The 576,716-nt window shown below is 39.1% G+C and overlaps 7 protein-coding genes and 1 long non-coding RNA gene across 17 annotated transcripts; 3 read left to right on the plus strand and 5 right to left on the minus strand.

The window, feature by feature from the left end:
* The first annotated feature begins 96,320 nt into the window (after positions 1-96,320).
* Positions 96,321-435,843, plus strand: Tpk1 (thiamin pyrophosphokinase 1). 8 transcript variants are annotated; one of them, XM_027943417.2, is made up of 9 exons: positions 96,321-96,396; positions 97,118-97,176; positions 153,908-153,979; positions 211,908-211,977; positions 240,254-240,326; positions 272,080-272,175; positions 295,368-295,514; positions 336,942-337,053; positions 434,027-435,843. In XM_027943417.2, exons 2-9 carry the CDS (start codon positions 97,134-97,136, stop codon positions 434,143-434,145), a joined length of 732 nt encoding a protein of 243 aa, XP_027799218.1. In that variant the 5' UTR covers positions 96,321-96,396; positions 97,118-97,133; the 3' UTR covers positions 434,146-435,843. The 8 variants fall into 8 exon arrangements, with proteins under 8 accessions (XP_027799218.1, XP_071467351.1, XP_071467370.1 ...); XM_071611250.1 differs by lacking the exon at positions 96,321-96,396 and adding an exon at positions 96,731-96,834; XM_071611269.1 differs by lacking the exons at positions 96,321-96,396; positions 434,027-435,843 and adding exons at positions 96,731-96,834; positions 423,981-424,050.
* Positions 435,844-468,169: 32,326 nt separating this feature from the next.
* On the plus strand, positions 468,170-473,774 carry Nobox (NOBOX oogenesis homeobox). Its single transcript, XM_027943325.2, is given in 8 exon segments — positions 468,170-468,206; positions 469,870-470,415; positions 470,730-470,950; positions 471,205-471,305; positions 471,562-471,647; positions 471,864-472,080; positions 472,550-472,854; positions 473,476-473,774. Coding segments are annotated over 8 exon segments (1,812 nt in total).
* A 10,781-nt stretch (positions 473,775-484,555) lies between these two features.
* Positions 484,556-500,508, minus strand: Arhgef5 (Rho guanine nucleotide exchange factor 5). Its single transcript, XM_027943478.2, has 14 exons — positions 497,391-500,508; positions 496,810-496,867; positions 496,305-496,369; positions 495,845-496,098; positions 492,707-492,867; positions 492,003-492,155; positions 491,581-491,710; positions 491,255-491,329; positions 490,748-490,837; positions 490,029-490,186; positions 489,226-489,387; positions 487,558-487,628; positions 485,879-485,983; positions 484,556-485,283 (listed from the first exon to the last, which is right to left on the minus strand). Exons 1-14 carry the CDS (start codon positions 500,506-500,508, stop codon positions 485,126-485,128), a joined length of 4,758 nt encoding a protein of 1,585 aa, XP_027799279.2. The 3' UTR covers positions 484,556-485,125.
* Positions 500,509-505,732: 5,224 nt separating this feature from the next.
* On the plus strand, positions 505,733-526,864 carry LOC139705438 (uncharacterized). Of its 3 annotated transcripts, none has more exons than XR_011707342.1 (2): positions 505,733-506,126; positions 525,197-526,864. It is a non-coding gene; the product is annotated as an uncharacterized lncRNA (long non-coding RNA). The 3 variants fall into 3 exon arrangements; XR_011707341.1 differs by lacking the exon at positions 505,733-506,126 and adding an exon at positions 506,176-506,681; XR_011707340.1 differs by lacking the exon at positions 505,733-506,126 and adding an exon at positions 506,839-507,099.
* A 9,765-nt stretch (positions 526,865-536,629) lies between these two features.
* Positions 536,630-537,571, minus strand: LOC114099173 (olfactory receptor 2A1/2A42). Its single transcript, XM_027943407.2, has one exon. It carries the CDS (start codon positions 537,569-537,571, stop codon positions 536,630-536,632), a length of 942 nt encoding a protein of 313 aa, XP_027799208.2.
* Positions 537,572-545,127: 7,556 nt separating this feature from the next.
* On the minus strand, positions 545,128-546,060 carry LOC114099174 (olfactory receptor 2A7). Its single transcript, XM_027943408.2, has one exon. The coding sequence runs from the start codon at positions 546,058-546,060 to the stop codon at positions 545,128-545,130; it is 933 nt and encodes a 310-aa protein (XP_027799209.2).
* An 8,867-nt stretch (positions 546,061-554,927) lies between these two features.
* On the minus strand, positions 554,928-555,842 carry LOC114099175 (olfactory receptor 2A2-like). The gene has a single exon (XM_027943409.3). The coding sequence runs from the start codon at positions 555,840-555,842 to the stop codon at positions 554,928-554,930; it is 915 nt and encodes a 304-aa protein (XP_027799210.2).
* Positions 555,843-570,025: 14,183 nt separating this feature from the next.
* LOC114084315 (olfactory receptor 2A14-like) lies at positions 570,026-570,958 on the minus strand. The gene has a single exon (XM_027925435.2). The coding sequence runs from the start codon at positions 570,956-570,958 to the stop codon at positions 570,026-570,028; it is 933 nt and encodes a 310-aa protein (XP_027781236.2).
* Between the last annotated feature and the right edge of the window lie 5,758 nt (positions 570,959-576,716).

Genomic DNA, 576,716 nt, shown 5'->3' on the forward strand with positions numbered 1-576,716 from the left:
AATTAATGGGTAGGGGGAAGTGGGGACACCGCAGGTAAGACCGTCCAGTGATTCTTCTCACAAAAACATCAATTTGAACAGGTAATCATGTTCCCTATTTCCTTTGCCTAGGAAAATGGGTGAGAGACCATGGTATCAGGTTTTGGCATAATAATCAGATGCGGGAAGGAAAGTGCTTCCCACATCACCCCTGCACCATCTCCAAGCAATGCAGCATGGGGAAAGATTCCCTGTGCTTGAGAAGCAAGAAAGGGTTAAGCCCAAACCTTAGACCTGGAACCCAGAACCAGTCCTGCTGCAGTGAAACTCGGTACCAGGCAGAGCCTGCACCCCTTACCTCTTCATGTCAGGGCCCTCAAGCTGAGCCTCTAGACTCGTGTTGACCAGGTGGCCAAGGGGCTAGCTCCACTACCCCTTGCAATACAGTGTGGTACAGGACTCCACCAAGTGGGTGTGGGAGAGAAAAGTAGGAACAAAACTTTGCCTTAGAACTCTGGCTGGTGAAACCTAACTCGGGTCATATTTCAATAGCTTCTGGAGACTCGCCTCAGTATCAGGCCTAGACCCAGTAAGGTAAGTCCCCAACTGATTGGACTTCTGTTCTAGCCAGCATCACCTGCAATTTGTTATAGTGGACTTGGGCCATGGGTACTCCACAGTTCTCGTGCAGTACTGCAGCCCATTGCAATGTGGGCTCTGGTCCTATGCTTACACCAGGCCCGTCTCAATGTTCTGTGGATCAAGCAAGAAGTTAAGGAAATTAAAACATTACTTGGAACAAACGAAAATGGAGACTCAACATACCAAAATCTACGGAATATAACGAAAGTAGTGCTGAGAAGGAAGTAGATACCAATCAGAAGGCTTTACTGCTGAGCTCTCCAAACCATATAAAGAATTAATACCAATTCTCAAATTATTTCAAGAAATTGAAAGGGAGAAAATTCTTCCAAACTTAGTCTGAGACCAGCATTACCCTGACATTTAAACCAAAGAGACACACACAAACACACACAAAAAAACTACTGTCCAATATCCTTGATGAATTTAGATACAAAAATCCCCAGTAAAATACTAATGATGATGGAAAGCAAACTAAATCCAACATCACATTAAAAAAACCACTTACCATAATCAAGAGGATTTTATCCCAAAGATACAAGGATGGTTGAATATACTACACAAATTGGTGAATGTGACATATCAAAAGAATGACAACACAAAAACTAATTAACATAATTAAAAGGTATTTGATAAAATTCAACCTTCATAATAAAAACTGAGTAGATTAGGCATGGGAGGAACATACATCAACATAGCAAAGGCCAAATAAAAAAAGCCAACGTTACACTGAACAGGAAACAGCTGAGAACTTTCCAAGATCTAGAATATGACAAGAATGCCTACTCTCTCCAGTTTTATTCATCCTAGTACTGGAAAGGCTAATTAGAGTCATCAGGAGAAAGAAAGGAATTAAATCCAAACAGGAGAAGAGGTAGTCCAATTGCCATTGTTTACAGATTACATGATCTTGTACGTAGGAAAATCTCAAGGACTCCATCAAAATACATCAGATCTAATAAACCAATTAAGTAATGTAGCAGAATACAAACTAAACATATAAACCAATAGCCTTACTTATATGCCAATAGTGAATTATCTGGGAAAAAAAATCAGGAAAGCAATACCATTTGTAGTAGCTACAAAAATAAAATAAAATAAAATGTGCAAGAATAAATCTGACCAAAGAGGTGAATAATCTCTCTAATAAAAGTTATAAAACATTTATGGGAAAAGTTAAGGGTATACAAAAACAGAAAGGCATCCGTGTCCATGGATTAGAAAAAGCAATAGTTACTGTCCATTTTATCCCTAATCTATAGGTTCATAGCCATCCCTACCAAAGGACCAATGACATTCTTTTTTTAAAATTTTATTGATGGGCCCTTATTTGTTTACATGTGGTGCTGGGAACCCAGTGCCTCACACATGCGAGGCAAGCATCTACCACTGAGCCACACCCCAGCCCACCAATGACAGTCTTGACAGACTGGAAAACGGTTCTAAAAAAAAAAAAAATTCACACGAAGCCACTAAAAACTCCCAATCCAAAGCAATCGTGATGAAAAAGAACAAAGCAAGAGTCATTATAAACCTGACTGCAAAATATACTACAAAGCTGTGTAATCAAAACAGCCTGGTATTGGCCTGAAGAGAAACATTGACCAGTGGAACAGAATGGAGAGCCTAGCAGTGAACCCAAACACCTACAACAACTAATGTTTGGTGGGGCGGGGGGGGGGGGGGCAGTAATAATAATACACGCTGGGAAAAGTGTAGTCTCTTTAATTAATGGTGTAGATAAAGTGGAATATCCTCTAGAAGGCGAGTAGAATCGTGGTCACCACAGGCTTGGAAAAGTGGTCAGGAGGCTCAGCGACGGGGAAAAGCCGATTCATGAGAACCTGTTCTGGTGTTATACTGCACAGCGTTTTGAGCATAAATAATGATAATGTGCTGCATATTCTAGAAAACCTGGCGGAGAGGATTCTGCATATTTCCACCACGAAGAAATGATGACTGAGGAGATAGACATCGTGCTCACCCTGACTTGGACATTACACAAGGTACCCACATAGCAAAGCATCACTTGGTACCCTACAAATGTAGAATGGCTATGTCTCTACTTTTATTTTTTAAGTTAGTTACCAAAATAAGTAAGGGAAAAAAGGCCTTCAAAATTGGGGATCCTCTAGGGGAAAGTATCAATATTATACACTAAAAGATAGAATTCAGTGATGTTACTTTGTACTTCAAGTCCTTATAAAATATCACCCTAGGAAATAAGAAAGTCCTTGTAAGGCACTTGTTCAGAGAATTGCTCCCCTCTCCCAACAAGTGGAATAAAATTACTGCTTGGAATCCTTACGGACTTTTCAAATTGACCCCACACAGCAGATCCTCAGCCTTTAGGACCAACGTTGGAGGACCTGGGATTTACTGTCAGGTTCAGTGCTCTACCTACCTTCTGCTGAGCCAGGATAACTGTGGTCGTAGTGTTCTGAGGCCTGGGTGAGGACAGGTTCAGGGCAGCTCGGTACTCCAGAGCTTTGTAACCTGCACAACTCCCTCAACCTCTGTGGGCTTCATTATCCTTCCCTGCAACTCGAGCAACTTGACCTGAGAGGACTTCTCAGTTTCCATCAAGCTTTGAAATGGTACATCTCTAAGACATGGCTTTAATGAGCCACTCCAACACTTTCAGAGCTGCTTTCTCCAGTGTAACACAGAAAGCCCTTGACAACAGGCGATGAGAGATCAATATGCAGGTGAGAAAAATAAGTCCATAAAGCAGAACCAGCTCTTTGCATATTCAGCTTAACTAATAGTCTTTAATAATTTGTCTGGTATCCCATAGGCTGTTAGGCACTTATAGGTAAAGAACAGTTGGTTGGGACCCAACATCATTCTGCTGCACAGAGTAGCAGGAGAAAAAAAAAACTGATTCTCTTTTTCTTCTTTTAAAATTAAACATGGCAGGAATAAAACAGTGATCAATAATACAGAAATCAAATTCACATAGAACTCTCTGACTCTCATCACTATCACTTATTAAATTACCTTGCTCAAGTTATTGAATACAAATCCCAGTTTCTAAGTGAGGATTAAATCCACATACTAAAAGCTCAGCACATGATAGATAAAACAGCAATGCTAAATAAACAGAAAATGTTGACCACGTGTTGCCTTTTAATGTGGAAACTTCCCTGAAGAAAATGGCTGACCTGGAAAACTAACCTGCTGAGATTCGCCCTCCCCTCAATAAGTGGCTCTCAATATTGACTACACCATAGACTTATTAGGGGGGAGGTGTTTAAAACTACCAATATCCATGCCCCACCAAATATAGTAAATATCTAGCTCACCTACATGAGAAGCTATCCTAGAAAGCTGAGCTGTTCTTGCTATTGACAAGCTACTGCTGAATATCCGGGTGTATCTTAAACTTTAGAGAGTCCAATAGAACTGGGGTGCTCCCCACCCCAAGAACACCAGAAACCACAGACCTCAATGAATTTACAGGAAAATTCATAGTACATCTCTTATGACCAGCTTTCCAAACAACATACATGCTTTACACTTATATACGGTTTCCTAACCACATTTGTGTATCTTATTTCATTTGCTACAGTTCTGAGTCAGGAAATACTGATAGAATCCGCCTCATCTTAAAACTACATGCTAATTACTGTATAATATACTTCCAAAGCACTCCTATCAACAATGATCACAACTTTCTAAAGTAGAAGAGTAGTTATCACCCATATTCTATATATATGAGGAACCTGAGAAAATGTCAAAAATTAATTAGTCCAATTTTTATTAGAATATATAGTTCTCAAACTGTTTTAAGTAAAAAAGTAAAGGGATAAATCTTTCAAATAATTTTTGTTTTTTATTCTAATTAGTTATACATGAACAATAGAATGCATTTTTGACACATCATACATAAATGGAGTATGACTTCTCATTTTTCTGGTCGTGTAGTCATATATGTACATGGGGGTAATGTATGATTCATTCTACCCACATACCCCCTCCCCTCCCTTCACTCCCTTCAGCCTGATCCAAAGTACCTCTATTTCCCTAGCACAGCATCCTTGTTATAAATTAGCATCTGCATATCAGAAAACATTCAGCCTTTGGTTTGGGGGGATTGGCTTATTTCACTTAGCATGATATTCTTCAGCTCCATCCACTTACTTGCAAATACCATAATTTCATTCTTCTTTTAGGCTGAGTAATATTCCATTGTGTATATGTATCACATTGTCTTTATCTCCTCATCTGTTGGAGGGCATCTTAGTTGGTTCCATAGTCTGGCTATTGTGATTTGAGCTGCTATGAACATTGATGTGGCTGCATCACTACAGTATACTGATTAAGTCCTTCGGGTATAAACTGAGGAATGGGATAACTGGGTCAAATGGTGGTTCCATTCCAAGTTTTCTGAGGAATGTCCATACTGTTTTCCATGATAGTTGTACCAAATACAGATTTATTCAGAAATCTGAGAAACTTTCCACCTACAGTTAGGGAAAGATCCCACTTCTTTCTACATATACACTAGTATACTACAACATACCAGCAGGTAGCTTTCCAGGGATCAGAGCCACAGACATTATGGGTTATCAATTGTCTAATCGCTTCCCTCAGATTGATAGGCAGGCTGCACAGTGATATCTGGAGACTCTGCCCTACATTGCTACCTCACCAGAACCTCACTGGGAGGGGATAGTCCCCCTGGGCCTGGTAGTGTTCACTCCCTCAGGGAGAGGAACCCTCTTAGTTCACTGACCTTGAAACCCCATCACTGGGGTAACCGGGGTTTATCTTGCATCTAATATGGGACTATTTGAAAAATTAAAAAAAAAAAAGTTGAGGGCCAGCCTGAATCAGTGGCTGTATGACGGCAGAGGCAAGGAGTCCCTGATGTTCTGGTCCTTTGTCAAGGCCACATGCTCCGCGCTGCAGCCCAGCCACACATCCCTAATTCACGACAAGGCTGTCTAGGGAAGGGCTGAGGCCTGCGAATGTCTGCTTGACCACATCCGACACCAGGTGGGATTTTGCCACGTGGCCACTCCTCCCTGTCAGCAAGCCTTAATAAGGTCTGATTTTTGGTCATCTCGGGGGAATAAAGTCTGTAGATTTGGGTCAGAAGAGAACTTTTGATTTCTTCCTACTGCTTTTGCCTTTTCAAAATCGGAATAGGAAAGAAATAATGAGAAAATATGAGAGGTTTGTCATTCTCCTAATCACAAGTTTCCTTGATAAGTAAATAGAACTTTTTCATATTAGTACATAAAATATTTTCTATATATACACTCAATGCCTAAAATTCTTGAACAATATGAATCAAACTCTTGATAGAGCTGATCTTCTCCCTCAGAATTTATGGATATTTACATTACTATACTTGGTTTATAATAAAAATGTATTCATGCATCATTTGCACACACTTCTTAAGAAGATATGGACACAACAATCCTTGGAGACCAAGTCTTTGATATTTTCATGAGTAATCTTGTTCCTGAGTATTCTGTGTCTATAGGAAAGATGTCTCCTTAGAGGAGATCTAAACACTTTTATCCAGTGATTTAATAAAACTAATTTCCTAAAGAATTTTTGTCTTCTGTACTTTGGATATTTAGAAGCATAACTTAAATCTACTTAAATGCAATAAAATAACTTTCATTATACCATAAACTCCTCACATTAATTTCTTCTCCCTAGAAATAACACCTAAAGCATTAATAAGACTTCATGATATTTAGCCAAACTAATAACATGATAGCTGCTCTCCTTCCTGTAGTACCTATGACACTATCTGTAATGAATAGCCCAAAATGCTGGATCAAGACTGGCTGTATTGGTGATAAAGAGATGGCATAATAAGCCCAACAACAGAGATGTTTCATATGGGATTATTAAGGCAGCAGCTTTTAAAAGAGCATAAATGGAAAACTAAAAGTATCATTAGTTGCAGAAAAATATTGATTGTACCCAGAGGTTTTAAAGAGATAACTAAGTAAAAACATTTAGTTCTATGATTAGCTATTAAGATACAATATAGGTAAAATGTAGAGGTCAAAATGCCATTGTGCTTAAGAATATCACCAATGGGAAAAGTAAGTGTGCCTCATCACAACCTATAAATTGCATTGCACACTTCCAACTGGGTACCATGAAATTGGTTCCCTTTGAAGGAAAGAGCCACATTATATTTCAAAATATGATACATATACATGTAAAAATAGATGTTCTGGGGCATTTTGTGATACTCGGCTCCTAGAATGAGTTCAGCAAATAGTAGGCACATAATAATAGGTATTGTTGAGTAGGTTGTCAACTGGAATACATACTGTAAAAGCTATCTCTGGAAAATGGGAGTAGAATTAATGCTGATTTTTTTTTTTCTTTGTTATTCTCCTAAATTTTTAATGAATCTATACTACCTTGTTGTCAGATGAAATAAGCAATAAAATGATCTTTACAAAAAATGGAATAAAAATGGCAAGAACTACTTGAAGACCTGCTAGATTCGAATGGCTAGGTAGTGAGGGATAACAGTTGGTGTCATCTAACCTATGAATATAAGGAGAGTTACTTTACATGATCAAGTATATCTAGCCAAAAAAACTTCACACTTGTTGGTAAAACTTTAGAAAACATTATCATTAATCTTAGAAGCAAGACAGAAAAATATACTAGTATTATTTTTAGTCAACATTCTTCAGGAAATATTAGTGAATACAATAAGAAAGACATGAGTATTAGAGGACCATGAAACCGTACTGAGTACCCGTCCTCCCCTATTGCTGCTAAGCAACTATAACACTAGGAAAACACAGGACAAATCAACTGTGCCCAAAAACTGGAATGAGAGGTGTGCATGGTGGGGTCCTTAAGAGAAGGAAAAAACAAAGTAAGCTGTACTTTCCAAACTGATAGTGACTGCATTCCATTTGGGTTCATCTCACTGATTAGAGGTTGAGCAGAGGCAGTTGGAATTTGTGCACGGGAAACGGGAGAGGAGGAGCACTTGAAATCTCTCTATGGATTCCAGTTTGTTCTTAGCCACATGCTCCACACTATGATGTGCATAGACGGGACAGTTCTCCTGGGCCCTGATAGCAAATGTCTGCTATTGATGAGTAGGAGGCTCTGAGCTAAGCAGAGATTTTTCAAGTGACTTTTATAGAGAAAATTTTATAAATTTACTAGATGACTTGTAATGTGTTTTAATCTCCCCAAAAAAGCATTGTTAATATCCTGGTCCTATACGTGATGGTATTTGTAGGTGATGAAGTCATGAAGGTGGACCCCTCACAAGTGGGATTAGTGCCCTTGTAAAGAGAGCTTTCATTGCCTCACCAACACATGAGGGCACAACAAGATGACCTTGGTCTATAACTGGGAACAAGACCCCACTGAACAGACTCTTCCAATGACTTGATCTTGGACTTGCCAGCCTCCAGAATTGTGAGAAATTGGTGTTTGTTGTTTAAGCCAACCATCTTAGTTATTAGGTTACAGCAGCTCAAAATGACCAAGACAGAATGTGAATTAATGATAATATATGAAGACAGACACCATGTTTATAAAGGAGAAGACGCATTAAATGCATTTATTATCCTTAAATCAACCTGGGAAATCAATTTAACTCCAGTCAAATGTTTTCTCAAACACTTCACATCAAAATTAAAGATGTTGTAGTGGAACCCCCTCCTCCACGGAAAATCTTAATTAAGCCTCTCCAGAGACCCTCGCCATAACAGTTCTTAACTATTGCAGAATTTCTTGCTGATAGTCTTTCAGGTGGGAGGTGGGAGGCAGGATGGGATCAGAAAGACTAACCCCAGGCCTCCACAGAAGTGTCTGCATTTTTGTATCCAGGCCTGGGTTCAACACCCAGAACAATGGAAAAAGCTGCTTTTTTGTGGACTTGTGCAGATTGTGGGCCTCTGAGCCCCTTCACCTACACACTCGGTATAAAGTTCTGAGACTTTCTGAACTCGGGGTTCGGAGGGATCGATGGACTATGGGGGAAGCTTCCCTTCTGAACCTGGCTCCAGCCAGTAAACCTGCTTCTTGCTAATGCCTCCCCGCCCAGCCTCGTCAGTCCCCCAACAATGTGTGCAAACCTAAGACGATTTTTAGAAACCAAAACAAAGAGGAGGATTTCTCACCTCGGGGAATTTGACTATATCAAAACCAAAACTTCTATGTGGTTAAAGAAGCTATAAACCATATTAAAGCAGAAAATAAGAAATACATTATCCAGAATATATAAAGAATTCTTGGAAATCAGAAATTAAAATACCCTAATGGTAAAAAATAAATAAAAAAATAAAAAAAAAACAATGTGAATTGGCAGAAAAAAATAGACAAATAAAAAAATACGAAAAGTCATCACATCTCGGCAATAATTAATTGCTGATTTAAAACATGCTTTTTTTCCAGGGGGTGCAGGTACCCAGGGGTATTCAACCACTGAGCCACATCCCCAGCCCTATCTTGTACTTTATTTGGAGATAGGGTCTCATTGAGTTGCTTGGCACCTCGCAGTTGCTGAGGCTGGCTTTGAACTAGCCATCCTCCTGCCACAGCCTCTGGAGCTGCTAGGTTTATAGGGGTACGCCACCCCGCCTGGCTACCATATATTTTTTAATCTATCAGGTCCAATGCTCAAGTCTGATAGTATAAAGTGTTAGTGAAGCTACCAGCAAGAAGAATTCTCCTACACTGCATTTAGAAACAGAAGCAGGCATAGCCACTTCAGAGGGTAATGAAGCAGAATGTAATAATATGGAAAGTACTCTTTACACAGAACCCCTGCTGTTTCATTTCCAGATATATAACCTCTTCTCCTCGGCCACTCTCTCCTCCAAAGAGCTTGAACATGTGCAGAAGAAAACATATTTAAAGATATTTGCTGTAGCATATTTTAATCACAAAAAAATGGAATGGGGTTGGAGATCCAACAGTATGTAATCACTAGAATGAACAAATTTCAATATCATTGTGATGAAGAAATTTAGAAGGATAAACTAAGTTTACACAGGAACATGGATTGGGCTTACCATAATGATAAATTATAAAAGCAAACACAAAATACGTATAGAATGATATATGTAACACACAAATACATAAGACACCAACCAAGAGTATAACATGGATAGATTGCTTTGTTTAAGGTATGAAAAAGAATATCATAGATTTTACTTCATAGAATTTTAGTCAGTTTAGCTAAGCCTATAATGTTCTATCATAATTGTTTTTAGTATTTTTCTTAAAACATTTGCCAATAGAAACGGGGAAAAAAGTAGGTGATTGTATATTTTTTTTTTTTTCTTTCCCAACCCCTCAGTGTTGAGGATTGAACCCAGGGCCTCATGCATGCTAGGAAATCACATCCCCAGACCTCTATTGTTCTTTAAAATATCTTAAAACTTTAAAAGCAACATTTGAAGTTAGTGGGAGTGAAAAATAACTCAAAGTCAAAATTGTGGCAAACACAAAAGCATTGCGCAAAAAAAAAAAAAAAAGTCAAATCATTTGTTTGGGGATCCTAGACTGGATTGTCAGATGAAGCCTTGAGACAGCTAGATGTTCCTTTATACAGGAAAGGTAAATTAGGATGACTAAAGCTTTTAAATAGTTTTTGTTGGTTTATCTTAAATAACTCCCATCTGAAATATTTGCAGATGACATGTGGACTTGAGAGAATTCTTTTGGTCCCTATTACCAGGCAGTGAAGTTTTCCCTAAGAACATTTTGAAGCAAAAACCAGATCCAAGGCCATGCTCTGATGGCACCATTAAGCTCTTCAGTGCTTTGTCTAGTACTTACAGTAATACTTAAAGCATTCCCCCAAGGCCCATCAAAACAGAGCTGAGACATTATGTTCATTCAAACAAATGTCTTGCAATTTATACCTAATGAAATTTTTCTCGAACATTGTTTCCTTCACTCCTCCCTCGTTAATCAATTAAAAAGGACAAGAGTTAAGATACCGACTGCAGTGCAATGTGAGAACATTTTCAGCTTCCCAAACTGGGAAGTAAGCACTTGGTTTCTTAAATGTGAACTATATAGCACAAGTAGAGAGAGGAAATTGATGTGAACTTGGGGAAAATAATACCACTAACACTGTTCAGTAGTCGATATGGCTGTGTTTTTTTTCTGATTTTCAAATTATTGGATATTTTTATGGACTTTTCCAGTAAAATAATTCCAACTTTATTACTATCTATATCCTGTGGTTTTATTTCCTAATAAAAAGATGTGTAGTGTTAGTGTTTTCCTGAAATGTAATTGATTTCTGAGAGGTATAATTTGCTACCTGGGAAATGTCTTTTGAATTTCTATAAAACAGTGCATGGATGAATGAGAAGGTGAGAAAGGCTACAGTGCCAAAAAGTAATAATGGAGATAAAAATTATTTTTCATTATTCTAGTATTGGATAGTTTTGTGTTTAATTTACTGAGCTTCTTAAAGCTTTTATTAAAATTGCATATTTCAATAAAAACTTCAAAAATCAGTTTGTTACGAAATATTTTTGTTCCTCAAACCATCATGCTACCAGTAGTTTTAATTGAACCTTTTAAAATATCTTTTATTTTAGTTGTCAATGGACCTTTATTTTATTTATTGATACGCGGTGCTGAGGATTGAACCCAGTGCCTCACACATGCTAGGCAAGCGCTCTGCCACTGAGCCACAACCCCAGGGCAAATTGAATTTTTTTTCCCCCCAGAAAAATGCAGCTGAATGCACATGGGATGGCGTCAGAGAAAATAGGAAATCTAATTGGGTAGTTCTTAAGCACAAGGACCTTTTTAGGGAAGCTAGCTACAGGAAGAACCAGTTGTAGCTATCCCAGAGAACGTGAGATATTTACTGAACGCTGAGTGAGGGGAAAATCCTAAGCATTATGAGAGGCACATGGATCTACCTGGAGAGAAGGGACGCCATCCACTCCTATAGGAGCCCTCTCACCTGCTCCTAAAGTCCCTCCCAGGCTCCTTTCTTGTAGGATGCTCACAGATTACAGCTCCTTGGGCAGCCTCAGCCTTCAAACAGCTTCGTCTGCCCAGCAAGAACCCACTGTCTTTGAGTTTCACTTCCTTTTGTCACAGTCTGGAAAATATCCACAGGCAGAAAGTGCACACTGTATCTCTCTTTGTACTCAAAAGCCACACCCGGCACCTCTGTTGAATTCTTGAAGAGCTGTGTTGCATATTTTGTCTGTTTACAGCAGTAGTTGGTTACTTTGTGGTCCCAACTGGAGGTCTTTTCTTCTCCCCTCTTCAGAACCATCTCCCTCTTTCTTCCTCCTTCTTGTTCTTTATCTCGTCTTCTCCAGCACCAGGGCCTGAGCCATAGGAGAGGTGGAATATTAAAGACCTGGGACCTGGGAAAGTGGATGCTAAATGAAGATAAGGACACCAAAGGTTTGAATATGATTGACCCAAGGTCTTTCTAACTGTTTTTATTATTTGTTCTGAGCAAAGACGACCCTGTTAGGAAGTCTCTGCAGAATAAAAATGTAAGAATCAGCAATAACTGCTTCCATATACGGGTCCATTATCCCTAATCCACAATTTTGAAAAATAAAACCAAAAAAGTTCTTGCAAATTGGAGTCAAAACTCATCTGGTAGCAAAGCCAGATCCAGGCAAGCATGAGTAGTCCCTTTTCCCTCAAAGTCCCTCCTGCACCAATAGTGAGTATTGTTTTTTTTTTTTTAGCCTATAAATTCGAGTTTAACTATATGACAAAAAATTTAAAGTGGAAAATAATGAGTAATGTGGGAAAGTAAAGCACCAATCACTATCAGTAATGCGCAGAAAAAAAAAGGAGTCCATTGGTGATGGCAAACCATTTTACTAAAAAATACTGCATGGAAGCTGCCACTATCTTTGATTTAAAGAAAGGGAAAGACAAGATATTGAAGTTTTATAGTGACAGTGATGACAAGGACCACTGAACACAGGGAACTCGCTCCAGATGGTGCTGACTGAAGAGCTTAACTGTGGGGTGATTAAGGGGTTCTGCGAATACTACCAAAAATGAAAGTATGCGGTTGCCAGACAAGAAGCCAACCACACAACACAAGGAGGTTTTCTATCATTCACTTATGAAATCGTTTGCTCAGTAAATCGACCATATTCAGCTTTCTGTTCTTCAGAAAATGGACTAATGAGAAAATAGGACATTGCCAAAGTCCCTCCTTAATGTAAAAAGTTCAGTTCCCAACAGAGGAGTCTTCAGGAGCAAATACCAAATAGTGCCGTTGGGGACTTCTTTCTTAGAATTAAAGCTAGTCGAATAGCATTCATACTATCGTGCAACAAGTTATTTTTTAACATGTACATTGTGAGTCAGTGAAAATAACACAGAGGACATCATAAAACAACTAAAATTTTGATCAAGTCTAATAACAATATGTGACCTGGGACATGTTTCTATTGACTATATTTTTTAAATAATCAAACTGTTACTAGAAGTGGGCTTCCCCCCTCCCTCAGGTCTATGAGCAATTCCCTCCTACTTTTCTAGCCTTCTTTTGGGTCAGCCCATTTTGCTGTTAACATGGCTATAGAAATGCGTGGGGAGAGAAAGGAAAGAGCTATGGGATTTTGTTAATTAGCATCCATTACTTCGAAGCTGAAATGCAAAGCTGTCAAAGATGCTGACTAATTTCTTTGAGTTCTGGAGAACTGCAGACGGTCTGATTGATTTCCCCACCTGAAAACTGATCCTATCATCGCCTAGCTTTTTCATTTATGCCATTAACTATGACTAATAGTATTGAAGGAAGAGCACTAGTAGAGCATTCTAGAAAATTTTTCTGTACCATACTTATTAGATTTTAAGGACACTTTCTGATTTTTACTTTTATATAATTCTGTTTATATAGATGCAGCCACCAAATGGATTTCTTTTTGGTTTTCTGAATATCAAACAAAATTTAATAAACCTTGCCTTGATAGAAATTGCCATCTGAAAACCTAGGAATCTATTTTTTTATTTCCATAGTATAAACACAACTCTAAAAAATGTGCCTAATTTCATGGATTATTTTCTAGATATATGAAGGCTTTTCTTTTTTGTTCTGTGATTTAATGAAAATACATAAATCATTTTTTTCTCTAACAAATATATACAAGCCATAAAAATTGTATCCTCAAACATAAACAAGAGTATCATCAGTTGTTTAGATACAATTTCAAGTGATAAAAATTGCAGGGTCTTCTTCATTCACCAAAAAGTTATCACCTCACCTAACTGAATTTTTAAAATATCTAACTTTAATTTTAGTGTTGAAGATGTGGTAAAACTAATATATCCTTTGCAGGTTTTTTTTTTTTTTTAAGAAAACAGAACAGTTACTGTATCATAAAAATGTTTATCAAGTATTTTAAAAAATGGTGGTAAAAAGTGTAATTATATATAGGGTTATTTAGTTTATTGTGTAAAAGAAAAATCGCCATTACAAATGTTAACTGTAACTCCAACTGTAAGAATCAAAACTTGCTTTCACACAAATATTTCAGAAAAAGATAGAGCCTTGCCTAAGACAGCAATCAAAATATTGCCTGTAAATTTGTCTGCATTTTTATATTACATGTTAGATTTTATAAGCTGCAGAAAATATAAAATATCAAACTAATAATTTTATGTTTATTACATGTTCCAAAAACTACATAACTAAATAATTGAACTTGGCTAAATAAGCTACATTATTAAACTTTGTATATTTTCAAAGTGGCTACTCAGAAAATCCTTAGGCAAAGAGTTTGATTCTCAGGGAGCCACCAGAGCGAGCGGCAGATGACCTTCACAGTGCACACAGCCAGGCACTGTTGAGTCAGATCTTAAATGTCCTCCATGATCCATGTGTTAAAGGCTTAGTCGCCACCCTATGGTGGGAGATGGGGTAAGCTTTAGGAGGTAAGATCTGGTGGAGGAGAGCTAGTTCCTGGGGGTGTGCCTTTGAAAGGAATATTGGGCTCTGGCCCCTTCCTGTTTGTTTCTACTCACCGCAAGGTAAGCAGTTTTGTTCCACCACACATTCCGACCATGATGTTCTACCTAGTCCAAGCCCAGAGCAACAGTGCCAAGTGACCATGGACTTAAACCTCTGAAATCATGAGCCAAAATGGAATTCTCATCTTTTGAGTTGATTTTTTTTTTTTTTCCTCATGCATTTTGTCACAGTGACAGAAAGCTGACTAACATAGATACTGACTACTTCTACAGGGAGATTGTTTGATTGGATCCTTGCACATTGGTGGAACTGCTTTTGATTTTAAGCAGCATAAAACTCAACTTCAACTATATAAAATAATGAGCAGAATGTATTGATTTATGGAACTCAGCGGAGAGGTAGTTCAGGTATTACTAAATACCTTCTTTCAACAAAGACACAAACTCCAATATCCTTCTATGCCTTCTCTTGCTGTTGGAGTCCAATATCCCCTCCACACTCCTGTTTGGTGTTAGTCTCATTCCAACAGAAAAGCCTCTACTGGATCTCCTAATGTAGCAAGATGGCTGCCCGTGCTAACAGGACTCCTACTCCAAGATTGGCAAATGTCTTTTGTCTTTGTTTTTTGTTCGATTTTTAAAGTTGCTGTCATGGAATGAAGAGGAGGTTTGTTTCCCAAAATACGATAACAAATACCTCCTGGTATCTCGTTAGGCTTAATGGTGTCCCAGTCTCATCCTTGAAGCAATCACTGTTGCCAGGAGTTAAGTTGATAGACTTAAGGCAATCAGGAGACGAGGGGTCAGTCCTACTCCAACTGCACAGCAAAAAAAATTCAAAGTTTTTAAGATAAAAGGAGGAGGAGGCGGGAAAAAAAAAAACAAAATAGATGATATCCATGTAACCAATAAATATCCATTCCTTAACCTCAGGCATAAACAGAGAGGCAAGAATTCTAATGGCAATTTTAATTAACATCTTAGCATGAGGAAAGAAAAATGCCCATGAGGAACAAGTTTTTGAGATATATTTTTACTTTGTCCTATTCTAAAGTTGTTTTCCATCTTCCCCTGTCACCCACCCCCTCATTTTAGCAGTATAACTCTTAAACTGCATAAGTGCATTTTTTTCCCCTCAGTATCAAGGAATGGGCTACTGAGTGGACATCAAGCTGAAGAACTAAGTACCCTGAGCAAGTTGTCAAGGTTTCAACGGAAGAATGCCAACTCCACTGTCCACACTCTGGTTATCTGTCCCTTAAATAATTCCCTCCAAGGAAAGAAGGATCCCATTTCTGATGTGTAGATGGTCGTGGCTTGGCCTGCACCACATTTGACTGGCGGACATGGCTTCAGTTGTCTCAGTGCTGGTTCCTCTGAGTACAGCCCCACCCATACTTCTTTATTCATATTAAAAAGGAAGTTGGTAAGGTATTTATATCCTTAACATTGTCTCTGCTAATTAACTTATGAACTATCAATAGGGGAATAGGATAAAGGTCACACATAGCTCTGGACCTCTAGAGATGAAGGGAGGAAGAAGAAAGCATTGCTGAGCTAGTTGAGAAGAGTTATTCAACCCCTCTGGGCTGTGTGTTCTCCAGCCCAACCCCTGTGTGCAGGGTAACGAGTGTTTGTTCAAATATGTATGAATACCACTCTGCTATCATTCTTCATGAGCAAAATTACCTTAACAAGCCCAAAAGGAAAAATTGTAGATGGGAGAATTTCAACAATACAAACAAGGGTGGAAATAATGTGAATGATTGAATAGACAGTGGAAAATAAGAAAGAAAATCAACTGAGATAAGGATTGAAGAAGGATCCTGGCAGAGATCAAAGGTCGCTCTGGAGGGTCAACAGTGGAAAAGCACACTTACCACATAGAAAACATGAAAAGATATGTTTTTGTTAAGCTGAATTTGCTATGGTTGCATGAAATTCAACAACTTTCTTGCAAGTAAAATTTTCAGAAGATTTGACCTACCTAGAGCAAAACAAAAGGATAGGCAGTAGATTCCCATCCCAGGTCTTGGCAGTCTTGCTCATTTCAAATCAACTATTACACTAAGAATAACTAACATGGACAAGGTATTTTAAAAATCTGTTTGAATTCTTCAGAGAACTACTGTAGGGTGTATCATGACCCATTCCTTGTATATCCCACTCTGGAATTGTTTAAATTGGGGAGTGTGTAGGCTGCCTTCAGCTTTCCAAAGAGTGATTCTCAGGAACTTGTCATTAGCTGAAGAGTGCCACCTCATCCTTCGTCATGAGCCCTGCCTGGGGCAGCCCTAATCCAGTAACCAAAAGAACTCAATCTCACTCCAATGCAGTTCAAGTGTAAAGGGTTGTGCTAGCAGCAGCACTCTAGGTGAGCACTACCAAAGGTCTCTTAGCAACTGCATTTCAGCTCATTTCTCCTTCTGTTATACTTCCTTCACCCCTCCACAGGGACTCATCCCCAAAGCATTCACCAATAAATTTCCAGCATGCAAATCTACATCTCCAAGTTTGCTTCACAGTAATAGGTAGCTCAGGGCATCAGGTGGCAGTGCAATTATTAAAATTTTTGCTGATGGTGAACTGAGATGAGATACCAGTGGGAAATACCCCACTGGTAATTGCAAGGTACCAAACAGGGAAAATTATAATTACTAGGATGCTGGGATGACTGACTATTCTGGGGAAAGGCAATGAAAGGCTGAGGGTAATTGATCTTCAATTTAAGAAGTGCAAAAGATGGAGGACCTCCTTGACAGCATTTAAAATCTCTTCTGTAGCCAGGAGGCAGAAAACATTGGAACACAGGGACAAGGCTTAATTATAAGAATAACAGAGCCCAAGAGAGAATGAATTTTCAAACTGCACAGATCTGCTAGGCGAGTCACATCCCTGAGATTGGGAGTAAATGGGACCCTGAGCCTCTTGTACAAGACTGGAGAGTTTAGAAGATTCAAAATTTTCAAGCACGTCAACCACATGACCTTATTCCGTATCCCAATGTACATCCCTAGGACTCCTAAGCAAGGTCAGCTATCTGCAGAAAAGAATTATATACCTTTTGGAAAGAGAACATTCTGACAAACAGAACAGATGGCCATGGATGCATGGACCTCAATAGACCATAAAGTCCAAATCTCCCACATGAGATGTGTTCTGTCAGATTCACCAAAGGCAGGAAAGTCCACTAGCAATCCAATGTAAGATACAGGTCGCTAATCAGGTATTTTTACCTGAGTAGGGCTGGAGCGCACAGGTGAGACCCTGAAGTTATCCCCTATTAGTGAGCCAGCTTCTGTCCCTCAGCTCACATTTAGGCCTATGTGTGTTCTCATAACCAGCTGATGGAGGAGGAGAAATGTGAAAACCGATCTGCAGAGCAAGCTCATCTTGGCATTCAAAAGCCACAAGGCATACCACCAAGAGAAATTGGGGAGGCTCTTTCTTCCTTGTGGGCAGAGTCTTGGATGGTTTACTTTGTGTGGAAACAAAAGTCGTGGATGGTTAGAATATGGATAAATCTGTAAGTAATCATGATTGACTTGGCTGGTTGTTAAAATACCCAGGAGGAGGAAAAAATCAGATCAGAGACTAGGAATGTGAAAAGAGGCATCTGGAGGGTTCATAGGAGGGCTCATGTGAGGGGAGAAGTTCATCATGCATCCCTTAGGACTTTGTGTCCATGTGGACAGGCTGATTGGCAGGCCCTAGAATTTCCTTTCTGGTATGTTCCTAGTTAGGATGGGCCACAAATGAGATCTTTCTCATGAAAGTTGAAAGATGGAAAGAAAAGAGCAGTAATCTCACTTATTCTTCTCCCAATTATTTAGTCAAACATGATTCCAGGTTCTCCTACAATAAAACCTCCCGGAGAAAGTCCCAAATCAGCTAATTGTGAGTCAAACGGTAGAGTGTCCTGGGTATGCCTGATTTAATCAGATGGAACCTTGTAGAGAGGGGACTTCACCGAGACTCGGAGACCCTAGGAAGGAAAGGAAAACTGTAAAAATTTCTGTACCGATGCCTCTATCCACTTAGCTCTTTTTGCTACTATGGCAATTCACCTCACTCTCATAAGGTAACATCTGGGCCTGTGGCTGACTTCTCTCCAGTCCACATCTTTCAGTTTCCTAAAGCTTAATAGTGTGCATGGGAAGCTCTGGTGTGAGGCCTTGGCTTCAGGAGTGCAAGTGCACCTTCGTCACCAAGTTCAGAGACGAGGAGCATGCAGAGGCTTCATACTGTCCTTATGGGGTTCAGTTCATGCTCCTAGCTTTGCAGCCCGCTCAGTCTTCCTTTCTGACAGCTTGTCGTGGTCTTGGGCTGCAGCATTAGATGTGGAGACAGCCTCATGGAGACTGTGTAGCCCTGACCTGGTATGAGCCAATTCCCAGGAAAATCACAGGGCCCCTGGGGCTAAGACCTAGATAGAAAGGAAATTCAGAGATGAATCTGTTTTCTCTCTCTGATAAAATAGATTTTGCTTTCTCCCTTGAGAGATGTGTTGCTTTAAATCAGTGGCCAAGAGACTCAAAAGAGGAGTAAAGAGAAGATCAAGAGGCTAAAGGCTGAGCAGGGCTCCCGGCAGTGTCCTGGAGCTGAGGGGAACATGTTTACTTCAGAGCTGCTGATAGAGGCCCTGGTCAACGGCACACAGAACTATACCTCAGAAATGGAAGACCACTGTGAATAGACCAGGTTAAGGAAGAAAAGCCAGCTTTTACCTGGTTCAGTTTCTCATTAGATTTGCTCTGAGCCTGAATGACTTCAGAGGGGGAAAAAAAAAAAGTGTGTTTGCTGGAAAAAGAAAAGGTTACAAGCCCTACATTATCTCTAAAATTTATACAACAAAACACAAAAATAAGCAGCCATTTAAATTTTAAAAAGTACAGATGAGAAAGTCAAGAGAAAAAAAACAGACACTACAAACGGGAAGAACAGAATTGGCGTTACTGGACAGAGGTTTAAAAACACTGGTACGTACAACGTATTTAATGACATGATTGAAAATGGTGGCAAAGAGTAAAATAAAAATGATATTGATATTCTAGGAGTGGAAAAAATAACTGCAAATCAAATTCAATGGATGGATGATCTTAACAATGGTTGAGCAACGGTCAGAAGATTTCATGAACTAGGAGCCCAAATATTACATGATTTCAGGTATATGAATAATCTAAAGCAGGGAAATTCACAGAAGCAGGGAGTCTCAAATGGCAGTTCCCAGGGACTGGATGAAAGAGAGTAGGGAGTTGCTGATCAACAGGCGTGAGTTTCAGTGTGGAAGATGGGGAAGTTCTAGGGATCTTAATCTGCTCATAGTTACAATCCTTAGTGCAGTGATTTTTTTTTTTTTTTTTTTTTTTTAAGGGAGTAGATCTCATGTGTTCACACGAAAAATGTATATCTTCCTGTCCATCTACAGATTCCAGGTGTAAAATGAAACTCAAGCAGGAGTAAAAGTTAAAAAAAAAAAAATCCATCTAAGACCATTGTATCAAAGCCAGACAAAAGTTTAAAAAGCAAGCAGAGGAAAAGGATGCTTTATCTTCAATGGGACAAGAATAGGAATTAACGTGATTTTATAATAAACCACAAAAACTGAAAGACAATGAAAATGTCTTTTAAACATTGAAGGAAAATAACTGCCAAATTTAAAATGGTACATACAGTTGAAACAACATCCTTCAGAAGTAAATGTAGAATTACATCATTTCAAACAAAACTAAAAGAATTCATTTGTAGCTGAATCCCATGCAAGAAAATATGATAAGGATTCTTCAGAAGGCAGCAAATGATCGCAGTTGGAAGCTCAGGGATGCAGGAAGGGAAGAACAGCAACACACAGGTAAATATGTAGACTTACTTATTAAACTTATTAAACAAGGGGAATGATGTCGGTGGGTTTGAAAATAAGAAATTAGATGCAACTTGCAAGGGCTATTGTGATTATAATATCAGACAAAGACTTTAAAGCAAGAAGTGTTAATAGAATTCAAGGGAGACATATAAGACTAAAATTGGCAGAATAAAAGTGAGAAATATGCAAATCCACAATCATACTGGGAGATTTTTATCATTTTTATCATCTCGGTAACTGCTAGAACAAAGCATCAATAAAAATAAAGAATATGGAGCTACTTGACCTAACTGACATATCTAGAACACCTGAACTGCAGACAGTGCATTCTTCCAAGAATCAAAGCAACATTTACCAAAGTGGATCATGTATTAAGTCAACCTATTTTATAAGCAAAGGTGCAACTATCTTAAAATGCTAATCAGATCCAGCAATCTATAAAAAGGAAAACACACCATTATTATGTTGGTTTTATTCCAACACTGGAAGATGTACAAGGTCAGTTTAATATTTGAAAAATCAAGCAATAATTTATAGCACATTAACAGAATAAAGAAAAATATGATCTCAATAGGTATAGAAAAATTACAGAATCTCACACCAATCCAAAAGAATGTTAACTCCTAATACACAAGGAAGATGAAGGTTCTTCAGAGTATAAAAATTCTATAATAGAACTCAAGTTAAGGGTGACAGATACTCCCCTAAAACTGGGAACAATATAATGATGCCTGTAAATATAGAAAAAACTTATTGTCAGACCATGTGATTCTATGTATAGAATCAAGTGTCTCTAAATAAACCATTATAACTAATGTTACTATAATTATGTGAGTATAACAAGGTCATTGGCTTTAATTTTTTTTAAAAATTCCATTGTAATTATTCCAGAAAAAAATAGTAAATCTACTTTTATAAAGCAAAAAAGTTAAAGGTGAAAGCAGAACATATACCATGTTCTTGAGTTAGAACTCTCAAGTTTGCAGAGACATCAATTGTTCTCAAATTGGTCCATATTTCAATGTGATTCCAGTCTAAACCATAGTGTGTGTTTTGTGTAAATACTTAGTAATATCTAGGCTTATTACAAAAGTGAAGTAAGATAAAGGGTTCATTAACAGAGTAGGACAAATAGACCAATAGAATAGAAGTTTCCAAAATAGACCTACCGACACAAGGAAATTTATGAAGACATCACAAAATTGGCACAAATCAGTGTAGAAGGAATATTCCAACTAACTGTGCTCCGTCAATGAGAGATCTATGTGAAAAATAGATTCATAATTCTTAAAACTTCCAAGGGTCCACAGTCAAGACTCATGTATAAGAAAAATTAAGAAAATCTGTAAATCAAAGTAGAAGGTGGGTAACGAAAGAAGAAACTCAATGGAAAAGTCAGCAAAAAACTTAAACTGTACTTTAAAAAAATGGGAAAACTCAAATGGCTAATAGACATACAAAATAGTGATCAATCTCTCATAGGAAAAAACCTTAATTAAAAACACAATGAAATAATACATCAGAATACCCAGAATGACTAAAACAAAAAATGACCAACAGCACCTAGTGTTATTGAGCAAATAGATCTCTCATAAGCTGGTGTTGTAGAGTGAAGTGGTATAAGCACTTTGTAAATAGCTGGGGAGTATCTGCTAAGGTTAAGTATACGCACACCCTAAAACCTGGCAATTTCATTCTTAATTACTACTGGATTTTAACATTCATCATTACTAATCTTATCCAGAATGCACACAGAGGCGTTCTGGATCATAGATACATTTCTCAATATTACCTCAAAATCAATGTCTTGTCTCCTACTCACTTTGCTTCAAGTCTTGTGTAAGACTGTTTAAAAAAAACTCCATTTGCTTTTTTTTTTTAACCCAAGTGGCCAGGTTCTCCATGGGCCAGGGTCAAAAAAGAAATTATTTTTGTCTCTCCTCCTGAAAATGTCTCCCCTCAATTTCTGCAGAAGGTAGACAGTCAGATAGTCATGTGACTGTCTGGGATCCAGGCACAAAGCTAACCCAGGTGCTCAGCCCTTTAGTTTCAGGGGAGATAAGTTTACTATCTTTTGAACCAGAGCAATTAGCCCCTTCATTAGGAAAATGGCACATAAAAATGTTTCTAAGAGATACTCAAGCAAATGGTCTCTATAGTGTATTTTTTTTTCCAGGTCTGGGACTCTTTAACAAGAACACTAAAAATCTAGGAAAGTTTTTATATATCCAATAGAATTGTGTGCACATGTATACCAAAGATGTGTTCAAGAATGTTCACAACAGCATTATCCTTAAGTACCCCAAACTGGAAATTAACTGTCTATCAACAATAGAATGAATAATTATGTATCAAAGTATGTTGATACAATAGAGTCCAAGAGAGGTATAAAAATGTTTGAAGCTTGTGCACCAAAAATATGTAACAACAACAACAAAAAAACTCACCATTGGGGATTAACAAGTTTCATGCACCAATTTAAAAAAGTGGAAATTTTAAAACTTAACATTTAAAAAAAAAAAAAAAAGAACCTCCACTACATGCCAAAAAGCAGATGATTTTCACACACATAGCTTTAGGCAAACAAGCCAGACCACAAAACAATACATACTGTGATTCTATGGAAACAAAATTCAAAACTGGGCTGGGCATAATGACACAAGCCTGTGTAGTTCCAGCCACTGGGAAGCTGAGGCAGGAGGGTCACTGGATCCCAGGGGTTTGAGACCAGCCTGGGCAACAAATGAGATCTCATTGCCCTCCACCGCCAAAAAGTAATAATAAAATTAATCCATGATGTTACAAGTCAGGAGTACGCTTACCTTTGGCAAGGACATGGAGTCAGGTCTCGGGTGTGGGCAAAAGCTGGACAGCTGACATCCCAATTTGCCTTGCTCTGGGTAGTGCACTGTTTACTTGGTGAAAATTGAGCAGTTCAACTATGATTTCTGCACTTTTCTATATATGCTTTATATTCAAATTTTTAATTTTAATTTTAAAAAGGGTCAAAGTTCTCATCAGGGCTCGGCAGGCAATGCCAACACAGAGCAGAAAGCGGCACAGCGCACCCACTTGCCTCTCTACCTCTCAGCTCTGCTTCATGCCTCTCTCCTCAGAGAGCAAGACAGATGAAGTAGTCGGAGCAGTTAATAGTGTAGTTAATATTGTTCAGTCCTGAAGGGCTTTCTTGAGAGTAAACAGAATCTGAGGTCCTGCTTGTGTTACTCCCTAGAGAATGGGCACACTTGACACCGTGGGCCTGCATCCTCTGCAGGGTTGGCATCCCTGCTCAGCGGTGTTGCTAAATATTTTGAAGCTGACCTCTACCTGAGGTTTCTAAAATACATAAAAGAGAATGAAACCTTTTGTTTCAAAGCAAATAGACTAATTATAAATTGAAACTTTAACTTCCCCTTAATGAAAACATTTCTGACCACTAAAAAAAATAAAATAAAGCACTCTGACAGTTTTCTATGCCAAAGGGACCCAGGTGATCTCAATTTACTAGCTATCTCTTATGTTCCAAAGCAATTCTCTGAAGCCCACATCATTCCTTCACACACCTGCAAAAGATTCAGAAGCCTGTAGGGAAGTAAACATTTATTTCAAAAATAAACTTTAAAGTTTGGAAATAAAAACAGACAAGCCAGTTTCTTACATAAGAAAATGTGGTTCAACACTATCAGAGGTACTGTAATTAGACTTCCAAACAGCAGAAATAGCAGGTGACAATGTTCTCTGAAGATATCCAACCAAGTGCACTGCTGAACAAGTGCAGTTTACATCCATTAAACCCTAGATGAGCTCAGAGTCTAGAAAGCTGGAGACCAGGGGCTGGGGTTGTGTATCTCAGTGGTGGAGCACTTGCCTAGCACATGTGAGGCCCTGGGTTTGATCCTCAGCACCACATAAGAAAATGGAAAAAAATAATATTGTCTCCATCTACAAAAAAGACTGGAGGCCAGGGTGTCAGTTCCAGGCTCACCTCAGACTGCATGAATCCTCTATTCTGTAGAACAGGAATAAGATCTCATGCTCTGTTATGAGAAAGAAATGGCCAAGGCAGAAGATCTTTCAAATGAAGTCACTGAGGAAATTATAATAGTTATTACAATCTGCTGAGGCTTCTTCTTTTCCTTATGTCTCCTCTTTCTCTTCCCTTTATATTTCCTGCTCCCTTCTTCCCTCCCTTCCCCTTCTCCTCCATCTCTTTACCTTTTTTCTCTCCTTTCTCCCTCCTCTCTCATTCCCTTAATTGTCTATACTGTATTATTTTCACTGTATTTGCATTTCTTTCTGAAAAACTCAACTGAATTAAGTTGCTTTTCCTTATTTGTGACCCCAAATTGATTTAGTTTTATGAGTCATTGGTTCACAGGAGAAAAATTCTTAGTTTCTTTCCTACTTTAAAAGAACCATCCTTGGGCTTATTGAAGTAAGAGTCAATTTGTTAGTGAACAGTATTTCAGGGTCATGAGGAACCAACCCACTAGTGATTTTTTTTTTTTTTCTTTCAGGGACACTGAACCCAACACCACCTCACTTCTTTCAGCTGCCCTGTGTGCTACCCTTGGGTGAGTTTGTATCTAGAATGCCTCCCTTTCTGTCCACTTTCTGAATGTTAAATGAGATCCCAGGATCTCTGATCAATGTTAATCAATCAATGAATACTTTCTTAGCATCTACAATATGCATAGCTTGCATTTGATCTTTAGAAAACGATAGTTCAGAAAGATATTTTTTTTACTTCAAATATGTTGCTACATTTTTATACTGGGAAAGATACATTAGGCTTTACTCAATCTCTTTATAAGTATCTGTTTGAAAGTAATATAATTATGGGGTACACAGTGATGTTACTGGTGTATTTAGGCAGTATAAAATGCCATATGACATATGACATATCCACAACTTTACATATCCATCATGTATTCCTCCTGCCAAATTGCAACTTGGAATCTTTTGACCCGCATGTCCTCCTTCCCCTACTGACTGCCATTCAATCATTCTTCCAATCCATAGAAGGAACCCTTGGTAGATACTAGTGGGGATACCAACAAAATTAGGAGAGGAACTCTAACCTTAAGATTTGTCTTCTAAAAGGGAAGAAAGACAAAAAATTATTTTTGTAATGCAATGCCCAAGGTACTCTTAACTGCAGGGACAAGGAGAAACAGCAACAGAAATGATCATCTTTGCCCAGGGAGCCAGTGCTTCCAGAGCAGGATGCTGGCCAGTAAAGGACAGGACAGGACGGGGTAAAGCTGGTCTTGCGACTGACTGCTGGCTTCTCTTCCTCTGCGTGCCCCTCAGAGGCCTGCATTCTCCAGAGTTCTCTGCAGGGTCCTCTACTTCCTGCTCTGCATTCTCTGTTTTTGTGATCTCATCGCTGTGTGATGCTGTTGGAGGATCCCTGAACTCGGGGCTTCAATAACATGCCAGAATCTCCATTCATAGGGCCTGGGGTATCTCCAGACTCATCAAGACCACCCTGAACTGACTTTCCTGGCTGTTCCTCACCTATGATAATGCGGAAAAACTTTAACCAGTCTATCCTGGTCCATTCCCACTACTCAAAGCTGGAAGAGAGTTCTAAAATACAAATTCAGTTCTGAAGTTTTTCTAGTGAAACTCTTCTCAAAATCGCCTCAATGTTCTTGGATAATGGCCAAGTTTTTCTTTTACCAGGATGCTATCTGGGCATCGCTTCCCCTCCCCCACCATCAACATCGCTCTCCTTATCACTGGTCTCACAGCCCAGTGGTGCTACCCCTGATTCCTCAAATCCAGCCATCTTACTTCGGAGCTTCCCTCCCCACATGTCCTCATCCTTACCATACTCTTCTCCTGAACTTGTTCTGGACAAATCCTTCTCATTTTCAGGTCTCGGGTTAGAGGCTTCTCTGAAGTGCCATCCCCTAAAGAACCACCCAAATGCCAGCTAGCTGTCTACACTAGGCTTCCCTCTGTGGGTCTCGCCACACTGAGTTGTAATTGCTCATTTAATCATTTGGTTATCCCCTCTGGAATATAAGGCCCTTCAGTGTGTTTATCAGTTTTTCATCACTTTAATAAATATCTGCGATAATGAACTCATAATTGGAAAAGGTTTATTATAAGAGAGGGCCCTTCTAAAAAGGGACGGAACAGGACTCAATACAAGACTCTCTAAGTGGAGCCCAACCAGGGAATTACGCAACTCCAGGTTAAAAGCTCAAGAAAGGTAACAATCTGGGGTTTGAGTCCCATAGAACCTTTTTGTCCTAACTTGTCACAAATTTCTTAACCACTGTAGCCTAGGGCTGGTGGAGTATATCAGTTGACTTAAACCAGTTAGGTTTCAATTTAGGAGCTGACAGAGGGTTTTACCCCACCTAAATCAGATGGCTGGAGAAATGTGGGCTACTGAGAAAGGTGGAGGAAAAAAAACTAGAATCTGGGAAAGCATCCAAGCAATATTGTATTTTATATCCCTCAGTAACAACAAACATTTATTTTGTGCTTAGAGCATGCCAAGCACTGTGGTCAGTGCTGGAGTTGGAGATGTGGATTGAGAAGCAGGAAATGTACAAGATATAAAGATTAATCTGATGTGGTCACTGCTCCCAAGAGACTTAACACACTGGGGAGGCAGGATTAAATATAAGTTCCTTGGAAAATCATGTAAGGACAGTTGTCATACAGCCACACTGAAGGTGACAGCCCCAGAGTTTGGCACTGCATTTTGGTCCCCTTCCTGCTTCATGTCTAGGGTCCCCCATTCTCTGTACTAAGTACTGCCACATAATACATTCTGTCAGACCAGGAAGTTTCCAGGCTATTATGAAATTGTAAGGAAATGGGGAAAGAAGCAAATATTCTCACCTTAAATTATTAAGGATTTTATGAAGCCACTGATTGCCAAGGATAACAGTACTCATTAATTTAAATCATATTCTATGTTTTCTTACATAGCTTTCTTTAAATTTAATTCAAACATCTGTCATTCTTTCTCCAGCATTATGACTTGCCTATCTCCCCTCCTGCTGATGGTGTTTTTAAGCAATGACAAAATGACATTAAAAATTCAATCAAAATGTCTATTTTTTATCACTATTTGACTAGAATGATGAATTAACTGAAGAATCGCCTTTTCCCTCAGCATGAGGGAAAAGATGTTTGAACCTATCAAAATTCACAAGGTTTCTCTGAAAATACCAAGTCATGTCTGTTTCAGTGGTATTTTCTGGGGCTAGGGTATAATCTAAGAATGTGGTTATCTCATGAACTGCCAAAACATGTTTATTTTACAGTACTCTGTTAAATTAAGAATATATTATAACACCAAACATGCAAGCAACAAAAGCAAAATTAGACAAGTGGGATTACATCAAACTAAAAAGCTTCTCACAGCCAAGGAAATAATCAACAGTGAAAGAAAACCTACAGCTTGGGGAAAAATATTAAACTAAAAATCTGTTAAGGTACTAACATCCAAAATATACAGGAACTTGGATAACTAAACAGCAATAATAGGGGCTGGGGTTGTGGCTCAGTGATAGAGTGCTTACCTCTCATATGTGAGGTAGTGTGTTCAAGTCTCAGCACCACATATAAATAAACGAAATAAAGGTATTGCATTCATCTACAACTAAAAAATATTTTTAAAAAATAAGTGGCAATAATAATTATAACCACTAAGAAATGGGCAAACGAATGGAATAGACATGTCTTGAAAGAGGATGTACATGTAGCCAAAAGGTAAATGAAAAGATGTTAAGTGTCACTAATCATCAGGGAAATGCAAATCAATCTCATATCTGTTAGGATGGCTATTATTTTTGAAAGGATGTTTGTAGGTGTGGCTCAGTGGTAGAGTACTTGCATGTGCAAGGCCCATCAAACTAAAAACATGATCCAATCAGCCTACTTCTGGGTATATCCAAAAGACTTGGAATCGGGGTCTTGACACTCTATCCATATTCTCTTGTTTCAATGCAGTGGTATTCCCCATAGCCCACATATGGAAACAACCTAAATGTCTGTTGATAGATGAACAAATACAGAAAATGTGGGTCACACATTACAGTGGTGTATCATTCAACCCTAGGAAAAAGGAGATCCTGCCATATACAACAGCATGGATGAACCTGGAGGACATTCCACAAGTGGAATAAACCAGTCACCAAAGCACTGATAGCACATGGTCTTGTTTCATGGTGCATCCAAGACAGTTGAACTCCCAGAAGCAGAGAGTGGGGTGGTGGTCACCAGGGGCTTGGTAGAAGGGGAAATGAGGAGTTCAATAGGATATTGTTTAAGTTATGCAGATGTTAAATTCTAGAGCTGTATGCTTAAAAAGTTAGAGGGTAGATATCATGTTTAATGTTCTTCAGCAGTTAAACAACAACAACAACAAAATAAAGAGAACAGAATAAAGGTACTTAGGAGACCAAAAATAATAATTAAAAAAAAAAAAAAACCCTTGAAGATAAGTTCTGCTGTCAACTTTGCATAAAATAAATCTATTTAAATGGTGAACGTGTTCTGGAAATATCAGTTTTGCATTGAGCAAATATTTTGAAGCCTTGTGCATTTTTTATATGAATAGTTAATAATTTCTTTTTTAGTTTTATATAACCAATACTCTATTATTATTTTTAAGGGAATGTGGTAGAGGCCAATCCAACATTAAAAAGAACCCAAGTTTCTTTACTATCCCCTACGGTCACTATTCAGGATTGAAAAAGAACTTAGATACAGGTAAACCCATTATAAACAGGAAACAGATGAAATAAACCCTGGAATGAGTAAGTTAAGTATAAGTATCCTAAGAAATCCTTGTAAAGGAAGAGCAGAAAAGCTGCTAAGTATGTACAAAGCCAAAAAAGATAATCATTAGCAGGGCTGTCAGCCTCTGGGCTAAGAACAAGTAGAAAAAGGAGGGAACGTGGCTGAGGAGGGGTGCCCAGGAAGGGAAAGAGCTTGTGGTGGAGGACCCCCTGTGCCACCTGGGAGCACCTCCAAGAGTGGGGCAGGCATTTCTCCTCTGCTTCAGTCTGCATCCAAGCACGTGCACAGCTTTGGCTGGCTGGTGCCAGAAACTGAGGGCAGCTGCACGCTGAGTTCTGACGCTTTAGAATTCTGTGCATAGGAAGACTGCTGCTAAGGAAGAACAGCTGTAAAGACATCAATTTGAAAAGCGCAGTCCTCTTTCATCCAGTTGATTAACTGAGACATAGTTCACAGAGTGACCCTCTCTCATTTCCCTATTGTCTTTACCTGAACTCAGAGTGAGTAATAATATGACCACTCTCTTTCCCTTCCCATCCACAACAGAGACCATTGAGCATTTCCTTTTAAATGTACTTGCATTCTTTCCTGTGACTGCAGTATTTACAGGTTAATTTCACATCAAGTGTGTGCTGTCTGATGTGTTCTCATTGGTCAGCCGCCCTTCTAATCCTGTGCCTCCGTGAGACTGAAACTAAGTTACCACAAGGAGAATCTGCCTAATTCTACCTAAAACACCACCATATGGAGGCAAATGTATTTAATAAGCAGTCTTTGATCATAAGATACAGTAAACTCAGCATTATGTCACAGAATCACATCTCCATGGCATCTTTTGGAGGAATCCTACAAATCACCTGCCTTTTAACAATTAAGTTTAAATCTCCCTTAACAGTGTCCCAAATATACAGGAAAAGGGGCAGTGATCCTTGAGAGACAAAAATAGCCATCAGGGTCCCCTCGTCTTTGGATGTGGCCCTGGTCATGGAATTTCTGTGGGTTTTGTTTTCTACACATGTGAAGCAGATCAGTTTTGTAAGACACCAGAGAACTTAAGACAGTAGTGTTGCACTCAAGCCCAAGTCCCTGTCCCCCCGTATATGACAAAAATGTGCCTCCCTCCCCCTCCCCATCTCTCCCTCTCCATTTCCTTATTTTACAAATGAGGAAACCCGGATCCTCAGAGGTTAAATGGCTTGCCTATGGGGACACAGCTAATTAGCAGACTGGCAGACATCATTCGTCAACCTTAAAAATGTCCCTTCAGCTTGTTGTCAGGTACAACCTATTACCCTCAAGAAAGCTCTTTCCTAAGAGCAAGGAGTTCCATCAATGCTGCTACCTTCCTTTATAATTAACTTTTGTTTTATCTCTCTTAATAGAGTCCATAAAATAGAGGACAAACAGCAGTAGGTATGTTTAACCTACTATAGTTTCTGTGTGATAGTTTAATATTAGTTTTATAACTTTAAGTGATGTAGATTATTTAAATAAAAAAGCAATCCCAGGCTCTCCAACATAATAAAACCAAAACTATTTTAACTATATTGCCCCTTCTCAACTTTCTTTTTTATCTATCAATATATACTTTTTAGAAGACTGGAACATTGTATTTATTATACATGTATTTATATATTGTTCTATTTTCTTCCCTTAACATTATCTTGTTTCATTATTCTACAGAATTCTATAAAAAATATTTCTGCAAAATGACAACATAATCATGGTACAATAAGAAAATTAACCTCTCCCGTTTTGGGACACTTAAGATAGTTTTCATTTTTTGCTAATATGAATAATGCAAAAAAGAAAACATCTCTGCAAGTAGAAGCAGATGAAAATCTGGTTTAAATTTACCTTCTGTGAATCAAAACATGCAAATATTGAACATTGTTTTGCCATGGCATACACCTGTTTTGTCATGACAGGATTGGGGATACAGTGAACTTCTCCTAGAAATATTTAAATTGTTTTTCTGGACACTAGAACTTTTTATTGACTTTAAACTCAGTATGGGTGAATATTTCTTCAATTTGAAACAGGATAGGTAATTAGGTTATATTGCTAAACACCTAATATTGGCCAATTCCTTAATATATATTATACTGACCCTTCCCAGAGACCTTATGAGGAAGCTGCTATAACCCTATTTTGTAGATCTACAGAAAGAGAACCTGAGGTTCAGAAGGTTCAGCAATTGTCATAGCCAACTGTTGGTTAATTGACCTCAAGTCCATATTCTTTGGCATTTAGCTGTCATACTAAGTTGCCTTCCACTTGAAGGCTTAGTAGCAATGAAGTGACATAACTTTCACTTTTTTTTTTTTAAGTACCTTGACTGAGTTATAATCTACATTCTGTGCCTTCACCCAAATTGTACAATGCGGTGGTCTTTGGTATATTCACAAATATTTGCTGCCCTCATGCCGTCAATCTTAGAATATAGTCATATATCACTGAATGATAGGATGTGTTCCAAGAAATGAATCATTGGGTGACTTCATTATATAAACATCAGAATACTTTCACAAACCTAGAGGGATAGCCTCCTAAGCTACATGGCATTTTATATGGTGTAGCCTATTGCTCCTTAAGGCCATGACTGCCGCAGTCTGGCTGGGCACAATTCAGGAGCCACTTGTCAAAAGAAACAAACTTTATTTTTACAACCACACAGGCCAAACAAAACAGCTCCTCAGGAAAAACCCTCAGAGCCCAACTGCCACCATCGGCTTCCCACAAGCCTCTCCACCTCCCCCACTCCTCCTGCTCTTGAGGCCGATTGGCTGGGTTGCGTGGGCAGAACCAAAAAAGTCCCCCAATGAGCAGCTCCGTGGTCTGAAAGGGCAGGGAAACAGCCCAATGAGCATCACCGCAGAGGAGCAAATCAGCTAGAAGTTGCTGGGGCCGCTGTGAGCCAATCATCAGCTGGCAGTCTGAAAGTTTGCTGGGGCCTCTTGCATGTGGCTCTCAACACATGACCAACAAAACAACATGAGACTAAATATAAGCAAGAAAGAAAAACAATGTGATCAAGAGAAGTGGTAAACATGAGATGCATAGGATTACTTCCACCTTAACACAACATACTACTCATAGTAAACCATTTTTTATAAGTAGGAATAGACTCTAAAGTGATGACTAAAGCCTAGTGTAATACATAAACCAGGATTTGTGTTATTTATTATTATCAAGTGATAATAGTATTTATCAAGTATTATTTACTACATATAATCATATGTGATGTGCATTTATGACTTATTCAACCAGCAACACCATAGATATATGAGTAATGCATTATACCTTGACATGACGGCCATCATGTCACTAGGCAACAAGAATTTCTCACCTGCAGTGTAACCTTAGGTCTACCCTGGAACATATATAGCCCACCATTGACTGTATCATTATCATCATGCAGGGTGTGGCTGTGTGCTCACCACCTGGAAGTGAAGCCCTACCTTCTAGCTATCACTCCTCTCAATCCTCTCTCCCTACAACCCAAATAACAACTAATCTGCTTTGTCTTTTTAGATTTCTTTATCAATACTTTCATATATAAATGGAATTGTGTAACATGTCAGCTTTTGGTATCTGGCTTCTTTCACTTAATATTTTCAAGTTTCATCCAAGTTGCAGTGTGTATTACTACTTCATCCCTTTTTATGACCACATAATATGCCATCCTAGGGTGAGATAAGCACTCTACCACTGAGTTACATCCTCAGCCATTCTGTGATGGTTAATCTTACGTCAACTTAGTTGGGATAAGGGATTCCCAGATTGCTTTTAAAACATTTCTGAACATTTCTGTGACATTGTTTCCAGAAGAGACTAGCATTTGAACCAGGAGACTTCAAGAAGATCACACCCACCATCATCCAATCCCTTGAGGGCCTAAATAAATCAAAGAAGTGAATGAACAGTGAATTTCCTGTCTGCTTGAACTAGAATATTCATCTTCACCTGCCCATGGACAGTGGCACTGTCCACTGTGATTTTCAACCTTTGGATTCAGACTGAACTATATACCTTATTTCCCTGATTCTACAGCTTGCAGAGGGCAGATCATACGACCTCCTCATTTCCATAATTATGTGAGCCACTTACTATTAAACCTTTTGTACACATATACATCTACATCAATGTATATTCTATGAGCTGTTTCTCTAGCACACTCTAAAACATGAATATGCTACTTTTTTGTTTATCCTCTGATCTAATAATGAACATGTGGGTCCCCACCTTTATAAATAAAGCTGTGATGAAAACATGTATCCACACAAAAATGTGTGTATAAGTGTTTGTTTCGTCTGGCTATATACCTAAGAGTGGAATGACTGGGTCATAGGACAGCTCTCTGTTTAAATCATTTGAAGAACTGCCAGACTGTTTTCCAAAGTGGCTGCACTACAATATTTCTACCAGCAGTGTATAATGGTCTTGATTTTTCTATGTCCTCAACACTCATTATTTGAATTTTTGATTCTGGAAATTCTAGTAGATGTTTTCAACTAGGTTAAAATCCTATTTTAAAACTTCATGTTCTAAGTTACCAACATGCCAGACTGTAATTCAGATGAACCTGAAGACTACATATCATTGCCTTTCCATATCCTTCTTGGGGGAATGGGGTAAGTAATCTCAAAACAGAAGATAAAGTCAAGGGTAAGGTAGCTGGAAATGTGTTATGTTCTTATCACACATAGGCTTAAGTTTAAAGGCTCTGAACACCACTCAAACTTCCACACATGCTTCTAGTTTAGTATGAACCTTTCAGGGATTCTTCTCATTATCAGGTTTAAGTTGCAAAATTGTAATCATCAAATACAATGTTCTACCTCTGCCCCACCTTCATTTCCTATCCAAAGTCCCCTCTGATGTGTGAAAGATACTTCTCTGAAGTCTCATTCTGCTTACTTTTTAGGATTATCTGGGGTGAATGCAACACAAGATATTCAGAGTGTCTACCATATGCCAGATACTGACTATAAAGGTACTGAAGCCACAGTAGTGAACAAAACCAAATGAGATATTTACCATCCTAGAACTTACCATAGAGGAAGAAATGATCAATCAAATAAGTACACAAATGTAAATCTGCATCTATTCTAAGTTCTACAAAGGAAAGGTATTTAATTCAGAGATTTACCCAAAAAACAAACAAAACAAATTCTGGGAACAGGGGACAGATGGGTTGGCAGAGCAACTTTATATTTAGGGAATATTTATAATTGAATTTATGCAGTGTATTAATAGATCATTCTACCTCTACTATTTTGTCAGTCCACACTACTAAATAGATCCAAGATCAATCTTCTGGGACCTCAGAAAATACCAGAATATCTTTTATTACAGAAAACAAAAAAAATTACTAATATCAAAGCTCATAGTCCAATGGACATGTATATTAGGCTCTCTATTAAGCTACCTCAAATACTGATATCTATTTCTGTGGGCTAACTTCCACATAATCTATTTTCTTTACACCTAGTTTTCTTTTTTTGTTTCAAATTCTGCTTATTTCTTCAGGTATTTTATATTGTAACAACTCACCATCCTTATTATCTTAGAAGTTTATGTCACATAATCTATGGCCCTTTTATTCAATGATTTTTGAACATTTGGGTTTATCTGCTATGTTATCTACAAATAAATAGAAAGTTTTTTAAAAAGATAATTTCTCAGAGACTTAGAATTAAGAAGAAATTAATTTGATCTTTTGTAAGTTTATATTGAAGCATAACTAGGTCTCTAATTTATATGCCTAAGATCACCTATTGCTTTTACATTGTTCTTTGGAACACCAGACTTCCAAACAAGCAGAGCAACTTTAACCGGATTAAATATATCTGAACATATAATGCTGTACAACTGATATAAGCTCTGAGGTTACATGAGAGCCTCAATCATTATTTACTTCTCAAGTGATCTTCAGTAAGCTATTTAACCTCTTGAACCCTAGTTCTTTCATTTAAAAAAAAAAAAAGATTAGTGGCACATATCTTTGCAGACATTTTAGCATTAAATAAGCAAACATTAAAAAAAAAAAACATTTTGTACATTTCCTAGAAAATGTATTGCAAGGTAACCTATTAAACGATCATTTTGCTTTGTATTTCCATGGCTTTAATTCATATGAAATGGAGGGAAGTTTTCTTTCTCCCTCCTGGGAGACTTACAAGGCATTTTTCTGTTGAGAGCCACAGCCGAGTAGGGATGGCACCTGGCATTTTGCCAGGGGGAGTGGTTGAGAGGTGGCACCAGTGAGCCATTAGGATGGTGATGGTTGAGTTCTCGTGGAGTTCCTGGAGAGTTCGCGTGGGTGGCGTTCGCGTGGGTTCGGAAATACAGTTCGTTCCTGCTTGAATCTACAAGTGGCTCATGACCTCCCGGTTATTTGTGCCCAGCCATACTGCGGCATTTGGTGGCCCGTATTGGGAATGTCTGAAGCTTGGGGGTAAGTGAAACTGCTCACCCCTGAGGGCAGGGTGAGAGAATGGGTGATCATTTCATAAAACAATGTGTTCTTGTTTTGATTTGTTACGTTTCTGTTTCAAGCTGCCTGCCCCTAGAAATAAATAGAATGCTAGAAAAGTTGTTCAGCCCTGAGGAAGAGAGAGAGAGAGACGGAGACCACGGATACACATGTCAAGAAAATAGAAAAACTGATACAACGGATTTTTGTTCCGTTTTTGTTTCATTGTGTTTCGGTTTTGTTTTGTATTATCTTGTTGGGTTGCGTTATCTTTGTAGCAGAAATATGGGGTCAGAAATTAGCAAAAAACAAACTGAAAGAGTATTAAGTAAACTGCTAGAGGAAGGAGGCACCCCAGTAAAACCAAGAACAGTTAGGGCATACGTTGATACCATACAAAAATGTAGCCCATGGCTTTTTAAGGAGGAGTTGTTGAATATATCACAATGCGACCATCATAGTGAAGACTTAAGGAAGAGGCAAAAGAAAAACCCAGAAACTTTGCCAGTTGGCACATTGCCATTGTGGATGATGATACGATTTTGTTTGCTTAGTCCAAAGCTTTCAGTTCAGATTATGGTAGAAGACATATTAGATCAGGAAAAAAAGGAGGCCTCTCAAGATAGTTTTCTCCTCTAAATTTTCTTCCCCTTTATGACTATCAGGGGAGAAGTTACAACAGGAGGCTGCTACAAACACGTTCTATCACCAAGGGCGTAATTCAACCAACAGCTCCACCTATGGAGACAACATATGTAGAGTGGCCCTCAACCCCCGTAGTTGATAGATGGGATCCTGAGACAGAACCTCAAAGATTAGCATGTCCTGTATTTGAGGAGGCAGGAGGGCAGCGAATTAGCTATGCTTTAGATTTCAAAATGGTGAAGCAGCTGAAAGAGGCTGTAACAACCTATGGTCCTCAAGCACCCTTCCCTGTAAGTGTGGTCGAATCCATTACCTACTTGAACATAACGCCAGCAGATTGGGCTAGTATGTGCAAAGTTATGATAAATGGAGGACAATATCTGTTATGGAAGGTTGCCAATCAGGAATTTGCATGGAGACGGCTAGGCAAAATGCAGCAGCCGGTTATCCTCAGAGAAATCTAGATATGTTGTTAGGAGAGGGACCTTATGAGGGTCAGCTGCAACAAATTGGATATGATCCTGTCATATACTCACAAATCGCTTTAGCTGCGGTTAGGGCATGGAAAACTTTACAGGGGCATGGAGATTTACAAGGTCAATTATCTAAGGTAATGCAAGGAGCTAATGAACCTTATGCTGAATTTGTAGATAGGCTTATACAAACAGCTAGCAGAATCTTTGGGGATATAGAACAAGCGATGCCATTAATAAAACAACTAGCCTACGAACAGGCAAAAAGATGGTGCAGGGAGGCCATTAGACCATGGAAACATGGAGATTTAAACACATATATTAAATTATGCAGAGAAATTAATGAACAAGGGCAAGTCTTGGCAGCTGCAGTACAACAGGCTTTAGGTGCCAGGACAAAAACATGCTACAATTGTGAACAAACAGGACATTTTAAAAGGAGTTGCTCCATAGGAGGAGGGTTTAACAAAACTAGATATCAAAGGGGTAGAATACCGGGTGTTTGCCCACGATGCCATAGAGGGAGACATTGGGCTAATGAATGCCATTCTCAAACCACTATAGAGGGTACTCTGTTATCAAAAAACGGACAAGGACCAGGTGTTTACCCACGATATCATGGAGAAAAACATTGGGCTCTATTGCCAAAAAAATGGACAGGGGGGCCCCATGCTCCGGGGCCCACGACCAAAAATATACAGGGCACTGGAGGAACCCAGCAGCATCATCAGGGTAGTGCCCAAGACACGTTATCCATTAGATCTCTCATTAGACAAATCAGAGGGAGCGCAGGGTTGGACATCTGCGCCTCCGCCAGAGCAGTACTAACTCCAGAGATGGGAGTTCAAATCATTCCCACAGGGGTAAAAGGACCTCTTCCCCAAGGAACAGTAGGCTTGTTATTAGGACTCAGTTCTTCTACTCTAAAAGGACTTATGATAAGTCCTGGGGTAATTGATCCCTATTATGAAGGTGAAATAAAAATTATAGCCAGTTCTCCAAGGGGTATATGAATAATTTCACCAGGAGATAGAATAGCACAGTTATTAAAAATACCCAGCCTACATGATAAATTTTCCAGTCGTACTGTAGAAAGGGGTTCCAGGGGATTAGGCTCCACAAGTGTAGATTGGGCTATGCTGTCTTTAAATTTAGATTCTCGCCCAATGCTAAAACTAAATATTCAAGGACATGAATTTAATGGTTTACTTGATACAAGTGCAGACCTTAGCATCATATCTCATCAAGAATGGCCAAAACATTGGCCATTACAACAAGCCACTCGAATGCTTCGAGGCCTAGGAGTGGCAACTAATCCCCATAGAAGTGCAATGGTATTAGATTGGAAGGATCCTGAAGGATGTGAAGGAACTATACAGCCATATGTATTGGATCATCTTCCTATAAATTTATAGGTACGAGATGTCCTAGATCAATTAGGACTAACATTAACAAATAACATCAATACAAATGCGTCCATTATTATGGCTAGACAAGGTTTTAGGAAAGGAAAATGATTAGGAGAAAAAGGACAAAGTATAGTGGCACCAATACAAATAGATCAAGAAATAGATAGACATGGATTGGGTTTTCAGGAGGGGTCACTGAGACAATAAAAATTACTTGGAAATCAGAAAGACCAGTATGGGTTCCACAGTGGCCCCTGACTAAAGAAAAGATATAAGCAGCCCATGACCTGGTCAAACAACAATTAGCAGAGGGACATATACAACTTCCGTATCTCCCCATAATACTCCCATTTTTGTCACCAAAAAGAAATCTGATAAATGGAGATCATTGCAAGATTTAAGAGCTATTAATAACGAGATGGTTATTATGGGACCTGCTCAATCAGGGATTCCTCAATTGTCTGCTTTGCCAAAAACCTGGTATGTTTTAGTTATAGATATTAAAGATTGTTTTTTTTTCAATTCCAATTCATCCTGAGGATAGTCCACGTTTTGCATTTACTATTCATGCGCTGAATCATGAAGGTCCTGATCAGAGATATGAATGGAAAGTACTCCCTCAAGGGATGGCTAACAGCCCAACTATGTGTCAAATTTTTGTTAACAAAGCAATCCAGCCACTTAGAAATCAAAATCTTGAACTACAGATATTTCACTATATGGATGATGTATTATTAGCACACAAAGCTAAAAACACATTGCTAGAATGTTATGCCACACTTACAAACTTATTAAAAAATTATAATCTAGAGATAGCAATAGATAAAGTACAATTAAATTTTCCAATTAATTAATTAGGAGTTCTATTATCCTTGACCATGGTCCGTCCACCAAAAATTCAAATACGAGTAGATCAACTCAAATCACTTAACGACTTTCAAAAGTTATTAGGAGACATAAATTGGATAAGGCCTTATCTAGGTATACAGGAGAGTTGGGACCTTTATTTGATATCCTAAAAGGTCCATCAGATCCAAATTCACCCCGAATGTTAATGCCTGAAGCAAGAAAGGCATTAAAAATCATTGAAACATATATGGAAAATATGCATTTGGATAGAATTGATATAAGTTTGCCTTTATTATTTATTGTACTACCAACAAAAAATATTCCTACAGGAGTATTTTGGCAAGAAGGTCCATTATTATGGATACATTTATCTTATTCTCCTAACACTATTCTTACTAGGTATCCTGAGGCTGTAGGACAATTAATACTCAAAGGAATAAAAGCAGCAAAGGGAGTGTTTGGAATTTCTCCCAATAAAATTATTACTCAATATACAATGGATCAAATTGATGAGCTAGCTAATGAGTTAAATACTTGGGCAATAATCATGTGTAAATCTAATGTTTTATTTGATAACCACTTACTATCTAATCCTTTGTTGTCAAAAATGCCTATCATGAATGCTCCAAATATATTCACTGATGGGTCAAATAATGGTACAGCAGCAATAGTTATACCTGATCAAACTTTTACATTTTTAGTACCCAAACAATCAGCTCAAAAGGTAGAGCTTAATGCAGTATTACAAGCTTTTGTGATGTTTAAAGTTTCTGTATTTAATTTATTTTCTGATAGTCAGTATATAGTTAATGCTATAGTATCCCTTGAAGATGCTGGTAGGATTTCCCCTTCCTCTACTGTTTTCTCTTTATTTTCCACTATACAAAGTCTAATCTGGGACAGAAAAGATCCATTCTTTATAGGACATATCAGGGCACATACAGGATTGCCTGGAGCCCTTAGTTTGGGCAATGATTTAGCACATAAAACTACACACGACTTACATATTTTCTCTACACTAGAAGAAGCTACAAATTTTCATAAATCCTTCCATGTCAATGCAAATACTTTAAAAAGGTGTTTTAAAATAACTAAGGAACAAGCTAGACAAATAATAAAACAATGTCAAAATTGTGTGACCTTTTTACCACAAGTTAATCTTGGAGTCAATCCTAGAGGACTGATACCTAACCATATTTGGAAGATGGATGTCACACACTTGCCAGAATTTGGAAAGTTAAAATATTTGCATGTTACAGTTGATACTACTTCTGGATTTTTGATGGGCTCCCTTCATGCCGGAGAAAAAACTAGAGATATTATAGCTCATTGCTTACAAAATTTTGCCACTGTGGGCATTCCAAAACAGTTAAAAAGAGATAATGGCCCTAGCTATACTTCTACCTCTTTTAAACAATTTTGCTCATCATTTGGCATTACTCATATAACAGGAATCCCATACAATCCACAGGGACAAGGCATAGTTGAAAGAGCTCATCAAACTGTTAAAATGTACTTATTAAAGCCAAAAAAGGGAATTGGAAAGGGGTGTATATCCCCCAAAGATAAACTAACCCTTTTTACTCTAAACTTTTTAAATTTGGATTCATCAGGGCTTAGTGCTGCGGAAAGGCACATGTGTCCAAAAAATGTACATAAGCCCAAGGTACTTTGGAAGGATATTCTAACAGGACAATGGAAAGGTCCTGACCCAGTGATTGTCTGGAGTCGGGGGTCTGTTTGTGTGTTTCCACAGGGAGAACAGCAGCCGATTTGGATTCCAGAGAGCCTAACTTAAGTGATTTCTACAGACCAAAAAGAAGATGATTTGGCTCAAATCCATAACAGCTGATATCCAGAACTCCAGTTTGGCTATCCTTATATCTGCGACAGTGGTTCTCCCACACCTGGAGGCTAATGAATAATGAACACCATTAAGGCCTATTTCAAATGTAAGAAACCTTGGGGCTTGCTTGTGGGAATACCTTCGGACCCATATGCAAGTTACAGGAAGAAGGATGGGATATCAAAAGAAAAGTCAAACCCAGGTGGTAACCAGGATGCTTTTTTCAATATCTATTTTATTATTGCCCTTTCCTACCTCATGAAGTTCTATTTTTTTTTTTTTTTTTTTTTTGCGCTCATACAGACCTAGGTTAATGATTTTCTGATCAGTTCTATTTTTTGACTGTGGAGTTTTTGAGCATTGCAATGGGGATTTCACCTGTGAAAAGCTACAAGGCCTTTACTATTATGTGTTGTATGTATTGTGTCATGTGTGCACACTTGTGTTTTGTGTTGTATGTCTGTATGTGCATATGTCCATATATCATATGAGGAGCACTCATGAAAAAATCCAAATATCTTTTTATTCACGTGATTTAAACGGTTTAATTTAAATTAGGTAAACAGCTGTTGATTGTTTTAAAAGGTGGTTAACAGATCTGTTTGTTTACTTTCACCTTTCCTTTTCATTATATCTAATTCTATTCAGGATACTAAATTGTTTAGGAAATTGCTTTTTTCTTAGTGCCTGCTGGAATGTTACATAATTTTTTTTTTTTTTTAGCCATCACTGCCAGAAGTCCTATCTTCATTCCAGTGCCAGTGAAGACTAAGATAAAACCAAACTACAGCTTCTGAGATAGCTATCACAACAAACTGTACAAACTGATGCATCAATGAATAATGTAACTCAACAAGTGATACTCAATCCAGGAGTCGATTTACTTTGGGAGGAAATGGACATATTAATGGATTCCTCTGCTTTGAACTGCTGGCAGAACTTGCTTGGACTATGTATCACTTGTATGCATTGTGAATTATCTGTTGGTACAGTGAATTGTGGAGGTGCCGGCGTATCTTTGCTGATGATGTCATCGGTGGTACAATTTTTCCTAAAGGGGCCGTCAATTGGCTTGGTGTTGTGGCATTTTGTATCCTCCCATTTCTGCTTGTAGCAGGTTGTTTATGGTGTTTGTCTAAAAACCACTATCCACAAGTGTGGTTAAATGCTAGGCCAGTAGTCAATGATGGGTAAGATCCAATTGCAATGGTACCAACCTAAGACAGGAGGCTGACGCCTTGAGGTCAGCTCATCCAATGATGGGTAAGAACCATATGTAGTATTGGACAGCCTAAGACAGGCACGGTCCCTAAGCCACATGCTTGTTGTCTAATTAAACAGAAGGGGGGAGATGTTGAGAGCCGCAGCCCAGTCGGGATGGCGCCTGGTGTTTTGCCAGGGGGAGTGGTTGAGAGGTGACACCAGCAAGCCATTAGGATGGTGATGGTTGAGTTCTCTCGGAGTACCTAGAGATTTCACGTGGGTGGGGTCGCGTGGGTTCGGAAATAAAGTTCGTTCCTGCTTGAATCTACAAGTGGCTCGTGACCTCCTGGTTACTTGTGCCCAGCCAGACTGCAGCATTTTTCTCCTAAGAACTAAGCCCTCTTGGCCAGCAAAAAAGGTAAGCAGAATTTCTTGTGGTCCTGAGGTCTGAAGTCTGGCTTCTTAAGAAATCAAAACCCTGCTGAATAGCCACCAGGTTCTTGGAGAAATGTGTGGGTTAAAATGTTTTGTCATATCAGAGGAATGAAGGAAGGAAGGAAGCAAAGGGAAAGGCAGCCGTGTTTGGATTCCTAGAGAAATGTTACAGGAAGTTGAGGGTAGCCAGTGGAGCTGGCTGGATCACAGCACTTCTGGGGCAGCAGGGTTTCAGGGGTGGTGAGGGTGTGTCTCAGTGCCAGCTGTGTAGGGAGCCTAGTGGCAGGGGACAGCCTGTGCCTACGACAGAAGCTGCTGAAATGCAATCCAGAGGATGTCCTTTCAAGAATTCCTGGCCAGAGCTTTGCAGTGGCTACAGAGCTAGGCAGAAGCACAGAGCAGGAGGGACAGTGATGGTGGGCTCCCTGTGCACCCCAGCTCACTGTAGGGTGGAAGGAACCTCCTCAGTGGTGGTGGCGACCCTGGTGAGAAGACAGAACTCCTCCCCATGATGGAGACAGAGAAATGATGGAGCTTTTTAACAAGCCAGGAATTCCTGAAAAAACTTCCAAAGAAGAGAAAGATGTCCCTAAAAGTATAGCTGATATTGGACTTCTTGCCCCTTTCTTTCTTTTTCTATAGTGAAGGGTGGCAGAGGAGCATCTTGAGCTTTTTCTAATTAAAACAAAGAAGAAACCAAATGTGGCATTATTTACATGACAAATGTGATATATACACTAGCTATGAGCTGCTCCATATCTTTAAAAAGGAACACCCATTAACTGCTGTATAATTGGAAATCCTGCACCTTATTTTAGAAACATTGAAATAATAAATGCCTATATATTGCTAGTGGTGGTTTGCCTTCCGGAGTCCTCTTATCAATAAAATCTGATTTGGAGAAGAATATGCCATACAAAGTGATGTCCCTGGGTTTTCTCCCCAAGTCCTGCCTCTCCTTTACACTGGACTCTCTGCTTGCTTCTCCTGGTTTTCCTTCTACTTTCTCCACACTGCAGCAGGCTCTCTCTCCCTTTCCCCCTTGTCCCTCTAACTCCCACCCTCTCCCTTTCCAAACCCCCTTTCCACTTCCCATCTCCTCCTCTGCTCTCTCCTTGCCTGCCCTTGCAATTAACCCCACTGCATTTCCCCAGCTCACACTGGCTTTGTTAGAATAAAATTTTCCTTAAATAGAATCAACAGTCTAGGTCTACATCCACTCCACTCGTTCACCAGGGAAATCTCACCACTCGGATCATAATCAGTGGGAAGTTTCAGAAGTAAGCAGAGTTTCCTATGGTCTGCATAGGGATTCCAAGGTCTGCATTTGTGTGAAGAAACCTTTTAAGTGTCTAAAATATCTACAAATACTTCCTAAAATAACATTTTTCAGGTGAAAAAGAAAACAGATGTGGTCACTTAAATTCAGCCCCAAAGAATGCTTTCAGCTATTAAGAAGCTGAAAAAAGGAACATATTCAGATAAAGTGTCTTCTGAGCATAATAACATCTCAGCATAATAAGATTCTGTATTAAAATAGCTGAAGTAGAAAAGGTGTGTGTAATATTCTGCCTACCTAAGTGATTATGACTTACATGCAGGTATGGCAGTAAAAGAAATTGTCTTGACCTTGCTCACCCTTGGAACTCTGGCTCTCAAGACAGGGAGAGCATTGCATGGGCTGAGAGATCACCTGACTTCCTGGTGGTGGTGACTGGAATAGATGGGCCCCATGATTCCCTTTGCCCTTTCAAGAACAGGCATCATTTTCTGAGAGGATAATCAACCAGAGCAGTAGAGTCAATGTTCATGTGGTGTACACTTCTTACCTTGAGCCTTTCAAACAAATGCCTAACAGGAACTTAAGAAATATTTTCTAATAGAGTCTCTGTGAATGAATAATTCAAATAAAGAGGGGTAATGGGCTGGGTACAGTGGTACACACTTGTAACCCCAGGGGCTTGGGAGGCTGAGGCAGGAGGATCATGAGTTCAAAGCCAGCCTCAGCAACAGTGAGGCACTAAGCAACTTGGTGAGACCCTGACTCTAAATAAAATACAAAATAGGGCTGAGGATGTCGCTCAGTGGTCAAGTGCCCCTGAGTTCAATCCCTGGTACCCCCTCCAAAAAAAGAAGGGTAATGCAAATAGTGGAGGGGGTTGCAAAAGAGCAAGTTTTATGTATTCCTGTTAATTATTCTTCATTTTTTAAGACAAGGAATATTATCATGACAACCTCAGATAAGAGGTGGCGATTTCCTGCATGGTAATATAAAACTTGTCATGGTTTAGATAAGAGATGTCCACCAAAGGTTCATGTGTGACATAATGTAACAAAATTCAGAAGTAAAATGATCTGACTATGAGAAACATAAATGCATGTACCCACTGTGGGAATGTACATCACCCTCAGGGACAGAAGCCTCTGTCCATCTCCATCCTTGGGCCCCACCAGCAGTGAAACTATGACTCCAGAATCCAAGCTCTTAAGAGTCCTACACTACAGAAAAAAAGATGGCTCAGCTCAGTAGAAAAGGGATGCCACTCCCAAGAGACCAGGATATTTACTCCCTGGGACCTAGGACCAATCACCCTCCACTTACCTCCACCACCTTCTGTGGTTGGCTGCTCTCCATCCATGCTACCATGTGGACTGAGGGCACGTGGAACATGTCTCTCTCTACCACTGTGTGGAGCCAGCCTACAGTCAGCTTGTGCCATGGCTGGGCCTAAGGGCTGCACTCCACACACCCCGTTTGCCACCACTGAGGGTAAGCTCCATACTCATGCACCTGCAGGGGCTGCCTTTGCCAGAAACCATTGCTGACAATGGAGCCCACTGCAATGGTGCGTGAGAAAGCATCCACTCCATTCCACATTCCCACCACCACTTAAAAGTGGTACAGAGACCACACAGAGTGTCCTTCCCCAACTGCTGTGTGTATAGCACACCAGTACCTCACGCACCATGCCCAAAGCCACTAATCACAGCTGAAGGAGCCATGGGGAGGCTAACTACACTGTGGTGCCCAACTGGAGCCAAAGCCAACAGAGCATCCCAAAGAGTCCCTTCTTTGGATAAAATCTTCCACTATGAAAGTCTACCCATAAAAATTGATAGACAGTAGAACTGTCAGATGCACAAATATCAATGTGGGGACACAAGAAGTATGAAAAACAAGGTAACATTATGCCACTAAAGGAACATACTACCTCTGTAACCCAAAGAAAAATATCAATGACACCGCTATCAAATCAAAAATAAAAAAGGAGTCTAAGGAAAGTCAATGAGATACCAGGGAATATAAACTGACAACTCGGTGAAATCAGTGAGATAATTCATGACATAAATGAGAAATTCACCAAACAAATTTGGGAAGTGGAGAAATCAGTGAGTCAAGTCACAAATTAAATTGATAACCTGAACAACAGACTAGATCAATCAGAAGAAAGATTTTCTGAATGTGAAGACAAGGCCCTCTCTCTAAAAGGCAGGGTCTCACTATGGTGCTCAGACTGGCCCTGAACTCTTAAAAAAAAATCTTCTTGCCTTAACTTCCCAAGTATCTGGGACTACAGACACATGCCACCATGCCTGGCCAAGTCAGGTCTTTTGATGTATTCCAATGAGACATAAAAGTATGCAAACAGCTTTTGAAACATATAGTACAACTCTAAATTAACAGTTATTTGTGGAAATTCCAGAAAGTGAAGATAAGGAAAGATACAGAAATTATACTTAAGGAAATAATAGCTGAAAACTTCTCTGATCTTGGCAAAGATAGACATTTAAATATAGAAGCTGAAAGGACCCCAGAGAATTAACCAGAAACGGTGTTGACCACAGTACTATAGTCAAACTGGAATTTTTCACATCAGCACATGGAGCATTCTCTAGCATAGACTATGTGATAAGACATGAAACAAGATCCAAATAACTTTTTAGAAATTTCAAAATCATATCATTTATCATCTCTGACTGCAATGCAAGAAAACTAGAAGTTTTAAAGAAAAAGGAACTTCAGAATGGCTAAGTGACATGCTACTGAAACAATAGGTCACTGAAGAAATCACAAGGGCATTTAAAAATCTCTGAAACAAGTGAAAAGGAAACACAAATTACTAACCTATGGGATTCAGCAAAAGCAGTATTAAGAGGAGTATTTATAACAATAAGCACCTATATCAAAAATTAGATTTTAAATAAACTATGAATCTCAAGGAACTAGAAACAAGGAGCCACATTTCTGTTTTCAACTTCTACAGGAGACACATTAAAAACCTCAAAAGAAGCAGGTAAAGTTAATCTTAATAACATGTTTAATTTAACCCAATATAGCCAAAATATTACCATCTCAACATAATAATATTTAAGATTTATTAATGAGTTACTTCACATTTTTCAAACTGTCTTTTAAATCTGGTGTGTATTTTACATTTACAATTTATCTCATTTCAAGTGCTCAGAACCCACATATTGTAGAGTGCACATCAATATCATAATTCATCTTCAATCTTTTATTTTTTCATAATAGAATATTTTTATAAGTTCTTCTTACCCAGAGAATAATTTGTAAAATTGTTGAGCTGATTCAAAATTCACTACAACCCAAATGTCCATTAATGGATAAAAGTGTAAATTTTTTAATGTGTATATACAAACAATAGGATATCATTCAACCTGGAAAAGAAACTTCTTTCATAAGCCACAGCATAAATAAATCTTGAAGACATTAAGATAAGTGAAATAAGCCAAATCAAAAAGTAATTTATGTGATTCCTCTTATATGAGATGCAGTCAAATTTATAAAGATAGAAAGTAGAAGAGTAGATAATAGCATCTTGGAAAAAAAATTGTTTTATTTTTAACTAGTTATACATGACAGTAGAATTCATTTATGTAATTTGGTATATCATAAATAGATGGGATATATAAATAGATGGGATATAATTTCTCATTTTTCTGAGTGTATATGTTGCAGAGTCATATTGGCCATGTAGTCCCTAAAATCGGCATACTACAGTAATGCAGCCATGTCAATGTTTATAGCAGCTCAATTCACAAGAGCTAAACTATAGAACCAACCTAGGTGTCCCTCAATAGATGAATGGATAAAGAAAATGTGGTATATATACTAAATGGAATATTGCTAAGCTTTAAAGAAGAGTGAAATGATGGTATTTGCCAGTAAATTGATGGAGTTGGAGAATATCATGCTAAGCAAAATAAGCCAATCCCACAAAACCAAAGACCGAATGTTCTCTCTGAGAAATTTTTGTAATACATACAGAGTTTTAGTTTGGGGTGATGCTATGGTTGAGATATGAGGTATTCCCCAAAAGTTCATGTGTGAGACAGTGCAAAATATTTAGAGGTGAGATGATTAAGTTATGAGTTTTGACCTCATCAGTGCATTAATTAACCCCTGATAGTGATTAACTGGGTGGTAACTGTAGATAGGTAGGGCGTGGCAGGAGGAGGTGGATCACTGAGGATGTGACTTGGGTTTAGATGTTGTCTGTGGTGAGGGGAACACTCTCTCTCCTCTCCTACTGATACTTCTTGGAGGCATGTCCAGAACTTCTTTCCTCCACCACACACTCTGCCATGATGTTCTGCCCCCACCCTCATGGCCCAGAGCCATCTATGGTCTCAGACCTCTGAAACCCTGAACCTCAAGTAAACTTTTCCTCCTCTAATTTTTCTTGTTAGGTCTTTTGGTCACAGCAGCTAAAATTCTGACTGAAATAGGTGATGTAAAAAATTCTAGAGATGGATGATGGTGACGTTCACACAATAGGAGTCTACTTAATGCCATGTACTATACACCTAAAAATGATTAAAGCAGTAAATTTTGTCATAGATACTTTACTAAAATAGAAATAAAATTCACTGTTATAAAATCTATGCTAAAATCCAGCCTTCTAGTTTTTCTTTCATTCCCTTTATTTTGGAAGGAATAGTTTTCCCCCTATTGCTTCATGATCATAGCTTAGCGAGTATTATATTATTAATTATAAAATTACACCTTATTTTCTGTGCAGTTAAGCACTAGGTGATTTATGCAACAATTAGTGGGTTAAGTTTCACTTGCAATTAGAAATGCCAGACTGAGACATGCAAAAACAATGGTTAAAAACAGGGTTCCTGTAACAGAGGTGGGTGTGCTTAAAAAGGAGAAAAACAACTCAGTTCAGTGGAAGGATTGTTATTTAAAAACTACAATACATGCAATTCTAGTGTTTGAGGCATAGAAATGCTTTATTGGTAGTAAATGAGCAAAAGGAATTGCCAGACTTTCCCGAAGTGATGCCGCTGGTGGTGTGCTCAGCCTATCGAGATGTGTGGGCATTGAATGCAGAAAGGAAACGTTTCTGTAATTAAAAAGTTAATTAGTTAGCACATATTTATGGAGCTTAAGGATAACGTAATACTGAAATTCAAAGCTAAAATAAATCTGAGATGTAGTGACTGAGAGAAGTTCCTCCTTTTCCTTTTGGCTTCAGGAGTCCTGCCCAATTAAGTGGTGTGAGAACAGCTAAAAGGCATGGGTTCAAATCCTCACACTGACATCCCTAAGTGGAAAGCATTCAGAGCAAGTTATTAGTCCTCAGGAATCTGTTGACTCACCTGTAAAATGAGGAAACATTTCCAAGTTGTCATGCCTACTCAAAACAAGGCATATGAAGTGTCTGATATTAATAACGATAAAAATTATTATCATCTTCTTTTGGAAGTTAAATTGGGACTTTCATCTTCTAGATCTACTATAAGAGAGTAAGAGCTTTATTTCACCAAGTACTTATAGAATCACAGCAGTAATTAAATGATTGTTTGCTTAATTGTCTGTTAAATGTCTCTTTCTCCTGTAACCCTACAAACCCCAGGAAGCTGGGATCTCCTGTTTTCTTCAGCATTGTGTCCCTACGTTCTTATATATCATGTCAAAGAACTCTGGGAACAGCAAAAGGCCAGGATGGTGACCACAATCCTGAGGGGGAGATTTTCAGTCTCTACCTGAGTAAGACAGCCCAGGCAGGGACTTCCTGGGTCCACAGGCTCAGGTGGTAGAAATGTATCTATGAAACACAGGAATGTGGGTTGCAGTGTCCTCTGAAACAGCTCTACCCTGCCGTCGTCTTCATGGTCCCTACTCCGTGTATGTGACTTACCAGAGTGTGTATGCATATGTGTACCACAGAGCTCATTACCTAACGAGTATACAACAGATATTTTGAATAAATCACTTGTAAGCCAGCTTTGTTCATGTACCAGTGCTCACAGTGTCCCTGACCTTGAACAATGCAATGTTACTTCTAGTTTATTACTTTTTGACCCAAGTAGTAATAGAAATGACCTTGTGTTGTTTGGGGCATAGGTGCAGTTGTAGAAAACAACACTCGATCTCGTTTTGAAAAGCATGGTTTTAAAGCACTTTGACCTCAGTTTGTTTTTAAAATAACAGGTTTGGAATGTGTGACTCCAGTTTCCCTCCAGATACGCTATTTTATGTTGTTTGGATACATATACCTCATCCAGATAGGGAGAAAATATAAAGGATATAATTAAACAGTGAGAATTGTTTCAGTGACTCAGAGCAGTGTGGAAGTTTCTGGTCACCACAGTGTTTGGGAAAGTTTATTTATATCCATCAAGTCTTAATTAACTACTTAAATCAATATATGTTTATACTGATCCTAATTACTCTTTCATATCACCTGAGAATTCTTGGGCAACTTCTCTCTAATGCTTCCCGTGGATGGAGGTTACTTGGATCTGTGCAACTGCTTGTGGGTCCACTCGAAATTCAGACACTAGAAAAGAGGCCCTTGGGGGAGGAGAGCCATAAATGCATTCACCTACTCACCCATTCACCACTCAGCACATTCTTCACTCTGAAGAGCAAACTATCCTCACAAATATCCTGATGCCTGTATCTCTGTCCAGCATTAGCTAACATAACCTAGACATATGCTTCACTCCACCTGCTAAGGTAAGGGTAGGCAGAAAGTTGTCTCCTGCGCCTGTCCTCTCGGAGTGCTTCCTTAGCTCCTTGGATCTTCCATTCAGCTCCTACTTTTATTATGACCAGTCTTCTGGAGTAGATATGACCATGACCTTGCAGTAACAGCCTGTTCAGTAAGCCGGGGAGAGATGGCTGTCACCAGTGGACCATATGAGATGGATATCAAACAAACACTTATTCCTCTTTTTTTTTTCTGTTGCTTCAGAATCCCCCAGATGAGTATGTTGGTCTCTATAGTAACAAAATGGAGTGGTATTCAATATGTCAACAGCTACCATTGCAAAAGCATAATCTTTAAGAAAAGATGAGGGATCTTGGCACTGGAGCAGGGTCTGGGAGACACCCTGATATACCAAAAGTTAACCATTTACTTGCTGAATACTGATGAGATAGGGGTCCCAAGGATGAGTTTAGGGTGACTGAGATGGTAGGGAAAGAGACATGCAGGGGATCACAGGACAGCATAAAAAGAAGTAAGGAAGAATTTAAATGTGTTAAATATGAGTAGAATTCTAATACTCTGTGCTGACTGAATAATAGCCTTGAGTGTCCATGAGTGAACTGCTCTACTACAACACCAAGACAATTTCATAAGATAATGATCTTTTCTTTCTTTTGTAATTGTCAGCCTCAGCAACTTAGTAAGACTCTAATCAACTTACTATGAGACCCTCTCCCCAAATTAAAAAAAAGTCAAGTGTGTGGCTCAGTGGTTTGGCATCCCAGTACCCACTTCCTGCAAAAATGTCCTAGCTAAAATGTTTTACTTTGTGATTCTGAAGTCAAGGCAGTGTTATGGATTGGATGTGATATGAGGTGTTCTCTCAAAAGCTCATGTGTTAGAAACATGATCCCAAGCTTAGAAATGTTCAGAAGAGAGAGAAGTTTAAATGAAGAGAGTTGTAACCTCATCAGTGGATTAATCCATTTGATGATTAATAATTTGAATGGACGACTGGGTGGTAACTCTAGGCAGGTGGGGGTGTGACTGAAGGAAGAGGTCCCAGGGCTTGCCCTTGGGGATTGTATTTGGTCCCTGGATCCTCATGTGCTCTCTGTCTCTATGACTGCTTCCTGGCTGACATAGCTGAGCAGTTTTCCTCCTCACACCCTTCTGCCATGATGTTCTGCCTTTCCTCAGGCCCAGAGTAATGGTGTCAGCTGACCACAGACTGAATCTCTAAAACTGTTGCCCAAAATAAACTCTTCCTCCTCTAAGTTGTTCTTCTCAGTCAGCTTTTCATTGCTCTGACCAAACTGACACAGGCGGGTGAAAATGTAAACCCTAATCCTCCAGATTCAAGCGCCCAATGCCCCCACCACCTCCCTCAAGATTGTTTCTCATTTTATAAGTGGCTCCTTAAATATTTCGGTTGAATTGCCAAGTCTCAAATTCAACCAAATACTAGCAAACTGAATTCAACAGCACATTAAAAGGATCATACACCATGATCAAGTGGAATCTATTCCAGGGATGAAAGGATCATTCAATATGTACAAGTTGATGAATGTGAAAAACATAAGGATGAACATCCCATCATTGGACTGGGGATGTAGCTTAATGGTAGAGCACTTGCTGAGCCTGTGTTGCTAGGTCTGAAACACAGCAAAACACACACACACACCAAAAAAAAAATCATGATTGTCTCAATAGATACAGAAAACATATTTTTAAAAACTCATCCTTTCATGACTAAAAAATACTCTCAAAAGAAATTATACATAGAAGAAATGTACCTCAACACAATAAAGGTCGCAGATAACAAGCCCACAGCTAACATCAGACTCAGTGGTGGAAAGCTAAATATTTCCCTCTGAGATCAGGAACAAGACAAGATGCCCAATCCTACAACTTCAATTCAACATAGTACTGGAAGTTCTAGCCAGAGAGATTTGACCAGAGAAAGAAATAAAAGGCATCCAAATTAGAAGGGGAGAAATGAGATTATCTATTTATATGCAACATAGGCACTGTAAAACAGCTAGAAGAAAACAGGAAAAATTTCAACATCAGGCAGGTTTTTTTTTTTTTTAACATGACTCATCACGTATAGGCAACAAGAGCAAGAATTTACAGAAAGGGTTGCATCAGGCTAAAATCCTTCACAGCAAAAGAAACTACCAACAGAATGAAGAGAAGCTGTGGAATGGGGTAAAATGTTTACCAACCAAAAATCCAAAATATATAAAGAAACCAAGCAACCCAATACCAAGGAAATAAGTAGCTTGATTTAATAATAGGCAACAGAACCTGGATATTCTAGTCAGCTTTTTTGCTGCTGTGACTTAAAGGTCTGACTAGAACAATTCAGTTACCACTCAATTAATCCCATCAGGTGATTAAATCACTGACTGGGTTAAGGCTTTTACAACCCAATCCTTTCCCCTCTGAACCCTCTTGCACAATCTCTCATATAAACTTTTGGGGGATACCTCACATCCAAACCATAACATAGGCATTCTTAACAGAAGACATGCAGATGGTCAACAGGTGTATCAAAAATATTTGCTGAGAGCCATAGCTGAGTCTGAATGACGCATGGCATTTTTACCAGAACGGAGTGGCCAGCAAGCTATTGAGATGATAATGGTTATGTTAAGCTGTGTATCCAATTGTATATTGTATATTGTATATTGCTGTCCGCCTCGGCCTGCTACTTTGGAGTTCTCGCAGGGATTCCCGGAGAGTTCCCATTGGTTGGGGAAGTGCGGGAGGAGGGATTTCTGGAGGAGGGAGTTCCGGGTGGTGGTTCCTGGAGGAGCCGGGTGGCATTCGGGAAAGTTCCCAGGGAGCGTGTGTGGAGTTCAGAAATAAAGTTTGTTCCTGCTTCAGTGGCTCCTGATTTGTGCCCAGCCAGACTGCGGCAAATATTCAACTACACTAATCATCGGGGAAATACAAATTATAACCTACAATTATATATACTTTACCCCTATTAGAATGGATAGTATCAAAAAGACAGTAAGTGTTCATGGGAATATGGGGAGAAGGAAGCCCTTGTGCATTTAGTGGGAATATAAATTGGTACAGTCATTATGGAAAACAATATGGGGTTCCTTAAAAAATTAAAAATTATCACATGATCTAGAATTCACACTTTGGAGTATGCAGGGAAATGAAATCAGATCTTGGACAGACGTCTGTACTCCCGCATTCATTATGGCACTCTTTATATAATTACCAAGATATGGAAGCAACCACGGTGTGGATCTCAGAGTACTAATCAGCCTTTACAAAGAAAGGAATCTTCTTACCATTTGTGAGAACATGGGTTAGCCCGAAGTAGAGTAGATTGGTGGTTTGCAGGAGACTGGAGTGACATTGGTCAGAAGATATGCTTCAGTTATTCCAGGTAGGTAGGCTCTGGGAATCTAATGTACAAAAAGGCTACTGAAGGTTATAATATTGTTTTACACCTTTGAAATTTGCAAAAAGAGTGGACTTTAAATGCTCTCACCTCCCCCCCCCCACATACACACACACACACACACACACACACACACACACACACACGGATGGTAATCATGAATTTCCAACACTTTTTCTCTTGCGGAAATTGTTCCCTCATACTATAAAATGAAGTTTCTTCATATGAGCCATTCTTCTCTTCACCCAACCCTGTGCCCAGAAGTGAATCATGCAGGTGTAAGGGCTCCTAAGAAAACTTCAGCCAGGTGGACAATGCTGACCATGGTCACACTCAATGTAAGTGCCGCAGTCTGGCTGGGCAAAATAACTGGCGGGTGACAAGCAACTTGTGAAGGTTGAAACAGTGGGAGCCGCTTTATTGTAGGACAGCAGAGGTGTATATACATAACTGAATACACAGCTTGACTCAATTTAGCATCATCCAGTTACAGCAATCAGTCATTAAGGAATCCTCCTCTTAATAATTAACTTAATTGACATAATCTAGACACAGCAGTCAGTCATCAAGGAATCTCCATCATCTTAATGGCTCGCTGGCGTTACTTCTCAAACCACTCCTCCTGGCAAAGTGCCAGGCGCCATCTTGACTTGTCTGTGGCCCTCAACATGTAAGCAGCTGAGAGCGGGCTCCAGTGCTCTTGTGAAGGGGGGTGGGATCCTCCAAGTCCAGGATGCTTTCCAACATTATTGCCAATGTGAACTGTAGGTCTCACTGTTCCTTGACTATCAAATTGTCCATAAATTAATTGCAACTACTTAGAACATTAACCATGTTCAAACTACACTGTCTAATCTGATATTAAAATATGATTTTCTCAGTTAGTATGAGACTGCCATATCTTTTCCAGCCAAGTGGTCTCTTTTATTCTAGAAAAGCACCTTTTTGTTTTTGTTTTCTTTTGAGAAATATTTAATCGCTCTGACCTAGTAGTCTACTTGAACTATTTTTAAAAGAACACAAATATTAGTCCTAATTATTGTTTCCTAAGCTTCTGAACAGAGCTCTATGAAAGGAACCTATAGATGAGGGGTTAAAGGCGGGGGCTTTGTTGCTCATTCCACATCCCACACTAGTAACAACACCTTGCAGGTCTGTTTAGGCTCCTGCTAGCTTACCTACAGTTTTCACAAACCCAGATACAGTTTTTTTTCCATTTTAATATTTTTGAAATAAATAAATAAAGAATTTGCCAAAAAAAGAACCAAATAGAAACTTTATGATGCAAATACTAAGTTTTCTTGCTATAGGATCATGACTTTCCTTGCTCTAAGTTGTTCTCATTGGATATTTTGGTCATAGTGATAAAAGGCCAACAAAAACACACTGCATCTTACAAATATATCTATTTAAATCATCTTAATTCAAGAGATATTTACTGAGCATATACCCTGTGCAAATATATTAGACAACCTATCCAGACCTTCAGGAACTTAGTCATCATTTGGTGACAGCTTTTAATAGAATTACATTGATATTAAAATTGTGCTTTTTACAGAAATGTCTCAAATGTGTAGAATAAAGAAGGCTTAGCAATGACAGCGGACTTCTAGATCCTATCTTTCTAGCTTGCTTTTACTTAACTTACCCTATTCAACTGTTTTGGTAACAAAGGGACTGGCTTGTCCTGGCCTCATGTGAGCTGCCCTTGATCACAGGTGATTGCCCCAGCAATGAACCTGTTTCAAGATGGGCCACTGAGTCCCTTCCCCCCGGGGATCTGGAATTTGGCATCCAGAGAGTCAAACTAAGTCTCCATTTGGAGGCTGAAGATGTGAATATTAAACATTTGGCACTGTCACTTACCACGTGTCCTACCAAGTGGAGAAAGGTGGTCTGTGAAGAAAGGGAATGACGCCAACAGGCAGGATGACACCAAGATGTCTGCTTGCCTTTGCGTCTCTGTTGGTTGTCCCTGAGAGCCTTCTAGAAAGGAGGGGTTCCTGTCCTTTTTTTTTCTTTTTGTTTTTTTTCTTGGTAGTTGTAGATGAATAAAATGCCTCTATTTGTTTATTTTTTATGGTGTTAAGGCTCGAACCCAGTGCCTCACATGTGTTAGGAGAGTGCCCTGCCACCAAGCCCCAGCTCCTCCTGCCCATTCTGAAGCTCAACTGCTACTCTTGGTTGAATTCCATAAGCCAACATATTTGGGGTTTTGTTGATTTTTTTTTTTTTTTTTTTTTTTTTGAGGGGTTTTGTTTTGTCTTGTTTCTAAAGAAAGAAGTTGGTTCTACTTTTTTTTGTTTTGCTTTTTTTTTCTTAAGCTGAGTCACTTTGAGTTTGTGGCTTTCAGTGAAAATTCTCAAGTGACACAAAGAGGTTAATATGTTGTTATTGACCCATACATTTTAATAGCAAAATTGGGAGAAGTTATTCAATTCACTATTGTCCTATAAGGAAAAATAAACCTATGAAAATTTTTGCTATTTTTTAACAACAACTACTCTTGTCACTTGAATGTACAAACGTTTCACATAGAACAAATAAAATTTACTTCTGGAAGGGTAATTGGAAGTTATTTCATGGTAAAATTTGAATTCCACTTTGTGGTTTCCTATGTGCAGGAGACCAAGGCCCACGACTTTTAAGTGTCAAGTCCGACGGCATTAAGGATGAGATCAAGGCACTAATCTCCAGGTGGCATGTTTCCTTCCACACAAATATAGAACTAGTGTCCAGGAAGGTATTAAGTGACTACTGAGAGTAGCCACAGTGCTAGGTACTGGAGAAATATTATGAAAAGCAGGATAAACATTAATGTTATCTAACATTGACAGCTTTTTTTTCTACCTACAAATATTTTTTGCAGCTTTATTGTAGTATGATTGAGAAATAAAAGTTATAATATTTAAGCAGTAAAACATGATGTCTTGATACATGTATTCATCCTGAAATGATCACCATGCCTAAGCTAATTAGCATATCCATCATCTCACCTAGTTACCTTTGTTTTCATGGTGAGAACACAATACCTCCTCTCAGTGAATTCAGGTATACAATCCATTATTAATAACTGTAGTCATCAAGCTATACATTGGATCTCCAGAACTTGTTTATCTTGTAACTGAAAGACCTCTTTGGCCATCATTTCTGTATTTCCCCACCCCACCCCCAGCCCTGGTAGCTGCCCTTCTCTGTTACCATGAGTTCAGATCTTTCAGATACAGCATGTAAATGAGAACATACAGCATTTTCTTTCTGTGCCTGGCTCATTTTACTCAGTATAATGTCCCCCAGATTCATCCATATTGTTGCCATTGACAGAAGGTCTCCTTTTTTTTTAAGGCTAAAAAAATATTCCATTGTACAGAACATATATCAAAACTTCACCATCCATGGGAGATTTTTTTCCCCCTACAAGTTTGTTTTAAATTTTACAAGGTATATTTAAATACCTGTTGCATCTTTCATAGTTCTGAACACATGCATCAAAACTAAGTTTGCACAATTGATGGCCAGCAGGCTACAGGTGATAGTAAAGGTATTAAAAATCAACTAATGTTCCAAAGGAGCATAATACCAGGAAACAAAAGGTTTGGAAATTTCTCCTGTGAGGAACTTCAAGTGCACTCCTCACATCCACTTTTGTGGTACTAATCACATTAGTTACTATTTACTGATATTTGTATTCTGCTCAAGACAGAGTCTCTGAGAGGACCATGTCTCTCTTTTCCTGTGGTGTATATTTGTGGTCCTAAGTAATACTTGGCATGTGGGAGAAATGCCAGGAAATGGGAAACTCCTTCATAAACAGGTTTGTTCACTATTTAATCATGCATTTAACAAGCTTCCATAGCCTCTTTATTATACTCCTGACACGTACTATTTGGAAATGGGAAATAAACAGCATATTACCCCTGACAATGTTGCTTCTTTAGGCTTCTAAGAAAATGTGATTATTTCTAGATGAACATAGAGTGAAATCATGTTACCTAACATTAAAGAGAAGTCAAAAAGAATCAAACATATGTTTAGCATTGAATTAGTCAATTAAAGATCTGTAATATCTTTTCAACCAGTTATGTATTAATTTAAGCCTTCCCTTCTTCAGAAAAGCATATACTTAATCCTTGTGGTGCGATTGGCCTATAAATGACCATAGATTTTTTTTTTCAGATATTGTGAAATAAAATGCTTTATTCAAAATACATATTTAAATGATTCAAAATGATTTATTAAATATTTAATCCATCAACAAATATTATTGATATCCTGTGGGATTCAATATTGTACTAAATACTAAAAAGCAATACTAAGTTTGGGATTTAAAAAAAAACAAACTGCTAACTGTGTAAAATATTTTACCAGAAAAAAAGGATAATAAATATTGCATCGTTCTCTGCTATTTATATGTGTATTCCACCCACTCTAGTGAATAATGAAGCCGCTGTTAAAAGTTCAGTAGAAGATAAAATACTAGTGATCCTGAACCCCAATTTAATTAGGCTCGGCCAGGATTTATTATGAGTGTAGAGAAAGCATCAAGGAGTTTTAAGAAGTGAAACTCAGTAGAGATTATCTATGCAGTGTGCATGTATATTTATAACTCCACTGGGCTCTTTTAACTCAACAAATAACCTTATTTTTCCATTGCCCAAATAACTTTCTCTTTTGGAAGAAAAAAATAAATTTCCTTGAACAATAAGAACACTTATTTTTAAGTGTGGAAATGGGCTTTATGGTTGGTCGAAAGAGGCTATCCATCAAGTGATTCTTACTATATATTCGAAATCTACAACAAGTAATCTGGTGAGATGAAAAGCTCATCCTGTTGGAACGGTCAAACCATGGCTCCCTTAATTCTCGAAGGCACATGTTTCCGACTCTCAGGGCTCCACTAACTTGTGAAATTGTGATTATTCCTTTTGAAGACAACGCTGCTGGGTCTTATAATAATTCAACCATTTTATTTTACCTTAGGATAAGAGTACAGCAGCTCATTCAGTCAAGAAGCAGACTTTTCTAGGGTATGCACAGCCAGGTCCCTGGAACAAAGTGTCACTTATCTGGTGGGATAGCCTACTTTACACTTGCAAATGACCATGCAAAACAATAGAACAGGTTGATTAACATTATATTATACGTGCCAATTTATCCTTTGAGTGAAGTCTTTAGATTTTAAATGCCATCTGTTTTGTGAGTCATATTTGCACCCTTTCTCTAGAGAAAATTAGCATGATTCCACATGCTATGAGAGTTTACTTTGAGTATGGAAGAATCCCAGGAACTTTAGATGCAGTTAATTAAATAGATACTCAATGCTTTATAATCCTAACAGAATCTGTTGTGTCAAAAGTGTCTTTCAATATTTTGCTTAAAATCTGGAACATTATGTCCTTGAATGCTCATTACAGTCACTGAAAAGAGCTGAGGGGATTCATTTCCATTTTATTTTTCACTCTTTGTTTGAACTTTTAACTAACCTATTTTTTTTTTCCTACCCTACTCTCTTACAATCACTACAGTGACAAGTATTCATACAGCTGTTCTTGTCCATGAGCTGCAGAATAAGGTCCTGATTATTTCAAACAACTTTTGTAATTAGCTTTCAAGAAGCAAATTGCTATGTTATGTACAGTATCTGTGATTACAATAAACTGTTCTTTTTTATAACATTTCAATGTGGGCTTTAATTGGCAAGCCCCGGCAGCTTGGTGAACATTCCATGAACAACTCAATCAAATATGTTGCCAAAAAAAAAAAACAGAAGTTTTGATAATCAATAGAACAAGTACAGTGCTTTTAGCTTGATTTGGTTTCTAAAGGATCTAATAAAGAAAGAAAGAACAACCCTGGAAAGCAGTGTTGCAATTTTCCCTGGGGCTACTCCTATGGCTCAGAAGTGGTAGTGAAAATTCAGCAAGCTCAGTAGTTCAGGCAGATAGATCTCACAGGTTCTACCATGCTTTGATATTTCCTGATTTAAGCACTCATTCAACAAATATTTAAGCAAACACTTAGTATCTTTTACAAGATTTCTCCAGGCATCTGCCTGGGAAATGCTCCCAAACAAAGATGATGTCATGGATGATTCCATTTGCCTTCCATCCCTTTCTTCAACCAAGGAAGTGTACACCTATAACACAAAAGAGACAAAGCCAAACACACCCACAGCCCAGATGAACTTTGTCCCAGGCTTTTTCTGTTCTTTGGGCCCGTTCATCTTGCCTAAAAATAGTTTACTATTCTGAAATTGTCTACAGCATTACTGCCCTCTCTGCTATAAGGAAGGACGTATGCATTTCTGAACCCCATGGCTTAGTGGATGTCACTTTCTGGCCGATGTCTCTGTACATGGGATGAACTCACATGCCTTTTCTCCTCTTGGGCAATATGTTATCATATCATTTCTTAGACTAAAAAATCGAACCACCAGGAGGCAGGGGAGAAAGTTTTCTCACTCCTACATATAATTTTAGCCTCAATTGCTGTATCATTAGGCCATATCTCTGCACACAACCAAGAATAACATACCCTCCAGAAATCCAGGATAAGACTTTGTTATTTCAAACTTTTTGGAGAATATGAGTACACTTTGGATTTTTCATAAAGCAGAGACTTTCTGCTAATTGAGCATGTTTCAGATTATGAAAATAGTACAGGTATGAACGTATGTTAGTCATCCAAGGGGTGAAGTCTATCTCCCTGGTCTGTATTCCTTTTCTATAATGCTATAAAATCCCCCTTGTCCTCAGCTGATTCTTCCCCTTCTGATGGTACTGACAATTATAAATCCCATTACATACATGCCACAGGATCAGCCATGATAGGCCAGTCAGGTTCTCCAGACCCTTGGCCAGAGATGGGCACTGCACTCAAGCAGACCCATCAGACCCCTCTGGAGTGACCTATGTGACAGAAGCTCATGGATGGGGCATGGAGTGCTGGTGCTTTGGGAGCCCACTTTGGTGGCCCATGGAAAAGCTGACATGAAAGAAGCAAGTCTGTTGCAGAACCTTTACATCATGGCGAAATGTGGCGGGGAGAGCCAGCAAAGCTCATTTCAGATGAAACCAACACCGTGGAAGACAAACGTCCCCCCATGTCATCTGGTCACTCTACAGAGTGGTGAATGTGGACTAAGAAGCTCTGTTTGGTATTCATAAATTCCTGCAGCTTCTAACAACTTTGAAAAGAGATCAAGTGTTCCCCAAATAACTGGCTTTTTGGATTTTTATCTTTGGATGCACCTAAAATCAGGATTTTGGTGAATTAGTTTATTTTGGAAGCAATTCCAGGAAGTGGCATGAGGATGTGGGAGGTGAGACAGGAAAGCCAGCGAAGACAGTAGAGAGCACAGGGAAGACCAAAGTGCCGCTGGATGCGTCGGGCACTGTCTCACCGATGCCTCGGAGGCCACACACTGAGACACATATCATTGTATAGTAGGGTGTAGTTGTTTTCAAAGTATTATTATTTTTAATTTTGAGACAGGATCTCACTAAGTTGCCCAGACTGGACTGGAACTTTCAATCCTCCTCTCTCAACCTCCTGAGTAGCTGGGATTATAGGTGTACACCATGATCCCATGATTCCAGCCTAAAAATAAATTTATATGTACAAGGACCTTAAATTTACTTCTCACACATCCATTTCTTAGAAAGATTCCTGAAGATGTACTGTGGATACATGAAGGCGAAGAAAGTGAGAGAAGACAGAGCTTCCCGGTAAGGGGAGTTCCAACCCAAAGTTTAGCTCCAGGGTCATTGTCTCTGCTCCACTGCATACTGATGCTCCCTAGATCTGTGGTGTCAAAGGGCCCCATGGCAATAGGAAGGGGAAAGAGCACTTCACACAGTGTGGAAGATTGGGCATTCCAAAGAGAGCCTGTGAGAAATCAGAGGTGAAAAAATCAGAAATCAGGAACTTCCAATATTTCAGAAGCCAGATGTAATGAGAGGAGAGTATGGGGATGGAAACTAGTATTCCTTCTACTTTATGAACTTCTATCAGTATACTTAGTGAGGTGGGAATTTTTTTAAGTGTGCACTCCCTAAAACATCTAATAAAAAAAAAAAAACTAAATTGGAACCAACCTAGGTGCCTTTCAATAGATGAATGGATAAAAAAATGTGGCATATATACATGATGAAATATTACTCATCAATAAAAGAAGAAAATCATGGCATTTGCAGGTAAATGGATGGAGTTAGAGAAGATAATGCTAAGTGAAGTTAGCCAATCCCCAAAAAACAAATTCCGAATGTTCTTTTTGATGTAAGGAGGCTGATTCAGAGTGGGATAGGGAGTGGGAGCATGGGAGGAATAGATGAACTCCAGATAGGGCAGAGGGGTTGGAGGGGAAGGGAGGGGGCATAGGGTTATTAGTGATGGTGGAATGTGATGATCATTATTATCCAAAGTACGGGTATGAAGACACAAATTGGCGTGAATATACTGTGTATACAACCAGGGATATGAAAAATTGTGTTCTATATGTGTAATAAGAATTGTAATGCATTCTGCTGTCATATATAAATTTAAAAAATTTTTAAAAAAAGCAAAATGAAGATAATTACCATATTTGACAACCTTTTGAAATTGTGTACTTCAGCAATCGGAAATATATTTAGACTTTGTACACTCTATTTTCCTAATTGAGGAGGGGGTGTGATAGAGATGAGTTGAATCACACAAAACATAAAGGATTAGAAATGGTACTGAAAGCGTTGTTCTTTGTTTACAAATATTTAATGTCATTAATTATCTATCAATAAACATTTTAAGTCTCTATGTAAGTCATTACCAATATGTACTGTATGACAGAAAAGAGATGTAATCCATGTATGACTTAGTAAGTACTATGCTAGAAGTATGTACAGATTGTTGGTAAAGGGCAGGTCCAAGGAGCTCACAGAGGAGATAAGGTTGAGGCTTTGTCCCAGAGAACAGATTCACTAATCAGCAAAGGACATTCCAATTCATATGTGGGATGTTGTGGAAGTGCAGAATGCTCACATATGGAGATATATAGGACTTCACCCACCAGGATGGAATGTAGATTTCCATGGTACTGAAAGAACTGTTCTTGAGATAACTACAAAATCACTAGGATGAAGGGGTGAGTGGTAGACAATTCTTAGCTTGCCTGAAAGGGTTGCCAAATTCTGTTTTAATATTCACCATAATGCAAGTAGTTAGATTAAATGATGTGAGTCCATTGTGTTAAGATCAGTTGATATAGAATATCCAAAATACCTTTTATAGATAAAGAAGGTATTTAAAAAAAAACATACATCCAGAATCTATGGAGAGTTTGCCATCAGTTAAGTTTATCTATAAAAGAAAGATCTAGTATATTGTATAGTTTAACAAGAAAGATTGTCTACTAAGAATAAACTTAAATTATAAGTAACTTTTAGATTAAACATTTCCATGTGCATGAGAATAATTTAATTAAAAATTGGCATTAAAACCCCTACTTGGAAAAAAATATTCTGCTAACAGTTGTCAATGTACTTGAAGAGATACATTTGTTTAAAGATTTTAATATAATGGAGTTTTTCACTAATTCGAAATTACTTTCTCTCAAACTGCCCTTCCAACCCTATGATAGTAATTCAGAAGTTGATATTTTACTCCTGTAGCATTCTTCATTTCCAATTAAGAATGATATTAGACAAATAAAATTCAAAATACAGCAGAAGCTGCAAAACCAAGTTGAGTTGTACAAAAATTGCCAATAAGATATGAACACAAACAAATAGATTACCATGCCCTTTTAAAAAATTTTTTAAAGGACTAATTCTGAATAAAATACCACTTGTATCATGAGTACTTCAGGGGGATGAAATATACCAAATATTTTTAAAATAATACAAAACATAAGCTTCTGACACAGAATGTAAGAGGAGTTAGATACACTTTCAAAACAAGAACACAGAGATAAGGTGTTAGAATAAATTATTATTCTGTCTGTTATTTATCTTGTTGTTTTAAAATTAATTATACTGAGTAATGGAAATATGAAATTAGCATTATAAAGAGAACTTGAGATCTAGAGTGAGTAAATATCTATTGAGTGCCTACCACTTATAATACAAGGCAAAGCTCTGTGCAGACAGTATCTCGAATGCCTACAAAACCACAACTTGAAATATTTTAAAAAGAAGCATTGAAGTACATTCCATTGAATGACTTATTTTTTAAATTTAGTAGTCATATATATATCCATCTTCCTCTACAAAATAGCTTAAAATCACCAATTTTTGAGAGTACTTTAAGGCATGTACAAAAAAAAAAAAAAACACCTAATAATATAAATCATTCTATACCATAGGAACTCTATAAGCAGAGAACACATAAAAATATTGAATTCTTAGGAAAACAGACCACTCTGTCTTTAGTGCTCAGAGAAGTCCTTAAGGACTCAGTGCTGTTTGAATCTGTCTTCAAAGGATAGACAGAATTTTAATAAAGGGGGTTACAAGGATAGCATATTTCAGATTCCAGAAATAGCTTGCTTAAAGGAATCAAGGCAGACAAGCCCAAGATGCCATGAGTAGAGCAAATACGTCTGCCATTGGTGGATAGCGCTGATTAATGTATTGGTTGGTGGGGGGAGGGGATAGCGATGTTTCATTTTTTTTTCTATTTTTTTTTTAAAGTACTGAGCTCCTATAAGGGAAGCTTAGCAGTAGTGTGAGGAGGATTTTAAAAACAGACTATCCTGGAATCAATATCAAAGCAAGTTACTTAATCCTTATGAACCTCCATTTTTTTTCCTTCTAAAATGACATTAATAATTGGTTGCAACAAAACTTAAGTGAAACCACATATTGAACAGCCTCAATGTATGGTGTGAGGGCACCTGGGAATCTTCCTAACTTACCTCCATCTGGCTGGGTGACAAATCAAGTAATAAACACTATTTTGCATTCAGTTCTTCATTTGTGACAGAGTTTATCCCTCATAGAAGTGAGCCTTTGTTCCAATAAAACTTTATTTATAAAAACAAGCAGTGGGCCAGCTTTATCTCCCCTAATCCCCTATCATAGTTTGCATTCTCCTGGTTTAGCCCACTACTCACTGGATGATATTTGGAAAGCCATCTAACTACCTTCTATCCCTCACTTTTGCTTTCTGCTATATCAAGCCAACAGCAAAGCATTATTGTGAGGAGAAAATTAAATGATGTATGTAAAAATGCTTTGTTAATCCAAGCTACAATAGACCTTATAGTGTAAAGTCTACAAAATACAAAATGTCGTAATAGAAGTTGGAGAAAGCCCCTTTCTCTGTGTTACAGGAGGGTAGGGTGCTAAAGCTCTGAAGTTTGATTCTTGTGCTTTGATGAAAGAAAATTTAAAATTGGACACCAAAAGTCAGACTGATAGGGAACAGACAGATGTGAATGATGGAACATGAAGTGAAGGGGATAATTCTATAAAATGGGCCCACTGTGCTGACCCTCAAATGCTTTCTTTTCCAAGAAATATCTTACCTGCAGCCCTGTCTAGCTTCAGTGGATAGGATATATTGCTTACCTCAGCAAACTACCTGTTATCTGCAAAAGAAATGCAGGTCTGAAATAATTCTAACAGGAATACATGTTAACCTGAAGTGGGGGGGGGGGCCTGTTGTGACCCTTACACAGACCAGATCCTAGAACTCAGGGAGATAAGGATAATTCCCCCAACCATAAAATCTGTAAGAACAGCTTCCAATTAGAATCAGTTAGCATGAGCCAATGTGACCTAGAGTTGTTATGGCAGCAGAGACTTGAAAGTCTGTCTTCCTGCTGTCAGTCAAAAGTTGAAAGTTTGATGTCCTCCTACTGTGAGTAAGAAGTCAAGAGGTGGACCTGGGTGGGACTCTCTAGAAACTTTTCTGGGACCCCCAATAAAACCAGAGGGCAGGAGAGGCATGCTGTTTCATCTCTGAGAAGACCTACTCACCCCCTTGAAAGTGTCCCCTTTCATTTTACCATCCTTTCTAATAAACTCATTGCCTGCAACTTATCTGAAATCAGCCTGACTTGATTGCAAGAATCGAGGGCTTGAAGGGGAAGTCTTTGCCCTGCTTCAGTCTTCTGCAAGGCCCCGGCACTATAACAAAGCAATAGAATTTTATTATGAATGGAAGTAAAGTAAGACTCAAGCAAGGAACAAACGACAAAGGGAACCATGCTTTTTCCAAATTTATAGCTGGTTGATGTTTACCCAGAGAACTGGGGTCCACCTTCTGCAGTCTTTAACATCAGATGTTTAACTCCTCCTCATGTCAGGCAGGAAAGTTTTTGACCCTAGTTGGCTCTTTCTGGAACTGAAGGATCATTCTATTCAGCAGGGATTCATCCACAAGTCAATCCTATGTTAATGTGGGTATTGGGATTAGTGACTGGACAAAATTTACGATAGTGTGCCTGCACTATCAAAGAAATTTTCCTTCAAGCCAGACAACAGTGGCACATGCTTGTAATCCCAGCACCTCAGGAGGCTGAGGCAGGAGGATGGCAAGTTCAAGGCCAGCCTCAGGAACTTAGTGAGGCCCTAAGCAACTTATTGAGATCCTGTCTCCCCCCCACACACACACAAAAAAAAACAATCCCCAATACCTCGAAGAAACAAAAAGAAATTTTTCTTCTGAAATACATTAGAAATCTATGGCCATAAATTTTAACTTTACAATGACCTCAGTAGACCATGTCAGAAGCAACCCCATTGATCTTTCTTTCTTGACATATTTCTTTTTTGTTTTTTAAAGAGAGTGAGAGAGAGAGGAGAGAGAGAGAATTTTAATATTTATTTCTTAGTTTTCGACGGACACAACATCTTTGTTTGTATGTGATGCTGAGGATCGAACCCGGGCTGCACGCATGCCAGGTGAGCGCGCTACCGCTTGAGCCACATCCCCAGCCCCTCTTGACATATTTCTTAATTGACTCCTTTTGTTTCCATGCGTCTACTCTCAGGGTTAGTGCTCCTGTTATTTTTCTATAAGTTTCTCCATTATTCAATAGCCTTAAAAACAACTAAAAGAGCACCCGAGACCCTGCCATACTATAGGTTTGCATTCTACTTTACCCAACTTTGGAAGACTCTTGATCCCAGGATCCCATTGACTGAAAAATCTCATATTTCAACAAAAATTTTTTAGATGCATGTATATGTATATATATATATATATAATGTGTGTGTGTGTGTGTATGTGTATGTATGTGTGTGTATGCATAGAGATAGTATATAAATACAATTTAAACATATATATGTATGTGTATATACTGTGTATATACAATATATAAATACATACAGATATACTTACACACAAATGTTACAGGCACACACACATACACATTTAGATATAGAAAGAAAAATAGAGAGAAGCTCTAATTTTTACTATTTTCAATAAATGATAAACATTTATTTTCAATAAATGTTTTAATTGTTTTTCATTTTGAGTACTAACCAAATAAAATATTTGTTTTATTTCTGTTAAAAAAATGATGCTTGAAATATTTATTTGCTTCCTAAAATTCATAGGAAGCCAAGACTCATCTCAAAGGCTTCCAATAGGACTGAGGATATAGCTTAATGGTGGAGGTGTAGCGTGAAAAAGGCCCTTAGAAGATTTTTTTTTCCCCCTTTTGGTGCTCAGTCTAAGAGTTTGCTTATTTTCACCTCTGATACCAAACTTTCTTTCCCCTGCTTTGTGTTCTTTTGGATATTGTATTCTGGAACTAACATGGTAAAAGCAGAGCTCATTGATATTTAGTGATACATGCTGAAAAGAAATCAAGAACAGGAAACCATTCCCATTGCATTTGGGGATACAGTGACTTGGTTCATTCTTTTAACAAATGTTCACTGGGCGTATCTTATAATGCAAGCACAGTGATGTACTGGAGATATAAAAAAGAAGATGCAAACCGTGGTCTGTGGGAATGAGTCGGCTGCGTGAACTGAACTGTTGTGCAAGATAAGACCCTTCTACTTTGCTTGGTTCAGTAAGCAGGCAAGCTTTGAGCTGAATGTTTAAAGATCTTGCCAAGTAGAAAACTAATATTGCACAAAGGTAACACATTAGTAAAGGACATGTCATAGTAGGACCACATGTCACTGTCTGCCCTTGTGGGCTTGCCTTCTTTGTAACTTTTATCACCAACACAGGATATGTTCCATTGTTCAGTTGATAGCTTCCTTTAGGTCAACTCACCTTTAAACTTAAGTACATTTGTTTACAAAATAATGTCAGTTTTGTTGTACTAATTACAAATTTCTCTGAAAATTAAAATAAATTCATAATTATATAAATCAAAATAATAATAAATATTAATTTTTATACCATTAAACATTATTTCTCTGACCACCTGTAATGTTGTTTTTCACACTTTGGGTAACAGTGTTTGGAGGAGTGGTAAGTTCAAAAAGAGATTTAAAATTACATAATGGAATCACAGAATGTTTGTTCTAGAAGGAATCTTTAAAGCCATGAAATTTAACTGCCATCATTTTACTGAGGTCCAGGTCAAAACAAAACATATTTTCCCCAAAATGGTAAAGATAAATCTGGAATTGGAAACATACTCTTTCTAATCTAATGTTCTTTTGTATGTCACAGAGTAGATTTAGCTTTACCTAATGACTGATAAATAGATTTATAGAACTCCAATTTTAGCCTAAGTCATCTAGAAACTTGTTTTAAAAAAAAAATATTGATTCAATGGACCCTGTATTTAGAAATGACATTAATAACTTTAACACCAATGACTTTTCTAATTTCACTGGATACCACCATTAAATAACGGTACTTCTAAATAAGTATGGTAGATACAAAATGTGTTCATCTCAGCCATGTCATGAAAATGCCACCAAGATAACAATAAAGGATTAAACACATAAATAAAAGCATTGCCTTCCTTACCCCACCCCCAGAATGAAGTGCAACACAGTGGATATAAGGGAACCAATGCAATTTGGAGGAAAACAACACGCTGGAATAAGCACCCAGTGGATTAACTGAGTAGAGACAGCTAAAATTGAAGTGCCTACAGGCCAGGGTGTGGAGAAACCCAGAGCAAAGAGCTGAGGCTCCAGGCTCACCTGAATTGAGGGGTGAGATTCCAGGTGAAAAGGACTTCAGGAGGATGAGTCTTGACTCAAGATGAGGAGCCATCGGGTTCTGCTTGTCCCTCCTAAGCCCACACAACCAACAGCTAGCCCTGCTTGAGTGATCCCGTCAGCAAGTCCCTGGGCCTGAGACCAGGGCAGAACTGAGGGCTGCCCTCAGCCAAGGGAACTAGATGAAAGTGAGCCTGGCAGCCCAGACAGCTCTGCTGCCTCACCCCACCCAGCTCCCAGGACAGCCTGTATAGGAAATAATGGGATTTCTTCCTGATGAAAATACTAGGCCAAAAGAAAGGACCTACAAATAGTGATGCTTGAATATCCCTTAATTAAATGGCTAATTCCTCAGATCAATTGCCCTTCTGTGAAGCTGACAAGTTCCTCCTGCCCAAACTAGCTTTTCATGGCACCATTTTAAATGGGCACAAACAGTAGATCATTGTAAGTTCAGCTATAATATAAAGATGATGATAAAAATAAGCAAAAAAAAAAAATCACTTGAGGTATAGAGGCATAGGGACTAGGAAAACTTAAGTAAAATTGGATTAAATAATTTCTGAACATTGAAGGTAAAACATATTCATTAAATAAGAGTAGTAAATTGGTATAGAAAAATGAGGACCATTAAGAATCAAGAAGTTTATAGAAATTGTAATATCGAGTAGAAAAAGTGTTATTTTTAATCAATGGAAAGTTAAAGACTTGAAAAGAGGATATAAATCACAAGTATAGAACTAAAGGGCAAATTAGTAGGAAACAGAAGTAAGAAAAGATTTAAAAGGTGGATCTCCCTAGTAACACTTGCATAGAGTTGATCTATTTTATTTATAACATGGAAATTGTCCCAAGTGGCTGTCTGGGTGTGCTCTATATCTGCAGTAGATTTGCTCCAAATTGGGTTATCAAATATTTTTATTGGAGAGAGGATATTTTAAATATTTAGACTTAGTTACATACAACATGCCCTTAGAAACACAGGTGACATGTATAAATACCATCACCATCATCACATTCTTATTTTGTTAACCTCAGTCAATTTATTGCATAACTTTAAGGAGCCTATAATGCTGGCTCATTTGGAATTCTCTCTGTACACCTGCTTCAGTGAGCAGTGGCTATGTGGCTATGGAGGGGAGAGAGCAGAAAAGGGTTGAGGAATGGAGGTGTGTGCATGGTAGCGGGAAAGAGGAAAGTTCTTCCCGACCAAAATGAGTCAAACCTTCCAAAGGAATACTGTGTGGTAGTTTCTGTAGTGATCTCCTAATAATTTGGCCACCCCTCCAATGAGGATGGAGTTGACCATTGTCAAGGAAAATTAGAACTAGACAGTAGTTAGTGCAGCAAAGACAGATTTGACTCAGGAACTATTGCAATAGGAGAAGAGAGACCTTGGCCTAGAACTGAGCTCAATTCCAAATACAGCATGGACAAGTGGCAAGTGTAGCAAAGGAACAGGTTGGGGTGGAGGGTGGGTGTCAGTGGATGGAAAATTACCAAGAGCAAACATCTGGAGCAAGGGAACTCCTGCTGAACTGGCTCAACAGGATTCTTACTGAAGGCAGCCCAGGATGGTCAGCTATCACCCAGGGGCAAGGGACAGATGAGAAAATCTGAGAAGATGGAGGGTGATCAGACATTAAGGGTAGCAGATTCTGGCTAAACTGAGGTAGGAGGATTCTTGCTCAAACTGGATTCTCTAAGGACACATGGAAGCTCAAGATCAGGCCTAGTAGAATAGCAGACTTGGAGAACTCTAAAGTTTGGACAAGGAGAATGTCTTAGTTTTTGCTTAGAACAAAATTGGTATTTACTATACTTAGTATAGTTTGTCCCACCTCATTTTGTCAAGTGATGGAAACAAACTGCATGCTAGCCAACTAAAACCAATGCACAGAGCAAGAAGACCCCCACCCACCTAGTCTAACTATCCTCAACCCTCTGGAGTCACTGTGACTAGTTTTTCTAAGCTCTCCTGCTCAACCCAGAAACTAAGATGTACCTGTGTCCTTAGAAGGACTAACAGAAAGAACCCAAGGAGCTCATTCCTCAGAGTCTGAGAATGTGGGTTCAGATTTTTCCTCTGGCTCTTGCTAGCCATGTAACCTACCTTCTTCTAACTCAGTATTGTAATTTGTAAAATGGAAGTGATAACTGTGCCTAACCTCATAGTTGTAGGGATTAAATGGTTTCACATGGAACAGTGCCTGAGACAGAATAAAGGCTTAATTCATTGTCAACCATTACCACCACCTTTTCTTGGTGTTAATTATTAATCCAGGGAAGGTGGAATATGTTAATCCTCTCCTACTCTCTTCTCTGTCCTAGGAGTACTTCACCCATCTTCTTTGAACCTAAACCAAATGCACCACTTGCTCTTTCTAGACTAAGCCATGGCAGGCAAGTGAAATAAAAAGGACAAATTCCAAATAATTTTACAAAGAGGATCGGACAAAACTGGATGACCCTGTCAGTAGGGCAAGTGATGCTGGATCCTTGGAAAACCAAGTACAGTGTCTATATTTAATGGATACTATAATCATTGTTTTAAAAGTACAAAAAAATCTAACTTAGAAAACAAATACTATTCAAAGGTTTTTAATGAAAAGTCCTTTGTCTCTATGACATTATAATATTATAGGAAATATGTATTTGGTCTTTGTCTCTGGTTCCTGGAACAGATCTTTTAAAGCCCTGGGAATGGGAATGAGAGGAATATCTTTTCATAACAAACCTCTTTCACCCACACCTGCCCTTAGGCCAGTGAGGTGACTCTTGGGTGGTGGGAGAGGTTGCCAGAGGAGCCAATGCTTACTCCAGAGATTTAGAGTTAAACCACAGGACACCCAGTTAGCGTCTCCCCAAATGTGCAGAATGTGGGAGAAATCTCCACAGGGATTAAATGTTTAAAGAGGCAGAACTGAAAGCAAAGGCAGAAAGCTGATATACATGCTCATTGCAGGTGATCAGACCAGGTAGAAGCAGCCAAAAAGGTGTGGGACTTGCTCAAGGTGAGCAGCTGTTCTAGGCAGGGAGCTGTTCCAGGCAAGGGTCCAGAGGGCAGATGGTTTTAAAGTGGGCCATGTCAAGCAGAGATGCAACTGAGCTGAGGTCCCAGGGACAGAGTTGGGAGCTGGGAGCTGTGGACCTCCATATGCGTTCACCAAGGGGTCTGGTGATATCAGCATGGGCCATAACAACTCACCACCAATTTTAGCACCCCTTCTACTCTGCTTCAAATGAGGGGCTGCCTCGATTGCTTTTCTGGTGAGTTTGATCAGCTCACAGGCCTGGTTTCTCTGATTTAATTCAATAAGTTCACAGGTGGTGATTTTTTATTAGCACGATCAATTTATCAGTTTGTACCTTTTGTGCTGTGCAGGAGGAGGTTGTTCTTAATCAATAACCACAGATGTTGGAAATACTGGACTTATCTATTTGCCCAAATAGATTACCAGATCATGCGGCCTTAGCACTTGTATTCAAAATGGAGTAGTTCATCGCAAACTTCTGGTTCATAAAATGGAGCAACTCAGTGCTGTTCTACACACTGGAGGAACCCAGAGCAGGGCACAAACTGCTCTCCATGCCTATCTTTTTACATTGCAGGCACTGATTTTTTTTTTTTAACTATGCTACATTAGGCTACAATTCAGGTATGTTACTTCCTCTAATACACAGAGTATATAAATATGTACTATTTTGTTTGCTACAGAGACCTCCTTTGATTAGGATCATGTTTCTTGTGGCCAGATCTACTATTGAGCAGCAGGAAAAACACAAGTCGGTCAGTCTCAGATTTCATACTGGAATCTGCTATGAAATATGTGATTTTAAGCTATGTAATCACCCTGGTCCTTCATTTAGTCACTGTACTTTAATAAACATAATAGAAAATTCTTCAAGGAATATGCATTACCTGACTGAGCACATATTATGCCCCTGGGACACTATTCTGAGTTCTTCAGTGGCATTTTCTCATTCAATCCTCACAGGGACCTTATGAAGTAAACAGAATTACAGTCACTATTAGGACTGAAGGATCTGAGACAGAGGGAGGGTATGTAATGTTCAGAAAGTCACACAGCATGCAAGAAGGAGAGCAAGGAACACACTCACTCTCAACTACTCTAGTGCACTTGCCTTTGTGTGCAAATACATCCCGACAGATGATAAAGCATATGCCATCTCATATGCATTCTGTGTCCCAGGATTTCTCTGTAAAGGATGGTTGGTCTAATGGAACACTTTGTTAAAAAACTGATCAACTGTAACTGTTCTCCAGGCAGAGCCCAGAGCCAGCAAAGCAGAGCAGCAGAGTGAGCATGTTCCACCATGCAGATGCGGCCCCACAGGCTGAGCTTTAATGAGCCTTCTCCACTATATTATTTCATTAACTACCAGGCCCATTATGCAAAAAGTTCACTTTCAGCTCCAGGAGCCCTGAACCGTGGCTTTCTGCAGTGGTCCTCGGTTATCAAGCAGCAAGGCCACCCTTAGCCTATGTCACTGGCTTGTTGAAGGACTACATGAGAATGTGAGTCCCAAAGTTACCAGTCACCTGGGTCCCCTGAGGAGCAGCTCAAATGATGGAAATGGCGAACCCTTCTGTTACCGGGCCTCACATCTAGAGATGTATGTCCTCACATCTAGAGACGTATGTCCAAGATAAAGATAGAAAGATTTGCCAGGTCTCTCAGATTTTGGTTGATGTGTTAAATTTCCACTGTATATATTTTAAGAGCTCTGGCTTTATGTCAATCAGTCTGGAAGTTACTAGCTATGAGGCCTTAGATGAATCACTATTGTCCAAAGCTTATCTGCTTTTCTGTGAGATGGGGAGAGGAATAGTGTCGAGGTCTCCATGTTTTTTTAAGGCCATGCCATATGTTTTTTTAAGCTCCTCACATGGTGCCAAAGATCCCCTGTGTGCAAGAGCTCAATGCAGGCAGCTCAGTTATCACCTAGGAATGTCACTCTCTTTGCCAGTTCTCTGTTACCAAATGAGATGCCGTGGTCAGCTGGCATTTTTCTTCAGCTGCTTTCTTTCCATCTTATGGACTTCTGTCCAAATGCTAACCTGGATGTTCTCCATTTAGATCACTGAAATACAAGCACAGTTTATCTCTCTGCAGATATTTCATTAACCTCTACTATTTACCTTTTAAATGGATTTTTCAGTATAATTTTTCCTCTTGTTTTCCACATTAATTCCCATGGAATTACCCCGAATCCTCATTTCCTACTATATTCATCCACTTTTACCTCTGCCCCCTATGCTCCCCACCCAACTTGCCCACAATTCCCTCTGTGTCACAGCTGCCTGCTCTCTGGAGCCTCACCCATGCAGCCACAGAGGTGCGTTTGCTTCCAGATGAGGAGAGGGCTGGGAAAAGAGAGGTAGAAACTAGCCTAGTTATCTAATTCCTCTGCCTTTCCTCCCATCCTGATTGCTCCACCTTACTCAGCAGGAAACAGGCAAATTGAAGATAATGGTGAGAAGGTTTTATAAGATCAGGAGTGGAGAAGGGACCAGAGCACAGGTCGAAAGTCACCATTATCAAAAGATTGATAACTTGTACTTTAAACTAGGGAGAAGGCTGAGAAAAGTGGATGAAGAGAAATATTGACATGGGTGAAAAGAGTAGCAAAGGGGCTTGTGCCAGATTGTCAGGAAGCATGAAATTGGTGACCTCAAAAATAGGATTACCTGCTGTTCTAGAAGGGATGGGGAGTTAGGTATTTGAAATAAAGTTCCTCGTTTGTAAAAGAGACAGGATCCTGATTAATTTCACATTGATGTAGGTCAGTAAGAGAATAAACGAAGAGATGCTTTCTATGCTGAGTGGGTATTTTCTTTTCCCCCAGAGAGTGACGTCATTCTGAAGGACTGCAAATCACATTGTTGATTCAACTGTATAATCGTGGTGCTTTGCTATGCATCGTCTGTAAAGCAGGAGTATCCAGGTGGATTGTTCTCATTTTGTGTCCAGTTTACATAATCCTGAGTTTGCCAGACTGTGGAGTTACCAGGGGTCTGGCCACTTATATTCACCTGGAGGACATAGCCATAGGACAGGAAGCATTGGCATTGGCTTAGGGAGCAAGAGGTAGAAGGGCCAGGGCTGAGAAGCATTATTTCTTTTTAAAAGCACTATGGGACAAAACCCAGAGCTAAACGTAAACGGTATCACATAAAAACATGCTGTGACTCAACGTGGTTCACCTTCTGCCTTGCCTGGCACACTTTTGCTTACTTTCCATTTATGCCTCAGAGGTACTTCCACAATAAACTATTTCTTGACCCCTCCAGGCATCCTGTGATTTTATGCTACCACACTGTTTGAATGTGCTGTGTCAAATGCCATGTTTATCATAATATATGTTAAATAATTGGACTGCCTATGTCCCAGTTACATATTGAGCTTCTTCCAGGAACTGTGTTTTGTTACTCTTCTTCATCCTTCTGGGGCAGTGCAGTGACAGAGGAGGAAGCTTACAAGGAATGGTGTACAGGACCCACATGTTAGAACCCTAACCCCCCAAAACGTTTTGTTCAGAGACAGAAAGGCAATTCAGGCTAAAAGAGGTCATAAGGATGGGCCCTTAATCCATAAGACTGGTGATCTTAAAAGAGGAGGAAAGTGACCACGGGGAGCATTCACAGAAAATAGAATAGAGATAGCCAACTGCAAGACAAAAACAGACTTCACCAGAAATGCCAGCGCCATGATCTTGGGCCTTCAGCCTCCAGAATCCCGAGAAAATAAATTTCCATTGTTGAAGCCACTCTTCCATGGAGATGTGTTGTGCCAGCCCTAATAGACTCTTGGTTCTCTTTTGTTTCTTACAAACATTTCTCTCACTGGAAGCAGGAATCTGGGAACCACAGGTGGACCCTTTACTCTCAGTGGATCCCATCACTTCCTGTGCACACACAAGCCTTCCTCCTACCTGGAGCCAGGGAGGAAGTTCTTATATCAAAGTCCTTCTCAGTGTTTGTCTGGGGAGCAAATATTTATGACTGATTCTTTTTATCTGGCAAAGAAACTTCTAAGGACACATGAATAGCAAATATGGAGCCAGGATTCAGATCCCTGGAAGTCCACTTCTGACATGTGTATACCTCTGTTAGAATGCAGCTTCTGCCTGGAGTCTCACCCACATGGCTTATTGTAGGTAGTCATATCACTTGGCTGAATGCTTGGCTAGAAATTAAACCGTATGGCACATTACTTTGGACAGGAGGAAAGATAAAACTAAAATACCACCAGAGGGTAAACTTTGCATAAAGTAGCTGAAAAAGTAAAATTATCAGGAGCTATACAGAAGTGTTTAAATTTGCTAATGAAATCTTCAACATTACCCTTCTAATACTGGATTTAAATAATTCACAGATGTACTTTTTATCTCTCTCTTCTTTTTTAGCAGGATCAGTTTTTACTTTCTCCCTTACCTTTAGAAAAAGCATCTGTTTGGGATTTCTCCTGTTCCCAAGGCTATAGCTAGAGCATGGAATTAGCTGATGCATTAAAGGGGCTTCCATGTGCTTACACTGCCCCCCCTTCACCCCCAGGCTATTAAGGCTCCTGCTGACTGTGCTGACAATAGGAGCAAGGGGTGTCAGGTTCTGCTTTACTCCAGGAACAAGGAAAAAAAATAAAATAAAAAGGGAATAGAATCTGACCCACCTGCCTATTTCCTTTTTTTTTTTTTTTAAGCATTCAGAAAACTTCCTTTTTCCAAAGCTTTTGAGTTTCTAGCCTCCTGGAGGAATGCAAGTCATTAATGTCTTCACACTTTAATAATATTTTTCTGAGATTCACATTGGTTAATTACTTAGTTGTTGTCTCATTCTTTACTTTATAGCTAAATAGACCTCAATGCCATTTCACTCATTGCCTACTTGTAGCTCATGCTGAACTTGAGTTTGTTTGTTCTTTGTCTGTTTTTCATTTTCTTGTATGTCCAACAATACAATAAACAAAACCAATTTCTATGTCGGGTGTCCACCATTCTCTAATTTTCATTTCCTGAATACTTGAGGAGGGAGGGGGAAAGAAATGTCAGCACCTGCTTTACTCCTATAAAGGACTTTTTTTTTTTTGGTTAATTCTATTTGCTTTTTTAAAAAATAAGTACATTTTTCACAATTTCTATCTGAACATCTTTTATTGGGGGGTGGGGCAGGAGACTGGTACTGGGGATTCAACTCAGTGGCACTCAACCACTAAGCCAAGCCCCAGCCCTATTTTGTATTTTATTTAGAGACAGGATCTCACTGAGTTGCTTAGCACCTTGCTTTTGCTGAGGCTGGCTTTGAACTGGAGATCTTCCTGCCTCAGCCTCCCAAGCCACTGGGATTACAGGCGTGCATCCCTGTGAACATCTATTTTTGGTAGTTTCTGACAACTGGGCCGAAACTCGGTGTTTAAAAATTCTGAAAAGAGCTTGAATAAAAAGGAACAAGTACTGAGACCAGGACTGTAGGCACTAGCACCTGAGCAGAACTTTCGGCCACCCATCTTAGAAGAAATCAAGGACGCCGTTCCCATGCAGGACACCCAGCAGCTTCCCACACTCAGGAACTCTGGCTGCCACTCCCTTGTAGACCACCATCTATCAACGTGGGACTCCCCTGTCGCCACCATATTGGGACTCTGCAGCAGCCCACATAGTTTCCTATGTGCATTGGTCTGCCTGCACCTGAGAACTTCACACATGCTCTGAAATCAGCCAATAGCCACACACTGCACACCACAGAGCTCATCTCTGAACTCATCATCCAATGCAATCGCTGGATTCCTCCCACCGGAACCAACACCCAACCACTGAAAGCAGGCGCCTCTATCTTGGGCCACCTTCATCACCATCGTCAGTGGAGGTAACTTCCAGTTTGGAACTCTGGCTGGCCAGGTACCCAGTTTCTATCTCCCCAGCACCCACTAACCAGGCACAGTGACACCCTGGTTACCTTTACCATTTTGAAGGTGGAGTAACTAGCTAACAACCAACAACCCCACTGATTGGAGGAGAAGGGAGGCAGGAAAGATACTGATCTTCAACCAAAACAATCCCTGTTCCTTCCTTCAAGATTCCCCCCTCTCTATTCTCCGGCCCTCATATCCTTAACATATGGGAAACCAATACTTTGCATGAGTTGTTATTTTGAGAACTGGGATGTCTGAATAGTGTATTACAGTTGTATTGTATATTCTTTTTTCTCACCAATTTCTATTTTAACATTTTTAATTTCTTAATATATATGTATGTATGTTTTTCTGTACTCTACTGTCTTCCCACTTACTTGTCTACCCAAATTACTTCTTCTTCCTTCTCCTGACACTAATCTTCCTCTTAAGATTTCTCTTTCATACTTTCTAAGATATAATAACTCTATATCCTCACAACCTACCACCTCAGTATATCATCCTACTCCTCACTCCTGGTTCTTTATCCACCATCAGAAACTGTAAACCCTTTTACAAACCTACTGAGTATATTGTAGACAATAATTGAATTCACCATTTCTGTACACTGTGACCAAACTATAATGTCTTAAAGCAAACATTTGTTTTTAGGTTGTATATTGTTTATATTGGGATCTATTAGCATTGTCCTTCACCTCAAAGGAGAGGTATTGGATCCCTACAGGGGTACTCTAAGCCTATAGGGTAAAAACAGTAATGCTTCAGATCCATACATTAAAAAATACAGGAAGCAAAAGATTACTTCAATAGGGAGATAGAGGTTCAAAAAAAAAAAAAAAGAAATCTTTGAAATGAAAGAAACAATAAACCAACTAAAAGTTCAACTGAAAGCATCACCAACAGATTGGACCACTTGGAAGACAGGACCTCAGACAATGAAGACAAAATATAAAATCTTGAAAAGAATGTAGACAACACAGTGAACATGGTAAAAAACCAGGAGCAGAATATTCAAAAATATGGAATAGCATGACAAGACCAAATTTAAGAGTTATTGGGATATAGGAAGCATGGAGTTCCAGATCAAAGAAATGAGCAATCTATTCAATGAAATAATATCAGAAAATTATACAAAAATGAAGAATGAATTGGAAAACCAAATTCAAGAGGCTTACAGGACATCAGAAATACAAAATCATAATAGATTCACAACAAGGCACATTATAATGAAAAATGCATAACATACAGAATAAGGAGAGAATATTAAAATCCATGAAAGAAAGGAATCAGATTACATATAGGGGAAAATCAATTGGATTATGTGCAGCTTTTTCAACCCTGAAAGCTAGAAGATCCTAGAAAAACATATATCAAGCTCTGGAAGAAAATGGGTGCCAACCAAGAATCTTATATCCAGAAAATTTAAGCTTTAGATTTGATGATGAAATTAAAACCTTCCATGATAAACAAAAGTTAAAAGAATTTACAACTCAAAAGCCTACACTACAGAACATCCTCAACAAAATATTCCATGAAGAAGAATTGGAAAACAACAATAAAATCAAAGGGAGGTATTACACTAAACGAAAAACTAATCAAAGGAGAAACCAAGTCAAGTTAAATACCAAAAATAAACAAAAATGGCTGAGAATACAAATCATGTCTCCATAATACCCTGAATGTTAATGGCCAAACCTCACCAATCAAAAGACAGACTGGCAGATTGGATTTAAAAAAAAAAAAAAAAAGACCCAACAATATACTGCCTCCAAGAGACTCATCTCATAGGAAAAGACATCCACAGACTGAAGGTAAAAGGTTGGGAAAAATCGTATCACTCACATGAATTGTGGAAGCAAGCAGGGGTTTACATCCTCATATCAAATAAAGTAGACCTCAATCCAAAGTTTTTCAAAAGGGATAAGGACGGATATTTCATACTGCTTAAGGGAACCATTCATCAACAAGACATAACAATAGTAAATTTATATGCCTCAAATAATGGAGCATCTATTTTATCAAACAAACTCTTCTCAAGTTCAAGAGTCAAACAGACAACAATACAACTATTCTGGGTGACTTTAACACACCTCTTTCACCACTGCATAGATTATCCAAACAAAAGCTGAAGAAGAAACTATAGAACTCGATATAGTCAATAACTTATACTTAACTGACATATGTAGAATATTTCATCCTTCAATGAATGAATATACTTCTCAGCAGCACATGGATCCTTCTCTTAAAATAGACCATATACTATGCCACAAAGCAACCCTTAGCAAGTAGAATGCAGGGTAGTATCCCTACAATTTTATATCACATCAAAATGGAATGAAATTAGAAATCAATGATAAAATAAAAAATCCACTCCAATACCTGGTGACTAAATAATATGCTAGTGAATGAACAATGGGTTACAAAAGACATCAAGGAGGAGATTAAAACATTTTTAGAGGTGAAATGAGAACACAGATACAATGTATATAAATCTCTGGGACACCAAGAAGGTAGTACTAAGAGGAAAGTTCATTGCATGGAATTCATTCCTTAATTAGAAGAAAGTCAACAAATAAATGACTTAACATTATATCTAAAAGCCCTAGAAAAATAAGAACAGGTCAACACCAAAAGCAGTAGAAGACAGAAAATAATTAAAATTAGAGCTGAAATCAATGAAATTGAAGCAAAAAGAAACAACTGAAAAAAATTGACAGAACAAAAAGTTAGTCTTTGAAAAAATAAATAAAATTGACAAAATGTTAGCCATGCTACCAAGAGGAGAGAGAGAACTCAAATTACTAGCATACGGGATGAAAAAGGAAATATCACAACAGACACTACAGAAATGCAGAAGATAATTAGAAATTATTTTGAAAACTTGTAGTCCAATAAAATAGAACATATCAAAGGCATTGACAAATTTCTGATTTGTCATATGATTTGCCTAACTGAATCAGGATAATAAACACAATTTAAACAGATCAATTTTGAGCGATGAAATAGAAGACACCATCAAAAGTCTACCAACCTAGAAAAGCCCAGGATTGGATGGATACACAGCCGAGTTCTACAAGACCTTTAAGAAATAACTAATACCAACAATCTTCAATTTATTTCAAGAAACAGAAAAAGAGGGAGCATTTCCAAACCCATTCTATGAGACCAATATCGCCCTAATTCCAAAATCAAAGAAAAGACACATCAAAGAAAGAGAACTTCAGACCAATATCTCTAGTGAACATAGATGTAAAAATTCTCAATAAAATTCTGGCAAATCAAATACAAAAACATATCAAAAAGATACCGCACCACGATCAAGTGGGTTCATCCCAGGATGCAAGGTTGGTTCAACATACGGAAATCAATAAATGTAATTCATTCCCTCTAAAAACTGGAATAAGACAGGGATTCCCTCTTTCACCACTTCTGTTTAACATAGTTCTTGAAACACTGGCCAGAGCAATTAGAGAGCACTATCTGTATCCCTTTAATTTCTTTTATCTAATTTGAATTCTTCTTTTCCTATCTGCCAACTATGATTCTACCTAGAAGATCCAAAAAATTCCACCAGAAAACTTCTTGAACTAGTAAACAAATTCAGCAAAGTAGCAGAATACAAAATCAACAGCCATAAATCAAAGGCATTTCTGTATATCCTCTGAAAGGGAAATGAGAAAAACTGCCTCATTTACAACAGAATCAAAATAAATAAATAAATAGTGTGAATATACTTTGTGTACAACCAGAGATATGAAAAATTGTGCTCTATATGTGTGACATGAATCATAATGCATTCTGCTTGAATATATAACAAATTAGAATAAAAAGAGAATATCATTTGTCTATATATGCCACATTATTTTTATCCATTCATCTGCTGAGGGGCATCTAGGTTGGTTCCACAGTTTAGCTATTGTGAATTGTGTTGCTATAAACATTGATGTGGCTGTGTCCCTGTAGTATACTGTTTTTAAGTCCTTTGGAAATAGACCGAGGAGTGGGATAGCTGGGTCAAATGGTGGTTCCATTCCCTGTTTTCCAAGGAATCTCCATACTGCTTTCCATACTGGCTGCACCAATTTGCAGTCCATAAGCAATTTATGAATGTACCTTTTCCCCCACATTCTTGCCAAAACTTATTGTTGTTTGTATGCATAATAGCTGCCATTCTGACTGGAGTAAGATGATATCCTAGAGTAGTTTTTATTTGCATTTCTCTAATTGCTAGAGATGTTGAACATTTTTTCATGTATTTGTCCATTACACAATGGAATATTACTCAGCAATAAAAGAGAATAAAATCATGGCATTTACAGGTAAATGAATGGAGTTGGAGAAGATAATGTTAAGTGAAGTTAGCCTATCTCAAAAATCCAAATGCCAAATGTTTTGTCTGATATAAGGTGACTAACTCATAGTGGGGTAGGGAGGGGGAACATGGGAGGAATAGACAAACTCTAGATAGGGCAGAGGAGTGGGAAGGGAAGAGAGGGGGCAGGGGGTTAGCAATGATGGTGGAATGTGATGGACATGAATTGGTGTGAACATACTTTATATACAACCAGAGATATGAAAAATTGTGCTCTATATGTATAAGAATTGTAATGTATTCTGCTGTCATTCTTTTTCTTTAATTATTTTAAAAATAAATATCAAACAGAAAAGACAGAATTTGAAACCAAAATAAATATCTAGAAGCTGGGCGCAGTGGCATATGCCTATAATCCCAGTGACTCTGGAGGATGAGAAGGAGGATCATGAATTCAAAGTCAGCCTCAGCAACTTATCAAGGTCCTAAGCAACTCAGTGAAACCCTGTCTCTAAATAAAATACAAAATAGGACTGAGCATGTGGCTCAGTGTTTGAGTGCCCCTGAGTTCAATCCCCAGTATCAAGTATAGATAAATAAATAAATACCTGGAAAGAATCATGTAATTTATACATCCTAGTGCAGATATTTGCACCATGAAGAAGGGTAATAGAACAGAAGCTATGCTGGGTAGATAATGCACAAACCACTTTAGAAATGTTTGAATTTTTCTTTTCTTATTTAAAGATACATATTTTTTTTAAAGAGAGAGAGAGAGAATTTTTAAATATTTTTTTTTTTTTTTTTTAGTTTTCGGCGGACACCACATCTTTGTTTGTATGTGGTGCTGAGGATCGAACCCGGGCCGCACGCATGACAGGCGAACGCACTACCATTTGAGCCACATCCCCAGCCCTGAATTTTTCATTCCCAAATTTTTGACTACAATATTGGACTGGTCATTATATTTTTTAAAGTCATAATAAGTAGTAAGCTAATTACTTATCCAGAAATTGTAGTTCTGAATTTTCTTCATTCATATCAGAAGAAATAGAAAAAGACATATTTCTTAAAATTAAAAAAAAATAAAAACTTGGAAAGTGACTTCCAATAGGGTGGGAGAAAATATTTGCTAATCATGTATTTGACAAGTTACTCATTCATTTAAACGTACTTACAACTCATAACAACAACCAAACTCCAAACAAACCAATTTAAAATGGGCAAAGGAGACTAGACATTTCTCCAAAGAAGATATAAAAATGGCCAAGAAGCACATGCTATGAAAAGATGTTCAATGCTCTTAGCCATCAGGGAACTGCAAATCAAAGCTGCATTGAGGTACCACTTCACACTCTCAAGAAAAAAAAAAAAAAAGAGCAGACAATAAGAGTGTTGCTGGGGATGTGAAGAAATCAGAGCTCTCACACAATGTTGGCGCAATGGAAAATACTGTAGCTGCTTTGGATAATGATTTGAGAGTTTCTCAGACAATTAAATGTAGAGTTACCATGTGATCCAGCATTTCAACTCCTATATGTATAATAACGTAAAGTGGCCTTTTGTTAATGTTTAAATTTTGAAATGTTTTGGACTGTTGTTAAAATAATGATCTGATTAAATAATCCATTTCTTCCATCTAGAGGCAGTGTTTGATTCTATTTTTCAAGATGTCTTTTTAGTAGTATGCCTTGACCTGACGCAAACTGATAGAATATACCAAATTAAAACTTATAGATAAATTTGCATTTCAATGTAATGACCTCTCGTTAAATTGGTATGAAATTTTCACACAGTCTTTAGATAAGCTAGGTGGTTTATATCTAAGTTTAAACTCAACTCCCATATTTTAATCTACATAAGTAATATGTTTAATAAAACATACTTAAGACATTAAGTTGGAATGCCAATGAATGATGTCTTGTATTTGAGTTCCTCGATAGTTTTAAATCATATTCATTACAGTCAATGGAATGATCCATTGGTAAGAGTTTCAACTCCAGACCTAGAGGTGACAAGCTGTTAGTGAGCCACATACTGAGTTACCTTTTTCCCAAACAAGGACACTGCAGTTCATTCTATTAGCTATGATAAGCTTGCTTTGAAGCTCTTCATTTTGAAGTTTTAAATGGGAGCTCTGCCATATGTCAGCCCCTAACTGAACTTAAGTAACCTTAATAAAGCAGATGCAATGTGCTCAACACTAGGCTGCTGCAGGGGAGTTAGGCCATGCCCTTTCATTTAGGTGAAGCCACTCACAGCCCACTGGAGAATGACAACTGAAGCAAGGAATGCGTTTCTTAATCCTCTGAGCACTGATGCTCCTGTATTTCCTTAGGTTGCTGAAATATATATTCTCTCTCTGAGGCTAACCTCTAATCCTCAGTCCAGAAATGGAATGATTTTAAAATCTGCGAAGTTTAAACTAAGGAAAGACAATATTAGACAAGTGAAATCTTATCTAACCAGACCATTCAAAGACTGGCTCTTTATATGGATGGAACAATAATGTTCTAAATGCATTTTACTACTGAATAAAGAGTCACCATTTTTTCACTGTTGTTTTATAAAATAATGGGTAGGTATGAGAACTCTTGAGGTTAAACTATTTGAATATCTAATTCCACAAAGGCACCCCTTCGACCCAGTCTCTAATAAGTAGTTGCCCAATTTTTCCTGGAAAACACTGAATTACAGGAGCTAAAACTTTGCTATTGGAGAATGCCAGGTCAAAACGTCTTCCTTAGGTTTAATCCAAAGAAGCTTTTTCGTAACTTCTACTCATTTTACCCCTTGGAGAAATATCATCTATTCTAAGTCTAAAATCAAGATTCAATTAAAATTAGAATTTGCAAAAAAATGTATTTTAAACTTGGCTTTCTTGAGTTGTTGGTGGCCCATTGTATGGAGAGGAACTTTCCAACACATGTTTTCAAGAAATTTCACAGAGTAAGAGAAGTCCAAAGATGAAGAAAAAGACATTATTGGCATTGAGAAATGGAGGACATATTTGGAAATGCTTTCCCCACTATTTTTTTTTTTTTGCCTTTTCTTTTTCATCATTTTTCCCCCTTAAAATTAACCTCCTCTTCACTCAGAATTCTTTTAGCTGGGTTCCTTCCTCTCTGACTCAAGCAAATGGCACTGCAATTCCAAAGAGATGTTTTCTTCAAAGAATGGATACCTAAATTGTTTTAAAGCAGAGAGTAGACTATTTTGGTGCTTTTTACTGCTAAGATAACCATTCTCCTCTTCATTTATCCCAAGTAAGTCACCTGAGAGTAAGACACACGGAACCATCCAGATTATTTAGGAATGCACACCTCCGTATTTGCAAGTAGCTTTGTACCTTAAAGGAAATGATGCCTTCAGTACTAGAACATAACATGAGATTGCCTCACTTCTCTGGCAGAAAGTTATCCTAAGGGTAGGTCACCTAGTAACAGGCCTTTCTCTTACAAATGTCAGCATTCAAATTGAATTCCTTCCCTGTTTGCACTCTGCAGAATCAAACAAAATCTCAGTTTACATGCCACTGCATCTGCAAACTCCTCCTTGCTGGGATGTGATCAGTGAGAACTGTGGATGGAACTGTTTTGGCCAGAGGTAAAGGTTAAATGTGAATTTGAACCAGATCCAGAGCTTGACTCAACATTTGGACATTAAAACTGTCAGATGATCCTACAAAATATGCCCAGTGATTGTTTTCTGGACCAGTTGGCCCTCTAAGTAGATTGACTTTCAAGTTTTATCCCACACTCTGAGATTACTTAGAGAGCAAGGAGACATGAAATTGTTGACACAAGAGGGTATAATGTTTGTAATAAAGTCAGCCATTTGTTTCTCTTATATCTGTATATTGAAAGGTTTTGAATCCTAGAACACTTAAGGATGAACAGACAATCAAGTTTCAGACAGGCTTAATAATTAAACTTTGCCATGGGTTTTAAATAGATGTATTTTATGACCTTCCTATAACTATACAAAGTATTTTAATTTCAAGATAAATAAACCCTTTCAATTCTTTTTTTCTTTTTTTTGCGCACTGGGGATTGAGCCTAAGGGAACTCTACCACTGGCCACAGCACTTTTTATCATTCAGACCGGGCCTCCCTAAGTTGCCTGGGCTGGCCTCCAGCGTGCCCCCCTCCTGCCTCAACCTCCCCAGTGGCTGAAATTATAGATGCTTGCCACTGCGCCCAGCATTAATTCTTAGCTTTTCAAGAGCTTCTTTTGTGTGAGAAGACAAAACTTCACAATACTTATTACTTCCTTTATTGTAAATGGACAGTCTGGGTATTTTTTAAAAATGCATTTATTTGATGTGGTTGCACACCCAGTGACATGGGAGCCAGAGGCAGAAGGATCACAACTTTGAGGACATCCTTGGCAAATTCAAGGCCAGTCAGGGCAACTTAGCAAAACACTGTCTCAAAATAAATAAATAAATAAAAAGGGCTGGGAATGTAGCTCGGTGGTAAAGTGCCCCTGGGTTTATGTCCCAGTGCTGGAGCCAAAAAAAAAAAAAAAAAAAGCACTTCCTTTTATACTAACAGATAAAAACAGGTGAATAATTGGGAAAGAAGGACAGATCGAAGGAGTGAAAGAATCACTTTTAGCTTTTCTTTTGAGATAAGAAAATAAGACAACTTATAATAGATAGGCTATCTTCTGTGTTACCTTGGAAAATTCTTAGTCTTTCTGGGCCTCAAATTCCCCACTCAAAATGGTCACAAAAATACTATATTTATCTGCTATGAGACACCACTAATTTTAACACATGCCATTGTTTCATGTACCACTGAGGTAAACAAAATGTCCCAGAAATCATGAAACAATGCTTTATGATCCCTTAGAATTGTGATGTTATACTTGTTGAAAGTTCTTTTTAAGCCTTCTTTTAGACACATTCTTGCCTCATTTTTATGAATTTCTATGGCACAATAACTTCCAATATAGTATAAACCTGGCTGTGCTTTCACAAGGCATGAAGGCCATGTTACTTCTGCCTGAAAATGACTGTCACCCACCATTAATTACAAATGCTCCAAGGTCAAAGGTGTCAATATGTGAAGAACAAAAATCTGCATTAGATTCTACAAAGCATGGAATTATTTTTTCATCAATGCAAATAACTTTTGTTATTATTAATTGTATGACTGTTATTAATAATCATTTGTATACTACAGTTGATTATGTCCTTAACTAAATAAACTGAGCATCCTATATCTGCTTCTGCACTATGGAAGCTATTAAAGTTGAATTTTGAGTATAGAAGAGAAAATGATTTCTCCCTTTGTTGGCATAAATTTGGGGGACACTTCTCTGGTCAAATGCCATCAACAATCCAATATCTAGTTATTTAATCTTTTATGCTTGTTCCTAAAGTTCCCAAAGTCTTCTAAGAACTATGGTCAGCATCACTCTTGAATAGATTTTCCTCTAAATAGGATGGCTGGTTTACCTTCAAGAGCCACTCTTCCTTTGATTGACCCATAAGTACAACCAAGTGTAGTTACTATCCTTTCAACTTTCTACTTCTTCCCTTGACAGGGAACCTTAAAAAACATGATGGCTCCATCTGTCAAGCTTTGCAGATTTTAGGGCTTTGTATAAACTCAGTGGAACCTACATAGTCTACCTTGATGGCCCCATCCTAGCTGAATGTTGCACTGAACTGCTTCTCAAACAATGGAAGAATCTTTGGAGTCCTCTGGCTGTGCTTCACCTCTGCGACTTACTTTCAGAGGCTCATAACACAAGGTCAACCATACCACAAGATGTATTTCTTTAAGTGCAGTAACCTTTTTGTTCACTCAAGCAAATGAAAAAATATAAATAAAACACTGAACTACCTAATGTAAAAATAAATTTATAAGTATGAACTTTGAAAGGATCAAATGTTTATCTTATACCAGATTGGTTTTATGTTCATTATAGTTGAGTACAATCTGTTAAAAAAATCATCATTTTGTTTTTTGATTAAAAATAAGGGTGAATCTTTTTTTTAATATTCACTTTTCAGTTTTAGGTGGACACAATATCTTTATTTTACATGTATGTGGTGCTGAGGATCGAACCCAGTGCCCCATGGATGCTATGCGAGCACTCTACCGCTGAGCCACAACCCCAGCCCCAAAGGATGAATCTTTAGAAAGTAAAGTCAAAATCTTCTTTATTGTCAATGACATGGTATGCATTCCTGCTCACGAACTTAATATTTATACTTTCAAGATCAACACGTTTAACAGTCCTTGTTTTCTAAATCTCAATCTTTTAGTGTTTTATAGTCGCTTTATCTTCTCAACTTTTATCTTCTTAAACTGCTGAAACTTACCCTAAATGATGTAGCCACACATCATTCCAAAGGGTCTCTAGCAGAGGGACTTTGGACATGTGCCAGCATTTCATCTTGACGTATGCTTCTCTGCTGCCCTCTACTGTAAGTATCAACAATTTTTACAAGACTGCCAGAATATATATGTAAATCTTAGTAATGGAAAAAGCAGAATACTGAGTAAAAACTCTACTTTGGAAAGAAGAAAGCACGAAAGTAACCTAAAAAGAAAAGTGGTCATTTTATTTTTATTAAACTACTCCAAAATGTTGCTATTTTAAGTAACAATTATTAAAATAATGTTCCCAAAATATGATCCATCATGCTAAGCCAAGTTGGCTATATCTGTAGTGGTTGGAAGAAATTATCTCAAGATCTCAAGTTGGAATGATTTTGTTCATTCCCTAATAAATGAGTTGAAATAAGAGGACTTGTAAAAACTCATATATCTTCACTTCTACTCCCTATCTTCTTTTTCTCAAAAACTTTCCTTTACAGGAAATAATTTATTTTTCTCCTCTTATCAAAATTAAAATGGTCAGTTATTTACCCTAGTTCATACTCAACTTTATTCTAACAAAAGCACATTTGAAGTTCATAACATTTCCTTTCCTTTCAACAAATATTTATTGAGCATGTTCATTGTCTACATTCCTTGTTAATAGCAGGAATGAGACTCATTCCTGACCACACTGAACCTGCAGTCTATGAGAAGCTATAGACCTATAACAACAACAACAACAATAAAAATCAGGAATACTTATTTAATTATATTTTCCAGGAACAGTATTATAAGCAGAATGAGTAGCATATATAAAAGGCTCTGGGAGGGAATTTGGTGCACTTGGAATAAAAAGGTCAGAGTGGCGTACGTGAGGCTGGAGAGTGAGGCAAGAACAGAACATGCCAGGTCTTCTGAGATACACTGAGGATTTTGGCTTTTATCCCAAGAGTAGTTGGAACCACTCCATCACAGTTGGCAGAGGAGTGACATGATTGCATTGTGATTGAGAAAGATCACTATGCTGTCTGTGTGGGACAAGTGGAGACAAGTCAGAGTGTGGGCTTATTTTCTTGGGATATGGCCCAGTTGCAGTGAGGTATAAACAGAGGCTTGAAATGAGGAGGCAGCAGTAGATGATTTGGAGACATTTTTAAGAAAATACAAGTGAAAAAGTTTGGCATGTGGTTGGCTGGGAGTTGTGAGAGGGAGGCTGTGGAGTTGGGCTACAAAGGAAGAGCAGTTCCAAAGCAGAGGAGGAGTGTAAATTCATCACTAAAAGTGCTGTTTTCTCTGTAATTCAAAACAGAACTATGCCTTCTCTACCTCTCTCCCTTGCTCACATCCAACTACTTATAGACACACATGTATACCCCACTCTCAGAATTCCAGGCATGTTCCAGCCATGTCATCCTAAACTAATGTGGAAGACTTATCCTCCCACTATAAATACTGAAATGCTGAAGAAATTTAATTATCTAAGTGTATGAATATATATCTGAGCTTAAAAATAGGGAGGGGGTGTGAAAAGCTACCTGTGGCAAAACAGAGTTAAATAAAAGTGTGATAACATGCTAATATGTAACTCTTAGGAGATTACTCTAAGCTTGTTTCTTATCTGTAAAACAGTAATACTTAATTTGATATAGCATGAAGATTAAGTGGAATAGTAAGGTGCTTAGAACAGTGTCCAACTTGCAGTTAGCTAGGAGCAAGGGAACTGAGTGCATTCTGATTCAGCTGTTGTTAAGGACTCCTGACCCTCCATAGGCCTTAGAGCTGGGAGCTAAAAGGAGAAAGCAGTTGGGACACGAGGCATGCCTTGGAATTCAGGCAGTGGACTGCCAGAAGTGAGATCCTGTCACTGAAAATGAACCACCACTAGCACTCATAAACCCAGCCACGAAAACCATAAGGAAGCTTCTAGGTACTTTACACAGTGCACTGAATGGAAAGGAGACAAATCAACTTTGAGCTAAGGTGGGATTTGAGCCATACATTGGTGCAAACACTCTAAAGTGAAATTTTCAGGGAAAATCTCCTTCAGAAACATTGAAATCCATACAATAGTGTCACAAGAAACACCAAAACTTCTGTTTACATACAATCAAAAAATGTAGCCACAAACAGAAAGAACAATGTGAATCAGTAGATATAATCTTTAGGCTTTCTTTCTCCTGTTGATTTTATGGGATTTATGTGACTTAACAATCTGTAAAGGTGTATAAAATAAGCTTAAAGTGATTAAAGAAGTTAACAAGTAGCCACCATGAAAACAGAGAATATAAATAAGTCACACATATTTGAAACTAAATGTAAAAACTGATCCTGAAAATATCAAAATGAAGAGAGAATTATTTTCAGAATATTGCTTAATAGCAGGAACAAATTAAAGAATTGCTGAATTAACCTAATAAACTGTCTCCAGAGGATAACCTTTTCATTGTTAACAAAAAAAGATATGAAGCCAGAAAGAGCTGAGCAGATAAGAGGTTCCAGTCATGCTGGCTTTTATGCGGGAGAGTAATGAGATCATTACCTATTCGATTGTCTGGCCCAACAGTCAAAAACTCCTGTCTGCACACGCAGCTTCCAATGAACATTTTAGGATTTACGTTTCATCTCAGACTTGTGGGTTATTACAGATGTGAGAGTGGGAATGTAAGGTTTAGGGGATGATTCTATAGCCTGGGCCTACTTTGCTGACACTCGCATGCTTTCTTATAAAAAGCAACTTGGGTGCAGACCTGCCTGGCTTAAGTCAGTGGAATGCCACATTCCTCAGCAAACAACTGTTATCTGCAGGAGAAATGTAAGGGTTCAAAGGCCTCTCCCTGCCAATTAGAACAGTTTACCCTGAAGGGGGACAGTTTAGTGACCCTTACACAGACCAGATTCCAGAACTCAGGAGATAAGGATAATGCCCCCTAACAATAAAATCTGAGAACAGGTTCCATTTAGAACAGTAGAGTTGCCTTGGATCCATGCATGTCCCCTCTGCAGGGGTAAGTGTGATGCCATCTTGCTGTCAGTCACAAGCCCAGAGATGGACCTGGGTGGGTCTCTCTTGAAACTTCCCTGGGACCCACAAGCAAGAGAGGCACAGTCCTCTCTCCTCTCTGAGAGGACCCATTTTCTCTCTTGAGAGTGTCTCCTTTTCTCCTTCTATTCTAATATATCATGTCTGTTAGTCTGAGAAAAATGCCTAAAATCTTTTTAGCACAATTGTTTTTTTTTTTTTTTTAAAAAAAGTAACCCAGGATCTCTGTGGCTGCATCCTTGGGAAGCCCTAGTTCTGTAACAGACTTACTGGAAAGAATTTCTACTATTTCTCATACAGAAGTATCTGACACCAAACCTATCTTCCTGCATAAGCAAATAGAGAAGCAAAAATATATATCAAATAACATACAGAGAAGAATCATGATCAGTGAGACAAAGAAAACCATCTAGATGAGCCCCTGATCATCTATGCATTCTGTCTAGAGGTCACTTCCAAGTTATCACACAGTTGGCCTCACTGACTTAAAGCAAGACAAGAATTGGGAGAGGCCAAGGTGGCAAGGACTTGCAGGGCAAAATACTACAGAACCATATAGAAAGGAGCTCTAGAAATCTGTAAAGTTATACCGGAGTCACTGGCAATCCAATTTTAGACCTGTACTAGTTTTTGCAAAAAAGCAGCACCATTTTTTTTATTCAATGTTTTTGTAGGCCCAACAAACTTCTGCAATCTATTTATTGAAAAATACATAACCCAGAATGCCATAAATCAAGTGAGGCTTAGGTGCAAATTTACATTATAATATTGATTTAAAATTCATTTGCTATCATCTTAACAAGTCTTGTTTTCTCCCGTACTAGTAAATTACTATTTACTTTGTTAGAGAAGTAAAAAATTTGGAGTCAAATCTGTCACAACCCATACCTAATAGATAGCCCAAAATGAAAGTTGATTCTGGCCCTCAAATATTCCCAAATCTTTTCACTTTGAACTTCTTTACTGCATCCACTGCATCTAGGTCAATATGCCATCAGCCATTAGCTGATGTACTAGTTAGGACTAAGAGTAGAAGGCATATGACAACAGACCCATCTGCTCCTGCCACGAAAAGACCAAAACAACTAAACAAGAGTGGATTAAGCAAGTTGGAAGCTTATTGCTCTTTCACAAATATGAGACTTATTTAAATAAGGCACGAGTTTGTTTTCCTTCATACTACAGAGCCAGGTTGCTGACTCCTAAAACACTGTTGCTTTTTACTGCAACAGACTTCAAGCTGATAAGGAACAGGTGGATGGGATTTCGAGTGGTGATTGCCAAGTGTTACTAAACTCTTTTGTGAACCTTGTACTATCCATAGGGTAAATTATTATTCAGCCCATTTCTATTATGTTTACGCTATAGATGTTTGAATGGTTAATAAATCACACACACTCACACATAATCCTTTATAAAAATATATATAGAGGAAATATTACTCTGCACCATATGCAGAGTGTTTGGCACTAAGAAGACAGCAATGAAGAGATCAGGCAAAATCCCTTATTTGTTATAGAGAGGACAGTCAATAAACAAGTTCTCCAAGATAAAGAGTATGAAGAAGAAAACCAGAATGCTAAGATGGAGAGTAACTAAGGAAGCTAGCTTAGATAGGAAAATCAAGGAAGGTTTCTTTGAAGAGGCAATATTTGAGCTCAAGGTTGGAGTGACAAACAGAATAAGAAGCAGAAACTGAGTTTGTGAATGAGTAAAAAAAAAAAAGGCAAATTAAAAATATCAAGGAGTACAAAGGAACAAGGAGGCTAAGGAGAGAAGTGAAGACACTGGGAAGAGAAGAAATGAGTGATTTCGGTTTTAGTCCCTTGATTCAGAGGCAGTAGGGAAATATGCAAGTGGAAATACACTAAAGGTGGCTGAAAATGCTGCTTGGCTTTGACTGTGAGATCAGAATAGGTATGTGTTTTGAGGCAAAGAGAATGGATGGAGCATCCCATACTCATGGTTGGAAGAATTGTCCACAGTACCCAAAGTGATCTATATTCTAAATGCAATTCCTGTCAAAATACCAATGGAAATTTTCACAGAAATAGAAAAAAAGTTATATGGAACCACAAAAGACCTGTCCAAGCAATCTGAGAAAAACGAACAAAGCTGTGTCATTAGAATCTCTGACTTCAAAACATACTACAAAGTAATAGTAACTAAAACAGCAGATAAAAACAGACACACAGACCAATGGGATGAATTCAATTCCTTGTATTTTCAGCCAACTGATTTTTAATAAAGGCAGCAAGAACATCCAAGGACAATCTCTTTTATAAATGGTTCTGGGAAAATTGAATATTTATCCGCAGAGGAAAGAAACTAGACCCTAACTCGTACTGTATATAAAAATCAACTTGAAATGGATCAGACTTAAATGTATGACCTGAAATTATTAAATGACTAGAAGCAAATAATAAGGGTCTAGTTAAGATTTTTTTTAATATGAACCCTAAAGCCTAGGCAACAAGTAAAATTAGACAAATGAAATTACATTAAAGTAAAAAACTTCTGTGCAGCAAAGGAAACAATTATCAGAAAAGACAATCTACAGAATGGGAGAAAATTATGTGCAAACTATTCATCCAATAATAAGGAATATATAAGGAACTTAAACAACTCAACAGCAAATACCAAACAATCCAATTTAATAATGGTGTACGACCTGAACAGATACTGCTGGAAAGAGGATATACCAATGGCCAACATGTATAGGAGAAAATGCTCAACATCCCTAATCTTCAAAATAATATCAAAAAGACATAAAAGAAATAAATAAAAGACAAATCTTGGCCAGGAAGTGGAGAAAGGAGAACCCTCATACACTGTTGGTAGGAATGTAAATTAGTGTGATCCTTATGGAAAACAGGATGGAGGTGCCTCAGAAAACTAACAATAGAATGAGCATGTGATCCAGTAATGCCACTGTTGGGGATAAATGTTGAAGAGACATCTGCACTTTCACATTTACAACAGCCAAGCTACGGAATCAATCTAGTGTCTATGGATGAGTGAATGGATAAAGAAAATGTGTTCTCTATACTCAGTGCACCATTATCAGCTATAGAAATAATAATAAAAAAAATTCTGTCATTGCAGCAACATGGATGGAATGAGGCAGTGTTGAGTAAAATAAGTCAGGCATGGAAGACAAATACCATGTTCTTATGTGAAAATTCAAAAAGTTGAACTCTTAAGAAGTAGAGGATAGAACAGTGATTAGCAGAACCTGGGAAAGGTTTGGGGGGAGGGAGGGATGCAGAGAAGCAGGTGTGGGTTCTGAGGGGCAGATGGAGGTATAACTTCTAATTCTGTTACAGTGTAGGATAACTATGGTTGATAATACTAATTGAATATCTCAAAGGAGTTGGTAGGGAGGACTGCATCTTCCAAATACAAAGAAATGTTATGCCTGAAGTGACAGACATACCAGTTACCCTGACCTGAGCACTACACGTTGTATACATGAATCGTCACACTGTAATACCCCATAAATGTGTAATTCTTGTGAAACAAAAAATACATTTAAAATATGTACTAATAAGTATGAGATAGCAAGTGATATTTCCCTCAACATATTGCCTTCTACCTACTCCATCCCTTCTGCTTAGAGGTTACCTTTAACAATTAATTCCTTAGGATATTAAAACATTTAAAAATACAAGTGAGATTCTTCTGCCTACATTTATACAATTTATTCTGTTGTTGACATTTTTCCACGAGGGCATATGATTTTATTTTTTTTCAATAATTCCTTGTATAATATACCATAATTTTACGTTTCCTCCCACCACGTATTAGTGGAGATCATAATTATTTAATGAACCTGTATTTTGGAAGAAGCGCATTGTTTAGTTGGAGGAATAGCATGAACAAAACCAGAAAGGGGTCCTGCCCTTAGGAAGCCAGCAATCCTATAGGAGTGCTAAGTGAAGTAAGATAACTCGGATTGTGATTATAGCTATGTGGCCAATCAATCCAAGATGAGATTGGGGGAGGGGGTGCTGGTTTGTGCTGAGGCTTGATGAATAGACTGTTTTAAGAAAAACCAGAGAAGTAGCATCCCATATTATCGTAAACGATTTCAATATGAAGATTCAATATTCATTGATTCCTTGCTCTATACCACCAGCTGTTACAGTGTGAATATTTAAGGGTAAAAAAATTTTGGTCCTTGTTTTCTTCGCGCCTACATTTTAGAATAATTAAGCATAAAACCCCTCAAGGGTAACTGGAACATAGTAATTGCTCTATAAACTTAAATTTTTGTTGTTAAGGAATCATTTGCAATGTGGCAGATAAATTTACTCTATTCTTTAAGGTTCCTTATCCGTGTTTTTTTCCATATGAATATCTTCTATAATTGCCTGCCTACAGTCTGGGTCATCATCTCACGCTTTTCCGTGCCCTGATGATTTGTGGTTCTCGCAGGTGTTGCAGCTACAGCACCCAATTGTGTTACACGTGCGCATCTCTACACGACTGGCACCTTTAAACGTGCCCTTCTGAAAACTTTAGGAGATAATACTAGTGTATAAAAGTTGGGTTTGGGGTCCCTTCTTTGGGTCTTCACTCTCGCGGAGACGCCCTGCACCTGTAAGACCCGCGTGCTTCCGCCGTTACTGCCCAGGCCCAGCCGCCTCCGGTGCAGGCCGGGCCTCCGCCGCCGGGAGGGGTGGCGGTGCGGGCTCTGGTGCGAGTGCAGGCGCCGGCTCGTCGGAGGTGAGTCTTGCCCGGCGCTGGAAAGGGCTGCACGGCCGGGGCCCTTTCTTCTGGGGAGACGGAGCGGCGCGCGGCAGGTGGTTTCTTCCAGGACGCGCCGGGCGCGGGGAGGAAAGGGTGGCGCGGGGCCGGAGGGCAGGCGCGGGCGGCCGCGTGAGATCAAAGCGAGCGCGGCCGCGGAGGAGGCGGGGAAGCTGCTTTGCTGGTGAGCGAGGAATACCTTGCTTCGCGTCCAGCAGGGACGGCCTTTGTGCCGAGGTGGGGCGTAGAGCGCTGCGCAGAAGCACGGAGCGGGTCTAGTGCGGAGCCGCGAAGGCGAAGCCGCGCGGGAGGCTCGGCGCTCCCGGAAGGAGGCTGCACGCCAGGCGCCTCAGCCGCGCGCCGAGCGGTCGATAGGAGCAGCGCTCCGAGGCTTGGGCTCCTCCCGCCATTGTGTAGGTGAGGCTGCCGCGGGAGGAGGGGGAGCAGTGGGGAGGGGGCGGCCGGCGGGTGATGCCGGGTTCCCGGATGGAGGCGGGAGGGGCGGTCCCCGAAGAGCACGGAGCGTACCCGCTTTGCCGTCTCCCCCACCCCTGCCCTGTTCCCGCCCTGCCCGCGCGCTCCCGCGATGCGCAGCCCCAGCACTGCGCGGGTCAGACGGCAGCGAGCGGGGTGGGCGGTGGCGCTGCGCTCCCCTAGCAGCCTGGGAGATTCTAACTTGCACTTTTGTGTTTTAATGCAGAGGCCAGTATTCCGCTATGGAGCATGCCTTTACCCCGCTGGAGCCCCTGCTTCCCGCTGGTACTGTACTGCTTCTCGCGCCCTTACACGGCGCTCCCGTGCCCCTCCCGGAGAGAGGTTAAAGGGACTCCATGCCACCCTGAGCGGTTGCAGCCTCATGCTGCCCGATTCCTCGCACTGCATCCCAGGGCCTCAGTTTTCTCATCCTCCCTTGGGCCTCAGTTTCCTTATCTGAGAAAGGAGCATACATATGAGTCCTTATGAAGACTGAATGACTTGATAGTTTGTGTGTCCTCTACCTGTAGCCCAGTGAGTGCACCTGTACAGTTAGTTAACTGATAGACCTCTTACAGCAGCGGGATCACATCTGCAGCAGAGCAGAACATGCACGAGGGAAAGTCATTGTCACTGTCCACGGTGCATTTCTAATTCACTGGGAAGGTGCTGGAGCTTACCCAGCAACAGATTAAGACATTTCTTACATAATCATTTATTAATCTGTTAATATTGCACTTCAGTGGAAGTGAGGATGGAATGAATGAATTTTATTGGTAGCATTCATTCTCATGTGTAGTGATTGATTTCTTTGTGATAATTTCGAAAGGTTAGATGTATATTTTTTTGCCAGTTAGTTTTTATTGTTTCCATCTGGGTCCAAGATACCCAGAACTTCTAGTTTTTCAGTTTCATAAACAACATGGTCTTTTAATATTACATTACTTGACACCTGACTCTGCCTTTATATCTTACTTTGCTGATGAAGGAAAACACTAAGTGATAGAATGAGAATCTGAACCAGTGTCTTTTTGCTTGGTTAAGAGGTGGGGTGTCTAATTATTGCTATAATAGCTTTTGAAAAGTTAAGAAAGGCATCAACAAATAACGTTTGTGAATTAGATTCCATAGTGTCAGTTAGCCAATAGTGGCAAGAACCAATGGCAGTACCAAAAATAAACATTTTATGCAGGTGGCCTGTTGGCCTTGAGATTGATACTAAAAGCTCAGAGCACTATTGTCTGAAGCTTGCTAATGTCTTCTGGGTTAGAAGAAATACATCATAGAGATGGTGAGTGCTGCACAGGAAAGATTATATTCAGGAATGAGAATCTCCACGTTTAAATACTAGTTGGCCACTAAGTAGTCCTGTACCTCATAGCTCAGTTTCTTCATCTGTCACATAGAAATGCATCATAGGGTTATTGTCCAAAGAGTAGGTACATGTTAAGCACTTCCCTTCTGTAGCTATAAGGTGTTACATGCAGCAGTAGGTCTAGAGGGAAAACAAAGGCGGTTGAATCTCAGGTCAGGGCTGAGATGGAAAACATTTGGAGTAACATGAGGACAGAGAGCTCTGCTTCTTTTTTAATCAGAGGCTTAGAGAAGGCCTTGACCCCTTAAGTCAGAACATTTGTAAGCTCCACATTTAGAGCTAGGCCTGTAGGGGTCCAAGATACCCAGTGTCAAGTTCAGATTCATGGAGACAGAACCCAGTGCTTCCTTGGGCTGTTTTCAGAGTTTTCTTCCTGTTCTTGCTTGTGAAATGATGTAGATTCCTGTCTCACCTCTAGCTTTGGCCTTGAAACAAAGGCCCCAGGCATATTGATGTTGACTGTAGATATGTAGAAGATATTTTAAAACAGAACACTTACTGTGAGGGACCAGTGTCAAGCCTGGTCATGCTTTGGGGAAAAAATGAACACATACAGCATTCAAAGTAAAAAATATCTGAGGTTAACTTCATTAGAAGAATTCCTTTCATCAAGGAGACATTTAAAACTTATCTAGCAGAAAAGTTGTATTCATAAATTCTGTGAATTTGTTGGCATTATTTTATCTGTAACTTACTTGTATTTAATATACTGGGAAATCCAACAATAAAGCTGATTCTCCAGAGTTTTGAAAAGTTGCCAGGAAAGATATTGTGGACAAATATAGTTTTGGGGGTTGATCACTATTTTAGAGAAAGGTGGTATTCTTAAAAGAATTTTTTTGTTTTGTGAACTACAGTGTGAATTTTTTCTGTATTCTGTTCTGGACATAACCATTGTTACTCATTTCAAAGTGAATTCATATTATAAATTGTTTTGTAAGTAACTATTTTGGGGGCAATAAGTTAAAATATGTGGGTAATTTTTACTTTGAATGCTGTATGTGTTCATTTTTTCCCCAAATAAAATAGAATGGTTTCTAAAATAAAAAATCAGTTCTATTTACCAGAGATTATTAACCTAAAAACTTATATGAATGTCAGTGGTAGAGCATATACTTAACATGTGTGAAGCCCTGGGTTAAGCCCTAGCACACACTCACATAAACTGTGTTTTAAACTGTGTGCATGTGTATGTAGATAATTAAAAGTTTGTTAATAAGACCTAGTTTATGTCCTTTTCTACAACTTTTTCACTGTTTTGTTGTGGTCAATATGTAAAATTTTCTCAAGATCTGTAGTTTTTTTAAACCACACATGCAATGTAGACTCAAATTAGCTAGCTAGTCTTTCTTGATAGACATTTATGTTATTTCTGGTCTTTACTGTTAAAAATCTACACTGCTTATTTTTTAAACACTTTTATTGTTTTTTTTTTGTTATATAAATCATTAGGCTACATTTTGACCTAATCACAAAAGCATGGGATACGATTTGGTCTAATTCAGTCCCCAGCACTTCCTTCCTCCTCCTGCTCCTCTCTGTCTCCTCTGCTGATCTTTCTACAATTTATTTGTAGTGTTTTGTTTTTACATTAGTCTCTGGTGGATATCCTTGATACTGGGATTCTCTGTGCTATATTCCTGTGTGTACATTTGAAAGTTCAGTGAGATCATTCCACCATTCTTTTCTTTTCCTGTCCTTCCTTCCTCCTCTTCAATCTCCTTCATCTACTCTAATGGTCTTTCCTCTATTTTGATGAGATTCCCTGTCACATTTTTTTCTTTCTTTTCCCCTTCCCACTCCACTTTATTTTGGATCGGTTTCCACATATCAGAGAAAACATTCATCCTTCGGTTTTGTGGGACTGGCTTATTTCACTTAACATGATAATCTCCAGATTCATCCATTTACTCGCAAATGCCGTAATGCCATTCTTATTTATGGCTGAGTAATACTCCATTGTGTACACACACCACATTTTCTTTATCCATTCATCTGTTGAAGGGCACCTAGGTTGTTTCCATGCTTTGGCTCTTGTGAATTGTGCTGCTATAAACATTGATGTGCCTTCATCACTATACTATGCTGATTTTAAGTCCTTTGGATATTTACTGGGACAGAGGGTTATATGGTGGTTCCATTCCTAGTTTTTTTTTTTTTTAAATTTTTTTAGTTGTAGATGGACACAATACCTTTTTTAAATTTTTTATGTGGTGCTGGGGATTGAACCAGGTGCCTTCCACATGTAAGTCGAGCACTCTACCACTGAGCTACAACCTCAGCCCCTCCCTAGTTTTTTGAGGAATCTCCATACTGCTTTTCAGAGTGGTTGTCATAATTTGCGGTCTCACCAACAGTGTATGAGTGTACCTTTTCCCCCACGTCCTCATGAACGCTTATCATTATTTATACTCTTGATAATTGCCATTCTGACTGGAGTGAAATGAAATCTCAATGTCGTTTTGATTTGCATTTCTCTAATTGCTAGAGATGTTGAACATTTTTTAAAATATTTAACCATTTATATTTTCTTTTTTTTTTTTTTGGTACCGAGGGTTGATCTCGGGGGCACTTGACCACTGAGTCACATCCCTACTCCTATTTATGTAGAGACAGGGTCTCACTGAGTTGATTAGCGCCTCCCTTTTGCTGAGGCTGGCTTTGAACTCATGATCCTCCTGCCTCAGCCTCCCGAGCCACTGGGATTACAAGCATGTGTCACATGCCTGGCTGTATTGAGGAGGGTCTGTTTAGTTCTTTTTTCCATTTATTGATTAGGTTGTTATTATTTTTTTGGTGTTAAGTTTTTTGAGTTCTTTGTATATCTGAATATCAATGCCCTAACTGAGGAGCAGGTGAGAAAGGTCTTTTGCCCTTCTATAGGCTCTCTTCATGCCTTTGTTTCCTTTGCTGTGAAGAAGCTTTTTGATTTGATGCCATCCCATTTATTTATTTATTTTTAATTTTATTTCTTGTGCTTTAGACGTCGTGTTAAGGAAGTTGGTTCCTGTGTTGACATGCTTGGAGGGTTGGCTCTGCATTTTCTTCTAGCACTTGGAGAGTTTCTGGTCTTATTCTCAGGTCTTTGATCCACTTGGAGTTGATTTTTGTGCAGATAGGGATCATATTTCATTCCTCTGTTATGGATTTCCAGTTTTCTCAGCACCATTTGTTCAAAAGTCTATCTTATTCCAATGTATGTTTTGGTCACCTTTGTCTAGTATAAGATAAGTGTATCTGTGTGGCTTGTCTCTGTGACTTCTATTATATTCCATTGGTCTTCATATCTGTTTGGGGGCCGGTAGTATGCGCTTTGTTACTCTAGTTCTGTAGTACACTTTGAGGCACAGCATTGTGATGCCTCCAGCTTGCTAAGAATTGCTTAGGCTATTCTGGATCTCTTATTTTCCCACATGAATGTAGCGTTACTTTTTCTAGTTCTGTGAAGAATATCATTGGTGTTTGGATGGGGATTGTGTTGAATCTGTATAGCACTTTTGGTGGTATGGCCATCTTGACAATATTAATTGTGCCTATCCAGCAATATGGGAGGTCTTTCTATCTTCCAAGGTCATCTTCAATTTTTCTTTAGTGTTCTATAGTTTTTATTGTAGAGATCCTTCAATTCTATTTTTAGATTGATTTCCATGTATTTTATTTTCTTTTTTGAGGTTTTTATGAATGGGATAGTTTTCTAATTCTTTTTTCAGCAGATTCATTATTGGAGTATAGGAATACAATTGATTTATGAGTGTTGATCTTGTATCCTGCCACTTTGCTGCATTCATTTATCAGCTCTAGAAGTCTTCTATTGGAGTTTTTAGGGTCTTCTAAATATAGGATCAGGTCTGTCAGCAGAGAGCTCATTTGAGTTCTTCTTTTCCTATTTGTGTCCCTTTAATTTCCTTCTCCTGAATGATTGTTCTGGCTATTATTAAACTCTATTATCTAGAGTTTCTAGACTATTGAATAGGAGTGGTGAAAGTGAGGACCTTTTCTTATTCATGTTTATAGAGGAAATGCTTTCAGTTTTTCTCCATTCAGTATAATGCTAGCCTTGGGTTTGTCATATAAAGCCTTTACAATGTTGAGGTAAGTTTCTTCTATCCCTATTTTTTTTAGCATTTTAATCATGAATAGGTGCTATACTTTATACACAAAAATATAGGTGTATATTTTTGATCATAATAGTTTTTGAGTATATCAGGATAAATTTCTAGAAATGAAATGGCCGTGTGAAATGGTATATTGCATTATCAAGAGCAACTGTCAACAGAGAGTGCTATGCACTAGTCAGTTTGGAGACTCGGGAGCAAACCAAGATGGATCTAGTTGGATATTGAATTTTGTGTTGCGTAGCCCACATAAAAATTGCAGGGTCTCAAGAGATGGACATGAGGACAGGCTGCAGGAGGCAAAGAAATGGTGGATTGAAGACAACTTAGTTTTCAAAAGAGACATGGGGAAATCGGAAGAGCCTTGCAGGTGATGGGCCGTCCTTGAGGGAGAGCTCGGTGCTACATCTCAGCACGAAGGCCTTCGCAAAGCACGCACATGGCGGCTGTGAGGGAAGAGAGGACCTGATCAGGCTGGAGAGCACAGTTGGAGATTTGGGGAGAATATGGTGGAGCAGTGAGGGTAAAATCCAAACGTGGAGGATGGAGAAGAAGAGAGGGGAAGGAGACAGGTTTTAAAAGTTCCTGTGTCTTCCTCCTTTGGAACAACATTCTATAAAAACCAGACTTTTATATACACCAAATCTCAAATTGTATCATTAATGTCATGGTTCTGCTTTGCTAACCAAGTAGTCATGTGCTGCCTAACAGGAGAGCTCACATATGAGGGTAGTTCCCTAAGTCTACAAAAGAGCTGAAACTGGCCATTGCCTAGTCCTTTTACCCTTTTATGTTTGAATCAGCACAGTGACATCACTGTACAGGCATGCAGCCTAGGAGCAACAGGCTATGGAGACTAGTTTGCATAACTATGTACCTTATAGTTGGAGGTAGTCACATCTTCCTTGGGATCCTTACTTTCAGATGTGTTTATTGACACAAACTCTTTTTTAAGACACACAGTAGATAGAGGTTTTAATTTCTAGTTTAAACAGCTACTTAAAAAAAATCAGCTTTGTTGAGGAATAATATACAACATCATTGTATTTAATTTTTAAATTTATTTTTACAAGGTAAAATATGCTGTATTAGTCAGCTTTTGTCATAACATAATATATGGCTATATTATATAGCCATAACATAATATGGCTATATTAACATAAGCCACCTTTTCTTTATGGTGGCCTATTTAGCATACAGGTTTGGAGGTTCAACATCCAAGAATAATGGCAGCCCTGGTTTAGATTCTGCTGAGGGTGGCTGATGGTGGTACTTTGTTTGCTCCTATATGCACTCCTAACAATCAAGTCTTGATCAAGGAGCACAGAGAGACTGGGGTCCTCAGTCTCTTCCCAGGGCATACCCCACTGACCTGAGCGCCTTACTATGCCACTTCTTAAAGGTAGCTAACACTTCCCAATAGTGCCACCTGTGGACCTATCCTTAAACCCCAGTGGACCCTTGTAGAACCATACCCTTGCTATCATATAGCAAATGCATTCTGGAAAGTTAGCACACATAAATTAAAGTGAAATAAAAATACCCTATTCTAGTCCCTCAAAGATCACCATGTAAGCGGAAATTAGGTTGTATATATTTATATTTATATCCTTTCAGACATTTGCCATTTATAAATATACACTTAGTATTTTTAATCTAAATGGGACATTGTAAGTTGTAAGTTGCTTTATTCCACTTATCAAGTTTCATCTTATATAATACTCCATATTTAAATTTCTTCATTCCAAAAGTAATTTTGCCTGTTGCTTATTTCCAACGAGGACTACCTGTGCATTTGATTCAGTTTTTTAATTTAGCATAGTTGCTCCTCACATTTTTAATCCCCCTTGACATTGTTGACGTTTTAAATAAAGCTTTTGCATCACTCTTAAATTGATCTGATAGTACATAGATATAATAAAAAATATAGCAATTTTCTATCACTATTAAAAATAATTTCTGAGTAAAAAATTGTTTTATTTTCTTCACATAATTTGATCTTCATAAATAAATTTTATGCGAGTATGCTTTTCTTTGCAAAAAGTATATATTTAAATTTTAAAAAGATTCCTGTGACCATGATGCTCTTGGGAGTTGTTTCTTCTGAATTGAATTACCATTATAGAGGTTTATTCTGAATTTAGTTACCATTTTAAGTATTATTACTGTGCACTTGATCAAGTCAACATAATTATATTACAGATTTTTGTAATAACTAACATTTACATGGTATTGTGTGCTGGGCATAGTTCTAATGTTTCAACAGCTAACTCCTGTAGGAAAGTTTGGAACTAGGAAACTGATCAGGTTTAAGTTTTATCCATTCTGTTCACTAGTTTTGTGTCCTTGGCATGCTTAATTGGTTTGAGCCTTTATTTGTCTATGTAAAATAGGAATATTTTATCTATGTAAAATAGCAGTATTTTCATTAAGCCCTAACATTAAACATTAAGCTCTTGGGAAAATTAAGATATTATAAAGTATAAAAAGCAAGTTGAAGAAATAGAGGCCTATTCAAATGTAAAGAACTCTTATTAGAACTCTGTACTAGATTAATTTTAATATACTGATTATTGAACTCTGAAATCCCTCATTTCTATGCTAAATTCTCAAAAGAGATAGCTACTTATTTAAGTAAATGTGTTCAATCTAGTTAGGTAAAAGAGTATTTAGGTAAGTCTAACAGAATGACTCTTCCTATTACCTGAATTCTACAATGTGGGCCTCTCTCCTTGTCTGGTAATGATGACTCTTTCCCTGTATCCTCACATCTTGGGTATCTTGTTGGTCTGTGTATCTGTTTCCTAATCTCCTGTTCTTTGAAAAATATCAGTAATACTGGATTAGGACCCACTTGAATGACCCCATTTTACTTCATCTCTTTAAAGGCCTTATTTTTTCATTCTGGAGTGTTGGGACCTAAGACTTCAACATACGTTCACTTGCGGGGGGACACAATTCAGCTGTACTTGGCTTTTTTTTTTTTTTTTTCTTTTGATAGTGCTGGGGATTGCATGTGCTTGGAAGTACTCTGCCCCTGCACTTGGCTACACTTTGAATGTCAATCTTTCAAGGGCCACTGTTCTGTCTAATACTGTCTCATAATGCTGCTCAGCAGCAGCCAGCACCAGCTCCCAGTCAACTACTCGATCATGAAGTTTAACCACTCATCCTCCAGGGTGCATTCTGTTGCTGAGTTGTGATGGTCACTGAGTTAGGTGTGGGTGGCACGGTGCATGGTGAATGCTCACCTTATGGCAGTCAGGAAGCCAAGCGATGGCAAAAAGGACTGGGTTCCAAAATAGCCTCACTTCCTTCTGCTGGGCCTCACTTTGTAAAGGTCCCTCTGCCTCTAGTAGTGCCACAGGCTGGTGACCAGTCTTGGCATGTGGGTCTTCGGGGAACATTTAAGATATGAACATTAGTTCTGTGAAAGAATTTAGTGTATAGCAGGTTGTCCAATATAAGAGAAATATAATTTCATATGCAAGTCAGAATTTCCCAGTAGGCTCACTAAAAGGGTTAAAAATAATTTTATATTTCTTTTAACCTAATATAGTGAAAGTGTTATTTTGATTTATAAATTAACATACACAGCCACTAATGTTAAGGTTTGCATTGTTTTGGTACTAAACCTCAAACTTCAGTGTGTTGTTTACATGTCTAGCATATCACAATTTAGATGGTAGACTTTTATTGGACATATTTGATTTATATTTTGTTTCATGATATAATTGGTCAAAATTTTTAAAAATTTATATTAGCAAGGAGCAACTGATCGCCTCATAACTTTGGAAGGAAGTTTGCAGACAAGGAAAAGAATATTCCTTGTTCAAGGACAGCTCTGTAAGAAGGTATTGAAGGTAGAACTAAAACAGGGTTTTCTGATGATATGTTTCCCCTAGTATCAACAGGGCTTTTTTGTTGTTTAAATTGAAGTCTCATATGCCTGCTGTGAAATATTGAAAACTTGCAGGTTTTGTTATTGTTGACTTTTAAAGACACTTTCATCTCTTTGTGGTATGGTAAAGAAACCTCTAGCTAATGCTGCATAAGGACTGTGGTGTTCTTGTTGTCAAAGGCTCTCTAAGATCATCTAGAGACAGAGAAGTGGATTTCAAAGTTTCAGAGGTTAATCCTGTTTACTCTCCTTCCCAGTGGGAGATCCCTCCTAGTTGGTCTTCCTGTCTCTTGACTGTTCCTGGGAAACCTGATGCTTGGTGATGTTTTCCTCAGTGCATAACTCATCACTGTTGATATCCTTCCTTTTTATTCCTGAAATTTATTTATAATTTATGGAGACTTGTTGCATGCCTTAACTACCCTTCAGTTTGTGGTATAGTTCTAACTTTTGCCTGAGTTTTATTTTTGTATTTGCTTTAGTGTTCTTTGTACTTTTTAATTAGTTTCATTATATCTGATGACAAAATTTTTGATTCATTCTCATGGTTAATGGCCAAATTGTTTCTCTTGCCTTAAGTAATATCTCATTAACTTTATAAGTCATCTTTTTCACATTGTCTGGAGAATCAATTTTCTGTGCTTCAGTGGTTTTTGGTGTCTCTGGCACCCCTCCCCGAATCTTTCCATATTAGCCTTTTGATATGCATGTTTTTAGAAATTAAAGCTTCTAAAGCTAGCCTAAAAATAATCTTAAATCTTTTAAAAAACATCTTGTAAGTTGATACTTCATAGCATTTTCAGCAAGAATGGTATTCCCTTAGATGAAACAATTGAAAACATCAAGTGAACCCGTGATATTCACATTGTTAAAATATTATGGCTTCATCTCTCTCTCTCTCTCTCTTACACACGTACACAAAGAAAATTTGGATTTTGGTACATTAATACCAGATGTCTTTTGAGGTTTTATAGGAAAATAAGGTGTATTTGTGCATTAACTTCCCATCTTATATATTCCATTATCTTGCTTTTCCCTCCTTGGTTAAATCCTTCAGAAGGAGTTATTCTTTGTAGGTGGCAAGCAGATGCTCAAGCAAATGGACTTCGTTACGAGACTGTTCTGTGTCTCTTATCAAACCTTTGTCTTTGAAGATGTGTATTTTTCACACTGGAATAGTTTTTCATTTTTATGACTTCTAGCAGACTTAGGCTTTTGATTGACCCTTAAGACATGTGTAAGGTTTTGAATTCTTGGCCCACTCTCTGCTGAAAAATTTTGCTTTTTTCAAAGTCAAAAACCTGCTCTTGAAGTTTCTTTCTAATCTGGGTACAAATGTGTGAGCAGTGGGTCCTGGGACCTTGGGAGGCCTTGTCAGTGCTCCTCTGAGTGGCTGGTGGCTTTTCTGCTGGCATGTGTTTCAGTAGCTCAGTCCTTTTGAGAGAACATAGTCCTTTGTTGGACAGACAGCTAATTATTAAAATGTGTATATGAAATAAGGTGACGCTTACCTTCATTTCTCTTATTTTCCAACTAACAACAGAGCTTAGAAGACCTTTACTTGCTTTTATTTGCTCTTTAAACATTGAAAAACCTCCACCAGTTTTCCATTTTTCTTCCCTGTCCAGGCTGAACATTGTAGTCATTTGTTGAACGATCATTTGAGAGCCTCCCTGACATGTGTTAGAAACTGGGCATGGGACGGCATACCAACAGCTTTCCTTAGTCTCCTGGTTCCACTCTCCCAGGATAGGCATCAGTTACCCAGTCCTGGAAAATGACAAGTCCTCAGGAAGGCTTCCTGGGGGCCTGTTTTTCATTGTTTTAAATCGTAGATTCTGTAGAATATTGAGAATCCTAAGTGGGAAGGCCTAGAAAATGGACCTTCAGATGAAATAATCGGAGCTCTCAGTGCTTACTCAAGTAAGTAAGTGCTATGGCTTAGATGTGAGGTGTCCCCCAAAAGCTCATGTGTGGGACAATTCAAGAAGGTTTAGAGGAGAAATAATTGGGTAAAGAGAGCTTTAACTCAATCAGTGAATTAATCCCGTGATGGGATTAAGTGAGTGGTAACTGAAGGCAGGTAGGGTGTGGCTGGAGGAGTTGGGTCATCAGGGGCGTGCTTTTGGGGTATGTGGTTTGTATCTGGTGAGTGCAGCCTCTCCTGCTTTCTGATCACCATGTGAGCTGCTTCCCTCTGCCACACTCTTCCACCATGATGTTCAACCTCACCTTGAGCCCTGAGGACTGGAGCCAGCTCTCTATGGACTGACACCTCTGAAACCATGAGCCCCCAAATGAACGTTTCCTCTTCTAATTGTTCTTGTCAGGTCTCTTAGTCACAGCAGCAAAAAAGCTGACTGTAGCAGTAAATAAGTAAATACATAAAACCGGAAATGGAGCTGTTCATACTCTTTTTTACCCTTAGAGATTTCTTTGCACATTGCTTTAAAAACCTTGCTACACAAATCAAAGTCTTACTTGCTTATAGGAAAAGCAGACTCTCAGGCCTCACTTCAGACTGACTAGATAAAATAATATCTGCATTTTTAACAAGACCCCCAGGTTAGTCTTATGTTCCTAAGAATTTGAGAAGCACTATCCTAAGAGGCATTCCTTTTAAAAATAATGAACAAAACAAAACTCCCCCACATTTAATGATTATATTTATCATTGTCTAGAACTGGGATTAAACTAGCAGTGCACAGTTGTTTTTCTTTGAGCTTTATTGTCCTTGGAAATGGACAGTGTGATAATGCATCAGGACATATACACAGTGGCAGAGACTGGCTCACCCGAGTGTTATGTGCCGATACTTTTCTCTGCATGAACAGCCTCGCAGGTACATGTCCCCTTTGTTACCACTTGTTGGCTTCTTAAAATATCTGCATGTAATTTTGATATTCTGTCAATAGTTGGTTGGGACATAACTGGAGATCTTTCTCATACATAATTTCGATTTGTTATAATTGAGTTTTGGGGAAGAAAGTCTAAAGTTTTCCTATGTAATCACTAGCCAATAAATACTGTGCTATGAGATACTTATGCTCTATAAAGTTTGGGTATTATAGTCAAGAGGAGTTCTTTTGGGAAAATGCTAACCAGTGATGTTCTGCAAGTCATGCCTGTGTGGGTGTCTCAGTGCACGAGTGTTCCTTGATGAAAGAAACTCTGAATGAGCACATTCTGGATGTGGTTCAGTCAGAGGAGTCACACTGTCACATTCTTTCTTCTGCATGAAATCATTCTATTAAATGAACCCATGGTGTTAATTTTGGGAAGAGACAGTTGAAGTCTTCTGAAAGTCTGAAGTCAGTAAAGCTCTCTGACCTCACTCTGGTGAATCAGGGGTTTCTAGTGGTTCCTGTAAGTCAGCAAATAGATCAAAGCCATCTGAAAGTGGATTCAGAATTGCCTCTTCATGGAAGGCACTTGTTAATACTTGCAATTATTTAATCTCTATAGAGGAAACATACATATTTAGGCTGTATACTATTTTATTAATTGAACGAATATTTAGTGCCTGTTATGCAAGTTGCATCAGACTAAATCCTTGCAGTCAAATGGATAAGCAAGTCAGAAAATGGAGTACCCTGTGATGAGACCTCGTAGGAGAAACCCTGAATCACATAGTACATGGAGGCTTATTGAAGGCTTCTGGGAAGAACTATTTAAGGTTAATAATATAAAAATATTTAAAAAACCTGTCTGTAATTAGCATTGTGTGATACTTGTATGTCTTAGTTCACATATTATATACTGAGTGTGTATTTCTGTGGGTGAAGTCACAGAATCAAGAATGTTATTTGATGACTTTCCAGCAAGGTTGAACCAAATTGTTTGTCCAGGAGCTGAGAGTATCAGATTGTCCTTCTCAGATGTCTTCAATAGCAGTGAAGCCTCTGCAGTTCTTCATGAAAATATCTGTGGGTTGCAGTTGTCCCTGCTTCCCAACTCTTACCTCATGTGATTGTCACTTTACTCAGGTTAGTGCCAGTCATAATCTAAGGCAGGAACATTGTCAAAGGCTTAAGAATGAACAATGGAGATTCCTAGGCATCCTCCTACTGGAATATCACGTCTGCCAGGTGGACCCTTGAAGTGACTATATGGGTGTATGTCTTCTAGTTTGCCTTTAATTAGACTGTTTTGCAACTGGGTAGCAGTAGAAGTTAACTCATAGTAATGCAAATGATTCTTATTCATAATATTCCAAGCAAATTTTGTCCAGTGGGGATTCAATTGATTTGTCATTATAATTTCTTTCATGGTGCCGGTAGGACCACTAACAATGTCTGAACAGTTCTTTTGTTAAATGACTAGGTCCACGTAACGCAGAAGTAGTTGTTCAGTACTCTGTTAGCTTACTGAGGCCTAAGTGGCTTGGTGCTCAGTTTGGGAACCCGCCTTATAATGGATTCACCATTTTTGCATCCACTAGCAAATAGATTTCAGCAATACTACTTGCCTGTGCACGTGTGTACACACATACATACATTTATATTTGTAAGATGAGTACCTTCATTAATTAATGAATAAAATCTCTGGCATGTGTTTATTTTTTTTATGAATGTCATGATTTTAAACTTTTTGAAAATTTTGCTTTAGCACCAGTTAAATGCTGCTGATTTTGTTGTTAATTTAAAAGACGAGTAAACAGGTCATTTAAAATTCCTTTGAACTCGTTTTCTTGTCTGTAAATAATCTATCACAGGCTGAGTGTTAAAAGCGAAAATACATCTCTAAAAGCAGCCTAGGGCCTTTCATGACAGTAAGCAAACCAGGGCAGGAAATCACATACCTCACGACACTGAAGCAATTATTAAATAAGTATTGCATTAAAAAATAGCAAGCAGAGAAGTGGCAAAAGGCACACGATTCCTCAAGTTCTCACCCAACAGACCCGTCAGGCATGGCTGCGCTGCAAGGTGCCAGGAGGAATTTCACCCGCAGTGCCCCCACAGAGTTGCTAGAACATCCAAGTGACTGTGTAACCCTGGGAACTTCCAGGTCCTCAGAGAGGGGAGCCTTTGTTCCTGAGTAGCCAATTTCTGCCTGTCCTTTCATTAGCTCTGATCTGCTGAGCTGGGTCCTGGAAAAGGTCCAGAAGTGGAGGCAGGGGAGAAGGTTCTCTGGATTTGTGTTTGTATTTCCTCACCTGCTTGCTAACACAGGGAAATGCATACAGTAGTCAATAATGTTGTTACAGTTAGGCAACAATTATACAGTTTTATGTGTTTTAATTTCTCCGAGTGCTGAGTATTCGCTTCTAAATATAGAAATGAACCCCCCCTCACACACACACATATACACACTTCCCTGCTGGCAAGTTTCTCCATTCCTTTACAGTTAACATTTTTACATTATAACTGAAACTTGGAGAAGGGGTAGAATGCATTTGGTGCTGGAGAGGTATCCAAGAATTGGAGAGTAATAGAAGCTGAGGTGGGTAGAGATGTAAGGCGAGGAATGTTGACATAGGGTCATCAGGAGGGGGGGAAGGACTGGGGAAAATGAGAGGATAATGGGAACTTGCAGGTGTTTGGTACCCAAAGCTCCATAGTCGTTTTCAAAACCAGTAGTTTGGGTATGAGAAGTCTGTTGGAAACTTTATATAGTTTTTATTTAAAACTATAAAATAGTTTTCTTTAATTCCTGCTGTGTTGATCCGAATTACTGTTATCATAGGGACAGTTGTTTTCTGAAAGTTCTCTCTTGCCTCGTGTCAGCTCACCTGAATTAGCATTATGGGTTTCAGTGGATCTGCTGGAATGTGCCTGTGATTGTTTCTGTCGATTAAAAAAATCACAAGTGAAGGGAACCCACATGTATGTACAGAGCAGCTCATGCTAATGACTTTCATGGAAACTGGTGATCCTGTTGAAGTGTGCCTTAGCTGTGACATTGGATCACTATGGAGGGGCTCTGCATATGGCGGTAGTGTATACTTGAAGTCTATCATAAATTTAACCTTTCTGTGGCTGTTCAGAAATGAGTCATTGTTTCCACTTGCTAGGTAGGGACAATACTTGAGATAAAAATCTGACATTACACCTTTGCCCTTCCACCATTGTTTGAAGTGTAAATAGCTCATGTTTAGTCAGTCTTCCTGGGAAATTGAGTCATTTTATGGTGTTGAAGAGTTAGAGCTGCGGCTGCTGCAGTTATTAACAGGCACAGGCGCCACCAGGCTGAGACGGGAGTGCTTGAGAGAGGGCTGTGTTGCTTTCTCTGAGTTTTCTGCTCACTTGTGCAGAGTCATGTTTGAGCTGCGTAAACTGTTACTAATTTTTACATATTTATGTGTGCATATTTAAGATGATTTGTCAGTATTTACTGAGCATATGTGGTATATGGGGAGCTAGTCCAAGAGTTTTTTATGCGTTAGTTTATTTTCATGGTCACGCTTAAGAGGAATGTATTGCTACTTCTGTTCTAGAGTTGAGAATACTTAGGTACAGAGAGGTTAACTGTCTTGCCCAATGTCACACAGCTAGTTAAGTGGCAGACTGATTTTTTGTGTGTGTGTACCTGTGGTACAGCCAACAATGTTTTCTCTTATTTGAAGAATGTCTCCAACATCTGTACCTCTTTTCTCAGACCAGTTTAAACTTAGTCTCATCTTGCTCACTGAGACCACCATGATCCTCTGTTGGGAACTGTTAACACTATTGGGGAGTGTATTGGATTTAAATAGTAGAAACACTGATTTCATGGAAGGCTAAGTAGTTGGTTTTCTCCAGCAGTAAGTCTGGAGGCAGTGGCTGATAGCTGGCGTGGCTGATGAATGCTCTTGATGGGAGTCAGCTCTGTGTGTGAGAAGCTCAGTCCCTTGAGGTTGGCTGTGTCCTCTGATTCTGAGCTCACAGATGGTCATTGCAACTGTAGGCATGAAGGACACATTCTAAGTAGGAGAAAAGCATGGGGGAATTTAAAAAAGGACATGCCAGCCTGGTTTATCCCTCTTCCATAAGATCTGTGTGATTGACTTGTTTTAGGTCACATTGGCCGGAGCTGGGTCACGTGGCCCTTCCTAGACCCCAGCCACATGCAGTCATGGTGTCTTGACTGGCTTAGACCAGTAAATGTTCATCTGGGTCTGGGATAGGGCACACTGTCACACAAATAAATTGAAGTCAGCAACAGGAAGTTGGATGGGGTGGGTATTTTGGGGACCATGGACAAAATTGGCCACAGGGTGACTTTTCAGGGCTCTGGACCAGTACCAAGGCTTGGAGTCACTGTGATTGAGCTTGTGGTCAGATCTGAAAATGCTCCAGTCCTGGCCAGAGTGTCCAGAATATTCTTGCCTTAGATGATGTGGTTCAGTGCCCACTTTTTGACCTCTTCCTCCCCCATAATCCCAGGAGTCCTGTTTCTCTGGATCTAGGCATTTACTTTGCTTTTTACTTTCTCCTTATTCTGAGGCCTCACAAATATGAGACTTTCTCCTGAATCCCAGCTAGCAATGTGGCCTTGATACTTGCTGATAGGCTTTCTCCAGAGAGTGACCTACTGAACTTGTATGGAACCTTCCTGATGCAATTGTTCACTGTGTTCCTGTCATTGGCCAGGCTCTGATGGAGGACACTTTGGAGGTCTGCTAATGTGCTAAAACATATAAAGATCACAGTCTGCCACCAAAGCTCTGGTAATAGTGGACATACAGATACTGGATCAGTGTATGCTCAGGTGGTAAGGGCAATAGGACTGAGAAATTCATGATATTTTGTCCCTCTAGGAGCAGAGATTGTGTATTACTCCTTTGGTAAGACCGGTTGTAGCAAATAAAAATATTTAGCAAATATTCTACAGGCTATATTTATACTAAAGATATCATTTATCTGAAATTAAAATTTAATGGGCATCTGGGCATTTACATTAAATTTTTTGGACCATCTTCCATAGGCAATAATGTGTCAGAAATTCCTAGAATCCAGGTGCAGTGGTTTAGGACATAGTTTTTTTTGTTGTTGTTCTCCAGCTTATAGATTCGTTTGTGTTTGTTTCTTTTGATATTTGCAAGTTTGTTCTTTAAGTGTAAGAGAAAGAATTTCTGAGTCTAAAGATTAGGAGAGGCAAGAAAGTTTGGCAAAATGGTAGATTGCGGATCATGGGGACGTGTCACTTACTGAGCGGTACTTTAGCTGACCTGTGTTCTTGTCTGCCCCTGGAGGGCAGTGACGTGAGTTCTCATCCTCCTGTGCATCTTCTGTGCTCTGTGTTCCTCTCTGTGTATTTGGAGAATGAGGTTGACCCCTGAAATTGACTCATGAGCTTTGACCTTGTGTTAGAAAACCCTAGCTCATTATATCCAGCCTTTGGCTGGACTTTCCTCCACACCTCCATTTGCTATTCTGGTTTTCAGTTACTGACCTTTGCCTGCCACTGCACAAGATCTTGGGGCTTTTCCTCTTGTGAGACCCGTTGTGTTTTTAGAAAGCAGTCTTATATACTTATTTATGCTGTTTTCTCTAGCATTTTGAGGGGTATATGACAAGAGGGTTCTGTATAAGCATATGTTTTCAACTTTCTTATGAAGCAGAACTTCTTTTTTTTTTCTTTTAGTTTTATTGATTTTATTTTTTTTTTTTTTAGATACATGACAGCGGAATGCATCACAGTTTTTATTACACATATAGAGTACAATTTTTCATATCTTTGTATATAGAGTATGTTCATGCCAATTCATGCCTTTATACATGTACTTTGGTTTTTTTGCATTACAATTCTTATTACACATATAGACCACAATTTTTCATATCTGTTTGTATATAAAGTATGTTGACACCCAATTTGAGTCTTCATACATGTACTTTGGAGAACTTCTAACACATTTAATCCATCAAAGGATAGCTCACTCTTTCCTGTAGTTTGCAATCACCTATTAATGTAGTGACAAATGACGATGATTTTCTTCAGGATTCTGCAATCTGGACTGTGTCAGTGCCTCATTCTTGTGCTTCAGTTGCCATGTGTTGGGGTTGGAATGTCCTAGGTGTCTTCTTCCTTTTTGTGTAAGGTGCCTTGTCTGGAATGCCTGGTCGGCCTGGCTGGGCATCTCCACTGGCCTCTCCAGTGTGATGCTTGGAGTTCTTTACTAAGGACTCCAATCAGGTATATACCAGGAGAGTGGGAGCACTTCTTAGCTTCCTACTCAATTCCTGCTTGCTGAAGTTACACTGGCCAGAGCAATCACAGGACGACGCTTGGAGCCAGATGTACAAGGGCTTGGTTATCAGGGATGTGGTTTGTTGGGGACCACCAGTGTAATAGAGTGGCTTAGCATTTTATGTAAACATTGGATTTGGTGGTGACATCTTCCAGGGATTTCCAATATAAAGTTTCTGTTTTCTTCCTTTGCAGTTATCTTCAGGTAGCTACTTTGAAATTATGTGCATATGTTGTTTCTTCTCAAAAACCTTGATTTTTGGATCTGTTGGTGAGTGGGTTTTTGTCTATAGCAGTTATCACTCTGGTATTCTAACAGTGATTTTCCCTCTTTCCTTTTGCATTTATTAACTGGAATTCTTTCATAAGAAAAAGCTGCCCATTTTCCATTTATCATGTCTGACTAATCAATTTGTGTCAGTATGGATATTTTATGGATTCTAACCCAACACTGATTTTGTTGCTTAAATTGTTTGAACATTAAAAGTTCAAACATTGCTCCTGGGCCCTATTCACATATTCCTATTCTTTTTTTCTTAATATTTATTTTTTAGTTGTAGTTGGACACAATACCTTTATTTTATTTATTTTTATGTGGTGCTGAGGATCAAACCCAGGCCTCGTACATGTTAGGTGAGCACTCTACCACTGAGCCACAACCCCAGCCCCTCCTATTCTTTTTGAGCATTCTTAATCTGTGAAATCAAGGGCTGCTCTAGGCTCATCTTTTCTGTTCCTGCCTTGGAATCAGCCTCTTTGAGAAACCTTGGTCCTTTTTGTTAGATCATAGTATTCTGAAGTCCTGATCTGGAGGCCTGAGCTCATTGCTAATGTGGTTTTAATTGTTTGAAAGTCCTCTCGGTGGCTATAGTCAGGAAGCAACAGGTGTGTGTGTGTGTGTGTGTGTGTGTGTGTGTGTGTGTGTGTATCCATGACTTCATGCTGGTATCTTGGATTGCAATCCAGGACCACAGTGTTCATTTTTGCTTTCTCGGTTTCAATATGTGTACTTTTTCTGACTGAGAAACCTCGTTTTCATTATCTACATTATGTGTACTTATTTGTTCAACCTTAGCATAAAGTAGCTTCCTAATTCCTAGTCTGTATCCCTGTAAGAAACAGGGTCTAACTAGAGCACAAATTTTGTGTACGGTTCTTTTTGTCTTTTGCTGGATAGTACCTAGCCCAAACCTTTCAGTTACTTGTTTTATTTATTTTTTTGCTCAGCTGGGAATGAAACCTAGGGCTTCATACATGCGAGGCAAGCATTCTACCACTGAGTCACACTCTCAGCCTTCAAAGTTGCTTTTAATGTACTACTATTTGACAAATCAAATAGTTGTTAGAATTCTATCAAAATAGGAGTAAATGAAAGAAAATAGGAAAATAGCAAAAATAGGTAGTAAATGAAAGCATTATAACTATTTTTAGGAAATTGCATGTGTGATTTTCTTAATTCCTAGACCTTTGACTTCTATTTTGGTTACACAGAAATATTGTAGATACTTTGTTGAAGTCCCAGTTTATCAGAATCCTGAGATAGTACAATAACAGAATATTAAATTTTTAATGTGTTACTCAGCTTTGTGTCACTGTGACCAAAATACGTGGCAACAATAATTTAAAAGAGGATAGATTTATTTTGGCTCATGATTTCAGAAGTTTACACCATGGTGGGTTCACTTCTTTGATCTGAGCCAAAGGTGAGGTGGAATATCATAGAGTAAGGGTATGGCTGCAGGGAAGATGTCCCCTTCCAGGGCACATCCCCAGGGACCCACCTCCTCCAGACATGCCCACCTGTCTACAGTTAGCACCCAGGTAGTCCATTCAGACTTGTATGGACTGGTGAGGTTGTAGCTTTCATAATCCAATCATTTTACCTCTGAATATCTTTGTATTAAAACAGGAAGTTTTATGGTATATTTCATATCCAAACTATAATAGTCAATATTACTTATGATTATTAAACACAATTAAATATGTAAGAATTAAAAGTATTCCTTTAGTTGGGCATGTAAAGTTAAGTATTATGTGTGAGAATGATATATTGTGTATTTTCAGCCTGTTCCTTTCATTCATTGTTTTTAAAATAGATAATTTGCCTTTTCTTACTTTAAAGGTAGTTTTAGTAGAATAGTGTTCTTGCAGAATCTCAACAACATTATGAATTAAGTTTCTCTCTTGGAGTTATCAAATTACCTTCTGTGCTTTTTTCTAGAGGAGGTAGAGTTGGTATAACCTCTTATGGATACATGCCGAGAGCCAGTTTACAAAAAGAAATGATGGCTAGGAAAGAGAATACATATCTTTAGATTATCTAATTTAGGTAGTACATGAAAAGGACCAGAAGGCTACTGAATCAAGATTGTGATTGAATTGTGGGTAAGCTGGAATGATTTAGTGGAAACGGGACTAGAATAGGATTTTAGACATAATAGAAACACATTTGAACTGGAAAGTGTGATAGAGATGGTGATTGTCTATCTAAAAGAGTTTTAAAAACAATAGCTATTATATTTTCTTTGTATCACATTTTTAAAAAATAACTCATAACTCAGAAGACTGTATACAGTATAATTCTAGTTAAAGAATAACTTCATTAGGTAGCATCTGGTTGAATAGTATATAAGTACACAGTTCATTGAAATATTCAGTTCATGCTGCAGTTTGTAATATGCTAAATAAATAGCATTTGTGTTTTGTAATAGACTATCAAGTTAATTCCATGACTAACAAAACCTTTCAGGTCCTAATATACATCCCAGAAGGGTCAGCCTTCTGCTCATAGCATCAAATGTAGACAACTTCTTCACTTCTTAGTCACAATGTAACTTGAATGGCCTCTGGTCCAGTTTCTAGGAGAGTCCTCCTTCTCTGAAACTTCATAATCCCAGTCTTTACTGTCCACAGTTCTATTAGCATTCTGTTCTTTTGACATTACACCAGAATTGTCCATTAACCTCCACTTAAAACGATGTAAAGCTTTTCCAGCTTGTAACACTAAAATTTCCAAAATTTCTTCCACAAATTTCAAAAAGATCTAAAAGCTTCTAAATCACATGGTCAGGTTAGTCATAATAACCCTGTTTCTCAGTACCAATTTATATTTTAGTTACATTTTAACTGCTGTGCCCAAAAGAACAATTGGAGGAAAAGTTTATTTTGGGGCTCATGGTTTCAGAAGTCCATAGTATCCATGTTGTATATGCTACCCACCTGTTTACTTTAGCCATTCCAGTAATCAGACACTATTGCAGTATCACAGTAATTTAGGAATCAGTAATATCCAGTTTCAAACACCCACTGGGGATATTGGAATACATCCTCCACAGATAAGGGGTCTACTGTATATAAATATACTGAAGATATACATGTATATCTCTATATCTATGCAGACATATATCTATATATATATTCTCAATGTTATTTCTAACCTAGTTGTATTTTTGTCTCAACCAGCATATGCTATTTTTTTTTTTCTTTTTTAGCTCTACCTAATACCAGAATCTTTGGTGAATAGACTGTTTTGTTTTCAAATTTAGAAGTCTGTCAGTTACTTATACCAATATGTTAATATGTTCACTCTGTTTTTAATGATATTAGACAGTGTTTGAAAACAGAAACCCAATGCAGAATCTTCATTATAGGGTTGCATGGTAATTATGCACTAAATACTTTGTTCAACTTTATAATAAAATAAGGTCAAGAACCATGGCTCATGAGCATTTTATAATTTGTTGAATGCTGTTATTGTGAGTTTTAAATAAACTTTTTGGCTTTTGTGTATAGCAGAGGATCACATACTTGCTTGGATTAATAAAAAAAAAAGTTAATGGTGAATTGTTAATCTTGGAGAGGTCCAATTTACCTTTGTAAAAGGTAAAGCTGCTATGCGGATTAGCTATAAACAGTAAGTTCTCCTGGAAATCAGGTATTGCTCCTAGCATCTGAACTGTTGGCAGGAAGTATGAGTTTGGAACTCCAGAATGGTAGTGGTAATATGTTGGAAGCAGGGCAGGAAACATCCCTAGCCTCCAAGTGTAACATTAGAAGTGGTGGTCTGGGCTGGTAGTGTGGCTTGGTGATAAAGCACTTGCCTAGCATGTGTAAGACTCTGAGTATGATCTCCAGTACTGCTAAAAAGGAAAAAGGGGGTGGCCTTTTATATACGTGGGTTCTCAATCCTATTGATTGTTATATATTCCAACTCATTTTTCTTCTTTGGGTCTCATTTTATGTATTGAAGTTCTACTTGCCCAATAAATCATAGGCTTTATTGCAATGTTATAAGTTTTCTTTCCTTCACTTAGTCATTGTGCATGAGCAATTGTAACTCTCAATTGTGAAAGCTAATTATAATGTGAAACTGAAATCTGAGCATTCTTGAAGAAGCTTGGGATATACTGACAGTTTTTTCTTTGAAAATTACTTTAATTTCTTTTATCTTTGTTTAGTATCTTAACATGAGCTTTTAAAATAAGAACTAATTTTCAGAAGAGCTGTTCTTCTTTCCCATAATGTCAGAATCCCACATAGTGATAGCAGGGTAAATTTTCACTGAAGGCTGAAAAGTAATTTTTCTCCTTTTTCTTACAGTAACACTGTCAAACTCATGGTAGAATGATGCAAATAATTCTTGTGGGCTGTAACCATTACTATCCTACACATGTAATTTCAGGTGTATTCAATCTTTATGTGGGCTTGAATGCTAGGCAGCTGATCTCATACTCTGCACATGCCAAAATTTTAAAGTTGATTATTTTTTTTTTCTTGAGAGTTCCCTTTTATACAGTTAGTTTAAAAAAGAAAAACAGGATGTATTAAAACGTGATCTCCTACAGAGCTGAATGACATGCTGTAGAATGACCATGGTCTCTTCACAGACAAGTTTCCAAGGGATGACAAAATGGGCCAAGTTATTCCTGTACTCAGGGTTTCAGAGTTTTCTGTTCCTGGCAGGGTTTTTTCCTAGCCAAAGGAATGGTGGTGGAGAGTTTCTTCCAAAGCTTTTACCTTCCCACCTCCAACTTGCCTCTATATGACCATGTTTTTCAGCCCTTGAGAGTAGATTTCCTGGCTTTAAAGAAAACGATAATCTCGGTGGGTGTGTGAGGGTTGTTTAAGGAAGCCTTAGCAGAGTCCAGCTGTGCTCAGAGGGTTTCAGTTCTGTTCTGGTTTATTCTGACTGTGATTCTCGCCTGTGCTCAGGATGTCACAGCATTAGTTTGAGATTGAAAGGGTCATCTAAATTCAGACTTGGCATTTCTGTTCTCTAGGGTTTTCTCTGCACATCTTTTCCTTATAGGAGGCACATTCCTCTGTCGATATTCTTTCTTTCTATACTTTTCTTGAATGTACCTCTAGCATGGTCTTCACGACCTCCTTTTGGAGAATCATGAGTTGACTGTACTGAATGAGTGGACAGATTCGGCTGTACTGATTTCTAACCCAGGAGCCTGGGACACTGGATTGCTTGTGCACAGCGGTACAGAGGTTTGTGCTGGCTGGTGAAGTGCAGGTCTCTGTTCTGGTCCTGAGAGGCTCCGGGGTTGTGGAGAGCTTGGGTGTGGGTGCTGAAGAGAAGGGCAGTGAAGGCAAGAAATCTGACAAAATAGAAAGGGGTTTTATTGTAGAGAGGGGTTGTTAACTTAGGAATTCAGGCCTGATGATCTGAATTGATCATACATCACTCATGGCTTCTACTAACCCTAACCCTAAAAGGTTAAACAGTGGCCAAGATGTTAAGAGTTGTGTGTGTTTGTGAAAAAGTGGACATTTATTTTAATATAATTACAGATATAGCAGAATATCTTGGCATTTCTCACTGATTCTTTGAATAAGCGTTTTTTTTAAGAATAGTAAGAGAATGTGAAAAGTGTCAAACCCTTTGAAATAATACTAAAAAGAGCCATCAGAGTCTCTGAAATTGTATGCAGAGATGTATTATTAAAGAAAAGGCATGATAGGGGTTGTGTATATGGCTGGAGATTTCCGGTGATTTTGAGATTCAAAGTAAAAATCTTATTTTTTATAATGTGAAGTTTTATGATACCATATAGGGGAAACGAGTAAGTACTTTTCTACTGCTACTACAGGCTATATGGAGAGGAATGAGAGTAATTTGCAATGAAAATATTTTTATTTGGAACCTCCAGTGAGTATTTATATATCTTTGTGTGGAATCCAGTTTGCATTTTGTTACATACTTAACTAAGGAACACAGAAATGAAACTTAAATTGCAGGAGGATAAATTATTTTAATAGGCTGTCACAACCACAAGGGTAAATACCAGCTTACCATTTATCTTTTATAGTCAGAATTTTCATTACTATAAAATGTTGCTTAAAAAAAAAGCCTTGCATAAATCTAATTGGTTATTTATTAACAAACACATCCAGGAGCATGAACTTGCTCAACTCGTTGAGGAAATAGAATCTGGATAGTTACCTATTTCTTGAATTTGATGTTAATTTAGGGATATTATACTGATATTCCATATATACAAATATGTATTTTAAAAATTACTTTAGAAATAGTTCCTTTTTATTAAGTTAAAGTGGAATAATCTTGTTCTTAAAAATGAACTTTGAAATTAAAGTATTTTTCTTTAAATTTTTATTAGAAAGAATTGAGGTTTTAGGCTGCATTCAGTTATGCTGCAATTTGCATAATGCTGATTGGTAGGGGTTGGAGGTAAAAATGTAAATGGGATTTTGCAATCAAAAAGACTGTTACAACTTGGTGATTCCGTGCCTCCCCACCCCCCGAACTTAGAAATATTTTATGATCCATGAAAATATGGAAATGAAGAATATGAGTTTAAGAAAACTTGCAAAAGGGGAGATCGCAGTTTTAAAGTGCCCTATGTTGTAATACGATGAATTTGTATAATATAATTTTGTACTAAATATGGAGTTAATACCATAGTTGGCAGTATTTTGAAGAGGGAAGAATATTTGTGGATATGCCTAAGACTAAGTACAAGCAAGTCAATTTGATATCTTTCTTGAAAGATAAAGAAAAGGTGATGAAGTAGTTTTAATTCTGGAGCAGGAAATTAGCTGTTTGTGAAAACAGCATGAAATGTAATTCAGAGCAGCTGTCTAATTTATCAGCCAGAACAAACAGCTCAGGTTTTAAAGTATATCCATTACTCTAGGTACCCATTATTGACCTGTTCAATCCACTAATGTTTGCTCAACTCGAGAAAGTTTGCCAGTTAAGAAAAAAAAAATGAGGCAAATGATCCTCTTCCATTTTTAAAGTATTCTTTATTTTTGGCTTTGCATCTAATAATTATTTTAAAATAGTAATACTGTAACTATTTTAAATGTAAAATACTCAGAAAGGAGGATAGGCCATCACATGACATGGTGAACCCTTGTCTTGGTCACTCACATCATTTCACAGTGTACACAGTGGGGCCACGGACTGTGGAGACCTCTAATATTAATATTCAGTGAAGGCTGCATCCCTTGGTTGGCTTTCTAGGTCTATATTTTTCAAGTCAATTTCTACAGTAGTTAATTTTTTTTGCTAAGATATTAAAAGTTACTTAATTTTCTGAAGTTCCTTGGTAAAAATGTTCTTTCTCGGGAAAACATGATGTAACCTTGAACATTGATGGTTTCTTGTTTGTTTCTTTCATGTGCTTCCTATGAATTCAATTTGAAGGAAGACTTTTTTTTTTTAAGCTCTTAAGTATACCAGGTACTATGCTGAGCATTGGTTGATAAAACAATGAATGGTATCTAGGCATTCCAAAGTCAAGAGAGAGGAGTAATTGATCAGCATAATTATTTGAATAGAGTTATGTTCTGGAGTATTTAACAGAAGGCACTGTTTCCTGCCCCTAAGAAGAATTGGAGGTCATTAAGGTTATTTGTTTGCTAGTGTGTAGTTGCAGCTGTAACCAGAGCAATGAAAAGCACTCAAATATTTTAATAAATACAGACTTTTTGAGTCTTAGCTGGAATTTTTTTTGAAAACTGAGCTATTATTTGAGGGCCTAATTGATCTATTAAAGAAAATTCACTGAGTCATGGGCTTCTCTGAGTAAGAGCCTGAGAAAAATAGGAGGAACCAACCAAATAAATTGTGGAGGGCTCACCATTGAGGCAGAAGGAAGACTAGGGGATTGTGAAGTTTGAATACAGATAAGGAAGTGCTTCCAGGGAGGAGGGAATGATCAGAGTGAAATCCTGCTCCTGGGTTAAGGGCGATAAAGTCTCAGGAGGTTCAGCAATGTGGAGTTCTTGCTGCTTGTGTTCACTGGGTGGAGTCAAGGCCTGACTGTGGTGGATTTAAAGAGAAAGGGATATTAGTGTTTGAGGGGGAAAAAATGAGCCTAAAATTCTCAAGAATTTTTTTTTTGAGACATTTTGTTATAACAGAGCACAGAAATAAATGGGGAGGCAGCCCAAGTAGTATCTGTGTGTGTGTTGTGTTTTGAAGCATATAGAATAAATAGCCTTGTGTGTGCTGATAGGAATGATCCAGCAGAAACCAGAAGCTGTTTACTTAGGAGAAGAGAGAGATGGACTGCAGGAATGACGGGGTCTCCTGATGCAGTGCAGGAGGGGAAGGGATCAGGCGCAGGAGGACGGCTGTGCTTTAGGAGGATAAATCATTTACCTGCATGGGAAGGAGAGTGCAGCAGGTGAACATGAAGATGGAGGAGTGGTGGATGTGTTTGTGAATCTGTGGAAGTTGTCTGATTGGTTCAGCGTTAGCTGGGAAGCTGGTAGTAAGGTTATAAGGCAAATGTAACAATGGGAAGGGTTAAGGGGAAGAGGTGATGACAGATAAATAGTGTAGAGGGGAATGGAGAGCCTGTGTGGACCGGTGTCCCTCTTGGTTCAGGTTTGGCCATCTCTCTGTCCTTTGAAATGCACATCAGTGACTTTTAAAATATTTTTTCATTTGGTTTGAGGTTGGTTATTTCCATCAGTCTCCATACAATTTAATCTCTGAATAGGACTTACATGTGAAGTACCCCTGAGCTCTGTAGTTTGTCTCTTGTAAAAGTTGGAAACAAGATATTTCAGGCAGTGCCCTCTGTTTTAGTCAGTTTTTTTTTTTGCTGCTGTGGCTAAAGGACTTGACAAGAATAATTAGAGGAGCAAAAGTTTGTTTGGGGGCTCACAGTTTCAGAGGTCTCTTGTCTATAGATGGCTGGCTCCTTTCCCCGGGGCTCAAGGTGAGGCAGAACATCATGGCAGAAACATTGGCAGACTGAAGCATCAGGGCACAAGCACCAGGAAGCACAGAGAGAGCTCCACTCAACAAAGACAAAATATATATCCCAGAGTTACGCCCCCAGGGACCCCCTTCCTCCAACCACACCCTACTTTCCTACAGTTAGTCCTTATCAGGGGATTAACACACTGACTACATTTAAACTCTTAAAACCCAGTCATTTCACCTCTAAACTTTCTTGCATTGTCTCTCACATGAGGTTTTGGGGGACATCTCATATCTAAATCACATGGTTTGCTTTTGAGATGAGTCAAAAAAAAAATTCTATATTTACCTTAAACTAGAACCTCTACACTGATGATTTACTAGTTTTTAAAAACTCAAAGAACTTATTGTTCCTGAGGAAATATGACATTTTTGGGTGCTCATTTACTTTAGAAACATGTATATATGCTAGTACCCTAGAAAAATTCAGAAATACTAGAGAATGAAAAATTCAACTGCAAAAAGTGCTCTGTTTTATGGAGAACAGGAGAGATCGGCTTGTTAAAATGAGACATTTTTGTAAAGTAGTTCATTGTAATTGAGTTTCAGTGAACCATGGGGCCATGACATGACAGCTAATAGAATCCTTTTATGAAAGCGAAGGAGTCATGGAATATTGTGGCCTTGTTCTTGGCTATTCTAGTTAACAAGCATTTATTCATCATTTGCTGAGTGCACACTTCTATAGAGGGTGCTGGGAGAGATATGGGAAAGAAAGAGAAGAAAGGTTTCTGCACTGGAGGCCTGGGGTAGAGGTGGTATCAAAATTTCATATGATCAGAACTAAATTTAGTCTCTTCTCCCCACTGCCATTTTTACATCCCTGGGGTCAGAGCCCTCAATGTTAGCTTCTTACTCTCTGGTGATTATTAAATGATTTGTCAGTGGACAGGTGGGGTTAGAGTCAAGAAGAGCCTTCTCACCTGTGTTTCACTCTTAATGGAACAACCAGGGTTAGCCAGCTGAATACATACTAGTTACCACAGTTACATTTTCTAGTTACGGAACATTTACTCAGTTTGGGAATTTTACTTTGTGGGAGAAGGTGGTCATTTCAGAAAGTTCCCTTCACCCCAGATAATCTTTATTTCTTTTGAGCTTTATTCTCCAACTGATATTTTTACATGTGTTTTGTGGTTACAGAGAGTTTCTTGCTCCCAGTTCTTAAAATAATATTAGTCATCCTTTTTAGAACTGGCTTTTAAAGACTATAATTCCATTCTTGACAAGAACATAAAATTTCAAGTCTTCTATTTTGTATTTTGTACTTATTTGTAAGTGAATTTTATTACTGTAAGAAAATTGGTGAGTACTTGAATCAAGATAATGTGTACTTATAAAGTGAATGTAATCTTCTGTAAAATTTGCTTTAAAATGGTATCCTGAATGTTGTATCACCATTTAGAATGACAAAGTGTTGAAATAAGAATTTTTTAGTAGCATTTTAATGCTTCATGGAAATGAGTATCAATAAAAGGAGCAAAATAGAATATTAATTATTATCTGATATAATGATGACTTGGACTATTGAGAACAAGTTAACTGTGGTAGGACAGCAGCATTATAATATTTAACTGCTTCTTGGAAAGACCCACCCTAACTAGGGAAAAAAACAGCTCTAAAACAGAAAGGTAATTTCAAGTTTTAGGGAATATTTTGTTTGTACTATAAGGGTTTAATAATTTTTGCATCAAAATATCTTCTTTTAAATGATTGTATTTAAATGAGAATAAAATGTCTAGTCTCTGTTTATGTTTCTGAAGTAAAGGTATATGCTGGCACTCAGTCTTACTTGGAACTCTTGCAGAGGCCGGTGATAAATGTTTCAGCAAGCTGACCTGATACAGCCATCGCCTGGAGGTCCACATTACTGGGAAATTCTAGGAGTATTTCCCATCAATCAATCAGTTAACAATACTTGAGGGCGTAATATTGGTCCCAAGCCCTGGGAGGCATTGTAAGGGTTATGGAAATGTCACTACTACCTGCTCCTTGGCATATATTTTCTAATATCCTGTTTTTGAAGGATGGTGCCCAGTTGAGAAAGTATGTCCTGAAATCCAGAACTTTAAGAAGCTTGTTGTGACAAGGTCAACGTCAATGTCACTGCATTAGCTACCTATTGGCTATTGTTTTCTTTTTTACTTATCTTTTTCTATTTTTATAGTTTCAAACCTGCTGAGTATCTAGGTTTCAGCTGTCTGTTACTAGCATACAGCTGGGTTCTCATTTTGTGTTCAGCGTGGCTTCGTCCATGTGTGCCTGTTTGTGTTGTCTCCTCCAAGTTCAAGTGCAGAGCTGTCCCAGAACCGCAGTCTCCCTGCCCTCCCCTTCCTGGCCTCACCTGTTCTCTTTAACCTCCATCCTGAATACCTGGCATTCACTGGCCTGTCCCCTGCCTCTGAAATTTTATTTCAAGTGCTGTATAGATGGAACCTTATAATATGTAACCCTTTGGTTTTCTTTATTCATTCAGAGTTAACCCCCTTGGCATCCATTCAAGTTGTCCAGGGCACACTAGTCCTTTCTTCTCATTTCTGAGTAGCATTGCATGGTAGGAACAAGCAGATGTTAAGCCCTTCACCCCAGAAAGGATATTTGGGTTGCTTCCAGTTTGAGGCTATTATAAATAAAGCTGCAGTAAACGTTCTTGTACTGATTTTGTGAGAATGTGTCTTCATTTCTCTGGGATAAGTGCCCAGAACTGTACTTTCTTAGTTGCATATTTTTTTTTTTTTTTTTTAATAGAAATTGCTTTGCTCTTCTCCATGGCGGCTTTTCTACTCAATGAGGTGTTGATCCAGTTTTTCTGCACCCTCTGTATCATTTGATATTGCCACTATTTTCATTTAAACATTCTGTGAGGGGTATAATGATATTGTAGTTTTAATTTGCATTTCCCTAATAGCTCATGAGGAATATCTTCATGTGCTTATTTGCTACCCATGTGCCCTCTGGTAAAATGTATACACATGTTTTTGCCATTTCGTAATTGTATTTTATTTTATTGTTATTATTATTTTTACTGTTGACTTTTGAAAGATAAAGGGCCTCTATCTGGAGTATAGTTTTATCAGGTATATGGTTTTCACATACTTTCTTCCAGTCTTTAGCTTATCTTTTCATACTCTTGAAAAGACTTTCACAGAGCAAAAATTTTAATTTTGACAAGATCCAGTTCACCAATTTTTTTTTTCTATTTTATGACACGCTCTTGGTGATAAGCATGATTTCTTGTTTAACCCCTTATTTCTTCTCTAGACATTTTGTTGTGATATTTCATTTGTTTTGCCTTTATTTTCTTCTTTTTTACTTTTTGGGTAGTTATAGTCCCTGTGTGTATTCTTTTCATACTTGAAAATTTTAAATTATTATACTTCAAGTCACACATATGTTAACCATTACTGTAACAAAATATCTGTGATAATCAGCTTATAAAGAGGAAAGATTTATTTCGGCTCAGAGTTTTGGAGGTTTCAGCCCATTAACAGTTGGCCCCATTGCCTTGGGCCTGAGGTGAGGCAGCACATCTTGGTGGGAGACACATAGATGAGCAAGCTGCTCATTGCATGGTGGCTGGAAAGCAAGGGGAGAGTGAAGAGGGATCAGGGTTCTGATACCTGCTTCACGAGCGTGTCCCAGATGATCAAAGTTCCTCCTGATAGCGCCGTGGGCTGGAGACCAGGCCTTTACCATGGGGCCTTTACGGGGCACTTGTCCAAACCGTAACCTTATGTTTACCTTCATATTTAGTATTATTGATGATAATATTCATTTTATTCATTCTGTTGGATACTGAGGTGTGGTATGGATACCTCTGTCCTCTGGCTTCCTGTGTTGCTGGGGAGAATCAATTGAGAGTTGCTTGTTATTCCTTGTTATAGTGTCTAATCCCATGCCAAGGACAAAAAAAAAAAAAAAAAGCTTCAGAGATCTCCACCCAACACCTGTGAGCAAGTGGTGTTTATACAAAAAGGAAGTTTTCCTTTTTTTTTTTTTTTTAAAAAAAAAAAAATGCCCTGGAGAAAGAGCCTGATTGGTTACAGTCCTGTGTTTCCCTGTCTGGACATGCCGGCCGTGTGCATCCTGTGACTGCCTGGGACTAGACTACTTGTTACAAGAATATATTCTTAAGTTAGTTTGCAGTTTACTTGCATGTTAAGTTAGGTTACAGTTTGCTACTTATGGGTGCAACTTTAGGCAAAATTCAATTTAACTTAATTTAACAGTGGGGAAGTTTGATGAGATGCTGTGTTGTCAGGAAATCCATTCTTAGGAGTGCTGGGGAAGTTATTCACAGGAAGGTGCCACAGCATGGAATTTACTTCAAACTACCTACTAGTAGGTAACAGCGAGTTTGTTCAAACGGAGGTGTCTGCTTGGTGGTGGGGTTTCCTGGAAAGCCATTCATGAGTACTGCATCCCTACTTCTCCGCTGCAAAGCCTCCCCAGGTGTATGTGCTGGGGGAAGCTGGTCTGGTGAGGTGCCCCGCTGTAAGCATTGACCTGTGAAGCTCCCAAGAGGCATGTGTTAAGGGAAGTCACTCAAGGAGGTGCTGGTTGGTGCTGGCCTCTCGGCTTGGCTGAAGAGCACTGTGTACTGTGCTGCCCAGAGACAAGTACACTAGAACCAGGAAGACAAGTCCCTTCCTTCGCAGTGTCCTTCCACCATGTTCTCTAGTTAAACCTAACAGGGGCAGCTCTCCAATCAGAGTAGGCAAGGAAGAGTACATTTATAGCCAGGAGCCAAAAAATGGATAACTGGCACAAGCCACCCGTTTCTAAGAATTTCAGGTGGTAGAAGAATATATTAAATGATACCATTAGATATGACCAGCAAAGTCTATAGTATGGGATAAGCAGTCTACTGCCTTTAACAAATACATTGTAAGGAGAACAATAAAAAGAAGTGGAGGGGAAACCTGGATTAAAAGAGATTGGAGAGCCATGTTTGGACCTTGTTTAGATTCATATTTGAATGAATCAAGTATAGAAAGAATTTCTTTGACAGTTTGCACACAGTAGATATTTGATACTAAGCAATTATTGTTCATGTTTTAATGGTGTGATAATGTTACTATGATGTAGGAATATAAAGAACTCATATTTTTGAGATACATGCTGAAATATTTATAGATAAAATGTTATAACATCTGGCATTTATTTCAGTAATGTTAATTTTGTTTTGAGAAAATGCTTTAAGAATGTGAACTTTTTTTTTAAGAGTATGAAAGCTATTACTAAGCAGTAGCCCCCTACTTTAGCTGTGTGTAGAAGTTATCAATCATGAATGATGACCTATCTTTAAAATAATGTAATTTTGAATCTTGTTCCTGGGTTTTGTTTATAATGAGCTGTTAGAAATTTATGACGACGATAACTGGCATTTACTGAGACACATTCCATGGCGACACTCTTATGCACATATTTTGACTTGGTAGTTTATGATGTGAACAAAAGTGTCTGGTGCTTTATGGGGTAGTTGATATTGTCTTCTGGAAGGAAAGAAGATCGGCTATCATTTTCAGCAGTCGAGTTGACATAGACATATGTTTTCTACCCCAAGCCTGAATATGTATTCTCCTGACATGTTTACTGTTTCTATAAACCATAGTATTCTTAAACATTTCAGAAATGTGACTTCCATAATATTTATCCTCCAATGCTATATTATTTATAGCATGAACTGGAGTTGTAGACTCTGAGAAAAATTCATATTAAAATAACTGCATTCCCAAGAGATAGTATTTTAGATACTGTATTTTGTTAATTCTAAAAAATTTTGAAGTATCTTATGGTTAATGTTGCTTTTTATCTCTGTATAATTTTTTTATTGTTCATTTCATAGCTGAAAGTAACATCGAGCATATTAACAATAATTAAAAAGTTGAAATGGCATGACACAGGCTTTACAAATACAGATGACACTGTGAGTAAGGTGAAGGTCTTGAGTGTGGGGGAGGATGCATTCTTTATTAAATTTATTATCACTTTTCTTTGCCTTTTTAGAGCTTCACTAAATGGCTATATAGCAGCTTTCTCTTTTGCCTAAAAGTATAAATTACTTTGCGTGTGTGTGATGCTTTGCTGTCAAGAAATATGAATAATTTCAGATTATATCCCCCTGGTAACAAGTTAGTTAGCTACAATTCATGGACACTGGTAGAATACATGAGATTTCTGAATCAGAGATGAGGGACAGTTTATTACTCACAGCAGTAGCCGTAGTAGGAGGACTGGCATTTTGGGTCAATCTCAGAAATCAAAGCTCAAAGACTCCCATAGCTCTGGCCAGTGTTTGCCTTGATGAACCTTATAATAATGTACTGACTCTTCTCCTATTACCATTTCTCATACCATTCCCAGGGATTGGTATGAAGAGGGTCAGGTGATACCTGTGGGTTGTATGAGCGAAGCCCACAATTTTGAACTTTAATTTTTTTTAATAACAAGAGGGAAATGCCCTGAAATGCAACATTTTCTTTAGTAAACCTGCTTGCCTTTTGCTGGCTCTGTATTACACACTATCCTTAAAAAAGATAGTCTGGAATAAAAATGGTGAGTTAGTAACTCACAAGACACCCCCCCCCCAAAAAAAAAAAAAAAAAAAAACATAAAGAGACTGGAGCATTCTCTCCCAACAGCGTTGACCCTTGTTTCTGTGCTGTCTTAGCTCCTGAAGAACTTTCACACCAATGCCAAGTCTTTCAATCACTCTGCCTGGTCAGATTAACAGAGACTCAGACTGAATCTGTTCAATTTGTCTCATACACATTTAATCAAGGGCACTATTAGGACTGCTCCAAGCAGCAGGATGAGACCACCCTGAGATAGGACATGGGTACTAGCTGAAGAGCCATCAGATGTGTGATAAGGTTCACCAAGCAAATACAGGACAGAGCTATGAGAGTAGCTTTATGCTGTCCATTGTCACTTCTGCATAATGAGTGCTGAGATCGAACCTCTGCAGCAGCCCAGTGGATAGTAGGCTTAAGGTAGCCACACCATCATTGAAGCAAGCCCAAATAATTTAGAGGGACTTTTATAAACTAAGGGCCGTGTGAACCAGTGGTTTGCTTTAGACTAAAACATCCTCATTTCTTCTTTAAGGATTCACAATTTATATTTTAAAATATTTTACCTAAGAGGAAATATCTGGAGTTGTAGTTTTTCATAGTTAGGCATATTGTTAATATTTATTTTTTATATCTCTCACATTCTCTCTTATACCTTCTATTTCCTTTTTATCTTTTTTATTTTAGGAAATTTCCTTGATGTGTTCTCTGAATATCTATAATTTATATATTTATCAAGAACTACATTGTTGTTTCTTGCTTTTTTTGGATTTGTTCACCTTTAAGTTTGTCCTTCATCTGTGTCCCTCCCTCCCTCCTCTTCTCCTTCTCCTTCCTTCCTTTCTTCCTTCCTTCCTTCCTTCTTCCTTCCTAACAAGAGCCCTAGATGTGATTCAAGTACACGGCACTGCCCCCCTTTTCCCTAATCCAGTTAAAATAATTTAATTTAAAACTTGAACGAATTAACTTATAAGTAACTTATTCAGATGTAATTTCTAACTAACTTTAGACAGTTGGTGGTAGTCCTACATTGAGAGAAGAGTAGGAGTTACTTAACTCATTAAGGTATCACCACGTTTGCTGAACAATTTAAGCATAGGTTTGGCTAAGGTCTTCATCTGTCCCTGGGTTTATTCTTCCACCTGTGCTTCCCACAGGACCTGGTGTTGAGGCCTGCCACCCCCAGGACCTCAGGCTGTCTGAGGGCAGTGCAGTCCCTCTGTTTCCTGGACCTTATGCCATCCTGATAAGAACACCAAGGGGGATGGAACATGTTGAATACAGAGATGGATGAGAAAATTGGGGCCCAGAAACAGACGTTTAAAAAGCTGCAGTTGTATCTTGAGTGTTTCTTGTTTGTTAGTGTCGCAGATAGAGCTGTCTTCCAGCCCTCACGGAGCCCAGGCTCCACTAATAATGGCAGGGCTGGAGTCTACTTTTATATCTGTCTGCTTCTCCCTGCTCTACAAAGGGCAGCTAGGGAGAAAGTACAGGAGAGTGGTAATTGGTGAATCCATCATATTTTTGGGGGGTTAGACTCAGTTCATTTGTCCTTGTGAGTTTTTTCCATTTGGTAGTCAAAGATAAGCACTAGCTCTGTGATTTCTTTTATGTTGCTTCATGGTTTCTAAAACAAATGTTTATCAAATTCCTTTTCCATACTTTTCCCCCCTGTTCTGCCCATAGTACTAAGAAATAATATATGTAATCTGGAGATAGGCCTATGTGTAGTTTTACTACCTGTTTGGTAATTGATGTGACTGTTTGAACTAATCAAAGCAGACATTGGCCATTGAACCTAAGCACCACAAGTCTTAATGCTCTGTTCCTTGTATATTCCCCCAAATTTATTTAGACCATTTAAGTTTCTCTTATATAAAATTAAATCAAAGTCTTTTGTAGGTATTCCCAATGCTTTCAGTTATAATGGCTTTGCTGAAATTTTCAACTTTGGTGTTTCCTCATGTTTAATTCTTATTCTACCCTTTTTGCTTTTCCCTCTATTAAAAAAAAATTGTGTACAACAAAGAGTCCTTATATGTACAACCATGACACTGGATCAAGATTTTCTCTTTTCTCCTCTTATCTCATAGGCAGTGCACCATTAGATCTGGAGACCATTTTTGCTTTGTTTTTTTTGACAGTTTAAATTTCTTCTAGCTCCACTTTACTTTCTTTGGATGCACATCCCCCATACCCCACACCCGCCCACACATACACCCACCTCCCCCATAACCCACCCCCACACTCCCACACACACATTCTTGAAGGCAGGATTGACACCAAGCTCTATGTTAGGTGCTCTGCTCTGTTCACTATAGTGGTGTATATTGATATAGTTTGCATTAAGATTAATTTGCCATGTGTATAGAATAGAATAGAATATAAATTAAGTATAATAGAAAACCCCATAATTATAGTAATTAGAATTACTTACAGTTGGTTATCTGCTCCATCATCTGTGTAAGTAAAATCAGTTTTTGTTTTTTTCAAATTTGAGCACTTGTAAGTGTCCCCATGGACTAAGGCATACCTTTATATGAGAAGTAATATTTATTTCATATGCATTCTTTCTGTTTTATTTACCTACTTTTAAAATCCTACTTTTAAAATATGTATGTGTAATTTTCATTGAAATGTCAACACACCCAAAGGTTTAGAAATGACCCATTTTCCCAGTTTGTCTGATCCTTTATTAAAAAAAAAAAAAAAAAAAAAAAAAAAACAACTTTCTGTTGAAAATTTTGTTAGATATTATTATAGATTAATTTTTTTTAAAATAAAATAGGGCATCTACAAGGAAGAATTTTAAATCAAACCAATATTATTTTGTTTGTTTTTGGTTGGTATTTATTGAACTTGTACTTTGTGTTCATTTTATGCCAAGCTCTCAGAAGGAAGCAAGGATACCTCTGTTTTGAGATGTGCTCTCCCTCTCCTTGTCCCTGTTTCCCGTGCCTTTGCCTTCTCTTTTTTCCATGGGTTCTAGGAGATGTGTTTTCTGTCATATTATAACTCCCTTGCAATCACTGACAGCTGAGAGGTAGTCATGACCCAAGTGGTATGAAATTATTCTATGAAACATTTTGCTAAGCTCTGGATTAAATTTGATGAAATGCAATATTACTTTATAAAAATAAGATGATGTACTTATTATAAGTAATTTGGGAAATGATATTAAAAATTAAATGAAGCTATTAAATGAAGTTAAATAGTAGTTTACAAAAAAAGTTATCTGGAAAATTTAAGATATTCAAATAACAAGACATTTAAGTGCTAAAATCTTCACTAAACTCATCCGTTATCTCTGAGGTTAGTAAAGGAAGAAACAAACATAATTTTCCTTAGTCTCTCTGAATTCTTAAGTGGGACCCTGGTAACAAAAGGCAGATTAACAAGTGAAAAAGCAAACAGAAATGTATTAACCTGTATGTATCTAACATACAGGGGAGAAAAGGAAGGAGTAACTTAAGTTTGGCATTTGAGTTCATGCAGCATCTTTGAAAGAGCAACACACTTTTAGAGAAGACCACCACATAGAAGAGGGCCTTTGGTCTCCAGGTGAGCCAATTCTGGGAAGACACTTCCTGGGGAAACCAATGGCAATAAAGGCTGGGTAGCAAAGCTTTTGAGAGATTTCTCTGGTGACGTTGATTAGCATCTGAAGCACCTCTGGCAATACAGAGGGAAGAAAAACATCTTCATAAATTTTTGTTCTGCTTTTAGGAAAATAGTGGAAGGCAGAGAGCTTTTCTTAAATCTGCATTTAGTGGCCTTCAACAGTTCTTAGAGCTGAGTGGCATATTCTGCTGCCCCCAGGTTCCTTTCATTCTCCATCTGTTTTCTGGTTCTTCAAAGGCTCATAGGCAATGTGCTATTCTACTGGCAACTCGGTATTTGCCGATGGGTTCTGATACTCTTTGCCCTTCACGTTTTTTTTTTTTCCCTTAAATGAAACACCACGGATGTCCTGGGACCTGCATTGAATGTTGTCAGGGACAGGAAATCAATACAGATATGGAAGGGGCAGCCTGCATGTTGAGCAGACTTTGGCATGACACAGTGGCTTTTTCCTGCAACTTGGTGCTGTGACTTCAGGAAAGCCACTCTGCTTTTTTTTTTTTTTTTAATTTTTTATTGTTGGTTGTTCAAAACATTACAAATTTCTTGACATATCATATTCCACACTTTGATTCAAGTGGGTTATGAACTCCCACCTTCACCCCATACACAGATTGCAGAATCACATCAGTTACACATCCATTGATTTACATATTGCCATACTAGTGTCTGTTGTGCTCCGCTGCCTTTCCCATCCTCCACCATCCCCCCTCCCCACCTCTCCCCTCCCCTCCCCTCCTCTCTCTCTACCCCCTCCACTGTATAACCCTGAGGGTCTCCTTCCATTTCCATGCAATTTCCCTTCTCTCCCCCTTTCCCTCCCACCTCTCATCCCTGTTAAATGTTAATCTTCTTCTCATGCTCTTCGTCCCTACTCTGTTCTTAGTTACTCTCCTTATATCAAAGAAGACATTTGGCATTTGTTTTTTAGGGATTGGCTAGCTTCACTTAGCATAATCTGCTCTAATGCCATCCATTTCCCTGCAAATTCTATGTTTTTGTCATTTTTTAATGCAGAGTAATACTCCATTGTGTATAAATGCCACATTTTTTTTATCCATTCGTCTATTGAAGGGCATCTAGGTTGGTTCCACAGTCTTGCTATTGTGAATTGTGCTGCTATGAACATCGATGTAGCAGTGTCCCTGTAGCATGCTCTTTTTAGGTCTTTAGGGAATAGACCAAGAAGGGGAATAGCTGGGTCAAATGGCCACTCTGCTTCTTAAGCTTTAGTTTTTCCTTTGGCAAGGCGAGACCAGTAAGAGAATTTCCCCCATTATCTGTAGGGCTTAAATGAGAAAGTATACCTATAACACTTTGATTTCTAATTTTTGCTCCTTTCTCGTTCTGGTGTTCACTGATTGCTATCTGAGCATCGCCCCTGTTCCAGGCACTACAAATACATTAGTGAATATGAAGACAAAAATGCTTCCCATTGAGTTTCCTTCCTCATGGGGGAAAATCTTGGTCCTTGATAGTGGGGTTGCGTAAGAAGTTATGGTACAACCTACAGTTTATGTGACAGTGGAATGTACTTGCTAATAAAATGGTGGCACTCTATTATTCTCTTGGGGCTGCCAGTACCCGAGGTAATGGGAGTTCTAATTATCTCCTCACACATCCCTCCTACCTTGGGGCTCTGGCTTCATCAGAGCTCAGAGATGGAACTGCCAAGAGTTTCAGATGACAGCTTGCTGTGTTGGCACTTATTATTCAGATGCTAATGGAATAAATTCTTTGGCTTTATACTCAGGAGCAGATTTAACCTGTCTTCTTTGGATTTCATTCATAATCCTCTTCACAAATTCTTTTTAGCTTGTTTGAGGAGTGTGCAATTTTAGAAACCCTAGCTGATGAATCATAATGCTGAGGAACACCAGTTGATTAGCCAAAAAAAAAAAAAAAAAAAATAATAAGAATGATTTCATTTTCATTCCAGGGCATGAGGGCTAAAGAAGACATTCGCAATCTTATAGCTGTCGGGAACACCTTGACATGGCTCTAAGCAGTAAGGCCAATAATTGCCATATCAAAATGGAGATTTAAAACAAAATCAATTATTTGACTTCCAACAAAATTAGTGAGGAGTGGAAGCTGGTGAATATTCTTAAAATGGCCATAAGTATAATTTCCTGTGGGTTGGTTCTCCCCTGACGTTCACCTCTCCTCCCCCATTTCTCCCCCATTCACAGTGTTGACCACTTGGTTGTGTGTAGTGCACCTTCTGTATATGGTGTCTTCTCAGCCAGGAATGCCTTCCCTCCTTTATCTGGACGATGTTGCCTTTCAAGAGGGCTGTGGCGAGCTTCCTTGGCACCTACCCCATTCCTCTGGGGAGGTTTATTGTTGGCCCTCTCTGATCTCATTGCACTTGGCACTTTGGGTGTGTTTTATTCAATCTGCTGTATTTCACACCATGTATTTTGGAACCTATGCTCTTGATTGGATCCAAGACATTAGTGACTGCCCTAATATCATCAGCCCTTTCATAATATTGCAAGGAAATCATGGCTTTTAAATAAAAACATTAGCTTCTGTTAAAAAAGCAGAGAAATTCATGATCATTTTCTGCTAGTGTCTGGTATTTTTATCATGGTTTCCTTTTTTGTTTGGTTTTTTTCCCTTGGTACCAGGGATTGAACCCAAGGGCACTTAACCACTGAGCCTCATTCCCACCCTATTTTTAAAATTTTGAGACAGAGTCTTGCTAAGTTGCTTAGGGCCTTGTTAAGTGGCTGAGGCTGGCCTTGTACTTGCAATCCTTCTGTCTTAAGCTCCATGTACTACCACACCCAGTTTATCACCACAGTGTCATAATTCCATAAACATGATTTCTATTTAAACCTTGTTACAACTCACAGATGATATTGGCATAAATCAATTGCAAGTATGACTTAAATTCTGGTTTAATCAGATCCCCAGTGCCGTTAATCGTAAGATGCATCATTATTTTATGTACCACTAGGAAACAAAAAGTGTTGCCAGCTAAACTCTGACACAGTGCAAAGACACTTTTGTCTTGGAAACACATTCGAAGGCATCCTAGAATTCATTTTAGAGGGAAACGTTCAGTTTTAAATCAGTGAAATATGATTTCACTGTGTCTTCTAAAAAATGGAAGAGTTCCTCAAGGAACAGAATGAGGGAGTAGTTTGTATTTGTTTTTCTTTCATTTGCCTTTTGGTGGATGTGGTAAAGAGTAGTAATGTCTTCAAATGCCAGATAGTGAGAGAGAGAGAATTCCACAGCAGATCTGAGAATTCAACAGATTGCGTACTCCATAGTAATGCTAAAGATAATCTACAAATAACCACGGCAAGAGAATTTCAAGTAGAGAATTGGTTATTCATATTACTCACAAAATTATGAATAATGAAAAACTCTACATATGGTCTTTGTATGTGGGTCATTTCCAAGTGTGGGTGGGTGGGGAATGGTGCTGAGGTAGGGTTCAGGTGGAAACCTTCCAGGTGTTTGCAAATGTGAGCATCCTTGATTATTAACTGGCCCTGAAGGTCTTGGACTATTACATCCCCTCCATGAGATTCAATGTCCTGCAAAGAAATAGAACTCAGTTTTTAGCTGATGAGGGACTGGACCGTATGTTTCATTGAATAAGGGATGCTTGCATTGAAACTGTCAAAGTTTACCTGCTACCTACCCACCAACCTTTTTATTCGTTCTCAGATTGTGTTTTTGTTTATATAGGGCAGAGTGTCATTAGAAGCAACTTTGTAAGATAGAAGGTCTTAAAAATTAATTAGAAGTAGAGAACACTAAGACTATGGGAGTGTGGTTTGTATGCAGATTTAGTTTTGCAGTGTTTAGTGGCATGGAAACAGGACTGTAAATGACTTTATAAATTCATTTCATTTCATAACTTCTTTGTGCCAGATCCTACGTTTAACTTTGAAGACAAAAGGCATCCCTAAATTATGTATGTGGCTAAAGTTTATGATCTGTTGAATGAGAAGTATATAACTATTATTAGCAGAAGGAGTTAAAAAGATTGTAGTTTGCAGGGGAGAAAGATTAGTGGGGACAGGAAGGTAAACCACTGTTATGTTTTGAAAGCTAACTAGATCTTCGTCAGGGACAGAAAACTACATTTGTTTAGTGTTTATTTACTTTTTGCCAGCTACCACAAAACTCTTTGTGTGCTATCAATCCACATTCCCATTGTTTTAACCCATGCTTGGGTGGGCTCAAAGATGTTAAATAAATGTTTCAAATACCTCCAAGTCACAAAGCTGAGAAGTGGCTAACTGTGATTTGGCCTCCATCTGTCTGATCCCCAAACCCATGTTAATCATGTAAGGAAACCCTGAGCCAAGATATGGAGACCACAGAGAGCCTGATGTCCCCACTGGGTGTGGAACACCCCCCTGGATGAGGTCGAGGGTGGCTGAAAACCCATTGTGTGTCCACTCGGTCAGCAGTTTATCATTTTTATTTTTGCAGTGCTGGTGATTGAACCCAGGGCTTGCACATGCCAGGCAAGTGCTGTACCATTCACCTGCATCCTAAAACTCAATGTGTTCTTTGTTCAGTATTATTTAGTGTCTGCTGTGTGCCAGGCAAATTGCTTAGTCCTGGGGATTCCAAAATGAGACATGCCCTTGCCTTTCAAAGGATGAGTCTAGGAGTGATGCTGATACTTTTAATTATGACTTTACTATCTTTTTCTTTTCTTTTTTCCATCCTGGTGATTGAATCTAGGTCCATAGTAGGCAAGTGTTCTATCACTGAGCTTCACATCCATACCTTGCAATTTCTTGCTTTGCTCATGTACCAAGAAAAAAACAAAACAACAAAAGCAAAAACGCAAAAAACATCTCCACTCAGTCTTTAGGCACACTTCAGCTTTTCTGAGGATATGTTCACAAGATGTGTTCATAGCTGTGTTTAGATATTATTGTTCTAGGCTGTGTCCCTGAAAATTTATCTTTGGAAACTTGACCCCTGGGACAGTGATGTTGGGGGGTAGGGCCTTGGAGTAGATTAATGCCTTCATGCAAAGGGATTGCAGGAGTGGGTCCACTCTCTGCCATGCAAGGATACAGCGTTTGTCCCCTTGTTGCCATTCTGCCTCCCACCATGTGGGAACATAGCAGTAGGACCCTACCAGATGCCAGCTGCTAATGTCTTGATCTTGGGCTTCCTGGCCTCAAGAACTGTGGGAACATAAATTTCTTTTTTAAAGTCAGTTTCCCGCCCATGGTCTATCCTGCTGCACCAGCACAGCTGGACTCAGCCTGCATGTGTACATCATGTTCAGATGCCCACACACCGTCCATGGATGCACTTCCTGACTCTATTCTGAAGTCGGTCTTGGTGTGTGTGTGTGATGGGGCAGGGAGTTGATAATGTCTTCCTCTTCAGTTTTCTTCTAGGAATGAGACCCCTGGGTCAGTGATGTTGGGAGGTGGGGCCTTATCCTTGATGAGTTGCTATTATGTTGATATAATAGCAGCTTATAATTTTTATGCTAGCTTCACTTCTTTTTAAAAAAGCTTTTAAGTATTTTGTACACTTGGTATAAACATTCATATGACACAATTTTAAATTCAGGAAAAGTTAATAATTGCCTTCTCTCCATTGCATTCTCTGTCTTTCAAGTTATGGTTTTTTAACTTGTATCACCTTTTCCTGTATTTGTTGTTCATACTTATTGATGAAGAGAAAGGTTCTATGTGAGACACTATAAAAATACAAATAGAATTGGGAGTTGGGGCATGAGACACAAGCAGATTTTAAAATGTAATACTGTTTTGTAAGACCTCACCCTGAGCTTTGAAAAGCAAATGTTTTCTGAGTTCTGTAGGGTGTATTTCAATGGAGGAAGCAGCCCTGACATCTTGTTTTCTAGAGAGCAGTGAGTCATATCTCCTTTTGCAGTGCAGAGAATTACTGGCTGTAGGTCACATTCCCATGTCTCTTCAAACTTTAAAATAGGCTTAGTTTAATTAGCCTAAATTGCTTCTTAGTTTTTGGAAAAAAGAATGCTGGGCAGAGTTTTACAAATGATCTACTTTAAATCTTACTCTGAAACCCAAATAATCTCTTATTTTGGCATCCTTTTTTATATCTCAAAGTGGTGTTTAAGACTGTTTCTCAGCAACTTCTCAGGGGTGGGGCATTGCCTGGGAGAGTTTCTCTTTCTTTCCATGAGCAGAAACTCCTTTATTTTACTTATTTTTAAATTTATGTACATAAATTTTTGAAAATATAGTCACAGGGTATCAAATTCAGAAAATTAAAATTTTACATTTACACAATGGAATGCAATGTTTGCACAAATAGAATGTGATATAGCTGTTGTGTGTTTTTCCTTTCCCATTTATTTTACCTTGAAGAATGTTCCATATTAGCTACACAGTGTGTAGTTAGGGACATGGCACAATCCCATATATGGGCTTTTGGGTTCCTTCTATTATTTTTTGTTTATTAGCAAGCAAAATCATGGATTATCCTTGCTTAGCTTATTACTTTGTATATATTTTATTTCTGTGGGGGAAAAAAAAAAAAGATATTATAGAGGACCTCTACCTATTCTGTTTACTTCACCTGACCTGGATCTGTCTACGGGACACTGATGTGTCATGTGCCAGAGCACTAGCTTGTCACCTATTTGTGACAAAGCTCTGCCTACTGACAGCGGATGTTCTTACTGTCTTGGAAAGCCCCCAGTGCTCATGAGGTACAGATGTCTGTGGGCTGTGGCTTAGGTGGAGCCTGACGCTTGATATGGTAGATGGCATCTGCGTAATCAGAATTTTTTTATGATTTACAGTTCTTCTGAATTTAAATCTATGCATTTGCTCTTTAGAAAATTGATCAATTAAGAAGACTTGCATTTTATTCAGAACTATTTTGATCACATTGTAGTGTCTTATGTAATCAATGTCAATTAAGGAAGGCAGTTGGTAATACTTGGTTTACTCTGTAATTCAGAATAATTCTGGTTATTTTCTTCTTTCAAACCACTGGATTTAGGGAACATCAATGTGTTCCATAAATATGTCCAGTTTAGCTTAACTTGGAGTTAGTTTATCAATATCGGATGACACTTGGGTCAAACCATTTTTAAGGAATATTAAAAGACAAGACTTTCTCTCTTCTAGTATTGGTTCTTTGAGTTGAAGCCCTTGATGCTGTGTATTGTAAACAGTCCCCACCTACCCATACCAGGTGGAAAGCCCAGGAAAGGCACAGAGGGGCATGGACTGCCACCAGAGCCTCCGTGTCTGCCTTCAGTTGCCGTCCATGACAGGGATTCTGGGCTTTTTGATGTGGCTGGAAATGCACTGAAGTTGCAGGAATAGCCGGAGGGTAAAAGTTCGGTTCTCTTTTTGTTTTTAGAAGCATGTTCTGAACTTGTGTGGATTCTGCCTTTAGGAAATGTTTTGAACTGACTTTTCAAGTGTGAAGATTGTTGTGGGCCCAGCTGTCAACACGTCAGAACTGATGTGATGGACTGTAATTTTTTAGTACTTTATGATGAACCCTTAGGGTTATGGCATTACATCGACAGTTTGCTAGGCAGTGATTGATTTTCATGATTGACAGGAAACACAGTTTATTTGGCCCAAGTCAGCAGGGCAAGGGACAGTTGATGGAGCAGCTTGAACTCTGTCAGCAACTCCAAAGGTGTCCGTGTGCCAAGATAAAGAACTCGGCTTCATTCATTTGGGTTACAATGAGAATGTGTTTACTAGGAACAAGAATATGGCTAACCTTTGCAAGGGTGAAAAAGAAAACGTTTCTTGGTATTGCCTTCTACTTTTATGTCAAGAAAGATTCAAAACTTGGTCAGGTGTAACCTCCCCTTCCCCCTTCCCCGTACTTCCTCCATAATAGAAACTTACTAATAAAGATAAGTGTTCTTTTCCCCAATTAGTGTGCATTTGTAGTATATGTGGATTCTTGGGGGAAATTTATTGGTATGGTTTGTTTATAGATTTTATAATATCAGGATCACTAAGCTTGAGCAGACCCTTTACAGTTCCATCATGGGAGGTAATGCTTTCAGATGGAAATTGATGTAAGCCATTCAGAATCTCTTTACACTTCCAAACTGAAAGGTTGAATGATAATAACTAGCTCTATGCTCAGATTTGTAGGACTCAAAGCATATTACATGGATTTCTTTCTTCCTTAAATAGGTGCTAAACACAAACATTTATTTGGCTTGAAAGGACCTAATCTACTTTAAAGGAAATACCACCAAACTCTTTAATGGGATGGCTGCTTTTCTATGGATCATCTCCAGATTCATTAGATATTTCTTGAGCTGTAAAGATGAAAACACCATTTAGCCATTTGAAGGCAAGACTGCTGGTTGTGGCTGTCTTTTCTGGGATCCTTCCTGGAGCATTTTGTATAATATTCATTTAAGAGTAGCACAGGGGGCTTCAGGACTCAAAAAGGGCTACTGAGTTTTAGGCACAGTGATTTCATTCTGAAGGCAGTGTATTGGGTAAGTGACCAAGGGAAGGAGCATAGACAGCTCTGAGGGGAGTCATTTGGTTATTAGGGAAGGTCTCTGGAACTGGTTTAGTGGGAGTGGAGATAGAGTCAGTGTTGGAAGAGCTACTCAGTAGGTGTTCACCAAGGGTTTGCTACGCATGTGACACCCTTGTAGGTAGTGGATTCAGGGAAATAATGAACTGCTTGTAAATTTATTAGAACAAATCAAGGTTTGCAGTGTGTACCAGCATGTAGTGAAGGTGTTACTCTCTGATATGGACTAATGGAGGAAGTTCTATAGTGATTCACATTTTAGTGAGACCTGAGGATCAGTGTGAAAGACAAGTGAGCCTCTCTGAATGTGTGGCTCTCCATGGTAATGGGCAGAAGGTGGAACTGGGGTCGGTGTGTTTGAGGAGCAGCAGGGAAGCCAGTGTGTCTGTAGCAAGGACACTTAGGTAGGTGGCGATCGGAGGTAAAGGCAGGAAGAGAGAGAAGCCAGATCACGGAGCGTCTTGCAGGTGATTCAGTAGGAATTTGATCTTTACCGTGTAAGGAATCCACTAGAGGATGAGGGAAATGACTTGATCTGACCATGTTTTAACAAGATGTGGTTATTTTGTGGAGAATAGAATACATGGGAGGAAAATGTGGTTACAAGTAAGGAGGCCTATTTGAGGATCATGTTTTGAAATCTAGAGATGAAAAATGTTCATTTGGAATACATTATTAGTGGTAGAGGTGGTCCTAGAATGGACCACCGTGGATGGAGCAGGTTTGGAGGGAGAGTGTGTACTAGAAGTTTGATTCTGGACATGTTGAGTTTGGGGTGTCTGTTAGCCCTCTAAGGAGAGCCATTGGATAGGAAATTTGACACAGTTCTGGAGCTGAGGAGAAAGCCCCAGCCTGGAGACTTGAATATGGAAGTCCCCAAGGCAGATGGCGTTTGAAGCCAGTAGACTGGAGCACATGACTTAGGGAGTGGGTATAGATCAAGAAGAGACCCAAGGGTTGACACCAGTGGCATTCCTGCATAGAGGAGCTAGAGACAGGCAGCACTTCCTCAGCCTGTACCCTTAGGTGCTCTCTATGCAGATAAGGAGGAGGCAGCAAGACTGAGAAGGAGCAGGTGGTGACATGGGAAGGGGGAAGCAATAGAGGGTGTTTCACAAGAGGTCGGTGCTGGAAGGAAGCGTTCAAAGAGTGACCTACTCCTCCCTGATGCTGAGATGTGTTGGGCAAGATGGGAAGAGAGAGGAGCTATTGGATTTTATAATAGGAGGTCACTGGTGGCCCTGACAAGCTTTATTTCCAGGCCGTGATGGGATGAACGCCTGTTGTGATGAATTTTGCTGGAAACCCAAACTGGGTTACAGAGTGGAAGCTGAAGGCAATAAGGGATACAGCCACCATATAATCCATTATCACAACCAGGATCCTTTGCAGATGGAAGGGGGCACCATTTATTGTTATGCCGGCTAACTGGGGTACCCCCTGGGGTCACTCTTAGAGGAGGGCAAGAAAGATTTCTCAAAGACGCACCTGTTTATTTCTACTTTTTGTTTACTTTCTTTGAAGCAATTTCTTATATATGACTTGCCAATTTTTCTTAGTCCATTGGTAATTCAATTATTTTAATAGACTTTGGTACAGAATATTTGTTCAGAGCTTTTTAATAGTTCAGCTTTGTCCATGTGCAATTTATTTCCTCAAAGAACAAATTGACTTGACAGTCTTGATTTCCCTGTGCACACTTAAAAAGATTCTGAGCTTAAATATAGAAGTTTGTGCATTATGAATATGAAACTTGGTGCCCTAGAGTTTCACTGTTTAATTGAAGTACTTTTCAGGGATGAGAGGTTCATAATACTGGTCTTCAGTTCTTTGACAAAATAGCTATTGTATATATAATGACTGGCATGTGTTTGGGCTAATATTGATTTTCTCAGAGTTTCAGTACTTTGTTTTTAAATAGTGTATAAACCCTTGATTACTTGCCAATGCATCTGAGTAATTTTTTTTCCTATTGTAAATTGCGTTCTATTTTTAATTTGTTTATTGGAGTTCTGGTCTTAAGGTCTTTTTTTAAAAAAAATTATATCACATCGGTTTTTTAAAAGGTAGTCTGTAGGGCATGACTTGCTGCCCGCTTGCTTCCCGGTCTTGGGGCTGCATGTGTGGCTGGGATGGTGCCTGGCGATCAGCCAGGAGGCGGTGCTGTGGGTGGTGGCGGAAAAAACATACCACCTCCAGGATAGGTCCAGGACTCTTCCACCCTAGTGGACAGCTTGTGCCTTCCCTTACAGACTGTGGGATGGGTGTACATGTGAACTCGCTCCACTCTTCTGACCTTTATTCTGATTGGCTCCTGTGCAGTATGTAAGTTGTGTGTACTTCCTCAATAAAGGAGATCCTGCTTCCACTCGTCTTCCTGGCGCATCTGATTGTCCTGCGGCGAGGGAGGGCTGGGTGCGGGCTGCCAGTCGACCTTTACCTTTCTTGGCTCGTCCAGGTCGGGGCGTGCTTTCCCTGCTTCTCCCGCTGGTCAGAAGGAGACTGGGGGCTAAAAAACCCGACAGTAGTCAAATATCTTTTTTTTTTTTTTTTTTTTTTAATTTTTATTGTTGGTTGTTGAAAACATTACATAGTTCTTGATATATCATATTTCACACTTTGATTCAAGTGTGTTATGAGCTCCCATTTTTACCCCTTATACAGATTGCAGAATCACGTCAGTTACACATCCATTGATTTACATGTTGCCACACTAGTGTCTGTTGTATTCTGCTGCCTTTCCTATCCTCTACTATCCCCCCTCCCCTCCCCTCCCCTCCCCTCTTCTCTCTCTACCCCCTCTACTGTCATTCATTTCTCCCCCTTGTATTATTTTCCCCTTTCCCCTCACTTCCTCTTGTATGTAATTTTGTATAACCCTGAGGGTCTCCTTCCATTTCCATGCAATTTCCCTTCTCTCTCCCTTTCCCTCCCACCTCTCATCCCTGTTTAATGTTAATCTTCTTCTCATGCTCTTCGTCCCTACTCTGTTCTTAGTTACTCTCCTTATATCAAAGAAGACATCAAATATCTTTTTTTATAAAAATTTACAAATAACTTTTTACTCTGTTGTTTCCCCCTATTTATTCAAGTATTATTTTGCTCCTTGTTAATTTCTTATTTTTACTATTTTATATAAATATAAATTTTCAAAAAACAGCAATTTAAGGTTGGGAGGATATGTATTGACCAGTATTAAAGTGATGTTGCTGTTCAGGAAGGCTTTCTGTCACCTGTCCACTGACATCTTCAGGAGCTGCACCTGTGATTCTCAGCTTTGGCCACCCATTGGTCTACCTCGTGGTGCCTTCAGCAAACCATGGGGCTCAGGACTTATGCAGACATGTTGAATCGGAATCTCAGGAGAGGAGATGGACATGCTTTTTCTTTTAAATCTGTGATTCTGAAGTACAGAGAGGTAGAAATGTGCTGTATATAGGGTCAACTTATTACTTGTGATAATTGGTGTGAATCCAGAGCTGGTGCTTTTTTACACCCATCCCTCCCGGCCTACCTGCTTCCATCCCTTCTTCCTTCCTTCCACATGGCTGTGGTCAGTGCTGGGTAGATTCTAGATGAAGCTAGTTGGAGGAGATTAGTGATTAGTTCCACCATTTACTTGTCTGATTGAGCTTTTGCACAACTTGTGGTTCCTTCAATGTATGTTGAAGAATATTGTGAAAATAACCCATTTGGGGATGATTCTGTATGTAGTTCTGCTTTACCTGCACAGATAGGTTGCAGGTCTTCCTTGTGTGCTGCAGGTGTGAGTGAGGGTGCCCTCTGCTGCCTTGTGTGGCCCAACTCGCACCTTTTCTTGAGAGATCTCATTCACAATAGATAACCCACAGCTGTGTGGTGTCAGGGTGAGGGGGGCCTTGTGCTGATCTGTATATGAAGTAGCACTAAATCTTAATTCCTTTTTTATTATACTAAAAAATTATGTAAACCTTTCACTCCTGACTTAGGAGTTGTGAACAAGTCCACTTTTGTATATAATTCACACAGTTTTCATTCTCAGAGATCTGAAATTTAAAAAAAAAAAAAAAATTGGTTTTCTTGATGTGCTGTTCTATTGTCCTTATTTTACTTTCTTAATTAAAAGAAACTCTGGGTATAATTACCATTTTCCCGAGATGGAGTAAAATTGTCTTTGCCTTCCGGCATAGTAGGTTGTTTCCTGGCTTTATTCTTGAAGTCTAGACATATGCTTGGTCTTCTGTCATGAAGTAAATAATTTTGTCTCCTGGAGTAATCACTAAATGAATACTTCATGGAATATTTTTCAGTTCTGTTTTTGTCCTTGCTTCAAGCCTTTTTTTAAAAAAAAAATTAATGGACTTTATTTTAAAAAAAAATTAGTTTCAGATTTTCAGAAAAAAAAATTGAGAAGATAGGACAGCGTTCTCACATAGCCCCCATCTATGATTTCCCCTATATTAACACCTCCCATTCCTGTGGTACATTTGTTATAATTAATGAGCTAATATTGAAACCGTATTCTTAGTTTATTATCAGTTCCCTAGTTTATTCAGAATTCCTTAGTTTTTAACCTAACGTTCCTTTGCTGTCCCAGGGCTCCGCGGTACATTTAGCTTTCCCATCCTCTCGGCTCTTCTTGGCTGTGGCAGTTCTGCAGCGTTTCCTTGTTTTTGAGGGTGTTGTTGGCTTTGAGGGCTCTGGGAAGGGGGCACTATGTATGGATGCTCTTCTGTTTCAATGGACTGATATGTTCCCTGATTGAGCTTGGGTGATGAGTGGTCTGGGAAGGAAGACCCTAGAGACAGTGTGTGCACTGCAGCGTGATTGACAACTGGGGTACTGCCTTGGCTCACAGAGCAGGGGCCTTTCTCCTGAGTCGTAGCTGTCAGGATTCTACCTCGTGTCCAGATACACTCTTTGAAAAAAGTTACCAGGTACAGGCTATGGCTATACACCTCTCCTTTACTGTAGGACACTGTATACTTTATTTGGGATTCTTAGGCTTGTGGGATTTTTTTCTCTTTTCCCTACTTATTAATTCAATATTTTGTTATATCACTCTGAACCCATGGATGTTTATTTTTACAATTTGAATTGTAATCCAGTATGGTATTATTTCTTGTGTGTCTCCCATGGTGTGGTTTTGTTCCTTGGGCCACAGGGAGCTTTTTCCGCAGGCTGTTGTGCCCTTGTGCCGCCTCCTATCAAGGTGGGTATGTCTGTTGGTTTGTTTTTGGGGAACCCCTTACTTTCTTTCTGGGACTATCTGTTGCTCTGGGCTTATCTTGTACATTTCCTTCCTTATTTATAGAATCAACCATTTCTCCAGAGAGATTTAAAAATATGTAATAGAATAGAGAGAACTATATACAGTAAAGAAAGGTAGGTTAGCTCTCCTGCTTCTTAACATCTGAACTGGCTGATTTGAACGAATCCTTAGTCTTCAGAAGTCTGTTCCCTTTTGAACTCAAGGCTGGTGATTTGGCCTTATTTTTATTTTCATGTCATAAACTTGGGGCTTTGTATTCAATTCAGGATTTCCAGGCAGTTTGGAGCATTTTGACTTTAATTCATCACCTGTAATTGAAACCTCTATGAGAAAGCAATTCAAGGACTTGAAGTATTAAGACTAATCTGCATTTTTCTTTCTTTAAAATGGAGCGTATCATACATTTTCATAGATAAGGAAAAAATTCTGTTGCCATTACACTTGAAATCCTGCCATCTGCGCCTACATTTATCTTTGAGATCGCCTTAGGACACTTGGTTAAAAAATCTGCAGTCTTTATAACATAATGAGGAAGTTCTTCACAGTCTTTTTAAAAAAATCTTTTTGCACATTCCAGAAACAGCATCAATGCTGCAACTTGAGAAATACTTGAAATAAGACTATTAATTTCCTTGCTTCTGTGGTTAATGACTCCTAAACTTGCTGAATGTTTGGCATCTGAGGCATTGTCCCATAATTCCAAGGTTTGAGAGTGGTGTGGCCTCCAGGGTTGTGGAGTGGCTGTGTTGAAACTTCTGTACACTGTTTAGGAACTGTGGTGCCTTCATCAACTTACGACTCATCTAGTTATGATTCCAGAGGAAACTAAGTTAGCAAAAGACCGTCAAATCCTATGAGAAAACCAAACTACATCAGGAAAGATTATTAGATCCTACTACCTAAGGAACTTCTTATATAGAAACAGCTTAATGTGCATGTCGTAGGTAGAAATAGTCAATTATTTTTAATCACATCATCAGCAAATCATAACTCATGTGTTTTCCTACTGATTTTTTTAAGTGAAGCTGCTTTCATGGGTATTACCTTAATGAAAGTCTTGGTTTAGAATAGCAATAATGTGAGCAGTAATGTTTCCCTCCCATTAGATTGTTCTTGGAGCCACAGAAATACCAAGTCGACATATTAAAAAAATAGTAAAGGAAATAGTTTCGTTAGTTCTTTGAGACCTATGTACAGTATTGGTAACTGCCTCTTTGGCAGTGGAGACATTGTCAACAGAAAAGGACCTTTGGTTTTTCCACATTATTAACTTCTTGCTGTTAACATCTTACTGAGCACTGGGTATGTGCTTAGCTTGAGACTCATGCCCCATCCAGATTGAATGAATGGGCCAGTTGATGCTCTCCTTCCCGCGGCTTGATGCCTGCCTGCTCTGCTTTATAGTCATCTCCAGTTTCTATCTAGGTCATGTTTACCTTAACCCAGCTTGAACCATGATCACTACTTTTATTAAAATTAGATTTTTCTCTGTAGAATGTTGAAACCCAAAATAGTACAGACTTAAACAAGAGATAAGTGTTTGTTGTTGTTGTTGTCGTTGCTGGTTGGTTGGTTTAGTTGTTTTTATGGCATTGTTTTGGACTTTGCCATGTATTATTTGAAAATTTAAATGAATTGGCTAGCACAGTGACCTGCCTTGCTGCCTACTGAGATGTCTCATGTTAGCCTAGGAAACAAGCCCCCCCTGGGTCTTTGGAAGCGGTGTGATGATAACTGGACAAGATTTCTCAAAGTGCCCTTCATGGGCCGTCTGTGTCAGAGCAACTGTTATAAAATGCAGATCCCTGTGCCTCATGCCCGGAGATACGGTTTGACAGATCTAGGATAAGGTCCAGAAATTTTCATGTGCCACAAACTCCCCTGGATAATTTGGGAACAACTGATGAGAAAAGAAGGAAGGTAGGAAAGAAAGGGAAGGAGAGAAAGAGACCAATTAACAATTTCCCTGTCTTTTAACAAATTCTGGTAAAGTAGCAGCAAGGGCTCTATTTCCAGTCCTGGCTCCTGAACTCACAGTGGGGCCTGTTGCTTCTAGGAATTAAGAAGCTTCTCAGAATTAATGTTCAACTAAGGAAAGGGCTTAGTTCCCCCCTCCCCCAAACAAGAAGCCTGGAGACAGACCACGGAGCACTGGAGTGGAGGATTCCTAACTCATCAGCAGCCATGGCCCCTTTTTCTTATGGTCCTAGGTGGCTGCTGCACTTTCATTCAGAGGACACATGAATTCTTGCTCCCAGTGGCAGGATGCAGAAGGGAGGAAGCTGAAGTCAAGGCCCCCTCCATTCTAAGGATTCTAACCAGCCGTAGCACAAGAAAATTCTATGTACACCTCCTTGACCAGAACTTAGTCTGTGACAAGGTATCTGAGATATGGAGTTTTACCTGGACAGTTTTGTGTACAGGTAAAATGCTCAGTAAAATAAATAAATAAATAAATACATAAAACCCAGCAGAAATAACAAACAACCCCCCTGCAGGATTCTTTTACTAAAATGAAAGCCTACCATGAGACCATTAATGATCTCTGCTGCAATCTTGCTTCCTAAAGCTACCTAAGGAAACACCCAAGATTTCCTTAACTCTCTTTTTTTTTTTTCTTGGTTCCTTTAATTCTTGAAGAGTCATTTTGCCACTTTTAAAAACCAACTGTCCTCAACATCTTATTTACTTATGCCTTCTCCTATTTCCGTTCCCCGGAAGTGGTACAAAATCTCCTTATAGGCAGATCCACTGCCTATAACTGCCATTAGATTTTATTGGTCAACCCCAATTGGATCGCTACATTTAAAATTGTGAACTGTCAGCTGTTTTTTTTCACCATTTTAATTTTTATTTTCTTCCTTTTTAAAATTTATATATGACAGCAGGATACATTATAATTCTTACTACATATGTAGAGCACAGTTTTTCATATCTCTGGTTATATACATAATATATTCAGACTAGTTCTTGTCTTCATACTTGTACTTTGGATAATAATGATCATCACATTCCACCATCATTAATTACTCCATGCCCCCTCCATTCCCCCCCAACCCCTCTGCCCTTTCTAGAGTTTGTCTATTCCTCCCCATGCTCCCTCTTTCTATCCCACTATGAATCAGCCTCCTTATATCAAAGAAAAAAAATTGTCATTTGGTTTTTTGGGATTGGCTGATTTCACTTTGTTTTCAGGTAGTTGTTTTAAAATACTCCACATTCCACTCTAATTCCATATTTTCCCCTCTTATTTTATGTTTACTTCCTTATAAATTAATGAGCTTCATGTGCCTCTCTGCTGTGTCTACATGTATGTCAGTCCCAGCCCCTTTCCTAGCATGAACGCCTGGTGTGGGGACTCCATGTCTCCGCACTGCCCTGTGGAGTGGTTTCAGATCAAGAGGGCTTTGTGCTCTGTAAATTTGTCTTTGAAGGAATAAGTGGATAATTACCTGTCTCTCTTCCTTCCCCCTATTTAGAATATAGGAATGCTTTTATATTTTTAGTTTAGGAAGAGGTGTCTGTCCTTTCTTCTTACTTTCCCGAGTGTACACTAACTCTGCAGTCTCTATGATCTTGAGTTTCCCTCTGTAGATTTGCAGGTTTTTCTTTGAGATTTCTGCCCCTTTTATTGTCCTCTTCTCATTGTTGGGTCCCCTCGACTTTCCTGCTGCATTCTGTGTTCTTGAAGGCACGTTCTTGGCTTGCTCTCCAGATTCTTCTACCTTCCTGTCTTTTCCTTCTGCCCCGTGACAGTGCGCAAACCCCAGTGATTTTGCCTTTGTTCTTTATTTTGACCTTTCTGTGCAGTATGGCGGCAGCTTGCCTGGTCTTACCTTATCCTTTTGCTCTTACTTCTGTAAAGATACTTCTCCAACCTACATGAAATGCTTCATCTGCTTGCTCCTGTGTTACTCTTAAATACATCCCGAGTGCCTCAACTTAAGCTCCTGTCATCTTAAACATCAGGAATTTGTGACATTAGTATTGATATCCTATAGTCATGTCATTAGGGCATTGTTTATAAAACCTGTAGTAGTAACCCTAATGGCTAAGGATAGCAGCTTCCTGTGGGCTATTTCCTTTGTTTCTAATGTCTTTTTCTTTATTCTTTCCAACTTCTTTTTCTTTGTGAGATCAAGTTCAAAAAAGTACACTTTGCAAAGATTCCTAGGATGACACCAGACCTTACTGACTCCCTAGCCTTTGAACTCCTGCCATTCTCATTGATCTGTTTATCTGGCGCTTCTCATACACTTATATTGCATTGTTGAATAAATCATCTTTATGTCTTACTACACATATAGCCTGTAATCTTATTCCTCTTGGTATTCCCAGGGCCTATTATGTAATTGGCTCTCAATAATGTTTGCTGTGGATGATGACATATCATCTTCTTATCTTGTTTCTAGTAGTGAGATGGCATAAAAACAATTAATTTTTTGAATCACCAAACAAACATTTTTATTTTCTGTAAGTGGAATGGAGGGTGTTTGGACTGAACTGAATGATAGATTTTCAACAGCTTTGCATTTTTTGAAGTCCATAATAAATGGCATGGGATGATTGTTGGAAAAGTAACTTTTCTCTACTTTCATAGTCTTTGGAGTGGCATCTAAAACCCTGAAATAAAACGATCATAGAAAGACCTACTAGGACTTTGTGAAAACACATGCAGGGTTTTGCATTGGAATGTTAAAGGTTGGGTAGAGATGGAGGAAGCAGAGAGAGGGGAGAGGAGACTAGGAATGAACATGGACAGAGGAAATACACATAACCCCCACCTTGGGGTACATAATGTCAGGATGATATAAACCAGCCTGTGGGAGGGGAATTCTATCAAAGAGGCAGACAGAATATGAGGATGAGAATTCATGTCAAGAGTTCTTCACTTACTACAGAAAGTTTACCCAATCGTTTTTTATGATGAATTATGTTTATACTGAATTCTTCTGTAGTACAGGAATGTGACAGACTTGTTGAGTAAAGTAGGTCTTTTTAGCCTATGATTCCTCTTGAAATGAAGGCTTGGAGGGATTATCTGTGCTTGAAATGTAGCTTCGTATACACTGAAAATCTGCACCAGTGGGGTGTATTTCCAGACCCAGATAAGAGGTCTGGAAATTAATCAAACAGAAAAGACAAAAACAAAACAACAACAAAAATCAACCAAAAAATTCAGTTCACTTACTTATTTTACCTTCTTCTTCTTCTTCTTTTTTTTTTTTTTCCTGTAGGAAGTTTGAAGTTCTGCCTTATGATTCTTAATCAGCCTCTGGACAAGTGTTTTCGTCCTCTTTGGGAAAAAGGTATTCTTAATTAGCATTTATATTTCTTTGTGTTCTTACTCCATTTAGGAGTGAATAACATGACTATTAAGTACCCTGGAACCTAAGTGAAACACCAAAAAGTGGAATTTAAAATAAGGTGGTTCAGTTATTTAATTGATAAGAATTCACTATTGCTTCTTCATTAGCCTCGAGGTGAATGCTAGAGCACACCTTCAAGCAGAGAATACTGTATTTTAGAACTAATATGTGTGTATTCATCCTGAATAATCAATAAGTATTTGTTCACATGTAAATAGCTTTGGGACCAGTGAGAGTAGATAGGTATCTGCATGCCTTACTTGTCTTAGCATCCCGTGATAAGGTAAGGGCAGCTGATCAGATTTGCAAGATTAAAAAAGAAGACCTGCAATCTATTAGACTCTCTATGGATGCTGAGAAATATAGTTACAAATGGTATAGTTTCACAGAATTAATACTTCTGGGACATTTCATGTGAAAAATCAGTCCTTGTTAACTATTTATTTGCAATATCCTTTGACGTTTATGGGATTAACTCTATGCTAGAAAATAATATTAAATATCACTTGGTATTTAGAACTTTTGTTCTTCTTTCATGAATTCTTAAGGTTATTTTTACCCCCAAAGGAATTCTTCTGCTGCATTGTCAGTGTAAGTTTTAGACCAAAGTAGATAGGTGGAATAATTTGAGTCTTAATCCACTTACGCATATCCCTGTGGTTGTTCTTGATCATCTCTTGCCACTACAGAACTCTTCAGTATTCTCAAATTAAGGTTATGTGTCTTATAGGGCAAACCCAATATGCTAATACGCTCATGTCTATAGTCAGAGATAGTGTGAGGGAATAAATGACCACACATGATACTGAATAAGAACTTGTCTGATAAAATTAAAAGGGAAACTCTTAGTATTCTATACACAGCTCCCTTTAAGTTCGTCGGCTTATAATTTCATGTTATAATTGTACTAACATTGCCCTCAGGGTTTGGAAATAATTTAACAGTATTTATTAGTATGACATATAGCCTAAAGGTCCTTTTTGGCTTTTATCTCTAGTACCCGTGCAGTGATGGCCACATACTTGCTCAGTAATTATAATAAATGAAAGATTGAATTTAATATGATTCAAATTGCCAGTAAATATCAAATAAACTGATTAGCTACATCCTTTTTGAATATAAATTTATTGTATCAGATTTTATTTTAGTATTAGGAGAGTGATTTTTATTGCAAATATTAGAGACAAAATAATTATTGCTACAAACTGTTGGAAATGTTGAATGTTGAAAAATCATATCTAAAGAAGTATGTCTTTGGGGATATAAGATCCTATTTTGTAGGTATTGTGAAATGATGTTGATTTTTGAGCTGACTGAGTTCCTCATTTGTTTTTTCTGTAGTGAATTGTATTTGAAAAAGTCTCATGCCTGACATATGCCAACTGATTATTTGATTTGCGCACACATACACAAAAAAAATGAAAGCTTATACATGGAGAGAACACAAAGTATCTCAAGTGTCAGGTGTACTGAAATGGTTAGTTAATTCTCATGTCTAAAATAAACTTTCTTCAGATTATTGAAATATGAAGTTCTTTTTTACATCTAAGATAATTCTGGGCTTTCTGGAGTCTTTAGCTGTTGTATGAGGCAGGTATACTGACACCCTTCAAAGGCAGGTGGACTGAGGGTCTTTTGAATCTCATAACAGAAGCTAAGGTTTTGTGATTGTAGGGTTCCCTTTTGTGTTGCTTTTTTTCCAAGTAAACGCAATGGAGTAGGGAAACCTTGAGCTTGTGTTGTTGATTTTCCCATCAGAGAGAAGTCCCAGCACTGGGAGTTCTGGAGAGCATGCCTTGTGCCACAGGAGAGTTAGCGGCAAGGGTTAATGGCTGTGGGCTGCTGTCCCTGTTGCCCCTTTGCCCATGTGCCCAACTTGTTTTGTAACTTCTGTGAATGTGAAGGCTTGTGAATAACAAAAACCTACGGATTGAAGCTGGGCTGTTAAACTAAAAGAGAAAAATCCAAGCTGTTGCATTCCAAGTCTTACAAAATTGAAAAATTAAACCTATGCCTAAGACTTCTGTTAAGTAAGCATTTCTTGAGATTCATTTCAGGCAAAAGCCTGGTTTGAAGGTTTATTTTTCAGTTTACTCTTGCAACATTTAGTTGGTAATAGTTGAGGCTTTTAGTTTAAATGCCTAAGGAAGGTGTTCAAGGGTGATTAAAATTTTAGAGGTTTTTAATGTATTTTCCCTTGTATACATCATGAAATTTTGATGATTTTTTTTCTTCGTTAGACATCTTGGAATATATCCCTACCTATGCCAGCATTTTGTAGATTCCATTTCATCTGGAGGAATGAAATGGAAATAAAGTACTTGAGAAATAGAGAAATGGATGGAAAGAAGTATAGTTAGTATGTAACTTTTCTGTAAATATCAGGTTTTTGAAATCTGGGAATGGGTGTTACTCTTATATTTACTTAGCTTTTTTTTTTTTGAGTCAGCCCTGCTATTTCAGTAAATGATTTTCTCAACTAGGAAGGTATGAGAAATGAAAATCATAGAGATGCTATATTTGAAAGGCTCTGCTTTCTTGTTGTAGGTCATTCATTTTCAATTTGAGTCACTATGCTACCAGGGGCCTCCAATTCAGTGGTCAGGGTCTCTGAGTACATAAATTTAAAATACAAAAAACAAATAGACATAACAGATGTACATTTACCTGGAATAGGTTTATATAAATCAGTCATGTGCTGGGTTTTTGGGAGCTTGGTTTCTAAAAGCATGTTCTCATTTTCAACTTGAGTTTGCCACAAAGCATTGGTGATCACATTAATTAGATCATGGATGGAAGATCAGATTGTGTTAACATCAGGTACTTGTCTGTAGTGTGACACCTTTCCTCTTTCTAATGTAGAATTATTTTTCTTGCCTTCTTTCTCAGATCTTGGGTAGCTGTCTAAGCTTAAGATTACACCAGCATATGGGCAACATTCCTTGATTCATTTCTAATAAAACTGAAGTCATAAAATATCTGAGACATCAGCCACACCTTATAGGTTAAAAGGAAGTGCAGGTGATATTCATGGATTGAAATATGAGCAAGCTCTTTGGTTTACAGCATCGTTTGGGGAGGAGAAAAGATGAGAGGGTATAACATGGGCTTTGGCCGTGGGAAAGATGTTTGGTGGAGAGTCTAGTCTGCATTCTGTGTGTGGTTATGTGTGCTACTGAGGCTTGGAACAAACTGAATGAGTTGGCCTGGGGAAAATCATAGGGCGAAACACTTGTTAAAGCTGGCAGGAGAGGAACTGTCAGGGAAGGAAACACTCTATTTTTGAACATGTTCAATAGAATTGAACAGTGTGAGCTCTTTGGTAGGTCTAATGACAGACTCTATGGAGGTCTTCACACAGTCCTTCCTTGCTACCTAGCTATTTTTCCTGATGTAGCTCTTATAGATTTGCTGGTTGTGACTCCTGGACAGGTAGATTATCACATGCATTTTTGTCATTTAAATGCATTCAGGCAGAGACCCAGCAGATCACTTTAGCTGGGAAAATGGTAGGCTTTAGCATATCTGAATTTCCATTAGGCTGATCTGGGAACCATCTGTTCCACTAATGATTAGCTTAGTTGTTAGACTTAAGAATCCTGTAGTACAGTAGTTAGGCTTGTCACAGTTTTACTGAGCCTCCAAATTGACACCATTGTGTCCCTTTTTGTGTTTAGTGTTTCACAGAACTTATGCTTTGAGCACATTTAAATGAACATTGAGCCAAAGATCTGATGAGCAATTTGCATACTTGGTTCAGGTCCATCAAGCAAAACAGTTATGGACAAGCTGTAGTGTCTGTAAATAAGGCTGGCAGAAAAGACCTGACCCAGTTGTGCAGAAATATTTGGGGGGACTACAAAATGGTTTTTCGGTTGTATAAGACATTTTATATATTCTGTGATATGAAGTCAGAGACATATTCTTTTTAATTCCAGATATGATGGCCCATTTCTATTGAATTAGATCTTTAATCATTCTGCATGTTTTAATACAAGTAAGATCTTAAGAAGTCCTGTGTTACTTTGTTTCCAAGGATTCACTTAAATGAGGTGGAATAACATAATCTTTATGTTTAATGTCACTTCTGATGATTTCTTTTATTTCAGTTAAGCAGTATCCCTTTTTAAAGGTTACTTCATTGACAAGTGTTTTGCATTAACTACCATCATGTTTTCAACAAATTAGCACCTTAGTCAGATTATCTCTTAATATTTATCCAGCATTCATTGCTTAATAACTACTGTGCACCTATTAAAATAGTGGCCAACACATATACAGTGTTTGCCACCTGCCAGATAATGTTTTAATGCCATCCTTTGTCAATCCCATGCAATAAAAATGTGTCTTATTTCCATTCTGGAGTGAGGTAGACTGAGATAGTGAAGTTCAAATGCACTATTCAAATTCACACACCTAGTAAATGGACAAATGAGGAATTTAAACTCAAGCAGATGATTCAAACAATCTAAGTACTTATGCAGTATGTTCCAGGTACGTTCAGTGACATCAGTGCCTGTGGTAAGGCTTATGGGTTAATTCCCTTGGTGTATTGACAAGGGGTCAGCAAACTTCCCCTGCAAGAGGCCAGGTAGTGGATGTTTTTGGTTGTGTAGGCTATGTGTTCTTTGTCACAGCCCTTCAACTCTGCTGTTGGTAAAAGCAGCCCTAGGGAACCATGTGAAAGAATTGGTGTGGCTCTGCTCTACAAACGAGGGATTTGCAAAAATAGGCACACAACTGGATTTGGACCATAGTATGTAGTTTGATACTCTTTTTCATTATAGTTTTTTAGGCTCCCAGCTAGTACTTCTAACCTTGGCATTGGAACTCTTGGAAAACTGCTCCATCTCCAGTGTTCCAAGATCATACATTTCTCTGGCTGGTGAATTCCTTATCATCAACCTCCTGTTCTTTCCCGCTCACCGATTCTGCCTTTTTTAGGTGCATTCAGATATTTAGCCTGTACCCACTTTCATAGTGTATAGCGCTCTGCTTTCATTCTGGACCAGATTTTAGTGACAAGATTTTTTTTTTATGGTAATTTCCTGATCTCTCACTTCTCTGTCTTTTCTGGTGAATGAATAATCATGCTGGACCATCTCTTTATGGTTCAGGTGTGAGGTCTCCTCCAGAAGTTCCTGTGTGAGAATGACGTATTTTGTTATAGTACAGATGTACCAAATAAGTGTCTTGCTTTAAAGCCTCTGAAAATGACTTACCAAGGATATTGGCCCCATTTTACTAAAAAGAGGGTCAGCATCCCATGAGAGCTTTCCCCTTCATCCCCAATGCCCACCACCACACTCTTCCTTCTCTAGTTTTCTCCATGTGTGTCAGCTTCTTCTGCCTCAGCATAGCCTCTCTCTCTTTCTTCCTTCCCTCCTCCTTTTGATGGTTATCTCTTGGTCTCCTTTTCTGTCACTTTTTCCTCTGGCAATAACTGGTCACATGTGTTCTTACGTATCCACGCAGGCATTCCATCCTTTGTTCTGGTCTCTTCCTTAATCGACATTAATGTAAATTTTTTGTCCAGCTAATTTTTATAAAGGGAATCATAATTATTCAAGACTGTTTCTGTAAACATTATTAACAACATACAGCTGTTGTAATAAATGTTAGTAACACTTTCAATTATGTGGCACTCATTGGCAATGTCTGGTTTCTCCATTAAACTAAAATGAGGAGTAATAACAAATGTATGAAGGGTTGAAAGATCAGAATTGGAAGTAGAGCTGAGTTGACATCATTGGTTACAATTATTAATGTAAATATCACCGGCTCCTTCTTCAGAAGTAAGGATGTGCTATGGTTTCGTGACTGTTTTTAAGCTATGGATTGTTACCTATTTATAACTTAGTGTATCATTGAATGAGGTGAGGCCAGTATGCACAAAAAGAAGTTGAAAACCAGAAAACAGTGCTTCAGGCACAGTAAAGATAAATGTTGTTTCCTGAAACACACATGCATTTCCACATGAGATGGAAAAGTGTATTTGTTTCTGTAGGTCATGATGGATCACTGGCAAGTGGGCCAAGTTAATGACAACAGTTATTCCTGTGTATTCGATGCCTGTCACTCTGCAGACACACTCTACATGCAAGTTTGAATGTACTCACCACAATTGTCCTGTGGGATCATTATTGCAATGATTCTTATTCTATAATGAGACGGTCGAGGCACGGAGCCAACTGAATCCAGACCTGTCTGCTTCAGAGCTTCTTCAGCTCCTAGGACTTTCCCCTTTTTCACAGGGGTAAGAGGTTCCCTGGTAGAGGGGAAGCTAAGAGTGTTTCATGGAAACACCATTAACGTTTAGAAGAGACTGGGTCCTTCCCTACCTGTTCCATGGGGGTCTTGTGGACATTGCTTCTAGCAATAGCTTTACGTTTATTTTAATGTGTACAATAATCTAATAGATCATTAGTTCCAAAAGTTATTTGTTGAAGAATGGTCCAAAGATTCTGAATCTCTTTTCTATTAAATGTTTTTGTCATAACTAACATAACACAAACATTTGAGAGTAATAAAAAAATAATCTGAGTGGAAATATTTCTAACTTTTTATTTTAGAGAAAGTGCAGCGAATGAATCTCAAATGAACCAGCTAGCATGGAAGTATATCTTGCATAGTCACATATGGGCATGTAGCATTTTTCTTATGGAATTTTATGGTCTTATGCCTGTTTGTTTTGCTTTAGTAACCACAATGTCATAGGACATTTAGAGAATTTATGCACAGATCTCCAGAACTTTCTATTTGAAGTGCATTTGTAAATCTTCTCTCTTATACTACCAATTCTGTGGCACTTAGTATGAACTGTTTTACTGAATATTCTAAAGAGAAAGTCATTTTTATGTAGCAAGTTACACAGTATTGCAGTTTGTTGTTATTTTGTTTTTTTACACATTCATCTTTGAGTATCTATGTCAAGAAGTGTTCCGAGTCTGTTGAAGCACAGTGAGGACAGGGCAAGCCTTGTTGCTAGGGGGTTTAGGGGGCAGGAAGGGGACTGCTTGTCCCTCTGCATACATCCCAGTGTCCTCTGCAGAACCAAATGTATTAGGTATAAGACTTCTACTCTCTTCTCTCTACGTAAGAGCATCATCTAAAAAGTCTACTTGCTTCATAAGCCTGGTGCCCAGGGTTCTTATAGGCAATCTCAATTGCTTAGGACTCTGTAGCTCTGATCAGTCACTGGTAGACTGAACCTACCCCCTAGAATCACTATTAAAACCAGGGACTGATTTTGGCCCCTTTGTTTTTAAAGACATCAGACAGCAGTGGAAATATCTCATGGGTTACATATTAATTTCACTGTTAAATTAGAATTTAAGAAATCCATTTTGGACTCCTGAAACAGAATATAGGACAAAGTATTTGCTAAGTAGTTTATTGTATACATCTAAATAAATTCAGCCATCTCTAATTATTTTGGACATCGATCTATTGCCCTTCACATAGATGAGCAGACTTTGCTTCTCTTGTAAAACATCAATTAGAAAGATTTACTGATTTACTTAGGACACCATTGTGTACTTTGGTGTGCCTGTTCTGTAGATTATTGCTCATTCGGGCCAACCTACTTCTTTATGGGATGTTACTAATTTGCAGTCGGTGACCAGACCCATCGCAAAAGATTTGATCATAGAATAAAAAAAAGTTACATGTTTCACCCCTGCAATGTCCATGAAACCTGATATACATCTAGAGAAGGGAGTATGTTTTAGATGTGGGCACAGGAGCTTTTGAACAGATTTATGATTTTGTAGAGAAAGATAGTACCCATGTGTACTGTTATGTTTGCTTGTTTGTTTTCATAGTTCTGGTATTTTTGACTTGGGAACAATGATGTAGTTCTTTACAAAAAATACTTAAGCTATTTCACTTCTTTTTGAATATGTTCATTAGAACATAGCTTACCTTTTCCCCAACTATTGCCGGGTTAATACAAAAGTCAATATAAATGCTAGTGTAGATATTATGACTTGAGTACACTCACTGAGTTTCCTTGGTAGAAAGAAATTCAACATGCTGTTCAAGAATGGAAATGAAGTGAGTCAGTGAAATCAGCATAGATGTACCTGCCAAACTTTGCTGTCCTGTAAAAGCCACCAGTCTCTCTCCCCTTTTCTCTTTCTGTCCCATACAACTGAGACAGTGAAAGGTGGGAAATATCAGTGGTGTTTGTTATTTTTTTCCGAAGAAAGTATAGATTAATTAAAGAAAGAATGGATGTAGCACTATGACTTGACTTTAAGTTGTTTTTTTTTTTTTAATTCTTAGGTTGAAATTCATCTATTCTATATATAGATATTCAATGTGTAAAACACATTCCAAAGTTATAGTAGAATTTAATGGAGAAATAATAGAATCACAGAGTATTTTAGTTTTTGAATTTATGATATGGCCACAAGGGAAATTACTTTATGATTTTTACTTTAAAGATTGAAGTGTCCAAAATATACCTTCCCTTCTTGTTCTTCCTTTAAGAGTATAGTTGTATTTTTATTTACTCAGTAGCATGTTGGGCCTTCAAGAATTTCTTGAGAGTTTAAAAGAGGAGACTATAAAGGATAAATGGGGTAGCATGATTTTTTTTTTTTTTTTTTTCAGTTGCCAATGATATTTGGTTGTGTTTTAAAAAAAGTGCTGACAGGCTGGGGATGTAGTTCAGTGGTAGAATGCTTGCCTAGCAGGCATGAGGCCTTGTGTCCAATCCAGAGCAGCATGCACGCGCACGCGCACGTACACACACACACACACACACACACACAGTGTACTGATAGTACTGTGTTTAAATGTGAGTATCATTACCAACCTGGATCATTCATTAGACAAATATTTACTGAATATATTCCAAAACTAGTTATACATCCAAGCTAGTCTTTTTTCTTTGTGATTACTTTGTACATCTTGTTTATAATGATGCATTTTGTTATTTTAGTTCCTCTTCTTGTGGTTTCAGTGGCAGTTAATCATGATTAATGCCTTGTGCATTCTTCACATTCCATAGTACTTAGAAATACTGCAGGAATATCAGCAGGGGAATCATCTTGATACTGCTTGAAAATAATTTTCATACGAGAGGACAAAATATAAATATAAGTTGAAAGTGAGAGGATTAAGGATCTGAGTGACCAACAAAAGCAAATTTAGGATCTTGAAAAATACAGATATTGAAACGTGAGCAATCATATTCAACCTCATAGATTTGGCTGATTTTACTTGTCCATATGGCTTATCTATATCCCTGGCCTTATGGTTTCCAGATTCTCTCTGGCTTTGATTTTGTAGGAAGGTCTCTTAGTTTGATTTCCCCTTTTTATTATATTAACCTCAATTATTGCTGATTCAAAAGATCTTCGTGAGACACTTGCATTCAATCAAAACATTCAGTAGGTCTCTGAGTACTACATTCTTAAACTCTCGCTCGTCAAATAAAATAATGTTTCTCATTGCTGGAAATGAAATAGAAATCTTTTTATAATATTATAAATGGAATGCTATTTCTGTTTTTTTGGGTTTTTTTGTCCCAAGAATTGAACTCGGGGGCACTCGACCACTGAGCCATATCCCAAGCTGTATTTTGCATTTTTATATAGAGACAGGATCTCACTGAATTGCTTAGTGCCTTGCTTTTGCTGAGGCTGGCTTTGAACTCCTTATCCTCCTGCCTCAGCCTCCAGAGCTGCTAGAATTATAGGTGCACGTGCCACTGCACCTGGCCCTGTTTCTAGTTTTTATGGGAAATTGTTAGTAGAGTTCCTCATAACAATATACTCCCCTTGCATCCTTTTATATCTTGTCTTACAAAACAAACCCAAACTGTAATACATTAATACCACAGATTAGCCTAAGATGTGTTTGCTTGCACTAATGAGAGCAGAATTCTGTGTGTGCTTTATAATTTCCTCGTATTTTCTCGAAGCAGTGAATTGTTGATCTTCTCAAAATTCAACAACAAATCTAAATATATCTGATCTCTAGTTTTAAAGCAGCAGCTCTTCTTTCCTCCAGGGGAAAAATGGAAAGCACATGCAAACCTTTTTTTGATAGGAAGTGGCTATTTTCATATTTGACAGAAGTAAAGGCTGTAGCTGCATTACTCTACATATCTCTAGTTAAATGGGGTATAGGAATGGTTTTGAGATTCTCCTTGTAGAAAACTATTTTCAGATCACATTGAACATCTATTAAATTTCCATGAGGCTGCAACTCTGATCCCATGTTCTATGGGACGCTAGTGTGACGTACAGTACCATCCTCTGGCCTTGCACAGTAATTGCAGGCACTCCTTCTCTTTCCCATAAACTCAATTTAACAAAATTTGGGGTTGTGATGTGAATCTTTGTATTTTATTCTTTATTAGGCACATCTGCATGTGAATGTTTGATTCCATAGACTGAAGATTAGGCTGTCCAAATACCTGCATTCCTAGTTCTGAGGAGTCTTGATTACTGTGTATCTTATTGTCAAACCATACACTTTTCTCCTCACCCTCCTTTTAGAAGTTGTTAATCATAAATGTCAAACTCCCGTATGAAGAAACTTGGTAAAGATTCAGTCCATTTTTTTTTATATTTATTCTATCTGTACACTAATGAGACCTCATATTCTGAGTGCTGACCTTGGTGTTTGAAGATCTTTTGCTATTAGTGTGGTCTCAATTATATTTTCTATATGATGCTTATTATGTCAGAAGGATTCACTAATTATTTTTAATGAAGACTTTGGCACTTGTTAAACACTTGTGTGAAAAGCTGGAAGGGCACATTTCTATTTCAGTGCATCAGTAACAATGTGTTAGCATTTCAACTTTATTATTAATGTGGAATGTATTTCCCCCCATGCCACGCATTTTGTATCCCTTTTGAACAGTCTTACCATAACATTATTGATGGTGTCTTCCTTCCTCAAGATGTTGGGAAATAGTTTGATGTATTCCTCTCTCTCTCTGATTTTTTTTGAATGCTGAACTAATTGTAATTTCAACTGCCTTCTTTTCATTTTTTAATTAAAATTAAAAGATAGTTGTTAATTGTAGTTCACGGAGAGTGTCACTTTCATAAATCTAAAGAGTATCTCAAATAAAAGCCAAAATCATAAGTAGTTAATTAAACTGTTCTTTTAGTTTAATGAATCATAACTACATGGCTCTATAACTTATCCTAAGGCAAACTTATAGAAAATATGTCATTAAAATGAAAGAGGAAGAATTAAAGGGAAGTGGCGAGGTGTGCAAGCTCTGGAAAGAACCCTGCGACATTGAGTTGGCTTAGACACTGTATGTGGAAGATAACCCCCGAACGTTTGGTCATTGCCTGAGCTTTCTCTGTCTTGAATCACGATTTTTGAAGAGTCTGTAGCATTAATGTTACCAAATATCTGTTTAGAAAACCTCAGTAGTGGAAATGATTTTGCATAATTTTGAGATTTCCCCATAATGGACATTAGTAGATACCCATGATGGTAAGACATAGTTTGATGTATTTTTGGAGCACAGATGCTCTTCCCCACCCAACCCTTATTCTCTAGTGACTGGGCAGTATTTCCATAAGTCTCTTTACTTGGCACATTTGAAACCATCTTCCCCTTTCCTTTCTGCTTATCTTCTACATTTTTTCACCTTTTATTTTTATTTTTGAAGTCATTCTTTTCTTTTCCCAACTCCCTGGTGCCAATTTGGTCATTATTGAAAATGTCCTATTTATACTCTTTTCCACCAAGTCTCTCATGTGTCTGTGAATGAACTGCTAGGTACTAGAATAAAATAAATGGAGGAGGATGCAAGAGGTGTACTCATAGGGCTAATGGTGATTGATAGATGGAATCTGCAACTTCTGCTTCCTTGCAGTGCTCTGGGGAGAACTGCTCGCCATATTGGTTGGTTTTAGGATGCTTCTAAGTGTAATACGACCTAGTTCTGATTAAGCTTTACTCTTCTAAGACATGAGAGTGCTGCAATTAAACTTTACCTTAAGGTTTACTACAAATTCCCAAATTCTGATGAGAGTGAACTTTTCATCTCTAGAAGATTGCTGATTCATTGATATTTTGTGCTCAGTAGTTTTTGATCTTTCAGAAACAAAGATGAGTGATGAAGATAAAATAATCCATTTGAATCCTATAAATTGTTTACAGATTTCTTCTTTTTCTGTCCCAAGCTCCCCTCATTTCTGCCTCCAGCCAAAGTAAGTCCCTCTAATGCCATCATACGTACACTTGCTTGTAGTGTGACTGTTGCCTTAATTTTATGAAGACAGTCTGTCTGAAGATGGCTCCTGATTGATATGTTATTCCTAAGATCAGGTGGTTATTATACTTGATTGATTAGTTGGGTGTTGACTTTTCTTTATTTCATTTGACTCTTCCAAATAGTACATTGTCTTTCCAGATTTGATACCATAATAAAACTGAGAGAAACTTTCTTTAAAATAAACTAATACATGTTTACCACTTATTTTCACCTTCCTATAACATTGATGAATGTGTATTTTGTAAATTATGGAATTGAATGTTTTCTAAATTGTTTTTTTCAAAGTTTTCTTGATTCTTTCTCTTGTAGTATGACTTATTTGGAATAAGATCTTAATTTGGCATCATAGATGATATAATGGATGATCATAGCACTTTTGATTATTAAAGTAGCTACTGGAATCTTTATTTAAACAATAAAAGGAATAAACTGGTAACTATACTCCTAATAATACTAAAGGAAATTAAATAATTGGAAAGTATATTTTCCTTGTGAGCATTTATAGTATTTATCTAAGTCTATAGACTTGGAAAACCATTAACGTGAAGGAAAACACAAAAATATTCCTCAATTTGCCAGAACAACAATAAAAACAAAATTGCTACATCTGAATAGGTTAAAAGCTATTTTCTAATTCTGTAAAAAAAATTCATTTCTCTTTATTTTTCCTGAGTAACGGGATTTTTTTCTGTATGGATTTTTGTAAGTTTAAATTTAATGATGTTCTTTTGAGCTTTTGGAGATAAGCATTATATAGTAGGAAATAAAATAAAGATTGAAATGTGAAGATATTTAAATTCACTGGCACTGCAGAGACTGGGATCATAAACAACAATCAAGGTTGTAACTGGACACATTGATATTGAGAAATGTATGCTACAGTTATTTTTCCAAGATTTTGTTTGTAGTGTAAAGTAGTACATTTTAAACTGTATGCCTTCTTCCTCACCCATCACACAGCCCACCCAACTTTTATTTTATAACAGTGCATGGAAACAGAGATAATTTTAATTAAGCAGTCTAGAAGTTTTTCATGGGGCACTACATTTCTTAGAAGTGTTTTAGTTGTTAACTTTCGAAATCGGGTTAATGTGTGGTTGTTTTCAAATAGCTGAATTAATGTCAGCTCTATTATTCTGGATCTGAAATAGTCTCTCCACTGAGTATTTCAGTTGGTGTCTCTTCGCCAGAACATTTGAACCCATCTTATCTTCCTCCTAGTAATGGACTTATTGCCTTGTTCTTCACTAAAGCTCACTCTAGGGAGCCATCTTTATGTCATTTCATTGTTTTTTTTTTTTTTTTCAAACTTATGGGTGTGATGAACTACTGTCCATTTCTTCTGTACAGTGCCTCCATATTGCTCTCCGTTTCTACCCCAGATGATCTCATCTTAGTACCAGTCCTGTCTGTTCTTCTGTAGTTGTTCTTCAAATTACCTGAAGACCTCTGGTTATTTCCCATTTATGTCTGGGCTGCACACCATCTGTAGAGTCCTTGGCAAAGGTTCTCGTTCTTCCTGTCCAGAGGTTTTGCAGGTGTCGGCATCACTTAAGACAATGAAGTCCAGATCCCACAGGCTTGCAGGTGCTTTGTGGTTGATGCTCACGGTAGCTGTCCCATCCTCATTCTCCTTGGTCTTCACGGCTGGATTCTTAGCTTTCTGCAGCCAGGTCTTGGCTTCTCATTTTTGTGTCAGGGTCGAGTGTAGCACTTGCACGTTGAGGGTGGTCAGGGAGACTGTGTGGAAGGAGAAGGTCTCTGTTACTTGGCCCTTCACGTTCGTGCCTGGCTGCCTTCTGTTCTGCCAGCACGCCTGTCTGCTTACCTGTGGATGCTCACTTGTTTACTCTTTGTCATTTCTCCCTGCCCCATTTGAGGAAAGTAAGTCTGATGTCTGCTGGCTCCTTTAACTTGGGCCCCTTTTTGGTAGGCATGTGAACCTAATCCTGTTTTATTTTAGATTTTCTTCTTGAGTTCCAAGATTTCCGTGATCAGTTCTCTTCGTAGAACGTCATTGTACTGCTGTTTGAGTCTCTGATAGCAGGAAGCGCTGCATATTTATCTCAAGGAAAAGTATCCACGATTTCAGTGCAAAGCAGATGAACTCTGCATTTTGTATATTTTTGTTTTTCTGATTAGATTCATGTGGTGGACATGACTAGTTAATACAGATGATGGCAAGGTGTCACAGAACCATTCAAGTGAGTTGTTCCACAAACTGTCTTGCAGTTAACTTCTTCCAGGTGGTGGCTGCATGCCATATAGCTGTGGTCTGACAAATAACTTTCCTAATCTAGTGAAACTTCTTCTGAGTAACCATAAATTTCCTGATAATAGCCAGTGTTTAAAAATTATTCTAGTTAGCTCAGTGGTCGAGAGCTTGCCTAGTGTGCATGAGGTTCAATTCTTAGCATCTCATATATAGGAATAAATAAAGATAAAATTCCACTCATAACTAGAAAATTATTTTTAAAAAATTATTCTAGTAAGTAAAACTTTTGAGTAAACTTAAGATTCCATATGTTAATATCCATAATCTTAATAAAAATTATTCCTAGAATTATACAGTGAATTTAAAGTTGATAGTTTTCAGAGCATATTTCAAGAATTAACATTTTGTGCTTCTAATAATGTTGCCAAGAAGGTGAAAAGACAACCCACAGAATGGGAACAAATATGTAGTAATTATAAATCTGATAAGGACTTTTATCTAGAGTATATAAAGAATGATCTATGAGTATATAAAGAATGCTTATAGATCAATAATAAGAAAATGATCCAATTAAAAATGGACAAAGATCTGAACAGACGTTTTCCAAGAAAGATATAATGAAAGAACTTTGATTGGGCAAATGGGAGGGAGGGTAGGGAGGGTGCAAGGGGGGGAGCAGGAAAGATGGTGGATTAAGATAGACACCATTACCCTAGGTACACATATGACTGCACACATGGTGTGATGCTACATCTTATACAACCATAGAAATGTAAAGTTGTACTGCAATTGTGTACAATGAATCAAAATGCATTCTGCTACAATTAGTATGCATATGAAAGAATGATTAACATCATAAGTCACCAAGGAAATGCAAATCAAAATCACCAAGATGGATGGAGTCAAATATTCAGATAAGAACAAGTATTGGGAAGGGTGTAGAGAAATCAGAACTGTCATGCACCACTAGTAGAAAAACTTAGAAAAAGTGTTTGGCAGTTCCTAAAATTATTTCACATAGAGTATACCATTTGACCTGTTTCTACTCCTAGGTGTATACCCAAGAGTAATGGAGATGTGTGTCCACAAGAATTTACACATGAATGTCCATATCAGTGACTCATAGTACTCATTTCCACCCAATGTCCAGTAATGGATGGGTTGAGAAACAAAATTCATTGTATCCACATGATGAGAATTACTATTATCAAAGCAGTAAACTATAATATAAGCTACAATATCGGTGAACCTTAAAATATTAAGCCAATGACAGTATTCAGGCATAAAAGCTACATATTATGATTCAATGCAGATGAAACATCCAGAACAGGAAAATCTATAGAGATAGAAAAATATATTGGCAGACACTTAAAGCCAAGGATGGGGAGTAATAGAAATAGTAAAGGTCAGGGGAGTCCCTTAATGATGACAAAATGTTCTGAAATTGATTGTAGTGATGATGGTTGCACCTCTGTATTTCCATAGGCATCATCAAAAACAGACATTAAAGTATAATTCAGTATCTTATAGTCTTTATTATCAATTTAATGTTTGTCTTGGCTGGGGTGTTCAATTTTCTTAAGAGGTTTAACGTGCATCAAACTTTGTATACTATGTCCTCACTTTTTTGATACATTCATGCAGTATAGACAGGTAGTTCTCAAATTTAGCAAGCATCAGAATTACCCGGAGGGCGCTTGCCCAGCCCAACATTTTGTATTCAGCAGGTCTGGACTACCCTCAAGAGTTCTGACAATTTAAAAAAATAATAATAATGCCTCTGGTTGTGGTCTGAGAATGAGTTGTTTAGGTCTGTGGATATCATTTTAAATGTTTATTTTTTAGTTGTAGTTGGACACAATATCTTTATTTATTTATTTTTATGTGGTGCTGAGTATCGAACACAGGACCTTGCATGTGCTAGGCTAGTACTCTACCGCTGAGCCACGGACTCAGCCTGGTCATTTTATTTTTTAAGCACAGCTTTTCTTAGCATCTGAGGTAAGGTCCTTGATAAATTTCAATTTTAGCTGTACTAAAATCTCATATAGCATCAATTTGGTGAGAACATAAGATTTTTTTATTGATGTTTTTTAATTATATAAAAAATTAGGATACAACTGCATGGAACATAATTTGCTCTATTTGGTACCCAATACTTTCCCCTTCCCCTTCTCTTCTCCTCCTACTCCTCTTCCTCTACTCCACTGAACTTTATGCAGTTTATAGTTGTTGTTGTTGTTTTTTTTTTTTCCCACATGAGTGTCTTGATGTTGAAATTCCTGTGCTGCATGGATTGGTGGTGATGTATTTGAAATACACTGTTTTATTTTGTGAAACTTCTTCCTTTCTGCATACTGAGCTTGATGTTTAATTGAAGGTTTTTATTGACTGCCCAACTTTTTAATTTTAGCTTTCTTTAACATTTATAGAAACTCTGTAATTTAAACAAAATAAAATAGACAAAATATTTTGAACAGGCAAAGAATAAAGCCGATTTCTTTGTAAAGTGATACATTTAGAAAGCTAGGTACTGTTCTTAATTTTTATCATTTAATTCCCAGATCAAAGAGTGACGAGTTTTTTTTTTTTTTTTAATTAGAACATTCTTGTTTAAAATATTTTTACCAGGGTAAGCTTTCTGTGGAAGAGTGTGACGAGCATTCATTATGAGTATTAAATTCTTTTTTTTTTTTTTTTTAAAGAGGTTTTTTTTTTTTTTTTTTTTTAAAGATAGAGTGAGAGAGGGAGGGAGGGAGAGAGAGAGAGAGAGAGAGAATTTTTAATATTTATTTTTTACTTCTCGGCGGACACAACATCTTTGTTTGTATGTGGTGCTGAGGATCGAACCCGGGCCGCACACATGCCAGGCGAGCGCGCTACCGCTTGAGCCACATCCCCAGCCCCATTAAATTCTTAATTAAGGAAACTGCTTTCTGAGAAAATTTATTTTCTTGATTTAAAACAAGCAAGCAAGATGTTTTATGTAAAAGGAAATATCCTTAGGAGCTTGTCACTGTGAAGTCCTTAAGCCTCTTGTCCAACATTTTGAATTAGTGATGGCTCAAAATGCTTATTAAATTACTAATGAATGAGCCATGGGCAGAGGATCTTGCAGATTGTTGGAATTACAAAGACAGACAAGAATCTTTCCTTGCAGGCATTTACAATCTGGTAGTCTGTGTTGCACTTCAACCAGTGAGGATTTATGCAGCACCTGGGATTTTACCAGGGTGCCTGGCAGAGTACTTGAATGGGAATTTGAGAGGCAAGAAGGGAAGGCCTTGCCCTTGAGAGCTTTTAACCTGTACTAAAACTGAGACCCAGCACCAGAAATAACCACTTGTATGCAAGTAGCAGATTTTTGGTGTTGTAATGTCAGTGTGTGTTATTGAAATTCACTGAGGGGCTTTGGGGATTGAGGGGAGATCTGTGTGGCTGCACACACATCAGGAGTTCATTGAAAAACTGCTGTAGGCAAAAATACCATCTCCGATAATAAATTGCAAGAGTATCAAAAGTGATGTTAAAAAAAATGGCCCAAACACTACACTAGGGTTAAAATTCTTTATTGTATTATGCCAGTGTGAAAGGGAGCATCTGTCACCCATCAAACCCAGGAATACTGCCTGATGCTAGCCAGGTTAGCGCTACTCTCTTGCCCACTGTGTTACATTATTCATGTTGGGCTTTGGCTGGCACCACAGAGTTTGGGGACCTATCTGGAACAACAGGAAAACTTACAAGCCAAAAAGCAGCCATCTTATACTTAGAATATTTTATAATCTGGAAGTAAGTCTGCCCCTAGGATTAAGGATTCTACTTATCAGGAGAGGCAGAAATATAATGAAAATTATAGCCACGTTGTAAATATTAGAAGCAACCTAATACCTTGAATTTATCTGCTGCATTTGGGTGTTAGAACAATGTCAATCACTTTGGCAAATTCTATTTTAAATATATGTTCTGAACCAAAAATTGGATGTAATAGTGACAGTTACATAGGAAGACCTATGCGGAGAATGTTGTGTAGCACAGTTAAATATTATCTGTAGAAGACACTTTGAATTTAACTTAAAATTTTCTTATGCACATGAATGTTTTCTTTCTTTTTTTTTGTTCTTTTTAGCTATACATAACAGTAGAGTGTATTTTGACATACAAAATGGAGTATAACTTATTCTAATTAGGATCCCATTCTTGTGGTTGTACCTGATGTGGAGTTTCACTGGTCATGTATTCATATATGAATGCTGGAAAGTTATGATGCACATAAAATTTTTGGGATTGCTTTATGAAATCAAAGTAATTGATCTTGGATCTTGTAGCTTTTACTTGATGAGAACATCTTCTTTGATTTAGCCAGAGTTTGCTAACAGTAAACAGTAACAACAAAAAGTCATTTTCTGCTTATTGCACTGACAAAATGAGAGAAACTACTGCTGTTGGAAGCATCAGAATAAGGTAATCTGATAGTGTTAGTAGAGATGGGAATTATTATGGTAGAAGTATGATGTTTTTTTCTTGGATCCTAATCTGGCAATCTCTTGTAATATTATAAGCATGATAAATAGTTAATACAGAGTTATGTTTTTAACCTTGCTTCAAAATTATTTAATAAGGAAACTTGAAATAATTAGCTTTCCACTACTGCTGATTAAAAAGTACAAAATATTTTCCCTACCTGTAAAGATGGTATCATAATACTGGACATTTGTATCATATGTAGAAATATTTACAAATGAAAATATTTGAGTGTGAAAAATTAGAAAAATAAAAATCTTTAAAGATAAATGCAGGATTAGAGAAGAGCCTTCTCCTCTAGGATTAGAAATACAGAAATTAAAAGATAGCTATATTTGTCTATATAAAATTCAGTAAACTTTCTCTGGCACAAAATATAACAGTTAACAGAAAAACAATATATATTCAATTATAAGTATAATTAGATAAAAGTTATTTTTATATGAGATAATAACTATTAATCATAAGAGAAAGCCACATGTACCCCTCACAAATTTTAGGTAAGTTTGGAAATATGGATTTTAGAGAAGAAATAATTTAAGTGAAACCAAAAGATATGAAAAGATGCTGAAATTCACTCTAGTTGTGTAAATGAATGTTAAAATACAGCAAAATCCTTTTCCACCTATTAGACTGACTAAAATGATAACTGGCTACTGCTATTGGCAACATAGGAAATAGGGTAATCTGATAGTGTTAGCAGAGATAGAAGTTATTATGTTCTTTCCTTAGACCTTAATTTGGCAATCCCTTTTTCACAGTGAAAGTACACATCTCTTTAGTTCTGCAGTTGCAGCTCCTTGGATTCTCTATTTCATAGAAATGTGAGTCAGCATGTGAAGAAAACATGCATCTGTGTGTATGTACATATACATGCAGACATACACATCTATGTGTGTATGTGTATATATGGACGCTTATTGCTGCTTTTCTAGTAGGATCAGAAAATTAGAAAGCAAAGTGCCTCTACATTATTGAATATTACTATATATTATGGTACATTTGTGTCACAGAATACTATGCAATTTTGAAAAGAGAATGAGATCTATATACTCCTTGCCTTGGAATTTCAGTGAGGTATTATTGAGGGAGAAACAATCAGGTTACAAAAAAGTTTCAATCATATGATCTAATTTTTTCTAAAATAAATGAAGTAAAAAGTCCACATATGCATATTTTATTGTCTCTGAAAATTCATATCTGTGCATACATACTTCCATCCTAGTATGTTTTATGGATAGAGATTAAAGGAAAGAAAAATATTATTTGTGAGCATAGAGAAAAGAGAAGGGGAGAACAATTGAAAAAGAAAGTGCAAGACTAGCATAAATACATTAAAATATGAATTTATTAATGTTTTAAGATATTTCTATAAACTATATGCATTAATTAAACATAAAATTTCAGAAAGCTAACCATATGTAAGAGATTCAATGACCATAGCCCTAGCCAACATCTTCACTGCAACTTCAGAAGAGATCACTGACCAGTACTATCTATGGTAAATTGCTTTTGAATTTTTAACCAGAGAAATCAAGACATTGTAAATGGAAATTTAATGGTTTAATAAGCAACTTTTTTATTTCTGTGATACATAAAATAATGCATCATGCAACTGAAAGTCTGGGGCTCAATAAAATGCAGCAATTCATTTTCATTTAAAATCTATTGCTTAGTTGATTGTTCCTTTTCCATTGCATTTAACACACAAATATACACTTTCTCTTAATGGACTTACTAGGGCTGCAGAATCCATTCTCAACAAGGCATACTCACCTGTGCAACAGGAGAATCCTTTGTGTTTCTCATGGGGATGCTTGAGTGTCTTTGCAACATGACCTTTTTCTTTTCCAGGAGTGAATAATCCAAGAAAGATTCTGCAGTGTCTTTTATGACCTAGTTTCAGAAGTCGTATGCCATTATTTCCACCATAATGTTTGTTAGAAGTGAGTCACTAAATCAAACCTACTTTCAGATGGATGGAATTTAGATTCGCCTTTTCAAGTATCAAGGGAGAAACTTGAAGGAATTTGCATTTGTGGGCATATTTGAAGCCACAATACCTGGAAACATTAAATGAAAAAAAAAAAAGGCTGTTTTCTGAAACTTTACATTCATTGTCTTACACTTCTGAGCCTTTTTGTAAAAGAGTTCATGTTTGTGTTATTCATGTTTTTAAATGTAATATTTGTTATGGTTTAAATATTAGGTGTCCCCTGAAAGCTCATGTGTAAGACAATGCAAGAAAATTTAGAGGTGAAATATTTGGGATATGAGAGCCTTAGTCTACTCAGTGCATCAGTCTCCTAATGGGGATTAACTCGGTGGTAGACATAGGCAGGTAGGATGTGACTGGAAGAGACAGCTCATTGATGGTGTGCCTTTGAGGTTTATATTTTGTGAGATGAGCTTGGTGTCTCTCTGCTTCCCTCTTTCCTTTATCATACTCTTAGGCCATGATGTACTGCCTCACCTTGGGTCCACAGCAATGGAATCAACCATCTATCGACTGAAACCTCTGAAAACATGAGCCCCACAATAAAATTTTCTTCCTCTAATTGTTCTTGTTAGGTCTTTTGGTCACCATGGCTAAAAAGCTGACTAACACAATATTGTGTTCTATACCATTGATAACATTGATGATGAGGCATTTTAAAAGGAGTGATAGAGTATTGAACCCCATCTTTTTCAGTAATCTGCCATCATTAAAAATACAAGTTTCAATGCTAGTGTTTTCTACATCTTACTATCATGTGTCACTGGAAAATATTCAGTGAACTATTAGGTTTCATCTTCCTTCCTTGGATGTTTCTCAAATAGCTTATAGATTGAAAGGATTTTCCTGGTCCAGATATGTCATTAGGAGTAACAAATCCAGTTTTTGCATGCATAAATAATGCAATTAGATATACTCTAATTTCAGACTGTTAAATTATAAAAAAGGCTTGCTTGCTATTACTCAGTGATATAGATAGCTATTCTTGTTGGTCTACCATGTACCCCCCCCCCCCTTTTCAGCTACAGTTATTTTATTTTTGGTAACTAGTATCATTTTTTTTAAGGGAACTGCTCCTCTCCTCCTTTAACCATTTAGTTCTGGTGGAAGCTGCCAATCATGCCTTAGCCATGGGCTCCTGTGGTGGATCCCCTAATCTGTATCCAGGTGGATAGTCCTCTGACTGCTGTGATTGGTTCAGGGATGGACACATAGTCCTATCAGTGTTCTTTGGAATATATTTTAAACTGAAGGTAGCCAGTCTCTAAGAAGGATGTCAGGGATTTCAGTTTTTCTTGCAGAATTATACTTTGGCTCAGAGTGTCAGGGGCAAAACCTGTGGCAGAAATCCATGAAGAGGGCTGGGGTTGTGGCTCAGTGGCAGAGTGTTTGCCTAGCATGTGGGAGGCACTGAGTTTGATTCTCAGCACCACATACAAATAAATAAAAAAATAAAAGTTCATCAACAACTAAAAAATAATTAAAAAAGAGAAATCCATAAAGATAGCAAGGAATTTTGTAAATAAATTTGCCTACTTTGCTTAAAGTACTTCAAGCTGGGATTCTGTCCTGGCTCATTAAAATTTGAAGTATAATTTCATCATCTTTCTTTGGTGTTCTATATTTACAGTGAGACATAAAAGTCACACCCACCATGAAAGCCGAGAAGATTTTTCCCTTATGACTTTGATTGTAACCAGCTCTATTTATTCATTGGCTTTTCAGTTCTGTTATTGAAGTGTTTTTTTTTTTTTTTTTTTTTTTTTTTTTTTTTTTAAAGAACATTACCCTTATAGTTGGGAAAGAAAGAACCTTTCAGAGTCACTGATAAGTGGGTTATCGATGTGTAGCTGATAAGAAAGGAAGACAATTATGAAGTTATCCCATATCTGAAATTAGTCCTCAAGAAAATAATTGCGACTTTAGAATTTGCCTGTCATGTCATACAGTTTACCTCTGGCTTTGAACAAACTTATTTGATTGAGAGGAAGTACCATTTTGGAATAAGAAAAATTGAAGTCTGAGCAATATCAGAAATATCAAGTAATAAACCATCTAATTTATACACTCTTTATTTGTAATCAGGCTTTGTGCCATCAAAGATGGTAGTCCAGGAGAATAAATTTTAATCTAAATTTTGACAGTGATATTTATATGCAGTTTACTAAAATATTAAAAACTACATGTTACCTTTAATTTTGATCTTTGATCTCTTTCATTAAAATTTTGTAATTTTTATCCTACAAAACCTCACACATTGTTAAGTTTTTGCCAAAATATTTTATTTTCCTTGACTAGAATTTAAAGGATATTATGTTTTAAATATTGCTTTCTATATGCTTATTGTTAGTATGCAGAATTGTGACTGGTTTTTAATGTGAGGTGAAGAGATCCTAATTTTAAAAGTAGCACTGTTTGTTCCCATATAAAATAACAAAACATAAAAGCGTGTTTTTATTCAGTAAAAATCTTTAATTTTTTTTGTAACTTCTTTGGGTTTTATACAGTGTTCAAACATGTCATATAAATCATTATGGTTTGGATATGCGGTTTTCCTCAAAAGCTCTTGTTAGGCAATGGAGCAATAATATGCTTAGATTATGGGAGCTATAAGTTAATGAAAATAGACAAGTGGGTGGTAACAGTAGGCATATGGGCATGCTGGTGGCAGTAGATCACTAGATCACTTTCATTAAAATTTTATAATTTGGGATTTATATTTTGTCTTGGCTCCTCACTCTCTTTTTCTTTTTTTTTCCTTTGCTGTCTGCTATGAACCGAGAAGCTTCCTCCACCTTGACCTTGGGCCTAGAGTAGTGGAGTTGTCTGACCATGGACTGAACCTTTGAAACCATGACTCAAAATAAACTTTTCCTCCTCCAAGTTGTTCTTGTTGGGTATTTTAGATGCAGTGATGAAAGCTGACTAACACATAAATCATTTTAAATACAGCACTATTTTGGGAGAAAATTTTAGGAAGAAATATATCCATCCAGAGAAAATACTTTTCTGAAGGAATGCATGATCCATGATATGTAATAATTTTGGAATATTTGTAGTATAATGTATGCAGAAAGAATCATTTATGTTTAATTTTCCTTTGCTTTTTGTTTTGGCTAAATTTGTTTTGATTATCTGCTTGGTTTTCAGAAGTCAGCTTGATCAGTGTTGCTGCTAAAATTACTCGGTGTATTTACTTCTGAGTAGACACATATTCAACATAATGATTGGATATCTAGTTAATGAAATTTAAATGAATTATACATATTGACTTTGCTTCTTCAATCATTTATTTAAAAATATATATCAGGTAAATTCAGTAGTCAGCACACACAGATATCGGAAGTCTTAAAGGGATTTACCTGTTCTTTTCTCAGTAGCCTAAGATTTGCAATTAGCATTGTGGTTCTGTTATCAGACCAGCCTTTATTAGTTAATGTTGACTTTGCTGCCTTCACACAATATTCACTGCTACTACTCATGGTTTGCAGAGTTATGACCATCATCAATAAAGAAAGCATGATGAGTAGGAAGAGATAGAATAGACAGTTTATTTTTGTGTATTTTTGACTCTCATCTAAATCACAATTGTCAGAAGACAGTGGAATTTAACGGTCATCCTTAACAAGTTTAGTGGGGAAATGTGCATATTTTCTTCTTCCATGTTGTGTTTTGTGGCTGTATCACATTTGGTTCAGAATAATGATGGTTCAGTAATGACATTTTATTATTCAGGCTTGATGAATTGGAAGGGAAGAGTAGTTTATTTTACCCTTCCAATTCACTTAGCTAACAGTTTGACAAGAGTGAGAGACACTGACTGATGCAGAGACTGGGTTTAATGTTTTTTAATGAAGTGCTAGAGTTAAGATGGAAACATCTCTAGTCCAATTCAGATCCTGGCAGGAAGGACTGTTCCTTCTACTGCTGATTGGAGATCTGTTCTCATTTCACCTGTGTGTCCAGGATGATAAATGCCAATACATACGATTATATGTATACACACACACACACACACACACACACACGCACCATATATTATATATTCAGTATTTTTTAAAGTTCTTTAATTTTGTTTTACATGCAGAAGTCTTCCTAAAGTGAAAACGTGTGAAATGTAGGACTTCCTGGCACACACATAGATGAAGATGGGCTGCTTGGATTGAGGTGGCCTGTGTAGGTCTATCCACTCAGGTGCCTTCCTCCTTTGGTCTCTTACAGTGGATATACATGGCAGGGGTTCATGCTGATTCTTCTCTCACTGTACCTTAGGCTTATTTCTTTTATACATGGTAGGTAAATCAATAAGTACCTTTGATTATAAAGAGGTTTAAAAGTGGTTCGATGATGTATTTTAACATGTTTGGATGGCATAAATCCATAGCTGCCTCATTTTGTTTAATTCATGAACTTACACCACTGTAGGCAAGATGACTGTTTACATTATTTTTCAAGAAGTGAAATTTTAAACCTCTTTATTGGAAATGGAATCAAGCCAAGGAAAATGTATGGAATTCCATTATACCGATTATTTTGGTATTTGTTAACCAGCTTGTGTGGATTGTGTGTTGCTTGTGTAGGTGGGGTAGTAAAAAGGAAAGACAGATGTTCAACAAGAATAGCACTATAAATTTAACATTCATGTTTTAGACACCACTGTGCTAATTTTTATAGAAAAATCAAATATTATAGGAATCAAAAAATGCGACACAACTAGAAGCATTTCCTTTTTCAATAAGGGGAGGTAGGAACTGATATTCTTTACTTGAAGTTTTAAACTTTTTTTATATAGATAAAATTAAGATTGTGATCATTTCTTTTGACAGTTGGAGTAAAACTTTTAGCAGTTGGAGTGGGAGGCTAAAGTGGCTTGTCTTGTGGCCAAGATGGGCTATAATAAAATAGGCATTGTTTCTTCAGCAGTGGGTATGTGGACAACTGGCTTTTGACCAGTACAACATCCTTCTGAAGCAGTCACTCACAGTGACTTGAAGTACATTAACAGTAAATGTATTTAATACGTAATTTTAAATCATTTGAACAAAACTTTTATTCTGGGGTAACAAGATCATTACTATCATTTAAAGTGTTATATAAAGAAATTATAGCTATCTATAACTTAATGTAAGTGGGATTTCCAGACCTGGCATTAATATGTAGGTTGGTCTAAAAATTGAGTTTATGATAGAAATAAATATATAATCACAGTTGTGCCTTAGTGTCTGTGGGGATTGGTTTCAGGACTCCCTGTGGGATACCAAAGTCTGCAGATGCTCAGGTCCCTTATATAAAATAGCAGAGCCTTTGCATATGACCTCTGTGCTTCCTCTCTAGTACTTTAAACCTTCTCTAAGTTACTTATGATACCTAATGCAATGCCATGCTGTGTAAATGTTGTCATCCTGTATTGTTAAAGCACCATGACAAGAAGAAATGTCTGTACATGTTCAGTACAGATGCTATAGTTTTTCTGAATATTTTCTGGGGTCGGTTGAATTCATTGATGTGGAACCTGCAAATAGCAAAGGCTGACTTTCACAAAGCAGTTTAAAGTTCAAAAAGAAGCCAAACAATTGTTTTTGTAATGAAATCTTTCAGACATTTAGAGAATAACATATCTCACCAAAAATTTGAGGAGTGAATGAATGTGTGTGTGTGTGTGCCTGCGTGAGCCTCCCGCTTGTTTACAAGGGAATCCCTATATTTTTCTATGCAATAAATGGAAATAATGAAAATATCTTATTAGATTACTATGAGGATGAAGTGAGATAATATCTAAACTGGAAGGTCATAATTACCCAATAAATAGCAGCCATTGCTGGAGTTGCTCTTCTTACAAACAATGCACAGTTTCTATCTTTCCAGCATGGTAGGGAATTTCATGAATGTGGTCTAGTTATGGTTCAAACACCAGTGCTGACCACAGGCTTGTTCTCCTTGTTCTGTTTAAGGACTATAATTAGATCGTTGCTTTAACTGGATTCAGTACTCCATTTGTTTTTTCCTTAGGGGCAATATGGAAAGAAAAAAAAATGCTTACGGAAAACTGAAGGCAAACCACATTCCCAGCCCCCGTATTTTTATCCCAACTGCAGATGTGACTTACATGTTTATCCAGAGGAACAAAAGGCACCAAGTAAAAATAATGATTTCTGCAATTATACGATCTAGAAAAAATCCCCTGTTCACAACATTGAGTATTTCTTTCTAATTTTATGTGGGCACATGATTCTATTTACTGTAATAGGATTCATAGTGTAGACGTAGTGTAGTTCCCTTTAGAAATACTTGTGATTGTGTTTTTCATGTCATGTCATGTTCTTTGAAAATTAATTCTCTGCTTAAATGATGTACAATAATTAATTTAAGCAGTCTTTTGCTCTGTTCTGCAGTTTCAATAGCAAGTTGCATTTTTTTTTTATCTTATTAGAAGCTCTACTTTAGCAAAGCTGCTACTTCCCAGTTTCTTCTTGTCTGTTTTTTCACTTTGAACCCATTTTTATTCCCTTATTTCTTCTTTTTAAATACGCAAACATGATTGATGAACAAGAAAGATTTATTTTAGGTTTATTATTATCTTTTGGCTCTAAATTCAACATACATATATTGACAGGTGCTAGATCCCAGTCTCTTCAGAACAACAACAACAAAAAATCCCATTCTCATAAGATGTTGAATCTGAAAGATATTTGCAAGTAATAATAGCTTCATGATTCCAAGGAATAACATCATGAGTGGAGGCCATCCTTTAACTCAGGTGCTTTGAAAACCTTAAGACAATGAAATTTGAAGTTCAACATTAAAATATTTCTTAAACAAATATTTAGCTGGATGCTGTTATGCACAACTCAGTTACCCGATGCATTTTCAAAGCTGAGGACGCACTCCTGGATAAGGCATGATCTGTGTGCTTATGGTTGATTGGTGGGGGATGAGTGAGACAAAGGCAGATCTTAAAGTAAACAACTGGAGCAGTGTATCTGGTGGCAGTAAAATCAAAATCAAATCCAAAGATAAGGTGGTCCCTGAGAAGAAAGTGAGGTTGGTGTGTTGGAGGAAGAGGAGGGAGGGTGTGGTGTAGTGAGTGATCAGGATCCGCAGTTTCTCAGTAGAATGGGAAGAAGAAAATTTTTGTTGTTTATAAAATTGTATACATGATTTTTAAAGATTCTCATACCAATTGTGTGGGCACACAGTTACCCACTTCTTCAATAAAAGCACAAGATCTGAGCTGCTGGATTTTCAGAATGCACTTCAGCTTTGCCATTTGGGCTGCTTTCATTGATGAAGGCTGAGAAGGACTCTGTGTTCCTAGTTCCAAACTGGCCATTACTAACCTTGGGAGAAATTGAGAAGAATGCAGATGTGCATTTGTGTAGATGAAGGAGGAGAGTTCAAACTCTGATGATGCTGATTGTGACAGTGGCATGTGTCAGTCACTGTCCTTGAGATCTGTCCTTAGATGGCTTCTTCAACTCTTACCTGAGAAGTAGGTCCTCTGTTCCCCTTCTGTGATGGATGAGGAAACAGGCACACAGAGATTGAGTGGCTTGCTCAAGGTCACCTGGTTGGTCACACTTGCTCCTTGCATGGCAAATGGCAGATCTGAGATTCAACCCCCAATCTGTAGTTGCTCAAAATAAAGCAAAAGTCTCTACTAAGTCATTAATAATTTATTTCTTCTAATAATATGCAGAATTAAGAATTACAAGGTCTAAGTTTAGTGGTTTATTTTTATTTTAAAAATATATATCCTTCAAACACTCTTAGTACATAAAACCTGTTTTTAGGCTTGTAGCAAAACTTTCCAGGGAAAAAAAAGCGAGACCATAAACTTTTGTCTCATTATGTTGTTCTTTTTAATGTAGTAAAATGCTTTTCATGTTTTAGAGTCTTTGGATCCTATAATGCTTAAATTTATAGTGCTTGGGATCTAACGTCTTCAGCATTAAACACATAATCCAAAACACAGTTCTGCAGAGGCAAATGCATTGAAGGTTTTCTGTGTTTCAGGTTATCTCAACATCACAGTTAACCATTTACCCTTTATTAAGAACAATTTCCTGAATCCAAACTAGTGTAAGATGAATAAGTAATACTTCATGTTCATAGACTCCACTATATGTCCATTTTTATTAAAATGCAATGACGAAAAGTAAACATGTATACCAGTTAATAATTGGAGATATATTATAGTGACCCAAGCTTATGTAAACTCTCTCAAGTATATTTTTTCTTAAGTACTACCCAGTGTATGAAATGCTTTCCAGCACTGCCAGTGTTTGCTATTTATCTGCCTTAGTGATGTTAATCTATAAATATGTTTTGAAAGCAGTATTTGGATAATGATTTTTCCTCTTTAACTAAAACTTCACAGTTTTATGGAGGGGAAGTGTAGAATGGGTCACAGGCTTTCAGGTTTTTTTTTTTTTAAATGTGTTTTCTTGTAGTTTAGTGATGACTGTAATGTGTTAGATAGGCCTTTTCTAGTGAAAATTATTTACGAATTATATTGTCAGACTTTACAGTCATTTTATCCAGAAGGCTTTCTCAGTGAATGATTAGATTTGTGAATAAGTGGAAGTGGGGAGGGAACGGTTTCTGCAGGCACCCTCCCTCCCTCAGGACTCTCCAGCTCAGGGCCAGTTCTCCTGAATATCTACTCATCTCACACTGTTATTTGAAAGCAAATATAATATATTATTTTCATTCATAAGTAAGGAACATTATTAAAAATTTATTGCTAGTCTTATGTGTTTGCACTTAAGATCAGTGTAATGTATATTGTGCTGCTTCTTTTGAAGAGCGCTGGGGGGCCTCATTTGGCACGCATGGATTAAGCCAGCACCCAGGAAAGACGTGAAAACAGATGGGATTTTTATGTATTTTAGATGTGATCAAACGTGCCGCCAATCCTTCATTCTGCTCTTCTAGATGGAAACGTTGCGTAATCTTTGAAATTTTCTTTTCCTCTTCCTTCTTCCTGATGTGTCTTCAACTACTGCTGCCACCTTACATCCCTTATTATTATAAGTCCCATAAGCCCTTTTCTCTGATCCATTTTCCTCTCTGGTGCAGTTCATCTCCCAGACTGCCCTTCTAACTCTTGACATATCCCTTTGCAGTATCTATAGGTTGATTCCATCTGTTTAAATTCCTTATTTTCTGATATTCAATTTCTTCCACAAGCTGACCCTGTCAACACCTCATCTTTTTCTATTTACCAACATCAACCTTTCATCTGCTCTCCTGAATGCCCTTCTGTGTGCTGGACCACGCTCACTCTTGCCTCTCTACTTTGACTTACACTCTTTGCTCAGTTAGTAAATCTGTCCTCTCTTTCTTTGATCTATGGTCTCCCTTTCCCTCAAAGTCAGTCCTTGTAGATGACTGCAAGCCAACACACCTCTTTCCCTTTCCAGAATTTCCAGAAGTGCAAATAGTTGATGCTGTGAGTCTGGGTCTCGAGTTGTATTTCTTTTTTGAATCATCTTCCAGTGGCTTGTGGATTTTACACATCTTGGGTACAGTGACTTTACAAACAGTGTTGGACACAAACTGTGTGCTTCGGATATATCTATTGATTACAGCTCTTGCGTAGGATGAATACTTGGATCATCTTAACCAACCACATAGGTTTTATCATAATGCATTTCCTTTGTCCTTTTTCAAGGAGTGTTCCCTTTCCAGCTGTCCCATCTGCTGCTAGTCATTGAGGGACTGAGGCTTTTCCTTTCCTATGAAGGTGTGTGGGGACAGGGCCTTTGGCTTTCTCACAGCCTGGCCACTGCTGTCCTCCTCTGTTATGTCATCCCCCTGCCTCTTCCCCGGAGGGCACATGTGAGTGTTGTGGTAGTTAGTGGTCCGTCTCAGCCTCCTATGTCAAGAAGCAGGAAAAGAGGAAGCTCTCAGGCTCAACCCTGAGAAGACTCTTAAATAGAAGGTTCTTCAAATGAGGGTTCTTCTGCAGTAAAATGTGTCATATTGTAAGAGGCAGATAAAGAGAGGAAGTGAGAACTAAAACTAGCTCTGTTTCTCTCTGTAAGAGAAAAATCAGTATCAGAAACCAAATGTAAACGTGCGTAGAGTGGATGCTAAGATCACTTTTTAGCAGTCACAAAATTTTAAAAGGTCTTCCTGAGAACTCTTGGGAATTAAACAAAGGCTATGCCACTAAAAATCTGAAGTGGCTGGTAGTGGTGGTTTTTGTGTTTGTCATTTTGCATTACTTACTGGTCCTGCTGTCCTGTTTGTGATGCTGCTCAGTGGCTTCTCAAAATGAACAAAAATAAACTTTTAAAATTTGTTTTTTATTTGTTCTAATCAGTTCTGTGTAACAGCAGAATGCTTTTTTGATTCTTTGTACACAAATGATGTACAATTTTTCACTTCTCTGGTTGTCCACAAAGTAGGGTCACACCATTCGTGCAATCATACATGTGCCTAGGGTAATGATGGCTGTCTCATTCCACCATCTTTTCTACCTCCCCTCCCTCCCCTTTGCCCAATCCAAAGTTCCTCCACTCATCCCATGTGCCCTGTATCCATTATGGATCATTACCCACTTATCAGAGAAAATATTCGGCCCCCATTTTTTTTTTTTGAAATTGGCTTACTTTGCTTAGCATGATATTCTCCAACTTCATCCATTTACCTACAAACCATGATTTTATTCTCTTTAATGCTGAATGATATTCCATTGTGTATATATACCACAGTTTCTTTATCTGTTCATCTATTGAAGGATATGTAGATTGCTTCCACAGTTTGGCAGTCATGAATTGTGGTGCTCTAAACATTGATGAGGAGTGGGATAGCTGGGTGAAGCGGTGGTTCCATTCCAAGTTTTCTAAGGAATCTCCATACTGCTTTCCAGATGGGTTGCACCAATTTGCAGTCCCACAATGTGTGAGTGTGCCTTTTCTGTCACATCCTTACCAACAATTATTGTTGCTTATATTCTTGATAATTGCCATTCTGACTGGAGTGAGATGAAATCTTAAAATCTTAGTTTTGATTTGCATTTCTCCAATTATTAGAGATGTTTAACCTTTTTTCATATATTTGTAAATTGATTATATATCTTCTTCTGAGAAGTGTCTGTTTAATTCCTTAGCCCATTTATTGATTGGGTTTTTTTTATTTGTTTGTTTGTTAAGGGTTTTGAGTTCTTTATATACTCTAGAGATTATTGTTCTATCTGACGTGTGAGGGGTAAAAATTTTCTCCGAAGATGTAGGCTCTCTCTTCACCTCAATGGTTGTTCCTTTTGCTGAATAGAAGGTTTTTCATTTTAATCCATCCCATTTACTGATCAAAAATGAACTTTTAAATGTGAAACCCCTTTATTAACTGAACTTGTGTGGGTTGCATATGGCAGCTGCTAGTCACAGTCACATGTAGCCATTTAAAACTAAACTAATTAAAATTATATTGAAATTCAGTTCCTTTGTCCTCCTGCTAAGTTGATAGAGGTACTGTTTTGACTGCACAAGATCCTGACCATTTCCATTACCACAAAGCATTCTCTCTCTCTCTCTGTCTCTCTCTCAAATCAAATCTAGAATATAAAACAAGTAGAAGAAGCCAAATGTTAATATGATATTTAGTGGACAAATATTTTTGCTTTTGTGATTAGAATATAATGTTCATATTTTAAGCAATTTGTTGTTACACTAGGGAAAGAGCAGAATAGTTTGTGAAGTCGCATCCCAGTTGCAAAATGTTTGTTGAGAAAGTGTTTGAAATAACTTACATTCTCTGCATTTCAAGAATTGTTTATTTTTCCTGGACAGGTTCTTAGACTCCTCAGAGTCGTCTGATGGAGTCTGAATGTGCATATAAATCTCCAGGCCTCCTTTGTTTTGATTCATAACAGAATTCCAGGCATAGGAATATTTACTCTTAAAAAAATCTGTATTTTATTTTGTAATGGATTTGAAACGTCTTTATGCACACTGTATTTTCTGTATTCTGAGAGTTTTTGTGTTCTGGTACAGTGTTCTCTCTTTTGTCTACTGGTAGGATTCACTCCTGGGAAGAGCTTCTAAGCCTCTCCCTTGGAGGGCGCGGAGGTGTCATTTTAACTAGGACCCCAGGTGATTCTCACTAGGCAAGTGTGCCAAACACCTCTCTGACCACTGACTTACTGAAGATTAACTTTGGCAGTCCCCAGATTGCTTCCAGACATCAAATTTGTTTCACCTGCTACAATGTGTTTACACTTTCCAAGTAGTGTGAATTCTGGCATTATTTTATAAATTAGATGGAAGAAAATATTATTAAATTAGTACTAAAACAGAATTTTTCATGTGCACTTCATCAAGCGTTTACTAAATAGCAGGAAATGTTCTTGACTGATGAAATTATTTCATCATTAATGCCATGTTTTTCTTTATAAAACCACAGAACAAGGATATGTAAGTTCTTTTTAATGAGGAGTCATAATTGAGGATCCTCCCAGGATCCAAGTTGGAAGGCACTTGCCTATAATATCGTCACTGAGATATTGCAAAAATTCTGCTTACACTTGTAGAGCAGATATTTATTCTTAAAAGAGTAAATGACTGCCATTTCAAGTTTTTTTTTGTTTTGCAAAATCCCATACACTTTGTGTTACTCTTCCCTTTTATTAAGATGCATGAGTTATATATGTCAAAGATCTAGTTCAAAAGATCTTTTAAAAATAAGTATAGCAGCTTCTTAGTGTAAATAAAGCATGTTTCATAATTTAATTTGCAGAAGTTTTTTCTTTCCCAGTGGAACATGTAACAATGATGTGTATGTGTCTATGTAAGTAGACCTCATTGAACCTATGGTATATTGGAGCTCAGCGACTGGTCAGTTTACCAGATGAAGGTTATATAAAATGTAGAGGGACAGAGCACACTGGACATGGCCTGAGAAGACATTGGGATTGTGTCCCAGTTCTGACATATTTTAAGTATGCTACCCATAGCAAAGTCAGTTTTGTGAACCTAAAACTTGAGCTACTAAATATGGTACTAAATGTAATTCAGTGATTCTTAACTAGAAGTGGATGTTATTCTGTCCTGTTGAAGTTTCTGAATGAGAAATACCCATACCACATACAAATTCTGGCATTTCTGTAGTTTGAATTATTTTTTAATTTCATTTTAAAAATTGAGATTCAAATTTCCATACAGAATGTTGATGGAATAGCACTTTGATAAGTTTAAATGTGTGTGTACATGAGTCACTACTCCAGTCAAGATCTGGATGTTTGTCACCTCGGAGCGTCCTCTCTGTTTCAGCCAGTCCCACTCCACCTTCACGGTTTGCATCTCACAGGTTGGTTCTGCTTCTCTTGAACTGCATGTACATGGATGAATTATACAGAATGGACTTGGTTTGCGCCTGGCTCTGTTTGCTCAGTTAAAGGACTTTGAAGTCCATCCATTCACTGTAGGTTCCAGTAGTTTGCTTGCTTTTGCCCTCAGTTTATTCCTTCATTATTCCTGGGTAGTGGTCCATTCATTGGATGAATCAGTCATTTCTGTTGATGGTGGGTTTGTATTTGCTGTTTTTAGTGTTTGCCTTTACGAGTAAGTTGCTCTAAAAATTTAATCTAAATCATTCTTTTTTAAAAAAGGTAGCTATGTGATAAAATGGACATGTTAATTAGCTTGCTTGTGGCAATTGTTTCAAAGTGCATACATACATTAAAGTATCATGTTGTACATTGTAAACATAGAATTGTAATTTGTCAATTATGTCTCAGTAAAGCCAGAAAAAGATCTTTCTTGTACACATATTTTTCATTCATCTTATTTAAGTAGCATAGTGTAATTGTATATTAACATTATAAGAACCTGCCAACAGGTCTTCCGAGTAGTTGACCAACATTTGAGGTTTCAGTTGCTTTACAGCCTTTCTTAACACTTGGTCTTACTCTTCAATTTTAAATATTCTAGCATGTGTGAAGTAATACTGTTGTGGTTTAATTTACATTTCCCAGTATATATGATGTTGAGTATTTTTTCAAGTGCTGATTTAACTTTTCTGTGTTTTCTTTTATAAAGTGTCCATTCAAATCTCTTGCTTATTTTTTTTGTTATATTTGTGGTCTTTTTATTATCTATTCATAGGTATTAGTATTTGAGATACAGGAATTGGGTCACATATGTATTACAAATCTAGTCTCTTAATCTGTGACCTGCCACTTTATTTTTTAAGTTGTTTCTGATGAATAAATGTTTTAAAGAATTCCAGTTTTGATGATATCTGATTTATTATATATTTTTTAAAAAGGTTTACTGTTGCTGGTGTCCTGGGGCGTGAAGTTGTGCTTTGTCTTCCCAAGGGTTGCAATTTCGTCCATTTATTCTGAGCTTTCTTTTAAGAAGATTTGTTGTTTTTACTTTATACATTTATATCTATAATCATTTTGAATTAATTTTTTATGTGGTGTACATAGTAGAGGTCTGTGTTTTTCTGCTTATGCAGTTGTCCCAGCAACATTTGATTAGCAGACATTGCTTGTTCCGTTTTCATAGTATCTATTTTGTTTTACACATACAGTTTCATCCCAGGAGTTACGAGCATATTCATTTCCTGTGTGCATTTCCCGTGTCCACTCTTGTTCTCACCTGTGCCCCGGGTGCTCCTGTGGATCCTTGTTTTTCTGTTAGTCTGTATTTCTTTCTCTGGGTCCTTTACTATGGTGGTCCTTGGTTGTGTTGTCTAACTAAGAATTAGGCAGTTGAAAGGATGATGTGGACCAGTTTGCTTGTGGTAGGTGTGTCGACTGCCGTTGTCACCTAGAGATGAAGAGAGCCAGGTAGGAGTCTGGGCTGGCCTCTAATTCCTCAAGGTGCCAGTGCTGTCTTAATTCCCACCAGATGTGTTCATTTATTTTGGAAAACAGTCCTACAATTTTAAGTTTGGGCGAATTCTTGGCTGCCTTGTTTAGACTGGGCCAGGAATTGGGGTGCTATAGTCAAATTATTTATTTTTTCAGGTGGTTTAGTTTATTTTTCTCCCTTTAGCACCATACTTTTAAGTGATACCTTTTCACGTTCATGATTAGGTTTAATGAAGTTTTCTTCCTACCACCAACTCAGTTCATTTAATTACATACCCTGACCCATGTTTCCTTCCATGTTGGACTAAGGAATAAAAATTTTCCAGTTCCTGGGCATTTTGTTATTTCTGTTTTATAATGAATTCATATTTCTAATTAGGCCTCACTCAAGTTACCCGCCTGTATTGGTTGTTCTGATGGGTGTGTGCCCTCTGTCTTCGAGCTTCTGTCTCCTGTTAGCACTGGAAGATTTTCTTTTAATTAATTTGGTGGTTGTCTTGGGAAAGCGGTTTTACACATGAGATTTCCTTAGAAGGCAAGTTCTGCCTGTCTTTCAGTCCTCTGTGAGCCCTTGTTAATTCCATTTCCTTTGCTCATTCTGTCATCCCTTCTTCCAGGCCCCTCGATGGATTCCTAATGGTGTCAGTTGTGCTCTGAGCAACTTCTTGTTTAGACTTAATCTCTTTCATGAGCTCTGCAAGCCTGTAATTCCCTTTCTTCATTGGTTTTGCAGTGTCTTTCAGAGCTCTGATGTCTCTCCTTTGAGTGACGTTGTTTTCCCTCAGTTCTCTGAGATTTTGGGATATTTCCAGTCATGATTGTCATTTACTTGGTGATGTTTTTCTGGTGCCATTTTCTCATGTATTCGTTTTTTCCTGTTTGCTTTTCCCTCTCTTTTCTCCCCTGCCCTCCACCTTTTCTTTTCTCCTCTTTCCTTTTTCCTTTACCATCATTGTCCCTCTGGATCCTGTGCTAGTGTCCCTCTGAGTGAGCTGACCCCTGGCTGCTGGGAGGAGTCTGACCTTGGCTGCTGGCTGCCTGTGCGGGGGGCAGGTGTGTAGCCCTGGAGTCCAGCCCTGCCCTGGTCGCCGTGCCTCAGCAGCAGGCTGCTTCCTGCAGTGCCTTGCATCTGCATCTGCAGCCCATGCCTCCTTGGTGCCTCCTCACACCCATTTTCCCTGCCTTGGCTGCTGCTGCACAAAGACTGCGGTTGGGATCACACACTTGGTCTCATTCTACCAACGATGGAACTTTTCGTTTCTTTGTTTTTCGTCACTTCTTTGAGGTGGAGAAAGGGAAGAGACTTCTCTATTCTGTCAAGATTTTGGCTTCCTTTAAATCTTTCAGTAAATGTGTTCCAGCTGACTAAAAGGCCTTCAGCAGTGTGACATTTAGGATTTGATTTCTTGGCTCTTTCATCCTTCCTTTTCTTGCCTGGTGATTTTCTTCTATGTGTTAATTGTCTTACTCGAGGACTGGATTTCACTGTCTGGTGTCTCAGATGGTTAACTGTGAGCAACTGGAGCATGCTGTGCTGTGCGGATTGTTTGTTTGGAGGGTACACCTTGTTATTGCACATATTAAAAATATTGTAGGGATCAATATTTCCATCTCAGTTCATTTCTCTGGGCTATATTGTACTTCATTGTGCATTTATGAGGTTGTGTATTTTATGAATTATTAAAACAAGCTTGAATGCATCCTTTAAAAAGAATAGGAGTGAGTTTTATTTCTGCCATTCCTTCTGGAGGCACTGATTCCCTTTATTATTGAATTTTCTTAGTATTAGCAACTTATTATTGCTTTGTAGGTTCTAAGGATCAAAGATGTCATTAAAAAGAAGTACATAGTTCTGTACTTTAGCAGGGGAAATGATAGCTATTTTTGTCTCTATCATCAAATGCCAAAAGTTATTTTCAAGTTACTATAGCCAAATAAATGTGGAATTAAAAAGAAAAGTAGAAGAAAAACAACAAAAACCCAGTACCTGCAAGTCAGTGAGGATGACAAACAGTGTGTGCTGTGATGCAGGACTTATAATTGTTTCAGATTTACAAACACAACAATGAGACGCATTTTGCATAATGAAATATTTATTTTTCTCCATCACAGTTGCAAGCTGCTCTCCATTTATCATGTTTGCAAGCAGCAACAGCATTTCCTTAACGTGAGCCAAATATGATTTCCAGCTGTTGAGATGAATTCTGTTTTAAGTCCCTTAAATACTATCATCTAACAACAATTCTCAATTCCTTTTGTGTTCTTTTCACTTTTCCACTCTTTTTCTTGGTTTTATTTACACTCATGAATGAAAGTGACTTTCAGTGAGGCTTGGAGCTCGAGATAGTAATGTTGTTTTTGTCTTTGGGTCACTATCATTTGCCCAATGTCGATTAAAATTCTAATTTTGTTTCCTTTTCATTTTGCAATTAAAACATTCGTGAAAACAAAAAGAAAGCCTACAGCTCTAGAGCAGTGAGGAGCTAGCTACGATTTCACGTACTTTTTTTTTATCATTGAGATATGAAGGCCTGGGCCGGGGTTGTGGCTCCGTGGCAGAGTGCTTGTCTAGCATGTGTGAGGCACTGGGTTCCATCCTCGGCACCACATTAAAACAACAACAATAACAACAAATAAATAAAATAAAGGTATCATGTCTATCTACAACTAAAAAAAAGTGAAGGCTTGCTATTCTCTTGTAGATTAGTGTCAGCACCTGTGCAGTAACACTAGCTTCTTCCTTGGGATTGTGTGAGGTTCATGTATGGGGTAAGTGGCTTTAGGTAATGGCTTATCCTTTAGATTAGGTGATTCTGGTAGTAGATTAGATGGTAGTATGAAAAAGAGAGTTAGAAATTACTTTCTGTATGTTCATTGTTTTGCTTCAGTTATCTAACGTTGCTTTTGTTTTAGAGATGAAATAATGCAAAATGATGATTACTGCTAATATTTATCAAGGCTTGCTAGGGCTGATGTGACAAACTCAGCCTAGTTTGGCTGATGTAGCTAGTTTTTCTGGTCTCTCACTTCCGGGATTTTGCCTGGAAGGATTTTAGTCCCTTCCTTTCCCTTACCTGATTCATACTTTTAAAATAATTAATGAAACGTTATTTTTATTATCTGTCTCTCAGTTTCTGTGGCTTGCTTTCTCTTGTGCCCCAAGCTGAACTGACTTTGTTCTTTCTTCATGCCCTCATGGAGCATTTTAAAAAATTATTTTGCATATTTAAGGTAAACACATGATATGATGGGATTCATTTAGATGTTAGAAGATTATTACAGCAAAGCCAATTAACATATCCATTTTTTTTTTTTACATAGTAACCATTTTAAAATTTTTTGTGGCAAAAACAGCTGAAATCTACTCATTTAGCACAAATTCCTGATACAGTACACTTTGTGATGCGGGGTCCTTCTGTTGTCCATTAGATCTCGTGGACACTTCCATAGACATTTCTACCCTACCTTAGGAATCCTCTTACTGTATCATTATTCTTGTCTCTCATACCATCTTGGATATAGGTGGTTATTAGGTGAGTCACATATATAAATTTATTTTGGTATAGCCACATTAAAAAAAGAAAAGCAAGAATAATCTGCAACTAATATAAAACTTAATTATATCTTTTATATTCTTGTTTTACAAAGTCTTCAAAATTCAGTGTATATTTTACACTAATAGCACATATTATATAAACTAGCTGCATTTCTGGTGCTCAATGTGTCACACAGCTGGTGCTTTATTGTGTAGCTTAGTTGTAGACTGGGGACTTCTTGAGGGTTGGACATTTCTGGGTTCTTTTGCCCCTTGGCTATAGTTGATGCTCATTTAGTATGAGTCTACAAATTTATGCATGAACGAATGAATGAATGCACAAAATATACTGGGAGGTTATTAAGTTAATTGATACCAATCACTAATAATACCAGTACCTCTCGTCCAGAGAATTGAGACACATTGACTATACAAAAGACCCCAAGGCTAGAGGAGGTTGTCCATTCCAATCTTACGTCTGGACAGGCTTTGAGGAGACAAATTGCTAAGGATTTCTTGTAGGTGATAGGTAGGAAAGGAAGTTTGGAGCATGGCCAGTCTCCCAGCAGGATCAGCTTTCTGGTTGACATTTCCTGATCCAGAGCATTTGACAATCAGCGCCTTCATTTTTATATGTAGGTGAAGGGGCTTCTACTGAAGTAATCAACAAATTCCTAAACATGTCCTATGCATCCCTACTTAATATTAATACCAGTGTGTCTGATTCGTTATGGATAGGAAATCAGTATTATGTAGTGAAATTAATGTGCGTTATCCATTTAAGGTATATGCTATTGAGAAAGTGCTTCACATATTTACAAGGAGGCCTAAGACCAAAGCTTTTATTTAAAAAATAATTTTTAGTTGTTGATGGACCTTTATTTAATTCATTTATTTATATGTGGTTCTGAGGATTGAACCCAGTGTCTCACACATACTAGGCAAGTGCTGTACCACTGAGCCACAAACCCAGCCCAACCAAACCTTTTTGAAAACATAGTAAAACATGTAAATCACCTAACTTCTATTAATAGGAGATTAATTTCTCAAACATTAACTTACTGCATAGAAGCTAAGTTAAACTAGTGAATTAGATTTCCATTTAGAAATACAAATCTATCAGAAACATAATGTACTATGCTAAAAAGCAAATTTTGGAATATCCTTGTTTAAAAATTAAAAACATCACACATTTTTATATGTTGCTCAGCTTTGCAAGTACATACCATTAAAAAAAAAAAAAAAAAAGCAAAACAGTAACCAGCATGCTGTAAGGTATTTCTCTCAGCTTTTCATTGATATGACAGTATACCTGACATGAACTGCTTAGAGTCTGAAAAGTTCATTTTTGGTCACAGGTGCAGTCCACGGTTGGTGACTCCATTGCCCTGGGCCTATGGTGAGGCAGAATGCCAAGGTGGAAAAGTGCTGGCTCAGTTCATGGCAGCTGGGAAGCAGAGGGAGAGAGGGGAAGGGGCCATGGAAAAGATATAGTCCGGGCTTTTCCTCCAGCCGTTCCAGCCTGCCTGCCCAGTAGTCAATTCAAATTATTAATCCCTCAAATGGATTAATCCAGTGATGAGTTTACAGCCCTCATAATCCAATGTTTTCTCCTCTGAACATTGTAGCATTGCCTAACACATGAGCTTTTGGAGGATTCCTAGATCCAAACCATAACAAGGGTAAACCCTACATCCAGAATAACATGTACTACCAATTAGGCATATGGGAGCAAGTTAGGGGCATTAGAGAGGAATCTAGGGATTAGAAACTTCTGAAGTTTTATTTTAGCACAAAGTGCCTGATGACAGCGATTGCCAAATCTAGTGGAGGTCACAGATATCGTATCTTATTCTTTGTCCTTTGACGTATTTTAAATTTAATTTGTAAATTGCATTTTATATATCCAGAGGATTTCCCTTGGGTCTATACTATGTGTTTTTAAAGTCAAAATTTTGGATGAAAAACACTAGGGATATTTTTCCTTATCAGTTTCACCATATACAAATTATTTCAGTCCTTTGCTGAGAAAGGATGCACAGAAGGAGAAGTACTCCTTTGATGTATGTGAGTACCAAAGTGCATTTTGTAACTGAATTGACTTTGCTCTATATATCAGGCTAGAATTTTAATCCAGATCTTGATAGGAAAATACCTAATAAACTCAATGTCCCCCAGGGCATTTTCTACCCTCATGAGTTAAGCTAAACATATTTTGAAAAATCTGAAATGGCCTGATATTTCAAAGATATGGCGGTGGTATATTTCAGTTCAGTTCAACAAGCCATTATGGCATGCTTACTGTATGTGCAATGTCCTGCATGGAGTGTGAGGAAGTGGGAGTAGAAGGTGAGGGGAGGAGGGATGGCTTTGGACTCCCCAGGATAGGAGACATGGTAAGTGACTAATGGAATAGTTGGTGTTGGAGTGAGAAAGATGCTTCTATCTTTTGGAGTTAACAATTTATTGCCTCTGAACTCCAAATCAGGTCTTCATTATCTATGCTTAACCATGGGGATCAGCCTCTCAGCCTTTCTTATTGGCAACAAATGTTGTGTTTGACGTTGCTGGACAAAGGAGCACCCCCTGACCCCCCATTCCCTTGGCCTTTTCTCTGCAGTACCTGCAGCACAGTTTTTTCCAATGTTCCTTATGATCAGTTGCATGTGCCCCTTTCCCCTGGTTAGCTCCCCAGGATGCTCTCAGGTAGCTTCACAGTGAATTCTAAGCACCTCAAAGGGAGGATTTCCAGGTAGTCCTGTTGTTGGGCCCTTTCCTGTCCTGGGCAGTGGCTGTTCTTTCCCTAGAGCTGATCTCATGTTCAGATTTCTTTCTGCATTTAATTTCTCTGTTTAAATTATTGCATGCTATCTCCTGGTTGGACCCAACAGGTGTAGAAGGCAAATTGTTTTCTCTAGCATGGCAAAGTCCATAAAAGTGACTGTGGTATTTAAAAGATCTCTTCAACATTTTCTCTGCTTGCTCTTAGAAGGACATCAAACCAGTTCTATGAATAGATTATGGGATCAGTGGATCATATCACCTCTTCAGCTCCTACCATGGATTGTGTTGCATAGCATTGGAAAAGCCATGTGCTTTATTGCTATCAGTTAAATTGACCTTTAAGATTCTCATACATTAAGCTGGGTAATTTCATCCGTTATACTTCACTTTGCTTTACTGAGCCATCCTTAATGCACAGTGGTGGGTTTTGTGGTCTACCAAGAACAATCTGGACTTTAATACTGACTGGACCTGGGTTCTAGTTCAGGAGCTGTTATGGTTTACACATGAGGTCTCCTCCAAAAGCTTTTGTGTGAGACACTGAAAGAAAGTTTAGAGGTGAAAACATCATGTTATCAGCTAATCAATGCATTACTTCACTGATGTTGATTAACTATGCAGTAACCACAGGCAGGTGGGATGTGGTGGAGGAGGTGGGTCACTGGGGGGGTGCCTTTGGGGTTTATATTTTGTCCCTGGTGAGCAGAGCTCTTTCTGCTTCCTGTCTATCATGTCTTGAGCCATTTTCTTCTGCTGTGCTCTTTACCATGATGTCCTGCCTCCCTCAGGCCCAGAGTAGTGGAGTTGGCCATCTTTGTTCAGAGACTCTGAAACCATGAGTGCCAAATACACCTTTACTCCTTTGAATTTGTTCTTGTCACGTCTTTTGGTCACAGTGACAAAAAAGCTGACTAAATCAGGAGCTATTTGTTACATTATTTCTAATTGTATAACACAAATGAAAACTCTTATTTTCTAAGTCTAGCTTCTCACTCTGAAGACCACAGGAAAATCCATTGTGTAACTTGGCAGATCACTTTGTATCTTTGAGCTCATTTTCCTTGTCTATAAAATGAGAAATAAAGCACAACCTCTGCAGGTTATAGAAGGTTAATCTTGATGTAATAAGACATCTGTCAACATACCTTGGCAGAGGATCGTCATCAAAAGCACCATGTCATAGGTACCTGTTATGCACTCTTTTTTATGGTCTCAGAAACTGACAGATACATTATTTCCTATTTTTAACTGACATAAAAACTTTGCTTTCTTTCCTTTTTTAATACACATACTAATAATTATAAATAAATCATCACATTTCTTACAATAGAAAGATTTGCATGATTAGCAAGATTTGCATGAGAGAAGAACTATACAAAAGAGTCTCAGTTGGTACCTTTCATGTGAATATGGATGATTGCTTCTATTCTAATTTTTTAAATTAAACAATTTATTTTGACATACATGTAGAGTCACAGAGACCTGTAAGAAGTAACACAGAGGAATCATGTGGGCTTTCCTGAATTTTTCCTAATGGTAAGATCTTACAAAACTGTAGTATGATTTCAGTTGGAAAAAGTAACACACCCATGTAATCCACCTGTCTCATTCAGATTTCACCTCTTCTGTGTTATGTGGGCATGTGCATGTTTGTGTGCATTTAGTTCCAGTAAAATTTTTTTTACATGTAGAAAAGTTGTTGTGTCCACCACCAGTCAGGATGCAGAACACTTGGACCCCACAAGGATCCCCACTGCTCCCTTTTATGGCCATCCTCTCTGCTCCTCATGCCTGACCACGGATTTGTTTTGGGTCTCTGTAACTTTGTCATTTTAAGAATGTTATGTAAATGGAATTACAAAAGCCCTTTGGCATTGGCTTCTCCCAGCAGCATTGTTCTCTGTAGATGTATCTAGATTACTGAATGTGCCCTGGTGGTTCCTTCCATGCTGCTGAGGAGTGTCCTGTGGTGTGACACACCAGGATTCACTGCACCTTTTCCGTTTTGAGGGACCCCAGGGCTGTTTGAAGCTTGGGGCCCTTGTGAATAAAACTTCTGTGAATATTCAAGAATAGTACAAGATTTTGCATGAACATAAGTTCATTTCTCTTGGATAAGCGCCCAAGAGTGTGTTGTATCCTGGGTAGTTGCACCTTTAGGTGACATGCACTGCTGTCTGATTTCCAGAGTGGCTGTATCATTTCACATTTGCAGCTAGCTACATGGGAGTGGTCTAGTTTCTCTGATTCTTCACTAGCATTTGATGTAAAATAAAATCACAGTGTTTTATTTTGGCCATTTTTATGGATAGGTAGTGACATTGTGATTTTGATTTTAAATGCTGTTGAACATGTTTTCATGTGCTTACTTATGTCTCTATATTTATATGTCTGTTCTTTGTTATCCTTCTCTTTTTTATAAAGCATTCTTGAACTTAATGTTTCTTGTAATTTCCTTGAGATTGTTTTGAAAATAAGCAGGAAAACCGCTGGCTCGCCATAGGTTCTCTCTCATGTATCAGTGGTAGCAGTCCCCGCCCCGCCCCCCGCCCCCTGGGTTTTAAACAGATCTTCTTTACTAGAAGTTGTCTCACACTTCCAAATTTATCTCAGGGACTTCTGATTTCCTGTTTCCTTTGATTTGGGAATTGCCAACAAACAAACAAACAAGGAAACTCAGCTCAGACCTAAGCAACAAATCCTCCCTGGCTGACAATACTGAGTAGAAAGGCAAGGCGTCTGTCCTGCAAACTGTGTTTCAAGTTTTGAATTTTTAGTGGATTTTTTTTGGCAATGCCCTTTAATTTTCAAACACCATTACTATAAAATATTGTCACTAGGAAGAGACACATGGGGGTAAGTGTAAGTAGAGAAAAGTGGGAGAATACCTGTGTAAAATCTCTCTCATTGAGAGGAGAATAAATGCAGGCTGATATGATTATAGTACAAATAGGACAGAACGTTTGAAAGGTGATGGAGAGCCAAGAACAGGAGGAAGCATCATCGTATGGCTTGTGGCCAAGCACTGGGACAAGAAACCAGTGCACAGTGGAGGGAATACTAAGTAGTGGTTATAGCACTGTGTCAGGACAGGAGCTTAGAGTCTCTGCTTGCTGTTGCCCGCCTTTCATGTCCAGTCTCAGGCAGGCCAGTCAGTTCTGCTCCCAGAGACATCTGGAAGGACATCCATTTCTCCCTGCCTTAGATGCAGTAACCACAGCCCCAGCCACCATCTTCTCCAGACTGCTGCAGCATCCTCCTGGGAATTTTCATTACTTCCACCTTTGTCCTCCTCTAACCTGCTCCCATCAATAAAGGAAGAATGATTTCTTTTATTTCCATGAGATGGGATCCAGATTGGCCTCAAACATTTGGGCACAAGGGATTCCCCCTGCCTCAGCCTTCTCAGAAGCTGGAATTACAAGCATGTGCCACTGCACCTGACAAGAGTGATCTTTTAAAAAAAGTTTCAAACTTTTTTTTTGTGTGTGTGTGTGTGTGGGGGGGAGGTGGTGGTGGTGGTTCTGGGGGCTGAACCCAGGACCTTGTGCATATGAGGCAAGCACTCTACCAACTAAGCTATATCCCAGCCTTCAAACATTTTTAACTGACAAATAATAACTGCATATATATATATATATATGTTTTGATGATGCTTACCATATAGAATGATTAAATCAAACTGATGTATCACCTCATATACTATTTTTGATGAAAACATTTAAAATTGTTTTTAGCAATTTTAAAATGCACCTCTCTTTTTATTATAATCATTATGTCCAGTAGCTCACTGAAGCTAATTCTTCCTACCTAAATGGAACTTTGTTTCCTTTGGACTGGCCTCTTTCTATTCTCCCCATTGTATCTCCTGCTTTCTACTCTGCTTTTGATATTTAAAAAAGCCACATATAAATGAGTTCCTGTAGTATTTGTCTTCCTGACCTTGGCTTATTTTATTTAGCATTATATCTTCCAAGTTCAGCCTTGCTGCTGCCTGTGACAGTATTTCCTCCGTTTTTGAAACGGAATAGTATCCATTGTGCATATATTCCTCCTGCTCTCTGCATTTATCTATGATGATTCTTTGGTTGAGCTCACATCTTGCCTATTGTGAAAAGTACTGTTTAAGGTCCTGATTTTTTTCTCCTTGGGATATATATACCCAGCAGTGGAATTACTGGATTATAGGATAATTCTAGTTTTAGTTTTTTGAGGGACCTTCTTACTGTTTTCCAAATGGTTGTTCCAATTTGTATCCCTACTGGTGGTGCATGAGGGTTTTCTTTTCTCCACATCCTAACCAACACTTGATGTCTTTTTGATAATTCCTATCTTATCTGAAGTGAGATAGTAGCTCACTGTGCTTTTAATTTGCATTTCCCTGGTAGTTAGTGAAGCTGGAATTTTTTTTTTCCAATTGCCCATTTGCTTTTGAGAAATGTCTGTTCAAATCTTTCCCAGTTGTAAGTCGGGCCCTTTCTTTTCCTGATGTTGAATTGTGTGGGTTTAAGGTGTTCCTTCTTTTCCCTCCCCTGGCTCCTCACTCTGCTAGTTGTTCCCTTTGCTCTACAGGACATTTCTAGTTTGGTGCAATTCCATTTGCCTGTCTGTGCTTTTGTTGCCCATGCTTTTAAGAAAGAAATCTTTCGCTACACCAGCACTGTGGCTTATTTCTCCCTCATTTTCTTCTAGTGGTTTTACAGTTTCAGGTCTTACATTTAAACCTGTGATCTATTTTTGAATTGCTTCCTGAATAGAGGTGATACAGAGTCCGTTTTCATTTTTCTGTTTATGGATATACAGTTTTTCTTATGGCTACTTATTGGAGAGACTGTTCTTTCTTCTTGTGTGTTCCTGACAACCTTAGCAAAAACCAGGCCACATGGATGGGTGTATTTCAGGCTCATCCCTCCTTCTTCATTGTTCTAATATACCTATTCTTTATGCCAGTCCATGTTTTGGTTACGACAGCTTTTTAAGTCAGGTGCTAGGACACCTCCAACATTATTCCTTTTGCTTAAGATTGCTTTGGCTGCTCAAGGTCTTTTGTAGTTCTCTATGACCCTAGCTTGAGTTTTTCTATTTCCATGGAAAATGACATTGAAATTTGAACAGGGATTGCATTGACTATAGATTGTTTGGGTAGCATGGACATTTTAATAGTATTCTTAATAGGATAAATATCCTTTCAAGGAAGAACTTTTAATAAATTAGGCATAGAAAGAAGGTGTTCATGAACACCTTCAACCCATGAACACCAGATGCCTTTCCATTTATTTGTGTTTTCTATAGTTTCTTTCATCAGTGGCACATAGTTTTCAAAATGCAGATCTCCTATCTCCTTGGTTATTAAATTTACCTCTACTTATTATATTTTATGTGATTGATTTCTGAATTTCTTTTTCAGATAGTTTGTTGTTAGTTATCAAAATGCTGCTGCTTTTGGCCAGTTGATTTTGTGTGATGTGTGACTTAATTTGTTTATCCATTCTAACAGTGCTTTTGTGAATTATCTAGGATTTTCTATATATGAAATCATTCCATCAACAACCAGGCAGTTTTACGCTTTCATTTACTATTTGGTGCCTTTTATTTCTTTTCTTTTGTTTGTTTGTTTGTTTCAATCCTCTGACTAGAACTTCCAGTGTTGAAGAAAAATTAGGAGATCTTGTTCCTGATCCTGCAGGAAAAACTTTCAGCCTTTCATTTTTTCATTATGCTAGCTATCAGCTTTCAAATATGACCTTTATTGTGTTCATGTACACCTTCTTTCTATGCCAATTTATTGAAAGTTCTTCCTTGAAAGGATGTCGAATTTTGTCAAATACCTTTTCTGCTTCTATTGAGATGGTCATATGGTTTCTGTCCTTCATTCTCTTAATATGATGTATCCTATTTACTAATTTGCATAGGTTGAAACATCCTTGCATCCCTGGGACAAATTCTACTTAGTTGTGGCAAGTAATCCTTTTACTGTGTACTTGAATTTGGATTTCTGGCATTTGCTTGAGGAAATTTGCATCTATGTTCATAACCTTTTTTTTTTTTTTTTTTTTTAGTGTCCTTTATCATATAAATTAGAACACTTTTCAAATTGAAATGTTGAATGGCTTCTCTCTTCTTTACCATGGTCTGCATAAACTGTTTTTAATTACCTCTCAACTTTTATAGTATTAACTTATCTGACCGCACTCTAAAGCAACTGGCCTTTTAAATGTTATTTTAAAATATAGTCTTCCTCATAATTTTATAAGTCATATTCTAAGGATTAAGATTGATCTCCCCCTGAGATAGCCTGAATGCAAAAGCCATTCTGTGTTCTGTGAGCTACCAAGTATGGTAGTAGCAAAGCCTTCATGCCCCTAGTTTAAGTTCTTTGCTTTACATTATCCCTTGCATCAAAAGCTTGTAACTTGGTCTCCAGAAGTGTCACTAGGAATTTTGGGGTAATCATATGTTGCCTTGAACCTAAACCCAGCTATTCCTCCTCTTCTAAAAACATCGTTCTTACTTTGTCTCCCTTCTTTCTTTTCATAGCCTCACACTGTCTCCCCCTTTTCCCTTAGTAGGAAGGAGATTAGCTTATGATTGTGATTAGTTAGAAACAGATAATTGCCAAGTTATAAGAACATAAAATATGAAATCTTACATTAGTTGATGGTAAAATATTTAATCCATTTATTAGTTTTTAATTATTTGGCTGTAAGTTCTATTTGGTGAAATTAACCTATTATTATTACCTTCTGGAGTTAATGATCATTGCTTGACTAAAAGAATAGATATGTTTGCTAGAAACTCTCAGTGATTTGTGTTAAATATCTTTATAAAGATGTCAGAGGCTGGGTATGGTGGCATATTCCTTCAATCCCAGCAGCTTGGGAGGCTGAGACAGGAGCTTCATGAGTTCAAAACCAGCCTCAGCAATTTAGTGAGGCCATAAGCAACTTAGTGAGACCCTGTCTGTAAATAAAAAGTAAAATTGGCTGGGGATGTGGCTCAGTGGTAAAGTACCCCTGGGTTCTTTTGGTTGTCACAACTAAGAGGTGCAGTTACTGGTGTACCAGATAGAGGCAGGGGTACTGCTGACTATCCTACAGTGCTTCCAACAATCACCCACAGCAAAGACCCCTATATTATAGCAGTGTCATTAAAGATCTCTTACATGGTTTCCTTATTCACTGTAGATGCAGTTTACACGTTTTGCTACTTATTCCTAAAGAATGGCCAGTTTTCAGTAAAAGTTTTGTGACTGAAAGTAGATACCACTTAATTGTTCCTGAAATACACATTTGGATAAACATGCGTATGCCACCTTCACACATACAAGATGGTTTTCCTTTTCTGTGCTACTTAGCAGTTTTTGTACATTTTGAGTTTTACCCATCTTTTAGATGTGCCACATTAGGATGAACAGACAGCTTGATGTTAGGCTGTTTCCTGAAGATTTCTTAGTAATGAGGCATTTGGTGTCACTCGGTGTTAAAGAGGTATGCGATTTTACACTTTATAAATAGGATCAAGGATGACTAAATGTCATACTTTATCTCCACAGCGCATTAGTAGTGAGGAGAAGACAGAAGGTGGCAGAGTGAGAGGATAATAGAATTTACACAGCAATATTTACTAAGCGGTAATAAAAATCTTAATTACGTGGCATGAACTAGATCATTAGGGCTAGCACAGCACAAAGCACATAGAGGCTCAGAAGAAATATCACTTGATTTTTATTTGAAATAGGGATAATTCTGTGCTCCTGATTTGACTAAAATTTAAAGAGTATTCCACTCATTATTTGTAGAATATTACAAAGAATGTGAGCTTTCTTAATAATTGCACATAAATATACTATAAATAAAGCCTTCAATCTAAAACTCTGAAAGAGTTCTCTAAACAGCAGTTAATTTTGTGTGCATTTCAGTACTCCTCTGAGAAAAGTAAATTGTTGTTATTTTTTGGGGAGAGCATACATTTCCATGAAATGCCTTGAAAAAAGTTTTTCACATGAAATAGAGTCTTGAACGGGAAAGCATCCTAATCTGTGTCTGTTAAATGTGTCCATGAACTCACTACTTTGGACAGAATCAAGGCCCACTGGTGACACTACTTACCGGCAGCAGGTGAGCTGCCTCCTCTTAAGGGCTTGTTCCAACATAGTTTGGAGGGTTCAGTGTCTTTGAAGTAGAATTAATATTTATATTAGTTAGGGCTTCTTCTTTCAAGTAACAGAGAACCCAGCCCAGACTGTCCTGAGCCCAGGGAGAATTCTTGGGCTCAGGCAACTTAAAAGATGAGTGTCTGGCTTTAGCTATGGCAGTGGGGTGTGAGCAGTGTGTCTTCTCTTGTCCCCTAGCTTTACCTTCAGCGGTATTGGCTTCATCCTGAGGCTTAGTATGGTCACCCCCCCATAGATCCAAACTTCCTGTCTCTCATAATAAATAGGTATGATTTGATCTGTCAATTACCAAAACCAAAAACCAACCCTCAGTTATCATCCCAATTGTCATGCTGGTGCCTGACAATGAACCTTCTGCTGGTTCTCATGAGTTTTGAATGTATTAACTCATTGAACACATGGTTACCCTTCCTTATTAATGTATCCTTGCTGGTGGGCTGTTCCAAAGCTCATTCAGGAGGGACACATAGTTTTTCCCACGACTAGACCTCCTCATATGGGTGTGAGAGTTAGCTTAAGAGGAGAATTTACAGATTAAGTTGTTTGTTGTTTCTCAGGCACAGGACAGAATTCTAGATAAAACTATGAATATTGACAATTTAAATTGTTTTTATGTACATAAACATTTTATTGAGTTTTTGGGAACTAGAGGCATAGGACTTGTGTTAGAAATAAGCAAGATTTTAATAATGAGAGATTTTTAGATTGCTTTGGAAACTCGGGCATCTTCTAAATCAGATCATGGAGCTACTCTGTCTTCTAGACTATCTACAAGTAGCTTCTCAAAGAATGGGATTGGTTTGGAATTATTCTTACTAACTTAAGTATATAACTCCCTTTTCCCTTTAACCTATTTTTGTTGGTTTTAAAATTAAAATTTTAATATAATTCACTTTACCTATAAAATATTTTTATCATCACTGTGTTTAAATGTGAAAAGAGTGATAAAATGTCTTTTCCATCCTAACCCTATATCTTAGAAATAATCACTGTTTAAGAGAAGTGTGTGTGTGTGTGTGTGTGTGTGTGTGTGTAATACAGAGGTGGTCTTGCATTTGGAATAACAAGACATGATGGTTTTCATCCAACACAAAGTTTATGTAGCTTTCAGGAAGACTCTAAGACAGGTAATTGAGATTAAATGATAACATCTAGTCATTTCTCAAGAGTGGCTTCCATATGTAGTGGGCACTCCACAGTTACTCCACGTTTGGGATATACGTTGATTCTGGGATCTTGATGGCCTTTATCTTCTGGTAGTTGTCATGAATTTTCTTAGGGATGTGATGTTAGTGCAATTTTTCAGTGCAGATGCATCTATCAATGCTGATTATTGATTACTTCATCTACACTTTTGATATAAACAATCTTTACCTGTGTCTTAGTTTTCTTAGGTTTGGTACACTCCTATACATTCTCTGAATTGCTATTGCAGGGAACACTTGACTGGTTCTTTAAATGTTTTAATAAAACACTTGTACATATAAGAGCTACTTTCGTTCTGATGGTTGCATATTAGAACCATAATATAGTTAAGTCATGGCCATATAAATTTACTGCTTTTTTATGTTTACATATAATGTCATAATGAATATCCTTGTACATTTTCAATCATAAATTTGGGCAAGTATTTATGTAGGCAACATAGAATTTCATCAAAAGATATACACGTTAAAATTTTTATAAATTTGCCAAACATCCCTCAAATTTATAGTCTCCTCATCTGCATGAGAGAATGTTTCTTCATGCACCATCTTCCTTTGTGTTTCATCTATGCTGTCTTTTTCAAGTCCCTGAAATTTCTTTTTTGTGTGAATTCAGTAGAATATATAATGATCTTGCATTTGCATTAGAATCAAAATGCTTGGGATTGTCTTCATGTCACAGGACTAACAAGTAGACTGATCAAGACAGAATCCGTCTTTTATCCATAGCATTTTTTAGATAACCAAAGCTACAAAATCTTTCTTTGATTTTATTTTATAGTTTCTTCCATTGTGTTAGTCCACTTTCATCATTATGACCAAACCTGACAAGAACAACTTAAAGGAGGAAAAATATTTTGGTTAACAATGTCAGAGGTTCAGTCTAGGGTCAGCTGGCTTCAAAGCAGAAGCATCATGAGGAAGGGTGTGGCAGGAGAAAGCTGCTTGTATCATGGCAAAGAGAGAGGGGGGGGGGAGGGGGAGGGAGGGGGAGGGGGAGGGAGGGAGGGGGCTGAAGAGAAATTTCCAAGGAAAGGCTTATCTGCTGTGATCTGCTTCCTCTGACTATCCCTCCATCCTATAGTCCATCCCACCATTTGATTGATTAATCCACTGATGAGCTCAGATGCCTTTTGATCCAATCATTGCCTTAAAGCCCCACTTGTGAACCTTCTGCATTGAACACCACACTTTCAACATGCGAGCTTTTGGGGCACACTCCAGGACCAAACCATAACATCCACATAACATCCACATAACTAATTTAACAGTTCATTATGCAAAAAGTAGAATTATTTCTGTTGGACTTTATTCAACAGAAAATTTTGAAATAGCCAAATAATTATAATTGTGAACAGTGTCTGTATCATTTGTATCAGTATCATTTACTTACATTATGCCAACTTAAAACACTTGCCAGTTTAGGATATATTTAACATGCTCACTGGAACTGCTCAAATATAAAGTTGTTGTAGAAAATTTTAATGACATTTAGTCTTCAACTGTTTATCAACTTGATGCATAGTAAGCAATTGCTCAACCATTGAAGTTGCTGCATTTGACAAATTTGCAAAAATGTTTTCAGAATTTTTATATTAGTAGATAACTCAAGCAGTAATGCTTGAAATAATCCATTGATGAAGCAAATATTTTTGAGGCATATTCGTTTTATCAAAACTAACTTATTTTCCATATACCATATATGCCCTCTGCCTATGGTATCTTTAGTTGGTCACTATCATTAACAGTGATATTTGTATACACATTTTTCAGATTATTTGGAGGAACTTTCGCCAACATCATTCATTGTATAATTGAGAGGTTTCTTTTGAATTCAGTTTAATTTACATATGTGGAAAATAACTGTTGAAAACTTTTTCATTAAAATTTAAAGGAGGTGGAGTTAATTTTTTACGATGCATTGTTGGACATAGTTTTAGAGACAGAATGGCACTTATTTCTCCTTTCAGATAGATTGAATCCCTCCATACAACTTGTTTGTAATGAGTAATTATAAATTTCAGGAGTAATCTATAAATTTCGTGGTTATTTTTAGCTCCTTTTGCCATTTGAATAGGAATAGACATGGACAAAATTAGTTCCTTTAATCTAGGTTTTTATATTTTCATAACTGCTCTAAAATACCAACTTAATTATAGATGTTAGAAATACCAGACATTAAAAACAGATTTTTGATGGTTAAAAACAGCAGGGATCTTAGCTGAACTGGATTAGTAAGCAGTTTACATATTTGTCCATGGAATTAATCTCTCCTTTCCTCATCTTCTCATTGCATTTTAATGATTTTATTATAGGCCTACTCAAACTGTATAGTGTGTTGGACATATTTGTTCTTGTTTGCATTTTTTTTCCACTGGAGAGTTGGATCTGGTTGTTATTCATCTTTCTATTTTATAGAAAGAGCCTAGCACATAATAGGTGTAAATGCTGTTTGTTTATTTATTTAATCTTTGCAGTGTTCTGATTGAAATAGCAGTCCTCTTGCATGCTAAGCAAGTACTCTTGTACTGAGCTACATTTCCAGCCTTTGATAGATATAAACATTGAATTCAACAGATCTTTACTAAGAAACATTGTGTGCAAAACTTGACAAGTCATCCTGTTTGTTAGTCTTTAGCCATTAAAAACTACTACTCCTCAGATTTTTGTATTACTTCAGTGAATAAGTTTTTACATAAAAAGATCTTTTACACTTGTTAATTTTGCTTATGGAGAATTGTTTTATATACTATGAGGATAGTTTACCATCTGTTTCTATTAATCAGTCTTCCCAATCTCCCTAATTAGTTGTTTTATGCTATATATTATATATGAGATAATCGCTCTCTCTTAGCTTTTGATGGTTTTGAAACATAGGAAATATACAATATATTCTGTGATTTTTCTATAAGTTACGTTTATGGCATAATTTGAACTCTAGTGTCATGAGTTATAAAGTGTGTGGCTAATTAGTAAAGTGATACATCCTTCTTGGTTGTCTTTTTAAAAACTCTTGTTTTCTGGCATTTTTTGGGCAGCCTACAATTTTCTTCTCAAAGAACACAGTCTTTTAGATTTTATTTTCACTGAAGGAAAGCAGAATGATGTTTCCTGAATGCTTATTGTGCTCCAGTATTGGGATGAGCACTATATAATTATTAAATCATTATTTGTTTAATAACCCTCTTTCACAGTTAATTTTACTTTCATTTACAGAAGAGAAAACTTAAACACAAGTGAATATGTGCTTTTCCTATTGTGCCTCTATTTTATTTTTGCCATAACATAGAACACAGGAAGTAGTCTTACATATCAAGCATTTGTGGAAAAATAAAGTGAGGCTTTAATTTCTGTCAGTGTGGTCAGTTATTTATCTTTTAATATTCCTACTATTGTTTAAACATCTCAAAATTTGCAAGTGAATTTTACAAATTTAGATATATATTTAAACATTCTTAAATATATATCTAAATTTGTAAAAAGGTACCATGATTTTATAAGTGCCATAAAATGAAGAAGTACCTCAAAAGAGTGGTTTCTTTCTTCTGAAGACTCTGGTGTCCCAGTCATTGGCTGTCCTGTGATGTTGGGGCTTGGATTTAAACAGCTGTGTGGGAGGGGGCAAGGCTTTGGTCTGTTGCAGATGAGGAGATCCCTTAACACCCCATCAAATTTTAGACATTCCTGGACCCACTTCTGTGCCTCAGGATAAAAAGTAAAGTTTTAGAAGAAGTGGATCAGGAAGGGACGGAGGGAGGGAAAAAAGGAAGTACTGGGGAGTGAAATGGAGCAGACTATTTTGTGCATATATGAATATGTCACTGTGAACCCCACTATTTTGTTTTATTATTGGGCACTAATAAAAAGTAAATAAATAAAATAAAAAGAGAGTCCATTAAAAAGTGAATTTGAGCCAGGCACGGTGTTGCACTCCTGTAATCCCAGTGGCTTGGGAGGCTGAAGCAGGAGGATCCCAAGTTCAAAGCCAGCTTCAGTAACTTATTGAGCAACTAAGAAAGATCCTGTCTCAAAATAAAATAAAAAATAGAAAGGACTGGGGAGGTCGGTCAGTGATTAAATGCCCCTGGGTTTGGCTCAATACTTAGTACAAAAAAAAAGGAAAAGAAAAATTTTGATCTGAAACTACTAGCAAAAGAGTCCATGTGTATCTATCTATTTATTTTAGTACCAGGGATTGAACCCAGGGGCACTTCACCACTAAGTCACATCCCTGGCCCTTTTTAAATATTTTATTTAGAGACAGGGTCTCTCGAAGTTGTTTAGGGCCTTGCTAAGTTGCTTTGAACTTGTGATCCTCCTGCTTCAGCCACCTGAGTCGCTGAGGTTACAGGTGTGCACCACTATGCCCCGTTGCAAAAGACTATTTTGTAAAAAGACAATAAATGAGGAAATCGAAAACATCAACAGCAGATTACCCGAAAAATCCTTGAGATTAAAAGAGAACCAAACAAAACTTTTAAAAGGATTAATAAGCATATACATTTGAATGTTTTAAACGGGTGATTAAATATAATGAAGAAAGACTTTATAACCTGAAAGATTTGAGAAGATACCCACACATGCAGAAAGATGAGAAGAAAGGAATGAACCGTTTAAGAAACATGAAGGGTAGAGTGAGACTGTGTAAAAGTGCATCTCATTGGAGCACCTGGAGGTAGATGGGAACAGAGAGCCGAAGATAGGAACTCATCAAGTTAAAATGTCTAGAATTTTCCAGAATACAAGAAGGAAATAAATCCTCAGATTTAGGAAACACAGTTAATTCCAAGTAAGAGGCATAATGAAATCAGCACACCAAAGACAAAGGGAAGATCCTAAATGTAGCCCGGAGAGAAGACAGATTAGGTACAGGAGTACAATTAGAACCATCAGAGCCTGTTGTTCCAATGGAAATTAGACGCCCACACTTTAATATACTCAAAATTACTACTAATTAACAGTATTGGATTTAGCTAGTCTCTTATTCAAGAGCAAGTTTCAAATAACTAACTTTGCAGCCAAATAAAAGATATTTATTTCCAAGAGAGCTGCCCTACACCTGCTTTAACATCATATGGGGTATACAGATCTATGGTTGCAGGAGGTGATTAGGTTTCCTGACGAAAGATAGGGGTAATTTCACCTTTTGTTTTTTTAGTTTCCTAAGACACATCACCCTGGTGGGTAGGTTAATTTTGGGGAAAATCTCCACTGTGGAAACTGAATTTTTATTTATTTCAATGGTACTTCACTCCCACCTACAACCTTGTATTTCCTAAAACAAATCATGTGTCACTGGCCTTTTTTAGATACTGTACTCATCAGGATTATTTTGTTTTAGACACACCAGGAATACACAAATGTATAAGAGACCACACCCATTTGTTTGCTCCTGTCCCAATTTCAGTTACATGTGTCATTAATTTTAATTTCAAAGGAAGTTAGTTTCTCACATTGTAGTTGGTTCTTGGAGTGGACTTGAGCCAGCTGGCCATCTATTTTTCTGTACTGATTGGAAGCAGAAGCTCAATGTGCAGACCCCATCACATCATCTTATGACTTTAGCCAAGTGTGTGTTAGTTTGATGCTTCAGAGTGACAACTGGAGCTGATGGTAAGATAGGGGATGTTTCTGTGAAAAATAGAAATGAGATAGGAAGCACCAGCAATGAAGTCAGCATTCCATGCCCCGGGAGAACTCCGAGGAGTGATTGATCAGCCCCAGCAAATGCCAGGGAAGATGTAGGAAAGAGATGAAAGCCCCAGGTGGAAAGGGAGTCCCTCAGCAGTTCCCAGGTCTCACTCAGTTTTGTGTGTTGTTCAACATGGCTTCTACATTATTTTTTTTATTTATATTTTAAAATAAACTTGTTATGTTGATGATTTATTTTTAAAAGGAAACTTTAAAGTCACAATAAAAAATGGAATCCCATAATACTGGCCATAAAGAGAGAGTACTTGTAAAAATCTAAAGGGGGAAATATAATAGCTGTGTCTTATTGCCTGCCATTGAGCCTGAGGCCTACCTCCTGTTACCAAGGAGGAAAAACGAGTTTCAAGAAATATTAGAGGCACTCTGGCCCCATATACCAGCTCCTCCTGCACTGAATCAGAGAGCGTGAAAAAGATGTGAAAAGGAATTAAACGTGGTCTGTGGGTGATCCTGTCTTGCTTGTCGACTGCGGGGTAGGATCACTTTTAGCACCCACCATATCACTAGCTTGCGTGAAATGATCCAACGGGGTTAGAGTGACTATGTGTGCTTCCCAGTATCTGCTTTTTAATGTTTGTCATTTGAACGACATTGCTCTGTGCTTCCTGTATTGAAATGATTTGTGTTCTTTTTATTTGAAGCTCTTTTAAGAGCCTGTGCTGATGGAGGTGCCAACCGCTTATATGATATCACCGGAGGAGAGAGAGAAAGGTATGCTTTCATTTAGCCAGTGTCCATGGCACCGCTAATTTCTGCTCCTCTTTGTTTTATTATCTTCTTAGCAAATGGACACTATTAATTTTTTTTGTGGACCCTAACAGAAAATCACCTTAATGAGAGTGAGTGAGCAGCTTAACCAAGTTGTATTATTTCTTATTTCAATGGAAGCTGTTAGTAGAATTACATCCATCTATTCTTATTTTAAAAACCCTCATTCTACTACTTCAAAGCCTCATTAAGTAGCATTATCAAATATCGATATTTGTGAGGACTTTGAACATTGGCTAAAATAAAACTTCAAATGGCAATTTGAGTTGTTATTTGAATACTTTAAATGAATAAAAACTGATCTCATAAAAGAAATATATTCTCTGTTGTAGAAGATGTGAGATTTTATATTAGTGTGAAGTAAAGCCCAATATAATTTGCTCTAACTTAATTACTTCTAAGTTAAGCATGGATATATATTTTAGGAGATAGTTTATTTCTTAATGATTTGCTATCTGCACTGTCTGGTTTCCTGATTTTTGCATGGGTGAGTTATTTTTAGATGAGAGAATATGTTTGATGGAAGCAGGTTTTAAATCTAGTTCATTGCTAACGTGTTTGTAGTTCAACTCATTGGCAAACACAAGGATTTATAGTGTAGATATAAGTAGACTAGTTATGAATGTTGTTCCATCTCTATCATATGTTATATCAAAATGTTTATAGTTTGAGAAGTCACCTATTTGTGGCAAAAAAACAAATATGATGCAACATACTCTAGGTATGCATTAAATATATGTATTTTGAAATGATGTATTTTTCTTTATTTATTTATTTTCTTTATTTATCAAAATGTTTAACATCGGGTCCCTAATGTTGGAGCCGCATTTTGAAAGCAGCCAGTTGCTTACTAGGAAGAAGGCATGTTTGCTTTGAGATTAGACATGCTAATATGGATGTCTGGGGACTAGATGCATTATCAAAAAATATGTAATAGTGACAGCCTTGGAGACAATTTAAATTCCTAATGGTCTTTTCTCCTTTATTTTATAACTGTAAGTGCATCTAGCAGTATTCTCCAAGACCCATCAAGGATAATGTAGGAAAACACTCTAGTGTGTGTTGTGGAGTGCTGGAGCCAGTTAGTGGGTATTGCTTGTCCCATGCCTGTAGCCTGCTTGATGCAAACAGTCCTGTGTGGAGTGTTTCTCTAAGGGTCAGCATGGCTCATGAGCATAATCACAAACAGAACCGCAGAAGGATCTTAATCGAGTACTTCCCACCTGTCTCTTGACCCATAAAAACCATCTAGTGTGCTTGTGAAAAACTATAGATTTCCATATTGATTATTTTTATTGGATCGGGCCCAATACTAATAGGAAAGATAACATGAACACTTTCATTCACAATTGAATGTAAAACAATACTGGATTTAGGGAGTGGATACCATTATTAATTTCAAAGCAACCACACCTGTTGTTTTTAAGCACATTTTTTAAGTAAACTTTCAGAACTCTTCCAAGAAGACTTATGTAATTTATCTAACAACTGTTTGTCCACATATGATGTTCAATAAAACAGTGTACTTTTCATTGATTTTTCTTGTTGTAATGAGGTGTTTTCTGTGGCTCACACTCTACACTGTGGGACATGGCTGGCTTGGGTAGGGGTAGAGTCTCCAATAGGGAAATGAATGAAAATAACTGCCTCATGTGGGAATTAAATCCTTGGAATAAATCTCATTAAATCCAAGTCCTAACCGTTAAACTAATTGGATACAGGTGACTAAACATAATTCCTCTTAATTGTATTTTTAACAGAAGGGCTTCACAGTGAAAGGGAAAAATATGCAGATTTAAAGAGCCAACACATAGTTTGTGGACCACCACTTGTATTCTCTTATGTGTTTATTATTTTAACATCCATATCTGCAATGTAAAGTCCTGTAATTGTGCAACAAAACATGCATTTTTAAAGGGTCTTCTCCAATTGGAGACAAAGTGAAACATTTATACATTTGGAGTGGAAGGAAGGAAGACAGGCTGACATAGGCTGGACAAGAGGAACAGGCTTACGTGGGGATAGAGCTGATGGAAACAGCAATGGTAGGACCTTCTCTCCCTCCCTCAGGCCCAGGAGGGACAAGGCCTTTGACACCAGACCTCTTGTCACTTTGCTTCAGATGCCACTGGATATTCAGGGCTAGATCTGGCCCTCAGAGGAGAGAGAACATGGAGCACTTTCATTCACAGTGGAAGGTTAAACAGTGACAGATTCAGGGAATGAGTACCATTATATCTGCCCTTACCTTTTTTTTTTTTTGGCCCTGAGAGGGCCTGAATCCTGTAGGCCCTCAGTGTTCTCAGCCTGGGAAGGTAAATCTTTTTCTTGGCATTACATGTCAGATGGGTTTTAGACAGCTGCAGATATTATTCTGTCCAGTGTTAAGTTATCTTGTCCTTGGCTAATTGGAACTTCTTAAGTTAGTTCCTATGTCCTTTTTTTAAAGTATATAATAAAAAATTATATATAGTGTATCATTATGATATATGATAAACAGTGTAATTTTGAGGTATGAGTATCGTACAACAGATTTGTAGATCGTGGGTGTTAAATTACGTGGGTCTTGTTTGAGACTTAGTTACAGCCTGTCATCATCCACCCTCTCAACATGTTGCCATAGTCCTGAAGACCTAGGGGTCATTGCCAGACAGGTTCTTATCCCTAAGCAACAACTTCCCGGTTTGTATCACTATAAATTATTTTCTGTTACTGGATCTCATACAAAATAAATCATATAGTATATAGAACTTTGTATCTTGTTTTTTCTTGAGCCCATTTTTGAGATTGGTTCATGCATTGGTAGTGTCTCTGTTGGTCAGTAGATTGACTATGTAAATGTACCGCAAAGTGGGTATGCACTGATGGGAATCAGCTGCCCTTTGGCTTGTCTCCAGTTTTTTGACTATTATAAACAACGGCATGTTAGCCATTCTCGTGCAGATGTTCTGTGAACATGTTTTAATTTACCTTTGGCAGGTAGTGAGGAATGGAGTTTCTAGGTTGTAGAGTTCATATATGTTTAACTTTTTAAAAATTGGCACATTGGTTTTTTAACGTGGTGGTACCATTTTTCATTCCTGTCAGCACTGTTGCAATGCTCCATAGGCTCACCCATATTTATTCTTTTTCATCTTTTTGATTTTAGCCATCTAGTGTTTGTGAATGGAATTCTGTGATTTTAATTTGCTTCTCTCTAATGATTAAAGACATTGAGCCTATTTTCATGTATTTATTGACCATCTGAGTGGCTTCATTTGTCAAGTATTTTTTATTTATGATAATATAATGACTTTGTTAATTTTAATAATAAAAACTTAGGCCCAGCCTCAGGTCCTGTCCTGTCCTGGATGCATTAAACCCTCCATTGCATTTTATTGATTTTTTTTTTTTTATTGTGATAAGAGCACTTAACCTGAGATCCACCCTCTTAACATGTTTTTAGGTATATAGTGCAATACTCTTGACTTAGGTCCCTGGGGCTCATTCACCTCCTTTAACTGAAACTTCATCCCCTAATTCCTTCAGCTCCTAGCAACCACCATTCCCAGACTCACTCCATCAGTGTAACTCTTCTAGATGCTCCGCGTCAGTGGACTCATGCAGTGCGTTTCTTTCTGTGTCTGGCTTATTCTAGTCAGTATTTTTCTAGGCCATCCCATCTTTCATGTTTGTATTTCCTTCAGTTCTAAAAGCAACCTGCCTTCATCTGTCAGGGTTTGTTCTTATAAAAAGTCCTAAGTACTTTTTTCCTATTGTGAAAATAACAAATGATAATTGAATATGTATGTGTGTAGGGGGAAACAAAGAGAAAAGACAGTGATTATCTCTTATCTCTTATTTCTTCCTGAGTAGCCAAGAGCTACTTTGAGTCTCCCTATTGATTCTGCCTTTAGAACAATAGAAAGTATGACTCACTTTTCTGTAGTTACTTGTTCAAGTGAATGTAAGCTTAATTGTATAAATTCCCCTTTTCTTAAAAAATCTTTGTTAATGAATGTTTGATTTAGTTATTCGATTTGTTTTCCTTTAAAGTTTTGAGTGATCTTGATGGATGGGACATTAAAACGGAGGCAGGAGGGAGACTCAGGAAAATATTGAATGGGCATTGCCAATGAAAGTTTGATCCTAGCTTTCCACAGGAACTTTAGAATGAAGAACAAGAGATTTTAGGAGACTTCAGTCTTCACCTTCTCCTGTACTCCTGATTTGTTGCTTTCCTAACAGTAAATGAGGAACCTGAAGGTGGGGCACCAGGCGTGTGGGACAGTACTCCTGTTCTGTAGCTCCAACCTGATAATGACAGAAGTCTCCTGATTCTACTCTGCTAGCCTGGGATGAAGAAGGCCTAGGTGTGCTCATAACATCCTTCCCCTGCCTTCTCCCACATGCATAAACCCACGTGTGTTCAGAGCTGAGATGGTGGAGCAGGCAACAGGCCCCAGTGATCAGAAGGTAGCAAGCTACAGCCATGGAGCCCCACCACAAAGCCAGAGAGACAGGGTCAGCTTTTTTCTAGGATTTTTGTAGAGCAGATTGTTTTCCATCAAGCGGTAGGAATTAGACATTTATTTTTCTAGTGACGATTTCATTGATATTGTATTCAGCTGGGAAAGTATAAGTTGTCCACTTTAGAAAGAATATGGAGAGACTGTTTTCTGTGTTTCAGATTAATATCAATTACGGAGAAGTTAAGTCCTCTTCCCCCTTAAACACCATCACCTTTTTCCCATGCCAAAGTTATTCCTCCTCAGAAAACAGCTTCCGCTCTAGGGGATTCCTGACCCGGGTCTGAAAAGCAGTCAGGTGTGTCAAGTGCCATGAGGGTGGTTACAGAACTAAAAGTGCACGAATCCTGATGTGTAGCTCGGTGACTCTTCACCACGGGGAGCACACCCATGAAAACTCTGCTGAAACCTTCCTCCTGACCACTGCTGTCTCCATCCTCCCCAAAGGAACCCCCATCTGACTTCTGCACCTCAGACATTTGCCTGTATTTTAACTCTATAAAAGGGAATTTTTCTACATTGAATTTTGAGTGTATTAACATGTTTCTGAGAGGGGAATTTATAGCTCTCTAAATCTGGAAAAAAATCGGGAAACATTGGTGTATGTTAATGTTGGATAATTATGATCACCATAATCCACAATTATGGTAAATGGCGAGGGAGATAGACTCAAGAAGAAGAATGTAAGAATCATGTAGAAAAACTGGAGTCATGAAATCAGTGGCTCAATAAAAGCAGTGTGGCAATATGGGAGAGCGTGTTTATCTTCATCATTCTGTTTAAAAATAAAGCTTTTCAATATAGTTAGAAATTTGCAATCTCTAGTCTCTTAGAAAGTTAATATAAACTGGTAAAACAACAACAAAAACCCAAGCTTTGGAATGAGACAGAATCTCTGTTATAATCTATTAGCAGAAATAAGAATGCAGCAATTAGCTTGTGATTCCCTCATTCATCCATTTATTTCTATCTTCAGTAATCAGACACTTTGATAATCACTATGAATACATGTTATATATTATGTATATCATGTACATATAGTTCATAAAACATACAGTATAATAGAAGTGAAGACAAAATATCCAATGTTCTGGGTTTATAAGACTGTGAAGAGAAAGTTCTAGTTCTGTGTGATAGGTTCTATGGCAAGGCAGACAGGAGGATGGACAGTTAACCCAGAATGGAGGTACTAGAGAATGCGCTGAAGATCCTAATGGTGTGTAAAAGGTTAGGGCCGCTGAGGGTGTGTGTGTGTGTGTGTTTGTGATGTCCTGACTGGGGGTTTCAGAGGGAGACTTTCCCTTGTCTCCTGCAGAAAATCTCAACTCATTACCTTGAGATTCAAGGTCATCTTTCCAGGCATCTTAGTCAAATAGAACTGCTCAGGGTCCTAAATATGCCATGCCCCTCTTCCTTCTGCCTTGTTCAGGCCCTTCCTGGTGGCTGATCTGGTACACACTGGTGCTACCCAGGATCCTCCTGAGTGGCTGCCATCTTGCCTCATCCGTGCAGGTAGATCCCGTGCTGCACTGATGCTCAGACGTTTGCAAGAGCACACGCTAGCCCCTCTTCTAGCTCTGCCGTCCGCGCCTCGGTGCTCAGCTCTCGTGCCATGTGCTCCAGGAGGACAGCCTTGCTTTCCAGCCTGGTATCATGTGACATCTCTTCACACATAAAAATACTTCTAAATCACAATGTTACATTCACATTTTACCTTGATTTAGAGCTGGGAAGACTTATGTCCTTTACTAGAGTATAAATTTCTAGTGATCTATTACTCTTTAACTTTGCATAATACTTTATAATTATTTACTTTCTCATTTCATCTTGTGACTTAGCTATGTGTAGACATATCTTATATCCTTCACTAGGTGGTGGACTTCTGGAAGGCAGCAATCATAATTAATCATCTTTATATGCCTCCTAATATCTAGTACACTAATGAGCATCTGAGAATTTATTGAATTAATGATTTTCTTCATTGATATCTTAGCAAAGATGCCATGAAGACTAAGGTTTATTCTGGCCAGGGATTTCTTAGATGTAGCATCAGTTATCAGAAGTATCTTGATGATAACAAAGACTTTGGATAATTACATATTTTCTTACTATGTGAAAACTAGAATATGTCAAAAAGATTACACATTTTTTTTTTGCCTAAAATGACTCACGGTGTATATTCCACTTTTTCCACAATTTCCCACATTACATTGCTTTCTAATTCCTGTCTGAATAAGTCTTTTATCCTGAAACTAAGGTCCTTGCCTTTGAATTCATTGGTATTTTGAGAACAACATGTACTATGACCGTGAATGTCAAAACCTAAGTTTCAGAGGTTCGTTTTAGTAATTGTGACTTTGTGGGACTGATGGATTCTTAGACTCATTAGCAGAATACTCTATGAATAGCTATAAATTTTGGTGTTGTGTATGATATCTGAAGTGTAGGCAGCATTGTATTTGGTTTGTTTTTTCAGAGTTAACTGATGAATATAGAAATCCAGAAGGGAAGTCTTCCAGAAGATTCTTGATGTAGAATCATTGTTTTACGCAAGCTCAGGTTAATTTAAAAGATGAGCATGCCAAACAAAAGTCTCTGCTGTGTAACAGCGACTGCTCCCGTGAGCACTCTTGCACTGGGTGGGGTGGTGAGGAAGACCCAGTCAAACAGGGAAACAAAGTACAGGCTTGACCTCTTATTCCTCTCACACCACCAATTTTCTCCTGTAAGATTTCAGACTTTCAGCTTTATATATCCTTGCGACTTTCTCATCAGTAGATCGATAACACTTTTCAGAGTGATCAAGTGGGAATAGAGGATGACTGTCGTAACTCTGCCTCTAAAACTAACTGTGCCCCAGCTTGCCCAGGTTCAAAATATAATTGAAATAACTGACTAATGTGGGAGGTCAGCTCTTAAGAATTAGCTTCTACAGCCTGCATCAATATCATTAACCCAGGCACCTGCGGGCAAGTGTCTGGTACCCCGTTGAAGGAGTCGGTGCACGTCATAGGTCATTCAGAAACATTTGTTCTCTCAGTCGGTTTCATTGCAGGTGGCTGGGAGTGTGGTCATGGGGGCATTAGATAAGGGTTCAAGGTCTAATTGTGCCACTGTTTTACTATGACACAGTAATTTCACTTCTTTGAACTATACTTTCTTGGTCTATGATCTTTCATAAAGAGATACACTGTCTTTGAAGTATTCAGAGAAAGTTCCATGAAGAACCTTATGGCTTTGACTAATTAGAAGAGATTTGGATAAGCCAAGAGTTACAGTGGCCCTTCAGAGCTGGGATTAGACCAACTATAGACTATCTGGATGTGCAGTTTTGGGTCCAGAGCTGCAAGTCTTCTTGTTCACAGTTGCTATTAAGCATGCGATCATTGTGTTCCCTTTAGAAAGATTATAAGCATTTTATTTTCCTACTGTGGTTGGAATGAAGGAATGCAGTGTTTGCTTTCTGATTCCTTTTTATTTTTATTCAGTTTGTTCAGGTATAGTTTCACATAATAAAATCGAATCTTTAAGCATAGAGTTCAGTTATTTTTGAAATGATATGTAGGTGGATACCCACCACCACTGTCAAGATTAAAACACGTGTGACTTCCCCAAAAGTCCCTTTTATCCTCCTCCTCACAGCTCTCCTGCCTCAGCCTCCTGAGTTGCTGGGGTGACAGGCATGCACTACCTCACCCAACCCAAAATGTTTCTTTTTGTCCCTCTGCAATTGATCCCCTCTTTCAATACTCTCCACAGCCTTCTAAATGGAGTCATATGCTATCTTTTATGTCTAATATTTTTAAATTTATCAAATGCTTTTGAGATTCATGCACATGATTCTGTGTATCCATGGTTTCTCCTTTGTTAGTGCTTAGTAGTATTCCAGTGGCATGTACACCACAGTTGTGTTTACTCATTCAGCGTAGTCTGTGGACCTAATTTCTAAAACATGCTCTTTCATTGGGATGTGTTACCATTCTTTAAGTGATTCTTTGGGAAATATGTTAGTTTCTTTAGTCAGAACCAAGAAAAAAATCTTATAATTGGCAATTTAACCCTAGAAGCTCTAAAAACAATACTAGAGACTATATATAAGGCTTAAATTTGCTGTGTCTTAGTGAAACTTACTCAATTCCCTGAGGGCTCTTATGAGATAAGGCAATAAATATAAATCGGCTATAGCATAAGTTTGCATCAAGTATCCGAGCATAAAATGTGATCTCAATAGTCTGTAATATAATTGACATTAATTTCAGTCTTCCAGTGAGACTTTCTGACTAGTTTTCCCAGGAATTGGAATTTATTTAAACTATTTTCAAGAATTTCATAGTCAAAAAATGCAATACAGTGTGCTCTGATACATATATATATATATATCTGATATATATACATATATATCTAATATATACATGATGAACTTGGCTTATAAAAAAAAACAAATGTCTTTGATTTCTCTTGATTCTTATAAGCCTCACCTTAGCAATGATTAGTTATTTGCTTTGGCAAATTTCTATTAAAAAGTATTTATGCAATCAAATTACTAAGCTCTGTAAGCATGTCAACATTATTGGGTCTTTGAATCAAAATGATGGAAGGTAAAAATGATTAGCACATTTAAAAGAAAATTTACAACAGAAGCCTTGGTATTAAAGAACCTTACACAACCAACTGTGAAGGCATATTTATCTCAAATTATTGATTAGATTAGTTTAGTAATATATTTTAGTCTGTTGGTTATCAAATGCTATAAATCAGAGATCTCAAAGCTATCCATGCATAGCCATGAATCATTTGGGGCCTGGAGGAGGGAGGAATGTGTATGCAGAGGTGCCATGTTTGCCATATCATGCATGAACTGAAAATAAATTTCAGAGTGAGATCATTTTTAGCAGCTGCAGGAAGTCAGTTTACAACTAAATTTAATCAGAGGCATTGTTCTTTATGGCTATTCTATTTCATAAAGTATGTTCCTGACAGAACCCTTTTCCTTTCCTGCTCTGTGGATGGAGTCTTCAGAAATAAATTACCTCCTGGGGATTTTTTCAAAGAAGCTCAAATCATTTGTCAAAAGTTTTGAGTAACATGTGGCTCTTTTAATTTTACTTTTTTTAAAACAAAAAGTTTGAATTGTTTTAATGTTACATTGTCTGAACAACGTAAGGGCTAATTTCTTTGTCACTTTTTTTGCTTATTTTCAATAGATTTTTAATTACTGAGCTAAGAAGTAATGGTTGAGATAATCCTATTGTACCAACATGTGCAAAATTGTTTTTTTTTAAACTTTCAGAATGGTCCCGGTCTGGGTTTTCATATACATGTAGGGGAGCGCACATGCATGCCTGTTGCTGGCACACATTGGAGACTTCTGCATTGTTTCCTTATTATTAAAATTTGGGATTTGTGTTATGACCACAAGTCAGCAGAGTAACTCCAACAATACTCTGGACAGCAGGCATAATTTGGTGACACATCATTATAGGACCTGAAACTTGAGTTGATGATGGGATTGCTACTGAGCCAGCCTTGGCCTTCCAGTTGTCAGGAGACAGAAAAGTGGCAGCTCGAATTCAATTTAAGCAAGGACTAGTTAGTAAATGTTATGGGAAAATGTCCAAATGGCAATTACACCAAGAGGAGCCTTGGACTATCGCTTACAATCCAGAGATGTAGCTCTGAGAGTTTTTTGACTTGTATTCCTTAAAGACTGCAGTTTTACCTCTGTAGCCTGAAAGTTCAAGAATATGCTGAATGATCTCAAAAAACGTATCTAAAGTACAATGGAAAATATTTTACAACCCTAAGAAAAAAATTTTTGATCAGTATGCATTGTACACATGTATTGAATTATTACACTTTTCCCATGAATATGTGGTAATTCTGAGTGTCATTTAAAAATTTTTAAAATGCTGAATCATTGGGATTGCAGTTGTGGCTCAGTGGTAAAGCACTTGCCTAGCATGGGTGATACACTGGGTTCAATCCTCAGCACTACATAAAAATAAATAAATAAAATAAAGGTATTGTGTCCATCTACAATTAAAAAAAAAAAAGAAAGAAAGAAAGAAAAAGCTGAATCATTATTCCCCATGGGGAAGGTGATGTTTCTGCGCCACAGGGCTTCTGCCAGAAACATTTTGCTTTGGCCTTGGAGGTCAGGTTCCCTCCAGATGTGCAGGTATCACACAAGGACCCTTGACACCTGGGGCATGTGATTTGGGGCTAGAGGTTCCATGAAGGGAGAGGTGTTAAACATTAACGCCTCTTAGAAAGGGTTACCTAAAATCTTCCTGCCATCTGAATACTGATTTCCTACTTGGCTTATTATGTTCTAACCATTACAGTGCCCCTTGAAATACCAGAATTGTGTTTTAGCTTCTCATGGAGAGACCTCTATACAGAATACTGTCTGCTCCATTTCTGAGCCACCTCTGCTTTTTTTCCAAACTCTGCTCATGTGTCCTGTCTCCCCAGAAGTCTTTCCTGATAAACCCCAATTTACACAGACCCAGGTTAGGGAAAAAAAATCATTTAAGCAACCCTTCATGTAGTGCCATATTATGTTTTAATTATGCATGAATTCTGTACCTGCTTATACCTTACTGCACATAACTCCTTGTACCTATTTTGTTCATCTTTAGAAATATTCCCAGCAGCCAGGACCAGGTTTGGTGACTGACAGATGATAAATAAGTAGTTCTAATTAAGCAGTATCATTTCTTTTAGGTGGCTTTTCCTGATAGTGACAATTTTTCCACGGCTCTCTTCAAGCCAGTAGATGGCAAATGCTATGTGACCTAAGGGTGTTTGGGGGCTGGATGTCTCACCCACTTGTGTTCCATTATTACCAGCCTCTTTTACTGCTCTTGTTCATGAGGTGCTTTCCGAGTGTGTTCTCCTGCCCAGCACTTCCATCATCCCAGTATTTATCTTATCACCTGGGAATCATCCCACTAAAGATTTCCACCAGATTGCTTGCTCATCTGTGGCATTTGCACTATTTCAACCTCAGCAATTAGATCATGATGTGCTAAATATCTGATTAAATAATGATTAGAAATGGTCGATAGCCAAATACAAGTAGAAACAGACTGCAAATTCCCCACCAATATCCATCCACAGCATCTTCTGTCTCCAACGCTATCTTCATGCTCTGGGACAATCTGAAGATCTCTATGAATCTTCTCCTTAGTTCCCCCACCATACTCTTTCTCTAACCTAATACCATGCTGGTTGTGATGTAAAATGCCCTAGTTAGGAAATTTTTAAAAATTCCTCAATGGTAGTGAAAGGGAATCAAATGGTCACCTGTCATGCGTGTAAGTGGTAAAACAGCTCTCTGGCAGTCTGACAAATTTAATAATATTCCTCCCAGGTTTTTAAAAAGGATATTAAAGTATTAGGGTATAATTGTTCCCTGGTTTTATAAAAGTGTATTGTCAATCAGAAGATTCTGTGTGTTTTCTCAGACTTCAATATTTTTTTCTAAGTAAATTCTTGAATTCTACTCTCATCACTCATAATTTTCCTGGGGTGGTTTGTAAATTTGTTATTTTAGATATCCTTTGCTTTTTCAAAAATTTTTTCTTACTTAGACAAGCTCATGTTGTACAACATAAAGCTTTTGTAGTCTGAATCATTGTAGCAGTTAAGAGGATTAAAAATATATTTCCAATATGTAATACGTAAAATGGTTTCAGGACTTTAAGGTAGAGCTTTGCTTTAAAAATAAGATAATAAATATTTATAAAATGTCTTTGGTATGTCTTTTTAAGGAAGTTTTCTCAGAAAAGTACTTTAATAAAAGTGTTTCTTTTATTAAAAATAATTAAAGAAAGTTTATAGACAGAAGAAAATGTTTCCTGACTTCCAGTTTAATAGTTACAAAGGCCACTTATGTCTGTAAGCTTAGAATGCAGTTTTCTTTGTAGAACTATTATGATTTTTTTTTTCCTTCATGCAAAATTCACTTATTTATCATGAGCGGCCTCTAGTGTGTATTCAGTTTGCTCCTGCTTGGCTGTACATTAGTTTGTTATTAGTGACTGGAGAGCAGTTCCATGTGTTAGGAACAAGAAAAACAACTGCAGTTTCTGTCATCTTAGCATTTTATCAGTCAGCGAGAAGAACATTTTCGCATAATAGTGTGGTCTTATGATTCCTATTAGCAGTAATAGGGCTTTCACAGTGAATTTCCTCCAAGTGGCAGTGGCTTTCCAAAGCTTGTTTCTGATGTGGGAGGAAGAGTGAGTGGTCCCTATCATGCTAATGTCCTCCATGGTTCTAGCAGACTGCTTTCAGGCAAGGGTGCAAGTTGCCATGATTTAGCAAAACAAGAGACTTGAGGCAAATCATAGGGCCAAAGTCTAACTCTTCTTACTTGTCTTATTTCACATGAACTGTATTCAGGCAATTTTTAATGCAGTCAAAATTACAAATATAAATCATACAAAGGCAAGATAGTTTAAGATAGCCAAATTGATATTATTTAATATTCATCTTTTTTACCTACCCAACTGTGATACCATGATACTATAAGGAATATATATGTCTTTATCCCTTGGCTTCTGACATAAGAACTTCTAAGACCATTGGAGTCTTCACTGATCAGTGTCCTTTTGCTGATGTGATGACTAGTAGCTCAGGGTTCCTAGAATAGCTCCAGGTTGCAGGCTAGTCCCAGAAAGACCAAAGCATGATTAGAGGATTGGAACTTTCAGCCCCAGTCCCTTGCCCAAAGGAAGGGAGTAGGGCTGGGGACTGAGTTAATCGGCAATGGACAGTGACTTGATCAGTCATTTCTACATAATAGAACTTCCATAAAGATTCCTAAATGATGGAGTTCAAAGAGCTTCCAGGTTGGTGCACACATTCACATGCCAGAAAGGTGATACAGCCCCAATCCATGGAGGACAGAAGCTCCTGCCCTAGCAACCTTCCTGTCCCCAGTTCTGTGAGCTGTTACAAGTTGTGAAACAGGAGGAAGAGGTTCTGTGAACCCCAATTTGGAGCTGAGTCAGACATGATTTAGGACTATAGTTTACATGTCCATGTGTAATGGTTGGAAGCATTAAGATGATTTTCTATCCTTGCCAGTGTCTGTTTTTAAGTATTTACTATATTTAGCATATTACTTAAGAAATATTTTCCTCAACATTTTCTTAAGTAAAACTTTAGCTCTTGCCTTGGGGGAAACTGTGGAAGTAAAAGCAGGATTGAGATTAAAAACACCATATGCCAGCAGAAGCTGTAGCCAGACAGCTTATTGCACTTGGCAATAGGAAGCTCAGGAGGACCAAACAACCTATTAGTGACCCTAGTGGCGTTTATCGCTGGCTGTATTTATTGAATTCTGTATATTACGTCTCAGCTGAATCACAGAGAGAAAGCATAAAGCAAATAAATTACACAAAGTGATTCACTATCAGTGAGCTCTCTTTTTATATTTGTTAAGGCGAAGAATTGGCATTAACCTCTGTATGTTCTTTTGGGTCCTTTCCTGTTGTAAATAAGAGGAGACCTTCCACTCTGCAGTGCAATGGGCCGCTCAGCTACTCATGGCACTTCCTGGCACTTCCTGCTGCTGACCACCACCACTTCCTTCTAGGAAATAAGCCCATGTTTTGCTTTCCATTCCTATAGCCACTCTCATTCCCCTCCCCACCCCTTCTGCCTCTTTTGGAAAACAAATAATTTCTGCAAAGAGCAGAAAGGAAAGGTGACCTAATACAACTTTGACTGAATATAGTATACAAAGGCCTGCTCTGAAGGGAGCCCGAGATGTCATTCTCTCATCCTTTAAAGATCCGAGGGTACAAGTGACTGGATGATAAATCTTAGTCTGTAACACAATAATGTAAACAAAACTGCAGACAAACAGCATTATTTTTTCTCTTAGTTCTGGATGCCCAGAAGGACAAGAACAACATTCCAGCAGATTCTGTATCTGGAGAGGGATGTTGTCCTGGAGCACACATGGTGCCTCCTGTGTGCTCATGTTGTAGAAGCACCAAGCGAGCTTTGGGCCTCCCCCCAAACCCCTACCTCTGTTTCTAGGGGAGAACTGGGAGTTGCCCTTATAGCCTGATCACTTCTTAAACACTCTACCTCTGAGCGCCATCCTGTTGGGGATTGATTTCTACCATATGCAATCTGGAAGGTAGATCAGATGGCTGGTCTAAGAACTTAAGAAAGTGCCTTCCTGCCATCCTGTGACACTCCATGCATAGGATTTCCTGGACCGCCTTTGTTTTCTTTCTGTTCTTCCCATTGTTGTTTTAACCTCTGACCTTCTTCCCATGACTTCATGTATTGATTTTAACTTTCCATGCAGTACCAATTTAGGACACATCTTTCCTTTCTTCTTCCTGTACTTGTTCCCCAATCCTGGCTCTTGGCTCTTGTGCCTCTACAGCTTTCTATAGAATGTTGTGTTTGTAATGCTCACCTGTGTTCACTCTTAGACTTCACACCTTTAAGGACTGTGATAAGTCTTATATTCATATAACATGTTAAATGAATATCTGATAAGTTGAGCTGAGTATTCTGTATATGGAGGATTCACCAGTTTTTGAGCAAGGCACACTTAAGCCTTTGTCATCTGAATGCATTCTTTGGGATTCCTATAATGTGTGATCTTAGCTCTGACTTTCTAGCTCTCTTTCTGCATTTACAACTTTTGCTATTCCTGGGCACCCCAACAGTGATTACTATCACCTCCAATTCCAACTGTCTAAAATCTAGTTCTTCTAACTTTGTTTTAACTAAGATTAAATCAAATTTATATAAGACATAAGGATTGAGGTGTGGCTCGGTGGTAGAACACTTGTCTAGCATGCCTGATACCCTGGGTTTAGTCCCTAACCCTGAAAAAAAAAAATACTTAAGTATTGGCTTCAGTCTTTTAAAATTAAGATTGTGTAATGATTCTAGAGAATTTTGAAAAGATAATTAGAAAGGTTGACTAAACCAGCTTATAGAATGACTCTCTTAGAGCAGTCGATGGTGGTGATTTGTTAGAAGTGTTTTGCATTAAACTTTTTCCCTTGTCGCGTGTTTACATGGACAGCAAAAGCCTTAAGTCAGTGGTGACCCGCTGTATCTTACAACTCAATTTTTGAACAAAACTCATTCCCATTCAAAAATTTGGTAGTAGGTCTTTTAAGAATATCATCTTGAAGGAATATTGAAAGAATAAAATCACTACAGTCTATATGCTTAAGTGTAATTTATATTATAAATTTTGTTTTCTAGAAACACTTTGTATGATTTATGTGATTTAGTAGAAAAACTTTTTCTTTTCACGCAAACTTATTTTAGGTCATAACACATTTTTCAACTCAGAGAATACTTGTGAGGTTGCATGCAAAATATAAGAATTTATTTTAATGGATTGGCTTTTTATATCTGTATATTATATAATTTACTATGCATACCATCTTTATACCATCCATGTTTATAATGCAAATATTCCTGAGGTTCTCCTGACTTATTTATTTTATTCTTTTAAAATGTTTTATTGGTGCATATTAATTATACAGAATAGTGGGTTTTATTGTGGCATATTAATGTGTGCCCCAAACAGCTTCATTCCCCAGTACCTACCTCCTCTCTCTTTCGCTCATCCCTGCCCATCTACTTCTTCTTCTATCTTACTTGTGACTCTTATAAAGTCCCTTTTGTTACTATTTCATGTCTACCTTCCACATATGAAAGAAAACATATGACCACTGTCTTTCTGAGTCTGGCTTATTTTACATAACATGATTATTTCCAGTTCTATCCATTTTCCTACAAATGAGATGATCATTCATTACGGCTGAACAAAAGTTTATTGGGTATATATACCACATTTTCTTTATCCATTCGACCTGTGATAAACACTAGGCTGGTTCCACAATTTGGCTCTTAGGACTCGCCTTGTTGTAAACATGGGTATGTATGTGTTGCTATAGTATGCTGACTTTAATTCGTTTGGACCAATACTGAGGAGTGGATATAGCTGGGTCATATGTGGTTTCATTCTGTCTTTTGAGTAACCTCCGTACTGATCTCCATAGTGGTTTTACTAATTGACAGTTCCACCAAAAGTGTATAAATGTTTCTTTTTCCCCACATCCTCTCCAGCATTTATTCTTACTTGTAGTCTTGATTCATTTTTCTCTTTCTAGAGCAAAGAAGATATTACAGTTTGAGCAAAGAGTTGATGATATATTTATAAAATTGCTTTTCTTTCACAACTGTTTTTCCTTGAGTTTTGCTGTCAAACTATTTTCTTCTTTGTATCTCATCCATCCTTGGTTCTACCTACATAGGTCATTCATTAAACATGTAAACTGATTTTCTGGAATGGGAATAATCTCATTCCCAGAAAATGCAGGTCATTTAGGTAGAATTGTCTGAACATTGTCATCCTGAGCTTTGAAAGTCATAGGTGCATGCAGAATTTATTTTCATGTAGAAAATCCATTCTCGTGTGCGGTGGAAGCCACTGACAGCATATTCCCCACCCTCGGGTATAGTATTCAGCAAAGGAGAGGCAACGGAGTAATTTCTGATGGAGTGTACTAGGCTTGGAGTGGATTAGTGTTTATCAGATGTTACACTGAAAATTAAAATTCTTTGATTAAAATGTGATCATTAAATTGGCATTAAATATTATTTTCAAAGACGGATAACTTTGTAACATTTTGGAATCAACATGTCAGTCATCATGAGAGTGACTTTCTACAGTGCATCTTTTTCAAAGTTTGTGGTGTGTTTAAATTAAATTATCTATATATTCACTGCATTTGTGCAAATAAATATTGATATATAATTAATATATAACCCATTGAGGCAATAGGTTAAGCTGGTGTAAATAATAAGTAGAATAAAATGTATGTAGGAAAATTGAAAAATTTAACCTACCTTAAGAATATATCTAATTTGTATTAATTAAATCAGTTTTATTAAGTATATAAATATGTTTAAAGTTGCAACTAATTTGTTCTCTTAGTCATGCAGTAAGTACTGATTACAGTTCATTATTTTACAAAAGGGAGAAAAGGAAGAAAATTCTGTGTAGAGCATACTTGGAATGATTTTGTTCCTATCGAGTCTATAGGGTCTTGTTTTATGGTCTAGAACAGGTGTTGGCAGACGGTGGTGTGCAGCCTGCCTCTGAGTGGTCATGTGGGAACTTGGCCATGTGGTGATTTCCTGTTCCTCCAGCTGCTTCCATGCTACCATGGCAGAGTTAAGCAGTTGTGACAGAGACTGTGTGCCCACAAAGCCTGAAGAATTGATTCTCACTCTTCAAGGAAAAAAGTGCTGATCCTAGCCTTGAATCGGGTCTCTCCGAGGAATTTCTGGTGGTGGCTGGTGTGGTGGTATATAAAGACCTTGTCTAGGGAAGATCTTGTCCTGATGGTGGGTGTTTCCTGTCCTCAGAGCAGTGCAATGATGCAGGGTTTATCTTCCAAAGTCGGTCTGGTTAGTGTGCACAGTCTTTGTGCAACCACCAGCATGTCTCAGTGTCGGCAAGGATGTGGAGCAATGGACTCATTACTGCCAGTTTTACAGCAGTTTACCCCCTCCAAAAGGAACTCCCCTCCAGCTCTCACCCCACTGCCTTCCCCTTGCCTCAACCACTCTTGACTTGTGTCTCTATCAGTTTCTCTACTGTGGACCTTCTAATAACTGGAATCATATTATATATGAACTTTTTTGGATATATTTCACTTAATACCTTTTTATTTATGCAATACAGTTATACATAATATTGGGGTTCATTGGACATAATCATACAATAGTTTTTTAATACTGCATTATAGATATACATAAAGGCAAAAATCACTGTTCAGGTGATTGGTCAGTTTCATTCCACCATTCTTTCATTTTCCCCTCCTTCTTCCCCTGCCTCAATCTCTTTCTCTGTTCCACTGATATCCCTTCTATTTTCATGGTATTTCCCCCCCCACCCCAACACACACCCCTTAATTCCTTATTTTGGTCTAGCTTCCACACAAGAGAAAACACTTGACTCTTGACTTTCTGGATCTGGCTTATTTAGCATGGATCTTAGCACTTAGCATGGTGTTCTCTAGTTCATCCACTTATTAGCAAATGCCATAATTTCATTCTTTTTAATGGCTCAATCAAATTCCAGCGTGCATGTGTATCGTATTTTCTTTACTCATTCGTCTGTTGATGGGCATCTGGGCTGGTTCCATAAATTGATTATTGTGAATGGTGCTACGTACATTGATATTAATGTATATTAATATATCTGTATAGAATCACTTAAAATATTTTTGAGGGTTATACAAGTTGTATCACATATCATTCCTCATCCATCCATGGACATTAGGTTATTGGTTATTGTAACTAATGCTGCTGTAAACATTATTTTATAAGATTTTGTTTGCATATATGTGATAATTTCTGTCACCTACATTCCTGGGATTGGAATTGCTGGTGAAATGGTAACTCTGTGGTTTATGCTTGATTGCCACACTTTTTTATCCCTTGTTAAGATTCTTTATCCACTTTTTAAATGTTTTAATTTTGAAGAACAGTTTTAATTTCATAGCAAAATCAAGAGAAAGTCATAAAGATATCCAAGTTACCACCTGTGCCACACATGCTCTGCTTCCTCATGATCAGCATCCCCCACTAAAGTGGAACATTTGTTGCAAGGGTGAGTAAACCTACTGTGGTGAGTCATTGTCACCCAGATTTCATAGGTGCACTCTTGGTGTCATGTGTTCTGTGGGTTTGAACAATTGCACAATGACATCATGTGTCCACCACCATAGAATCACACATCAGTCCCTGTCCTGGGCTGCTGTCCAGTATCTACATACCATTGTTTCACATATTTTGTCTGGATTTCTAGGAGGTTAGAGATCTCCTCTAACCATCAAGTAGGCAGATGTGAGGAGCCTGTGTATTTTAATTTCTTACTGACCCATAAAATTCACACTGCTGATGTTGATTGCTTGGTTACAGAATTGAATATTCATGTCTTTGTTTACCAACTAGAATGCAGTATCCTTTCAACAAGCCTCATGTGATTTTGTGTTTGTGCCTCTCTTCCCCACTTCTCCATTCATTAAAACAAACCGTAAATCAAGAAGCATGTTCCGGGTATGCCTGATGATGATTGGCCGTGACGAACCCTCACGCTGCTATTTTATTACCATGCAACTTTGGGCATGCAAGTGGAGCAGATTCCAAATAAGGGCCAGGATTTGGGAAGAAATGAAAATGCATCCTGTGAGGGAGGAAGAGCAAGATTTCCCCATGCCAGTCAGAGCACTCATTGCTCAGTGCATTCAGGGGGAGTAGGAGGGAGGACCTTTTGAAGCTGTGTGACACCTAAGCAGGGCTCTATGTCTCTCATTTTTGACTTTCTACCATAAAATTAAAATGATAAAAAATTAACCTTATAGAAGTGTTATAGAAATTAACTAAAATTATAATCATTCATATAATTGTATGAATAAAATACTGAAGCAGGCACAGAACAGAGACTTAGAGTATGTCTTTGAAAAGGTTTCTCCAGGGTGAGAGCCCTTGGCTTTTCCTTCCTTGTACAGATTCTTTTTATTTCCTTCTATGTTTAAATCAAGAGGTTTTTTGGCAAAGTTTTACGTATGTATTTTCTTTATCTTTGCTCCCTTCTCTTTCCCCAGTCTTTTTAACAGTATGATGTGATAATTTCATCTGTATTTCCTTTGCCATTATTTCATTATTGTTGTTTTCTCTGAATGTTCATTAGGTTATATAGAAATTGTTGAATAATTATTTTGGGAGACAATGTTATTTTCTGTTATGTGGTATGATTTCAGGGCTAATCAGTTTGAGAAGATGAAGTGAAGTATCTTAAGACTTGAGGCATTACTTATCCTATACAGGATTTGACTAGAAGACTCAATTAGAACAAACCTCAGTGACCATTAATAACTACTTAGCATTCTTATCTGGGACTAGGACTTTCCAGTTAATTTCTAATTTTATCCTCATTTTTTCATTTGCTGTTCCAAGCATCATAATTAATTTTCTTTTTAGTCATCAAATTAAATTAAGATGTGCTTTATTTGGGCAGTTCTGGGCATCAAACCCAGGGCCTTGTGCATGCTAGGCAAGTACTTCGTGACTGTGTGACACCCTTGGCCCCCAAGATATGCTTTGTGACATTTTTCACAGAAAAATTAATTTTATCCCTTGAGATAATTAGTGTGAACAGCTTGATTTATTCAACTTCATATATTCTTTCATGCTTGTATAAAGTTTGCTAATATATTTACAGATATTTTTGTTTGTTTTTATTGTATTGTGTTAAAACAACTCAATCAAGATGACAGTGAACATGGTTTTCTAGATATCACCTGCGTTATTTAATAGCACGTAGTGGACATTTTTTCTAGGATAGTAGAGAGAGGTCAGCTCATCACAAAGCTACCGCATTTCCCTCACTTGATACTTTATGACACATTTCACATAATATCTTGTTGAACATTGCTCTTCCTGTTCAGATATCTTGGGTATATTTTTTAATAGATTGGATCTCTGGGTGGGATTGCATTTTGTGGACTGTACTCATTCACAGTCCCGCTGTTCTATGAGGGATGTATATTGTCATTCAGCCTTCATGGTCATTCATGCATCTTCATTTTTGACAATTTAGGGTATACAAAATAGTATGCTAGTAATGCTTTAATCTCTATCTGCTTGATAATTAGTTAGATTTACATGTTTTCACATTCTTATAGCTCTTCTCAGTTTGTGTAACTTTTCCTATTGGATTTTTTTCCCTTCCCCCCTTTGGAGGTCTCCTCTTATATTAAGGACAGCAGCCCCTCAGGATTATATATTTTGCATATATAGGTGCTATAATTTGACTTTGCTTATTCTGTCTTTCTTTCCACAAACGTGTCATTGCACTTTTATGTAGTCAAATATATGGGTCAGCTCATTTATCATTGTGTGTATGGTGCTTTTCTTAAGATTCTTTCTCTTATCCAAAGTTACTCAAACACTGAAATATCTCTTGATACCACTACTATATTTAGAGGCTTATTTATGAAAACCGTTTAACTGATTGCATCTGTAACTGAGTCAAAATGTGGGAACGTTTCTCCTTATTGTATTTTTGCATCATCCTCACTTCTCTCCCAACCCTGAGTGAAGTTAGGCACTTCTGCAGAGAATGTTGGCCCAAGTCTGTGAATGATCAGTTCCTCCTCTCTGCAGACTGGGTACTATTTCTTCTTATATCTGGAGTCATAGTCTGCATCAACTGTGTTCTCACACATTCTTCTCTTTAAGACAACGTAACAGTAACCTTTTGTCAAAATACTGTTCTACTTTTAGAATTGGACAAAAAATCCTTCTTCAGCCCCAAGGAAAACCTTATAAATTATACAGGTTTATAGTGCCTAGCTCAATCAGTAGCATGTTGTGCATTATGTAGAGAGCTCTCTCTGTAAGAATGTTACTGTTCGTTTAATAAATGTGGGTATGTGGGAGGCTGTACACTGAGCCATGAAAAAGAACAAAGGTGGGGCTGCCTGGATTTGGATTTTGCTTTCAGCCTTATAAACTACAGCAAGCTACTTGGCTTCTCCACTAATCAATTATATTTTAACTGAATAGTTTTAATTGTGCTTACTTGTGTGCCAGGCATTTTCTAAGTGCTTTACATATTTAATCCTCACCACCGCTCTGAATTATCCTCATTTTACACATGAAGAAAAGCTAACTGATTGACAGCTGAGATGCTGGGGGCAGTGGTAGTAGTGAGCACCTACAGGATTTGCTGTTCTTTCCTGCCTCCTCCTTCTCCTCTCTTCCCTCTCGCGGCTTTTCTTTTTCTTGGCCATTTTTTTTTAACCTCCTCTTCTCTCCTTTATCCTTCGCCCCCTTTCTGATTTTTCCTTCTCCTCCTTCTTTTCTCCCTTTTGTTTCCTCTTACTTCCTCTTCCTGCTCATGTTCCTCCTCTTCTACTTCTTCATTTATTGTATCATTTTCAGCATTTGTGCACTTGGTGCTTGGGGAATACAAGGTCCATCAGAGACAGATATTACTTCAAAGAACACGCCAGCTGATCGAAGCCAAAGGACATGTACAGAAACTGCTTAAAATGAAATGAAAAGTAACAAATTTCATGCTATTGAAGGTTAAAGGGAATGATAGTGTCTTTCTTGGGGGCAAGAAAGGCTTTATGCAGGGACAACATCCTTCACCAGGATCAGAGAAGGTCTTATGAGAGGCAGAAGTTATCTTCTAATCTTGTGTTTGACTTGGTACCATATTTTCTAAACACATCAGCTTCCCTGATTATTGTTAAATGGAATGGATCATCTGTTCATTATAGATCTCAGCCCTTTTTGGACTCACATTTTGTAAATGACAAGTGCAGTAAGAGTTAAGAGATTGGGACACTGTTAGTATTAATGAGTCAGTTTTCCTAGATTGACACAAAAGGGTATATATTTGTGATCTGTGTCAGTGGTAGGTAGAAAAGGGACCAGTGGCTACACAAATTCACACATCCATAGTCCGTTGCTATGTGTAGTCATTCCCCAAAGAGTTCTAAAAATAATCTTCTTGTGTAAACTGTCATGAATTCAGAACGTAGCCCATCCACATCTGTAAAGTGTCATCCCATTAAGCACCTCCTGACAATGGCCAGGTTCCATGGCAACAGGCACCTGGGAAAAAGGCTTTTAATTGCAGTGTCAAAAAGTATATTTCAGAGAGTTTCAAAAACTAATGCATTATATGATGAAAAGTTATAATTATTGTATCATTTGAGCATGATTACCGGTATATTTTTGCCATGGGTATTTGTAGAAATAGGCATCATGATTCTATTTGAATACATGTGTGGTGCGTTTGAGAAAATTATTTTGAAAGTTAACCAAAGTTAGTTATCATTTATCTATATAATTTTGTTTTCCTATTAATATTTTATATGAAAATATAAGTGAATTTAGATGACTGCTTTCTTTCATTATTCACAGTATAAGATAAAGGAAGATCTAATTCTAAAATGATCTGTCCTAAGGGGACAGATGCTCAGCTGCCTGTGTGCACCAACTTTTATTTTTCAATTTTATCTATTGTCAAAATCAATATGCTATTTCGAAACTGCCAAATTGGTTCTAGATATCTGAGGAACTATGATTTGGAGAGCAACTCAAGGTCAGTCTTATTAGGAAGTTACTTGAACCAGACAGTCCAAAACCAAAAGTTCTTTAGTAGCCATTTTGCCTGGTGAAGTAGACTAGGCTCTGCCCACAAATTCACTTGATGTCTTTGATCTTAGTTCCTTACAGAGGGTAATAGGGATATTGCAGGAATTATTTACTTCATCCTTCATCCAAAACTAATATTCTGTGGTCCCTGTAAGTATTTCCTGAGGTTAATTGGTGGTGATGTGGAAGCATTTTAAAGAAAATTCAAAACTGAGTGAATTCATTTTACAGAAAAAAATATAAAGAAAAATAATATAATAAACGATTTTTGTTTCCAATAGGGGCAAAATATAAGGCTCAGAATAAATAGGTATAAAATAAAATTGAAAACTGTAGATATAATGTGCAGGGATGTTTTGGGGAAGAACTTTTATAGGAAGATGTTGAAATCAGACAATGCAATTTATAAGCCTATGTACTTCCATTTCCTTTACAATTCTGCCTTATTCTGAAATAAACTAAGTCTCTGGCACATAGTTGTGCTGCAAATATTTGTGTAATGAATTGGTTAATGAAAAAAATTATTTGGTCTAGCTAATTCAAACTAAGATCTTTCTTGTAGTAGAAAGTTGCCTTACCTCTCTTCCAGGCTGTGTATTTTTTGTGCAACTCATTTTAGAAAGCCTACTCTGCTATACCTACAAATATCATCATTTATTATTTTTACATAAAATCTTTACATGACCTGGTAGAATTTTTTACCACTTAACACACCTAAATGTGGAGAAGTGAAATGCCCCTGATGACTTATTGCTGCAGCAAAACCACCTTAGCCTCCTGAGGCCAAGAATGGTGTATAATATAACAAAGGGAATATTTAAGTTCACTTCCTACAAAAATATTCTTCCCTTTATATTACATGAGAATTAGATCAGTAGCCATTCATCTAATTGTTGCTCTGTTTTATGGCTCTTCAAAAGTTCTAAATTGTTGTCTTTGGCAACCCATTGTCCATTCAGTAGCATATTATTTAGTCTCCAGGGGTTGGATTAGCTTTTATTTTATCATTGATTTCTAATTCCATTCCATTATGATCTGATAAAATACAGGGTAGTATGTCTACTTTTTTAATATTTGCTAAGAGTTGCTTTGTGGCATAACATGGTCTATTAGAGAAGGATCCATGTGCTGCTGAGAAGAAAGTGTATTCATTTGTTGAAAGATGAAATGTTCTATTATATGTCAGTTAAGTCTAAGTTATTGATTGTATTATTGAGTTCTGTAGTTCCTTTAGTCAGCTTGTTTTTGGAGGATCTATCCAATGGTTAAAGAGGTGTGTTAAAGTCACCCAGAATTATTGTGCTGTGGTTTCACTCTTGAGAAGAGTTTGTGCGATAAATGTAGATGCTCCATTGTTTGGGGTAATATATTTATTATTGTTATGTCTTGTTAATAAATGATTCCCTTAAGCATTATGAAATATCCTTTATCCCTTTTGATTAACTTTGGCTTGAACTCTACTTTCTTTGATATGAGGGTGGAAACACCTGCTTGCTTCTGCAGTCCATGTGAGTGGTATGATTTTTCCCAACCTTTCACTGTCAGTCTGTGGATGTTTTCCTATGAGATGAGTCTCTTGAATGCAGCATATTGTTGATTTTTTTTTTTTTTTTTTGTAATCCAATCTGTCAGTCTATGTCTTTTGGTTGGTGAGTTTAGGCCATTAACATTCAGGGTTATTATTGAGAGATGATTTTTATTCCCAGCCATTTTTGTTTATTTTTGGTATTTAACTTGACTTGGTTTCTCCTTTGATTAGATTTTCCTTTAGTGTAGTATCTCCCTCTGCTGATTTTCATTGTTGTTTTTCAATTCCTCTTCATGGAATATTTTGCTAAGGATGTTCTGTAGTGCAGGCTTTATACCTATAAATTCTTTTAACTTTAGTTTATCATGGAAGGTTTTTATTTTATCATCAAATCTAAAGCCTAATTTTTCTGGATATAAGATTCTTGGTTGGCATCCATTGTCTTTCAGAATCTCCTGGCTTTGAGGGTCTGGATTGAAAAATCTGCCGAGATACACATTGGTCTCCCCCATATATGATCTGATTCCTTTCTCTTGTGACCTTTAAGATTCTGTCCTTATTCTGTATGCTAGGCATTTTTGTTATAATGCACCTTGGTGTAGATCTGTTGTAATTTTGTACATTTGATTTTCCAATTCATTCTTTATGTTTGGGAAATTTTCTGATCTCATTGAAGAGATTGTGCAACTATCCCACTCCTAGGTCTATATCCAAAGGACTTAAAAACAGCATACTACAGGGGCACAGCCACATCAATGTTTATAGCAGCACAATTCACAATAGCTAAACTGTGGAACCAATCTACATGCCCTTCAATAGATGAATGGATAAAGAAAATGTGGTATATATATACACAATGGAATATTATTCAGCAATAAAAGAGAATAAAATCATGGCATTTTCAGGTAAATGAATGAAGTTAGACGATATAATGCTGAGTGAAGTTAGCCAATCCCAAAAAACCCAGTGCTGAGGGTTTTCTCTGATTTAAGGATGCTGATTCATAATGTGGTTGGGGGAGGGGGACATGGAAGGATTAGATGAACTCGAAATAGGGCAAAGGGGATAGGAGTGAGCAGGGGCTAAGAAAGACAGTGGAATGAAATGGACATCATTACCCTAAGTACATCTATGAAAACATGAATGGTGTGACTCTACTTTGTGTACAGAGATATGAAAAATTGTGCTGTATATGTGTAATATGAATTGTAATGCATTCTGTCATATATAACAAATTTAAAAACAAAAAGAAAACCCATAGAGAAAAAGGACTAAATTGTTACCTGATGGACTAGGTCCAAAGATCTTTCCAGAAAAGATCTATATCAAAGAGATCTTTTCAAAGAGACCTCCCAGTAAGATCTCTTCTGGAAAGATCTTTTGTAGCAGTTCTTTGTGGCACAGATCTTGCTCTTGCCACTGAGTGCTAGGAAGCTGTGTAGCTTGAAGATCTGCCCAACACACATCACTCAGATTAGACTGGACCTAAGAGAGAGCATTTCCAATTGGATTAAGAACCATAAAAAATTGTATTCAAGGACAAGGTAAATGTATTATTTTTTTAACATTCATCTTTACGAATTTTATCCTGAGCACATGTACAAGGTGTTCTGAGCCATATTTCCTATTCTATCCGCCTCCTTTGCCCTGGTTTTCCACCCTTGGTTCCATGTACTGGCAGCCAGGTCAGTTGTCCTCAACTGGTAATTGCAGATACAGAGGTGAAGCATGAGGGATTTTTTCTTTTTCTTCTGTTTGTTAAGTGGATGGTGGCAGCTGTGGATATTTTTCCTTGAAAATTTTATGGGCCTGAATCCTTATCTGAGCCCTTGGGGATATTGGTAGAATTTCCCCAGGAGCCAAATAGCCCCTTGTGTCTTGGCTTTTATTACCTAGAGTTGTCTTCTGGTTCTGGGCCTTCATATCTTTCCACGTGCAATATCTAGGGAGATATCTTCCTTTAACTAGGGACCTCGTCCAGCCCTGGACAGTTCAGACCTGTTGAGCAGACATAACAGAAGTGTTATTCTCCTTTCAAAGTAGAGCAGTTAGGTAGAAGAATGGTTGCTCATCGAAGTTTCATGTTATATGAAGGGAAGAGTATTTTTGTAGGATAGGAAAATAAATATTCCCTTGATTATATGATTTTCTTGGCCTCAGGAAGCTAAGGGTTTTGCAGGAGCAGTAAGTCATCACGGATATTTTCTTTCTGCACATTTAGGTGTTTTAAGTGGGAAGAAATTCTACAAATCATGTAAATATTTTATATAAAAATAATAAGTGATGGTTTATGTAGATGGAATAGAGCAGGCTTTTAAAATGAGTTTTGGAAAAAAAAATAAACAACAGGGAAGAAACTAAGCTAATCATAGTGTCATTAAAACAGCTGCATTTGGGAGTCCCTCCTATGTTTAGAACCTCAGACTCTTTGAACCTATGCAGAAGACCCATTTCTAGAAATATATCAGTTGGATATTTGGAAAACATATTCGAGCTGACTTTGGCTTGGCATAGATTGCTGAATCCTCCTGATGATTTGTTCTCTTCAAACTTGTATGAGAGTAAAATAATGTAAGGGTTTGTGTGTATGCCGAAGGAAATAGGGGTATAGGACAAATATTTGTGCTAGGGTTTTTGAATTGGGAGCTTTTTAAAACTTATTACCTTCTTTGGTATTTATCTATTGAAGAAGATAAATATTGGCTGACAATGTGTCTGAGTTGAAGAATGGGTTGCGTCTGCAGAGTTTGCCTCAGTCATATAGTATTGAAACCTAGAGTACATGATCTAACATCCTATTCACTGTGAAAATAGTCTTGCTTGTTTTCCATTTGGAATAACTTAGTATTCTCTCTAGTCCTTATAGTCATAATTTTAAAGTTTAATAAGTAAATGTACTGGTCTGGTTTCTTACATGCAACAAACTGTTTTCTTTCAGGTTTTTGCCTGAATTCATCAATGGAGACTTTGATTCCATCAGGCCTGAAGTCCGAGAGTTCTACAGTGTTAAGGTAAACCACGAACACGTTCATAGCCAAGATCTTTCCCATATAATTGCTTTTACTGTGTTCATTCTGATCTCGTTGGTCTGTAGGCAAGGATTGAGAAATTCATTGTTTAGCTACTTTCATACTGTTTTATTATAGAAATTGTAATATACATCTAGAATCGAAATTTTTAAAATTGACACATGAAAACTCAATCATGGAGAAATTCTATCACCATCAGATAGGCATTTGATCAATCATATAAAGGCATATATTTTACATGAGCTTATAGTTCACATAAACTCATATAATAGAATTCTATTGATGTCTATAGTCTTCAAAATTATTATTTATTTTTCACAAATAATCCTTTTAGTTTTATTTAACATATGTAATCTATTTTTTCTTAACTGATTATCAGTTGATACACATTTGTGTCTATTTTTTGCATTATAAACTACTAAAACATTTTCATATATAATTATATGTGTTCCTAGAAACTCAGAATGAAAGTTTTCCCTACAACGTTTAGTTTTCTTGATACTTGTTACTCTTTTCTGAATAAAACTATTCAATACAATTTATTAATAGCCTATGATCATTAAGGTGTTCATTTTGTCACTATTGTGCAAATCTTCCAGTGATCCTTGTCATATAAGAATATTTATGTGATATAATTGGGGATGATAGAATCTCATAGAAGTGCATTAAAGTAATTAATAATTCAAGGTTTCACCGGGTTTTGAAGGCAATGCAGTGTTTTTAAAGGAAAAATTACAGCGCTACTGATTCTTCTATCTGAAATACCATCATCAGTGTTATTCTGAACTGAGGCTGGCAAATTACACATTTTTAAAAAAGGAATAGCAGGCATTGAGATTATAATATTTAAATTCTTTATAAGGCTTGGGGAGATATGAGACAAATTTTTAAAAAAGACATAAGAGTCCATTTTTAGAAAGGAAGGAGAGAGGGAAAGACGAATGTAAGTGTAAGGAGAAGTAAGAAAATAAGGAAAAGGAGAGAAAAATACCTTGATTATAGATGGGAAAACAAAGGTTCCCTGGTAATAGGCTGTTGTGAGGCACAAATTCTGGGGTTGGCAGTGAATGCAGATCAGTGCCTGTTCCATCTGCCCACCAGCTGATCAGACTTTCCTTCAGCAAATGAAGACTGTTCCCAAGTCAGTGTTTGATATTCATGCTCAATTACCTTAACATTGGCATGTTCCTATTCATTCCCCACAGTCTCACTTCTCATTAACTCCATACCTCCACCTTGTTGGGATGGAAAGCCTCAGCCTTGCTTACAAGGCAGAGTTTTGCAAATGCATAGATATTAATCATATTTTTGGGAACAGAGGCAACAGCGGGGGAGGCAGGGATAAGCATAGTCAAAAACAGGTTGAAGATCTGGCCAGATGTGACTTATCTCCCTGGCTCTTAATGCCGCTGGCTTGTCAAAATTGGTGGCACCAATATGATTATTCGTGTTCAGAATGTGGGAACAAGGGAGGCTGGTCTTTTATTTCAGGATGCAGTGAAGTGGGATAGAGTGAAACCAAACTTCTAAGTTAATACCTCATCATAAACTCATATTTCTTTGCTTGTTTTTAGCACTAAAAATAAATTCACTGTTGTTAAAGGTTAGTTTGTAATGTAAGGTTTAGCTGAGTCTTCTGATTTCTAAACTGTACTGTTCAGGGTAGGTATAGTGCAGTTCAGTTTGCTCATGTGAACTCACTGTTTTTGAACTTTCAGGGCATGTTCCTAGAGGGCACAGATGATGTCTTTTATATAGTTAAATGTGTCCTACAGAGCTCATGGTGAGTGTTTGGCTGTAGCTTTAATAATGATGATCATTACAAGTTAATGCAACATTACACACAATTCTTACAAGCCATTATCTTCAACTTCAACAGTCTTTAAGCTTCTCTTTCAAAAATAAGGTTGTCTCCACTTTCAGATCTGCCCTGCTCCCAACCCGGTCTGGGTCTCTAGTGAAGAGAGTGAAATGAAAGAAGAAATTTAGAAAACTAAGTTGGCTAAAATCATAAGGTGGACTGTGGAGTCAGCATGTATTTATGTGCGGTGTTGGCTTTGGGGCTCTCTTGCAGTCCTTAATTGACCCTCTACAGCCTCCTTCCAGGTAGCTGTAAAGTCTTGGACCCTCTTTCTCTTTTGTCTCTTTGTCTTACTTGTTCTCTGCTGGTTCATTGTTACGAGGAATGTCTCTTAGAGCTGTACACTTTGTTATTTTATGTTCATTTTTCTAGGTCATTCAATATTTCTTTAATTCAAGACTCAATCATCTATTTCAGTCTTCATAATTATTCCACCCATGATGTTTCCATACATTGTAGCTTACTGGAAATTGGAGGAGAAACTGTCCTACGTCATCTAACTAACTCCTGATACTCTCTCTGCTGGATAGTTGGCAAGGCCTTCACTAGGAAGGGAATTTTTGAGTATGCTTCTTTAATATTTAAGAGATTGAGGAACTCATTGCAATATTTAGATAATCCCTTAAAAAGTTTTGGTAACAACTTTTTTTTCCATAAGTGAAGATAATTAGGACTGGAGATAAATATATTGTAAATGTAATAATAAAAATATAATTTAAAATATGATAGAAAAATTAAACAAATTGTTAGCCTTATTTCCTAATGAGGATGTTAAGGCCCCAGGAGCTGAAGGGTCCTGAGTGAAATGGTAGAGCTGACAGCTGTAGGATCCTTGTTCATGCTGTTTGTGAAAAGACTGTTGTTGGAATTTGGATTTCTCAACAGGTAGCACCTTTGGCTTTGGGGGGAAACATTTGTGCTTGCCTAGTTGTTAGCTTCTCTGGGAATGAATGCCCCTGTCACCAACAGTGTGATAGGATTCCATGTGGTGACCAAACACTCTGCCTTCGCATTTCCATTATGCCTTGTACCATCCTCAATGCTGGGGCAGTAAGGCTAAGGTGCTAGTTGGGCCAGACTCCAAATGACCAAAAATCTAATATTGGTAAATTACCTAATGGCAGTTTCACAGGATGATATTTAAGCTGTATCACAGGATGTAGATTGAGCTGTCATATATCATTGAAGAATTGAGATGATCTGGTAGTAGGCCGTTAGCATGGTGACGGTAACATCCTTTAGATATGAGAATGCCTTCCTTTATACCACACGGGGGTATTTTGGCTTTCCATTAGAGTTCTTCTATCAACCCAAGCTGTGTTCTGGACAGAGTGGTGAGATGACTCTCATCCTGAGAGGAATAAGACTCTAGGCTCAGCCTCTGATTTTAATCTTCTCTGTTCATTCATCCAACTTGGAAGAACACTGTATGGTGTCAAAACAATGGCCAAGAATATTGGACCATGGTGCTCAAAGAACGGCAACTGCAGAGATGACCAGAGACGACCAACTCAGGTGTAACAGGGAGTGGGGCTTGCGGGACTGAGTTGAGGCTCAGCTCCTTCTTTTCTAGTACAGACATAACAAGGTTGGTCCAGGCCACCAGGTGATTCCAGCACTGTATAAATGAGAAGAGCTGAGACAGAAATCCAGGCTGGTGATTGTTACCTGTTTTTATTTCTCTGAATTGGAAAATATAAAAGTTTTAAAGCAAATGACATGAATGTGTTTTATTAAGCCAGTGCTTCCTGATGATGGTTGCTCATTGTCATCTAATACTGGCAAGGCCATACCTAAGTTTTTGAAGCCTTTTCTCAATGGGCAAGGATAGATTATCTAAAATTTTAACCCAGTGCTCCCTTTTATAAATATAAAATGCTGTAAAGGTGCCATCTGAAAGCTGAAAATGATTCATCAGTTTACATTTTCCATACTGACTGTTGCCTGTGTAAATATGTTGCAGTTACATTTTAGGAAACTGGAGATTTGGGTTTAAATACAACTTTCTCAGTCAAAATAATCATAAATTGGCTTCCAATTGACATTTAGATAGGATGACTTTTTTTCATAAATGGATTACTGATGAAATTAAGCAAAAAATGCTTGTATTTTAATTACAATTAAAAAATGAGGATACTACTGATTCTCAAGTGGAGGGTAGGAGGGTGGAAAATGGAGTTGGGGGGACAGGTAACTATGACTGTCAAATAACTAAGACTTAATCCTGGCTATCAATTTGTACATTTTAATTTTTTCTTAAGTAATAGAGTGATTGTTTTCTTCAACTACAAATTATTTTTTGAGTTGTTAGTTTACATACATACAAGCCTTATTTCCACATGTTTTCTGGCCGTGATTTTCTCATCTTCATGTAGTAATGATCAAACCATGGCATGTAAGTGTTCTGGAAATACGAAAGCACTATTTTAAGTTGGTAGTATTTTGTTTTACTTTCCAAAATTGTTTGCTTATGAGATTTTTAATATCTCTTGTTTCTCATGTTTTTAAAAATTTTTAATCAGTTCATCTTCATAATGAATTTATGAATATAATTGCAATTCATAATCAGAATCACTTAGAATATCCTTTTGAATTTGAGAAAGCCTTGGGTTTGATTCTATTTAAATATTCACAGAATGTCTGCAGTTGAAAACATCTGAGTTGATCTACCTCAACTCACAAATTCTATTATTTTCTATTTTTTGTGCTCTTTTCCAGTTCTTCCTGGCTACATGCCAATAACTTTTAGATATGGCAAAATAGTTAATTTAGAGAGAATGACAAACTGTGTTATTAGCAATTATAAAAATTTGACATTTTGGTTATTATGCAAATCAGAAAAAGCTACAAAATATGTAAAGTTCAACTCCATATATTTGTATATCTCTTTTCAAAACAAAATAAAACAAAACAAAAGAAGAGACAAAAAAATTCAGCCTCATAAATCTTTAGGCTTAAGCATGAAGACTAATTAACATGAGCTGAGATATAAAGCTGTTGTTCAGGGAATTATGGACAGGCAGTTTCCATTGACAGCTGAGTAACAGATTCTTCACTTTATATTCTTAAAACTGGCTGTCTAACCTTTATTAGCATCTCACCAAGGGAAGGATGAGACTTCCAGGGGAACATTATGTGAAACCATCTCTTGAATATACCCTAATTCAAACGCTTGCCTCAATCATAGCCCTTTCACGTTGACTTGATTGCCATCTATATTTTTCGAAGCCTGTTTTGTTTGAATTTACTTAGCATACTTTGAAAGGGAGAGCCTCTGCTCTGTACATCTAAGAGCTCTCATGCGAGGCACAGGTGAGCTCCAGGAAGCCCACTTCCTTCTGCTATGCCTCTGGTGATAGATGCTCTCCTTCAGGGCCTCTGAGGCTGTCTCCCTCATGTACCCAGCTCACCAGGCCTCCTCATTAGTATTTCCTCTCACAGATTTTCCCACCCAGAGGTGTAGGATAGTCCTTCCTTGGTTTACAGAGCTTGATGTAAACAATTCTATCACAATACTCTTCCTTACCCCTGTTGACACATGATCATTGGGAACCCAAAGTCTATAACCATTCACTCTGGTATCCTTAATCATTAGAAGGTTCTTATTGCAGATCACATGAAGCAAGATTTAATACTTCTTCTGTAACTAGAGCAGCAGAACACTCGCTCTGCATGATACTCATATAAAGAAGATTTCTGTGATTAAATGAGTTTGTGAAACTTGACATTCCACATGCCCTTTTGGAAACCCACTGTGCACAATATCTGCTTAAGTCAGTGTGCCAAAAATAGAATTTTACCTTAGTATGTCTCAAATGCATTTTACCCCAGCACATCTACCTGTTACCCACCGATATCTATGCTGGGATATTAGTTTCCAACTAGGCTCAAATGTCTTGATTCTTTGTAAGCTTCTTGGCTGTTTCAGAAGCTTTTTAAAGAAAACTACACAGATTTGCCTACTTTTTAAAAGGCTATAAAAGAAAATCATCAGTACATTCTTGAACATAGTAAAAGGGATTTGGAGGGTGGTGAATATACCATGTGGTATTACAGTGATGGATTCATGGATGCGTGGAAACCCAGGGAACATCAGCTCTGAGAGTGGGCCCTACTGTGAACCATGGGCTCTGGGTGATAAGGATGTGTCACTGGAGTTTCAAGAGTTGAAACATGTGCACCACTGTGTCAGGGGATGTTGGTAATGGGGAGGCTCTGTCTGTGTCCAGCAGGAGATATAAAGGATAGCTCTCAATTTTGCTGTGAATCTAAAAGTTCTCTTTAAAAATAGTCTTAAAAGTAGATTAAATTGTTCAAGACAATAGATTGAATCCTGTCCACCTTAAAAAAAAAAAAAGTAATAATGACAAATTTTAAATGTTTATAACATTTTAAGTGTTTACAGTTTTATGTGTACATGTACTTACAAATTCATTTCATCCTTGCTACACATTTGGTAGAATATTATTATCTACATCTTACAGATAAATGGAGACCCAAAGAGCCTAAGTAACTTGTCCAAGGCTGTAGGGTTAGGAATGGTTGAGGTGGGATTCTGACAGGCAGGCTGCCCCAAGTCCGTGTTGTCCAGCAGTACCTTCCAGGGCTGTCTTCAGTGCTCTGACTCCTACTCTCCTCACATCCTGGCCTTTCTGGGAAGACTTGGCAGAGGGCCCCAGTGGGGGCTGTTTCTCTCCTTGTCATTCATAGCAGTTGCAAAGAAATCTAGATCAAAGGTACCCAGACCAATGACAAGTGTCTGGATCTGAGTACATACAGGAACATTATAAAATAAAATAAATAAAGCTTATTCATGCATCCTCACTGGAAAAGAATTATTTCTGTACCTCTTTTTCTTAGGGGTCTCCAAGACCATCCCAGATTCAGTGATTCATGGAAATGACTCAGAGAATTCACCTGATAGTCATATCATTGGTTAATTCTATTGTAGTATAGTTGGCTATAATTTATTATATCTAAAGGATACAAAGCAAAATCAGGAAGGGGAAAAGGTATATGCGTCATAGTCTGCAGAAAACCAGTCACCAACTCCAAGGGCCCTCCCCCATTGGACTTATATAGGATGTGTTTGGTTGGATTGGGACAATAAGTAGGAGGATATTTCCAGGCAGCTCATTTGAGATTCAGTCCCCAGGGGCCAGTCACATTCTGCATAGCATGCACCAAAAATCCAGACTTCCGAAAGGAAAGAAAGCAGATGCTCTGCAAAAAATAGCAATATTGATATAAAATCTAGACACAAAGAACCCTGATACCATTTAGAGAAATCGGCCATCTATGTGGGGAACTATCTGCCATTCCAGTTCCCAGGTATCAAGGAGGCCTTTTACAAACAGCAATTGCAAGCCTGCTATGGTCACTTTTTTCCTTGCCACTCAGTTTGGCTCTGTTTTTAGGAAGGATGCTATCATTTAAAACCCTATGCTGTTCTCAAAAGATGCTTGGCTTTTGTTAACAGAAAGGTTACTTATTTGTTTGAAATGCTGTAACTCACATCCATGTCATGTTGAAAGGAAAGTCACCTTGCCACACACAGGGCCGTGAAGGTTGCAATGGATTAGAGCATCTTTTATGTTTGGGATGCAAACAGGGTTAAATTGTGTTTCTTCTTTTCTTTTACATACCATCTAGAAAACCACAAAGAGAATGCTGCATTGTGCTAGGTAATCTGTAATTTTGAGTTTTTAATGGTTAATCATGTGGCATTCTTATTGAAGAAATCGCTATTCATAGGTTGTCATTTGATAATTTAAAAAGGCAAAAAAACCCTTTTAATTTCAAAAGTTGAAATGTTTGTAGAAATCTGGTAATTAAAATTAAATGAACACTCACACACTCACTGTGCCTTATACAATAAAATAGAAAGCAGGACTTGGTTATTTTGTGATTACATCTCTGCAGGGAAAGAGACAATTTTCATACCTGTGTCAAGGCACCTAAATCATTTAGATTTCAATTGGCTTTATCTAACTATTCCCATTCTTAGCAAATTTGAGAACAAGTTTGGGCTAATTTTAGATCTATATCTTTGATTATCCAGAATATATGTCATTTCACTCCATGCCTGCTGTGCCCTTAATCTGGCAGGCAGGTCCTAATTACAGAGTTTCAGGCAATTCAATTTAATGAATGATGATGGAACCTCATTATTAAATTAAAAATTAAATATATTCATTTTTTTCCAAGGCTCTTAAAAGTATCACCCCAAATACTTCTAAGTGTATATCTTGCTTAAGTACCAAAAAAAAGGCGAATTCAGTAATGAATAGGAAAAGTAAGGTGTGTAGGAGCTGACACTTTCCAACTCAGTAAGACTTACCATTACTTATTTGTTAAAAAAAATTCCACACCAACATTTTAATATGAAGAGATTAGAAATTATATTTCATGTTTTCAGAGCTAACATTAAAGATGAAGATTATGTTTGATATATGCTTATCTCCTATTCTTGTGGATAGACAAGTATTTTCTCCTCAAAGCATGTCTCTTTCTTGCATATTGTCCTTTAACCATTTTATCCTTATTGGGACAAACTACTTCTAGACCCATCCCAGCTTCCTACTTCAATTTTTTTTTTTTACTTTCTATTTTCTTCTTTGATAGAACTTGTCTTTTCCTTAATGAAACTTACTGCTACTAAGAAGCAAGGAACACAACTAAATTCACAGGAAGAAATTCATGATGAATTGTCTTTCTTATCTATGGTTACTTACATTTTAAAAGAAGAAACTCATTATTCGTATATACTTCTTTTTGTTTTTTTATTCATTCTAATTAGTTATATATGACAGCAGAATGCATTTCAACTCATAGTACACATGTAGAGCACAATTTTTCATGTGTCTGATTGTACATAGAGTCACACCATTCATGTCTTCATACAGGTACGTAGGGTAATGATATCCATCTCATTCCACCATCTTTCCTACCCCCTGCCCCTTCCCTTGTCCTCCCTCCCCTTTGTCCTTTTCTTCCCATGCTCCCCACCACCCCATCCCCATTATGGATCAGCATCCTCAGAGAAAACATTTGGCATTTGTTTCTTGGGTATTGGCTTACTTCACTTAGCATAATATTCTCCAACTCCATCCATTATCTGCGAATGCCATAGTTTTATTCTATTTTAATGCTGAGTAATATTCCATTGTGTTTGTATACCATGGTTTCTTTACCCATTCATCTACTGAAGGGCATCTAGGCTGATTCTATAATTTACGTTTTGTGAAATGTGCCGCTATAAATATTGATGTGGCTATGTCACTATAATATGCTGTCCTTTGGGAATATACCAAGAAGTGCGATAGCTGGATCAAATGGTGGTCCCATTCCAAATTTTCCAGGGAATCTCCATACTGCTTTCCATATTGGCTGCACCAATTTGCAGTCCCACCAGCAATGTATGAGCGTGCCTTTTCCCCCACATCCTCACCAACACTTATTGTTGTTTGTATTCTTAATAACTGCCATTTTGACTATAGTGAGATGAAATCTTAGTTTTGATTTGCATTTCTCTAATTGCTAGAGATGTTCAACATTTTCTCATTTATTTGTTGATTGATTATATATCATCTGCTGAGAAGTATCTTAGTCCCCTGGCCCATTTATTGATTGGGTTACTTGTGTGTGTGTGTGTGTGTGTGTGTGTGTGTGTGTGTGTGTGTGTGTGAAGATTTTTGAATTTTATATATATCAGAGATTAGTGCTGTATCTGGTGTGCAACTGGTAAACATTTGCTGCCATTCTGTAGGCTCTCTGTTCACCTCACTGATTGATTCTTTTGCCGAGAAGAAGATTTTTAGTTTGAATCCATCCCATTTGTTGATTCTTGATTTTATTTCTTGCACTATAGGAGTCTAAGTTTTACAACGTTCCTAAGGAGCACACTGGCAACACATATCATGGATTTTTAAAATATTCTTATTTTCCCAATAATTTTATCTCTAGAACTCATGTGTAAGTAAATAACAGAAAAAAACATTTTTTTTTCACAGAGGTGTCAATTGTGATAGTATACTAATAACAGATATTAATCACAATAGTTGGTTTAATAGCAAAAGAAGAAATATCAGAAGCCAAGAAATGGAAGCAACTAAAATGTCCCCTGACTGATGACCAGAAAAGAAAATGTGTTACACTGTTAAATACTGTTTAGCCACAAAAAATGACATTCTGTCTTTTGTGACATGAATGAAACTAGAGATATTTATATTAAGTGAAATAAGCAGGAATAGAAATACAAATACTGCATGATCTCACTCATATATCTAAACAAGTTGGATGGTTATCAGAGGCTGGGGGAAATTAAGGGTAGGCTAGGGATGGGGAAACATTGGTCGATGAATACCAAGTTATAATTAGATAGAGCAACATGTTTCATGTGCTATTATTATACAGTAGGATGGTAGAGATAACAATAATACAATGTGTATTTCAAAAACCTAGAAGAAAGAATTTTGAAAGTTTTGGCCATGAAGAAAAGATAAATGAGGAAATAGATATGTTTAACTTTATTTAAACTTTATACAATGTATACATGTATTCAAACATCACATTACATCATTAATAAGTACAATCTTTGTTTTTTTGTATCACTTAAAATAAATATTAAAATATATATAATGATTGAGTTGAAAAGCAGAAAAAGGGAGAGGTGGGAAAACCGAGTGTTTCCCTCCCACTTTCAGATGCCCTGAGAGCCTGGAGGAACCCTAAGCCTTGAGTTACCATGGAAACCACATGGATTTATAAGGGTTACATCTGCCTAACAGCTGGAGGAGGTTTCTGGTGTTTAAAACCTGAGAAAGCTAATGACGTAAAGATTATGGAAAGTTAAAAGGCACTTTTCTGCTTATCCTTGCTAAAATACTCAACGTTTAAGTAAGCAAACTTGATTATAAAGAACAGTGGGTTTCAGAGCACTCAGTGACCTTGGACAGCTTATTCATTTCACAGAGCTTCTGTCTGCATGACTTAAAAGTGGTAATTACCCCTACTTTATTGTGGGATTCAAGAATGTAATCCATATAGTGACTGATATCTTCTGTCTCAAAGTATACTCAAATGTTAATTATTATTGATATTAATTTAGTAAGGAAGACAGTTAATAGTCAATAGATCACAGTTTTAAGATTAGCAACTTTCAAGATTATCTGACTTTTCAGAGAATTAGGCTGTACTTTGTTGTAAAATCTTTGTATATTGAGAAGAATCTTACATACACTTTGAATTTAATTATACTAGATAAGAGCCTATATGCAAGTCACTGGAAATAAATTTTCAAAGTGCATGTGTATGGAACCTAGAAGGACATAGCATTTCTGAATTCTTAACTTTATAAGCTCAGCCCATAAAGTCACAGCAGATATCTCGCAGCTCCATAAAGTGTTTGCAGGATAATCTGTACAAGGATTTTCCATTCTGGGTGGATGGATGGGCACTAAATGACTTAACCTAATATGAGTAAGCTAAAAGCAAACTTAGGAAAGTTTTCACTAGCCTTAACCCCTCACCTCTTGTTTTATGAGTCTAAGTCTCTTGTTTAGTGTAGAGCATGAAATAACAATAAATATATTATTACAAAATTTTCAAGGCATCTGCTTTGTTTCTCATTGGAGTTTTAGAGGAGTCAGCAAAGTACAACGTGATAGGTTTTATGTATGCAAAATGTAAAATCTCATTAACCTACATTAGTGAAATTATTGGCAAACTGTAAATTAAGTAATCGAGAATGACAGTCTAATGGCTTTTGCATTGGTCTTTTGAAATTAGGTTGATTATTGACCCTCATTGCCTTGGAATAATTCATTTTAGTTGTCAGTAAATTAAAAAATATTTTTGTAAACATCAACACAAAGTTATTTGGAGAATATTAGCAATATTCTGAACACTCTAGTAAACTTTGATGTGAGGTAGACTACTTATAACATCAGATATTTCTTGAGATCCTTCCAGGCCTCTGAGATGGGAATATGCTGTGTGTCAACAGCATATTTACCTTGCCTATTTGTGCCACTTCCAAGGAACCATGAGGTTCAGAAGGATTTTTAAAAGGTCTGTACCCCTTTCATCATATTAAATTTCTTGCAAATATATAGGGATTTAGTTATATTGTAGCAATAACCAACTGTAGGTCTAATATAGGTTTCTGTTAGTAAACCGATACCCATAGGCCAAATCCAGCCTGCTACCTGCTTTTGTACAGATGGTCATCTATGAATGTTTTGACCTTTTTAAATGTTTGGGGAAAAAAATGAAAGAATATTTTATAGCACATGGAAATTATATGATATTCAAATTCAGTTTTATTTGAACACAGCCATTCCCATTTACATATTTATTGTCTGTGGACACTTGACCGCTACAAAGGCAGAGTCAAGTAGTTGAGAGAGATACTATGGTCTGCAGAGCCCAGAAGAATTATGATCTAGCCCTTTACAGTGAAAGTTTGTTGATCCCTGGCCGAGAGGGGTGATTTATCTCATGTGCTCTGCCTTTATAAGTGACTCTATTTGCTGCTGAATCCTTTACTACTATGCTGCACAGTGTGTAGGTCCCTTGTACTGGGGACACAGTAGTGAAACAGAATGTAAGGGTAACTTCACGGAGCTTGCCACTTAAAGCCAATAGATTGATTAGTATTTGATAGTCATGGGAAGATTTAATGAATATATCAGAAGACTGGCAATTCTTATACAATATTTAACTACTCATATGATAGACTTTTATTTTTTTAATATATCTTTTTTCCAAACAAATAAATCTATTTATTTATTTATAAATAAATTTATTTATTTAAAATTTATTAGTTTATGGTAGAATGCATTTTGACATAAAGTACACACTTTTATTATCATTTGGATGTGAAGTACCTAAAAGCTCATATGTTAGTAAATGGCAGAAAGTTTAGAGAAGAAATGATCAGCCCCCGCCCCCCGGCCAAGAACTTTAATCCAATCAGTTAGTCGATCCTTTGATGGGATTAACTGTGGGGAGCTGAAGGCAGATGCAGTGTGGCTGGATGAGGTGGATCATTGGGGGTCTACCTTTGGGGTATGTATTGTGTCTGGCAAGTGAAGTCTGTCTCTGCTTCCTGATCATCATGTGAGCCACTTCCCTTTACTACACTCTTCCACCATGATGCTCAGCCTTACCTCCAGCCCTGAGGAAAGGAGCCAGCTCTCTATGGATGGAAATCTCTGGAACTCTGAACCCCCAAATAAACTTTTCTTCCTTTACAGTTGTTCTTGTCAGGACTTGTAGTCATAGCAACAAAAAAAGCTGACGAAAAGAACTTTAATATTCCTAACATAAATTAATTTATATGTTGATAAAATTATGTTGTTAATCAAAGTATTTACCATAACCTTAGTGTTTGAAACATTTTTCTTTTTTAAAAATTGTGTAAGTATAGCATGCTAACCATAAACCTATCCTTTTTTAGGTGGGTTGTGATTTTACCGTGATTAGAATCCATGTATTATAAGCAGAAATAGTTGTTACAGCTGTAGATGGTGGCCATGGAGAAACTGATCTGAACATTTACCATCCCACAGCATATTCTGAAAATTACTTATTGTGAAATATTTTGCTAAGCTTGTTTCCTTGTCATTTGTCTTTCTCTTAAGATTTAAATTAAAACTCATTCAAAATAGTGTTAATTATTTATATACTACTTTATAATCTTGCATATGTTAACCTCAATGTACATTTATTTTAATAATTAAAAAAACTTTTAGTTGTCTTTCTAGTTAAACATGAGAACAGAATCCATTTTGATATAATTATACAAGTGTGGAATATATCTTATTATCATTAGGACCCCATTCTTGTGTATGTACAAGATGGTGAGATTTGCTGTGATGTATTTATCTATCTATATAGGATAGTTGTGTCAGATTCATTCCACTGTCTTTCCTTTTCCAATCCCCCATCCCTACTAAAATTCCTACCCATTCTTCCACCTTATTGCTGGTTAGCTTCCACATATCAGACCTTTATCCACATATTCCACACATGATATTCCATATATAAGGCCTTTGGTTTTTTTAGGGATTGTCTTATTTCACTTAGTATGATGGTTTCCAGATCTATCCATTAACCAGTGAATGTCATAAGGTCATTCTTCCTATGGTTGAGTAATACTCCATTGTGTATATATACCACATTTTCTTTATCCATTCATCTGTTGAAGGGCACCTAGGTTGGCTTCAAAGCTTGGCTACTGTGAATTGTGCTGTTGTAATATTGATGTGGCTGCATCACTGTAGTATGCTGATTTTAAATCCTCTGGATATCTCTGGAAGAGTGGGATAGCTGGGTCAACTGGTGGTTCCATTCCTAGTTTTTTAGGAATCTACATACTGCTTTCCAGAGTGTTTGTACCAATTTGCAGCCAACAAGTATGAGTGTACCCTTTCCTCACAACCTCACCAAAATTTTTGTTACTTGTATTCTTGATAATTGCCTTGCTCTTTGGAGTGAGATGAAATCTCAGGGTAATTTTAATTTGCATTTTTGTAATTGTTAGAGATGTTGAATTTTTTCATATATTTGTTGACCATTCATATTTCTTTTTTTTTTTTTTTAATAAGTGTCTCTTCATTTCCTATGCCCATTTATTAGTTTGGTCTTTACTTTGTGTGTGTGTGTGTGTGTGTGTGTGTGTGTGTGTGTGTGTGATGTTTTTTGCATTCTTTGTATATCCTGGAAATAACACTTTATGTATGTGTGTAGTGCTAGGGATCAAACCCAGGGCCTTGTGCATGTGAGGCAAGCACTCTACCAACTGAGCTATATCACCAGCCCCCATCTGTTGATTTTTTATTTTACTTCTTGTGCTTTAGGATTCTTGTGAAGGAAGTCAGTTTCTGTGCTGATATGCTGGGTGTAGGGCCTATATTAACTTCTACTATGTGCAGGGTTTCTGGTCTATTCCTAGGTCTTTGATATACTTTGAGTTGAATTTTGTGTAGTGTGAGATAGGGGCTAAATTTTATTCCACTACACATGGATTATCCAGTTTTCCCAGCACCATTTGTTGAAGAGGTTATCTTTTCTCCAATGTATGTTTTTGGCACATTTGTCTACTATGAGGTAACTGTATTTATATGGGTTTGTCTCTGTATCTTCTATTTTGTTCCATTGGTCTTCACGCCTGTTTTGGTGCCAATGCTTTGCCATTTTTGTTACTGTAGCTCTGTAGTATACTTTAAGGTCTGTTATTGTGAAGCTTCCTGCTTTGCTTTTCTTCCTGAGGATTGCTTTGGCTATCTTAGAACTCTTATTTTTCCAGTGAATTTCATGACTGCTTTTTCTGTTTCTACGAATAATGTCATTGGACTTTTGAGGGGAATTGCATTGAATCTGTATAGCACTTTTTGTAGTATGGCCCTTTTTACAAAATTAATTCTTCCTATCCAAGAACATGGGAGGTCTTTCCATCTTCTAAGGTCTTCCTCAATTTTTTTCTCTAGTGTTCTGTAGTTTTCTTTGTAGAGGTCTTTCACCTCTTTTTTTAGATTGATTCACATGTATTTTATTTTATTTTTTAAGACAATTGTGAATGGGATAGTTTTCCTAATTTATTTCTTAGCTGATTCATCATTGGTGTATAGGAATGCAGTTGATTTAAGTGTTAATTTTGTATCCTGCTACTTTGCAGAATTCATCCATGAGTTCTAGAAGTTTTGTGTTGAAGTTCTTTTGGTCTTCTAAATATAGGATCATGTTATCAGTAAACAGAGATAGATTGAGGTCTTCTTTTCCTGTTTGTATCCCTGTAATTTATTTATCCCTTCCTCCCTTCCTTCCTTTCTTTTGCCTAATTGTTCTAGCTAGAGTTTCAAGGACTATGTTGAATAGAAGTGGTAAAAGTGGGCATCCCTATCTTGTTCTTGTTTTTCAAGGGAATGCTTTAATCTTTTCTCCTTTTTGAATGGTGTTGGCCTTGGGTTTAAGATATATAGGTTTTCTATGTTGAGGTATGTTCCTTCTAGCTCTAGTTTTTCTGGTGTTTTGAACATGAATGGATGCTCTATTTTGTTAAATGCTTTTTCTGCATAAGTTTGGATAATCATGTGATTCTTGTCTTTAAATCTTTTGATGCCATGAATTACATGTATTGATTTCCGTGCATTCCTTGTATATGAACCCCACATGGTTATCATTGCACTATTTTTTAACATACTTTTGTTTGCAATTTGCCAGAATTTTATTAAGAAGTCTTGCATCAATGTTCATCAAGGATATTAGTCTGAAGTTTTTTTCCTTGATAAGTCTTTGTTGAGTTTTGGTGTCAGATTAATACTGATTTCATAGACTGAGTCTGGAAGAGTTCCCTCCTTTTGTATTTGGCGGAATAATTGGTGGAGGATTGGTATTAATTCTTTAATAGTCTCATAGAACTCGGCTGAGAATCCATCCAGTTTGGGCTTTTATTTGTTGTTAGGCTTTTGATGACTTCTTCAATTTCATTGCTTGAAATTGATTTCTTAAAATTTTCTATATCCTCCTGGTTCCCCTTGTTGATACCTTTAAGATTTTCTAGGTTATTGGAGTATAAATTTTCAAATAGTTTTTGATTGTCCTCTGTATTTCAATAGTGTCTGTGATGATATTTACCTGTTCATCACAGATTTTAATAATTTGAGTCTTTTTCTTTCTTTGGTTAGCTTGCTAATGGATTGTCAATTTTGTTTATTCTTTCAAAGAACCAACCTTTTGTTGATTTTTTTGAATTATTTTCTTAGTCTCAATTTCATTGATTTTACCTTTGATTTTCATTATTTCCTGTATTCTATTGTTTAGGTGTTGATTTGTTCTTCATTTTCTAGGCCCTTAAGATGTTATGTTAGTTTATTTATTTGGTATCTTTCTATGCTTTTAATGTACAAGCTCAATGCCATTATGAACTTTCTTCTTAAAACCACCTTCATAGTGTCCCAGAAATTTCAATAAGTTATATCATTATTCTCGTTTACCTCTAAGTTTTTTTTTTTTTAAATTTTATCCCTGATTTCTTCTGCTATCCAGTCATCATTCAATAGTATATCATTTAATCTCCAAGTGTTAGAGTAACTTTTATTTTTTATCTTATTGTCAATTTCTTTTTTTCATTCCATTATGACCTGATAGAATGAAGGGTATTACCTCTATTTTTTTTAGAATTCAATAATTGTGGGATTATTTTTAAACCTTTATTTATTTTTATGTGGTGCTCAGGATCGAACCTAGTGCCTCACATGTGGTAGGCGAGCAGCTCTACCACTGAGCCATGACCCCAGCCCACCTCTCTTTTTTTGAATGTGCTAAGAGTTGCTTTGTGGTCTATTTTAGAAAATATTCCATGTGCTGCTGAGAAGAAAGTGTATTCAATCATTGATGGATGAAATATTCTAGTATGTCTGTTAAGTCTCAATTATTAATTGTATCTTTTTAGTTTTATAGCTTCTTTATTTTTTGTTTGGAAGATCTGTCTACTGATGACAGAGTTATATTAAAGTCACCCAGTTATTGTGTTTTGATATATTTGATTCTTGACATTGAGAAGCGTTTGTTTGATGTATATAAATATTTATGATTGTTATTTCTTCTTTCATGAGTTTTATGCGTTCCTTTAGCAGTATGAAATCTGCTTGATTTTGGGTTGAAGTTCATCTTATCTGATATGAGACTAGAAACCCCTGCTTGATTACGATATCCATGTAAATGATTTTTTTTTCATCTATTTACCTTCTGTCTAGGAAGGGTTTGCCTATGTGACTTATGGACAGCATATTTTTGAGTCTTATTTTTTAGTCCAATCTGCCAGCCTATATGTTTTGATTGATGAGTTTATATCATTTATCAATGTTATTATTGAGAGATGGTTTTTATTTCATGTCATTTTGATTCACTTCTAGTTTCTAAATTGAATTAGATTTTCCTTTCATTCACTACTCTTCTTCATGAATTATTTTATTGAGTGTTTTTTAGTGCAGGCTTTATAGTTGTAAATTCTTTTAACTTTTGTGTATCTTAGAAGGTTTTTACTTTATAATCATTTCTGAAGCTTAATTTTGCTGGATATCGTATTCTTGATTTGGGTCCATTTTCTTTCAAAGCTTGGTATATATTATCCCAAGATCTCTAAGCTTTTAGGAGCTGGGTTGAGAAATTGGCTGTGATCCAGATTGATTTACTTCTATATGTGACCAGTCCTTTTCCTCTAGCAGCTTTTAAAATTCTATCCTTATTCTGTGTGTTTGGCATTTTAAAAATAATGTTATTTGCAGTAGGTCTGTTGTAATTTTGTATATTTGGCGTCCGATATGCCTCCTGTATTTGATTTTCCATTACTCTTAAGATTTGAAAAATTTTCTGATTTTTTTTTCATTGAAAAGATTGTGCATTCCTTTAGTTTGTACTTCAGAGCCTTCATCTATCCTGATGAATCTTAGATTTGGCCTTTCAATGTTATCCCATTTCCTTGAAAATTCTTTTTATGGATTCTTAACATCTTTTCACCAAGATCAAATTTATTTTCAAGATTATATACTTTGTCTTTATTACCTGTATATCTCTGTTTCACGTGGTTTAGTCTATTGGTGATGCTTTCCATTGAATTTTTGATTTGATTTATTGATTCCTTCATTTCAAGGTTTTCTGTATTATTCTCCTTCAGAGTCTCTCTCTCCTTATTGAAGTGATCTTTCACTTCTTGTATTTTCTCTCTAATTTCACTCTTTATATCATCTTTTACCTTGTAGATCAGTTTAACTATGAACTTTCTAATTTTCTTCCCTGACATTTCCTTTATTGTGGTATCAATGGAGTCTATTGTTGAGGCCTTCTAAGTAATTTGGGATAGTTTCTTCCCTAGATTTTTCATATTGTTTGTGTGTCTATCCATCTACTCAAATGGATCTCAGGCAGCAGAGTTTCTTCTCTATGAATTTGTAGGGTCCTTGTAGGCTTACAGTACCTCAAAGATTAGGGGAGCCAAATAATAGCAACAATCTATGCAAACAATACATAGTACTAAATTAAATACTTGTTATTACATCTACAGTGTTAGTGGGCAAAATAAATAGAAATGGTAGGATCTGCAATTTCCCTCAGTAAAAGCAGTAAGTAATCATGTATTATGTCTTGCATAAAATCAAAAAACAGGTATTATCTATGATTTCTGCAGCAAAAATAAACACTACAGTATTAGTGGTAGGTGCTGGCATTATATAAACCAATTAGTGCTAGGTTAAGAATAGAGTTAATTAAGAGGAAAGAAGAAGATATAGGTAGGTTTAAAAGAATTTGCAATTTCAAAAGGTGAATAGAGAAAATGCAGATAGAGATGTAGGATGTGATGGTTATGGGTGGGAAGGGAAAGTAAAAAATTAAAGGAAGAGTGAAAGAGAAAAATAGAATTATGCTGTTTAGCAAGAGAAAGGAAAAAAAATGAGCAACAAGAAAAGCAAGAATAATGAAAACAAATACAAAACCAAAATGTACTAATCAAAACCCTAACCCTCAAAAAACAGCACGCAAAAATAACTACCTTCAAAAAATACTAGAGTTGAGAAAACGGTAATAAGTATGTGTGTATAAATGTGTGTGTGTCATTCAGCATATACTCACCAAAAACAAAGGCGAATCTTGATGAAAAATTAAGGAATCGTTTCCATTGCGGTGGACAAAACAGTCAATGAGAATTTATGTTCACTCTGCCCAACTGTCTTTCTGTTTGTTACTTCTTGAGGTATGTACTGAACACAAGTAGGCCTGGGCTGTCAAATCCTTCCTTTTTTTGTATGTTGCTCACTGAGATGCCAGTTTGGAATTTGAAAATTCTCAACTTCCCTTCTCAGCAGTATGAGTTGGGGTGAAATGGCAAGTACTGTCAGCTCCACTCCAGGGTGAAGTCGCTGCTGGGTTGTGGGAGACGAGTTCCTGTAGCTGGAGCTCCCGAGGTTGGGACTCAGGTCCAATGAGCCCCGCTTGCTTTAGTGCATGGTGAGTAAGTCTGGAGATATGAAATCAACCTCTACAATCTGGAAGTTGCCTCTCTCCGCTGGCAGATACCTCAGGAGTCTTCCCAAGATTCTACTCATGGGATGGAAGAGCCAATTCTTTGCAGCTTCTGTCGCCCATGGAGGACTGACCCTTCCCAGGCTCCCAGGCTCAGTCCTGAGCATGCAGTCACGGCTCCCTGTTCAAATTCCTGACCCACTTCAGTTGGTCCTGTGACTCCCCAGATTTAAAGGGGGCTCTCCCAGGCCTCCTTGATTTCTATTGCCCCAAGCAAAATACTCTCTGTGCCTGATTTCCTCTGGATTTGGTAGGCTCAGTCTATGTCACAACAATGGTGTTTGCCAGGACTGTGTATCTCCTGGATCCCAGTTCTTGGTTACTATTGTTGCTACCCCAGTGCAGTTGCCTCGAGGTGGCTCCTGCCTCGGTTCTCTGGGGACAACTGTGAAACACGGGTGTCTTTCCTGTACAGGTTTATTGTGCCAGTCAGCCTCTGGATTTGCCTAGGGCATAGCTCCCCTTCTGATTTCAGGATTTTCCACACTAAGACTATCCATAGTATTTTTCAACCTATCAATCCTTGTGTGTTTATGCCACTGCTTCCACAAGAAGCTTAGATCTAATTTTGCCCCTTTTCCTTGTTTAATGTACCTAAAGTTTCTAAGTCAATAAGGCACTCTGACTTTCCAATATTGAGTTTTAGTGAAATCCCTGTTTTTACCCACCTCACAGAGAAGCAGTGTCCTACTACCCATTAAACCCATGTTGAGTGCATGATATGCTGCTTCCATCCTAGCTACTGAGGATGCAGAATCGCTTTCCCGTGTCTTCTCCTCTTGCCATAAGATCCCCTTTTCCTTAAATAATCGGCAAGAATTTTCCAGATAAGGGTTTTGTTTTGTTTTGGTGTTGAGGATTAACCCAGAGAGTTGCACAGGCTAAACACACATGCTGTCACGGAGCTGGACGCTAGCCTCAGACAAGAATTTTGCCCCTCCATATGTGTGTGATTTGTACCACTTCTTGGATCACTTGTTCCCTGAGTATATTATCTCCTCTTTAAAGTACTCCTGTTTAAGCTTGCCTCTTTCTACTCTTTAGGCTCCTCAAATCAGATGTATTATCATGTTGATGATAAAGATTAATTTACCTTACTTGGAGCCTTCTATATCTTTCTACACCTAACAGATTTGGTTTCCAATTTTGTTTTCTTAGAAGTGAGGGCACATATCATTTTAATATGAACTCATGATTTTTCTTGATCTTTGTGAATCATCTCAATTTGTTATTTTTAAATTTAATTTGTCATTGTTACATTTTCCAATTTAATTTGTTATTATATTTGTTATTATTACATCTTTTCTAATATGATCTGATTCTCAACATTGAAATTTTTATTCTACTGTGACTCCTGTATGGAGAAGAAGCTATGAAATCAGTCAATAACTTTCTGAACATGCATCTCTGATTTTAGTATACTGTAATTAGCGTATGACTTTTGTTTCCCTCATATAACAAGTGACTATGTTTAAATAATTATAATTTTCTTTCAAATTATATTCATCTCTGTATATTGAATAATGAAACTACTGAGATATATCATCTTTATATTTAACAGAATTTTTAAAAAAAGTCTGCATGTATATGTATATATAAAACATACAAATTTAATTCACATTTTATTTAATTTTCATTGTTTCTGCCCAATCTTCAGTTAAGACCTAGTATTTTGGGGTGCAAATATTAATGTTATTATTCTATGCCTTACGGTAAAATTATGTCTTTATAAACTCTTTTCTGGGCTTTAATGTCAAAATAAGGTAGAACACAATTATAATGACAGTTTTTGATTAGCACAAATTCATTGCCCAACCTGATAATGAATGTTCTGCTAGTAAGAGGCCAATTGATCATGTCTTTAGGGACCCAAGCTTTCCCATTCTGCCTGTATTCTCTATCTAGTGTTTTATCTTCCCCTGATCTCCCAATGCATATGATCCTTAAATTCTAGGTTTTCAATTCCTAGATACTGACCTGTGTGTGACAGATAAAACCTAGATGATAATACACCTCATGCAAATTTTCATGTTTAAGTAAAGGTAAAACATTGAAATGTAGGAAGAAGTCATTTTCTAGGTATCTTATTCTTAAACAACATAAATGAATATTTTCTCTATCTGTGGAAATGCAGGAGGTATGTTGCATGTAACCGAAAACAGTAGGCTTCAACAACAGCAACAACAAAAAAGGTTATTTATTGCGTTGTATATATAACTGAAAAGGACAGAGGTGGATTTAGGTGGTGATGCTCAATTGGGCAACAGACACAATATCCAGGCTCCAATTATTTCTTACTCTTTGAACTGCAGTGTCATCCTCAATCAGTGGCCACCTTGTGCATCTGTGACCCTCTAGGTTGTCCTGTTGCGTTGTGTGGCTGCATCTCAACACACCTTGTGCTGAAGAACAGGGCCCTCCTCCCGTGTTCCACGTGCACCTGCAGCCATTCTTGTGCTCTGTGGCTTGAGTTGTGATGTGTGCTTTCTCTAAACCATTTGCAGTGGGTGGATAGGGAGATGAACTCTGCTGATCATCCTGGCACCTTTTGTTTGTGAAATTTTATGTCTGAGAAAGAGGAAATAAATGCTCACAGGGAAAAAGAAAAAAAAAAAAAACAGTCGCTAATATCTAATCTAAGGGGAACTGATGCTGGGTAAGCAGTTATTTTGGCAGTGTTCATATGAAGAACTTAAAGAAAATGGAAGAAATAAAAAGGCCAATGTCTTCATATTACCATGACTAATTGTCCATTTCATGTTTTCATTTCAGCTGTGACTATGGGTTTTGATTGTGTGGTTTTAGCATTGATGTCAGGAAGGTTTGCAATTGGTAAGGAAAGAATTGATTCCAGTTGTGTCGCTTTAGCGTACAAAGGAATGAAAAGTAGTAAAGAATACGAGTCAAATATGACCTATTTGATTTTAGACTTGGAATTTTTTATTTTGTTGGTTAGGGTTAGTCTGTTCTGAGAATGTCAAACTCAGTAACTTTTTAAAAAATTTTCTTTTGAAATGGGAAAAGTGTTTTATTGATGATTTCACTACCAAGAGACTGGGATGCCAGATTGACTGCAAAACATCTTTTCAGTCTTATTCAAGTCAAAATCTAAAATCATTGCTATGAAACACATACTTTTAGGAAAGAACAAAATGTTTCTACTACCTTCTTCAGCATCATTTTTCACCCCAATACAGCATGCAGCACTGATCACATGTGAGAAATGAAACACCTGGTAGGTAGTAAGTGTGCTGGGTGCCTACTGTGTGCTATTCCATGTGCTCACACAACAGCACACAAGTGGAGGATTAGCCTCTGCTTCTGTGGAGCATGCATTCTGCTAAGGAGGGACCTAGACAGTAATGTGTCCTATGGAGAAACCGAAAAATGTGAGTAGGATGTGGACAATCTGGAGGGCCAAGATCAGGCCTGCCCCTGGTTGGCAGTGAACCATGTTTTCACAGGATGGAATGGTTGGTCTGGGTGTGCCACATATAAAATATGAAGTCTCATGAAGTTCTTTACAGATCTTTTATACATATGTCTTGTTTCAAGTCAGCAAGGACATTTGACATGAATGGTGTCCTCTCTGTATTTCACATAGGGATCATAAGAAGTTGGGCTAATATAACACAAGGCAGAGTTGGAATTTATTTTAGGATTTATAAACAAAGATGTTGTTGTTGGTGGTGGTGATGATAGTGGCGATGGTGGTGGTAGTAGTGGTGGTGTTGGTGCTAATGGTGGTAGTGGTAATGATGGTGATAGTTTTAGTAATGGTGGTGGTGATAGTGGTAGTAGTAGTTATGGTGAGTAGTGGTGTTGATGATGGTTTGCTAGTGGTGGTAGTGATGGTGGTATTTGGTGGTGGTGGTGGTGATAGTGGTGCTGGTGGTGGTGGTAGTGAGGGTGGTGGTGGTGGTGGTGATGATGCTGCTGTTGCTGCTGGTGATCATAGAGGCTGTAGAAGTGGAGAAAACCTGGCCACTTATTAGTGTTTTTCTTTCTTTGAACATCTGTTCTAGTCACCAACAAACATATGCCTCTATGCCCTTTACTCCCAACTACTCTTAGTCTTTGTTTTAATTTTCATATTTTTCTTAATTTACTTACAATTAGTTCATCAGACTATCAAATAACTAGTATGTGTTCTTACTGAATAGTATCTTTGAGGTTATAATGTTTTATATTTAGTTCATACCTCATACCTGATAGCATATTGGCATATATATGTGTGCATATGTATGTATATTTATATATACATATCTTTATATAATTTTGTGTGAATGATCTACTCTAGAACACTCATGAAATATTTATAATAATTACTGTTGCATTTTTGTAAGTTGTTATTTCTTTTGGAGTTCCACTACCCCTAGAGTTTTGGTTGCAGGATTTATCTATTTCCTGAAACTTCATTACTTGTAGCATTCCATAGCAGTGAGTAGTCTCTTTGCTTGCTTCCCTATCTGATTATTTCCTATGTAGCATTTTTGAGAAAAAGTGTTTTGTTTATGAAACTAGGACCAATGGTATTTGAATAAAAAAAGAAGGAAAATAATTGTATTTGTAAGTTCTTTGTATTTTTGACATAAATCATCTTGAGGAATTATTTTCTTATTGAAGAAATCACACTCTAATATTTGGAGCCATTTATAATACTTAATGTTTTATGACCTTTTCTTAATAAACCTCCTGCTTTTGCAGAGTGTTATTTTTAAGATATCTGTTCTTTCCATTCACTTTTTGTTGAGTGTGCCTTGTTGAGTACCATGGTTCCCTTATCTGTGGTTTCACTTGCCGTGGTTTCAGTTATGTCTGCTATAGTCCAAAAAAATAAATAAATAAATAAATAGAAAACTCCAGAAGTGAGCAATTTGATTTAAAATGAGTAAGTTTTTAATCGTGCATGAAGTCAGTGCTATGGAAGCCCCTCAGTCCTTCCTGTCCAGGACATGCACTGTCACTTTGTCCCACACATCCATGCTTCATGTGACACCTGCTGGTCAGTTAGGTCCTTGCTTGCTCTATCCGTGGGTCTCAGATCCACTGGAGGTGGCTCACTACAGTGTTCAGGTAGCCTCATGCCATGTCACAGTGACAAGTGAATGTGTCCTCTCACTCCATTTCAGCACACAGGCATTGTGTCACCTCACATTGTCACAAGTGTGAGTACAGCACAACAAGATACTTGGAGAGAAACACCACATTCACATAACTTTATTCTAGTATGTTTTATGATTGTCTTTTTATTATGGGCTAGTGCTGTGGACCTCTTACTTTGCTTATGTATGAATTAACCTTTACATTATGTGTGTATAAGAAAGCACATGATGTGTTGGATTTGTATTTCCCGTAGCTTCAGACATCTCTGGGATCTGCATCCCCTGTGGATAAGGGGGCTCATGTAGAGACAGTTAGATGCCCTGGACAGGCGTGATGACACTCTGCTGATGGCTTTGCCCTCACCTGTCCCACTTGGTGTAGTGACCAGATGCAGATGCAGCTGGAGGCACATGTTCATTACATCTGTCTCCGCAAGCCAAGAGGGAGAGTTTATATTACTTGATAGAGGTCTGGATCCTAAATGACTTAACAACCAGGATCAGTGGAATGGATGAGGAAAATGAAATGGTATGTATTATTTAAAAGAAACATAAGACCTTTTCTATATGATCCAAGAGAGTACAAAAGGCCAGTTTATAAGACAATAAAGGGAGATATACTTCAACTTGGTATGAGGATTTTATAGTCTTAACAGAGTCATTTAAATATAATATGGGCTGGTCATATATTTTCTTTCACTGTAGGTTTGTGCCAGCTTAGCAGGAAGGATAGAGAAGGGAATCAGTTTGGTCAGGCACCAAATGTTCAATGGATACTTACTGAGTATTATTATTATTCTGGGTGCTGGTGCTATAAAATGAAGAGGCACTGCCCACACTCTTTAGATTTAAAGTATGCAATATTTAGAATGTACATAAGTAAAGAAATAATAGAACAGATACTTAAGTAGCTAATACTCAATTGAAGAGGTGTTGCTTATATGGATCAAGATTTACTAAATGGTATGAAGAGATAATTAACATACTTTAGCTTATGTATACAACTGGATGCTGTATCCACAGGTTCTGTATCTGTGTTAGTCAGCTTTTTGTTTTTGTGGCTGAAATGCCAGAAAACAACAACTAGATGAAGGAAGAGTTTATTTTAGTTCATGGTTTCAGAGGTTCGGTATGTTGACAGCTGATTTGGGGCCAAGTGAGACAGAACATCATGACTGAAGGGCATGAGGGGAAAGCGACTCAGCTGCTGACAGCCTGGGAGGGTGGGGAGGGCGGAGGAAGTGAGAGAGAGAAAGACAGAGAGAGATACACCTTCTGTATTAAAACAGTAGCTTTTTATATTCAAACTATATCAGCATCTGAGGGTGCAGCAATGGATTGAAAATAGTTCAGATAATGTGCCAATATAGATATGTATGGAATCTTTTCTTGTCATCATTCACTAAACAATACAGTATAACAATTATTTACATAGAATTGACACTTTATTATGTTTTAGAAGAAACATAGAGGAGATCTAAAGTATACAGGAGGATACATATAGGTTATATGCAAACGCCAACCATGGTGTATATGAGACTTGAGCACCTGTGGATTTAGTGTCCTCAGAGGTTCTGGAACCAATCTCTATGGGATGGTATGCAGTTGTAATGCCTGCATGATTCTAGAACTCATGAACCTATGATATATGCATGTGTTTTTAAAATTCATTTTCACTGACAGAATGTTACAATGGTTGAGTATGTCACCATTTTGTTATTAGTGAGGTGTGTGACATGTATGCCAATTTTATTTTTTATTTTCATTGTTATGATTATGAGTAAAAAAATCAACAGCTTTTCATGGTCATTGGCTTTTTCAGGTTTACCTTTCTATAATTTGCCTATTAAAATACTCTGCTTATGTTTCAACCAATTATTTATTCATTACACATTCTTAGGAGTTCTTTATATATTTTGGATAGTAACACTCTTTTACTTATGTGTAGGAAGTATCTTCTTTCATTGTAAAATTTACTTGTTTTTGCTTTATTCGTGTTGCTTTTTGGTGAACAAGTTCCTAATATAAAGTAGTAGGCTTTGTTAATTTTTTTCCTATCTTATTTAAGAAATGACCTGTACTACACCTAGGTCCGGTCATTTTCTACTTTATTTTCTTATGAATGGTTTTAGACTTTGCTATTAAGTTTCCAATATGTATGAGTCTGTTTCTGTCTTCTTGTTCAGCTACTTGTTCAACAGCTGTGTATGGTGTGCCTATGGGGTGCCAGTCACCGAGTGGTTCCTGGAAGACAGCTTTCCTCGATGCCGGCATGTCTCTCTGCCCTTGTGGTGCTGATCTTCCAGTGTTTCATTTTGCCCATTCCATTTTTGTTAGTTACAACAGCTCTTTAAACCTGAATACCCAGAGAGGCGAGTTCAGCCACCTCCTTTGAGCCAAATTGCCTATGCTTTTCTTGATCCTCTATTCCTTCATATTAATTTCATGAGCATCTTTTCAAATTTCTTGAAACTTTTGTTGATTTCATGACATTTATTGCTTTTCCAACCCTGGGAGTCTTTGATACTCTTTTCATGTAAATAATAGTGAATGGTCAATAATTAGCTTCCTAATTAAAAAACATGTCCTAAACAATGTTTCATGCAACTAAAAAAAAAATCAAAGTACTGATTAAAGCAAAGGTTTCCACTCAAACCTTGGTATGAGAAGATTGGAGTTTTATATTTTATGCTTTTGGAAGATGTCTGTATATTTTGAAATAAGCTAAGTGATTTCTTTTGCTTGAAAACTAATTATATCCTTAGATATGTATGAATCATAAAATGATGAGTAAACCTGAGATACTTTTTATAAGTTATTTTTCAATGTGGCCTTTCACCTTCTGGTGCCGTGATGAGCTGTCTCCCTTTGCAGTCTGTCTAACTGAACAGACCCAAGGATAGGTGCGGACTGCTTCAGTATTGATAGTGGCGTACTTATTCCCATGTACAGGGTTTCCCAATAAAGCTCTGTTTTTAAGGAATGTAGCTGGATCCCAAAGTCCAAATGGAATTTCAAATGCCTACCCTGCTGGCCAAAAGAAAAGGGAACAATTCAGGGATGAATTGAAGACTGACCTTCTTTCAATCACTTACTGGATGTGGGTGTTTGCTAAGAATTTCTCAGTATGAGAAGAGGAAGAAAAGGAACCTGCCTCTGTCTGTTTTACAGATGAACACATAAATATATTTGTATTTTATATGTATTATGTATTTTACATGTAGTATTATGACATTCACTTCCCTTTTCTACTGGTGGATGCCTACCTCTTCTGTATACAGTATTATTCAATAAAGCAGCAAACATAATAATAAGCCCTTAAAAATATTGGTTGGACCTCTGGTAGTTTCTTTATAACTATATATGGCTTTTCCTGATTTAGATTTGTGGGGTAAGAGCTGTCTGATAAAGTAGACTATAGTCAATTCAACATACTGGAACAGAATTTTAAAGTTGTCATTTTAACTTTCTCTGTTCTTCCTGCTTTTCCTTTAAAGTGTGTATGTTTTGAAAGCATATTGGGAGTGGAGGGTTGGGGATGGCATTATTGTTCCTTACTTTAAAATATTTTTAAAGGTTAGAACAAAAACAGAATAACCTTGATATTAACATATGCTGAATTTTTTGACATCAATCCAAATCTTACTAATTCATTATGAACCTAGATTAATAAAATGGAGTACTAAAATTAATAATCCATCTTGAAAAATGGTGTACTCATCAAAGGATTGTGTTATTAGATTTGAGTTATTTAAAACTGTACTTGTATATTGACAAAAACTGCATGCAAAGTATGTATAGAAAGAAATTGGAGCCACCTGGTGGCTCCTAAAATAATTCTCTGTGTCCTAAAAAATGTCTCACGCAACTAAAAAAAAAAAAAATCAAAGTACTGATTAAAGCAAAGGTTTACACGCAAACCTTGGTATGAGAAGGTTGGAGTTTTATATTTTATGCTTTTGGAAAATTATATGTATACTATAGAATTCTGTATATTTTGAGATAAACCGTTATTTTTAATTAGGAAGCTAATATTACAAACTATTTATTAGAAAGTCTTGTACTTTCCTTAGTGACCAAATCTCCTGACTTCAGTATTTTTCTGGGTATTTGAATGGTGAATGTAAAGAGTTTTTTGTTTTTTTTTTTAATATCAAGTTTTTTAAATACCAAGATTTTTCACTGGAAAAATCTCAATGCCACAGTGATGTTTAGTTTTATTCTATCTAATAAGTAATTGTAAATCAGTATTAATGTGTGACACGTAGGTGGGCATTGCCTGGTCCTTGATGGCGTTTCTCCGTGTCTCTCTCTCTGCAGCAACTTGGTGTTTCTCGTCTGCAGCCTCCTGTTTCTCCTGTCACATCTGATGGGTTACCTTAGGACCCAGGAAGCAGTGAAAACATTTCTGTTTGGCCAGAGGCCTGTTTGTGATTGCACTGGGAGGCGTATTTTGTTTTGCAGGCCTCCTAAGTGTTGAAAGCTGCCCGTTGAGACCCTTTGGAACTTTTTCCACTTCCAGTGAATTCAATCTCAATCTCTGTTGAGGTTAGAATCATTTAAACTCGTGAAAATCCCAAGAAGCTATGGAAGGCTGTCCGAGGCCCCAGCTAGAGTATAGATGTTCTTGATGTAGATGAGTCCTGAAGTTTTCAGTATTAGTCATTCTTCTCCTTGGCCTGACCTGGGTTTTTCTCTGGGTCCATTTCAAGTGATGAGGTAAAGTAAGATATTCCACTCTTGTTTACATGTTTTTAGTGGCTTTTTTTTTTTTTTTTTGGAAGTGTCGTCCTCATGGAACCAATTCTAGAAATGTCACAAAACATCCATTTGTAAGAATGCGTTCCCCCTTCCTGGGAGTGAAGATGGCCATTTTCTTTCCCCTCACTGTTGCTGATTGCTGCCTTGTTGACCAGTTGTCATCAAGTCAATGGTTTTCCCTTGTTTTATTTTCTTAATCTGTAGCATCGCTGTGGTGCTAGGTAATTTCTTGGGTTCTGTTCAAGTGTCATTTTCCCCATAGTGCTCTCTGATGATTCTGTGAAGGCAACTGTGAGGCAGACAGGGATCTATTAATCATCTGTTGCTATTTCTATTTGCCTGTTAAGTTTTATTTCCTCTTATTGTTTCTACTATCAGCATTAAAAGAGAAAGATGGGTTTCTATTGTCATAAATGCTATATTTTACAATAAGATGCTGTGTTGTCCTAGCCCCTTGCCGGTGTACGTTCACTATATTTAATAGGCTACATATCTATTATTCAAGAAAGGTTATTTAAAGATTTATTGAACAGTTACTATGTAGCAGAACAATGCCAGGAAGTAGAAACACTAACAAATGCAACCAAGTTTCTGCCCTCAGGGAACTTTCAGTTTGACCATGTCTGATTTGGTGATAGTCTAATCGCTTCAGCCCTGATAATATTCCTATATGCTGTGGCATATGCTTAGATCTTTCCTAGAAATGTTAGCCTGTGATTAGTCACTTCTTTATACCCTTGCCTAAGCAATTATAGTGAATTGCAATGTTCTCTTAGGGTCAGGAAAGTATATGTCAATGATCTTGTAAAGATGACATATACATCTTTTAGAGCGTAATATATTTCTGAATGATGAGGAATTAAGTTTTTCATTGGTCACTACATTGTAGGACAGTCATAAATGAGTGAAGCTCAGGTTGAGCTTGATGCCTTTAAAGAGACCTTGAGGTAACAGAAGAACCTTTAAATCTACCGAGAATGGTCCTTAGAATAATTTAAGAGGCAGTACGAATGTTTTGTATCCTTGAGAACTCTTTGAATGGCAACTTTATAGACTAGATTATATTTAACTTTCCCTTACTCAGCTGTTTGTCAGAGTCCAGGAATTGTTTTACTTCTGAATTAAGAAGTCGGATGTCCCATCGTGCTCTGGTTTTACCTCTTTGCCCCCGTGCAACAGTGGGAAAGAAGGTGTCATTTCAAAAATGATTTCTTTGGCCATGTAAGTTGACTAGTGCCAATGAACTGGCACTTGATGGCTTTATATTTGTAACTATATTTTAGTGCTTTTCAGCAGGTAAGGTGTCTGTTGTAGAGAAGGCAAAAATCTTATAAATTCACTTCATTATGTTTGAAAGGGAATCCGAGAGGCATTTATGCCAGCACAGCTCTTTGTGCTGCTTTTCACACGGGGGTAAACTGGGCCATCAAGAAAGTAAACAGGACAGCTAATTTAATTTTATTTAAAATGTAAAATTTAATCATTACTATTTTTTTCAAAATTTGTCTTTCCATCCATGTAAGTAAACTTATGAGATTCCCTAAAGACTTTCTTAGAAATGCTTTCATTTTAATTTCATGTAATTTCACTACGCATATAATTTATTATACTTGTACAAAGTCATTCTTTCAATCTTGAATGTCATCACATCAGTGTTTTTCAAGACTATTTATGTTATATGACCTGTACCCTTCTTGGAACAATCATTCTCTCCAAGAAGAGCACAGGTTATGCTACATTAGTGTAATTGGAATGTTGTAGTATATTAACCCCATTCCTGGGAAATAAAAAGATGATGATAATGATTATGATTACAGAGAAATCATACATAATGTCTGCTGATGCCCGTGGTACAGCTCTGGCTCTTGTTTATGAGGCTAAAGACTTTACTGATTCTTACATTTCTCTTTCTTCAATTCATTAGGGGTGTGAGCTTATTTCAACTCCAGATCAGGACCTCACTGACTTTACCAAGTGCCTTAAAGTGCTCAAAAAGAAGATAGAAGAAAAAGACCTACAGGTAAGATATGCGCCAATTTGGTAGTTAAGGCTCTTATCACCAAGGATATGAAAGGGCTTGTTTAAGGCTTTTACTTATCTGAAATAGTTAATTACTTTTGTGCTGTTCTTTTTAGATTTCTGTCAGTTTTTTTTTCTCCCTGTATATCAAATAAGGCTGTACTTAGCTATACAAACCTTAGTAACAAAACTCAAAGGTCACAAATCTAAACATCTTACAGCGACAAGGTATAAAATGAGTGAACTGGACCATGTCTAAGGTAATCAAAACTGAGAACTCATTGGTGGCCTAAAGTGACTAGGTATTCTTCATCTCTGGCTCATTTTTGCCACATCGAGCAGCAAGTATTTTATAATGTATCTGTTCAAATATTGACTGCAAATAAACAAACAAATATGGTCTTTATTTGGGCCATGGGCTGTCAACTGAACACTCACATGTAAAGAAATAAAATACCAACTTTCCGTGTGTGTGTGTGTGTGTGTGTGTGTGTGTGCGTGTGTGTGTGAGAGAGAGAAAGAGACAGAGAGAGAGAGATGTATATTTTAAGCCACAGAAGAATCTACTGCTTTACAGGTACTCTTTAAGGGTGTTCAGTGATTTTCATCTATAATCTCAATGTTCAATCACTTTACTTACTTAATTTACAAGTTTTTATTTTGCCATATTTTTTGGTATCTGTTGAAATGATACCAAAGGGTATTTAAGTCTTTTCTTAATGAAAATCTATAAAATCATACCTAAAATATTGGATGACAAATTATCTTTTGTTTTCGCCTTTGGCCAGGGCAAAAAGATAAGCTGAGATGCATGATCAATTGTGCAATTTTCAGCCAGGAAGATATTCTTACGTGTTGGATGCTTTTGATAGTACTAATAACAGGAAATGCATGTGGACCTTTCCTCAGTAATCAAGTGAGAGAGGGCAGCCTTCAGGCACAGCTCAGTCAGATCTCAGCCCTGCTGTGTAAATTTTGTCTTCAGACTGGTTCTCCCATTGTCCCCACATGCCACCATCAGCACAGTTAGGGGATTAAGGCATGGTGGGGGCGGGGGGGATATGGCATCACTTTCACCATCATTAAACTCAACTCCCATCCTCTAGCCATGAAGCCTCTCCTTTATTTGGCAGAGGAGGATGAGAGTATTCTGAGTTTCTTAGAATAGTATGAGCAATGGGATGCATCCACATGGCTCACATATTCAAACCTCATAGCTAATACACATTTGGAGGGATGCGATAGGCATTATGCAATTCTAACCAAAATGTCCTTCTTAGCAATACAGTGTATCAGAGATTTACTCTAGCATATATTTTCCAAGTTGAAGTAGTTGAAGTAGTAAAATCTTTTTCTTCCTTTGAAGAAAATCCTTGTTAACTGTCATAATTGGCAAGTAGTTCAATGTGCAAACTCAACAAAAGTAATCGAGTAAACATTTCTCGTCTCCGTTCTACCTTTGCTGAATATATGAAATGCGCAGTGCCATTTTCAGCAATAAATTGCTACAATTAAATATTTGTTTAATACAAGCAGAAAACAGCCAATGGAAAGTTATACGTTTATCCAGATGCAGCTGATTTTGAGTTTCTTAGGAAAAAAAAATTGTAAATCTTCACTACTGTGTTTCGATTTTCCTAGCCTTTCTGCTTTTAAATTATTCAAAGCTAGGAATGCAATTATGTGAGTCACATTTGTTGTTAATTGGTAGTATCTATAATATAGTGTTCAGTCATTGAGGCTCAAAAGAAATAATCCCATCTCAAACTCAATAAGACCCAAGTCCAGAGAGAGCCTCAGAGTCGGGGAAGAGGGTGTGATCTGCCAAAAAAACCTTGATGGAGATGGGGCCTGCCTACTGGGGAGTCCTGAGTAAATACACCGGCTGCAGGACTCCCATTGGGCAGAGCCTTTCTTCCTGTTTCTAAAATGTGATGTATTCCCTCCTCTCACCTACCTCAAGGTGTTTATTCATGTTTGCCCTTCTGCCTAGAATTCTGTTTTTCCTTCTCTTTGCGTAGACCACATATGACACAGTTTTCCTAATTTTCTTTAACTATTAGTCTTGGCTAGGTGCTGCTACTCCGTATTTCCATATCTCCCCTTATTTCTCCTTTAGGACATGGTGAATACTTACGATCATTTCCTTAATCATTTCTTTTTTTTTTTTATTTTTTATTGTTGGCTGTTCAAAACATTACATAGTTCTTGATATATCATATTTCACAATTTGATTCAAGTGGGTTATGAGCTCCCATTTTTACCCCATATACAGATTGCAGAATCACATCAGTTACACATCCATTGATTTACATATTGCCATACTAGTGTCTGTTGTATTCTGCTGCCTTTCCTATCCTCTACTATCACCCCTCCCCTCCCCTCCCCTCCCCTCTTCTCTCTCTGCCCCCTCTATTGACATTCGTTTGTCCCCCTTGTATTATTTTTCCCCTTCCCCTCACTTCCTCTTGTATGTACTTTTGTATAACTCTGAGGGTCTCCTTCCGTTTCCATGCATTTTCCCTTCTCTCTCCCTTTCCCTCCCACCTCTCATCCCTGTTTAATGTTAATCTTCTTCTCATGCTCTTCGACCCTACTCTGTTCTTAGTTACTCTCCTTATATCAAAGAAGACATTTGGCATTTGTTTTTTAGGGATTGGCTAGCTTCACTTAGCATAATCTGCTCTAATGCCATCCATTTCCCTGTAAATTCTATGATTTTGTCATTTTTTAATGCAGAGTAATACTCCATTGTGTATAAATGCCACATTTTTTTTATCCATTCATCCATTGAAGGGCATCTAGGTTGGTTCCACAGTCTAGCTATTGTGAATTGTGCTGCTATGAACATCGATGTAGCAGTGTCCCTGTAGATAAGAGAGGTAAATAGAGAGCCTACATCCTGGGAACAAATCTTTACTCCTCACACTTCAGATAGAGCCCTAATATCCAGAGTATACAAAGAACTCAAAAAATTAGACAATAAGAGAACAAACAACCCAATCAACAAATGGGCCAAGGACCTGAACAGACACTTCTCAGAGGAGGACATACAATCCATCAACAAGTACATGAAAAAATGCTCACCATCTCTAGCAGTCAGAGAAATGCAAATCAAAACCACCCTAAGATACCATCTCACTCCAGTTAGATTGGCAGCCATTATGAAGTCAAACAACAACAAGTGCTGGCGAGGATGTGGGGAAAAGGGTACACTTGTACATTGCTGGTGGGACTGCAAATTGGTGCAGCCAATTTGGAAAGCAGTATGGAGATTTCTTGGAAAGCTGGGAATGGAGCCACCATTTGACCCAGCTATTCCCCTTCTCGGTCTATTCCCTAAAGACTTAATCATTTCTAATTGCTTGAAGTCTTCTTCCCAGCTGGACTGTACAGCCCCTGAAGCTGGAGTCAACTCTGCTTGTTTGACACTTAATGGTGGTACTTTGCACATAAGAGGTGCTGTGTGAATACTTTATGGGAGCACACAGGAGAGCAGAGCAGAACACATTTAGGAGAAGGACTTTTTAGAGAAGCTGAGACACAATAAACAAATAGGAGCTAGGTGCCAAGGGGAAGAAGAGAGTTTAAAGAAGTGCCACAGGCACCTTGAGGACAGGGAGCACTCAGCAGGAGGGGCAACTCTCCACTTCCATCTTCTCTGGAACCAAGATAGGCCTGAGAAGTAAGCTGACATAACACAGATCACCAGGAGGAAAACAATAAAAAGTGCACACGGCACAAGAGCCACTATAAAGAAACGAAGCCCCAAGAAGCACTTGAGTCAATTCAGTGTATACAGGGTTGGACAAAAAGTATTGAATCATGAAGAAGCAACTGAATTATGTAGGATAGCTTAAAAGAGAAGAATTACTTTAACCAGCTCAGTACAGAACACTTGCGGTCTAGATTTCTCAGCCTTGGGCATAAGGATGTTGCCTTTTGTATATGAGAATTTCATCTCCTATTTTCAAGAAACTGCAGAGTGACTTTTGTACCTACTGTTTTTTAAGTGTCTTTAACTTAAATATTCAGTATGCCCAAGTGGCATTTTGTGGGATAGTATGTTCTTAATTTTTTCAACTTCAATGAGCTGATGGCGTATAACTTGAAGAGATTTATGATGAGAATATAGGGATTTATTTGCTGTTTTTAAAAAGCACAGCTAGATTAAGCAAAAGCTGTATTACTCCACAATTAAAATTTTTCAAGGTAGCTCTCATATAGCCTGAAAAAAGTAGTTATAACAGTCCCTCTTATCTGTAGCTTAATTTTCTACATTTTCAGCTACCTGTGGTTAACTATAATCAAAAATTACCCAGAAAATTCCAGAAATAAATAATTCATAAGTTTTAAATTTTGCACCATTTTGAGTGGCATGTTAAAAATCTCACTATTCCTGCTTTGTACTTTCCAGAACGTGAGTTATCCCTTTGTTCAGTAGATGTGTGTGGCATGCTGCCCTCCCATTAGCCGCTCAGTTGCTCTCCCCATTACCCGAGAGACATATCATCACAAGGCTATGCTCAGGTGACCCTTGTGCAGTGGCCTGATGCTGTCACAGTGTCCCCCCTTCACCTCACTTCATCTCAACACAGGGGCATCAGGTTAGTGTGCAGAATCACAAGCGGAGAAAGTATGATGGTTCAGCACGATGAGGTATTTTGAGAGAAAGGAGACCATACTCATAAAACTTTGTTCTGGTATATTGTTATAATTATCCTATTTTATTATCGACTGTCATTGTTAATTTCTTGCTATTCCTAATTTACAAATTAAACTTTATCACAGATAAGTGTGTTAAGGAAAATAAAACTTTGTACATATAATGTTTGGTACCACCCATGGTTTCAGGGTATCCACTGGGGATCCTGGAATGTAACTTCTGTGAATCGGGGGGACTGTAGTATATTAAATCCATAATGACTTTCTGGGAGCTTCCATCTTTAATTGAGAAGTACAATATTGCATTTGCTTTGATGAAATAGCAAGAGAAAAACGAGATTAGAATATAACACAGGTTTCCCCTCTATACATGCTCCTATCTCAACATGATTTGATGAAGAATTTAAAAGTTTCTTCCTAAAGTACATAGTTTTAAGCAGTATCAAATAATTTTTATACTTCTTCTCTTACCCTTAGAAAAACCAATCAAATTATCATGTATTTCTAGTTTTCTGCTTACTAAATTATAAATATGAATTTGTAATCAAAGTGTAATCAAAGATTAAGAGATCACACTATGAAATAAAATTTTAATTATAATATAAATAAGTGAAATGCTAAGTAGTCTTTAATATGCTGAGAAACTATGCTGTGTTACATATTAGAACTTTATAGAACTTGGATTAGGTTCTGTTTTTATCCTAAAGGAGTTTACTATCTAGAACACGAGAGTAAAGAAAAATTCTCCTAAAATTATTTTTTCACCTATTTTAAAATTGCCCTCAACTGTTATTTTTCTGCAAAAGGGTTCTCTGATACATGTGGCTTTGTAATGTTTTGCTTTCATGTTGCCACATGGTTGTCCGTAAATGAGTCATGAATAATACATTATCAGAATACCATCTGATATGACTGAATCTTCAAACAGCACATATTCTAAAGCTATGATACACTCTGGAGATCCAAACCATGGGATTCAGTGGAAAACATTAAAAGCTATTTCCCCAACCATCTAAAAATGTAAGTGTATGTTCTTCAGGATGAAGCAGTAATGAATTTAGATTATAAGGTCCTCAGAATAACAAGATAGGTTTCTTTAAGATATTTACTAGTATTATGTGGCAATAGAATCAGTTATTTCAATTGCTAACATTTCAAATGTAGACATCATTGACAAAATTTGCCATTAATTTCTATCTACATGTTTTAGAGACATAAACCTATACCAGTTTTATTTGACAGAACTTCAGTACATTTTATACTCCTTATACCATATTGCTTTTTAAGCAGTTTTTTAATCAAATGATGTAGGATACTGAATAGGTACTATGAATGAGATTAAGTGGCTAAATTTTATGTATACACACATAAATATTAATGACTATAGATAAATACTATATAAAGAATATGGGTTTATATATGAGTAAATTCATTTTTATTCTTTGAGTACTCTGAGTAAATGCTGAAATGTGATTTATAAACTTTAGGATAGTTTCTATGCTATTTAATTATATCTGAATTGGAGTTCTCAATTGTTGACTGTGAGGACTTTTTAAAGAAATTATTAATTGTCTTTTCACTTAATTCTTACATGGCATTTCTGAGATAGTTGCATTATCTTTATACATCAGCAAATACTATGAGTTTTCAACCTGGTATATCCATTAGCCACCAGTATTGGATGTAGGTGAACATTTTTATTCATAATGGTCTAATGACTTATTTTATGTTTATTCTAAATATCCTACTTACTCAATTGAAAATCAAATTTAGGACTAACTTTTATCTGATTGGAGATCTGGCTTATAGGGTTGCAGGAGGAAGGATGACCATGCCCTGAGTTAATTTCCAGGGCACACTGGTGTATCCACCTTCACCACCTGTTCTGTGAACTAATGTATTTGGCCATATTGGAAACAAGATGTAAACTGTGTGTGTGTGTGTGTGTGTGTGTGTGTGTGTGTGTGTTGTAACGTATGCTGAAACGGGAAAAATACTAATATGACTGTAGAGAAACCCAGAAGATACCATTATAATCAAGTGATCAAAGTTAACATTATGCCAGGCCCAGTGGCACACACCTGTAATCACAGCAGCTTGGTAGGCTGAGGCAGGATGATTGTGAGTTCAAAGCAAAAGCAAGGTACTAAGCAACTCAGTGACACCCTGTCTCTAAATAAAATACATAATAAGGCTGGGGATGTGGCTCAGTGGTCAAGTGTCCCTGAGTTCAATCCCTGGTACCCTAAATAAATAAATAAATAAAGTTAGCATTATTGGTGATAATTCACTGGATGGCATATGTCCTTCTGCATGAATATAGGATAAGAAGGATGCTTGTAGACTTCCTTCTAAAACCCATAATTGTAGTTTAATCTTAAAGTTACATGGAACACTGAATTTAGGGTATTAACACCTGACCGGTATTTTCAAGGTCTGAAAAATGAAAAATTGAGAAATTGTTTCAGACCAGGGGAGATGAAGAAGACACACCAGCTAAATGTGGTTGGATGCCCTGACCTGTATCCTGAGATGGAAAATGGACATTAGTAGAAAACTAGTAATATGTGAATAAATTCTAGCGTTCAGTTATTAGTGGTGACCAACATCAATACTAGTTGTGACCAAGTTACCCCAGTACATGAAGATGTTAACACTGGGGACTGGGTGAATGTTATGTGCTCCATACTATCTGTACAACAAATCTAAACTTATTCCAGAGTAAAAAAGATTCACCATAGAGCAAGTCTAGTTGTTCTGATCCATGACTCACAGTAAAATAGATTAGACAAATGCTCCTTAACAGGGAAATCAGCAACGCATTTTGTGGATTCTCTCACCTTTAAAAGGATGCCCTCAAGAAGTTGTGAGTCTCTCCACACATGTACACAACTATTTCACGTAAACACTAGATCTTCACGAAAGTCTTGGCTAGAGACTTGATCAGTGTTGAAACTGTAGAGACAGACAGGTCCTCCCGATCTTCCTATTTTTTCCAAGGGATGGATTTCAAATTGTGGTGGGATTCAATCAAGGTCTGTCCCTGCCTGTATTTTTATCAGAATGGGCTCTGGAAGGACCCACTCTGTTTTTCCTGCGTTCTCTCCCAGGCCTGTGAAACCCCTTCCTGCCTCCTCACCACCTGTATCTTCTCCACAGCCCTTGCTTATTGACCCACTTCTCTTTACCTTGTTTTCCTCAGCTCCTGTTACCACTTGTGTGCCATTCACTCACTCATTAATACCTCTAACCCTAAACTCCAAAGCTGTATTTCACCTACTAACCAGAAGGCCAGAGGGACTTCATTTCAGTATTTAAGACAGAACTCATCATTTTTTCTCACAGAGATCTTTTATTTTCTTTTTCTGTTTTTCCCACCTTACTCAGTGGCACTACTGTCCATCTACCTGGCCAGAAGCGAAGAGTAACCATATGTTTTACCCTACCAACCCCCAGAACTCCCTCTCTTGGCAGACTTTGTTCTTTGCAGTCTTTTTGCTACTACATTAGCTCAGACATTCATCAGTTTTTACCTGCCTTGTTTGTTAACTTCTCTTTGCTACCTTCATTCCGTCCTCTTACTAAAATTTGTATGGAACATCTTAAATGTGCATCTGCTTTAAAACTTTTCTTAGTTCCCATTGTTATTATTCAATATATATTTTTTTCAATGAATAAATGAATTTCTGGTAACATCAGTACAAATCCAGAGGACATTGTGACAAACCTCAGTTGACTTATAGAACTCTCTGGGATTCTTCTTGGAAGCATTCATGATGTCATGTCACTTGTCCTGCAACACGTGAGTAGATACTCCAGCATCTTTCTCATCTTTACCATTTGTGATAATGAACATAGTTATTAAAAGTAATGATCCCACCTTAAACTTTTCTAATAGATCAATCTCCAAAGAATTGTAGTTAGACGTTAGATGTTCAAGTGCTTGGGATAGGCCTGGCACTCTTTCTAGCTACATGATGGTAGAAAGATATGAATGTATTTAAGTACTCAGCATATGCCTGTGTGCCCCTCAAAGCTCCTGTTAGACAATGCAGGATGTTCACAGGTACATGATTATATTATGAAGGCTTTAACCTAATTAGTGGATTAATCCATTTGAATTGATCACTGGGTGGTAACTGAAGGCAGGTAAGGGCATGACTGGGGGAAGTAGATCATTGGGGGCATGCTCTTAGAGAAATGTATTTTGTTTCTGACAAGTAGAGCTCTCTCTGATTCCTGTCTGCTGTCAACTGAGCAGCTTTTCTACACCACACCCTTCCACCATAATATTCTCCCTCACCTCAGGCTCAGAGTGATGGAATCGGCAGACCATGGAATGAATCCTGAAACTGTGATCCCAAAATCACCTTTTTTGTCCGCTAAATTGTTCTTCTCGGGTATTTTTGTAACAGTGACAAAAAGCTGGTGAACACAATATATGATTAAATGTCCAATAGTATATTATCATTTATGATTATTTGATCATGTATAACTTTGAAAGGGTGTGCATTATTTTTAATTAAAAATTTTAGAGTTAAGATACCTTCTTTTATTTCTTTAATTGGTATGTTATAACTTCTTGGATCTGTTTTCCTTTTTTTTCAATTTCTAAGTTGCTTGCAAAAGTCAAGAGCTAAAAAATGAGAATATGTAGAGATTGTCCCATAAGCCATTGTGAACTTGACAGTAATAAATCTTGCTAACTCTCATGAAGAAATAATGAAAGCAGTACTGTATAATTCCAACATCAGCTCTATAACTGAAGCATCATAAGACTTTTATGACAGGTTTCACTGCCTTTTTTGCTTGTGCCTGTCTACCTCAAAGGAATTACAAACCTAAATAGGGAATGTTTATGAAATTCTAGAAAATAACATGATACACAGGCACCATGCACATACACACGCAATTCAGTTAAACATTAAAATGTGTAGGTATACCACTCCTTGCTTTTGAACACATAGCTAACATTCTTCTGTTTGTCAAGGGCTAAAATAACTACTTATGCATTCATGTTTTGAAACAAATGCTGCGCAAGCTAAGTATCAGACAAGGAAGTGAGGAGAAGAAAAAGATTTCTGGGCATTGAGTGCTAGCAGATTGTTTCCTAGATCATTTTGGAGAAGGCTTCAAAAGAGGAATTCACATCTCTGTTTCTCTTTCTTCTTAGAGACCAGCAATCTTTTTTATAGTGCTGTGCAACAAGAGAAAATAGATAAACCCAGTGCTTTGAAGTGACTCGGGAGATGTTCCTACGGATATAAAAAAGCTTACTACCTTAGAGGCTATGGCAACCTAATCCATCCCTGCAGAGGAAAGGCAGGCTTTTATAGACCCCAGGACAAGGGTTAAGTTTATCTGTTTACCAGGGATCTCAGCTTGATGACTAACTTGCCAGACAAAATTTCCTATTAATTCAGAGAGTTACAGATTTGGTTGCTGAGGGGCTCTTTGGCAGAACACACCCTGACCTTATGTGAAAAGGAGGATTTTACTTTGAAATACAGCATTGCAAAGATGCAGAAACTGCAGATGGAGAAAGAAAATATATATTGAGGATTTCTGTAAAAATAATGCACACATAACAGAACATCCTGAAACTGTTTATTAGATTATAAAATTTCAACTTCTTATCCTGAGTTTCCCTTAGCAGGACATGTGATGATTTTCCACCGTAATGACAGCATCTCTATTTTAAAGAAATGATTTGCTTTTACTTAAGTCATGACTGGAAAAAAACAAAAACAAAAACACTGAAATGATGTGATTTCCCAACAGAGATAGTCTTATCAGATCAATATACATTTTAGTGGTGATTAATTAGGTGATCAGGAGAAATCTGTATCTAAATACATTCTTCTTTATGAAAGGTGCTGAACCTCAGTGTCCCAGAACATGCGGTTTAAGTCAGAGAAGGATATGGAATCCTATAGTTCCTACTTTACACCCTTCACTTTTAGGACCTGGAAGTAGAAAATGTTTTTTGTTTGTTTGTTTGTTTGTTTGTTTGTTTTTCTGCTTCTATGACCCTCTCCTTCTCCAGTAGCTGTTCTCCTCAGCATCTGTGGGCAACACACTATCCGATGGCAGCAGGTGGCATATTGAAATCCAGATGTATGGAATAGAAATAAAATAACACCAGCCTCTCTCCTGGACCTACTATGTACCTTCTCTTCCAAGCAGATGTGTGAATATATATGATTCCCAATATGAACAGTAGATCATGAAAAATCATTTCATAATTTGAAACATTAGGAAATAGAAATATGTAAATTCAAATTTTACTGATTACATTGTAATTCTGTTATCTATTTCTACTAGATATTTTAGATGCCTATAAATTGACACTTTTTAAAATCATATCTATAGCAACTCTATTCTTTCCTAGCCCTGCCCCTCTCATTATTGTGAATTAGCATCTGCATATCAGAGAAAACATTCAGCCTTTGGTTTTGGGGGATTGGCGTATTCAGCTTAGCATGATATTCTCTAGCCTCATCAATTTCTATTACATTTCCTTTATCCATTCATCTGCTGAAGGACACCTAGATTGGTTCTATAGTTTAGCAATTGTAAGTTGAGCTGCTATAAACATTGATGTGGCTATATTACTACAGTATGCTGATTTTAAGTCCTTTGGGTATAAACCAAGGAGTGGCTTAGCTTGGTAAATGGTGGTTCCATTCCAAGTTTCTTGAGGAATTTCTATACCACTTTCCATAATGGTTGAGCCAGTTTGCAGTCCCACCAGCAATGTGTCCCCACATCCTCACCAACATTTATTGCTGCTTGTATTCTTGGTAATTGCTATTCTGACTGGAGTGAGATGGATTAGTTAGAGGAGAGTGAAGGGAGGGGAGATGGCCTGGAGGAAGGAAGAATCAGGCATTATTACCCTGTGTACATATATGACTACATGACTGGTGTGATTCTACATCATGTACAACTAGAAGAATGAGAAATCATACTTCATTTATGTATGATGTGTCAGAGTGCATTCTACTGCCATGTATAACTAATTAGAACATATTTTGTTTTAAAAAGCATTCCTTTAAATAAATTATTTCAGAGAGGTATTTTATCCCAGATTATAGAGAGACTGTAATGCTCATAGATATGGAACACATTTAGCCAAATCACAGCTAGCATTGTGATTAACTTGAAGGTAAACTGTAGGGTGATAAGGTGATCAGCTCTTTTGTATACATGTTTCAGCTGACACAAACTTACTGAATTGCAAGAAGTAATAAATGCTACCAAAGTAGCACTTTTAACATTTTCATTTGGCATTATAAAATGGTCCACTGCAAATCTAGAAACCAAAGTGTTAATGACCAAGTACAAAATTTGCAATCAAAATGCTCTCTGTTCTCCCAGAAGGTGGAAAGGGGATAATTAACATAAACTATTTATATTGCACCAGATTGCAAAACCTAATGATTGCACTGTAGCAAGTCTGAAAGCTACCTAGTATAAACTGGACAATAAAAAGTGAGGAGAGTTTTATACCAGTAAGCTTCGAGGAAATAATACACCAAAAAAATACTACAAATAGTCAAATTATTTCATCCAGACATGGAAACCAAGCATTTCATGTATCATTTTAGACAATAATATGCAACTGAGAGTTATTTTATGGGTGAAGCAAAGCAAAAAAGAATTGTTGGGTGAAAATGAATCATCATGAAGCAAGAGAGGATAATTGCTATTAAAAACCGAGCATCGGTACAGAAATACGAATCTTCTGAGACAAAAGCATCTCTACTGAAGTCAGTCTGTTTCCAAAATGGTTTGGACAATTATCTGCCATTTGTCCAACGTTCCAAGTGGTGGGAAGGACTGAAGAAAGAGGACATGGGACTCCATTTCCTGGGACCTCATGACCCATTATCCACAAAAAGGGAAATAAAGACTGTTAATATCCATTAAGAGACTCAACTTCAGTAAAGCAGCATGTATGTTGGGAAATTTTTAGCCACAGTGAAATATACCTGCTACTTTTAGAGTAAGAGTTTAAGCATGCATTTTAAATTTTTCTCTCCTCTTTTACTCTTTTTGTCTAACAAGCAATAATTTAGCTTCTATGAGCAACATTTATATAATACAAATTGAAATATCCTTTCAACATCTACTTCCAAGTATCTAATTGTTTCTGAATATGATATAAATCATTCTTTAATTTTCCACAAAATACCTTTCATTTTCACGATGCTAGGTATTATGATATTCCAAACCACAAGTAGTTTATCTTTCCATTTCTCACAAGCTCAGTAACTTAAAAGAATACCTTGGAATTCCTTTTCCCTGGAAGTATCTTCATATCCTGACAGTGTGAGGTTTGGAAGGGTAATTACCTCTATAGGTTTTATAATATCCATTCTATTTATTTATACAGACCCAGATATTATGTAATTGTACTCACTCATAAATATATTCCTCACTTTTCCCCTCAAATAATTTAATTTTCAGCAGAGATGAGCTGAACATAATCATATTAAAAAAAACTCATGAGGGTGTGTTTTACTTATTCTATTCAACTCTCCTTGCCACTCACTTCCTGATACAGAGAAATGTAAATACATGCAAATTTGCTCCTGCTATTCCTTGGTGCATTTACATGGGGAAAGAAAAATAATGAATTTCTATATTTTTATAGACAGTACACTGTTGTTTTTGTTTATATGGAAAAATGTCCCATCTCCAGGGATCTCATTTCTGTGGCTAGAGAACCTATAGTCTGGTTAATCAAGGAAATATTAGTACTCAAGACACCTTTGTGGGGAAAGAATGCATTATTACTGCAACCAGCCTTGACACATTTAACTAAAAGATTCAAAGCATGGTCCAGGAAAAATGGAAAGAGCATTTCATTTTCTGGGAGTTAACAAAGTCATTATCCTATATGCTGTCAGGACCAGTGTACCTGAAACTCAAGTGCCTTGACAGATGCGTCAAGGCCACCGGAAAGTCAAAAAGAAAAGCAAGGCTCGGTCTGAACTGCACATGCAGAAAGAGTTGCAGGGAGGAAGAATGGGCACAGCAGTCAGTGGGTTCAGTGGTCAGGGGCTAACACAGGAAAAGTCTTTACTCTCTGAATAAGGAATTTGAATTTTGATCTATAAGGTGATGGGAATCCATTGAAGAATTTGAAACAGATTATCACAGTTTAATTTAGAAAACAGTGTAGTAGTTGTTTTCAAGCTGAATTGAAAGGTGGGGATTCTAAGATACTAATGAAAGAACCAATTACAATGTTCTTTGAAAAATTACACTTACACTTGGATCATTTTCTCCACTAGAACTCTGAGAAAGAAATGAGGTCCTTAGACATTAGCCTTAAGGTGTAAACTTGATGATGAGTTTTTTTTTCCCCCTAGAATTGAGGCTTCTAAACTAACTGTTCATTTAACAAACATCTGTTTTATATGTGCCAACCACTCTGCTAAGTGTTGTTGATTGAGAAATGCAATCTGAATGAGACCCAGGTTTTGATGCTAGGATTTTGCTGTCCTTTGGGAATGCCCTGGTGTTCATATTATGCTGATAGGTTGTCACAGGTGCTATAGAAGAAGTGTGATATAATGATGAGAAGCTCATTAGAAATGGACCCTTCCCAGTCTAGAGCATCCAAAGTCTCCCCCCCCATGGAGGGGGTTACTCGGCTGAGTCCTGGAGATATATCTACAAGAGGCCAATGTCTATTCTTAGTACTTGAGGATAAAGGTAAAACCCTCAGTTTGATGATGTTTAACATAGGTCACAGGAGAGAAAGTAGTGGTCGTGCATGCACACTTTGTCAGTGCAATCTTGACATTTCTATCCTACACAATCAGAGAATGGGTTGGCAGGGAGGGTCTACACACAGCCTCATTGGGATGGGCCAGTCTCTTCTGGCCACATTCACAGCTGCCTCCCAAGCCAGTGTGACAGAATGGCTGCCAGCACGGCTTCTTCCTCCTAGTCAGCTGAGCTCTCCAACAGGTCAGGGCCATCAGTACTAGAGTGGGGATGAGGGTTTCAGCTGCCTGGGCTTTCATACTGCAACTCTCACCAGGAGACTGTAGTTTGCAGCTGATGGAAATTTCATCATAGAGCCTTTTCACCTTCTCTATAGTTTTCCAAATGCAAACAGGCCCTGGGATCTATTTCTCACCTTTCAGATAGAAATGTGAGCCCACCACCACCACCACTATTCAAAAAACTTTTCTTTAAAGTAGGCTATTCAAAAAAATTTCTTTTTTATAGCATGTGCCATGGACTAAATGGTTGTGTCCCCTACAAAATTTGTATGTTGAAAATCTTGATCCCCAGTGTGAAGGGTTTAGGAAATGGGGAAGTGATTAGGTCATGAGGGTGGAGTTCTGCAGCTTTTGACCACTATTACAAATACCTGCGATAATCAACTTATAATAAAGAGAAAAGGTTGATTTTTGACTCACAGTTTGGGAGGTTTTAGTCCATAATTGGTTGGGCCTGTTGCTCTCAGTGAGTGAGAGTAGTATATAATGGTGGGAGCATGAGGCAGAGCAAATCCATTTCCTCATGGCTGGGAAACACAAGAGATAGAAAGAGACTGGGGTCTCAGAGAGTCACCTTCAAGGGTATGCTCCTCATGACCAAGAAGTCCCAGGAGGCCCCACCTCTTACAGACTCCATGGCCTTCCAGTAGCTATAAGCCCCAAGCCACACCTTTTCCTACCTGGACTTTTGGGGGACAGTTATCCAAACTGTTGCAGCCTTCATGAATGGAATTATTCCTTATGAAGTGGCAGAGTGCTTGCTTCCTCTGTCAGCTGTGTCCCATGTGCAGATACAGTGAGTGGGTCTGCAAACCATGAAGAGGGCCCTCGGCAGAACTCAGTCTGCTGGGACCTTGATCATGCCATTCCCGATCCCCTGAACTGTGAGAGATACATTTGATATAAAGTAATTTGGTCATTTGTTATAGCAGCCTGAGCTAAGATAACATGTCTATGGCTTTATAACATTATAGTTTGACAAAGTAGGATGGAATCATTCTGTCCAAAGAAGTTCAGTCTTTTTAGACCACCCTCTACAGGGAAGGGAGGGGACAGTCCTGTGTTGTTTTCTGAGAACTAAAGCATTTCGAGAATGTAAACTTGGGGTGAGATGAGGATGTAATTTGTGGGGCAGCACTGGAGGCGATTGGACTTTATCTTGGGGATCCGGGGAAGCCAATACTTAATTTTAAGCAGAACATAGGCAAGAACAGATTTGAGATATGGAAAACTTGATCTCATTACCTACTGGAAGATTGCTTGGTTATTATATAGGCAGCAGTGCAGGTAAGAAGGACAGGCAGAGCAGTCTGGTTGTCCATGAGAAACTGACACATGAATTAAAGCTGTGTCAGGGAGAACTGAACAAGAATTATTTGAGAAAAATCCTGAATTTTCTTGGACTTTTCCTTCATGGATGGAACCTCATTATCTTGCCATTATAAAAGGTGCTATTTATTCCTCACCCAAACAGACTGACACTCAACTGGGACTTACAGTAAAATGTGACCTGGTTGAAATTGAAATGGGATCCTGAAGTATCCTTTCTACAGCTGCCAATATTCTGTGTTTGTCAGTGTAGCATATCTGCTGCCATAAAATCTGTGGTCTTTAATTTCTCTGGTTTCTCATTATATTTCACATCCATCATGGGAATTCTTTTACAGACTTACTAAAACATTCTTTGATATTTCCGAAGTTTTTTTTTTATTCTCATGTAGTAATTGGATTTTACTGGTTTCTTTCAGTTGATCTGTTTTTGCTCTCTCTTGATCAAAATCTGTCCCCCATAATCTGTACTGGGTCTTCTATCTTCAGATGAAGATAGAAGCAACAAATGTAATTGGACCAAACTCCTTTGTCATCTTTTTGAAGCCCCAGGATAATACAGTACAGATGTTTGAAAGGTGAAGAAGTTAGTTAGGCATAATAGCAAAGTCCTTTTAGCTCCTTTTATTTGTGTTGGATTGGTTTTGCTCGGGTCAGTTGTAACTCTCCATCAGTAGGGAGAACATGTGCTGGTGTCCGTGGCAGAGTCCTGATGGAGGCCTGCATTCTTGGGCAATTATTTATAATGTCCCCCTTTACTTCCCAAGTGTTTCATTTTGTACATTAAATTATATGACCACCCTATCTATAAGTAAAAGCCACAAGGAAATTGTCCATTTATGCATCTCCAGCACTCAAGTTATGGAACATAAATCTAATTAGAGTGCGCTGACAGTCACTGCCTCTTACTCTATTCTTCCTCTCTAAACTTTTTAAGGTCAAACAGAGAAAAAACTTGTAATTTCGTAACTGAAAGGATTTTGCTGCTATAATAGAAAAATGAAATTGCTTCTTCTTTTGGTGCTATGTGTGCCTGAATTAGTCTTGCCATGATTGTATTAGGACAAATAACACAAAGCCAAGTTTTACACTTAATTTTTAAACAAATAGTTATGACCGTTTTTTATTATGGTAGAAACCAGAGAACATGGGGCAAAAGAAGTGAAAGGAATCTTGAAAAATATGCTAGTGAATTCTAATCATCCTCTGTTTTTAAGGATGAGCCACCTATGGCCCAAGGAGGTCATGTATCGTGTGTATACTCACATGGCTATTTACTTAGTATATGACACTAGTCAGATCTCTAGTGTATTCATCCAGGATTTCAAGATTCTTTTTGCCAAATGTGATGGCACATGAAAAGCCAATGGTAACACTTATTCCCACCCCACTCTGTGCTAACAAATAATGTCAGATATCTAGACTCGAGGATAGGAGACATATGCAAATCAGTCAAGATTTTCTTGTTTTCTTTTTCATATTTTCTATATTAATTAATACGGCATAACAGTTATGTGTTGGGTAGTTGTATGTATGTGCTCACAAGTATATTCTTGAAAACATTCCAGCATCACCAATCATCAAGAAAATGAAAACTCCTGTATTTGTTGTATGTTGACATTCTAACTCCACCTGAGACTGGGTTCTCACCACTTCACACCTGTCAGAATGGCTATTATCAAAAATATGAACAGTAACAAATGTTAGCAAGGAGGCAGAATAAAGGAAACCTTTTATACTATTTAAATATAGTATAAAAAGTATAAAAGAAACCCTTTTATGCTTTTATACTACTGATAGGAAATGTAAATCAGTATATCCATTCGAAACAAAGGTCCTAAGAAATTTAAAAGTAGAGCTAGCCTATTATCTCACAATGCCACCACTAGGTATTCTTTCAAAGAACTTGAAGTCAGTGTATGGGATAGGTGTACACAATGGAATACTGTTTAGCCTTAACAAATAGAAAAAGAGGAATTCTGTATTGGCAAGCCATGGATGAATCTGGAGGACATTATGCTGAGTGAAATAAGCCAGGTACAGAAAAGCAAATAGTGCATGATCTCACATACCTGTGGAATCTTCTGAAGTTGAACTCACAGAAACAGAGAGTAGAATTTGGTTGCCAGTGGCTGGGGTTGGGGAGACTGGGGAAATATCAGTCAAAGGACACAGCATTTCCCCTTCAGTGACCTCTGAAATTCCTGGCTGTCTTCACTGAAGTCTCCTGTATTTGTTGTGTCTTGACATTCTGACTCCACCGGAGACTGGGTTCTCACCTAAGGAGGGTGATGCTCAGAAGCCCTGGGGGTACTGCTGCTTGTGTTGCCTTTTCTCCCACCACGTCCCCAGCGTGGCCCTGGAAGCAGGGCTAGATGTCTTCACTGCTCTGTGCTTTTTCTAGACCCGCCTCTGCTCATGGCTGAAGTGACTAGCCACCTGGGCACTTAGTAGAGCTTGGAGATGTGCAATTGGGTGAAATACATGGTGGATGTTGGGGACCTCACCGGTGAAAAAGAATGTACCGAATCTCATTATTATTGTTCCATCGATTCCATGGTAAAATGCTGATATTTACATCCTTCACATTAAAATATGTCCAAATTAATCTTTTTCATTTTTCTTCTTTAAATGTAGCTGATTTTAAAATCCCTATGTGGCTTTCATTTTATTTCCTTTGGAAAGCACTCTTCCTTTCTTCTCCGCTAACACTCTCTGGAGTCTGAACCTCCTGTTGTCACATTGTTTCGTCCTTATTGCGTGCTCCTGGAGTCCTCGTTGTCATAGTCTTGGCCGCCTGCCTCCCGTCTCGTGAGGTTGACTGCTAAGTCATCAACACTTTTGTCAGTACTGTCTTAATTCATGGTACATTCTGTGTGCATTCAGATATACCTTCCAATACATGTACTTCTGGTTTTCTTACGTGCCTCCCTTGGTTATCTTGTTTACCTCTTTACTTCAGTTGCTCAATTCTATGTACATTTCTTGACCTTGGCCATCATAAGATTTTAAAACCTCTGCCCCAGTCCCTTGGGCCCTGGCTGCAGCACTTCCTCATGTTCCCCAGCACTGGGGTCCCCTGGCCACGCTCTGGAGCCCTTGTTTCTCTCATTCCTTTGTTCAACACACATTCTCTGGTCACCTGTTGTGTTCCATGCTTCACTCAAGGCACTGGAGATAGGAAACCTTTTCCCTCACATTACTTATCACCTAACTGGGGTGACAGCAGGTCAAACTTAATAAGTAAAATATTTGGCATGGGGTTAGATTTCGAGAGGTGCTAGGGAAAAAAATCTAAAGCTAAAAATGGCAATATGAACTGTTGGCCATGAAGGAGGGGAAGTTTTAGGTGGATGGCCAATGAAGGAAGTAAAGAAGCCAGCCAAGGGGATATCTGGGGATAATGCACTCCAGACAGAAAGCAAGTACAGAGTCCTTGAAGTAGGAGGGACTGGTGTCTTCAAGAACTAGAAGAAATGAAAATATGGCTGAAGCCGAGAGGAAAAGGAAAAGCGAAACAGACAGTGAGGTCAGAGATGTAACTAGATATCAAATCCTGCAGGGCTTTGTAGATTCTAGTGAAATCTGGAAAACTGTTGTGTACAATAGCCCATACGTGCAATTCCAGCAGTTCAGGAGGCTGAGGCAGGAGAATCGCAAGTTCAAGGACAACCTCAGCCACTCAGCAAGGTTCTAAGCAACTTAGGGAGACCTTGTCTCAAAATAAAAAGGGATGGAGATGTGGTTCAGTGCTTAAGGACCCCTGAGTTCAATCCTCAGTACAAAAGGAAAAGGGAAAAAGGAGTATTGTAAAGCTGTTGAGGGATTTTGAGCAGAAGAATGTTGTAATGTGTTCACATTTTAACAGGATTATTTTGAAACCGCAGTAAGACTAGTTTGTGAGTGAGCCAAGGCAGAAGCAGAAGGACCTGCTGGTGGCTATTGTGGCAGTCCTGTGAGATGCACGCGGCTCACACACCCGGTCATGTTTCGGTGGCTTGATCACAGTTGTGATGAGGTCACGGGGAGTGAGAAGTAGACATTCTGGATACATCTCAAAAAACGGAGCTGTGGCAGTTTCTTGAGGGAATAAATAAAGATGTGGAAGGAAGCAGGTCCGGGAAGACTGGGATCCCATGTGCAGCCATGATAAGAGCAGCTGAAGTGAGGAAGATATCGCTTATCCACCTTGAGGTCGCTGATGCAGGATGTCCAGGTGCAGATGTTAAGTGAGCAGTTAGCATTCTTGAAACTCAGGAGAGAATCGTATAAGCCTAGCACTCACATTTTTCTGATTTTTCTTACTTGCTGTAAATTTCTTGTTCAGTTGCCACTAGCGTCCTGAAGCTTTTTGATAATTCCTGGGGCCATGTGACTTCTCCCTGCCTCTAGTTCATTCTTTGAAGCGTCTCCCCCACACACCTGGCCCCAGTGCCCCGGTGTGCTTAAGTCCCTCAACCTCTTTGGGGTTCTTGCCACCACTTTTATGTCTTTCCAATGCAGCCTGTCCCTCATTCTAAACTGAAGCGCCCTCTCCACCAGCATTTTTTGTTTCCCTGTCTCTATTATGCTCCTTCTACCACTTTTTCCACAGTCCAAATAATGTGCCTATTTTTTATTTTTAGGAGTGTTCGTTGTCCTTCATCTGAATGTTGACCCCATGAAGGAAGGGACTTTCATTTTCTTACTGATATATCCCAGCACGTGACAAATAATCACTAAGTATTTGTTGGGTTTTTCCAATTTGTCATTAGCTTACAAATGAAACTTATGAATTCATCCAACATGTGTATGAGGTAATAAATGTGACATGCTGACTTTTAAAAAGCTACTAACTATTGGGACCCGTGCCAAGTAGGGAGGTATTTTGTAGGAATTAGATGGTGTTTACGCAGCCTAATTAATAATTAGCTTCTTGCCTCTCTGGTTATTTATCTTCAATGTTTTTTCCTGAGTTTTTATATGCTTAGGGGAGCTCAGTAAATACCTGTTGTGTATGCCCATGCAAACGCAGTGCTAGAGTCGGGATTCTTGTGCTTCCTCCAAAAGGAGAGACACATAAGAATAGCAAAGATTATAACAAAGCATGACTGGTGACATTAGAAATAAATGTGGAAATAAAAGCTTTGGCTCCACCTAGAAAAGGCACTCGTGCCATCCACAATGGCCTATTTTCTCTGGAAGGCCCTGTCCCAATGGCACTAACTGTCTCAGAGATGTCAATCTTGCTTTGTAAAAACCTATGCAAATATGCAGGGGTGATGTCTGCCCTCTCTCCTCCTTCTCTGTGAATCCCTGGTCCCACTTGCAGCTAGGACTAGACAATAGCAGAAATGGTGGGTGCAACCCCTCCCCCACCCCACCTGCAGCTTGCATTGATCCACTAATGTTTTTAATCAATCTTGCTAAATACTTCCTGTAGGGAAAATGAGTAGTGATGAGAAGTAATCTTGCTGCTCCTTTCTTCTGAAAAATTCAGTGACTGATTTACAGATATTGCTTATTCATCATGATATCCTGTTGTAGAAGGTGGGAATTAAATTTCAGCCTTAAAGGTTATGGGATCCCTCAAGGCCCAGAGTGTAGTAATGAAAAATTGAGAACCTGGAAAAGGGATTCCAGTATCTGCACAGTGAATAAACTTCTATCAGACCTTGCTTCTGATGTGAATTTAGGATTATGTGGATATGAATATGCCAATGTTCTTTTCATTGGAGCCTTAAAACTGTCTCCATATTTCATGTACAACTTCTTTTGTTTCATTTCTCTTCAATTTAAAGCAAATTCTGTAATTTTCCTGAGGTCATGTGGGGTTCTGGGTCCTTCTCAACTGCACTGGAGTGTGCTTCTCAGAAAGACCTCCCTGAGATGCTACCACTTGATACCCCAGATGGAAGCCTTTGGCAAATCTAATTACTTACAAGTTATCTCTTTCCTCTGAAGACTAATAGGGGTCCTGTCTTTACCTATTATTCAGAGTAATACATGTCTCCTAGGGTACGTGGTCACATGTTTCCTAGGGTACATGGTCCTTTTGGGGCCCCAAATCTAATTCTTGGAGTGGTAGAAAAATCTCTCCAAAGATCATAGTGCTCCTATAGATGTATGATTTGCCTACATTAAAATAGTCTAGCTTAGACACAAACCCACCTTATCCAAAGTAATAATTCCTGTTCTCCCTTACTCTCTGATATGTTCAGAAATAGTAAATCCATTCCAAGTTTCATGGTTCCATCATGTATTGTGTGTTTAATGTTTTCATTAATCTTGTAATGATCCCACAGTGTGATAGTGACTCTGATTCTTCCCCAGGCCAGCAAGTCTTTTGTTGCACTCTCTTCATCTATTAATTCATCAAAATCTTGAGCATCTTTTAATGTGTTAGGCACCATCAGGTCACAAGAGCTATAGCCATTGAATGAACAAACAAACAAAAAACTAAAATAAAATAAAAATCCAATCAACCAACCTCATATCCTTCGGATTCTGGAGCTAATACATTATTTATGCCCCTAGGAATTACACGTTGGGGTACCATTGGTACATCAGGGTTGGACTACATTTTATCTCAGTTTTTTTTTCTTTAATGTACTCTTTCAAAACTGAAAACTCAAAGACTCTTTGTTTTTGTGCAAATTTTATTTTACAACAGAATTATTATTATTGTCAGTTTCTATATTATATAAGGTTTTCCTAAAATATTTTAATTAAGTTCTTCCATCCTCCATCTTTCTTGATCAAGATAGCAGTTTGGGGCTGAGAATATAGCTTAGTGATAGAGTACTTACCTAGCAAGTTCCAGGCCCTCGGTTACGTCCCTAACTTCCTCAAACCCCCATTTCCCCCCAACCCCCCGCAAAAAAAGAAAACAAAACATCACCTTTGACTGTGCTAAGTCAAAGACACCCACATGAAAGGAATACACAAGTGGATTGTTAAGGGGAGAGTGAGCTAGTTTTCTAGGTAAATAGGCACTTGGGAAAGACTTCGAGTTGGTTGTCCAGAGTTCTTGATACCCAGCTCTGCCACTTTCCAGTTATGTGAGCTCGATGAAGCGCATGAATTCTTTCATCTGAATAAGTAGCCTAGAGTATCGAAAGCTCCATTCAGGGTTTAATGCCACTTGGTTATTTAATTTCTTTAAACATGTGACTTCCCACTTCACCTGCTTACCTAGGTGGACGTGATCGTGACACTGGGAGGCCTTGCTGGGCGTTTTGACCAGATCATGGCGTCTGTGAACACCCTGTTCCAAGCCACTCACATCACGCCTCTGCCAATTATCATGATCCAAGAGGAGTCTCTCATCTACCTTCTCCAGCCAGTAAGTGAAAAAGTAAATAAAACAGTACTTCCTTCCATAATACTTCTAGCATTCTAGAAGATGCGGAGAACCTTGGCCTCCCTGTCTTTTAACTCTGAAGTACACTGTTTACTTATTTGTAGCTGCTTTCCTCTGTGGCCCCAAGTCCCTGCCCAGCACCAAGGCAGAGAAATCTCAAAGTTTACGTTTTATTGCAGCCAGAAGAAAAAGAAAATCTTGTAACTTTTAATTAAATTGAGTAAGAATTAAATTTAGCACATTTGCATTTAGAACAGTTGAATGTGAATGACACTTGAGAAAACCTTCAACACAAGGGAAACACAAGACTTGGCAAATATATCAAATGGAATTCTCATATATTTTGAGTTTTGTCCTTGTAATTGGAAACTGGATTTGATTTTGTTAAGTACTTGAAAACAAATGTTTAGCTTTTACTACTCCTAAGTTGCCTGATAATTAATTTTACTCCTTAAAGCAAATCTTTAACAATGACATCATTTTTATCCAATGATAAGTATCAGGAAAATTTCTATCAATGTAGGGCATAGAATAGAATTCTTACTAAATAAACAAATTTTATAAGGTTTATTGGTAGATTTTAATTAAAAAGAAATCAGCAGCTGGGTACAGTGGTACACACCTATAATCCCTGTGGCTCAGGAGGCTGAGGCAGGAAGATTGCAAGTTCAAAGCCAACCTCAGCTATGGGGAGGGGTCCATCATTTTGTTAGGGGATACTTCTTCCTACTCAGGAGGATGAAAGCCACCTAAGAAATTAAAGTCTAGAAGAATAATGAATAAAAAAAGACAAAGTCAGAAAGATATTTTCAAAAGAGGGAGACCTTGATAAATCCAGTGGTTTATTAAGGGCATACATTAAAGACAGGGATAAGATTTAAGGAGTGGAGTCTTGCTTCATGATGTCTTGCCCTCAGCAGGTTGATTGGCATTTTGGCAGGTCACACCCATCTCAGAGGGGCTGTGCAGCTACAGCAGGTCACCCCATCTCCAGTGCTGTGTGGGACCTTTGGCAAAGCTTGAATAGGGCTCAGAGTGTATCTGGGCAGTAAGCCAGAGGAAATGGCCACTAGAAGTTCCTAGACACCAGATTCTCCTATTCATTAGGCTGCCATATGCGATGTAGTCTGCACACGGCCCACAGATGGTTCTTGACACTCAGCAACCTAACACAGCCCTAAGTAACTTAGTGAGACTCTGTCTCAAAATAAAAAATAAAAAGGGCTGGTATGTGGCTTAGGGGTTAAGTGCCCCTAGGTTCAATCCTTGGTACCAAAATATATATATATATATATATGATTTTAAAAGATAGTGGGCAGTTGTTTTCTTTTTTTCTGTAGTATACCATTGTGAAAAATGTGTTGTTTAATGTAGCTAGTCAAATGTATACTGAGCATTGTTGAGCAAGTTTTATCTTTTTTTGTTTGTTTTACCCTTTTTTGTTTTGTTTTTGTTTTTAAATCTTGTTCTGGCTCTTTATATCACCTGGACTTGGTGCTTCCTAGGAAAATGTGGAAGAGGAGCTGAGGAATTCAGATCTCAAACTCCATATTCTTTCTTTACTTAGCAGTTATATAGCACCTGCTACATTGGGATTAGTCATACATTTGATCTCTGGTTCCTGTCTCGTGGAGGAGACATTTATAAAAATGTATTCATAACTGTGTTAGCTTTCTGTTAATATAACAAATACCTGAGGTGATCAAGTTATAAGGAGGAAAGGCTTACCTGGCCCACAGTCTTCCCAAGGCTTTAGTTTGATCATTGGCTCTTCTCTGTTGCCTGGGGCTGGTGGCAGAACATCGTGGTGGGGGAATATAGTGGAATAAAACCACTCATCTCGTGGCCAAGTCATGAAAAAAGAAAATAAGAAAGCGGCAGGTTCCCACTACCCTTTGAGATCATGCCTGATGACCTGAGACCTCCCTTGGCCCCACCTCCCCATAGAACCACCCTGGGGCCCGAGCCTTTATCACATGGACTTGTGGGGGACTCTGAAGATCTAAATGATAGCAGTAATGTCATTAAGAGATTAGTGCATAAAGATGATGAGAGAACAAATAATTTGGGCATGTGTAGTAAGGAAAAGCTTTGCACAGGCACACATGGTTTAGTCTCTCAATTAGTGCAACAAATATTTGTTGAATATCTTTTATTTGCCAGGCTCCTTTCTGGGGATAAGAAATCAACAAAACAGACAAAAACCTTTGTTTTCTTGGAACATACATTCTCCTGAACTTACATTTGAACAGAATCTTCATGGGAAAGACATTAGCTGCCAGTAAGGAAAGGTGGAGGTGCAAACGTGGGGGCCTTCAGAATAGGTGGTCCACGGCTGCTGTTCATTGTTATTGAGAATTACAGTCACAGTCAGGATAGGCAGAAGGAATGTTACAGAATTAACCCGAAACCATTTGAAGTATTATGCAGCAAAGATTAGTACAGTCTGATGTGTCTAATGACAAAGAATGACATTAAAAATTCTTAACTTTATTTGAATCAACACATCTCACTGTTGAGTAGGAAAATATTTGATGTTTTTACAAGCTGGAGCACATTTGAACTTCATAGCAATACTGTGAGGAAAGCAGGACAGGTAATAAAGGTTTTGCCTCAACACTTTTTCCACGCCACATTTCTTCTTTCATGGGGTTAATGGACTTAAATACAAATGACAAGCTCTTAAAACAAGTCACAGCCCATAGGCTGGTAATTTTCCATAAGCAGTGGCCTGAGTGGCCAGCAGTGTGTGTATGTGAATATATGTACATAAATATTTGTACATTTATGTATACATACACACATATAGAAATTTTTTTCCTACAAAGTCTTTTTCAAATAAGATAGAACTTGGGTTCACTTTAAATATACATTCCACCTTACTGCTGTACCTCTAAATTAAAGAAAAATGCTAAACTATAAAATGTCTTCCTATAACAACAATTTTATTTTATAAAGAAATTAAATGAATTTCCATTGAGATTTGTTAACATACATTAAAATAGTAAAATTCAATATAAATGTTAATTATCATGAATGTTAGTTTTGAGAAAATTGCTTTCTAAAATTTTCTTTACAACTATAAATTATCTGATATAAAAGATAGCAGGAGGAATAAGTTCTCTATGGGAGCTCTTTGTTTGGTAAACATTTTACCACTGCAAGAGAATTAATGTTGATTCTGCCATATTGACATTAATTGGCCAGGATGTTCCTTGACCCTAGAACTAAAATGTGCTTCTCTTGATCTTACCCTCAAGTCTTCTTAGTGATGACTGTGATGTTCTGTGCTTCTTTTGGAGAGTCTACATGTGAGACTGTCATGTGACTAGAATGTATAAATAAGTAATGATTGTTCATTGATTAGAGTTATGTTAGGCATTTGGGACTGAGCCTTATATCTAGAAGCAGTTCACTGAAATTTGTTTAGTGTGTTCCAGTCTAGTCTACAGTCTCCTTTTGATCCCCTTTCGGTAGTTTATTTTTATTTATGATAAGTTAGATTTTAAAACAAAGTCATGGAAGTATATAGCTTTGCATCAATATGAATATGCTTGGGTTATAAGCATATAAATTTTTATATTGTATTTTAGAATATGTCAATTACTACAGGTCAAAATATCTACGATTGAAAACCTTAGCATGTGTTTTCTTTGAAGGAAATATTCAATCTGCCATCTAGAAATGGAAGTTTAAAATAGGATGCATAATATTTCTTCCCTCAAAAGTAAGCCTCCCTCTTTTACTCCCCCCCCCCAAAAAAAATGTGTTCTGCGTAAGATACCATCACCTTCTGTGAGCAGGAGAGCTCACGAAAAAGGAGATGCCCCAACGTGAAGCATCACTGATGTCCGTGACCCGTTGGGCCGTGTTCCCTCAGAAGACAGGCAGCGCTCTGGGCTGTGTTTATCATGCTGCCTGTGCAGGCTGTGGGTGGCCCCGGGTTTCACATACACACTTTCTCATTTTCTGGTTCTGTGCTTCCGAGGAGCACAGAAACATGAGCTTCTGTACACTGAGCATAAATTATCTTTTATCTCCAAGTTTTATGACAGTTTATAATACAAGTTAATAGGATTTATGACCAAGAAATGAGATGTCCTGGAGTTAATAAGGTGTGCCTTTTACATTACCCCAAACATTGTTCAGTGATTCCTAATCAGGATTCCAGGACCGGATGCGGAGCTGGTGTTACAGAGCAGACTTCTGTCAGTCTTTATCTCAGTTGAGCAAACTTCTAAATGTGTTGTAAATATGCCTGCCTTGTGATCTCAGTTATGTTTTACTGCCACTTGCTTTCTCTCATCAGATTAATTATTTGCTGGGTGAAGCCTGCCCTTTTATATATTATATGTTTGTCATACTGGTAGTGAATAGGATAAGAAAGTGTTCATAGTCTGAGTAAAGCTGAATATTCATTTCGCAGATTTGACATGTGTAATATTTCTGCTGAGAGCTCAAGTCCTGGGTCCCTGTACCAATCCATACCCATGTCAAGCAGTCTTGTCAGTGATAGCCTCCAAGAAGTGAATCTCAGCATGATTTGAAATGGGGGCAGAGAGCTTTCAATTCCAGACAACTCTGAAATCTTCTATTTGTTGTCGTATTTGAATTCCTTTCTTTGGAAAAAAATTTTTTTTTTAAATTCTTCCCTCTCTCTTCTATAACTTTTGTCATTTGCTTGTCCTTGTACTCGGATATAAATTTTATGGCAGCAAAGAACCAATAGTCTAAACAGTATTGAAAAGTTCATTTTATATATAGGAATTTGCAGAGAATCTTATGAGATCTGCCCAAGGATATTTATAGTAATTCTTTGAAGGAAAATTGGTGCTGATATCAGAGACACATACGCGCATATCCTTGTTGCTGCAGTATTCATTGTTGCTGACACATAGTGCCATCAATGAAAGAAGGGATAACACAGATGTGGGACATAGACACCTTAGAATTTATTCAGCCATTAAAAGAACAATATCCGGGCTGGGGTTGTGGCTCAGCAGTAGAGAGCTTGCCTAGCACATGTGAGGCTCTGAGTTCGATCCTCAGCACCACATAAAAATAAATAAATAAAATAGGGGTACTGGGTCCAACTACAACTAAAAAATAAATATTTAAAAAATAACAATATCCTATCATTTACAGCAAAATGGATAAACCTGGAAGACATTATGTTAAGTGAAAGAAGTGAGACACTTCTTAAATTACCACGAGTTTTCTTTAATGTAGATGTTTTTAAAAGTTGATTGTGGAATGTATAATGGCAATTACTGGATGCTGGGAAGCTTTAAGGGGCAGGAGGGTGAGGGAGGTTGGATTAGGGAACTTACACACAATTCCATAGAAGTGATGGATTCTGGTCTTCTACAGAGAAGGAGTTACTCTACCTCATGATAAACTATTATGTATTTTATGAATAACTAAAAGAGGCTCCAAACACAAGATAATGAGGAGATGGAAATGTTAATTACCCTGATTTGATCAGTACACATTATGTACATGTATTGAAATATCACACCAAGCCTCTTAAATATGTATGATTCTTTAATATTAATCAATCTTTTAAAAAATATTTGAGGAGACGGAAATGCTAAATACCCTGATTTGTTCATTACGCACTCTACACATGTATTGAATTATGGCATTATTCTCTATTGATTTTTACAATTAATTACTTTTACAAAAGAAAACAAAAACAAATTGGTGCTGAACATTAAGCGGATCTCACACAGTGCCAGTCTAGAAGAGGACCACAGCCATCTAATCTAGAAGTAGCCCTCTGCATCAAGCCTTCCCAACCTGCCTTCCTCCTCCAGAGGGCAAATGCTGCTCTGTCCTCCCCGCCTGGGAAGGTCTGGCCAGGTGAGGATGCTCAGTGCCTCACCTGAAGGCCCTCCTCCCAACAGTGCGGTTGCTGGTTGCTGGTTGCTGGTTGCTGGTTGCTGGTTGCTGGTTGCTGGTTGCTGGGCCTGCTCCTCTCCCTTGGCTCCTCTGCTCTGCTGTGCGAGGGCCATAGTCACTTCCCTGCCGGAGCACACATGCCGCCCACCTCCCCTCCACATCCCCTTGTCCATGGCTTCAGACTTGCCCAGCCTCCAAGGGAGGTTTTCAGTGTTCATTCTTCTCTCCTTTTCCTCTCCTGCTAGGTTCTTTTTCCTCCCCTTCCTCTCAGCATTTTAAAATTATAACACCAAAAACTGTCCTGTCATAGGGATGTAAGTCTACACATGTTAGTAGGAAGACCTTGTATTAAATGTGAACTAAGACACTAAAAAGTAAAATTTCAGGGCTATACAATTCTTGTTTGTTTGTTTTCTTAATGTCTCAATGTCCTATTTAAGTTGGTATAATAATTTTCCCTGTATGATTTTATCCATGTTTAATTAAACTAGTTTTCTTTAAGAATTAAACCCAACACTCAGATTATTTATTTGTTAGGTATTGTTTTGCTTTGCTGACTCACCACCTTAAGTACTTACAGACATCTGAACACCTTTTACACTATAGTGTAATAGACTCTGCAGACACTTGAAGTATTGAAATAAGAGGCTCTGCCTCTGTTCTCCATCTTATAGTTCAGCGGAAGAGACAGAAAAATGATATGAAAATTCAGGAATATGCTGTAAGAAAACACAGTGCTGTGGGATCATTGGAGAGCAGCTGACGTTGACTGGGCCCAGGGTTGCTGGAGATTTGTGGATTGTTTCTCAAGAGAGATGATATCAAAATTCATGCCTGATAAGGAGTAAGGCAAAGAAAGGAATAAAATACTTAATGTGGAAGTCATATAATCTGCCAAGCCAAGGTGATCTTGGTGAACTTGTCACATTTTTGGACCTGCTGGACCTGGGGACACAGGACATGCAGCCAGAGACAGGTTCCATGCAGCAGGGGCTTGCTTGTGTTGCCTGGAAGATGGTCTTAGCATTGAAGGTGAAGGCCAGGTACTAAGCATTTTATCAGAATGGCATTTGATAGGCATTTTAGGTAGTTTATTGTGGTAGTGCCGGAGGATAGAATGATCAGGGGGGAAAGGGAGGCCAATTGACTAATTCAGGAATCCCAGGAAGAAATGGTAAGTTCAGAAGTCAACGTGAACATGAACAAGAGAGCTGGGGTTCTGTGCGCATGTCCTACAAAGTCTTCATTGCAGAAATGAGAGGAGGAGGCCGTCTGGTACCTAGGCTGTGCATGGAGCTGTGTGCTGGTGCTATCCTTTGGGAGAAAGAAAACAAGAACAGATCAAAATGGGAAGATGGCCAGTTGGGTCTGGGATGTAAAGAGATTGATCTATCTTTGGAACCAAGTAGAATTGCCTAAAAGGATATATGATCCGACCTGGGGATATACCTATTGAGAATCATGTTAAAATCCTGGGGGAGGAGTCACCACATTCTTTACCAAGGTCCCAAGTAAAAAGAGCAATGAGGGACCACTGAACCCAGGGAGAATCTTACAGGAAAAGAAACGAGAGACCTGAAAAGAGAGCGGTGCCACTAAAATCAGGGTGATTTAGTGCTTCAAGGGGGCATGAGTGGTTAGTCAGGGAGTTAAGAATAAGAAAGAGGAAGTGCATTAGGGCATTAGGCACTCGAAGAAACTTGATAAGGTGCAGCTGTTATAGCACAGTTTGATTAGAAACAGGTTACCATTAGTTGGGGATTAAATGGCAGTAAAAGTACATTTCTCTAGTGTGATTGTTTACCCTTTTTCAGTGTTTCCTGATAGCAACTGAATTTTTTGGACTCACCTGGGAACTGAAGATGGCTTATAAAATTGTTCTGGTGAGACCTTCTCCAAGAACAGGCAGGGCAGTAACTGTGTGAATGGCGTGGTGTCTTACTTTCTTCCCTGCGGGGCTTGGCATTCCATGGCTATGCTGTGCCTTCTGTAGACTGGCTAGCCTATCTGTGGACACACACTAGAGAAGTGCTGTTCCACCTATTTTTAGTTCATATTCTCTTCCAAATATGGGGGGTGGTGTCCTGGCCACCCGAGCCCCAGGATTTTCAAAAGGCTTTCCCTCATCTTCTCCCTGTTCTTCCTTGGGCTGGATCTAAGCCATGGACCTCTGGGTCAGACCTTTGAATCTCCCTTCAGGACTGGGGAAAACTGCTTCATCTGTCGTTTTCCAGCCTGACGTCCACTACTCTTTTCTCCACAATCGAACTCACTATTCTGTGCCCAAAACATGTTTGTCTAAGTCCCTCTCTTTTAAAGCCCTACTTAAAATTTCAGCCTTCCACACAGCATTTCCAAGCAAACTGCTGTAAACTCCCTTTATCTGGATCGATTTTCTCACTTTCTGTCTTATTCCATTTGGCTGCAATCACAAAATTCCATAAACTCTATAGTTTACAAGCAGAAATTTATTTCTTACAGCTACGGAGGCTAGAAAGTCCAAGATCAAGGTGCTGGCGGATTCAGTTTCCCAGCCCTGGCTCATGGACGTTCTCACTGTGTCCTCACACGGGCAGTGACAGCTGAGCTCGTGGGGCCTCTTTTATAAGAGCCCCTTGTAAGGGCTCTGCCTTCATGATCTGCTCACCTCCCCAGGCCCCACATCTCAACACCATCACATCTGGGGTTAGGTTTCAGCATATGAATTTTGAGGAAGAAAAAACATTCCAACCAAGCACTCTTTCAAACATTTTTTTCTTTCTCCTTTGGGCCTCAAAATAGTGCAATCATAAAATAAAATTCATTAAGTTATATTTTCCCTCATATTCTAAATTAAAAACATAATTATACACTTCAATCAAAGATGAAATAACAGTTAGTTTACCCAGTGAGAGTCAAATACGACAAATAGGAAGTTTTTGATTATCTACCTTATCTCAAGAGGAAAAGAGTGAAAGAGAGCCCCTACCTCCCACCTAGCCACACAGTATACAAGTCCTTTGACTGTAAAGAAGTCTTCCACTGAGGGAGATATATGGGAAGATGCTCATCAGAAAAACACCTGTGGTGATCCCTCAGTAAGTTCAAAGCTGTAGGCGAGGAAATACAACATTCCATCTCCATAGAAACTGTTTAAAAGCTTGGCTCTACCTTGGCCTTTCACTTTCAACCATGAGTGACAGAGAATTGGTTTGGGAGACTGGATGTGATCCTCAGAGTGCTGTGCAGGTAAAACAGCAGAAAGGATGCCATCAGCACTTGTCTGAACTCTGTCACCATAATTTATCATAATCCAATTCTAGGTAAAGTCATGGAATTTGGGAAGTGATGCTGTTTCCTTCACCCCTCCACAGTCCCCCTAGCGAAGGACACAGTGTGCTGCGTGGTCACGTGTGCTTAGTTCAGTTGAGCATTCCTTCAGCAGCTTCCTTTGAAAACAAAAGGTTACCACTGAGGTAACAATGAATGGTGAAGCCATTTGCTGTCACCAGCAGGGAAACAGATGAGCCTCTGGGAGGAAGGCCGGCACAAGGAGAAGTCTCCAGGTCAAGAGCTCAGTCTACTCCAGCTGCCTTGTGCTGCTTCTCAGCCATTGAGGGACCCTCGCACCCTCCCGAATTTGGAAGCATTTCAATCTTATTTGTTCCAAACATGACCAAAAGTAAAAGTGAAGAAAATATATACAAATGAAGAAGTCAGGCTGGGGCAAGGAGGGAGTTGAGGGTGTTTATTCAAACAACATACTTACCCTGGATATTTTGAAGCTCTTCCAAGGAGTGGCAAAAGTGCATCCTCCTGGGCCCATGCACACGCACATAACACAGGTGACGTGGAAGTACACACCCACCTGCCCCAAGAACCTCCGCTCTTCCAACAAAATTTTACTGAGAAAAAAAAAAAAGCATTCTGTATCTCTGGTTCACCAGGACGGATTTTTTTAAAACCACTCTCCTATATGTCTAAAAAAAACAAAAACAAAAAAACTGTGTCTTTTTAATTGTACATTATGCTAGAATCCATTTTGATATAATTATACAAACATGGAATATATCTTATTCTAATTAGGACCCCAGTATTGTGGATGTACACGATGGTGAGATTCACTATGATGCATTCATATGTACATAGGAAAAATTTTTTCATTATTTGAATTTTGATATTTGACTTAGAGGTATATAGAATAAGTGTAACAATGAAATTTTTAAAAAATGCTTCATTTTCAGGAAGCAAGTTTCAGGGCATAACCCAAGATGATAGGCATTTACACATGTACACACACATACACACACTCAGAGACACACAGGTTATAAAATAACCTCTGGATCTGAACAGCTGGAAATTTACCAAAAATAATGTCTTTCAGAGACATACAGCATGTTCAGCATATGAAGTGCCTTCATCATTGTTTCACTTGATTTGCCTAGCAGTGTCTTAAGCAATCAGACTCTATATTTTATTTTCTATTTCTTAGATGAGAAAACTATGCACAGAGCAACATTTTGAGTGCATGGTAAATCTGATAACAGTCTAGGAAATTTCTGAATTCAAGTCCTATATCCTTTGCTATATAGGAATATAGGAATATATAAATTTTATTGGACTATGTAAGAAAAGGTAACCAGTTTTAAATATCTTTTGTGCACTGAGTGGTTCAACTAGATATAATATAATACTCATATTGCTAGTCCATCCTCATTGTCTTGAAAAAATCCGGGTAGGTTTTTCCTCCCCAATAAATATTTTATTATGAAAATCATTATATATACAAATAAATCAATAACACAATAAACAATGTATCCCAACCAACTACTTTTAATTTTTTAATAACTTTATCACAAAAAGATGCTCCTGGCCTATAGTGATTGAGGCTATTGGACTTACAGTAACCCTGCTGTCACTTGAAAATATTGGAAAGAGCATTCAAACACCTCACCTGCTGGACTTCATAGCTAAGCAACTGTTGAGTGGACACTGTTCACTGTCACAATCTCCTGGCTCACTGAGAGCTCTGACTTGCACTTCTGTCTGGCATCATGAGATAGTGCCAAGGTCTGTTAGTTAGGTTCTCATCACAGTGACAAAAATATCTGAAAAGAAAAAATGAGAGGAGGAAAAGTTTATTTTGGACCCACAGTTTCAGAGGTTCAGTCTGTGGTCAGCCAACTCCGTTGCTTTGGGCCAAGATGATGGTGAAGAAAGTTTCTAAGCTCATGGCAACTAGGAAGCAAAGTGGAAGGGAGGATCCACGGACAAGATATACCATTCCCAACTGCTCCCCTGCTCTACCCATGACCTACTTCCAGCCGTGCCACCACCTGCCTTCCATTGCCACCCAAAAGTCCATTCAAATTATTAATCCATCAAACAGATTAATCCACTGATTAAGTAAGGCTCTCATATCCTAATCATTCACTTTTGAACAATCCTACATTGTCACATGGGCGATATATATATTATCACTAAATATATATAACACTAAATATATATAACACTCATATTGCTAGACCAAGAACTGACTGAAATTCAAAATTTGAAGTACATTCTTTAGTGAATGCAAACTGCTTTCACAATCATAATGATAAAAGATGAAAGGTCAAACTGGGAACCATTTGCATGCTCTATCTCTACCCGTAGGTGTATTTTCTTTTTTAATCATTTGAAAGTAAGTTGCAGACATCACATTGCATTATCCTAAATACTCCAGAATGGGAAGTGATGTTTAAAAACCAAGATCCAAGCAATAGGTGTGCTTGTTTCTACTGCGTGGTATTGCTTCTAGACTTCCAGTGACCAGAACTTAAAAAAAAAAGCGCGTCTATATTTGTGTGAATATATTTACATGGTATATGTATATACATATGTGACATATGTGAATATATATGCAAATCATAAGTTAATAACGTTGATGCTTTGGAATTAATTTTAATATATATTTTTAAAATTATTTGTTTTCTGTTTTTATTTCTTTAACCTAAAAACATCCAAGTTTGAAACAACATGCTTATTTTATGCTATAATATATAGTAACAAGTTTCAAAGTAATAACATCTCTATTACCATAAACTGTAAAACTACTGAGTGAAATTTAAGATTTTGTGGCAGGTGTTTCTGATTTCAGAGAATTGTGTCTTAAAAATTTTCACTTGAAATAGTAAGTTTTGTTGTTTCTGGAGCTCTTGGTATTAATTTCATCTGCTCTTAGGCTCATTTGTTGCAGTTTGAAGTTATAAAACTTTATTTTTCAACTATTAACATGATTACATAATTCAGAAGGCGTAATTCATGATTATATAATTCAGGAAATGTATCACTTTTATTCCTGTCTCTACAGCATCACCATATTATTTCAGAATATTCCAGGTTCTTGTAATAACAGTAAACAAAAACAAAACAAATGAGTATATGTATTCTCATTTCCCCTTATTTTTATATAAAATTTGTATTCTATAAACATTTGCCTGTGTATCCCTTTTTTGTACTGGGTGGTACATTTGGAGACTACTCCTATCAGAAGCAGTCCATCCTCATTGTCTTATTATGGGTCCTTTGTGTTTTATGATGTGGAGAAGCCTTAGTGTGGCAGACTTTACCTACTTGCAGCTTTTTGAAAAAAACAAACTGGAAATTCAGACTAGGGAGTGCTGTGGGTTGTGGGTGTGTGTTTTTCAAAAAATATTTGTTAGGGACTTCTGTGTACTTTCCTGTTAAGAATTATTTTGCTCTCAAAGCAACCATACGAGATAAAGATGGTAAGACACAATTTTAAAGGTGAGTAAACCAGGTCCCCCAAAAGGCAGAGTGATTTGGTAAGGGTTATTGTGCCTATTAAAGACACATTTCAGAATGTCAGACAGACCTTTTAACCCTCTCTGCTCCACAGTTCCATTGTCAACTACATGATTTATAAGTTACCACGCTGCCATTCTGTATGGAAGAAACAATTTTAAACAGTAAACACATTAAGCAAATACAATGATCATGTAATTCTTCTGTAACAAAATTATGCTTACCTTTTGTTGCATGTAAGAAAGCTTTTCAGTAGAAAGAAATGAATGGATGTGATCAGTTCTTATCAAGGAGGAAGAATATTCCATTTTAGCTCAGATACTGGAATAACAAATCTGAATCCTTTTCCGTTCTGGAAAATGGCACGGTGAGAGAGGGGCCAGATTGATTCATTGCATACGCATTGGCCTTTCCAGTTGTCTTATGACAGGAAGCCAGTGTCAGCCCTATTAGCAGCCCTCCAGGTAAAAGCACACAGTATAGAACATTGGCCATATTTTACCAGGCAAGTTTAATGTACAAAAATATTGCTCAAGGGACAGTAGAGAAGGATTGATTTTCTCCTGAGTGATGCTACCTATTAACAAGTGGGCACTCTGAAATTTTGATAACAGTAATTGAAAAGCTAGGAATAGACCTTCATATTTTTTTCTGAGCATATTTTACACTGTACAGTATTTCAGTAGAAGAGAAAAACTTCTACATATTATCGAGGGCTTCTCAGTATGGGGCATTTTGCTACACTGAGGATGAATAAGATGGACTGAAAGAGTTAACAGTCTATTCACTAAACAAGTGTTGCAGAATAAAATAAAATAAATTCAATAGTTACAAATACACCATTCAGAATATCACGGGAGTCCCAGAGAAGCAACATAACATTCCTACAGAAAGCTAGAAGAAAGATTCCTGGAGAGGTCGTTGCTAATGTGGGCCCCCAAAGCAGGCAGATGAGTGGCGGTCCTGAGGAGTGAAGGGTAGAAGGCCCCCATAGGGACCACGTGAGCAAGGCTGGGTGGTGAGGACAGCACACAGCATGTGTGGGAGAAATCTAGAAAGGCTGCTGTTTCTGGGGAAGAAACCAAGGCTACAGAAAGAAGACAGGAAGCCGTCCGTGAAGCATCACTTTAGAATTTAAATAAGAGATCCTTAACTTCTGTGGATTTGTGAGCCCATTTGAGAAACTTATGAAAAGCATGAATGTTCATTTTATATACATTCAGATTTTTAAATATCATCTTAAACATTTATAGAAGCTCTGAGCCTACATAGACTTCTATATGGAAACCTGCCATTTCAAACAAATTCTCGTGATTTTACCTTGTTATCTTGGCAGTTAGCAAGGAGAGGGTTCAGGTATATTCATACCTAGGAGCTTCCATTGAGTTAATAAAAAAAACTGTTAAATGGGGACAATGGCCAAAATTCTTCAATAATAATAGTAAAAATAGTGTTGGTGGCTAATATTCTCACCATGTGCTAGGCACTATGCTAAGTAATTACATGTATTAACTTGATTTTCTTTTGTAAATTTTAATAAGAAACTCATATGTGAAATACACATTATTATCCCTATTTCTCAAATGAAAAAAAACCCTGAAATCTAAGGTCTCATTCACAACTAGTAATATGTAAAGCTGACGCACCAGATATTATGACTGAACATTGCATTAGCTTTCCATCACTGTGACCAAAATATCTGACATGAACAACTTAGAGGAAGAAGTATTAATTTTCTTCCCCTCGTGGTTTCAGAGGGTTCCTTCCCTGGTGGCAGCCTCTAAAGCAGAACATCATGGCAGAAGGTTGTGGTGAAAGAAAACTTCTCAGCTTATGGCAACTGAAAAACAGAGGGGAGGGAGCAGTGAGGGACAAGCTCTCATCCCCACGGACTTGTCCCCACTGATCTAGGCAGGTGGGGCCTGGCTAGAGGAAGTAGGAGTCCTTTTGCCTGTCAGTGGGCTGATTATTCCACTGTTGAGGTCAGAGCCTCATGCTCCAGTCACTTCCACCTCTGAGCCTTGCTGCATTAGGGACCAAGCCTTCAACACATGGGGTTTGGTGGACACTCATATCCAAACCCTTTGCCAATTTTATCCCCTCTCTGAGACAAAAATTGTTGAAATTGATTTCAGTGTTAGGCTAGAAGCCCAGACTGATTGGCCATAGATGTAACTCAGTAAGAAAAACCTTATGTTCTTTCCATTAACCTAGCATCTTAGATTTAAAGATTTCTCCCCTTTAAAGTACCTATCCGTAACACCATTTCAAATAGTAGTAAGTATAGTTACAGAGATATTGTGTATTATTCAATGGACTGCCATCAAGGAATTTTATTTTTACAGCCAAGTAGTGCATAATTCTTTCAAATTCTTATCCTTAATGTATACTTCATTTCATACAATTTTGTGTACCAAATTCTAACTTAGTACTTGGCATTAAAATGTTGATTTGTAACGTTAAAAACAATAAAGGAATGCTACAAATCTTCTCCTCTATTCCTTTTATCAACAGTGCTTTTTACCTACAAATTGCATTTCTATCCCCAAAAGGAGCCATACAATTATTCCAACTGATGCAGAAAAAGACATTTGACAAAAGTCAGCATTCGTTCATGTTAAAAACACATACACACAAGTCTGTCAAACCAAAAAAGACATTTATTCCAGTAATGCTTTTTTTTTTTTTTTTTTTGCAGAAGAATCATATTTAAAGGAAGGAAAGCATTCAGAACCATTAGAAGGGAAATGAGAAGGAGACTGTATATCAAGGTTAATTACATGTGGCAGCATAGATAGTTAAGGAGTGAGTGTATGAAGACACAATGTGGTGTCCAGCAAGGTGCTGTCTTGGAGCCTGTGGTCCTGAGTGGGAAGAGTGAGTCTCAGCTGCATTGTACACTGATGGCAAATCCTGGGGAGCTGACTCTCCTTCACCATCTATGGCACTGGAATCAAAATGTTCATGAAAGCTAAAATGTTTGAGAATTGTGATGTTTCTGTTTGTTGGGTCTTTTGTTGTTGTTGTTGTTGTTTACTTCTTTAGGGTTCAATTGGAAAGAATTGAGCTAATCATGCTTTCAATTTCTTTGCACATAATGATAACTGTCAGTTTATTTCATTGTTTAGAATTCTTGATTTTTCTCCTGTTCCCCTCAAGGATTCCCTTTCCATCACATAAGAAACCATCCTAACATATAGAATCTTTTGTCAATATGTGCTTTGCAAAGTGTATATTCTTTTCCTGACTATCTTTGAAAGATATTTTTGCACATGCCTATAAAAGTAAGGTAGTCTTAAAAACTGTAGTTACAGTACCATTATTGTATCTAAAGTTAAAAATAATTGTTTAATACAATAAAATATAATGATTATAATAGTTAAAAATATAATAACAGTTAATATAATAAAATACAATGATGATAGTTTTATAGTTTGTTTTTTGAATAAGGCTTCAAAAAAGGATAGTACATTAAAATTGGAGATGTATATATATGTATGTATTCATATATGGTCTCTTTCTGTCTACACATCACTTTCTTTCTGTCTGTATCAATTTTTCCTCCCTCCCCCCATCCCCTCTCTCTCTTCCCCTTTCTTCCCTTAACATTTCTCCTGGAGAAAATTTTCCCTTGGTTCTACAATCTAAGCTCTTCACATGACATATATAATACAATTTGCATTGAGTTTTTAGTTTTGCAATTTGTAGTTAATTCTAGAGCTGTGAGGAGAATAGTTAAAAACATTTTTTATGGGGGAAACTCCCGAGATAGGTGTCATTACATCATGATATTTGTCTCTTGGGGTGTTCAATCATTGATGATTATTGCTCACATGTATCTATATATTAGTGCTTGTATGACACTAATTACAAAATCCTATCACTTCTGTGAGATTTATTGCCTGGAATCCTTCTGTAAAGTATTTTCTTATGGAAGAGGCTCCCTCCTATGGCCACTAGGTTGTCCAGAGAAATACTTGATATAGAAAAGCAGAGCATGATCTACTAATTCTTTTATTTACTATTTTACAAACTACTGAGTTGTTTTCCTAGCTTGCTTTACCATTGGTTGAAGCTTTGGTTTTTATTTTATTTTTTTTTAATCTTATGGTTTTGAACTATACATCATCAATTTATTCCAGTTATTATCTTTATTGCTGCTCACAATGTCCCTTCTTTGGCCAACAGGAACATTCAACTTGCCTCTTGAATCCTCTTGACATGATCCCCATAGTCTTGGATAACCCTATTTCTATTTCTAGAACACATTCTCTCTTGCAAGTTTCTTGCACATTTTCTGCTGCAGACTTGGAATTTCTCCAGGGGCCCTTTTGTAAGAAAAATATTCAGAGACCACAATCTAGGTATCAAGGAAGGTATTTATAGCTACTAAGTTGGTTTGGTAGAAAAACTATGGCTTTTGTCTTTTGGGAAGATTATTTGAGTTCATACTTTCCAAGCTCAAGACCACAGGGAAATAATATCTTTTGATGAACAGAATTTTAAAATTTTGATAAAATCTGGAATAGTTTTACCAAACTAGAAGTAAATGAGAGATTTTCCTGTTTTTGAATTGTGTTTTTAAAATTATCTCTATTTCCCTATTTATACTCATATGTTATTCAAATCTCTGGATGTTGGTACATAGGAATCACGTGGTATCTCAGTATATTAATTTGTATTTCTGTAATCAATAATAACTGTAAACACCTCCTCTTGTGTTTCCTAATTTTTACTTACGTTATATAGATGTTGGGGCTTTTTTAAAAGCTAATTTATGGGTGTTCCCTATATAATTCAAATATCAGCTTTGAACATTACAAAATAGCTTCTCCGATTCCATCACCTGCCTGACTGAATGTCCTGAGCAGATCCATGGTTTAGTTTCTGGGTTGTTGGATGCTAGCATCATTTCCTGGGAGAGGAAGGAGGTGGGCAGGGTAGGAAATGGAAGGTTCTTTGTTGTCAGAGAAGACTACAGAAACTTCAAGTAGGATTCTTGAATAGGGAATCAGGTACATATTGGAACAAACTCTGGATTTTGTTAGTTTAACCTTTCAAGATATTTTTGCTGTTTCTTTAATGTTTTCCTTTTTGTTGTTTTTTAACCTGAAATTTTGTTGTTAAAATTACCTACACTTCTATTTAAGATATTGGAATTTAAGGTATTTTGAATTTCATTATGGTGGAGGATTTTTTTTTTTGCTTATGTATTTCTTCACAATTTAATTTTTTATCACAAATATTTCATCTAGTTTTACATGGTTACCCAAGGAAATGTGTAGTTCAAACCTTCCTCTTATTCCCTCCATTCTACCAACTTTGGTGGCTTTAAGGGTTGAGTGTATTCCATAGAACATTTTATTATTTCCTTTAGAAATGAGGGTATTTCTCCATTTCCATTTAGAATCTAAGAAAGAACTCAAGGTGACTTGCATCTTTAAATTCAATATGAAAATAAACTGTTTTGATGCAAATCTATAATATGTTAATGGAATTTCTTTATCAAATATTCAATATTATAGTTTCAGAACCATCCTCCTTGAGAGGAAAATGCCCATGGGCATGTAAATGTATATCCTTTTTAACTTGGAAAAAATTTTACTTTGGCATTATTATTAATAAAAGCAAAGCCTTAATTGCTGAATTTTTAAGTAGAAATAAGTCACTTCCATACAATTCTTGTCAGGTTTGTGATATTGGAAGTTTATCCTTGACAACTGGACTTGCCAAGAATATAAAACTATTTAAAGCAGACATTAATATTAATATACTTTATCTCTTTTCCTTTGGAAGACTCGCAAAGATCATTAATTCTAGGTTCCTCTTTTTACAGGGTTTATTTATTTTCTGTTTTTATACAAACGAGTCATTCTTATTATACACATTTGTCCTTATTATACATAATTTGCTTTTATAAAAACCATAACAAAAATCATTATCTTATGTACTTCAAGTGCATGTTTATGTACTTTGGGGTGTTGTACATAATTAGTAAGATTCTCATTAGGATATAAAAATAATTAGAACATATCCATAGTTTTGTGTCTTAAACTATATTTATAGTTTGATTTATATCATTTAGGAAGAAATTATATTAGCTATTACATTTATGGCGGTGACATTTTCTCCAAAATAAGTGACAATCCTAGAGAAGTTAAAATAAAGAAAATATTTCTTTTGGTGCAGGACAAAACAAAAACAAACAACAACAACAAAACCCAAAAAAGCCTACATTGCTTTGCTGAGGACTCATAAAAATGGCTGGTGGTGCTTTGCGGGCAAGCATTATAGAGAGGGGGGAAAATCTCATTATCCTTTCCATATTCATCTAAGTGCTTAGAAGACTCATCCTAACCCGGGCTCAGGCTCTGCAGCAGGAAGTCTTGTTTGGGTTGCTCGTCTTGGCACCGTTAGGCACAGGAGCTCCTGCACTGCCTGCCCTAATTTTTTCTTGCTTTCCACTCATCACCCCTTGCTTGGTGATGCTGTTAGTTTTTACACCTTCCCATGTTAAAACTGGAAGAGTTGAAAGGTTTCCTATTCAGTGAGAAGCACCAGATGCATGTGCATTAACACATCTAATTGTAGTGGACGGTAAAGGCTACTTGCTCTCATTCTGATGGGTCCAGAGAACTGATGCCTGTGAGTTCGGGAAGCATCATGTCTTCCTTGGTGTCGCTCTCCACACTGCCCTCTGCCCCACATGCAGACTTCTCCTACATCAGAAGCTATTCCAACTTACTTTCTTTTTCATATATTCTATTTGACTACAGATGTTAAGGCTGAGGGAGAAAAGGACAGAGAAGTGGCAGGTAGAAATGGGCTGCTTATCTTTAAAACCATATGTATCATGTATATCATTTGTTATCTTCCCTTTGGAATGCACGTTTTCATAAGTTACATAAAACTAATTTCACTCCTTATAATGAGAAATAAATCTGTGGTAATAATTGAAATCGTGTATGTGCAGTCCTATCTCTCACTGCTACTCTGGTGATTTATAAGAAAATAACTGTGGCAGCATCATGAAAATGTGAGGTCCATATTGCCAGATTTTTTTTTTAACTCCCATCCCCCGAGAGACAGACCATATTAGAAGTCAAGTCAGAAGCAGAGGCTGGTGGCCGAGAGGGCTTAGCATGGTGTGAGAGAGGAGAGTCTGAGGTCTGGCCGCATTTCAGAGTGGACAGATGCCCTCCCATGTCTGCTGGGCCATCCCTGCGTTGGGCAAGAGCACGTAGACCTGGGTGTCTTCTGTCTCTGCCCCCTCTCTTCCTCCACCACATGATTATTTCACTGATGTTGCTGAAATGCTTGAAATTGGAGCTCCAATTATTCCACCCAGGTATATTACAAGACAGAGGAGAGGGATGTGTGGAGGAACGGCAAACACCGCTCATCACCATGTTTAGGGCCAGGCAAACACTAGGATTATTCTACACATCTCAGGTCACGCTCCCCTCCAGGATGCCTTCATCATTAGCGTCTTCAGTCTGCAATCAGGGTACTGACCTTGTTTTAGCCATCTTCTGCATGTGGAAAGGACATGGGTCTTTTTTCTTTTTTAATAAAAACTGGGCTGCCAAAGTTCCCGAATTCAGAGAACAACCTCACAAAATTTGAAAAAAAAAAAAATAAAATAAAAAGCAATGGATGATGTATTTTATTATCTCTCTTTACCTCAGTGAATTTGTTTTTCAGTTCCAATCTGTTTCGCTTTGGGGCAGAGCTCTCAAATGAGACATTTTTGGTTAGGGCACACTAAATACAGTTCAACAAGTTCTATAAAAATTTGTTTCAGTGAGTTTTCTTGTTCCATAATTTTATACCTTTCACATTCATAATGAGCAGCTCGGATTTTTCAATAAAGGTAACTTTTAAAAGCCAAAGTTTGAATTTGACTATTTTAAGGTTCTGCATTGGATTGTGAAGTTATCTTTGTTAGCTACTTTATTTTACTTGAAAATATGTTTTAATAGGAAGCAATACAGCTTTGCCTGTGTTTCTTAACTTAGGGAAGAGCTGCAGTCCTTTGTAAATGTTGAATTATTTAGAGTTAGGTCAGCGATGTCCCTGTAAATTAACTTATGGCGGGTAAAATTGGCTTCCTGTGAGTAACAGGGACAGTGGCAGGTGAACGGAGAGATTGTCATACCAAAGAAAATTGTATTCTGCTTTCAAATTCACAAATAAATTGTCCTTGGAACTTATCATGGAAACAAACCTTTCCATGTTACAGAAAACCTTTTGCCCTTTTCAGCCAATAGTTAACAAAGTTATTTTTATGACATAGGGCAGAAGTAGCATAGATCAATTTATAACATGTGGTTACAGGCCTGTACGTTTATTTATCAAGTAGTAGTGGCTGGCTTGGGGCTTGTCATCTCAATGCCCTTGTACCAACATATGCCCCTTCTTTCAAAGTTCTGCATTAACTGCTAATTCTGGCTGGCAGTCTCTGTCTTCCCATGTGTATTTATTTCTCTGCTTCTCAGTTATATGTTGATTCTTCATTAAAGACTGATTCTCATCATTTTCTGTTTTTAGTATCCCTGAGCCTGCTTCTTCAGCCTTACCTTACATTTATTTAACTTTTAGAGTTCTATGCCCAGTAACTCCTGTTTACAAATATTACATGAATTCTGAAAAAAAAATACATACTATTTTTAGAGAAACTTAATAATATTAGAGAAAACAAAGTTTTAAATGTATTCAAGATTCATACTAACATGTAGCATGAGCCTTGTGTGGTCACAAGAGAGATGAGTGGAATGAAAACAGAGTTTTCCATCTCTTGGTATTTGACTCCCATCCTAGCTTCAGCTGTCTACCATGGCACCTGTTAAAATCCCTGTTTTCTGTCTGCATATTTTATAAGTCCATCTTTTGCTGATTCACATTCCACAGGAGATTCTTTTGTGTTCACATAACAAACAGTTCTGGACTGCTGACCAGATCAGTGGGGTAGCTTTTGTCTCCTGGGTCATTTAGGGGCCCAGAGTGTTTTCAGCTCTGCCATTTTGAACATACAGTTTCCAAGGATGCCTAGGGAACGTCTCCATGACCGATAGTTCAAAGGAAAATGGGGGGAAACGAAGTTGTGTCATCAGAGGCCTTGAAGCAGGGTCTGCCACATGCTCTGCTGGCTGCCATGGGCCTCTGCGGGGAGTTAGGAGAGGGACACATGGTTCCTTTATTGGGAGGCTGTGTTTCCTCCCCAGTGGATAGCACATCTGGCCTAGCAGCTACAGTCAGGGCTACTTGGCTGCAGATGTGGTATTCTACCGTCACACTCTCAAATCCTGATGATATCTGTAAGGACAAGAATAGAAAATTAATTGGAAATGTAAGGGAGTGTTTCAGAGTAACTGATCTCCTTCATGGAAAGTTCCAGAGATGATTCATAAGTTTTACATGTATTTAGTTACAGCATATTTTTACAGCTGTTTTGTTTGACTGTTACTATTAACATCTTGTTAAGGCGAGATTGCAGTAAATCACCAAGTCGATCTTAAACCAGGAGACCTTTGTTCACTAGCTGGCGGTCCAGATCCACCAGCTGGCAGGCTAAGGGTAGGCTGCAAGTCTACACCCTTTGACCCCCTCCCAGGGTTCGAGTACACCTTTTATAGTCCAAAACCATATTAAAGCATAAGTGGCTATTGCTGTGGTTCAAAACCATAAACAAATGCCATGAGATCTAAAATCATAAGCAGAAAGGAGAGTGGGCCAAAATGTCCCTAGTTGTGTACACCTTAAAGAATGGCTGCTAACGTCTAGGGCAATCAATCCCTGACAGGGTACATTGTCCAAGAAAACATGGGAACCAAAGAGAGAACACTTTTACATTGTCTAAGAATTACCATTTTGTGTTGCCAAACATGCCATGCTAAGCAACTGTTGATGGGTACAGAGGCAGGGATTTCCATGGGAGAAGCATCTTTTTTTTTTTTATTTTTTATTGTTGGTTGTTCAAAACATTACATAGTTCTTGATATATCATATTTCACACTTTTATTCAAGTGGGTTATGAACTCCCATTTTTACCCCATGTACAGATTGCAGAATCACATCAGTTACACATCCATTGATTTACATATTGCCATACTAGTGTCTGTTGTATTCTGCTGCCTTTCCTATTCTCTACTGCTGGGAGCCATTAGCCAAGTAGGTATGACAATTTCCTTGCCAGCGTACCCCATGTTGCTTAGTGGAAGGACTCGTGGAAATAGGACATTTTGCAGTGACATTGCATGTAGGTGACCTTGCTCAAGGACCAGGGCGGATCCGGGTTTAGGGTGTTCCCGGTTTAGGATAATCGGGTTTAGGGCGTTCCCGTCCCAGGTTTAAGATTATTCCTGCTGGGAATAGGGCGTATCCTGCTGCCTGAGTTCCCCTTGAGTTCTCACAGGATTCAGACAGTATTTTTTGGGAGACAGAAGCCCAGTGGGGGTGGATTTGGGCAGAGAACGTGGACTTCCCCAGAACATGATTGTAGACGGCTGGTGTGAGTTCGGGAATAAAGAGTTGCTGTTTGAATCTACAAGATGTGTGGTGGCTCGTGATTTTGTGCCAGCCAGACTGCGGCACTCTACTATCCCACCTCCCCTCCCCTCCCCTCTTCTCTCTCTACCCCCTCTACTGTCATTCATTTCTCCCCCTTGTATTATTTTTCTCTTTCCCCTCACTTCCTCTTGTATGTACTTTTGTATAACCCTGAGGGTCTCCTTCCATTTCCATGCAATTTCCCTTCTCTCTCCCTTTCCCTCCCACCTCTCATCCCTGTTTAATGTTAATCATCTTCTCATGCTCTTCGTCCCTACTCTGTTCTTAGTTACTCTCCTTATATCAAAGAAGACATTTGGCATTTGTTTTTTAGGGATTGGCTAGCTTCACGTAGCATAATCTGCTCTAATGCCATCCATTTCCCTGCAAATTCTATGATTTTGTCATTTTTTAAAGCAGAGTAATACTCCATTGTGTATAAATGCCACATTTTTTTTATCCATTCGTCTATTGAAGGGCATCTAGGTTGGTTCCACAGTCTTGCTATTGTGAATTGTGCTGCTATGAACATCGATGTAGCAGTGTCCCTGTAGCATGCTCTTTTTAGGTCTTTAGGGAATAGACCGAGAAGGGGAATAGCTGGGTCAAATGGTGGTTCCATTCCCAGCTTTCCAAGAAATCTCCATACTGCTTTCCAAATTGGCTGCACCAATTTGCAGTCCCACCAGCAATGTACAAGTGTACCCTTTTCCCCACATCCTCGCCAGCACTTGTTGTTGTTTGACTTCATAATGGCTGCCAATCTAACTGGAGTGAGATGGTATCTTAGGGTGGTTTTGATTTGCATTTCTCTGACAGCTAGAGATGGTGAGCATTTTTTCATGTACTTGTTGATTGATTGTATGTCCTCCTCTGAGAAGTGTCTGTTCAGGTCCTTGGCCCATTTGTTGATGGGGTTGTTTGTTATCTTATTGTCTAATTTTTTGAGTTCTTTGTATACTCTGGATATTAGGGCTCTATTTGAAGTGTGAGGAGTAAAGATTTTTTCCCAGGATGTAGGCTCCCTATTTACTTCTCTTATTGTTTCTTTTGCTGAGAAAAAACTTTTTAGTTTGAGTAAGTCCCATTTGTTGATTCTAGTTATTAACTTTTGTGCTATGGGTATCCTATTGAGGAATTTGGAGCCTGACGTCCACATGAGTGATATGATTTTTCCCAACCTTTCACCTTCAGCCTATGTATGTCTTTTCCTATCAAATGCGTCTCCTGTAGGCAGCATATTGTTGGGTCTTGTTTTGTGATCCATTCTACTAGCCTGTGTCTCTTAATTGGTGAGTTTAAGCCATTAACATTTAGGGTTATTATTGAGATATGGATTGTTCTTCCAGCCATATTTGTTTATTTATGTTATTAAACATGGTTTGTTTTCCTCTTTGATTATCCCCCCCCCCTTTACTGTCCTACCTCCCACTGTTGGTTTTCATTGTTATTTTCCATTTCCTCTTCCTGTAATGTTTTGCCGAGGATGTTTTGAAGAGATCATTTTCTAGCTGCAAATTCTTTTAACTTTTGTTTATCGTGGAAGGTTTTAATTTCATCTTCCATCCTGAAGCTTAATTTCGCTGGATACACAATTCTTGGTTGGAACCCATTTTCTTTCAGTGTTTGAAATATGTTATTCCAGGATCTTCTAGCTTTCAGAGTCTGTGTTGAAAGATCAGCTGTTATCCTGATTGGCTTACCCCTAAATGTAATCTGCTTCCTTTCTCTTGTAGCTTTTAAAATTCTCTCCTTATTCGTATGTTGGGCATCTTCATTATAATGTGTCTAGGTGTGGATCTCTTATGATTTTGCACATTTGACGTCCTGTAGGCTTCTAGGATTTGGGATTCTGTCTCATTCTTCAAGTCTGGGAAGTTTTCTCGTATTATTTCATTGAATAGATTGCTCATTCCTTTGGTGTGGACCTCTATACCTTCCTGTATCCCAATGACTCTTAAGTTTGGTCTCTTAATGTTTTCCAATATTTCTTGGATGTTCTGCTCATGGTTTCTTAACAGTCTTGCTGAGCTGTCTATGTTCTTTTCCAGTTGAAATACTTTGTCTTCATTGTCTGATGTTCTATCTTCTAAGTGTTCTACTCTGCTGGTAGTATTCTCCATTGAGTTTTTAAGTTGGTTTATTGCTTCCTGCATTTCTAGGATTTCTGTTTGTTTGTTTTTTATAACCTCTATCTCCCTGTATAGTTGATCTTTTGCTTCCTGGATTTGTTTGTGTAATTCATTGTCGAAGTGATCTTTCATTGTCTGATTTTGCTGTCTAATGTCTTCCTTGATACTCCAGATCATCTGAAGCATGTATATCCTGAATTCTTTATCTGACATTCCATCTGCTGCAGCTGTTACCTCTTCTAAAGTTGAGTTGACCTGCATTGCTTGTGGTCCTTTCTTGTCTTTTCATACTGCTTGCGTTTCTTTCTACTTGGTGAAACTGTTGTGTTTTTGAAAAATTTTCCCCCTATATATTTATATTGCTCTTGTATAGTTGAAAAGTCTCCCTTGCAGGGTCGGGCGGCGGTCTGCCTACCTTGCAGGTGGGGGCGGCGGCTCTGCTCTGCCCCTCCTCCAATTGGTGTGAGGTGTCTACCACGCCCACGGACCCCTGGGCCTGTTCTGCCGGTTGGTCGCAGGTCTGCCTACCTTGCAGGCGCTGGCGGCGGCTTTGCTCTGCCCTTACTCCAATTGGGGTGACGTGTCTACCTCGCCGGCGGGTCGCTGGGCTTATTCCGGGCGCGGGAGGCGACTCTGCTCTGCCCTTACTCCAATTGGAGTGACGTGACTACCGTGCCGGCGGGCCGCTGGGCCTGTCCCGGGCGCCGGCGAAAGCTCTGCTCTGCCTCCACTCCAATTAGGGTGACGTGTGTATCATGCCGGCAGGCCACCGGGCCTGATCCACGGGTCGGTTGCAGGTGTGCCAACCTTGCAGGAGCGGGCGGCGGCTCTGCTCTGCCCCTCCTCCAATTGGTGTGACTTGTCTACCACACCCGCGGGCCGCTGGGCCTGTTCCGGGCGCGGGCGAAGGCTCTGCTCTGCTCCTACGCCAACTGGGGTGACGTGCCTACCACCCCGGCCGGCCGCTGGGCCTGTTCCACCGGTCGGTCGCAGGTCTGCCTACCTTGCAGGCACGGGCGGCGGCTCTGCTCTGCCCCTACTCCAAATGGGTTGACGTGTCTGTCGCGCCGGCAGGCCTCTGGGCCTGTTTCGCTGGTCGGTCGCAGGTCTGCCTACCTTTCGGGCACGGGTGGCAGCTGTGCTCTGCCCCTACTCCAATTGGGGTGTCGTGACTACCACGCCGGCAGGTCACTGGGCCTGTTCCAGGCGCGGGCGGCGGCTCTGCTCTGCCCCTACTCCAATTGGGGTCACGTGTGTACCACGCCGGCAGGCCACTGGGCCTGATCCGCTGGTCGGTTGCAGGTCTGCCTACCCTGCAGGCGCGGGCGGAGGCTCTGCTCTGCCCCTCCTCCAATTGGTGTGACTTGTCTACCACACCCGCGGACCGCTGGGCCTGTACCGGGCGCGGGCGAAGGCTCTGCTCTGCTCCTACTCCAATTAGGGTGACGTGCCTACCACCCCGGCCGGCCGCTGGGCCTGTTCCACCGGTCGGTCGCAGGTCTGCCTACCTTGCGGGCACGGGCGGCGGCTCTGCTCTGCCCCTCCTACCACACCCACGGATCACTGGGCCTGTTCTGCAGGTTGGTCGCAGGTCTGCCCACCCTGCGGGCACGGGTGGCGGCTCCGCTCCGCCCCCACTCCAATTGGGGTCACGTGACCACCACACCGGCGGGCCGCTGGGCCTGCTCCGGGCGCGGGCGGCAGCCCCGCTCCTCCCCTCTGGCTCGACGACAAAGCAAGAAAGACTCAGGTGTCTGTGACTCACCCTCCCTACCAGGAGACCAACTGTTTCTGTCGCCGCTGGTATTGATGAAGTTCTCTCCTCCGCCGCTTTCTGATGACATCAGATCTCTGCCATGTTGGTATCCCATGTGAATGGCAGCATTTCGTTCCCTTTGCCGGGTGACCAAAGCAATGGGTGAGTCCTGACCGGCCCTCACAAGCCCAGTCTCAGTCCCGTTGCCACTGCCCATGAAGGCTCGGTTGGTATTTACCTCCACAGTACTCAGCAGGACCCGGACCGAGAAGCAGTTTCCACGGGCTCCTTAGCCCTGGGCCAGAGCAGTTCTGGGAGCCGGAACTCAGCCGCTCCGTGCTTGATGCATGCTCTGATAAGAGCAGGCTCCAAGAAGCAGTTTCCGCGGGCTATTTAGCACTGAGCCTGAGTAACTTGTCTGCAAGCCGCAGGCGAATGGCAGCCTGAAATTACCCGTTCTATGGCTGAATGAGCTGCGATCAGTCGAAAACAGGGATGGTGACGTCAGCTCTCCAAGATGGTGGCCGCTGGCCTCCTCTGTGGTCTGACAGGTGTGGAGAACCGAATTGGACCGCTTCCTTCCCCCGTCTCAAACCCAGAATTCATCACTGAGTACGGTGCTTGCACAGCTGGCAGAAGCCCACAGAAACTGCAGCGCTGTATCCCTGCGTAGCTATCTCCTCGTTTCCCAGCGCGCGCCGCGGACTCTAGCCGCGGGGCGATTTGCTGAACAAGCAGGATGACCCTCCGTGCGGACAAATCTCTCGCATTTGAGCCCCCGTAGCTGATCCTCATGCGATGGAAATCCTTCCTCCAGGTTCCGGAGCACCCCACTTTTGCTGGAAATTCCTAACAAGATAGCCTTTAGCCGTCCTGACTCGTCATTCTCCCGCCCAGTGACGCGGCACACGGGGCAATGCACTCCCCTCGCCGCCATCTTCCGGGAGAAGCATTTCTTACATGACGTGGACACTCAGGGCAAAATGGAGTCTGTTTCGCCATTGCCCGTATAGCCTGGCCCATAACAATCTTACCACACCTAATTTATAAAGGACACTTTATCATAGGTGTGTGTGGATAGGAAAAATTAGCAGTCATGTACCACATAATGACATCTCAGCCAACAGACTGGTGCTTTCCTAAGATTGTATAGTCCAGGGACAAGGCAGCTGTCTTTGAGTAAGTACCATCTAGGATGTTCACACAACAGAGTCACCTAACGACACATTTCTCAGAACACACCTCTGTTGATAAGTGACACTTCTGAAGCATGATGCCCTTGGGTGAGGTCTTGGAGCATATCCTCTTAGGACAAGTGGGGACAATTGTATTGGGGTTTTCTTTTCCAGTTTCATCTTCAGCTATGGTACTGGCTTTCGAGGAATGCCTCGAGACTCTATTATTCGGACTCTGTACTTTCTCCCCCTTTTCCTTCTCTGGCAGTCTCCGTGTGTCTTCTTTAACTTTGGAAATTGCAGCATTACTTGTAGATCGTGTTCAGATAAATTGGCTCCTTCTCAGAGCCCACCACCCCAGCCCTGAACCGTGCTCCTGAACCCCTCCTGGCAGCTTGTTGTATTCTGTCAGAGGTGGGGCTTCATGTCTTTCTTCTTCCTCACCCTACATTGTGTGTTCCTCAAACAGAGACATGACCCTGTCTTTCATGTCCTCATGGTCTCTGAATTAATGGAAGGATGAACTTCAGTTACTCATTTAAAAAAAAAAAAAGTAACTCATCTTCCAATTCTCCCCTGTATTCAGCAATGGACTTGAATTACCATCTCTAGCAGGAGGGACATACTAATGACAGTTCAAGATACTTCTGTTGGTCTTCCCCACTTTTACCCCACAGCCATGGAATTAGTATGGGAATTCTGACCACTCTCAAGTATGTCCATTCTAATTTTATGTTCAAGCACCAAATTGTCCATGGACTAGCAGACCTCCGTGAGATGGACTAGGCCCAAGAGCCCATTTCCTGTTCTCCATTCATGCCTTCAATCTTAGGTGGTGCCTCAGGATCCTGGGTCTTCATGTCAACACTGATCCTTATTCTGCAACTTTTGATCATATCTTGGCAATGTCTGGATGTTTTTCTTTCCCCATGAAATTCCAGGGGTTTACTTTAGTAAATGTGTATAGTCCTCCTTGGGGAAGGACTGGGGGATTATATGCTTGGGGGCTGTCACAGGGTTCTTCCTCCTGAGGATACATCCTCTCCGACATTGGTTTCAGTATTGAGAACTGACTTTGGGCCAGAAATTAGGCAAGAGATTGTGATTTTTATTGTGGGTTTATTTCTTTTGATTATATGAATGAAGCAAAACTTTTGTTGCAATCCATTTATCTTATCCATTTCCAAAGTCTTTTATAGTTTTTTGAATATGTCTCCAAATAAATATGTATCTACCATGAATGAAATGCTAGAAGTTAAATATGTTTAAATATTCATAATTTGCTAATAATTAAAATAGTTTACACAAAAACTGTGATATACCATTTCACTTTCCACTGTGTCATTGGCTTGTATTGTAGTGTGCCAAAATCATGCACATTTTGCTCATGTTAGTTATGGAATAACTGTGTCATGATAGGATTAATAGTGATATACCATCCCTGCATAGACAATAGTATTGCATTTGGATTTAAGAAATCAAGGGAGGTTATCAAAAAGCCACTGACATTCAAGAGCAGGACCTTTTTTTTTTTTTAATAATCTCAAAGACTGTTTTCTTACAGACAACTATAAAAATTAAGAGCATCTTTGGTACACTGGTTTTTCTAAGTTCCAGCATTCAGCAATGAAAGGCATCTCTTTTCTTGTCCAGATCTAGAGAAAGAAAGTGCGATCAGTTATTTAGATCTGATTTATACCTTAAGAGAGAGGCTGCCACTCTCTGTGATTTCGGGAAAGCTGGGTATCAAGGAGCAATTTCCAAAGAATTGAAAGCTAGTGCTGGGTTATGAATAAACTCTGAGACGCTTTGACCTTCCCTGTCAAATGACAAGGCCATAAATATGTTGGTAATTCTGCTTTGTTGTGAGTACCTGTTCTTTTCCATCATAGTAGGCTTTCTAGGATACCAAAAATTGGTAACAGCAAAACAAAAACAAAATTTATTGTATAAAAAAAATTAGTAAAGCAGCAAATACAAGGTGGGAAACACAGGATGCAGCTTCTCGTGTCTTACTTCTAAAATATGCCTGGTATCAGGATATCCAATTTTGGAAACTTGATAATGGCCAAATCAAATTTAAAATAACAGTGTGGTCACATCTTACCATATATTTAAATGCAGAAAGATTATGTGACTTTGGGACAGGAAGAGAGATCATTAACATACACTATTTTAGTGCTTTTTTTTCCCACTATGCCAAATTCATTGTGAAATATGGTTCGTTCTTCCTTTGATGTGGTCTGTTTTAATAATCATATACAGTGTGGTGATCTTTAGTACTTAGAGTGGCACTAAGCATAAAATAATGGTGTTTCGTGATTGTTTCATCTATCTTCATTTCATAACTGTTAGGGACCATTTTTCTCCTACTTCACCGTTACCTTTCCCAAGTTCATACAATAGCTTAAGAAAAAATAAAGATAAAGTGGGAAAAATCAGTCTAGGTAACCTCTAGAGACAGGAAGGAAAAAGTAGCAGGATTTTTTTTTTTTTTTCCGTTATGAACAACAACAAAAACTTGTCAATCTTAGGCTTTTTAAAAAGGGATCCATACACTCTTTTGAACAACAATGTTTCTAAAATGCCCATTTTTCTGCTTTATGGACACTTAAAGGAGCCGAAGGGTCAGAGGCTGAGAACGAAGATGGCCCTGGGGATGCAGAGACCACACAGTACAGACAGAGGCACCTGGAAAACGACAGCCAGAGGTTTAGGGTCATTAGCCAGCCTTGTCCTGCAGCAGGTTGCCCAGGACCCTGGGACATGCTGTATACCCTTCAGAGTCCCGTGTAGGTCAGGAACTTGGGGTTGGTGCAACACTTCAGGCAGAGGGTCTCTGAAGCTATTTGGCCTCGGGCCTCTGACTCGGGGGCCCACTCACACAGCTGGCCAGATGGCTCCGGCTGCAGGTGGGGGTGCGGGCCCCATTCCTCTCCACATGGGCTCCCTATGGAGCTGCTCCAGCATCCTGGTGACACGGTGACTGGCTTCCTCTAGAGCAAGCTGTACCTTTTATTCATTTATTTTTTTAAATTTACTGTGGCCTCAAAGTGAGGCCATCACTTCTGGAGTCTCCTGCTGAGGAATACAGGAGGCATATATACTAAGAAGCAAAGTTCATTGTGGATGCTCTTGGGGCCTGACTGCCACGGAGAGAGAGGAGGAGGAAGAGGCTGAGCACCTGCACCTGTGTGAACGGAGGAGGGTTAAAGACCAAATGGATCAGCCAGATAGGAGGGAGTGTGATGGTGCTGGCCTGAGTGCATGTGACCTGTGACCATTGGAGACTGCTCTCATCTCCCTTGTTACTTCAACCCAACACATCACGGCCAGTGTGTTTGTGCCCTCATCATCATAATCTCTTCTCCTGCACAGAAATGCAAACTAAATAGCATTAAGACATATTAGTCCCCAAAAATCTTAGCAAAACTTTTTCTCAAGAGGTAAAAAAACTATATAATCCCCTTAATTACCCACATGTTTTCCAAAGCCCCCACAAAACAGTATCACTCCTTGTTCATTTCTGATGTCAAAGGCTCTTATCTAGAAGAGGTATAAAAATAAGACTACTGTAAATATTAAGATTATGGTTTACATAACTTGAAATGTGTGTATACTCCAACATTTTGGCCAAGACACACAGATTGTATGTCATGAAGTACTACAGTAGGATTTCCTTATGAGTTAGAAGTAAGGTGTGAGGAAAATAAGAAAAAGCATTAGCTTATCAGTTGGAAAGAGGAGCATCCACCATCTGAGATAAAAAGCTATTGAATATGGTAGCTTCAAGGTAAAATATCAGGATATATAAAGTAGGCAGTTGAACATTCAAAACCAGAATTTGGAGGAATGGTCTGGGCTAGAGATATACATTTAGGATTTGACAAAATCCAGATGACTAAGATCTTAGGAGCATGGTATAGATGGATTATAGAGGAAGATCTAGCTGAGATCTAGGGCCTATGTCCTGAAGTTCTACAGTGATTTTGGAGAGAAGAGGAGGAGCTGGGAAAGGAGATGTGGGTTAAAAGAAAAACCAAGAGAGTGTGGTTTTCTGAAAGCAAGGTAAAGATGGTATTCCAAAGAGGAGGGGTTGAAAATCCTGTGCACTGTAGGCTGGTAGGTTGAGTTGGGTGAGAACTAGTGAATTGGCCTTTAGATTTACCAGTTCGAGGCCATTGGTTGTCCTGATGAAAGCCAACATAAAAGGGAGGTGGAGCAAAAGCAAAAGTTTATTTGGAATGACTCTAAGAGAACACTGGAGGGCAGTAATTGGAGACAGTACATTTAGACAAGCTTTCCTAGGAATTTCAATGTGAAAAGGAACCAAGAAATGGGTGTAATGAGGTGGTAACTGGCAGAAGTAGGGAGTAAAGAAAAAAAAAAAAAGACTAGATGTAGGAAACTGCTAAGCTTAGTGCCCCTGTGTGATAAATATTTATTGTATTTGTACTGTTTGCCCCACAGTGCAAAGATTTGTAGATATGAAAATTAATGAGACATGGCTCCTGTCCTTGAGTTCAAGCAGTGTGCCCAGTACCTTGCACAGACAGCTGCAAGTCAAGAACGATACCGAGGTAGCATCTGAGCTGTGCTAGAACTTGTGTCATCTGAATATTAACCTACCTGCCTCTCGTTAATATTTTATAACACTTATGGGGAAAACAGCGTTTTTATTTGATCCTGATTCATATAGATGTCTTAGTTTATAAAAAATGCTTTTCATATCTTAGTTTTCTTGATCTTAGCCTGGTTATTGATTTTGCTTTAACTATTTTACACCTCTGGAAAACCCAGTAAGTGTGTTTTAAAAACATGAATGAGGGTCCCACGGAGTCTTCTTAGCCTCTTATATACAACCATTAACAACAAACGGTTAAGTGAATGGAGATATAAGTAGAATTGGAAGTGTTGAAGATGGGTGGATGAGAGCAAAGCAGACAGGTGTTTGTTCCCTTAGTAATTCATTCATTTACTGTGTAAGTACTACTAACCATCAACAAGTTTGCACAAAGCCTAACTTAGAGACTGAATATAAGGAACAAAAAGGAAAAAGAAAGAACAGGAAGAAAGCAAAAGAATGAAATGAGCCTCACCAGCTTTTACAGTTAGAAGACTAAAAGATGTGACAAGGTAGTAAAGAGATGTGGACTTTAAAATCAAAATGTGCTTACATTGAGATCTCTGGTCTGCCGATTACCAGCTGAGTGGTGTGAACAAGGGAGGGCCAGGTGGAGGGAGGCAGCTGTGCCTAGGGAAACTCTGGGAAGGTGATGGCCTATCACACTGGGCTCTGCACAGCCCTTTTCTAGTGAGAAGCTGGAGCAGTTAAGACAAGGAGCAGAATGGCAATGTATTCCTCAGTGCTGGCATTCCAGCAGCTGTTCACCGGTCAGGAGAAAATGTGGGAAACAAGGCCAGTGGATTTAAAAATCTGATAGGAACTTTACCAAAATTATTGCTGGCATTGAAAAAAATAAATAAAAATAACTGTGCTATCATAGCAGTCAGCTCAGTTAACACTGAGAATTCTAAAAAAAATCATTGTAAGGTTACATTTTGGATATGGCACCAAATATGAGGCCTCAGAAGGTACAAGTACAAGTACTTTTCTTAAAAAAAAAAAAAGGAACAAAGTGAAGGAAGTAGAAACTAATTTGGTAAAAGCTAAAGCTTCTTCTTCATAGAGTTATAATTCTTCCTGAGATGTCTTAATGTTTAATGAAAGTGTACTATAAAAATGTTTGAATAAAAAAAATGTTTCTTTTACTCTCTCCTGATATTTCATGTGAGTCTAATGAAGGATAATCACACTAATTTTCTTTTTATAAATGACTGGGGCAAGGTGACTGATTATAAAAGGGGGGATACAAATAAAGCCTATATACCAATTAAACATGATAGAAGAAGGGTACCTAAGTCAACATTTATAATATAATTCCTAAAGCTCTGTTCTTGGAACATTGCACATTGTATGATATTTAGTACTGAGAATAATTCAGTAAGGTAGTATTATAGTTTCCATTTTATATAAAAATACATAATGTACTGTATACATTTACATAAAAATGTACATGGTACATGCATTTTAAGTGTGCTTTGAAAACTATTAACAGAGGTTTCCTGAGGATCGGTTGTGCTTCATGTGTCCTAGTGTACAGGTAAGCAAACATCTGGACAAAGAACATGAGGTCTTCCTCAGGAGCCTTTTTGGTCATCTGGACCCTCACTCATCTACTCAAATTTTGAAAAAGATGATTTTTCATGGCATATTGACACCTTTTCATGTTAACATAATTTTCCCTTTTATTCTAACCAATTAACCAATCAGATATTTATTAGACATATAATTATGTCTTTCTTATACTCTATATCTAACAGGAAAAAAAAAAGGACTCCTTATATTTAAGTCTACACATGATTATCTCAGTAGATTCAATAAAAGCATTTCACAAAATAGAGCATCTATTTATGTTTAAAACACAAGAAAAACTAGTAGAAGGAACATACCTCAACATAGTTAAAGCTATATATGTTAAACCCAAGGCCAACATCATTCAAAAAGGAGGAAAACTTAAAGCATTCCCTGGAAAAACAAGAACAAGACAGGGATGCCCACTTTCACCACTTCTATTCAACAGAGTCCTTGAATCAGCTGAAAGAGAACTTAGGAAAACTATTCCATTTACAATAGCATCAAAAAGAAAATAAAATACATGGGAATAATCTAACAAAAGAGGGTGAAAGACCTCTATAATGAAAACTGCAGAACCCTAGAGAGAGAAATTGAGGAAGTCCTTAGAACATGAAAAGACCACCCAATGTTCTTGGATAGGAAGAATTAATATTGTAAAATTGGCCATACTACCAAAAAGGCTATACAGATTTAATGCAATTCCTATTAAAATTCCAATGACATTCTTCATAGAAGTAGAAAAAGCAGTCATTGAAATTCATTTGGAAAAATAAGAGTCCCAGAATAGCCAAAGCAATCGTTAGCGAGAAAAGCAAAGCAGGAAGCATCACAATAACAGACCTTAAATTATGCTACAGAGATATAGTAACAAAAAACAGCATGTTATTGGCACCAAAACAGACATGAAGACCAATGGAACAGAATAGGACACACAGAGAGAAATCCATGGAAATACAATTACCTCAAACTCGATAAAGGCACCAAAAATATACATTGGAGAAAAGATAGCCTCTTCAACAAATGGTGCTGGAAAAACTGGAAATCCATATTGTAGAAGAATGAAATTTAACCCCTATCTCTTACCCTGCACAAAATCAAAGAAGATCAAAGACCTAGGAATTAGTCCACAAATTCTGCACATACTAGAAGAAAATGTAGGCCCCACACTTTAGCATGTCAGCTTAGGGAGTGACATCCTCAATAAGGCTTTCTAAAGTACAAGAAGTAAATAAAAAAAAAATCAATAAGTGAGATGGCATCAAACTAAAAATCCTTATCACAGCAAAGGAAACAATCAGAGTGTGAAGAGAGAGCTTACAGAATGGGAGAAAATCTTTGCCATCTGCACCTCAGATAAGGTGTTAATTTTCAGGATATGCAAAGAACTCAAAAAGCAAATAACCCAGTCAATAAATTGGCAAAGGAACTAAACATATACCTCTCAGAAGAAGAAATACAGTCAAAAATATATTAAAAATAAATTCAACATCTCTAACAGAGAAATGCACATTAAAATTACACTGAGATTTCATCCTACTCCAGTCAGAATGGCAATTATCAAGAATACAAGTAACAATAAATGTGAGGATGTGGGGGGAAAGGCACACACATACATTGCTGGTGGGATGCAAATTGGTGCAAACACTCTGGAAAGCAGTATATGGATTCCTCAAAAAACTAGGAATTGAACCACTATTTGATCTAGTTATCCCACTTTTTGGTTTATACCCAACAGATTTAAACTCAGCATACTACAGTGACACAGCCACATTAATGCTTATAGCAGCTTAATTCACAATAAGCTAAACTATGGAACCAACCTGGATGTCCTTCAACAGATGAATGGATAAAGAAAATACAGTTTATATACACAATGGAATAGCATTTGGCCATAAAGAAGAATGACTTTATGAATTTAACTGGTAAATGGATGGATCTGGAGACTATCATGCTAAGTAAAATAAGCCAATCACCCAAAAACATGGGTCAGATATGCTCTCTGATATGTGGATGGTAACCCACAACAAGGATGAGGGAGAATAGAAGTTCAGTGGATTAAACAAAGGGGAAGAAGGAATGCGGGTAAGGGAGGTGGATAGGAATAGGAAAGGCAGTGGAATGAACCTGACATAACTTTCCTATGTTCATGTATGAACACACCACAGTGAATCTCACCATCATATACATCTATAAGACTGGGACCCTAATTAGAATAAAATGTATTTTATTCTTTTAGAAATATACCAAAATGGTTTCCATGTCATATATAACCAAAAAGAATTTTCAAAAGGCTCCTTGCTGTCAAAGAAATCTTATTATAATAGATACAATATGAACCCGTCTAAGAGATGCAACACAGTAGCAAAATGGTCCATTTTGTGGCACAAATGATTAAACATTGTAGTGGTTAGGAGTACATCACCTGTGCTGTGCTGGGAACATGGAGGGTCATGGAGAAGCAAGGCATGCCCTGGGCTTTGGGGTTTCTCCAGATTAAGCCTGGAGCAGTGGAGTAGGAATAGATAGGAGGATGTGGGCATCCTGATCCTATTCCATGCTGAGGAGAAGAGCATTCATCTGAAGTGATTTCAAAACGCTTGAGATCACTCTGATTGAAAATACATATATCTTGTCTTGTTCCCATTGTTAAAAAATGCTTACTTTGGGAACAAATACTGTCTTTAGAAGTCATCATTTTAAATGTCAGCATCTTTTGGAGGGGTCAAGTGTAAGTTTTTGACAATTTAGTGTGAGAGTACTCAGCAGATTATTTTCTCTGTCTAGAATAAAGGAAAGCAGAAAGATAGGGCAGAGCACACTGTAAGAAAGCATAAATAGAGAGGTGATACAGAGCAAAGGATGGACATGGTTCCATCAAATTTATTTTGAAGTAGTCCAATGTCAGGAGGTTAATCAAAATTTCAGCCTGTCATAATAATATTTAACATCTAATTTTAATATCTAACAATAGCAGTTTATTTCACAAATATTTTTCACTTTAACTTAACTGTCTGTAAAAAAAGGTTTTCTTTGGAATGAGAATTAAGCATTAATTGCCTAATAGTGGAGCACGTCTAAACTAGTATCAGAGCATCCATGATTTCAGCATGAGTAAATTCAACAATTTCCAAAATAAAAATCCAGGGTAAGTTATTCATTAATTTTAAGACATATCATTGAAGTGTTCTGGCTGTGAAAATATTAAACAAAACATCATTTTGCAGAGTTACTACTGTTCTAATTCAGTGTTTCCCTAAGTGGTGTCATGAGGGAAGAGCAGTTCTTATGGGGAGGTATGAGGTCCTGTTTGAGAGGTGCAGGGAGCTCCGCAGCAAGGGAGGCTGCAAAACACTCGTTCAGGAAAATGTTTTTTGTTTGTTTGTTTTTTTCTGCAAGACTACCTAGAGCACAGATGCACTGACAGACATTGTGACTTCCAAGAGGACAACCCAGGGAGCAGTTTTTCCAATCTTCTCTGACCTTGGCAGTAGCGTTCTGTGCAGAGCACTTTGGAAAATGATCTAACGTGATCTGAAACTCTAAAAAGCTATCTAAAGATAAGATATTAATGCATTTTCAAAAGAAAATACTGAGATCATTCTCTCTCTTTCTCTTTCACACACACACACACACACACACACACACACACACACACTCCTTACAAGCATCTACTTAGCATGTATGTGTATATGCTACATATAAACACATGTAGCATTGATTAGTACATTTCAGGTATTAGTATTTCAGGTAAACCCACCAGGCTTCTATTTTGAATTCTTCATTTATGGAGCAGAATCAAAGAAAATGTACAAATCTTTAGCTCTGAGGTTTAATAACTACAAATTCATTGGGGCCACCATTTCTCTTGTGACTGCTTTTCATCCTGTGAGCAATCCCAGCGTGAAAACATTTCAGCACAAGCCTGTCTTGGTATGCGAGAAGGAACCTCTTCTGGTAAAGTGAATGCAGATCCTCCGTCTTCTTCTTTCACTATTTGTCCTGCAGGCTGTTTAATTTCTTGCAGTGTTTGTTGATATGTTTTTAAAGCATCTGGGCAAACTTACAGGAGATGAACTTCCCGAGGTTAGCCTAGTGTTGAGTAATTCTGCAGCAGCATTCCACGTGTGCAACTGTGTGTTCCTGCAATTTTAGCTGCAATTAGCCAGATAATAGAGTATAAGTTGAGTATTAGAAGCAGTTCTATGAATGACTGTCTACTTTATGAACTATCATTGTCACCCACTCCTTGAATCTTCTACACTAAGTAGGAAGTACCCTTATGTTCTCCCTGTGTTTGGAGCTTGTGAATGATTTTATCAATTTGCAATGTATTTTGTGAGATCCATGCTAAGAACTCTTGGCGTGAATGTTAGCATAGTTATTGGATTTAAAGACTCAGATATAATCAATTCATATGCCTCTATGTTTGGGATTATTCAAAGGCAAAATGTAGGTGAGCTTTAATCTTTTTTCTCAGTTATATCATAGTCATTTGCAAAGAGGAGGTGTAACACAAAACAAAATGACAGCGATTTCTTAGGCCTTCGTAGGTACCCACTTGTATGTATTGTTGCTCTAGCTTGGAATTGGAACATAGGAGCATGATCGTAAGCACAATCTCCAGACCCTGTGCCATATGAACATGTCTTGTTTTCTTTTACTAAATTAGAATTTCATACCTTATGGAGGTTTTTCGATATATTCAAATAATCACAGTTAGAAAAGCGAAGTGGCTGTGATTGATTTTTGTTCCTTCTTTACTCATTGGACCTGCCTTTGACTTAAAGAGTTATCTTAGCTCAGAACAGAGGATGGAACAGGAACCTGTGCGATGATTCATGAGAGTCGATGGAAGCCGATGATTAGTTCATGTGCCTCTGGTCTTCAGTGATGGCATAAATCCTGAGGAAGTTCTGTAATGTCAGCCGTACGCCTGCCTATGTCAAGGCACATACAGGCTAGACCTGTTAGGAATTGAGAATCCAAGGAATAAACAGAATTCCTTTATACAGTTATTCACTTTTTAAAAATGTCATGTAGACATAAGGATAGAAGAGGAAAACATAATGCTGCTGTCTTCTAACCACAAAAGGGAAATTTGCTTATTTATAAATATAAAGACCATTCACAGATGGCAAAGCACCTCTTGGGAACAAGAGAAAAAAAAAAGTTAATTGATTATAGGCTAAGACCTATCTGTGAATTCTCAAGTCCACAAACTAGTTTTTTCCCTTAAAATTGAAAATTTGAAGGTCCGTTGATTCTTAAAATAACAAAGAAAGCAGTGAGCACAGAGCAAAGCTACATAAGAAAGCTTACTACTGCACCATTTAAATCAACGGTTTTATAACAGCCATTCCTTTCCCTGGGAAAATAAAACGTAACATGTATATGTGTTGTTTCCTTTGCATTATATGATGTAAGCTGAAGAGTTTTCTCTTAGGGAATTAATATCCACCAGATGAAAAATAATTCCTTCTTTCCTTTGTCAAACATACCAGACATACCCGTGTTTCAGCTAACCATGACCACACTATTAAGCAGACCCAAAACAGGGGGAAGACAATCATCAGTTAACAAACAGGAATGAACTGTAATACACCAAAGCTGAGACAAACCAGGAAGATAGGAATCCCTCTCTGGTAAGGAAGACAGCAGGTCTCATTGTCAGAAATGATGTCACCAGCAGAGGCACAGAGATCTGGGCCCATGCATACTTCTCCATTCCTCCTTCCAGAGCTAGGGAACCCTGTGATTTGGCCACCCACTGCCCAGGAAGCTTGCATTACCTGGATCCGCTCTGGTAACATGGTGCTCTCTCATGGGGCCCAAGGACGAGAGCCTTTGATCAGGAAACTGGACCAGAAGCCACCTTCCCCCAAACATCCTTACGACATTTTAGTGTCAGGAGGCTTTGTCACTCCTGAGAATGGGTTCATGCATGCTCCAGTTGGCATCGAGGGAGGATCACTTGTAAAGCATTCAGTATTTGTATCTTCGGAGAGAAGTACTGCTAGGGTGGAGGATGGTAAGCAGAAACAAAACTCAAGTTTACGTGGTGAACTGTTCAGCCTACATCAGTTTAGAGGAGACCTCCATGCAAACAGTAAGGACTCACGCCTGGCATGAAATAAAACTGTTCCCCAGAGGGAAAAGGCAGCAGAGGTTGTACCAGCTGCCAAGAAGTGGCTGCGTGTTCTTTTTGGGTGGTGCTGTATCTCGTGTAGGTCCAAACCTCATTGATGTTGGTCCTGTATAAGGGTGAGAAATGGTCATTGTGAGACATTTTTTTAAATTAGTAGACTTCAGTTTTTAGGTTTACGGAAAACTGAGCAGATGAGACACAGTTTTCCTCCCCACCCCCATTATCTTGGCTTAATATGGCTCATTTGTTACAAGGGATGGACTCCGATTGATATGTCAGTATTAACCAAAGCCATAGTTGACATTAATATTCACTCTGCAGCACGGTACTTCTGTGGCTCTTGACCAATGAATTATGTCAGTGTTCACCATTAGGGTTTCACACAGATGGTCTCACTGGCCTAACACTGCCCTGTCTTCTACCCATTCATTGCCACCTCAGTCACCTTAAGTGGACATCTGACACAACGCTGGCATCTCCCCAGTGGTCTTGGCCTGCAAACCCCTTCCTCTTCCTTTTCAGAGTTGATTCCTCCTGATCCCATCAGGGGTCCTCATGTATGTAACAAGCTCTCTTGAAAAAATTCTTGTTAGGATTAATCCAGGTGAAAGTTTCTAGGGTCAGTCAGCTTCCACCCGACACGTGTTGTTAATATGAAGCAGGACGAACCACGGGAGGGTGGGGGTGCCTGCAGCCACATCTACAGTGCGCATTAAGCTTCTTTCCTTTCTCTTCCCTTCTTGATGGCTGTCTCTCCTCTCCTGCAGGGAAAGCACAGGTTGCACGTGGACACTGGGATGGAAGGAAGTTGGTGCGGCCTCATTCCTGTTGGACAGCCGTGCGATCATGTGACAACCACAGGCCTGAAGTGGAACCTCAGTAAGTAAAGCCCCTCCATAAAGGGAAGTTTTCTTTTCTGCTGTCCAGAAGTACAATCTCTGGGTCATAAGGTATCTCACTGTTTAACAGAGGAGCTGCCTGATAATTTTGCAAAGTGTCTGCACCATTTTCCTTGTGACCAGCAATATACAAGTTTTCCAGTTTCTTTACATCCTCATCCACAATTGTTATTATCTTTTTGTTGTTGTTGTTTAGTTTTGCTTTGTTTAATTATAACCATCCTGGTGGCTATGAAGGTGGTGTCCTACTGGGTTTTGATTTGCATTTCCCTGATGACTAATGTCATTAAATTTCCTTCCTTGTCCTTATGGGACTTTTGTGTATTTTCCTTAGAGAAACTCCTATCCAGGTCTTTTGATCAGCTATTAATTAAGTTACTCTCCTTTGCACTGAATTGTAAATCCTTCGTGTATTTTAGAATTGAGTCCTTTATCAGATGAGTGACTTGCAAATATTTTCTAAGAGTGCTTGGCCTATATTTTTATTTCTGAAGCTTAATTAACAAAATTTGTTAATTTAATGTGATAAAGTCCAAGTTTCTTTATGGATCGTTCTTTTGGTGTCATCTCTAAGGACTTTTTGCCCAACTTTCTTCATGGTTTTATGCCCATGAAACCAACTTGGCTTTTTAGAAGTAGTCACTCTAACAAAAATAGCAAGTTCTTTTCATAGTCAAACCTTTAAGATATCACAATCTATGATAGCTGCCCTTATTACATTTTAAGATGTTGTCCAACAATTACCCACTGTATTAGCTTTTAGTTATATAAAAATTGTCAGATTTTAAACCAACAAAAAAAAAATGAGGGGGATCTGCTTATGAACTAAATCCTGATTCCAAAGGAAACCACCAGGCATTGTGAAACAAGTCCATTCTAGTCATTAAGAATAACAGTAATTTAATCAAAGGGATCTGACTGAAAGACAAAGCAGGTGTCCCCTGATTTACCAGTATCTCTAAGGTTGTACGTGTAAAGTATGGAACCATGTCATTCTTTTTAAGTATGGGAAACTCTTAGATTTCTACAAGGAAATAAATATTTGGAAGATAAAAAGATTTTTGTAAAGTCCTTTCTATCAGTTACTGCCTAAACAGTTAGAAAAGGCCGAGATGTTTTGGAAAACATGTCTTGAGAGCTTATCAGAATTTGAAAGGCCAGCTCCAGCAGGTCTCCTCTTGTGCTCAGAGACAGGTGACAGGCTTTGAAACTCTCCAAGGAAACTGACATGAGCTCCCATTAGAAGCTTTTTGGAAAGTATTCCAGCCTAAAACAACAGTTTTACTTTTAAAAATTCCCATTATTTCCAAGGACCCCACCTTGACAGTGGGGAACTTCCTCCTGCGTGGAATGGTGAGGGCACCTTTCAGGGCTAGTGCTACAGGATCGAGGGGGGCAGCTGCCCAACTTCCTTGGCCTACAGTGACAGGAAAGGGCCAGAAGAGGAGGGGGGACTCTTCTGTGCTCTTTCAAACATCCCAATTCTGTAAACCAGCTTTCTCTGGAAGGGGGGCCTTGGGCAAGATGAGGGTAGGACTCTTAACCTTCCTACGAGGTAATTTTTAATCCTGTCTAAATGCAATATATTGTTATTTATTTGTGTAGTTACAGATTGCTTTGACTCTTGAAATAATTATTTTTTATCTACATGTTTATGAAAATATATTAAAAGCAACTTCAAGGAGAATGCAAGAAATAGAGTGCAAACAGTTTGTTCCATCAATTATCGATGGGAAAATTCTTATTTTAGGGTTCTTTTAACTCATTAAAGATAATAAAAATAAATGTGAATGATATCATGTGATAAATGTGAAGAAGAGTGGATGGATTTTGTTCAGAGGGCTCCTTCCGATTCATTCAGCTCCCTCCATCTGGGAAAAGAGCCCTGAGGTCAACAATGTAAGACTATCTGTCACAGCCATGGACCACTTGGGCTTGGAGAAGGGGGAAAGTCTGCAGGTGCTTAGTCAGGAGCTACCTCACTCCTTGGGTCATTGGTTAACAAGTCGCCCTGGGGAAACAGGTCAAGAGTCCTCCTCAGGTGGCCACATCGCTTGGTCTCTCCCCATCCACACACTTCAAAATCTGATGCCAGAAGTTCCAAATATGATCTGATTTGTTATCAATTTGTAATATCTCACATTACATTCTAACTTAAAAGAAAAAAAGTATGAAAGCTACCCATGTCCCATCTCCCAGAAGAGAAATGTTCCAAGTGTTATCAAAGCGGATTATAGTTACAGCGTTTTAGTTTGTGGTAGTATGCTATGGATGTTCATTGACTTGCGTCTTGTGCAGGAGTTTCTTTGGGATGTAAACACTTGGGAATAAAAGAGCTGCCTCTTAGATGCTGCACTGTTACCTCTACTAGATGCACCACATTACCCTGCCCAGTGGGTGTGCCAGGACACACTCACACCCCCCCCCCCAGAGCACCAGGGTTCCCCTGCCCCACATCCTTACCAGTTCTTGGTATTGTCAGACTCATTTCTGCCCGTCAGACTCTAACTAGTTTTTCCTTATGATCCCAGCTGGCGAGGGTCAGCAGCTTTATGTAGTCGTTAGCCATGGTGAATCCACTTATGTGGATTGCTGCGTTCTTTCGCCTGGGCTATTGATTTCTAGAAATTTCTATTTGTTTTTATGAGAAGAAAGGTTATAAGAGTTAAATGCAGAGAAATTTTTAAGTCCTTATACTTAATGTTGGTAACATTTATGTCTGAAGCCATCTCTATTTCTCCATGGTTGTGAAGGTACTTTCAATTTAGTTTTTAAGGTTTAGTTTTTAGGAATTTGTTTCACCTGAAATTCATTTCTGTGCATGATATGAGATAGGGATCCATTTTTTTTTTTTGTCTTCCTGATAGTAAATTCCCTAGAATCATTTATCATCCTTTCTCCAAAGATTTTCACACGTGTGGGTGTTTCTTGGACCTCTGCTGTCTTCCCTTGGTTTACATATTGCTGCTCTGATGCCACACTGCCCTGGTTCCTGGGCTTTACAATAGGTATGGAATGGGAATGAGTCTCCAGCCTTCTTCTTCAGAATTTTCATGGCTATTCCTGGCTTCTCACTTTTCGTCATAAATTTTAGAATCGGTAATTGCATCATAATTTGTATTGGAGTTACGTTTATTTAGTTGCTGAACACTTTTATCATTTCTAAAAATGTGACTATAGATTCACTTGACTTTTCTACAGACAAGCATATTTCTTTTCATAGTCAAGTTCTCTTTCTTCCGTATTCGATAACAAAAAGAATGTCAAAGCCAGCCTCAGCAAAAGCAAGGCGCTAAGCAACTCAGTGAGACCCTTTCCCTAAATGAAATACAAATAGGACTGAGGATGTGGCTCAGTGGCCAGGTGTCCCTGAGTTCAATCCCCAGTACCCACTGCCCCCCCCAAAAAAAGGCTCTGAAGTGGCAGCTTTAAGAAAGCCAGTGTGTGCTTCCTCACAGTGCAGTGCAGGGGTAGGCAGTTACAAGGAGGCTCTCTAGGATGTCCTCCATCCTCCAACTGTGTGTCCTGGTCATGTCTGTTGCACTTCAGCCACTGTGTTCCCCATGACATCGAAAGGGATGGAAGGGAGAGAGGGGCAGGGGGCAGTGTGCAGTGTGCACAGCAGGACATGGGCCTTCACAGATGCCCACCTCCCCAGCAGAGTTCTTAAATATCAGAAGTTGAGCTGGATTATGTAGTTTACTGAATTATAAAAAAGTTGTTTTAAATTATCTTAATTTAATTGCCACTATTTTCTTAGAACTTTTAAAATTGATACATGTTCTAATAAATGACAGCATATCTTTGGTGGAATACAATATGGTGTTTAATAATTCTAGTTTCATGGTCTCTTTTGTAGTCAAATTCTGCATTTTTCAGTATGTTCTTTATTCTCACTCATGATGGACTCTTTTGTCCTGTTTCATATATTTGGTTGTCTTTTCATATTTCGGGTTTCATCTGTGGAAATACTTGGAAGCATAGTTGGGGGTGTCTTTCTAGCTCAAATTTCAAGCCGTTTCTACTAATGCCCTGAGATGTAGCAGTCTTGGACTATTTAGCTGCCCAGGTATGGGGTTTCCATGAAAAATCTTCTAGTGTCAATTTTAACCACAAGGAATTGAGGTCTCTATTTCTTCTTCTCTTTCCCCACCCCCCATCCCTGTCAAAGCTCAGGCAAAGACAAGTTTAAGTTTCCTTATTCTGAAGCTTTTCTAGCAGTCCAGTAAGTTCCTGGCTGGTGTGTTCTGAATGTCTGCATCCTCCAAGTTCGTGCATTGAAAACTAATTAGCAGCCAGGCACATGGAGCATGCCTGTGATCCCTGTGGCTCGGGAGTTCAAAGTCAGCCTCAGCCATAGCAAGGTGCTGAGCGACTCAGGGAGACCCTGTCTCCAAATAAAATAGGGCTGGGGATGTGGCTCAGTGATCGAGTACCCTGAGTTCAATTCCCAGTACCAAAAAACTCAAACAATTAACAATGTGATAGCGTTAGGAGCTGGAGCCTTTGGGAATTGATTTGGCCCCTCATGAATGGGATTATTCTAAAGGAAAAAGATTTCTTGCCCTTTTCACCATGTGAGGATACAGCAAGAAGGTGCCATCTATAAACCAAGGAACGGACCCTTCACAGACCCCAAAGCTGCTATCAGTTTCTTGGATGTTCAACTTGTAGGACTTTGGGCAAGAAGTTTCTGTTGTTATCAGCTACCCAGTACATGGCCTTTTATCAAAGTGGTCTTACCAGTCTAATCCACAGGTCTACCCTTCTGTTAAGGATATGGCCCTGAATTTATATAGAGAATCAGCCCCAACTCTATAGAGGCCCAATACCTTGATTCCTGATTCCCATTTATTTGAAAAGAAAGGCATCTTTCTTTGTCTGTGCAGCTGCTATTTGTTCCAGATCCTTCTTCATTTTTTGACCACTGATGAGTTGGTTCCACTGTGAGCTTCCTATCGTTGTTAGAGGACATTTGTGATATCGTATCCATTGTGTCTAAGTCTGATATTGGGAATTTTGGAAAAAGGAGGCTCCTGTGCTGTGGGCATGTCTTCACCATCTCCTGGTTGTTCTGGGTCCAGCAGATAAGACAAGTGTGGGGAAGGGAAACCCGCTAAGTAGGAAGAGCTAGCAGCAAAGCCCGGACAAGGTCTGGTAGAAGCTACAATTATATTCTGAACTGACTCTAATCAGACTTTGATTCCTAAAAACATAAGTAGAAATTATTAATATAAATACCCAATGATTCATATTTTAAACACCGGGGAAATCTCAATTTTAGACTTACTCTGTTTTTGAGGTTCCAGTAAAGCCACAATCAGCCCTAAGCATGAGCCCAGGGCCCTGTCCTGGCTACCTTCTTTCAGAACCCAACACACTTCTGCCCCCTTGCAGTTTCTCCACCCTCTTGTGATTTTATTCAATCATACACCATCCTCCACGTGTCTCTAAAAGATTCTCTTCAAGGATTTACTCAAACTACCTCAGTCTTGCAAAAATCTCCTCTCTGCTAGGAAAACTGCTACTTTCTCTGATTTATGAATACATGTTAATGAGTAATGATGAAAAGTTGGATTTCCTTCCTAGATAACCTTGGTGAGTTTTCTGGGGTTTACAGGTTGCTACTCTAAGTAATAAAAATCAAATGTCACACACCATCTTTTAGTATTATACACCCAGTTCATCAGAGGTGGCAGCACATGGTACAAATAGAGAGGTGTCAACTCCACACATTCCTGAAGTCTTTAAAAGAATGGGACCAGTATGAACAATTGCAATAATAACATTCAGATGGCATTTGACATTTTATTTTTATGCAGTACACTAAATCTTACAATAGTCTTATAACAGTTTGAATTGTCCCCATTTTTCAAATGAGGAAAGAGCAATTCGTAGCGCTAATTAGTAAATTGTCCATAATTAGGGAAATGAACTTGAAATACAGAGAAGTAAACATAAGGAAAGTGGTAACTGTGGACAGGAAATGAAGAGACTCTGGAAAGAAGAGAAAGTGGGTGGTAAGAAGAAAAATAAAATTCTGTGGGACAGAATAGAACTTGTCTCCTGTTTTGCTTAAGAAACACGTTAAATGGAGTTGACTTCCATTTTCCCAGGCCTCTCGTTTATAACACTCAAATTGAGATCAAAATTATGTATTCATTGTTCATTCTTTTGTATTTCCTCAAAGAAATACAGAAATAAATGACAGAAGGAAATAATGTCTTAGTATTGACTAAAAGGGACACTGCTCTCCTAATTCAAGTGAAAGAATTTTGAAAGAAAAGGAATATGAGAAAACAGTCTTGAAAGATTTTTCATCTTTTTGAAGAATAAAATTGTATTAAGTATATATAAGTACCAGGGTTTTCTGCAGGAGTTCTCTATGAAAAATCTTAAGTAATTTAAGGGACCCTAATAAGGGGCCATTTTATGCATATGTAAAATTAAACTTGCTAATAATGTATTTTGCGGACAAACACTCTTACTGCTCAACTCCATTAAACTCAGAAAGTGATGCTAATTCCATTGTCACAGAGCAGCTGTGGCTATACCCATGTAGGTCGTGACCTCTCCTAAGCTGGTGCCACTAATATCTGAGATGTTTCATATTTTCAGATATGTTTGTTATTTTAATTATTGATTTTCCAGCTCAGTGCTTTAAAAAATAAAAAACACTCTGAAACTGTGACATCAGTATTTCCTATCTGCTTCAAGGATATTGTCTTTTGTTTCCTAAATCTTCCATAATCATTGATTCACTCACAATTGAATTAAAATGCTAAAATTTTCTCATAAACTGGATATACAGTGGCTTCAGGGAGCAGCACTAGGCATTGAGCCCAGGGACACTCTGTGCACTGAGCTACATCCCCAACCCTTTTAATTTTTATTTTTGAGACAGTATCTCACTAAGTTTCTGAGGCTGCCCTTGAACTTGTAATCCTCCTGCCTCAGTTTCCTGAGCAGCTGGGATTACAGGTGTAATTTTAACCATCTTCCCCAAGAAATATGTTAACTGAGGTCTACCCCCAAAACCAATTTCATATCATAAAGGTTTGCTCCTATTTTTTCCATAAAAATTCATTTTTTTTCTTAGATTTAAGTTTTAGGTCCATTTTAACTTAATTTTTATGTAGAATTAGGTAATGGTCAAAGATTGGTGTATTGATTTTTGCAAAAAAAAGTCAGCTGAGATTTTGATACAGACTGCATGATTTCTGTAGCTGGCCATCTTAACAATGGTAAATCTTCCAGTCCATGAACACAAAATGTTTTTTATTTAATTAGATCTTTTAAAATTTATTTTCATATTTTTAAAGTATTAGCTTTGCAATTCTTTTATTAAATTAAAATTTAAGTATTATATTATTTTTGATGTTGTGGTGAACAGAACTGTGGTGTTTTGTTGTTTTTTGTTCTAGTACTGGGGATTGAACACAGAACACTTACCCACTGAGCCACATCCCCAACTCTTTTTATTTTTTATTTTGAGACAGGGTCTCACTAAGTTGCTTAGGGCCTCACTAAGTTGAGACTGCTTTGAACTTGTGATCCTCCTGACTCAGTCTCCCTAGCCACTGGGATTACGGGCATGCACCACCTTACCTGGGGTAGAATTGTGTTCTTAATTACATTTTCAGATTGTTACTTGTAGATGAAAATAAATATGATTGTTTTTTATATTAACTGAGCTCATATCTCACAACCAATTTATTGGTATTAATGGTTTTTCAATGGATTTTTTGGAGTTTTCTCTATTCAAGATCATGTTTCCGCAGAGGTAGTTTGAATAATTCTTTTCAAATCCAGATGCCTTTTGTTTCTATTTTCTTGCCAAATTGCTGAGGCTAAACCATCTAGTACAATACCAAATAAAAACAGTGAGAGTGGACATCATTTCTTGGTCATGATCTTTGAAGGGAATCATCCAGCATTTCGGCATTAGGTATATATTTTCCATGAGTTTTCTTGGTCGTCTTTTATAAGATTAAGGAAGTTCCATTCTGTGCTTAGTTTCTTGAGTGTTTTTCATCATGAAAGAGTACTCAATTTTTTCAAATGTGTTTTTCTGCACCTATTGAAATAAGGATGTGTTTTTTTTTTATTCCATTGATACAATGTATTATAGTGAGTGAATTTAAGATATTAAATAAGCATGCTAGCCTGAGATGGGTTCCACTTAGTCATGATGTTCTTTTAATACGTTGCTTGATTGGACTCCCTAGTATTTGGTTGAGGATTCTTGCATCCATATTCCTAAGTGAAGCTGTTCTGTAATTTTCTTCTCATATGGTCTTTGTCTATTCTTAGGATCAGGATAATATTGACATCTACTCCCAAAGTCCAGACACTTAAGAGTGAAACTAGAGAAATCAGTCAAGACAGCAATAACAAAACACAAGTAAAGAAGATCTGGCTGACAGGGTGCAGACTTGAGGAAAATATAGTGCAAAGGGAATTCTTGTTGCAATATAGAAGATTCTGATGTCTGGTGATAGTTTTAAATATATGTTCATGGATCCTGACCACTTCCTTCTTCAGGGCTGGCAATGTCATTACTTTTCTCTTTCTCTGACCTCTTTTCCATTGTCAAAACTTTTTCTTTGATTAACTCTGAAGCATCCCTATTTTAAGGAATTTGAGACTACATCACGACTACCTAGATAATCCAGGATGATTTCTCCTCAAGGTTTTCAATTTACTCATATCTTCAAAGACACTCTTGCCACTTACATAACCTAGTAACAGCTTACAGGGATTATAGCATGAATGTTTTGGGCAGACCATTAATTCAGCCTGACATATCAGGTCTACAATCAGTGAATTTAACAGTTTTCTGAAATAATACTTCTTGAATACAATTGTTCTGTCATTGAATCTTTAGAATGACTGAAAATTGACGCATGAAGACAATTTATATTCTTTTTGAGAAAATGTATCTCCATGCTGTCATCCACCTTGGTCTTACCTAGCATGGTAAAGACTCAAGATAAACAAAAACTAAATTATGCAGACATGTTTTATTTGGGGCCCATATAAGACAATGAGGGGGACAGTCTTCATTCAGCCTGGTTCTGTTCTCCAACTTTGTCAGTTTTCAGTGCTCTGACAAAAGTTTCTGACAAGGAACAACTTAGAAGAGGAAAAGAATATTTTGGCTACAGTTTCTGAAGTTCAGTCCACGGTTGGCAACTCCATTGCTCTGGGACTGAGGTGGTGCCGACACTTCATGGCAGAAGGGCATTGTAGAGGAAAGCCGCTCACCTTGGGGCAGACGGGAAGCAGAGAGAAAGAGGGAGAAGCCAAGGGTTCAAGACAGAGTCCCCAAGGGCATTTCCCCAGAGACCCACTTTCTCCAGCCATGCCCCACCTACCTATAGTTACCACCCATTTACTTCATTTAAATTATTAACCCATCGAATGGGTTAATCCACTGATTAGGTTGTAGCTCTCATAATCTAATTGTTTTAGCTTCAAACATGTCTGCATTAATACAGAAACTTTTAGAGGACATCCCATATCTAAGCCATAATACCTCCTCTAAGTTACTCTTATCAGGAGTTTTGGTCACAGCAAGGAAAAGCTGACTTAGAGTTCCTACTCAAGATTAAAAGCTGTACCAGAGTTCCTACTCAAGATTATCCAAGTGTATATTCTGATGCTTGGGAACCATGAAAAAGTTGGAGGGTTTGCTTAGGCCAGAGATAAAGCTCCATTCCCCTGTGGGTTGTAACTATTTTTTTATTAGTCGTATTTCTTCTTTCTAATCTTTTAAGTTTCCTCTCTTGTTCAGCCTCTGAGGCTGTGCTTACATGAGAGACTGGTAACTTTTTACCAGCCACAGGCAATAATCCAATGTGTGATTAAGACATTGAGAAAACAGGAGGCAGAAAGTTTGACTCTCCCTTGTAGCTTTTATAACCTCATATCCTTAGAATCTCAGGAACCAAAAGGTCCTTAAAGTTCAGCTGAAGAGTCATTGGTTACTTTACTGAATGCACACACACTATCAAAGCATTTGTAGTTACACGATTGCCACTTTAATTCCCAGCTCTTACACACACACACACACCACACCAGTGCTAAGGCAGAACAGAAGTCTGGATTTCCTTACTGTCTATGGTTTTAGACCATGAAATTAACAAGTGCTGAATATTAGCATTCGAAAATGATTGCACATGTTGATAATCAGAGGAAACCATAAGACCCAGCTTTTATGAAATGGACCAAGTTTGGGGACAGTAGAGTTGATAGGCAGTGGAATCACTTCTCGAGTTAGAAGAATACAAGGAGGAACAGTACTATTTTTTAGATTACCTCATTCTGTAGATTTTTTGAATATTATATTTGTCAGCAAATTTTATATTTTCAGGCATAGAAGACTAATGACACACAGGCCACTACAAAGTAGGATTAAATATATATTTCATTAACTCAGCTCTAGTTCCATTTTCTGTCTTAAGATTTAAATTAGACATGAATGATTTCTCTTCTTTTAAGTCCTTGCCCTTGTGTGGTTCTGCTAAGAACACGGAACCAACAATAATTTACTGTATGTCATAGTAGTCCTGCTTTGTTTTTAGAAAACTCCCAACAATCTGACAAACACATTTGTTATGGTTGATTCTGGGCATTTAAATATGAAAACAATTAACGTGCATTTGTAGAGAATATGACGAATGGGAGTTTGTGTGCAGGCCAATATTTCATTGGCCTGCACTCAAGAACACTATTACAGTTCAGGTTTGCCTCCCAGTTGTTTAAATGAGTTGATTTCCCAGTATTTATGTGGGCAGGTTGACGGATGAGAATGACTTTGGTGGAAGCTCAAGAGTCCCTTTCTATTTTCCCTCCTCCAGGTTTCATTTTTGTGCTGATTCAGATGTGGGCTGTGTGCATTCAGCCATCCAGTTAATATATTGAGACAAGAAAGCAATAACTTTGGTGATTACATGAATTGTGGAAAAAGAATCAAGGGGTGCAGTAGATAAACTTTTACTATGGGAATAGTGCATTGGGTAGAATTTTCTCTGGACCCAAATAATGATACTTTGTATTCTTGTATACTTTCATGGATCCCCCGTCTTTTCTCTAGACTCTTTCTTATTTGTATAACATCAAGTTTTTTATTAATGTAAAGTAAGTATTATTATCCCCACCTCATACAGAAGAAAACTAAAACACAAGATGTTAAATAAATTATCTGAATTCATTTTTTCTGACTCAGTCCTCTATGTACATAAAATTGATTGATCGCTAATAATAGGCATATCTATTTTTAAAAGCTTTGGACATGATGAAATAACTTATCTCAAACGAGTTTTCTCTGAAACTGGGCAGGTTCAAAGCACAGGAGATAGAGAATAAGCACCTTACTAATTAAAATCCTGCTGTAGGTGCCACCTAAGATGCTCCTTTGCACTCTGTGAACTTCAAATGCACAAGTCAGTGTGCCTGTAGATTGCAGGGGGTGTCATTTAAATGGAACTCAGGCTCCGTGTGATAGTTTATTTCTGGGGTGATTATAAACCAAGTGTTGCCATTCATCATGGTTCTCAAGGAACTTGTGGCAAGTAGTTCCACAGGAAAAAAAAAAAAAGAAGTATTTAGCATTCATGAAAGGAACAAATGGTTCAACAGGGTTTTGAGTGCCTAGAGATCCAAGGGAGAAAAAGAAAGAATAATAATAATAGAGTTCAGGATGGTTTGGTTACAGGAGGTTGAAACTGCAGTCAGGCTTCTCAGCAGTGAGCTGCCACTTTCTCCCCCAGGTTCTTTGAAAGTCAAATTGTGAAAAAGCTGAAAATATTTGGAGGAGAGTAGGTTTAAATTAAAAGGAGGAAGGATCAAATTGGGGAAAGACCCAGGATGGAGACAAAAGCAGAGGCGTGTGCACCAGAATGCTGTCATAGTTATGTGCAGAGTATGAATCTCTGAAGCCCAAATAAGGTTTGCATGAAGTAAATGCTCACATAATAATAAAATGCATTCTTCTGTACTTACAGGGAAAAACTCAAGGTACAGATTACATAATGAGTAGGTGAATTCTCAAGCTGACAGGATACAACACCAAATTAGTCAAACTGAATCAAAAAGAGGAAAGAAATCTCTGACTTTGAGAAGTTTTATAAAACAGTGCATAAAAGAGAACAGCTCAATGCTATACGCCCCTTGACAAAATAAATCTCTAGAGGTTATTCCTTAACAAATAACTTGCCTTCTCTGACTGTAATTTCTATCTTAGTTTCCCTGAAATGTAGCAGGAAAAAGACATGAAACATTTGCTTCAGTTAGTAATACGGAGGAAAGATGACAGTAAGGTCAGTTCTGAGTCAGTGACCAACAGTGGGTGCAATACTAGGAAGTTACCTGGATTCTCGTGGGAACGAACAGGAGTGGTAGGTGATACCTAAGGGTCCCCACAGTTTGGAATTGTGCCTCCGAAGCCACAGAGAGAAGGACAGATCATAACTTCCAGGAGTTGATTTTCTAGGGAGACATCCCTGTCCTCCTTGGTTTTTATGTGGTGGCAGTGCAGAGTTCCCATGAGAAGCAGTTACAGGCGGAGACACAGGGAGGCGGTGTCAGAGGTTGGTGCTGCTTATACCCTTCTGGTAGGTTCTATGTGTTGTGCTATAGTTCACTGTATAACAGGAGCTTTAAACACTGTCCTGTGCTGTTGTGTTCACAGCTAGGATTAGGACTCTAGAACCGTTGCTCATTTTACCCGAGTCACAGCTGAAGCACACTGGTCCGTCACTGAAATACCTCAATGATAATTCACCAGCCGTGTCCAGATTCCCCGCCACTCCAGTGCCAACAGCCCCGGCGCTGTCTCCTCAACACAGTCAACAGGTTGCATGTTTGGCCTTTTTCACTCATCTGTTCTCTGGACCACATTTAATTGCAAATTAAAAACTTTTCTGTTGATCACCCTTAAATCTGAATTTTTTTTTTCTCCATGTATGTGTGCCTCGAGTACAACTTGGGAAAAAAAAAATTACCAAACTAAGAAGGCATTCTGATTTTTTCTTTTTACCAGCTAGAAATGATAGCCCTTTTTTTTTTAAAAAAAAAAAAAAACCATTTAGAGAAGTACTTATGTGCAGTGTACAAGTGGGAAAAAAAAAAATCTTCCAGGAAAGAGAAATTCACTGCGGGCAAGAAAAATTTGACATATAAAGTACAAACTGAAACCTGTGTGTTTCTATTGACTTATACTTCACCAAAGGCTTATTTTCCTTAAGTAAGAGTAAAGAAGTTTTATTTCCTACTGCTGTAGTTACATGGTGCACGTTAAATGCCCTGGGAATTAAGTAAACTGGGCTCATCCCTGTAGGTGGATACAGTAATACAGCTGGGGGGATCTGATTCCTGCTCATGGAGCAAAGTGGGTAAGGACAGCATCCCCGGAAGCCTCCCCCTCCTGGCTCGCTGCCCCCGCAGTTAGGATGCACATACAGCTACAGTTCTCCCCGACGATACTATCAGGTTCTTTTTCTTTAAAATGAATGATTTTGTACTAAACTCAAAAGTTCTTTTCACCTGTTACATTAGTCTTCATCATTATTCTCAATGTAATATTGTGCTATTTTAGTCTGTCCTTCTGAGAGCCAAAGAACAGACATTTGACTTCCAACATTTCCTCCATAATACAGGGCCCCACTCCCTGTTATTCACCCCAATATGTTCTTTAGCATTTCCCCCAGCTTCAAGGCCCATGCAGGTCACACTTTTCATGAATTTCCCCTAACTAAATGCAAGTTCTCTTTCCTTTAAACCCCTGAAGTGTGCCATGATACCAGCCAGTGCGGTTCTTTGTGCATATTTCCTATTCCCTTTATTTACTACAGTGCCTCTGCCTCCAGGACTTAGTGCTTGTCTTGTCATCTGTGCCTCTTTCTAGTTGTCTAGAATAGTGTCATGCATATTTTATGTCATTAGCAACACTTTTATGTGAGCAAGTGCATTTTACCCATGTGAATCTGTAAGTGAACAGAATCGATTGCACAATGGCAAAAGAAAATGAAGCAAGGGTTTTGTTTTTATTTATAAAATCATAAATCTTTAAGGCAACTAAAATAATAAAGGATAGGTCAAATTTTAATGGTAGAATATATTTATAAACATTGCCAGAAATTTATATGGTTTAAAGTGAAATAATCGAGAATATAGATACAAAAGGGAGTTTGTGGGTATGTGCATGTGTATCTGTGTGTCAAGAGAGGGGCTGATAGTGAGGGGCAGTGGAGGAATCTGAAAATCCCCAACTCATTTGAGGTATTTAAAGTTTCAAATGAATCCTCTGCTCCCTGAAATGTTTTTTTTTTTTTTAAAGCTCATTGCTGTGAACCTGAGTCAATGTCTAAGCATTCATTTAGACTCCCCTTTTAGATGTTGAAAATGGTAAGCAAACAAACACAAAAACCCTCTCATTTGAGGGCAAGTATCATTATAAAAACAAAAGCTAATGAAATTGTCTCTCTCATTAGTGTGTCTTTTATTCCTGAATCTTATAGTATTTGCTTTGCAAAAAGAAAGAAAATAGCAAAACCCCAGTTCTGCTTACTCTACCATTTCCTATGGGGAGTTCTTAACCATATAATGTAAGTGTAAAAAGTGGGCTTTTGTTTGTTCCAATTATTTTGTATATTTATTTTAATCTACACCTGTCGCGACCCCTTGCCCGCAAGGAAGACGCAACTCAGGAATCTTCTTTCAGCAGTTTATTCAGGTCCCTGATATTTCTTCTTCTCTCTCTTGGATGCCCCTCCCAGCCTTAATAAAGCATCTCAAGCCCCAATGCAAAGCTGCCACGTGGAGCTTTCTCATAGGGTGATAAAGGATTACGTGCCAACTCTCCAAAAAAGGAGTTGTTTATCACAGGCCACAGTGGAAGCCGGCGCCATCTTCTAATGGCGGCCACGGTCTATAGGAACGGCTCACCACATACACCTGTACTTAAGTTTGTGAGTCCTTTGGGTTTTGCTCCCTTTTCTACTTAGAAAGATCCTTAATGCTAGATGTTTAACAGACATTGATTAATAATAGTAAGATTCCTTATCTGAGTGGCTCCTTCCCTCATTTCTATATTTAGGCCTTGCACATTTCTGTAGCACTATCAACTAGAGGAGTAAGTAACTGAGAATGGGGTTACTTAATGTTGGGTAAAAAAAAATTGTAGATCCTGATAAAAGGTAGACGATTGTGAGATAGGCAGGAGGAGAAAAGGAAGAAGCTGCCACTTGGAGAGGACTCATGAATTTGATCAGATTCAAAAGAGATCCAAATGGTTGGATTTTACAAGAGGACTAGTTTTGTCACTGTTGAACATGCAGAAGAATAGTAGCATAGTAAGGACAGAAGACAGATTTCTATTCTTTAAGGTGGTTAGAGGGTGCTTCTGAGGGTACAAGGACAGTGCATTTATTAAGCTTTTTCAAAAAGGTTTATCAGCAGTTCAGGAAGATACATAGAAAAGGAGGTTTAATTATCCAAGAGGTCGTCAGGTCCAAGGTGAAAAAGAGTCTGTTTGTGTTAAAAGACCAGAAGGAACCAAGCAACTCCAGAGACCGAGGGACGGGTAGAAGGGATGGGGAGAAGCTGCTGAAGTGTGGATGTGGCATGCGCGGAGAGACTGGAAGTGGGAATTTGGGGAGGAGCTAGAGAGAGGTCTATTCAGGTCCACCTGGAGACTGGAGAGCAGGAATGAGATGAGAACGCTGAATTGGGTGTGACCATGAAGACGTTCACAGAAGTCGGCGTTCAGGACAAATGCCGCGGGTATGGGACTGGGCGAAAGTTAAAATTTGGTGAATTTAAAGCACTTGTCAAGGAGAGTGGATTAAAAAACTTTCTCATTAAATTTGAACCCCAAGAACTAATTGTTGAAAACAAAGGATTCTTCAATTCCAGATGTCTCCCTAGCAGATAGGAAATAGTGGACAGGGTGGTTTGGGACCACTGGTTGGGCAAGGGTGGCCAAGGTAGCAGTTCTTAAGTGTCCCAGTATATCTTGATCCACTGTATGTCAGGCCCCAAATAATTTGTAAGCATAAGTACTCATGATTTTGATTTGTTTAGTTCATTAAAACAGGTGAAATTTCACTCTTAATGCCTCTCACGGGTAACCCAGCCTCTTCTTTGGATTGGAAAGAAGCCTGCGGAGGGAGAGGCAGGCCATGGGAAGTGCACCCCCATCATCTGTGGGTGCCTCATTACCTATTCAGCCACCACCACTACCAATCACAATTTTTACTCAAGAGTTTCGTAGTTCCAATTTTATACCTAGCTGTGCTTTCTCATTCATTGTACCCTGAATAAATTTCTAATAAGGAGGGAATGAAAGTGCATCAGTAACTTCATCACACTTGTGCCTAAAAATCTAGAAACTTGGGGCAGGGAGCAGGGTCAATTGCCATATTAATCAATGTTCCCAAGCAAATTAAGATAAATTTAAGATAAGTTTGTTACCTAGAAGTCAATAAATTTATTTTATCTACATCATCTTTCATTAAAAAAACAACCTGTTTTTGCTTGGTCTGGTCTGGGTTCCGTCTTCTTTTTGTCTCTAAGCTGTGTCTAAATCATCTTATCATGATCCTTAGCTTTAAGGACATCTAAATGCCACTATTTCTCAAACATATACTTCTACCGCTGCCCTCTCTACCTGTTCTTCATTTGCACCAAGATTCCTGGAATATAATCGGCACCCCAGTTCAGAAACCCCATATCCTTTATTTGTATCTTATCCCTGCTGCTCAGAAGAGAAGGTGCGGGAGTTGTCATTTGGCATATCTTTGTTGAATGAATGTCTAAGAACCTTGTCTAACCTCACAAAACCACTGAACAGACAACTTGATTTTGTTTCACCTGCTTTTCTTTCTGCATCCCACGTTCCTGTGTAGGTGACATAAACAAGCATCATCTACAAGTTGCTCAAAGCAAAAGCTCATTCTCCCTTTCTCCCATCTCCTCAGTCATGAGTCTACTGTGATCCCAGTCCAAGCCATCTCCTTATCTCTCCTGGAACCCTGCCGCGTCTTCCTAAGAAGCATAAAGCAACCCAATCTTTTTAACTCCAAAGTCAGTCTCTGCCACTCCCCAGTTCAGAACCCTATAATGGCTTGCCTGCATATTTGGAGTGAAAGCCACTCTCCTGCTGTGTCTCACAGCCCCATCTCCAGCCTGGAGGCCAATCCTCTCTCCCCCACTCAACTCCAGTCTCACCGACCTTTAGTTCCTGCCATAACCCTATGTACTCACTGTTTCCTCTGCCTCAAATTCTAGTCCTCCTCTCTTCCAGTGTATCTTGTACACTGTAGCATTTCAGTGTCAATGTAAATACTGGTTCCCTGGTTTCTAAGAACCAGGTCTAAATTAGCATGGTACCTTCGCCTCCCAACACAGCACTCTACAGCACGTCACCCTGTTTTATTTTCTTCATTGCAGTCATTGCTGTTTTTTTTTTTAAATCATTTTGTGAAATCATTGTCTGTCTTCCCCTCACTAAAAGTTAAACTTCATGAGAGCAGCAGCATTGCCTGTCTAGTTCTCTCCTGTATCATGAACAATTAGAGTGGCTCCTGAACAGAGCAATCACTGAGCACATATTTACCGAATGAAAGAACTCCTCAAACAGATTACTGCACCACATTGACTGCTCAGGCTCTGGACCACTTGTCCTGAGTTAAAAACCAAAAGGTTTCCAATGGGATTGAGTCAGATGGCAAGCACTAACATGAGATCAACAGGAAAGAAGGATTCGCTTACGGTTTGGCCTTGTGGCCTTCATGTTTGAATTGCATCATTAAGAATGAAAGCGTAAGCTGCTTTCTCCCAGGAAGAAACAGGAATAGTGGGCATTGTGACAGAACAGGAAGTTGAGATGGAGAATGTACGGTGGCATGGCTGGGACACTAAGCTGGACCAAAATTTAGAGGATCTAGAAGCAGTTGAACCTAGGATGGAATCAGATACAAAACCTGACATGAATCTAGGATGGTCACTTTTGCCATGGGAGATTTCCTTTCTGTCTCACAATAAGAGTAGCTGAGATGTCCTTTGAGAGATCCTTTACAACAAAAGTCTTAGAGACACCCTGTTCATCATGGAGACACAGTTCTGTTGTGTCAAAAGTGTTTTTCCTTAAATTCAGGAATTGTTCATATGGGGGAGCCCACCAGCAGGTGATAGGCTCCGAACTCCAACCCATAATAAAACCAAATGTTTCATATTCTTAGATTCATTTCAGTCATCCATAGCTTAAGAGCTGTACCCTGGAATGGGCCATTTATCTGATGTTCCAAAATCTACAACTTTGGTGTTCTGAGCCCCACCTTGTTTTATAGGCCTCTGAAAGCAGCAATTGCATCTTGAAGATATTCCTTTTATCTCCACCAGATGTGGACTTTAATTTCTCTGAATTTTCAAAGTATGTTTTGAGTATCTAAGGAACTTGTAGCCTTGAGTTGTTAATATTTTCTATAATTGCCTTAGCACCCTTTTCCTAACTGAATCATAATTCCTTAAAAGCAGAAATTAGATCTTAATCATTTTTATACCTGCTAAAACACAGTCACATGCCTTAGACATAAATGGATCAGTGTGAAATTTGGAAAGAGGGAGCTGGGTTAAAATACTTGTTCTGCTACTTAGTAGGTGTGTGACCTGATGACTTACTTCTCTAAGCCTACATTTTCTCATCTCTGAAATTTAAACGGTGAAAAAGAAACTAATAACCGTGTTGTGGACTGTGGAAAGAATTAAGATCCTGCACACATAGTGCTTAGTGCAGAGTACAGATAGTAGATACCATCATAAGGACTCTCAGGGATGCCCAAATGAAAATCCCAAGAGAATCCAAGAGTGGTCCATTCTAAGTGACTGAGATTCCACTACTGATGGCATCCTAAAATATTGACTCTCATGGAGCCAATGAATACTCGTCATACCAAAAGTTCAGCTGTGAATTCAGGCCTATATCCTTAATTAAGAAAAAGATAACAGTGGAAAATCATTTCTGAGTCTTACAAATAGGAAATTGGATTTCCTAATGGGTAATTTAAAATACTTTGGGAGCATAAATACACCTGGAGCACTCAAGCTATAAGTTGGTGACTCAGAAAACAAGGCACAGAATCCTGAGCTACACAGCAGCAAATGGCCACTTAAGCTCTTAAAGAGCAAATTGCAGAAAATAAATTAATTCATTTAAATATGCATGAGGCTCTGAGTGGGGAGTATGCTGGAATGGTGCTGAATGATTTCCTTTGTTATGGTGTTCACAAGTATTCATAATACCTCACTCTGTGCCTTATACCTTGGCGTAGAACAAATTTCAGAATCTTTTGCCTTTTAAAATAGTTTTTAAAGTAACTTAGATTATAAAACAGGGTATTCCAGTCAAAGTACATATTTTACTCGTTGAGTTGGAAAAGTGGATAGTAAGTTTATCATAGTTGGAACCCCCGAGGGAATGGAAAGTGGTTCTGATTATGTTGTTAGAAAAAGGCTTTGCAGAGGCTGGCAGAGATTTGCAGAAACTTCTTAAAAGTTAAACACTTGCCAACTTTTTGCCTAAAATACGTGCAGAGATTCAGCCACCTTCTCGGATAACGTGTGGCACAGCAGTCTCAGCTCTAAGAGTCCGTATACTCATTCATAGACTTTAGGGTGTATTTAGAATATTTATCAGAATTATTGCTCAATTATTTCCAGCTCTCATCAGATCTCTTAATTTTCACTATGGGAACCACAGACACTAAAATCCTGGTATTTTATGTCCTTGCATACTTAAAAACAAGTTTTATGGTTACATAATTGAATAAATAAAAGGAAAAGGGGCTGGGGAGGAGAAGGAGACAGCACCAGCAGCAGGAAACTAGCAACAAAAGGGCTGTAAGACCCAAAGCCACGCCCTATTGCATTTAGCATTTATGGAAGGAGAGGGATGGAAAGAACGTGCTGTTTGCCCTGCACCCCCTGAGCGGCAGAGTGGCTTTCTTTCATGGAAGCATTTCATTTCAAAGCCCAGGAGTGAAGGAGAGCTTGGCCGCAGTGCAAGAGCTGGAACCGAGGAGACCTGAACTATGGACAGGGTGAGGCTCAGAAAAGGACTTGGCAGCCCTGCCTGAGGACAAAAGCAATCAAAAGACTAGCCAAGGTCTATCAGTGAGACGGGCAGGGATATGAACCTGATATTCTGAACATGGAAAAGTATTAAATCTATTCTAAGTCAGTTATGATGCCTGTGTATTTCTGTTTCTGTTATTACAGTAATTTCTATTTTGACTTTGGGCTATGAATAGGATCCAGTCAGGTTGGGTTTTCTTGCTTGTGAGTTTGGAAAAACAGATAATTGTTCACACAGGGTTTAAATAATGTGTAATTTATGTATAAATGTATATATCTCTTTAACTGAATATTTCCTTTGATCCCAAAGACTCATGATTGGTAAGCTCATTCTTTTCTTTGGGGAAGCAAAGATATGTCACATTACAGTCTTTGAAGAGAAATCTTGGAGCAACAATAGAAAGAGAAACACATTTGAGGACCAGTGGCACTCGCTGGAGAGTGTCATGAAGGTCAAGAGAGCCTTATTCAGAGGAGTGGAGACTCTGGAGGTAGGGTGAGATCCCTTCTCCAGGACCATGTTTACAGGCAAAGGGGAGCCCTTCAAACAGAAGTAAATGGTCACCTTTGTATTTTAACAAAGAAGACTCAAACCATCGTATGGGCTAGAGATACAGTAAATAGAATTGTTTTTCTTTTTTCTTTTTTCAAAGTCAGACCATATAGGAAACTATAACCTCATTTCAGGTATCTGAATAAACACTCAAAGGAAGCTTTTCTCACTCATTATAAAGGATAATATCTGTTGAGCACATGCTTTTAAAATGGAGGCTATACTAAATGTCATCTTTTTTTAATATGTACTATTCATCTTTGAAATTATAAGTTCACCTTTCATGACTCCTTATTTCTGAAGAACATTCTCTTCTTTAGGATTTTGATTTGCAGGACTGCTTGGCTCTTCCCAACAAACTAGAAATTGGAAGTGTCTGCTCCTTGTGAGATATGTCAGGTCTTTATGTCGATAATTCATTCTGTCATGTTGGTCTGACCAAACCTGATGACCCAAAGGTTTTCTTTTTAAGACTGATCACCTTTGTTTAAAAAGTGATATACTATATGTACTATAGTGTACTATAATGTACTACAAATAATGTTCTTTAGACATTAGAAAATCATCCCAATTACATACCCACCAATTACTCTCCTGCTCTGAAGCATTTCATACTACCTGATGCTGTTGATGGAAGGATTATTTTGACAGGTAGAATTCAAATATGACCTACTCGAAATGAATCGGCAAATGTGCTCTTATGTAGGTACTAACTACTGATGCTTCTTTAAGGGTATATTGTTTAGTCAGCTTTTCAATGTTATGACCAAAGACCTGACCAGAAAACTTACAGGAGGAAAAGTTTATTTTGGCTCAGAGTTTCAAAGAATCAGCTCATGGTCAAATGAGTGCATAACTCTGGGTCTGAGGCAAAACATCTTGGTGAAAGGGTATGGTAGAGGAAAGTTGCTTATCTCCTGGTAGCCAGGAAGCAGAGAGAGAGAGAGAGAGCTCCTTCACCTGGGCCAAAATATAAACCACAAAGGCACAACCCCAGTGACCTACTTCCTTCAGCCACCCCTACTTGCCTATGGTCCCCATCCTGTTAATCCGTATTAGTGGATTCCCCCACTGATTAGGTGACTGCTCTCATAATCCAATCGCTTCACCTTGGAACAGTCTTGCATTGTTTCACACACGAGCTTTTGGGAGATACCACATATCCAGACCATAATAGCACTAATCCTACGATAAACTGAAAATCAGAATCATCAAGAACTTTTAGTATGAAATACTCCATTACGACATTTTTAGTGATTAACTTGATGCTTAATAGCTCTTCAAGATGTTTTTCTAATCAATGCACATGAGCTATCATCAAAACTAGAATTCCTAATTCTGAGCCCAAACAGTTGGAGACCAACCAAATCAGAACCTTTAATAGGGTTTATAAAGGAAAACCATCAATCATTTATTCTCCCTCCCGAGCTCTGCATACATTATTAAAAATTTTTATCAAAATTTTTATTCTAAAAAGCCTTTTAAGAAATTTGAATTTAAGAAATATTAGCGTGTAGTATTATCTAATCAAAACTTGATTTGTAAGGGTGAATCAGCTAATATATTCATAATTCTACTCCTGTTAACAACTCTGAAATTGGCTGATAATTACTTTAGAATTAGAGGCTCTAATTTGTACATTGGTAATATGTTTCCAATCACCAGCCAATGTAATAACAATAATAAATTATACTTCTCTCTTCTTTGAGATGATGCTGAATCATAATCAGATCAGCTGAAGGTAGGATATTTTCACTAGAGCTGAATGTAAAATTTTCCCTGAATATTAAAACCTTGTGATGTTTCTGAAGATTTGAGGCCTTGTTTAGCACTGTGCTAGACAAGACCTGTCAGTAGTTTTTGGTGGTTTTTATTTCAGTTCAAGTTTATGACGAGGAATTCTTATCGGCTTTATTATCTCTGTCAGCAAAATTCCGAAGTACAGTACCAAACAAAAATGCTTTGTAAACCATTTGAAAGCCCAAAACCTGGCCATGTAACTTTACCCACATTTACCCTGAGCATCTACCTAGTTAACTACCAGAGGCTTCAAACCAAGACTCCATTGCCCCCAGCTACTCCTAAGGTTGTGTTTTCAGTCTACAGAATAAAAGTAAATTAATTACATCACAAATAATTTTAAACATTTCCTTAATTTGCAGAACGCTTTGCTCAACAAAATTTAGCTAGAACCTTAAAGCATAAAGGAAGGTAGATAATTTTCTTGCTTAAAGTAAGTATAATACAAACGCTGTCACCAGGACTTTCCACCATTACCAAAATAAATTCATACTGCTGCATAGCCATATCAGCTCCACTTATGGCCTTTACCTTATATTTCCTACAAGAAATAATGGTAATAAATACTAAGGGAATACCATGTGCTACCTTATGTCAGATTCTGAGTGCTTTCTGCGAACTGTCTCGTGTAATAGGACATCGTTAAGTACTGCTTCACAGGAGGGGGCAACTGAGAGATAGAAATACTACCTTTGTTGCACAGGGTCACAAAGCCTAGGAGTGGTAGATGTCAGAATGTTTTTCTGGCCACCTGACTCCAGAGCCCATGTACTTACCATTAATCTATCACCTTCTATCTAAGGCAAAAGAAACAGAACCAAACCAAACCAAACCAAAACCTTTAATAGGATTTAGGAAAACAGATCTGCTGTGGGGAGACTGACATGCTTGAGGAGAATTTTGCAGAGATTAGTTGCCTGATGCTGTTCTAGCAGGCCCACAGGTGAGGGGTTTTGTTCTCAACTTCGGCCACACACTGCAATTACCTGGGGGGTCTGTAAAAAGAACTGGTGCCTTCATGTCCTGAGCAGAGAGGGTGGATGTACTTGACCTCAGTGTAGCCTCAATGCTGGGTCCTTTTTAAGACTCCTCCAGTGCTTGCCGAGTAGCCACGGCTGAGCAGCACTGCGGCGAAAGCTTTCTGCTTGTTCACGGATCTGCTCACATGGGGCGGAGGTGAAACACGCAGATGAAACGGGCCACCAAAGTGAAATCATCCCAAGTTCTCCTGTAACGGGATTCTTCTTCGATAATATCTTCATATCATTCCCCAGAACCAATAATTCTCTCAGAATTTTCAAATGGGTCTTTAAAATAACAGTCTAGGGGTTCTTGTTCCTTGTACAAGTGTTAAGGACCCCTGGCCTGACACCTTATTTGTGATACGAACAGCAGTAAAAATCTCAAAGTTTGGCAAAGCACTGTTTGGGATGGGAGAACCCAGGACTGGAGATGGGCAGATTCTGTAGAAAGGGAACATCTGTTCGTGTCAATGAGCTGACGTGGTTAAAGAAGCCTGTGCCTCTTGTGGAACTCTTTTCAGGGCAGAAGCCTACCTGTGGCTGTCTCGCTGGAGGGCAGGTCACATAAGGCCTTCCTAAGGGCCATGACAGAGCCCGGGTGATTAACGTCACAGGAGGGACTGACAGCCCTGGAAACTATACGTAACTATAAACACAAGAATGATCTACCATTGAATTGCTGTTTGCCAAGGAGCGTGGCGCTCACCTTTCTGCGACTGCCTGTGCATTCAGTTATATTTCCACCGCACGTAATTAAGCGTATTCACTTGTTTTCTTGGAAACAGCTTAAAATAGATTACATGCCATCATGTGATTTGAATTTCAGAAAACAAAGAGTTGTTTACTGGTATAACACCTCCCCTCTAAAAATCCATAAATTCCTCCTCCGCCAATCCAATTTGGTGTCTCGTATGTATTTTTTGTTAATCACGATTGTTTAGTTCCAGAAACTTCACTATGCTACATGTGAAGAGTGATTGTTTTGGAAACTACAGATTGGACTTCCTAGTGTAGTACTCACCTTACTTTTTCCCTTTCTATGTCCAGATTACGGTTGTAAATTTTTTTCTACAGAATTACATATATTCTGTAGATCGTTTTTTTGTTTTTTTCCCTTAAGATTGTATTACAGCATGGATTAACAGAATCCTCAGGAGAATAAAGACAGATATTTTCTTGGAAAAATCACAAATTGAGGAAAAATTATAACAAATATGCTGAAAATCCAGGTTTATTTATTCAGTTAGTCTTTAGGATTTTTTTTTGAAGCTGGAGGGCAGAGAGCAGGATTTTTGGGTTGCTTCCCCCTTAGTAACCACTGGCTAGAAATGCGTAGAATCATTGTGTTGATCAGGGAATCACTAAAAAGTTATAATTTGAATTTTTTTCAATTAAAGTATGGCCATCGTCACAGTACAGTTACTAAAGTTATTTTGTTAAATGAAACAAAATTATTTTGTTAAATGAAACCTTATAGTAAATTAGAGGATTTCTTTGGGAGAAACTTTTCAGCTGGGCACCCAAACCTGAGATACAGGGAAGAAGAGTAATGGCATTGTTTTGACAGTTTGTTGGTTTTCTGATCTGGGCTGTTACCTGCCAGGGCTTTGAGAGCTCCAGGTCCTTGTTGGATTCCTTTCAGTGCCTCAACTCCTAGGTAATTGAACAATAAACTCCTTACAGTCAGACGGAGGGACTGTGGGTCAGGACTGATATATTGCACCCTTGCTTTCTCCCTTTGTCCAAGTGCTGCGCCCTCTCCCTTCATTTCAGGCCCTCTCTCCTTCTGGATCTGAAACATCTGTCCCTGAATTGTTCCATGCTCTTGATTTCTGTCACTGCGGTCCAGCTGGCCATATGGACGGGAGGGATGAGTGGCTACTTGAAGCAGTGCACTCTAAGGAGATTTAAAAAGAGAACATCTCATCTCTCCCCTGTCAGCTTCTTCCCCTAACTGGCTCAGACAAAGGGCAAGCAGGATTAACCATCTCCGATGGCCTGGGTGACCGCCAGCGGCCAGAGGTCAGCAAAGTATCTCCTTCTGCACGGAGCATAACTAGCCATGAGGGCAGGGGTGCAGTGGAAATGTGTTTTTCAGCAGTCCAAAAAAGCATTTTCTTCACTAAGAAATTTCCTTTTGACTTTCCAGTGGCTGCGATGACTAACTGCCCTTCTAACCATCTCAACAGCATGTTTCAGGATTTACCTGCGAAGAGAGCCAGACCAGTGGACATGTTGTTGAATGTCTGATCTACTGCAAGTTATTTTCTGGTCTTGTATTTTTTCCAGGAAAAAAAAAAGGGGGGGGGGGGTTCAAATATATAAGAAATAAGTATATGACAATAAGCATATGGGAAAAGTTAGTCTGATGCCATGGCATAGTTGGAACTATTTTTCCTTCCTTTTACAGTTCTTTGACATTAGCCATTAATGACCCCCAAAGGTTAATCAGTCAGGCAGTCAGTATGAAATAAAATAAAAGTCTGGGTTTCAGGACCAGAAGCCCTGACCCTTCTCTTTCTTAAATACCTGAGCTGACTACAGCAGTTTGAGCTCTGGCTCAAGAAGACAGGCCTGCTCTGCTTGGCATCATGGTATGGCCCCACACAGTGTCTCTGTTTTGGCCCCTTCATCCTTTACCTCAGCAGACAGGAAACCTGCCTCCCTGCAGAATACTACTTCACTTCCTAGGTTAGGAAGTGAAATTTAAATGCTACAAAAAGGTATTGCTTTGGTTGAGTCAGACCAGGAGGCCACATGAATGATTTATTATGTATCACTTTATCAATGAAACATTCTCCCACTCAGGAATAAGCATTCTACTATACTTGCCAACAACCTAAAATAGATAGCTCAGCATAAATAGAACTATTTTATCAGTTCAGCCTACGTGGGACCTAATACATTCTAAAGGGAAAGCCTTTATTAAACATTAGAGTTGTCCTGCAATTGTATAAGAAAGTTCCCATTGCAAAGTGATTCCTGCTTGTAGAATGAATGTGGTTTTCAGAGTCCAGTGTGATTTTTAGCTGAGTGAGACAATGACAGGGACAGTTGGGAGCCAAGGATCATTGTTGGACCTGTACCGCCACCTACAGGTAGACTAAGGAATGTTGGTTCCATTTCTCATGTGCACTTCCATTATAATAGCCAGAACAGAATTAAGAAGTATTTGTGTTTAGATTTGGTTGTGTGCATACAATACAGTAAGATTTTGTTGCTACATTTTTTTAAAAGAGGGGGATGTATGTTTGCAAAATGTTGTTTTGTAATAATTAAATATCTATTAATTAGACTCCTAAGGGAACGAAGTCCCTTTTATTCTATGTTAAATTGTTAACTGGAGAACCCATTTGATACTCTTCATAAGGTTTAGTATTTGAGTTTCTGGTTAACCTTGAGCAGAAACCTTGCACTGAATATTAGTTTCATTATTTACTTATTATCTCTGCTGCTTCTGTCTGTCTCCCCCTTCCAGAACATTATCTTCATGAGGGAAAGTGTTTCTATTTTTTTTTTTTTACCGGTTTTTCCCCAGGACCTAGAACTGTGCCTGTCACAAAAGCAAATACTCAAATATTTAATAAGTCACTATCACTGTACTTTCCTAGGAAGAAAAATACATGAGGAAAGACAGTCACTTCTTTGCCTCTGGGGTTCTTGTTTTAAATGGGAATGCTAGTAGCTCTTGTTTTCTCTGTTTCTGTTGTTATGAAAATTAAATGAGATAATGGATGGCAAAATGCTCTGAATTATGAAGCATGATAAAATTTAGACATTTTTCTCAAAACTCATTTTGGAGGGAAGGGAGAGCTCTAGAAATGTAGAAAAAAATTTAAATTGCTCCCTCGTAACTTCCTGGGGTGTTTTTAAAACTTATATTTCTGAGTTCCAACCTATAGATTAGGTCTTGACAATCTTAATTTTCCTTAAGAATCTTATATGGGGCTGGGGATGTGGCTCAAGCGGTAGCGCGCTCGCCTGGCATGCGTGCGGCCCGGGTTCGATCCTCAGCACCACATACAAACAAAGATGTTGCGTCCGCCAAAAACTAAAAAATAAATATTAAAAATTCTCTCTCTCTCTCTCAAAAAAAGAATCTTATATGATCCTGTAGCATGCTAAAATTGGAAAACTTTGGGTATCACGAAGGTTGAAATTGAGTCTAAAATGAAAGTGACTCATTTAGTCGTATTAGTAAACTGTTTACTTAGTAATTAGTGTTATTTAGTATTAGTATTTAATATTATCTAGTATCATTAGTTATCTTTTCCAAAGAAATTATTTCTGATAAGATGAATTTCATTTACTTTAAAAGATATATTGAATTTTAATTGATCTGTCATCATTTAACTTAATGTATATGATACTACCTTGTACAAAAAATAGAATAGAAGGATCTAGACACTTGTAAATTAAGATACCCTTAGTATATCAAAATTACTTAATTTTAGAGACTTTTATATATATTTCATAAAGTAGGTTACAAATAATATATAAAATAATTTTAAAATTAAGCAAAGGGGAAAGTCCCCTAAGATTGACTGACTTCAATTTTATTTAAGAAATGCCACTTATTGATTTTTGTGTTCATATGCTGAATAGGATATTAATGTGCTTTGGCATATTATAGAAGTAGTGTATTTCTTGGCATTGAGGATATTTCCTTGCTCTCCTCTTCTTTAAGCATTTTCTGAGAAACAAATGGGGGAAAGACCATATCTACAAATTTTCAAATTAATCTTGGAAGAACTAAGCATTTCATGTGCAATAATAGTTTTATAGATAGATATATGTTCCCCAAACATGTAAGTGCCTCTCAGGCCTGGTAAACCCAGTTTTCTTCATTTCATATCTTGTCTTAAGGACATTGTTATCTGGGTCATTGCCTGTCTGTAGCACCTGCCTCACAATATGAATGAGTGGATTAGATTTTTACTCTAAAACAAAGTAGGGGCACTCTAGAGAGTGGGTTAGGGTGAAATTGGGCATCAGATGAATCTCAAGAGCAAACCCTGGTCCTGTCCAACTGCACATCTTCCTCTCCCTCACCTTCAAAGCATATTCTCATATTCATGCATACACATACTCACTCATATTCAGGGGTGTCTATACACCAGGCACCCCTGTGATAGTACTGACAGTGAGCAACCAGACTCTAGAATTCAGTGGCTTCCTTGACACAGTGGGAAGGGAGCAATAGTACACCAGTGTAACCCCAGGATCATAGACACTCAAGGTAGACTGTAGGGTGTGTGCTATGGAAGAAATCAGCACATTAAAAATCTGCAAAGTAACTGAGGAAGGTCACACTGATGAGGTTTCCATGGAGATCCCTTTGCATAGGTGAGACCTAAAGAATGAGAAAAAAAATGGGAGAGAGCCCAGCCTGAGAGCCAAGGCAAGGGACCAGGACTGAGGGATACCAAGGGACAAGGGCTTTCCTGGTTGAATTGGATGTGGACATGAAGTAAAGGAGCAGGCAGGAGGGAGACCTTGTAGGCCATGGCAGGATATGGTTTTATTCCAGGAGCATTCAGAAAACATCTCCGTGCTTTAACCAGGAAGTGATTTATAAGTTCCATTTGAAAAACTTTACTCAGACAGAGGTGTCTTGGTGATCATGCCTCCAAAGTATTTCTGCAGTCTTCCCCTCATCTCCAATTCTGATTACCCTTGCCCTAGTTGAGTCTCTTATCTCTAATGCTATCTATCTACTAGTTGGTTTCTCTTCTACGATGCCTTTTTTAATCTGCCAGATAATTCGAATGTTGTCTCTCTTACTCAAACATATGAAATATGCTCACTACCTGCACAGTGGATGGAGTCTGGGTTTGTGTTTTAGTGCCCACTCCTCACTGTTTGGTGTCCATCAGATCCTTGCACCCCCCACATTGTTCCCACTTCTCTGCTGATATTCCTTTACCTCCTCTGTCTGCCAGTGCCCTTCTCCCTTTTCTAGGCCAGCTCCCCATTTCTTAAAAGAAGCTTTCTCCCTTGCAGTCCTACCCTTATCCCTAAAACCCATAACCCATAGTCCCATATGTGTCCTTAATGTCCTTATGTTCAAGAGTTTCTCTGAGGACCTGCAGAAACAAGTGTCTAGGAACCTAGAAGCTTTGGGTGAATGCCACGTGGGGGTTTGTACACAGGTAGCTGAGTGGATTAATGAGATCTCTTGAACAAGAGTGAGCAAGCATAGTGGCAGCATCTTTAGTAGATGGTAAGTGTGAGCAAGTCATCGTGCACACTCCTTCTCATTGTTCTCCTATCCCTTTTCTATTTGGCAAGCTCTTGTCCTATTTATATGGGCACGTGCTTTGCAATGGGTATTCTACTGCTGGCCTTGAAAAAAAGATGGTACATCTTAGATCTGTCTTCAAAGGGCTTGGAGCCTAACAGAGGAGCTGAGGTGGACCCAACGGAATGAGCAGCTCTGCAGATGCTTAGAATGAGGTGATAAACAAAATGATGGGCAGCAATATAGCTCAGTCTTCAACTGAAAAGAAAGTCTCACCTCATTTGTTTCTTAGAAAAGAAGGTTGGGGTGTGGGGGTAAGAAAGGAGACTTGGAAAAAAAATTTGCATTACTAAGCCTTCATTAGTTTTCCAAGATATCCTGCAGCATGCTTACTAATATATTATGAAATTCTCATGAATAAGTAACTCTAATGTCACATTTCAAAATGTGTGAACAAAGTATTTTCCAAGATTTTTTTTTTCTGTATGCTTCATTTTGTAAGTTACCCCAAGAAATGATGTGTCGATTAAGATATGTTTACAGAACTGATGTGTCATGGTCCCATTATCCTTTTAGATAATCAGGCTTGAGTGCTGACAAAGGCAGTAACCCATTTTACTGCTGTAAAATATTTTTAAATGCATTCTAGTTTCATGATATATCAATGGTCAAAGCCTTTTAAATTGTATAAATGTGTTGTTTATAAAAAATTAATTTTAAATTGTAAAATGGTGAAATCCATTCAATTTGGATCTTACACATAGACATTGGGTTCTATTGTAATTGGCTTTAACAGTACATGTTCATTGTCTAGTTTTCTAATGATTAAAAGAATTCCATTGCTAAATATTCAGGTCTCAAGTGATAGTCTTTCCCTCCCAAATAAGGAATTTTAAAAAATCCAAATTCTAAGAAATTTAGGTAGTAAAATCTCAATAAGACTAGGAATCACATTGCTGGTGTGTACCATTTGAGCTGAAGCACATCTAGTCAATTGGAAGAGACAAGCTCTGTTACATCCATGAGCAAGACAGTATGTAGCAAAATGCTGTTGTGTATTCCAGAAAGCATGCAGCAAGAAGTGCATCCAGGAGAAGACACTCACATCATTCGCTCTGAGAAGGCCCCACAGTTCAGGTTTGCATTGAGCTGGGCCTTAAAAGTTGGGTAAAATGAGTAGACGAACACAAGAAAGGGGGGTAAGAGAGAAAGTGTGCATTCCTTCCAGGAAGAAGACCAGAGATACCTTGGAACCCATAATAAGCAGGTGGTACTGAGTACCCCACCTCTCCTACTGGAAATCTCCTGAACCTAATCACCACATCATGCAGGCTAACAGTAGGCCTGACAGACACCCCAGTCAAGGCAGGTTTTCTGCTACTTCATAGAGATCAATACTGAGGAATACAGAGGTCTCAGCACCCTTTGTAGGGAGACCAGATCTAAATGTGAGACAGAAAAAGGGAGGAGATAATGACCTGAAAATAGCAGTCTTCACCATATTGTCAGCTTCCTTAAGGAGGTTTTCAACTAGAATGCAAATAGCAACTAATCTTTTGACCCAAAGAACAGAAGAGATGCAGTTAAATCCATCTGAAATAACTGTAGAGTTAATGCACTTCATACCCCCCAGGCCTCCCCTTGTTCAATGAATTTAGTTAACATTATAAAACTGCAAGCATGCAATGCAACAAAATGCTAAATTCCCCACAAAGTTTATGTAGCTACATTAACACAGTCCAATAGCAGGGTAGCCTGAGTGACCTAGACTTCAGTTAGTTAGAGGTGTTCTGCTTGTTTCTGCAGGTCTTTGTACCTGATGGTAGTGAAGGGTGCAGTTTAAACCTTGATTAAATTTTAGCCTTAAGCAACAAAATAATTTTGCTATCACTGCATGTTATATTACTTAACATTTTTCAATCTATAATAATTATATATACATAAACATTCAGAAAAAAATTGACATTCTCCTCTTTGGCACATGAAAAAGGAGGAAAGGAATAAAACTTTTATCAAATGCACAATAAATGCCTTGAACAATCCTAGGTACTATATATTCCTCATAAGGACACTATGAAATAGCCTTTATCATTTTCAGATTAAAGATTGGAATGCAGAAATTTGAGAATTTAAGATAGGTACACTATGATATGTAGAGTAAAAAGTGTGTAAGCACATTAATGATATAACAAGATGTAAGCAGAAACCAGTTCAGTGCATGTCTGGCTGGTGAGGTGATTCTAAGCACACAAGCTTGCACAAACTTGCAAACCTGTGTGTAGGCATGAGTAGAGGAACTTTGCAAGCAGAGGCAAAAGGAAGGTCACTCACTTCCTGTGGAGAACTGTCTTCAAGGCTTTTAACTTTGTTTATAATGATCCCCAAAAGATGCCATGGAAAAGTGAACATGTAGAAACTTCAGACCTAATTGTCATCATGAAAAGAACCTGATGTCAAAGCTGCTGAGATAAAGCCTGGTAGGAAAAAGAAAATCAGTGCATAGAAACAGGACACTGATTGGGGACATATGTAAGCAAGATCGGGAAAGAAGAGGAATGGAAGTCATGACAGCTTTGCAAAATCATGCACTTTACATGGTTATATAAGCAAAAAGAGAGAATGTGCTTCAAACCTGTCCCAGGAATTAACAACTCAAAGGATTTATGTCTTCAGTGGTTTAAAGAAATGTGGCATGTGATTATCCATATATTCTCATTGCAGTAGAATAATTCTACCCTGTTTTAGCCTGTATAAGTGTGTGATACGGCAAAGACAGAACACGTAGAGTTCATTAACATGCAACATGAGCAGGGGCAGCCGTGTGTATTAGACAATGTTAGAGAATTATAATCCCTTCCTCGCTTCTGTGTTAGACTGATTTTGAACTGTTCGTGGGTGGTGGTTACTGCAGGCTGTGATTAGATAAATGGATGCAAATGGTAATTGTAACTGATGAATGATTGATGATGGCGTTCTGCATTTTATTCTGCACCCTTAGAAACAGCCTGTGCCCTACCAGAAATGTAACCTCTAACCGGAGAATGGGTTTCAGTGTAAAATGCAGTTGCTAGCTTGTTTTCCTGGGAGGTCGAATGGGGTGGGTAATAGTGTGTTCTAGGAAGAATGGGGCCATCATTTCTGGTCTCTGTCTTTCCTGATTTTTTTTTTTAGCTTTCTCTGTCAAATCATTGCTAGTTAAAGACTAGAAAAAGAGTCTAAGAGCTCAATGTGGGGAATTAGAGAATCTAGGCAAGTAGTTCTTCTTATTGATTTCTCAAATAGAAGTACTCAAATAAGGCAGCCTTGAGGTGGATATGGACCCCATCCCATACCTCTGGGTTTAATAACCACTGGCCTACATTTAGGAACTACTTAAATGGTGCTGTATTTCCTAAAGCTTTGCAACTGATTAAATATATTTCCTAATGCTCTTCAGTTAACATGGTTTCTCAGCATCTCTCTAAAGTTGTGTGCCCATGTATTTGGGGTAAGCATGCAAATTTTGGTCACATTTATAGACTATTTTTGATTTTCTTATGAAAAGATATGAACAACAAATATATTGAGATTTTTAAAAAAGAAGCATAAATAGGAAATTTAAAACACTTTCAACCTGTGGACAGTATATCAAAAGTTCTATAAAAAGAGTATTTTACTCTGAATTCAGAAGCATAATTAACCTATCTGTTGGGCCCATCTTGTTCAATTTTGCTCCTACTTTGGAGATTCCAGCTGAAGTGAGATTGTCAAGAAGCCAATCATGAACATAACGAAGATTACTTAGAATGTGAACATGGATTTGTTAAGTGGGTGTTACTGCTGGTATGTTCACTTCGTCCTGTGTTGGTTCCTAATGATAGTCCTGGGAAGGAGAAGGAAGGAAACAGGAGTTTACTGGGGCAGCATAGTAGAGCAGGACCTGTGTTCTAGCCACACTTCCTTCATAATTAACTTACCTGACTTGAAAAGCCCGACATCTCCTGATTGCAGTATCAATGTGAGAATCTACACCTGCCCCACCCAACCCTGTTGCCTCCTTTATCCATAAAGAGTTTGCTGGAGGTTGGAATGGGTCATCAAAAATAAAACTCCAAAATAGAGGGAGACATCAGAACCACAGTGAAACATCTGACCACAGGTTAGAAAAGCAAAGAAATTGCACAACATGGGGATTGTTGCAGAATTCAGAAAGATCATATATGGAAAGTACTTTACTCTCTGAAGCCATTGACTGAAGAGTATTATAGATTTGGTGACAAAAAACTTAGAGCTAATTTAGATGATTTTTAAATGATTTTTAAAGCCAAACTTCAAAAAATATATTAAAAAACAAAAAAATCCTCCTTGTTTAAATGGATTTGGTTTTAGAAAAAATTCAATATTTACTAGTAAACAAGTAGGGAAACAGCTCAAAGGGTAAGAAAGAAGCAGAAGTCACTGCAAGATCATAGCAGGGAACACGCAGGTTCTCTGCCTCCTCGACTGCACACGATCTGCTTCATCTTGGACTCCTTCATCCCTGAACTGGCATGCAAGGCCAGCCTTTCCACCACAGCCTGCACGCAGAAGCCAGTTAGCATGTCTCCTCTGTGAACTCTTTTCTAGAGTAAATGTCCTAATTTCCTGAAGGTGCTGCACTTAACGTCTTCCACATGCTTTCCATGGACTCACTGTTGTGCGTCGGCATCTTACTAAGAGCAGAGCCGGATGCTGTCACGCTACAGCAGTGAGTCCAGCGGTTTGCTGCTGTCCTTTCTTGAACACCACCGTTGTACAGAAGCTCAGCTCTGGATTAGCTCCTTCAATAATTCACGTAATAAATACTACTAAATATCAACTGCTATTGAATTTATATTAAACTGAAACTCCTGTGCTTCTTTTATATGTGATTCTATAAGACAGTTTGCAGGCACCCTAACCCCATATTACTGCTGTTCTAAGTGTAATTGGCAGACCTTATTACTGTCTTTATTTCATTTTATCTTGATAGTTTTCTAGAGCAAGGGAAATTTTTTTAAGTGTATTTAGATTTGGTTTTTATGTTTTATATGCTCATTAAAGAAAATTTGGAATATCAGAAAATTAGGAAAGATCCATATTCAGAATCAGAATATATCATCCATAATCTTGTCATCCAAACAACAAATAACAGCAATTTTGATGTATTTACTGTCATTTTCTGTGTGCATACTTATTGTTGTCTATACTCCTTTTCCATATTATTCTAAACCAGACATAAAAGTATATCACATGCTGTCTGCAGTCCTCAAAAATATACATGTATTGCCTTCCATAACATTCTGTGCAATGTAAATACTTACCTGTTTGTTTCCCTTGGACAGTCGTATTCTTTTTACATTTATAAATGATACTATAAGAGATAGCTACCTGCAAGATGTTTTATCTCTGTTTATGATTTTTCCTTTTAGGATTAATGCTTAGAGGAGAATTTACTAAGCCAAAGACAATAAAGTCTAAAAATTTCATTTCTGCCATTTAATTAATAGATAAGCACAGACACAAAAAGATTATGGATATCCTTGGCCCCTAGGTTCCTATAACATTCTGGTTTGTTGTTGGTGATGGTGATGTTGTTTTGCAGACTCAGAATTGAACCCAGGGATACTCTACCCTTGAGCTATACTCACAGTCTTCTTTTTTATAGATCTTATTTTCAGAAAGGGTCTCACTAAGTTGCCCAGGCTGGCTTGGAAGTTGAGGTCCCCTGGCCTTAGCTTTCTGAGTAGTACAGGCATGGGCCACCACCTCCAGCTCCTACAACACTCTTTACATCCATTTCATTACACATATAATTACTTCTTCAAAGATGCCTTTCCTGAAAGCATATCCATCAGGATTCATTCAGCTGGAGGAACAAAGGCTCAGAATAGCAGTAGCTTCAATGCAGGAGAGATTTCTTTCTCAAGTGAAGTCACTGGATGCAGTCAAAAAATGTTCCTTGCCTCACTTCTCAAGGTCATCCAGGACACTGGTTCCTGGCTCCTCCCACCTGTCTCTCCACCAGTCCTGGGTGGAGCTTTCATGGGCAGGGGTGACCACTGCAGCTCCACCATCCTGTCCCTCCTATTCTAGGGAACAGCATAGACTAGCAAAAGCATTAACTGTCTCTTTAAGGGGAATTCCTTAGTCTGCCATACAACTTCTGCGTGTATCTTTTTAGCTAGAACTTTCTCTCACTGATTTACCTAGCTGCAGAGGAGATTGAGTCATGTCATCTCTGTTCTCAGAAGAGAAAGAGGGGGGGGGGGGCGTCTGAAGATCAGAGTTTCTATTGTTCTGTACAAATGGGAAAGTGGATATTGTGTATTACAAGCAGTTTCTGGCAGGGAGAGCATCTGCTTCCCTCCTCCTTCCTTCTTCCTCCACAGATCCCTCAGGACCTGAGGACCTGGATCAGAAACAAAAAACCTGAATAACTACTAAGTATGTTTGAGTTGAACCTACAAATTGGTCAAGCATATGTTTGTCAGTCACAACTTCCTTTATGCCACTTGGGTCATTTATTTAAAAAATCCATTCCCCAACTTAAATTCTGGCGGAATTGACAGAGATTGTGTACCTTGCCAGCGGATGGCTGTTTCTGGTCAGACTCACTGCAGCCCAACTCTGTAAACACTGGAGTTTGAATTCTGTTCCTTATGAGACCTTCTTTCCTAGGGAAGTTCGTTTGAAAAAGCACTGTGAATTAAAAATAAGAATCCACACGGTTATTATTTATGGAGCACAAGAGTGGAAAGTCATGCTTCCGTAAAACATGAAAGCCAAGTAAAGCCCGCTGACTTTAATTAAATTCATGGGTTTTGGTATGTTTTATATAAACAAAGAAAAACATAGGTAGGATGAAATTGAGCCGTTTGACATAAAGAGCCTGATAATCTGAGTGGGTATTTTAACTCACTTGCTCATTACTCAAAGACACAAATCTTTGTCAGTTGCCAAATCACATTCTTTAATTTTTTTTAAAGCCTACTTGCTTTTTTTCACTTTTAATTTGAATATGAAGACAAGACTGGGGCAGATTTCTCTTATCTCTTGTATCAAAATGTCAGTCTGTCAGAGGATGAGAGCTTTGGCCAGTGAGACTTGAGTCCATCAACAGGCCAACATCCACAGGAAGGCTTTTGGGTTCCGGCCTACTCTTCTGCTGTCCCTCTTCCACGGTGAACCCTCACAGTTACTTGGCAAAGCTGGAAATCCATCTGGGGAAGGATGATAAAGATTGCAGGACCCCAAAGTATAAAAATGAATTGCAAAGCAAATGCTGTTTTGTTTTGATTCTTAGGAAAGATGTTCATTTGCCTGGATATGAATTTGCTTAGCTTCTGTCAGGTCTATATGTATATCATGCTGAAACTCCATATTGCTCAATTTCTTTCCAGAACTTATTTCATAGTTTTAGCGTGAAATTCATAACCCTAATCGGGTTCTCAAAATAAAGGACAATTCAATCTTCTAGTCCACCTTTCACTAATAAAACCGTTCAAAAAGTGGAATGAAGAATAAATGAATGGGTCTTTTTTTCAGCTGTGGTTTTTCCTACTTCCACCAATTTCATTTCTGCAAGTTTGCAAGTTTTGTTTTAGCTTTAGCTTATTATCATAGCTGGTCTGTGCAAGAGTATGCAAAGCCTAGTTCATAAAACTGTTCCAAAAAACAATGTGATCACTTTGATCTGTTGTAAAGAAATTACCACCGCCTTGAAAAATAGTGAAGATGGTGACCGGAGCTCATGGAACCCATGTCCTGTGACTTTCCAAGTTCTCTGCAGAACTAAAAGAAGAGAGGGGACATAGGGTAGGCACTGTCTTTTGATCCCTTTCCTGAAGGTATAGGTTGCCTTTTTATTTATTTTTTCCTTTTTTGAATTTTTCCAAAGACCAAGGACTATGTACTTTCACGGTTGTAGTGCCTGCTCTGTTACCTGATCAGCATTCATTTAGCACAGAATTCCCCCAGTCCAACATTTGGTTTTCATCTTACGGTGATTGTTGTTTTCCATTTATATTCAAAAGCATAATCTATCACTTCATAAATCAGCTTCTAAGTACACATGCCTGTTTTCTTAAAAATATAATCCTTTTTTCTTCAAACAAATCTACCTGCATTTCTCCACCCCAATCCTATCCCCATCCCCTTCTGGTTTCTCCAGGGGAAGCTCTTTTTACTGTGGGCAGGACAGGTGGGCCAACAAACCCTTGTAGCTGCTTTTTAATTTTCTTTTTAAGTCTTATCTACTCCCGCCTCGCCTAGGAATAAAAATGCAGTGACTGCAACCTCATTCTTTCAAAGGTTCTTTTAAAGAATTCAGAAATATGACTATCAAAGGGTATTGAGAAGACCAGCATAATGTAAGGCAAATGAAGAACGACTTCGGGAAGGAGGCAGAGACAATGAGGAGCTTGAGTGGAGCAAGAAGGCAAGAAGGGAAAGTCCACCTTGGATGGAGCTTTCCTGCAGGCCCCACATGTCTGTGTTTCTGTGAATGTGAAGCCTCTTTGAATTATTCCTTGGTTGCTGTTTGCAGCCTCACATTGAAGTAGGAAAAGCAAATGGGGCAGTTAAACTCTCATTCCAAACTGGAACGGCCCCGGATTGATTGGTAGTAAGGGCCAGGTGGCTGAAGAGGCAGGGCAGTGCTTTATTTCTTATTGACCAGGAGTGTGTCTGTCCAATTAGTCTGTGCCGAGCCCAGAAGCAGCTGGTGCACACGCTGGAGCAATGCAGCAACCCAGGTTTTGTGCTCCTCCAGAAGCCAGAAGACTCCTGCCCCAATTCATCACCCCTGAGTTGTCAATTATTTTCCAAACTCTGCTGCTGTCCATTCACTCATTCTGACATTTCAGTTCAAGTCAAAAAACCAGCCCTTATGCACACCTCTGGGAATCGTAAAAGACTCAAAAATTAATAACATGGAACTATCCACAGGGCTTCAAATTAAATGATGGATAGACTTTCATGTGTGTGTATAAGAATGTATATTTTATGGTTTCTTCAAGCCAAACATAAAATAAGACTAAAACAAAACACATGGGTACAATAAAACTAATTTAAAAATAAAAACAGATTGGGCAAAACCATCTATCTGCTATCCACAGGAGATCCATTTAAAGCAAAATGACACAAAAAGGTTAAACATACTAGAAACACTAATAAAGAATAAAGTTGCTCTGATTTTTATTACTCAAAGCTAAATTCACAATGAACTCATCAGAGAGATGAATGAGGAATTTATGCTGAAGAACATAATGAAGACAAAACTATGTGTCTCCAGATACTATCACAGCAAGATCCATAAAGTGTAAGTTACAGAAAAGTCAAAGAAGAAACTGACAAACACAATAGTGATTACAGGCTTTAATTAACCTCCGGCAGCCCACAGTAGATTAAGAAAAGTAAATCAAACAGTGCAGAAGATTTGAATTACTATTAATAAATATTACATAATAAAGCTAACTAAATTGACAAATAAATACATGCTTATGTGCATATATGTGAAAGGCAAACACTACCTATGCCTTTCCTCTATTCCTCCCAACATTGTAAATTTTTGATGTCATATTTTCTTTCTATAGTGCCTCTATTTTAAGATATTAATATAGTTATTATTTTGCTTTTTAGTCTTCATTCTAAAGATATAAATGGTTTCTGTAGCATGTTTACTATATTAGAGCCTTCTGCATGTGTCTGTGTAGGTACTGTTTCCAGTGAACTGTACACTGTTTGATGTTTTCTTCACACTCAGTAGTATCCCTCAGTTGGAGAAATCCCTTTAGCATTTCTTGCAGGACTGGTCAGGTCGTGATAAATGTCCTTAGCTTTTGCTTGGCAATATCTTTAAATTTTTCATTTCTAAAGAATACTGTTGCTGGGTATGGTATTCCTTATTAGTAGTTTTTTGTTTTGTTTTGTTTTTGCATTTGTTTTTCTCATTCTGCACAAAATTTTATCCCACGCCTCCTAGCCTGCAGTGTTCATGCTGAGAAAACTTTTGCGTGGTTTGGAATACTTCTATTTATTATTTATTTTCTCTCGATGCTTCAAAAACAGTTTGTCTTTAATTTTTGAATATTTGATTCATAATAATATGTCTTGGGATAGACTTGTTTGAGTTAACTATTACTGGTGACCTTTGACATTCCTGTACCTTAATAGTGGTATCCTTTTCTGAGTTTGGGAAATTTTCTGTTATTATCTCTTTGAATAAGCTTTCTTCATCTTTGGCATCCTCAAGTCCCTCTTGAATCACAGTCACCCAAATATATGTTCTTTTAGTGGCATCTCAAAGTTCCTATAAGAATTCTTTCATTCTTCTTCATTCTATTTCTTTGTTTCTCATTTAACTGTGTATCTTCAAATAGTCTTTGATTTCACAGATTTTTTTCTGTTGTTCTGTTTTACTATTGATACCTTTTATCATGTTTCTCTTCTTTATTTTTTAATTTTTATTTATGTATTATTTATTTTTGCTTTTTGATGTACTTTCGAGATCAAGGATTTCTGTTTAATTTTCTTTTAATTAGAAGTTGGTTGAGTTTTTTAAAAAAATAAAATACTTGGGAGTAAATTTAACAAAAGAGGTGAAAGACTTCAACAATGAAAATTACAACACACTAAAGAAAGAAATTAAAGAATAAGACCTTAGAATATGAAAAGATCTACCTTGTTCTTGAATAGGCAGAATTAATATTGTCAAAATTACCATACTTCAAAAAAAAAAAAACTATACAGATTCAGTGTGATCCCAATCAAAATCCCAATGACATTCTTTATAGAAATAGAAAAAGCAATCATGAAATTCATCTGGAAAATTAAGAGACCCAGGATAGCCAAAGCAATTCTTAGCAAGACAGGTAAAGCTAGTGGCATTACTATTCCAGACCTTCAACTATACTACAGAACAATAGTAACAAAAATAGCATGCTATTGGCACCAAAATAGACCTGTAGACCAATGGTACAGAATACACAAAATTCTAACCCACAGAACTACACTTATCTCATATTAGACAAAAGTGCCAAAAATATACATTGGAGAAAAGATAGCCTCTTCAACAAATGGTGCTGGGAAAACTGGAAATCCACATTAACAAAATGAAATTAAACCTCTATCTCTCACCATGCACAAAACTCAACTCAATGTGGATCAAGGACCTGGGAATTAAACCAGAGATCCTGTGTCTAACAGAATAAAAAGTAGGCCCAAGTCTCCTTCATGTCTGATTAGATCCTAACTTTCTTAATAAGACTCCTATAGCGCAAGAATTAAAACGAAGAATCAATAAATGGGATGGATTCAAACTAAAAAGCTTCTTATCAGCAAAAGAAACAATGAGTTAGGTGAATAGATAGCCTACAGAATGGGGTCAAATTTTTACCACTTGTACATCAGATAGAGCACTAATCTCTAGGATATATAAAGCACTCAAAAACCTTAACTCACAAAAACAAATAACCTAATCAATAAATGGGCCAAGGACCTGAACAGACACTTCTCAGAAGAAGATATACAATCAATCAACAAATATATGAAAAAATGTTCAACATCTCTAGCAATTAGAAAAATGCAAATCAAAACTACTCTAAGATATCATCTCACTCCAGTCAGAATGGCAGCTATCAAGAATACAAACAACAATAAGTGTTGGCAAGGATGTGAGGGAAAATGCACACTCATACATTGCTGGTGGGACTGCAAATTGTTACAGCCAATCTGGAAGGCAGTTTGGAGATTCCTTGGAAAACTTGGAATGAAACTGCCATTTCACCCAGCTATCCCACTCCTTGGTTTATACCCAAAGGACTTAAAAACAGTATATGACAGAGACACAGCCATATCAGTGTTTATAGCAGCTCAATTCACAGTAGCTGAATTGTGGAACCAACCCAGATGCCCTTCAGTAGATGAATGGATAGGGAAACTTTGGTATATATACACAATGGAACATTACTCAGCATTAAAAGAGAATAAAATCATGGCATCTGCAGATAAATGGAGGGAGTTGGAGAATATCATGCTAAGTGAAGCAAGCCAATCCAAAAAACCAAATGCTGAATGTTTTCTTTGATATGAGGATACTGACTCATAATGGCGATAGGGTGGGAGTATGGGAGGAATGGAGGAACTTTAGATAGGGCAAAGGGGAGGGAGAGGAAGGAAGGGGGCAAGAGGGTAAGAATGATGGTGGAATGAGTTAGACATCATTACCCTAAGTACATGTATGAAGACACAATGGTGTGAAAATACTTCACATAAAATCAATGACTTGAAAAATTGTGCTCTTTATGTGTAATATGAATTGCATTCTACCATCATGTACAACAAATTAGAATAAATAAATAATTTAAAAAATAAAACAAGCAAATTAGATTACAGATTAAATTAATGATATCAGTAATTTGAAAGTATCTAAAAATCACATTTGAGGCTATAAACACCTTAGCAAGAATTTTGCACTCAGACCTGTGGATTCTACTCAGTCATTTGATGACAGCAGAGCCAGGAAAGAAAGAAAAAGGTTCAAGACTCTGCTGAGATTCCAAAATAGTCTAAAAAAAATAATAAAATGCTATAATTGGATGGTTAGATTAAAAATATTCTCCTACCTTTCCCTCTTTAAATGGTTGTATCATGATGAAGAACAAGGCTGCTCAGGAACAAGCAAATTTTAATTTGAAAGTAGATTTAAAAACTGCATATAAACGTATGTATGCTGTGGTTGAACTTTGCCCCCCAAAATACTTATATGTAATGAAGGTTGAAGGTGGAAAAATACATATAAAGTAAGAATATTGTGGGTTTTTTTTTTTTATTTGTAACCTGTCCAGAATACTATTTGTATAATAAGAAAAAATGCCTAACAAATATGGTTCTTCCTGCACAGGAGCCTAGATTGTAACAGCTCCATTGTTCCATTGTTTTGCTCCTAGTTGTGCAATAGACATGTTCTACCTAAGATTATCAAATTCTGAATATCCAATGGTGTCAAGTTATCTTTCCATAAACTACATAAAATGAACCATTGCCTTAGTTGAATGAATGCTCTTCAGTAGTCATTCTTTAAATACCAAGCACTACAACAGTTCTTAACCTCACAGGAAGGCAAATAGATAAGAAATCTGTAGTACCAACTCAGTTTGTATGTTTTGTGGGAAATTAAACACAGTTCTTAATTAACAGACGCTAACTAGTGGTTAATTCCAACGTCCTTTATCGAATTCACTTAAGTAGCATGAACCAAGAGTGCACTCTAGTTAGTGCACTAGAGTCCACAAATGTTGGAACTGACTCTGACCTTGGACACTCAAGGGGATCTCTTGGGATGATTTCCAAATTGTTGAGTCACTGTGGCACAGAGAGAAAGGAAGCAGACATTCTACCATGTAGCCCATGTAGCGAAGACTGTCTGACTTTGCATAAATAAAACTATTTATTTTGGAGCTAGCAACTAAATTGCTCATTTTAAAATGTTTTGGGAATTGGTTGAGGTTGACAGTGGTACTGTTTATCAGGAAATGCCATGAAAAAATCTCTTTTGCTATCTATACTGTTTTGTGAGCTAAACTTATGTATTTTATGATAGAAAAGGGGAAATACTGTCCCAAGTTTTGGTTACATTTAGTGTGTCATTTTAACATTTTTGGTCCTATGAATGCTTTGGAAATTTTGGATAGAATACTTCCAGAATTTTTTGCATATCATTAAAAAACACATATCATGTCAATAAATGGATTAATTGGTATCAATTTGGATGAAATATGACGTACTTTGTGTATATATATATATATATAAATATTTTAAGTAGTGCATTCATTTGGAAAAATGTTTTGTTTTTTTTTCTTTATAGTTTCTTGTATTTAGGAGGTGTTTTACTCAGCTTTTTTACTTCTGTGACTAAAAAACCCAACAAGAATGATTAGAGGCGGAAAAGTTTGCTTGGGGGCTCAGGGTGTCAAAAGTCTCAGTCCGTAGACAGCTGGCTTGAGGTGAGGCAGGACATCATGGCGGAAGAGTGTGGTGGAGGGAAGCAGCTGGGGACATGGCACCAGGAAGCAGGGAGAGCAAGCTCTTATCACCACAGACAAAACATATATATCAAGGCATGCCCCCACTGACCCACCTCCTCCAGCCACACCCCATCTGCCTACAGTTACCACCAAGTTAATCTCTGTCAGGGGATTAATGCATTGAGTATGTTAAACCTGTTATAACCCAGTCATTTCATCTCCTAATGTTCTTGCATTGTGTCTCACACATGAACTTTTGGGGTACACCTACTATCTAAACCATAACTGGAGGACAATACACAATTAAGGCAGTTGGGCTTTAAGTTAGATTACTAATTGCCAGAGTGTACATCACAATAAAACAGCACGTTGACTAAGGAAATACTTACATACTGTTTATTCTATTACTTTCTTCCTTTAAATTAAATCTTCAGACATTCTATCCAGGTTCCAAAGCCACAAACAGCACATGACTTTGATTATGTGCTTCTTCTAAAATAAATTAATTTTAAAATAAATGTTAAAATTTACCATGTTTTACAAAAATTTCATTATCCAAATGATGGAACAGTGAAGGTTCATAAAACATAGAATATAGAAGTCCCATCAAATTTTAACTTTAAAAAGAGGATACCTGGCTTTTTTACTTTTTTATTGATTTTTTTAGAGTTTTCTTTGTACTTCTCTATGCATGTTTCTACCCAAAGAGTGATAGTAGAGCACATACTCTGTTACATTGACTTTTTCCACTTAAGCATATTTTTTTTCTGTGTCATTCAGTTCATTGCCTTATCTTATGCAACTCTAACTAATTCATTTAATATATACATAGAATTATGTTGTACAGAGTTACAGTGATTTATTTAACTAGTCCTGACTTGAGATGTTTGTGAATATGTCTAAGGCTTTTTTGTTAACATCATTAAAATGTTGCAGAGAAAATTCTTGTGTATGTATTTGTGTGAATAATCAAGAGGGCTTGGTGTAGGATGGCTGGATCATGGGATGAAGATTATTAATTTTAAATGAATTTTCTTTGACAGCCTTATGGGTAATATTGTTACTAGAATATCACTATCAATTAAATTATCAATTATTTAATTATTAGGGGAATGGAGCATCTTTTTATTACAGGCTTCATAAGTTACTTATTTTGAGCTGCCAACTCTTTGTCTTTACCTATTAAGCTGCTGGATTATACATCTTCTCACTTATATGAACAACATTTCTCTTTAGGTTATTGAAATTTATTTCGAATTTTGTTGCGGTCTGTCTTCTAGCATGGTCCACAAATGTGCATATTTATTTTACCTCACAGATACTTTGAATTCTTTTGAGGAATTCTTTTGAAATGCACAAATGTAGGAATATAATATCCCATTCACGTTTTCAACATCCAGAGTAAGCAATCTTTATGGTTTCAGTTTTAGAATATTTGTTAACTTGAAGAAATAAAACATTTAATACATTGACACAAAACCAGTTAAGGACACTCCAGGAAAAGAAGACTACAAGCCAATATCCATAATGAATATTGATACCAAAGTCCTCAACAAAAACTAGAAAACTAAATTCAACAACACATTAAAAGAACCATTCACCATGATGGAGTAAGATTTTTTCCTAGGATACAAGGATGATTTTAGTATATGAAAATCAATAAATATGTAATATCACATTAACATAATGAAGGACACAAACCATGATCACCTCAATACACGCAGGAAAGTCATCTGAGAAACTTCAATATCATTTCACAATTGGAGAAATACCTCTCAATAAATCCGGTAAAGAATGTCTCTTAGCACAATAAAAGCCATATAGCCAAGCCCACAGCCAGGGTCAGACTCACTGGTGAAAGTTGAAAGCTTTTCCTCCAAAATCACAAACAAACAAAGAACACCAACAGTCACCTCTTCCATTCAAGGTGGCACTAGAAGTCCTAGACGGAGCAGTGAGGGGAAAGAAAGAAATGACATCTAAAGCAGAAGGAAAGAAGTCAAATTGTTTCTCTCTGCAGATGGCATGATCTTATATAGAGAAAATAGAAAAGACCACCATAACACTGTTTAGAACTAACAAATTTGGTAGTTGAAGGATACAAAATCAACATGCAAAAATCAGTAGCATTTCTATATACAATGAACTGTCCAAAAAAGAAAATCATCTCATTGACAGTGCCTACAAAAATAAATCAATAAAGTACTTAAGTATAAATACAGCCAAGGAAGAAAAAAGATCTATACACTGACAAATGTAAAACATTAATTAAAGCAATTGAGGACAAAAAATAAATGGAAAGATATTCATGTTCCTGGATTGGTACAATTGAGACTGTTAAGATTCCCATGCTTCCCAAAGTGCCCTATACGTGTAATAAAATCCATGTCAAAAATTTCATGGCGTTTTTCATAAACAGAAAAAAAAATATCCTAAAATGTGGGTGTGACCACAAAGGTCCCTGAATAATCAAAGTAAATTTTGAACAACAACAACAAAGATATGATTCTTGTTCTTTGTCTTTTAAAGAAATCTTTGTCTAATATAAGGTCTCTAAAACATTTTCTTAATGTTTCCTCTAGAAATTTTATAGTTACTCGAACCTTTATATCTATGATATATCTCAGTTCAAATTTGATGGCTGACAAGACCTGAGGTCTGTATTTTTGCATATGGTTGTCCTGTGGTTCCAGTGGCCTTTGTTGAAATCAGTTGTACATATGTATGTGTCTATTTCTGGACTTTCTATTGGGTTCTACTGTTCTATATGACTGTCTATACTCCAATATTACAATATCTTGGTTTCTATAGTTCTACGAGTTTTAAAATCAGGTACTTTAAATCATCTAACTTTAATCTTTTAATAATATTGAATCTTGAGACCCATGAAGACAATGTTGTCTCTTTCCATTTGCCTAAGGTGCTTTAATTTCTCTCAGTAGTGTTTCATAATTTTTAGTTTACCCCTTCTGCACATTTTTGGGTCAAATTTACTGCTAATTCTTTCATATTTCTTAACATTATCCCAAATAACAAGACTTTTCAGTTTTGATATTAATGCTATATTGGCTCACATAAAGTAATTAAACAGTATTTTCTATCTATCTATCTGCTATGTTTGTTAAAGATTTGGAGGGATTGACGAATGGATCCTTGGTCATTTCTCCTTACTTCTTAGTCAGAAGTGACTTATCTATTTGAGATGCAGGCTTTGTCTCTTTCTACAAAATGCCAGTACAGTGAATTTTACAGCAATTATTCTTTGTATAATTGATCCAACAAACATATTGTCTTCTACCATTTTACATATTTATGTTCAATTATTATTCATTGAAACAAATTTGGTTTCCTATGAATTTAAGCATTTCTCACCTTTCACATTTCCTGTGTCTTGAAGGTTTTCTTCACAGAACTGAGTACGATACTCTATACAAAGGAAATGGACCTCAATCACTAGTGCTTATGTGTTCAGGACAAGTTTTCATAATAAACCTGAAAATATAACTTTCCTCTGAGATACAGATATTGATTTTTTAGGATAAATATTGCTTATGATTCTCCTGGCTAGCTTAAAGATGATGTAACAATTCATTGGTGATGAACGATTGAATCACTGTTTCTCTAAGATACGTGTCTGGCAGTCATTTTCTCTGGAAAACTGCTAGAAGGAAATAGTAAAACAATATCCAAATGAAAAACTGGAGCAAGACAGAAAGGACTTCTAGAGTTTATTTTCTAATGCCTTAAACATGTACCAGGTGTGAGAAGGCATAAAAACTGTGTGTGTTATTCGCTTCACATCAGTATAGTGCAGACCCTAAAACTGATCCACACAGAGTTTTGGTTTGTTTCATACAGAAATAGACATTGCTACTGACATGCTGAGATACCAGGACCTTGTTAAAAAGCAGTGGAAAAGTAATAAAAGACTTAGACCGGGAGAAAATATCTTTAAATACTACCATTTTTTAACACAGGCAAAACAGAGTTTTGTTTTGTCTTTTGTTTGGGGTACCAGGGTACTGAACCCAGGGGGACTCAACTGCGGAGCCCCATCTCTAGTCCTTTTATTTTTTTATTTTATTTTGAGATAGGACCTTAGTAAGTTGCTGAAGCTGGCTTTGAACTTGGGATCCTCCTGCCTCAGCCTCCCGAGTCACACCATCACATACGACTTAAAAGAGCATTTTTAAATTATTTGTGGTGCATTATGATTAGACATAACAGTGGGATTCATGGGGCCATATTTATATATCCACATAATTTGATCAATCTCATTCCCCAGTACGTTTCCTTTTCTTTTCTTCCTCTCTCCCCCAAGCCACTTGTTCTACTCTACTGATCTCCTTCTTGTTATTGTTTTTATTTTAGTTAATGCATAGAATTTTATGCACGCACACACACACACTCAAACACACAGGACTCGTGATGTAGTTGAAATGAACACAGCATAATCTGGTAGATTTCATTCCCAGCACTTCCCTACACCCTCTCCTCACTCCCTCCTGATCCTTTTGTTGGAGGTTATCAAATCTGAGGGGAGACTGGTCTGCCTGGTTCCTCACATTTGCAAAGGTCTTGGAGTAGCACATCTGTTCAGGTGGATTCCTCTTCTTCATTGAGGGTGTCCTTTAGTGTGTCATTATCTCTTTTTAATATTTCTTAACTTTAGCACATAGACGCAGCATCCTCCAAGGGCCGGTTTCCTCTGCCTGCCTCTGCAGAGCTGCTATTTCAATTCCTTCTTGCTTCCTCTGGCTTCCTCTGAACCATCATCTTGGAACCATCCACCATTTTTGTAGTAGTTACAGATGTCCAGGAGAGGGACCTGAGGTCCTTTCTAACTGTTCCTACTTGGGGCCTGGTCATTGGTCTGGGGTGTCTGTCCCCCCATTCCATATTGCTGAGGCTCCAGGAGAGCTACGGAGTCTCAGTGTCCGGCGGCTTCCCAGCCCCTCTCAGAAAAAGGGGAAACAGCCCCGGCAATAGCAGTGGTGACTAGTGATGAATATGGGGCATTAAAATAAGTGCCTAGTGCCGTGACATCTGCAACACTGCCAGAAAACAGGAATGGCAGGGTCAGTGATTAACAGCAGCAATGAACAGCTGTGGATTTGACCTAACAGTAAACAGCAGGTGTTAACTACACTGCCCACACTACTAGTAACTGCAACAACATGAACAGTGGGGTCAGGGTTATATAAACTAAATAGTTCTAACAACGATAAATCTCAGTTAATTAAGAGAAAAAAAAATGTGCAGGAAGGCAAAAGAAAGCTTAAAATATTCAAAAAGTAAATATAGGGAAAGCAGAAGAGAGTTAATAAGTGATGGCTATAAGGGAGGGAGGGTAAAAAGTAAATAAATAAATATATATTACAAGAGAATTTGGCTATACTAGAGGAGAAAGAAATAAGAAAGAGTAATAAAGGAAAGAAAATGTAATAAAAACATAAGCAATAGTGAACAGAGACTCAAACCCAACCAACCAACCAAGAAGTCCTAAGCCTTCAAAGTCAAAACAAGGCAAAGTAACAAACAGATGAAAAGAAATGAGAAAAGCAAACAAAAAGAAGTGTGTTTGTACACCCAAACTAAGCAGCACAGCAAGAACACACAGCCCTACAAAATAGAAAAGGGGAAAATTCTTGATGAGAAATGAAGGGGCTGTCTCCTCTGAGGTGGTCCAGTCTGCCTAGGCCACTCTGCCCTCCTTTCCATCTCCTCACAGGCTGTGCACCTCTTAGATCTTCTTTGAGTGGCTCACAGAGCTGCCGGCTGGAGTGTCCTGGAGCTGAGGCTGGTAGAAGCTCTCAGCTTGCCTTCTCAGCAGTACAAGGCAGGACAGAATGGAAGTACCGTGGATTGGAGTTTTGTCCAGATAGACTAGATCCATGCACTCCCAGGGTGCAGAGTTCTAAAAGCAAGTTCCTGCAGCTGGTGTTTAACCCTGATTCTCCTTTGGAACTGTATTAGATAGTATCTGCTCCAGAATGATTACATCAACACACCCCAGGGCTATGTAGCTGCCCATCCATGCTGGACGTCTGGGCTCAGGGGCCTCCTGAAGCCTTCACCGGCAGGGCAGGAGTCTTGCATACTCCATGGTGCACAAATGTGGTCTTCCCAGGATCAACCCTGAGTGCCATTGCACCCCTCTGTCCAGCTCCTGGATTGGTCCCCTGAGCCACCAGACCCGAAGGGAAAGTGAGGTGCATTCCCATCCCTATCCCAGCCTTCATCTCCGGGGCACTGTCCTCTCTGTACAATTTCAGTGGCATATTGCCGGGCACACTCCAGGCCCCATGGCAGGCACTTGCTGCTATCTCCTGGGCTCCTGCAGCAGGAAGTTGCTGCATGGCTACTTCAAGAGGGCTCCTGCCTCAGCTCTCCACTAGCCTGCCAAGGAACCCGAGTGCTTTTCAGACCTTAGCTCACCCACTGTCTCTGGCTCAGTTAAGATCAGGTGCCTCTCTGTTGCACAGGTTATCCTGTGGCAAGTTAATTTGTAGTGTTTCTCTCTTTCTGCCTGTGTCACCCCTCCCTCTGAGATAAACTGATGCTACTGGCCCCATGGATCTGGCTCCCAAATCTTCTTTCTTGTCCTATGCTCAAATCACCTAAATTTATGTGATAACTCCTGTGGTTACCTCCACAGGAGCTTCCAGACTTCAGCACCTGCTGCTGAGCATCTTTCCCTACTAGTTGGATGACAATTGCTTGCCAGGGACAATCAGGAGAAGCTCTTGGGAGGAATTCTGCAGGTAACCTCAAACGTGGGATTCAGTGCCCCAGAACAGCTTTGGCTAGTGGTAGGAAAATGCTCGTCAAGGTCACAAATGTGCCAAAGAGTGGAGGGGTTTTGCAGAAGTGTGTTCCACAGAAGAGGAGAAACTAACTTGCCCCGAGAACTTAAGTGATTGATATTCATACTGAACAGGAAAAACTTTAGCATGGCATTTCCTATCTAAAAACATAAGGATAGATTTATCAGAACTCTTTTAAAAAGCCCTGAGGAGAACTTCAGCTAAACAAAGCATACTATGAGACATTGTTCTTAATAAGAAATAAAATATTCCACGTCCCTTTTATTCTTATAAGAGTTTTCTCCACTTTATGTATGTGGTGTTCTATACTATCATCAAAACATGCCTAAATAATGATTTTTAAGTATAAAATTATTCAAAAGTTATGTTGGTGACACTGTAGCAAGGACCCATATATTTACATAGCCTCATTTTTCTTCTCAAAAAAGTGTGAATTCTTGTGGTGCCATCCTGCGGTGCTGTGAGGCAAAGGCTGGGCAGGAGGAATGCCGATCAGTCACCCTGCACACCTCGTGACCAGAGCGCTACCTTCTGTATGTTGCCAACACCATTCCAGAGGATTGTCTGCTTTTGTGGGCCTTTGGGATACACTGGAGCATGTTTTCAGATACTGGTGAGAAAACTACTTGAGATTCATTCCTGTGCCACAAACAAAAATATGGACCCAGCTTCTTATAGGGGTTTAGATTATTTTTCCTCAAGGGCATTTAGGTGTCAACACTTCAATTTAAGTGACATTTTTTTTTCTGGATATTTTCACAGACTCTTAAGCCCTTATTTTTATCTATTCCCATCCATTTAGCAATTTGTGTAGTATTATCTACCAAGAGGTGGCTCTTTTCCAGATCTGTAAAGGCTTGTTTTCTAGATTATTTGTAAAATAAGATAGCACTGATCTCAGAGAATCAACGATTTATACTTTTTGTTAAGAAAATCGATCACTTCTCTCTTCTGTTACAAGGCTCAAACCAATTTCCCATTAAAGACAAAAATCTTTATCCTAACCACTCTCTACATGAACTCTTGATTTCCACCCTCGTCCCTGGGGAACCAAAACACGTTAGCTAACCAACAGTGAAAACAAAAAATATACCTTTGCAGAACCTTAACAAAGGCCTTTTGAAAATCCACAGCCCCCCTGCACCCAGCACACACACATATACACGTGACTTTAACTGATTTCCTCTTTATATATCTTTCCCAGCCCCTCAAAGAACTCAAGGATTTTTGTCAGGTATTTCTGTTTTGAGTCTGATTTATGAACTCTTCCTTATCTGGCCAGGTGCCGGCCATATTCCACAATTCATAATCTGTCACCAGGAGTAATGGCCCATCTCCAAAGGTGAGGCGTGACAGTCCTTTCTGCATGCATCAGATAAACAGATCGCATGGCTACCCAGTGATCTATCTGAAGTGGGCTGAAGAGCACATTAACCTTTCAGCACACCCCCATTTTCCTTGTGGCTCTTTCCTTTTATGCTCTTCATTTTTCTTCATAAGAGGCAGACCTGATGAATAGCACAACATCCAATCACCAGTGAGCAGATTGCTCAAAATCCATAGAGGCGAGTGGGCTGTGGGACCCAGTAAATTTCAAAACATTGCAACCCTCAAACCTTGCTGTGTGAAATGCCTTCAGAAACTCACTGGGGTGAAGAGGATTTGTTACCTGCTTCCTCAATGTCATAAGCTGTTTTCCTGCGACACTTGATGGCAAGGAGTCCCATGGCTTCCAATAACTGCTTTGTCCTTTTATCGTTTCTAACACAAGACAACAGAAAATCTAACTTAAGCTTAGAGTACCATCTCAATTTGTTTCATTTTCATGAATTCTGAGTCTGGGTATACTCTGTGATATTTCCACAGAGTTGTTAGATTTCTGTTTTTCAAGGTTGAGAGTGTGCTCTAGGAGACATTTAGCATATTGTCCTAGTGTGGGTCTGTCCAGCCACCCAAGCAGGACATGGGCACGTGGGTGACAACATTGAGTAGATGAATAGTAAGTGTAGGCACACAAAAATGGTCAGGCACTGGATGCGGTTAGGATAGATCATCTTCTAGCATAGGACCTTGGAAATTTCAAAAGCTGATCTGACCTCACCAAAGTTCGCAACCTACATCTGTGTGTGTGTGTGTGTGTGTGTGTGTGTGTATGTGCATGGGTGTGTTCCATATGTGTCGATCTGGAAGTCAAGTTTCAGTATTTTAGGAAGGAACTAAGAGATTTAAACATGCAGACAGCAGGCCACAGAACTCATTCCAGGACCGTGGCAAGCAGAGCAGCAGCAGGCAGGTGGCTGATGGTTAAAAGTGCTGCTGGTCACTGAAGGGGGGAGTCTGCGAGAAGTTTACTTTTTCTGTGTCTTTATTTCTTTCCCCTGTGAGTCATCAACCTGGACTCTTTTAAGGATGACGCACAGGAAATGGAAAGTAAGGAGACTAGTGATGTTAGAATGGAGAGGTTGAACTTTGAAGGGATGACCTGCATCAGGATTTCTCAGACTTCAGTGTGTCTTGTTGGGAATGTGCAGGTGGGTGGGGGAGGGAATCTGCCTCAGGAGCTCCCACAGGATGCTGTTGCTGGTTCACAAAGCACACCTTGAGTAGTAAGGACCAAAATAAAAGGGCTGTCTGAAGCCCTGGAATACAGAAAGAGGGTTTAATCAAGATGAGAAACATGGAACAAACATCTTCCTCCAGTATCTGAAAGATTAAAAGAAGTCTGGGCAAGATGGTGACAGACAGAAAATCAATATACTTTTATCTCCTCATCCCAGTATTAAAATATAGAAGAAGAAAGATCTTAGGATGGGAAATGAATTACAGTCTAGAGGACATTCCAGCCCTCAAGAGTACTAAAGAGATAGTAATCTCCCAAGGTTTTTTCTTTTGTGTAACTGACAATTTACTTTGGAAGGCCACCTCGTATTGCAATTCAAGTTTCCATGCCATGTCATAGGATCTTTCTCTTCTATTATAACTATCTCAAGAACATTTTTTTTAGTTTTTATTTTTATTTTCTTTGGTGGTGCTCTGGATTGAACCCAGGGCCCTGTGCATGTGAGGAAAGGACTCTGTCAACTGAGCTAAATCCCCAGCCCTTCAAGAACAATTTGTTAATGTAGTATTTTATGATTCAGGAGTCCTGAATTCTGGCCACAGCTTTTCTTCTGACTCCCAGTTGACAGTAAATCACTTAAGCTTCTTCTGGCTTAATTTCCTTATCTGTCATGGAGTCATAATACCCTTGTCATCCCACCTCCTATAATTACTATAAGAAAGAAATGAGGTCTTAATTATAATGCTACTGGGGAAGATCTATTCCAAATTGAAGGTATCTTAGTGGTAGTGGCATTTGATTCCCAACAAGTAACTTGTACATTTTTTTTCTCTGTAAGATACTATATGGTAAAGCTTCCAACCTCGCTGCAAAAATTATTTTCCTAAGATCTAGATTTCAAATGCCAGTGACATGTGATGTGATGTGCACAGGAGAGAATGGAGAGAGGCACTGCCACCTGTCTGTAGCTCCGTGTTGCTTGAATGCTTTTTGCATTATAAGGAACTAGAATTTTGTTTACTTGCTCGTCTTTTCTGAAAAATTTTCTATGGATGATGGACAAAACCTGTTGATTACACAGAAAGTAACTGTAAAATAAAACTCACTGTTAACAGGTTTATCTTCTTTAATCTCCCTGTACCATATAAAATGCAGGTGTGTGTGTGTCTGTGTCTGTGTGTCTTAGTAAATGGGAAGGAGTCACAATGTGTTGTAACACAAACTGTTCTCATAACAAGAACAGAAAAAAAGGTCCAAAACTGCCTTGGCTTGTTAGCACCCACCATGTGCTCAATGCTAGCCCAAAGGTCACAAGATATTATAAAGACATGTTATACATCTGCCCCCAGGTACTTAGAATCCTTCTGGGAGACCAAGTCCCCATAGCTAAAACCAATCCTAACTGCTTCAGCACCTGCTCTGTACCAGACAGTGTGAAATACACAAGAGTAAGCCAAGCGGCAGGATGCTGTCCAGTAAAGGCAGCCAAGGACTCTCACACTTCAAGGCTGCCATGTACCCTGACTTCCTAGGACGAGACTCCTGGCCAGGCAGAGTAAGCGGTATTGGTCATTTAGTTCATGTGCATAATACACTTCGAAATATAAAAGACTTTGTCAGTTCACAAGTAACCAAGAAAACAAAACAAAGCAGAGAAAACATAAACCTAGGCATCAAGTCATCATTACATTTCCAAGAAAAAACTATCCACCTATTTCTGACATTTTTAATATATATATATATGCTCAAATCCATGCTGTTAGGCAGGTGTGCAGTGAATCACCTGCATATCCCAGCATCCCGTTCAAAATGCGAGCGTGCCTTCTCACAGGGCATGTTGATCTTCCTGTTTCTGGAGGAGAGGATGAAGTCAGGTGGCTTTGTACTCAACTGGTTTTACATTCCTCTCTACCACTCACATTTCACTTTTCCTTGGTTAAGAAATACTTATAAAGATAACTTGAGAATGATCTGTTTGGAAAGTTAAGTCTCTCTTTGATATACAAATATGAATCCTCTTTGACTAAAAAAAAAAACCATAAAATTATAATACTATACTGATCATATTTTTTGTCCCCATAGATCTTGGGACCTATTAGCACAGTGTCATAAATTGTCATCTGCTTATCACAACCAGTATTATTTGATATTTTAAATTTTTTGATAGAGAAGCAGAGGGCCTTGCTTTCTACATTACTTTTAGTAAAGAGAAAATTGAAATGATGTGTTATTTAATAATATTCCTTATGATTATACATTGAAGATTTAAAATATTATTAATTGAATTATCTGTGAAACAAGTATTTGCTAGTAAGATAGAATGAACCCTTCTTTTATTGATTTAAAAGACTTTTGGTTTAAAGGTCATGTTCAAAGTTGAGTTCTCTTTAACCAACTTAAATAACTCTCTTCAGCCTCCTTCCTTCACTTATACTGAAACAAATCATATTTACAATAAAAGTACAAAAATCACAAAATATTTAATTGCCAAAAATACTAAAGCTGTAAGGCATCAATGCTTATAACTTTCCCATCACTTTGTCATGGAAAAATTTTAAATAAGGTAATACTTCACTCTCTGTATCTTGAGTATGCACATGGGGGTTTTAAGAGTGTATTTTCTTAGCATGAAGCCATCACTGATGGCCATGACTCTCTGCTCATCCCCTCACTCCATCTAGAACACACTGCCTCCTGCAGCGTAGGAGTTGTGTTAGGCCCTGGGCCTTCAGGTGCTCACATTCTAGTTCAGTAAATTTCTAACTTGGAGTATGGAAAGAAAGAAAAATATCAAAGACCTGTGAAGAAGTCCAGAGTTCTCCTCCAGGTATTTTCAACATACTTTTTCCGGGTCTGACTGCCTGAGAGCTTTCTTAGCTGCGTAAATGACAGGACGCATTCCCACTAGGAATAGATCTCTCCTTTATTTGTCAATGAATAAAGATTTAAAAAACTAGTATTAATTCAAAATTGCTTACAAGATAATAGGTGCCAGATCCTCTTCTATATAATTTATATATTAATGGTTTTAATCCTCACAATAATATCTGAGGTAGACATTATTAGCATGCCAGTTTTAAAGATGAGGAAATTGAGGCACAGAAAGTTTAAGTAACTTGCTCAAAACCCACAGCTAGGAAGAGGACAAACTAAGCAGTTATCCAGGAATTTGGTTCCAAAGTCTGACTCCTCACCACTGTGGTGTATGACTTCATTGTTCAGTCAAATGATGAAATTCATTGATATAGGATTTTTTGTCAGCTTGAAAAAATAAAATATTTTAAACTTCAATATTGAAGTTCTTTAAAAAAAAATGGAATACAAATTCATAGTTTTGGGTTGGTTTTAGAGGAGTGAGTTGTAATAGTGAGTACATGGCCAGGGGATTATACTCTATTAAGTATCAGCTGGTGTAATTTTTGCCCCCAGATCATCAGTGTGAGAGCAACGTGCTCCCCTAGACTTCCTTCCAGAGTAGCTAATGCTGGTTTTCTTGACTTTTTCCTCCTAGGGATTCTGGTTTTGAGATAGGGTTTTCCAAAAGCATATTGCTTTGTTTTTCTATTCCAGGTTGCTGAAAATTGATGCACTTCAGGGAACCCTTTTTCAATTCTGCTTAAAAACTCTTCTATTAAACAATACTGTGCTATCACATGTTAGAAATAGCAAGACTTAGGAAGACATAAGATAATTTTTTTTTTTTCATCAGGAACCAATAGGAAGAAAACACCCAACCTGGTCTTTACATATTACAAATATCAGGCTAAGACTACAGCAGGCATGCTTACTCTTTCAGGAAATAAAAGTCAAGCTTGAAAACTTGAAGAAATTAAGAAAGAAAATGGAAAAGAAACAATTTTTGAAAGAAAAATAGCTGAGGATAGGTCTTAAACAGGATAAATAAAAGGGAATTCACATCTAGATCCATGTCTTGCTCCACTTGGGCTGCTAGGACACCAGATTGGGTGGCTGATAAACAGCATACATTTATTGCTCATAACCATGGAGGATGAGAAGTCCAAGATAAGACACAAGCAGAGTCCTAATAGTTGCCAGCTGTGTGTCCTCAGTGGCAAACGGGGCAAATAGTTCGAAAAGGTCTCCTTTGTAAGGACACTAATCCCATTTATGGGAACTCTGCCAAGGACACTAATCTCATTTATGGGCACTTTCCCCACCTCTCATATCAACACATTGAGAATTAGACGTTAGCATCTAAATTTCAGAACGACACAGATATTTAGAGCATAGTGTCCTACCTAGTGAAATTACATAAACACTAAGTGAGAAAAATGTTAAAAGGAGCCAGAGGCAAAAGGTGGCAACAGTTTTCTATCAGGTGACTTCTGCCCCCTTGTGGAAGCCAAAGCAGGAGGATTATAGTGTCCCTGGACCAGAGAGGGGCACTATGGCTTAGAACTGTCCAGGCAGAAATACTCTCAACAGTTAGGATGAAAGAAAAACATTTCAGACAACTTAAAGAGAGGTGGGGAGCCCGCCATAAAGAGAATGTTCTTTCAGATGTATATTCCAGGCAGTGGGAAAATGATCCCGGATAAAACGCAAGGATGTACCGGAAGAAGTAAAGAAAATGGTTTTAGAAGGGAGCGTGAATCTGAAAGACAAATACGCATGGTCTTATTTCTATGTGCAGTCTGAAAGAGATGAGCTTGTGGAAACAGACTGCAGTTGGTGGTTGTCAGGGTTGGGGAGAAATGACAATGTCAGGGAGATGTTGACTGAAGCATACGAAATTTCAGTTAGAGAAGAGGAATTAGTTCCAGAGAGCTGTTGTACAACATGGTGACCATCATTAATCACAATGTAGCATATTCTAGAAAACTGATGAGATTTTTTATTTTCAACCACACACACACACACACACACACATACACAAGCATGCTAATTAGCTTGATTTACTCATTCTACAATGTGTGTGTGTATATATTTCAAAACATTATCTTCTACATGATAAATATATATTTGTAAATTAAAAGAAATTAGAGAAAAATAGGATTATTATTAAAAATACACTGGAATTTGATAATGAAAATAAATGTAAAACTACAAAATTCTTAGGAAATAGGACAGGGGTATATGCCACTGGTAGAATACTTGCCTTGTAGACACAAGGCTCTGGGTTCAGCCCCGAGAACCACAAATTTTAAAAAATTCTAGGAAAAAAAAAAAGAGAAAAATCCATACCATAGAATACTACTCTACAATTTAAAAAAAAATCTTTTGATTCATTTAACTACTTGGATGTACTTTGCAGAAATTAAGCTGTGTGAAAAAATATAATCTCAAAAGATTACAAACTAAGTAATTTCGTTTATGTGAAATTTGTGAAATAACCTAATTGTAGATATGGTTAGTGATCAGTGATCAATTAGTAATCTATTGATTAGCTTGCCAGGGGTTAGCCATGGGGAAGGAGGTAAATATGGCTACAAAAGGGTAACACAAAGGAGCACCATGATATATTTGAGTCTCTTAGTTATTGTGGTGGTTATACCATATTTGTCTAGTAATGAAATAACATAAACTCCTCCCCCACCACCCTCACCCTGACACTCACTCACCAAGGAGTGGGATTTACAAGTGACAACTTCTGGGTTCTGACGCCATTGTAATTGTGTATGATGTTAACACTGGAGGAGGCTGGGGGAGGGGCATGGAAATCCTTGTACATTTCTCTACAACCTCCTGTATCTCTCTAATTATTTCAAAATGAAACGTTAACCATAGGGAAAAATACATGGAATTAAAATATGTAGCCATAGCATAGATGCCACATTAGTCACCTTTTCGTCACTCTGAGGAGTACCTGAGAACAATGTGGGGAAGGAAAGAGTTATTGTGGCTCATGGAGTCAGAGCCCATGTTCAGCTACCTCCAGAGCAGAAACAGCAGAGGAAAGCTTCTCACTTCATAGCAGCCACTCAGTGCAGAGAGAGAAAGAATTGAGTCAGTGACGAGATATGCCCTTCTGGGGAGACCCACATCCTCCAACTGTAGTTCCACCACTTCCCAATAATGCCATCAAGTTATTACTCCACCAGTGAAGCAATCCACCAGTGAGGTCAGAGCCCTCCTGAACTGATCACTTATTTCCCCAAAGCTCCACCCTGAACATTTTTTACCCTGGGAATCAAGTGTTCAACACCCGAGCTTTGAGAGACACTTTGTATCCAAACCATAGCATAACATGTCAGTTGGAATGGTGACGTGGAGTTAACACGTCCTTACATTCTTATATTCTCCAGGCCATTTAGTGGAGTATTGAAGAATTAAACTATGTTAGCATAAACACTTTGAAATTTCTAAGGCAAACAAATAGAAATGGTATCTAACTTCCAACTAGTAGACAGCGATTCTCAACACTTGATTTGTTTATCGGCTTTTTCATTGATAAGGAATGAGGGGTACCATAGGCAAGAGGGTCTTGGTGAAAGGACTACCGACATAAGAACAAGCAAAAACTCCAGTAAATAAGACGTGAATTGAAGCTAGAATTGAAAATGTGCTCCAGAAAGTTGAGTTTCATCAGAAAGCATTAGAAATGATGAGGCAGTGTTTGTTCTGCCTGGAGCTGAAATCACCTAAGATCAAGGGCAGCACTCTGGGGGAATTTGGGTGTGAGGGAAAAGGTGTAACTGGATAGCAACTAGTACCAGCTTAGTGCAGTAAGGTCCCCGAGGTCCTGGCTCCTCTAGATACTCAGTTCTCAGCTGTGAGCCTGTGATATCGGGTTTCTGTCTAATAGGAGGGATGATTAGCATTACATAAAATGCACTGCTTTGGAGTCTACAATTCAGTGGCTGTTGGCATATACACCCTGTTATACAACATTGTCCTCAGGTAATTCCAGAGCAGTTTCTTCACCCCAACCTATTAGCATTTAGTCCACATCCCCCATACCTTCCCTCCCCTGGAAAATGAATCCATGCAGTCTCTATAGATTAGCCTATTCTGAACATTTCATATAAATGGAATATCTGGACTTTTTGTGTCTGGCTTTTGTCACTAAGAGCCATGTTTTCCAGATACACTCTTGCAGTGTCATAAAGCAGCACACCATTTCTTTTCGTGGCTATGCAATATTCTGTTGAACAGAAAGGTCCAATTTTTGATTATTCATTTATCAGTCCACAGGCATTTGGGTTGTTTTTACTTTGGGGCTTTTCCGAGTATGCTGCTGTGAACATTGCTGTACAAGTTTTTGCAGGTGTATGTGTTCAGTCCCCTTGAGTACACCCCTAGATGTGGAACTCCTAAGTCATATGGAAGTTCTATATTTTACTTTATGAGGAACTGATGAACTGTTTTCTACAGGGGCTATATTATATTGTATTCTCAGCAGGAATATACAAGGGTTCCATTTCTCCATATTCATCAACATCCATTTTCCTTTTTAACAGTGGGATGAATTGGTACTTCACTGTAGTTTTGACTTCTATTTCTTGAGTAATTAATGATGTTCACATCTTTTCATCTTATGGGTCAGTTGTTTGGAGATTCTTTGGAGAAAGACCTATCCATGTGCTTTTTCCTTCTTAAACTTGGGTTGTCTTTTTATTGCAAGAGTTCTTTGTACATTCTAAATACCAGACCCTCATCGATATGCAATTTAGACGTGTTTTTTTCCCTATGGGTTTTTCTTTTCACATACTTAATACTGTCCTTTGATCCGTGAAGGTTTCAGTTGTAATGAAGTCAGATTTATCTGCTTTTCTCTTGAGTTGTTTGTGCCTTTCTATTCTTTTATAAAACTATTTTCGCTGAAATAAGACACTGTTTTATATTTCAAATTCTTGTCTCTAGTTATCCATAATTTAAATAGCCTTACTAGTAACGTATCTCACAAACAATGATGCATTAGTCTCGTATACCTGATCTAGGAAATTTGTTGTTTTTAAACAGTACACATTTATCATCGTGCAATTCTGTGGTTCAGAAGTCTGAAAAGGGCCCCATCGTGCTAAAACTGGATGTCAGCAGACCCTTGTTCCCAGGGAAGCTTTAAGGGAGAGTCTGTCTCCCTGTACTTCCCAGTTCCTGAGGCCCCCTTCTTTGGCTCTTCTCTCTCTTTTCCTCCATCTTCAAAACCAGTGACACAGGGTCAGTCTCTCTCATGTTGCCCCATTCTGACCTCTCCCCCTTCCACTTTTAAGTCCCCTTCTAATTATCTTGGCGCAGGAGAGTCTCCTGATGTTAAGATCAGATGATTAGTAAATAGAACTCCATCTGCATTCTTACTTCTGGGGATTCAGAGGTGGACATGTAAGGGCAGTTGCTGTTCTGTATAGCACAGATGACCTATTGGTGTCCAGTTCACTGAAGCTCATGATTATCATACATTTGTTAACAGATAAAAAATTTGAAAGTACCCAATTTGACCAAAATACCTGACAAAAACAACTTGGAGGGAAGATTTATTTTGGCTCACAGTCTCAGGTTTCAGGGGTTTTAGTCAGCTGACTCCATTGTTCTGGTCCTGAAGCAAGGCAGCATCATGGTGGAAGGGTGTGGCAGAGGCACGCTACTCAGCTCACAGCAGCCTGGAAGAAGAGAAAGGAGACAGAGAGAAGGAGAGGGAGATGGATGGAGGGGTGGGGGTAGGGTCCTGAGAGAAACACCTCCAGGGCATGTCTCCAGTGACCTACGCCCCCCCCCCCATGGGCCCCATCTCCCAGTTGTCCATTCAGCCATCGGTCAGTTAATGCCCTGAAGAGCTCAGAGCCCTTGTGACCCAGTCATCCCACAGCCTCCCCTGTCTGCACCTGAGACTTTGAGGGACATTCCAGATCCAAACCAGAACATACATAGAAAGTGAGATACTACAGGTAACTCTGGCTTTGTCTCTAGAACCTTGTTTTGGGCAGCAGCACAGACACTAAGGGCAGGGAGTTTAGCAAATATAAAAATTATTAACTCACCACGAGTTCTTTTTAGAATATCTAAACCAGAAGTTTCTGTTCATTTATTGCTAGAGAAATACAACTTAAAAATTAGGCATGATGGATAGCAGTCCTAAACTAGCTCTCTAAAAATGGGGTAAATGGACAGACACTTTCTGTAAGGGCAGCAGGTACAGTGCAGTGAGCATGGGCTTTGAAGTTAAGGAGATCTAGAGCCAGGTTTAAACTTGCCACTTTATTAGAAAAGGCCTGGAATTCAACTGCATCACCCAAATTAGATTTTTATGAATATGTACAAAACTTGGTAGGGTTATGTATCTCAAATGTCTCTGAGATGCAGATGGATTTTTTTAATGGAAAAAAAAATTGTGCTTAAGGTTTATAAAGTGGCTTGAAGACCCTTAGCCATACTGTTTATCAAATGATAATGGTCTTAGGAACACATGTTAAGTGCATACATTTTAAAATCAATTTGTTGGTGTGATTCTAGAGATAAAAGTATTCTCCTTACCTAATGCTGTTAGAAGTCATCAGGAAGACAGGGACAGTGAATTCTGTCAGGTCTTTTCTTTGACTCAAAAGGAAGTGAGATGGTAGACAGGCTGACTTGTTTACTGCTAAGCTTCCTCACTCTCCTGGTCCCATTTTCTTGCCTAAGTAATCTATTGCCACCTCTAGACAGGGGGAAGAGGCTCTAATCTAAAGATGAATAGAGAAGCATGTTGATGCTCCCAGTGATATACATAAAATCTGAATTTCTCTACCTCCGTGTGCATCAAGGTATGTTTTTTCCTAAGATATGTGGATTGTGAGAACTAAGATGATTATTAAAGAAGGCAGCGGGCAATTTAGGCAGTGCCCTGTCTCCCTGTGACAAAAGCTTTGCAGCTAAGCACAGTAATTTATGTTGATAAATTGCAGCTGTCAGAGTGTCCAAAGCATTTCATGGGATAGGTTTCTAACTTTGCATTTCTCATTCGTGCATTCTGATGTATGAACTTTTATTAAAAAAAAAAAAAAAGGCACAGATAGTCTCTAAGTCCCGGGATGTATCCCTGAACTATATCATAACCAGTTTGGATAAAGTTAAATAAAGAATGATAATAAGTAATAATGATTATTACTTTTACTTCCTTTCTTCCCCCAAATCTGTATGGATCTTAAAGTGCATTGAAATGTTATAGAAATAGGCCATTATTTGACAGTTAAGTTGCCAAGAGAAGAAAACACAATGTCAGAACTCTGGGGGCGGGGGGGGAATGGTTCTAAAGCATAGAAAGGTACCTTTGAACAAGGTTGAAAGGCAGTGGGAAGCCAAGGTAATGAAGCCCCAAACTGATGTTATCAAAAAAAGCAAGGGAAAGGGTACAGAGACTGCAAAGAGTGAACTCTTCATGTGACACTATCATATCAGTGTAACAACAAGAAGTGACAGATAAAACCACCTTCAAAAAAGAGCCTGGGAACCAGGATTCTAGTCTGTTATGCTGTTACATCCATGTGCTATCACCACAGAGATGCTGTGTTAAAACTCAGTGGTTTACATAAAGGTAAAAACACCTCTAGTGGATCCACAAAAGAGAAAGGGAACAGAATCCAAGTATATAACTTCCCAAATACATCCAATCATAAGGGAAGACAAGATTGGAAGAAAGGAGCAAAAAAACTACAGAGCAGTTAGAAATTAACAAAATTCCATTAGCAAGTTCTTCACCTACCAGTCTCAACTTTAAATAATGACCCAGAATAGCTGAATGGATAGAAAAAGAAGACCCAACAATATGGACATTGGTGGACTAAGAGTGAAGGGATAAAAAGATGTATTTTTATATTAATTGTAAGTATAAAGGATGAGTATCTATACTTACATCAAGAGAAATAGGCTTTAAATCAATAAAAGCAGAAAAAGACAAAGAAGATCCTTATACCATGAAAAAATTGGTCAGTTCACCAAGAGAATATAACAATTTTAAATACATATGCACCTCACAACACCTAAATATGTAAAGTGTATTTTATGTTAATATTTTATCAGACCTGAAGAGTGAAATAGACTGCAACCTGATAATAGTAGTGGGATGCAATCCTGCTCTTTCAGCAATGGATACCATCCAGAGAGAAAACCAGGGAAGAAGCTGTGGACTTTGATACGTTAGGCCCATTGGGCCAAATGGACAGGCACATAACATCCACCCAGCAGCACAGAGTACACGTTCTTCTAGAGCTCACATGGAGTAATCTCTAGGATAGATCATATGCTGGACTACAAAGCAAACCTCCCCAAATTTAAAAACACCGAAACCAAATTAAGTATCTTTTCTGACCAGAATAGAATAAAAGTAGACTTGAATAGTAAGAGAAACATTGAAATGATGCAAATACATGGAAACTGAACAACATACTCCTGAACAACCAGTAAGCCAAAGAGAAAAAATGGAATGGGAAATTTTTAAATATCTTGAGACTAATGACAATGGAAACCCAGCACCTTGGAACTTATGGGATGCAGCCGAAAGCAGAGGAAGTTTGTAGCAACAAATGCCTTTCTCAAAAAAGAACAGTCTCCAGGCAGCAGCTTAACATTCCACCTCAAGGGGCTAGAAAAGGAATAATAAACTAACCAAAGTTAATACAAGGAAGAAAATAATAATGATCAGAGTAAAAATAAATGAAGTAGGGACCAGAAAGACAAGAGAAAGATCAACAAAACAAAGAGTTGATTTTTTAAAAGATAAAATTAACAAATCTTTAGCTATAATAAGAAAAAAAAAAGAAAGACAATTTGGGTAAATAAAATCAGCAGTGAAAGGAGAAACATTGCAGGTTGTACCAAAAAATACATAAAAGATTATAAAGGACTACTATGAACAATTACATAACTACAAATTGGTAGCCTAAGAAAAACAAATTTCTGGAAATACACAGCCTGCTAAAATTGAATCAAATAGAAAACCTAAACAGACCAATAATAAGTAGGAGATTGAACCAATAATTTTTAAATCTCCCATCAGAGAAAAGCCTAGGATCATATGGCTCCATTACATAATCCTGCCCAACATTTAAAGGAAAACCAATACCAATCCTTCTCACTCTTCAAAAAAATTAAAGCAGAAACACTTCTAAAGTTATTTGATGAAGCAAGCATTATTGTGAGACCAAAGCCAAACAAAGATACCACACGAAAGGAAAATTTCAACCTAATACCTTTGATGAACGTAGATACCTAATAATAATAATAAACTGAATTCAAAAGCACATTAGAAGGACCATTCCTGATCAAGTGTAAGTTATCCCTATGATACAAAGATGATTCAACATACATAAAATAATAAATATTATACAGCATATTAACAGAATGAAGGACAAAAACTATATGATCATCTTGAGGGATACAGAAAAGACATCTGACATAATTCAATATCCTTTTAAGAGAGAGAGAGAGAGAGAATTTTTTAATATTTATTTATTTATTTATTTATTAGTTTTCGGTGGACACAACATTTTTGTTTGTATGTGGTACTGAGGATCGAACCCGGGCCGCTCGCATGCCAGGCGAGCACGCTACCACTTGAGCCACATCCCCAGCCCAGAATTCAATATCCTTGCATGATAAAAAAAATCTCAGCAAATTTGACATAGAAGGAACATTCCTCAACACAATAAGGACCCTAAATGACAAGTTCACAACTAACATCACACTCAGTAGTGAAGAGCTGAAAGCTTTCAAAGATAAGGAACAAGATTGACCTCTATTTTACCATTTATATTTATCCAACACAGTACTAGAAGTCCTGGCCAGAGAAATTAGACAAGAAAAATAAATTAAAAACATCCATGGGAAAGAAACGGGTGAAATTGTCTTTGATGCTGTCATGATCTTACACACAGAAAACTAGGCATACTCACCAAAAACTTAGAACTGATAGACAAATTCAGTAAAGTTGCTGGTACAAAAATAACAGAAAAATCAGTAGGATTTTTTTATACTAATAATGAATTCTCTGGAAAAGAAGTTAAGAAATCAGTCCCATTTTTCAGTAAGCATTTTTTAAAAACAGTTAAGAGTAAATTTGGCCACAGATCTGTATAACAAAAACTATGAAACATCAATGAAAGAAATAAGTTGATGACACAGAGAAATGGAAAGATATCCCATGTTCATGGGTTAGAAGGATCAATATTATTAAAATGTTCATACTACCCTTTCTGTATATATACAGAAAAGCAATCCTAAAATTCTTATGGAACCACGGAAGACCATGAACAGTTAAAGACATGTTCCTATGTTCCAATAGTCCCACTGTGGGTATAGCCAAAGAAATTAAAATTGTACTTCCATGTTCCCTGCAGCACTATTCACAATAACAAAGTTATGGAAGCAACCATATGTATGCACAGCATATATGCACAGCAGAATACTCTCCAACCAGTGAAAAAATAAAGGTCTGTGTAATATCCATGCCACTGATGGGTGAGTCTAGAGGACATTATGCTAAGTGAAATAAGCCCGGCACAAGAAGGCAAGTGTCACATGTTTCTTATTTACATATTTATTCTACAAAGTCAAACTCATAGATAGAGAATGGAATGGTGGTTACCAGAGGCTGAGGGAGGGGAATGGATGGGCCAACAGGAGATGTTGCTCAAAGGGCACAAAGTTTCAGTTAGAAGGAACAAACTTTATTATATCTATTGTGCTGAATGCTGACTATAATAAATAATAATGAATTGTATGTTTTAAAATTGCTTGCTGGTATGGTGGCACACACCTGTAATCCCAGCAGCTTGGGAGGCTGAGGTAGGAGGATCGTGAGTCCAAAGCCAGCCTCAGCAACCAGGATGCACGTTAAACAACTCAATGAGACCCTGTCTCTAAATAAAATACAAAATAGGACTGGGGATGTGGCTCAGTGATTGAGCACCCCTGAGTTCAACCCCTGGTACCTACTCCCTCCCCCCCCAAAAAAAAATGCTAAAAGGTATTTTTTTTTTTCACAAAAATATCAGTATGTAAAGTGATGAGTTTTTGTCAATTAGTTTGATTCAATCATTCCACAATGTAAACATATCAAAACATTACATCATGCCCCATAAATATGTAATTTATGGAATTTTTTAAAATGAAGACTCATGGTTTAAGACAGCAGTCATTCACTCTCCATTATGCAGCTGAACTAAGATTTGGCTGCTCTGGGGTTGGGCTTGTTTTCATGTCTCCCGGTATGTCACTGTTCTGCCTTAAAATTGATCTGTGGGATGTCTGACTGCCATAGTCCTCTGTCTCTCTTTGGACTTGGGATAGCATATTCTGTTCAGGTCCTTTAAAAATGAGAAAATTAGAGAGATATACTGTGGCTTGTAAAGTGACGTAGGGTTTGTTGCTTGGTTGTGGGTTTGCTTTATTTTGTGATTATTTTTTAATGCCCTTCTGAACGAGCCTACTAAAAACAGGTTCTCCGGGACTAGACATGGTAATTACTAATTTTGAGTTGTTTTCATGACCAGAGAGTAAAATACAAACTAGTAGTGTTTGTACCAGTACCTCCCCAGGACTTGTAGAAGATAAACAGTCACCTGTCTTCTAGGTTTACTCATGAATAAAGATGTTAGAAGGATTTTTTTTCCCATTGCCGTGTGGGAAATGCCTTGGCTAAGCCTGTGACCCTCATTTTTCTTCTCTGTTATTGCTCTGAAGCATCTTATAATTGCCTGAAGGGGTGGTGAAATCTTCCTGAGAGATAGAACTTAGACTTGGAGGTAACAGTATTGGGGTAGAATCAGATAAATTACCAATTATGTACACTGAAAAAGAAGTTAATGCTCTGAGAGCATTTTTTTTCCTCACTACCACTAAGAAATAAAAAAATAAAATAAATTAAAAAAAAAAAGAAGACCTCCAGAATTGGCATCCGGCCTCAACTCTAAACCACACTATTTTAAGTTCGTGCAAGTACCTTTTCTTAGAGGAAGTAAATCATACTAGGACAACATTGGAAGAGCCACGTGGATAAAGTTGTATTATTTTCCCCAGTTCAGTTGTACGAGCACTTGGCAAAAGATGGTGGGTGGATCCACTATTGTCCTTAGGATCACAGTATGCCTAAGGCTGATAAAATATCATTTCAGCAATAAGGGAATCTAGAATCATTTTGACAAACAGAAAATAAATATAACTAAAACGATAATGAAATATTTTTTTCCAGTGACTCCAGTTAAAACTGCTGTAGGGTCGTGAAGGGAAAGCAGAGAATATTTTTTTCTTTGTTCTAACAATAACATAAGGAAAACAGGCAAAAATACAAAGAAAGAAGATCACAATTCCCCCATCATTCGTTAACCCTAAAACAAACAAACAAAACACTGTCAGAGTTTTGAACATAAAGGGATGCTGTACTTTGTCGAATGCTTTTTCCGCATCTATCGAGATGATCATATGGTTCTTATTTTTAAGTCTATTGATGTGGTGAATAACATTTATTGATTTCCTTATATTGAACCAGCCTTGCATCCCAGGGATGAATCCTACTTGATCATGGTGCACAATTTTTTTGATGTGCCTTTGTATCCGAGTGGCCAGAATTTTATTGAGGATTTTAACAGGAACATAACTCAATATTGTAAAAGCAATCTATGCTAAGCCTCAGGCTAGCATCATTCTGAATGGAGAAAAATTGAAGGCATTCCCTCTAAAATCTGGAACAAGACAGGGATGCCCTCTCTCACCACTTCTGTTCAACATAGTTCTCGAAACACTGGCCAGAGCAATTAGACAGACGAAAGAAATTAAAGGCATCAAAATAGGAAAAGAAGAACTTAAATTATCACTATTTGCAGATGACATGATTCTATACCTAGCAGACCCAAAAGGGTCTACAAAGAAACTATTAGAGCTAATAAATGAATTCAGCAAAGTGGCAGGATATAAAATCAACACGCATAAATCAAAGGCATTCCTGTATATCAGCGACAAATCCTCTGAAATGGAAATGAGGACAACCACTCCATTCACAATATCTTCAAAAAAAATAAAATACTTGGGAATCAACCTAACAAAAGAGGTGAAAGACTTATACAATGAAAACTACAGAACCCTAAAGAGAGAAATAGAAGAAGATCTTAGAAGATGGAAAAATATACCCTGTTCATGGATAGGCAGAACTAACATCATCAAAATGGCGATATTACCAAAAGTTCTCTATAGGTTTAATGCAATGCCAATCAAAATCCCAACGGCATTTCTTGTAGAAATAGAGAAAGCAATCATGAAATTCATATGGAAAAATAAAAGACCCAGAATAGCAAAAACAATGCTAAGCAGGAAGTGTGAATCAGGCGGTATAGCGATACCAGACTTCAAACTATATTACAGAGCAATAGTAACAAAAACAGCATGGTACTGGTACCAAAACAGGCGGGTGGACCAATGGTACAGAATAGAGGACACAGAAACCAATCCACAAAACTACAACTATCTTATATTTGATAAAGGGTCTAAAAGCATGCATTGGAGGAAGGATAGCATCTTCAACAAATGGTGCTGGGAAAACTGGAAATCCATATGCAACAAAATGAAACTGAATCCCTTTCTCTCGCCATGCACAAAAGTTAATTCAAAATGGATCAAGGAGCTTGATATCAAATCAGAGACGCGCCGTCTGATAGAAGAAAAAGTTGGCTACGATCTACAGTCGGTGGGGTCGGGCTCCAAATTCCTCAATAGGACACCCATAGCACAAAAGTTAATAACTAGAATCAACAAATGGGACTTACTCAAACTAAAAAGTTTTTTCTCAGCAAAAGATACAATAAGAGAGGTAAATAGAGAGCCTACATCCTGGGAACAAATCTTTACTCCTCACACTTCAGATAGAGCCCTAATATCCAGAGTATACAAAGAGCTCAAAAAATTAGACAATAAGAGAACAAACAACCCAATCAACAAATGGGCCAAGGACCTGAACAGACACTTCTCAGAGGAGGACATACAGTCAATCAACAAGTACATGAAAAAATGCTCACCATCTCTAGCAGTCAGAGAAATGCAAATCAAAACCACCCTAAGATACCATCTCACTCCAGTTAGATTGGCAGCCATTATGAAGTCAAACAACAACAAGTGCTGGCGAGGATGTGGGGAAAAGGGTACACTTGTACATTGCTGGTGGGACTGCAAATTGGTGCAGCCAATTTGGAAAGCAGTATGGAGATTTCTTGGAAAGCTGGGAATGGAGCCACCATTTGACCCAGCTATTCCCCTTCTCGGTCTATTCCCTAAAGACCTAAAAAGAGCATGCTACAGGGACACTGCTACATCGATGTTCATAGCAGCACAATTCACAATAGCTAGACTGTGGAACCAACCTAGATGCCCTTCAATGGATGAATGGATAAAAAAAATGTGGCATTTATACACAATGGAGTATTACTCTGCATTAAAAAATGACAAAATCATAGAATTTACAGGGAAATGGATGGCATTAGAGCAGATTATGCTAAGTGAAGCTAGCCAATCCCTAAAAAACAAATGTCAAATGTCTTCTTTGATATAAGGAGAGTAGCTAAGAACAGAGTAGGGTCGAAGAGCATGAGAAGAAGATTAACATTAAACAGGGATGAGAGGTGGGAGGGAAAGGGAGAGAGAAGGGAAAATGCATGGAAATGGAAGGAGACCCTCAGAGGTATACAAAAGTACATACAAGAGGAAGTGAGGGGAAGGGGAAAAATAATACAAGGGGGACAAACGAATGTCAGTAAAGGGGGCAGAGAGAGAAGAGGGGAGGGGAGGGGAGGGGAGGGGAGGGGGGATAGTAGAGGATAGGAAAGACAGCAGAATACAACAGACACTAGTATGGCAATATGTAAATCAATGGATGTGTAACTGACGTGATTCTGCAATCTGTATATGGGGTAAAAATGGGAGCTCATAACCCACTTGAATCAAATTGTGAAATATGATATATCAAGAACTATGTAATGTTTTGAACAGCCAACAATAAAAAATTAAAAAAAAAAAAAAAAAAAAACACTGTCAGGATTCTTGTTTATTCTCATCTTTTTTTCCTCCATTTGTTAGGTTTCTTAATTAGAAAAGAGACTCTTAGTCTCTCTTTTAGTTTGTGTTAGGGTTTTGCTTTTCATTTGTTGTGCTGTTTTGAAGCAGCATATTTATTTGACAACTGTTTGTTCTGCATCTGCTCTGTGCCAGACATCGCATCAGGTACTAAGGATCCAGGGCCCTGTCTGCTGATCAGGAAGCTCCAGCCCCAGTGGACCATGTTGGTGCCTGACATTGAGCTGTCCTCTACTCAGATGCCACCTCTATTTCCAGTTAAACTTTCCCTATACATGATTTTTTTTTTTAAACTCAAATACGAAGCTTTGCTTTTTCCAGTTAAACATCCTCCTGTGGCTTGTGTTTGTTATATAAAAGTGTCATTAAGCTATTATTCACATACTGTAAAACTCACCTTTTTTAAAATGTATAATCCTCCCAAGCCTGTGGCTCATCACAGTAACTTTTCAAGGTCATTGTGAATCTTGATTCTTGGTTTATTTTCCCAATATTTTGTCATCTACAAATGAAATTAGTTTTATTCTAAGACTACAAAATTGAATGAGATAGTCCAAGTTCAGAATCTGGTACCCTTCAAGCCATTTCAAAGAGCTGATAATCAAAACTCTTTGCAAATGTATTCATCAACACCTCTGAATTTATCTGCTGTATAATCATTTCAACCCCATTCACCAAGTTATTCTCAACAGTATACAAAAGCAAAACTATAGTCTTGAAAAGGAAACAGTCACTCCAGGGTGATGGCTGGAAATTCTTTTCAGTGGTCTGAGTCCAGGACCATCCCATGCCTTGAGTTCAGGTTCCTAGGTGTAGAGCACACAGTATCATTTTCCCTGGTGGAGAATACAAAAGCCAAGTGAGGACAAGGGGTGATACCACATCATCTTTCCACATGGAAATAAACTGTTTCCTTCACTCCAAACAGGGCTTTGAAGCCCCTTTTTATTACTGATTTTGACCTTTTGGGTTTTATGATCTTCCAGACCTTTAGCTTTTCTATTTTCCCATATTTTTAAATTTATTCTAATTTGTTATATATGACAGCACAATGCATTTCAGTTCATATTACACATATAGAGCACAATTTTTCATATCTCTGGTTGTATACAACGTACAGTCACACCATTCATGTCCTCATGCCTGTACTTAGGGTAATGATACGTTATAGTAGCGATACATTGCCGTCCCACCAGCAATGTGTTAGTGTGCCTTTTTCCCCACGTCCTCACCAACACTTACTGTTGTTTGTATTCTTAATAGCTGCCGTCCTGACTGGAGTGAGATGCAATCTTAGAGTGGTTTTGATTTGCATTTCTCTGATTGCTAGAGATGTTGAACATTTTTTCATATATCTGTTGATTGATTGTATATCATCTTCTGAGAAGTGTCTGTTCAGTTCCTTGGCCCATTTATTGATTGGGTGGTTTGTTTTTTTGGTGCTAAGATTTTTGAGTTCTTTATATATCCTAGAGATTGGTGCTCTATCTGATGTGCAAGGGGTAAAAATTTGACCCCATTCCCTAGGCTCTCTCTTCACCTCACTGATTATTTCTTTTGCTGAGAAGCTGGATTCAAAATAAAAAGTTTGAATCCTTCCCATTTAATTGATTCTTGATTTTAATTCTTGCACTATAGGGGTCTTATTAAGGAAGTCAAGGCCTAATCCAACATGATGGAGATTTGGGCCTACTTTTTCTTCTATTAAGTGCAGAGTCTCTGGTTCGATTCCTAGGCCCTTGATCCACTTTGAGTTGAGTTTTGTGCATGGTGAGAGAGAGGGGTTTAATTTCATTCTGTTGCATATGGATTTTCAGTTTTCCTAGCACCATTTGTTGAAGAAGCTATCTTTTCTCCAATATATGTTTTTGGCACCTTTATCTAGTGTAAGTTTTTCTCACATTTCAAAGCATCCACTTGAATAAAGGAAACACTTCATTAATATTTTTTAGTGGTTGAGCCATTCTCAGAATTGTGACTATAAAATTGTAATGTTTAGTCTAAGGTAAAAGGTAGAATTCTGTTTTTTGGATTTTTTTTAACATGCTCCCTAGCTATTGGTACAGTCCTAATCCATAAGAAGTGTTCCCATTTGGCTTTCATGAGAGTTGTATCCTCATGACGTGGGTATAGCATCCAGAAAGACACCACATCCATCTATGGTATCTGCTTTTGGTAGTCTATCTGGGTGATTCTTTACCTTCTCCCTCCAAATTTTACCTTAAGCTGCTTTTATCTAGCTTATAGGTTTCTTGCCAAATAATTTGCCTGTAATACATTTTGACCCAGAAATTCAGCTAAGCCTGCACCTAGTGCTCTGTTTGTTTCCTGTACCCCCTGCCCGCCACTTCTTCCAGTATAACTTTCTTTCCCTAAGGGAAGCATCATTAAAGTAATAGAGTGTCCATGAATCTGTCATGTCTCTTTGCTCTTACACTAAGGAAAGATGTCTTCCAGTTGGTAATTAAGTTTGTATAGGATATTTTGGCAAATGGGCAACTATCTTCTGAGGACTCTCCCTATGCATTTAATAACATTGGGGCAGAATGACAAATAGGTTCTAATGCTTTTATTTTATTAAAGATCTTGAGGAGTCTGTTATAGTGAAGTATAAATAAATTCACCCCTCGGCATTCTCCCTTGGCTCTGTTCCTGGAACTCGAAGGGAGTCGCATTCCTTATAATCTGTGTTAACGACCTCTTGTCCCTCCAGCTGTCTTTGTCGTCTCCATGACATAAACTGGTTCCAGCGGGAGGGAAGGCAGGGGAGTAAATCTATGCTCCTCATTTTCTTTTTCTGTGTTCAGCTCTGTAATTACACTTTATTTTCTTAGACTATCAGATTTTCAAATTATAAATCTCATAAATTTCAATATTTACACACATCAGTAAGAGGCAAAAGGACTTCGCGGCTCTCCTCAGTTCACACTTACCAACTTAGGTTTGCCATAATGAGATAAAGGCAAAGCCTTTTGTGAAAAAGTTGATAGGGTTACCAAATAGCACAGTCTGTAATTTTCCTTTTTAGAAATGGATGAGTGTTATGGAGAAGGAAAAAATAGAAGCGTTTTTATTATTCTTCCCTAAAGTCAGTGTGATCAGTTAAAACCCTCTGGAGGCCTCCAGGTCTGAGAAAAAGGCAGTGTTCTTTGCTTTTAAAGCCTTAGCAAACCATGACTCCTAAACCTCATTATTATGATCTCTCTGGCACATGTAATCAGTCAGCATTTATTAAGGACATTCCATGTGTTCAGCACTGTATTATTATTGGAAAAATAATAATACCCAATGTAATTTTTTGAGGCATCAGGAAATATGCTAAGGATTTTTAAGGGTATTTTCCTTCTTATACTTTTGCGATTTCAAAGGAAGGAAGCAACAATGTACCATAGCAGGAAGAACTGGTGTGTGTTCTACAGGGGTTGATTTGCCCTCTGTAAGCCCCAATTTCCAAAATAGGAATAATAGTAATAATACCTACTTCATCCGGTTGATGGAGGAGGATAAGAGTTAATTCTAGGAAATCTATGAGCCTGTGCATTACTCACCAATGCAAAGATGTTTTAAAATTAAGAAATACAGAAGTACAAGGTCCTAGGCATGTTCACTCATAATGTTGGGCTCCCAAAATACACATTGTGTTTGGGGAAAATGAAGTCATTGGTGGTTTTAGTAAAGTTCAATGGAGTAATAGAGGTCAGACTCACATTGCAGCAAGATGTGGGTGAAGGGCAAGTGAGAGTAGACAAGTAATTCAGTATTCAGGCCCTGGGAGGAAAAAGAGAGAGATTGATACCTGAGAGGAACTTGGTATGGAGGTGGAGTGCAAGAGTTCAAGGTGGAGAGTAGTAAGGTGATGAGAGGGGTTTGAAGACACAGGCAAGAGTGGGGAATAATCTGTAGATCTAAGCTATGAGAAGTTTAGGGACAGTGGTATCTAAACCTGCACAGAAGAGATGTCCAGAGGAAGGGAGCAACTGAGTGGATTAGGCTAGAGATATTAAAGTGAATCCTGATAATTTGCAGAGGGGCTTCTTGGGCTTGTTTTCCCCAAGAAGATGGGGTGAAGTCATATCCTCAGAGTAAATAGGGATACCCATGGGTAAGGATAAGAGTTTTAAATATGTTTAAGTTTTTAAATAGTAACTACAAAGAACTTTAAAATAATGATTAACCAAGGAAATGTAGAAAGTTTGTCCAGTTGAGGCCAAGTGCTTTTTCCATATCTCTTTTTAGTCCCACTGTGAAAATAAATGAAGACAAAAGAGAAAAAGCAAAGGCTGTGTTTTCTGTCACTTACAGAGTGACTCTTTGTGGCACAGACTCAAAGGAGAGACAGGAATAAGCTTAATAGTAGGGGAAAGTGCAGGTGAGACCTGATTGGAGTCACTGGCAGGGGAGGATGTAGGCAGGGTAGACAGCAGCAGGTACCCTCTCTGATGGGTCACAGGAACACAGGTGGCCTTCTTTGCTTGGTAAAGTTAGAATCTGGCACAAAAATTAGGGAAGCTGTTATCCTGGCTTGGACCAATTGTTAGAGAAATTATTGTTTAGCTTTCTAGGTTCTTAATACAAACTTCAGTCTGACTTCCTGCAAGTCTAAGTTATAGTAGGCTGATTTCCTAGGCTGGTTCTTGGAGATAAGGGGTTAGTTTCCCAGGTAGGCTTCTGTAGGTTTTGGATCAAAATTCTCTTTTTTTATATGATCTTGCTGTTGCTCATATGAATGTTCAAGTTTCTTATCACTTTATTACTGTTAAAACTTAAAACGATTTTATATTTAGAACCCATTGTTCCTTTGGTTAAAAGAATAAGGAACCTGAGAGACAGAAGAGGTTTAAGAAGTCGTCAATAATGGAAGGGAGGTAAGGAAATTTACAGAAATAACATTTAAGGAATTCAAATGGAAGTATAATGTGTACAGTAATTTGCATCAGAGGGGCTAGGTGCATAGCTCAGAGGTAGAGCACTTGCTTACCATGTGCAAGGTCCTGGGTTCAGTCCTCAGCACCACCAGAAGGGCAGTGGGGGAGCAAGGAAACTTACATTATTTTGAACCTTCAAAGAGGTCCCAACTGTGAAAGTGTAACTTCAATCCAATCTCTCAGACCAGTGAACTAAAGGATACAGACTTGAGAACTCTGCCAATCGTAAACTTTATATTTTGCATATTTAGAATTCAAGCCCAGATAATAAGTGACATGCCTAAGTCCTCACAACTACCTGGAACTGGGCTTTAATTAGGTGTTCTTTCATTTTTCATTGATCTAAGAAGTGGGCATTCTGTCAATCATATTGCAAATTTCTTTTTCCAAAACTGGAATTGCAAAATTCAGATAATGGAAGACATTGACTTGACATGGTGTGGATCTGGAATGACCACCAAAGTCTTGTATTAAAGGCTTAGTCCCCAATGCAGTGCAGAGGGAGTACTTTGGGGAAGTAATTATATCACAAAGGCTCCAATCTCTGCAATGGATTAATCCAGTGATACTTGAACAGACTATTTGCTTCTGGTGGTAGAAACTGCAGGCAAGTGGGGTATGTTTGATGGTTGGAGGAAAGAGGTCACTGGGGATATGTCCTTAGGGACTATGTCTTGTCCTTGGCCCCTTCTTCTCTCCTTCTCTCTCTCAATCTTTCTTCTTCCCTGGTTGCCCTGAGTTCAATATCTTTCCTTGGTTGCATCCTTCTACCCTGATGTTCTGCCTCATCTCAGACCCAAAGCGGTAGACCAGCTGACCATGGGCTGAAACCTTGAAACTATGAACCAAAATCAATCTTTCCTTCCTTATAGTTGTTACTATCAAGTATTCTGGTCACAGCAAAGAAAAGTGAACTAACACATCAACCTTAATACTAAATTAATTCGCCACAGAAAATATCCAGAACTATAGTAAATCTACCTATTATTCATACTAGTGGTTTAAGCTTCAGAGAGTGTAAGGAGGATTTAACCTTATAAATGTGGAATCATAAGGCATGATAAATGATATGATTAATGGTATGTCAGAGAGTGCACATTTAGGGGATTATTTGTTAAAATTCCAGAAATTCCCTTGTTCCTGTAAAATATTTCAGGAGCATTTTGCTTGGTAAGAGAAACAAGGGTGTTACGTTACTATTGATTGATTATATAGTAAACCTTTATTTTGTCTCTCTTAATGAATTTCTCTTTTCCCTCTGGCCTGATGAGAAAATTTAATAGGATGTTTTCACCAGTAGTAAAGCCACTGAGCCACATAGCAAGTGCTTTCTACATCTCACAGGGAGGGCACCCTGATGTCCACTGGGGAGGGTCACAACATCACACTGTGCTGCAGTGAGGTCTTACAAACAGTGCATCCAAAAGCCAGTGGAATTTCCTGAAGCTCCATCCATGGAAGCATGGCACTTCAGGGTTTAAACAAAGCTAATCTCCAGTTGCTAATGATATCAGGGGCCAAGGAGACTGGCCAAAACAGAGGGAATGGGAACCAGGGATCTAGCTATTGGGCCCAGTGTTCCTCCCCACCAAGTCCTGGATACACCCAGGTAAGATAACCTAGAAGCAACATTAATCAAGTTCTGGAAGACTTGGAGTTTATAAGCTTCAATCAGTCATTACCAGTCAAGGAAATGCTGAATCCTTTGAAAGAGGTCTCTGGAAGTCAAAGACCCATGGCCAGGGAGCTTAGGGAGAATAAATACCAAAGAAGTATGGTTTGTTTGTGTCTTCACTGTCTGTGTGAATCATCTGAGACCTACACCTGGGTCCAAGTCAGACTCTTTTAATAGGTACCATTAAGGTACCATTAAGACTATTCTTAGTCTCTATGTTGGTTATTTCATTCAGATATTCATTTATTTCTTCAGTATACATTTATGGCAAGTCCACACTGTACTAAGTACTGTGCTAAGTACATAGATGGAAAAGGGAGCAAAACAAACCTGGTGTCTGCCTAGGTAAGAAGTTATGATTCTGAATAGTGAGTAAGCTATGGAAATATTTTAGACATTGATACTCTGGGTTAATATAAACCATTAGTGAGAGGCCTTTAGGGATTCCCTTGTTGTAATGGAGATTCTTGAATTGACAGACTATATTAATTGAGAATAGTCCCGGCATAAAGGTAAAATAACCTTCCTTCTCTTTAATACAATGCTTTGCTAATAGCACAGAATTCCTGAATTCACTCATCTCCGCCCCCCCCCCCCCCACACACACACAGAATCATTAATTCTAGGAGAAAGAACTCTTAATTCTAAGAGCCCTACTAAGATCCCTACAGAGCTTGGCTAGTACATCATGAGGAATAGGTAGCATCTTTTTTCATCCTCTGCAAAATGCCCGCATACTCCACCATTCCTACCTGTGTTAACCCAGAACTCTTTTTTTAATAGACATAAAAACATCAGACATAAAACTGTCAGAATTTTCACAGTGAATTTTATATTTAAAAAGAGATTAACACAACTATAGTGTGAAGAATATTTTTCCAACTATACATAGAACTCCCCACTCTAAAGAATTACCCTCATACATAAAAATAAAAAAAAAATCATGTACCTGTCTATGTAGATTAAAGCAGTAACTTGACTGCTTTTGTCTGTTGCTTATACAAAATGTTAAAAAGTTTCAAGGGAATAGAAGAGACAAAGAATTTAAGCTTCCTGGTATAGCAATTAAATGAGCCCAAGAAAAATTTTCTAAACTCTTTTTAAAAAGAGACCAGACTTTAATGTGAAATTCTTTTCTTTCTCATTTATCATTGTCTCTTAAACCCCAAATGCCATAAAAGAGCTACCTGGAAGAACCAGAATTTAATCTGTGATTTTGTCTTCATATTACTTATAAGGGCCTCTTAATATATTTTTGGACTGAGGGAATTCCTACTGTATACTGTTTGTGGCTCAATCAAAATTCAACTCTTAGCATTTTAGAAACCAGTAGTATATATCACATACCAGAACATATCTTGTGCTCTGTTTTGATGATTGAATTTTATGCAGTCAGCTGAACTGTTAAAATCTTTGTCTCTGCCTGAAGAGTGAACTGTTGCATGAAAGTACTACATTTGAGAGTCCTGAGTTTATATCACAAAGCCTAGATAGCTAATGATAGATAATTAATATAATTAATGCACAAGAATTTTTATAAAAAGGTAAAGGTAGCTTTTCACTTTGACTTCCCATATTTTTTCATGACTAAAAAAAAAAAAAACAAACTTTTACGTAACATTAAGCTTTACTCCTAAAGTACAGCTGCATTCTTGCATTGCATATTACAAGAGCCATGTTTCAAAGCTAACTCCTGTTTAGAAAAACTGTGTGAATTTTTAAAGCACCTTTTCCTATTTGATTAAAAATATTTAAAATATTAAGGCAACACAGGAAGATAAAGATCTGCTGAAATGGGAAATTCAGAAAATAAAGTAAAATTGATTTAAAATGTTAAAGCATATTTAAATCCTGAATCAACATAAGATCAACCATCCTATCCAGTGAAATACCAAGGAAGGTGGTAGGAAGAAGGTTCATCAGGGCCTGAAGCAGAAGTGTGTCAGAGGCCTGAAATCATGCCTAGAATCTGCAGGATGCTCATCCCTGTTCCTAGGTAAATGTCTACCTGTCTGTAGAATGGGAAGGAAAAATTCCATCTTCAGAGATGATTTCTTCAGCCCTTGACAGGGAAAGAGGACATGGGACAGGTTACTTGTGCCTTTGGATTTTTTTGAAAGGAAAAGACCCCTGTGGAATAAGAACCAAAATAAAGATATTTTGTCAGTCATATTAACACTGAGAGCAAAAAATACCTATACCTCTCAGCATCAATACACAGGTCTGTGTTGCACACTACAGGGGACGCCCCTTTGATTCATAGGAGAGGAGACATCACGGCCCCATCCATCCATGAGTGGAAAATAGGATACACTAGCACTAATGGAATGAGGCCTATGAAATTCATGACCATAGCTTATAAGTGAAACTGCTTCAAAGCCAAGATCAGAGGCAGCTGCTACTGGAGATCCATCAGATGGCCTCAGATGCCCAAGTGGAGATCATTCCGTGGCCATCCCCAAAGAAAATACAGAAGAGAGAAACACTGCAACCATGTCCATCATCTCTGGAGGAAGGAATTCACTCCCACACAGTGGACACAATGCCAAAAAAGGATCTTGGTGATTGTTCACATTCCTCCAGGTGGTTCAGATGTTGTAGAAATAATAAGGGGAAGGATATCTACTGCCCCTAGGTTGCTTCTTGGAAAAAAAAAAAAAGTCTTTGATTAAGAGTAGATAGGTGAGAAGTCATCAACAGGGTAAGTAGGATGCCCCATCCAATATTGATCGGATCAAAATCATCAATAAGGCACTATGAAGGCCCAAATGAGAGGAGCTCCCCCCAACCCCTCCCCCAACTGTAGATACCACATATGGCACCAGAGGAACAGGAGGGAGCCATATGTCTTTCACACCTCTCAGCCTAGACACTTTCAGGGAACATATGGGATTGTTTAGTTATTAAGAATATGGCAAAGGCATGCTCAAACTATTTCTGTACAAAGATACTTGTGATTTAACATGTTTTAGAAAATTAAATTTTCACAAAGACTGATTTTTACAAAATTGATTAAATTTTAAATTTGTCCATATCATGCTAAATAAATGCAGTTTCCTAACCTATAGCTTTGATAGAATATTACATTAGCCTGTGTAAAGGAACAGTACAACTTAGCTGTTGAGGAATGATTTTCTTTCAGTATAGAAACCATATTGCCACTGTTCTTCCCCTTCTCTAAAGACTTCAAAATGAATATATTTTTTTCTGCATAAAACTTTTATATCCAGATTACTTTTGATGTTATTAATGACAAATTTCTGGAAAACTTATTCATTCTTTTAGTCGTAAATATAATCATTCATAACCACTGAATTTCTTTTTCATCTTTTCTAATCCCAGAATTACAAAAAACAAAAAGATTTTAGTTAAAGCTTTTCTCTATACCATGAAATGCTTTTCCCATATTAAAAGTGAAAGTGGATAAGCTAAATTTTCCACCTTTAATCTAATGTGTTTATTACAGATATAACAATGTTTTTACTAAAAACCGAGTTTCTTCTTTACCCCTTGTCTAGACCCTTAATACTACTTAACTGAACAGTGGCTGACATTGACAAGAGGCTGAGGGAAATGTTTCTCTAGATAATGTTTTGGATTGGAAGTAGTGCCTTTTCCAAAAAAGAAAATTCAGGTGTCTTAGTTAAGGGATTTATATCTATATACCATGGCTGTAGCTTACTCACAAATCAGAGGTGAGAAATCCTTCAGTCAGTTTTGCTCCTGGTCAGAAGCCTAGGACATTCATTAGTCTACAAAAACTACAAGGTTTAGAAAAATTTAGGTAATATAGCCACATTTTCAATCAATTTAAATATTAAATATGTAGCTTAAATCGTTTACTTTTGAGCAGATAGCCCACAATAGTTCTGGGACCCTTCCACTGGGTTAAGGCCCATAGATTGGTGTAAAAGGAATCACATGGAGTTACAAGACAGGAGACATGAATTCCAGTGCTATGTATCAATAAGGTGTCTAGAATTCCTTTTTCTGTCTTTAAACAAACTGCTTGAATATTAGACCCATGGCTCTTAAGCTCTACAGGCTTAAAGACCTAAGCCTGAGACCACTTTGGTCTCTGCAGAAGCATAGATTTCTGAGCCTAGCATTCCTGTCCAGTTAAAGTAGGAACAACTGCCCTTTAGTTGTTGTATGAGTTAAATAACTGAAGTGGATAATATACCAGGTTCCTTCCATATTAGAATTCTATGAGCAAAGAAGTTACTACAAGTCATATTTCCACCCATGAGGAGCTTATCATCTAATCAGGGAAAAGCATGCTACCATTCCACAATGATATAATAAAATGCCAAATAGAAGGTTATAAATTTGAGGCTGGGATAATATACTATATAACCTTGCATGCAAATAGTTAATGCAAAAAAAGCTCATCAAAAAAAGAAGTCAGGTTGTCATTAGGAAAAAGGTCCATGGTATAAATATTAAAAAAATGGATTGATTATTATAACCAGAGCAGGATGGAAAATATATTAATTGGAATTAAAGTGGCTTGTTTTTAAGAATAGCTAATATTTTCAGACTCATTAGAATATTCATATAATAAGATGCCAGCTATTCCCAATATGAAATATAATCATTGTATATCAGTAAGGGAAAATTAAAAATGAAAATAGCTCATGATGAATTATATTAGGAGCAAGCATATATACTTCTAGTTTTATGGATAAAGTCCAAGACACTGCTTTATTACCTTTAATATAACAAATCAAATATGTTAATATTAAAATATTTGAAGTTAAATTAAATGCTGTTTTTCCTAAAAGACAGCGATCACAAAATGAAACTCTGTTCTAAAAGCAGCCATATGATCGTACTGAACCCTGCTTGCTTGCAAACATCCATCTGCTATTTCTTTGTTGTAAATATTTTTCAACAAGGTAATGAAAAGCCACCATGACCACTGATTGAGATTTCATTTTTTTAAGAGTATCATGATTTCAGGCTGAGATATCAGAAAGAACATCTTCCATTAAAGTCAAATGATGTCCAGGATTAAGGGGAAGGGCAGGATTGGTGTCCAGGATTGGTGAAGGAAGGCCACAGGAGCTCTGGTAAAACTGGAGTCGACAGGTGCCCATTTCAACAGGGGACCTAAAATGCAGTGACAGAACCAAAGATGGAAATTGGGAGCCCTTCAGGGAAGATACCTTTGTATGAGGAGTGAGCCATTCACCCATGAGGCGTCACCTCAAAGGATCCCATGAATTGATCACAAATGTTCTGCATGAATTGATGGAGACTGAGCCAGAGCAATTCACATGACAAATCTTGCAGAAATGCAAGGATTTTTCATAAATTCAAACACTTAAGAACCCTCTGGTTAATGTTACTACATCTTCTCAATCATAAACAAATAGAGAATCAACTTATAATAACAAACAAACTTTACTCCTAGGATTTCGCAACAGATGTAGTAGTTTTTCTAATTCTCCCTAGATGGTAAAAATGGAAGACTTTTTTTCCCATATTTGTGTATTTGGGGTTTTCTTTTGGGGGAGGATTGTGTGTACATACAGATGTATTATGGTTTATATGTGAGCTGTCAGAAAAGGTCATGTTAGGCAATGCTGGAATATTCAGAGAGGAAATAATTAGATTGTGAGTGCTGTAACGTAATCAGTGGATCAATCTATTTTATGGAGTAATAATTGAATGAATCACTGGGTGGTAACTGCAGGCAGGTGGGATATGGCTATAGGAGGTAGGTCACTGGGCCATGTCCTTGGGGATTACATATCTTGTCCCTGGCTCCTCATACTCTTGCTTCCTGACTTCCATGAGCTGGGCAGCTTTCCTCTACCATGCCCTTCTGCCATGGTGTTCTGCCCTACTTCAGACCTAGAATAATGGAGCCACACGGACTCAACTTCTGAAACTGTGAGCCAAAATAAACTTTTCCTCCTCTAATTTGTTCTTTTTGAGTATTTTGGTCACAGCTAGAAAAAAAACTTATATAACACAACATGATAATATAGATAGTTTTAAAAACACCCTCATCGTAATATGTAAGTATCATATCTTCAGAATTTGGGGACTCCTGTCCAACTTAGTTTTGCTGTTGGAAATAAAGAGAGATGCTCCTTCTTCCCATAGTTTGTGTGAAAATTCATGTTATCCTATTTTTGTTCTTATTTTATATTCTAAAAATATTATAAGAAAATTTAAATACATACAATGAACTATATTTACCCAGTTGGGATCCAGAGACATGGTTTTAATTATGAATTTTCCCTTTACACAGTCTTTTTTTCTGTATACCACGTAGACATGATCTTCACTGACTGCATTGTATTTCATCAAACTTATATAATGTGCATTACTTAGAATTAACTTAGCATTGAAAAACTGTAAACAAAATTATTTTAAAATATGTTGGCAAACATTTGTGTCTGCTGTGGCATCCAAGGGCAGCAACACTGGCTTGTAAAGGAGACTCACCAGCCCTCCTCCTCTTGTAGACCCACCTGGTTTTACTTGTATGGACACTCCTTATTATTTCTTCTGATTCACAAGCCAAAGTTGTCACTTCATTGGTTCCTGCTTCACCACCTTCATCTCTACCCACCATGATAACTTCATCCAGATCCTACCCATCATGGAGCATAGCCAGTTGAAACCTATACGGTTAATGGTAGGGTTACTAGATACCTTCGCCAGTTGGGCATAAATCTTCCTTATTTCAGACACAATATATCATATGCATAAGGCTTAAGTAGACAGGTGTATAGCCAGGTAAGGAGACTGGTTTAATCAAATCTTAATCAAATGAATAATGTCTTCTGAAGCAGTTTTTAAAGGGGTGGGAGGTGCCATCAACTTTTCTCTTGATCACACACTTTGTTCTTGATCTGAAGAGGAGGTTCTGCAACTTCTGGTTGTCCTTTGTCACTCCTTGTTCCTCCCAAGACATTGATGCCTTTTCTTGAGCATTAAGAGCACCTGTTCTTATGTGTTTTATTTTTTCGGGGGTTATCTGATTTGACTGTTAGGGGACCATGGAGTATGTCCCTTTAGCTTATTCTTGATATATGCCACCTGCAGGTTTGAGATTGATGTTAAGTAATTATACTGTGCTACCTCACATATTCTTCTATTTCTTCACTTTTCTATGCCATTTCCATTTGTTTGATGTACTTATAATAATCTTTGTTGACATTTGAAGGATAGAAGCAAATGCCACTTTAAAGCTTCCTAAGTACAGATGAAATGATGATACTATCCCAGATTTTGACTTTTCTGGATAAGTCAAAGCCCTGAATAGCGTAGCTCATCCATCTTCACAGTGGCTGCATCAGAAATCACTGCAGATGGGTGCTGTTGTCACTTTCCAAGTGGAGGCCGAGGTCACCTGAGGAACTTTGAGTGAATGTTGTAGATATTACAGTGGAGAGCTGAGCCCTCTGTTTTCTGGGATGGCATTGAGGCCCAGCACACAAAATGACTTGCCCTGTTCCACAGCCAGGTAGCAGTGTGTTAGAACGAGAACCTCAGTCGTCTGAGCCACATGCAGGCCATAATTCTCGCACTTGTGTGGATGGTTTGGGGCAGGACAGTGTCTAGACAATGCAGAGCCCTAGAGTCAAAGGCAGGAGAGCAGAGTCATTCTGCTCATAGAGCCCTAGAATAATCTAGTGGCCCTTTCTTTGCATACAAATATAAATCTGACACTTGTTTTTTTTTTTTTTTTATTCACGCTGAAAATTTTCATCCAGTTCAACACAGATTGTTCATTTTACCACTAATCAGTAATGCAAACAGGTCACTTTTTATGGATCTTTTTCGTGTAAACACGGTCAACTTTTCCTTTTTCTTACAGCAGCTGTGATTGGCTCTTTAGCTTCAGTGGGGGCCTGCTCAGAGTGGAAAAAGCAAGTGATGTAACAGTGGAGGGAATTCATTTTAATGAAGACAAATCATAACTTTTTATTATGAAAGTTCTGATCTTGGGAGACATTTTCTAACTGGCATAATTGGTTGGAGGTTTTGATTTTTCAACAGCAGCATTTTCCCAGTGTAATCATTTTTTGGACGGCAGTCTGAGTCATAACACAGAAAATGTGGAGAAGGAAGAATAATTGAACATCAGAAGCCTTCCAGTGCCTTCAGCCCTAATCCAAGGGCAAGGGAACATGTGCCTTCAGAGAGAGGTGGAGATAAATGCAGCCACTTTCAAACAATCATAAATGCCCTTCCTTAGATGCTGGGGTTGGAGAAAGGGTTCCTTGTCAGGGCAGAGGTGATGAGTCCTCGCCCTGGGGAGAGTCTCCAGCAGATCAGGTGCAGGGAGATAAAGTCCAGAAGGGAAGCACCAGACTCCTTATCAGAGACGGGCATAACAGGCCTGGGAAGTGCTGGTAGATTAACAGGGTACTTCTCAGATCCTCCTGCCCCATTGAGAGCAAGCCAAGGCTCTGTGCACAGCATCACAGGGTGGCAGAGGAGGGCCACCACCCAGCTGGGTGCTCAGCATGTCTTTAGGAGTTCCTTCAAGAAGCTGGGAGGCAGACACATCACACACTTGGTGGCCTCCTCAGCGTGGCCCACATTTTCCTCAATGTGGATTTATTTGGAAGCACTACACATCAGGGAACATTTCTTAATGCCTCGTAGGGCCACTTCCTTACTCCAGCTTTTGAGGAAACAGGTGAATGTGAGGGAAATGCTTCCCTTCATAAGTTCCTAGCTGTTAGCCTGACCTCTCCCCAAAAATTGTAGTATTAAATTTCAATATTGAAAATTTTCAAACCTATAAAAACACTGAATAAACAGTACAACAAAGTCTGTGTACCTTACACTGAGATTTACTAACCGTTAAATTTTTTTCTACATTAATATTTCATTCTTTTAAAGTGTTTGTATATTTTTCCTTTATGGATCATTTGAGAATGACTTGAGGATGTAATCATACTAAAACCCCTGAAACTCTTCAGCCACCAGCTGCTAAGAACAGGAGCTTCCTCCTACAAAACTACAGTACTTATACTCCCCAAAATACAATTAATACGATGGTTGTATACAGTCCCCCTTCAGATTCTCCTATGGTCCTTCTTGCTCTTGATAACATTTTTTTTTTTTAGAAGAGAGAGAGAGAGAGAGAGAGAGAATGAGAATTCTCTAATACTTATTTTTCAGTTTTTGGTGGACACAACATCTTTATGTTACGTGGTGCTGAGGATTGAACCCAGCGCCCCGCGCATGCCAGGTGAGCGCGTTACCGCTTGAGCCACACCCCCAGCCTCTTGATAACTTTTTGATATCTGCAATCTACAGTCCATCATTGTCTACAGTTGTCCTGTCTGCTTCATCTCTTTCAATTCACAAAAGCCCTCCCAGTGGTTTTGGTCTTCTGTGACAATGACAGTTTCGAAAAGTCCAAGCAGCTAACTTGTTGACTGCCCCACGATCTGCATTTGCCTGATCATTTCTCCATGATTAGACTCAGGCAAAATATTCTTGGCAAAACTCTTTAAATAGGTGATGTTGTATCCTCTAGCACCATGTCAGGATATACACAATATCATATCATCCTTTCCTGGGTGGTGCTAACTAAGCTTGAGCATGTGGCTAAATGGGATTCATGAGAGTCTCTGCTCCATTCTTTCTTTTGAATTAGAAGTACTTGGTGGAGTGGTGCTTGGATATTGTGAATATGCTGCTTCCCCAACAGTGTCTCAGCCTGTCGCGACCCCTTGCCCGCAAGGAAGACGCAACTCAGGAATCTTCTTTCAGCAGTTTATTCAGGTCCTTGATATTTCTTCTTCTTCCTCTCGGATGCCCCTCCCAGCCTTAATAAAGCATCTCAAGCCCCAGTGCAAAGCTGCCACGTGGAGCTTTCTCATAGGGTGGTGAAAAATCATGTGCCAACTCTCCCAAATAAGGAGTTGTTTGTCACAGACCATAGCGGAGCTAGCGCCATCTTGTTATGGCGACCATAGTCTGCAGAAACGGCAGAAGCGGCTCACCACAGTTCCCCCTTTTCTGTTTTCTTAAAACAATACAGGCAAGAGTAGAGGTCCTATCCCACTGTGCAGAAGTGGCTGCATAGTATGACTCAGTCCTAAGGAGGGCCCTTCCCCAGATCTGAGGCCATATCAGCCGACGCCTTTTTTCGTGGGGCGGGGCGTGGACGCGTCTAACCCGCATGCAATAGGACATGCTCTCCTTGAGGTCCACGTCAAGGATCACCCAAGTGCAGTGCCTTGCCTCGCATCCTGTATCGTGACGATAGTGGATGAAGGGGGATAGCTGAGGCTGAACTGTGGCTGTTTATAATGACAAACAAGTTGACAGCACCCTGAAAGAAAGGCACGGACTTTAAGACGATAGAAAAGCACTAGTGTGGAAACCCATCTGCGTGCAATGGCAGTAAGACCGGCAGAGTGCAAGGGCTTTCCAACACTAAGAGAATAACAAGGAAAGTCATGTCGATCCCAGTGCAATGTTATAATAACTTGGGGTGTAACGACCATGTCAAAGGTTTACTGCTTAAGATGCGCAAGCCAGACTTGAGGTGAGTTGCCATTTTCTAAAGCCTTATCATGAGCACTGCGGGCCTTAAGGCGACAGAGAAACCACAAACAGAGGAACATACCGAAGCAACACATTGCACCAAAAATGCCTACCCCCACCCACTCTTTGAAGAAGGAAAAAGCAGAAGATATCCAATCGGTGAATTGACCCAAAGTCACAGGATCGACACGGGTACTGTTCAAGACAGCTATCTGGGTTAGTTGAGACTGGATCATGTCTTCCGCTGCCATGGACCAATTTCCGGCCAAATATTTGCCAATGATGCGGGAGGCATTCCTGGAATCATTAAATCTGACAGAGGTTATGCATAAATGCGCACGTTGATCAACACAACCCAAATGTACTAGATCAGACAACTCCTCAACTTGAGCTTGAAGCAAATCTATCCTTTGATTAGCAGCCAAGATCCCAGATAAAATATGTTGATTAATTTTACTTTGGGATTCAAGTACGGTGGATGTTTGTTGAATAACCTGATTAATAGTGGCAGCAGTTTGTACTTGGCTGGCCATGGCTACTCCAGCTGTAACTGCTGCAGCAGCAGATACCGCCACAGCTGTCACTATGGCTGCCGTAATTCCAAAATCTCTACGGGCTCTAATCAATTCAACAATAGGAAAAGATTCTGGATCTGCAGTAACTGGGATCGGGACAAAGGTTGGAATTTTCATAACCACTGCTACAGTCAAGGAGCCATTCCAACACTCAGACAAGTAGCAAGTAACATTAGAACAATTAAGCATCCCCTGTAATGTAACATTAGCCAAAAGAAACAGGAACGGAGATTGGAGACAGACTGCTGTGGAGGGTAACGTTGCATTACCTAATTGTGCATTGTGTGAAATATTTTTGAGTCTCCTACCCCACACCAAATCTTGGGTACTGCCAGAAACATTAAACAGCCAACTTTGGACTCCTCGTAATTGAGCCAAAGCGGAAATATCAGCTGTGGCTCCCTTTTCTTCTTTTTTATTTTTATCTTGCGTAGTTGTTGCAACAATATATCAAGGTCCTCAGAACACTCTGAGCCGCTTGTGTCCTCAGGTGTTTTGAATTCGGTCAAGTCTGGATAGAGCCTTCTCCTATTTTTATTTTCAGGCTCTTTTGCCTTCTCACTACTCTTACTCTTAATACTCTCTGCCACTTCACTACATGATCCTTCAGATTTTTCCTCATGCAGTTGCTCAAAAATAGCTTAACCCTCACTCACAGCTTCCTGGCATTTACCATCTGTTATACATCCTCTAACTAACTTCCAAAGTGGTATAATGCCACCCTGCAAGGTACCTTGCTCATGAGCGAAATCTAGATCTTTCCCTAATTTGTCCCAGCTGGGAACCGTAAGACTCCCTGAAAAAGCACAAAAGTCCCCGCTCTCTTCCTTTTACAGGGGAGCGTTACTTTTTATGAATTTCCCGCTCTCTTCCTTTTACAGGGGAGCGTCCCTGTCGTCACAACAACAAAAGAAGCACAAAAAACAAAAGCGAAATGACACAACAAAAGAAACACAGAAAACAGAAGCGAAAGTACACAGTGCAGCTGCAATAAAATGTAATGCTCTCTCTTTCTTTACAGAGGAGCTGCCCCGCTTTGGTCGCGGATCCCACTTACTTGGGACTAACCCCGCTTTGGTCGCGGATCCCACTTACCTGGGACTAACCGGTGCACCACCCCTGACTGCTGAAAGTTCTGGTTCCCGGGTTTCGGCACCACTTGTCGCGACCCCTTGCCCGCAAGGAAGACGCAACTCAGGAATCTTCTTTCAGCAGTTTATTCAGGTCCTTGATATTTCTTCTTCTTCCTCTCGGATGCCCCTCCCAGCCTTAATAAAGCATCTCAAGCCCCAATGCAAAGCTGCCACGTGGAGCTTTCTCATAGGGTGGTGAAAAATCATGTGCCAACTCTCCCAAATAAGGAGTTGTTTGTCACAGACCACAGCGGAGCTAGCGCCATCTTGTAATGGCGACCATAGTCTGCAGAAACGGCAGAAGCGGCTCACCACATCAGCCAGTGGTTTGACTGTCCTTGGTGGGTCTTACCTGACCCAGTGACCACAAGGGTGGCTGCACCATGTGCCTGTGTCCCTACTCCCATCATTTCCCTTGAGGAGTTGGCTCTTTCTTCTGTAAATCCACCTGCCTCTGGGGATTCTTTCAATTATTCACATAGTGTAGTGCATTCCTCTCAGTGTTCTTTTCTATTTCCCCAGCGCCTGGGTCCCTTCCCCCTGCCTAAATCACTTCTTGAGCACTCTCTCCTTTTATGGAACAAGGTATTTCAGGCTCACCCTCTACTTTGCTTGCCCTAGACTAAGAGTCTGAATAATCAGATTATAATGCAAAGTGTGTTCTAGGGAAGCAGTCAAGTCGTTTGTAAATAGAAAAGAGAATTATTAATCTGGTCTGTGGCAGGTGGAACATCAAAGAGCAATACCAGCTAGAAAGTGACATTAGAGTTTAGACTAGAAGGATACAACATGCAAAGAAAAGACTTGTTTTGTTTTGTTTTGTTTTTTCCACAAAGTGAGAGGGACACATAAAATGTTTTCATGGAAGTAGGAAGTTCCTGATCTATGCAAGGACTAGCAAGTAGCATGGGTAGATAACAGGCAAGCAGGAAGTAGCCAGATTATCATGCCCTGCCAAGATGTGTGGTTGGGGCAAGGGAAGCAGTCTGCTTTCTTTTGCTTTAAACATTACCTTTTGGGCAATTAGGGGCCATCAGTTTTGGGGTTTTGTTGATGTTGTTTTTTGTTTGTTTGTTTTTCACATGGGAATGACATAATCAGATCTGGAGTCTGGAGAATTAAGAAGAGGTAAAAAAAATCAGAGAAAGGAGTAGAACTGGAAGATTATGTGCCACACGCGGAGGCAGGGGTCTACTCATTACACACTTTACAGAATGCACTATAGATTCTCCTGGCAATTTTAAGTTAGTTTGTTTAGGGTTTACATTTTTAGCTGTCTTTTCTGCAGAGTCTGCTAGGTACTTCTTAGCCCTCCCCTTGAAGGGCAGTGGACTCAGTCTTTCTCACAAGTGAGCATGTGTTGACCATCGAAGTGTCTCTTGATCCTTTGAATTTGATATACTCTGAGCTTACTGTTCCCTTTGTAACCTGATGACTCAGGTTGATTATGAGTGTGTATCTATATGTGACACGAAATCAGTACCCATAGAGTCAAACCAAAAAGTGATGTCTTACCAGCTTTTCTTCAACACTGGAAAAAGACTGAGGACTTATGAAGTAGAAGCTGGCAAACTGGTGGGAATCAATTATTCATCTCTTTTCACATCAGCTGCGTGGTAAGTGGGGCCACTTGCCACTGGTTTCCTGCCCACCTTACCTCTGAAGCTGCTCAGTGGGCTGTGACTCTCCTGCACTGGTGACAGGAGCCCACTGCTTCTGGAGGCCTCTGATGCCTCCAGCATTGATTCCAAGAGTCAGTACACTATCCACAAGCTACACGTGGCTTAAAATGTGACTTGTCTAAATCAAGATATGCAGTAAATATAAAAATTGATATGTGTCATCAGTGGATTTCATAGTGTAGACAAGGAATAAAAGATATATCATTAATAATTTTGTATTTATGAAGATGATAATAACTTAGATATACTAGGTTAAATAAAATCTTTAGCTTTTTAACTTCTTCTGTTTTTTAATGTGTTCACCAGAAATGTTTACTAGATGTGTGGATCACATATTTACATTTGACCGTGCTGGTATAGACAGACAACTGAAAGTATTTCTTACTTTGATAGATGGTTTCAAACTTGTATTTCTTAAGACTCCAATATAAACATAAACACCAGAAACCATGTATTCAATAGCTCAACACTAGGACTGCTGTGATTTTCCGCCTGTAAGAAATGAAAAGGCAATATATCTATGTCACTTTTGAAAAATTTCAAGAGCAATGCTAAATGTAAACACAACTTTACAAGGAATAACTTTAATAAAAACCACTTCCAGAGTTCATATTTTATAGCATAAATTGGCAATTTTTAGAATAGAATATTTTGCCACAGGTACATAAATATAAAGCATTTTTAAATCTATATGCCAAAAATTGTAAATTATGAAGACCAATAATAGTGAACTTATGGTAGAGACAGTATGGTTTGCATTTCTTTTTAGTGAATAAAATCTAAGTCATATTTTCTTAATGTGTAGCAATTCTCCAAACAGGACAAGAATCTTCAGGGAGGAAATAAGGACTATAAGGGTACGGTGGCTCCATCACATCTTAAAGCCAGTGATGTCCAGTATGTCTAGTCGAGCTCCTAGAACTGAACCTCACATTCCAGCAGGGTCGGAAACCCCAAGAGTCCTTGTAATGGAATGGCCACCCTGGTGGCCATCACAGAGTCAAACTTTAATAACTACAGTCATAGTCATTCCTCAGTGTCCATGCAGGACCAGCCCCAGAACCCCCCATAGATACCAACATCTGGATGCTCAGCCCTTCCTTTAAAAATGGCATAGTATTTGCACATAACCTAAGTACATCCTCCTGCACACTTTAAATCTAGATTACTTATAATACCTATCACATTGTAAACACTACTTAGTAGCGCTACTTAGTAGTACTTAAACTGTACTGTCAAGGAGTGAGGACAAGAAAACAAGGCTGTGTGTGTTCAGTACAGACAGTTTTTCTTTTCTGAGTATTTTTGTGCCATGGTTGGTTGAATTCACAGAGTAGAAGCCATGGATATGGCAGACCAGCTCTCTGTAAACAAATGAATACATACACATACACAGGCCAAGGTGGCACCGAAATGATTTTACAAAGTCGTTCCACAGAAGCTGGCCCACCAGAATTGAGAATTAACCTCATTTCACCTCTCAGCCAGCTATAAATTAATCACTTGAACAAGGCATTTGCTAATTATTCAAATCATGATCTCTCTCTCCCCCTCTCTCCCTCTCTCTTAAGAGAAACCTGGACTATTTTATGGACAGAATAACAATCATAGAAAGCAAGGCAGATGAGAATTTCTTAAATACTTACTGCATGTTAGAATTTGGACCAAATGGTCCACACAACTTCTCTGTGAAGGAGATGATATTATTCACATTTTAAGTTGAGATCACTGAGGCCAGAGTTTAAGTAACTGAGCCCACAGAGTTCACAAATGGGGGAGCCCCAGCTTGCACCTAGGACTGCCTTATTCACCCCATCATGATGGGGTCCTTGTTGCTTTCTCTGTAAAAACTCTGGAGCAGAATAGTCACTTAGGTGCAAAGAAAAAAAAAATGCTTTGCTCTTGGAATCAATGCTGGAGGCATCAGAGGCCTCCAGAATCAGTGGGCTTCTGTCACCAGTGCAGGAGAGTCACAGCCCACTGAGCAGCTTGTAGAGGTAAGGAGGGCAGGAAACCAGTGGCAAGTGGCCCCACTTACCCTGCAGCTGATGTGAACAGAGGTGAATAACTGATTCCCACTAGTTTGCCAGCTTCTACTTCATAAGTCCTCAGTCTTTTTCCAGTGTTGAAGAAAAGCTTGTAAGACATCACCGAACACAGAGTAGCAAGTGGCTGATTCGCACCTTGCCACAGGGGAGGAACACAGGTTGAGATAATGGATTTAAAAATGTAAAATCGATGTCAGTCTTTCTCATATTCTTAAGTTCTACTATTTCTCTAAAATATCAAAACTCAAAAGTTAGGCTATGCCTCCATGTTCCCTAATATATACCCCCTATTAAATTTCACGAGAACCAGTATTCATAGTGTCAAGACTACAAGACAACCTGTCCTCAATACAACTGATGATCGTGGCTGGAAATGAATAGAGAAGACACAGTTTTCACATTCACACAGTGATAGCTGGTTATGTTGGTCATACATCCTATAGTTGCTTACTATCTTACACATGTATCTGTAAATCTTATTCTTGTCTTTTGTTTAAAAAAGGATGTGCTCTGAATAACTGGTTGTCTTGGAGCAACTGTGGTTAGCTAAACTCGACTCTGTGCAAACCTGACTCTAAATTTTCTATCAGTTCATCAAACAATGTTTTGGAAAAGTCCTTTAGGGTAGAAATAAAGAAGTTACTTGTTTTCCCCTGTCTGCATGTAGCTATCTTTCTGCTATTTTCATGCACAGATTGATCATCCCTAATCCCAAAATCCCCAAATTTTTGAGCCTCAGCATGACAGTGCAAGTGGAAAATTACATACCTGACCACATGTGAGGGTAACAGTCAAAAATGCAGGCATGTTAAAAATATTATGTAGAATCACCTTCAGCCTATGTGTATGTGGAATATATATATATATATATATATATATATATATATATATATATATATATATATAACATAAATGAATTTCATATTTGGATCCCAGGATATTTCTCTCACACACACACACACACACACAAATTCCAAAATTTGAAACACTTCTGGTCATAAGCATCTCATATAAGAAAAAAAAAACTGTATTTTATTTCAAGATTGACCCTCCAACATTTGGGGTAGGGGTATTCAATCACAATTTCAAATATTTTTTTCAAAATTTTTTTATTCTTCTAAGAAAGACATGATGTTTTATCCAAAAATATGATTATTTGACTTGGAGATAATATATTCCAAAGTAATTGGCGTGTGACATAGTAAATTGAAATTCATGATTTTGTGTTTCAGCTTATTCATCTTAATTTGATATTTTTACCATACTTTTCTAAAGCTGGAGATTATCAAATACAATTTTCTACCTTTAATCAGTTATAATTGTGTAACTGGTTTTAATGAAACTTTATTACAAAATAAAATAAAAATACAGTTTATAAGCATGGCTAATAGTTGCCTTGCTTAATGCCAAGAAATGTTTCCTGCAGGAAAATATTGCTTGTTCTTATGTCCCAATATAGTCATTGCAGTTAGTTCTTTTCCCATTTAAGAACTAATTAGGATGCTACAGTGTCTTAGAAAAACCAATATGTACAATGTCTGTAACTGTCCCCCAAAACCTAGAATACATAAGTTTACCTTCAGAAAGAAATTATGCAACTACAAACTGGAGGAACATTTTATGCTTTTATCCTTTAAGCTCAGGTAAAAACTAGGATTTTGATCTTATTAGTTTGCAGAATCTTAAAATAGACTGTGTCAAATTCAGCTAGCTTATGTGTACATGTCCTTCCTGAGGGACCTGCTAAAGCATCCTCAATTGTACTTATGATGGATAAGTAGTATGACATGTTCAAATTGCTCCCCAGCTCCTTCCCTTTTGGTTGTTGGGAAACCCTTGAAACCCTGGGCCTGGGATGGGTCTCAGGAAGTCACTTGGTGAGCACCAAGTTACCAGGCAAGACCACCACTCAGGAGAGTCAAGCCTTCTCTTTTCCACAGAGATGCCAAGTGGACTTTATCAAGAATCCCACCATGACAACCAGCACACTCTTTGTGCCAGAATGTCTATATATGCAAATATTGATGCATGCATCACCACCGCTTAGGAACTTTGTATGGCCAGAATCCCAATACTGAAGAGGCAGGAGCTTCTTCCACTGAGTTACAAATTTGTGTCGTGTTTATGTGAGGTGCTACTGTATAGCTTTATGTTTGCATCAATAAAGACATTGACAGCCATAAAACAACTTGAACTTTAATAAATAAACCATGTGAACTGGTAATGCTGACTTTCTCTTATCCAGTAACACCATCTCTGAATTTTTAGAGTGCCTGTTTGAAACTTCAAGGAAAGATGGCAGGCTCCCTCTAGTGGGAAGTGAGCTTTGAGATGGAATCTTTTCCCTCACACTGTAAATCCATGGTTAGGTTTTGTTTGAAGGAAAAGGGACCTCTTCTGACACTGAAGTTTTTATTCCTCTTCAAATTTTACCAAACAAAATATAAGCTATCAAGGAATTTCATAGGACAGTCAGGAGTTCAAGGTCAGTGCTCCTATGTGAACAGAGAAGAAGGTGGTACCAACCTGTGCCTAGGCACTCACTTGCCAGAAATGCAAATCTGTATGTATGAAAGTTATATAACTTAACTGGTAGGGCTTTTACTTTTTACTTTAAGTAGTTTAAATGATGATGTCATCTCTTTATTTTATTGCTGAGTTTAAATGACTTGCTCAAAATCAAATTGAAAGTCTGCCTTGACCATGGAGTTCCTGTTAATTTTAAAGAACATAAGCCATATTCAATGTGTCCAAAAATCTCATGTTTTTCTTTTCTTTATTTTTTTAGATAATCAGCTTTCTGTCATCTATCTTTTATATTTGAAACTAAAATTGTATCCATATTACATTTAATAACGTGTAAAATGTTAATTCTGAATCATCAAGAAAAAATAAAACTGTACCAAGGCAAGGGAGTAAATGACACATTAAAGATGTGGGTTCTTGTTTTACAATTGGTAAAGAAAAAAAGAAAGAAAACAATTCAATGAAATTTATTATTAATATTGGTATACATCCCAAAATGGTAAATAACCAATTCTAGGAAGAATAGTAGTAGCAAGTTATAGACATTTTTAGCTTTAAAACTCTATATCATTTATTTAACCTATTCCATTTCATATATCTTTTATAAAAAGTGTGTGTTTCTTTGCTTTTTTGGTAACTATTGATAAAGTCAGTCTACACTGGAAAAAGTTTTCCTCTCACTAATTTTTTTTTCCCCTCTTACAGCAAATGATGTGCTTGGTTTCGGAACACTGGTCAGTACTTCTAATACCTACGATGGGTCTGGTGTTGTGACTGTGGAGACCAGCCATCCACTCCTCTGGACCATGGCTATCAAAAACTAACCTGCTGACGGGCATCTACTGGTGTGCCTCTGCCTTACCTTATTGCCAATGGTTTATTGCTTTACATGAACAATTCAACCAGGTTTGCAGGAATCTAAACTTCTGCATCGAAGCCCACTTGTTTCAATGATGTGAGGGGCAGAGGACATAATTTAATGATAGAGCACTTTTCTAGCATGCACAGGGCCTTGGGTTCGACCCACCGCACCACAAGACATGAATAAAATAAACAAAGATGTTACTGTTTAGATAATCCAAGTGACACTATAAATGATAGATCTCAATTTTAGTGTGGAAAAATTATGTGTTATGAAAGTAAATCAACTCTATTACATTGATTGGAAAGCTCATGTGGATCATTCCATTATAAAAAAAATCACTACTGATTATTTAATCTTTCCATATATCTTCAAATACTTCTTTTATTTTTGAAGCAGAAAAAAACTTCTGTTGAGGTTCCTCTTAGAATCTAGGCCATCCTTAAATGCCTGACAATGAGGGCTGCCTCTGAGTATCTCCTAATGTTAATTTTTCTACATAATACAATGTTACCTTTTACCTGCAAAAAAGAAATTCTTCCAGATTGGTGTGTTAAAACTGAACCATTTCACCCTGACCTCATTACTGTCTTTAGCATAAATAATAAGTCAAGAATAATTGGCCTAATTGTTAGATTTGAAAATGGTTTTGTAGTCTGTGGGTGAAAGATAAATGACAATTCATGATACCCTGCTTCTGCGTTAAACACCAATTTGAAAGTATGATTGCTAAGTTTTTGTGTGGTGGTGATAATCATCATCATTACAACCTAGATAAAAAAATGTGCAGGGGAAAATTAACTTGTTTTGACATACCTCAGCCTTAAAAAAAATTATGGTTCATAGACCAGTATTTATTCAAATGACCAGAAATTGAATCTAAGATGATCAATGAATATTGTATACCATGGAGACAGAACCTGAAGCCAGTGTTCTTGTTCCAGTCTACTATCAGTCTAAGTTCCCTGGACCCCAGAACTTAGCTATGAAATAGGAGGGGCTGGACACTGTGTATAAGGGGTTCCTTAACACTTCTCAGCGCTCACATTAGCATTTGTAAGTTACTGACATGGCCAGCTTCATCTATCTAGTACATCAAAATGTATTCAGCCAGGCATGGTGGCGCACACCTAAAATCCCAGAGGCTCAGGAGGCTGAGGCAGGAGGATCACAAGTTCAAAACAACAGCAAGGTGTTAAGCAACTCAGTGAGACCCTGTCTCTAAATAAAATACAAAATAGGGCTTAGGATATGACTTGGTGGTTGAGTGCCCCTGAGTTCAATCTCCAGTACAAAAAAAAAAAAAAAAAAAAAAATGTATTCATGTCTCTCTTATGTAGAGACCCTCCTATCTCTTCTACCCTTCCCTATTGTATTTACCAAACCCAATCTTGCCATACAATCCACAGTTTAAGGAGAACCTGCCCAATGTGTTCCATGTACAGAGAGTGCCTATGTCACTATAAGGAAAGTGACCAACAACTGTTTTCTTCTCGGTGCTACACCAGGGTGATGCTCAGATTGCAAATAGAGAATTAAAAGGGATCAGTTAACTATCTTGTGATTCTGAGCAGATAATCATTAAAAATAGTTTTTGATTATGTTATGCAAATATATAAGTTAAAAATCCAGATGTCAAATAAAAAATTATCAATGTTCATGTCTGTGGTCAATTTCTAAGAAAATAATCCATTTTAATCACCTGCATTCATCATGACCAATCTCTCATAATCAGTGTTTCTGTATAAAATGTTGTGCTCAGAGAATGAATTCACATCACTCATCTGACTTCTGAGGGCAAGCCAGGACATTAATACTTCGGATCTCTCTCCACTGCCCCATCTTTTCACATAGAATCACTTGCAAGTTTTCCATCTTCCTTTCTATCCATTCTAAATCCTACAAGGTAAACAGGTGCAACATTTATCTACTTTTAGAGATGGGACAATAGGGGTCCAAAAAGACGAAGGGTAAACCTCTGGTCCATGTGATCTAGGGAGTAACTTCCATGGAGAGAGGTGAGAAGGAGTTTTAATAGCACTGGGTTGCTCTCTGAAATCGTATGAGAGATTTCAGTTCATAATGATGGATTACACAGCTGAGACAGGAAGCTGGGGGGAAGGCTAGTTAAGCACTGGCTCCTCCATTGATTGACTAGTCTAATTCAGAACCTCCAATGGAAAACTTGCCTAATACCTCCACAGTGCCCCACAACACATGCCCCAAAGGGAACCAGGAGAGAGGAGGAGTGGCCAGAGTGACCACGGTCTCAGCCCTTGTTACAACTTTCTACTTGATTGGAAGTTGAGGCTCAGTCATGTTTACTAGAAGTACACTCACAACTTACAAGAGAACTATGTCCGTCATTTAGAAATTTTACTCCCAAAGAATGCATGTCCTATTTACTCTGACAGTCTTATCAGTTATAATAAACAGATACTTATCAAAAATATATATGATTTGCTGAAGCTTAGTAAACATTGTGGGAGGGTGGGGGGAGTATTGAGACTTATCTACACTGCCCCCTGTGAATCATGCTGACCCCATTGGAGGCCAGTGGGAGGAATTCTCTTAGAGCATAGACAACCATTCCCACTTCCTGCTAGCTACTGAAAAACTAAGCACATATCTTATTATTTGACCTCTTCCCATCCCTTGAAACAACCTAAGGGTAATTTTCCTGCATGTGCTACCCCACTGAATCATTTAAAAGAGAGCCCAATTATTAATGTATTTATGGTCACAGTATAAGCCTTGAGATGATGAGATTGCAAGTGCATAATAAACTCTGAGTCTCCAAGGAAGCCCCTCTTCTTCCCTCAGTCCTGTTAGTTCAGATTCTGACCACTAGCTTGTATTCTTAAGAGAAACATAAGTTGGGCCCTGCTGGGAAAATAACCCATGCTCCTTACCTTGTACTTTAATCAGTTTCTTCTTAACATGGGTCAGGTTTATGGCTTTTGTAAATCTATTGACTGTCACTCAAAATGGCATTGGGCTATCTAAATCACCGATTAGTGAAAACATCCTATGATCACCCTTCTCTTCAGGCAGTAGGAAAATTGGGATGTGGCTACAGCCCAATAGTTGGAGTCATGATAAACAGTAAAATGTTATACATTCTGTGTGTATTTAAGGAGCTGGAGTAGGTGGGAGTGGATCTGGCAGAGGACTGTATTTTCCTTAATTTCTGAGAAGCAGAGCAGTTTTCTCTGAGGATAGGAACAAGGCATTCACTAATGACAGAGAATCACTTAGAGCAGAGAGGAGGTGGACGTAGCCTGGGTGTGCTCATAGAGCTGTAAGGTTTGAGCTTTTGCACCAGGCTTCTGTGTGTATGAAGCCAACCTTGCTTACTAGTCCTGCTCAAATCCATGCTCCCAAAACAGCACGTGGATTTGACATGATTAAGACTGATGATATATGCCAAGTCAGTAAAACATAAGAATCATTTTTCTCTGCCTTCAGGCTCTGGTTATCAAGGGATATGGTCTGAGTGGTGACTTTCAAACTATATTTACCATGACCCATAAGGAATACATTTTGCCCTGCACCAAGTCCATAGACAGACCCAAACACATACACACACAAAGAAACATCTAATTATGTTCTCATCATTGTGTCTGAAATTGAAAAAACCCAGAAATATTTTCTAGATTGAAGAGCACACCTACGGAAAGAGCAAAGTGCATGAAGGTATTTTGAAGTGTATATGTCTGGGGGTTCTGCACTGAGCATGCACTAATTTCCTAAGTTTAGAATAATATTAAGAATGCACTTCCTTGTAGAAATTAAAATGAAATCCAGAAAGTCAGGCCATTCCTAGGATGTCAGTGTGTATGGACTAGAAAATTCCTGCCACATACAAGTTCACCCTTCCTTGCCCATAGCAGATTTCACTTATCAATCCTAATTTCTTTTCTGATGAGTCCCAGCCTGAGCCTCAGAATCCATCTCTAAACGCTTCTCCAGGCAGACATGATCAATTACTCTCCACCAGCTGGGAGTTCATGTGTGATTTTACCATTGCACACAAAACTGCTCTGCTTCACCCCGGAAAAGAGGTTATGTAACATCATCTTGTTCATGGTTAATGGCAAATAAACAGATCCAAGGGCTTGTCTCCATGTACTAAAAGCAAGGGCTCTGAACACAGTGCAGTAAAGACTCATTCCATCCTTGTGAATAACCTGAAGAATACAAACAGGAGGCCCCGAGATCATCCATGGTTGAGAAGCAAGAAATTTTTCATGATAGACCCACAACTGGTCCCTGAACCTAGAAATCTAAGTTACATAATACTGAATTAGTCCAAAGGCTGAAAAGGGTTTTAATAGTCAAAGCAATTGATCTAAGGGTAAAAATCATACCTTAACATGTATTTCTTTTAGAAGTACTTTTAAGACCTAAAGACTTTGTGAATATCTGATAGCCAGTTATATTTTTTAAAAAAAACAAGCATGGGAATTTGTAAATGTAACTTTCTATAAGAAATGAGCAGAGCTCTTTTGTGCCTACTTGTCCCCAACTGCTGGTCTGATTTTTTTCAATACTGTTTAGTGTGTCTTTTTCTAGATGTTTTTATAGATGATGTCATGCAGTATGTTCTACTTTATGTTTGTACTTTTTATGTCTAACTTCTTTCAATCAGCCTGCCCTGTTGAGCTGTATTCGTGTTATTGCATTTGTTCAATGTTTCACTCTTTTTTATTGCTGAGCAGCAGTAGTGTATTGTATAGATGTGCCAAAATGTGTTTATTTATTCACCTTGAGCAGTTTCTTGCTTGAGAACTGAACAGTTCCTTGCTTGAGGCCTTGAGCAGTTCCCATCTTTTAATCATTACAAATAGGCTGTTTTGAACATCTGTGCACACATTTTGAGGTGATATATTCTTTATGTTGGGTGAATACCTAACAGTGTAATATCTAGAATATAAGATAGATGCATGTTTTATTTTATAAAACTGCCAAACCTTTCCCAAAGTGATTATACCATTATAATCTCTTACCAGCAGTGTGTGAAAATTCTAGTTCTACCAAAACTTCCCCACACTTGCTGTGATTAATGTCTTCAATTGTAGACATTCTAATACGTGTGTTGTGGTTTCTCAAAAAAGAATTGTGCAGAGTTCTATCTAAATGCCTTCTTTAATTTTATGCTTAGTTGTTCAATATTATGACTCTCTGCTAGAATTTAAAAGCTCTGGGGTCATGCACTTTGTCTTTGTTGTCGTCTGCTCTCCCCTACTCCTAGAATAGGGCCTTGTCTGCAGCAAATGTGCAATAAAAACTTGTGTAGTCAAGTAAGCGCCAAGGCACCACAATGAAGGATATACTGCATGATCCTCCTCATCCCTGAAAACAACCGTTCTCTTTCTTCCTTGATCCATTTAAAGTAGTTACACTGAGTTGTCCCTGAATAAGTTCCTCAGTCCTAAAGATAAATGTGCGAATTCAAGGTTAGACAGACCTGGTGATATTCTTGCTCTGAGGTGGGAAGCAATGTTCACGGGGCCAAGGCCAGGCCTGAAGGTATCATCCAAAGCAAAGCACTCTGCAAGAAGCAATGGAAGTTGAAGGCCAGGGACCTTAATTTGCCTGAAACAGAGGTAAAGGAAAGCGAAAGCCCAGAGGCAGTCATGACCAGTTGGAACATTGGTTTGGGCCAAAAGAATCAATGAGGAGCACGTATGATTGGCCTGGCCTAACAGGACAGATGGAAGAACAAGAGGGTAACAGAAGTTCTTCAGATCTGGAGATCTTAGAGTTGGGGTGACTTCTGTATTTGGAGGTACCATGCATGAATGTAACTGTTGTGAGCTGGGTTGGACTACGGGCAAGAACACATGTCATCTTCAAATTCTTAAGAGACTATACCATTTCTATTACCTTTGTGTTTAAATTTTATTTGTCCTACAGATTAAACCTTTAAACCCATATGAAATTAGCCACTCTAAAGATTCAGTGTTCTGTATTGAATGACAAAATGGCACTGTTATCTAACTTCTATGAAAAATGTTTTCACCAGTGCATTATAGTTATACATAACAATAGTGGTGTTCATTCTGACATATTCATAAATGCATATAACATAGTTGGCTCCATTTCAGTTCCCAATACTTCTTCCCTCTTCTCTGTTCTCCCTCAGCCCCTTCCTCTACTGTATTGGTTTGCTATCTACTTATTTATTTTAATTGGTGCATCATATATAAAAGCAGAATGCATGTATGTATGATTATATGACAACCCATTACCTAACTTAAAAAGTTACTGATGCCAAAAAATAGCTTGCTATTTTTAAAAACTTATCCAAAGAAACATCTTTCTATCCCTTTTATTAACACTCAGCAATATTTGTAGAATTCATGAGGCAGATTTCTATGTACTATTAAAATATTTCCCTCACTTGTCCCTCATATAAATTCCCAAGCCTTGTCCCACCATATCTTGCTGGAATAACCCCCAATGGCTTTAATGTTATCAGTTAAGAAATTTTAAAATTAGTCATCTTTAAAATAAGGCTTTCAATATGATGGCTCTATGACCAAAAACATTAGGACATAAAGGATTTCTTAGAATAATACTGAGATTTTACTTTTCTGTGGTACAGTAACTTCTTGGGTGTCCATCCATACTATCGCAACCACTGTAGCAACAATATTAAGAAACGCCATCCAATCTACCTTTAATTCCCTGTTCATTTAAAAAAAAAAAATTCCTTGGTCTCTGTGGTCCACATGCTCTGCTCTTTTATTTTTCCTCCTTAAAATTCAGGGAGGCCCACATGAATAATGAGATGAAGAGAAATGGTGCAGAAAGTTGTGGGACCACTTTCAGTCTCTGAGTTTATTATGCATATTTTAAAGTTGACCTTTTACTCTTAAGTTTTTATTCAATTCCATTGCAAGGAATTGAGCAACAAGGTCATTTTGGGTGCAGTGTCATTGAACAATAAGATTCCTGAAGAAAAGTCACAAATTAAAGCATGAAGAAGCCAAGAGATTCTTTTTAAGGTCAACTCAAGGTAAGATAGAAATCTGTTTAGGAATAAAGTAAGTTTTACACAAAGAGAAAAATTTGCCCTAAATCTTTGAAAGTGGATATGCAAATCATTTTCACAATTTTTTTCTCTAGGTACTTTTAGTGATTATGTATCCATATAAATACGTAAATGGTGTCAGTCATATTGATAGGTGTTATCCATTCCTGTTTTCAGGAACTCATAGCTTCCTGCAAGTTGCTCTGAGCCTCAGCCTTTCCAGGGTAGATATGTAATTTGTAAAGCTGAGGCGCCACAGCACGAAAATCAAGGTAAATAATGTTAGAATCAAAGGAGACAGATTGCTACAAAGAACTGAGCATTACAGAGGCCTCACTAAAGTTTCTACTTACTCATATTCTAGCCTTTGAAAGATTCCATATGGCAGAAGCTTTCTGGAGACTACAGGAAGCAGTTCATCTAGTGGTAGAGAATCTTCCAGCAATCACAGAAGGGACTCTCTCCTTCTGGACAGGGCAAGCTTCTTGGCAACAGAAGTGCTCAATCCTATCCCAGACAAGCACTTGGGATCTGACTTCTCGGTTACTCTCCAAGAATCTGTGTACAGTCACCTCAGGAAATCCAAGGCTTACACCAATATGAAGTTTGAAGGAAAGGATCCACAGACATGGCTACCTCTTGGTTTGTGCTGTTCAGCTAAAACCATAAGAAGCGATCCTAACTTTTGAGTTTTACAAATGTATTCTTACAGACTCTTAAAAATTTACTGCTATTTAATCTGCTAGTCAGGTTTCCAGGTGGGAGATTTATGGCTGGTGAAGTTTTGGTCTACGAAAGAATGCCCGTGAAAGACTATGGATGAAAATGAGTTTCCCTGGTTCCACCAGAGTTCCACTGTCCCAGGCAGGACCCTGACTAGCACTGTCCCATTTCATTATAACAATGAGTTGACTTTCAATAAAGCAGAAATGAGAGTTAAGTGGGATATTCCAAACTGGTATCTGATTCTGAAACACCAAGGTGAGTGCCTGCGGGAAGGCAGACAGACGCTAGGTTTCAGCAATGCCCTCCCAGGGCTGCAAGATAATTAAGCATATGAGAAACAAAGGAGAGAAAGGGCAGGAAGGAGAGAGATGGAGAGAAGAAAAGAAAAAGGAAAGAGGAGTGTGACGGTGCAGACCAGAAAGACTGCAAAAAGTGAAAAAGTGAGACCTTCACTGTGGGTGAAGGAGACAGAGAAGAGGGAGGAACTTTGGCGTAGACCTTTCTAAAGCACTCAGAGTTCTCATTAGCATGACCTTGAAATATTAATCAAAAGTCAACAGACAATTAGAAGGTGGCCTTCTAGGCAGTAAAAAAGGATGATTGTGGAAAGTCTATAAAAATAAGATAATGTTAAGGGCACAAAGAGGAGTGCATATCAACATTGTGATCACGATTATGTAAATATTAGCCAAATTAGGAGAAATATACATTTTAAATTTTTATCAAAATTAACTCTGAGCAATGAAATTATAGGGGCTTTTTTCCCCCTCTTTATACTTCTATCTTCTTTTTTCTATAATTTTAATGAAGGAATAAGTCCCACCTATGATTATAAATTAAATCTTATATTTGAAAATATGTACATGTAAAATACTTAATTAAGCTTTCTATGTCAGAAAAAAAATAAATCTCATTTAAATAAAAGTATTTTCTAAGATGTCAAAGACATTCACGCAAACTGACAAGAAGAGTCACGGAGATAGGCCCAGAGGGTCACGGAGATAGGCCCAGAAGCTGATACACTAGGATTCTCAAAGCCACTAGGAACCAGAAGCACACAGAACAGTCCAGGAAGACGCTGTACAGAGAAATGGGCAGACTGAGCACTCACAGTGCATCCGGCAGCACAGAGACCCCTCTGTCTGACTTACTCTGAAGTTTCTCAGGCCCTGAGAGAATTTGTTTTAATATTCCCAAACACATATTATTTTGTTTTCTATTAAGTTTCAGCTTTTCATTGAATCACTTATTCATTCAACAGTCAACATCATTGAGCATCTCCTCCTGAAATTCCACATCAGTCTTTTTAATCACACCCATTTGTGTACCCTAGACCCTCTTGTGCTCACTGGGCAAAGCCAAAGCCCTGTTTTAATCAACTCTGCCTCCCCTGCACCTGAAAATTCCTGGAGAAGAGCCTGGCAGCCATGAAGACTGGCCTAACTATGACATATAAAGACGCATGCATGCCTTCCTGTAAGTGGGCCATCAGTGATGCCCAGCAGTGTACAGCTCTCCTTCTTCTCAGTTCTTTAGATAACCTAGCTTCCTGCTTCCCTGAGAAAATCATAGCAATCAAAAGAGAACTTCACAGATGCCCCACGCAGACCCACCCACTGGCATGTGACCCTTCTTCCCCTGCGCTTGGACACAGTTCCCCCAGTTCCCTTCTGAGCCACTCAAGGTCACCCTGCAGTCCGACCCTCTGTTTCCAACATCATGGTTTGTCTTTTCCCTGGATCATTCTCATTGGGATTGAAAAAGAATACTATCTTAAGTTCTTCTGTTGACCCCACTACCACCTGAATTCTTTATTCTCCTTTTGCAGTAGCTAAGCTCCATCAAACAGTTATCCAAGTGCACTCTAGTTCCAATCTTCTTCCTGTTCTCTTAAACCCCCTCCAGTGAGTCCTGGGCCTCACTTCTTCAACAGAGCGACCATCCTTAAGGACACCCTTGACAACATCCACCTTGCTAAAGCAGGTGCTCAAGCCTCAGTCCTCACCGGACGTGACCCATCAGGTCAGTATTTAATACAATCAGCACCACACGCTCCTGACCCACTGGCTGCTCCTCCGAATCCTTTCTTGGTTCCTCGTCTTTCCTCCGGCCTTTCTGTGTAGGACATTCTCAGGCCAAGCACCACCCTTCCCTTGTTCACTGTGTCTGCTGGCTCCCTCTGTGATCTCACCTAGTACTTACCTCCTTGACCTCTCCAGGAGGATATCGATATACACTTTTCATATCAACTGTCCAACACTGAACTTCTGCTCTTCTCCCTAATGCCTGCTCCATCTCCTACCTTCTCCATCTCCATTGATGGCAATCCCATCCTTCTACTTGTTCACAAACCCTTGAGACGCTCCTGCCTCACCCAAGTCTTTACAATGAAGGAAAATGCCTCAGATCTCCGGACCTTTCATTCTCACCCTGCCCACTCCGTTCAAACTCCCAGCCTCCTTGGTATTCCGCAAACACACCCACTCACCCTGCTACCTAGGGCCTTTGCTACAAGCCAGACCCCAGGTTTCCTGCACCAAATGTAAAAATGAATTTTCTCTAATGACACTGGATATGATTAATGATGAACAAAATAAATCAAATAAGATTCTATGATATTCTAGTGTCTCAATAATTCCTCTTCTAAATTAAAAAAAAAAAAGTTCCAAAATAGCCCCAACTAAAACGTTCCCCTGACATGGTAATCAAGTCTTATGCTTTACTCAATAATTAGTTGGACCGAAATCCAACCATGCCCATTTTTCTGCAGTTCTGGCAGTAAATTGATAACCTCCGGCAAATTTTAATTAGCACCCTTTAAAATAGGATTGCTAAATTAGTCAACTATGAAATCACCTCACCCAAATGATGAAGTTCACATTGCATTTCAAATCCATAACCTGTTTTCACTGGATGAACATACCGTCACTCCCCGATTGCTAATTACACTCTTCATCTGTGTTTTCATACGTGCACGGCACAGCGTGTGACCCATGCCAACTGGCACATCTCGACACTGCTGTTCCTCCTGGCCTGCCAGCCATTTGGTGTTCACAATTAGGGCTCCATCCTTAACCCAGTGGATGGATTTAAATGGTAAGCCTCCTGATGTCCAGGGAGATCACCTGCGTTCAGTGATATGCTCAAGCAAGGGGCTCAGTAAGGACACTGCAGTTACCCTGGCAGGAAAGCTGCTGACTCAGGGGAGGGCGCTCCTTCCTCACTCCTTCACACCCAGATAGCATTTGTAAAGCACCAACTGTTTAGCAATTGCGTTCACCAGATCTTATATAAGAATGTGAATTGGGTAGTTTTAACTCCACCTTACGGATGAGAAAGTGAATCTTCAGATGGCTTAAATGACTCAACAAAATCCAGAGCCAAAACAGGATCACTGGTCACCTGACTGCAGTCTGCTGCCACCACTCTAGTGTCCCCCATCACCTCCAGTCTCCACTCTAACTATCATCTCCTTGTTTTTCTCCCTCCAGTCTGGCCAGATCTTGCTAAATGCATAGATGCTTGCTCTGCTCTTTCACCTGAAGGAATCATCCCTGCACTCAGGCTGAGGTCCAGGATCATCCTAGGAAGCCCTGCAACATCTGTCCTCTCCCACCTGCTCTCTGCACTCCAGCCACCCTGACACCTTTGGTTTTCTAAACTCGATTTACACTCACAAGTCCCTTGCACAAGCTAGTACCTCTGTCTGTGACTCAGTCCCTTCCCCTTGAACTTGAACTAGGGCTGTCCTTAGTAATTGGAGCCTTCCAGGCACCCACTGGGGAGGCTGAGCCCCGGGAGTGTCACCACGCTCTCCCTTGGCCGCTGCTGAGGGAAAGCAGGCACCGCCATGGCCTTGATGGAACTGTCACAGTGGAAGCTGAAGTGGTGCTGGTGCTGCACCTGACCTTGGTACCCACAGAAGCCAGCCTTCACCCTGGGGAAGACAAGTGCACAGTGGGCATGGGTGAGGGTGAAACTGTTGGAACTCTCCATGGAGGAAACAGACCGTGAAGCCCTGGCCCAGAGGGAGAGGGAGGAGCTAAGGAAATCTGGGAAGGGGAATAAATTTGATTCTCTATATTAACCTATTAATCACTGTACCATATCAAGATGTCTTTCCTAGACTCTAACTGGTTCTATAACCCAAAGCAAATAACTCATTTACCTTCTTTCTTGTGGTTCTTTTAGGTACTGATAAGGGAGAAATTGACCTAAGGAAAATCTATTGGGTACTTTGTATTATTAAATTGTACCTTTCTACTCTACTTTTTCTCATGCTTATCAATTACAGGGCTGTCTTCTGATAAAGAGAGATGAGGATTCCTTCTTGTGTGAAATTTTCCCAAATGATCCATTGTAAGAGTAGGTTTCTAGATCTCATAGCTACGCTGGCATTGGTAGGATTCTACTCTAGCTCCAATTGACAATAAGGATCTTAATAATTCTGGCCTCAAAATTGTCCTCAAGAGTTAGGTATAAATTTACACAATCTCAGAGCTGGGAGAAACACCAAAGGACATTTAATCTGGTGCTCAAATCTTTCCTTGATCTTTCCTTAATTTGCAAAAAGCAGGACTGTATGCATGTCCTATCACAAACACAGGCATGGACTTTTAATTACCTTATGGCAACTGAAATATTTCCCAGTGTCCTCAGGCATCCAACATAAAGTTGACATGAGTCTAATTATGTTTGTTCAACATTGAAAAACAGCAGAACTTCTTCCACCAGGTGGCAGCCAAACCCTACCAAAGTACAGCGTACATGCTCCACTTTCATCTCCACCATGTAAAACAGTGAAATAAGTTGTGTCCATATTTGCAACCAAGTTCAGGAGGCTCATCATAGGAAAACCCTGGGAAGAGCATCCTAATGGTGAAGTTCTGAGAAAATGGAGAGTTGATACAAGGGCCATCACCAGGGCACCAGGGTTGAAATCTGCTTTAGGGTAGCTAGTGGCAGTCCAACCAGAACTGGGTTCACATCCCAACCCAGTGAAGCTGGGAAAATCAGATAGCAGAGCACAAGCTTCCTTCCAACTCCCAGGTACCCCAGTTCAATAAATCACACCTTGTCTGCTAGTTTTTGTTAGTTTATTGGATACCCCCATACAAAGACACAGTCCTGGACGAGACGTTCATGTACACTGTGGAAAAAGACAGACTGACACACAATGTGAGGAGTAAAACAGAAACTACCCTATGGACCTCTCTTTTTTTCCAAATAAGCCATTAAGCAAATTAAGGTAGTGCTAGTAGGAAGATATCAATGTATTTAATCCTTCCCAAAATCAAGATCTAGCAAAAGTAGACAAACTATCTCAGGGGTTTGATACAAGCAAAGAAAGGACGATGACAGTCTGTGGCACATAAGACTTCAGATGCTACCATTGTGCTCAGTCGGGAAAACAGGGAAAATGGACAGGGAAGCAAGGAAAGAAAAAGTGATTCTCTCCTTCCCTGTTGATTCCCTTTCCTTCTAACCAAAGCTTGCCGGCCCAGCTTCTGTCTCCCCGAGTCTTTTCCAAAGATCCCCCACGTAAGTCTGCAAGGGAGAGCAGAGCAGGCACTTGCCTTGGCTCAAGTGTCTGACTGGTTGTGATGGAGTTGGGGCACACAGGGCTTCTTACTATTCCCAGCCCTAATGGAGAGTGGAAACAGGCCTGCTGGAGACGCTGGTCCAAGCAGATGGGGGACAGGGTCGCACAGGAACTGAGTGATCCAAAAGGTTGCTCAACACACACAGATTCTCCAATATGAAGAAAAGCTTAACATGGGAAGTGGTAAACACATTTCAAGCCCATCACTACCCCATTCCGACATTCACAAGGGCGCGGATCACAACATTCTCCCCAGTGTATCCAAACGCTAGTGCAAGTCCTCTCCAACACTGTGCTTCAAGAAGACATTTCTAGTCAATCGTAGTTCACACAAAAATTAAATACTATTTCCCAAGTCACAACTAGAGAGATCACCTCTGCACAAGATTCCTGGGATTCCAGAACTTTTCAACAGGGAAGCCACTAGCCATATGTGTCTAGCAAGCATAGGAAATGTGGCTGGTGTGATTAAAGTCTAAAATTGTATTTAATTAAAATATAAATTTACGCAGTCACATACCTATAGTGGCTAGTGTATTGGACAGCACAGTTCTAGAACATTGCCATCATTACAAAAAGTTCTAGTGAAAAGCTCCAGCCCTTTCCACAGCCACATCAGCAATTGGTAATATCCACAGAACTCACAACCAGAGCTTTGCTATTTCATGGATATTCTCTTTGCAGCCTCTTGTGGAGCTTCTTCAAAGATTGAGTCCTCTATCTGTAAAGACACCTGAATCAAATTAAATCTGATTCTGCGCTCTCACAAACGAGCATGTTGAGAAAGTCAGACTTGGTAGTGTGTGAGGCATGAGGGTCTTCAGTTCAGTCTGCTGAGGAGACATTGGCAATCCATTAGACACAGGTGCCGCCATTCCATCCTGCTCAACCTGGGCCTCGAGGTCCTTTGTGATAAGTCTCCAGGTCACAGATCTCAGAGTTCGCCTTCCACCCTGACTCCAGTGTCAATATGTCATCTCAGTCCTATTAACCAAGTAGGAAATAATCTATCAATGGGCCATGGGTCTTTGACGTTCACAGATCACACACACTGTGCACATTCACATCCAAGAAGCAAACAGGTGGGGGTGGGGGTGGGGGTGGGGGTGAGGGCCTCACTCCTTTCCTTACAGCACATGAGCTACCCTCCAGATGTGGCCCGGTCAGCCTCTTCAGAGCCCTACACCTTTCTTTGCTGCCATGATTCAGAAATTTAAGAGCACAAATTCCTCTTGTCTTTGTTCTGGATCAGGAAAAACTCCCCCACAACCCCCAGTCTCAAATTTAAATTTCTGCTTGCTAAGTAGAAGCAGTGTTGATCCTGGGTAAGAGGGCTGAGTTGTCCACAAAGCATTAATATTTTCAGCTCTTTAATTTGTTTACAAAAATGATACTAAAATACAGATGAATACCTTCACAAATTATTCTACCAGATTGACCAAGTATTGCTATTTTCTAAATAGCAATAGTACATAATCATTCATCCATTCAACTTGTAGCATCACAGACAATATTAGCTGCCCTGATTAATTAAAATCATGCAAATTATATACCCTCTTCCGAACTCAAGTATGACTTTTTACCACTGACATGGCAAATTTGCAAGGCAAGGAAGAGAATTTTAAAGTGGCTACTCCATTAGGATATTCCACTGCTTATATCCAGTGCCCAAAACCAACTCTTTTTCTAAGAATACCAATGTTCCCATTTCCAAGCAAAACTGTGATGAAGGTCTGCCTCACTTCATTAATGTTCTCATATTACATGTACAGAGAGATCCAGTTCCTCTTGTAAGGCAGGGACCAGATTATTCAACTTTCTTTGTCCTTCTTCATCCCCAATGCTAGGCCATGGCTTATTTCCTAGACCGATATCTCATTCATCTAACTCACTCCACTTCATTTCCTGTTCTTTTTTTTAAGTTTTTAATTTGTTCTAATTCTTTATGCATGACATTAGAATGCATTTTGACACATTGTACAGCAGAGACTCCTAGCATTAGCCTTCTCTATTTTCTTTGGCTAACTGGAAGGATGGGATGCAAATATTCTCCCCCTTTCTGAGCTTTGTCCTCTGTATTCTCAAAGAAAGAGAAACAAATTTTGGGTGTTAATGATTCAGTCTAAGAACAGGTTTGAGGGGGGCGGTGAAGTGCACTGAAGAGGCAGAGATCAGGAAGGGACTTTATCTGTCCATGGGCTAAGGAGGTGAGGAGGTGTCAGTGGAAGGAGAAGCAAGACCTCAGAGAGGACTGTGTCCATTCTACAGACATAGGGCCACTGAGCCCTCCTACCAAAAATTGCATTCACTCCAGCAGAGAGCTCTCAGCATCGAGGGATGTGTAGACAGAGTCGAGTCTCAGTGATGTGCTCTAAGGTCAGAGGACAGAAGAGTGGGTGTTATCTTCTCTGTAAGGCCCAGAATCTTGGAGAAGCCTTGGAATGACATGATGAATTTCTTGCCAGCCTAGAAAGACACAACCTAGAGAGTCAAAAGGAGGCTGAACAGAACAAAGGAGATGTTTCTCAGCTTATCTGAGTGTGTGAGTCTAGATTCCCGTGTGCCATAGTCGTTAAGTAGGTGGGAAGCATGCAGGGTAAGTTCCCATAGTTATGAAGCTTTTGCACCGAGATAGTGGTTGCACCAATAGTCTCCTGATTTGAACAGGAAGAGCAGAGCTGTATTGCCTGAACCCAGGGAGCAGTGACACTGGGCATGCGCCCACAGACTTCATAGGGCAATGCTATTCCTTGCTCAAGGTCAGGAACAGAAATCATGGATTTTTTTTTTTTTTTTTTTTGGTGTTTTAACATACTTATAAGTCTAAGGACAAATTTACGATGTCGAATCCTCCCAGAACAAATGGTACTTTCTCACCTCTGAGCCTCTGGTGATTTACTACAACTATCTTGTAACTCAGGGGTCAAAGAATCAAGGAAATTGAGGACTCCCTCTTCACCTTTGAAATTAAAATCTACAAAGAAAATTTCAAGGTGAGAAAAGACATAAAACCCTATCAGTGTATAAAAGACAAGACAAAGAAAATGTTATAATACTCTTAATAATAGGAAAAGCTGTCGTTATGGAGGCAGCCACTTTATTTAAAGTCCACACTCCTGACCCTTTGCTTACAGGAAGGAAAGTTAAGGTGAGCTGCAAGCCAGGGTGGGGGCAGGGGGGCAATATGAGAGCCCTGGGGATACTCTTAACTCCTATGAACTAGAACAGTGGGCTTCACCGTGGCCCGTCCACACGTGCATATAACATAATGTGGTCACCATTACTCCCCAATGCCTCCCCTTTCCCTCTCCTCTACCCTCCCCTAGCTCCACTTCCTCTGCACTAATGGTTTTTTCCTTCTACTATCATGATATCCCCTTTTCTCTTTTTTCCCCCTCTAGCTTCCACGTATAAGAGAAAAGCATGATACTTTTCTGTGTCTGACATATTTAGATTAACATGCTGTTATGTTTCCCAGTTCCATCCATTCTCCTGCAAATGACACAATTTCATTTTTCTTTATGGCAGAATAGAACTCCATACACACAAACTTGTGTGTGTGTGTGTATGTGTGTGTGTGTGTGTGTGTGAACCACATTTCCTTCATCCATTCATCTGTCGATGCATATCTAAGCTGATTTCATAACCTGGCTATTTACATATTGTGCTGTGATAAACAGAGGTATGCAGGTGTCTCTGAAGTAGGCTGACTTTGGTTCTTCTGGGTATACACCAAGAAGGGAAATAGTTGGATCATTTGGTGGTTTAATTTTTAGTTTTTTGAGAAACCTCTTGTTTTAGTCAGCTTTTTTGCTGCTGTGACTTAAGGACCCAACCAGAACAATTGTAGAGGAGGAAAAGTTTTATTTGGAGTCTTACAGTTTCAGAGGTCTCAATCCATACATAGCCAGGTCCATTTCTCAGGGCTCAAGGTGAGGCAGAACATCATGGCTGAAGAGTTGGCAAAGAGAAACAGCTCACATGGTCATCAGAAGGCAGAAAGAGAGAGAGTCTCCAATTTCCAGATACAAAATATATACCACCCCATAGCTATGCCCCTAAAGAACCACTTCCTTCAGTCACACCCCACCTGCCTCCAGTCACCACCCACTTAATCCCATCAGGGATTAATTCATTGATTAGATAAAGGCTGTAACCCAATCATTTCTCCTCCAAACCTTCTTGAATTGTCTCACATGTGAGCTTTTGGAGGACACCCACATCCAAACCATAACACCTCCATACTGACTCTTTAGAATAATTTTATATTATGCCATCAAGTTTGAAAAAAAAATAGGTCAGAAAGAAAGGCATGACCATCAAGTGCCCAAATGAGGGAGTAAGTGTCCACCACAGGTGCAGCTCAACACATGATTGCAGAGCATCTCTCCAGCAGACTGGGAGACCACTCAGACTACTGGCTTTAGCTGTGGCATGACCTGAGCAAAGCCATGTTGGCAAAGGCTTCTGTGTTGCAGAAACAGAAGATAAAGAGGTCAGGATGCAGGCTAGTTTGCATCAGGCACCTACCATTCAGTTGCCACCCACTCTAACTGACCTGTGCCTTTCCAGTTCTCTTACTCCACACCCTCCACCCCCGCAGAACCCATTTCTGACAGTGCAGCCAAATCTGAAGGGAAGCAGAGAGTAGAGAGCGGTTTCCCTTATATCCCAGATGTCATGTCCACAGAATAAGTGCAGATGCCAGGAAGAAGTTCCATGCTAGTGATGAAGGGACAGGTGATTGGTACAGGCAACAACCAGGAGAAAATGGCTCGAAAACGGGAAGGCATGTTGTTTTAGGGAAAAGGGAAGCTTGAAGAGATGGCAGAGAAAAGGTTGACAGGCATTTGTAGTGAATGGAAATCTTGTTTCTCAAACAGAACGGCCGTGATTAGTCTGAAGTCTCCTGGGCTCCCTGCTAAGGGTGGGAGATTCCTGGAAGATTCCAGAAGCCCAAGGGTCAGAATTGTGGGGGATCAGAGGGAGCAAATCTCCATTTTGTACCTATAGTTTTAGGTGAGGCCTGAAGCGTCCAAGAGGAAGACCCTGAATGCCCCTCAAAAGACAGGATGCAAACAAGGCAGAAGATGAGAACTGTAGTTGTTAAATTGGGATGAATTTTGACTTCCTGATAAAATGCAGGCGAATGACAGCTGGAGGGGAATTGTTTCTACATTCAGCATCCAAACAACTCCCCATTTGTGTGGGTTCCGTGGCTGCAGGACCCCACTTCTCACTACTGGAGCAAGAATCCACTTCTGCCCTCTAGAGACTGGGGTGTGAGCATCCATCCACTGGGCAATTTGATGCTTCTGCTCAGGACTTTTCCAGGAGAGATTCTGTTGAAGAACGAGTCAAGACGTGATTTATAGCAGGGCTGCACTAGGGTTAAAGTGGGAACCTGACTTCTGCCTAGCCATTTTCCAAGTCTGTGTTTTCCCTCCTACCTGAATCTATGAGCTACTCATATACTGTTCAATAAATTCCTTTGTTGCCTACGTTTATAAAATTTAGAGAAAAGCAGAGGACAAAAACAGACCCGTGACAAATTCCTCTGGGTATCAAAGAGATGAAAACACAGAAACTAGAAATCTCATCCGAAGAACAAAGGGCCAGAGGATGGTGGAGATGAGGGCTCAGGAGTGAACCAGACCTTGGAAATTAAGAAAGAACTCACCGAAGAAAGAGAGTAACTAGGCTTCTGGGACTGACGTCTCTTTCTCCATCTTCCCCCATTACCTTGGTCATATTTCTGTCTTGGGAAGTAGCACACTACCTTATAATCATTTCCCCCCTGAGACTGTGGTGCCAGCAGGGTAAGATCCACCACTTACTCCCTGTGGCATCTGTACTTCCGAGTGCTGTCCACAGCAGGTGCTCCAGAAAGCATGATGGGGGCAGGGAGGGAGGAAGGCAAGACTGGCACTTGGAAAAGGGAAACTAAGCCAGCCTCTGTGTGGTTCTGCCTCTCATTGGGATGTTGCCAACAGCTGCCTGGGTTCTCATCTCAGACCCTCCACAGGTGGGACACTTACCTGCTTACTCAATTTCAAAGGGACTCCTCTTCCTCCTCTCCTCCAAACCCTTTAGTACCATTTATACTTTTAGGAAAGACAAGAAGAGTCTTTGACTGCAAGCCACCTTCTGCCTTGCAAAGTACCCAGAAGCTAAAGAACGCTAAGGCTTGATCAAGTGCCTGAATACAAAGGAAGAAAAAATAGTGACAAAATACAAATTCACATCTCAAAAAGGTACCTTGAAACATGTTTTCCACCCATTCCCATGGGCTTAAGAGGGCCACTCACCGTCATGGGTCTTCATCCGTGTCACCCCCAGCCTCAGAATGAAGAAGCATGTGTTATATACAGAATGTGCTTAGTACAGATAATGTGTTCAGGTAGAGGAAAGAGATCAGCAGAGGGGGGTTAACAATAAACCATTGGATTCCTGGAGAAACTTGAAAAGATTGCCTGCATTGCACAGTCAGATTATGTTTAGAAATATGAAACCTCTTTCAGACAGCAGGAAAAGCATAGAAGTTAGAAGAGCCCCTCTTCCTACGGAGAAGGGGCCACCCAGCAGAGAGTGCATGTTCAGTGCTCGCATGCTGGCCTTGCAGAATGCGTTAATTACAGGATGTACTTTCCAGGTTCTTGACCTACCACGTGTACTTGTGAGGGAAGCAGACAGCTTGACTTCTTAGCTCTTAGATCTCTAGACCAGGAGAAGCCAGAGCCTAGCCTGGTACAATGACAACTCACACAGCACTCAAGGCTCCTCTGGGAATCCGTGCCAGATCCATTAATCCCATGGAATTCTCAGGTTGTCTCTAGACATGGAGAAGAAGAAGGCAAATACACGTTCACTGACTAGAAGAACAGACCAAAGCAGGGACAGTAACGCCCCACCCTCCCCCTCAATTTTTCCATTTTCTCACACATTTTCCAAGTGTCCTTTGCCATGAATCAAAAGCCATATGATTATTCAGGGGACACTGTGTGAGCAAAAGGATGAGCTCAACTCCAGGCTGAGGCAGCTGCACATTCGTGCTCATCCCTGTGGGCGGGTCTGGGAAGAGGATGTACTTTCCAGGTGATCAGCCAGGTGGTCAGCCTGGGTCCTGTCTATACCGAGTCAGTGATGGACATACCCTCTGAGAGACAATTAAGCCTTGCTGTTCCAGTACAGTGGGATCTGAGGATCATCTCTCGTTAGTATTGCAGTGTAGTTATCCCATCCCATCCTGGTCACGTGGCAGACTCCCTCATCTCTTTAAGACTCCCACTGCCCACATATCTCCTGGATGGCCCTTTTTCCAAACACACAGTAACTAATGTTAGACTCTCACACCTGCCCAGAGAAGTTGCAAAACAACATAGCGGTCAGTCTAGGTCACTTTACGCTGTAGCCTTCGGTCAGTTCTCTAGAAAAATTCTTCCACCTTCATTAGAGGAAGCTTTAAACTAGCTCTGGTAAGAGGATGGTGGAGAAGATTGGCAGTGCCCTCAGACCTGGGGGCCAGTAATTCAGAAGTCTCCTATATTCATTGAGATAAATTCTCAATGGCAAGTCGTTCTTTTGATACAAAGGGAACCTAGTTTCACTTTATTTTATAGGAACTTGGGTATGTGCTTGTTTATAATCCCATGAATTCCTCTGCCTCCTGGAGTCTTCACATCTTGACTCTTTTCTCCCATCAAACACACACACACACACACACACACACACACACACACAAATGACAGGCCATCTAGCCTGGTCATTGAGTACCAAATGTTCCCCAAGGTGTTCTGGACCCTATCAAGGCAGGTCTTTGCTAGTCAATTAAATTTAGGATTCTGCCACCTAGTGCCCTGTATAGAGAGGATGTCACAGGAAATGGCCCTACAAGGCTGCTTCTCTGATGTTCCCAAATCTAAAACTCCTTCACAGTTGCATTTAACTGCCCAATTTTCAACACTAAGCATTCAGAATCTATTATAAAAATGAACATTGCATTGAAGTCACAATGTATAGTTTATTAATGAAGAATATGCATAAAGATCATCTTTAGATCTGCAAATGGTATTTCAATATCAGGAGAGAAATAAAAAGAGATACACATAAAGTGGAGAGAGCACAGAAGGGCCATGTTTGGAAGGAGAAGAGGGAGCAGGAGGGTGTGGAGGGATGGCTACAGGGGAGTGGGTTGTGGGGAGGGAAGCTCTTAGTTTTTCACTCCTCATTACATTAGGAGCAGGTGGTTGCCAGAGGGAACTGGTTTATGTATGTCACCTCATGCAATCTTCCCACTAACTCATGAGATTGATCTTGTCCCTATTTTACATGAAAAAAATAAGACTGAGATGAATGTGTCCAGCTAATAGAAGGCTAAATTGTAATGCAAAACTACATCTTCCCTACTCCAAAGCCCAGGTTCTTTTCATCAACCTGTGATATTTTTTACCCGTTAAGAGTCCTATATTAGCACATATTGACATTAATATATTATTTAGTAAACATCATCATTTTTCCCTATCAACATATATTCTGTGATCTATTCTTCTCTGAGTTAAACTGGGTGTTTTCCCCCAAAAAAATCCACATGGTAAAAATTATATTACCACACCTATAAAAGGAAAAGTTTCCACTTTCAGCTACAAATGACTAGGAGAGGTCAAAGCTGCATGCTAGGTTTCACTAAAACTTTTTCCAAACAGGTGAATTTGAACAACAGCCATGAACATTCAGCAAGTGGAGATCCCATGCTGAGAAAGGACACAAAACCTTGACTCACCTGGTATGTGACAATGTCACTGGATCAAACTAGTGACTACCTTCTGACCAATGAAACGATTTGACCAACTATTCACATATTATGAATTCATTTATCTTCCATCCAGAGGGAGTTTTGAATCATTACTTAGTATAACCAGTTTGAAGCCTTCTTCCTAGTGGATAAATTCCTTGTCACTTCCAGTTAACTAAACAGTGAATTTCATTCATGAGGTACATTCACTGGCAAACAAGCAAGTTAACTCAGTATTGTGAGCTTTTTAAAAAAATTCTGGAGAGTTTTGTTTTGTTCTGGGATGTACCTGAACCTCTCCCTTTCTTGACTAAAGGGTTGGGCTTCCAAAATCTTTTGTCCTTATCAACTTTCAGGAACAGGTAAGACTCTTGAATCCCTAACACCATTATCCCGGATACATGTGTCCCAGGCAATTCAAGAGGTAGCTGAGATATGAGTCTCTAAGACCCTGGCTTCGCTCAGGCCAGAATTTTGCTGACTCCAACTCTCTCGGAGTAAAACTGATGCTTTGAAAGTGATTATCTCTAAAGAGATTGTAGGAAATAACTTTTTCTGCACTTACCTATCACAGAAACAAGAGAACTCTACTATCTGTGAGAGAAAAAAAATTAGACTATGGGCCACAAATTGTTTTAATGATGAGATAATGTTCTAGAAGGGAACCAGCACCTGCCTGACATCCTTGCTGATTAGCATAATGTAGAACACCTGCTAGAGCCTGGCAGCCATTCCAATCCAAGTTTTAGTTGTCATTGTTGTTGTTGTTTTGTACAAGACTGCTTCTCTGATGTTTTGTTTTTATCATTTCCACATTTCCCAAATAATCAAGCCATACTATCTTTAGAAAGCAAGATTATACACTAGGACTGGGTGTTCATTAGTGAAGCAAACATTTTCCCAGAACCTATGTCAGGCATTGGGTAGGCTGAGAGGTTAAAATCTAAATAAGGCATAGAGGTTACTGCCCTCCAGGAGATCAGGAGATCTTAGGAGTAGAAGTCAAAATAAGACTGTTCACAATATAGGCAAATCCTGTAGCAACTAACACTGACACCTGGATAAGTTTAGTAAAATAACTGGTCATGTGGTTAAGTCTTGAGGAACAAGTGAGATTTGGCCAGATGGAGCACACACAGGGAGGCAGTCATCCAGTGCACTGAGATATGGAAATGTGTGCAGATGGTCAAGCTGTTTTGAGTAAGTAAAAGTGGCTTGTATGTAGGTTGGGAATGAAGTCAGCCTTTATAGGGCCAAATAAGCCAAGATAGAACTAGGAAGCAAACCAAAATTGATAAGTAGTCTGTGGGCACTTCTGCTTCCAATCAGTATCAGGGGACAGAGATCAGATTTACCCTGTGAACTTCAACAACTCAAAAACTGTGCAAAGCATGTCATTCAATGGTTACAGCCACTGGACAACAACCCTTGAAGGACACTCAATTCCTGGGAGAAGGGAAACAAATGAGGTGAGCCCCACAATTTCCCCAGCTTGTTTTCTGAAGGTAATTTCTTGCAGGGTTGAAGACACAGAATTGAGAATTCAAGGAGACTGAGGTGTCTGTAATTCATAGGACAGATGCTGGGGAGGAAAGTACTTGTTATACATAGAGAGGGGAGAGTGAATGAATAGAGGGAAGAATGAGATTAGAAGACCCTCACATCTTCAGGTGACAACCAATCAATGTGAGAAAACTACGCTAGCCAGGAAAAGAACCAAGCAATGGAAAATAAGAGGTAAAATGAGCAAATTTCACATGGGACCAGGAATAATTTGGATTCCTGCCAGCCAGAGAAGACATTGTAATTCACACTTGGTATTCATATTCAGGTACTGAGGCTGGGCCTATCACCTCAGCTGTTGGGGAAATTAGCCTTAGACTGAAAGCCTCTCTGATTGTACTTAAAAACACTTAAAAATAAGTCTCAAAAATTTAAAGCATTTTTAAGTAACAAAACAACAGAAGAAGACTTAGAAGCAACACACACACACGTTTTTACTCATTATCAGTGAGAGATTGGTTCCCAATATCCCATGTGTACCAAAATCTCCAATTTAATGGCGTAGTAGTTCCATGAAACTTATGTACAGCTCCTGTATACTTTAAATCATCTCTAAATTGTTGATTATACCTAATACAATGTGAATGTTTTATTGATAATTGTTATACAGTATTGTTTAGGCAATAACTGTACATGTACAGTACAGCCCCAATTATTTTTTTAAAATATTTTTGATCCTCAGTTGGTTATATCTGTGGATGTGGAATCTATGGATACAGTGTGTGTGTGTGTGTGTGTGTGTGTGTGTGAGAGAGTGTACGCACGCAAATATACAGACAATTTATGATGAGGTTCCATCATAGGAAATCCATCGTGAATTAAAAACATCATAACTGAAAAACACATTTAGCACACTAACCTATCAAACATGTTAGCAACACAGTATACTGCAGAGTACCAGTTGTTACTCATGTTATTGCATGTCTGACTGGGACCTGTGTCTCCTGGGTGCTGCCTAGGATCATGAAGTCTCATATTACATATTACTGACCCAGGACAATTTCAAAATTTTAAATTCACAGAATGATTTCTACTGAATACAAATTTCTTTCCTACCTTGTAAGTTGAAAGAGCTCAAGTCACTGTATGTTAGGACACACATACGTGCACACAAACCCACAAATACTATATTCAACAAGGTAAAATTCACAATGTCTAGTACCCAATAAAACATTTCTAGGCATACAAAGCAGCATGAAAAGACAACCCATCATCAGATGAAAGTATATTGAGAGAAATAGACCCAAAATAGCAGACAAGAATGTGAGAGTCATTGTATAATTTTATTCCATATATTCAGAAATGCAGAGGAAAATAAATGCACATTAAGAAGATATAAAAGTGACTCCGATCAAATTCCAGATATGAAAAACTCCATGTCTGAGACAATAAACCAGATGGAATTAACTACAGTCAAGAAAAAGGAAAAATTAGAAAACTTGGAGACATGGTAATAGAAATTGTCCAAAATGAAACACAGAAAGATAAAGAAGCCTGAAAAAAGCATGTAAAGCATCAATGAACTATGAGACAACTTCAAAATGCTAACAGAAGTAAAACTGAAGCCCTGGAAAAAGAGAAGAGATAGAAAGGGACACATAAAAAAATATTTGAAGAAATAATAGATGAAACATCTCCCAGATTGATGGGAACTATATGCTAAAGCACAAAATGCATAAAGCAAGTTATGGTAAGGCACAGAATAATCAAACTGCCCAAAATCAATAATAAAGAGAAAAACCTTAAAACCAGCTAGGTACTAAAAGGTCACATGGGTAGATGAACAAAGATAAGAAGGATGGCAGATTTCTCCTGAGGAACAATGGAGGTGGAAGACTATGGACCAACATTTTTAAAGTACTCAAGGAACAACTGTTAACATATAATTCTATACTCACTTTTCACAAATGAAGGCAAAGAAAGGACTATTTCGACACGTCAATGCTGAATTCATCATCAGACTTCCTATGAAAAAAATGCTGAAGGAATTCCTTTAACAAGAAAAATTATATGACATGGAAATCTAGATCCATCCAAAGGAATGCTGGGCATTGGAAATGGCAGATATGTAAGCAAAATATAGTACTAATTTTTCTCATTTTAAAAACATTTTTATAAGACAATTGACCATGAAAACCAAAATAATAATGTATTGGGGGGTTTTATAACATGGGTAGAAGGAAAATATATGACAACAATAGCACAAAGGACAGGAAGGAAGACAGAAGTCCCCTGTGTTCAGGTTGCGGTGTTTAGTGAGGTGGCATGATGTCACTTGCAAGTAGCTTGTTGAGTTAAACATATCCTGCAGGTCCCAAAGCAGTCACTTAAAAGAAGAACAGTCATGGGCTGGGGTTGTGGGCTGGGGTTGTGCTCAGTGGCACAGCGCTTTCCTAGCATGTGTGAGGCACTGGGTTCGATTCTTAGCACCACATAAAAATAAATAAATAAAATAAAGGTATTAATGAACAGTGATGTCATGAAATAATGGTATAGTAATAAGCTAACAAATGAAATTAAAATACACAGCTACTCAAATATAAGGCAGTAAAAGAAGAATCAAGAACTGATGATACAAATTGAAAACAAATTGCCAGATATTAAATTTAAACCAAATTATATCAATAACTTCATTCTATATAAATATTTTAAACACTCTAATGGAAAGGCAGAGGGTCAGATGGGGTAAACAGGAAGAACAACTATACAGTGCCTACAAGAAAGCCACATTCAATATGAAGTTGTTTGTGTCCATCACTGAAGACTGAGCCAGCCCTAACAGACTGTGGGCCTGGCTCAGCCTCCAAAAAGCTGTGGCCTCCAGTGACTGTGAACTTTTCCAGAGAGTAATGACAAGTCTGCCCATGTTCTTCAAAAGGAGTCTAACATGGTACATGTTATTCTGGCTACTAGATTCTTCACTTCTCAAAATACCTAATAAATATTTCCAGGAATGATCCCAACTTATTAGGCTTATCAAATACTTGTTGTGCATAAGACAGTGAGTGACCAGAAACTGAAATATGTGCCACAAACATGATAAAGAAAGAAAATAGATCCATATTCAGAGTTCACTCATGAGTTCACTCATGATAACTAACCCTGATAACCTACCCACTATGCCTCATATGTGGTACGCATAGGTATGTGGTGGTGAAACAAACTAGTATAGTTTTGTACCCAAGAAACTTAAAATAGAGGAGACAGACTGTAAACAAAAATATGATCCCATGTCGTCTGAAGTGGTATGATGGAAACAGAGAATATTAGGAGGCAGGAGGCAGCAAAGCACGTGGCCAAGGGAGTCCTCCCTGGGCACTGTGAACTAGCCACCAGAGAACAAGGAGGTCTCCAAGTCAGCAAGGGCACATGTGAAGGCTGAGAGACAGAAAAATACTGATGTGTTTCAGGGACTTGAAGAACAAGACTGGCTGCCCCAGATGAAGTAGGAGAGGCTGGGTCATGCAGGGCCACAGGAAGAAGTTTTAATTTTCCTCTAAGGACAGTGGAAACTCCTTACAGCATATAAATAGAAGAGGACACACGTGACTTAATTTGCATTTTTAAGACACTCTTTCTTGCAAGTCTGTGGAGAATGGAGCCCAGCAGGGTAGGAGTAGACAATGGGAATATTCAGACAGTTGATGCATAGGCTATGAGGAAGAGCCAGGAACCAAGGCGGTTCCAACTGGGTGGGTGATACAGAGATAGGAAGATGAGAGGGGCTGCTGGTTTGGGCATGGGTCTCAGGAGTGCTGACTGAGAATCAGACTAGGATTGAAAGTTTGAGAGGCATCCCTGCTTGTCCTTGCTCATGAGCTCAAGTCACAGATAAAGAACTGTGCCTGGGGCAGTAGCTCTAAGATTTCAGATCAGAAGTTATATCCCTAAGCAGAAGATATGTCTTTAATGATGATCAGTGCATCTAATTCCAAATATGGCTCCGCTCCTGTCCTTTACTCTTGACTCCCTCTCCTGAGGACTGCTACGAATGACCACCTGACAAAACCCCATCCAGGTTAAATCACAAATTCCCTTGCACCAAGTTAATCACACATGCAGCAACCCAGCTTATAAGATAGACAATCAGAAGCCTTTTGCAAAATGAAGACCAGCTCTAGTAGCCTATCCAGTTCTATTGCTTTCTTCCAACAAACTAAACAACAGGTTTGGCAGGATGAATTAGTTCCCAGGTAATCAATCTAGTCTGTCATAGTTTAGTGTCTCTGCCTCACTGAACTCAGCCTCATGTCACCACACTCTCTTCCATGCAAAGGAGGGTGCTCCCAGCTTCTAACCCACATTGGCAATCTTGGCCTTGATTGACATCAGCAGAGGAGATATTTAAAAACAAGGTTAGGTCATCTTCCATTGAAAGACCTGGAATAGTCACCATGCTTTGTGAACTTAAGTCTGATTCTCCAAAAAGACAGAGGAACTTGCTAGCCAAGACTTGCTCCTACCTTTTACACTCTATTCACCAGATCTGGAGGGTACCTGTGTCATGGGACACCAAGAAGGCTTCACGGCTAAAGATGGAGCAGAATGTGGGGACCAGGCCTTGGGAGAAGACAGAGCCCTCCTCCCATACACTGAGCTCTCCTGACAAAGCAAGTCCTGTTGGGAACCCCCAGCCCCAGCCAGGTCACCAACAGAGATGGTGCAGCCCCAGGACACTGAAGGAGCAAGGACCTTGTCAGAGGCACTTCCTGCCCCTATGTGAAACTGTCCTGCTGGTTGTTGGTTTCTGACCTCTGTTCCAGACCCCGCCCTGATGACACTGAGTGTGGCTCACCCATTGTGCAACCTGTTTCTGTAAAAAGAACAACTTTATGGTTGGGCTTGAGATTAAAACAAACAAACAACAACAAACCCAACCTAGATCAATAACCTGCTGGAAGAGGGGGGGGAAGCCTATATAAGAAAAACAATTAGCAGCTTTCTTGCCAACTTTCCATTTCAGTTTTTGAAAATGTAGGTATTTAAATTACAAGGTTTATGTTTTCTCCCTACACTTGGTGAACCCTTGAATTATAGTGCTGTCATTCGGTAAATTCTGAAGACTCTGAATAATATAGAACTGCTTTCACAGACCTTTTGGGGGAGCAATGCTTGCAGTCACACATGGAATAAAATTGCAACCACAAGCACATAAAGACAAAGCAAAAATAGTGGTACAGCACTAAGATAAAATGTGCCACATGGTAAATAACTGATGCTTTGAGGACAAATGGCACTTTTTCCATTTCTAATCATTTTGCATTTACCACTATTTTTCTAACACATTTGCTTTCCTATTATTGTCTTACTTTTATAACAAATTGAGTATTAATCCCTCTGCTTGCCTCTCCATACCCCATTAAAGGAACAGACATAATTTAAATCTTTATTCAAAGACTACTGCCAACATAAGGTTAGTAATGCCCCTACATACAAAGTACAGTAATTCAATTTAATTTTGTGAATTAAATTTGACCAAATCTGAAAGAACTGAACTTGTACTCAGAACATAGGGATCATGTTTTTGACTTTTTGTTTAGAGGTTCTATAGATTCATATCTATAGAAATAATAATAACAGTAAGAAATAAAACAGAGAGATCCCATATACCCTTTTCTCAGCTTTCCCCAGGGTAACATCTAGAGTGACTCCAGGACAACATCACCTAGGAAACCACAGGCCGCTCTCAGGTGCATGCAGGTGTATTGAATTCTACCAACTTTGTCCTCCCTGTGGGCTTGTGGAGACTCCACCATGTCAAGGTTCACCTCCTTCCCTGCTCCTTAACTCCTGGCAACAGGGACCAACTGCTGGTCAATGGACAATTATCGATCCCTTATGGGCCAGTCAGTATGTCCAGCCCCGTGATCCAGCTAAGCAAATAAACAGTGTATCCAGTGGTTAGGAGGGCAGGCTGGGGGCAGAATACCTGGGTTCAAAAGTATTTCAGTTCTCTCTGCCACAGAGTCTCCTTTAATAAAAAAAGGGCCAATAGTAGAACTTTAAAGAGATATTATGAGAATCCAACAAATATATACGTATACAGGAAGTAGAAATGCCTGGCATGCAGACCTGGATGTTGCCATGCATGAACTCAATACATGCAGAACATGCAGGATCCTCATGTTCTCTTTCCTGGGACACTGATGTCAGCTGTCCACAGCTGGAATTAACTGCTCCCTCCCATGGCACTGGGTTGACATTTATGTTACATTAGCACCGGGGCGACCTGATGAGAGAACATTTGAAGTATGAGTAAGACTTTGACAGAATTTGTCAGAAATAGAAGAGAAGGAAAGATGTTTGAGGCTGGTGAAACAACGGGGGATCTGGGTGGGAGAAAACACAGGCCATGCTGAGAGAGGACTCAGAGTTCAGAACAGAAGGCTGTGTGGCGGCTGGAGGCTGGGGCCAGATTTTGAGGGGAACTCAGTGAGTGCCACAGTGCAATTAGCGCCACAGTCCTGGAGAAGACCAGGAGAATGGACAGAAGAAACAGACCCTGGGGAGGAGCGGTTGGAACCAAAGTGAAAGCACTTTTTCAAGTACCAAACCCAAGCGACCATGGGATTTTCTGTAAACCACAGGAGCCGCCCTGACGTGTTCCCTGCGGCCCCCATTCTTAGAGGCATCCAGTCTTGACTGTGTGGGGCAAGGGAAGTAAAAGTTATTACACTGACTCACGCCAAAACCTGTCCTCGCCCTGCCAGGGCAGTTTCCACTCTAGCCAGGTGTTCTCCATTCCCCACCCCCAGCAACTTCAAACTGTCCTTTCCTGAGGTTTCCAAAGGCAGGTTCTGGGCAGAGGCTTTGGAGGCTCCTGGACCCTGTCCCAGAGTCCCCATTGGCACTGGGGTCCACAGTGCCTGTCTGATCCTCTAGCCATTTGCCTCCTGCAGGCACAGCCAGTCTTGATCTCTGAGCTTGCTCATCTCAGGCATGTACTTTCTCTCCCTCCCTTGGACAACTTCTCTTCCGGGTCACTTCCTGGGCCCTTGCCTCCCAGATGTGCTGTGATCACACTCTGATCTCCATGGCCAGAGCCTGTCTATTCCTCCCTTTCACAATATATTCTTGCCTCTCTGCTCCCAGGTCTCCCAGGGACCTGTTGCTGCCTAAATTGGGTGTGTCTCACAGAATAAGAACAAATCACCTTGTGCTTCTGCTTTGAAAAATGTTCCCCATCAGGTACCTTCTTCAGAAACAGAGAGGAAGGACAAGAGCCCTTAACCTAAGTATATGGCTAACAGGCTGAAAAAATATATATATATATAACTATTTGGTGACAGCAAGACAGGTCTCATTGTGCTCCGTCATTCTCATATCCATGGAAAGAAAAGGATGCTGGGAGAAATGGCTCTTGCTAAGTGGGTACTAGTGGCTTACGGTTTGGCTCGGATAACTAAGAAACCAAAAAATAAATAAATAAATAAAATAAAATAGGCTTGCCTTTTCTCTAAATGAAGTCAAGTATTATCAACTAATACTTGATCACAAAGATGAAAGGTAGTCAAGAGGACTTAGAAACAAATCCCCTCAAGGATCCCATAACAATACCTGTGCTGTTTGCATATGATAGGGCAGACTTTCTCCTGGAAGAGGGTTTTAACTTCCATGACAAACCTCCCTCCCTCACAGTTGATGTGTGCAAATTATGCCTTAAGGGCACATGTCAGCCACACATTACCTCCCCAACAAAGCACATTAAGACAGTCTCCCACTCTCTGGCGCATCTTAATGGCTACTTCATCTGTAGACATTACATCAAATTCTTCACTTAAATAAATACCCAACTATATTATTTGGGGGAAAAACAAGTCATACATTAAGAAGCCAAGAAGACCAAGACTGAGAAAGCAAGCAAGAAAGCTGAAACTCTTCTTAGTCCAAGTCCACAAATTCAATATGTGTTTGGAAAATGCCAATATTTTCATACTCCTTCAGTCCCTGTACATACATAGCCTTTTGCACTACCTGACCCTGTATCATTCAAAGTTTGCATAAAGGGCTCAGAGATCAAGACTGATTGCGGCTGCAGGAGGCAAATGGCCAGAGGATCAGACAGGCGCTTCGGACGGCCCAGCGCCAATGGCTGGGACAGGCTGCCGGAGCCTCCAGAGCCTCTGCCCAGGGCCTGCCTTTGGAAACCTCCGGAAAGGACAGTCAATGGTGATTTGAGCCTTTTCTTTTCTGACCTTTCCCCTGGCAGAGGGCAGCCAGGCAGCAAGAGAAAATACAACATAAATGATGGCAGAGAAAGATGATTTATTTTGACTTTAACGTGACAGGACATTCTATTAAGAAATAAATTGTGTCCTGCTGCTCATTGCAGTGGACACCTTCATAAAGGTCATTACCTTCCCATAGAGGCCCCACCATCTGCTGCCCCCACTTGTATCCCCCAGATGATTTTAGTGGACTTTGTTTTTGAAGAGTCTCAGAGTGACTCAAACTCTGATATGTATAAAATCACTGGGGGGACTGTTAAAATGGATGTTTCTGGGTCCCTCTGCAGACCTGCCAATTAAGATTTCTGGGGATGGGGACCTAGAAGCCGCACTTTAAATAAACTCCCTAAGAAATTGTGATTCAGGAAGTTTTAAGAATACTTTGAGAAAACATTAGGTCAAAAAAGACAGAAACCCCTGGGATACCTAGGTAGGGACACTGGGATCTGAGACTTCAGAGGAAAGGACCAGCCCATGGAAGACTCTAGTCCCAATGTAGGAAGCCTGGGCTTTATCCAGGCAGTGAGGGGCCACTGTGGGGTTTTAGGTAGGACTGTGACATGGTAAGCTGTGAGACTCACAGCTCAGGTGGCCACCTTCTCCAAGAAGCCTCCATCCCAGTCCGCCTGGGTTTCCTGCTCCTCTGGGTTCCACATGAGCTCACACATACCTCTAACTCACCACTGACCACATGGTATTGGCAAGACCCATGGTGTTAGTGCTCTAATCTTCTTTCCACCAGAAAGCTTCTGGTAAAGAAAGTGACTTGTCCACGGTGCCCAGCATACAGTAGTGTTTAATCAAGGGAACTTTTGTGTTCCACTTAAAACCATGTCATCACCAACTGGTGCAGCTTCACGGAGCCCCTTTCTTGCTCAAATGGCCTAGAATCCCTCATTTCCCGCAGAGAAACTGGGCCCTGTGTCTAAAGTCCACCTTAACCTTAGGATATCCGTCTTATGGAAGAAGTAGAAATGAAATGTCAGATGCCTGAAGTTTTGATCATACTGCTATGAAGTTAGTTTACATTTTTATGTTTCAGAAAAGAATAAAGATCTCACAACCCTCTGAGGTCCAAAGGCTCGCAAAGCCACTGAAGACACAGGAAAATGTACCAATAGCTGATGGTAGCATGAAAGCACCTGGTGTCCAGAGTCTTTTGAAGCCTAAAAGCAAAACACCTGACTTTTGGTCAGAACTCAACCTCCCCACCCACTACTCCAACCACCTGCTTCAATAGGTCCAGCCTTCCTCCCACTCCCACTCTTCTCACCCACCCACTCAGGCAGAAGGCAGAGGCAATAAGAATTTTACATTTTGATTTTTTCAATAAAGAGGATATGAAACATTCCACGAACTAGGAATCATAAAGATTCTCCCCTGTGGGATCTCTGTCAAGAGAATTCCTTCTTTTCGAATAAAACTGAGGTAGCAACTGGGTGGAAATGTGACAACGACGGAAGCTCTGAACATGAAGGGCCTTCACTGTGGGACTTTGGGGCTTATTCATCCTGAGGCTCAGAGACAGCCTACTGACCAGGAAGGAGCAGAAGGACAAGTAAGCATTTGAGGATCCCTTGATGGTTCTAGAAGTCATCTTCCACCGCCCCACAGAAGGGTTCAGGAGGAAATCATAATCAAGTTCATTACCAAGTGTGCCTAGGGCGTGGGTGAGCCCGGCACCGCACCTCGTGCTTGGAGACCCCCAGTGGTTTTGCTGTCTTGCCCCTCTTCTCCCTGCCTGCCTCAGCTTTGGGAGGAGGGGAGGGGTCCAGACGCAGCACCTGGGCTCCTCAAGCCCCCTGGGCCTGCGGGGGAGGGGAGCGCGGGGCGCAGCGCCCCCAGCTCCCAGTCCCTGCAGCTGTCCGGGCGCGGAGCCTCCGGGGTCGGCCTCGCCCTGGGGGTGGGGGTGAGGGGATGCACGCTCGAGCTGCAGGCCCGGCTCGTGCAGGCTCTGCACACCTGCCCGCCGGCGAGGCTTCATTAAGCCGCGCCTGTGCAGCCCCAGCCGGCGGCCGAGGCGCGGGAGTCCACGCCATGGAGCCCAGGGAGGATCCCTGCAGGGAACCGCTGGGTGAGCGCGCAAGGGGTTCGGGCTTGGGGGGCTCTCTGAGGCCCGGGGTCCTCTGGCCACTTGGCCCGCTTTAGACGACCTAAGAGCTTGGGTAGCTGGTGCGCTGTAGTGGGGCAGGGAGGTGACTGCAGACCTCCCTGACCAGGGGTTCAGATCTTCCACTGCACAGGTGAGAAAACGCTGAGCCGGGCTGACGCCCATCACTTTTCTTCCAGGGCAAATCACCCCATCGAGACATGTAAGTGGTTAAGCGCTCGTGGGTTCAATCCCTGATACCAAAAAAAAAAAAAAAAAAAAAAAAGAGAGAAAGATGAGAAAAAGTCATGTTTGTTGAGCACCTACTCTGTATCTGTACCAGGTTTATTGCTACACTACAGGCACTAGGAAAACGCCATTAAGCTAATTTGCACCTCCTTGCCCACATCTCCATCCAACCTTGCCCCTTTAACCCCTGGTGGCTGCGCACCCTCTACACCAGCTTCAGACGGGCTCCTGCACTTCAGGCCTGTTGTGTGTCCCAGGAAACAACTTGATAAAGCACCTGAGCCAGAATTTGCCCTCCTGCTTTGCATATTGTTAGAAAATAATTTCTTAAGACATTACAATGCATGCAATTCCATTCAAATAACAATGGCCCTTATCTAGTTAACATTTATTTACAAAATTTTGCAATTTCGTTGGAAATGATACAGCAGGTCCCTGGACCGTAGGTCTGTGTAAGTTATGAGTAAGCCCGGTTATGAGTAAGTCCGGAAGTGAAGGGGAGTGTTGGGTGACCCTGGGAAGAACTTGTGCCCCCTGTGCTATTTGATCTTAGGCTAATTACTCAAGTTTCTAATCCTCATGTCTTCATATGGGAGAAGTGCCTTCCTCACAGGGGTTAAATGCACACTGTACCAAGCTTTGAAAGGTGCTAACTCAGCCTTATGCCTGGACCATGGTAAGCTCTGGATGAATCAGTCAGCTAGAAGAAAGGAAGGCAAGCTTAAAGGATTCCGAATGGGCTCCTTTTCCCTCACCTGTAAAGGGAGGGTTGGCCTGGACAGAGGGGGGAAATATTGGGAACACTGGGAGGAAGTGGAGGTGCATGGGGTTGAGGAGGGCTGGCAGGGAGAGTGGGTGCTAGGGAAGGGGAAGGTTCCTGCCTGTCCTTCCTGTTACCTCCTTTGACCTCCCTGCCTGAGCTCTGGAACCCATCTTAACCTGCCTTGTCACTTCTGCTGGCAGTCACATCTGGGTTCCAGTCTCAGGTGAAGCAGAATTCTAATCAATCTATTTCTCTTCCTAGTCTGCCCTCAGCCCCACCGTGGTCCCTTAGAAATACCTGAACAGATGCCTGTCCCTCGAACTCCTGGTATCTTGGGGAGGGGGGGGGAATGGGGAAGAAGCATCCTAAATTAGGATTACTCTCCTAGCATGGGCTAAGGCCCTCTTAAGAGCTATATATGTTTGTCTACATTTTCCAAAGCAGTTGGATTATCTAATCTTTACAACCATCAAATTAAGAAGGGAAGTCTGGAATTAGGGCCTCATTTGATAGGTAGACAGATGAAAACTTAGGGTCCAACAACAGGTCCACTGTAGAACAGAAAGCAGCATGTCCTTGGAGCCCAGACTCCTGCTTCTACCTGGGGCTGAGGTCAGTGGCTGCTGCTTCCCACAGGCCAGGAAGGTGGAGGCCAGTCCCTGACTGCTGAACTGGAGGAGGAACCGAAGCAGGGGTCAGCCCCCCACACTCAGGACACCCTGAAAGAAGAGCTGCCACCCCCCTGTGCCATCTCAGGAGAGGAGCCGCCTCCAGAGCCCACTGGAGAACCGACTCGTGCTAATGCCAGGCGCGTGTGCCAGCCATCCAGCTCCAGGGCTGTCCACAAAGACAGGCAGAACCCAGGCAGACCCCAGTCTCAGGGGCAAGGCTCTTCCCTCTTAGCACGACAGGCAAAGACAGTAAAGAGACCGGCTTCCCCAGGCCCCGGTAAACACAAAAAGCCCAATGCCACGGATCTGGCCTCAACATCACTGCTCAGTGTTGCTAAGTCATCCTGTGCCACTCACAACCCTGTGCCTTGTGGGTCAGGCCGGGGCCCCTGCCACCTGGCCAACCTCCTCAGCACATTGACCCAGAACATCCAAAACACAGACCAGAAGAAGGGGCCCCCAGAAGTGAACTGCCAAGTCCGGAAAAAGACTCGAACCCTCTACCGTTCAGGTAAGCCGTTTGTATATCACTTTGTCCTGGATCTCTCTTGACCCCACAGCAGTGCCTTTGGCCCCAAGGGGAAGGCTAGGTTGTCTCAGCAGAAAGCAAGCTTAGGACCAGGATGAAGGGTCAGGATAGCAAACCCCACACAGGTCTCAGCCATGACGCCCAAGAGAGAATGCCTGGCCCACTGGGGAACTTAGCTGCAAGGCTCTTGGGGCAGGGACAGTGGTCCTGTCTGCTGGAGACACCTGGTAGGCATCTCTTCTTCTCTCTTGCCATGTCACTGTGATTGACTTCCTCCTGCCCATTTCTTCTTGCAGACCAGCTGGAAGAGCTAGAGCGAATGTTCCAAGAAGATCACTACCCTGATGGTGACAAGCGCCGGGAGATAGCCCAGACAGTGGGGGTCACTCCCCAGCGCATCATGGTAAAGGGGGCTGGTTAACCAGCAGGGGTAGGAGGTTGCTGAGAAGCTACCCATTGGAATTCCTGTGGGTTAGGGCACGTGCTCATCCTCAGTGTGCAGGGAGGCTGAAGTTGGGTCTCTGTTGTGGTGCCTCTCCACGGGCTTCTAATAGTGCTGCTACCATGTACTATCAGAAGAAGAAAGAGGTGCAGAGGCCTTGGTTGTTAAACCAAGCAGACAGGCAGGCTTCCGAAGCAAAGTGGTGACAGGACCTCCCACCCTTATGTAGCCGTGCACCGTGTTGACTGATGTCTCTGCTGGCAGATGTCCCTGGACTCTAGTTTCTCCTCCCCAATTCCTCAAGTTCTCCAAGTATCTTTACCCCATAGGTATGGTTCCAGAATCGCCGGGCAAAGTGGCGAAAAGTTGAGAAGTTGAATGGGAAAGAAAATGAGGACAATCCTGAAGCTCCTGCCAGCAGCCAGTGTAGGTGAGGAACCCTCTGGACCTTCCAGTAGATAGGAGTGGAAGCCAAACTGGGATCCTGGGATCTTGAAGGGGCAAGCGTTGGAAGCTGGGTGTCAGGCCTGGGGTTGTTGCTAGAGTTTGTGACTGGGAAGGGGCTGGAGGTGGCCAGTGTCTGACAGGAGGCAGAGTTTATGGATTTGGTATCCTTCTCTGCTCTGAGGTGCTTGTCTAAATCCAGAGACCACCAGAGCTACATTGTCCCTTTTCTCTGCCTCCAGCTCTACAGAAGAGCCCCCACCTCCCATGCCCATGGATGGGGAGTCCGGCCCCTTCCCTGCAGAGCCCACTCTGGATACCTTTCCAGGTGAGCTCCTACCTTCAGAGGGTTCACTTGCCCAAGAAAGGTCTTTGCCCTTCAGAGATTTCCTTGCCCAAGAAATGGGAATGGGACAAAGCTCTCCAGGGTTTTGGGCCAGAGGAGCCCATTCAGGGGACCCTGGGCTTCGCACAGGTCTGTCATTCCACAGTCCCAGGTCTGCCTGGCTGTCTTCTTAAGTCCTTCCTTGACTTCTGTTCCTAGAGCCCCCTCTGCTGATGATGTCCGACCAGACTCTGGCACCCATCCAACAAAGCGAGGGTACTCAGAGGGTGGTGACCCCACCACTCTTCAGTCCCCCACCTGTTCGAAGAACCAACTTTCCTTTTCCCCTGGGCCCTGTGCACACCCCGCAACTGCTGTCTCTGCTGGCAGATGTCCCTGGTAGTGAGAGCAGTCCCACTGGATCCTGGGGGACAAGGTATGGGACCTAAGAGGGAGAGAGACCTGATTTATTATGGGAGGGATACAAAGGAGGAAAAGTCAGACCTTGAGAGGGGAAGGGCTGCGAGGAGCAAGGAATAGTACGTGTGATGGGAATTAAAAGGGTAAGTGAGAGCTGGGCTGTGGCCCAGTGGTACAGGCTCACCTGGCAGGTGTGAGGCCCTGGGTGGGATTCTCAGCACCTCATATAAATAAATAACTAAAATAAAGGTCCATCAACAACTAAAAAAAATATATATTTTAAAAAGTGGATTTGGAGTAGGAATGATCTAGGATATTGTTGCAATGAAACAGAAGGAAAGAGGACAGGCAGGAGCACTGAGGGGGGCGGGAAGCAGTGTGGGGTGCCCACAGAGCTGGGGGGAGGAAGTCAGAAGATCTCGCATACTGTGCGGATGAACCAGGCCACCTCTGGACCTCACTACACATTCCTCTGTCCCCCACAGCATCTCCTCACCACCCATCTGCTCGTATCTGGAAGACCCGGAAGTCCAGGATTACCAACAAAGCAGCCAGCCAGGACCGTTCCAGTTCCCCCAACCTCCACAGACTCAGCTTTTCCAACCTCCCCAGCCCCAGTTTTCATACCTGCCTCCCTTCCCCTTCCCCATGCCCAGTTCACTGACCTTTCCACCACCAGAAGACCCCCTCTTTATGTTTCCTTGTGGTCCCAGTGGGGGCATGTCACAGGGCTACTACTCAGGCCCTCCATCGGGGCAGATTCTGCTGCAGCCACCCGCTGGAAATGTGGGTGAGTTGGGGCTGGGAAAGAAGATCCTTTTATGATTGAGGAAGGTGCAGAGGCTCAGACAGCCTCATTATCTGCAGGGTAGACTGAGGCAGGGCGTGCTTTTTACCTGTCCCAGCTCAGCTAGTTACAGGTCTCCTAAGTCTCAGTGTCCTGGACTTAGTTGTGGGGACAAGAGTGCAGATCACTGAAGGACCTGGTGAGGATTAGAAACAATATGAGTAAAGACAACGTGGCAGAGAGTAGATGGCAGCCTATGTCAGCATGTCACTAGGCCACCTGGACCTCAGAAGTCCCAGAAGCATCCACTCATTGAGAATTCTTGGGAAGGGGGTGGAAGACCCGTCCAGGTGGCCCCACTGTCCTCGCTGACTGCAAGAGACAGCACTTGGCCTGACCCAGGTCCACTCTGTGTCCATATTACCAAACCAATGAACCCGGAGCCCAGGAGCCTTCCTGGTCCTGTGGGCAGAGCTTGGTGCTAGTTTTTCCAAGACTTGCACTGGGGTCCTAAGCTGTGGTGCTATGGATGGTAAAAGAGAATCCCTTCTAAAAGGCACTGAATGATGTTTGATGCTCTTTGTCCTGTCTAATAATTCCTATGTCTTTTGACCCTCCTCTCAGGTGCAGTGTCCTGGAGTGACCTCTGTTTGCCAGAACTGCCCTTCCCTGGTCCACTCTACCCACAGACACTGGGGCACCCCTCAGGAGCAGATGGCTATTTTCCTGATCTGTGTGCAGCTCCTGGTGCTCAGGCAGTGAGCAGGCAGCCTTCACCAGGTCTTGACCCACTGCCAGAAGGGGCCAGACCAGGAACTGGGCCCTTACTCAGCAAGGCACAAGAAAAGCAGCCTGTCTCCTCCCTGGAGCCGTCCACAACATTGGAGGAGGTCAGAGAAGACAAGAATGGCTGTGCTCCCTAGTTGGAGTCAAAGAGTAGAAAGAGGGTCCTGGGCATGGGGGGGACAGGATTGGGGTACCTGCACAGGGGGTGCTGATGGAAGGGCTGGGAAGGATTCTGGGCTGGGTGGGATCCGATGCCTCCCCAGTGTGCTCTTGTCTTGCCGGGCATTAGAGAAGGAAGAGGGTTGGACCTGCCCTTCCCCCACACCTCTATGATATTCCTGAAGAAAGGGGAGCCCAGGTTACTTTTGAATGTTGTGTCAATACGTTGTTTCCTTTCACTGCTGGACACTGAGCCCGAGGGCCACTGTAAGCAGTAAACTAGTCTACCTTGTGTTCTCTGATTGTGAGTCCTCCTCCTCAACCTAGGAGGAGTTCCGTTGCCTACCACTGACTAGTTGTTAGATGTAATTGTGGGGGAGTCCCCACTGGACATGATCATGTATTGTTCCTGGCTCCCCTAAAGGAGAAATTGGGCGTCTTGAGCTCTTCCTTCAGTCCTGCCATTAAATCACATTCTATTCACAAAGCTAGATCTAAACCTGAGTCTGGGTTTGTCCCTAAAACTTGGGTCCTGTAGAACTAGCATTGCAAGAGAAGTCCAAGGGTGTTCAAAGCCAAGTCTCCAGTGTTGCAAATTGTGACTAATTTCCCCAAAGCTCTTATCTGGGGGAGAGGATAAGAAGAAAGAATAAGGGATGAGGGCACCCAAAAAAGTACACGAGTAAGAACTGCAAGCCGCCAGTCCTCTCCTGTGCAGGACAATGCCACAGGGGTGAAGGATCCAGGGTCTTTTGTGTCTCTCCCACCCCAGCTAGCAGAGACACCAAAAGAAGCACCTTGAGAGATCTCCTAAAATGATCGCTATATCTCACTTAGCTCTCACCCATGAACTTCAGTTTTACCACTTCTGTTTATGGTTGCACCCCGGGGCTGGGAGCTAGTCTAGGGAGCTTTGGTGGTAGGTTGAGCTGAGGGAAGAGGAGGAAAGAGGCAGTTTGACCAATGATGAAACTGTCCTTGATGGCTGGACAGTGGGTCTGGGGCTCATGAAGGAATGGCAAAGAGTGAGGACGTGCCTGTGTGGGCCTTGCTCTTCCTGCTCCATTGCGTAGACGGGCTTTGTATCCACACTGAACCTGAATGGCTTCCTTCCATCTGCTAGTGGTCAGCCAAATCAGGCAATGAAGGAGGAAATATTAATTAGAACCTATTGGCTCCAAGCTTGAGGTCCTGCTTCAGCACATTAAGGGCTAAACGGAAGACTGAAAAGGAGCGTCATCAACCAATTTGAAAAGAGAAGGGATGGGGGTGTGGCACCCGGGAGAGGGATTGAAAAAAGAGTCAGAAAGACGAATGGAGCATAGAGACTGCACGAGAAGTAACAGGGCACAGACCAGGGGACAGAAGAGGGGAAGAGACATAGGGATTTATCTCTCCTGAAATAAGGTCTAGCAGAAGAGAAAAAGGGCACAGACCTGGAGAGTGAGAGCCCTTACAGCAAGCTCATGAGGGGAGCAAGACAAAGTGGGAGGATGGGGAGATGTCACCTGAAATAGGAAGTGAAACTGAAGGGAGCAGGGGAAGCTCATGGGACAGACAGGTGCATGTGACCAAGGAAAACCAGGAGGTAGTTATAAAAGAAAGGAGATGAGCGACTGAGGGCTAGGGAGGCAGGGTTGAAAGGCCAGTTAGGAAGAGGAGTGAGAGAGAGGAGAAGATGCAGATGCAGAACCTGCCAGGGATCGCACAAATGTTCCTCAACTCTGTTATCATCCGAAGCCATTGTTTGCACCTTCCCACAGACTTTTTGTATGTGGGTGGAGGTGGGGGGGGGACTGCATTTTTGACCGAATAAAGACAAATCACACTGTCTGTACAGCAATCAGATAATTTAACATTCTTGGAAACCTAACTACATAACAAATAAGATGAGTTTGGTGTGGCTTGTATTTTTGGAACACCAATTGTTGTTTGTAGTTATTTGTTATTTTGGTACTGGGGATTAAACCCAGGGGCACTTTGCACTGTACACTTTGCACTGTAATATTTAAAATTTAAATATTACAAAGGGCTGGATAGGCAGCCCTTTGTAATATTTAAATTTTATGCAGAGACAGGGTCTCGCTAAAGTGCTGAGGGGTCTTGCTAAGTTGCTGAGGCTGCCCACAAATCTGCAATCCTCTTGCCTCAGCCTCCCAAGTCGGTGGGATTACAGGTGTGCACCACTGTGCCTGGTGTTTATTAACTGTAAACCATATTATCAAAATGCTGATAAACCTCCTCTTAACAATCTATTACAGAAGCCTGTAAGAATTTCACATTAAAATTCTTTTCCTTTAGTTTCTAAAAACCATCTCTTTGAAAATCAAGATATTTGCCTCTATGAAGGCTCAGATCACCTTTCCTGTTCTCACTGAACAAAATATAGAATTATTTAAGCACTTGTGAGAGACTGGTTTGGGTCCTAAGTCTACCTTACGTTTTTATGCCCAACTCTTAATTTCCATACTGTTTCCTTTCTTTGAGCATAGAGGCTGAACCAAGAACTAAGTGCTTTTGCTTTCTCTGTGTTATATGGATATTATTATGTCTGCCTCAGGGAGTAGATTTATCTCTCCTTTGTTCTTTCCTGTCCCCAATTTGGTTTTATATTACCATTATTGACTGTTTGAGTACATTTTATGTTGTTATAACAGAATACCAATAGACTGAGTAGTTTATAATGAACAGAAATGTATTTGATCATGGTTCTGGAAACTGGGGAGTCCAAAATATATTTGCTTGTGGTTTGGGAAGCAAGGTCCAGGCACTACATCTGGTGAGGGCTTCCTTGGGGAAGGGTGACAGAGGCATCACATGGCATTTGCCAAAGAGCAAGAGAGGACTGAACTCACCTTATAACAGCCCACTTCCATGTAGATGACATTAATCCATTCACGAGGGCAGAGTCCTCATGGCTGAACCTTCTCTCACAAGGTCCAGCAATTTCTGCAGCTTGAGGGTCCTGCTCCTGTGTGACTCCACTGAAACCGCTGGGCAAACCCATCTGCTCCTGCCTCCCCCACCTTATACTTGCCGTCTTCATCTTCTACAGTACAACCATGGGACTCTGTTGTTGGTCACAGTAGAATCTTTCTTTGCAAATCTCGGAATTAGAAAAAGAAAATCGGTTTACTCCAAATTTTTTCCTTACCAACCTCCATCGTTCCACTAGATGGCAATCTACCGCCACTTGATTTTTGACCTAAAATGTTTACAGTGAGAAAGCCAGTGGGAATTCTTTCCGGAAAATGTCCCAGAGCCCCATCCTGTCAACAGACACCAGTTTAAAGTTATTAAAGTTATTTGGGGTGTAGCTTGGTTTTCCAGATAAAACATAGTTTGTTCAGTTAAACTGGAATTTGGGGTAAAGAGTAAATAATTTGTTAGCCTTAGCATTTTTCTGCAGTATGTGGGCATCTTATATTTTTACTTGCTGAATCTGGCTACTGCAGTTGTCACATTTTGCTAGGGACATCTGCACCCATGACAGCTTCAAAACCACCCTGGAGTGGGATGCTGCCTACCTAGCTTTCTCGCAGGTGAGGCTTCTGAGCAGACCTGGGTTCAGTGCTGGCATTTAGAACCCACATGGTCCCCCAGCCTCACTCTTAGAACCCACATGGTCCCCCAGCCTCAATCCCAGCATCAGAATTCTTCAATCAAGCTTCATGCTTGTCTTTATTTTTAAAAAAAGTGTTTTATTCTAAAGCAGGTTTGGTTTCTATTTTCTGTTCCTATTGGCTGAATATTTTATATTATAGTTATAAAATTTTATGAGACAACCCATTAGAATTTATTTTTAAATGTCTATTTAAACACCACTTACCTAAATGGAACACAGAATGGAAACAGGCTTTAATTTGGCTTTTTGTTGAGTGAGTTCCAAGTCTTAAATGGTCTTGATTATTTAAGAGTAAATCTATCTAATTTTCTGGAAATGAAGCTTCTCCTTCATTCACCCAGAAGAGGTATTATTTGAGTCCAGAGCTTCAGAAGGTTTAGGGTTGTTATATTTGTAGTTTAGTACATACTGTTCTTTTATAAAGACCTTCTCATTTGAATTTCATAACAAACTCTGAGAAATAAAGACAGACATATTTTCCCATCACTCAGGGGACATTTCCAGACACTGTCGGTACTGGGCAAACACAAAGATAAAATATCTTCCCAGTTTTCTGGGAACTGCCAGTCTCATTGGACACCAGTTACAATACAGGGGTCAGTACAGGGCCAACGTTGGTCAGGGGAGACCGGGGAGGGAGCCTGGGAGAGGCCCTAAAGACCAGGCCATGGTGCTTGGGCTCTATGTTCAGGTGAACACAGGACTGGCTGCTTTAACATGGAGGAAGGGAGAACTAAGTAGAAGAAAAGGTAGCATTGAGACTGGTAGGGGGTGGTTTGGGGGTAGAAGTGGAAAGAGCTGGAAGAGGCATTAGGTGGGGAAACATTCAGAAGCCCAACAGGGACTGTAAGCCCTGGAGGGGAGTTGGACAAGTAAGTGGGCAGACAGAACCATCCAATCTACAAAGGAAGAAACTGAGGTTTAAATGATTTCCTAAAAAATGCCTTCACCAGAACTAGTCAGAGTCTGTGAATTTATTTTATTCTCCAAATGCACATGGGGGAGTCTTGCTTTGCAATGCTAGCATCCCATTAAAAAAAAAACAAAAACAAACAAACAAACAAAAAAACCCGAAAAATCCTTAACAGGTAAAAAGCTATGAATGTTAGATAATTTTCTGAGCTTTTATGTTTAACAGCTGAAATGGCTTCTTCTAAGGACCCAGAAATTGGTCCTTAGACAAAATATTAATAATGATGATAAACATTTATTTAGCTTTTATTGAATATCTAGTGCTTTGCTGGGTAATTTTCTTTTGAAACAACCTCATCAAGTTTTATGCATTTTATAGGTAAGTATCTGAGATTCAGAGAGATTTAAATATTTGCTCAAAGTTGGAAAAGGCATAAGTTTGGAATAGAATTTAAACCCATTCTGGCCAGGTGTAGTGGCACACACCTGTAATCCCAGCAATTTGGGAAGCTGAAGCAGGAGGATTGCAACCAGTTCAAGGCCAGCCTCAGCAACATAGCAGAGCCCTAAGCAGCTTAGTGACAGCCTGTCTCAAAATTTAAAAAATGAAAAGGCCTGGGAATGTAGCTCAATGGTAAAGTGCCCCTGGGTTCAACCCCAGTACAAATAAATAAAACCATACCATGAGATGACGACTTCAATAAGCAATATCTGTTGATAATTTTTAGAGGGAGATAGTTGTAGAGGGAGATAATCAAGAAGGTTCATGACCCCAGATTGGTGTCTTAAATAATATAAATAGTACTGTTCCATTTGATTTAAAAAGAAGGGCCAGGCGTGGTAGCGCATGCCTGTAATCCCAGCACCTGGGAAGGCTGAGACAGGAGGATTGTGAGTGCAAAGCCAGCCTCAGCAACTTAGTGAGGCCCTAAGCAACTCAGTGAGACTCTGTGTCTAAACAAACAAAGGACTGGGGATGTGGCTCCATGGTTAAGTACCTCTGAGTTCAATCCCTTGTACCAATAAAATAAAATAAATGGGGGTATTGTTATGATGTCGGAAGAGGGAGGAAAGGATAGTGGTAAAAGGGAACAGGAAGGGTATACGCTGCACAGCTGGAAAGGGACTTGGAGAGTAAAGGGGGCAGACAGGAAGCCAATGTGAAGGACTGCTGAGAAAAGGCTCAGGGAGGCAGCTGGCGTGGCTGGGGCCAGCTGTAACCATCCTCACTCCTGGCAGTTAGGAGGGGTCACCAGCGTAAAGTCAAGTTCGACGTCGTCATTATGATCACTCTTCCTTATAATCACACCGTGGATGCCAAGCCTGGGAGCCGCAGGGAGGTCTTGCAGCGTCCTGGAGAGAAGTGTTGACAACACAGCAGCGGGAGGGAAACAGGAGGGACACAGATGGTGTAGAGGATGCTCTCATGCCAGCAGGAGGGCGGGAAGGTTGGCTGGGGTGGAGGAGGGAACGTGGAAGGGAGCCCGGGTTCCAGAGCCCGGCACCTGGAGGAAGCCAGGCAGGATGCAGGAGTCCAGAGGCGGGGGTGGCCTCTGCCTGGGCACTGTGACCTCCACACCTGATTTTCTTCATTCCAAGCCTTCCCATTCTGTTTCTGCTTCTCGCCGCCTGGTCAGGCTGCCTCTGCACATCCTTCCTCCCAGTTTTATGATCTGAGGATGGGATTTCCAACCACAGAGACTGGGCGGTCGGTCCTTCCTGGCGTTTCCCCTCCATCACTGCTCAGGTCTGCCCATGTCCTCCTCTTCCATCGCCTTCCATCCTGAGTGCCCCTCCAACTGCTGCAACCTTGCCCAGTGCATATTCCTGTGGCCCACTAGGATCACCAGCCTCCTTTTTCCACAGGCCTCTTCTTCTGAGCTATCGACCACAACAGGCACTGAATGTTTCCAACCTTCAATTTTGCCCACTGGTTATTCACTTTACCTTGTACAGAGCGCAGAATTCAATTCGATTTGATTCTTCTGTTATTTTCTATAACTATCAATTATAGGAATTGGCAAAATCAAGCGCTCACTTTTATATCAAGTGAGTTTAAAAAAAATGTTCCTAGGCTGACATTGAAAGGACAACTGCCAGGACTGGGAATGTAGCTCAGTGGCAGAGCCCATGCTTAGCACGTGTGAGGCCCTAGGTTCAGTCCCCAGCACTGACAACACATTCAACAATCAATCAATCAATCAATCCATGTTCAGAAAAGGACAACTGTCAAATGCTTTCTAAAAATAGTCTATACATTCATTTTCTTTGATTTCTTAGCTTAAAAATGCCTTTATCTTTTATTTCCCTTTGCTAAGACCAGTATTATCCCATTTCAGGGAGAAAGACCAGACATTCTTCATTGATTCCATCTTCTCCAAAGATCCTTTTTTGTACTTTTCTCTTCCAAATCTAAACAGCCACCCGTCTCACACCCACACTCTCTCCCCCTCTCACAGGAGTCTCTGGTTAAGGCCCTGCTTGTGAAAGGATGATGATTGTTTTGCAAACCACACCTTGACCCTTGTTTCCAGTCTGTTGCCTGACCACGCGCCATCCTATCACCAACACCTGCTTATTAGCAGATCCACACCTGACCACAAGCCTCTCCTGCTCTCTCACAAAATTTCCTGCCTATTAATATTCTGTTTGTTCAATCTTTGCCTCTGATGGCAAGTCACCTTCAACCTTTTATGATGATCACAAACTCAGTGAACAACTTGCTTAAATCCCAGGGGTGAACACTGAGTTGTTTCCATCTGTAGTTTATAATTAATTGGCTGTGTGATCTCAGGCAAATCACTTTCCCTCCCCAATCTGCATTAGGCACGTTAGACATAAATAAGGGTTTAGAAAAAGGGCTTCATGATTCTTTGGACTCCAACAGCACGGGCTTTTCTCATTCCCACAAGTTGATCTCCATAAGAAAAAAATGGCAAAATTGGCCAGATGAGTCCCACTGCAGGGTCCACGGGTCCTCTGTCTTCCTTATTTGGCTTTTCTCCCAGAGACTGTCTGCTTCTATGATGTCTGAAGTCTCTCTTGCTGGTCTTATAACTTGACCACAATACCTGACAGTATGTTGTTCTCGGCTATCCTCTCCCAGCCTGAACTTTCTTCCTGGTGTTCAGGAGCCCCTGGGTCTAATCGAGAACTTCCATCTTAGGGTACAAACTGACTAGATCCCGCTTTACTTTTGTGTTTTCTTCTGCATTGTTGAAAGATAGTTGCTTCTCTGAAATGCTCAGGTAAAGTGCCAGGAAAATATTTATCTGCCCATTGGTGCTCCTGAAGAACTGTGTGGGCCAGATTCAGCCCCTCCCTATTGCAAGTTCTGCCCTCAGGCCCATGACTCACTCACCAAGCACAGGGATCAGCAGTCCCCCACCCTCTCCAGCTCGGAAAAACAGTTTATAGCACACAAAAACCTAGCTCCTTTCCTCCACCATCTCCCTGCTCACAGGCCACCCTGAAAGAATCCACAGCGCCATTCACTCACCTTCACTCCCTGCCTTTTCTGTGCCTGTAGCCTAGCCTCGGTTTTCACAACAGTCCCTGGGAATTGTAGGCTGACTGGATGCTCCTGCAGGGAAGAGGCTAGGGAAATTTCCACTCGGTAACTGTCATTTAAAATGGGCGGGATGGAAAATAAATGGGTCAAAGACTATTAAGCCTAGAGAATGTTCTAAATCTGAACAAGAAGTATATTTGAGTCATGAGTAGCTTGGCATCTGACTGTCTGTAGCTCATTTACTTGTAACCTTTGCCCTTTCACACACCTGATTTCAGAGAGAAGATTACACTAAACTACAGGTTTGGAGTCACTATAATCATGCAGCTCCAGAGTCATGTTATAGCAAATGTGGCTCCAGGGTCACCAGTTGGTGTTAGTGGTAAAACCAAGTCACCGCCACAAAAATTATTTATGCAGAGATCTCGAAAACCAAGTACCAACATGCACAAGTGTTGGTAAAGTGTCTTGGGAAGGTGAGTGGGTCAAGGGCCACATCTACAAGGGCTATGTCTGTCTATAAGGGCCATGATACAAAATACCGGACTTCTAATTTGATCCCATAAAGAATTTATCATAAGGGCAATACCCCTAAATGCTTAAAAAGCACAAACTACATGGCTGGATCAATAAGGAGTCAGTCCAAAAAGAAATCAAGTTTATTTCAGGAGGATAAATATGTGTGCATAGGGTTATGATTCAGTGAATTTGCCTCCCATGTACAAGGCCCCGGGTTTGATCCCTACCCCTGGGGAAAATAAAAGTCTCCATAGGCTGGTCTTATCAAGATCATTATAAATGACCAAGGTGATAAGCAATGCACAATTAAAATTTTAAGATAATAGCTAATTTGAAGTGAATGTTGGTAGTGAAAACTTAAGGATAGCTTTCTAACTTAAGTGAGTAGGCAAAAATGACCTGCAAATTCAGTAGAGTCAAGTTCACAAATAATTCACCATCCAATCATATGGTCTTAAGCTCCACTTGTGTTTCAGTCAGAAGAGGGTCTACACAGAGGACTGCTGTTGATGTCTCCTAAAGACACTTCTTCATGCATTGTTTTACTTTAAAAAGCAACAAAACACTGTACATTCATATGTGCTTCAAATGCAATTTTATCCAAAAAACATGGGCTAATGCTTGTTGCTACACTCTTTCCTAACAATTTTGGCTATGTTTCTAAGCCAAAGATGCCAGTTGAGATTAAAGAAAAAGTTAAGTTCAATTCTGGAAATCTGAAGAAGGATTTCACTATACCTACACTTAATTTTCCTGTACTCAAATTAGAGAAATTTTAGTAATTCAACTGCCGAGAGATCTATATCTAAGTTCTTCTCTTTTGTTTTTTAACCAACGATCTAAACACAGGTAGAAACCAATATCTTTTGGCTTCCCAGATTAGATAATAGCCCAATTAAATGAATACATATTAAATATTGAAAACAGAGTTAAAAGTCTTAAAGAACTTAGGTTCAAAGGGATCTGAAAGCCTTAACAATTTCAAGCAAAGAAGCAGTCATGCAATTCAAAAAATTATTTGCATATGTTTCATTTAGAAGGTGGTATTTTACTTCTCTGAGCAAATATTGGGGACTTTGTCTACAAAAATATAAGGTTGCATTGAACCATATGGCCATTATTCAAATACTGGCTTGAACAAATAGTTTGGATTCTTAAAATTATTATTGCTATTAATAACAATGAGCTATTCATTTATGTATTTACATATATATGCAAATCTTGTCATATATTAATAATAAATATTAATTTATAATCTGATTTTATGAAAACCCTACAACTGAAATTCTCCAACGTCTATTTTAAACTTTTTAGCAATCATCCTGCTTCAGACAAAATGTTATTCTTCATTCTTACATGCTATAGTGATAATAATTAAAAAAATAAGCAAGCTAACATATTTTAGGATGGATTGAAAAGATAGTGCTATCAAAAGTGATACTGTGTTGTCATTATCATGATGAACTGGAGATAGAACAAACTTTATAATGTTTATTCTTACCTTTCTACAAAGTTGCAATGCAACCTTCAAGGAAAGACCATAATGATCTAGCTTAAAAGATGCCATGGAAGATGTTAGGTTATTATTACATCATACAACAGTTCTCTGTGACAAAAACAATTTAGTGATACCCTTCAAACGAGAAAGGTAATCTTAAAGGAGACAGAGAAAAATATATGGTTAGAGTTGGATAAGACTTTGGAGCTTGCTTGGTCTGATCCTGCATTCTACATGTAAGGGAACGGAGACATGGAGAGATTGAATCATAGCCTGTGGTAACGGCACTTTAGGCCTCTTGACTTGGATTCTAGGACTCTTTCTGTTGTGCCATGCTGCCTTCATAAAGAAGTTAAAACTTCTGTGAAGATATCTTCACAATGATTTGAGCCACAATAAGAAAATCGTGAATGGTCTGAATAGGATTTGTCAAATCCACCCAAACTAGCCAATATCTAGACCTTATAGGTATAGTAAACAGGGTTTGAATGGGGCTTTCATTATGCATCAAGTACTTCTCCTTCCTTCTCCTACTTCTGATACCATGAAAAGAAGAACAACTGCCCAAATGCTCAGGGGTCACAAAGCAGCTGCCACACCCTACACCCCATGTTGGCCTTCTTTCATGACACCTTAGAAATAGGCTGGAACTCTTATGGGAATCCATGTTTTGAAACTTGTTCAGTCTGAGGAGTCTGAAAAGAAAACACTCAGAGAAGTGTTTATTATGGCAAGAGAGTACCCCCTCACATTGCCACCCAGAGACACAGATCTCAGCGACGCACGCGCGGCGTTCACACCAACAACTGCGGAGACTCTGAGGCTGAAAGATACCTTAGAGGTCACTAGCTTGACCTTCCCATCTGATGTGTCAATCCCTCTTGAACATTGTCCTCCAGTGGCCTGAGGTCAGAGTGTTGAACATGTGACCATGACTGGAACTTGGGCCGGGTCTAAATCTGCACTCTGGAAGCCAAGGATGCTTTAGGACCGTATGGTAGCAGAAGTAAAGTTCCCTGAATAAGGCTTTTCAGGCCCTTTTCCTATGAAAAAAGGATCCCAGAGTCCAGTGTGAAGTCCCTCAACATCCCCCCACCAAGCACAAAGCACAGAAAAGGAGGCCTGGGATGAGTGGCTGGGTTAACGGGGTTTTGTCCTTGGACTTAGTTCTTGGTCCACAGAAAGCCTCTGCAGCAGGTTCAGAGGGCAGCCGTCTCCATGAACAGCTTGTTCTTAGGCTCGTGAGATTCCTCTCAGGGAACAGCTAGGCGCGATGTTCCACCAGTTGTAGTTTGGCAGTCTTGACTCGATGGGCCTCCTTCAGGTTCCGCGCACGGACCTCTGGGTTGGAAATGAACTCCACTTGTTGCAGAGGGAACCAGCCTTGCTCCCCGTCTGAGAGCCTCACACCTTCCAGCCAGCCTGTGGGCACAGGACCAGCACAAAGAATTACCTGGAGGGGGCTAGCCTCCCCATGTACTAAATATGGCTGCCCTGGGTCTGGTGAAATCTGCAGGTGCCCATTCCTGAGTCTTCCCCATTGTTAGGAATTGAATTGTGTTCCCTTTCCCAGTATGGGTTGATGTCCTAATCCCTGGGACCTCAAAACAAGACCTTATTTGGGAATGAGGTTGTTGCAGATATAATTAGTACAGTTAAGCTGAGCTCGTATTGGAATAAGGTGGCCATTAAGCCAATACAACTGGTGTCCTTATGGAAAGAGGGAAACCTGGGCACACACAGAGGGAAGAGGGCCCCAGGGAGACATGGGCAGAGACTGGAAATGTGCTGCTATAGCTAAGGAACATGTGTGACTATCAGACTGGACAAGGATAGGAAGGATCCTCCCTAGAGGTTTCGGAAGGGACATGGCGCTGCCAACACTTTGATTTTGCACTTCTTGCCTTCCAAACTGCGAGAGAATAACTTTGCTCTGTTACAGCAGCCCCAGGAACCTAACCACCCCCACGCCTTGCCTCGGACACCTGGCCTGCTCCCCCTGGAGTCTCCCGCTTACCATCGCTGCTCTGCTGAGTCACCATCACCACGTCGGCCTTCTCTAGTGCCAACTCGTCATTCTCTCGGGGCTTGTAGGCGCGAAGACACTGGACTTGTGGGGAGTCTTTGGAAGAGAAGGGTGAAGAGAGATCAGAAGAGGCAGGAGCCCAGAACAGGAGCGAGAAATGGCAGGGAGAAGTGGGCAGGACTTAAGTTGGAGGTAAGTGTGGGCTCATAAACAAAGGGGGAGTTTGGAAAAACATTCATCTTCTACCAGGAACCAAGTAGTTGATACAGAAATAAAAATACCAAAACTGAAATGGATCAAAAATTCTTTCTCTGGAGAAGATGACTGAGAAATATACGACCACTGTTTGTTTACTACAAATACTAGAGATCCTATTGAAGACCCACCTTCCTTCTGAACCCCTACCCAGTCCCTTAGTCTTCAGTGGATTGTGAACTTCTTAAAACTGACTTTTGGTAAGAAACCACGTCTCCCTCTTCTAAATGTTCCATTTATGTGCTTTGCTTCTCCACTGAGATGGTAAAATCTGAGCCTGTGACTCATTCTTCATTTCCTTCAATGTCTGAAGTGAGACTGGGAGACTCCATCAGTGGAATCCCAACTATGCACTAGACAAGGGACTCAATCCCCTTTGGCTTCAGTATCCTCATAGAGTGACCAAGATAATTATTGATCAAGATGATTCTTGAGGAGTTGCTGGATATCTGTTTATTTTTACGAACCAGGCATAAAATTATTTATAATTTTATGCCTGGTTCGTAAAAATAAAAATAAAAATATTTTTATGAGCTGAGGCTGAAGATAACAAAGTTCAGAGTGTGGCTGACCTCTAAGTGTTCCATCATACACGGGTATTGCTCTTCTTGCTTTACTACCCTGCACTGGTTCTCCCAGAAAACAAGCACAAGACTGCATATTATTTGTACTTCTTTTTCTAAAACTCCTCCCCATCTACCATTCTTAAGATCATAATGAAGGAGGAAAAATTACCCTGCCCCCCTTATCCACCAGGGAAGCCAACTAATGGAATATATAGGAAGTTAACAGATTTCAGTTATAGCTTAGTTCTCCTAATTCCTTTTCAAAGCTTCCTTATATTCATTTATTTTTTTAGACACTAAAAACACAGTATTCCTTTGAGTTCTTTTTTTTTTTTTTTTTCTCCTCTGGACATAAACTAGGAAATCCTTGATGGTGGACAACTGAGGGTTGATATAAGAGCCAGAAGTCCATCTTGGCACAAATGTACACAAATTCAGAATGTGAACTTGCAGCTACTGGGGACCCTCCAGTTAAGTGGCCTCAGGCCATCCCATACAGAAGGGGCATGGTTAGGACAAATCTGTGTTGCTATCCTCCTGTGATCCCCTATTTTTCTAACACCTTCGAATTAGTAAAACCCAGGCAAAATCAGCAGAATGGACTTAAGGGGACAAATATCTTAGAATGAATAAACTATAGCCTAAGGCAGGGTGTGTGTGTGGGGGGAGGGCATTGCCATGGTGAAGAGCAATTTTAAGCAGATGTGTCTCAGTGTTGAAGCTCCAGTGTTTAAGCTTTACTCTGGAAGTCTGAGGAAAAGCAACGACAGAAGCCTCACAGAGTTACCGCCCAGCACCCTGACCTCCTGTGTCCAGGGGAGACCTCTAACCCTGATGATCCTCACTCACCATAACACTCCAGCAGATCCAACTCCTCTCTTGGCATGGCCAGGGCTGAGATCCAGCGAAGCTTTTCACTTCTGAGAAAACAAAATAGGGTGGTATTTTCGGTTACAACTGCAGCCTTGGGCTGTGTATCATAGCCAATGATTGGGAAGCAAATAGCTGTGGGAAGGACTTTCTAGTTCAGTGATTTCACCACAAAATCACCAGGACCCTACGTGGTGGAACCTGGTACCATCCTGAACTGTAGGTTAACATGTCTTTCACACTTTCCCTCTTTCTTTCCCCCCTCCAGATTCCTTATACCTCCCAAGTCGGGGTATAAAGTTACCTGTCAATTATACACATGCAGACTTTCCATTTTGGAAATTGTGCCAAGTAAAATGTTCATCCCAGTTTAGATTCCCTCTATCACTTTGCATGATTCTTGATACTCCCTTGCCCATATTAATCAAATATTTCAAAAATAAAAAGTTATTCTGTGATAATAATTCAACTGGGGAGAAATACCTTAGTATTTTGTTGTTGTTGTTGTCATTCTTGTACAAAGTAATCCTAATTTTATAATCATCTGGAGGTTTTGCATTATCTTAACCTCTGCTTCCACATGTGCCTAGGTAATTGAGAGCTGACACTTTTACTGGAAAATTCTACACAAAGCACTAAACAAAGAGAACATAACTGCATCTGTGATATTTACCATACATAATGATATTTACCATACATAATATCACATAGCTTATGTGATATTTACCATACATAACCTGCTATCTGCCTTTCTGTTCCATAAGTGAAGGTGAGTTATCAGTACTACCCTGAGTAGTCTTCCAAGGGACGAAACTGAAAATCTTCTTGAATGTAGGAACTCTCAAATGATATGTTGAAAATTTTAAAGAAAGACTCTTCTCATATCTTTTATAAAACTGATAATACTATAGTCTTTTAGGAATTCACTGTTATAGGCATTATGTACCACATTTATTTTACTTTTAATTCTTTTTTAAAATTTGACAACTTAGCAACACAGGGTCTTGCTAAGTTGCTACAGCTGGTCTCCAACTTGTGATCCTCCTGCCTCAGTCTCCCTGTTATAGGGATTATAGGTATCTGACACTGCACCTGGCTGTGAACCAGATTTTATAGGTAAAATTGTTGATCTCCAAAGATGTATGCACAAATGAATATATTAGTTGTTACGATCACTGAAAAGATAAGCCAATCAAATTTCTCAGCACTATGACTTTCTGCTTAACAGAAGATGGAGTAGGCAGGTTGGGGTGGAGGAGCAAAAGGCACCCAGTGCTTGTCTTATTCATACATGGGCCCAGCAGCCATGGCACTGAAGGATCTCTGGCTTGCACACATGAGCGCTAACTCACAGACACCAGGATGTAAATTCTTTGCTTACTCCATACCAGTCCATCCCCCTTCTTTAGTTTTTTGAGTAAAGGATATAAAATAGATGCTGAGTCTTAATGGCAACTTCAAACTTCCTCCTGCCTGTGATCTCCTGCAAGTTGCCTCTTAGCTCTGGGAATTTAGAGCTCTCCATTATGGCCCCCAGTCCAGAGGGGGCTAAGTAGTGTTTAGGTGGTTTCCTGGACACCTTTTTTGCCTGGTCCCATTTCCTTCCCAGGCTACCCACACCAGCGCCCCTGCCCAGCCCCATCTCACTGAGTCTCTGTGCGGAAGAGGAACTCGGCCTGGGTGCCCTGTGTGTTGTGCCGCAGGAAGAGGCGGAAGAGGTTTTTGTGTGGTCCGTGTAGCTTCATTTCACACTTCTCCCCCCGGATGGAGGAGAAGGGAGCATGGTCAAATACCAGGAATCGGTTACCCCTGCAAAATAGAAGTCTTTTCAGTGGACTCTAGGCTTTCTATATTCTATCCACCTTCACATTCTTGGATTCAAACTCTATGTCCTTAGCATCTGCAGCCTGAAAATTCCTATAAAAACCACAAAATGGTCCTAACTTGCTTTCAAGATGGTAGCTCCTGTGTCCTCACCAATTTGGCAAAACATCTATCCCTTGCAATGAGTAATGGGTTACTTTAAGAAGTTGAAGAAACAGAATGAATATAAACTTTCCAAGCTTAAATAAGATCTGAAATTAGTTAAGTATCTCTGGGCTAGCAGGTGGATTCCAGCCCAAAGCGTGCACACACCCATACACACACACCAAAAAAACAAAACAAAAACAAACAAACAAAAAAAATGATTTCAGAAGGTGGTTAAGATCATTTGAGGCATTTATAACTCCATTATGGAGGCATTTATAACTCCTCATGACATAATTTGGTGGGGTCTTCTTTTTTTGCTTTGGGCTCATTTTTCTCTTCTCTATGCTATGACCTGGACTCCATGGGTTGAACCACTGAGAAGATCCTCTAAGAAGACAACCCTTCTCTGTTCCTTTAAGGCCTTCCCTCTTGACTCCTCCATTCCCTTTCTCTCCCAGCCTCCTATTCCAACCACTGACTCTCGGGGCCGGGACAGCAACAGGCAGTCATTGAAGAGGTGCAGATGGATTGGACGTGTGTTCAGTTTCCTTCGCATCCCTGGGGAGACGCTGAACTCTAGGGCTGTCAGTTCCCCACTCTTCACCAGCCAGCGAGACTGTGAGATGAGTGGGAATATCTAGGGGCAGAAAAGAGAGAAGGCAGCGTCACAGACAGTCCTCCCCTCCTCACCAACCATCTCTTCCTTGTCTTCTCTCTTACTTATAACCTACCTGCTTAGATTCTGTTTCCCTCTGAACCCTCTAACTATCCTGTCCACTCCTCCTCTTCCTTGTAACTGCGGTTCCTTCTTTAAATAATCCTTCCAGAGTTTCCCTATGAGTCACAAGCAAATGTGTGTGTGGGTGTGTATGTATGTATGTGTGTATATATATATATATATATATATATATATATATATATATATATAGTGTGTGTGTGTGTTTGTGTGTATGTATTCGTCCTCCCTTTTTAACACCGAAAGAATATAATATGCACACAGTTATGCACCTTCACGTGAAAGTGACAATAGTTTTGGAGATTGAAGAGGATATTTGTGTATCCCAGAAACAGAACAGAAAGCAAGGCAGGATGGTTGGAGGCTGGAAAGAGGGAAACAAGAGGACTCTGTTTAGAAGGTGACCTGTGGGACATGCCATAGAGAGTGATGGGCAGAGTAGGGGGCTGGGCATTAACTCACTTTGCACTCAAATTCAATCTTCTGGCTCAGGTAGATCAGTTCCTCTGTCCGGCGCATCCTCTGGACATTATTATTGCAGTCTCGGATCATCTGAGGGTTTGGCAAGGCGAGGAAAGGGGACAAGTACTGTATTAGAGTCTTTGATCTCAGAGTTCCCTGAAAGCAATCTGGAAAAGGATATGACAGCCTCCTCTTTTCTCCTGGGCTGGCACTGATTGGAGGGAACACGGAGGTCAAGCCTTAGGACTCTGGTGTATTCTGCACAAGCTGACAGAATGCTCCTGGGTGAGGGGCTGTGGGAGTGGGAGCGCAGTCCCTTGGTATGTGGTGCTGGGTATGGAAGAGGAGGCTGTGGGTGGACATGCTTGGAGGTGTGGTGGATGCAGGGAGGAGGCTGAGCTCCCCCTTAACAGGATCCCACCTCCCATGCTGTCTGGAGCCGTGGGCCTGAGGAAGGGATGACTTGTCTGTGAAGGATAATCAGGATGGGAGTGGGTAGCTGCTGACCTCCTCCAGGGCATGGTGGGCCTTTGTGGCCTCTGCTTCTTCTGAGGAGCCAGGTTGTGTCCTCTTCAGAATGTTCTATAGGATAAACAGCAGGCAGGAGCCAGGTGGTAGGAAGAAATAAACAAATAGGAAGAGATAATTGGAGGTTGATTAATGGAGAAGCCTAGGGATACAATTTCAACAACAAATGTTTCTGAGAAAGAAGGGTGCGTGCAGTGGGGAGACTGCTCACATCCTCCACAGGAGGTGAATGGCCCAAGAATGATGGTCCTCTGTCCTGAAGCTTCTCAGGATCATCCCTTTGAGTTAAGGGTGGTGACCCATACCTGGAGCAGCAGCTTGAGACGGGTAATGCGCTGGAAGGGCAGAATCAGAAAGGATTTGAGGGAAAGGCGTTGGCAGATGGGGTCACTCTCCAGCTTCTCCAAGACCTCTCGAAAATTGCTGTTGCTATTCCTGCATGATAGTGAACCTCGGGTGAGGAGGGACATGGGGAATGATGGGGGGCTCCGTGAAGGCATGGGGAATGGACGCTCCGTGGAATATCTGGGGTTGGGAGACAATGGTGGGATCTGCTGCAGAGGGGCCCAGATGTGATTGCTGAGAAGATCTGATATGGAGGGCATGGTGGGGCTTGACACCACACCGCAGGCACAGGGACATGAACCCTTGGGACAGCACTCTGGGTGAGGGATTGGCACAAGGTCACTGCAGGGCCCACCAAGAACTGAATGGGGATCAGTCTCACAGCAGACTTTGGAAGGTGCGTTCTTGATAGGTCTGGTTGGTGACATAAGGCAGGTAGACCCGGCGGAAGTCTGGAGCATGGTTCAGGACTATATCACAAACTTGGAAAGAGAAGATGTTGTTCTCGAAGTTCTCTTCTAGGTCTGAAAGGAACCTGTGCAATATTTAAACAAGTCTCGTGAAATTTTAGGGCCTCAACTCAGCAGCTGGCTGACCCCTGCTATGCCCTGACTTCTGACTTCTTCCCATTAGTAACTTCTATTGACTTCCTTAGCTCTGTGCTCCTTGCCACACACTAGGATTCTCTAAGGCTATGGCTAGCTTGCTCCTGATTTAACTCTTGATTCTCATCTTCTATTTCTTCCTTTTCTTCTATCTTATTCTGGTTTTCCCATCTTCAGATGATTTCCTCACCTCATCTCTAATGCAGCGCATGCCCGCAGTTATGTCCACAACCTTCACCCCGGACATTTTTCTCATTAACTTACTTATCCAGTGATGGCCTGTCTAACCTCAACTGTCTCTGCTTCTTTGCTCTTACTATCTCTACAGCCATCTGGAATCATAGAGGGAGATAGCTGAGGCCCAATTTCATCCTGAGATATGGCCAAGGGAAGGTTTCTAAGGGGGAAAACACTGACTGAAGGTTCAGTGGCTAACAATACTGAGGCTGAGGGAGTGGTACTTGGGAGAAGATAGTCTCACGTGGTGCTGACGTCTCGAACATCCTGTAACCGAGAGAAGAGCCACTGGTACTCCTGGTTGGAAAGGGTGGCCCTGAGTTGGCTTGAAAGTTGGAAATGATCCACAGCTACGTGTAGACTGCGTAGGTATGAGGCCTCTGACACAATCAGCTCAAATTTGGCCTAAGATGTTGAAAAGGAAGAAGACTAATGAAAAACTTTGCTAGCTCTCTGGCATATACCAGACACTAAGGAATATTCTAGGGTTAGGGATCTAAATAAGTTAGACCCTTTCATAGCTCATAGTCACAGCAGAATCTAACTTGATCTGGGGGACAGATAAGAGTTATTTCAATATGTAAGATTTAAACCAGAGCTTGAAAAACATGTGCAAGCACCCAAAGGCAAAAATATGCCGATCAAGAAACTAACATGCACACAAATGGATATCTATGAGAAATGGTGACCATGCTAATTTGCTTCACTGCAGTAATCTTTTTTAATATATATCTATATCTATATCTATATATATATATATATCTCCTAACATCAGGGTGTACACCTTAAATATACACAATAACATTTATTTCAAAAAAATGTTCCTAAATAAATTGAGCATTTTGGGAACCAATTATACAAAAGTATCAAGAGATGAGGCGGATGAGGCAAAGAGAGATAGGAACAAGGTCTAGAGAGTTAAATAAACAATGTAAAACAGTTTGGACTGAAGATAAGGGGAAAAAACACAAGGTTTTACGTAGGGGAATAACTTGATGAGATGTGCTTTCTGATTAAGACATTTCTGGAACAACGTAGAGAAGAGAGTAAAGAGAGTAAAGGGTAAAGAGAGCCAGGGTAGGAAATGTTGTGATAACACCAGATGAGAGATGAGACCCTCAAGAAACAAGGGGATGAGGGTACGCAGGCCAACTTCATAAGTATTTAGGGGGCAGACCTGGAAGGACTTGGTTACTTGCTAGAAATGGGGCCTGAATAGGAAGGAAGGGCCACAGTCAACGCCTCAATGTTTAAGTCAGGGAACGAGGTGAACAGTGGAGTCACTAGGTGGATGATAGAGTTGTCTTTGAGAGAGGAACAGTTTTAGGGAATGAAGCTGATGGATCAGGTTGGGGTGGGAGGAGAAATGGAAAGAAACTGGATATCTGAGAACAAGATGGTGCAGTTGTGGTATAACATAAAACACAGCCCTTGAGAGCATGTTTGGAGGTTCCAGCAGGAGGTGCAAGACTCAGGGCCATGACTAGTGTGGGCTTCTCATGCTTTCCACCCAGGCATGTGGCTTCAAGATAGACCCCGGATAGAAAAGAGAAAGAAGACACACACACACCTTAGATGGCCAATGACATGGCCCAACAACCTCCCCCACCGCAGCACTCGAGCTGATGTTGCAGGTTTGTCTGGTCCTGGGGCCAGTGTTCACTGACCCTGCGACATTGGGTGGTTCATTGAATCTTTCTAAACCTCAGTTTTCTTGTCTTTTTATGCAGATAGAGTGGCTCTCCCCTCCCAAAGACAGTCAAAAGAAACGGAGCCTGTGACAGCACACTGTAGTCCCCGGGGGGCTATTTTATGACATGCAAGTGTGTGTATAAGAGGTAGAGATGCAGAGGCCTCTCTTCTCACAAACATGAGGCCAGAGCTGGACCAGGAGCCCTGGAGACTTCCTAGTTTGCTGGAGTTGGGGAGACAGAGCTAAAGTTTGTGTCATATCCCATTGTTTGAATAAGAAATATGGGTACATTAGTGATTTTCTAAACATTCTCAATGTATTTTAAAAATGGTGGTGAGAACAGGGCCTTCAAGTCTGAGCTTTGAAAAACCTAAAAACATCTGTCTCTGTGGTAGTAAAAGCATTGTTTACCATTAAATTCTTATGGCCAAACTGTTACTCCTCCCTGATGATGAAAAGGGAAAGCTCGGCACTAACATTTAGCAAACTATGCACCAGCCACGATGCTAAACTAAATACGTGTTATTTCATTTAAACCACATAGCAGTGGTGATGCCTGTAACCCCACCTACTTGAGAAGCTGAGGCAGGAGGATTACAAGTTTGAGGCCAGCCTCAGCCACTTAGACCCTGTCTCAAAATACCATAAAAAGGGCAGAGGATGTAGCTCAGTGGTTGAGAAGCCCTGGGTTCAATTTCTCATCCCACAAAAACTAAATGAATAAAATAAACCACCCAGCAACCTTGAAAGGTAGGCATTTTAACCTCAATGTGTGGATGAGGAGATTGAGATTTAGTGAAGTTATATAACCTGCCTAAAGTTGCACAGCTGGTAAGTGGGGAACCAGGTGCACCTCACGTGGCACTAACATAGTCAACATTTCTTGAGTACCAGGCTCTCATCTTTTCACTTCTCCAGTAACTCTTTGCATCTCTAGTTTACAAACGGGGAAACATCAGCTTAGAAGGATGGAGTAACTTGGCCAAGTTAAACAGCAGATCTTAAAGTGAGCTTCCCATGCAGGTCATTTACTCCCAAAGCTAATTTCTTAAACTATTCTATTGGACCCTGCTCTACTGCCTTCCTAGGAAGAAAGGCTGCATGCCATATTTCAGATAGATCTGAGAGTTAAGAGAAGCTTTTGATGGAAAACGTGCTAATAGTGATAGCTTAAAACCCAACTAACAGCCTCTAGTATTGCTCTTGGGAATAAAGACCCAAAAGAGATGCTCTAAAGCCTCTTAGATCAACTCCCCGGGGCCCTCTTCTAGGGACCAAAAAAAAAAATCTTGATTGAAGAGGAAAACTTCAGTGTAGCCTGAAATCTTGCAGGAAGAGGGAAATTTCAGTCTACCCTGAAACATGGGATGAAGTTCATCCAACAAATTCACAGGCATTGTTACTCTACACAAGCCCCAAACCAGTAACCGGTGGGCACAGATGCACAGATGACCAGTGGCATGAGGAAGCAGGGAGGAGGACAGGGCTCATACTCAGAAAACAATTCATTCTCCAGAACGGAGAGGATTCAGGGTCACTGTGTGTGTGTGTGTGGTGGGGGGTGACATGGGGTGGGGACAGCCTGCTCTTAGAGGTGGTGTTGTGAGTAGGAGATAGTAAGGTCAGCAAGGCAACCTTGCCAGCTTTCCTGTAACCCCTTCTCCTCCCACACCCTGCCCTGCTTGGTACCTCTTGCAGTTTCTGGTCTTCGTGGGTCATGGAGAGCAGCACAGCACTGTTGCGCACCACAGGGATTTCCTGCCAGAGGGAGCCACTGGAAGCCATGGAGAGGCGCTGCAGGTAGGACTCTGAGGACACCAGCGCCTTCCGAGGCTGCCGCGGGGAGGTGGGCCCAGGGGCCTCTGCCAGGCTGTCCAGCCGCTGCTGGCTCTGAATCTCCTTGTTCAGAAAGAAATCGCTGTATTCCTGGTAAAGTAGCTGGGCTACAGAGGCATGGGAGGACGCATAAGAGAAGAAGAAAGGGAAGGTGAACGGAGGCCCAGGGAAAGATGGAAGCTGCCCAGCTACTGCTGACCTGGCAGTTCTCTCTCCTGCAGACATCACCCCAGCCTGCCGACAACCACGAGGCCCAGTCCCTTCCTGGGCAGAACGCCTACCTAGGCCTGCAGACCCACTCCAAGGTACTCACAGGAGTTGATGAGCTTAGAGCGGCGTCTTGAAAAGCCTCCTGTTCCCTCCTTTGGTTTCTTCTCCCTGTGGAGGAAGGAAGGCTCTGAGGTGCTTGCTGGCCATGAGATAGATGACTCCGGGCAACTGCAGATGAGAAAGCCTCTCACCTGCCTGGCACGTGCTGGGATGTCAGGACCCAATTCCCTAGAGAGGTGCAGAGTTGCATCCTGACCCTCTTCAGGATGGTTGGGAACTTTTACATGGGGAGTAGTTCCAAGATCAAAGGACTGAGAAGGATGGATGACTTTAAGACTCAGCCAACAGAGCCCACAGGGAGAGTTCAGTCTCCCTGCCCTGGATTCCTGGTGTCTCTCTTCCCCACTTTACCCCCCCCCCCCCAAAGAGAGAGCCATGAGCCATTCTAGGTCCCAGAACCCATATCAACTAAAATCCAGATTATGAAATCTTAGCATCCCAAGCAGAGAGAGAAAGAAAAGTGCATCTATTAGGAGAAGGTAACTCACCGGAAAACAACGGCATCTGTGGGTCCAGGAGATCTGCCCATGGCTGAACCTCTTGAATCTGAAAATAGAAATGGGTGACATAACTAAGATTTCAGAGGGACATTCAGAGAAAATGAAGAAGATAACTCTTACAGTGAGAATTCAGGTATCCAGAAGGAAAAACCAAAACCAAAATAAAATAAAATAAAAGGAATTTGGGAGGGAAAAAAGTCCAGTACAGAGTATTGAAGGAAACCATTCTCGGCTATATCCCCCGCCCTCGTCAGAATAGGAATGGGACAAGTAGAAGGGACCTTCTCTCTCTACTCCAAGCAGGTAGGTGCTGAAAAGTAGAAAAAATCCAAGACAACATCGGGGGGGAAAAAGTCAGACACTAAAAGAAGGCCCAGGTTGAAAAGAGATGTGGAGGTTGAAGGGAAGGAGAGGATGCTCAAGGGTTTCTCTGTTGAAGGCAAGATGTGAGGGAGTGAAGTTGCAGAGGGAACAGCAGTGACCCTGGGGACAGAAGATGGGACGTGGTGGTAAAAGCTGCAAAGAGCAGGCCTCACAGTGGTGTCACTATGGCCCTCACCCTTGCTCACCTGCAGAGCCCTCAGGCAAGATGGAAGGTCTGCGCAGGCCTTGCCGGTTCCAGCCCTTGTGTTTGTTGGACCCCTCGCCACGCCCCCCAGTCTGTCCACCGCTGCCCTCTGGCAGAATCCCTGTGTCCCGCCTGTGGGGCCAGCTGGATGCCTTCTCCAGCTGGGGATGGCTGGGCTTTTCTGGCTGCCTCGCTGGGCAAACAGAAGACCTCCTTTGGCCATTGCTTCCCTCTTGGGGGTCTGATCTTCTCAACACTCCTCTTACATGGCCCTCGGGCTCCTCTGAGAGCGCGGGTTCATCCTTGGTGGTGGGCTTTTGGAGCTCCACAGTCCAAGGAGTAGTAGGGGAAGAGGGACTTAGAAGGTTTGTCATGTTGCTGAAGGCCATGCCAGAGGACACTTCACTCTTGCTCCTACTGGTGGAAGCCAAAGACTCGGTTGATCTGCCTGTGGCTGGAGGCCAAGAGGTGCGTCCAGTAGAGGGGGGAGTGGAGATGGTCCAGTCTTGGCCAATGGGTCTTGGTTTGGCTTGACCCCCTGAATTCACAAGTCCTCCTTGAGTACTCTTGCTCCTACCCCTAGACTTTGGGGGCAATGGAGGAGGTTCGGTGGAAGGATTCATAATGGGGACAGGGGGTAGAGGCCTGTAGATCCTTGGGATACTAGAAGAAGAGATGGGAGAATGGTGGGACTGGGGCATATCAGGAGTAGGGGGTAATGGCTTGTTGTATCTCAGCCTGTGGGGGAGAGAGGTCTGAGTAAGGGGGGCACTGTCTGGGGTAGATGGCAGAGGTCGGTGTTGCCTTGACACAAGGGGGTCAGGAATTTGGGGAAGGGGGCCTTTAGGAGAACCATGTATCTCTGAACTTGGGGACAATGAAAGAGGATGGCTATGTCGCTTTACTGTGGGGACCACTGTAGAAAGATGGCCATCTTTCTCCACCATGGAAGAGTGGATGTGTCTCTTCTCTAGGGGAGGAGGGTTCAGAGATTCATGGATCCTCATCTCCATGGAGACTGTGGGTGGGGAAGAACTGTAGGCAGGAGACCCTGGAGTAAAAGCTGAATTTGGGAGAGAGCCCCATGGCTGGCTGCTATGAGGACTGCAGGGTCTCTCTGGACTTGAAGTGAACTCTTGCGAGTCCTGCCTCAGGGTGGATAATGCAGAAGGGAATTCTGAAATTACGCTGCAGTCCCTACTACTTCTTCTGTCCCTTCTTGGGGTCACAGAGCCATAAATGGCAGGTTTGGGGGGCCTCTGGGGTAATTCTGAATGGGAGAAAGAAAGTGACATTCCCACCAGGTCTGGAGTCTGCACTGTCCTGTGGGACCCTGGGAAGGAGTTGCTCCTTAGGTGTTGGATGGTCCCACTGCAATTGGCTGGGGAGCTATGAGGGCTGGCCCCATCGGAGGTGTGGTCCTGGGTGGTCACTGCAGACAGGGAGCTGTGAAGGGCCACCAAGGGAGTCTCTGATGCCCCACAGGGAGATAGGGTGTCAGTTGAGAAAGAGGTTCTTGGGGTCTCCCTCCTAGGAAAGCCGATTGAGGGACTCTCAGATGATAAGGCAGCTGTGACGGGGGAGACTTCAGAAGAACTAAAAGCAGCTGACTCTGGTGTCCTTGCAGGAGTCACAGATGTACGGGCAGAGATCATCTCAGTCTCCTGGCTGGACACTGGCCTCTTCTTCAGCTCGGACTCTTCTTGCTGGTCACTGTGAGCTACTATACTGTCCAGTGACTCTGCAGTAGGAGAGGAGCCAGGTAGAGAAATGGGCTGGGGCAAGTGTCTTCTTGGCTCCAATGCAGAGGTTAGAGCTTTGGGGGATAGTTCCTCAGTCTGAGGAATCTGGGTCACGGGACAAAAGGCATCTGGAAGTAAGTCACAGGGAGAATGGTCCTCAGGGGCTACCAGAGCTAGGAGGGAAGGACAATGAGTACCTTGCTCCTCTTCTGTGCTCCTCTCATCTCCCACCGCCCCCAGCCCACCCCCAGCCCAGCTCCCTGGCTCCTCCTCCTCTGCCGCCATCACTTTCCCCTTTAGACTCTTATCTTGTTTTCCAGGTCCTTCCTCTGACTTCCCCACTAAGCTTAGATTCTCCATGTATTGAGAGTCCACCCTACTTTCTTCAGGCCCCCTCAACTCCCTCTTCCTCTGTCCCCCCTCTTCGAGGTCTCCCTGACCCTGGGCTTTCCTCTCCCTCCCCTCTTGACCCTGCTCACCACAGTTCAGAACCTCCAGTTCCCCACTGAGTCTCTCTCTCTCTCGTCCTCCAAGCGACACACCATCTTGTACCTGCTCCTGTTTTTGCCCGTGTACCCCCTCTTTACCATTAGCCTGCTCCACCATCTGTTCCTGCTCCTCCCAAAGCCCACCAGAACAAGCATCCTCCCCCAGAACCCCTTTCCCCTGAGATTCCATTTCATATTGTTCCTGCTCCTCTAGCCCCAGAGTCTCCTGGGGCTGTAAGAGCTCTTCTCCCCCTTGACTTTCCTGCTCCTCCTTCTGGCTGACAGTTCCACCTCTAGAGCCCTGAGTCTGGCTCATGTCTGCAGGGTGCTCTTCACAGGGAAGCCAAAATACAGTCTGAGCAAAGGTGTCGGGAGAGGGTGCCTCCTTCTCTTTTGCTTCTCTAGACCCCAATGTCAAAGAAGTGAGGTCTGGCTGAAATTCCACCTCTATTCTGCAGCCCAGGTCACTGGATATTGAGAACTTGTCTAGCTGTTCACCCTGGACGGGGCAGGTCCAGAGCTCTGGGGGAGCTGGTATCATTGGTCCTCTGTCTGCCAGGCTCTGGGGTACTGCCTCCTGGTGTCCTGGGGTATCATAGGCCTCCGCCACAAGGCTTTCCTGGTTGGTCTCCACATCTGCAGAACTTTCCTCTGAGAAAGAGGGCATGCCCTCCTCTACAGAGTCAGTCATGTCCTGTAACCCTCTTGGCTGGATCAACAAGAGTCTATGTCCCTCGGCCCACTTATAAGATGGGTCCTGGTCTTCTTGGGCTTCAAGCTCCATGGTGGGGATTTGGCTGCTCCTCATGATAGCTTCAGGGATAATTCTGAATTCTTCTACCGCAGGGAGGGGAGTGGAGGCTCCATGCTGGGGCTCCTCAGCCTCCATCAGGGCTGAATCCTATGGAGGAATATAAGACAAAGGTTTCTAAGGAAACTGCAAAGAAGAGTAGGGCATTTCTTTGGTTCCATTTTGGGTCATTTTTTGAGACAAAAAGTCTTCATCCAAATAGGCAGTATCCTCTATAAACTTCTCATTTATTTGTTTATTTGATAAAGATTTCCCTAGTGACCCTTTTAAGTGTAGAACATTCAGTAGTGAATGAGATAAAGACCTTGTCCTCATGGAGCCTGCAGCCTCATGGGGGAAGCAGATAATAATCCAATGACAGTATAAGGCCATTGTCAGAGTGCCAAGAGCCCCCAGCGGCCGCTGCCCTCTAGATTCTATTATGTCATTGTCTGTTTCTCCCTGTCGACTCTCCGGACACTCAGAGTGACTCAGCCTCATATAATTCCCAGACACAGTGTGTGACACACCCTAGATCTAATAGCCCAGAGAAGCCGTGTTGGGAGTAGGACCTTCCTCCTAAACTGTCGACGGGATTAAAATAGGTCAGGCTATTACAGCCAATGAGCAAGGTACAATAGTTTCATGTGCTTTATGCAGGGTCTTGATTTTACTCACCTTCCTTCTTTTATAGTGTCTAGGAGAGACATAACTAATGAATAATTTTTGTTTTCAATTAGAGAGGCAGCTGCTGTAAAGTGGAATGATAACTAATTTATTAGATTTACTGTGGCCCATAAAGCTGTGTCCCTTCATCATCTCACTCTCCCCTCTTCCCCAGCAACTAGGTACACTCTTCCCACTACTTCTCAAGAGTGTGACCTTCCTGCTTCTCTTGTCACTTCCAGCAGAACAGCTCATCTCCTACTCTGTAAAGAACTCAGAAGCCAGCAGAGGAGCTACTTTGATTTCTTGCAATCCACAGCAACCTGCATCTCCACTCCTTCCACCTTCCCTTCTCTCCAAGCTTCACCTTTTTTTACGCTGCTCCCTCAGGACTGTGGGTTATCTTGCTCTCTCACCTTCAAGTCCTCTCCTGGCACTACTCCACCAGTATTTACACATCCCTGGGTCTTCCTCATCTTTCAAATGGCTAGAAGGTGCTGTGCCCATCTGCGGTCTTCATGTCCCCACATCCTACCTGCCTCGGCCCCACTTCAGTGGCCCGATTTTCCAGTATCCCTTAGAATCATCATGTTATTAATTCCAAAGAAGCTCAATGGACTCTTATCTTGGAGAGTGTGTCACATACCATGTCTGGGAGTTATACTGAACACTACTGACCTCAGAAATATTCTTTCCATTGTTATTTATACTATGAAGTTTCCCTGATGTATGTCTTAGGTTTCCAATGCTCTAACCATGTTAAACTCTACTTCTCCTTAAAGCAATTATCAATTATAATTCACTTCACTTCTACTTTGTAGTATTTATACAATTAAAATTAGGTAATTATGTGTGTATTTTGACTTACCCTCCTTTCAACTATGGTGTGATAAACTGTATGAGATTAAGAACTGCATCTAGCTTGTTCAATTGTGTAACCTAGCACGATACTTGGTTCATACTAAGTGTTTAATAAATATTTTTTTACATAAAGAATAAAATTCTTGTTTCTCTCCTGGGCCAGATCTGCCATATCTCATCAATCACCCAGTCCTATTGATCCACCTCCTAAAATACTCCTCAGGGTTGACCACTGCTCCGCATCTTCATGGCTACACCAGGAGCACACTGTGTCCTCTCACCAGGCCACCTCTCACCAGGCTACTGCAGCCTGTCCACCAATCTCCACACATCTTGCTCCATTCCATCTCATTCTCCACAATGCACCTGAGTGATCTTCAAAACATCACTTCTAGTTTTAATTCATCAGTGGCCTCTGACTGCCCTTGAGACAAAGCTCAATACTCAGCATGAAGCTACACAACCTGGCCTCCTCCTTTCATTCCAGCAACTTCACCACCTGTCGGCACCTGTCTCCACCTAGAATCCTCTTCTGCCCCAGAGAATTCTTTGCTTCTCTTGATAGTCACTGTGGTTAGACCAGGAGCACCACATGGCACAAACACTGCCATGTAACCTGCTCAGTCCCCTTTCCAGAAGATTAGCTGGCTCTCAGTCAACTACATGACCCAAGGAAGAATGGAGATTTAAAGGCATGTGGTTTGATTTTTAGTTGTTTTGGTTTTTTGAATATTTGCCTTTGTAAGACAATTGTCTAAATCATTTAATCTATTTGAACATCCCTTAACTTTTAATGAGATTAAAGTACTTTCTTCACAATTCTAATGAATATTCAATGAGGCAACAAAAAAAAAATCTCATTGTTTTTAAGAGCCATAGATATTGTTGATCCGAGAGAAAAAGTTTGAGAGAGACATATAAAATTTATAAATTAGAGGGACCCTTGGAGACAAAGAAAACTTTGCTTAATTTGTAGATAAGCAAACTAACGATTAAGACCCTAGACACTGGCCCAAATTTCCTAAACAAATGGCATAGGTGAATCTAAAACAAGATCCCTTGTTGAAAGTCTATTGTTAGCACCCAGAAGTCTGTCTGTCAGGAAGCTGGCAGCTCATCAGTCAAGGGAAGATTCCAGAAGCCTCATAGACTCCATCCTGTATCTGGTCCTGAACTTTTCTTGTCTGGTGCAGGCTTAAAGTGGAAGAACTGGAAGCTCATCACCAGAATGCTGAGCAATTGCATATGCATATATATGCAAACATATGCATGTATACACCACTCCTCCCCACAGTAAGGAACATTTGAGGTCTCTGTGCAATAGAGCCTTATATAACCAAAGAAGAAGGACCCTGGCCCCTGTGAGAAAGTAGTATTGGACAAGTTCCTGGTCATCCATAGATGTGGATACATCTACATGGGGCAAAATATGTCTAACATAACTGTACCCATGTTGAAGAACTATTATGTTTCTGGGTAACTGACAGTATGTGGTTTGCTCCCTATATCTATCCCTTAAGTATAAAATATAATAACCACTGGAGGTGATACTGTGATGTGATTTTTACGGTCTCCACCACATCTTAAATAACATATGTGGTCCTTGTAGACACTTTCTGAAACTTGGCTCCTAACTCCCTGGGGAGATGGTTTGACTAACTCCATCCTCTCCCCTCACCCACATCTGTATTTTCCAGGCCTTATTCCTCATATACACCACCATGGCCTTAAAACAAGTAGTCACGGAAGTTATAAAAGTGTTTCTGCGACACCTAAGCTTTATCTATCTATATCATGTGCTCCCTGGATATTTTCAGTTCCAATCTAGTGGCACATATCTGTCCACTAACACTGTTTCTAACACTGTTTTTATGCATTTGGAAACATCACTGGTTTTCTGCTTAGACACCATTCACCCCAAAGGGAGACATTCTCCATAGTCCTGTACTTGATCCAGTCTTAGTAATCCTATTGCAACCATGCATGACACAGCTAGAATGTGACAAAGCTCAAAGAAATCTATAGAACATGGTGTCTTACTCAGATAAAGGCATCAGAAGGGAAGTATTTTTGCATTGCCCATTCCGTTAGAGTGCAAACATCCTCATCTCCTTCTGCACTAGGGGTGAGTAATCACTATTAATGTGAGCACAGGAAAGACAGGGCACCGCATCATGCTGATCTGGCCTCCTTCCAGATCAGAGACATTTTGCATTTGCATGACTTCATCTGTGTGTGACTTCTTAGAAGACAAAGCTCAAGTCACCCCACTAACAGTATGTGCCAGAGCTTGCTGTCTCTCTTACAGACCCCAACACCTTAGCTCTTGTCCATTTCTAGTCATCAGACATAAAATTCTTTAAAATATCTATTTCAAAGATACCCCACCTCCAGTCACATTGCTTTTTCTTTGAACTGATGTTGAGCACTATATGTATTTTTGAAGACCAAACTTCCTAGGTTTTCTAGAAATGGCAATTCAAATATTCTGACTTACAACATAAATTATTGTAATAATCTTGAGATTATAATACTTGTGCCTTTATACTTTGTGCTTCTGCCCTCCTTAGGAAAATATCCTCTTGCTCATGATAAAAAATATACGTTTTGATTTCAAAAATAAGATCATCATTCAGATGCCTAACTTTATTCACTGTTTTAAGGTTATTGCCCCCAACTCTACAAAGGTATCAAAATAAGGGTAGTTTTCTGGACCACTAGCTGCTAAGACCTGTCTTATACACTGGAGGAAAGCTGTAATTCCTTATGAATTGTTTTCTATTCCTTAACACTTGAAAATTTCACAGCATCTACTGCCTATAGACCCGATGGTCTTAGATAAGAACACTACTGATGATGGTCTTAGATAAGAACACTATTAGCCCACCTGTGGCCCTGTGCCATCCATATAAAATGTGAGTATGCATGACCCGTGTGTGTCCTTAACATAGAGGGTGGCCTGCTGCAGTCCACCTTGCACACACACTGAGTGACCAGCATCTGTTCATTCCACAGACACTGTGCATGACCCAGCCTGTCTATACCAGATGCTGTAAGTCACCTGTTTGTGTCTACATCACCACCATTTTAGTAATGCTGCTCTTGTCCAATTCATGATCCTATGAGTGGCCCCATTTCTGTCCACATCACATATCAACTGACCACTCCAGACACCAGGTATGACGTCTTCTTGTCTATCCCACAGACATGGTGTGTAATGTGGCCACAGACAACCTCAGACAGACCATAGTATGTGTAGCCAAACACTCTAGAGAACCCAGAGGTATGAAGGCTCTTGACTACATCTCGAATCCCTGTTATCTTTTTCAAAGGAGGGTTTTCTTTCAATTTTTCTTGACTTCTCTCTCCTCTCGACTGTGACCATGGCATAAATTCCTCCTGAGCCACAGTCTCACACAGAACGGATACCTCTCATTTCTTCCCCCCAGGTCCCCAGGACCCCCTTCAAAGGTCTTCAAGGGTCATGGCTTCAGTTTCATGCCCACAGATTGGTAAAACATTGATGCCCATTTTGCTAGGGCCTAGCTTCTTCAAGCTCCAGGTGTAGACAGAGCAGGAAGCTGGGAAGAGGCCACCCTGCTACTGCTGATTGATTCCCTGGGAGCTGGGGTTTCTGGAGCAGGTCAAGGATGCAGGAGTGCAGTGGGGGAAGAAAAGAGGAAGGAAGTGAAAAGGAAAACCACCCTGTCTCCCTAGCCTGTGTGACATGCCCTTCCCCCTCAGTCTGACAACAGTCCTGGCCAGAGTTCACTTCTAGGTAGACAGGAGAGCAAGTCTGTCCTGGGAATCCAAGATCCAGGAAGGGGAGAAGGGGACTGAGATCTGAAAGCAAGTGGCACCAGGATTAGCTCCCCGAGGCCTCAATGGAAGGCATTTGTAAAGATGCTTAGACCAGTGTTGGGATTGCCTCTTGCACCCTCACCCCAGCCCCCAGCTCTAAACAGCTCCCTTCCCACCTCCCGAGGTTCAGAATGCAATGTGGTTACTAACTGAAGCTTCAGGAAGCTCCCCAAATACAGGCAAACTGTTTTCAGGTTAAAGAGCCTCGACCCGCAGGGTCCAGAGGTGTGCACACAGACAGGCACACATATGTACATAACGCTACGAAGATAACAACGAAGGAAGGCCCAGGCCTGGTTATGCAGAGGAAGCCAACAACACATCTCCAGGTGAAGAATGGTCTAGAGAGGGAATCTCAGTTATTCCTTATTATAGAGGTTAGCTTTCCCCAGGGCCAGACTTTGAAGAGCGAGCCCTGATTATTGGCCCCGGTACCGCGGGACAGGGTGCCCATTTACAAGGCGGGGACCCGGCTGGAAGCAGAGTTTTCAGGCAAGGGTATACCCTCCAGGTTCCCTCCTCCTCCCGATCGGGGTCCTCAGCCCCTCACTCGGGGTTCTGCCCGCGACCCAGCCCCCCATTTCCGGAGCCTGCGCCCCGGGACCTAGCTGGGGCAGGTCCCCGGGGAGGCCTAGTTTCCTCTTTCTTCCTGTCCCTGTCTTACCTCCGCCGGGCTCTCCGGCGGCCCGGAGCCCAGGGCTGGGGAGGAAGGAGGGCACCCACCTGGTCGGTGTCACATGCTGCCCGGGCCCAAGAGTCCCCTCCAGGTCCCGGCGCCGGCCGCAGTCCCCAGGCCAGGCCCGGCCGCCCCAGCCGCCCCACCCGCGGCCCGCCCCTGCCGCCCGGACGGGAGGAGGGATCGGGCTCTGCTAAGGAAGTTTCAGGTGAGGAAACAGGGACACACCTTCCCGGGGGAGGGGCAGGGGCCCGAGGCGCCCGAGCCTCATTGGTGCGAAGGAGGCGGCCGCGTCACGGCGGGGAAGAGCCGGGCGGGCCGCCGCCGTCCAGGGGAGCGAGGGCGCGGCCGCCGGGCGCGCGGGCCGGAGGGACCCCGGGCTCTGGCACCAGGAGCGGGCGGGGTCGGGGCTGGCTGCGCTTTCGTGCTCCGAAAGCTCTCGGCGTTTCTCTGCGGGCTCCAGGTCCTCTCCCGGCCAGCGTGGACCGCGCCGCTCTGCGCGCTGTTGCCCGGTGCGCTCGCCTGTGTCCTGCACGTCGGAGCGTCGCTGGCCTGTGCGCGCCTCCACCTTCAGGCCCCGACGAGAGTCTCTCTTCCTTGACGTTTGCTGTCTCTATGGGATCAAGGTGTCTCTTGCTTAGGTTATCTCTGATCTCCCTTCTCCCCTGTGTCTGTTGTCTGTCTGTATGTCTCTCTTTTCTCTGTGTCCTTCTGTCTCTGCCTTTGTCTCTCTCTCTCTCAGGGCCTACATGTGTGTATCTTTTTTTTTTTTTTAAATTAAGAATTTCTTTTTTCTTTGTAGATGGACACAATGCCCATATTTGGTTTATTTTTTTATTTTTATGTGGTGCTGAGGGTCGAACCCAGTGCCTCACATGTTTGAGGCAAGTGCTGTACCCCTGAGCCATAGCCCCGTGTGTGTATCTTTAAGACAATATGTCCTTGTCTTTTCTGTAGATATCATCTATTTGATTCTGTATTCCTGAGTTCATTTTAGGGTGGTTATATATATGGTGGTGTGTGTTTTCTTTCCAGAACTATGTGTGTGTGTGTGTGTGTGTTGCACATGTGCATGCACTAGCAAGTATATCTATTTATATTTAAGTCCTAAGCCAATGTCTTTGTCTTTGGTCTGTGTTTTCTCCTGGGTGTTTTTTTTTTTTTTTTTTTTTTTTTTTTGGTCTGATTCTTTCAGGGAAACACTGTGTTCTGTTCATCTGGAATGGGTGTTTCTACAAGTCTCTCCAACCACTTCAAAGAATGGCACAACATGGGCAGGTGCTGTGCACATACAGAACCCCTTACTTAGGGAGCAGACTTTTGATGTTCTTTTAATGAGACGGTTTCCCAAACCCACTTGTGACTCCGGGGTTGTCCTTGATGATTTGAGTCAGGAGAATCTTACTGCGATTTCTGGCTCGTTTGTTTTTAGGAATGCCATGGTCTATAAGCCAGAAGGGCTTAGTGAGTTTGACCATGTCCTGATCACTGTGCCCATTGGCCATTGCATTGGTCCTGTAAAATAGAAGGTAATGAAGGAAGAATGGCCTTCTCTGATAGGCTCCTGAAGCAGGCATTCTGTGTTCCAAGCATGTGCTAGTATTGCTGTGTTATTCTGATGGGTTAAACTCAACGGTTCAGTAGCCTTTAGTGTTCTAAGCTGCCACAGAATGTACAGGAAACAATAAGAAAAACAAGAGTAGAATTCAGATACATAAGCCTGGGACAGCACGTTTCATCAGCTCACAAAAGGATGAGAACAGGGAATCTTTTCTTGTAAGTTAAGAAGTTTAGTTTAAAACTTTCATTCCTGGGTTTCTCTGAGTCTCAGGTCTCATAGACTTGACCTCTTCTTGTCCTGCCAACTCTGACCTGTCAGTAATTTTGTTCTTTAAGTCACCACCCTTGATTTAGTGCCCCCTCGGCTCCTGTCCAGAGAGTTAAGCATGCAAGGCTTGACCTGGCTCTTAACTGGTAGTAAAATATAGAAAAGTTAAAATTAACCTCTTGGGAAGTTTGCTGTTCCCTTTGAGCCTGGCCATGTCTGTAGGGTATGTTTGCCTGTGGGGACCAACCTACCTCTCTGGCTCTTCTTCCCTTCAAATACAGACTGTAGTTCTCAATATTCATTTGTATTTTCTTCTTTTACATTTTTTGATGTTTGCTCTTGGTGACTGGGCTTTTTATACTTGTCCAGTCCTGAGATTTTGATATTTTATTTGGGCCCTATATTTTCTCTGAAAGGTTTTATAGAAAAGAGGACATAGTAGAAAGAAAATGAGATTGGGTTCAGAAAGGTCTGTATTTAAATTACCTTTACCACTTTAAACTTTTTTTTGTTGTTTGTTTGTTTTAGTACTGGGGATTGAACTCAGAGGCACTTGACCACTGAGCCACATCCCCAGCCCTATTTTGAATTTTATTTAGAGACAGGATCTCACTGAGTTGCTTAGCATCTTGCAGTTGCTGAGGCTGGTTTTGAACTAGTAATTCTTCTGTCTCCGCCTCCCAAGCCAATAGGATTATAGGTATGTGCCACTGGGTCCGGCCAACCACTTTAAACTTTTTAAAATTACCTTTACCACTTATTTCATGTGAAATCTTGGGCATATTAACTTTCTTTGTTTCATCTTAATATGCTTCATTTTCCTAATGTCTTAAAACTGGATAATAATATTTAATAATGCCTAGAAATCACTTAGTACAAGTACCTCATGTGTGAAGGTGCTGGATGTGGGTTAGTTTTTATTTCTAACAGGGCCTGACAGTTTTACATGTTGGATAAATAAATTTAAGGTAACAGGGTGGGAAGGACTGGGAAAGGTCAACTGATTCAAGATAAAGTAAATTTTAAATGAGGGCTATATTTGATAGGGGAAAAGAAAATTGGTTCTGCCACCATTTGACCCAGCTGTCCCTCTCCTTGGTCTATACCCAAAGGACTTAAAAACAGGGACACAGCCACATCAGTATTTATAGCAGCACAATTCACAATAGCTAAACTGTGAAACCAACCTAGATGCCCTTCAATAGATGAATGGTTAAAAAAAAAGTGTGGCATATATACACAATGGAATATTACTCAGCAATAAAAGAGAATAAAATCATGGCATTTGCAGGTAAATGGATGGAATTAGAGAAGATAATGCTAAGTGAATTAGTCAATCCCCCAAACCAAATGCTGAATGTTTTCTCTGATATAAGGAGGCTGATTCATAGTGGGGTAGGGAGAGGGAGCATGGGAGGAATAGATGAACTCTAGATAGGGCAGAGGGGTTGGAGGGAAAGGGAAGGGGCGTGGGGTTATAAATGATGGTGGAATGTGATGATTATTATTATCCAAAGTACATGTATGAAGACACGAATTGGTCTGAATATACAGTGTATACAACCAGAGATATGAAAAATTGAGCTCTATATGTATAATAAAAATTGTAATGCATTCTGCTGTCATATATAAATAAATAAAAGAAAAGTAGGTTCTGGAATTTGGGACCCCTTTAATGGGAAACAGTGGCTATGAGATCAAGTAGGGGTAAGGACAGTGAACTGTCCTGTGTAGTTGTAGGTACTGGGACTAAATGAATTTCTGTGACCTTTTTGGAAGCAGGAGCTCATCAGCGTCATCCCTGGAGACACTTCACAGGGCCTCCATCCCAGGCTCCTGCTGGGTTAATTCCAACTCTTCTGATCTTTTGCTTGTTCTCTCACAACCTACTCCTAACCTCTTGGAACTTATTTTAAATTGAGTTCTTTCCTTAACTTGGCTGACTGTGGTGTTGCCATCTTTCTCCTCTAAATCCACTCTGACAAGGCCACTGTGGGTCTTGTTCCATGATGATGAGTTTTATGCTTCTTTTCTCGTTTTTGGTTTCCCCTTAGCTCTTTTCTCAACCCCTGCCCATTGGCATTAGCCTAAACTCAGTGCTGTTCAAGGTGTAAGTGCTCATTTGCCTCTTTCATGTGTTTCTTTAGTCATTTACTCAGCGTGCGTTCTTAGACACCACCTCGGCAAGCTGAAGTTTGTTCCTGAGGAGCTCTTCATCAAATCCAGGAGAGAAACAGGCAGCACACAGTAGCATGTGTGTCATGTTGAGATGGATGTGAAGTAGAAAGGAAGCATAGAGGAGAGCCTTGGTGGCACTGCCTGGGAAAGCAGAGGCACCCTAGGGTTGAGGTGGTATTTGAGTTGACGTGTCTTACAAGGGTGCTCTTGCCATTTTAGAGGGGGGTGCAGCCAAGGCATACCAATAGGAGAAATGGACCATGCAAAATTACAAGTCTGGGAACCTTCTAATCAGAGAAGTGCAAACAGTGTGGGCTTAATCAGAGGTGTGGTCAAGAAATGGCAGAGAATGAGGCTGGAATGATAGGCAGCCAAATCACGAGGCCTTGTGGGCCATGCATGCTACTGAGTTCAGGCACTAGCTTTCTGGAGTTGGGCCTCCTCTAAAAGATTTCCACCCAGCAAGGTTATGACATCAGATGAGAAGGTTATAAAAACACTCTGGCTGCAGGGTGGAGAGTGGCCTGGGTGGGTAGGGAGATGCAGATGCAGGGAAGTCTATTAGAAGGGTGCTGTAGCAATGAGATGGCTATGGCCATCCTGTCGGTGAGAAAAGATGGTGCCCTGAACTGAGGAGGAAGCCGATGAGCAGCGAGGGAGGGAACAGAGGGTCTGGGTTTTCAAAGGTAAAATCATAAAATCAGATTTTAAAACTAATTTATTGGAAGTGGGTGCAAATAAAGTGATTTGTTGTCTGGAGTTTTCACTTCTTGTGGGAGACAGCTCCCCAGTGATGCCCCATCGAAGCCATCAGGATCCTGCATCCTGGAGTCTTGCTTCCGTAGTGACTGCCTCCTGAGACCTGCATTTTATTTACAGAAGGAAGATAACCCACCTTGGGCTTGTGTTGAGTCTGTGCTTCATATCCTGGCCCTTTCTTTCTCACTTTGCTTTCAGGATTGACTGAAGAGACCCATGAAGGAGTCTTTCCTGGGAGTTGACTGTGTTTTACTGCATAATCATTGCTCTGGGTTTTTCCAGTCACAAAATTGGTTTATAGTCTTTCATTGCATAATCATCACATGGTACAATTCTGTTGGTCAAGCCACTTAAGAGATGAACAGAGAGCAGCCACACGTTCACCAGCGGTATAGAGAAGCACACCTATTTTCTTGTGCACTGAGAGCCATGAGCCTACAATTGTCCTTGCAGACATGTGGTTAGTATATTGCTTTCTTTGAACCATATCCCCAGTTCTTTTTTATTTATTTATTTTGTTTTAATTTTGAGACAGGGTCATGCTCAATTGCTGAAGCTGGCTTTGGACTTGTGGTCCTTTTGACTCGGCTTCCTGAGCCTCTGGCATCAACAGCATGCACCACATGCCCAGGCACATTGTCAGTGTATTTCAGAGAGCCACCGCTTGTTGTTAGAGCCCACAGTGCCAATGGAAACACATCTTACGTGAGAGGTGCTGAGGATGGGGTGTCAGATCAGGAAACCAGTGACAGAAGTGCAGAATCTTAGGACACAGGTGAAATTTTCAAGTCCATATTTTGCAACATTAGAGTAAATTTTCTTAGGTGGAATATTTTAACTATTTTGCATAAATCATAACAACTAATATGTGTTTTTTCCCCCAAACTGGAAAGATGTTTGCTAAACTCTCATGAAAAAATGATGAATCTAGATTTAGACCATTAATTAATTTATTTATTTTGGTATTGGGATTGAACCCAGGGCACTTAACCACTGAGCCACATCCCCAGCCCTCATTATTTTATTTTATTTTATTTTTTCATTTTGAGACAGTGTCTTGCTAAGTTGATTGGGACCTTACTAAGTTGCTGAGGCTGGCCTCAATCTTGCAATTCTCCTTCCTCAGCCTCCTTAACCGCTGGTATTACAGGCATATGACTCTGCACCACGCTGAATTATTCAATTTTAATGTATATTTTCAAGTATTTTGTACATTGTAATTTGCACCAAAGACTGTTTAATAATAAATGGTTTTAAAGTCATACCAGCACAATATTTTTTAAAAAGCTGCACATAATTGTTACACCCCCACTTTTTTGCAAAAACAATTGGCATAAAATCTGTGACAACTATGCAGTGAAATATGGTAGGCACAGCTGTTCTCTGTGTGTTGGACTCAGGGCTTCAGTTGCCTGGTTTAGTTGGGACTATCAATTTTATTCAGTGCTGGCAAATTGGGGGGGGGTGTTGGGGAGGGTTAATGGAGAAAGGATCTGCTGTGCTTGTGAGAGGAACATGTATACTAGTTCAAATTTTTTAGACTTCAGGAACTCTAAGAGATAGATGTGAAGTCAGGTGGGTAGAAGAGGATGGGAATTTTGTAGAATGAAAAAGCTAAGGAGGCCAGCCTTAGCCTTACATATGACTCCTGAAAAGTGTTCATTTGTGAATTAATAATGATGTGTAGAATAACCAAGTGTGCAGAGTGGCTCAAAGTGCAATTTCAGGGACACCTGCTGGATTCTAAGAGATGAATAGGTCCCCCAGTCCTGATGCCCAGGAGGATACAGGTTCATAATAATGCTGTAATGTAGTGCACTTGGCTGGCTGTGCCTGTGGGTTCCTTGTCTAGATTCAACCAACAAGGATTGAAATTTGCATTTATGTTGAACAGTATTGTCTTTTTACTTGTTGGTATTTTCCAAACAATATAGTGTAAGAACTATTAACAAAGCCTGTATTCCTTAGTAAGTATTATAGGTAATCTAGAAATGATTTAAAGTACACAGGATGATGTACAAAGGTTCTGTGCAAATGCTTTACCAGTACATATAAAGGGGCTTGAACATCATGGATTTTGGTATACTTGGGAGGTCCTGGAGCCCATCTCCTGCAAATACTGAGTGACAACTGTGCCTTTTATGACAGAGGTGTGTGCAGAGTACTATGAGTATTTAGAGGAGGAACACATTATCTTTTTGGTGAGTTTGCAAATCAATCTCAACCTGATGGTACCTTCATGTGATGTTCATAGGGCAGCAATTCCATTAATACCTTTCCTGGGTCACTAGAGGCTAGGTGTTCTTGAAATATCACCTGTAGGAAGATAATTTAACTTGGTTGCCTCCTATTCAGTTGAGCATCTCCAAAGCATCTGGTAAGTGATGTCAGTGAACAGCCAGGTCTTTCCTCAGAAAGCTCCTGAGGAAGAAATGTGGCAGAGTGCTGGTAGTCCAAGAGACAGCAGAGTCTTGTCCTCATTGCAGTGAGCAGTGCCTGCAAGTGCTGGTTCAGGTTGTCTTGCTTTTGGGCTTTTGGTAATGGTGTGCTTGTTTGACAAGGTCCTGCAGATTATTGCTTTCTGTAATGACCAAATGGCCTGCATGCTCACCAAAGTACAAGAGTCACTGTATGTAGTCCCATGTCCACTTCATATAAGGGGATTGAGCATCTGTGGATCTGGTGTCCACTGGGTTCCTAGGACCATCCCGGCAGATACTAGAGGATTGGTAAATATGCTGTGAACTCTTATGCCTTCTATTCTTATTCTCCTTCTGCCTTATTATCTTTTATAATCAACCTTTAATGTTATCTTCCATGTGTGTATATTTATGTTTATAATTCATATTAATTTTGGCATAAAATGAGAGGTGCATATGTATGATAATACTGATATGAACATACATATTTACACCTGGCTGTCAATTTTATACATACATCTTTTTTTTCCCCTCCTGTTTAGCAGGAGCTGGAAACATGCACTATATCTCTTGATATTTTGTCTTTGGGGGGGATAAAATCTCATGTTATTTAAAGAATCACTTGGATCCTTGTGCCTCTTCTTCTTCTGGACATAATTGAGGCCAAAACCTGGTAACATCCTGCTATTGATTTTGAACATATAAATAGTCTTAGTTCTGCTCCCACTGGTCTAAGACCACCTTTTTCTTTTGCCAATGGAAGGTTATTGGCCTCATCCCTAATCTCAAGCCCTGATGTCTGTGTCTGTAGGTGTCCCATTCCATGGTTCAAGTCCCCAGTGACTGTGCCCTTCCACTCTGATCCATATGGTCCCACTCTGTTTCCCCAGTGCAGCCTCTGCCCCTACAGCCACCCTTGATGGCAGTCCTCACCCACCCTTGATGGCAGGCCATCCAGCACCGTCCCTAGGCTTCCACTTACCCTGCCCTTTCTTTTCCCATGGGAGGAGGGAGGATGGGTAATAGAGAGAGAGAGTGACGTGGAGCCATGTGTAGCTATGTCACAGGGTTGATCACCAAGGAACAGAGGTGCTGGATGGGAGAGAGATAAATGGAGATAAGAATAGAGAGGAATAGAAAGAGAAATGCTTTCTGGCTTAGCAAAATATCCTTCTATTTCCTTTATGATACAGATATCTCTGCTTCGATGGTTCCCTCAAGGGGGCAACATTAAACATGTTAAAGTCATAGAAGCAGACATTAAGAAAGAAAAACCATGGAGTTAGGACAGTTCAATACTGTCTTTAGAGATCATCAAACAGCTCCTGAGATGGTATAATTTATAAAATCACATTGCTAGGTCCAGGTAGTGGCCAACAGAGCCTGTGTCCTCCAAATCAGTCAAGCTACTTGCTGAGATGACTATGCTGAGATGACTACTTGCTGAGATGACTATGGTCTCATCACTATGCGTAAATTAATGATAGGATGCTCATTGCTGTGGGATAATTATAACATAACCCTTCCTTAAGAGAACTTGGAACATTTTGATCAAAATGGTAAAATGATATTCTAAAGCAACATTTGATAAGCCCAAAGAAAGGTAAAAAGAATAATGCCACAGAAATTCAAAGGAACATATGATTAATATGGCCAGAGTGAAAGGAAAGGTTCTATTAAAGGAGTAGTCCTTGGGCTGGGTGCAAATTATGGGCAGGTGTGGGAGACATGTTTCCATAGCATGCATTCCCATAAGCACTCTGGCCACTCCTCAGTAACCACATCCCACCCCTGCCTCACATACCCCTGACAGTAAGAGCAGAATTTTGGGAAAGGAGGATGCTGAAGGCTGGAGACATCTTCTCAGGTATGTGTGGGGGTGGTGAAAGGTATTGCTACCTGGAATAGTCTTCACTTTTGGGCCCAAGTCAACCTCCACTGGGAGGTTTTTTGCACAGTGTTTCTTTGAGGGACTCATGAGATCTCATGCAGATTTAGTCCTTAATCAGAATATTTTGTAGTCCGAAGGAAAGGTGAGTGGAGTTGGCAGAAGCTATAGCACCATCTTGTGGAAATAAAACCAAGCACAAGCTGTGTTCTGCAAATTTTAGGCATCTCAAGGAAATAGCAATCTTGAAATATCTTCTTGGCTCTAAAGCACTCTTGAAATGCAAAATCCATCAGGATCAAAAGACTGCCCTCATATGTTAATTCTCTGGCTGATGAGTTTGCATTTGTGACCAGTGGCAGATTTTTTTTTAATGTTCAGAATAATGATATTACTTAGGATCCAATATTTTCCATCTCAGGTTCATTTATTTTAGGATATGAGTCCTCATGTCTTTCCTTTGAATTTAGCAAAATAACTAACTTCTCCAGAAAGAATAAAGGAATGAACACTGGACTTGATTGCTTTTTTCTGTTTCCTTGGTGTATCAGACACCTCCTTCTGGTGATAGAATTCATTAACACAGGACTTGGGGAAAAGGAGTTTCTTAGTCATTGAGAAGCTCAAGCAACTGCATTGGGATCTCAGAGAAATAAAAAGTATAGCTGCTGGGAACTTACTGAATCATTTTCTAGAAATTTTATCAGGACCACTAAAAAAACTCTCGTGTAAAATGTTTCATTTAGAATCATAAATTCTTGAACCATTGAATAACTAATGAGGCTTTTAAATGTGAGTAATCTGCCCTCCAGTGGAGGGGAAAATGCCCAATATTCCCAATCTTCATTTTCTCACTTGGTCTGCATCAAGTATGGAACTGATCTCTCTTGGAAGATTTAGGGCCTCAATAGGTTGTCCTCAGGACAGTCTCAGACTGCATTAGAGTTTAAGGTTGCTGTGAATTTTGCAGAATTTTTGTAATGTGCTTTTTTTTTCTTGCAATATCATATTTGAAAAAGCTATACATTGACATGTTTCAAAACTTCAAAGTACAAAATGAATTTTCCCTTCCCCCATGTTCCCTAACTATCTAGATTTTTCCTCCCCTGGAGACATCAGTTATTGCAAGTTGTTGTTGAAATGTTTCCAAAACATTCTGTGCTTATCTAGGAAATAGATTATATCAAGGATAGTCCACAAAATGTTTTGAAATTTGTCATGGGAAAATATAGATTGAAGAGTGTTTTGTATTATTATATAAAGAATTTCCTTGATTATTTTTCCATTGTACAGTATTCTGTTGAATGGGTCTAGTGTGATTTATTTAGCCAGTGTCCCCCCATTAAGGTTGTTTCCAACAGTTTGGCAGTACCAACAGTGCTTCAAACAATAACCCTTGCCTCTGTTGTTTTGCATGTGTGCTAGTCTACCTGTGGGATATCTGCCTCAGAGCAGAATTGGGTCAACTGGTATGTGCATTTGTAATTGAGACTTTAGCAAACTGTTCTCCATGGAGGTCATTACAGCATGGTGGACTCTCCATGCCTCACTAGCTGCATTTTTAAGGAGGGGTGGGGTCATTTGAACTTTGCCAATCTGATGTGTAAATTATGCCATTTCACTGTAGTTTTTCTTGTTGTGAATTTTACCTAGTTGATTCTCTTTTTCCAAAGTTGCTTTGGTAAATATGCTGACTTTTAAAAGTTTAGTTTTTGAATGGGTAAAAATGACTCAAATTCCAAACGGTTTTCAAAAATATTCATTGATGTTCACCTTGCCCTGTTCTTCTCCACTAGTGGATTTAGCATGAAGCTGGGGAGGCTTACATTTCTGAATCCCTTCAAAGCCCTGAACCAATTTTGTATTCATAGATTCACATTCTCTTTCTTAAAGAAGTTGCCCCAAATTGCATGAGCTTAAGGTGTGGACATACCCCTGTTTGTCTTTGAGTTCCAAGTTTCCAACCTCTCTTCCTAGTTTCTTATTTATCCTCCAGAATTATTTTTTGTACATATAAGCACAGAGAGATTGTCCACCCTTCCTCCTTTTACCCTTGATTTTCTCAATGCATCATAGAGATTTTCCTGTGAAAGATAAGGAGAAGGTCTACATTGCTTTTGGTTTCTTTGTTGTCAATTGCATGTTCTGTTGTATAAGGCTTCAGTTACTTACTTCATCAGCTCATTATTGGTAGCACATAATATATATTTGTTTTGCTTCATTTTTTCCCATGTTCTTAAGACTTGTGGCAGGTTTCAGAGACCTAAAAATCTGGTGTAGATTTCAGAAGAAGTAGGATTAAAACAGACATAATTGGCAGGGGGAATCCCTGATATGCTTTTACACTCCACCCTCCTCAGGTATGTAGGACTCCGGCTCCTATCAAAACAGGTCTCCATGACCTGCTGGCCACAGCCTCCCATGGATATCTGCATCTGCATATTAAGTTGGTCTATGATTGCTGAAGAATTTCTGAGAATCTGAAGGCAGGAGGGAGAGTCGATTTTAAGGCTTGGGTGACTGCACAGGCTTTGGATTCAAAAAAGGTCCAGTAGCCCATGAGGTCATATTCCTTCATTAGGGACATTGCTGCAGCCCAGTGAGTAGCTGCCACTGTGCACATGCCGAACTTTCACTGTGCTGTGGCTGTGGGAAGAGCAAACAACCCAGGCCAGGAGGGGTGGCCATCTTCTGCCAGATTCAGTCTCCTGGAATTTTCACTTTTATCTCCTTCAATCATTTCTTCCTGTCTCCTCTCCTAGTAAAGTGCAAACACCACGAGAATTGCATTGTGAACAGCTGGAAGCTGTCTTTTCATTTCCCGTCCTCCTGAAACATTGGCTGTTCCACCTTGATAGAACCTGGGTTCTAGAAAGAATCACACACCTGTGATTTGGTTACCCTAGATTCTCACCATACTGTGCAGTAGCATCTTTTGTTCACATATTAATGTATATTGGGAACTGTATCAGCTATATTTTCCCTTTTCTTTAAGTGAATTAAAAAAAAATTCAAGTTGTTTCTTTGTGCCTGTGTTGAAGATTGTGGACTTTAAAAAAAAAAAAAAAAAAGCTTGTTTTATTTTTAAATTGAGAAACAAAATATCTCTTCCTTGTGTACAACATGGTGTTTTGAAATGTGTGTACATCGTGGAATATCTGACTCGGGCTGATGAACACATGAATTAGCTCAGGTCCTTATTATCACTTTTGTGGTGAGAGCATATTAAACCCACTCTCAGCGTTTTTCAAGAACACAGTCTATTAGGAGCCGCCCCTGGCCCCCTTGGACAGGCGCCCACGAAGCCTTGAGATCCAGTCGGGTCCTTGGGCTGGAGAAGGTTCCCTCTGCCCAGGCGCAGGGCGCTGTGCGAACTGGTCCTGGATTCAGGTCCTGTTACATGTCATACCTGCGGTGTCACTGCAGAAAAAGTTCCCAGGTTCTTTGTGCTGCTGTTGCCTCTTTAGTAAAATGAGTGTAATTAAAGTTCTCGAGGCACAGAATCGTTGTGAAGTTTATTTTTATTTTTTACCTTTCTGAATCACTGGGGATAGAGCTCAGGGCCTGGTGCATCCTGAGCTCTACCACCTAGTGACATCCCCAGCCCTGCCATGAGGTGAGGACGGGGTCATAATGCATGGGACACAGCCCGATGCCTGACAATCAGTAAGCTCTCTATAGAGACGATCTGTTAAAAACAGTTCACAGGGTGTGGGCAACATCTGTAGAGAATTAGACACTTACGTTTAATTTTAGATCCAAGAAACTTTCCCGGTAAAAGTTATTCTCAGTAAATAAAAAAATAAATAAACTTAAATTAAAAGAAAATAAAATAAACTTTTCCTGGTAAAAGTTATTCTCAGTAAATAAATTCCCTTAGTTCAGAGTGGGCATTTCATATTACATGTTACCTAGTCCTATGGAACTCCTATTTTTTGAGCCCTGAAATAGTCAACTCGCCCATTCATTTGATGCTCACTCTTGAGTTCCTACTGTGTTTAAGTCCTGAGAGATTGAATTATCTTCAGGAGTTTGTTTTATTTTCTCTATATGGAACATACTTCATATTCCTTTGAAAAAAGAAAAACCCAAAAGCATGTGAAATGCAAAGAAACCAATAAAGCCTGAAAATTAGACAACAAGAAAGAAGCTTAAATATAATCTAGTTCAAATTTTCATTTTAAGTTGAGGAACCTGCAACCTAGAGGAGTTAAGCAACTTTTCCAAGATCACACAGTAAGTGGAGGAGTCAAGATGACAACTCAGACATCCGACTCTGAGCCATTACTCTATTGGTTAAATCATATTTGGTTCCAGGATCTGTTTATTTGGTTCCAGGATCTGTTTCTTTTTTAGCCTGATATTATTTCAAGAATTCTCTCCTTGTTTTGAATGTAAAGGAATTGAGGTCATCACCTGACAAAGATCTCTGCAGTCCCATGTTCATGGCAGCAGAATTCACAATAGGAAAGATGTGGGAACTAACTCAGAGTCTATCCCTGGATGGAGGGATAAGAAATTGTGAGATGTATGTACAATGGAACCTGATTCAGCCTTGAGAAAACAAGAAGATGTTACCATCTGCCCCATATGGATCTAGCAGACTTTGTGCCAAGTGAAATAATTCAAACAGAAAAAAAATACATCTGAAAAAAAATCAAGGTCAAATATGTAACAATAGAGAATAAAACATGATTATCAGGGTGGTGGGGGAGGGCAGGAAGATACAAAGTAACAAACATGCAGGCTGACCAGATCAGAAGATCTAGTGTACAGCTTGAGGACTGGAGCTAGCAACAGTGTATTGTTTCAGGATTTTGGGGAAATGAGTAGTAACTTTTCTTGCTCCTGTATGAGATGAGGGATGGTGGATGTGTTAATTTGTTCCAACATAGTAACCATTTCCTCTATGTTTATTTGCATCTTATAACATTGTTACACACCTTAAAATATTATGTATGGCATACACAATAAATTTATTTAATAACATTAAGAAAAACAAAAAGGAACACAAAATAGATCAAAAAAAAAAAAAAAAAAAAAAAACAATGGGCCATGACTGTTCATGCCCAGAAAGCGAGGGACGTGAGACGCTTCCCTGCTGGCTGGTGAGACATTGCACCTGCAGCCCAGCGAGACAGCATTCCAGGGCTCTTCAGTGTTTGCTCTCAACAACTCACGTTCAACAGTGATGATTTTACCCTCAGCCAACAGTAAACAGCAATCCTGTAGGGCGGGCATCAGCCGCCCCCAGCCCACATGCCAGAAATGCTGCAGGTGCCCATTTCAGGCACAGTGAACCCGCTGCCACACACGGTCCCACCCTGTCATTTCCAGTAGCTGCTGCCTGTCATTTCAGTAGCTCTGCCCTCCTGCCAGTTTCCAGGAGCAACACCCAGACAGGGCTCCCACATGGCTCCATCCAAAGCAGGTTGGGTCATTTGGCACACTCTCTCGAGAAGCCAGTGGCCACTGTTCCCTCGGACAGAAGTAAGTGAGCATTCTCAGCATGTTTAAGTAGCAAATCTAAATTTCCACCCTCATTTGTTTCTTTTCCTCACAGGTCAGAAAGATGGCATGATTATTAATATCTATCATATAAGAATATGTAAAAGCAAGAATTAGGCAAATCGAGTGAACAGTAACTTATCTACCTTAAAAAGATCAAAGGTGACACTCCCTGTGCCTGTATGTGATGGGTAGATATTTAGCCACATGGACTATTTACTTGTTCACTTGGTCAGAATTTATTGGGCATCTACTGGAAATGGGCCTCTAGCCAGCCATTCAGAACATGAACATCTGTAGGTAGGTCCTCTACAAAAGGCTGGCTTGGAGTTCATTTAAAGTCAGGTTGCCTGGTCTTAATAATGTGTCCATCACTGAATAATTCTGTGACTTTGTATTAATTAATTACTTTCTCTAACCTTCATTTTTTCCCCCATCTTTATATGAGGATACTATTAGTACCTGCTTTACATAATTGTTGAGGGGATTATATTAAAGCATTGTATATATTACCTCCCACATAGTAAATGCTCAACTCCCCTCCCCTCCCCTCTTCTCTCTCTGCCCCCTCTACTGACATTCATTTGTCCCCCTTGTATTATTTTTCCCTTTCCCCTCACTTCCTCTTGTATGTACTTTTGTATAACTCTGAGGGTCTCCTTCCATTTCCATGCAATTTCCCTTCTCTCTCCCTTTCCCTCCCACCTCTCATCCCTGTTTAATATTAATCTTCTTCTCATGCTCTTCGATCCTACTCTGTTCTTAGTTACTCTCCTTATATCAAAGAAGACATTTGGCATTTGTTTTTTCGGGATTGGCTAGCTTCACTTAGCATAATCTGCTCTAATGCCATCCATTTCCCTGTAAATTCTATGATCAAGAATGTCAGTTACAATGAAATTTCTACTCTATTATATTCTACAATTAAAAGAATTTAAGAAAAGTATAAATCAGAAGAAGGTCAACACCATAAATTTGGAAATTAGGTCAACAGATAGCAAAAGCAACTTTTACTCATTCAACATATTTTTGGTGAGTACTTACTATGTACTAGGAATGTCTAGGATGTGGGGGGAAAAGCACACTCATACATTGCTGGGGGAACTGCAAATCGGTACAACTGCTCTGGACAGCAGTATGGAGATTCCTTGAAAAAGTAGGAATGGAACTACCATTTGACCCAGTTATCCCACTCCTTGGTCTATATCCAAAGGACTTAAAATCAGCATATTACAGTGACACAGCCACATCAATGTTTACAGCAGCACAGTTCACAATAGCTAAGCTATGGAGCCAACCTAGGTACCCTTCAATGAATGGCTATAGAAAATGTGGTCAATATACACAATGAAGTATTACTCAACCATAAAGAAGAATGAAATTATGACCTTTGCCCACAGATGGGTGGATCTGGAGACTATCATGCTAAGTAAAATAAGCCAGTCCAAAAAAGCCAGAGGTGGGATTCTTCTGCTGATATATGGAAACTAATCCACAATGCAGGGGGTGGGGAATCAGTAGATTAGACAAAGGGGAATGAAGGGAAAGGAGGAGGGATTGGAAAAGGAAAAACAGTGGAATGAATCTGAAATAACTTTCCTGTGTACACATATGAATACACCACAGTGAACCCCATCATTGTGTATACCCACAAGAAAGGGGTCCTTATTAGAATAAGATACACTCCATGCTTGAATAACTATATAAAGTAGATACTGCTGTCATTTATAACTAAAAAGAACCCATAAAAATAGTTACTGAAAAAAAGAAATGAACCAATTCTCATCCTTTTTTTTTTTTTTTTGTGGAGAGATGGTCCACATTTGAGAGATACTTGTCAGTCCCAGGCTATGGATTATAAAAAGCTGGAAACTGAGACCCCTGTGTTTTCCTAGTACGTGAGCTGGGACCAGGCTCAGAGGCAGAGAGGTTTCCTTGAGGTCTTTGCCAAATGACTCACAGAGTGGCACTGATCTGGGTGAAGCTCTGCCTCTTGGATAGACTGTTCCCTCCCATGCCTCTAGAGGGGGCGCAGAGAGGCCCATGTGCAAAGCTGTGGGTGACCTCTCAGCACCACTGATCTTTCTGTCTTAGGGACAGTCATAGTCCCAAACCAGAAAGTCTAGCCACTTGAGAGCATTGAAATGATTTCTGACCTAATGATAATAGTGACAGTAACATCTTACACTTCTAAAGCTGTGCCTCAGCATCCACTTGCTAGAGGTTTTCAGCAGTCCTCTGAAACAGCCGAGGCAGCTCTTACGTACAGCTTGTGGACGAGAGACCTACATTAAGTGGATGAAAGGACTTCCCTAGGAAGAGCGCAGATAGCAAACAAAAGACCAGGCCTGGAACCCAGGTCTCCAATACAAAGCTCATGTGTTCAAGGGCTGGGCCGCATCATGGACCTTGTGGACACGTGGGTCAACCCCGGGGAAGTACTGCACCCAGAGTTCAGGTCCACACAGGGGACTCTCTGAGCACGGTTTCTGTGCCCCAGCAGTTTCCGCAGCTTGCCTCATCTCAGGGGATCCCCCTTCCTTTGCAACCTACCTGTGGGGTCATGCTCTTCACCTTGTCCTGCCTTTTGGATGCATCCCTGCAGATGTTTTGAGGCACATGCTATATCCATCAGGAACTAAAGCACCATTTAATGCTGAGTAGGGATATTGGAATTGCAAATTATATATTCAGTCTGGATAAATTACAAAAAGCCTGAATCTCAGCCCCGCAGAGCTCATGGGCCTAGGCAAGAAGTCTTCCGCACACATAACCTCTGCCTCTTCTGGTGTCCTCATGGCACACAGAAGATGGAAGAAACCCATATTCATCTAACGTGTCCTTCCTTGGGATATGGTAGTCTTACCCTTCATCTGATAGTGTTGATAATGATGTAATATACTGTCTAGTTAAGTAGAGAAGGTTTGGGAGTCAGACTGAGTGAGAGTCTGATATTTTCCATATGCTTGATATTTGCATCATAAAATGGGATGCAAAGAGAAGTGGATTTGCCATGATGGTAAATGAGGTTATCACTATAAAGGACCTGGTGATGTGCGGTAGAGGGCACAGAGTCATCACTTTGGCATGATGCTATGAATATTATTATTAAAATTATTTTCCTTCCATTCAGTTAACTCTGCTTGGGGCTTTCCATCCATACCCAGTGCATTAGTCAGGGTTCTCCAGAGACAGAACCAACCAATAGGGTGTGTGTGTGTGTGTGTGTGTGTGTGTGTGTGTGTGTGTCCCACCCAGTCAGAAGCCAAATCATTCCACAATGGTTCTATGTAAGCTAGACAGATAGGGGAACTGGTAGTTTATTTTTATTTTGCATTCTAGTGCCATTTACAAAGCAGGAGGAACAAAAATATAAAAGGCATCTTTTATGATAATGTGATTGTTTAATTCCTGGGGCGAATCAATGGATCTGCTACATATGGACCCTAGGGACAAACTTTATTTTGCAATAGGTTATGAATGTAAACCAATTCATCACTTAGTATTTAATCTACAGATCAAGTCATGTACAGAATTACCAAAATTATTTTGAATAGCAGCCTATAAAATTTGTAGGGATTGGATTTTTCAGAGGTTCCAGCATCCCTGTATGGTGAGCCTGGATGTTGAGTGCATGGTTGTGAGAGCAGGAGGTCAGGCACTCATGCAGAGAATGGAGGTTTAGGAGAGTGTGCAGATGTGTGTGGAGACACTTCAGGAAGTTGTTCATGGTTCATTGTTTGTAACTCACCCCTCCTCTAACAACAAAAGAGCAAGTCCTGCTTCTACTAGTAGAAGAAGGCAAGGCCGTGCCCAGAATGACCATGTGTTGTGGGACTGATACGATTTGTGCCATGCTTAGCATTCATATCAGGTAAAATTCACAGGGGAAGAAATGACTATTCATGAAAACATTAACTCTGCTTTACTTTAGCAATGTAAGAGTTGCTAAGTACTTTGCAGATAGCTAATTAGAATATTTGGCAGCAAGATAGCCCAGTAAATCAGTCATTTTATAGATTATTATAGTAATAAATTATCAATCAGGTAATTGGTATTTCTATGAATTGGTGATGTGCCAAATAATATTTAATTTTTTGAACTTAAGTCCTGGGTAATATTTTCCTCAATTTGTCATGTAGAAATCTGGCATTTAACCTGAGGTTGAACTATGGAACTTGTGTTGCTGCCTCTGAAGAAAACCCTTCACCAGGATCACTGTCAGGAGGGATGCTGCTTTTGATTAGAGCCTGGCCCAGCTGTCATGAATATCAATGGCAACATCAGTGAGATGTTCTTCAAAAAACAGCGAAATAACAGAAATAACACTTTCTGTTGAGAAGTAAACGCAAATCCACTCATAATGAATGAGAAGGAAGACAACGTGATAAAATGTGTCACCGGGAACTCTGTGTGCACCCCCCCAAAGTCCACTGAGCACGCTTTGATGCACTTTCACCCAGCCGGGGAGGAGGACGTGACTGTAGTGCAGGGAACCCAAATGTAATCAGTTCCCAGGGGCACAGGAATAAAGAAGGGAGCTGATCCCCAAGAGGCAGCAGTTGTGAGCACTGCATTATGCTGCCCCAGAAGTCTTTCTGCTGGTGTGATGATGTTGTTCTCCAGGCAGGTCTATGGCTATCATCCCGATGGCTTGAGTGATCAGTGATGGATGGCCCTACCCAACGACATCTCCAGCTAGACCCTCTGCTCTGATTGTGTGTTCACCACTCAGTCTTTGTGTATTAAATTGCCTTCTTGTGCAGAGATGATGCCTGTAATTCAAGTGGTTTGGGGGAGGCTGAGGAAGGAGGATTGGGAATTCAAAGCCAGCCTCAGCAAAAGCAAGATGCTAAGCAACTCAGTGACAAAATAGGGCTGGGGATGTGGCTCAGGGGTTGAGTGCCCCGAGTTCATTCTGCATTACCCACCCCCACCCCAGTTGCCTTCTTGTGTAGAGATTTTGTCAAAAAGAGAATGTGGAAATCAGCAAAGTACTTGGCTGATTTTACAGATACAATTTTAAAGTAAATTAATTCCATTCAGCCTTGTTGATGCTTCTCTTTCTAGTTTGGAGAGTGTGGTGCAGCTGAGAAAGGTGTGCAATGAACAATATTTCCAAAGCTGGATTTAAAACTGAGGACCAGGTCCTGAACAGAGACTTGGACTCCTTGCAGTGCAACCCAGGGAAAGCCGTTCTGATCATCTCATTGGAGCCCTGAGTTCACCCCTTCTGGATTCTTCTCTAGTGGCACAAAAGATACTCACAAGTATTATCAATAAATTATTACTGCACTAAAACACAAATAAATTCTTTAAATGAATATTATAAATTTATAATATACAATAGAGCTTTTATTTACTTTTAGGGTTCTATGTAAAAAAAACTACTGTATTAGGTGAAACTTCTTAATTTATTTGGAAAACACATAAGGTGTATGAAAAATATCTCACTGTAAAAATTAACTTGGATGTTTTGAAAATCTTAAACTCCTTATTCTGTCCCCCATTATTTCCTTTTGTAATTTTTTCAAATGGTTATGTAAAGGAACTGAACCCACTATTTACAAAGCATGAATCTCCTTAAAAGCCAAACAGAGAGGCAAGAAGAAAGGAGGGCTCCACATGTACATGAAGATTCTTTAGGGTCGGGGTGTCATCTGGGGGGAACATCTGCTTGCTTTTACTGTGCTGGATTGTTAACATACTCCTGGGGAGCCAGGAACATGTGCACTCAATTTTGTGATTCTCACTTAGTGAATGTCGGCAGAGTGAGCAAATAAATGAATAAACACAAATGCTTGTACGAATTCTTAAGCATGGTTTTGTGGCACCATCCTTGGAGTGGATCTGGAATTTCTGTCTTGCTTAAATCTTGTCTACTGTGATTGTACCCATCAAGGGCATTCCTCCCCAGGAAAAATAGAGCAGACTTTCTGAAGTTTGGTAACAGTAACTGTGGGATCTCCAAAGATGTTTGAACACTGAATACTTGAAACACACTTCACTTTTTTCCTTTCCTATCCCATGTATTATTTAATTTTACACTTTACTAAAAATGTCTGACTTGAATTCAAATGAATTAAATTGGCCAAAGGACTGAAAGAGTGAAAGAGAGACTTTAAAAATGGAATATGGCTCAGTTCCAAATGTAACATTAGGCATTATTTTATGCCTGAAATTATGTGTTTTATATATATGTACAAGTTAGTCATTTAAAAACTTGGCAAATTATTTGATGACTAATAAATTCTATGGCATCTCCATGGTTTCACAGTAAATACCCAAGACTGAAATCATTTCTTTACACCTGAAAGAACCTGTTGGCACTAGATGGACCTGTGTCGCAAAAAGTAAAACTCAAGATTCGAAGAGCTGATGACCTCCTTTTTAATGTTTTGAGCATGAATCGATTAACATTCCTAAAATGAGAGCTATTTTTAAATCCTTAGCTGAACTGAAGTATTGGATGGTAACAAGAAATACATGTTATAACTAATGCACTCATTAGTGGAATCTTCCTCTGTCTCCTGATGGTTGTGTGTCCCTGGGCCTCTTCTTGTACCACACCATTTTATTGTCCTTATCCTGATGTTTTCTTCCTTCTTTAGACTTCTTTTCTTATCTCTTCTCTCCATTCTCAGGTTTCCTCCTCTCTCTCCTACAGTTTTCCATTCTTGGAATCTCTTTTCTGCCTCCCCAGCATATATTTCCACAGTATTTCTGGAGACTTGTCAACAGTTCCAATATCTTAGTGGCTTCTTAGAGGATTTTGATTATTAAAGGAAGTCTGCATTCGGGTTGACATCTTGTAAGCAATCCCAGAAAATACTGTCTTATAATTCAGAAGAGTAACATTGTCTGCCCACCCACTTATCTGGAATGCTGACACATTCTTTCTTGATTCCATAATGACCAATAAGAACTATCTAACTGTGCTTCACAATTAATTTCTTCAAAATGTGTGCTTAAAATGTACCCTGAGATTGAAGAAGTATTTTTGATCTAGTACACTCTATAATTATGATATTTTTGATTATACTTCATGCCTGAAACATGATAGATGTTTAATAAATGTTTATTTATTTTTTGGATATTGATTTGATTAAATATGAGAAAACAAAGCCCCAATGAGCTCCCCACATTCTCCCTTGAGCCAGATTCTCATACAAAGAAAACACTGAATGCACTATAGATAGCAGTGAAAGTGTGAGCTGGCTGTGGTGGTGTGTGCCCAGAGTCCCAGGATTTGGAGAGCAGAGGTGGGAGGCCACATGGCAACATAAGCATGTGGGCCTAGGGTTCAGACACTCATTTATTAGTTAAAGGACCTTGAGTGTGTTTCTTAACCTCTCCAAGCCCCAGTCTCCTTTTCTTAAAAGAAGAAAAGTAGTACATATTTTGAGAGGTATAATGAAGATTGAGATAATATATGTTAACACTGAACACATTCTTGGGATACAGTGGACACTCCATAACCAAGATCAATTAGCATCCATATTTAACAACTTCTTGGAAAGCCTACGGCAGTGTGAACTTGACAAGAATGGCCTCCACATTCACAGTAGTCCCAGAAAACCATCTGCTCTGCTTGCCATTATTCTTTAAAGCCAATTGTGCTTTAAAGGTTTTACAAGTATAAGTGATTAGAATTATAAAAGTTTAAGTCAACTAGATGATTTTGTAGATAATGTATTGTTTTTTAGCATCAATGTTCATAAGTTTATTGCTATCCTGCTGCTGTTTTTCCACTCCATAAAACAAAATTAATCTAATTCTATCCAGTTAGCCCTTTGCATCTGCAGGATTTCCATCTGTAGATTCAAACAACCAAGAGTAAAATATTCTGAAAAACATGCAGCTGCTCTGAATGTGTATAAACTTTTCCTCCCTCCCTCCCTCCTTCCTTTCTCTCTCTCTCTCCCTCTCTCTCTCTCTCTCTCTTGACTGGGCTGGGTCTTGAACTCCTGTGCATGGACAGTCCCCTAGCCTCAGCCTCCTGAATGGCAAGGATTATAAGCATGCACTACTGCACCTGGTGATACAATTTCTTATCATTATTCCTTAATTAGTACAGCTTAACTACTAAACAATTATTTATGTAGCAGTCACGTTGTATCAGGCATTAAAGTGCTCTAATGATGACTTAAAGAACGTGGAAGGATGTATGTAGGTTACAGGTAAGTGCTATAACATTCATACACAGGATCTAAGCAACTGCGGATTTTATTATCCTCAGAGGGTTTTGAACCAAGCCCCAAGAATGCCAAGGGATGAAGTACATACTTACATTATTTGGGAAAAATATGTCAAAGAAGTTAGCATTAACTTTCCCATACACTATTTCCATAGCAGAAAAATAATCAGCATGTATTATGAGAGATGTGAATTCCCTTACTAGTGCTTGGACTAAAAGAATGAAAAAAAAAAAAAACTAGCCTGTGAAATGTGTCTAAGAAGAATTCATGGTAAAATAAAATAAGGCAACTGGGGAGCTCTCACAGTTGGGCTCAAGGACCTCAGAAGGAGAAGCAGTTGAAGGTTGGAACAGGGTCCTGTTTCTCTGATAGCTTCAGAACCCTCCTCCCCTTTTCCTGATTGAAATGCAGCAGAATCCTCAGAGAAGGAGGTTCTGTTCTCTGATGGGCTCAGTCTAGTTAGCAGCTCTGGAGGACTCACTGGGTCATGAGACTTTGAGCATGCCTGTGTCTGCTGGGAAGAAAAGATGAAGCAATTTTCTTCTTCTGTTTCTGTTCTCATCCCCAGCAGGGCACACAATTAAGAAGCAGAGACAGGCGCAGAGCACACCTCTGAAGCAACAGCTCTCATTATCGACGCCCGAATACTTGACATGGTTTGAATCTCATGAATCCCAGTCTTTCCATGGTTACGAGGAACATGCCAGGAAGCAGGACCATGTGACCATGGATGAGCCCTGACATTCACCTCTGCAGTCCAGCTTCTCCTGAATGTCATCCGGGCTCTCTGTGTCATCACAAGTGGGAAGAAGTGACTGTGGGAATCATCTGATTACAAGAAACACTTCATGGTGTGGAGATGCTGGGGAGAGCAGGTTGGGAGGCATGGAACCAGTGAGGAGTCCCTAGAGGGGTGAGGTGTCATTGGGGTCTCATTAGGACCTGCCTGAAGGGAGGGTCTCCTAGGGCACAAGCCACCAATGCAGGTTATCCGTGGGAAGTATTATTTATTCTCAGTTCTGAAGGAAGAGTGGTGCTGGATTCGGAGTCCACCCTCTCCTGGGATAACAGAGCCTCTCCAGGGCAGCTTCCCCAACTTCCACTCTCTCTTCCAGGAGGATGGAGATACTTGCTAGAGAAGGCACTCTCATTATTATTAATATTTATTCCACATACCAGACACAGGAGGAATGAGAATTTCATATCAAACCATTGTGCACTTTACAAATTGCTGTTTATTATACTGACATCCTGACCTGCTGGCTGTGGCACAAACCTGAGAAAGTATCCTGCACGCTTAGTGTGTTTGGTGAGTGGGCTCACTTGTGCTCTGCTGTGCATATCCACCTAAGAAAAAGCACACATTTCTTTAGGAATGCCAAAACACTGCTCCAGATCCTCTGAAACACCTGGTATGTTGAAAGCAATCTATAAACATTAGAACCATTTCTTTTTTATTACGCTTCATATCCAGGTGAAAATAAAACCCCCTGTGAAATCTTGTTCATATTAAAATTTGAGGGCATGTTTCTTCTTATATTCCTTACCATATAAATAGCACTTGCTGGAAGTCATTTTAGAGTAAAATGTAGAAAGTTGGAACTAAGACAAGGTAAACATAAAATCTTATGGCAAAGTCACTGTAATCTGGGAAATGCATCTCATCCAATGATGTGTTTTCTGTTCCATGTCAAGTTGAGGTGGTCTCAGCTTCTGCAGTTTTTCAGAAGGGAACATAAACATGGGGAAAACATAAACATCGAGGAAGGAAAAACACTGGCTGGCAGAGAAAAGTCATGGCTCAGAGGAGACGGCTCAACAGTTCACATCACTGTCAGAAGATGGATTTGAGGACACTGCCCTCCAGGAGCAAGCAGCAACTGAACCCTGCACGAACAGGGATTTTTAGAGAACTCATTTCTACATTATCAGCACCTCCAGAACACTGGATTTAAACACACGCATAAAAGTGAGAGATTGCACCAATTTGCAGTCCCACAACAATGTATGAGTATACTTTCCCCCCACCTCCTCACCAACATTTATTGTTGCTTGTATTCTTTTTTTAAAATATTTATTTATTTTTTAGTTTTTGGTGGACACAACATCTTTGTTTGTATGTGGTGCTGAGGATCGAACCCGGGCCACATGCATGCCAGGCGAGCGCGCTACCGCTTGAGCCACATCCCCAGCCCTGTTGCTTGTATTCTTGATGATTGGCATTCTGACTGGAAGGAGATGAAATCTTAGTGTAGTTTTGATTTGCGTTTTTCTAATTGCTAGAGATGTTGAACATTTTTTTCATATATTTGTTGATCAATTGTATTTCTTCTTCTGTGAAGTGTCTGTTCAGTTCCCTAGCCCATTTATTGATTAGATTATTTGATCTTTGGTGTTTTTTGAGTTCTTTATATATCCTAGAGATCAATGCTTTATCTGAGGTGCATGCTGGTGGGACTGCAAATTGGTGCAACCACTATGGAAAGCAGTGTGCAGATTACTCAGAAAACTCGAAATGGAACCACCAGTTGACCCAGCTATCACACTCCTCAGTTTGTACCCAAAGGACTTAAAATCAGCATACTGCAGTGACACATCCACATCAATGTTGATAGCTGTTCAATTCACAATAGCTAAACTATGGAACCAACCTAGATGTCCTTCAATAGATGAATGGATAAAGAAAAGTGGTATATATAGTCAACAGACTCAGCTTTAAAGAAGAATGAAATTATGGCATTTTTCAGTAAATGGATGGAGTTGGAGAGTATCATGCTAAGTGAAATAAGCTAATCCCCCCAAACCAAAAGCTAAATGTTTTCTCTAATATGTGGATGTTAATTCACAATAAGGGGAGGGGCACTAGGGAAGAATCCAGTTACCTTAGATTAGGCCGAGGAGAATGAAGGGAGAGGAGGGGATATGTGGATAGGAAGGGCAGTAGAATGAAACAGACATTATTAATATATATATATATATATATATATATATATATATATATATATATATATATGACTGCATGGGATCAATGTGATTCTACAACATGGACAATCAGAAAAATGAGAAATTATACTCCATCTGTGTATGATATATCAAAGTGCATAAATGCATTCTACTGCCATGTACAACTAATTAAAACAAATTAAAAAATTTAAAAATGAGATACTAAAAATACTAAGTTCAACATTTAAGAATATCACACAAACTAAAACTTAAGAAAGTTCTTTAAAAACATAAATGTCAATAGTTATAACTCAATGTTGTCTGTATTTTGTTAATAGTAAGTTGAGAGAGTTTTTGACTTGACAGTTTTATTTTTAGTATTATTATTAAGTTTGGGGGGTACCAGGAATTGAACCCAGGGACACTTGACCACTGAGCCATATCCTCAACCCTATTTTGTATTTTATTTAGAGACAGAGTCTCATTGAGTTTCTTAGTGCCTCACAATTGCCGAGGTTGGCTTTGAACTCAAAATCCTCCTGCCTCAGTTTCCTGAGCCACTGGGATTACAGGCGTGCACCACTGTGCCCAGCTAGCTTTTATTATTTGAAAAGAGTAAAAATGACATAAAAATAAGGAAGAATTCAGCATACAGGTGAAACACTCAGTGTCAACTGAAATAAAAACATTTATATTATGCTAGTGTTGAGAATTTAATATAGTTAGGTATGACTTTTATGATTAAAGTACATCTAGAATTTAACCATAGGGTTGATTTAAGAGAACACAGATGAAACCGCACATGGGATGGGTGGATGTAACCCCTGCTCAACGGGAATCATCCTCAGAGTTTTGTAAAAGCAGCTACTAACATCCAGAGAAACACCGAGGCTGAGGAGACTGTGTCTTCAGGACAGCCGGAGAGAGGTGCAAAGGGTAGAGAGCAATGGTGTAATGTTCTAATTTCTATGTCCTGACTAGTTCCATGTCACAGGGAAGAAGCTGATTTAGAATCCACAGAACCAGGGTGTCAAAGAGGCGGCACCCAGAGCTTGAGTTTAGGTCCATTGGCTTCAGCAGCTACCGTGGCCTTCAGTAAGTGTCCGGCCTTGAAAGACCTGGGCTGCCCTTCCTGAGGGACGGCCTTCTCTGGATGTCACTCTACCAGGGGACTGCATCTTGCAGCCCTCTTACGCTTAGGTGGTGTCATATTTTACCAAAGGGCTATGAGCAGAACAATGTGTGCAGCCCCTAGGCCTGCAGTGATGCAGTGGAAATCCTGAATCATGGGTGGTCATTCAGGAGCACAGGTCAGCAGCTGGGGCTTGTGGTTGCCATCTGAGTGTGTGTGTGTGTGTGTGTGTGTGTGTGTGTGTGTGTGGTTTCTGGGCCAAGGCCTTAACTCATGAGATCGGACATGATCTCCCGGTAGATCATGTCAGAACTGAAGTGAATTACGGGACACCTAGCGGGGACACTCATTGCTTGCCATGTGAGGAAAACCCCCACACATCTGGTGTCCCAAGTGAAGTGTTCCATGTACATGAGCATGAAGAGTTCCCAACCTCCTTTTTTTTCTTTTTTCCAATTTCGGATAGAACCCAAACACCCTGGCTCTGAGCCAGCCCTCCAAGAACAAAACCTGACTGTGCCTGACAGTGTTTCTCTCCTCCTGGCCCCACAAGGGTATGGAAATTAAAACATAAACAGACAACAACCAAACAAAAACCAAAATAGCAACCAAGCTAGCACTGTCATCAACGTTCATCAAGAGGGCAAAGAAAATGGAGCTTCCCTGTAGGCAGAAAAAGCATCAGAGCCTTAGGGTCCACATAGTCCTGTGAGACCACATGCAAATAATTTCCTTCATTTTTGACCCATTTTTTTTCCCCTAGGAAGATTTAACAATGCTGCCCTGTCATTGATGTTCAAAGTGTGGCCTGATGATCGACCCATCAGCAAGATATGTGAGATGATCCAAAATTTGAATTTCTGCTCATTCCATTCAGAGCCGTTGATGCAGGACCTCTATCCCAGCACACTCTGTGCCCACTGACATCTGAGAATAGCCCTGGAGATCCTCTGTTCTATAAGACAAGAAGGAATGCACATATTTTTTTAAAAAATATTAAGTAGTAAATACCTTCTGCTAATATCTTTGAAATTCCTGTGTTGTCACTGTGAAGGAGACATTATTATTAATATTCACCACAGAAGAAACTCGCAAGGACTCATTCTGTCTAGAACTAAAAGCAACAAAGGAACAGTCAGAAGTCTAATGCCTGCCATGTTTAATAAGTTTGATGGATACCACCAACCTTTCAGGTGGCACTTATTTTGTAAATAAAGCTGAATTCCTTTGTCTTAGAAAGTAGCTGCTTTTTGTTTTTTGGGTTTTTTTTTTTTTTAGTTAAAATGCTATACGACATCCCCTCTATTTCAGCTTGCTTGTTCAGGCAATGTGAACGGACTGTTAAACTTCTCTTCCATTGTCATTTCACCATCCTGTACATCTCCAGGATTCTCCTGGACATGCACTTTGGAGTCTCCTGCTCTTTGGAGTCACAGTTCTTTTCTTGCTAACACTTCCACTTTTTTTCACATACTGGTTTATAGTCAAGCTGCTTCTTTTCACAAACATAGATCCTTTTGTATCTAGAGATCTAAAGATACTCCCCCTACACACACATACACACACAGAAAGATAAAGACTTAGTAAGAGTAGTCTAGTATCCCAGGTCTTAGCCGAACTAAATCTCCATGTTGAATGAGAACAACCCTTATTCTTGGCTTCTTCAAGCTCTGTGCTCCTCTAAAACCCAAAGCACCGTGTGACTCTGCACACAGCAGTGATCACCCAGGACCCCCTCCTTTTCCTACATGACTCCTGGTCCACCAGACTTCCTGGAGCTAGATCAGCTCCAAAAAAAGTGCTCCTTTACTCAGCACATCCTATATTGGGATCCTTAGCTTTGTTCTTTATTCTATAACACTGTTATTGATAACTGCTGTATGTCCTTGTATTTAAGTCCTGAAGGCTTGAGAGTCAGAATAGGTGAAAGTCCATACGTGTTAATTTCTGCATTGCATTTATATAAAATAGAGTGATAACAGGATCTTCTGCATGGATTTGTTAAAATAACTAAATGAAATTGTTCGTTGTAAAGAGATACCAATGTATAGCATACACCACTTGATAAGTAACGAATCCCAATATTAGCTTTTATTATAAATACCTATTTTGTTTTATATTCTGCAATCACCTGAGTATCTCCATCCACATACAGTAAGTATAGTTGAATCAAGTACATGCTAACCCCCAATTAGTCCTGTATTTGCTCTCCTGGTGGAATTGAGAAAGACTCTGGATGAAAGTGGCCCTCCTCATCTCAGGGCAGGCTGTTATACAGGAATGTTATAGCTAACACCCTGAGAAGCCACGTGTGGTATATGGTGCTCATACCTAATCAAGTAGCTTATATGAGCAAAATCAATCCACCCCTCAGCCGGCTGGTGAGGCACCCACACTTTGTGGTGGAATCTCCTCTTCCAGGGGGTAGAAATTCAGAGGAGGAAAATGATCTACACCTGAACTAACAAGAGGGCAGTGCTGATGGAAAGACCTGGGAAGCCACACGTAGAGATGGTGCGCAGCAAAACCCACAGCTCCACCTCCATGTCCTCTGGTTAATCCTAAACAACACTGGCCATCTTCCTGGATACACATTTTCAGTCTATGTAAGAGAGGAAGGCTCAGTGTTACCCTTTACTACCTATTACTGAACATGTTGGCCCCACATTTGTGAATGATGCTCACTGTTCCTACACTGTGTGGAGGCCTTTTTCCTCTCCTTTCTCTCATTGTGTTTGGATGTCCTGTCTTCACTCGGCCAACAGGTTCACTCCCTACCTAGAGTCAGTGACTGTCATCTGGAGTTTCTTAATGGCATGCAGCATGAGCAGCTAGACCGGCCTGAGTGTCCTTGCAATGGCAGGCACAATCACAGGAGAATGGATGTGTGTGCTGCTGAGTTTGGGGTCACCACAGTAGGCTGCAGCTTTTTTGGTTTTCTCTTCTAAATACTAAGACATATGCACTTAGCACATATATACAGTTAGGTTAAGGAGGTTGATGGAATGTGCTCAATTTTGGGGATCCTGACAATGAATGAATAGTTTTAAAATTCATTTGATACTCAATTCAGTGAGAAATATGAAAGCATATATGATCCAACCTCAACTCATGGAAAACCAGTGATATGAGCACATCTAAAATTACATTGAGTGATCTAAAATTATTCCTCAAGAGGAAGAGAAAGGGCAGGCTCTGGTCCTGTTCAGGCACAGATATGAAACTATTAGTAAAATTTCTTCTTGTAGACATTAATTATGCACCAAGATTCCAGAGGACTATTGAGGCTGGTGATTCAAATATCAGAGCAGCTGGGAATGACTTTCTTTGTACAGAGCCCTCTTCAGGGCACCCCTGACTTCTGCGTTCCTCAGGCTGTAGATCAGGGGGTTCAGCATGGGGTTGAAAAAACTGTAAAATAGGAAAAGGATCTTCTGCTGCTCCTCAGGGTGGCGGGACTGGGGGGCCATGTACATGACGATGGCACTGCCAAAGAAGAGCCCCACCACACAGAGGTGGGAGGAGCAGGTGGAGAAGGCCTTTCTGCGGCCCTCCCCTGACTGGATCCTCAGGATGGCCAGCAGGATGCGCATGTAGGACACCAGCACCCAGCACAGGGGCCCCACCAGGATGAACACAGAAGCAGCAAAGATGACGACTTGGTTGAGCCTGGTGTCGGCACAGGCCAGCTTGAGGACAGACAGGATCTCACAGAAGAAGTGGTTGACCTCATGAGGCCCACAGAAGGGCAGCCTCAGGATAAGGACCAGGTGGACCAGGGCCAGGAGGGAGCCACATGCCCAGGAAGTCACCACCAGAGTGATGCAGACTCTCCAGCTCATGATGGCAGAATATCGAAGGGGTTGGCAGATGGCTACATACCTATCATAGGACATCATCACCAGGAGGAGACATTCAGTGTGAGCAAAAGTCAAAAAGAGAAAGGTCTGGGTCATGCAGCCCCTGAAGGAGATGGGCAGGGCGGGGTCCAGGAGGTTTAGCAGCATCCGGGGCACTGTGTTGCAGGCATAGGCGATGTCCACTATGGCCAGGTGGGAGAGGAAGAAGTACATGGGGGTGTGCAGTCTGGGGTCCAGGCAGCTGAGAGCCAGGATGGCCCCATTCCCCAGCAGAGTGAAGGCGTAGAAGAGGGAGAAAATTCCAAAAAGAACTACATGAATCCTTTGGCCAAGACAAAATCCCAGGAGGATGAACTCTGTGACCATTGTCTGATTTTCCTCCATTTCTCTATTAAAGAGAATGTCAGATAGCTATGTGACATGATCATTTTAAAACATTAAAATGTCTTAAACATTGAAACGCATTATTTATTATTTCATAGATTTTAGGTGTGTGAAAATTTATTAGTAAATGCTATTAAGAACCATTCAGTTATAAGCAAATACATAACTAAATGAAGTATTACCTGTTTAAAAAAATTAATTGTCTGTCTATAAGTTAATATTTTAATCTGACATACAAGGTTTGGAAGAAAAATATATAACTAAGGATTAATTACCTGGAGGCTTTGACATTGATGCAATTAAGAACTAGCAAACCCATACGAATAACATCACCATGAAACAGACTGTCTAAGAGCTTCACATATGCATATATGTAGGACAAATACTGGAAAGTAGAGACAGCTATAAAATAAGGATAGTCCCAGAAAAGAAAATAATTATAACTACTTTGATAGAAATCATGATTGAGTTTCTTTAAGTATTTAAATCATCACTAGATTCTAAAGATTGCAGTATATGACATCACACAAAACAAATTATTTAAACAGTGGCTTTTTGTTATTAATTTTATTTTCAATTGACAAATCATAGTTGTATGGATTTTCGATGCACACTATGATGTTTTGATGCATGTGTACAATGTGGAATGCTTTGAGGTAGAGAGTAGGAAGAAGAAGAAAGTGATATGATACATGTATGCATGTATAGATAATTTATGTCCAATGATATATATTTATTTCTCCATAAACATATACACTAATATATAAGTGTTCATATCTATAAAAGTGGATACAATTTTCTTGAAATATTGAAAGAAAGCAACATTTGGTAATTTGGCAACTGGTCAACTGGGTGATTCATTCACAGAATTATTAATTCAGCATAAGAATTTTTCTTTTGTAACTCATAGAATTTGGGTCAAATTGCGTTTCATCAAGCAGTCAGTAGCATAAGCCTGGCCTCAGTGTGCACTGGTGTAAATGTGTTTCCATAAGCTCTGAAAGATCTTAGGAGAGTGGCCTGGCAGGTTCCTATGGCTGTCCCTGTGAAAACACTGAGGCACATTTCCCAGGAACTATTTGCACAAAATTTCCCTGTTAGATCCTCTCGGAGAAGACATAGGCTGGAATGAAGGTAAGGAGGAAATATGCCCACTTTGCTATTAATTCAACCCTTCATGTTTGTAACACACCCTATCCCTGAAATTTCAAAAACAGTAATTTGCTATTTAAACTGAAAAACAGTGGCTGACCTCAGCAACAAGAACTGTCGCTTTATAATTAGGTGATAGCAAGAAATTATTAAATTGATAATTCAATATATCTGATTCAATAAATTCTTGATAAGATACTCAAAAGATGAAATAATTGGTGGTACAATAATGGATGAATTTGGCTTTTTGACCTTAGATTATGGATAAAATTTGCTTTAGTAAATCATGTTGAAATTTAACATGATTTCTACAGCAAACATTGGTCAAGGGTAAATAAATTGATATTTAGCACTTTTCCATGATTAGCGTGAGGAATGACACTGGTTTTGGCTGGTCCCTGTTGTAACCATCATCAGACCAAGGGTGCTGTCAAGTGTGTTCCCAGAAGGACTTGCATATGAAAGACAGAGCTGTGTTCTGAGAAACAGACTTGTAAAACCCACCTATAACCGAGGAGATTGACCATCTACAGATGGAAGGCAAGACAGTATCAGGAAACATATGACTGGAGAGTTTGGGGGTCTGCAAAAGTCCACTCCAGCTGTCCTAGCCACCTGGTGGTTGAAAGTCCACATGGGTGTTTGGGTGATCAGCAATCAATAGCTCTACTAACTAGGATCTCTGAAAAGTTCTTCTTGCTCTGATTCATGCTCTCCAATCCACCATTAGGCAATAATTCATTTTTCTAGTTATATTTTTCTACCAACAAGTAATGTGTTACTTGGAAAATTTCTTCTCTCCTTTTTCATTATTGATTTTAAATCAGTGAAGCTTTAGATATTCTGCTTGAAGCACTGTCCCATCATACTTTTGGAGAGCATGACAGTTTCTGAATAGAGTTTCCAAAGCTGTATCTAAAAACTAGGAAGCAAATTCTGGGCAAAGTAACCTGTTTAAGCAAGACCTGGAGAAAGAAATAGGTCGCTTCTTCTAGCAACAGGTGACATGCTTTTTTCTTTCTCTCTTTTTTTCCCTTATAAGCACCATTGATAAAAAACCTTGATACAAAATGAATAAAAATAATATATTTTAAAAATCTCCACACATGACTGAAGTTGATTTGATGTTAGGTTAATATTAACAATTTCTGTGGCTGACAAATTGTCCACATTTATAAATACATGAAGCTTAGGAAAATATTTGGCTGTGGAAGATACACTTCAATCCAGTTGATTATAAAGCAGTAATTTCCTTTCCCGGTTTTCCTTTATGTCTCTTAAAACAATATTAGACAGGGGTGGGGGGAATTCACAATTTTTTGATAGCCAAACTGAAAGACAGGTGAAAATGTCAGAATACATTAGTATCTTCCAGCACAGTTATGTTTTTTTTTTTTTTAATCTTGGTTCCTTTTAATGTAGTGAAGTAAGTTTATTTCATATTCCTGGAAATTAGTATACATTTGTTGAATGACAAATGAATAAATAAAAGTAAAAACTGAATAAACAATGAAGAATTGGTGCTACATGAGATCTGGTTTCTTTAAAAATGTAGTCTACTATAATTAGGGGAAGTTCAAGAAGAAATTCATTCTTGGTGATCTGTATTGAATTATGATTAATTTTCAAAGCAGAATAAGGATAACTGTAGGTTTCACAAAACTTTGAACATGAGAATTTAGGATACATTTCTTTCTTATTTATTTATTTTTCTTATTTTACTTGGTATCTATTAGTTAGCAATCAAATGAAAAACAAGCATACTACATTTTGAAAACCTGGAGAGAAAGAAGGAGGCATTTCCACTTTGAAATATGTTCCAGTTCTAAATGTGAATTTCAAGCATCCTGATGTATTAATTTATAAACATATAACTTCAGAATTAAAAAAATGGCTGAGTGTTATTCAGTTAATAAGTGATCAGGCAACTCTGAAGTTCTTTAAGTAAATATCTGAGAAAGAAACCACTGCTTTATTTATAAACAAAGCATCACAACTTGATGGACCCTGTATTTTGAAAAGTAAATCTCAAAAGTCCAGTGAACTGGATGGTTTTTTTCTACAGCAGTAGACATGAGTGAAGCAGAATCCCTAAAATAGGCACCTATTGCTAATATATGGCTCAGTTGACCCCTAGGGCTGTTTACTTGTAAGCGACAAGGGAGAACTGAAAACCAAGTTCTAGCTTACATACTTACAAGCTGAGACTTTGTTAAGTTTTCTTACAGGGTATGGGCTAGGATAAGGGATTTTTTTTTTCTGGGGAAAGTACTATTTTGGACCAGGAAGAACTGAGGGTCCATTTAATGTAATTGTCAATCTATTAAAATGGACAACGGTGGTCAGACCAAGTGCTTCCTGCATCATCAGCACTCAGGAGCACAAAGTATAACAAATGGGTGCTTCTGTGCCTATGAAGACTGTATTGTGAAGATGTGCTTCAGGAGGAGAAGAGATTAACATAAAGGTAGGCAGTAAACATGAAAGTCCTCTAAAAAAGAAAAGTATCATTGCAGTCTTACTGACTGTCTCCAACTTCGCTCACTTTGCTACATGGTCACCTGATAACCTCGTCCATTCTCTGTACTCTCTTCATTCCCAACACAAAGACTATCCTCCAGGCTACTGAAGATCTATCTTGTACACTGATTTCCTGAGCAAATTCTAGATATCTGATACTGTCCTTAATGCTGTGTAAGGTATGTACAAGACATAGCTATAGTGTCTGGTGGGCTTCATGTTCCATTGCAAATAGTGTTTTTTTCCCTAAATTTAGCATGCATTGTGTCTGTGCTGACAAGAATTAAATGTATAATTTATAAATGAACCCTATATAATAATTGTGCTGAAATGAAGCACTACTGTTTAGTATGTCTGACTATAATTTCCTTTGACTAAGAAAGTCATTGCATATATTTCATCTAAATCCACAGCAGAAATTTCTTACTTTTTAGTGTCATCATTCCCACATACCTCTCTATCTTGTAGATATTTCTCCACCAATGAAAAAAAAAAACTTGTAAAAAAAAATACCTTTACATACTTTATCCATGAAATGTGTACTTCTTAGTGCTATTAATGTAGAAAGTGAATGATGAGCATCTCTAGTGTTAATTGAGATAATTTAGGTCTGTTGTGATACTTAAAGAATAATAGTGATAGAGTAAAAGAGTGATAGTGATAGTCAACCAAAGGGAATGATAGTCAACCAAAGACTAGATGCTAAATCATGTCTAAGCAGAATTTAAGGTAAAACAAAATAAGGCAACTGGTTCACTCTCACATTTGGGCTCAAGGACCTCAGAAGGAGGATCAGGTGGAGGTTGGAACAGGGTCCTGTTTCTCAGAGCTTCTGTGGTTGCTGCTGAACCCTCCCCTGTTCCTGATTGAAATGCAGCAGAATCCTCAGAAAAGGAGGTTTTTTTCCTCTGATGGGATCAGCCTAGTTAGCAGCTCTTGAGGACTCACTGGGGGGCCAGGTCATGAGAGTTTGAACATGCCTATGTCTGCTGGGAAGAAGAGACAAAGCAATTGTCTTTTTCTGTTTCTATTTTCCTCCCCAGCAGGACACACAATTAGGAAGCAGAGAAAGGCACAGAGCACACCTCTGAGGCAACAGCTCTCATTACAGGCCCCAGAATACTTGACATGGTTTGAATCTCATGAATCTCAGTCTCTAGACTCCAAGGTGTAGAGATGCCGGGGAGAACAGGTTAGGGAGGCATGGAGACAGCAAGGAGTCCATGGAGGGGTGAGGAGTCCCAGTGGGGCTCATTAGGGCCTGCCTGAAGGTAGAGTCTGCTAGGGCACAAACCACCAATACAGGTCATCCACGGGAAGTATTATCTAATCTCTGTTCTGAGTTGGGGAAGTTCTGATTTCAGTGCCTCAGGGAAAGAGAGGAGAGTATCCTCTCCATGGTAGCTTCCAGAGACGCTTTCTGCTTTTTTCTTGATTGAGAAGATTTCCTGCTGGAGATGTCATATGCATTCATATTTCACATTTTTTATATTATTGGACATAAGATACAAGTATTATTTTCAAAGTCTGCACCAATCGTACCATTTAGAGAGTCATTAGTTTTTTATAGTTTGATCTCTGACTCACTGGTTGATGGGATATACCATAGGAAAATCTATCCTGGTTATTGAATTTTTGAGAACATGCCAGCCTGTGTTCCAACACTACACATTTACTGTGAGAAAACTTTTAAGGACAATGAAATATGGCTCCTGATCATATGAAAGTCTTAGGGAATGGTAGACCATTTGTAAGTATTGGAATATTTCAGTATCTCTTCATGCTCCAGGGGACCTACTGAAAAGGTAGAAGTCAGGACACTAAAATAAAAGAAAAAAATGTAGTAGAAAACTAAAAAAAAATTATGCAAATAGTCATTTTAGGGCATAGTTTTAAAGTTATTATCATATGGCCATCAGTTATTAAAAGTTATTTTAGGGTATAAAAGTAAAAATATTGAAGATGACAAAAAATTAAATGTTAATGTTTATAATGCTAAATTTAAGCCTAGGAAAATGCCTCATTTTAAAATTGCGTGTTTTCTATCTGTGTTTCTGAAAGCACATCATTCTGATACAGCCTTTAACTGTGTAAGTAGTGGGTTTTGAAATCTTTCCAAGTTTTTATGAGAAAATTAGTTTGATTTTAAAACTCTGACATACCCAATTATACTGATTTTATGCAGTGAGCACACACACACAGAAAAATGTATACAGAATCATCAGGGCATACTGATTCATGATGAAGGGGATGATTGAAGTCATTATCTCCAAAAAAATCTGTCATTGAAAAGTACCCATAGGGATCTTCCGTGACCTGCACGGCTAACTCAGAATCCTGCAAGGGGCAATGGGGGATTAGAAAGGACAAACAGAGAAAGTTGAGACCAGGTGGGACATAACATCTGGATGGCAATGCAACGACCCAGAGCTAGCTCAGCACTTTATTATATAGGTTTTATCATTAAAAGATTATTTGTGGGAAAGTTTCTGCAAAGCAGGCAGACTTGAAGTTCACAGTGCTGATGAGATATTATAGTTATCTCGCTATGCTCAGAATCCTCTATCTCTGGGAGCCAGTATCTGAATTTCAAAGCCAAAACTGATATCTTGGAGCTTTTGCACAGAGTGACCACAGGCCAGCATCGCCATAGCAACTGGCAATGTTAACCCATACTTTTGTACAGGGAGATCCCAGCGCAAGCGCACCACAATCAAAAAGCATTCAGAGACCTTGATCCACATCACTGCTCCCTACAGTGACCTTCACTTTCTCTAACCAAACAGAGCACAGATTCTCACAGGCTGATCAGGGATACTGTGCTCAGACTTTCATCCTCTGTAGAGATTCATTTTGCAGAGGAAAAAAAAAGAAACATTTGCCTTAGAGGGCATTTTCAAGAGGTATTCACAATGAGTCAGTCAAATCTCTTGTTCCAGAAAACTGTTAACAAACACATGAAAAAAATTTCATGTGATCAGATAAGTTTGGAAAGCAGTGGTTGAAAGCTGGAACAGGATTATACTTGACGAAATGAAGTTTTAGTTTTCACTATACTAATTCAGGTTGAGGCCTAAAGGGAGGCATCCGGTATGCAGTCTTTCTTTTTTAAAAATTTATTTATTTGTTGTTTTTAGATATCCATGATGGTATGTATTTTGACATATTATAATTACATGGGATAAAACCCATTACAATTTGATCTTATTCTTGTGGTTGAACATGATGTGGAGTTACACTGGCCACATATTCATATAGGAGTATAGGAAAGTTGCGTCCAATTCGTTCTACTGTCTTGACTGTTCCCATCTCCTCTCCCCGCCCTTCGTTCCTCTTTGACTAATCCAATGAACTTCTATACTTCCCCTCCCAATTCTCCCTTGTTATGTGTTAGTATCCACATATCAGAAAGAACTTTTGACCTTTGGTTTTTGGGACTGGTTTATTTCACTTAGCATGTCATTCCCTACTTCTATTTATTTACTGGCAAATACCATAATTTCATTCTTCATAGACTCATTTGACCACAGAAGAGTTGAATGTCCTCTGGAGGAGACAGTGTCTTGAGGAAAACACTTTGGGAGACAGGGAGTTGGACTATAGTTTGATGAGGATATGGTGATGGGCATTGTTCTGGAACCATGGTTTCCAAATCCTGGCCCTGGTAGAGACTAGTTGCAGCATGATTTTCTATTGATAATATCTGAAGACAATGATTTCTAGAATCCAGTCCACATCAGTTGAATTGAATCAGTCAACCGATGTAAGACAGAGGACAACCTGGTTTTCATTTAGTTCTAAGGTAATTTTCATGCTCTGAATGCTCAGGAGCCTCTCGGAATGATAAGTTCCTCAGTCATGTCAACCATGAAGCTGTAATCCTTTTACAAAGTTCTCCCTATTCCCAGCACTCTCTTCAAAGAATTCTTCACTTCTGAGTTTCTGAGACTGTAAATCAGGGGGTTGAGCATGGGATTGAAAAGGCTGTGAAACAGCAGGAGATATTTCTTCTGCTCCTTGGGGTTCTCATAACTGGGTCCAACATATGTGATAATGGCTGTACCATAAAAGAGTCCAACCACACAGAGGTGAGAGGAGCAGGTGGAGAAGGCTTTTCTTTGACCCTCCCCTGACTGGATTCTTAGGATGGCACAGAGTATGCACACGTATGATACTACAATTGAGGAGAATGGCCCCACCAGCACAGATACTGCCCCAGCCAAGACCATGTTCTCATTGATATGGGTATCTGCACAGGCAAGTTTGAGAACAGCCATGATTTCACAGAAAAAGTGATTGATTTTTTGGGACATACAGAAGGGCAATGGTAGGAGTAACACTAGATGAATCAGGGACAGGAGAACTCCAATGGTCCAGGAAGTGACTGCCAGGGTGATGCAGACTCTCCAGCTCATGATGGCAGAATATCGAAGGGGTTGGCAGATGGCCACATACCTATCATAGGACATCATCACCAGGAGGAGACATTCTGTAATAGCGAAAGTCAAAAAGATAAAGGTCTGGGTCATGCAGCCCCCAAAGGAGATGGGCAGGGCTGGGTCCAGGAGGTTCAGCAGCATCTGGGGCACTGTGTTGCAGGCATAGGCGATGTCCACTATGGCCAGGTGGGAGAGGAAGAAGTACATGGGGGTGTGCAGTCTGGGGTCCAGGCAGCTGAGAGCCAGGATGGCCCCATTCCCCAGCAGAGTGAAGGCGTAGAAGAGGGAGAAGAGCCCGAAGAGGAGCACCTGCATCTTTGGGCCAAGTGGAAATCCAAGGAGGAAGAATTCTGTGACAGATGTCATATTGTTTCTCATATCCCTATGGCAGAATAAACTGAATTAAAATCATCTTTTAAGAGAAGAAATTAAATACAGATACACTTTTGTGGGGGTAGCAAAATATCCAGAGGCAGCTTTAGTGCATTTTTATGTTTTTAAGTGAATGCTTAAAGACTTTGTTTGGTAAACCCTAAAGAAAAATTTAAAAGTAAAGAATGCACACATATACACATGTTTTTATATTAATATTCTTAATGAAGGCAAGACTGAAATTTCAATAATAAGCTTATTATCCTGTCTTAGTCTAATATATGAGTTTTTTTGATTCATTTGAGTTGCTCCATATTCTTCAAATAATCTCTACTTTCCTTGCATATACTGTTCAGAATTATTCTCCGTTTGTCTTTCTTTCTTTTTTTTTTTTTTCAGAAACAATGCACCCTAGCTGATAGACCTTATTAAGTTTAATCTCAGGTTGGAAAGTCTCACGAAGGGCAGAGAATGCCAAGGTTGGATACAGGTCTGGGCATTGCACCATTAGCCGTTGGCCTCTTGCCTGCGTGTCCACATGCACTTTCCACTCCTGTATCAATTGTCACCTCCACACCAAAGATCTCATAAACCTTCCCATTGTTTAAGTATAAAGATTAGTTTCAGCATCAAGTCTTATTTTTGTTATTTAGTTTTTTACAATTAACATTTAGATGGGCATTTATGTGAAGGACTGAACAGCTTTGGACCATGTCTTTTTATCTAGATGTGAAATCAGCAGATAAACAGTGTTGGCTTTTGAGTCCTATTGTTAAAAGCTCTAGAATGCAGTTTTAGGCACTGTCTCTGCAGGTCAGGATAGGCAATAGTTCATCTTCTATGAGAAATATTTCCTGAGGCAATAGCTTATTTTTTACCCCTGAGAAATGATGCAGAAAGGGTATCTAAATCTTTTGAGGTTGTCTATGATTCATTCCATAGTAAAATTGTAAATATAAACATGGTATTGCCCTTCTTTCTTCAATTTTATTCTCATCTTTTATGTAATATCAACTTGTCTGGGAGATAGCCAGAATTGGCAGTAATCCTTAATTTAATGGTCATAAAATTATAAATCTGACACTACAAAATGTCATAAAAAAATCAACCCATTTACATTTTGGACCTCTCCTGTTACCATTCCAACAGTAAGTGGCATGCTCAGGCAGGTAGAAATAAAACATTATTTGGGAATTTATTAATTTACTATTGTTGACCTTATCTTGTTCTTAGGTAGAGCTATTGATGAGTTAAACTCTGAGCTCTTATTCATTGCTCAGACTCCATGGCATTATAAGATTGTATATAATAAAAAATCACCATTTGTACACTTATTTATTTGTCTTGCTTCTCTGTTTATGACACTTTAAACTAAGCATTGTAAAAATAAAGTGCAGATCTATGTTGTTTGTTAATATTAAACTTTACCAGAATATCATTTTTCCATATATATTTCTTCACTTTAAAAATAGCTATCAATCAGAAATAACCATTAATATATCAATTTTAATGATCTATTAATATGCTGATATATAATATATTGATAACCCTTAATATATTTTACTCAAATTATCCAAAATCAATGAGAAGAATTTAATCAGAATTATACTTTTGCATGATAGTAAAGTGTGATAGTAAAAGCAAATAGCAAACAAAAATGACATTAAATTATGTTGATTGGAACTCACAAGGATAACTAGGAACTCTGGGTGTCTAGAGATGGTTATGGTATAGGCACTCCAATAAATAGTCATGCAGAAAAGGCAAACATTTCTACAATGTGGCTGGATTTCCTGATGGTACTTGCTGTTTTCAAGTTGCCTTTTGGAAGGAAAGGTTTTATGAATTTAACGTCTCTAAGGAGCACCTTCCCAACTGTCATGAGAGCTTTGTATAGCAATTGGGAAAATAGGTCTCACTTTCACCCTCATGATTCCTACAGAGACATGAAGAACCCAACCCCTGTTATACTCCCAGCCTCAGAGGATTGGGTCTCATCTATTTCTGTCTCTGAGAAAGCCTTACATTTTAAGCCAAGAACAGGTAATACCGTCATAAATAAAAGAATATGCATATATAAAGTCATACTGTGGGACCACATCACTATTACAGCTACCCTAATATGTGAATGTGTGATAGTTTATGGATTTTTATGTTCTTCCAGGACCCTGACATTCAAGGGGTGCTCTGGAGATGAAAAGATCCATGCCTGGTTATTGTTTAACAGTGAAACAAAATCTTGACATGAATTCCTGCAACCACATTTCTTTTAGTGTGGTCTGGTTTCCCAACTATTCTGAAGCTGGTTGGAGAACAAACTTGAATTCCAAGATATTACTCATCAGACCATCTTAGATGGAAGCTCAGACCTTTCACCCTTGGGCACACATGGAGATGTGTGGGCAGTTGTTTTAGGGATTGGAAGCTGTAAGTATTGTTGATCTGCCTGGAGGAAGAATGGAGGAGGCACAAGGATAAAGTAAACTTTACTTTTTGACATTCTCCATCTTTGATAATATGGTCCTGCCCTCACGGGAAGGAGCAGAAGGCCAGCTCCTGTTCTTTCAATCCTTGTGGATGGGAATGAATCTGGGTTCTACTGTCACAGTGGTGTACCTTACACTCAGCACAGTGAAAGATAATGCTTACACTATTATCACAGTGTATATGTGGAGGATAGCATCCCACTTCTTCAGGGTGTTGCTCACCATCCAGTGCCTTAAAGCTCACAATTTATATCAGGTCACAATTTCTGAGAAATACAGAACACGTTGGAACCTATGAATTACTTGGTCATGTGTTTATCATCTTTCACTGTCATGGTCTATTGAACCATATGTGATGTCATGCAATAAACCTATCAGTAAATCAGATGATCTGATGAGCCTCAATACAGGTAATGGTCAGAGTACTACAGACAGAAAGGGAAATCCCCTACACTGAATATATATTATTTGCAATCACGATGAATTATTGCCCTATACAGACAAGGTGCAAGGAATCTGACATAATTAGCATGCCACCAACGAACTTATTGGTCTCCTCAGACAAAGGTCCCATGTTGGTCTCTGCTACTGAAAGGTCAGAGATGCAACAGAGTAGTGAGTCAGTGCCAAGCAGCCTTAGTGAGGGGCAGCCTACATTATGGGTCTCATTGCAAAGTGTCCACCTCTGTCACCATCGATACTGCACTTGTTGCTCATTGTGCAATCACAGGGGCAGCAAAGAGCAGAGGCTAGCTGACATCTACTGACTGAATCACCCTGTGCTTGATTCTTTAAACCTCTGCAAGAGCATGTCTGGTTGGCAATAAAGTGAGTTACAGAATGTTATACATTGTGCTCCCCATCACGTCTCTGCCTCCTACCTCCATTCCTGCAATGGTGCAATTTTGCTCTCTCCAGGCTCAGGACCTACCAGTCAAACCATTTGACAATTTCCAAGATTTCTTGCATATTCCCACTTCAAGAGAGTTTTCTTTCCCTAAATGATAACTACAGGGATTGAGGGTTTGCCCTCAGGACCACCCAAAGGCCCAATACCCCAATACAAGAATTGTATATAAATACAAGGTCAATATATTGCATTAATAAATTTATGCCAATCATTCTTGCACCAGGCCTGATTTTTTTAAACTAAATTGTAGGGAGACCCCTAAAGACTATATGATCTGAGGGAGACATCAGTGAGACAGGTGACATGGGAATCTAGGTCAACCGAGTCTTCATCTTACTTCTGTCTCCTTACTTGCTGTGCCCTAAGATACACTTCATATTTTATAGGATGATTGGGTGCTGTGACCACTCAACCCTATGACTTGGTGGGTTTGATAGCAATTCAGCCTAAGGTACACAATTTAGGGTTCCTTGGTCTTTTCACCAGTCTCCATTGAGTCTCAGTAGTATAAGCAAGGTTGTATTGAAAGAAAGGTGTATTTGGAGAGGTGTTTGGAGAGGTCTTGATGCAGAATCACAGTGGCTTGTCCTAAGAGTCATATTCCATGTAATATCTCTATCTACCAGGATTCATGCAGCCTACTGGTCAAATAGCCCAAGTGAAAGAGCTATAGTATAGTCATGTGAATGAATTTTTATATGTTAATACACCTGGGCAACCACCATCATGATGAAGGTATAGAACATTTCTACCACAACAGAAAGTTCCTTTGTGTCCCCCTCAACCCTCCACTCCCAACTTACTGACAGAAATTACTTTCTTACCCTGTTACCTTTTGTTTTGATATCTATGACAGCAGATTGGCCTTGTCTGTTTTGAACCTCACATGAGTGAATTAATATAGAACATAAAATTTTGTGCCTGGGCTTCTTAAACCCAATGCCATGTTTCTGAGATTCATCCATACTGTAGCATGAATCAGTAGTTTGTTCTTTTTGTGATGTGCAATATTGAATATGGATGTTTCTCAATTTTGTTATTCTATTGTTTGTGGACTTTTGGGTTATTTTAGGTTTGGGGTTACTGTGACTAAAGCTTCATGCTTATTCTTACGTGTTTTCAGTAAGTATAATATCAAAGAATGGTATGCTGAGTCATAAGAAGTGTATGTTTGTTTTTAGTTAATATTGCAAACAGCTTTCCAATGTGGTTGTAAAATGTTAAACTTCTACCAGCACTTGATATTATTAATTTTATAATTTTAGCCATTGTGGTATTTCTTTGGAATTTTATGAGTTTTATTGATGACTAATTTTACTGAGTACATTATCATATGCTTATTAACTTTTGCAACATATTTTACATAAAGTTCCTTTTCAAGTCTGTTGTCCAGTTTTTGAGTGTTCCCTCCCCCCCCACTTAGTGACTTGTAGAACTTCTGTCTAGAGTCTGAATATTATCTTTCTGTTGGGTGTAACACTGGTGATATCTCCTCCCAGATTGTGGCATGCTTCTTTCTTTTGATGAACAGAAATTCTTAATTTTATTTATTCTCAGCTTATTAATTGCTTCATTTATGACTAGTGCTTTTAGCATCCTGCCTAAAAACAAGCAAACGAAAGTACCCACCCGAAGAAAACTACCTACCCAAAGATCATGGAAACAACTCTCTCTGCACTGTGCTGCCTGGGGTTGGGGTAGAATGAGGCAAGTAATGTGAAATGAGTCTTGCTACTCTTGTTAAAACATCTTTTCTTATTTCTTTGCTATGCCCAGTCACTGTAATATCTCCTCTGATTTTCTGATCTTCTGGGAAGATGATTTTGTGCATGGATTGTTGCTCAAATTGATGTTTCTATGGGGGAATAAACACTGGAGGGTGTTATCCCAACATTTGCTGACGTCAATCCAACCTGGAAACTCACATTATTAAGTTTTCTTATGCACGGGACCATGGAAGGTCTATTCATTTATTTAAATATTTAATTTATGTCAATAGTATTTTATAATTTTAGTCTGCAGATCTTTTATTTCTTTTGTTAAATTTATTCCCAGATATTTTATTTTCTCAATTTTGTACATTGGATTTTTGAATTTCATTTTAGGATTGTTCTTTGCTTGTATGTAAAAATTGAAGTGGGTTGGAGAGAGCTGAGCTACCAGATGTTGGAGGATTCACTTAAATCAACAAGCACAGACAAAATAGTCAAGGCTTTAATTACTTCATGTGGTCGCATAAGCAAGATGACCCAAAGAAGAATGTGCCAGCTGCCCCATTTCCATTTTCTCCCATTGGATGGTACCTTCTGCGGATCAGCATAGAGATGGGCAGTCATCTCAGCGTGGACAGAGTTGGGACTAACCTGCAAACGTGACTGGACATTTTAATGTAAAAAATTTAAGGGACCCACTTAAGCCACTGATGCGATGGACCAAATAACTCCGGCCTGGATGACACATCTCAGTCTGGGATCAATGTAGTCATTACCTGAAAGGCGCTTCTCACTTGTGTTCTAATATGGTAGGCCATCCACCCCTTCCTACAGTGGGCCCTTCTTTTAGTTAGTGACACTTTGACTTTGTGGGAGGCCATGCAAGGACCTTCCATCTCTTTCAGCCTCTTTCTGAAAATACACATAAACAGTAGGAATAGGAGGTCATGTCAAACCATTTTTTTTTTAAATTAGGATTTTTAAAAGTTCATGATTTTTATGAACCCATTCCTGAACATAATGTACCTCTATGTTTAAATTACATAAAATAATTTTGTATAAAAATTCTCCCTCACCTGATACTACATGGCATGAAGTTTTGGGGGTGATTCTGTTATCATCTCTACATTATGCAATCTCTCTTTCTCTCTCTCTCTCTCTCTCTCTCTCTCTCTCTCTCTCTCTCTCGGTGTGCTGACAGCTACACCAAGGGCCATGCTATTTTATACCATAGAATCCAAACTTGTGGTTGACAAGCTGATGTCACAGATAAACAAGAGACTGATTCCCTCAGGAAGTCCCTATGAAACCAAGAACCAAACGAATTCCTTGAATTGCACTAAAAACCCTGGGCCAGATGACCCTGCCATGGAAGGCCACATTGGTAGCCTTGTCAACCAGATTCCTTAAGGAACGCATGCCCTGCCTTGGGTGCCAAGGCACCTGTGTCTCCTCTATGAGCCATCGTTTGCCTCAGACTAATTACTTGGTTCTCCATATGACTTCATCACCTGACCCACTCATATTTATGATGGAGTAGCCTGTTTCTAATGAAGCCCTGAAAAATACATCTAGTTGAGGGGTCTGGCTCCTGGTCACAATCCTGTGTGATCTCTCAGCTCAACCCCAGGCAATTACAAAGGGTCTCTCTGGCAGGCCTCACCATGGGAAAGCTGCCCTTCCCTCACCAAGGTCGGTGTTCAATCTCTCTATCTGGGGAGAGGCCTCATGTACCTCTGCCTAGATCTTCTTATGGGAAGAGAAGGACACGTTGAAGACCTGTCTTCTCCCCTCTGACTCAATATCCAGCCTTCCCACGGCGAGGGCTTCCTTCTCTCCCTCTCTTCTTCCCTTTGTGGACCACCAGTTTGGGCTTTTTGTCTCATCTCCTTCAGCAAGGAGATGAATCTGTAAAGTCTGCACTGGTCAAGGTGACCTTTGCTCTGGGCACCTCCGGAAATAAATGGAATGGTGTGGACCTTAGTCTGGTTTAATCTCTTGCTTGTATGTCACAGTTAATGATTGCAGACTGGGCTTTGCTTTCATTTTGGCCTGTTGCTTTATTTCATGACTCTCACACTTGGAAAGTCAGCTGCCTCTAGCTCAACTCCGTTCTCTGCAGAAATATCACTAATTTTTGTGTACAGAACTTTTAGCCCCCAACCTTGCTAAATTAGATAGTTTAAACTGACGTTATTAGACACTATCTTTTCCTTTATACAGTGTGATTTTGCCTGAAAGTGAAGTTTTTCTTATTCATTTCTAAACTGGTTACCTTTTATTATTTTCCTAGCTTCATTTCCTTGACTTGAGCTTCCAGTACAATGCTGAAGGGAAGCAGCAAGACAGGACATTCTTTATCTTGTTCTTTTATCTTCTGGGGGAAGCATTCAGTCTTTCCCAATAAATTATGATTTGAGCTGTAGTTTTCTCATGTGTCCTTTATCTGATTAAAGACATGACCTTAGGTTTCTAGTTTGTGAGTGTGTATGTGTGTGTGTGTGTGTGTGTGTGTGTATGTTGTTGTGTGTATTTATCATGAAAAGGTGTTAGAATTGTCAAATGTTTTGATTACGGGTGATGAGAGATCATGTTTTTTCTTTTACCTAATTAACATGATATATTACATTGGTTAAGTTTTGAATGTTTAAATAACCCTGCCTTCCTGCAATACGTCTCACTTGGTCATGGTCTTTGAATCTTTTCATGTTTGTTGGATTTGGTTTCTGGTGTTTGTTGAGGAGTGTCAAATTTATGTGCACAAGGATATCAGTCTGTGGTTTTCTTTTTCAACAATGTCTTTGCTATTAGTGGTCTGGACATCATAGAATACATTGGGAAATGTTCTGTTTTCTAAGATTTTTGTGAAGAAATTGTATTAATCCTTTTTGTTAAAATTTAGTATAATTAATTGCTATTGCAACATGGTCCATGGCTTTATTTGGTAAGTTTTAAAATTACTAACGTAACTTCTTCACTTCTTATAAATCTATTCAGATTGCCTGTAATTTTTGGAGTGATTTGATAGATTGTGTCTTTCTAGGAATTTGTCCTTTGATCTAAGTTTTTAATTGTTGGCATACTGTGACAATTCATTTTGTATTTATAAGGCTGCCAACAATGTTCCTTTTCAACTCTGATTTTAGTCATTTTTTAGCCTTTTTTATTGTTTTCTGCTGGGCAGTCTAGCAAAAATTTGTCAATTTTGTTGCTTTTTTCAAGAAACCAAGTTTACTTTCATTTTTGTTTTATAATTTTCAATTTCATTTATATTCATTCTAATAATATTTTATTTCTTCTGCTTGCTTTTGGTTTAATCTGGCTTTCTTTCAAAATGACTAATTTATAATAAAATGCCAAGAAATTGAGCAAATATCAGGGAAAAATAGTATTTTACTCTCCAAACAGGAGTGACTGTCAACATTGGAATTTAATCCAGAAACCAAGTTCATATGCTTAGAGAGTTTTCAGTGGGGAAGGGTAGGGAGGATAGAGGATAGACAAATTATAATAATATTTTCACTATAATTTTATCCTATTTCCAGACCTTCTAGAAAATCAAACTAAATCCTAAGCAAGTAGAAGAAATAAAATCATTTAGATTACAGTGGATTCACGCGAAAGTGAAAAGAGAAGCAAAATTTCAAATTCTGTTTGAACAATTAGCATTTTTCTGTCAATCTTCTATTGGGAAAATTTCCCGAGATTTTGCTTCAGCAAATGACAAGTGTAAGAGGAAAGCCCTTCACATTCGTCATTCTGTCCTCACATGGACCTCTTCTGCAAGGCTCCGCGGAGGGCATCCTTCACCTGGGAGTTCCTCAGGCTGTAGATAAGGGGATTCAGCACTGGGTTAAAGAGACTGTGAAAGAGCGACAGCCTTTTCTCCTGCTCCTCTCGCTGACTGGAGTCTGGGACCATGTAAACCACCATCGCTATGCCGAAGAAGAGCCCCACCACACAGAGGTGGGAGGAGCAGGTGGAGAAGGCCTTTCTATGGCCCTCCCCTGACTGGATCCTCAGGATGGCCAGCAGGATGCTCGTGTAGGACACCAGCATTAAGCACAGAGGCCCCACTAAGACAAAAACACTGGCAGCAAGGATGACCACTTGGTTGATCCAGGGGTCAGCACAGGCCAGCTTGAGGACAGAGAGGATCTTCACTTCCCGAGGCCCACAGAAGGGCAGCCTCAGGAGGAGCACGGCATGTACCAGGGAGAGGATAAATCCACAGGACCAGGAAGTGACAGCCAGGGCCGTGCACACTCTCCAGCTCATGATGACAGCATAATGTAAGGGATGACAGATGGCCACATACCGATCATAGGACATTGCCACCAATATCAAGCACTTAGTAGCAGCAAAAGCCAAGTAAAGGAATGTCTGCATTATGCATGGAACAAAGGAAATAGTACTTCTTTGGTTCATGAGGTTTGCCAGCATCTTGGGGACATTGTTAGAAGCATAAGACATGTCAAGGACAGCCAGGTGTGAGAGGAAGAAGTACATGGGGGTGTGCAGACTCGGGTCCAGGCAAATGAGTCCCAAGATCATACCATTGGCCAGCAGGCTGAAGATGTACAACAGGGAGAAGACCCAGAAGAGGAACACCTCCATCTCTGCTCTGAGCTGGAATCCCACCAAGATGAATTCTGTGACCCATGACTGGTTGCCTCCCATTCCTTAATGACCACCTGGGAGTGAAGGGAACCAAGAAGACCAGAGCTGGAGAATCAATGAAAATTAAATCCATCCACCCCAAAATGAGGTCAGAGAAATGTACACTTGTTCCTCTTTGACAACTTCTCCACTTCCCAACAGTTACTATCTTTCTGTTTTGAACACTTAATTATGAAATAAATTTAAACATGTAGAAAAGTAGCAAGAATTATGCAAATAACTCTACATGCCTTCACCTAGAATCAGCCAGTATATTTGTGTTGTTTACTTATTTACCTTATACTTTTTCTCTGTATACTGAATTTTTGAATCATTTGAAATTAAAGTGTGGATGTGATACCCATAAATTTCTCATCTTTTTTTTTTAACCAAGAAAAAGACTATTCATTAAACTGACATACTACAATTGTAAAAGTTAGGAAAATTATCATTTATGTGTTTCTTATCTCTCACTTTCAGTGTTTTCCTTCCATGCTCATCTATCCAGGTCCAAACCCAGGACTGCTCATTACATTTAATATCACCCCTCCTCAGTCTTCTGGCATCTGCAATATTTACTCAGCCTTTCCAGACACTGAAATTTTGAAGAGGGTGCAGCAGTTTTTAGTAGAAATGTTCCTCATATTGGGAGTGTACAATGCTTTGATTCAGATTATTCACTTTCTACAACCAAATAAAGAGGAGGCTCAGTGCATTATGAGCAGGTGCATGATGTTAATTTTTCCCATTTTTGGACAAATCCAACTTAGACCACTTGGTGAAGATGATGCTTCCCAGATATCTCCATTGAATAGTTATTATTTTTCTCTAATTAATTCTAGGATATCGATTAAAATCATTATATAAATATCTTGTTCCTTGTGAAGGAACTAGCCATCAGTTCCTCTCAGTCTCTAGTTTTAGCATTTATTGATTGTCATGCTTGACTCGATTATTACTAATGATGATTGAAAATGTTTGGTTCTAACTCTATCATTGTTTTTATATTTATTAGTTAACAATATTGTATATGAAATAACCTATCCATGCCTATCTACCTACGTACCTTTCTTCTATTTATTTATAGATTTTTTAAATTAGTGCATGAAAGATATACATAAAGGTTGAGATTCCTTGGGGTATATTCATATATGTACATAGGAAAGTTTTATCAGATTCATTCCATCATTCTTCCCTTTTGCTCTCCCGCCTCCCACACCTTAATCCTTTTCCTCTACTCCACTGATCTCTATTTGCATGGGATTCTGACCATGCCCTTCTTTTCCTTATTTTTGTCTAGCTTTTGCATATTAGAGAAAACATTTGACCCTTGAGTTTTGGGGTTTGGTTTATTTCATTAGCTGACGTTCTCCGGTTCCATCCATTTATCTGCACATGCCATAATTTCTTTCTTCTTTCTGGTTGAGTCAAACTCCATTGTGTATATATACACCACATTTTCTTTATTCATTGGTCTACTGATGGGCAACTAAGCTGGTAATTTAGCTTGGTTATTGTGAATTGTGCTGCTATAAACATTGATGTGGCTGCATCCCTATCATATGCTGATTTCAGTTTTTTGGATGTATACTAAGGAGTGGGATAGCTGGGTCATATGGTGGTTCCATTCATAGTTTTGAGGACTCTCTATACTGCTTTCTAGAGTGGTTGTACTAATTTGCAGTCCCTCCAACAATGTATAATTTTGCCGTTCCCCTCCACATCTTCCCCAACATTTATTATTAATTGTATTCTTGATAATTGCCCTTCTGGCTGGAGTGAGGTGAAATCTCAATGTAGTTTTGTTTTGTATTTTTCTGATTGCTAGGGATGTTGAACGTTTTAATATATTTATTGGCCATTTGCATTTCTACTTTTGAGAAGTATTTCTTTAGTACTTTTGCCCTGTGGGGATTTTGAGCTTATTTTTTAGGTATTCTGGATATTAACCTCCATCTGAGGAACAGGTGGCAAAGATCTTCATGCTCTTAATTATTTCCTTTACTGTGTGGATATTTTTTAATTTGATATTGTCCTACTTATTGATTCTTTGTTTTATTTCTTGCACTTTAGGAGTCTTATTAAAGAAGTCCATACTTGTGCCAGTATGTTGGAGTGTTGGACCTACATTTTCTTCTAGCCTTTGCATATTTTCTGGTTCAATTCCTAGGTCTTTCATCAACTTTGAGTTGACTTTTGTGTGAAAGACAGGGATCTAATTGCGTTCTTCTACATCCCAAGAAAGATATGGATATTCAATTTTCTCTGCACGATTTGTTAGAAAGGCTCTTTTTTTCCAATGCACATTTTAGACAACTTTGTCAAGCATCAGATGACTGTATCTTTATGGGTCTGTCTCTGTGTCTTCTATTCCATTGTTATTCACATGTCTTGATGCCATTATTATGACACACCTATTTTGTCTATATTGTGAATTTTAAAACTAGATGAAAAGTGTCGTTTATAACTATTTTTTCTCTTCTATAAATATATTATGAACTATTTTGTACATCAAAATATTTATCTGTAGCATACTTTGAATGACTGCTCATTATTTCTTCAGACCCAAATTTATTTTATATATTTTCTGATCCTTAGACTTTGTACAGTATTCTTCAGTAATTAAATTACATATATAAATATGGATATATATATATATATATATATATATATATATATGGATATATATATATATATATATATATATATATATATATATTTATTTATTCTTGTTTGCTTGTTCATGAAATCCTATAGTAAATTCCGAGGCTTGAAAATGTTAAACCAAGGCAGTCAAACAACTTATCTATGTATCTGTGTAAAGGTGTCTATCAGCCTTAAAGCCACACTTAAAAATCAAACAAGCAAAAATCCCAGATGCATTAAGGCTCCTCACGATAAGAAACCAACCAGCGGGAAAGGGTATCTAACTTAGCAGTCATGGTTCTGTGGGCCCAAGTTTACTCACTTTCCCCACGTTGCTGTCCCACTTCTATAGCTGCTCCTTTTATCTGGCTCCCAGTGGTGCATTGATCTCCTTCATGCTTTGGTAACAGCCTGTCTAAAATCAACTTCCTTTGGCTTATCCTTATGTCAGTGTGTTAGTCAGATTTTCATCCCTTGACAAAATACTTGGCAAGAACAACCTAGAAGAGGAAGAACTTACTTCAGCTCATGATTTCACTGGTTAGTTTATGGTTGACTGACTCCATTGAATAAACATGGTGGAAGGGCATGGCAGAGGAAAGCTGCTTAGCTCATGGAAGCTGGGCGGGCAGGGAGAGCAATGGGCTGGGAAGAAAGTAGCCTTGTAGGTAACACACCCATTGGCCTACTTCCTCCAACTAGGTTTCACATCCCAGTAGATTAATTCATTATATGGGTTAATCCACTAATGAAGTCAGAATCCTCCCAATCCAATCATTGTCTAAAAGCCCACCTTTGAACCTTGTAGCATTGGGGACCATACTTTGAAAACATGAACTTCTGAGGATATTCAAACCCAAACCATAACACTCAGCATGATAGTAAATACTGAGAAAGAGAATAACATTAAATGGAAATGAATAGCTCACAGAGCTTAAATACAACCCGGTTCCTAATATGTGTAGTTACTTGGTTGCTGTGATGAAATTCTCTCCTATTGTACATGTAACCCAGAGTTATCTTACTCTCTGAGAGGTGACACAATTTTATGTGACTTTCATGTGAGTTTCCCAGATTCCACATAGTTCCTTCCCAAAACCACTCTTTAGATTTCCTTCTTCGATGTCTTTCTACCTATATTATTAAGAATAAGAGATACAGATTCCTCATGTTATATCTAATTCAGTGTTTTCTTCTCAATTCCAGTCTCTAGATTGAGAGGAACCCCTGTTTAAATTGGTGGCAGGCATCTCGGATGATTTGACTCCTCACTATGCATCAAACAGAGCTCATGCAGGAATTACAAGTTAGACAGCTTCTATGATAATACCATAGCACTTAAAATGGTACCTAAATAATTTTGTTCTATCCTGCATGGCTTTTAAATTCTATAGAGAAGACAATCCCAGATAGTTATGCTAGCTCTTACAATGATAAATATAATTTTTGAATTCGTTACTGACTTTATTTTTTAAATACATGTGAATGTAAGATGTATTATGTTTTTTAAAATGATGAGAATTGTGAAAGTCCTTTTGGGATTTATGAGGCATAGGTAAATGTAAATCCTCAGGAAGGCCTATACTGAGCTGGAAAATGCATATGGGTCTTTTCAAAATGCTAGTGCAGCTACACTGTGTGTTTATCCATTAGACTTATTGTGTAAGCTGAAGGGGGTTTTCAGTGGAGTCATAGGCCTCTTCAATAGAAGGGTTTTCTTGCATGTTTACAATCAGTTCCTATAAAGAGAAAGGTTGCAGTCTGTTGATCTTGTCTAGGCCCCATTAAAACTCTTCTGGACAGATAGCCCCTGAGGAGAGTTCTAGCAAAATAAAGAGGATTAATAAGGGTAGGCTTAGTCATGTACTGTCTTGAGCAATAATTGCCTCAAAATAAAATAAAAAATGAAGCGGCATTGATGCCAAATATCATTTATTTGAATGGAGATATCCCTCACCCTATAATGAATAGCAATGTTGTGTACTTCTTTATATATTATATAATAGTTAGTATAGTTGTAGATAGAACACTCAGAAAATATTCATTAATTAGATAAGTAACACTTTATTCAGTTAAAGATTTAGTTATTCATATAATATATTTATATTAAGTATATATTAAATAATCTGTATATTTAATATATAATATATATTTATAACTATTAAGACATGATTTATTTCTACTTTTATAAACTTACAGTTGAAATGTAATGATTTGAAATAATTAAAAACAGTTGAAGGAATAAATTCAAGTGAGTGCCATGATCCAGACTGTAGATGAAATAGCCTTAGCTAAATGTGCTGATGACTGTAATGTATTAAATCATGACCTCCAAAGAGATATGTCCACACCCCAATCCCCAGCAACTCTGAATGTCGCCATTTTTAGAAAGAGGGTCTCTGCACATGGGATTAAGTAAGGATCTTGAGATAACTCTCAGTTTTCTGGGTGGGTCCTAACTCCAATGACAAGAGTCCTTGTGAGAGAAAGGCAGAAGGATATTTGAAACAAACTGTAAAAGACCCATCTAGGTAAAAATGATGTGAAGATGGAATTGTGGAGAAGTGTGGCCAGATATCAAATAATGCTGATACTGGCCAGAAGGTAGACAAAACAAGAGTCTAAGAGTCCCTGGCGGGAGCATGACCCTACTTGATTTCAGTCTTCTAGCAGACTCCAGAACTGTGAAAGAAGACATTTCTATTGTTTTAACCCACCACATTTATGATAATTTTTATACCAACTGTAGAAAATGAATAAAACATCTCATACCTGCTTTGAGTCCATCATTATAAAAAGATAATTTCAGAGACATAGCTTTGGAGAAACTACTTCATATGGAGGTAAGATGACTTAATAAATAGACTTGAAGATACATGTGTCTTTAACATTGTGAACTTCTGAGAACTCTAAGCCCAAGGGAGTAATTAGTTACATGAACAGTGTTTCTTTGAGAACAATGACTCAGTGAAACAGAGAGACTAATCAAAGACTATCTTATCTTCATAAATATATTGGATTTCAGAAGGGTTCTAAATACATATGTACAAAATTATTTTTATTACATTTAAAGAATATTACTATAGTATACCAAGCAGGGGATAGTAACATCAGCACTGCAAACATTTATTTAGATACAATTGGTCACAATAAGCCATATCTGAAACACTTGATTTCTAAACATAAAGGATAACAATACAATTGAAAATAATTCATTCGATTGATATTCCACATGAATATTTGTTTCCTGACTTTTTTAGTCTGTTTATTTTTGTGTCTGTATTAATATATCTTTTTTATCCTCATTATCATTTCCATTTTGTCATTAAAAATAGACAACATAAAATTAAGAGAGATTAAAATTCTTAAGCAGTTATCATAATGAAATATAGAAGAAAATACCACCATGATGATATCTCAACTTTACATTCTTGGCACAGCAGATGAACCCATAGCAGCTTAGAAGAGAATGTTTCCATGATCAGTTTGGGCGACTGTCCACCCTTATCTGCCACCTGCTAGAGAAATTAACTCAATTTCTTCAACACTCAGTACCACTCGGTACCAGTCTGAGCTGCTAACTCATTCTATCCTGTTTTGTGGTAGGGAAAATACAAATGTGAAATACAGTGATTTCAAGTGTGATAGTTATCATGACAGGGTGATACCTGGGGATAGTTCCAAAAAGAAATAATTACATGGCAAACTTACCTCTTACCCAGTGTCAACAAGAAGAAGATCAACTGCACCTGGTACTAGAATTTTCCATTAGTAAAACTTTTGACAGAGGTTTTTCTGACATCAACATCTTCATTGAGACTAAATCATATATGAAGTCTTTTAATTAGCTTTTTTAGGGCCTTATTCAAATGAGACTTCATCGAAATATGCCTCTCCTTCTTGAGTCCCCTCTCATTGAGACTGTGTGCTGGCTCCAATCTCCATCCTCAGGTCACTTTGGGAGGTGATGGGAGACAGATTCTGAGGGAGCCCTGACCCCCTGTCCACAGCACAGCAGATAGGTATGGGGGTGCAGGGCATTGTGTCTTTTCCAGTGGGCACTTTGAGTGAGGAGGGAGGATCACCCACCCAGGTTACTCCTCTGGCACAGCCATGGTGACTTCTGCTGTCATCTCTTCCATTTCGGCTGCTCGCACTGAAAACCACTTAGTAGTACAAACAAATTTCTTCAACTTAAGAAAATATTAGCACTGGATTTTCCCCAAGAAAAACACTTTAACCTAGAAAAAAACCCACAGAGAGGAGCAACGTACCTCTAAAATGGGTGTAGAATCCTCCTCCCCCTGGAAGCCTTCACGGGATGAAATCCTAAGTGTGGGAGGATTCACTGGACTTGCTGAAACTTCAGTGAACCCCAGGAACATAGCTTTTATTTTGGAATCAGAGGAATTAAAAACATTCTTAAGTTTCTGTGGAGAGTTAAATTCCCAGAAGGATCATAAGATATCAAACCTATTTATCTTCTCTCTGAGCTTTGGGATTCTCTGAATTGTGTCTCTGGAGGAGAGCAAAGACTGTGTCTAACTGTCCTCAGATGAAACACCCCTAGGAAATGGGCAGGGCAGGTACCGACATCACTCTGCTTCTGCAGAAACTTTCAGATATCTCAAGGGTCATGAACCTGAAGACAGGTGTCACAAAGTGGAATATCCAAATTATCAAAATTGTTATGTTTTAGGACTTCAGGCATGATGATTGACATGTGAGTTGTTCCCTAAAGCTCATGTGTGAGACAATTCAAGAATTTTCATAGTGAATGACTAGATTATGAGAGTAGCCCACATACCCACATGGAGTACCTGGGCAGTAACTGTAGGCAGGTAGGTTGTGGCTGAATAAGTCAGTCACTATGGGGGTGCCTTTGGGGTTTATATTTTGTGCCTGATGCAGAGTTCTCACTCCGCTTCCTGGTTGCCTGTTCCAAGCTGCTTTTCTCTATCACACCCTTCTGCCATGATGTTCGGAATCTCTGGACCCAGAGGTATTAGGGTCAGCTGACCGTGGACTGAATCTCTGAAACCTTGAGCCAAAACAAGCTTTTCCTCCTCTAAGTTGTTCTTGTCAGGTCTTTTGATTGCAGCGATGCAAAGTTGACTAAAACATCCTGCTTCTCTGCAGTCCCCTTCTGTGCAATAAGGTATGGAGAAGCTTGGGACATTTAGGTGGTGGAGAGGGATGGAAACCCTGAGAAGCAATGGCTCTCCCAATGCCAAGTGCATCTCTGTCTGCAGTAGAACATGGTGATACAAAACGATTACTGAGTCCTTATTATACTTCAGAAAATGTGACGCGTGCTTCAGATGGAATATGTATTCAATCTAATCACCGTCCTCATTTTGTAGGTATGAAGACTGTAGTTTGAATATACAGACAGCTATTCTTTCAGTTTGGTCCAGGGACCTCTGAGAGTTGCTGAGAGCCTTTCAAAGGATCTGCAGGATCACACTATTTTTATAATAATGTTTAGACACTTTTTTATTTTGTTTTACCTCTATTCTCCCATGAGTACACACTGAATTTTCCCAGACTACTGTATATATTATACTACAACATAGAGGAAGCAGAGGAATATATGAAGTGTAGTTGCCTACTATTAATCCAAACATTTTAAAGCCACAATAATGTGAAACAGTTATTCTTTATATTTTCTTATAATAGCTTCACTTTATATTTTCTTATAAAATAAAGCTTTTTTAGTAAACCCATTATTTATAATAATCTATAACAGAAGCCTTTAAAAAGCAAATTAAAAGTAAATTACAAATTCTTAGTTTTAATTTTGATTATGACAAGTATCAACAAATAAACCTACACACATATACCTTCCATACTGCAGGGCCAACCTCTGTCTTATGATTTAGGTTCTCTGTAACTGTTTAAAATTGTCCTCAGATCAAAACTAAGCTTAGGCAATCTCTGCACTAAATGATACATCACCAATCCACTAAGGGCAAGACTCATCTTCATTTAACACAAAAGTGAGTTCATTTTCTGTTAATGGTCTAAAATAACATACATCTATTATCTCACAGGTGTGGGTCAGCTGGATTTTCTGAACAGGTCTTATCAGCTGAGTCAAGATTTGGCTGGGTTGGCCGTTCTCATCAGAGACTTGAGATCCTCTCAAGTTTGATGGTTATTGGAAGATTTAGATGGGTTGTGATGGTAGGACTGAGGTCCCTATCTGAAACAGCCCTCAGCCCCATGGTCCCACGCTGGTCCTTATACACCAGCCCCTCCATGTTCAAGTCAGCAGCAGATTGTGAGTCCTTCACTGACTTCCATTCTGACTTCCTCCTCTGCTACTGGATGAAGGAGACTCTGGGCTTTTGGAAGGCTCACCTGATTATCACCAAGATAACATCCACATTTTAAGGTCAATTGATTTGCAAAGTCCCTTTACTTTGGTATCCAGGTTAATGTTTGAATAATAGGGATCTTAGGGGGCCCTCTAGAATTCTGCCTACCCACATATGCATTTTTTCTTAACCACCGAGTAACATTTATACAAATTTTCCTCAAAAAGATGCTAACATGTCCATTTTATCTTTGTTATTGGTGGCCTACTGCTCTGGAGTATAAAAATAGTGACCTTAAATCCAAATTCAGAAAGAAATGTCTTACATCTCTATATCTTACTCTAAGTGTTATAATTAGAATGTTTTAAAATTTCTTTCAATTTCCAAGTTATATCAATTTAAATTGAGTTAATACTTTCTTGCACATTCTATTCACATAGCCCCTGGTGAAAGTTCCCTTATAGCAAAATAAGCATTTATATTTACAAGATCATTTATGAATAGATAGAGCAATAATGTCAGTATGAACATGACTACAATTTGGAAGAGTCAGAATAAGGTAGGGTTATCCTTTATAGGATGCTAATCCATCCTATAAAGTCAAGACATACATTTTCATATTTTTGGACTAATCTGATTACCCTATACTCCCATTTATTTGTACCCTGTGACAACCTTGTGCAGAATAATTTAGCATAGAAACTATCTGGTGCCAAGCTAAATCAAATTCTTCTGCAGACTGGTCATTTTCCATGGGTGTTATGTTCAGAGGAAGATTTCTCTTGATCTCACAACATATTCAATCATTGGTTTCCATATTATCATAGGACTCATTTCCAACAGGAAGTTGAATAATTACCTACAAGACCAATCTTACATCATATTGCAGTGTGGTCATGGTACAAATTGGTGAGAAATATTTATTGTGCTTTTCCAGCAGATGTGGTCTTTGCCTAACAACCAGAATACTATCATGTGCAAACATCATTACAGTTAGACAAGATACAGTTGTTTCTGCATCCCTAATCAGTTGGGGGAAATTTCCATTGAAATCACTTTCTTTCATAATGCAGGGCCAACCTCTGTCTTATGATCAGGACATGGTTTTTATTCAAAACAGTTTCTAGCCCCCTAATTGGGCCACAGGCTATGTCTTATTCTTATTTGTTCTTGCAATGAAGACAGTTGTAGTATGTCAATGAAAATCATCAGTGTCCCCAGAGAATATCAATAAACTATAAGACCTGAGAGATCCCTGTAGTGGTTCTTCCTCTGCCTATCAAGGAGGATACTTGTTCCCATCTGCATCAAAACAGTCAAGGGATACTGTTGATCAAGGTGGGCATCCTTCCTAATACTGAGTCCCAGCAGTATCCTGAATTATTTGATAGTCTGCAAGACCCATTTTTTTTTTTTTTTAAAGTGCCACCTATTTTCAGGTTGAGTTCCATTCTGTGCCTTCCTCCTGGAAGGGAATTCCCCATAATCAGCTTATTCTAATGAACAAATCTTTCTCTCAGGGTCTCACTTCTCATTAAATTCGGCATGTCCCATTATGCCTAGATGAGCACCTGATTTCCCTAAAGCCCTCCTATTTCTCTTGGGGGACAATCACCATTCTTGTTATTATCATTGTGTAGTGATGGCTTGAGTGAAATTAGAATATAGGTTAGTTTCCCCAGAATATTGTTTCCCACGTCAGACTTTGGTATTCATTATTCCACCGAGATGAAATTTAGACTGAGAATGCCATAAAATATCCCATGACTGGAGGTGAGGACATCCCCAGGGAACTTACAGCCACCATGCGAAAGTTACATTTTATTCCCATCAGAAACCCAATGTCTTCTTTTCTGTGTGTAGTGCCCGGCGCACACCAATAAGGATAACGTGTACTTGTCCACAGTACTTCACAGTGTGCAAGGAATGCAGTTGGTATATTTTTGTCCATTACAACCAAAGATCTTTCTGAGCATTTGATCATCAATGTTTAGAGTTACATCATGATCAGTCACATCTTGTATGACCAAGTGCAGTGGAGTTCCCAGAAATTTATTTCTAAATGATATTTGTGGTGGAAGTAACCTGAAAGACAAGAATCAATGTTACTCATGTATTACTGCAGTTTTCCTTCAGTCGCAAACAGCCCTTGTAGTGTAACATCATATGGTCAAAACGTCTCGTGGTGTCCTGCCACAGGGGCTTGCAAGCTCCTCTTTGACTTGAGTTCCAAGAGCAGGAAGGGATTTGCCAAACCTATGACTTCAGCCTTTTCGGCGTCTGCAATAATTGTACCAAGAGACAAAATCCTCTCTTGTTGTGGACAGCTCTTGAGGCAGCAGTGTATTATATTTCCTTCATCGTGGGTGTTTATTTTTGGTGTGTCACTTACTCATGTGTTTCCTGTTTGCTGTTCTTTCTCCTTGGCTCCACTTGTCATGGATTCCAACTAAGTTTTCCACAGTTGGAAGGCATGTTGGGTTCAGCCACTGTGCTGCTGTAGGTGCCGGCTGCAGCACCAGTTTAGGAAGTGTCTCCCCTCAGCCCATTCCCTTTCATGGAGGGTGGGGCCACACAGGCCCAGAACCAGTGGGCTGCATCAAGCACAGGGTGACACAACCACGTCAACCCTCACACAACTTTGCCGGATGGGGTGAAAACAGCTCCATCTCGACAGCCTTTGGGAATCCTTAGGGCCTAGTAACTATCCTTGAGTGCAGAGCATTCCTGTTTCTGGCCATCATAGTGGCTGCCCTGGTCCAGGGGCAACTGCATGTGGTAGGAAAAAAATGAAGCTGAAAAAATGTGGGGAAGGGTTGGGAAGGGGTACTAGGACTCGCCCCAATTTACTCCCCAAATCCTTCAGAAAAAAAGAGGCATGTGTTGAGTTAGGACCCTCCCATGGCCCCCTTCAGGAAGGCACACAGCTAGTTCTGCATGGTGGCCTTTTCATACAGTGTGGTTTGTGACACAACATGTCTATCTGAGGTGCTCTGTGCCCTTTGTTGTATGATGGGCCAAAAAGTGCATTTTTGGCCTGAAGCAATGTAACTTGGTGGTTTGAATTAGGAAAATCTATTACTTCTGCAATCATGGTTTACTTTAGTTATCAAATGTATTTATAACAACTAATTTTCAGTTTTATGTGTTAAATTTATCAGCTATTTACTCTTACAGACAGCTTCTTGCTTGCTTTTTTCTGGAGTGCAGGTCATACTTTCCTATTTCATTAACATTATATAAATATATCCATATATATGGAGATATGTGTATGTGTGTATGAAACTGGGCATTTTGGATAAAACTCTGGATATGATCTGTCTACCTCTAATATTTAAGGGCTTCTTTGATATTTATTTGGTTACCTGAGTATTTGTTTAATCACAGTATTATTTTTGTGAAGTGTAAAGTCTAATCTCCCCCACCTCCACTTCAGTGTTAAGTTTAGCATCAAAGGGTGCTGCTCCTCAAGGGGTGATTTCTTTTTAAATACATATTTTGAGCAAGACAGACTGGAGCCACACACAACCAACTCTTCTTGGGAGGAGATGGCACAAAGATATTTCAAATCAGCTGTGGCAAAGCAAGAGTTGCTATCATGTACTGTTTTGCTACTGGAAATGATAAGTGGGAGGAAATCCCTGCAGTCATAGAAAAGCTAGAAATGGGCATGTTTGATTTTTTAAATTGGCCAAGGACACTAAGAAGGAAGGAGGAAACTAGGAAATATACTCCTGAACAATAGTCTATATTTCAGGGGTTAAAAAAAAGCCAGATAGGTTAAAAAATGTTTTGAGATTATTGAAGCTAAGATAACTCTGGCTGTGAATGTCTGAGTACTTCTCAACTTTAGAATTCTCCTTCCTAGTCAATCTTCATGATCTCCTTCTCCACATGTTGAAGATTTATCTTTTATAAGACTCCAGTTTCTTTTGCAATTCCTTTCCTGAGCATTTTCTCTTCTGATGTTCTCTTCCATTCTAAATTATTATCAGGTATCAGGTTGAGAATTACATTTCCAGAAAACGCAGACTAAGGTGAGAGTGGCTGTCAGGACATATAATGAAAACTAGGACCATCTCAACATAAAGATATAGAGTACCTCTGATGAAAAGACTGCAAGATTTAAAAGAAAACAACTAAAAAATCTAAATCCTGATAAATTCACCACTAAACAACCAGTAGGTCCCATATGTCTCTCTGTTGTTTCTTATTGCTTACTGTGCTCCAATCCAAATCATTTGCAGGATTTTTTTTTATTTCAAGGTTTCAAGTTCAAAGTTGTAATAGTATGTATGTAAGTCTGCTCTCAGTTCCAAAATATGATGGAGTAAATATGAACATGTAGAATTCATTAGCTGTTGAGTCATGGTATGTTCTAGAAGATGTCAGAGGGAAAGACTCACTCTTGAAGTGCTCCAAAATCTTGACCTTGAATTGCATCTAATCACTCATGTCCCTTTATAGGAAAAGTCACATCTAGAGGATTTGTATCATGCTTTGATTAACTAAACTGACTTGGCCAATCTGGATAAAAGCTTTGATAGTATTAGTTATTTCCCAATAATTTGAATTACATTTCCAATCTGTACAATGATGAATTACCTATTAAAAATTTTAGACAATTTAATGGGTATGAAATAGAATCTCATAATAGCTTTAAGTACAATTTCTTCCTGACTAATGGCATCAAGCAGAACTTTATATTTATTAGCTGTTCATATCTTTGTAGAATGACTGTTCATGTGACTTGCTAATTTTATTACATTTTCTTATCTTTTTTACATTGATTTGAAGAAGTTTATCCCATGTACTATCTACAGTTCCATTTAGTCATATATGTATTTATGTATATATAGTTTTCTATATAAATATGTATTTCATATAAAATATATATTTATATATATATAGTTTGAATACTCTCACTGGATCTGTGACTCTACTTCATGATTCTTAATAATGACTTTGATGAGCAGTGACTTCTTCAAGTCCCAAATTTATCACACTTAAAGATTTTATGTTCAGTGTTTTTTGAGTTTCTTTAAATATTCCACATTTACCCAAGATCATGAAAACACTCAACTACTTTTTTTCCTCCAAATATTGTCTTAAGATCATATGTGTAGGTCTACATATTCCATTTTTAAATAGCATGTATTCTCGGAAAGGGCAAAAAATGCCAACTCCCATATTTCAGAGGAAACAAATTCTCCTCTACATGTGGCCCTTTCATGTCTCTCAGATCAGCCTCTCCTTCCTCAGCACCCTGCGCAGGGCACCCTTGACCTCTGCGTTCCTCAGGCTGTAGATCAGGGGGTTCAGCATGGGGTTGAAAAGGCTGTAGAACAGGGAGAGGATCTTCTGCTGCTCCTCAGGGTGGCGGGACTGGGGGGCCATGTACATGACGATGGCGCTGCCAAAGAAGAGCCCCACCACACAGAGGTGGGAGGAGCAGGTGGAGAAGGCCTTTCTGCGGCCCTCCCCTGACTGGATCCTCAGGATGGCCAGCAGGATGCGCGTGTAGGACACCAGCACCCAGCACAGGGGCCCCACCAGGACGAACACGCAGGCTGCAAAGATGCAGAGTTGGTTGAGCCTGGTGTCGGCACAGGCCAGCTTGAGGACAGACAGGATCTCACAGAAGAAGTGGTTGATCTCGTGAGGCCCACAGAAGGGCAGCCTCAGGATGAGGACTAGATGGACCAGGGCCAACAGGAAGCTAAACACCCAGGAAGCAGTAGCCAGGATGGTGCATACTCTTCGGCTCATGATGATAGCATAATATAGGGGGTGACAGATGGCCACATACCGATCATAGGACATCACCACCAAAATCAGGCATTCTATGTGAGCAAAAGCCAAGTACAGGAATGTCTGCATGAGACATGGAACAAAGGAGATGGTTCTTCTTTGGTTCACGAGGTTTGCCAGCATCTTGGGGACATTGTTGGAAGCATAGGACATGTCAACTATGGCCAGATGAGAGAGGAAGAAGTACATGGGTGTGTGCAGCCTGGGGTCCAGACAGATAATCCCAAGGATGATCCCATTCCCCAGCAGGGTGAAGGTGTAGAAGACAGAGAAAAGTCCACAGAGGAAACACTGCAGTGCCGGATCCACCTGGAATCCCAGCAGAGTGACTTGTGTGATCCATGTCTGGTTGCCTCCCATGCTCTTCCAGCAGAGAGGAGACCTGGACCAGGACAGTTGGTCAGAGCTGTGGAGCAAAGATGCAAGGTAGTTAGTGGATGTCACAGAGGGAGCGTTTGGAAATGGATCACTTAGGATGAATTCGCTCTTATTTATTTTCAGATATGTTCCAGAAAATTACTTGGTTTAATCATAAAAATGAGAGAGGAATAAAAAGAAAAAAAATAATATTAACTTTTCTTCTTCTCTAATTTTTTTTTTCTGTGCTGGGGTTTGAGTGCAGAGCCTCATGCATGCTAGGCAAGTGCTCTCCTGCTAAGAGATATCACTGGCCCTAAATCTTTATATAGATAAAAAAAAAAAAAAACATGGTTAAAATAGAATAGGATCTACTGTCATATACTCTATATAGGTGGATACATATACTCACATGCACACATATGATGTTTTAGAGAATTCACATATTCTGGTTTCCTTTTCACAGTGGGAGTCATGATTATTAATGTCATTTGAAATGGGGCGATTCTGAAAAAATGTTGCCCTAGGAGTACTTTCATTCCTGGGTCAAGATGTGAGGAGATGGGACACATGTGTCCTCTGCTGTTCATACACCTGCCCACTGCCCCACTTACCTTCTCAACATGCTTTCTACCCACTAACTTCAGATTTGAAGTCCCTTCTAAATAACTTCTCAGTTTTGTAGTTTCTTGACAACTTCCTGAGTCCTCCTTTTCAGCAGCTCTCTGGAAGCTCCTGTTGGTACTTTTTTGTTGTTGTTGCTCGTCTCCAGTGTCTGTGGTTTTATTTTGAAAGTTTTAACTTTCTTTATCGTCAGCACCTGATACTGAAATTTAGGCATAAGTGAAAGAATTCTCTGGCCATGTGTAAAGGATTCATTATATATCTTAAGTACCGTTAGATGCCACGTGATGATGGTTTGGTCAATGTTGGACTTACTGTGGTTCCATAGGATCATATCACCTAGTGAAGGGTATAGTCTTCGGTTTGTGAAGTGTAGACTTTCCAATGGTCCCATAACAATGAGGACATCCAAGGATTTATTGCTTAGACTGTGTCCTTTTCACTATGTGACTCAGGACTACAGTCAACAAGTTGACCCCTCCAAGTCCTCCTGAAGGAGAGCACTGACACATGGAAGACAAGTTTCATTTCCAGTGGTTACACTGTGACATGATAGCCACACAGGCACTGCATCATGTTTGTTTTCTCTTTTCCCAGTTATAATGTAGTGTAGTGCCAAATCTCAGAGCTTATCTCATTCACTAGTGTGGGAGAATTTTTTGTCCTCAATATCTTCCCGGCTGGGGCAACTCCGGTTTCCATCGATTCCTCCTGCAACTTCTTCTCTTTGCCTGTTACCATGCTATTAGCCTATTGCTGTTCAGACAGACCCCGACCCAGCTGGACTCTGTGGTCACTTCTTTCCAGAAATCTCTTCTGGTAGAGCCCTGGATCTGTCTAGTCTTTGCTGACTGTTTACACTCTCTTCACCTTCTTTTCTATAAACAACCTGACATCTCTCTTTATCTTAAAATCATGGTAATGTTTCAAATCCAAAGAATATTTTAAACATTCAATATTTTTTCTTTTAGAACCTCAACTTGTAAAATAAAATGGTACTATATTATAGAGAGCATTTTAAGCTACATTTTCACTTAATAAAAAAAAACTTTTCTTGCATTAAAATTATATTTCATACTATTTAGAAGAAGTAATATAAGATAAAAGCAGTAAGATATCATGATTTATTTATTTCTCCCTTTTGGAATTTTTTGTTCTTATTTCTCCTATTTTTATTAGCACTGAAATAAGTATTATGTTTGACCTGTATTCATATATATTTTCTTAGACTATATACAAATTATCAAATTGCAGATGGTAATGAGGTAGATATTTTGAAAGCATTTTCACCTGTTGACACCTTCCCTCTAGAAAAGTGGGCCAAGTTTAGTTCCACTGACAGTGTTCGTATCATTCTAGCCTCTTGCTCACATGATCATCCATACAAAGTTTTCCCAGTTATAATCTGAGCTGCTCTAATGCATGAACAGTTTCACAGATTATATTTCACCATGTCCTTGACACATGCCCTGGAGTGCAGGACCAGCCCACTCTGTTCTGTGAGTGGAAAAACGCTGTGGGTAGGGGGCCTCATTCTGAACAGCAGAGGGCATGGAGAAGGGTCTGTGGGGAACTACCTCTCCTTGTTCTGCATTTCCATTTAGGGGAAAAAGCATCTATAGTCATGGATGGAATCACCCTGGAATATATTATCCCCTCACTTATATGATTTGCAAAACAGGAAGAGAAACCCAGGATGTCCTCTGTGCTCCTTTTGGCCACACATTTCCACCCATTTGCATAAAGCTTAAGAGAGTTTGCACTGTCTCATTTGGGGCTAAGGGTGGCCTGGTGGCTGTAATATTTGTTACAGATATAAACCATGTTTTCCAATAAGCCTTAATAGCAAAACATGTCTTTTTTATTTCTACCTGTTTCCTGTGGCTATTTTTTAATTTAATGTTTCCAGAGTTGGAGCAGAAAGAGGGCACAGTTCATTACTGCTCCTAAAGCAGGATAAAATGGTACCAAATTATATAGAGTAAATAAGACAATGGAGCATGAGCAACATTATGAAGGAAAAGGTGTTTGATGTAGGGGAACCTGTTTCTCTCTCTCTCTCTCTTCCTTCCTTCCTATCTCTCTGTCTCTTCCTTCCTTTCTCTCTCTCTCTCTCTCTCTCTCTCTCTCTCTCTCTCTCTCTCTCTCCCTCCCTCCCTCCCTCCCTCCCTCTCTTTTTCAGGATCTTGCTGTGCCTTCTACACATAGGCTGAAGTGATTCTCCTCCCTCAGTCCCCTCTGTAACTGGGCCTGCAGGGGTGAGCCACGTGCCTGGCTGAAGGAAGGTCCTCTAGATGAGATGGTCAGAAAACGTCTGTCTCAAGAGGAGAAACATGAGTGGAACCTAAATGCTGAAGGGAGTCAATCTGACCCAAGCTGCAGGAGGACTGCTCCCTGCACAAGAGACAGCAGGAACAATGAAGGCCCATGCTCTGGGCAGGAAGCACTCATCAGTTCTGGGAAGAAAAAGAAACCCCATGTGCCTGACCATGGTAGTAGACACGTTGTTAAACATGTTCATTATAAAAGTTGACATAAAAGTTTTTTGATGGATTAAATATTTTGAGCTACTTTTATAGCACAGAATATCATGCAAACATTAAAAAGATATTAGAGATTTTTATGTAGTAAAATATAAAATTATCCACATGGAGTCAATGTATGTGCATATATGATGTGCTTTATATTTTAAAATATAAACATACTTATACACATGTATCTTTTGATTGTTTAAATGCATGTGCAACTCTGTAAGGAAATCATGAACCTGATTACACTGAATAGCTCTGCAGGATTAAATCATGCAGGGATTTAGCTTTTGCATAGACCGTTTGCTCCTTGCTTCATTTTCTAATAAACTCTGTGAAATTCTGGATTAAAAAAAACAGGGCAATTCCATTTTGGAAAAACTCACAACATACTATATAACTAAAATTGCCTATCATTCATACTCATTTTGAGAGCAGTACTATTCACCAAGTTTGAATAGCAATCACTCCTTCTTAGAGTTCTAAGTAGAAGACATCTGCGCGTTATGAAAATGAGCTAACCCTTAACAGGTTAAAGGAAATTGAAAACATTTTTCCTTATAAAAGATCAAGATTTTCCATTACCTAAAAGTAGAAATGGATCTGAAATCAGGTTGAAAATTGTTGGGAGATCCAGCAAATTGTGAAGAAAGCACTAGCAAAGGCAAGTTCTTTATTTGTACAGGTTGAGAAAAGTGTACCTTGTCATACAGAGAAGTGCATTTTGATGCCATGTAATGTCCTTACCTGTAATGTAGCTTCTGGAGATTTCAAGTTAGAAATCAAAAGAATAAAAGCAGAAATAAAAGAGTGTCTGAAATACAGAATCAGAGTGAAGGGGAATAGAGCCAACATCTAATCAGGGAAGCTGTTTCCACGGGAAAATCCTATAGCACTGCCTACCTGCAAGGGGGTTCCCCAAGTGTAACTCTACTCAGAAGTTCTACTCTTTTCCTAAAACTGCCCAAGTGACCCGGGACACAGTCTGCTTCTGTGAATTCCCTCTAATCATGTTTCTGTGGTTAACCAATGTGCCTATAAGTAGATATATTTAATCAAAGTACCATTATATTTCACATTACAAGGACATTTATTCTCTTTAATGTGAACTTACATGTCTACTCCTACATGAATTTGATGTTTCTTTCAACTAACTTCCAAAGTCTTGGGTGGATGTTTCACTGAAGCTCCAAGATATAGCAACAAGATATAACCCATAAACTATCTTACCAAATCACTCAAATATAATTGATTTTATTTGAGCTGATACATATACTTTTGACTCTATGCTAATTGATTTATTTATAGATTTTTTGCTATCAGACTACAGCTAGAAGATACATATTAATCTTCCAATTAGCAGATATTTGGAAAGGGAAACTGTCCACTTTTTTGCACAATATAGATTAGTGACAGAACAAAATTTGGGCACTTGGTGGGACCAACACGATAATGTTGTGTTGATTTCCCATTGAATTGAGCCAAATGAAGAATCAAACACTTAATTCCTCAGATCTCCATGGACATGAACCTTTGAATATTTACAGGTTCAAATGGCTCTCATCAGTGATGTGAAATTTGGACTCTTACCACAACCAGGCCAGGGACTTAGGAGATCAGGAACTTAGGAGTCGAAAAGGTAAGTCTCTAGCTTTCAAACCAGTAAGTAAATAAATCTGCACTTACAGTTTTACACATGATTTTTTTTTTTTTTTTTGGTAAGAAATTTCAGAAAGAAACTTCTGGCATGAACTATTACTAAAGGGCGAGAATAAATAATTGAGGCAAATAAAATTATTGGTGAAACAACTAATTCCGTCATGTTAACTAATGTGAGCCGACTGCAATACTGATGTCTATTGTACCTTTAACCAATTTGTAGCAAAGATCATAGAGATGAGTCTACAGTGATGGTTCCACATAGGAATTACTGATCAGCTCATTCATGACGTCCAGAAAGGTAGAAAAATATTAGGTAAGGTGGAAATATTCTTTTTCATTTTCTTCATCAGCATAGATCCACGTTTTGGATTTCAAAGCTCAAAAAGTCAGATTTTATATTTCCTTTAAAAGTCTGGAGCAGATATCAGAAAGGAACACAGATAGCTAGAATGATTTATTTTGAGTTTCCACTCCAGCTACAAATGGAAGAACAAACTTCAGTGAACCCAAGAGGAAAAGCTCCATGGGTACATTTCTCAGTTCTTCCCAGTGGGATAAAGTTGGCAGTGACTGGGAATTAAAAACAAAACGAAGCAGAACTTGATCCTGAGCCAGAACTAATGCAGCATGGTGAGCACTGTGGTCAGAACCTCATTCCAACCCTGATCTCAGGAGCCAACATTACTAACTACTGCAAACCGGTATTTGCATCTGTGAATGGTGACAGCGGCTGTGAAGAAAAAATGCCATTACACCAGACCTTGATGAGGCTAATAAATGTCAACTGTTCATAGGATTAAAGAGAGCACAGAACTGAGGGAAGCATCTAAATTTTTGCAGTTAGAAATTCAACACCATCATCAAGGTATAGCAAAGACTTCCACATAGATCTTGCTTTTCATTTAGATGATTTTAATTAAAAAAAAAAACTCATTTTGCTTTTCCTT

The sequence above is a fragment of the Marmota flaviventris genome, chromosome 1 (genome assembly GCF_047511675.1).
Source record: "Marmota flaviventris isolate mMarFla1 chromosome 1, mMarFla1.hap1, whole genome shotgun sequence".
Lineage (NCBI taxonomy): Eukaryota > Metazoa > Chordata > Mammalia > Rodentia > Sciuridae > Marmota > Marmota flaviventris.

What these genes read in the sequence shown, in the direction of transcription:
- Tpk1 (XM_027943417.2), top strand. Translation starts at nt 97,134, where the DNA reads ATGGAGCATGCCTTTACCCCGCTGGAGCCCCTGCTTCCCGCTG. An exon ending in GGAGCCCCTGCTTCCCGCTG is followed by an intron (nt 97,177 to 153,907) that starts GTACTGTACTGC and finishes TTTTTCCTGTAG; the next exon opens with GAAGTTTGAAGTTCTGCCTT. An exon ending in GAGAGTTCTACAGTGTTAAG is followed by an intron (nt 240,327 to 272,079) that starts GTAAACCACGAA and finishes TCAATTCATTAG; the next exon opens with GGGTGTGAGCTTATTTCAAC.
- Arhgef5 (XM_027943478.2), bottom strand. Translation starts at nt 500,508, where the DNA reads ATGGAGGCTGAGGAGCCCCAGCATGGAGCCTCCACTCCCCTCCCTGCG. An exon ending in GTCTCAAGCTGCTGCTCCAG is followed by an intron (nt 491,330 to 491,580) that starts GTATGGGTCACC and finishes TTTATCCTATAG; the next exon opens with AACATTCTGAAGAGGACACA. An exon ending in CTCTTCCGCACAGAGACTCA is followed by an intron (nt 487,629 to 489,225) that starts GTGAGATGGGGC and finishes TTGTTTTCTCAG; the next exon opens with AAGTGAAAAGCTTCGCTGGA.
- LOC114099173 (XM_027943407.2), bottom strand. Translation starts at nt 537,571, where the DNA reads ATGGAGGAAAATCAGACAATGGTCACAGAGTTCATCCTCCTGGGATTT.
- LOC114099174 (XM_027943408.2), bottom strand. Translation starts at nt 546,060, where the DNA reads ATGAGAAACAATATGACATCTGTCACAGAATTCTTCCTCCTTGGATTT.
- LOC114099175 (XM_027943409.3), bottom strand. Translation starts at nt 555,842, where the DNA reads ATGGGAGGCAACCAGTCATGGGTCACAGAATTCATCTTGGTGGGATTC.
- LOC114084315 (XM_027925435.2), bottom strand. Translation starts at nt 570,958, where the DNA reads ATGGGAGGCAACCAGACATGGATCACACAAGTCACTCTGCTGGGATTC.